Here is a 558887-nt window from a genome sequence, read left to right on the forward strand (position 1 = left end):
TTTTTTTTAGTTAACGATCAATAATTTGTCCAAAGTAGAGCGTAGATTATTTGTTCGCTTATTGTTGTTGTTGTGCGAGGATTTTACCGTTACAATTTACGAAAAAACGCGTTGAAAGTGTGCGTCGCGTGCAAATTAAATGAATTATTAAAAAAAAAATTAATTCATTTAATTTGCACGCGACGCACACTTTCAACGCGTTTTTTCGTAAATTGTAACGGTAAAATCCTCGCGGCTTTAACATCCACACATAAACTAACACACACGACGACAGTCACTTTAACATACCGAAGCACACGCACAAAGCAGAGTTTAAAAATGTTCGAGAAGCGCAGCTTTAAATCGAACAATTAGTTATTAGTTTGGTGTATTATATTTAATAAACGCTGCAATTATACTTATTGATTTTATGGCGCGTTCAAAGTGTGTATTTTATGTTCATCTGCATTTTGCAAATTTCTAGTTTTCAGCTATGACTAAATTCAGCTTAAGAAATAGCTGGAAATAGCTAATAGAAGTTTACTTAACATATTTCTCTATTGCAAATAATTTTTGTCTTATGATTAATTTTCATATTTTTTCCGTTAATGCTTTTTATTACATGTATTACATATTTCAAATATGTAATATTAAAAAAACTGCTAAATCTGTCAAAATTTGCTGCTTTGCTGTTGGTGGGTGTATTAAAGTTGGAAAAGTAAACTGGGCAGAAAAAGGGCAGCAAATTGTGTTTGGCAGTTGCCACATAAATAAATAAATAATTTTCTAATAAAATTAAAAGCTCAGCTTTGAGATTCACCTACCTTTGCCATAATCGCACACAAACAAAATCCGCCTGTGAGAAGTTTTTACAAAAGCAAAAGAAAACACCAAAAGCCGTCGGCCTTTTGGCGGCTTGGGAGCTTTACTTGTTGTTGTTTTTGCTTTTTGTCTTGTCTCTGCTGCGACGGCTGCTGCGCTGCTGCTGCTGTGGTTAAGGCGCGCTGCTTTTTTTCACGTGCCTTTCAAGCACTCTGCTTGCTGTTGGCGTTTGGCGCCAGCAACGGAACAATTATTACAACAACAGCAAGCAGAGTGCTTGAAAGGCACGTGAAAAAAAGCAGCGCGCCTTAACCTAATTCATTTAATTTGCACGCGACGCACACTTTCAACGCGTTTTTTCGTAAATTGTAACGGTAAAATCCTCGCGGCTTTAACATCCACACATAAACTAACACACACGACGACAGTCACTTTAACATACCGAAGCACACGCACAAAGCAGAGTTTAAAAATGTTCGAGAAGCGCAGCTTTAAATCGAACAATTAGTTATTAGTTTGGTGTATTATATTTAATAAACGCTGCAATTATACTTATTGATTTTATGGCGCGTTCAAAGTGTGTATTTTATGTTCATCTGCATTTTGCAAATTTCTAGTTTTCAGCTATGACTAAATTCAGCTTAAGAAATAGCTGGAAATAGCTAATAGAAGTTTACTTAACATATTTCTCTATTGCAAATAATTTTTGTCTTATGATTAATTTTCATATTTTTTCCGTTAATGCTTTTTATTACATGTATTACATATTTCAAATATGTAATATTAAAAAAAAACTGCTAAATCTGTCAAAATTTGCTGCTTTGCTGTTGGTGGGTGTATTAAAGTTGGAAAAGTAAACTGGGCAGAAAAAGGGCAGCAAATTGTGTTTGGCAGTTGCCACATAAATAAATAAATAATTTTCTAATAAAATTAAAAGCTCAGCTTTGAGATTCACCTACCTTTGCCATAATCGCACACAAACAAAATCCGCCTGTGAGAAGTTTTTACAAAAGCAAAAGAAAACACCAAAAGCCGTCGGCCTTTTGGCGGCTTGGGAGCTTTACTTGTTGTTGTTTTTGCTTTTTGTCTTGTCTCTGCTGCGACGGCTGCTGCGCTGCTGCTGCTGTGGTTAAGGCGCGCTGCTTTTTTTCACGTGCTTTCAAGCACTCTGCTTGCTGTTGTTGTAATAATTGTTCCGTTTGGCGCCAGCAAAACTTTGTGGTTAAGTCAAAATTGCCAAAAACAAAATTCGACATTTTGTTTTTGGCAATTTTGACTTAACCACAAAGTTTTGCTGGATAGATAATGATCAATAATTTGTCCAAAGTAGAGCGTAGATTATTTGTTCGCTTATTATTCATTTACTTTGCACGCGACGCACACTTTCAACGCGTTTTTTCGTAAATTGTAACGGTAAAATCCTCGCGGCTTTAACATCCACACATAAACTAACACACACGACGACAGTTACTTACCGAAGCACACGCACAAAGCAGAGTTTAAAAATGTTCGAGAAGCGCAGTTGTAAATCGAACAATTAGTTATTAGTTTGGTGTATTATATTTAATAAACGCTGCAATTATACTTATTGCCATAAAATCAATAAGTATAATTGCAGCGTTTATTAAATATAATACACCAAACTAATAACTAATTGTTCGATTTACAGCTGCGCGTTCAAAGTGTGTATTTTATGTTTATCTGCATGCTGCATGCAAAAATTTCTTGTACAATTTGAACGTTGCGTGCGCACGTCCTACGAAGAAAACGATTCGCCCGAAACTGAAGAAACAGCGTCAGCCAACCGATTGGAAGGCGCAAAAGTGCGATTTTTCGGAGTTGTGCGTATGCGCCAAATTTGCCACTACGAAAAAATACTGCAGGCATATGCAATACCAAAAGCGGTCACACATACGTGCGACGTTGTACCTACAGACTACAGCTTTTTTTGTAGCATATATTATAAATTTGTAAGATACTAATTATTTAGTTTAATAATGTACATTTATTTTTTATTATACCATTAGCATTCAAATAAGCCCTTTATACATTTAATACGATGTTCCGCACATTGCTTGGTTGGTCACACTGCTACAGCATGCAATCATAACCAACTGCAATCGCTGCATTTAAATGAAATACGCTCTTCTCACAGTTTGGTATTCTCATATGTATTACAATTAAAGCCGTTTAATTAACTAAATAATGTTGGGTTATAAGCAAGGCTTGCTTCGTAGGCAATATGATAACTCTATTCCCATTAACGGACAGGCACCCAACTTTCCAAAACTTCTCCGTACTTCTTGCGATCTACAAAAAGCAGAGGGATAAATATCATATGGTACATTATTAACCAAAATATAACTCACTTGTCTTGGGAAAATCGTCAGGATGCAGCTCAATATAATGCCGAAGGACCGCATCACGTTTGGCCACATATTGGTCGCGCTTGTTGTCAAAATACGAGCCCAGAGCCCCGCCAAGCAAGGTGAATGCAATGTGCTTCTGAATACCTACATTGCAAATTGGAATATTGCTTAAATCGAGCAAAAACAATGTTACGTCACATCGAGCACAACTTACCAGAGAACACTGGTTTACGGAAGCCCCAGTTGACAAACAAGGCAACACCAAAGCCGGCCACAGCACCAGCGATTGGATTCCATATGGGAGCCAAAAATGTTGGCTGCCGATTGCCTTTATTTGTTAATAATTCCAATGGATCGTTCACTGGCGACGAATTCATGTTGACAAATTCTAGATGTAAAAAAACAATGTGACCGGGCGAATAAAAATAATAATACAACCTCAACGTAGATTGTCAGCTGTTTGTCCCAGTCTATCGGTATTCGATACTTTATCGATATTAAGTAAAACATGGCGGTGTTGTATGTTTTTCATTTATTATACGTTAAATTTCAAATTTGTTTTACAATAGTATGCATGTATATATTTGTAGTACACAATTACAATAAACGGCGTTGCGTGTAGCAAGCAAAGGCAATTCAAACTGTTTGTGTAAGGCACAAAAGCTGCTTGTAAACTGTAAACTTCAAGGCAAGTTTGTTGTAATGGCTATTTAAAGTTGTTAGCAAAAATTTGACTTTTTTGTGAGTCCCCTACATTAAAAATTCATTTATAAACATCGAAAGCGCAATTAAATACGTAAATAGGCACAATTACATTAAATATTCAGCTTATTAAGCCATAATTTACAGCTTTTTTAAATACATATATATATATTATTAGTTGTATGAGTTTGCTGTTTCAGATTAAAACCAAATGAACTGATAAGGCAAAAACGGTTTATTTGAAATGATGACATTAAAGCTACTTATAAAGAAAAGTTCGGCACAAATTTTGCATTAAACAATAAAAAAATCATGTTTTTTTCAAAAAACCATCGAAAAAATGTTGTAAATGAAACAAAAACTAAAATAAACTTAACTAGACAAATGATTAAACTTAAAATTGATTGCGTTTGTTTTTGATTTTAGTTTTGCTTTTTTTTTTGTTTGAAAATTGTACTTAAAGTTAAACAAGATCATCAATTAGTTAAACATAACTTTTGTTTTGTTGTGTAGTGTTGTGTTGTGGGGTGTGTGTGTGTGTTGCGTATTTTAAAAAAATGTATTGCATAAAAGTTGTTTAAAACTTGCCCTACATACTCTAATGGTACTTTAAGTGGTAAATAGTATATAGAGTTAGGCATCATATAGTAGTACATATATAGTATTATTTAATTCTTGTTTTCGCTATCTTTTAAAGCAATTCGCAATGACACAAAGGTAGCACTTGAAATAGACTTGAACAACATATTTTGCCAAAGGGCACATACATATAATATTATTATCATATAATATTGGTTGCATCATATAGAGCGATTGATGTTCATCTTTGTTTTAGTTGAATTTTGTATTTGTTGTTGCATAAGGAATGACATTCGCGTTGAAAATCATATATGATAAACTAGAAATTAGATAAGTATGTTTATTGGGCGAGAGGCGGGTTGAGTAGCTGTTTCTACAGATATCTATATATATTATATATATATATGTGTGTAATATATAAATCTGTGTATAATATATTCTTTATATATAAGGCATGTACACGCGCACACATTTTTAGTTCATATTCCTTTAGGTTTTTTTCCTTCCCTTTTCACGCTTTCTCCTTTTCTCTACTTTGCTCTACGTCTTTTACATAGTTTTTAGTTTTTCTGTTTTTTCTCTTAACTCCAAAGCTTTCTCTGCGTGTATTGGACTTTCTTTTCCACTAAATCCCATCATCATTTATAGTTCTATTTAGTTAGTTAGTTTAGTTAGGTGTTTCTTGTTGTTAGTTTTGTTTTTGTTTTTGTCTTTAGGATACAGAGCTAATCGCATTATGCGGCGATCCCATTTGTGTGAGAACCTTGTCCAACCATTGCAGCGGCCCATGCAGATGGATCTCGATCCAACAGGGTGTTGAAGTCACATCCTGTCGATGGTATTCAGCACCCCAGCCCTTCACAAAGGACATGCGGATTGTGCACATTTTTGTCAGCTCGTAGACGGCCTCGAAGCCATTGTTCACCGATTGCGAGAGCAGTTGAGCAAATTCCTGATTGTTGAAGATCTTTAATGAACATCCCGGGGGGATTTTGCACACGGTGCTCGGATGGAAGCCGTGATGATAATTGCAGTTGCGCGACTGCACGAATATGGCGGAATCGGACAAGCACTCGGCATAAACCTCGCCGGTCACGTAGTACAGATGAACGCCTTTTCCTGGAGAGCAGAAAGTGAAAGTTAAGTATTTGCATTTTTCAACTTTTTAAAAAATAAATATTGAGTGTTAATATATGGTATATTCTTAAACAAAAAAGTAATAGAATTTCATTATGAGTAAATAAGTTTATAAATAGTGGAAGTTAAATTTTTGAACTATCAAAATTCTTATAAATTAAATATTGGGTCATAATATAAATACTCAAATATAGAAGTAGTAGGATTTCATTATGAGTAAACAAGTTTTTAAATAAGTACAGTATTAAAAGAATACTAAATTGCAAATAAAAATACTAAATATTGATAAATCCATCTAGCTCACCTATATGACGGCGTGTATTCTCGATGGTACTGTTGCGATTCACATTGCTCAGCTGACCGAGACAGCAGCGATCAGAGTTATTGGATGGATTCGTGAAGCCATCGACAATGACCGAATTGTTGTTGCAGTGAAATACCTCGCCGACCCGACAGTTCAGCTCGTAGTAGGCAATGGAGGCCCAAAACGCTGGCTCCGAGTAGCTGACCTGCGCCACATCGCCCATCTGGGCATCAAGCATTTGTGTGCCATCGTTCGGATTGTTGGAGTTGCCATCCTCGGATGGACTGTAGGCGGGCGGCGGTGTGCCCGCCAGACTGTTGTACGGTGAATTGGGATTGGAGTTAACCGAACTGGGACTGCCCACCGATGTGTTGCTATTGCTGAGACTGTGCGAATTGAAGCCACTGTTCGAGTAGCTAACATTATGCGGCATGCTCGGCTCGGCCATCTGATTGAACTGCAGCATCGAGTGGCCGGGGGCGAACTCGGAGTGACGTGGCACGAGCACGGGGGGCAAGACGGGACTCTCGACACGCTTGTAGTGATAGGGATTGATGCAGACCTCCTTCTGTTTGGCGCTGAACGGATATTGGCATAATTCGAGCGGTTTCAGTTCGTGATGCGACTGCAGATCGGGCCAGCGCCAAACGCGGCAATAGATCACATGTGGCAGACCCTTGCGATGAGAGACCTGAAGTGGGTAAATTAGGTGATTAATATATCATTCCTTTATTGGATTATATATTAAGTATATTACTAAGTCTATCACAAGTATACACTTTTATAATTAGTGCATCTGGCTCAGTTCATAACTCTTTATAAGTATTTTAAGTACTTATTTAAAGCCCAGCATTTCTTTGGTTTATTTTTAGAACATATTTTAATAAATTTGTACTACATCTGATAATAAAGCGGAACAGGTCTTAAACATTTCATTTGTTTGTATAGAAAATATTGTCATATAGAGATGAAGTTATTTATTGTAATATAATAGTGGATAAATAATATATTTATATTATATCAGAATGGCTTATATTTGTCATCTAGAAAATATTGTCACTTATAGAGGAATTTATTTATCGTAATATAATAGTGGATATATAATATATTTATATTACTTTTTATCCCAAAAAAAGGTTAGAATGATTTGTATTACGCATTTAGTATATTAATTCATGTATAACAATTACTGTAGCCATTTTAGTTAGGCTTTATTTAACATTATTTTTCACTTTCATATCAAATTTGTATGGCTTTCAGCATACTTCATTTTTAATTTAATTTAATTTATAGTGAAGCTAAAATAATACATTTATTTTATTATATTTTCTATTTTCTCTCCACTTACTTTTAGTTTAATTATATTTCATGGCATACATTGTCCCTTTCTTTTGCTGTCGGACTATATTCAGATGATCTTTAATGTTTAACTGTTTATCACGAATTCTCATCTACACAATTTTAGTTAGTCTTTACTATTCCACTATTTCTATCATTGAAGAGTTCTGCATTCTCTCTAGCTTACATTTTTAGGTATTATCACTTATATATAATATAATTTTGTAATTGTGCTCTTCTCTCAAATGTATATATTTCATATATATATTTTGTCAGTCTCTCCTCCAATTTCCTTATTTTATTGTCACTTAATGACACGCTGTTGTTTTAGTAGTAGTGTAATTTACCTGTAATCGTCCGTCTAATGATCGTGGTATGGTCACACACTTCGATGGCTGACCGGGGCAGGATAGGGCACGTTCGAGCTCCTCGATGGCGCCTTTGCGTTTCTTTAGCTTCTTGACCAAACTGTCGACAGCCTTCTCGGCCCATTTCTCCTCCTCGTCGCCCTGCTTCCAGCCCAATAGTTTCTTCACCGCCGGCGATTGGAATGAGAATAATGTGCCCAATGTGGACATCGCGCTGCTTGTGTTCGACTCAACATCATCGGTGTCCATTCTGTTGCTGTTACTGTTGTTGTTACTGCAGTTGGTGTTGTTGTTGTTGTTGTTGTTATTGCTGCTGCCGCTGTTGTGTATAATATTGTTGTTGTTGTTGCTGTGCGGATGATGATTGCTTTGGGGTGGAGTTACCCGATAACCGGTATAGCTATCAGCAGGCGGATAGTCTATAAAGAAAGAAGAGAAACGCAACATACGAGTCAAATATACGTGCACACATTTATCAATCTATCAATATATCTAGTATACACATATATACGTGCATAAGCTTAGATTATTGGCTTAAGCAACGCCCCCCCAACTACAACAACAAGTTGGCCATGTGCCCAGCTTCAAATGAAGTCGTCGTTTGTTTTCGGTTTGCTATCGATTCTTGCTGCTGTTGTTGTTGTTGTTGCTGTTGTCGCCTGTCTGTGCACAAATCATGCTTAACTCCTCCCCATATATACATATATATTCGTTGGCTCTGTGCGATCATCAAGGTCAGCGTCCATTGCATGCAAATCGATCGAGATCGAATCCCCGCTACGTAAAATTCAATTTTATTGATTTCAATACAAATAAAAAAAAAAAAAACTTAATAAAATCAATAATGCCATCGTCATGCCAAAGTGCTAACAATTAAATATGTAGTATCAATATCTGATTAATAATAATTCAATTTCATGTGAAATTATTTTATTTTTTATCTCGCGTTGACTGACGTAACTCACACATAGACACAGTTTTAAATCGTGCCACAGTGGTAAGAATATCACCAAAATGGCAGATGATAACGGTTAAAATTATTGTAGAGATATTCATAGATATCGAAAATAATTTATTACTCTTTTATTTTCAATTGATTGTGTAGAGATAACACTTAATATTCGCAAATCAAAGTTAATTGAAATGTTTGCTAATTATTAAATGTTTTCACAATTTACGCTAGAGATACAAAGATATTTTAATTGCTTGATTTGCATCAATAACAAAATTCTCAGAAAAGCTGTAATTCTGTTTGTATTTTTTTATTTATATTTTTTGTTGTGCATTTACTGTGAAATAAATGCGAATTTAGGTGATTTGAGATTAGTCAGCGACTTATTGCATTTCGCACTTGAGTTAAAGAAACTGTTAACTGGCATTTCTCGAGCATTAAATTAATTTGTGAATGAGCTAACCGCTGCGAGTGTGGGTGAATCATTCAACAGCATTCGCATTTAGAGCACTCAAAGAAGCAATAAATGAATTAAATTATTAACTAAAGTTTGTCGCGAGAAAATGTTCAATTGTTTGACGATGAATACTAGTTGAAACTAAATCGCGAAAATATGTAGTTTTCAAAAGAAAAGTAAAAGAAATGAACAAATTAAACAATGATGAAAATAATAAACTTTTCAATTGTTTTTAATTTTGCAAATATTTATATTCAAGAGGTACTTTCAATTCATTAAAATATTGGACAAAAATATTGTAATTATATTTTATAAATTCTAGAATTTTTTTTCTGTTTTGTGACAGTGTGCACAGCGAGTGGCGAGTGCATTAATGATCAGTGCACATCATAATTAGCACAAAACAGAGATAACACCACATTCAATTGGTTGCTGCAACTTGTCAGTTGTTGCTTACCCTCGCGACCTGCCCCACCTGCCACCACCAGGTGCCGCCATCTACTCTAACCGCATAACGGTAAAGACAACAATTCAATTTCAATTATGACATTTCAATGCGAACAACAAATTGCTGGAAAAACTTCGACCAGCGCTCTTTCGTTTTGTTGATTAAATTTTTTTTAAAGTGACAAAATCTAATTGAAAGAAAAATTTGTTGTAGCAATTAATTTGCCGCTTTATGTAGCTGAGATGAGAAACAAGAAAGGAGGAGGAGGAGGGGAGGAGAAGGTGGTGGCAACAAGGGTGTGGTGGGCGGTCGGTCGGTCGATGTGAGGCAGGCTTATTCAAATCCAATTTCAAAACCAATTAAATACCGACAATAAATCAACAAGTGCAACATATGTGGCACCTCCTAACACGCCTGCCACACACACACACACACACACACACACACACTGTATTTTCTAACTTTTTTCTGGCCAAATTAGCCGCAACGCGAATTAATTTTCCAACTATTTTTGTGGCCTACGCGGGGCGTTGCCTGCACATTTTGTTGTCTGTTGACAATTTGTTTGGTTGCTGCCACATTTTCAGCCGCCCCACAAGTCAACCAGCAACACCTCAGGCCACAGGCAACTTCCCTCTCCCCCTCCCCTTCCCTCTGTGTGTAATTATCGCTGTATTTGACCAGCTGGCTGAGCCCCAAATTGGAGCTCCGATTGATTGCGGGGTAAGCATTCAAATTTTGGAATAATAACCCTCATACCCTTACCCCTCACCGACAGAGGGTTGTGTTGTGTTGTGTTTACAGTGTTCTGCAGGTTGGGGCTTTGCACTTTTATTGACGTAGATGATGCTCTATGGATATTTCCAATGAACTGACCGCAGCTGTGGTTGGGGATTTTCTATACAAATATGTGCCTTAGAAATACCTTAAGAACAAGGAATTATTTGTTAAAGCACTGAAACAACAAATAGGGGAAATATCTTTCGGGAGTTTACAATCCCCCTATAAGTTTTTAAAAATGATTGTCTTGCGATTTGTGTGGATTTTTATTGTATTTTCATTGTAAACATTTATGAATCCATGAAATTTTTTGATGTTTAAGGCTTTTGTGTTGATTAGTTTTAAATCATGGCTAAATGATAATAAAAAGAATTCCATTTTATTAAACTCTTAATATTAATAGTTAAAGCTAATCATTTCTTAGAAAATCTCAAACATACATATTTTTCTAGTCAAAAAAAGCATTTTATAAGAATTCGTACTCTTCCACTGTTACTAAGAATTAATGTGAATAGTTAAAATAAAATTCCTTAGTTAAGTTCTTTAATGGAATCCTTAAGCTAGATTACTTAAAATTACAGCGCAATACGACATTTAATTTATCAATGGGAATCTTAATGGAGTATAAATGCTAGTTCAAGACCCTTTATTGGCGTTTTATAGAAATTGAACAACAATTTTAATGAGACATGACGACAATGATACGCTCATCGATACAATAATTCCAAAATGATACGACTACAAAAATTAAATTGCAATAAACGTTAAATGCAATTACAAATTAAACGTCTGATCGATAAAATGCGTGACAATAGTTCTAAAGGGGAATCAGTGGAGAGCATCGAGGCTGCTGCCAGGAAGCCCAAAGTCAACTAAAGTTGATCATAACTCAGGAACGCAGTAAAGTGAAGTGAAGGAAAAACCCCAGAAGGAGTTAGGGGAGCAACAGTTGTTCAGTATGAAAGTCACGCATTCGCGCATGCGTATCATATAATTCCAATCAATAATCAATCATAAATGCTGCAATGACAATAAAGCGTAAATCAAGAGGGTGCACACCAGGTAGAGAGCGCGATATCAGAAGCCGAAGTCGAAGCAGAAATAAAAGAAGTAGAAGAACGATAGCAAACTGCAGTAGCGAGAGAGTTGTTGACTTATCGCCAGGCGCTTCCGTTGCCATTGAAAATGAAAACGTAAAAACAACAAAAAAAAAAAAGAAAGAAAAGGAGAAACAACAAAAATACATGAAAGCTTACTTCGAGGTTCCACGACTGTGAAATACCCGATATACTCCTTTGAAGAAAATAATATAAAACGATGTAACTGCAATAGCTTTAAAGTTTAATTTTCTATCTATCCATTAGAATAGTTGAGAAATCAATCAATATTTTTATTGTTTCTTAAAATAGGATAATCGAACTTTTAATTTTTGAATGTCTGCATAATCCAATCGATAAAGAAACCATTGAGATCACTGTTTTTATTATGTATTTTTAACTTGCAGTCGCTATCTTATTATTAATAGGAATGGGAAGAAATAAAACGTTATCTACTGCAATTGAATTTTACTAATTGAAAATTATCCCATTAGAAGATAGTTTTTAGAAATTATTTAGAATGCTGTTCTAATTGTATAGCTTTAAAATATAATCATAATTCTTCATAAGAATAAATCGTTAAGCGTAAAGATTAGAGATTAATTATCGTCATAAGTCTTCGATTGTCAATAAATCATAATACCCCTTTATTATAATGCATAGGGGACATAAAAAGAGAGAAGAGGACCTGTGGGGACATGTGTTTAAAAATAAACAAATAATGCAAGGCATTGGTAATGGCAATGGCAATGGATGATAAATTACAAGACTCTAAAAAAGCAAAACTTTTTGATCGAGCAAATAAAAAAAAACAAGAACAACGTACACATGTTGAACGCAGCAATTGACGGAGATATTCACGATCTGATGGTTTGGTGTTTGGTTCTGCTCTCTCCTCGTTTATGGCAAAGATTGCAGATATTATTTTTATTTATTTATACTGCACGCACACGCCCAAACACACACACACACACACGCAGTTGGGCTGCAGAAATCAGCATCCAAATGTTATATGAGATCCGGAGACCCTCCACAAAGAGACGACGACAACAGACGAATAAAATGCAGACGGCGACGGCGCGCAGCATTTACATAAATAATACAAATAATTATATATTGACAGTCTTGCATACGCATTCACATTTCGCGTTCAACGAGCTTTTGTTTTTGCAATATTTATTTGTTTTTTAATTGATAAAATATTTGCGTCAAAAATTGTGCACAACAAAATGTAAAGTAATTCAGACGACAATTCGATTGTCCGATAAACACAACTGCACGAAGCGAGCGATCAACGACGAATGCGCTGCGAACGAGCGAGCGAAACGATTGATTGTGTGTGTGAGAAACTGAGTATCAGGGCTGGACTACAAGTCAAAAAGGAGCAAACGCAGCTATCGCATATCCAAGGCAAACAGTATCGATAGATGTTAAGCCTGCTTTCTTAGTTCGTGACGATAGTTGGCGTTTGTGCAGCCCTGGCAACCAGCTAACTGCTGAGTGACGTATTGTGTGGTTGCTGCCTGCCGCCTTGTGTTGTGTCTAAAAAAGCCACAAGCAGCAATAACAACAACAATAACACGAGCAGCCAAGCGCTATACAAACACACACACTCACTCACTCACGCTATAGCATGTTTTTTTTGTTATTTTACTTTAAACAAATCAAATGCTGCGCTATCTGCAAAAGGGTAGGAGCCGCCAGAGGGGGCGTGGGAGGAGGAGGCGTACTGCACGTGAACGCAAAACGTGTGGGCAGCAATCAAACTGTAAACGCAGCCACAGCAAGTGAATGGCGTAGAGGGAAAGAGAAAGAGTGAGAGTGCACTATAAAGCGCCACACTAATCATAAAGTGCAGAGAGAGAACAAGCATCAGAATACAGCAAGTTGTGTGCGTTGCCAACTCTTTCGTCAAATTGCATTCGGGAGTTGCCAGATGCGTTTGTTGTACATTTATGTGAGTGGTGCGGAGTGAGGGCGCCACTTTTAATATTGCCTAGTTTTTATTGCGTGTTTAACACTACTAAACGCGAATTTATAGCCAACATGGGTAACATAACGCAGTTGTCGTAAAAACCGAAAATAGTCATGAAGCGCACCCACCACATACATATACAACAAAACAGCAGCAGCAGCAGCAGCAAACACTAACAACAAACAATAAAAATTTATGCATGCACGCAAATTATACACCACAACACACATATGCAACTCGCACAGGCAGCACTTGCACCCTCCTTAATGGCCGCACGTGCCAAAAGTGCACACAAAAGAATCCTTTTGGCAAACACAACACAACACACACACACACACAAAGAGGGAAAATTAAGTCAATTCTAATTACAAATAATTGACGCGTTAATTGCAAAAGAACACGCCATCTGGCAACCCTGTACAACCCAACCGTAATTGAGCTGTCAACAGTAGCTAAAACAACAAAATAGAGTAGCCACCCTTTCTTCTGTTGCCCACGCCCACGCGTAAACAGCGTTGCCAACTCTTTTGTTTGCAAAGTAAGAACATCAACGCAAAATTGCCAGCAAAAACATGTGCGCAAAAGTGAACTTGCAACTTGCAGCTTGCAGCAAGTGGCGTCCAGTGCAGCGCCATGCAACAATTGTTGCGTGCTCAACTGCCAATCAATGCCAATGACTGACGGAGCCCAGCGACCACCATACAACATCCCTCCCTCCCTCTCTTTCTCTCACACACTCTGGCGCTGCAGCATCCACACGATACGCGCCACACTCGCCTAAATAGCCCATAAATATGTGGAGTATGCTCAGAGCAGACCAACTCACAACTCGCCAAGCTGCAAGTTGCATGCACTGCGCTTGGGGGTTAAACGTGGCCGCGCTTTGTGGCGCCTAATGCGTGCGCCAAAACAAAACGCAAAGAATTCTTAGAAACGCGTCGCCAGATTGTGGAGCAAGAAGCGGGGAGGGAGGACATGCACTCCGAACGGATTAAATGGCACAAACATGGCTAATTACATGTATTTAACACACACTTACACACGCACGCACGGACACACACACATACATATCTGTAGAACAACAAATGTCTGCGGCTTGGAGGCTTGGATGTCGGTGCGTTTGCGCTGTAGTTGGCAACGCGACACAAAACAATGACAAGTACAACAATTATGGTCAAAAGCGGCAGCAGCATTGTCACTAAAACGACAACAGCAACAAGAATTGTTCGAGTTGTGTACTTTTCACAATGATCATTACTAGAAATTCTGCCAGGGATGCATCACAAACTGCAATTGGTAAAGATCAGATTAAAGCTTAAAATTGTGAACTATTATTAAAAAATGCTTGTGTGGGATTTACACAATGTTTAAATATTATTTTAGAACACTTCAGATCGATTTAACTAGATTATTTCTTATCAGAAAACTATCAGAAATCTATCGATCCTATTCTTAAAATTTAACAAAGAAGGATTTTCTTGCTCCTAAACCGAAACTCAAATGAATGAATAAATGGAATATTCGCCATCAATTTGGGGATGAATCTTTAGGAATGTTTTTATTTCGCATGTTATAAGAAAACAGCTTTTCAAATCAATTATTATAATTTTTGCACTTATTCACTTTTTAAGTTTAAAGAATAAAATAAATGTAGTCTAAGAATAACGCTCTAAATTATTCGCATAAACTTTTTGTTGTGTGGAAATTGTGGCATGTTAAATTATCAACATTATATGATAGTAAATTTTATTTAGTTTGAAGCTTAGCACTAATGTGTATATTAAATGGCTGAAATCTTCCTAAGAAATAATTCTTCTTATATTATATGTTAAATTAATCAATTAATTAAATTATATGTCACTTTAAATTTGCTTAAGATCGTAAAGCACAAGACAATAATTCAATATAAAAAGGCGAGTACAAATTTCGCATCGAAAGGTTTAATTTATTATTGTGACAACAAGCTGTGCAACGCAGCCCTGAGCATAGCGCCATTAAAATAGGAGCGGCAATGCAGCGTCTTCCAAGAGACTGTTTGTTTTCATGTTGTCCGCCCCTCAATGCGTTTTCCCCCGCTCTCGTTGGCTCTTGCTTTTCAATCCACAACAACTCCGCATTGTCAATGCGCTTATTTATTAGATTTTAAATGCAATAATTATTAGTTTTATATGGACAATGAAGCGCCAAGTCAAGTGTCGCGCGATCTGAATGCCTGAATAGGCCAACAACACAATAACCACAACCACAACCAGATCGAGACAGACAGTAACAGCAACAGCAACAGAGAGGGAGAGAGAGAGAGAGAGATGGATGCAATGCGTGCGACGCCTTGTGTGGCGCTTGGCCCCGCATGTTGCATTTAAATTTGCCACTCAACAGTAGCTGCCAAACTGTAAAGTCGCTTTAATAGCTTTGCCACAGACCAAATTCATTCAAAGAGGCAACCCACTGTAAATGTATGTGGGTGTTGGCTCCCGATTCCCGACACGACGCAATGCAACGCAACATAACGACGACGTCGACTTCGACTCGATTCGACTCTCTTGACAGTTTAGCGACAGAGATTTATGCGCTGTAATTTCCCACTTTATTACAGTTTAAAGTTGCGTTTTCATAAGTTTTTCCTCGCCGTCTTTAAGACCGCGACCATTTGCCATTTGACTAACTATAAAAAAGCAATAAAAACAACAACAAAAAACGTAGTTTACCATAGCAGATGGTAAAAGCTGCACAATGACTGCCAAATAGCTGTGAACTCTGTGGGCGTTAAGCGTACAGCAACTGGAACAAATTGTAAGACAAAGCGACGTTCATTCAATTCCCTTAACAATTTCAAATGGAAAGTGTCATGTGATTTATCTGGAACTGATAATATCTTACAGTGTATTATATATCATCAGATTTAATTTTACAAATTTGTAAAAAATTACCCTTATTTAATATCGCATATCAAAGTTATCGATAGTCTCAAACCGATAGTCTCTAGAGCCAGCTTTTGCTAATTAAAAAAAGAGTACTCAAGCTTCGACCTTTCGATAAGCTATGCACAGATTTTGAATAAATCCAATGCTCAGGTCTCTGTGCTATGATAAACATCTCTATCAAGCACTTAATAAAGTTGTTTCCAGTCTATGGCATTATAATCATGGTAAGAAGTAAAAAAAAAAATAAATAAATAAAATAAAAACACTAAATCCGATTGCGACAGGGTCTAAAAATAAGTTCAAATGCGTGTTGACAATTTTTTTGTCAGTTCAGTTTTTTGCTTTGTTTTGACTTTTATTTGAGTTTATTTTTTTATTACCAAATGCGAGGATTATCGCGACAAGAAGATCAAGAGCAGCGCCAACAATCGAGAGAAAAATGAAATATATTTCGTTGAGCAAAAGGGGGAAAGCAAGGGAGAATTAGAGGGGGAGGAAACGCCCACTGGCAGAAATCAAACAGAGAAAAACGTAAATCACGCTTTCGATAGATCTAAAAATAGTTGCCGGGAGATAAGAACCCCGCCCCAAAGGCAGTGAAACAAATGAGGGGGGATTACGACTCAGGGCTGCAGCAACGAGCATGCAAATTTTTGTGTATTGCAGAAATCCAATTAATAACATAATTATTTAGGCAAAAAGACAGAGAGCAAGCGAGACCATTATGTGGATCATTTACAAAATGCCGCTAAAAGTCGTTAGGTTGCTGGCAACTTGCAACCTGATGCGTAGGCTGTGCCGCCTTTTTGAGGCTCAGCTCAGCTGGTTAGCTGGTTTATAATCATGCAGTACCAAACATGCAACACAAGCGGCATGCACCACTTCTTTCGCGTATGCAAATTTGAATACCCGTCATCCATAAGATGGAAGGTATTACAAGATAGTGCCATTTCTTTTTTAGAGGAATTACAAAGAAAACGAAAGAACTAAAGAACTAAGCCAAAAACTCGCTGAGCGCACACTTTGGATTTCCTTGTTTTTACTTAACGGACTCACAGTAAATAAAAATCGAATTTACTGACCGATTTTTCTCTTCTTAATATCCTTTCACTTACTATTTTAAAGTCCCAATTGAGCTCTTTAAACGATGAGTTTAAAAATTTAATTTCGACACACTTTTTAATAATTATATGCTGAATGAATTCTGAAAATTTCAGTCTGGAATCTTTTCAGAAACCAATCTTATATGGGGACGATTAAGATGATCCATCTAGTGTTTTTTTTTATGTGTAGCTGGTATTACACAGTCGAGCACACTCGACTGCAGCTTTCTTACATGTATCTTATGTTTTGTGTTGTGAGCTGCCTTTTTCGAAATTGAAATATTGACTTTGCGCACTTAATTTTCGCAGCGTGGCAAATTGTGAATTGCCCAATCAAGCGAGCCATGCGAGTATGAGTGTGTGTGTGCAACACTGTCGAACTCCATATATTAAAACAATATGTGTGTGCAACATAAATTAGAATAACCGTTGAGTCGTAAAACAAAAAGGAACATTACATACGACTATGCTCATTGCTCCAAGGGGCACAGATTGCAGATTGTAGGCGATAGCGGCGGTGGCGTGGGAGTGGGCGTGGATCATTTGAGGACTGGAGGCAGTTTCGGTCAACACAAACACAAACACACACATATACAGAGACTAACCATCAACACAAAAGCCCAAAATGCAAATCGAAGGCGTCAGTCTGGAGACTTCAGTTTTGAGTCTCTCGAGACTTTACAACAACTCACTTTACGTAGTTTATTCTAAAAAAATGATTTATGTTCTTTGCTTTATGATTTATTGTTGCAACCAGTAGAAAAAATAGTTGAAAGATTTAAATTGAGTTGGCCTATGAAATTAACTAATAAAAAATAAATCGAAAAATCATGCAAAATAAGCCTTTTCTAGGTTGACTTGAATACAAAAAGCAAATAAACAACATTTTTCTAACCTTAGCAGTAAACTTTTCTAAAGTATTCAAAAAATCTACTTTACGCTTTTATATTTACATGGTGTTCAATTTACGGAAGATATTAGAAAAAAGCGCTACACATTTTTTTTTTGTATAAATTAAATCTTACAAAAATTTGTAATCCAATCCTATCTGTTTAGTATTATTTTTAAGGTATTCTATTAACACAATTTACTTTTAAATTTAAAAGAATATGTATCCATAAAATACACCCAACTTTTCGACATTGTCGATAAATATAATCTTATAAAAAGTTTTTTATTCTCTAACAGTTAATTAAAATTAATTTAAAATAACACAAATACTAGTACATAATTAACTTAATAAAATGAATCAATAAAACCGACTTTTAAAATCAAAAAGTCTTAATCTTTAAGCTACGTTCATAATAACACCTTTACATAATTAACAATTGGAATACTAATAGAATCTAATGTCTAGATTAATGTGATTCCCAGAAGCTCATAATCTACTTGACTGATTTTCAGAGATCATTTCAAATAGCCGAGAGATGTTATCAGCTTGAAGCATAAGATTGAGTGAGAGGAGATTCTATAGAAACAGCCTTAAAGCGGTTTTTACCATGCATGATGCAGCAGATTTCAAATATGCCTCAAGCTTATATTTTGCTTGCCATTCTCTTCGCTATGCTCACTTGGGCAAATGCTCAGAGACTGCAATTACAACAACAAAGTCAAGAAGGAGAGCAGCGTTGCCAATGTGTTGGGAAAAAGCTACGCAGAAAGCAAATGCAGCACACACACATACTCCTACACAACCCAACAAACGCAAAGTGTATGGAATTGAGTGCAAGTCTTGTGTCTTGGGTTGCGCTTCAGTTACCTTCGACAAAGGAAAAAGCAGCGATGCCAATGTTGACGCTGACGTTGACCGCGACTGAACGGCGTCTAACGGCATAGCGAAGGCAATTTGTTTGTGTGCGTTTGAGGTGATGTTGTTGCTGCCGCCGTTGACTGAATGCTTTGAGCGCGCGCTGATAACAACAACAAAGCGTAGTGTGAAGAGCAGCACAATAAAGGCAGCGCTGCGTAGATAAGCGACACACACATGCATAAAGTAAAGTAAATGCATAGAAAATATTAAAAAAAAAAAAAAAGGCAAAACGAAGAGCAGTATGTGATGAAATTGATAACAGAATGCGAGTTAGCAGCATTTTTTTAGTCTTATGATAACAGTTTGTTTGAGCAGAGCTAAATGACTATACAAGGAAACACAGAGAGTCTGAGCGAGAGAGAGCACGTAGATAAATTAGCGTCTCTTTGTGCGGCGCTCTCTTTCTGACTCACTAGAGCGATAGATGGTCGAAAGTTCGCTTAAATTCGATTAATCATCGAATCATCATAAAAAACGTTCGTTTATTTGCGATTTGTTTGTGTGTGACTCAATATAAGATTTGTTGTTAAATCTGTGCGCGCCCAAATACAAAATACAAAAAAAACAAATATACTAAATACTTAATACTAATCCGCACCTGTGCTGCTTTTGCTGTTGGCAGCGCAGCAGCAGCAACCGCATTCAAGTGGATTTCGTTGAAAAGAAATGTCAGAAATTTTGTGTAAGCGACATTCAAGTATTTTCAAAACATAATAAAAATTTGATTTTATTGTGTGTATTTATAATTGTTTTCAATTTCTTATTTGACTTTTTTTAGTTCAATTAATGGCGCGCGCAGCACACGAACACACACATACGCGCATATATTGCAGCATAAACTGACGAGAGGCTGAGAATAAAACGTAATCCCTGCAGAGCAAGCAAGAGGAATAACAGCAACAACAATAACGCCAGCAGCATATACAAAAACAACAACAACGGAGGCGACGACGACGCCAGCCAAGTCTCTTTCGGCAGCAGCGCGGCAGCAGCAGCAGAAGAAAAAAATTTTTTCTTTCAGGCAGCCAAACGTAATTGCACTGAGATACTGTGCTTGATTTTTGCCATTGGAAATGCACATAAAACAATTAGATTGCTACTCACGCGTACAATTTAACACTTGTGGTCTGCTTTAGTGGACAGTTTGTTTACTTTAATGCACCATAACTATGTGAATTTTGTTATTTATTTTAAATTGTTTATCATGAAATGCACACAACACGACGACGACGACAACGAACGACGAGCGACCGACGACAGACACGAAGTGTCTACGGCTAACTGGCTGCGTTTTACAACACTGCAGCGCTGCCATTTCCATTGTTAGCTACATAATTTAATTCATTTAATTAAACAAGTTTAATAATTTATGGTGGATGTTAAATAGTTACATTTTTAATAAAATATAATTTATATATGTTGCCAGTTGTTTATTTCCCATATCGCAATCGGTACTAAAAAATTAAATATTAGCTGGCAGCACCGATAGTTTAAAATAATCGCAAGGGGTAAATTTTTAGAGCGATAGGGAAATTTTTGTGGTGTTTGAATCATCAACATCGGTTACTTCATTCTGAAGTAAAAGAGAGTATAAATAAATAATATAATTAATTAATTAATATTGTGTTTATTGTATTAGATATTACTCATTTATCAAGTTCAAATTCCTCGTTGCTTTTGTCAGGAAAACATAAAATTCTAGTCAACGTTGACATCGTAAAAGTGATTTGCTTTTTCTGATGCATTGTAGGGTTTGAGGGATTATAACTCTCAAAGTTGAAAGCAACACGTCCAGCTACACAAGACAATAAAGTCAAAAGATGAGAGCTTGATCCTTTGAGTGCAAGTTCCTCGCATAAACTCTGTATAAACCAGCTTCCATCAAGGGTGTTGCGCCATGAACAAAATCCCGGTAGAGTGGAGAAAGCGATCAAGAAATCCTTACACATGGGCATGCGACAGCACATAAACGATGAAGTTTCGTTGTCCATCATTTCGGGCTGTAGCAGCGGATAGCCAGGATCTGTACGGTCTCCCTGACAGGCCTGAATAAAAAATAATTTCGGTTTGCCAGCCAACGTTGGACATTTGTCTTCGGCAAAAGGTCGCCAAATATCCTCGACAGAATACAACGCATCCCTGGCATGAATATATCCATTTTTACCATGTGAAAGTATCGCTATCCAAACACAGTCGTATTCTGAGTGATCTCGCGCTGCCGTCTTTTTGATCTTACTCAAAATATCCTTTTTGGTATAGTCCATATATTCGCGAACTTTGAAACCCAAACGTTGTAGTTCCTTTTCGAGTCGCTCACTATCCATATGCGTTCCCATTCGGGGACTTAAGTTGATATCGTCAAAGTGCTCATTATTAAAAATTAATGCTTTGCCACGATATTTATGCGTCATTTTGTATGTGACAGAAACTATATCCGCTATAATTCCGGAGTCACATCCACTTCTTTTCCTGACGTTTGTCATTTCTGAATATTATAGGTAATTTACATCCGTACTCTTTAAGCTTTGATTTATATCTGAAATCCTATTGTACTTGCAATGCTAATGACGAGTTAATAAAATCGCGTTTGTATAATGTATTTTTAAATATAAGTTGAGTGCGGATTTTAGTTCTGACCGCAAAATATTGATAAAAAGTCATTACAATTTGAGTTAATTGTTATTATTTCTTAAAATGTTAATAACTCTTCATTATATTCTAGTTTGTAGATCAGAATTTAGTTCTTAGTAACAGTAATAAATTATCGTGAATAGTTGAGATAAATCTGATAATTTCCCTAACCGTTTATTTTAAGGCGCCATTTAGTGCGATTGCCTGAATTCCGTTGCCGCTAATATCGATACTCTCACACATGATAACAGCTTTATCGATACTCGGAAATTGCAATTGTTAATTTCGATAACATCGCTGTTGTTTGGTTCAGCTGCATTTGCCGCATTTATTTACTAATTTGTTTTTGCCTAATTTATTTAACTGTTACGAAATTACTCTGCAGCCACAAAATGCAGGAGTGCCCTTACGCCGAGAAATGCTATCGTAAGAATCCTATACACTTCAAGGAATACAAACATGCTCATCGTAAGTGCTGAAATAATTTCGCAATTTTTTTGCAAGTGATTTTAATAAATTTTGACTGTTTTCAATTAGTGGATGCAATTTATGCCAAGGGCTGTGCTGCGGGCAGCGCAGAATACGATATACCAAGCAAATATTCCAATGAACTCATCAATCAACAACTCAAACTGCTGGAGAAGCTGTTTCCCAAGGCGGCCAAAGAGACGGCTGCTCCTGAGAAGCCAGCGAAACCATCAGTCGCTTTAGTAGCTCCTTCATCAGCTCCTCCAGCCTGCTCAAAGCCAGTGCCAAAGGAGCTGCCAACTGCCAGCACAAGTCGTGCTGCTGACAACTCAAATCTCGCCAAGAAACAAAAGCTGAGTGAACGCAATATACGCGATTACATTCCCGTCGTTGTGGAGAAGGGACGCATGGCAGCTAAGTTAGAACGTGCCGCGCCCTACAACATGTTTCTCACCGCCATCACAGACTCAAAGCCAACGCACCAGGAGCCGCTCAGCATCACATTGCAAGAGATACTCGACGAAAGTCTGGGTGAGATTGAATCTAGTGTGCAAATCAACTTTATGATTGACATTGGCTGGCTACTAGGACACTATTACTTTGCTGGCATACTGTAAGTCCACATATTCCCCTTCACTCTTCACACTTCAATGCATACAAATCCATTTGTAGCGATAAACCTTTGCTTGTGCTCTATGGCGATGAATCCCCGGAACTGCTGAGCATTGGCAAATTCAAGCCACAAGTGACCGCCATCAGGGTAAAGATGCCCACACCGTTTGCCACCTCACACACCAAGCTGATGCTGCTTGGCTACGCAGATGGCGGAATGCGCGTTGTCATCTCCACAGCAAATTTATACGAAGATGATTGGCATAATCGCACGCAGGGTTTGTGGATTAGTCCTTTGTTGCCCGCCCTACCCGAAGATGCGGATACCTCGGCGGGCGAAAGTCCAACGGGTTTCAAGCAGGATCTCATGCTTTATCTAGTGGAATACAAGCTGTCGCAACTGCAACCTTGGATTGCGCGTCTGCGCAAAAGCGATTGCAGCGCCGTCAAGTAAATTTAAAGTTTTTAACACTTGCTTCACTTAACTGTTTGTTTCATTAGCGTCTTCTTCATTGGCTCTGTGCCCGGCGGACACCGCGAGAGCGCTGTGCGGGGCCATCCTTGGGGCTGTGCTCGTCTTGGCTCGCTGCTGGCCAAGCATGCCACGCCTATTGATGATCGCATTCCTGTAGTTTGTCAGAGCAGCAGCATTGGAAGCCTGGGAGCTAATGTGCAGGCTTGGATACAACAGGATTTTGTCAACAATCTGCGCAAAGATTCACAACCAGTTGGACGACTGCGTCAAATGCCCGCTTTCAAGATGATCTATCCGAGTTTTGGCAATGTTTCACGCAGTCACGACGGTATGCTTGGAGGCGGGTGTTTGCCCTACGGCAAGAACACCAATGACAAGCAGCCTTGGCTTAAGCAACATCTGCAGCAATGGAAATCGGGCGATCGCCATCGTTCACAAGCCATGCCGCACATTAAGAGCTACACACGCTTCAACCTGGAGGAACAGTGCATCTATTGGTTTGTGCTCACTTCGGCGAATCTCTCGAAAGCCGCCTGGGGCTCGTTTAACAAGAACTCCAACATACAACCGTGTCTGCGTATTGCCAACTATGAGGCGGGTGTTTTGTTCCTGCCCCGATTTGTGGTGCGTTTGATGATTGTTTATAAGTATATATTTTATTTGTAATTATTTGCCTCCCATTTATAGACGGGCGAGGACACATTTCCTTTAGGCAATGCTAGAGATGGCGTGCCTGCTTTTCCCTTGCCCTACGATGTGCCCTTGACGCCCTACGGACCTGATGATACACCTTTCCTAATGGATTATCTACAGGGCTAAAAATTATGTTTTTGAATTTGTTTACTGGTTAAAATACACTCACTATTCTATTCCTTAAACTAACTTGTTTAATTCGGTTAAAATACGCTTAATAGACTTCAGTTTATATATTCTTTTTATTTCAAACTACCGCCAATTGCCTTCTAATTGTTATCGATGCTAGCAGAAAGTTATCGATATTCGGTTTAGTCAGGGAATCACACAAGTGATTAAACTCACTTGTTGCTGACTTTTTGTCAGGCGCTCAACAAATATTCCAATTGCGCATTAATTTGTTATTAAATATATCATTATAAATATCATTCTGAATCCGTTCAAAATACAGGTATGTTAAGAGATTGAACAAAATATTTGTGTTACATTATTAAACATATGTATATTTTACATAAAAATATATGTATATACATGTATTGGTGGTATGTACGTTTATATACCATATTATGTATGTGCATTATACAAATATGACTTTGTAAACATATTTGTATAATGTATGTATACAAATATGGCTCAATAACCGCAAGTCGCAATTGTTACGTTTATTAATGAATATAAACATGGAACCCATTCTGAGTTATTCCATTAATTATTGCAACGATCAGATAAGGTACTTGGATGATTAGTTGAAAAGTTAGATCATTTTCTTTAGTTTTAATCTACTGTTACTCCCTTATTAAACCGACTCTCATCAAGGCACACTTCAATTATTGGAAAAGTAATTAAAATCCCAATCATAACTAAACAACATAATGAATACATTTTTTTTCCAACAGCAAAATGAATACTGAGAGTCTAAATGAGTCTATCGGCGGTTTTCTAAACGATCTAACGCAGGACAAGCTTGATCTTTCCGAATGTATGTATGATACAGTGAAGCCGGGTGCCATGGCTGAGAAATTGAAACGTGCTGCTCCATACAACATGTTTCTCACCGCGATCAGAGACTCGAAACCTACACACGATGAGCCCCTAACCATAACTATGCAAGAGATATTCGATGAAAGTCTGGGTGAGATCGAGACCAGTGTTCAAATTAATTTTGAAATTGAAATCTGTTGGCTATTGGCTTTCTATCATAAAGCGGGCATACTGTAAATATTTATATCAATAGAACAAAATTAGTTTGCATTACTGAAATTAATCGAATTGCAGAGACAAACCATTGCTTGTGTTGTATGGCGCTGCAGATCCGGATTTGGATGAGATTAACAAAGTTAAGTCAAATGTTAATGCAATTCGCATTAAAATGCCACCAGAATATGCAGTATCACATTCAAAAATAATGCTGCTTGGCTATGCGGATGGAACAATGCGTATTGTCATCTCCACGGCGAATTTAACTATGTTCGATTGGCACAATTGCACTCAGAGCTTGTGGATGAGTCCCTTGCTGCCCGCGTTGACAGAGGATGCAGAGCCAACAGCCGGTGAAAGTCCTACGGGTTTTAAGGCCGATTTACTGCGATATCTGGTGGTGTATCAAGTGGAACAACTGGAGCCATGGCTAGAACGCATACGCAAAACGGATTTCAGTGCGATTAAGTGAGTAAACAAAATTGTCATTGTAGTCAACTAACAACTTAATAACTTCCTTTATGGGACTCCCATAGCGTATTTCTGATTACCTCAGTGCCTGGAGCACATGTGCAGCCCGCGCCCTGGGGCTGCACGGCCATTGGAACCGTGCTGGAGCAGCATATGGTGCCCATTGATGATAGCATTCCTATTGTTTGTCAGAGCTGTAGCATTGGTAGCTTGGGATTCACGCCAATGGGTTGGGTGCAGCGTGATTTGTTACGCCATATGCGCAGGAATCGATCACAAGTGAATCGCTTGCGTGGCTTCATCTTCATGCCTTTCAAGATGATACATCCCAGCAAGCGAAATGCTTTGGCAAGTTATGATGGTAATATTAGTCCATATAAACAGGAACTTCACGATCGGCAGTCGTGGCTCACGGCGCATCTGCATCAATGGAAGTCGGACCAACGGCATCGTTCTCAGGCGATGCCTCACAACAAATGCTATGCGAGATTCAACGAGCAGGAACAAAGTCTCTATTGGTTTCTTCTGACATCGGCGAATATCTCAAAAGGCGCTTGGGGACATACGGATAGACATTCGCTGCTGACCATTGCCAACTATGAGGCGGGAGTTTTGTTCCTGCCAAATTTGTGGTTAGTTTAAATAGTGGTAACAATTTAATTCGTTTGCGAAGAAACATTTCCGTTGTGTAGTTCGCGAAATGGTGTTCCACCATTTTCCTTGCCTTACGATGTGCCACTAACACCATATGCAGCGGATGATGTGCCCTCTGTAGGTCAGGCTTGAAACATACATAGCATATGTAAACATAATTAATATTTCACTTATTAATTATTAAAAGTCCAAAAGGAACTCCACTATGTGTGAATTTGTACCAAACTCGCAATGTTATCGATAACAATATGGCGGTATCACATCGGACACAGTTAACAGTGTGACCATACGGTTTTTAAATATATTGCATCGTTTTATAGCAAATTTTCGTAATGAAACACTGCGGTCACCCTATGCGCCGATTCATTCGTCGTTGGCTTTTCGCATAAAAACAACGTTTGAGGCGGCTCTACTAAAATCTGTGTAGTTAATAATTTGCTTACCTTCGCATTATATTACTTTTTGTGGTAAGTGAACAATAATAGATATATATGTGTGTGTTTGTTTGTCGTGCTTCACTTTAATTATAAACAACAAAATGTGCGTAAAATTAATTGATGAACATTTTCTGAGTTGTGTGCAAAAATCGCTAGCCAGTGCAGTAAGCAGCGAAAAGTGCCGGCTGCGTTTGTCGTCGTTACGTTGGGTGGGGTTTTTTTTATTCTTTCCGCTCCTGTGGCCAGGCTGTCTGGAATTTAATATGGACACGTACATGAACACACTTAAGCACATATATATTAATCAATGTACATATATACTTTGTGACTTTGTATGTGTGGGCGCTAAGTGTTCGAGGACAGAAGACAGCTGTAGCTGTTAAGATATGTATTTTTGTTGGTTGGCTATTTTTACGTGAATCACTTTTTGTTTGTTAAATTCACTCTCGCACACACATGCAAGTGTGTGTAATGTGTGCTTGTTTTTTGCTATATTTATAATGATGATTTCATATCCATTTCAATTTAACTACATGGTATTTTTATTGCAAATGCGCAAATCCAAAATAAGTGCATTTCCACTGATGTGACAAGAAGAATGCTTGATCTGCTGCTCCCGATAGCTGCTTTAACATCGTCTTCTTCTTTAAACTTCTCAGCTGTTTGCCGCTGTTTGAATCGCTACTCTTATTGTTGTATGTGTGAGTGTGCTTGTTTCTCTGACTCACTCCCACAGCCCATCTAGAAAGTTTACGCAAGAGTGAATAAATAAATGTACATGCATGTATTATGTGTATGTGTGTGTGAAATTAAAGATGGCCAAAAAGCGCTATCAGTTCACACACAAAAAAAAAACTACTCAAACATAGATTACAAGTTTAGACTCATTTTCGATAGAAATATTAGTTTTGCCCATATACGGGTTTAATTTCTAATTAATTGTTATTAGCGACGCTCGCGCTCACACACCTAACGGTACATTTAATCTGCTTGCGTGTGTGTGCGTGTGCATTTGAATGCACATTGCCTACAAGAGAACAAGCTTCACATCCTACTCTATCTAGGCATAAAGAAGAAGCTGTATGTATGCTGGCAGCTGAGCGAAAGTTGTTGCTTTTTTTGCTCTGCGAGCCAGACGGATTCTCACTCTAATTGCCCTCATCATTTGTTTGGCAACAACAACTCAGTGGTTGGCCGGCAGTGCAATAAACTCATTGCAAGCACAACAATAACAAAACCAAAGTTTGCACACAGCTTTACGCTCTCTTTTTACCTCCCTCTCTATTTCATCTTGACAATGCTCTCTCGCGCAAACTCTCTTTGGCTCGTTGTTGTTGTTATTGTGCCACGGCCACCTGGAAGCTTTCTCCACAAGCAACAGCTTCAATTACAACAACAACAGAACGTAAATGACCATGTAAAAATAGTTTGATATTTAGTTTGTTGCCTTTTTAAAAATGAATTCAGTCAATCGCCCAAATTTGGACAAAGCAATAGCGCAAAAAAAAAAGTGTCGCGACTCGCGATAGCAAAGCTTAGCTTACATTTGTTAACAGCGTGCTTCGTTTACCGTCGAGCTCATAACAGTGACCTTAACAGCATGCCCAGCCTTTAGTTGAGCTACTAACAGTGCCCTGTTAACAGTGCGCCGTTAGACTGTTAAATGGCGCCCCGCTGTTAAGCGAGTCCTGTGCGTGCGCTTTTGATTCCCTTTTAGGGTGTGTTCTCGCAGCAGCAGCTGTGGAGCAAAAAAAAGCGTTTGTGTATATGTATGTGCGGGCGTGTGTGTGTGACCCAGTTGGGTGCTAGCCGTGGCCTATTGCCGTTTCGCCGTGCCCAGGCAGGTTTTGCATTCAAATTTCGAAAAGTGATTAAATTTGCTAATTTTTTAATGTCAAACGCATAAGAACAGTTCGAGCGTGTGCTAGTGTGTGTTATTCCGGAGGAATCGTAAAGTCGGTTAAGGAGTGGTATTTTTTTTGCCTTTGGTTTACAGCTATTTGCTTTTTTCCTTTGCGGCTTTCGTCGTCACACGCCTAACATAATTTTTTTATATGGCTGCTTCGCTGCCTCTGCTTTCGACGTCGTAACCGAGAATGAGTTTTAAATACGGAAATTGCATAATCTTAATGTGATTCATACAAACAATATACCACAACACCAACAAATCATCATCGTATCGTTCAATATTTTAAAGACGAAACGAACCCAGCAAAAATGTTCTCATGTTGTCGTGCAAATCCTAAAGCAGCCAAAAAGGATAAGGACAAGGATAAGGATAAACAGCAGCAGAACGACGAAGCAGCAACAAAAGAAGCTGAAGCAGCAGCATTAGAGAATGCTGTTGTGCCGAATCCAACGAATGAAAACGAAACGGAGGCCAAACCAAAAAATGGTCCAACAACCGAAACCGCAATTGAACCGGTTCCCGAACCACTAACTGAACCCAAGGAGGAGCCCTTGGCAGCAACCAACGATGCTCCCGACGATGTTGTTATTGAGTCTCCCCAAACTGGTATTCACAATAAGACTTTTCACTCTTAGTATTATTATATGACCACAAGTCTCTAGCACTCGTATCAGGTATCTGGAAATCCCATTTAACAGTGCTGCCAGTGCCCAGAACCTGCGCTTCTTGCACCCAACTCTTTATCATTTCCAAGTCACTTGTCTGTAACTTGAGTTGTCGTAGTTGCAAATATGGTTTCTATTGGGAATTATGCTGGAAAAAACACTTCCAGAAGTGAAGCATTTCAATTGAAGCACCTGAAACGGAGTTTTCTTTACGGTTACTTTTCTTCAATTTGTAAATTTACATTTTATTTCCATTGTAAAGTGCTCATAGAGCGTGACTATCTCCAATTGTGTTCAGTCTCCAGAGTGAAATTTGTATTATAATCCGCTTAGAAATCCATTTCATATGTTAGAGGTACAATGAGGTCAAACTGGATAAGCTTAAGCACTACAATTTTGAAATTTCATTACAGCGAAATTAATAAATTGTTTTTGCTTGGCATATAAAAACAAATGATATTAAAAAGGTACAAATTAGTCAATTGAAAAAGTTGTGCGCTTAAAATTACAAAGATTTCTTATGACATCGACCCTAATTTCCTAATGTTATTAAATAAAATATATTAGGAAAAAACCTTCAAGCGAAGGTAGGCTTAGAAACTTAAACGATATTAAAATCTATAAAAATAATTTAACTGAAAGGGTTAATCATAATTATAAATGTTTACTTGTGACCTAAAAATATGATAGTTCCTGGAAGGCATAATCACAAAAGACACCCTTAAATAAGATAGTAAACTACGATATCGGGTTTCGTGTTTTGCGTATGTTTTAAGATTACCTAAGTTGCATTGCATTGTGTAGTAACCACGCTTGTGGCATCTTCACAGCCATCGATATAGAAGCCAACGGAATAGCATTGCGCTCCACACACTCGTCCACATCGACAGCGCCACCCGCATCGATGACCAGTGCGGAGGATGATGATGATGATGGTGGTGGTTGTGGTGGTGTTAATGGAAATGGAAGTGGTGGAGTGCAAACAGCAGCAGCAACATCGCCACACCACCAACAACAGCAACACCAGCAGCAGCAGCAACAACAAGCACAGCCAACAAAGAGTTGTCTATCGCGACACAATTCGACACATCAATCCATCAAGAAGAAGGTGAACATTAGCAACCGGGCCGAGATCATAGAGCCAGAACCGTTGCCCACATCGCTGCTGCTGTTGGCCAATCACAACAACAACAACAGCTCGCTTGCGGATGACGATGAAGTGTTCTCGGACTCGTTGCCGCCACCGAAGCGGGAGAGCATGTGTGCTCCGTATATTGAGGGGGAACTGCTGCCGGAAACATTGGTCTTTGCCCATGGATTGCCCGCCTGGTTTGATGATGAGCGTCTCAATGAAATGTACGCGTTCTCTTGCGATTTCCTACCCACTCAATCTTTCTCTCTCTAAAGTGTAATTCTTCTTGTTTTGTGTTTGCTTGTTTTGTGCTGCCCCAGCAGCGGTTGCATTGAGCCACCCGTCACGCCCGTGGGACGCGATGAGCTGGAGCTGAAGCGTCAGCGACTCTACACGGAGCTGTTGCGGGCCGCGCACGCCGCCGTCGAGCACAGCGTGGCAGTGCGTGGTAATTGACAAAACTACTTCCACTCAAACTCAATTTCTCTCTCAAACTGTTTGTTCTCTGTTTTCTCTCATGATTCTTTACTTGGTTGTCTCCTGTTGTTGCATGCCCCCTCAATTTGACACCAAACCAAACTAAAAAATAAGAACTTTTGATTTCAAGAAATACTCTTTCGCTTATTATTGTTGACATCCAGTTACCAATTGCATTCACATTATACTCTTTGCAAGCATTTCTTTTCAAGGTATAAATATTTATTATTTTGAAGGAACCGCTGAAAACATTAAAATTAAACTTAATTAGTGAATATATATTTTATACGATTCCAAAAATTGTATTCAAAAAATAACTCCAAAATAAATATGAAAAGAAAAGTACTATATACAACTATTGTAGGATCTCAAGAATTTAATACCCTGCGTAGTCAAAAGTACATAAGGATATAACAATATTTTAATAGAATGCCAAAACTTTATTCTAAAGAATTCTCCAAAATTTAATTGAATAACTTGATTTTCAAAAAGTTGTATATGCAATTAAGTTTAAAAATATTTAGTGTAGATTATTCTAACAAGATTCTTTAGCCCCATTTCTCAAATGTAAGAAAAACAGATGTTAATTTGAAATACTTTTTTTTATAGGAATTTTAATTACTTGCCACATTTCTTGTAAAGAGTATCATAAAGTATGGCTTTAAAGTCGACTTTAAATACTTGTTTATTTTTACGACATTTTTCTCACACATTTTGTTAAGTGCGCACAACTTGATAGCATTGTTTTTTGCAAGCAGCATCGTCATCATCATTATCAACATCAGTAAAACGTTCATTATGAACTCGGTTCATTCATTCTCCATCTCCAGTCAATCAAGATTGTTTTGTTTTTCTTTTTCTTGTATTTTTTTTTTAGTGTCGTTCCAGTGATTCATGCACTTTGCAAGCACGACTTGATGACATCAATTACAACAAGTCTTTTGCATAATATTACTTGTTTTTTTCTTCTCTCTTTTGAGTTGAGCTGAGTGTGATTCGTTTTTTTATTCATCAACTTTTTACGCACATATCTATTTTTTTATTTTAATGAAATTGAGAGCTGAGCTAAAGCGTTGCATATATTTCTCTTGTGGCTGATTCACAGATAACGAAACGGAAACAAAGCCCACGGCTGCCGTTGAGCATTTGGAGAGGATTTGCGAACGTCTGGAAACGCTAGTGGATCGCTTGGAGCACACGCTTATCGTTGCGCCCGATAATAAAACCGAATCAGAGACACCATTGCCAACACCACCTCCGCCGCCACCGCCACTAACTCCACCAGCACCGCTAACACCGCTAGCAGCAGCAAGAACAGCTTCCAACAGCAGCAGCAACAACATCATGAGTGTCGCCGGCTTTGAGGATATTGTGGAGGGCTCTTTGGCTCAATATCTGTCGCTATCAGCTAAAATTGGCGGCGATGTTGCCCAGCATGCGCAATTCGTCAAGGCAGCCTTTGAGTGAGTAACGAAATAGCATTTCTAGCAATGGAAATTTAATGTCCATTATTCACTTACAGCGCTCAATTGCGATATGTGACGCTGGCCACGGAAATTGCGCAGCCCGCGCAGGCGAAGCAAATGGAACTGCTGCAGCCAACATCGACGCAAATCAGCGCTGTGCAGGATTACCGTGAGAAGCATCGTTCGTCGCCATTCTTCAACCATTTGTCGGCCATTAGCGAGAGCATTCCCGCCTTGGGTTGGGTCTGTGTGGCCATGAAGCCTGGACCTCTCGTTAAGGAAATGAACGATGCCGGACAATTCTATACGAATCGTGTGCTCAAGGAGTGGAAGGAGAAGGATGCCACGCATGTGGAGTGGGCACGCGCCTGGATTCAAACACTTACCGAACTGCAGGCGTACATCAAGCAGTATCACACCACGGGTCTGGTGTGGTCCGGCAAGGGTGCAGCCCCCGCTGGCGGTGCTCCACCACCACCACCACTCGGCGGTATGCCACCACCACCTCCACCACTTGATCTGAATGCCCTGAAGCTGGACAGCGCGGCGGGCGATGATCGCAGCGCGCTCTTTGCGCAAATCAATCAAGGCGCCGACATTACCAAGAGTAAGTCCAAGGAATGCTGCATAAAATGCCTTAACTAACTTGATCCATTTGTTCGATAGACTTGAAGAAGGTCACCGGGGACATGCAGACGCATAAAAATCCCTCGTTGCGCACTGGACCAGCGCCATTCAAGACACCAGCCAGCAGCAGCAGCGGCGCCACATCGTTTGGTGCTGCTCCACCGGCCAAGGAACCGGTCTTTACACGCGATGGTAAGAAGTGGCTGATTGAGTATCAGAAGAACAACAGCGGTCTGCTGGTGGACAATGCTGAGATGAACAATGTCGTCTACATGTTCCGTTGCGAGGGCTCCACGCTCACGGTTAAGGGCAAGGTGAACAACATTGTGCTGGATTCTTGCAAAAAATGCTCGCTGCTCTTCGATTCGGTTGTGGCCTCCGTGGAGTTTGTCAACTGCCAGAGCGTTCAGATGCAAGTGTTGGGCTCGGTGCCAACGGTGTCGATTGACAAGACCGACGGCTGCCAAATGTATTTGTCCAAGGACTCTCTGGGAGTTGAAATCGTTAGCTCCAAGTCATCGGAGATGAACATTCTGCTGCCCGAAGAGAGCGGTGATTATGTAAGTAAATCTCATATATGAAATTTACATCGATATTTATATTTTGTATTTTCTATTTGCAGACTGAATTGGCTTTGCCGGAGCAGTACAAGACCTTTATCAATGGCAAAACCCTCAAGACTGTGTGCGTCGACAGCCTTGGCTAAATGTATGTGGTTGTGTGTTGTCTAATGCATGGGTGTCGTTGATTGCTTTTTAAACCCACAAAATCCCAATCTGCGTCTCCCAAAAAAACACTTATTGTGAGCCAGCAAAGCAGCAAACATAAAGTAATTACTAATTAATTGATTAATCTGTATTGTTTTGTCGAGAGAAAACTGTTGCCAAATTAACTAATTGCTGCTGGCCTCAAAAGCAAAAAGTATTCATCATTTGCATTGAAAATATGTCGATATTTATTTTATGGTTTTGGTGTAAAACCAAAACCAAACCAATCAGCAAAAAACGCGACGCAACCCAAACGATAACCCAATTGTATTTATATTAAATTTAATGAGAATAATGCACATGAGAAAAAAAAACAAAAGAAACATTTGTCAACAATTTTAAGCAGACTTTTCATTCAATTATACCAATTAATTAATTTTTGCACATAAGCATGTAAGAGAATCAAGATCATCAAAATGGAAAAACAAACAAAACTCTTTTATATTCTATTTAAATAAAATTTAAAACATTTTTTATTAAATAAAAATAAAAAAGGAAATGTGTTTTAATTTATACAGTTTTTCGTTTAGAAATAAATAACAATTATAAAGATAGTTTAAACGAAAAATAAAAAAATCTATTCAAATAAAGTGTAAAAACTAAATATGGTGTTTTACCTTTGTTTTATATTTTGCATATACTGTTTTTTTAGTTATACAAAATGGAATTTCTTTATTTTCACTATTTTACGTTGCAATTAATTTCTTGGAGAATTAAAAAGGAAATACATATAAAAATCGCTTTTATAAAGAAAATTTCAAAAATTAAACAGTGATTTTTTAAATTGTTTTCCGTTTTATAATTATACAACAAATGATTTATCAAGATTATCTGAGGAGTTAAAGCAAGAACAAATTAAACTCTTCTATTGTTCTATTTAAATAAAATGTATATTTTATTAAATAAAAATAAAAAGGATACTTGTTTTAATTTTTACAATTGGTTTTTGTTCAAACGTATTTCAAGTGTTGCATATTAAAGCCAGGGGATCAGGATCAAGCAGATGAGGAGGAATGTTTAATACTTGTTAGATCTTCTTGTACTCGATGCGCTCCACCTTGACCTCATCGCCAATCAGCTGATACACATAGGTGACCACTGTGGTGCTTTGGATGTCCATCAGCACAAACGAAGGCACCACATTTGTATCCAGTGGGTTAAAAGCGCCCGTTGCCGATCCGGGATTAATGTAGAACTTATTGCCGTGCTCATACGCCTCAAACTTGTACGTATGCCCCGTTATCAAGATGTCCACATCGAGTTGACGCTGGATCAGTGCCAATGCCTCGGGATCGCCACGGGGCACTACTTGATGACCATGACAGAGACCAATGCGAAATTGTCCCACTGTCACGACTTTTTGCTCGGGATAGCTGAGATTCTCGTCGAAATCGCCGCGCACAATGTGCACATCGTTGGCCAGTGATTTGAGATAATCGTACGATTCCTTTGTGCAAATATTTCCGGTGGCCAATATATGATGAATCCGTCCGGGAACCAGCAGCTTTTTAAATTTGGCCGGCAAACTGCTGCAGCGATGTGGTATATGCAAATCTCCCAGTACTAAAACCAGCATCTTACAATTGAGTATGTGTTTAACCGTTTGATAATCTTAAATATGAAAGATGCGTGTTTGATGTGGGTTTTTTATCAACAACAATTTCTCAGTGAAACGCCCCAGCAAAAATGTATAGAGTTGACTAAAACAGCTGAACAGCTGTTTGAATTGTCGGCATCATCAAGCGAATGGCAAAATCCAATAAGACAAAAACAGCGACTACCCTGAAGACGTAATGCGTGTAAATAAAGTAAATTTCAGTAAATTAAGATAAGAAAAGATAAACTTAATTGATTAATATATATATATATAAGAATTATATTTTATTATATAAGAATTACAAATATATGTAAATGTAATGTTAGATAATGTGCAATATTTAAAATTGTTGCTGGTTTATTGAATTGCATCCTATTTATTTGTTTGCACCATACACAGAAAACACAGCTGTGCGGTGGCTTCGTTAACGGGCGAATGGCTAATTCACGAAGAGTGCCGCTAAATCATTTATATTGTTTAATTAAAACAATAGTATGATGGCTAATTCGAATAGCCCTGTTAAATTTTTTTTTAATGTGTAGAGTAAAATAATTAAGAATATATAGCAACAGCAGTGACATCTGGCAGTAATTGCTTAAATCGACTGCAACCTTATTATTTTATTGCACCTTGAAGTCATAACGCTTTGTTTTGCCGGTAAAAATGGACGCAGCTGACAAAGCGACGAGCACTGAAAGTAAATATTAAAATTCATTTTAATTCATTTAAATTAATTGTTGCAAATACTTACAGCTGAGGCCAGCATTGATCTGCTGGTCGTGGTGTTGGACACAAATCCATCGCAACACGTTGTGCGCCAGAATCCGCAAAATCTCACCCAGATTCTGGAGGCTGTCATCGCCTTTGGCAATGCGCATCTCATGCAAAAGGCTCAAAACAAATTGGCGGTCTTATCCTGCTCACATCATGCCACGTAAGTGCAGTGCTTTTTAACAAGATAACATAACTAATAGTGTTCTCTTTTCACTTAGTGATTTTCTCTATCCATTGCCCGGTCGCCAAGTAGAGCTGCGTCAGGTTGATGGTCAGTACGAAGTATTCAGTTTGGTAGAAAAGACCGTCAAGCAACAGTTGGGTAGCATTCTTATGAATGCGCCACGCTTGAGTTCTCCCTGCGAGAGCTTGTTGGCGGGCAGCATGTCCATGGCCCTTTGCTACATATCCAGAGTAAGTTGTGAAATAATTGCATATATTAGAATTGTTAAATTTCGTATAATTCCAGCTGCAACGCAATATTGGCGCTGGAGTCAAGATGCACTCGCGCATCTTGGTCATAACAGGCAGCAATGAATGCGCCTCCCAATACATGACCTACATGAATGTCTTCTTCACCGCCCAAAAGCTCAACATTGTCATTGATACTTGCGCCTTGGACAAGACGCTCAGTTTGTTGCAGCAGGGCTGCGATATTACCAATGGACAGTTCCTAAAGGTGACACAGCTCGATGGCTTGTTGCAGTATCTGTTGTGGGTTTTCTTGCCCTCCCCGCAAATGCGTCACAAAATGGTTTTGCCACCGCCGCCAAAAGTCGATTATCGTGCCTCGTGTTTCTGCCATCGCGAGCTCATCGACATCGGCTACGTGTGCTCCGTCTGCTTGAGTGTCTTCTGCAAGTATAGTCCCATCTGCACCACATGCCAGTAAGAGAGCTGCTTATTTGTATTTCTATTCATATATAATTTTATGTAACTTTATTTTTTTTTTCAGCACCATCTTTAAAATGCCTGGGCCGTTGCCCATTAGACCCAAAAAGAAAAAGAAGCCGGAGAAAATGTGAAACAACAAAACTATTGGATAAACGATGTTACGTTACATCCAAGTTTCTTAAATTTAACACTAAGTTAGAGAGAGCTAAAAGGCACTGCTGAAGCCCAGCTCTCATACAATCGTAAATATATATCATATATTAAATTCAAGCTGAGACACAACGTGTTAGAGTTAAGGTTAAATAGGAAAAGGGGTTTTTATAGGTCCATCCATAAATCGATGTAGGTATATTCCTTCCAACAAATCTTATAATACATCTTATTAAACCGGAGCATTCAGGTTGCACTGATTATTTTCATAACAGTTTAAAAGAAACATAAAAAAACATAACTTATGTATTCATTGAAACTTGTACTTCAAAACATTTAATTCTATAACGTAATCTTTAATTCAGAGAAGGCCTCTAGCAGTCGTTTAAACAGTTTTCGTTTCTTTAAGTATTTCTCGTAATTTTACTAAAGTACATCGGGCCAAAATTGGCTGGCAAATAGGGAATAACCATTTGGCCATACTTCAAACCCTTTGGCTGCTCAAATTTATAAATATCCCCTAAGAGCGCTGTCTGTTGACTAAGATCCTTGATGGTCGCTGTGATGCCATGCTCGGTAAAGACCTTTTGCAGTGCCATGTGAACAACGCCATCATTTTGCACTGGCGACAGCGAGCAGGTGGAATAGACTAGACTGCCGCCAGGTTTCAAGAGACGCAAGCAATTAGCCAAGATGCCCGCCTGGAGTTCGGGAATGCGGAGACGCTCCTTGATGCGCGTGGGCTTAAAGATGTTGTTGTCCTGGTGCATCAGCACATGACGATCTGTTGTGCAAGGCACATCGACGAGTATTTTATCATAGCTGTCGAACTCATCCAAATTGCGTGCATCACTCTGGCTGAAGATCAAACGCTGACCCGCCCAGCGTTGTTTGTAATCAAATAGATATTCCTGCATGACATGACGCAGTTTATTCAGTCGAGACTCCTGCACATCGTTGCATATAAGCTGATCCAGATGCAGTGTCTGCAGCATCAACAATGATTTGCCGCCTGGTGCGGCACAAGCATCCAGGACACGCTCTCCGGGCTGCACTTGAAGGAACAACGGAGGCAACACCGAGGCGCCATCCATTAGGAAATGTGAGAGAACTCCTGTGAGGCATTGTCGCGGTGGCTTAAAGTCCGAACAGTTGCCCATTTCGTAGGTGTAGATGGCCAAGTGTTCTGGATATTTAAAATTCTGTTCTGGTTCGATGGCCAACGGAAAATCAGCGCTAGTTTGATAGTATTTATAATGTTCCGATTCGGCCACCCAATCCTCCATACCCTTGATGGTATTGGCAGGCATATATTCGTACAAGCCGCCAGTGCCAAATTGTGGATCTACCAAGCGACTGGCATCCAGTTGAACGTCTTCCTCGAGAGCTCTTGTTAAGCTCGGCTCATAGGACGAGTCAGTGTCGAGATTTTCTTCCTTTTGTTGACTTCGCTCATAGTTCAATTGCTGTGGCTGCACATGGTTATCGTCAGTTGGATAAATGGCGGCCACCTCGCGCTCTTGTTGCTTCCTCAGCAGCGCATCGAGTTTGTCATCGATGTCGTAATGAGCACGCTTTTCCTCACCCAAAAATTGACTCGAATTGGTTGCATTTTCCTCCTGTCGCTCTTGGGCCAATTGAATGAGTGACTTGATGTTGATCGCACCGTCCATTTCCAGCATGCTGCACGTCTGCTCTGTGTCCCCAAAGTTGTTAACCATGGCCACATATTTGTGCTCGGTGAGCAGCGCTGCTCGCATATTTTTCCAACGACCGCCATACACAGAGCCGTAGAAATCATCGAAGCTGTCAAGCGCACGATCGCAGTTGTTCTTCTTGTGTTGAAGCAGATTCCAGCGCTTCTTGCTGCCGCTGCGCCAGCGTCGAGGCTGCAGCATGCAAATGTTGCGCACTTTCAACATTTCGCTCGTTTGTTTGGTTTTGCGGAACCGGTAAATTTCTCTTATTGGAATTCGAGATGGAGGTATATCGATGACACTGTCGATTGCTAATGTCGGTAAAGACTAGTATTCCATTTCTAGTCGGAGTGTGACCGTAATATAAACGTACTTGGTCACATTCATGTGGAGCAGAAATTACAGTTAACTTGATTTAAATTGAAATCAAACATATGTAAAGACAAATTTATCATTAGCATAAATAATAATTATTATAGAGCCATCTTCTTTAGTACAAAAACAAATAGTTTTTAAAATCATGTTTATATGAATAGCTTCATGCACAAGTTTGTTTATTCCACAAACCTGTTCGACACCCTGTGATTACATGTTGTTATCGCGCTCAAAAGTAATCGAATTTGTAAATTCAAATCCAGCAGAAAAGAAAAACTAAAAAACTTAGGCATTTTTCGACTTTTTTTTTTCCTGATCCAAAAGCGATGTACACTATAAATTCAAAGAGAAACAGAAAAAGCAAAACAATTGCGACTCCAAACAATACCTCAATATTCTATCTAATCCAAAAATAAAACAGATATAGAAATAATCTCTAAGTACCACTCATATTGCCCTTGGTAACAAATCGAGCCAATATTGCCCATTATGTTTAGTGCAATATTCATGTGATAACCAGTATATGAGGTGCCCATATCAATAAAATAGAAGAAAATTTTGTATACAAAATTTTTTCATGCCAAATTGAATCTATTTTGAGACGCTTCTTCAAACATTTTCTATATAGAAAATTACTAATAATGATTGCGTCTAGCAATTTTAATGACTTTATATAATATTTTATTAATCCGACAGCAAATTGATTTTTATGTGATCTCTGCTTCATCTTATAAAAGAATACCATGCAATTTTGAAAACCCATTTTCGCGGAAAAAGAAAAATCCAATTCATATTGACTACTATATCGTTTTATTTGTTTGTCTGTAGGCGGATAATTTTCTTGAGTAGATTGTTGTCGGTAGGTTAAGTACATGAGGCAGTTAAGCGATGAAGGATTCGGTTTTGGGTTGTATAATAAAGTGGGGTTGTCCATAGACGCACAGTTACGAGTATACTTAGTAAATAGAGAGAACTAAAAACTATAATTGGTATTGGTATTTACAGTCCAGTGCGACAGTGCAACAGAATTGATCATTATCTTTTTATATCTTTTTCTTTGTGCTTGGCTCTACAAATCAATTGATTCCGCATTTGTTTACTTTTGTTTGTTGTTTTTTTGTTTTGTTCGTGCAACGAGATTACTAATTTTATGCCTTCGTTGGAGGAGTCTCCTTCAGCGGTGTCTTTTCATCCTTGACTTCAGTTTGCTGCTGGGCACCAGACCGATTCCACGATTGTTCAGCTCCAGAGCCAAATATGACAAAGACTAAGAACTCCAGAGTGAACAGAGCAATTGTGGTGCCAAAGATGATGCGCCAAGCGCCAATGTTTTGCTATGAAAATGAATAGAATGATTAAGAAAATGCTTTAGAATTATTTGAAAAGTTTACTTACGTTGCCGTGTGTCACAAAGCCAACGAAGAGGGGCACAATGATGCCGGGCAAAGTGGCTGCTGTGTTGGTCAATGCCACCAAAGTGCCAGCGAAATTGGGCGCGATATCAATGTGATTGGAGAGGAAGCCAGAGAACATGGCGCCCATGGCCACAATGCCCACGGACATGACCGAGACAGCTTCGTAATGGAGACAGCCGATGTAGCACAGGATCAGCAAGCAGATGCCAGGAATAACGGTGCAGATCGAGGTGGCGGTCTTTCTAGCTACAGTTGTGCTGATTTTGCCTGCAAGAAGAATTGGTTATCGTTTAGCATGTACATTTCTAATCAAAGAGTTATCGATCAGTTTATAATTAATGGAGAAATGCTGATCACAACTATTTCTTGAGGATACAATTCGATCCATAAAGGTGCAAGTCTTTTCTAAAGCTTTCTATTAACTTATTTTAATGATCTAATTTCGATTATTATATATAGAACGAAATTAATTATACTGTGATCGATAACTACTTTTCTTGAACTCGGTTAGAGATGGTCTAAATTCTTGTTTTAACTAAATTATCAACAATCTCAATTCGATAGAAGCTTCATTTAGATAGCTGTGAATTTGCGAACTTACCCTTCGACTGCAGCGTGTCCAACAGCTTGCCAAGGAATATGCTGAAGATGATCATGGGGAAGTAGGGCAGAGCGGAGAGTGCAGCATTGCTGGCCACATTGAACTTGAGCACTTGCTTCATGTAGAACGGAATCTCGATGAGGAACATGTACCAGCCAAAGTTGTTGCATGTGTGAGCAATGAGAATCGCCCAGAACGGAACAGATTTGAAGACCTGACCCCATGGCACCTTTGGATGATGTTCGACCTTGGTCTCGGTGCCCAACGAGCTGGTAATCATATGACGCTCCTCAGGACTAATGAAACGCTGCTTGTTGGGATTATCCTGAACGAGGATTATCCACAATGCCATCCAAATGCAACTCAAAACGCCCATCACATAGAATATGGACCTCCAGCCCCAAGCGGCGGACAACATGCCAGACATGAGAATGGAGAGCGCAGTGCCAGCCGAGGTGCCCACATAGATGATTGTAGACATGACCATACGCTCGCTGGGCGGTGCCCACGAGGCAATCATCACATGCATAGCCGGGAATGAGGCTCCGCCTCCGACGCCCTCAAGCACACGCATCACAATCAGGCCACCATAATGGAGCTCGGTAAAGACAGGAGTCAGCAGGGTGCACACCACATTGATGGCCACCGAGAACAACATGACCCACTTGGCCGAGAAGTTCTCGGCAACGTGAGCGAGCGGAATCTGTGAGACCAAATAGCCCCAGAAGTAACAGCTCAACAGGGTGCCCTGCAGTGGTTCACTCCAAGCAAAAGGACCATCCTGTGAATTAATAATAGGAATTAGTTAGTGGGGGGAAGTAATTGGAAAGTGCGAAGTAAAAGTATCAACCGGATACCTCACAGTCTAGGTATCCGGTTGATACTTTTAGTAAATATAACTGTAACTTGATTAGTATTATAATATTGTTTTTTTATTTTAGAACACTTTGTTTTGAAAAATATTTGTGTTCTTTTAAGGGGCTTTGAATTTGTAAAAATTAAATAAAAGAGAAACAACGTAAACAACATAATGTAAATGTTTCTACTTTCAAGTTTCTTTAGATATTTATAATATAAGTCAATCGTTTGAAATAGGCTTTCTTATTGCCAAATATGTATAATATTATTCAATCGTTGGAAATGACCTATTTTATTGTATACCAAAGAATTGTTTTACTTTTATTCACTTTGCTCCAGCCTCAGGGGGCCCTATTATAAATTAAGCTTAATCTGCGTTTAATAATAATAAATGTTATTCCCCAAATTTGGCAGTTATCGCTGTTATATTATCTGAGATTGAAAGATTAATCCAAGCGGACAGACAGACAGACAGACAGATGGACTTGACTCTGCAGCTGATAAGGATGATAAGCTGTGCAGACGCCTCTTTTTGATAGTGACAAAGGCTTTTTTGGCTTGCCACTAACTTCACAAACATTTCAAAATAGAAATTCATTCCATTCCAGACTTACCTCAACCTTGGCAGTAACGTTGGTGGCATCGCCTGGAGGGGAGCACGTTTCGGTATCGGTATCGTTATGATGATCCTCCACCTTGTGGATGGCCGTGTGGTTCACCATGGCAACCATGGCGACACTCAGATTCACCTTCAGGCCATACACAATGGCCATGCCAATGGATCCCAATATAGCGAGCACATAGCGTGCGGGCACGAGTTCTGTAAATGCAAATTAAATGAGGAGGAAAAACAACATCTGATTAGTGGGGTGGGTCAGGTTAATGTACTTGTTATACGTCCTAGTTTCGTTATAGAGAATGTCTTCAGTTTACTGATCCATATCTTGTGTCCACGCGCGCAATAACACTTATTGAATAATCGGCGCACAATTATTGAACGTTTGTGTTCCCCTGATAACAAATTGAATGTTTTTATGGTATTTATTTTCAATTTCACATCCCAATTGGTGACAAAACAAATTAACACCACGGCCAGTCGTCGCATCGTTATCGCTCCAATACGAGAATTGTGCCACAGTCTAATTTTTATGGTCGACAGCAATTAATAGATGTTCTACGAAACGTTTTTCACCTCAAACCGCAAAACTATTAAGTAATAAAATGGTTTGCCAAAGGATTAATTGGAGATTATGGGAAGTGAAAGTCAACAAATGTTGACAACTTAAACGGTGGAAAGTTGATGTAATTGCTGTCTCATGGAAATTTAAATGTCCAAACTAGACAGTCTAATCGATTTATAGAAGCAGACTCTAAGACGCCCTCAAATTGCTCCCTAATAAATTAAAATTGTGACAGAAAGTTGATAACTCTATGATAGTTGCAAATTAAAAAGCGAAAGTATATTAAATAAAACGTTTGTGTTTAGATTGAGTGCAGAGATTAGAAACAAGTTCTCTTAAAGAAAGAATAAACTGTGTCTAACAAAATGCAAACACCTGTTGCAAGCGTAAAAAATCAGCAATAAATTTAATGAACTACTTAGCTAAATTATCAAAAATAACAAACCATCTAGATCTAAAATATGATGAGTTAAACCAATACACATAGACAATATTTACACTGTTAAGTATTTGAAGAACATATTTAGCTAAGAAGTGCGAAGAATTCTAAAAAAGCTGAAGAAGATTTTATAAATAAATAAAAGTTCAGAATCATTTAAAATTGGATTGATTAAAGTCTGATGAAAAAATTCGACAAATAAACAAATTAAACTTTTGGTGAAATAAATAAGGAACTGTAACGTTTTCAAATACATTATTTACTTTATAGTATTGACTTTATAATAACATATAAACAAATCAAACAAATTCAATTTGAAAGAAACATAGGAAGAAGTCCAACAAATGTTATATTATATAATGTAAGCAAGTACAAGGATGTTCAAAGATGTACACAGAAATGAAATCTAGATTAGAATTCAAGGCTACTTCAGAAAACATAAAAGAGAAGTAAGAAGGAAGTTTATCAGAACCAAAAAAAAAAGCCACAATAAAAGGGACAAAATCAGCTTCAGCGAATTCAAAAGAAGAGCAAGAAATGACAAGTGAAAGCAGGCTAAAAGCAAACCCAACTTGACCGGCCTTACAGGTCCAAGCAGCTGGAGCCGTTTTTTTTTTGTACCCATATCCCGGTTGGACACCGCCTCAATGCCTCCGCCCCCCGTCTCCTGCTTGCCACTTTGCAACGCGCCCACGAAACAAATTCCAAGCAATTGGAATTTCGCCATAAATTTCGTGTGGAAAATAAGATATTTAGTAAATTGTTTGATATAGATTTGTTGGCCTAGGTAATGTTGGCAAGCAGCGTCTTGTTTAATTTTTTACCAAAAACAATTATTGTTTATAGCGCTGACATACAAATGACCTTGTCACCGGCCAGCTGTCAATGTCATTTATGATATCTTTTTCTTGCTTTTCGTTTAATGTATTTCTTTTCTGGTCCTGTCCCTGGAGCTATGGAATAGCTAATGGAATACATAATAAAGCGACTAAAAATATATGCCGCGAGTTTGCTATAAATGCCGCCGCCGCCACCGCTGCCACCGAATATTAGAACTTGAGGAAGGATGTGCCGCCAACACACAAACACACTAATACACTCACATAACTCACACGCACACGTCTCGCACACGACCTTTGGGCGGTTTTTGAGGTCAAAGTGTGTGTTATTTTGGCAGCCCAAGAAATTGCACGAGATCAGAAAGTTTCTCAATATTTCCACACTATGGCATCACACAAACACTTGTTGCATGTGCAACGCTGCACGTTGCTGATGCAGTTGCCACTTGCATTGATGAAATGCCAAAAGAGAGTGGACAATATGGTTGACAGTTTGATTTTTGTGGAAGGAACACTTACTGCCCAAGACGCTGCCCTTGGCAGGCACTTCCTCCGGCATCTTTAGTGTGTGTGTGTGTTGTCTAAATTCTTGTTGTGCAAATCTTGCAAAATAACTATTTGAAAAACTTGTTAGAGTTTTTCGCGCGACGTACAAAAATCCGAAACGGTTTCTAGTTTTGTGGAATGCGACGCGTGCGTTGCCTGTGGCAGCTGCCCACCAACTAAAATTTTCGACTGCGACTGCGAATCGACTCGAGATTCCATTTCCGACATCAACGTCGACGACGACGACGACGACGTCGTTACGTTTGGATATTTTCGGTTTTCGTGGTATACACGAGTATTTCAAGAGCATGATTTATACAGTCTGCGTGTATTTGTTTATGTTTGTATGTGTGTGTAAGTGTGTGTGTGTGTGTGTATTCATTGCCGGCTCGTGGTCTGGGGTTTGGGTTTGGCCTGGTCTCGGGTCTCGTTTGGCTGGAGAGTGTGCGTGCCTCTTAGCTCGTCTTGTTTCGGACTTGCTTTACCTACCTCACACACACACACTCACACACACACAAATACCTTACCAGCTGTGTTGTTAAGTTCTGTATCTTTCTATCTTGTATCGGCAAGTTTTCGACGCACACAACATTTTGGGGTTTGCCACCCCCTGGCGTTCCTTCTGCCCGCCTCCCTTCAGCAACATAGCTGCCACAATCCACAAATGTATTTCACGTTTGTGCGCTGCGGTTGCGTGCAACCACCTGGTTGTTGTCTTGGCTAAAATGTCTTTGCTTTGAAGCAAATACTTTGCTTAGTTAACACAAATATTGAGTTGTAACGATTTGTTGTGATTTATTTCATTGATGTGCAAAATATTACAAAAGAAATTGCATTACAAAATGAAAAGAACGTTTGCCATATTATTGTTTCATTTTTAGTTAAATATAGTAAAATGGAATTAAATAATTATTATAATCACAAGTATAAAAGGTATTGTAACATCCATATAATTAAATTGTATTGCATTAGAATACAATCTGAAAGAAAATTTCTTTTTTTTATAATTTTGTATTGCAATATATTCTAATTAAATGAAAAAAAAAAATATAAATAAATAAATTACAAATATATTTTGTTGAAAATGTTAGTAAAATAAATACTTATTATTATCCCAAAGAGTAAATTATGAAGAGAAAATATAAATAAATAGTACTATAAGTGATAATATGGGTAATTCTCTGACAAAGAATAAAAATTAGAAATCAAATTTTTTTATTTTCTTATAACTCTTAATTTGCACTCTTATTAGAGTTAAGAAAGTTTTTGCAATTATTTTTCTGTTTTAGAATAATTACAAAAATGAACAAATTCCTACGCAAACCAAAAAATAAACGAACTTGTATATTTTATCGTAAAACAGAAATAGTTACTAAAATAAATCTTAGTTCTAAATATAGTGCTAATACAAAGCTTTTAGAATAACCTTTACTTATATTTACAATTGTTTTAGTTTATGTTTTTTTTACTGCAAAAAGTGTCGCGTGTGAACATTTTGCCAGAGAATTACACATACATATATGAACAGAAATATTTGTGATCATAAATAAAAGAGACGTAGAAAAATAATGAAAATAAAAAGAGCATCTGCGTATTCCAGCTGAAATTTTCAACAACTTCGCCCACTTAAAAAGTTACAGCACAAGTTATACAACTAAAAACGAATGTAAATGTTTATAAACAAATACAGGTGTATAACTGAATATGCCCAAAAAAAAGTGAAAAAAACTGTCACGAATGATATCGTTCCCAAAAAAAACAAGTAAGAAAGTTACAGTCGAGTGTGCTCGACTGTGAGATACCCGCTACCCATTTTTAATAAAGGCAAAATATTGCGGTATCATTTTCAAAATATACCGAAAATACTAAAAAAATACTAAAAATATACCAAATGGTATATTTGGTATATCGATATAGTACACCATTCAAAGTATACCATAGACGGCACAATGTGCCAGATTGTCGGCCAAAGCAACTCAGACCCCTAGTAAGTAGGCGTTTTTCCCATACAAAAGTATTTCCTTAATAACTTCCACAATTTTTATCTGATCGCAACCAAATTCCAGGAATCATAACTATTACAGTAGTTATTGTATATACCAAAATTCGTAGGTCTAGCTTTAAAATTACACTTGTTATTCGATTTTTTTGATTTGCGGGGGCGGAAGTGGGCGTGGCAAAAATTTGAAACAAACTTGATCTGCGTGCAAACATAACAAATGCTGTCGAAAAAAAATTATAGCTCTATCTCTTATAGTCTCTGAGATCTAGGTGTTCATACGGACGGACGGACGGACGGACAGACGGACAGACGGACAGACGGACAGACGGACAGACGGACAGACGGACATGGCTATATCGTCTCGGCTGTTGACGCTGATCAAGAATATATATACTTTATAGGGTCGGAGATGCCTCCTTCTACCTGTTACATACATTTCCTGCCGGCACAAAGTTATAATACCCTTCTACCCTATGGGTAGCGGGTATAAAAACGACGTTGATACAATTGTTAAGATTTAAATTTGTTCGCCCATATCGCGCGCATTAATTAGGAATGCAAAACGCGTGCATAAAATAAGTATAAATAGGCATATTAAGTATACGTATATGTGAATGGATATAATAGCCCCGGCAATAAGCCGGACTCAACTGTCTGCCAAAAAGTTGTTCCGTTCCGTTTCGTTTGCTTGGCGTTCGTCTTTCCAGTTCAGTTTTTTTTGTTTTTGTTTTATTCAAAAGTCAACTCACTAATTTGTAGTTGTAATTAGCGCTAAACAAATTTTGGTGTTAGCGGAAAGTTGGGTCCTAAGGTTTGTCTCATGACACGAATTATGAATTGCACAAGCTTCTATTGAAATGTCAAAATATTCTTGTTATATAAACTAAAGAAAATTGTGCATTAATTGAGCTAAAAATTGTTGTTTTTGTTTACAATGCCGCATTTAGAATTATTGCAATTATAGAACTGCCAAAAATGTATTTCGGACAATTATAAACACAGAGAGCCAAATTTGCCTTGAAATTGCACTCATAAATATTTTGCTTCCATCAAATTTCGTTTCACAATTTGCCAAAATACCCTGTAAAATCCCTAGAGTCCAGTTAAGTGTGAAATTCTTTCTTTGACTAGATTTGATAGACCATTTTTATTATGTATGCACAAAATTGCTTTGATTATTGAAATTAAATATTTAAATCGCTGAAATTATGCGTTTTATTTGAAAGTTTTTTTTTTGTTGTTGCTGCTTTTGTTTGTTTCTCACATCCTGTCCTTCCTCAAATATTTGCCAACTGATCAACTTGAGGCCTGGCACAGTTTTAATGCTTTGTTCTTGATGTTGATGTTGATGGTGATGCTGATGCTGATGCGGATGACGTAGATGATGATGATGTATGCAAATGTGACTCGGCTTAAGTACTAGTGTTTTGGTATTTACTTCCCTTTTTCGTTCCGCTTTCCGTTCATACCCCCACATAACGCACTCTCTGGATACAACAATCAGAACAACAGCAACAACAATAACAACAAAACTGAAGGTACATATAGAAATACATATTAATGGACGCTCTTGTTGTTTTTGTTACTCTTGTCTGCCGTTTGTTTGTAATACCCTATAGCCAATGGATGGTTAATAAGGGTAGTTTAAGGTCTGGTTAAAGTAAAGCAAGCAAAGCATTATTTATGAAATTATTTCAAAAAATAGTATTTTATTATTTCTTAATAATTTCCATATTAACATTTAGGCATCTATGTACTTATAAATTATATTCTAAAAACTTGACAGTAGTTCTAAAACTGAAAAACAGCTAAAATACTTTGTGAATAGTGGAAGTAAAATGCATTTGATTCAAGTCATCATTATCTTCTCTGTAAATTAATTTTAGTATTTTATACTAGATTCAATTAAATAAATAAATAAATAGAATTCTTTAAATTTGATAAGTATTTAGAGGGTATTTATAAGTAGAGAAATCATGCTTACTTGCTTTTTATTTGTATTCTTTATTTGTCTTTTATCGGCTTGTTTCCATATGGAATATTGGGGCCACAGTCTCGTTCTCTCGTAATCTCACACTCTCATTTGAGGTATGCACAATTCGAGTTCGAGTAATTGAATCCCATACTCAAACAGGGGAAAAAAGGCACACAGTTAATATGAATTTCACATATTAGACACATATGTCTAATAGATGTCTTATCTGGTCGGTGTATAGGGTATAACAATGTCGTTCAGCCAGTGACAGATTAATTATTTTTTTTTAACTTTTTTTTTTTGTATTCTCATTTGTTTTGTTTATCTATACGAAATTCTCCTGCATATTGTTTATGTCTAAGTTGAGGCTGTTTGCATTAAGTTGGACAGTCGCAACGGCGACTGTGACGACGGGTTCTATGGCCCATTACGTCTAGAATACCCACAATGGACCTCTGGATACGCCGACTGAGTTTTACGGCTGCATGGTTGGCTCCCTAACAAAAATACGAACAAAATGTTTGTTAGATGAAACTTCTTCTGTTCTCGTTAACGCCGCGTGTGTTTGTTAAATTGATTTTTATTAAATTTCGGCACACACTTTCAATAAAATAGAATGAACATTTTTGGAATTAAAGCCTATATTTCACTTGATATATTTAATTTCGTTTAGTTCTTAATTGGCGTTCATTGAATTGCCTTCCAATTTTCATTTATTTCACTCTTTTTTTTCGACCACTTGACAACAAAAATAATAATTTCGGCAGCGACATTTCGATTGAGATGCTCTGTAAAAAGATGACGAAGAGTAGTTTAAATTCATGTCTTAAAACTTTTGTGAATTATTCCAAATTGTTTCAACTTTATACAGGATATTCCGAGAGTCGCTTTGCTTGAGTTTTGTTGTTGAGTTGACAACCAGATTGGAAATGCGCCACCGAAAATGGTTCGAGGATTTTGTTGTAAATGTTATTTAGTGTGTAATTGTTGCTGCGCCATTTGTGACGTCATTCGATGGGGGGGAAAGTTATGAAACAACCCTTGAAATAAAGCTATTATTGAATGGCGCCAAACTGATTGTAGTAGTAGCTACAGATATCATATGTGACATGTGATGTATGATAAAAACGCATAAATCAGAATTCAGAATTCAGAAATCAGAAATCAGTGAGAGCAAAGGCTATTTATTGATTGTTTTGTCCAGGTTATAAAACTACAACAAACTCCCTGATATGGCAATTTATTCAAAGAACACAATGATTAATGAAGTAATATAAATATTGTATGTATACATTCATCTATGACGAAGTTGCTAAGCTAAGGAGACTGATAAAGAGCCTACTCAACTGCAAAAGCCGCAGTTCTTTAATTAACGCTTTTGCATTTAACAGCTCACTGTTAACTGATAAGGAATATTTCCTCTACTTACCAGAGAGATTCATCTTTAACAGCGACCGCATTTTGTATGCTAATTAAAAGCTCACTGCTTGCCATTCAGAAGAGAGCCTGTAATTTAATGAGTTCCTAATTGATGGGCAATTAATTAAAACGTTTCACTTTGAGGTTTTCCAAACCAAAGACATTTTATTTATTTAAAAAACGTAAATCAATTTTCTGTCGATATAAATAAAGCTACTAAAAATGAAGCTCGCATAATACCAAAAATAAAACCCAATCGAAAGGCCAAAATATGTTTAATGACCTCTATAAAAAAGATGCAATGAAAAAGATATATATTTCAAAATGTTATAAATATGTATGTATAGTAAGTATGTAGTTACTTGAGTGTTGTTTATGTTATTATTATAATTATATGTTAGTATGTTACATACATACACTCTCGAACATATACGCTATTTATATTCTTCATTGTCTTTTTTTTCAATTCTTCTCAATATTCTTGAAATAAATGTTTGTATATAAGTAATGTATAAGAATGTTGTATGTGTATAATTGTAGTATGTATATTTGATTTTCAAATTTTTTTTATTTCTTTTTTTGTTTTTTTGTTTTCAATAAAACAGTCAGACAATTTCATTAAAATAAATTAACGCGTCTTCTTCGTACGCCGCTCTCTGGAATCGCCATAGTATATTTAAAATATTTATGCGCTGAGCCACTTAATCTTGACAAATAGTTTGCATATACATATGTTATTTGTATATATATATATATGTATATATAGTCTGTATACATATATTTCGATTATTATATATTGGTATCATTTGTTAGAGATATACTTCAGAATAGTTTGTTTAGTTGCTTATTAGAGATGTCATCGATTTGTTTTCTTTTTTGTCGTCATCATTCTTAGCTGGATCGGGCAAGTCGGCGCGAGTCTGTATAAAAGTCGTGGCACAGTGTAAATATATATATATGTTATATAGATATATGCAGTTGAGGTGTTCAGATAGATGGCGCCTTCTTATAGTATAAACATATCGAGAATAACATAATAGAAATGTGTTTTTTAGGTTCATGATGAGCTCATTTAAAGTAACTATCGATTGTATTTTATTCTTCTTTCATTATTATTTTGTTTTTTGTTTGTACTACTTGGGAAGCCTCTAGTTTTTGTTTTTTTTTCTCTCTTTTCGATTTGATATTACACAATTATATAGTGATAGTGTTGACGGTTCTCGTTTCGTTAATTGTACAATTGGACATAGACATTGACATTGATTAAGTGAGGTTAGGTTTTAACGTTAAGTTAAGTTAGGTTAGGTTAGGTTAGGTTAGGCATATGTATGTAGGTAAGTTCGCATTAGACAAAATTTGTCAACCCTGTTGTGTTGTTAAGTGTTTTTTAAAAACATTGATTTTGATTATGTTCTTGACGTACAATAATTCATATACGAGTACGTATTTAGTATGTTTTTAGTTTATATATGCAATAGATATATATATAGTATGTATATATATATATGTATGGATAACAATACCGCGTTAATTTATATATACTTGTATTTCGTTTCGAAAATTCAAACACTACACAAAAATTGCACATGACTTTGACACCGTTGATCATCTTTTAAATATATAATATATTGAAATCTTTTGCATTTTCGATTTTGATAATTTTGATCTTCTGCAAACTAGAGCAAAGGTAAATGATTGGGGATTTTTCTTCTTCTTCTTCTTGCATTATTAAATTTATTATTATTATTTTTAGTTTTATATGATGTTTGGTTATCAATAAAAGTGGAAAGCTCAGCTTGAAAGCTTTTCTATTCTCTCTCCCTCGCTTGTTCTCGTTCTCAATCTCAATCTCATTATCGTTCTCGTTCTCATTCCAATCTTATCCGTTTAACTAAAGCATTATTGATGGCTTAGTAGAACTTCTCGCCATAATAGTTGGGACCCCGTTCACCAACTGGTTCGCTCATGAACTGGCTCTGGTTCACCGAACGCTTCTTCTTGGCGACCATGAAGCGCTTTGATGAGCCAAAACCTGGAAATTTTTTAAGGATAACTCAAATTTAGTTAAACTTACTTTTTTGCGTTGAGTTGTTTCCTTCACTTACGGCTATTGCTGCCAACGTACTTCTGTGGGCGTGGCACATACTCGTACTTGGGCACCACCTGAGCCTCAACTGGAAGACCATAGTAGTCCACCAATGCAGGTTGTTGTTGTTGTTGTTGCTGTGAAGCTAGCGGTGCATCCAACCAGCTGCCCGCTGGCACATAGTCCAACTCCTCAGCATCAACCAAAGGCACCGAGACGCCGCTATCCACATCGGTTTCCTTGCGTGCCCGCTCTCCCGCCTCGACCAGGGCAACGAGAGCCAACATATCAGCGGGAGTCAGTTTGGTGGTGTCGCGTTTTAGCCTAGAAAATGAGTATGTTAAAGGAATTTATACACTTACTGTTGAAAAATTGAGTTAGTTTAGATTTAACCTTATTTGTTAGTGTTACCATAAAATGGTATTTCACTTAATATTAAGAGTAGTAAAGAGTTTGTTGAAGAAATTTCTTAATTTTTAGTTGAAAATTAAGTTTACATAAACTTAACATTTTAATCTTAACTATTATATTTATGTGTAGTTGACAATATGATTAGAGGATGATTTGTTAAAAACTTTGACTAATTTTTAGTTGAAATTTATAGCTTCTAAAAATTGATAATTTTTCGGAAGTTCAAATTGTTACCATAATGTTAAATGAAGTTTATGTTACATTTCTAATATTCTGTTAATAACATATAAGCTCATATCCACTAGTATTATGTTAATAATAAGAATAACGAAGAGTTTTCAAATGAAATGTATTAATCTCTAGTTGAGAAACTGAGTTAATTTGGATTTAACATTATTTGGTAGTTCAAAATATCATTCTAATGTTAAGTTAAGCACCTGTTCTTAACATTCTATTAACATAATGTAAATATTGAAGGTTTAAAGGTTTAAACCTACCGCATATCGCCATATCGTCGGTACTTGTTCAGATTGAGATTCTCAGCTGGAGCGCTGTTGGCGCCATTGTTGGCCAGGTTGTAGTAGATGCCACGTTTGTTGCGCTCATCCAGGTTGTAGTTGCGATTGGCATAGGTGAGGGGCACCGAGAGGGGAATGCTCTCCAAGTAAGCCTCGGCATTGAGCAGATTCTGGAGGTTATCATAAGCCTTGTTGCGACCAGCATTGCCACCATTCACTATAGAAAGAAGGAAAGTGGGAAAAACCAATAGAAGACTGTCTAGAGAAGTCGTTGAAATTTGCTTACCAGGTCGCTCTGGCACATAGTCATCCAGATCCTGCAGCTCACGTTCATTGTTATAGTTGTTGTAGTTCAAGGGAGCAGCAGGCTCGTAGTCATCGGTCCAAATGCCATTGGGCACATCGCTGCCATAGTCGGGCACATTGGGCACGGACATGTAGGGATTGTACTCGTAGTTGACGCCACGTTTGCGCATCGTGGAGCTGGCCACCGCCTCCTCGAGAGCCGTGGGATCACTCTGCAACTGCTGTTGGCTGCTCTGAGCAGCGGCAGCAACGGCAGCCAGGATCTCATCATTGCTGGGCAGAGCATAGAGGCCAGCCGGTGGCTGCTTCTGTTGTTGTTGCTCTGCCTGTGGCTGTGGCTCAATCGAGGTGCTGCGGGCAGGTGGCGAATTGCTGAAGGAAGCTGGCACAATTTCCGGACTTGACTTTTTATCGGCTGTTGGCACAGCAGCAGCGGCGGCATTGGACGCTGTGTCATCCTCCGAACGTTTCACTGTGTGGAGAATGCGAAAATTAAATGTAATTTTCCATTGCGTGCTTTTAGGGGCTGCGTCAAGAGAATTTAAATTTATGTGCCAGAGAAAGCTTGATTCAATAAAAAGGCGAAACCAATTAGCAAAAGCGCCCTAGCTCCATAATTGTTTCATATTTTCCCTCGAACTTGGTGCGTTGTTTTTTTCTTGATTATTATTTTATTTTATACATCGATGGCTTGGCAGTGCCACTAATTGCAATTAGCGCTGTCAAAGCCAATGTTTATGTAATTCCAGCCTGATGGTGCCGGGCGCTTAGTTAGTTATCCCCATAACAACTAATACCCATTGACATTATTATGTCTAATCGCATTTGCTGCTACTTCTGCTGTTGCTGCTGCTTTTTGCTGCTTCAGTTGCTTGCTGTCCCTTACACAACGGTGCACAAAACGCTAATTGAATCGACTTAGCTGAACCTGTTAATCAAGCGCCTGTTGCTCGTAATTAAACTCGAGTTAACACTTAACACTAATCAAACCAACTGACTTCTAGCCATATCATGACCCAAAACCCCATCCCATCTGCTATCAGCTACATCTATCGTGCCAAATCCCACCTGGTCACCATTCGATGCATGCTCAAACTACTCACGGGGGGATTTTTCTCTATAGCAACAGCTTAGCTCGTTTCTCGCTCGCAGTTCGCAGCTCACAGTTAAGCACACACGTTTATCTTTTTAGCACTCGATATGGAAATATTGTTGGTGTTGCTGGTGTTGTATTTTTTTCATGATTGTATCATCGATAAGGGAATCGAACGAGCGAGTCAACAAATGATTAACAATGATTTATGTGTAAAAATGCAGAAAATTACGCAAATAGAAACGTTTTTCCAAGCATATCAGCATTGTGCATGCGATATGATTGATTGAGGGTGGAAACCCCAGCGATAGTCTCTCAAATCATGTTACATTTTCTGACGCACAGCTTTTACAGCATACTTTTGGGCTGCCAAACAAAGGACAATGATAACTGTCGGAATATTTCCATTTCAATTGATTCAATCAGAGTATAATTGATATATACAAGTAATTTATTATTTAACAGCTTTCATTTTAATGCAAGTCAAACTGCTGTTTAAATTATTAGTCTATATTTTTCATTACGCTTTCATCATTAAAGCCAACTGCTGCGTAATCTATAGCTTGCGATTTTTGCAGTGTCTTTATGACCACTAACCCAGTTACGAGCTGCTTTTTTTCCAAGTAATAGCAACAGCAACTTGACCATATGTTTGCCTTGTCAAGAACTTAAACCTTGGCTAAATGTGTTTTGCCACCAAAGCAGGCAACAACAGAACACAAAAATAAAAAGAAAACTTGAAAGCAGAGAGGAGAGAAACTCAGAATAATAATTCCCAGCTCTGCAACGTCTGGCTGTCCTCCGGCTAGAAACTGTGCAACGGCGCAGGACAACACGACAAGGGGGGGAAAGCGGCGACTACATAAATAAATAAAACAGGCAACTGAATTATATACGCTGACATTTGCTGACGTCGTTCTACGCATTGTCATTGTGCTACATGTTCCATGTACTTGTGTGGCAAACGTTGCGTTGTTGCTGCTTGGCTAACATGAAAATATTCACTGAACTGTAAAAATATCAACAAGTTGTTTGCTCTTCAATTTTTGCCACACACACATACATTCACGTACCTCGCTTGTGAGATTGTGTTGTGGCCTGTGGCTTGGGCTTGGGCTTGGGCTGAGTTTTAGGCCAAACAGCTGCTGTTGCTGTTGCTGTTGCTGCTCAATAACACAAGAAGAATGAGAACGAGCTGCGTTGGCAACAACACAATTAACAGCCGCAGGCAGTGTGCGGCCTGAAAATAACTTAATAATAACGGCATATGGAAAATTTGTGACATGAAAAGCGGCAATGAAAATATTGCTGGCTTTTGCGGCCAGCAGGGAAAGCTGCCCTCGCCCATGCCCTCGCCCTCGCCTGGCTGCGTCTCGTCCATTCAATTTCTTGCCGTGTTATAGAAATTTGCGGTCCTTGGCTGTGCAATTGACAGCAGCACTGAATATTTCATGGCATATGCTTTGTCTTACAAGCAACAGCAGCGGTGACTTGTATAAATATTTAATGAAGCATCTGGTAAGTAAATCATTGTCAATTGAATAATTCATTTCAATAATTTGTGGAATTTTCTTAAGACCAATCGAATAAGGTTGCAACTACAAAGTGACAATAAGAAATACAAAAGTATTGCATACTTTTAAGCGTCGCCTGGTTAAGTCCTTAAAGCAGCGCGTTGCCTTGCAGAAGCTCATTGCTATGCTCAACAAAGTGACAGCAAAACGAGAGTATTGCATACTTTTAAGCGCGCTTGGAAATCCCTATAAGAAATGGCGTCAGTTCGCAGCAGCAGCAACAGCAACAGCAGCATAAAGCAAACAGCAAGAATGAGACAACAACAACAACGGCATCTGCTGCGAAGTCTAAAAATAGAAATGAAATCGCGCGCACGTACACACAGACACAGACACACACACAGAGGCACATACGCTGCTGGCATGCATACCAAAGAGGCTGGTCGCCATTTTGTGCAGCAGCCGCCCACGCATTGCGTAGGTGTAGCTCAGCATTTATACTGTATATGAAACCAACTACAACACATGCATATGTGTGTGTGTGTGTGTGTGTGTGTGTTATGGCCCACAATGATTGTAATGTTACACTAAGCCAAAAGCTCTGAATGGAGCACAAACATTTTTCGGTTAAAATCGGCTGAGTAACAAGCTGCTTGCTCCTTGCTTGTTTGTTGCCTTTGCTTTCGCTTTCGCTTTAGCATTTGCCAGTGCCAGCTGTCGTGCCTTCAGCCTCTGTGGCAGAAACACCTACGCAATTTCCTGCAAGCCCAACAGCGGAAAATGGAACATGCCGTTGTTTAAACGGCGGAGTGGGCGGGGCAGCCGGATGGGTTGAAGTGCTGCTGCTGCTTTTGCTGCTACTTTTGCTGGTGGAAGGTTCTCCAACGGAGATGAGAAACACTGACAGGATGCTAGGTGGTTCGTTGCCTTTGCCTTCTGCTGCCAAAAGCGCGCGTGGGCGTTTTGCTTAATGTGCTCAACTTACAAGTAACTCACACACACACACACACAAGTACAGTGAAATTCGACTAAGCCTAAATGCTAAACAAATCGCTAAATAGATTTGTTGGCCAACATTGGGCGGCTCAAATTCCATTTTGATTGAAAATGAGATGTTTAATTTGCATTTGGGAATAAAAATGAATGTGGGCTGCAAAAGCACAAATTACCTACAATAAATTAATATGTATTATGTACACCAAAATCCACTTTGATTTAAGGTTTCTCTTAAATTGAAATGGCATAATTGGCTCAATTCATTTTTTAATGATTTTTCAAAGCCAACGAATTGAAAAATGTTGAAGATTGAGAAAGTAATTTAAAATTTATTCACCATATGGACATTTTGAATGTTAACTTAATTTGGTTTAGCAATTATTTAATTCCTGAAATCCACACAGTATGATAACTGTTTTTAAAACATAATTTTTTGTTGTGCTCGAAAATAAAATGCTTTTTTTTCTATTAAGGTCAACAGAACTTTAAACTTAAACTTAAAATAAACTTTTTCTTTTAACTTTTCGTAAGCACAATTTTTAGAAAGTGTAAAACTGTTTTTTTTATAAAGAAAGAACATCAAATTAAAAATATATTTTATATCATGTAATGCAAAGTTTCAAAAAAAAATATTGACAGCAATTACATCACTATTTTTACAACTTAAAAGTCACACAATTTTTACATTTTATTGCAGGCAAAGGAAATATCATTTGATTTCGTTGAATTTTATTTATTTTATTTGCAAATTAATTTTTTTGAACAATAATAGCTTCATTTTATCAGGACTTTTTAGTTCAAAAATTATTACAATTAGTTGGCATATATATGATGGTGGAAAAAAATGCATTCTACATCTAAAAAAGTGGGTAATGAATTTGAATCGAATATTATATGAAAATTGGTCTTATATTATTTGGGTTTAAATAAGTAAAACTTATAAGAAAAACAGTGTTTCTAATAATTTAAAACCCTTTTAAGGAGATTTTACTGTACGTGCAGTGGATACTTATGCGGCACTCAGTCAGAACGCGAGCCGTGCCGTGGGGCGTGTGTCCATTTTTCAAACATGAAATTTTCAAATGACCTTTAACATTAACTACACGTTGCTTGACGTAGGCTAACACACACACACACACACACACTGGCACACACATATTCGCAGAAACCGCAGCCCACGCATTCAAAGAATTGAACTTTAACACTCACCTGCCGGCAATTCCCTTTGCTGCTGGAGTTGCTGCTGATGTTGCAGCTTGTTGTTCGCATTGGTGGACAACTCGGTGTTTTGGGCCAACACCGAGGCAGGCACAGCGGCAGCCAGTCCAACGAGCAGCACGAGCAGCACCATCAGCATGCTGTGTCCAATTCCGGACGTTGACAATGACAAAGGCAATTGCATTTTGAAGGAGCAGCAGCAAACAAAAGCAGATGCCACACTTGCCACTAAGTGTGTGTACTTTGTTGTTGTTGTTGTTGTTTGTGTTGTTGCTGTGGCACACGCACAAAGAGTCTAATACACACAGGACACACGCACTCGAGGCACACACAAAACACTAACTAAGTAAACAAGTCGAACAAAACGCGTTGTGCTCCAATTGAGGTCGAATTGACCCTTAGTATCTGTCTCCGCTGATGATGATGTTGTTGCTGTCAAGTTTCAAGTTGTTTCAATGTTGCTGCTGCTTCTTTTGCTGTTGCTGTTGCGTCCGCGTGCTGTGACTGTTCTGAATGAACTGTCTTGTTGGGCCTGTGGTGCAACAGTTTTTAATGTTCCATCGCCCCAAATTGAGTTTGCAGCCGCATCGCCAACATCGGCCTGTGTCGCCTCTGTGGCCTGTGTCTGCACAGCCATCTACGTCACTGTCATTGATAAGAATTGCGGCCGTCTGCACAACTCGAATCGACAACAACAACCACACTGTCCAACAGGCTGCTTACGTATGTGGCGCTAGCCTGGCAAATGCTCCAAATGCGCCTGCTCCATGTCTGCACAGCGATTCATATTCAGTTTCGCTGCCGCTGCTTCTGCTGCTGCTTCGGCTGCTGCTACCTTCCACACCTTTCCTCGGTGGTTGGCCGCCTCCCTAATCCTAAATTACTTATACTAAGTATGTGTAACGCAAATTGGTAGCTGTTGCTCGCTAGAGTTGAGTTGTTCTTTTCAACCAGGTTCCATTCGCAGAACTTGTTTCATTTGATACCCAGCGAAAGGCTTGCGAAAAAATGTATAATGTGTGGGTGAATGCGTTGGTAACAGGTGGTAACAACTGGCGTATACTTACTATTCTTGCGTATACTTAATTTCCGATTAAGAGCTGCGTACCTTGTGAAATCTATTTGCGTATACTTAATATTTAACTAAGAGCTGTGTGTTACCTATATTTTGAGAAATGCATTTGCGTATACTCAATATTTTTAAATTATCGCGAATACGTAATATTTATGCATTTCATTAAAGTGATTGAATTTTGAGTATCGGAAATAATACTTTTTTATATGTACATCTATTTTTGCAAGAGATTTTTAATAATACAAATAATTAATGTTGTGAAGAAATTATTAAACTCTATTTTCCTTCATTTATTGGATAAACTTACATTAAAGAATAACAGAAAAGAAAAATAAACTTCTTAGATATTTATTAAGTTTATTTTAATTATATGCATTCCTGTTTATGTATGATAGATTCACTTTAAGTTCTTTTTTACTTAATTCTTTAATTGCAGCACCGCAATAGTCCACACAAAATATTCTACAAGTTTACCAATTTCATATAAACTCAAGTATCAAGAACAAGAAAACAGCGGGTAAGTTGTTTTCACCACAAATAATTCTCAATATGAAACAACGCTTTGTTTTGAATATAGTACATAGTTTATTTATACCTTGTTTAATTGCAATAAATATTTTTGTTATAATCTTTACATATTGTAAGTCTCAAGGCTTCTAAGGTTTTGTTTAATCCGTTATTTATACACTTAGCATTTAGAGGGTTGCTTTGGGATAACAAGAGCGACATAGGGTATCAAATAAGTTGCATTCATTATATTGTTTAATTTGCTTGTAATACAGGGACGAGGGAGTTGGTGTTTTATGTTACAAATTGCATAGTTATTGGGTTAATTTACGCTAATGCCAATTCAATATTGATATATTGTCCAAGGAAAACATTTGCCAGCTTAAGACTAAAGCATTGCACTTGCATAGTATCTGTGTGTGTGTGTGTGTGTAGGTCTAAAAGGGGGATTGGTGTAATTGTATGATGTACAGCAGTAGATGGGCTTGACTATTGACTTGTGTGGTAATTGTGATGCTTTATTTAGCATTGTCGAGCACCTGGACAATGTGCTTGGAGACGAGCGCCGTTGCCTCCGTGGCATTTGGTATGAGAAAGCGATCCATGTCCGTGATGAGCAGCCCGTCGCCATCGGGAAAACCATACTTGAACGTAATCAGATTGCGATGACGCTTCTTCGCAGTGATCTTCACAATGCTGGCCAACGGTCTTCGCACCATTATTTGAGCTTGGCCGCCGCCCAATTCACGTAACACAACCAGCTGTGTGGGTGTTATAATCAAATGGCTATCGTACATATAGCCATTCATGTGCACATCCTGACACTTGAATGCATTGATAATGTCGGCGGTCTTGAAATATTGATTGAGATTGACAATCTCTTTCGTTTCGCCGGCAGCCAGCGGCGCATCCTTTTCACCCGCATCGTAGGCATCCTCGTTCTCATCGTCGATGCTAAAGACGGGCGCCACATTGCGATAGCGTTTGCCATTGCGATCCTTGGCACTCACGTGTCGCTCCTGCGCGGCTAACGAAGGTGCTCCAGCTCCATTGTTGGCAGCCGCAGTAGCGTTGGCACCATTTGAGCTGGGATTCACAATAATGTCGAGCAGGCGTCCTTTGACCTCAGCCGATTTGGACTTCATGGCCGCGGAGAATTTGCTAAACAGATCCGTGGACGATGGCGTCGTTGCAGGCAGCTTGAGTGGCACCGCTTTGGTCTAGGAAACAACAGAGTTTATTCGACAACTTAAAGCATCTTAGTAGACTCAACTTACCTTGACATTGTGCTGCTGGCAGACGAGACACTTGCTCACACTGTGATCCTCCAGGCAGTCGGCCATGTGATCACCAAAATAGTCGTGTATGGATGTGTAGCCACCAGTGAGCAAGGACACATAGTGTGTGTTCTTCTGCAGGAATGAGGCCACCACCATGTGTGTGTATTGGTCCTCTTCCACACGTCCACTGCCCATGAAGCACAAATGTTCACCGCCCGCATTTGAGTTCACCTCAATTGCCTGCTTCTGTGCTGTGAGCAATCCTTGGACGGCTGTGGCAAAGGCCACTGGCTCCTGCAGCATTAAATTGCAATCCAAATGAAATGCCGTCGACAAATGCCCAGCATTGTATTGCTCCGCCGGCCGACAATCAACCAAAAAGAAACGCACTGCATCCTGCACTGGAAATTCTGTCGCAGAATTCTCCACGAGCTCATAAACGGAAACTGGCAAACACAGCGCTTGCGACACTTTGTTGGACTCCTCTTGACTGCGTGGTGAGTCATTCTGTTTGCCATACAACGCCTTTAGATAATCCGTCTTGAATGACGTCGGCGTCTTCAATGCGTAATACTGCGCCAACGAGCAAAAGTCTGGCACATCATCGACCTCCAGGGCACACGGCATATTGATGAGAAACTTGATAATCTCCTCCTTCGATGACGTCTTCAGTGCCATGATCTGCTCACGTCCATTGATCAGTATGATGAGCGCCAAGAAGAACACCATAAATGGATCGGCATTCTGAAAGTACAGATCCCACATGGCAATGATCACCGAGAGGCTGCTGCACGAGGCGAACAGCGATTGGAACCACGTTAGCGAATACAGATCTGGTGTGATTTTCTTCGTATCCAGCACAGTGCAGAGCTCAGGATCATGATACAGCAACAGCAACCGAAACACATGGAAGACATTTCCCTTGGGTTTGCAACCCTTGGGTATATAAGTGTCTCTTATGGACTCGAATAGATTAAAGGTATCGGATCGGTTTAGTTTGAGTGCAAAGAGCGGTAGTAACAACTCAATCCAGCCATTGTCTGCTTCGTATTGTAGGTTGCGATTCTTGCAATAGAATGTCATAATGGATTCCAGATCGGACACGACTGACACTTTATCTTCCTCATCGTTGCCAATGCGTTCCACGTAGCGCTTGCAATCCTCGCGCAATTGACTTTGAAATGGCAGATCATAGATTTCATTGAAGAGCGACATTTGATCGCTCTTGTGACGCACATCGAGGCACACCTGCCACACATCCGGACGCAGGGCCTCCGGCAGCGGTTTGCCTTGGCAAATGCTAAAGATGTCATTCACATTGCAATCGTCCAGCAGCGCCGACTCCAATTCAATAATCCTGTAAAATTAAGGATGTATTTGTAATTTACGTAGTTAAAAACTCTTTGTCTCATTGCTCCTGATCAGCTTGACTTCATAACAAAGCTTTCTTTGCTCCAGTTGCCCTTCCTTGGAAAAGCTCAGTCTTGAAGCTCTTGATCTTTTTTGCTTGATGCCAAGCTTTTTCTTTGCTACTCTACAACAAACTTGGTTAAACAATTAACATAATAATGCGTTTGGATTCGCTGATTACACCTCGACGTGTTCAATTAGCACAGCTGTTCATAGATAACACAAAAGCTTGCTATCATCATCATTCACTCAGCCTGCTGACTCAAATGCTTTCTTTTGCACTACATCTACCCTCTCTTTCTCGCGCAGCGCTATGTCATCAATGTATAGAAGGCAAGGCAAGGCAAGGCATAGCAAGGCCGTCCTCAAAAATACTACTTAAATAAGGCGAAGCAGCAGCATCAGGCAGCCAAAGCTTTTTACATCAACAAATTTGTCACACTTGGGACTGGAGTGTTGACGTCGCCGCTGAGGCTGCTGTGTTTGTAGTTGTGTTTATGGCTCGAATGTTTATTTACCACATATTCTCCTCCATGGCCGAGGCCTCCTACACACGTTGAACGGTTGGCACGATTAATTTGTTGTCTTAATATGATGATGGATTCTCTTCTCAATTCCTCTGCTCAATTTCGCTTTCACTGCACTCTATTATTATTGCTGAGCAATAGATTTATGTGCATTTTAAAACGTTTGAACTACGGAAATTTCGTAAATGTTCGCCAAAAAATTACTTTACTGTTTATGTGTGTGAGTAAATGTTTTCTTATTGGAAGAATCAGCAGCGTGACCGCAATGCAAGTTTAAAAACGTACTATTTTATGTCTTCAAAATATACCGATTACTAACTACACATTTAACATTTTTCGTGGATGTAGCCTTGCTTGGCCATAGGAGAATGTACATTGCCTCAAAGAATTTTAAACTTATCTTTTTATATTAATCAAATGTATTATTAATTGTAAGATTTTTTTTTAATTTCAAAATTGCTAACGGCGTTTTGGTATACAACTCACATTGAGTGGTGGTGTGTCGATAACGGTTATAGTCGTCGCAGTCCATTAAAAAGGGCTGCCAACTGTTTTGCTGTCCGCGCACGATTGTGAATGTCTCAAATTTGTAGTCCGCTGGCAAAATCGAGCAAAACATTCAATTTAAACGCTTAAAATCAATGCAAGTGCTGCAGTTTTTGCTTAAAATATAATATACAGAGTGGATATCATTGTTTGCTATTGGAAAATACAGGATATAGAACGCTGATCAAACGCCGTAGAACGTTTGCACAAAGTAAGTTGAGCGCTGGGGTAAGTGCCCCCCAAGCACATACAAACACACACATACACGCACACGCAGGCAAACGGCATTGCAAAAACAAAAACAGAAGCGTTATTTTTTTTGTATTTGCATCGCAGCAGCTAGAAACACATACATATTCAGAAAGGCGCACACACAAATACGCATGCATGTATGCATGATGATGAAGCCTTCACCCAAATAATGCATCTATTGATTTTGCATATGCAATTTGCATTGCCAAGCGGCATTATTTGCAATATGTGCGATTGCATGTGTGAATGTTTTTTGACCTCCCATGTGTGCGTGCGTGTGTGTGTGTGTGTATGAACAGGCAGCAACAGCTGGTCTGGTCCTGTCGCTCCAGTTTATCCACTCTATTTCCCGCCCGCTTCACTGCGCTCGCCCGCCCAAAGTGAACGCAACGTAGAAACGCACAAAGCGTGCTGTTAATAACTTCACGTCTCTTGTGTGTGTGTTTGCTGCAGCTGGAGACAGTGACAATGAGTGTGAGAGGTGGAGAGACGAAGAGGGAGCCACGTGTGTTGTTTAATATTTGCATAGCGTCACGTACACTCACCTTTTCTACATGTCGCCGACACTTCTCTAATTGCGTCTCTTTTTCTCCACAGATGAAACAACGCTCTGCAACAAGTAGCAACAACAACTCGTTTGCCAGCAGCAGCAACAACAACAGCAGCGTCGTTAACATTAACATCAACAATAACAGCAATTACGCTCAACAACAACAACTCAAGCTGGAATCAACAACAGTAACAACTGCAACAACATCAACTCAACAACAACAGCTAACAAAATCAACGCAAATAGTCACCGAATGGGAAGACGGCATTATCTTTGATGTAGATGATCCAGACTTTTGCCCCGGCCCGACGACAACGACAGCAGTCGTAATCGACAAGCTAACTGTGGCCACAGCAACAAATAGCTGTGCTGCAGCACTACGCAATTTGAATTTTATAGGTAAGTTATTGCTCAAATGATTATACATACTACAATAAACATTCATTTAATGCACAACACTCAGACAAAGCAATGTAGACGTGCTTCCCCCAAACACAATGATTAACAGAAAACTGTAAAAAGCAGCTTAGCTGTCCAGCAGAGCAGATTTGACAGCGCTGCTGTTAGGTTAACAGCTGCATATCATGTTAGTTGCTGATTTGAATGCGAAGACTGTTGCTGATATATATTTATTGATAATTAATAGTCTACCATTCAAGTATTTATTGCTGTACAAATATAGCATGCTACAGACCTCAATATATTGCTCGATTGCAAACGTGCGTTATCTATATACAGCTTAACAGCGCTGCTCTTAACAGCTGCATATCATGTTAGCTGCTGCCTTGATAAAATGTAATGTGTGGCTTAACAGCAGCCTGGAATGTTAGTTGCTCATTTGAATGCGACGACGTCTTTTTGTCGATTTATTCTTTATTGTTAATTAATTGACTTGCAATTAAGCCATGCAAATATTTATTGCAATATTCATATATACGCTGTTGCTGATGTAACAGATGTCAATATTGGCTCAAGTTTCTCGAACTCGTACGCGATTGCAATTTATTTTTACAATCGTCTCGAGTAGATCAACCTGAGATCTATTTATAGCTGCGATCAGCGGTCATGCTTCAATCAACTGATACGTGGAACTGCAAACTGTTTTATATACAGATATTTTTTGCTGTTTGATTTTACTTTATCGATGCCTAGAATTACTTGCGGACTGCGTTGTAGACGTTCGTCGTTCGACGTGCGACGTGCTTATCAGTTTGCCGTTTTTTTCCAACTGACTAATTAACAGGTGCGTGGGCGTGGTCGTGATCGTTGACTAGTACGATTATATAGTATATTTATGTACATATATCATATCGCGTCCCTGTGCTCTTTTCTGCGACCCACTTGGACTTTTATACTTAATGGTTGGCCAAGACAAGCATATAAATTCTTTGCTGACTGGCTGACTGGCAAATAAAACCTCTTTCGCTATACCTGCCATATATCAAAGACCTCCATCCATCACATACATGAAAATTGTTTCAACAATTGGCGAGCGTATTACATTTTCGGCAAAAAAAACGTTGAGAATTAGCTTCGCTTTATTTGATTTGATTGAGCGGAAACTGGCGCACACTTTTATTAACATCAATTGGCAGCGATATAGTCAGCTTTATCGCTCGAGTGGCTCCCCTAATAATATATACATATAGATACTTTTGTGTTTATATATAATGCCAAAATATGCCGTTCATTGTTTGGACTTTTGAATCGCCAGTTTTCAGCTGCAATGGATGTGTGTTGCTTTTTATATTTAGAAGGAAATTTGCTAAATTTACACAACTGATCAATAATAAATATTGAGCAATTGCTCAATTCAATCGTTCGATCATCGCCCAATTGCGATTCACCAGCGATCGATCAGATCCTGTGAAAGAGAAGAATTCATGTGCTAATTGTTGTTGTGTCTGTTTTGCCGGTTTATCTGCGATTCGCGGATCTGATTAGCCTGAAATGCGCCCGCATACTTGTTGTATAAACAAAGCGTGCGAGTCGCTTATTCACACGTTTCTGTTGTCGTTGGAAATTTATGAAATTCACGCGTTTATCATGTGACTTGTTCTACGCTCTGCGGCTACGACAACGACTGTGACTCTCAGCTCGTCTCTCTGCTCGACTCGACTCTCATTTGCTCAGTTTTTCGTTTATTTGCCTAGGGAGACTACAAATTGTGCAAACATTAATCACCTGGGGCAGAGGGATTATGCACATTAGCAGCGACGCCTACAATATAAAGTGAAATATCATGCATAAACACACACACACACATACTCAAACTCAAACAGTTTATACTATGTCATTTTCCTTGTTTTGTTTTTGGCGACTGGGCAAATGCTTAAACGCGCAATTTATGATTGTTGCGTGCGGCGCTTCAAAGTCCATTTATTAAAGTGGCACTCGACACGTGTGTTGGTCGTTTTGGGGGAAGTTACAACATGCCATTTAAAGGGCGGCCGCCCACAGAGATTTGTTAAGCGGCGACGAGTTTAGAACATGACTAGCGAAGCGAAAGGGAAAGTGTTTATAATTGAGTAATCGCTTCTGAGGCATATACAATCTGTATTTAATTGTAGGTTGTTACTTGTAGCAGACAGGTTAATTTAAAAAAGTAATTTTGTTTGAATACCTTGCATACTGGGCGCATACTTGATTTGTGGATCACCTAACAGCGCATTAACAGCAGCTAAGGAAGCAGTCGCCTGTTGCACTGCTTCTAGATAACAGCATATGCACTCCAAGCAGTGCAAGCATTTGAACATAACTGCAAGCAGTGCATTAGAATTAGAATATCAAGCATAACTACAGGGTATTATACGTCTAGCTATCTCTTTTATTATTTGCGATTTTGTCAACAAGGAAAAAACATTAAATTAAACAGAAGCGAATTTCTTCAGCATTATAAAAAAGATTCCGAGCTTAAGCAAATACGACAGCGCACAGCTTCTTTTGAATGTTGTTGAAATATTTTGTGCTCTTTACTACCGCATCTGGTATACAAATATTTATACTGAGCTTAAATGTTTATCACTTAAGTCTGCCTAAAGGTTAATTTGTATTGTGATTTAAGTGGATTATATAGTAAAAATACGAGAGAACCGCAATGTTTATGATTAATAGTGAATATCGCAATTCGTATGAATAAAAGCGTAAAATATAATATATTAGTATGACTATAAGCGTTATATGAGTTTGTAATAAATTTATATGAATTCTAAATATCACATAGTTGTATGACTATGTTAAAGGTCTAGCTTTGGTAATATGCCTAGATACAGTTATAGATAATGTACTATGAATTTTATCAGACATTTCCTCATAACTGGCGCTTGAGGCTTCTACGATGTGCGCACTTCCGAGTAAGTGCATGGGACAAATGCCTTAATTACTCGAGTTCGTAAGATTCTATAAATATTCAATTGTTGGTTGCGAGATTGCGAGAGAGTGATTCAGGTATTTCCCCATATAATTATTATTACTTTGCCCCTTATCGTTTTTACTTTACTTTGATGATGATGATCATCATCATCATGATCATCATTATTTGCATCTTATCTCATTCAGTAATTTACGTACCTTCGTACAAGTCAGTACTCTTATTATTAATGAATCATTGAATCAGTTTTTCCAGACAACTTACACAATATAGTACGAAGCTCCTTATCGATATATATTTGCCAGTCAGCTGGTCTTATATCATCAATCCGTATTCGAATTGTCTGTGTAATATCCCCCAGACATTGACCCGCCCCCCTCGTCTCTCGCTTCAAGCTCGATTATCGATGGGAATAATACGAAATTTTCGCTCAGAATGCACTTGGCAAAGTCAACTTTTGCTCCCATGGCCAGGCATGCAAGTTTGCTTACATAAACGTCGCGCTTTTATGCAATTGCTTATTAAAACGACAAACGTAATGACAAATTTTAAAAATAAAACCGTTTTCAATTTCGCACTGCTACGTACCGAGTACTGACTACGTCCCCTCTCCCTTCCCCTCCCTTCCCCTCGATCGTCGCCTCCCTTCGGGGCTTTATAGCTAGCCCACCTTTAAACTGTGCTGTCTGCTCGATTGTGCATACGAAATCGTGTGTCTGTGTTTTTATGTTCCCATGCTCATTATAGACAAACCAAATGGAACGCCACGCGCAGACTATTTATACCCTGCAATTACATAAGGCGCGGTATACACAGCTTATGCAAAGCTTTATTGTTAATTCACTTCAGTTCAAAGATAATTTAATTCATTTAATTTAATTATTTTTCACTCAACTTCATTAAGAAATTGCGCACAAATATTTCGCTTGCAAATTGAATATTTAAATTTGTGATTAACATGCATATGACAATATATAATTAGTTCTCCATTTTGTTGCTCACACACACAAAAGAAAGTGTACTAAGTACAGTGAGAGCTGCCTACAAAGATTATAAATGAAAGCAATATTTGTTTTTTTCCCACCAAATTTTAAATTATTTGGCGAAATTTCTGACTTAATGGAATATTTGTTTTTAATATAATTTGATTTTACAAATTGCTTTTTTTCTATCATACATATATTATTTGTATATTTTGTATTTTGGCAAGACGACTGTATTTTCATTTAGACATCCGCTCACTAACAAATAAAGTGAACTACTTAACAAGTTTATTTAACACGTTAATATTATGTATTTAGTTAATTCATTAGGTTTTTCCATGACAGCTCAGCAAAATATTTGGAATTATTAAGCCGTTAAAGCGTGTAGTTCATTAACACAATTCTTAGAGAATGAAAAAATTCAGTTGAAAAAGTGAATACTAAAAAAAAAGTGGTTTTAAAGCAATTTTTTTTTGAATAAGTTGCTATAAATTACAAGTTTTAGGGGTTTTCTCAGGGGATTAGGAAAGTATTTAATTTAAATACAATATTCACTTTGCAGTCATTGCTTTATTTTTTATGCAAATGTCTAGAACTTCCCACAGTTCATTTAAAATATGGATTTAAGTGTTTCCCTTTCAAGGTAATTCATATTGCAAGTTTTGTGTTGTAGGGATTTGGTAGAATTTTGAATATATTACAGTGTTAACTTAGCACGGTCATCGGTATGTTTGATACAAATTTTTAGAATTCCTGTAATTGTAATTATGGGTTTTAGGTTTTCCCTTTAAGATCAATTTATATTGGATGTTTTTTGTTGTTTAGATTTGGAAGAATTGTTTAACTATTTTTACAGTATTAACTTAGCACAGTCATCGTTATATTTGATGCAAATTTTTAGAATTCCTCCGGATGGTTTTTAATGTTTTTATTTAAAGCTCATTTCTATTCTATTTTTAATTTCATATATTGTCATTGTTATGCTGTTTTGTCACCCAAACCGGTTACAGGGTATATCATAGCCAAATATCTGTAGCTTAGCATTCATTGTGTTTTTTTTTTTATGTGTTTTTGCTTATTTTTGGCTTATTGAATTGTTGCCGACATCATCAAACACGACGACGCGAGGGCGATAAGTCGCGCTCTTGCCTCAGTTTCAGTTTTAAGTTTCTCAGTTTCTGGCTCGGTGCAGTTCAAGAATTGTTGTTGCTGCTGTGGCTGATAAGCTGTCAATGTCCACGCGTCGCCTCAAATTGCGCTGTGGTCAGGTTCGAGGTGCCGAAAATGCAATTTGATGATCGAGCTTGACCTTTTCTTCAATTGCCAGCTGCTTCTTCGCTCTACACGCGCCGCTCTTCACCAAAAACAAACAAAAAATTTGCCGGTTGCCCATTATGAATAGAGTATAGTACACACTCACTGTGAGTGTTTCGAGTATGTGTATGTGTGTGCGTGTGTGAAGCGGCCTCTAACCGATTCACTTGGGTCCCAGCCGGTTATAACCTCAACGATAGACAGAGAGAGAGAGAGAGAGAGAGCGCAGCGAAGAAAGAGTCAAGTAACCAAAAGCCAAGCGGATACTTGAGCCATCGTCGATGTCGTCGTCGTCGATGTCGTTGTCGATGCGGTGGTGATGGCGCTGTCTAATGCCACCGACAAGTGTCAATGGAACGTGCGCGAAGTGGATAATATGAACCACTTGGCATTCACTCGATCTCAGGGCTGGACACAAAGTTTTGGGGGGCAGGTCAGACATAGACAATGATAGAGACAACGACAACGACATTCTCGACTTGACTAATACGTTCAACAATTTATACTATCGATGGCGCGTCTCGTCGTGTATTTGTATTGATTTCCATATAAATTACGCTTCATTCATTCATTGCAGCGCTTCATTGTTTTATCAATTTACAATTTTAACACACACAAGAAAGCGAGTCTTGTCGAGCAGCGACAACAGCAACAGCAACAATGACAACGCCATTATTTAGTAGCAATCGGTTTAAACTGGAAACTTAACTCATCTTCTCAGTTTGTTCTCTGGTTGTGTGTGTGAGGCTGCTGGGTGTGTGTGTTTGTGTGTGTGGACAAACGATTCGTGCGACGCAAATCTAACACAGACGACAGTCAAGTGCTCATCATCATGATGATGATGATAATATGGCGACAACAACAACGTCAGCTCAGTTAAAGTCAACTAAATAGTCGGTCAGATCACTTGAGATTTACTTACGTATATCATCATCACACAATGCTATGCTTACAATATATGTACATATATATATTTATTTAATATACTATATAGATATGTAGAGCTGGACCTTCTTCTTTTATCCGGACCCAACAGGTTGTCACGTGTAATTAGCGTAAAGTTTCAGTTTTGTATTTTTTTTGTCATACGAAAATTTGCATTTCACACCGAGCAGGCAAAAACTGTTAATTAATACTTGAGCTATGCAGGCTTATAGGTCGAGGTATGCCACAGCTATTTGGACTTTCGGGATATCTAGTATAGTATAGTATAGTATATAGTCAGTCGCAGCGGAAGAAGTATTCACAGCTATTCTAGTTGGGGTTTTTTTTGTGTTGTGTAGTTGCTCTGCTCGATTGCGCACTTAGCGATGCAAATAGGTTTCTGATAATGTGAAATGCTTGGACTTTATTGACGTTCCACTGGGTCCGATATGAGGGGCAGTTCCTGTGAAACCCTATACACGCACACACTTTTGTATGTGTGTGTATATATTTAAATACAATAACAAACTACAATCTCGTCAGCATTCATATATTTATGGGCTATTCGTGACGTCAGCGAGTGAACAATGGATACGTATAGGAAAAGCAGCGATATAAATACGAAAATATATATATAGAATATGCATATACTTAATTCTCGCCTCTGCATAATGGATGTATTATCCCATAAATTAGGCGGCAAATTAAGTTTGGGAACTCGAAACGAGCATAAATAACATTCTACGAGATTGCATTCACATGACTTTCCTACTATATATAATATATATATATATAATTTTGTTGATTAGCTTAATGTACTGACTCTTGACTCTTTACTATATGTGTATAGAGAGAGAGAAAATTGTTTATTAGAAATAATAATTGCAAAAAATACAACGGCGGCGGCTAGCATGAAAATAATTGATGAAAATTACTCAAAGCACTAATAACTAAAGTATTTAAACTGGCAAACAACATTATTATACCCAGATAAAGTATAATTGATGTACCCACGGCGCAACTCGGAAACTTTCCTTAATAAGCACCTTTCTTTTGTTGTTGTTGTTGCTGTTTTTTGCCATTGTTAACCAGTTTGGCTAATTGACACACTTGTCCCGCCCCCTTTTATGTGTATTATCGAGCAATCAATAAAACGCCGATTAACCGTTGGCATATATCAAAAGATAACGCCTTGACACCCATATGTAATTTATCAATATCAAATAGAAACTGCAAATTTGCGAGTAACCCAAAAACTCTTTCTTCCGCATGTTAATTGTGACAGGCATAAACTGTTACGATTATGATTGCAATTGTTTATTTTGAAGGCTGTAATCTGTTGTCATAATTACGTGGTCAATTTATATAATTTTCAAAAAGTAATAAACTTTATTAAAAATAGGGTATTTTATCATTTTTTATATTACCCAATCAAATTTAAAATTATCATTTTAAAGTGTACTGCATTTATTTACTTAACAGTTCATTTATTAACATTCGTCTGTTAGTGTTACATACTGTAATCTCTTAATTTTCCCCCGATTGCTTAATTCTAAGGCATGTTATTCAAATAGTAAACTTTGGCTTTATTAATATATTTTTAATAAATATATCAACCCTGTAAAGTGTTCTTCCAGCTTAACTTACTATTTATTTAACATTCGTCTGTTATCTTTTAATCTAATCTCAATTGCCCAATTAATTCTGGATCAATTTACATGCTTCATATAGTAAACTTAGGTTTTACTTCTAACTTTTCAACTAGCTTTTCAACCTGGTTTTAAACGATTTCTTCAAGACATTCTCTTAACTTAACAGCTCATTATTTAACATTCGTCTGTTATTGTTACATACTGTAATCTTTTATCTTTACGCCAATCGCGTTGGGTTTATCTTAATAAATTGTATATAATCCAAATAGTAAGCTTAAGTTTTGCTAATATCTTTTTAGCCAGTTTATCACCATTGTTTGCATAGTATTCTTTAATTGTTTACTTAACAGTTCTGTTAATAATATTCGTCTGCTACTGATACTGTTACTGTAAATCTTTCATTTCGTTTCCGCTTAATCGCAAAGATTAGTTTTTATCTCTTTAAGCATATGTAAATAGTTTAAGCGGAACTGTTGCGAGATTTATGTAAATTTTCTGTACTGAACAGCTGTTCATCGCAGACGATCGCAGTTGCGTCGTAGATAAAGCTTAAAGTTCAGGGTCGCAGTTTTCCCTTCCATTCTCAAAAAGTGCCCCAGACGTTCCGGTCATATAATTCGCACACTTCTAATTGCCATTGTCAACAGTTAGATCAGCTGCACTCTCGTGTTCCCTCCGCCAAGAGGTCGTGAATTTCCTAGCCAATTATCTATCAACTCGTGAGTTAAAAGCATTTTGTTCCCTCTTTCTTTTCGTTCCTGTTCTGAGTTGATGATGATCATGATGATGTGTTGATCGTGCTGCGGCCTCCCTCAATGCCACTTTCGTTTTGATGGCAAGGCGGGAAGTCAACCCCGCCCTGTTTACCTACATTTAGAGTTGCTCTCAGGTGAATTCTCAAGTATTTTTCCCCCCATTAATTAAGTAAACAGTTGTTAGCCGTTATTTGCACAAATCTATCAGCAAGCGAGGGAAGCCCAGCGCTAATCTACTACATATAATAAATAAAAAAAAAAAATCAAAACTCGTTTTGCGTTTTTTTCGTTAAACTTATTAGCATTTGATGGCGGCGCCGTTGACTTGGAATTTCTCGGTTAGAAATCACTTGAATTATCTCGCACACACTCACACACCCACATAACTGATGGATTTCTCTGTAAGCCGTGAATCAGCAGCAACAACAGTAATGTTGGTCACAATTTCGGCTCATGATCAAGTAATCAAAACAATGCAAAGTTAATTTATTTCATTTTATTTTCTTACTGTTCTTTCTTTCATTTTTTGGTGACATTTTCCGCAGTTTTGCATTGACGTCAACTGTTTTTGCAGGTCCCGCATTTGGGGCTGGGCTTGAAGTCAAGTCTGCAACAACAACAAACCGTCGATCGCATCCATATGTATTTATTTATTTACTTTAAGAGTCGAGCACACACACACACATGAATACAAAATAACATTCGTAACAACAATTGGCAAGCACTTGCACAGCCAGGCAGGAGCAGCTTTGTTTGCATAGCTGTGAAATCTGAAACAAATGAGCAACAACCGACACGAGTTGTTTGAACTGCTGCTGCAGAAAACTGTAAAGCTGAAGCTGAAGCTAAAAAGCTAAAGAGGAAGCGCATGTCTCCTCAAGCCGCACTTGTTCATGTCCCTCACTCTGTTTGAATTTTGAGCGAGGGTTGATCATCAAGTATGAGTCAACTGAATACTAAACGAACGATTCAAATTAACTCATGAATAATACAAATTTATCTCATATCTTTTAATTGTTGAAGGTCACGTGTCTGTTGATCTATTCGCTGAAATCAAATATAACTCAAGATCCATTCAATTCCCGATAATTATAGTATCTCTTGTCGCATTTTTGCTGTCAGTTTAAATATAGCAAAAACGACAGCGGAAACGCATTTCTTTAGCTATTGATGTCCCTGTCTTTTGTTTTTGACAAATCTCAGACTAAACCTTAAAGAATATCCATGAACTTTACCTGTTGATGCAGAGAAATCCCGCAGCGTTTAATAGTTCCCTGAACTCTGTGCACTGAGTTTTGTCCTTCAGTTTATTTGTTTGAAATATTGTTTGTAAATATTTCTGAAATTTCAAAATTCGCTATAGCATTTCAGATATATTTTGTGTTTATCGTATATCTAGAGCCGGTGTGTTGAGCTTATCAGGCATTAAATAAGGCTGGTTATTGAACTTGAAAATGTTTATTACGATTGTAAACGCAGTATAAAATATATACAATACAATACAATATATATTGCACACACTTCTTTTTGTCTGATGTGCTTCGAAAATATTGTCAAGTTCAAGAATAATAAAAATCAAAAGAAGAGAAATTCGTGCTTCTCTCTTTCTCACACTTGAGCTACTCATTGAGCTGCCTGGGCAAGATTTACAGCAGAGTTCAGGTAACTCGAACTCAACCCAACTCAAATATGTACCACAAATACACGACGAATAAACAATGAGATTGTAGCGCACTTAAAAACGATTTTTAAAAGGTTTTAATTTTTTGCAAATTATATATTGTTTAAATATTATTTGGTTCATTTGGTGGCCTGACGCACTCTGTCTCAAATAAGGAGGTGTTTCATCACGAGTAATTGCTGATCGACCTTCCCAGATGACAATGGTCTTTTTTCCCTCAAACGCTGTCCCAATGCGACAACGATGATGATCACGGTGATGATAAACAATAATAACAATAATGAATCTTCTCCCTGGTCGAAATGACGATGAAACTGCGCCGCATTCAACGTTGAATGTCAGTCAGCAAACGACAAGCGAAAAGTGTGCCGTAGGAATATTCAAATCTGGCGAAAAATGATCATGAAGATGATCATTACGATCATGATGCCCCTTTCTAAATAAACATCAATTTGTTTATAAGTGCATGTATAAGTGTGTCTCTGCTCATGTTCGTGTGAGGCTGTGTTGTTTATAGTTTTATATATAGTTTGACGTTGTCGTTGTTTTCGCTGCTGAATTGCATTATTTTTGGTGAGGGTCATTTTATCTGTGGCTTTTTGGGGGCAGCTCCCTTTATGTACATATATGTATTTCTTTTTTTCGTGGAGCTGGCGAAATTTGAGCGCGCGCGACTTGCGACTTGCAAATAAAATAAACAATAAATTTTCCTATTAACATGCGAATTTTTTGTGGGCTGCCTTTTTATTAGCACTTTAGCACTAGACGTCGGCAATGGCAATTTCCATTAGTTAGTACTAAATTTCGACTTTGAAATATATAGTGATCGTTACAGCTGTTATAGATTTCATGCCACACTTTTTTTTGCCACACGCTGATAAGATTACCACGGACTAGACTGAGCGAGAGAGCGAGATAGAGACATAGGCTGCAAACAGAGTGCGCGCTGAGACGAAGACGAAGATGAAGACGAAGACGAAAAACAGTGCAGAGCAACCCAATTGTGTTTCGTGTCATGCCAAGACCGAGACTGCAAGAATTTTCTGTAGATCGTTAGATGAATCGTCTTGTAGAATGCTTCTTGCATTGAGTCTGGTGTACGCGCCCTCTTAGCGCAACCCAATTGTGTTTCGTGTCATGCCAAGACCGAGACTGCAAGAATTTTCTGTAGATCGTTAGATGAATCGTCTTGTAGAATGCTTCTTGCATTGAGTCTGGTGTACGCGCCCTCTTAGCGCAACGCGTAATTTCCCTAACGCCTACTTTTCTCGAATATGTGCAAGAATTTTCTGTAGATCGTTAGATGAATCGTCTTGTAGAATGCTTCTTGCATTGAGTCTGGTGTACGCGCCTCCTTAGCGCAACGCGTAATTTCCCTAACGCCTACTTTTCTCGAACATGTGCAATTTTGTGTATCATTTGTCATTTGTTTTGTGAGTGTTGTACAAGAAAGTTGATTTTTTCCTGCGCGTCTTTTATAAAACAATAAGAGGTAAGTTGTTAATATTATTAAACTACTATTCTAATCTGATTTAAATTAAAAAATATATTTGTATTTGTATTTATATTTACAGTTTTGAGGACCACGAAAGAGCTACGTTGGATGACAAAAATAGAAACTACAAGGCATTGTTCAGGGCGAAGAATATTGAAAACGGCGAAATAAATTAATTTTTTCTTTTAGCTATTATATTATTTAGTTATAAGTAAAACTGTTTAGATAATATTATATATAAATTTAAGTACTCATTGTATTAGTTTTAATAAATTTAATTTCAAGTATAATAAACATTTTATTTACTGCATATATTTTTGAGCGTATTTTTATTTTGCATATTCCGAACTACGCACTAGAATCTAAGCACAGATTTTCGGCAAGAGCTGCACCGCATATTTTCTACAAGAAACGTCGAGTACAAATTCTGCCAGCGCAGCCGAGGGAAATTTAAATTTCCCTTTGGCAAGAATTTATACTCGACGAGTCTTGTAGATAATCAGTTCCGCATATACGGCAAAACGAAGTGATAAAGTCTTTTCGCATCTTGTGTCTACACATGACGGGACTGGAAGAAAACTTGTATATTGTCTACGAATAAAACACAATCGGGAATTCATATGAATTCGCTCGCCCGCAAACAGAGTGCGCGCAAAGCCGAAGACGAAGATGAAGACGAAACGCAAGCAATTCGCTTCAAACGGTGCAGTACTGTTTTTGAAGACGAATCGCTTGCTATTTTGCCTTTGTTGGTATTTTTTTTTGTTCTACCCATGCTTTGGCGCAATGCATGTTACAATTTACATGTGATTTGAGATTTGCCTGACGGACAAGTTTTGTGAAAATGTGAATTATAAATGAAGAGTTAATTTTCGAATTAAGAAAAATTAAATAAACATGTAACTAAATGAAAAGTTAAAATGATTGAAATGAATGAACTAAATATATTTTGAATAATTTTCTACCTTAACGTTACAATTTGCCTTTCTGCAGGTATAATTGGGGTTTTAGTTTTTATCTCATCATCTGACGAGAAATCCATTGCGATTAACATCATAAAATCGCAACAAATTCGTCTTGCACTATGCGACCTATTAGCTTACTCGCAACGCAAGCAATTCGTCTTCGTCTTCGTCTTCATCTTCGTCTTCGTCTCAGCGCGCACTCTGTTTGCAGCCATAGAGTGGGAAGCAGATAAGACCTTGCTGTAGGATAATCAGTTCTAGTTAAGCCATAAAGCGCAGGTCGCGCTATATTTACCTGTTGTCCAGGTTGTGGACCGCCTGCCTGCGTTGCAGCTTGCTCTCGTCTCACCCCTCGCAGCGGGACACTATCTCTATCCATCTATTCATCTATATTTTCTTACCTGTCAGCATCGCGAAAAATAATTTGTTATTCAAATGAAAATGCCGCTGAAACTGTTGCTGACGTTCCTTCTGGGTCTGTGTCTGTGTTTTCTTGTCCAAATTACCTACGTCAACAACCCCTCGAGAGTTTACATTTAGTCAATATACTAGACTTGTTCCACTCTGCGTATACGTACTCTCCACTCTCCACTTCACGTGTTATGTTTGTATTAGTTTTGGGTTTTTTAATTTTTGTTGCCTTGTGTTTCTGCTCTCTGTCTCTCTCTGACTATCTCGCTCATACTATCTGCCATTTGCGCGCTCTCTCTCACTCGCTCTCTGTGGCTGTGAGAGGCCATGATGATGCTCTCATTTGGTTGATGATCGGCACACAGTCTTGTGTTTTTGTTTTGTTTTGTTGTTATAATCATGAGGAGGCAGACTGTAGCGGACTGTTGCCAACTACATAAATACTCGCATATGTATGCGTTGCGTATACCGCCAATTTGGCCAGCATCATTTGGTTTTAGTGCTGTCTGCTGACTTTTGAGACTTTGTTTTTAGCATTAACTTTGATTTACCCTACGCTCGGCTCGCTCTGTCATTCTGCGTTGCGTTTCGCATTGTATACGTACATACATATATGTAGTACGATCTGCAATGGTATTGGTGCGCAGTGCACACACATTTTCAAATTTCAGCTGACAAGTTCGTTAGCTTTGCTTTGTCATATCGACTCTCTCGCTCTGCCTGCCTTGCCTCACTCCCACAGCGCTCTCTCGAGCCCACACACACATACACTGCAGTAACAGCTGCGCCCGCGATGGCAATATCAGCCAAGCTCACTCTCACTCACTAGCTGTGGTGGTGCTCCGTCATCGGCTCTCGTGTATTGCGTATTCGGTCGCACATCCGCTGGTTTTGGTATAAAAGCGAGTCGCGCTCAGCGAATTCATTTGAGTAATTTTTGTGTTGTCGTGCACGCCACTTGGTCTTTTGGCTTTTTCCTTGCTTCAACTAACTATACGAACAAGCGAGTTCCATTTGTTTCAACCTATATAAAGGAGAAAAAATTCAAATAAAAACATAATTGAAAGCCCAACTAAAAAAGTGTGCTGCAGCTTCTGTCACAATATTAGTTTATTAACATTTTCTTCAACAAATTGCGCAAAAAACAATACTTTTTGTGCACAACTGTTTTTAACTGTCTGTCGTGAATTACGCGCGCGTGTGTGAAAAGTTAAACAATCATTTGCAAAAAAAAAACAGCAAATAGTACAACAGAAAAAGTACATTTAATTGCAATTATTTAAAAGCAATTGTCAAAGCAATTTCATTGTTGTCGCTTATGCAAGGGCAACTATAATAGCAACCACCATAACAACAACAACAATAACAACAACAGCAACCAAATTTGGATTATTAATAGTGCATAATAAATCATTTGCGCCGTTAGCAATCAGATATTCTCTGAACTTACACACTCACCACCAACTACAACAGATGTAAGTATTTCCGTGCCTAAAATAAACTGACTCACACACACACACAAACACAGCGCAATATAGAAACACACAAAACAAAGTTGCATTCTTGTTGAATGTGAGTTTGTGTGAGTGCCCTTCTATAAATAAATCACATCAAATTGAATTAAATGCAACTAGTTGTGAGTTGAGGAGGCTGCTTGCTGTTGCCTGCCCAGATAGCTTCTAGATACACAAACATACATTCATAGTACATAGAGAGATCAGCATGAGTGCGAGCGAGTACAAAAATTAGAGTTTACATGTCAACGAAGCAGTGCGCACTTAACATAGCATTAACATAAACATTTGCATTAACAGCAGCTGTGCAGAAATGCAGAATTCAGCCATTGTATGCCATTTTATTGTTGTCAACTTGGTTGAGGCTTTAAATTTAGCACGTCTCGCTCATTTTGATTACATTTTATTATGGGTGCTGTGTGCTCATATGATCAACTAAATATAGAACACAAGAACAACGGCGAAGAAAGCCAACGAACAGACAGACAGACAGCAGTCATGTGTCGTCGTCGTCGCTGTGTCAAAAATAAAAATTTGCAATGCTGCCAAAATCCAAAAGATTTGCACACAACAACCAGACAGACAGACATGGCGCTCGTGCCGACTATAAATATAGTATATAGTATATAAAAACATATACACATACATACATACATACATACACCTGCAACATGTATGGTGTGCAATTTAGTTGGCATTTTGCGCAAATTAAAAGTTTATTTTAATTGCCGCCAAGACCCAAATTCGGATTCCTGCGATTCAGGCTTGCCATAATAATAATAACAACAAATAATACAAAATATACATATGTATAATATTGGTGGCTTGTTTTGTTTTTGGAATGACGCATCTCCCAAAAGTTGCGTTATGTTTTGTTTAACCGGATTTTAGCGGTTGTTCCCCAACTTGTCACTGTTTCGCAGAATGCCGTTTATTGACACTTTGTGTGTAGACTCGTACTTGGAATTAGTTAAGAAAAGCTTAAAGCGTAAAGTCAACACACACACACTGAGCAACAGCATCCACATCAACATCCACATGGCATCCACAAGCAATCAGCTGTTGTTTTGATGGTACAGTTGCGCTCAATTCGTTTCAACGCTTTGCCATGCAATTTTTTTGACATTTAAGTGTTTTATAATACCCACACACAACACACATAATACTTAATAATAACTTCCCAGCCACACACACTTAACACACACATAGACACGCTCCTCTGGTGGCAGCTGCACAACTAGCTCGTTTACCTTCGTGCGTTTGTTTACCTGGCGCCGACGTCGTCGTCGTCGTTTTGTGTTTTATATTGCCCCTGACATATACGTGCCCCCCACTTGATTGTTGCGCCTTCCCCCCTTTTTGACTCTTGAGCTTAATTGTTTTATTCAACTTTTCCTTATTTCTGATTTTCTGTTTTGTTTTTATTTTCATTGCAGCAGTACCAACAACAGCCACAACTATGTCGAGTGCCAGCGTTCGTGCTCCCCAAATTGCCGACATTTGCAGTCCACTCGCGTAAGTACAAGAAATACAGATCGATATTGAGTTATTAGCAATATATCTCCATATAATAATATGCGTCGATCGATCTATCTATGGCCAGATTGCTCATACGCCCTGTGTGTGCGTTGTCTGTGTTGTGATTCATATCCGAATTTAGCCGTTTAGCTGGAAACCCATTTCCGTTTTTAAATGAATGACAGCGCGGCGCCGCTTCGCTGCCATTCAATGCGATTTGTTTCGATACATTTGCTAATTTTTTTTTTGAGGCGTTGTAAACAAAGTCAGGGCCAGTTAGGGGGAACCAAACGCTGACTACAACTATGACTGTGACGGTGACTGTGACGGTGACTGTGACTCTTGGCCAGCAATCACCTTTATTTGATTTGATTATGCGTTTCCATTCATAGCTTCTTTTCGCAATCTTATCGTGATTTGGGGTACAGAGTACAACAACTATATGATTACTGTCTGGTGCTTTGTTGTAGTCGTTCTTCTGTGTATAAGTGTTAACGCATTATCATAATACGCCGCGTGCGCTCTTCACTCTCTCTCTGTCTATCTCGTCGGTTCTCTCCGATTGTCTGTTGCCCGCCTCTCTTGTGCCAACAATAAAAGCTGGCGACAATGCGGCGCTCACATGATCGAGCGAAAGCTGCCGCTGTCTGTTGGCTGTTGCTATTGCTGTGACTGCTTGAGTACAGTCAGTCCCCGAAACACGCTCTGCTTCCCTCTCTCGCGCTGCTCTGCTCATTATCATAATCACGCCAGCAACTGAACACTGCCGATGTCCGCCCACTGCGCAAGGTCATGGCCTGTGTGTGTGTGTGTGTGTGGCGTGCCTTTCGCTTGGCAGTTCAGGTGCGGATTCAAAGGGGCCCTGAGTCGATGATCGATCAGCGCAAGCTTTAGTATATTAGCATTCATATTTACTTGCTGTCGTATCAGTTGCTAATCTACATATTTGCTTTCGCTCTCTTTTTGCAGTCATCACAGCTTGGGTTTGTCTGCCTCGTTGCCCGATTTGGTCGGCAGCCCGCTGGAGATTAATATGGACAACGTGCTGACCATTGAGGAGTTGCGCCAACACATTGGCTCCTGCTTTACGTGTGGCGTCTCCTGGACCGATGATCATGTCTCCCTCGATTGCAGCGAATGTGGTGGCTACAGCCTCGAGCGTCCCTGCCCCCTCTGCGATGGACAGTGCGGTGTGCAATGGAAACGCGACTTTGCCATGGTGAGTTTTACATTGCATTCCCACACATATCGGAATTGTTTAACTAATTGTATTGTTTGTCTCTCTCTCTCTTTGTTTGTTTAGTCGCATGCCTGCAGCAAAGCACGCTGGGTTGGTGTCTGCCTCAGTTTCCCGGAAGCAATGGCCGCTGCAGTGCAACAACTGCCTGTGGCTGGCAATGGACCGGCGACTTCATGTGCCGCTGCTGCGGCGCATCAACTGCGTCTGGCGCAGGAGTTGTGCTCACGCCTGGAGCAGCTGTCGACGACGTCGGCAACGGCGACGAATAAAATTACACGCCTTTGAAGCGTCGCCGTGACGGCGAAATGTTTTTACAGTACAGTGTTCCTTTAATTATCCTTTTGGCGCCACACTGCGTAACAGCATAACATCATCAGCCATAAGCCACCAAGCCACCAAGCCACATGCCACATGGCGCAAGTCCACATTATTATTTTATTGCTGCATTAAAACTGCTCGCTGCCCCGCAACGAGTGGGAATCTCTCACTTCATGTTTAAATTTAGTGCTTAATTTCTAAGCTCTTTTTAGTTCTTAACTCTTAGTGTGTTTATTCGCCTTTTTATTTGTTTTGTACATTTTTTTTTTGTTTGTTTAATTATTGTTTGTACCGGCGTTCAAGTTTTTTACGATAAGTTCTGCAATGTGTTGAATTAGCGTTAAGCAGTTAATTAATTATTTGTTTGCACTGTAATAATCACACACAACACAACACGAAGCAGTAGACAGAATACGAGGAATCAGAGAAGACTACATTTAGCTTAAACTTAACCAAAAGAAAGTTTAAGCACAGCGCAGTGATAACGGTGATATTAGCCACAAATGTAAAACAAAACAAGTTTGTAAACAAATAGTGAATTTAATATTGTAGCTAAAGGAAAAAGAGACAAGCAAAAAACAGAGTCCAACGATCTAACAATAATTGTTGTTAACATTTAGTTATTGTTGCCAAAAAAATGTTGTGCACAAATCAAAAAACAAAACTTAGAATTTATGTAACAATTGTTGGTGCACATCCAGTTGGAAAAAAAAACAGAAAAACTATAAAGAAAATTTGAATCTTCCATTAAAATGCAGAATGCTCAACACGATTGTAAGAAAAACAAACGCACAAGCAGAAAACAGAAAATAAGCAAAAAAAAGAAAGAAAATAAGAAAAAAGAATGGTGGAGAAAACAATTGGGAAAAGAAGAAAGCATTACTCAAAAAACAACAATAATGAAAGTTGAAGATTTTCTGTGAAAATCCATATGACATATACTAGAAGTTTATACCTTATATATATATATATACACTACTATATAGAACTCCATAAAGTATATACATATACACATAAATATATACTATACATATATTTTTAATGTAGAGATATGTTTTGTAAAAGACGAAAGCATATTTTTAAAATTAAAATATATTCAACAATATATGAAAGCAAACCTGAATTGCAAAATCTTGTGTATTTCCTACTCTACTCGTAACTAACTCGCTTTTAGGGGGCCTGTGAATGGGTGTTGCACTATCATCTAATCAAATACTAGACCGGCAATTGGGGATTACGTCCTTATCAAGTGATAACAACAAGTGCTGTCAACGTTACATCAAATGTGGAACACGCAAACATCTGCCTTCGCTCTCTTCCACTTAATCACTTGGCAACAACCGTCAGCAGATGGCAACTGACAACAAGCAACGTGGCTGGCTGGCTATATTTATGAGGTAATTGGGATTAAGAGAGAGAAATTTTAATATAAATCTTTGAGCTGCCCTTAATTAACCGTTACACCGTTCAACGTTAACGGTACACCACACACAAAACAACAAACACATTTGTTATTGCTTTGTGTGTGCCACATTCACTTCCTTATGACTGGCTACAGGTTTTCAACAATGACAGCTGAAAGTACTTGTATCGAGAGTGAGTAAATAAAAAAAATGAAATGTGGCCCGACTGCCTAATTTAGTGGAAAATTTAAAAATACAACATAATCGAAGTGCATTTCATGAATGGCAACAATAAATTATAATAAACAATAGATTACTAAATAAATACATATAATTAAATCTATGGAATGTTACGCTGATCATCGCTACTGATAGCACTACTTATTTTTTTTTTTGCGTTTTACAACTGAGAATTCCCGACATTATAAGTGCGAACTTTATGCGAAATTTCCTGCATGCGCGTCGCAGATAAGTTAAGGCTGAAGTTATTTACGATTGCCATTCGGATTGCTTGTAAGTAAACAGAATGCATTTCACATTTTTATTAGAGTATACAGTAATGCGGTCTGCTATAAGCCATGCCGGCTTTCACTTACCTGTTTTATTCAAAACGAACTCGCTTGGGATGGCATAAAACAACAGCAGAGACTGCGACTGCGGCTGAGGCAGCTGCGACGACGATGTTGTGTATACCAGGCTGGCGGTGCATTCAGGCAGACAGCCGCAGCGGCTTTGCAGGACAAGGGAGAAGGTGTAGCCAAGGGATTAGTCTAGGGACTATTCTGTTCAGTTTTGTGGCATTTACTCACATTGCTCGACAGTTTCCTCGGCTGTCTCTGTAGTTGGGTTGGGCAAATGCGATTGCAGCTCGTCGAGCAGCTCGCTCAACTCTTGTGCATCCTTGCTAATGCTGCAAAGTTCCTCTTGCTGAAAGTCCGGATTGATTTGCTTGCACAACAATATCTGGCTAATCACATTGCCCAGATTCGAGGGCGCAGTGCGAGCAGGTGCTGCAAAGACACTTTGTTAAAACAATAATCCTTGGGTATTTACTTGCCACACTAACCATAATAGTCGGTCATGTCGTACGGCACCAACTGGATGAGACGATAGCTCTTGATGAGCTCATGCCGAAACTGCTGGGTGAGCAGAAACAGGAGCGAGAGGTGCATGCGCTCACTGGGACTGCCCAGACAATGGCGCGGCTGTGGCGTAATCAGATGTGCCAAATGCTTGCAGGCATCCACGCAGCTGCGACGCAGACGTCGAATCTTCTCGCGCAACTCGGGCGAATCTCGAGTCTGGCCAATGTAGATCAGTAGCTCACGAAACTGTGCCACATAGCAATTGATTTCCATGATGAGCTGCGAGTAATGAATGCATATTAAATGGTATACAATTAATTGTTGATGGACTTGTCGCTGGTCTCACCTTCTGGGGATCTCTGGAGGGCAGCAGCAGCTGGGGCAAGTAGATGGACAATCGATGTGCTATAATTGTCGAGTTGCGTATAGCCAAAGCAGTGCTACTGGTGACGCTGCCTACTGGTGGCAGCTTATCGCCATAATCCAAGCCTCCAACGCTGGCCATGTTGTGATGCTCACTGACTAACAAGACTGAGGTGCAGGCAGCATTTGTGCACCACTCGAAAGTATGCTATAAAAAGCAGCTGCCAGTGTCTGTGTGTTGTGTAGTATACGTGTGTGTGTGTGTGTGTGTGTAATACTGCTGTCTTATGCAAGCAAATTGCGGGCTGTCTCATTACCTTGTGTCAACAACAAGTCACAGCTGCCACACAACAACAACATGTAAATAAAAAGAAGCCTGCTAGTTTGCCAAGTTGTATCGCATGTTGCATGAAGGTAAGAAGGCACACAGCTAATGAAACCATAATCATAACCGTTGAGGTGAAATCAAGTTGAGGGATGCCGAGACAAGAGCTAAGAATGTGATGCTGCCTATCTGTTGCCTCGGCATTCAACAATTTTAATAGTAGCAGTCATCACAACACTACATATCACTATTCATCATCGGTAAAGCTGAAGGTAGAGGAGGTGGACGAACCAGTGCTAGGCCCATCGATAAACAGATCCACGCTGTCCACATCAATGAGTTCCAATTCCTCAAAAATCGTTTCATCTGTAATGCATTTAGTCGGATCCTGCAGAAACACAGAACACATAAGAACTACAAAAATATTCTTAAAATAGCAATTGTTCAAACACTTACAATTCTAGCATATTTCCAGCAATTGATGGCATTCACATTGTTGCCCAGATGCAGATTAATCAGAGCCAAGAAACCCCAAATGTTCGGCATGTGTGCACCAAAGGAGGTGCAGGTAATAAAGCACTGCAGTGCCTTGTTGAAATCATACAGCCTGTAGTAGGCTTTGCCCATCAAGTAGTTGCAGAAGAGCGACAGTAGTTGACCGTCAAAGGGTTGACTCAACGCATTAACTGTCTGGTCAAAGTTCTCCATCTCATAGGATATGTAAGCGAATCGTAGTTTGCTCAGCAAATAGTTATCGCGTTCACCCTCAAAGACAGATGATTGATCCACAATGCGCTCATAGTAATTAGCCGCCTTCTCCCAGTTGCCGCGTGCGAATTCAACGTTGCCATTTACCTGTGCCACAAACGCTGCTTGGGGCGTCTAATATTAAAAATTATTAATTTAGCAAAAGCATTAATCTTGATTTAACTTACCAGCTCTTCCTCCTCGCCGTTGTCCTCGCCAACGCCACCGTGTTCGACGGGCTCAAAATCGTCATCGAGCTGTTTAAGCAGTATTTTCAGCTGTGTGCTAATCAAATAACGATCTACCTCATCACACTGCGACTGAAACTCATTAAAGATCACCTGGCCAAATTCATAAAGGCCCAGACGCACAAACAACTTGAAGCACATAAAGAACATGTGGCCGCTTTCCTTTGCAAGTTCAGGAGTCCTGTTCAATGAAATGCCCCAAATGCTGAGAGGTGCCGCAGCCTCATTCATTCTATGCGGCGGGCTCGTCAACTGTTCCTCAAGACGCCAGCGTGCGTAGTTGAAACCAGGCGCATAATCAAAGCGCTTGTAATAGCAATAAAGCAAAATCCAACCATCCAAGTTGCTAACATGTGTCTCTGCATATTGTGTTATGCTATTCAACAGACACTCATTAGCATTCGACGAGATTGTGGGATCGGGATCATCGCGTGTGTCCACATAGTTGATGAATATGCGAATCCAACCACTATGATCAGGATGAGATCAATTAGAAATGCACAAAGATATGATGGACACTTACGCTAAATAATCTTGTAGCGGTGAAAGAATTTGGACAGTTTTAAAAAAGGCCTTGGCAGCTGCATACTCAGATTGTTCCATTTTGACAATGAGATCATAGAATTCGAAAAGCGGCCCACCGTGATCTTTTTCCTGAAACACAACATAATAATTAAATGACAAACTTTCTTAATAATTAAAAATGATTAATAGAAGCTGATTGCTCATGGAATTGATTGATTCATAGGGCAGTCTATTGAAGCGATTAGATGTATGATATTTTATGAGTGTAATGATTTGTCAATTAAGGCTAATAAATCAATAACCAGGCATTATCTAATCTTCCTTAAGTCTGACCTTTTCATAGAAATAACTAGCCATGCGCTTATCCCCCACCGCATTCATCAATTTGATGGCATTCATTGCATCAAAAAGTTGTTCGCTCTTCTTGTGCCTATCCATAATAAGCTCATCAAAACCTTCGTCCTCGATCTTTTCCAGAAGGTTGTGTGTACGCGTCTCCAACTCATTGAATGCAAGTACGCAGATATTCTAAAATTTAAAAAATACAATTTATTATATATACATATATGTATATATAATACCATAGATTTCATGGATACTCACTCGGAACTCATGATTGGAGCTGGTGTGTATGCGATTATTGAAATCACTGCCCACCAATTTCAGCAGTATGTTGCTGAGATTCTGCAACGCACAGCAGAAATGATTGCGCTTCTCCTCGACGCTCTGCACATTCTTGTCCACAATATAACGAATCGTATCGCGTACGAATGCATCAAAACGCAAATATACTTCACGTTGAATCTCACAGAGCGTCGCTTTCGGTGGCTCCGATGGCGGTTTATCGCAATGCAACAGTCGATTCTGGCTTATGAAGCTCTCTCGAAACACCTTCAGCTCGTGATAGGTTTCACCCAGCGGTGCCAAGAGACACAGCTTGATGATGGCAAAGGTGGGTTCCACGGGCTCTGTGCTGCTGCGGCGTTGTTTCGAGGTGCTCATAGTGACCCGCTTCGTCTTCACCGGTTTCTTTTGGATGCCCAGATACTTAAGCTCCACCGCAAAGCGAATTGTTTGTACTGCAAAAAAGAATGCAATGAATGTTAAATAGTTATTAGTAAAGCCGCAGTTTTGACTGTAATATATCGTGTTATATATTGTGTTACTTGCCACCGGGAAAAAGCATAATTGCTGGATCCAAAATCCCCTCGAATACCTTTTGCCTGTTGGCTTTAGCTTGTTTGTTGTCCTTTGTTGTTCCTTTGTTGTCCGTAGCGCTTGCTGTCTGAAAGGCCTCCACTAAAATGATATAACGTTGCAGGATAAATACATTGTACAATATGTCGGACATTTCACGGGTGAGAATATAGCGATGGAATGTATTGCAGATCAGAGCATTATCGAATTGTGGACTTATGGCATTGAAGACCACGTCTAAGTTCTCGGAACGCATGAGCTGCTGGAAAAGCTGATGGATGGACACCTCCATGGTGGACTTGAGCCCCAAACAATTGTCAATATCCACATTGCTGCGAAACGATTCAAAGAGCAAATAACTATGCTGATTGGCAATGCAAACGTCGCTGAATCTGTTAAAGCTGCACCAAGGAATCACATGGTATTCGTTGCGTGTCACCGGCTGCGTGGAACGAAAGCTGAGCTGCACTTGAAGGGTGTCCACATTGAGTGTATAATTCTCACTCAGATTGTAGATGGACTCGAAAGACACAAACGCCATATTGGTGAACGTAATTTCTTTGGCAATGGGCACCAAAGTGTACAGATGCCACTCCGAGTGGACGGTGCAGCGCAACTCGTTGGGCACATCGGGCACGGGGTAGAGGTAAAGTTCCTCGCGCACCATGCAACGATGATGGCCAAAGAGTTTGATTAGATCCAAGTATCCCACGCAAAGCAGCAGCAGATCGTCATTGTCGGCAAAGTAATCCACGTCGGTATTCACCTGGGCTGCGTCTGGAGTAGGCGACAGATGTGTCACATCTTCAATAACTGCAGCGACTGTGTTTTCTTCTTTATCTTCTTCCGTCAGAGACGTTTCCTGCTCCACCTCGGTTTCCGTGAAAGTCGTCGATGATTCCACTTTGCGCATGTAGAGTTTGATGAGCAGTGGATTATCTGCGGCCTGATTAATGCGATCCAGGTTGTCCTGCTGAAAGATTAATGTGTATGTGGGCTTGGTGTGGAATTCTTGCTCCAAGATAATGCCTTCGGTGTCGTATTGCTCTACGCATTTCACAATGACGCTTCCTCCTTGATCCATGTGTATTTCGAGTGCATGTTTTGTGGTGGGCAGTATACCAATGCTGGCCAGCTGAATGTATAGAAATATATTGGGTGGTTGCGGCTTGGAGTCATCATCTGTGTTCTCTTTTTTATCTTTCTTTTCGCGTTTAGGCGCCATTGTTTTCGTAACAACTTTCAGACGAACGTTAAAATTAGTGTTGCGCAAATTAAAATCGATGGATAGTTTACCAACACTTAAAACAGCAAAGAGTTGGCAGCTCGATTAAAATGTATTGATAACTACGTTATTGCATTGTGTAAATATTTGTAGTGTATTTTATCCTAATTTCAGAAAAGTTATCGGTTTGAACGTTTCGTATTGTCAATTGATGACTTGATAAACACACACAATATAAATGGTTTGTAAATTGGTGGCAGTTAATATAGGGCTGTCGTTTTGGTATATTAGCATAATGTAATACTCGGTCACACTGGCACTGTCAGACCAACACGTGAAGCGCGCAATGGACAACAAAATATTATGCAAGCGTTCAATATTTTTGTAAAAATTGTGTAAATTCTAATACAAAACGTTGCAATTGCAACTCGCAAACATGTATCGCTTATTGGGCGTCAACCGCGCTGCAACTGTACAGCGTGTGCTACGCTTGCCGCCGCCTACCTCAACAACAACAGGCTGCAGCAATTGCGGCAGCGCTGCGCATAATTTGACACAATATCAGCAATACTATCAGATGCTTTACCGTCCTGCGCCGGCAAGTAAGTTAATATACATATGCTAAATGTGCGTTCATATATTAAATGCGTAAATCTCGTAGCAACAACTGCAATTGCTTTACGCACACAGTCCACCACACCCACACAAGCAGACGCCTTGGCTCAGGCGAAGAAGAAACGTTTACGTAAACCGCGCTATGCCAAATATGTGGAGCTTTTGGAAGGTAATCTCGCTATTTACAATATGTTGTGAATGAAAAAACTAATGTACAGCTGCTTGCAGTAACCGAGCTCACTGCCAGCGAGCGCAAGTCGCGAGTCAAGCGCTTGAAGTCAAAGAAATTGGCCGAATTCATACAGAAAACACAAATGCAAATCCTCGAGAAGCGGGCACGCGAAGAACGACGTGCCCAGAAAAAAGGCGAACCCTGCAGTGGTGAGGCACAGCTGCAGCTGGAGGAATATCAACAATTAATACTGGATAGCCACAGCAATAGTCCAACAAAGTTAAAGAACAGTGAAGAAACAGTACAGCGGCAGCCCGCAGAATATCAAAAGTTCGATTTGGATGCGGTAGACAGTTCGATATTGGAGGCGGGCATGTACGATGACAAGCCTATAATATTCTTTGGCAAGGATACGTACACCAAACAGATAATTTCGAATCCGACAGAGGTGCACAACATACTAAAGAGCTTTAACAATTATCGGGACATTCTGGAAGGTATTGAACATGAGCGACAGGACAACATTGAAGCGGATTTGGCCAGATTTGGGTAAGTAATAATGATATATGAATAATTTCTTATCTAAACGCGATTGTTTCTACAGTTTAAATGCACCTAAACTCGCCGTAGTGGAGTCAACTTTGTTGGATCCCTTTGAATCGAATGAGCCTTACATCGATGATCAGCAGCAGCCCCCGAAACCTATTCAGGAAACTAGTGTGCAGTCGAAAATAAATGCCGTAACAGCAAAGTCCAAAAAGCGGCAAGTGTTTCAACATATTCCTCAAGGGTGTCACATACTAATTGTTTTATTTTTTATCAACAGCTTCAAGTCAAAGGTGCATGTCAATGAGGAACAAGAACGTCTGGCCAAGCAACGCGCATTGAACGTCAATTTGACCACATATCTCAATGTATGCGTCTCAGCAAACATGCTGAGTCGCGCGCTCTCCACAATCTTTGCCTATCGCAGTCGCGCCAAAAAGAACAACATACCGCAGAAGCAGAACATCATTACCATTGAACTGTATAACATTCTGTTACATGGCTATGCGGGCAAAGGTTCTTTTGACCGTTGCCAGGAGCTGTTCAAGCTTATCCATGAGGATGGTCTACAGTTTAGCGAGCAAACTTATGCAGCTGCTTTCGAGTGTCTTGGACGCGTTGAGTCGGATGCAGAGAATATAAAATTCATTGAACAGTACATCGAACAGGCTGAACAACAAGGATATACGCTTAATCAGATTATGGATCGCTCAAAGTTTGTGTCTGATCAACGTGATATAGCGCTGGATGCCATAAGGCGAGTACGTGCCGATTTCACGCCTGTTTATGTGCCACCTCAGTTGGGCTACGACAACGAACTGCTCAACGATCTCAATGCATACACTGTTCCCGTGGGCGCTGAAGCCGAGACAATAAAGCAGCAGGATTGCAGCATTATGAATTCAAAGCTTGGATATAGTAAAGCACAATTGGAGCAGCTGGCACGTGAACAGTTGCAAGTGGAATTGGATGGCAGCATTACCATCAAGTCTATTGAAAAGCCCAAGGAATTTGCCAATGCCAAATTTTGCGTAAGTCACAAATATCAAAAATATCAATGTCAAACTGTTTGATACTCAATTTTCTGCTTGCAGCGCACTAAGCTTAAGGAATTGGATCAAACGTGGCGTAAACAAATCTCGGCTGCCATTGTGCGTGATATGAACACGTTGCGTGCTCAGGTGCGTTTCAAGCCGCATGGATACATGAACTACTATACGTACCTTAAGGTGCTGGAGACGAGCCACTTTACGGACATACTCATCAAGGAGATCTATAAGCTCGCCGAAGGGTCCGAGACTTTTAGTCCCACCGTTGGTCAGCTGTACAAGGAACTCGGTCAGAGGGTGCAGCAATGCTATCAAATTGAACTGAAGAAACACAATGGTACGTTGGAGAAAGTTGGCGATATTTACAGCTCGTACTGTGAGCTGTGGGATAGCGGCAAGAGTCAGGATAACACAAGGCAAATGTGGCAACGTTTGGTGCACGATCAGCGTCATAGTGGACCCTCCATGGATCTGCCCGAGGTATCTTGGCCGTCGAATGTATTGATCGGTGTGGGACGTTTCCTTTTCAATATTTTGGTGCGTGACATCAAAATTGATGCGCATATTATGCGTCAAAAGAAGACAGCAACGACAACGCCACAGAATCTATTGCCTGCCTTCTATACGCTGTTTCGGAATCAGGGACGTTTGGTCAAGGAGGAAGTCAAACCACATCCCGTGTTGTCGCGTTTATTGCGCGCCTCACGCCAACAGACGCTTACCTTTGACGCGAATCTGGTGCCCATGCTGTGCCCACCCCAACCCTGGAGTACGCCACACAACGGCGGCTATTTGCTGAACAAATCGGAGCTGATACGTTTGCCACAGCAGGCGGTGCAGCAATGGGAACGCATACACGCCTCCAATCCGCAGCATCTCTATCCGGCACTCGACTCGCTCAATCAGCTGGCCAGTGTGCCGTGGCGTGTTAACACACAGCTGCTGGATGTGATCATTAAGGTGTTTCAGAATGGCGGCGATGCCAAACTGGATGTGCCACAGCCGCCCAGCTCGTTGCCAGCATTGCCCACGCTGCCTGCGGCTAGCGATAGCGAGAATCCTACGTCGCCAGCTGAGCGTGCCAAACAGTTCAGGGATAAGCTGGCACATCGACGCAAACAAAGCGAGATGTACAGCTTGTGGTGCGATGCGCTCTATCGTCTGTCGCTGGCACAGCACGTAAGTCAATCAAATGATCTTCTTTGTGCAATTCCTTATTAATTCTCACTTTTCAGTACCGTGACAAGGTCTTTTGGCTGCCACACAACATGGACTTCCGTGGACGCGTTTATCCCGTGCCGCCGCATTTGAATCACTTGGGCTCTGATTTGGCGCGTTCGATGCTCATCTTCGATCAGGCACAGCCGCTGGGCGTTGATGGTTTCAGCTGGCTGAAACTGCACTGTATCAACTTGACGGGCCTCAAAAAACGAGATTCAGTGCGTGAACGTCTCCTGTATGCAGAGGAGATTATGCCAGAGATACTGGACTCGGCGGACAATCCACTCACGGGTCGCATGTGGTGGTCAAAGTCGGATGAACCATGGCAAACGCTTGCTTGTTGCATGGAGATTGCCAATGTGCAACGCTCACCCGATCCCAGTGCCTATCTGAGTCGCTTTCCCATACATCAGGATGGTTCGTGCAATGGTCTGCAGCATTATGCGGCATTGGGTCGTGATCAAGCGGGCGCCTGCAGCGTTAATCTGTCACCTTCGGCTATACCGCAGGATGTGTACAGTGCGGTGGCGGCGTTGGTAGAACGCACACGTAAAACGGATGCCCAGAATGGACTCCATGTGGCGGCAGCACTGGAGGGATTCGTGCGACGCAAGGTTATCAAACAGACGGTGATGACAACGGTGTATGGTGTGACACGTTACGGAGCACGTTTGCAGATTGCGCGACAGCTGAAAGATATTGATGACTTCCCCAAGGATTGGGTGTGGCCAGCGTCGACGTATTTGACCACAAAAACGTTTGAGAGTCTGCGTGAAATGTTCACGTCGACTCGCGAGATTCAAGACTGGTTTACCGAGTGTGCCCGCATGATTGCCGGCGTGTGCATGCAGAATGTGGAGTGGGTAACGCCGCTGGGTTTACCCGTAGTGCAGCCATACAATCGCCAGGACACAAAGCATGTGCCACGCGCCGGGCTGCGTGTGACCAACAGCATGTCAACGGATCTCTACGAACGTCCCAATATCCTGAAGCAGAAGAACGCCTTTCCGCCCAATTTCATTCACTCGCTGGACTCGTCGCACATGATGCTGACCTCGTTGCAGTGCGAGCGCCAGGGCATCACCTTTGTCTCGGTGCACGATTGCTTTTGGACGCATGCGTGCACAGTGCCGGAGCTGAATCGGGCGTGTCGCGAGCAGTTTGTGGCACTTCATTCGCAACCCATTCTCGAGCAGCTATCCAAATTTATGCGACAAACCTATAGCTTCCGAGACACGTGAGTTTGTTGAATCTATTTTGCCATACAGCACTTTATTAACTAATTGTATTTACAGCGAATTTACCAATGATGGTTCGGTGGAGGATCTGTCGAAACGGCAGCTGAATCGCACACTGAGACAACTGCCACAGAAAGGTGACTTTGATCTGCGCAACGTTCTTGATTCGGTCTACTTTTTCAGCTAAAAGGAAATGTGCCTAATTCTGTAGTCATTAGCTTAAGATTTTGTTAGATTTGTTCAAAAATTGGATGCTTTTAATACCAAAAGAAAATTGTAAAACTAAAGGAAATACCCAAAGCCGAGTGCAGCCGCAAAAAATGTGATTTTTCTAAATGTTTACAAGATAAAACATACATACCTAACTTAAAATAGCCTAAAACGAAACAAAACCTAATTGTTAATTTATAATTCGTTGATTTGAATTGGCATATCTACTGATTTTTATATACTACACATACAACTAGTATTTCTACTGTGCAAAAGAAGCTTATTTATGAAATAAACCAAAACGAAATATTGAAAATATTATTAAAAGTGACACTTGATAAATGCAATAAACAATAATACTATATTTATGAAATTGCAAACTGAGTTTCTCTTTCACGCACTGGGCGTCTGAAATCTGGACTTTCAATTCTTGCTTGGGATATTCATTGTTATATAGGATTTATTTAAAATATTATTTTATGTTTAGTGTTTAATTCATTTGTTTATTGATTATCATTAATTTATAACTATTATACTGAAGAATCCATTAATAATTTTCTGTTTATACTTTTTTTTTTAATTTGCATTTTTTTTATTATTGAGTTTTTCTTTTATTTTATTACTTTGGTTTGATTGATAGTTTAAATTATAAAATATTTTGAATCAATATTGATTTATTATTATTATTAATATTGGAATATCATTATCAATATAATTATCTACAGTTTTTATTATCTACATTTTAATTTAAGTGTTTTTATAATCATTTACATTTGAAAACTTTACTCTTAATTAAAATACAATAATGAAGTTAGTTTCTACTTTCTATTTTAGATTAATGAGTTTTTCTTGAAAAATTGAATTTCCCCTTTGTTTGCTCTTTAATTAATTAATATGGTAATCAATGGAATTATCAGATTTCCATAAAATGTATTCAAATCTTGTGAATCGATCGAGTCATTTATATTTATTTCAGTACAATTCAATTAACGTGTTCCTGTTTATTTGTTTCCAGTTTTTTGAACAGCTATTTTGATTTGTTTTATATTTTTGTGCTTATCAGGTGCCTTAATCAAAATGTGAATCTTAAATCGTTTGTCTCTTTTGAAAAGTGCTCAAACTTTCGGCTCTCACTCAAGAACATTGAGTGCTATCCCACGCCCACTTTTCCCTCCCCCGTTTGTTTTTACACGGCAAAGGCAGCTACTGCTACTGCTGCTGCAGCGTTCGCTGTCCGCTGCTGCCGGCGACCGGCGACGCGACTCGACTCAACTCGATGTCGGTGTCGACGTCGTCGGCATTCGGCATTTTCTTTCGTGCTCGGGTCTTTTTTGTGCTGTGTCGTGTGTCGTGTTGGGTTCGCTCGCGCGTGGTCGCAGGTCTCCTCAGTTTGAAAAGTTCATGCGGCGCGTCAAGAACGCAACGTAACGGTTAAAAAAAAGAAAACAACTGCTACACAACGCGAACAGCCAGTGGAGCTAATTCTACATATTGTGGGCAGCAAGAAGCGGTCATCGGTCAGAGCGAAGAGCACTCATACAGCGGTTATATTTTTTTATGCCAACAAAAAGACGAAAAATAAAAACAATAGTTAAATAAAAAGGGAAGTGGAGCAAAAGAAATACGAGTGTTTGTTAAACGCATCTTTATTGTTGTTTGCATTTTCTGATCTGTGGTGGCGATTGGGGAAGAAGCGCATGTGGCAGCTGACGACGACGACACAGCAAAGAAGGTAAATACAAATACCAGCTGCTAAGCTTTTTATCGCGTATCTCACAGATACACGCGGTCCTCCCGCACACACACACACACAGATACACTTATGAGCGACTGCTGTGACAGTAGCAAAAGTGCAGTGCAAATGAAAATTTCAACAATTCGAAAATTCGAAAATAAAAGCACAATAGCAAAAGCAGCCCCCGCAGAGAAGGTTCTTTTTTTTTTTTGTCTGTTTGTTAGTTTGTTTATTTGCATTGCAATTTGTTGTTGATTTTGATTTGTATCTTTGGCATTGCGCGCTGTTTTGTGCGCCGTCGGAAAATGCAAAATTAATTGTGCACAATTTGCGGCAGCAAGTAGTTGAAAATGCATAAAAAAGAAATATACGCGCGTCTCCTCTCTTATCAGCAGACGCTGCTCCTCGTCACTCGCCCTCGCCACTTGGACGCGACGTATCATAGCGAGTATCATATTAAAATTAATTGAATTATAAACCATGCGCCTGTCGCAGCAGCCGCTACTGCTTGATTTGCTCGTCCCCCCTCTTCCCTTCCCTCACCCGGCATACGTTAGTGAATGCCGTCTCGAATCTTATTGTCGGGGGAGAGTTAGATAAAAGCATATGTGTGTGTCTCTCTCTCTCTATCTCTGCTTGCAGTTGTCTCTCTTTCTCGCTCGCTCTTTCTCTATGCCTCTCTCTCGCTTTTTGCTGTAGGTAATTGGGGCAATGTTTGACTCCGTTTATCTGCCACAGAGAAGTTGTGTGGCAGTCAATGCGCATTGATAAGTGGCAACAATTATGTGCATTGACATTTGATTGAATGCTCAAATCGTTATATTTGACAGCGCACACAATCGCTGCACGCACACACGCTGCGTATGCGTAATATATTGGCAAGCCAACATTCAATAAGCATTTCGATTTAGCAACACTTTAATTTCACGCTTTATGGTCTTCTGCTGCTGTTTCTGCTGCGGCACGCCATTAATGTTTATTGTTTGTTTCTTTATATTTCGGTAGCTAAATAAATAAAAAGCTAAAGCACCGCGCAAGATAATGATCTCAAGTCGTAAGAGGGGCGCTTTATCTTTTAATACTTTTATGCACTCTTTTTGCGGGGAGTCCCAAAGAAATATTCATATGCGTGTATTTCGACTATTTTCGGAAGATGTTAAGTTATGCATGCTCATTATATTCATTCATATTTAATGAGATACTTGCGTTGAGCATTGCATGACTTAAGTCCTAAGAATTCTGCTTTATCTTAATCATTTTATTTACTTCAGCTGTTGGGATTCTCATTAAAATATATTCTGAGATTTAGGTTTTTGGGGAAGTGCTTAGATAAAGAGTTGCTTGTATTATTATTATTTAGTATATGCTAAGTACAAAGAACACCTTCATAGCTTCATAATTATTCTGACGAATATACATATATTAGATATTTAAGAATGGTCCGAGGTACACAATATATTACATTAATTAATAAGGTTATCAGGATATTTGAAAGCAAGGATAATTTATTTATCACCACAGTAGAATCTTCAATAAGTATATTGAAGATTATATACTATAGCATTGTTTTTTGTAATACTAAAACAATTCTAACAATACAATTTTATAACTTTTTATAGTAGGGTATTAAATATTACTTTGTGACTGAAGGAATTAATCAATTAAAAATTATAAAAGTTATTTAAAAAATACTTTTGTAAGGGGAAAAACTACTGCAATGGAATCTTACTTTCTTTGGCTGACAATTTTTATATATAAAATATAGCATTTGGTATATTTTAAGTATTTTTGCTGTATATAAATTTCGTAAATATTTTAAAATTAATACCCCACTGTTTTGTACACTCGACTGTAGTTTCTTACTTGTTTAAATGTAATACTATGCCAATATACCAAATATAGCCAGTATATTTTTTTTAGTATATATGCGCTATATTTCAAGAATAATACTGCAGTGCTTTGCTTTTATTCAAAATCGGTACCTGTATCTCATATAGCCATTGCCCTAAAGAAAAATATCTCACTTAAATAAAATATGTATATGTATCCTTAAAAATATGCGTTGCATTCCTCTTTTAAACTTATAAAATAACACTTAAAGACAATTTCCAAGAAATGGTATTTGTAATAGGTACTTAGAAAGACGAGATAAAAATATGTGCAGCTAACAATAAATTGAATAAAATAAAATATTTTGTTATTATCGTAATTCAATTTCTATTATCAAAACACTGCAAACATTTATGTTTTATCACAATTCTAAGAAGAATTTAAATATTGTTTGTAAATATTTCTATAGGAATTCAAGATTATTTGAGTGGCAGTTAATGATACTGAGAAGCAGCACAATTCGGGGGCAGCACATTAGCTGATGATACAGACATCAAAAATAGAAGTTCCCCCAACAAAAGAATTGTCCTAAGTACTTATGGCAGTTGACGTGCATTTCGATAAGTTCTTATCATTACGAAGATTAATGTCTGAATTGCCTGACGTACTTTCGATAAAAATCCCGCTGGGTTCGATGAGGCGCCATTTCAATCTAGGTTGGAAAAATCTAGGTTTTGCATTTCTCGCATTTTTTGTTTTGTGACTCGATGTGATTTGATGAAGAGGGCAACTGCATTGATTTCCACTTTTAGTTTTTTGCTGCCACGTGGTGCTCTAGGCCACGTTCATTTTCTTCTTTGTGTCCGGCGTAATTTATGAATACAAATTAATGAGCCGTTGGCATGCCGAATGCCGCTTTGCCTCAGGTCCGGAATTCGAATTCGACTTGGATTCGGTCTTGGACTTGAGTGTTCAACGTTCAATGTTGGTACAACAGCAGCAACAGCAGCAACAGCGACAACACTTTGTTTGCCTAAATGCGACGCCTGGCGTTTTGGCTGTCGTCCGTTCTTTTCGGGGTGCCATTATTACATCCATTTCCGCTCACAGATTTCCGGTGATTATTTCCCACGACCCCAAAGACAGTTCCACCAAGAAAACAAGAAAAACACAGCAATTTCGCCGTCGTGCCAATGTCCACTTGATGCGACGCCACAAGCAGATGATTGAATTAAGCGAAATGATCCTGGCCAGCAAAGCGTAATGGCATGTCGCTTAATTATTGCCTTGCCCCAGAGCAACGCACACGCTTCGTGGTGCACCACAAGAGGCAGGCGGGCAGGTGGAAGGCAGATGGAAGGCAGGTGCTCCACTTACCCTAATTGAAATTGATTCATTTCGGGAGCTCCCTGCCAATTGTAGTGTTCGACATTGACAAGAGCTTCTGCGATAGAGAGCCGAAACTTGTCAGAAACACAGTTAAAAGTCAAAAATTTCAACTGACATGAAGCTATTTATGATGAAATTTTTGCCGCCGTTATTGTTGCCATATATATCGATTCAAGTTGCGACACAGTGCCAAATTATTGTATACAGCTGGAACAATCAAAACCGTCAATGGGAGCTGAAGGGCCGAAAGCGGCAACTGCAATTTGTATCGTTCTTTTCTTTTTGTGAAATACCAAAAAAAAAAACAAAACAAAAATTAAAGTCATGTCAAACAATGCGCCATATGACACAAACACACACAGCGAGAGATACTCGAGTCAGGTCTGTGCTGATAAATTCGTATAGCAGTCAAAGTCAGAGACCCACAAATAGATAGATAGACAGGAGCCCAAAACCTCAAACTCGATGTGTCGAACCCAAGCCATGAGTCGCAGCGGCAGCGAGTCTAATGCAAAAGTCACACAGACAGAAGCAGACTAGCGGAAATAGTTGAAAATAAATAATAATGACAGACTGAGCCAAGAATGACTAGCATAATACCCTAGGCAGATAATTGAAATGAGAGCAATAATTGAATTCGACACAGAAGATTGCTCTTATAAGTGGGTTTTATGTATGAAAGGAAGAACTAATAAAAAAAGTCAAATATTTAATAATTAAATAATTATTTTCAAGATTTGATGAAAGAGAATTAATCTATGTTAGTTCTTAAGACATAAATTTTCTTGTGAAGGAGTTTGAGTGATATATTCAAACTAATCATTTCAATTAAGTGTTCAAAATCATTATTTAAGAACGGCTAATTTAGAGAAATATTTTATGACTTATTGAAAGAAAAGTAATTTGTTTATTTTAAATTATATGGAAACGTTAAAAAGTTAAATATTAAACAAAAAAAAAAAAAAATTGGTTACAAAAAAATATAAGATTGTAAATTATTGATTTATTATACAGGTCTTCACAATAATATTTAAAATTAAGCAACTTTTCATAAATATATTCGAATATCAATATTTTTTAAAGAAGTTGTTAATTTTTATAACTAATTTTGTTCTCAATTTTGAATTATTTTTTTTGGAATATACATTCTTAATTTTACCAAACTGTTATTATAAATTTTCACAAATTTTATTACTAGACATTATTTTTGGTTTATATCTTTTTTAAGTAAATGTATATACATATTTAAATATATTTTAAAGAGGTTGTTAATCAAGAATAATATCTAAATATAATTTTTAAAATACAAAATATCACAGTTTTTAATACTACAAATTATTTACTATAGTTTATATATTGTTGAAGTATTTTCATTACTAGTTTTACTTTCTCTTCAAAATATTCTCTTTGTTTCTACATATGCGTATTCCCTCAATTAATATATTTATGCAGGGTATTGCAAATAAGTTTGCAAACAAACGGAAACACGAAAAAACATACACACACACATAGACACTTACAGAACACAGAAGCGAGTCAAACGTAAAGAATTGTAACAAGTTGAACGCGCTGGCTGAGCATTAATAGGTTTTTGACTTGCTATAAAAAATGTTTCGCCCCTCACACCTCACAAGAGCTCTTGGGAAACTAGCGGAGAGGCGAGTGAGTTGTCTGTCAACGGGGCAAAATAACAAAAACCAAAAACCCAAAACTGAAAACAGCAAAAATACTTGTATAACGTCTGATAGAGTAAAGTAACAGAGTGAGAGAATGAAATCTTTCCCATCTTGGTCTCAATTTCAAGCTGAAGCCGCAATTTGCTCGCTGCTTTTTAGACAATGATTTTCCAAAGTGTTTTTCGTTTCGTTGATTTTTTTTTGCTGAAGCGGGGGTTGAGATACTTTCTGACAATGGCAAACGACAGTGAAACGGAAGACGTAACTTTATGTTGTGGTAGGTGGGGGGAAAATGATGAGAGAGAGAGAGGTGAGAAGGAGGGCAGCTCTTGAATTTATTTTGACCAGGTCTTGATTAGGCTCGCTCTGCGTATTGAAGTCTAATTGGCCTGTTGTGCTCTTCTCTTCCGACTGTGGCTAATGCCATTTGAAGTGCCTGCGTAATTGGCCAAAAAAAAGATGGCAAAAAATAATGCGATTGCTTGGTCGCAACCTCTACGAGACACCTCTTTATTATGGCTGTATTATCAGAGTGCTACCACACTTTCCACTTTCTGACTCTGACTCTTGCAATTTATTATGCCAGCCAGCCAGTCGAACGTATTAAATAAGATATATGTATGTACGAATGAATATGTGATTGCTATTGACATGAAAATTGAAATGAAAATTCTCAGCACATTGAAGCATATATTTTAATTGTTGACGCGGACAATAAGGCTGATGATTCGCATTTAATGACCATTTAATTGAAATATAATTTAATTCGCCATAAAATGAATTTAAAGCTGTCGCTGCTTTTACTGCTTTCTTTGGTGATTTAATTCAAGACAATAAATTGTTGTGTGCATAAACAAATTGCAGACTGCTTCCTCTCTTTGTCGCTTGCTTTTCAGGACTAATTATATTTGTTTTCCCCATTTCACCTTTCCTTTTCTCTCTTTTCTCCTTATTTTGTAATCCTCTTATTAATCTTTCCTATCTGAATTTGCCACTTTGTATCTATTATTCGGTTCTTTATACAGCTTTAATTTAACTTTAAATGTTGTCGCATTCTTTCTACTTTACTTTATCCTTGCCATTTTTTCGCTTATTACCTCTAATAATAACTGATTATTTAGCTGTCGTCATCTCATAAATAGAATTAACTTTATTATTCTTTTTTCAGCGCATCCTTCATAAACATTTTACAATGTTACTCAATTTTATTATCTTAAACTCTCCTTTTACTTTTTCTGTACACTATTCTTAAATATTTTACATTGTTACTCACTGTTATTGTCATTCTTAATACCCTTAAATAGTGCTACAAAGATCTGCTGATTACATCTCCTACTATGTATAGTAATGTCATTATAATTATGACACTCACTTTTATTACGACGCTGTTGCGCTTTTATTGTCGAGTAGCAGCTACAGTGATACACAACTTTATATACCAATATGTTCACGGTGATAAGGAATTTGGACAAGTTAACACTGTGTTTCAATTTGCACGCTTATCTCCGTATGTTCGTATAACCGATTCAATATTCCGCAAATGAGAGTATCTATCTACTATATGTTTGCATATTGTTATACTTATGTATCATATATAGTTTTCCTCTCCGGTAACAATTTCTACACAAGCTGTAATCAATTTTCCATCCGGTGTGGATGGAACCTGTCCTTCATTTATCTATGCATTCAATCAAAAAGTCGACCTTAGTCGTCACATTCAGTTCAGTTCAGCGCAGCTCTTTGCCTTGCTCTTCGCTTCGTATGTTGCTCATTCGCTTTCGCTCTTCACTCTTCACTTCTTCACTCCTCTCTCTCACTCTCTGCGTAGACATACCTAGCAGTTTTCCGTCCTTCTTCTTCTTCTTTTTTTTTTTTTTGCTTACCTACCTTATTCATAACAAATTTGGTTTGAAAAAATTCATTTCTCAACATTTTCATTGACTTTACTTTTGATACCGCTTGGCAAGTCGTTTAGTGTTGTGGGGTATGCTCTGATAATCAGCAGAGAAAGTGGTGACGATCTAAGAATTAGATAATTTAAATGACATTTTAATTGGATTACTAATTGGAGTGGTTTATAAGATCTAAAAAAAGGAAATACTAGTAAAAGGGCATAATTTATTAACTTGCTTCTAAGGATGTTTTTATATTTATTAAGCTAACATGAACTTGTTATTTATTTAGTTATTAATAATTTTTTAAAGTGTCTTTACTGCTACGCAAATATATTTTTTAAATTAATGTATACATATGTATGTATGTATATGATGTAAATACTATTAAATTTTTTATTTGTTTAGAGTAGTTGATTAAATCTGAAAAGACAATATCTAAAGTATCATACGACTAACTTCTCGTTTAATTTCCATAAATTATCTATTTATAATGTGCATTAGTATTTGTAGGCCTATTTCTTTAATTACAAATTTCTTCTTCATTATTGGATGAAATTTACTCATAAGGCTAATTTCTTCTTCATTATTGGGAGAAATTTACTGATAAGGCTAATAGAGCATTTAACTAGAAATTGTGTTTACAGGGTATCTGGTCGTGTTGCAGTTTGATTGCTTGCTCGATTATTTTGCTTTTTTCGATGGCGTTGTTTGCATTTACTCAGCTCACACTTTGTTTTTCTCTCTCGCACTCTTTCTCTATCTGGCCCCTCCCCTCCGATTGTTCGTTCCACTTCGCCCTTCAACAACTATTATATTTTTTTTTGGTATGTATATTTTCTGCAACGTTTGCATTCGCATACGGTTTGTTTTTTCTTCTTCAAGCTGCCTTCAATTTCTTGTTGCTCTCTTGCCATTCACTTGCTATTTTATTTGCTGATTTAATCGTGTCTTGAAGCTTCCTTCCTGTGACTGTTGCTGCCGACGGCATCGTCCGTTTTTGCGGTAAAGGGGGAAATGGACAAAACGGGGCGAAACGATTCACGATTTATAAGGTAGTACCCGTCCGGGTACAAATACACACACGTGTACACCTACACACACACACACACACACACTGAGTATAGAGACATAATCAAATGTAATGCGCTGTGGGGCAATAGCCGGCAACTCGCAACTAGCAACAGCTTTTGGCCCCCCGGCAAAAAAGATTACAAAATAAATGTGCGAAAGCAAAAAGAAATAAAACTAAACTAAACAAAACAAATCAGTATAAAAGAAATGAAGAAAATGTACGCTATATAAACCTGTTGTGCGATCTGATGATCTTTTTTCCATCTTTTCATCTTCAGCGAATACTCTGCGAATTTCTAAGAACTTTAAAGCAGTTAAAGCAGCGACTTAGTTCACTCGACCACGTAACTAACCTTATTTTTGTGTTTTCTCTTCTGTTTTTTTTGGGTAATAAGATGACACGATTGAGTGGATAAGCTGATTACAGCTTGACAGTCGAATTCATTTCATAATGTTTGCCAAATGTGTGCTAAATCAATTGGAAGATAAATATACTAATGTGATTTTTTGACAGCCAGCAAATTGAGATTTTTCCTTGATAACTTTTTGCATTTTACAAAATATTTATTACCTCATCTCTTGCCATTGGGTTCTAATATTTATGCTTGTTGGTTATTTTTACATTTTGTGTGCCAACACATAACAATTAGCAATTGGCGCTCTTTTCATATGGAAAAGTGCACACGCACCTGAAGCAAAAAGTCTTTGACTTTTGCGCTTATTCTCGGTCTTTGTCTCAGTTTCAGTCTGATTCTCATTCGCATTCGCATTCGCACTCGTATTCTCATAAACATACCTCTGTCTGTTGTGCTTACACATTCTCGTTCTCGTAATTCGATGTTTGTTTATTTATTTTCACTTTTACGTTTGCCACTTTCCTATTTGCACAAAAACCTATTGCAAAACTAAAGCGTAAAGCGTATTACGTGTGCTACAACTACAGCAACTTATATGCGAACGTGTAACGTTTTTTGTTTAGTCTATAAGTCGCGTTGTGAGCTGTGCTGTACAGCGGGTCGTATGCTTGTTGTGCATGTCGATATGCCATCGATGCTTATGCTGATGATGTTGACGATTCAAGCGAATGTTTCAAACAGTAATAATCAGTTTCAAGGCAACGCACAGTCCACAGTTCTCTCTCTCCTTCCCTCACTTTACCCAAAAATAAAAACACACACTCATATGTGGGTTTTATTTGGCAAACCCTTAACAATGTCATGACGTGCCACACATGTCGTATGTGTTACATTCTGTCAGCTTCCCAAACTTCAGCATCGCCTGCCTTTGCCTTATTAAACGCACATTATGCACAAAACTTTGCATTGCATGCTAAAACCGAGACATAAGGGTGCACTGTGCGAAATATTCAAGTGTGAAGCTCGCCTTGACAAAAATGATTATGACATAAGGCATAAAAAAGGGGTGAACAAGTTAAACAAGTGTTGACAAGGAATTTGCATGTGAACTTTCCCAAGTATTTGCCAGCAAAATTCTTTGGACCAACATAAATGAATTGTCTAGGAAGGCAGATTAAACGGAGGAGAAAAAATGCTTTTATTTTGCATAATACTTTAAAGCAAATTGCTGACTTTAAAAATGAGCTATTTTCGGTTTTAGAAATGATGTAAAAATGTCTGACAAATATTTCAGATATTCCTTTTATCTTTCTTGTTTGCTAAACAAATTTATATTTTTTATTAAATTCGACATTTTAAACAGTTAAGTTAAGCAGTAAATGTGTCTGTTTCGCATCCTAAAATGTTCTTTTATCTATCGCATCTCATGAAGTCGTTTACCTGCTGAAACGCCAATTTCATTTGCCTTTCGTTACAAAATGTAGCTCCCACAACGTGTTCTAATTAATGTCAAGATTGCTCATTGCAAATACGTTTTTCCCTCTACAGTTTCTCCCTATTTCCCAGTCTTTTTCTCTCTTTAGAACTTCCTCTGACTCTTGACAGCTTCCGCTGCTGACAATGGCAAGACGTTGTTGAAGACGATTTCCCCTAAGCTTTTTGCTAAATGGAATATTAATAATTAATGTCAAATCTGGCAAAGGGCATTATCAAATTTTGCACAGTGTTTGCCATTGTTCCCTTCCCTTTGCCACCTGCAACACACACACACACAGATACAGATACAAATACAGATACAGATACAGATACAGTTGAGGAGATACACTCGGCAGGCAGCAGGCAGGCAGCTTCAGTTAACGTCAACGATGTCGTCGCCGTCGTCTTATCAAGCAAATTGAGCGCTCATTCACACGCAACAAATAAATTTATACAACAAAGGGAGATGGGAAAAGGGGCGAAAAAGAGAGAGAGAGGTGCGAAGAGGTAGAGAAATGAGAGGAAAAGTAAGGAGGAAAACAACGTCAAATATTTGTGCTTGTGTAGCAGACTAAGTGTTGCTGCAGGGGCATTGTGGCAGCTGTAGCCTGCAGGGTTTACAAGAGGGGGCAAGCAGCAGAAGAGGGGGAAGAGAGGTTTGACTGTCGACGTCGACGATGTCGCGCGTTTGGCTGCACTTAATGAAGCTTGTGCCGCACTAACTAAATTGACTTTATTGCTGGGCAAATAGGCGTGCAGCCTTATTGTTCTTCTTCTGTCCAGACGTTAAGTATGTGTTATTGTAATAATATATTTACATATTTACACACACACACACACTCATTCTGGCACCTATTTACACACACACAGTTAAGCTGTCGAGGCCTATGTAAACACTCAATGCCAGTTTCAGCGAGTGCGTTCGCTCGCATTGTACTTAAACAAAAATAATATAAATAAAACATGGGCATTTGTCTCCATGCCGTAAATGTGCTATAAATACACATAAATACACATAAATACACCCCACAATAGCCCACGTTCGCTGCGTTTAAATAAACAATTTTAGCAATAATAAGTATTTAAATAAATTATGTGCAAATTAAATTAAATGTTGCATGCAACAAGCGCAAAACAGAATGCAAATTGATGGTGAGAAAGACTTGAAAGACTTTCCACAAGCCACAATTTGTAATTGTCTGTGTGTGAGTGTGTGTGTTGACGTATGTGGCTGTGTGTGTGTGTGTGTGTGTGTGTGTGTTTGGTGTAGGTCTCCCCTTGCTTTCACATGAAATTGGCTGCTTCACACTTCCATCATAATTTACTCGGGCTGCGTTTGACTTGCAAGATTTATATGGCACTTGCACATTAATAATTTAGCTATACGAGTATACTCAGTTAAATTAATGGCAAATACCTTTATTTTTTAAAAAGATTTATTCTTGTACAAACACTTTGCGAAGAGTGAATTAATTACAACAGCTTTTGGGAAATTTGTCAGCGTTGAAATGCTACATAGAATTCTTTTTCTGGCAATTTATTTAATGACGAATTGAATGCGAGAAGAATATATAATTTATTTAACAACATTGGAAATTTAATATTTAATTGTTGAAATAAAAATCAACATTTCTTAGTAAATTAATTTTTGGCAAATTCTGCTCCTCATCTGTTGGGTTTATACTCATCTACCTTTAGTCTTTAAGATTGATCCCTGTATCAACACTTTATGAAGAGTGAATTAATTTGGGAAATTTATCAGCGCTAAAAGGCTAGAATATTTATTCTTGCAATTTATTTAATGACGAATAAAATGTGGGAAGAATATATGATATCTTTTCGTTAGAAATTTAATATTTAAATGTTAAATTATTTTTTGGAAATCTATGCTCTACAAAGTTGGCATCTTTTGGTTATATACTCAGATATATTATTGCCATATAATTTCATTTCCTTAAGATTTATTGCTGTACAAACACATTGTGAAGAGACACTTAAGTTCTGCGCTTAAATCCTAGAATTAATCTGCTGGTAATTCATTTTACGAGCCATAAAATGTGCCAAAAATTTGCGATATCTTTTCTTTGGAAAAGTTTAATGTTTAAATTTTAAGTTATAGAAAAACATTTCTTGGTAATAATTTGTGCTCTTCAAATTTTACATTTTTTTTACTTTGAATAATTATTAATTAATGATAAATAAAATATGACAAAAATGTGAAATATGTGTCCTTTGGTAATTCAAATTTAATTTAATATTGAAACAGTTCTTAGAACATTATTATTTTTGGGAAATCTTTGCTGTTTAAAATTTACATCACAGCCAGTAGAACAAAATATGCCAAAAATATTCGATATCTTTTCTTTATAAATGTAATATTTTAATGTTAAATTTAAAGAACAGTAATTCTTAGCAAACATATTTATTTTTCGAAAATTTCTGCTATTGAAAATTTACAACTGTTTAATTGCATTTTAATTATTTAATTTTCGCTGAACAAACAACAACAATAAAGTGTTGGCAGGCAAAGAAGGCAAAGTACTACCTTGATGATTATGAGAAGTATAGAGTAAACAATTTGAAGTACCATGCAAAGAAAACTTATGGCTGAGCATTCTTGTAGCAGGCTTTATTGTTGCTATTAGCTGGCGTGCCTCGGTATTCCCTCGGTATCTGGAGAGGCTTCAATTAGGCAGCCAGCCCTTGCGTGTTTTGGTTTTTTTTTCTATAATTTCGTTTTCTCTTATACCGATTATTTTTAGATACCATATCGCCAATGAAGCAATTAAAAATGCTAATGCATAGAGTAGGAAAAGTATACAAACTTAGCTATGATTATGAGTAATTTTTAATTGATTTGCGAGTGCACAGAATAAACTATTTGTATTTACATTAATGTGATTTTATTTATATTTTGCATTTATTTTTATTAATTTGCTGATTGCACTACAAAACGAGCTAACCTTTGAAATCTATTTTAAAATAGATACAGCTATTTATAACGCGTCGTATACTTAACGACCTTATCCTCTAAATAAATTTAATTAAAAATAAGCATCAAATTTTCTAATTTCGTGCTGGCCACAGCTTGCGTCTGCTCTATGCATAGTTAATTTTTGATAACTGAGATTGGGCTCAACTCGAACCTTTGTCTCTTCGCTTGACACCCCAAATTCGACCTTTCGTCGGTCTGTGCGTCACTTGAGCTTAAGCTGATGAGCGAGTATGCTTGGTTCAAACTACAAAACAAACAAGCACACACACAGAGAGAGTGAGAGAGTCTTACTCAGTGTGTAATCTTTGCTATTCATCTCGATTACCCAGGCATCAAGTTGTGTACGAGTTGTAAAACACAAAAACACAAAAGCCCAACGGAAATTGAGACACGCTTAATTAATATTAATTTGCATGATGTGTGCGACACGAAGGCGCCGTTCAGTTAGCGTCTATTACGTGTCAAATGCTTCGGTCCACAGCCTAGTTGTCTATTTATTGCATATTTGGGGCTGGGGCTGAGGGGCTGTCAAACAAAAGTGCCCCCAGCGAATCTATCGATGGCAACAATATGATCAATCTGGTGTGAAATTCTAAGAGAAAGCGAAAGGTGGCAAAGGGAGAAGAGAGAAGGGAAAAGGGGGAGAACGCACTCGTCGTTGTCTATTTGTTTTGGCAAAGTGAGCACGTCATAAGTGCGTGTAACTGTACTTGAGCCGCCCTCAACTGTGATGTGGATGATGACGATGATGATGAAAACTCAAAATGGGTATGACATTGAGTGGCAAGTGGCGAGTGGCAAGTGGCAAGTGGCAAGTGTGAACGGCGGGTAGCCTGGTCACGGGTGCTCTCCAATAGCCAACAAATTAGGCTTGACATCATCGGTGTCGATGTCGGTGTCGATGTCGATGTCGATGTCGGTTCGCTCGCTACACGCCTCTCTTGCTCGTTGTTTCTTTGTATACCCTGTGGATAGCGAGATAAATCGAGGTAATTTAGTGGGTAAAGAGTTGATAGAGCATTTAGCAAGATTCTTGTGGAGATTCGTTTACTTTCAGCTGAACGATTTTGAACTGAAAATTAAGATTTAATAGCAAAGTTAATTTATAGTATTTTGGTACAAATTTATTTCATAACAAGTAAATAAGTATGTGTTTAATAATTATTTGTATTTGCTTATAATTTATTTCTTATACTTATTTTTATGTATAGCATTTTTTTCTAAGTGTTTTTTTTAAATGTATATATTTTTATTAATTTTTTTTTTTATTATTTTTTTATCTATAAAAATTCTTAAGTTCATTTATCGATATTTTTTTTATTTATAGAATTTCTTATTATTATTATTTTATATTTTGTACGTCAATACTATAAAAATTATATAAATTTTTGAGGTATATATGTATATATATTATAAATATACATATTATATTAATTATTATTTGTATTTATTTATAATGGGTTTCTTAGATTATTTTTTTATTTATAGAATTTGTAATGCACGTTTTATTAAATTTATATATTTTTATTTTGTTTTGTAGTATTTTTTATTTCCTAATCAATTACTTAAGTTTATTTATGTATATTTTTTTTCTTTTAATTTTTTTATTTTTTATTATTTAATTTTTTTTATTATTTGTTGTATAATTTATTTAAATATATGTATATATAATTATAAATATTTTAGTTGCATAAATATTTTGTTCATTATCAGTTGATTACATTGCATTAAATAACATCTGATATTACGTATACGTAACATGCATGCATAATAGCGTATACTTAATATACAACTCAATTATTAATATTCACTAACTGAGTATGTGCTCGTTGAGCATACCCCGCGAGAGCATTCTAATTTATTTTCTTCACATTTGTTATTATTTTTTTGCACAGTTTTTGATTGCTTTAAATTGTTTAAGCTGCTCGTCGACGACATTCATTTGCGCCTGCGCTGTTGCTGTGTGAGTGACTGCTTTTAATATATGTAATGTGTGTGTGTGTGTGTGTGTGTAGTGTCTTGTTGTATTGTGTTCGCTATTCAATCGCGACAATAGATTTGACATTCAGTTAACAAAAGGCGGAGGCGCACTTGGCTTGAGCCGCAGTGTTTTGACTTTGTTTTTTGTGTGTGTTTTTTTTTTGAATTGATGGCGTTTACTGGTGCGTGGCTCATAATTTACAATTTCAACGGAAATTCCCAGCGTTTGTCTGTATGTGTGCGGGTCACACTCTTTCCCTGCAGCTATCTGACCCAAGCCAAGTTGAAATAACCGCACACAAATTACACGGGAGTGGAGTAGACAGTGCAGTGAAGCAAGAAAAGAGAAAAACCAAAAAGTAATTTAAAAATTTACGACATTCTACAGTCATTACACCTTACGGCGTACAGCGTACGGCAGCGACCACGCCCATACGCCCATGCGAAATTCGCATACAACTTCCGCACAACTTTCGGTTTTTCTTCGCACTCTTTTTGTATGCAAATTTTTATTTCATTTCTTTTGGCTTCGCTTGGGAAAAACGCGCGCCGCGAAATGAACGTCGCCTCCAAAGGCACCTGCCTTCCACCTGCCCCCGCTCTCTTCCCCTTCTTGTCAACGTTGTCGCTGGTTGTCCAAAAAAAATAAGAAGAAAAAAAACAAGTTAGAAATTTGCTTTTGGCTTATCGGCGCTGTACTTGGTCGACTGCTCCCATGTTCTCAAAGTGAGGTCGAGTGCGAGTGCGATGCGAGTATTTGCATTATTGCGAATTGCCATTAGAGAGCATTATAATGGCCGGGTACTTTAGCTCACCTGGACTGCTTGTAACAATCCAAGTACTATGTAATTGAGGGAAGCACCAAACAGCAAACAGCAACTCAAAATGCTATCCACTTAACCAACCATTTGGCTGCCCACCTATAATTCTGTTATAATTTTAGCTTTTCCCCAATTTACATTTCACTGCTGACTGAAGAAAATTGATGGTGTCTTTTCTTTGGAAGCTATCGAAATAACGAGCCATATTTAATTAAACAAATAATGGCTTTCTTTGGAAGTGTTTTAATTAAATCATAAATCAATTACCAAGAAATGCAAATCAGTTGGAGAGCAAAAACAATGTGAACAAATCTTGCCAATACAGGAAATACTTTTGTTTGATCTAACAAACTGCAAATTGTTGAGTAAATAAATAAATGAATATATTTCTATTCTTTTTGTTTTTACTAATGTCATTAGCATTTTTACTTGCTTAATTTTGTTATAGACTTTAATCGCATTGAAATAACTAAAATTGCATCAAGACTTCATTTTCTTCTCTTCAATTTTAAATGAAATTCGTTTAGCAATTAATTTGATTTGCTTTGTTGCTTTACTTTTAATCATCTGAAATCAATTTTCAATATGTTAACACGAAAGTAAATAAATATTTCTAGTTATTTTGGATTATTTTTACTTTCATGATTTTGATGTAGATTTCAATCGCATTTCTTTAATTTGAAATAACCAAAATTAGGACTTCATTTTATTTTCTTCAACTAAAATCATATTTCAAATCAAATCAGTTTAGAATTTAATTTGATTTGCTTTGTTGTTTTAGTTATAAAGCTTTTTCAAGCTGTTAACACTGAAGTTTACTCAATTTTCAATAATTTTAATGTGCTTGCATTTTGTATTTTGTTGCTGCACGAAAAATATTAAATTTAATTGTCAGCTAAGTGAATTTTGCTGTCGCATAAAAATGACATTTTATTGCATCACAATAAAATTGTGCTAAGGTTTAATTGAGTACAACAAAAAAGTTAAATAATACTTTTAGTAAAAATTGTGAATAATATGCAATATATCAAAGTGCACTTTAATCAACAAAAAATGGGGAACAAAAGGTTAAAAATATTTATTACAGTTATTAGCTGCACTTGAAGGCTTGACTAATTGATTAACAATCGTAAAACAAACAATAGATGAATATAGAAATACACAGAGAGGGACAATGAGAGGTAGAAATATATAGAGAGAAAGGCAGAGAGAAAGAGAGAGAGAGAGAGACGAAAGCAGAGAAATATTTGTGTTGTAGTTTTGGTTTGTTAATTGCAGAGACTTCAATTGTCGCTGAGACTTGAAGCCAGGACTGTTGACCAACTTATTGTTATGGCTGTGATTGTTTTGTGTTAGCTACGACGTCGTTATTTATTCTATGTTGGCCCAATAACATTCGATGCAGCCCACAAAAGAGCCCTCGAGAAAATTTGAAATGAAGTCGAAGTTGAAGTTGAAGTTGAAGGACATTCCCCCCCTCAGCTAGCTAGCGTCATAACCAGCTTGAAGTTTTCCTTTTTGCTTTATGAAATTCAAATTCGAATACAAATTGAATTTGGAATTTGGTATGCGGAATTTTCGAGTGGAACAAAAAACCTAATTAATTATACGTGCAAATTGTGCTAAATGCCATTTGTATGCTTCCTTTATTATTCCCTCTTGGTTCAGCATTGCGATTATGCCCAGGTTTATTATTGTTGGAGTATTTTTCCTCTCGCTTGTCGCTTAATTTTTACACGTTTTATTAATTTCACTTGCTGCATTTGCCGCCTTGTTTTTGTGGCTTTCGTTCGAATTTATGCAGATGCCAATCGATTTTTTTTTCGTTGTCAAGTGTGGGTGACTGGGCCGAGTGTGGGCGTGTGTGTGGGTAAGTGGGCGTGGCATGGTAGTCAGCATCCCATAACAAATTACACAGATGTTGCTGCAGTTGGCGGCTGACCGACAACGACAACGACACTCACAGGGACAATAACAACAACAACAACAACAAGTGTCCTTGTGCTCGTTATGCAGCTGCGGCTTATTTTGGAGCACATTTCTATTTTCATGCCTCGACTAGCCTCTAGCCAACTGTGCAGGCCACTGCATCACCCGTCTGTCTGTCCGTCTGTCTGTCTGTCTGTCCATTCATTTGCTTGGTAATTGCATTATGTGTGCTGTGCTGTGCGGTGTTCTACTGTGCGTGTTATTTTTATCGAACGACATCTACGCAACTTGTTCGAATCTGATTCACTCGCCTGACATGATTCATGTGCACAAGCAAATATTTTAATTATGCCGCACACTAGATGGAGACAAGTGAGGAGAGAAGAGAGGTGCTTAGATAACCTAGTTGGAGGGCGTTACGCTCACTTAGCTCTAGCAAGGCGTGCAATTCATTTGAACTTGTCTCATCTCGTTCATCTCGACTGCCAAGTCCTTCTTATATAATTAATGTTTGCCAATTGAACTTGACCCACAAAAAAAAAAATAAAGAAAACTCAGTTTGCACAATTTTCAGTTAGCTGCTTGGCTGCTGGTGTCCTTCTAAAATCTTAGCTGCAAAATTGTTTGTCGACTTGAGTTACAAATTGATTTGCTCAGCGCTTAACGAAAGACTTGTTCCGCTTTGCAGCACAATTTGCAGCTCAACTTGAGGCATTTTCTTCGACGCCCTCAAGTAATAAATAATTGTTGCTTATTTCGAGGAAAACTTTCAGTGCGCCAGACACTAATGAAATAGTTGATAATTAAGTTGGAATTCTGCTGAAAAATGTTGAGTGGTCGCAAAAAGATATTTATGATGAGCAACAGCATTTTTGATACTAAAGAAAATGATGCAATTATGCTAATTTTAAGTGCCTGCTAACAAGATGTAGATTAGGTCGTCTTGCTTGTTAAAAATATATTAAAATATATTAATTGAAATTTATTTGGTCTTACTTTAAATTCCTTTGAATACCTTCAGCTTGCATTCAATGTTTGCCATGTGGAAAACCTCTTCAAGTTACTTTGCCTCGTAAATACGTAAATCTCGACGAATCCTCAAACAGTTCTCAGCTCAGATGCAGTATGCTTTCAAATTCAATTAAGCTTAAGTGCATGGGCTTTCAATTTATAAAGTTGATTCAATGATATGTGCACTTCACAAACACATAACTTGCCAATTTCCCCATCCATCTCTTAGTTATGTATGACCTACATATGACCAGAAGAGTTAGACTCTTATTCCATTGCGTACATTTTGTCAGTTTTCGTCCGAGTTTTTGTCTTCGTTTCAAGTCCCCTTGCTGCCTTTCATCTCACGTACTTTATAAGCTGAAAGCAAGCTCTGTCTCTGCTTTCGTTTGATATCAAATGCATTCATGTTTAGTTTTGTAATTAAAAGCGTAATTCTAGCGGCACGCACAAGCACCTGAGAGGCGCACACACACAGACAGACACAGATAGAGAGATAGAGAGAGATAGAGACATTGATAGAGACACGACTCGTTTGGAGAAGAGAGGTTTGTAATACTGACATTAGCATGCAAATGTATGCGCTCCAGTGTCGAGTGGCAAAAGAAACACTCAAGGCAACACACACACACACACACACACTCACATACAGAGATAGACAGAGATGCAATTACACTCGACTGTCTTTCAGCCTGTGCCGTGTTTGATAAGTGAAGCAACAGCAGACGAACAAAAAATTGTTGCATACTTTCGAGCGCAAAATGAAAATTGCGGCTGCTTGTGCTGGGGATAACTCTCAAAAGTGTGTGTGTGTGTAAGTGTGCTTGTGTATGTAAATGTAAATTTAATTGCACACACACGCTGCTGAATCTCACTGCGACAATTTCATCTTCTTACTGCTGCTGAGTTATCCTCTGTGGGCAAAACTTGTCAGTCAATCATAAAATGGCGTCACTTGTCGCACAGTTGTCGTAAAAGTTTCTTTTTGCCTGCCCGTCATCTCCACACGTTCCACACACACTTTGTGCTTTGTGGTGGGTCGACCGCGCTGGCCTTTGTGGTCTTTTTTAATATTTTAGAATATATTCTATGTTTGATAGTTGAAATATTCTGTTTGGCTGTGAGGCACATCTCAAGCGCACGTCGTCGTCAGTCGTCAGTCGTCAGTCGACTGGTTGCTTGCGCCTTTTGCTTGCTTCCTTCCTGGCCAACTTCCTGTCACGCTTCGAGGGCAACAGCCATATAAACATGATTGTTATTGTTGCTGTAGTTGTTATTGTTGCTGTTGCTGTTGCCCGTTTCTATGTTTCATTTGAGAGGACGTGCAGGAAATTTGAGCAACGCAGAAAAATCCATTTACGTAATTACTTCACGTTAACTTTTGCTGTGCGTCGCTTTCGCACTGCCTCAAGTGCCACAGGGAGCGTGGAAATAAAGGATGTAGCCAACGAAGACGAAGGTTACGCCTGGGAATGCTATATGGAAGAGTTTTGTCAGCTAAATGAAATTGTGCTCTACTCACACAGATAGCACAGACCTTTTATTATTAAATTATTACACAGAATTGCTTATTGCTTTATTGGAAATCTTTTTGCTTTCTTTTTGCTGTTGCCCGCTTTGGGGAAAACTAAACTTGTTAGTCCCTCTCGGCGGCGGCGGCGGTCCGTTCCTAATTAGATGAGCGGCGCGGGCAACGCATATTGATTACGAGCTGTCCCAAAAAAGTTTTGTGGGCTCGCCTCTTTCACAATTATTGCACGATATAAACGCAGTTTTCCTCATTTACGTTCGACATTTATTATATTCAACTCTCGCAGAGCAGCGGTAAAATATGTTTGCACAACCCAATTAGATATGCTAATGAATATTTGTACGAAAAGTTTGCCATAAATTTGTGCAATGGCCAAATCTGATGGACAAACAGCAAAAGCAAACTCTGCAAAATCGCTTCTCCTGCGCAAAATACAATTAAAAAAACAGAAATTTGTTACTCAAACTGATGCAATGCGAGAAATATTCTCTAATTAATGCAAAAGCGAGAATAACTGGAATTTGATATGGCATTAAAGTCGAGTCATCATCAATATTATACTGCTGATATGGCAACAGCTGAGTAAGCAAGCTCCTTGCGATATTACGTATACGTTTCATCCGAAAAGTATGCCATAATTAATTCAAAGACCAAATTGAATTTGGCCTGCTATCGAAATCAAATTGTTTCTTTATTGTATCCTTGAAATGTGGAAAATATTGTTATTGTTGTTTGGCTCAACATTTTAGAAAACAATAATTCAATTTAATAGAAAATGCTAAAGAATCCAAAGAACCCTAAATTTAAGTGTGTATAATTTGCAATTATGAATTAACTGCGGTTGCTGCCACCTTCGGTGTATTATAGTATATTTTGAATGTGAGAGTATATTAATATACCAAGTATAGTCTTTGCTATATTTTAATATATATAATACTAAATCGATAAAACGAAAATAATCGTTGGTATATTATAGTATTTTTGCGGTATATTTTCAAAATATGTGTGAAATACGGTCTTATTGAAAATGCCAAGCACATACTATAATAGCTACAGTATTTATGATTACTGAAAATTTGATGGCGATCAAATAAAAATTGTAGAAGTTATTTATTTGTATGTATGGAAAACACGCCTATTTGCTGCGGGTCTTGGTATATTTGGCTGACAATCTGGTAGATTTTGTATTTTATGATATAATTTTAATCTACTTCTGTAACAATATACCAAATATAGCCTTCGGTATACTTTGGTATTTGTGCGGTATATGAATTTGGTATATTTTAAGAATAATACTGCACTGTTTTGCTCTTACTTAAAATGAGTATCGAGTACCTACAAATCGAGCTCACTCAACTGTAGCTTTCTTACTTAATCGTAATAATATACCAAATATTGCATTCAATTATATCAGAGAGGTCTGAATTTGCTAATTTGCTTTACATACAATGAAGTAATTGCTACCTTCTAATATTGTACTTTACTTTTTGCCGTAATCTTATTAATTGCTTTGATTTATTTAATTGCAGCTTTGAACGCGACGCTTTTATAATGTAAGACCAAACTGTAACAAGGAATCGAGGAAAGCTAGTTAAGCTAGTCAAACAAAGTTGGAGCAAGTAGTGACCGATAAGGTTAATACGCGTGCCACAAGCAACAGTCGAACAGCAAAAGTTGAAGCAGAAGCAGAAGCGGTGAAAATCGTTGTTACCAAGAGACCAACAAGTTGCCAACGAGGGCACACCGCGAGCATTTTGACTGACTGCCTCCACTCTCTCTCTCTCTTTTGCTCTCAATAAACACTGCGAGCAAACACTTTTGCTTCGCCACACTCAATCCCCGGCCCCCCCTCCAATCAGCACACTTTCTCATTCACCTCCATTGGGCGCTGACAGAGAGACAGCAGCAAAACGGCAGCCGTGGATACCAACACGCTGCGCAGTTCAGCCACTGTGAAGCCGTCGCCGCAGACGCAGCCAACGACGACAACGACAACGACAACGACGACGACGTCGACGCCGCTGCCGCCGCTGACAATTTGTCAGCCGCCAGCGCCAACGCCTCCTTATCAGCGGCTGACCAAAGCGTTGCAATGCGATCCGAGATGTGGACACGAGGTGAGTGCGAAGTACAGAATAAATAACACAAGAAAATGCGGCGAAACAGTGAAGAGAACAGGCCCAGGGGGAGGGGCAGCGACAGGGGGAGGTGAGCGAAAGAGTTCGCCTCAAGTTGCGGTCAAACTTTAAGTGGCGAACGTCGCTTTTGTGTGCGTCGCGCTGACGTCACAGCCAGGAGCGAAATGCAAATAGAGAGGAAAGGAAAGTGCATTTTAATTTAGTGGTATTTTAATAAATTTTAGATTTTGTGTTACTTTTGACTGTTCTCTAAATGAAGTTGCCTTAAAGATCATTTCAACTTATTCATGTTATCATAAATGCAGTTAGAAAATGTTACATAAAAATTAAATTTAATTAAATTTGCGCAGAAAGATAATATTTAAATATGATATGATATTATAAGGAAACCAATGGACTTCATAAATTAACAGATTTCTAAATGAAGACGATGTCAAGAACATTAATTTATGTTATTCTGATTAAAATATAATATTTTATCAACTTTCAATTTTGTTAAATAGTTTCAAAAGATAGGTTCAATTATACTGTAATTCATAATTTAATTGCTTTCTAAATTAAGTTATTAAGAATATTATATAAATTATTTTTTTTTAATATTGTATTCAAATTGTATTTTATTATATTATTATTATTTTTTTAATTGATTATTACACCATTTTTTTATATTATTGAATTTTATTATTTCTTGACTTTTAAATTGAGTTGCTAAAAATTTATTTATATATACATATATTCTTATTTAATTTTTCATATATTTGAATTTTATAATTTTTTGATTTTGAAATGAAATTTTCATCAAATTTTTCATTTTTATAATTTCTTGACTTTTAAATGAAGTGGCTAAAAATATATGTAAATATAATTTTCATTTAAATCTTTTTATGAAGTTGTTTAGAAGAAAATCCTGTTTGTCTATTCATTTTATTAGCTGAATATACAAGTTTAAATTTAAATTCAAGCTCCGCTCCTGAGCAAAACTTACACTTGGTTAGCTAATGCATGTTCCTGCAGTCGACTTCAACGTCAACGTCAACGTCTAACGTCTCTGTTGCTGTTGCTGTGCTGCAATTATGTCGAGGTTCAAGGCTAATTTTCTTGCGCCCCAATGAGCAGCCACACACTCTGTCTGTGTGTGCACGTGTGTGTGTGTGTGTGTGTGTGTGTGTGTGTCAAAGGGGGTGTGCGTGTGTATGGGTGTGTGCCTGCTTATTCATAGCTGTTGCTGTTGCTGCTGCTTTGTGTGCAAGCGAAATGCGCGTGTGGCAAATGTAATTCCGCCGCATTACGTATACGCCACGTTTCGCAGAGCGTTAATTAACGCAGTCCGCTGCCATGGCTGCCTTTGTCTACGGTTTTTGGATTAAGAAAATCCAACCACAAAAGCCATAGCAACTGCAGCAACGTTCTCTCCAATTACATTTACCAAATTGCATAGCTCCCGCTCCCGCTCCCCTCCTCCTCCTGCTCCTCCTCTTTTCCTCGCCTTGCCTGCCACGCACTTGACCTTGATTAACAATAAAGCGTATAGCTTGAGGGGCACACTTCACAATTCACATATTCGTAGGTAGTCAAATGAATGCTTGACATTGCTCACTCACTCTCTCCCTCTCTCTAAGTAGATTAGTTGACGGATTGCCAACGAGAAGGTGCAGCGAATTTACGAAAAGAGCTTAGATAAATTAACAAAAGGCGGACAGACGAAGAAGAAGAAGAAGAAGGAGGTTACAAAAATAAAAAAGAATTGCGACTACAGCTTATGACTAAATATCTCATTAAGGTTGAGAGATGTAATGCAGGGTGAAAAATGCACATTAGGTTTAATCTGAATAAAAATAAAATTAATTTTTAGGAAATTTATATTACTCAAAACACTTTACAAGGTGACCAAAGCATTTAAACAAAATGCTAAATCTCATTAAATTAAATTAAAAGCTTAAACCGAGCAAATAAACGCTAATTACAGAGAAGGCAACAAAGACATTAAAAAAACAGAACAGCAAAGAAAATAAAAAGTTGAGCATTTTTTATAAATAGCAGGAAAGCTAAAATACTCAAGACCAACAAATGGGACAGAAAAGTGCTGAAAAGAAAACACACAAAAATTACAAGGAAGATTTAATCCCGAAAGGAAGACAGCAAAAAAAAAGGATTAAGAAAGAACAGGAAATAAATTATTAAAAATGTGAAAGGAAGAACAAACAAGGAAGAAAGAAAATAAATAAAAAACCAATTGCAAAGTAAGGTTAAAAAAGAATTTAAAGTAAGAACAATCGAAAAAAGTAGGTAAAATGAAAATAATAAGGAGGAAAATTAGTCAATCAATGTTATTGAGAAAATGTGCTGATAAATAAAGAAAATTATAAAGAGGACGGAACATAAACAATTGGAAATACATAAATGAAATTTGGTATTTCATACTAGAGTTTAAGTTATGAAAAACAAATGATTTATTATTATTAATAATTCGATCAAATTAATTGTTTAAAATAATCAAAATAAGATTTGAAAATAATAATATTATTATTAAAGAATTAATAAAATTTCCTAAATATATTTATTTCTCTATTTACAGGTGACAATTGGACGTCGCATCGGTCTTTACAGATTCTGCGGCGACATCGGACGCGGCAACTTCTCCAAAGTGAAGTTGGCCGTGCATCAGTTGACACGAGGCAAGTGGCAGGATGTTTATGTTTATCCTTGACATAACTTGGAAAACTAATAATTGCATTCCTCTTGCAGACAAGGTGGCCATCAAGGTAGTTGACTTGGATCGGGCTGGACTGGATGCCAAGGCATTGCGGATGCTATCCAGCGAGATAGCGACACTCGAGTGTGTTCATCATCCCAACATATTGAGGTGAGAGACGCAAGAGGAGATGAGGAGAAGGAGGAGAGGAGAAGAGAATAGAAGACTGACTTGTTCTTAATGTAATGCAGGCTCTTTGAGGTGGTCGAGACGCTGGGACGGGTTTATCTGGTCACGGAATGGATACGCGGAGGCGAGTTATACAACCACATCACCCAGGGAGGTCCACTGCGTGAGATTCATGCGGCGCCGCTCTTCAAGCAGCTGCTGCTCGCTGTCAAGCACATGGTAAGAAATAACGATGTCGTAAGAAATAACGATAATAATTCCAGCACAGATTAATAAATAATACTTGTGGGCCAATCTCAATTACAGCACAGTCTCGGCTACGTGCATCGCGACATTAAGGCGGAGAATGTGCTTTTGCTCTCCGAGGATCGTCTAAAGCTCGCCGACTTTGGTTTCAGCACACAGCTCATTAATGGTAAGCTAATCAAATAATTTGTATTGTAAATGGGTCAAATTAAATTTATAATTCTTTTGTATTCAATTTGAATTTATAATATTGTTTATTAAGTAGCTTCCATTAGTTCATTAATTAGTTTAAATTCCAATTGTCCCAATATTATGTGAGCAAAATTTTATTTTTATACCCGCTACCCATAGGGTAGAAGGGTATTATAACTTTGTGCCGACAGGAAATGTATGTAACAGGTAGAAGGGGGCATCTCCGACCCTATAAAGTATATATATTCTTGATCAGCGTCAACAGCCGAGACGATATAGCCATGTCCGTCTGTCCGTCTGTGTGTCTGTCCGTCCGTCCGTATGAACACCTAGATCTCAGAGACTATAAGAGATAGAGCTATAATTTCGACAGCATTTGTTATGTTTGCACGCAGATCAAGTTTGTTTCAAATTTTTGCCACGCCTACTTCCGCCCCCGCAAATCAAAAAAATCGAATAACAAGCGTAATTTTAAAGCTAAAGTTACGAATTTTGATGTATACAATAATAATTAGAGTAGTTATGATTCTTGAAATTTTGGTTGCGATGAGATAAAAATTGTGGAAGTTATTAAAGAAATACTTTTGTATGGGGAAAAACGCCTATTTACTAAGGGTCTTAGTTGCTTTGGCTGACAACCTGGTATATTGAGCCGTCTATGGTATATTTTGAATGCGGTACTATATCGATATACCACATATACCATTTGGTATAGTTTTAGTATTTTTGGCAGTATATTCGGTATATTTTGAGAATAATACCGCAAAATATATTGCTTTTATTCAAATTGGGTAGCGGGTATCTCACAGTCGAGTACACTCGACTGTAGCTTTCTTACTTGTTATATTTCTGTTTGACTTAAACCAACTCAAATTTTCGTCCTTTTGCCTAACGTAAAAAATATGATGAATATAAGTAAGAAAGGAAGCTAGTCGAGAGTACTCGACTGTGAGATACCCGGTACCCACTTTGAATAAAAGCAAAATAGCGCGGTATTAATTTTAAAGTATACCACATTTATATACTAAATATATACTGGAAACTGTATTTGGTTTATTGATATGGTATTACATTCAAAATATACCATAGAGTGCAAAATATACCACATTTATATACGCCAAAATACTAAAAATATACCGAAAACTTTATTTGGTTTATTGATATTTAGAATTTTGCCGTATATAAATGCGGTATATTTTGCACTCTATGGAATATTTTGAATGTAATACCATATTGTATGGTATATTCAAAATATACCATAGAGTGCAAAATATACCAGATTGACAGCACAGAAAACTAAGACCCGTAGTAAATAACCGTTTTTCTCAATAAAAAAATATATTTCTTTCGCAATTGTTGGAATCAGAAAGACTAAAATTACTCTTGTTATTTTATTTTTATCGTTTTTTTTTATATTTCTATCTCGAATAATCACTGAGAGGTAAAATTCTGTTAAGATGTTGTTTATTTTTATTTCTATTTTCTCCAATTTTAATTTTTGGTATTTAATTCATTTTAAAACTATAAATAAATATCAAAATAAAACTAAAGTTGTATTCAATCTAATCATAATTTTATATTTTTGTCGTTATTTTTTTCTAGGTGCCAATCAGAAGCTGGACACATTTTGTGGCTCGCCGCCTTATGCGGCTCCTGAGCTGTTCTCCGATGACCACTACATTGGAGCACCCGTGGATGTGTGGGCGCTGGGCATTCTGCTCTACTTCATGGTGGTGGGCAACATGCCATTTCGTGCTCCGACCATACCTGGCCTCAAGGCAGCCATACTCAAGGGCGACTATCTGCTGCCCGGCCAGCTCAGCTTGCCCTGCATAAGACTAATCCGTAAGTGAAATACTCAGGAATCCTTAAAATCATGCTTGATTTGAGTCTCCTTCCTTTGGTAGAACGCATCTTGATCCATGTGCCCGCTCAACGGCCCACCATCGATGACATGCTGAACAGCCAGTTTGTCACGCTGCCCAAGCTGAGCGCCGAGCTGATGCAGTACGAGCTCAATCTGCACACGAAGCCCGCCAAGCGAACCATTTTCTGGGTGCGCAAGTCGCAGCGCTTGAGGAAGACTGCTTCGTTAAGGGAACGCTATGCGGAGGTGGTGAAGAAGCCGGCGATTAGCATGAATACTCGGCAACAGAACGAGATGTTTGTGCACAGTTTTCTGCATCCCATCGAGGTGGGTCAACCACTCGACCAGCCGTCGGGCAACGCCAAGGAACTGGAGGCGAATGGCGGCGACTCCGCCAAACGGTCGGGACCAGGTCGTCGTTACTTGTTCTGCGGCACGCTGAAGAAGAAGATCACACCCATCGAAACGGAGCCGGAGAAACAGCTGTCGAATGGCGGACCGCCAGCAGGCAAAATGAATCCGTGGAGCGTCGAAGTCGCAGACGATTGTCCGCTGTTCAAGAACTACGATGCGGAGACGGGCAGCTGTGTCATGTTGCCCACGAACACCGATGATCTCAGTCAGCTGTGTGCGCTGGAGTTTGAGGCACGTCAACTGCTCGCTGAGCTCGGCGTCAGTTCACAAATGTTGATCACAGCCACGCCAAGTGGTCCACGATCCGATATTATTGGCGCCTATCGCATTATTGTGAATCGACTCCAGAAGCAATCGTGGCTGGCGCGGAAGCATGTCGAGATGGCGTTGCATCTGGAGCCGAAGCAGGAGAAACGCATCGAGCGACAATGTTGCATCTTGTAGAGTTTTGTTGAATATTTCAAGAATGAATTAGTGTGTCAATTGGATAAGAATCGCAAGTGAAGTGAAGAAGGCAGTTCCTTAGTTCGATGTAGTTTTCTGAGTTTTGTAAACTGTTAATTAATGATTAATTATTATTATTACATATACAAAAAAGCGATGGTTATGATGAGCTGCAAGGCAGACAATTGCATCCCCACAACAATGAAAAAATAATTAAATTATATGCCAAAATGTAAAACTAAAACGGGGCAATTGAAGGAAATCTAGTGAAATTTATACATGCGATACATACGTTACGATTTAGTCCAAGTACGAGAGTATTATGTATTTAGTTGTTGGTCCATTTTTAAAAAGCTGATAAAAGCATATAATAATACAATACAATACTTACTACAAAGAGAAAAACAAAAACAAATGCATGTTTCGCGTTGTCATCTTAAAACAAACTTCCATACGAATATATATACATACATATAAAATGGTGTTTTTAATCAATTAATAAGGTAGTTTGTATTCAGCAGCTTTATCGCGAGCATAACTAACTATGTGTGTGTGTGTGGTGAGAGTTCAATTCGTTTGTTTGTTTATGCCAAATTGTCTCCCATGGAGTCCAATCTAAACGCAGAATAAAGCAGCATATGAACTATACATTATCCTTAACTGTAGCGTGTAAGTGTATGTGTGTGTGTGTGTGTGTGTGAATCGTAAACAATCTAAAAAATGTAACACTAGTCTTCAAAACTTATTGTTTAGTAGCCATCGCTGGTGTTTTTATCATCATTATCATTTTTTTGGCCTGCAACCGCAGCTTCTTCCGCTTCTTTTTTGGACCAAACACAGCTGCTCCACTTTCCCACAATAAAACGCTCTCCAAGGCACAGCGCAGTCGCAGAGAGAAACCGAGAGAGAACGCTACGCTCTCGCACTCTCAAATGGGGGCACTGGGTTTGCTGTCGACGTCGCCGCTGCCGCCTGTGATAAGAGTTGAATTGAGTGTAAATTTGAAAATCGAGCATTTTTGATGTCAGCCAACACACTCACCCAGCACGGCAAATGATTCCGAATCGCTGGTATTGCTGCCAGGCCAATCAATGTCCGGCATTGTGGGCCATTCGATGTCATCCGCCGTATCCCAATCGACGGCACGCGATTGACTTATCTCGAAGAGCGACGGCGTGCTGAGGTTGAGCACCTCTTGGCGCAACTGCTGCAACAGCTCATCGAATTGCTTGCGTGTCTTGCACAGAAAACAAACGGCCAGCGATGGATCCATGGCACTGAAACTCAAACGCGCCGCATAACGCTGATGATAGCTCTCGTCCAGCTCCTGTTCGGCTTGCGTTGTCTTTTGACCAACAGCGCCAGCTCGCTGTGTGGTATGTGGATCCAAATAGAGAACTTCATCGTCCACATAACCGAGGAAATACAGAGCCTGATTGGGACGGCCGCCAATCATGCCACAGCTGCTGCTGAGTTCCAGGCAGCGCTTCAAGGCGGGTATATAGATGGGATTGATGTCGGTGATGCCCAGGCGCAGAGGCACAATCAACAGCAGAGGCTGCCACGCCTCGGCCGGTTGTTGGCAGCGTTCAACTGCAAAGTGAGGAAAGAGATTAAACACATGTTGCAAAAAACGGAAACCTTCTTAATTACATATATCATCCAGCACCACCGTGCTGTCCATGGCCACGTGCACCAGCAGCGAGCTCCACTCATCGAAGCGCACAAGAATTCTGAGAAAATATACAAGTTGTTAAGCAGTCGATTATTAGATAAGTTGAACCAACAACTCACTTGAGTATTTGCGCCACGGTGTTGGGTCCCAGCCACTCCCCAACCGCTTTGTTCTGTGACTCCCCCATCAGGGCGATTTGATGCAATGAATAGTAGCTTTTGCGTGTGTCCTCGAACCTCTGGACAATCTTAAGATAGGTGGCATCGCGACAGTCGCGCGTCCAGAACCAATCGCGACCCAAATGCAATTCAATCAAGGCCTGGGCGAGCACCATTTGACCACAGCGCAGCATGCAGCCCCAGCCCTTGTCACTGGTCAGCTGCACTTCACCCAAGGGCACAAATCCATGGCGATAGGTGCACCACAAGCGGGATTCGATGTCCCTGCGAATGACGTCCAGTTCTGCAATGATAGAAAGTGGTTTTAATTTATATATAGGAAATTCTTTATTTCTGACTCACTAAACTAGCATGCGATAAGCGTTTTGAGGCTACGATTTTTTTTTATATTTAACTCAATGCCTGCTTTAGCTAAGACGCAAACCATGTAGCAGGTATTCGCCTATAGAAGACACCAACCAGGTGTATCTCTCAAGCTACACTTGCTGCACTCACCTTGTATAGCATTGTAGCGTTTGCCGAGCAGCCAAACATCCGTGTTGCGTTTGGGGATGTCCTCGGGTTCTCCGCTGCCCACAGCGTTGACCATGGCGCCTGCTAGGATGCTGTCGGGACCGAGATAAGCCTCAAAAACGCTGTCCATTCTGCGTGTTAACTGCGCGTATAAGCTAACCAGCATCTACTCCAACTCCCGCTCCCCAAGCAACGCCTGCAATCCTCCACAATGTCCGCAGCTAACGTCGACGACGCTGCTCAACAAATAAAATACAAATGACGTTGTGATTTTTCTTTGTTTTGGCTATTTGTTGTTTCCCAGGGTTGCTGATGCTGCTTCTTCTTCAGCACTTGCATTTGTTTGCTGGCTGCTGACTTTTTAGTTACAAATTTCTTACGTTAATCACTAAATGGATTCGTTTTAGTTTGCAATCTGACTTTACACTATTTTTCTTTTTTTCTGTGTTTTTATGTGTGCTGATTACAACGATAACAAAAACTGAAGCTAGCAGCGACGTCAGCTGCGCGGCCGCTGTGTGTTGGCGTTGTGCTGTAATGACACTAGCACCATTATCGCGTATTTGTTTTTAAGCCTATATTTGTAGCACATGCAATTAATGCTTGGCAAGTGATCACTTTTATTTGCAACAAATTAATTTTATTTTGCTTGCCTGGCTATGAACCACTTTTATTTACGTCCAAGTGAAAGCTAGTGTCATTCGCCAGCGACTGAAGTATACGATAATCTTTTGCATATCGATTACTCCTAGCGATAGACATTGTGTTCATGAAACCAGTGTTGGAGAACCAAATTAGTGGTGCGAAGTGCTTAAATTGTGGCGCGTTAATTGAAACAATTGAAACCGAATTTATTTGCTAAACTTTTAAACCACAAAATTTGTTATTCAAATCGATAAATGGATCCTCCTCCTGCTCACTCTGCTGCAGCTGCTCCGCATGCGGATCAGTTACAGAATCCGCCACTGCAGCCGCTTTTCGCGCCGCCTGTCGCTGTTTCTTCATTCGTTTCTTCTCCACAACTTTGGCAGCTGTTTGCTGCTGATCCGGCTGCTGCTTCCAGTGGGGTACAAACTGCACACACCAATCAAATAGATAACAATAGAAATCAAACATGAGCAACGAATCCGCCAGCAGAAAATGCTGCACATGATAACGAACATCAGCACGATTCCGCAACAGATCATAAAGATTATAGATGAAGGCGCCACAAAACAATTGATTCATATGTGGACTGCAATATGGATGATTGAGCAGCGAATTCAGTCCATTCAGCTGATACACAACCGACTGGAACTCCGCAAATGAATGAATCACTGTGGTCGAGTACAAATCATATTTCTTCTTGAAGATCTCCTGCATATGGAAGTGGGGCAGCAGCTGCTCCTGCACCAGATAACAATCGGACTTGGGCACATGGGCCATGCGCTGCGGCACCGGCAACTCCAGCAGCTCTGGCTTAATGCCACGCTTCACGCCTTCTGCCGCCTGCTTTAGACGCACAGCGCGTTCCTGTTTCAGAATCTTGCCAAAGCGCCTGTGGAACTCCTTCAGCTCACGCTCGGCGGGTATGGTGACGTCCACAGTACGCAGAACGACCAGACTCAGGATCAAGGCGTGCAAATGCAGCAGATCACAGTGCTCCGAGTTGTGCAGCCAATAGACAATGGCCAAAAAGTAAAGCTGCAAGTCCTTCGGCAATTTCTCCAATTCCTCAAAGAGCTGCTCGACATTCGCATGCTTCACTTGCTCTTTAAAGATTGCTCTCATATGTCGCGCATCTGTCGACGCGGGCTCGAATTCCAAAGCTGGCGGACGATCGATTGGGATGTGTATATAACGCACATTGGTGACCCTTAAAGCTCGCGTTAAATACGTGTATTCCAAGGGTTGTGGATTGCCTTCCTCATCCAGTTGCTGCTCCACTTCCATGCCTTTCACATGGTGCAGCAAAGCGAAGCAATAGTTGAGTATGGGCAGCGCCAAAGCGTTGGCATCGTGGTGCGCAAAGTGCTCGATTTGCGGATTGTTGATGTACTTGCGTAGATGGAGCAGATCCACAAAGTAGCGTGAGAGATGTGCGGGATAAAGCTTGTCGAGAAACCATTGTGGGAAGAGCAGAGTTTTGTCTTCGGATTCGATTTCGGGAGCCTCCGTTTCATCAGCTGACTCCTCATCAGAGAGAGATTTCTCTTCTTGTTGCTCAACATCCTCCTGCTGCTGTTCGTTTTCTTCTTGTTCCAGCTGTTCTTCCTGATCCTCCTCACCTTTTTGCTGCTCTTCATCCTCCTCTTCCTCAGGCTCGCTTTCTGCCTGTATATAAGGAAAAGCATTCTCGTAGTGTTGCTCAAAGAAGTCGTAGGAGTGACACAGCTCATTGGAGTAGCCCGAGATGGCTGCCTGCACTTGGGCCGTGAGTGAATCTCGCTGTGACTGCAAGTAAATGCATTAGATTAACTAAATTTGCCTTTTATTAACTTCAACTTACCTTCTTTAGCCTGGACAGCACTTTATCCAGCGCCGACTCCGCTGTTTGATCCTTTAGCCACTCCAAAATGACGCGAATGCGACGCTGTTGTTGCTGCAACTTACGACTACGTCCCGCTTTGCCCATACCAGCGGTAAAGAAGTTGCGAAAAGCAGAGCTGTCAATGGAAATGTCATTAAAATAAAGGTAATCCTTGCCAGCTTCTCTCTCAAACTTACCGTGCAATATAATCGTTGCCAAGTAGCGCAGCAAATAACGGCAGCTTTTCGGGGCTAAGTGCACCACGTCCACACAAATGTTCCACGCGATAAATGCAACAGTCAAGATACTTGTAGCGCTGGCCAGGATTAGTCTTCGTTTGCTGCTCCTTTTCAGCTTTTTTGATGCCCGCGACTATCTTGTTGGACTTGGTGCGTTTCTCCACATGCTTTGCCTGATGTTGACGCAGCTTTTCTGGCTGCTTGGATTGCTTCTTTTGCTTACTCAACACCTTGACAGTCAACGTGATCAGTGGAATATATTTGACATTGTGTATATAGAAATCGGAGTCATAGCTCAACACCGGGCAATTTAGTTTACGAGCCAGTGCCGCCAACTCATCGTCCGCCTCGAAGACGCAACGCATGACAGGCACTCCACAATCCCTCACCGCATCTACAAAGACTTCCTTGAGATGCAGTGGAAATAGTGTGATCGAGGCACAAGGATTAATGCGTTTAATCACTGCGATTTTGCCACGCAAACGTTCACCAACTGTGCGCAACTTGCGCTCCTCATAGCCGCCATCCATGAGCACATAAGGACGTATGGAGCACTCTGCGAGCACTTGAAAAAATTGGACAACAGCGCGATAGAAATCATCATAGTCGCCACCAAAGGCGGAATAGCTGCCGGTTACGTCTTTGTAAAGATTGCATGCCAGGTTATCGCCATCGATAACCAACGCGGTGTTGTGCAATTCATACGGTTTCAAATAGATTTCAGCACGCTGTGCTATATAGCTAGTTAAGCCGCGCACACCCATTTAACAAAAATCAAAATAAACTTTGTTTACGTTCGTTTGAAAGCGCGTGTTAAAAACACATGTTGCATAGTGTTGTAAAGTGTGCTTGTATAAAAAGTGTTACCCATCAAGGCAAATAACAGCTTAGGTATAATTATATCTGCTTGTAAATTAAGTATAAATTGAGACCAAAATAATGTCATATGAAGTTATATTTTAAGTTAATTGAACGTTTAGAAAGTTGTTTATGTTATTTTGGAAGTACGGCTAACGGATTGTGCGCGCCTGCTAACGCAAAATGATTGAACGCAATGTTATGCTCCGTTTGTTTTTGGTATTTTTTCTGTAACACCGTTTAGTGCATTTTGTCGCAGAAGCGCCACTGTCACACTGGCATCAGACTGTCGCTGTCAAGCAAATAAAACGCTTGTACCTTCGTCCGTAACGTAACGTAACGCGAGTGGCACTGAAGAGAAAAAAGTAAAAAGTTTCAAGCAGCAATTAAAACCAAAATCAAATGCAACAGCCAATATCGAAATAAACAAGCAAACACAACGAAAATAGCGAACTAAATGCAAATCGAAAATTATTGTTTAATGCAAGTGTAATTCGCCGTGTGCAATTCCCATCGAGTGCCTTTCTAAATGCGAGCGAGCGAGAGCGCGTGCATATATACGGGTTCCGTTCGTTCCGCAGCAGCAGCAGCGTATCGTATTTTCCTTTTGCTTTTGCCACTTAACGTTTCGTCGTGAGTGTGTTTTTGTATGCGTGCGTGTGTGTGTTGTTTTTGTGCTTGTTCAACGTAAAACAACAGCAGCAGCAACAGAAGCAGCAGCGGCGTCAGGTAGAAGAAAAAAACGCAACACCAATAAAACGATTAAAAATTGAATCAAGTCAAAAACAACAGCAGAGAGACATCAAAATAAATATACTAAAACAAAATAATAGTATAGAATAGAAATTCGAAGACTGCAGCACTTATTTGTTTTAATTACTTTTGTGCGTCTTCGCTTTGCGCTCGCATTCATTATTATTTTTTGCTGCTTCTTGGATTTTCCTCTTCAACACATCACAGCAGCCATCGAAACAGACAAAATCCAGCAACAACAACAAATACCTCCATCATCGGTGTGAGCGAGCGCGAAGATCACTTTATACGTATCGTAATCGTATCGTGAATGAATATTCTTCTGTCCGTATGTGTGTTTGCAGAGGGAGCGAGCGAGAGAGAAAGAGCGCGCGGTCGGTGCGTTTTGCGTTCGTTGCGTACGTGTTTTGAAAACATCAATGTGTGCGTTTGCCGTGTATTATAGTGTACGTGTGTGTGTGGGAGCCCAACAAGCATTTATAATAAATAAATTGTTGCTAAATAAATAAATAAGCATCAAGAAACGGCAAAAGCGTAACAACAACAAAATTGTGAAAAATCTAAAATTCAAAATTCAAATTCAAAAGACGAGTTTAAAAACGCTCATACGACTTAAGAGCAAAAAAGCAACACATAAAAAAAGCTCGCAAGTGTCTCTTTTGCACTCAAGAGAGAGTGCAAATTATTAATGTTGTTGTATGTGTGAGTGTTGAATTGGAATTTTGACAGTCGAAAGTTTTTGTGGGATCAATTTGTCATCGCATCGATTTTGGAAGCTGCTAAACTTTGGAATACTTCTACGACTTTGCACTCAGAAAGAGATAGAGAGTGACAGAGAGAGGCGCTCAACAAGGTAACTGTTTATTCAATTATTATACTTGTTCCTTTTCCAATTAGTTGCAGCGGTCGTTGCTGCAGTTCCTGGAAAGCAGGGAGGGGGTCAGCTTCCCGCTCACGTTTCCTGTCTTCCGCACAAATTTCACACGTCCTACGACAATTGCAATTTCATCGTTGCGATTCCCACGCCTAACTCACACACACAAACATTTACTACGTGCGCTGTCAGGTAGCAAAAGAAAACAAATTTCTCGCAATTTCTTGAATGCCACCGTTGGTGGGCGAAATGAAAATGTTCTAGGGCAGCGTGGAAAAATTAGGCACATACACACACAGACACGCATTCATGCGCAAAATGTGCCACCCGCAGTTTCCTGCAAAAAAATGAAGCATGCAAAGTAAATAGAATATGAATAATAAATAATGATGATCATTCTCAATGGGGCGAAATGGCAACTGCAATTTGGCACAATTTGCAATTGAATCTCGCCAGAGGGCGCTAGTGCTGCTGTGCGAAATTGAAACGCCGCTGGCGGCCAAATGAAGTTTTGGCATCATTAGACAATTTGTGTCGTTGTTGTTGTCAAGCTCTGCTTTTTGGCAAGTGGTTTATTGAGCACAAAAGTTCATGGGGCGCCTGCTGCAGACCAACCCCATCCCCATCTTTTCAAATAAGTCTCGACTGAATCTAGGAGTTTAAGTTTTACTGTTGCGACAGCTGCTACTCTGCTCTTTCTCTCTCTGATTTTATGAATTTTGCTGCATACAATAAAAAGAGCATAAAATGCACTCACATGAACAGTGACAGCTGCCGTAGATCTGTGCATGTGTGTGTGTATGTGTGCGTCTCAAATGACACTTGCCGATGTCGCTGATGCCGTCGCAGTCGCCTGCACATTTTTCTATAGAATTTCCTAGTAGGAAGTGCAGCAAAAGCAAACAACACTTGACAATTGTCTTTGGCATTGCACTGTTGTCTCGCTCTCGCACCTGCTCTGGCTGCAGCCCTGGCTTAAGACCAGAGCACAGCAATAATAACGAGACTGCTGTGAATGCATGTGAATGTGCGTATGTGTGTGTAGGTGTTTCTTTCTTCCTTGTGCTCTGGTTTTGTCTTTGCTTTACTTTGCTGTGCTTTGCAATCTTCTGCTATTCCACATTGCAAGCTTATCTCAATTATTCAATTGTCTTTGATTAGATGTGCAAATTTGTCTAATATTCTCGTTGCTAGCTTTCTGATTGTTGATTATGATTGCGCGGAAGTTGCCGTTTAAAGCTGTGCAACTAATTGTCGGCCATTTGTTATTTGTCTCCGATCTTCGTTCCCCCTCTCTTTCTCTCTCTCATTCGGTCTCTGTCGCTCACTTTCTCAATTGCTGAATGAGCTTTTGGGTCATAATGTGTCTCTGCAAGCACCTTCCCCCTTTCTTGCCCCCTTCCACCCACGTCTTGACCTACAAGTCGACATAATTATTTTACCGACGCGCGCATTTCCTGCCCATTTAATTTTACTGTTTAGATTTTAAGTATTGGGCAAGGCGCGCATATTAGCTAATAAAGTAAATCCAAAAAAAGCTTTGCGCACAACATTTTTAAATTTCCCATCGATGAAAATTCGTTTTTCAAAATGCAGCGCGCAGCTGGCGAACGAAACAACAGCAACAACAAATAAAGTAATTATTTCCTTTCACAAGCTCCACAAGCTCAAAAGCAAAGAACAAAAATAACAGCACACCGCAAGAAAAAAAAAAAAAAAAGGAAAAGAAAGAATAAACGCTGCTGCGTACGTCAGTAGCAGCGGCAAAGCAGCGCAGCGGCAGAGGACGTTAGCGTACTCGTTCACATTGTTGTTGTTGCTGTCGTAAGCACGTGCAGCGAGAGATAGCGAAGCAATAGAACGAGCGAAGTGAGAGAGAACTATTAATAAATAATAAAACATGCGAAATTTGCATTGCATCTGCCCTCTCGCTTACTCCCGCTGGTCTGGTTTTAAATCAAAGCGGAACCCAATTGGGATTTGTGAATGAAAACAACGACCTTGCCGTTTACGTCGAGCTTACGTTACGAGACAAAACGAAAACGATTTTGCATTGATCATTGATCAATTGAAAGCCAAGCCGGAACCCAATTTGATTGATGAGTGATCGTAAGAGCGTGGAAAAGAGACAGAGAGGGGCACCAACAGACTTGCTTACGTTGAGTTTACGTTACGTACAATATCTGGTTTGTCTCTCTGCGCTCTCTTGCTCTCGCTGTCTATGTGTTTGTGTGTGTGGGTGCGCCTCTGCCATTAAAACTTGAGCTGTAATTTCGCAAATGTTTGTCGCTAATAAATCATGCCGTTGTTGTCTGTCTGTAAATTCTGCGTTCAATGCGCCAAATTGTTGTTGTTTCTGTTTTTCTTCAACTACTTTGTGGCCTCCTCCTGTGTGGCTCCCGTGTGAGGCTTACGTCATTTGCCTATGCAAAATAGTCATCGTATAATTCCTACATACTTGGTCATGTTTTACAGTTGTCAATCGGGGGCTGCTGCTGTTGGCCGCACTTTTTTCTTCTCGTTTTGTAGGCTAAACATTTTTGGCGTTGACGCCAGCAAAAGTTATTGAAAGTAGGTAACATTTGAGTCATCAGTTTTGTGCTTTTATCTTTCGTCAATATTCGTAAATAAGCGCAGAAGATTCCAGTGCAAGATCAAAATAATAGACTAAGCCACAGTGGCTACCCGCTATAAGCATTTTCCATTTATCATTTTTCAATTTCATTGTTTACCTTTCTTAGTTCACAAAAATAAAAAATGATTTGCCGTGTGCATATTTCGTGAGAATTTCGTGTGGTTAAATTTAGAGTCTAGACACATTTTCATAATCCAATAAATTGTTATTAATGGGCGCGTTAATTGCGAATAATGTAGACATTTGTTTTGATTTGCAATAACTCAGCGAAAGCACTCATGAATGGATCAATGAATGAGGCTACGCTATAAACAAATCCAAGTACAAATGTGCCTTAAGTTGTACTGAACTGAACTGATCTCTTGTCGATCTCGTGATCTCTAGTGACGTCACAATTGATTTCCGAGCTGCAGCTAATGAACAGTGCTTAACCCTAATTGATAGAAATATTAAGTATACGCCAAGTTGTTGTGCATTTTATTTATGAACTCGCCAGTTCTTGGAAGTAATCTTATCAGGTGGAATGTCTGTCGACTTATTGCCTAACTGCTTGGGTCAACAATTCAATACACAATAGATAGTGTGGAAATACCTGAGATAGGATTGGCTGGGGGAGTTAACTGGATGTCTGTCTGGTGACGCTCCAAATTCCCACAGTTCATAAAATATGTGCGCTAAGTGAATCATTAAACAAATTACAAATTAGTATGCCAGTTATAAATAGCTTAAAAAATAAAATAAAATTAAGAAGAAAAGAAGAGCGTAGAAAATAGAACTAGAGAAAAGCCGGCAGGCACAAATACACAACAAAAATACAAAATACAAAATAGGTAAACATGTTGAATATGTCCATCAATGTTGTGTAAATATTGGCGCAGTATGTTATGACTGAGCGAGTCCACCACCCACAGTCATCACTGTAGACTGTAGACTCTAGACTGGGGTCTGGGGAATGGGGGCGTTCTTCTACTTAGATGACGGTATACCTTTTAAATTGGATGATAAGTCATGAGTTTTATAGTTTACAGCTAACTCAATGCGCATTGTTTGGGTTTGCTTTTAGCCAAAACTAAAATGAAAAAAAAAAACATGATGATGCATTCTTGTTATTCTTTGCAATCACAAATAAAACCCCAGGCTACAAGAATGTGCTGAGCATGTAAATAAACATTGAAAAATTGGCAATAAATGGAATTAGATTGAAGTTTAGATAGAATGTAGTTTATACCTTATTTTCGGGAAGGGAAATAGAATTTTTAACAGTTTTCCTGAATATTAAAAGATTTTAAAACACAACATATTTTAATAGATTTTGGCTTTATTTCATTTTTAGGATATTTTACTTTATTTTCTATCAGATTTCAATTTGCATTATTCTGAAGATTATTTGTTTCAATTTCAGTTGTTTTCATTTTGAGTTTATATTTTGAGAAGAGTTTACTTTATTTTCTTGTAAACAATACTTCACTGTTCAGCTCTCATAAGTTTTACATTGATTACATCAATTTTAAACCACTTAAATTATATTTATATTTATCTGAAATGCATCTCCTTGAAGCTGTCCCACAACGTAATAAAAAGATCAAATTTATTTGACTGCAGCTGTGAGGATAAACATTCGGTTAGTCGATATAAAACTCTATGAACTGCCCTCGTAGATGGATGCACTATTGCTATTATAAACAATGTCTGACGACCGATCTTGCCCCACAAAATTCTGGCAGTTTGCCGCTTATGTAAACATTGTTATTTTGACGCTCTCCTCTTCTTCTTTGGTTTCGGCTTCGGCTTCGTCTTCTTCCCATTTCCATTTCCATTTGTCGGTTTCCATTTTCCATTCGGTGGAATGCACAATTTGCAGTTGCTTTTGAGTGATAGATGTGAGTATTCGCCTTGACTGCTGCATCACTGAACTATACTCGAAGCACTATTTCCCAAAAGAGCTTTATCTTCGTCTGGCAGTCGTTGGGTTGTAAACCAGTTTCCCCTCCCCACCTCTCCAGTTGGCCCCTTCTTCGAAAAAATTGCGCTGTCGAAAAACCACACAAAGTGAGAAACCACAATAAGAATTCCCATAATTATAACAATGCCACACGGTTCCAAAACCCAAAACCGAAACCAAAAACGAAATGATATCCAAGAAGAAGAAAAAGAAACTTAAGAAGAAGAAGAAGCAGCAGCAGCAGCAGCAGAGGCAGCTGAAGCAGAAGAAAGAATCAAACTTGCCTTTGAAATTTAAACTTTTTTGTGGTTACAAGTTTTATTTTTTTTTCGTTTTTCGTTTTCTAGACCACAAAACTTCTCAACCAAGTCAAAGCCAAAGAAGTTTTTGTAGGCTGCCAAAACAAAAACAGAAACAGAACCAACACAATAACAACAACAGCGACAACAACAACAACCACATGTAAAGGTGTGTGTGTGTGTGTCGGAAGAAGCAGTCAAAAAAGACAGCGCAAAAGTTTTCTCAGCTCTGTGTATTTTTTTTTCTTCTCTGTATTTTCTTCTTGAACAAAACTTTAACAACTTCCCAAGATGGATAAGAAATGATGGCGGGTGAGTGGAGACGGGGGGGGACAGGGGAACAGGGGATAGGGGTAAATCAAGTTTGTAAAGATAAAATAAAACACTCAAATCATATAATACGACAATGACAATGACAAAGCACAAAACGACGACATTTAAATCGAGCTCTCTGCATGGAAGCCAAAGCCGAGTGGAAAAAATAAAGATAGTTTGAGGTGTGGAAAATAGTTAAGAGCAGTTAAGAGACGGTCGCAGAATAAGTCGAGAGTACTTGAGAATGTGCCGTTAGTACAGTTGAATCAATTAAAACGCCAGCCGCCATTTTGTCAGCTTGTTTTTTCTTTTTTTTTCAATTAGAAGCGCGTTCTACAGAGAGAAAGAGTTGGGGAGGGGGGAAGATGAGAGGGAAAGGGGAACGTGCAGCGTTGCGCTCCAGAAAAGGCGCCCCGTAAAATGTGTCATGGCTGGCAGTTGAACTAAATTGCCGCAGCTCAATCATTTGTCTAGCACCTGAGGATGAGGATGATGACCATGATGACGATGTTGACGATGACAATGACGTTGTGTCTCTCTAATCTGTCGGTCTGTCTGTGGCGTAATTTGTTGGCTTCCTGCAACAAGCGGCTGCACATGCGCCGCTTGGCTACACACACAATAAAAACACAACACACAACAACACTCCAAGTCGAAACTCACACTCTACTTGCAACAGGAGGATTCAGAACCTCAACCACTCACGGCTTAAAGCCACATCAGTTGGTTACAGTTTCGGGTTCAATGCGCTCTCATTTATTTTTTGGTGTGTGGCATGCCACAACAACAACAACAACAATTGATAAACAAACGCCGCAGGGCAACGCAATTATTTCGGCAAATTAAGGTGCCGCCCGGTGGCAGACACGACCTGCTTGCATATACTATAGTAGTAGTATATATGGCATACACGATATATGGATATAAAGCTGAGACTAACCACTAATTACGCCCACACCATAACTTGACCCAGGCTATAAGCCAAGTAAAAGGGAACGCACGTGCCGCGGATTTGCTCATCATGCAGCAGGGAACGGGTTAAAGCCAAACAATCCAACAAAATGGTTGCAAAAGCGAAATATGTTTGATCAACTTTGAAATGCCCTTGTTGAGGGAGGAAACTTTTTGAGAGAGAAAAGTTTAGAAGTCAAATCTATATCAGGTTTTATGGTTAATTCAATTCAATTATTGTACTGTTATTCAACTAATTTTGGATTTATTAATTTGATTCATTTTACTCTCTTACACTTGGGAAAGTCAAACATTCCCTCTACTATCTCGTTTTATAGGGTATCTAAAAAGTTGCAGACATTCGGGGCGCGCTCTGTTGTAATCCGTTCGTAAAACCGTTTTACTTTTTCTCAGACTCTTATGCGAATTTCGCAGTCATGCCTCTGATGTATTTGTTGTTACTGTTGTTGTTGTTGTCGATTCCATTTCATTATTGTTGTTGCCTTTGTTGTCTTAATGTTTCGCACACGTCAACGTTCAACATAAAAAAAGAAACACACAGAAAATATAAAAAAGAGGAAGAAATGACGACAAAAAAGGTCACACACCTTCTTGGCTTTGGTTTTCGTGTGTGTTCCATTGCCAAAGCGTTCCACTCAACCCCTCACACTGATTTGCACATTGACTAACCCCAAATTCGAAAAAATTTGTGTTGTGTCCAAGACAAAAGTCGAAACCCGGGACCCCAGATCTTGAGGGCAGGACAACACACGATATTTGTAACGATGCGAAGGTGCGCAGGTGCGACGCCATGTGCATTGTCATCGTTTAACCCTCTGCTTCAATTTCAATTTCGTAAATTGAGTTTATATTTCGATTTATTGACACGGACTGCCAGCGACGTTGCGAAGTCGAGGACTTCTCTGACATTTATTGGCATTTGTTGTTGCAAGCTTGCGTTTTGTGGCGCTTTAACGAATTATGCGAGGCATGCGACCGAAGCGCGTTGCAAGCAAGCAAGCAGGCAAGCTTACATACAACAAAATGGCGACCACACAAGTACAGTTATGGAGCGTGGGGTTGCTTATTCAACATCATACGGGGGATGAGCTAGCAAAATACCTGCTACGGGGTTGATAACTTCAATTTTATTAATCACAAAATCGGTTTGCGGCTCTTTTAATATTCTCTAATTAAATTCCTTTCTCTCTCTCTCTCTCTCTCTCAAGTGATTATTAAATTATTACTATCAGATAAAAATCAAAAAAAGAGCAGCTGTTGCTTTTTGGCGGCGTTGCCAAACTTCTCACTTGATCTTGTCTAGATGATCTGGCTGAATAGAATTCCCAGCAATTTCAGACTTAATTCCCTTTTGCAATCTGAGCAATCCCTTGAGCAGTATTTTGTTTTTGGGAAAAACTAAATAACAAATGAATGAATCTGAATTGTCATTGTGAAATCTGACAACAGTGCCCTTTGTGTTGTTGCCACGTGAACGTGTTGCAAACAAAACATATGCACAACAAGTAGAAGTAGGAAAAGAACAGAAGAAAAAAAAAACACATCCTCATCCTGATGAAAAATTTCCACTTGAGTTTTCCCTCCATCTCATTCATGCATAAAGCAACAACAATCGTCTTCCGTTTGCTCAGCAAAACAGCGACATGTGTTTGAGGAGTTGAAGTCGGAGTCTGTTTCTTCTTCTTCGTTAGCATAATCTCAATTTTCATTTTTCACCTGCCTAAATGGACAGACAGCTCAGCTCAGCCCGCATGTACTTAGCCCTCAAACTGCTGCTGGCTGCTTATCAGCGGCAAAACGGGCAACTAAATGCCAAAGAGGAGAAGAGAGGAGTGGAGAGGAGAGGAGGGCAACATGATCACGCTCTTGAAAAGCAACAATTTGTCTATTATCTTCTTGGCTAGGCCAATTTGCTCGCTCCGTCTCACTCTCAGTGCCTGATGCTGCCTTTTTGATAAATGTGCCGTCGTCTTCGTTGTTAAATCTGCTGAATCCTGATTAAGTGAACTATTATGCTCGCCCATTCTCCGTCTTGCTCACTCACTGACTTGGCTGCTCTTGCATTCGTCATGCATGTGTAGACACACAAGAAGCAACAGCAGCAGCCGACGACGACGACGCTGACGCCGCAGCCATCAAATATTGTTTATGTTTTCAACACTAACACACACACATGTGCAATGGGAGAGCGGGAGAGTGGCTGCGTGTGTGTGTGTGTGTGAGCACGCACATTGCACTCTTTCTAATCAGCCGAGCGAACGAACGCTTGTTGCATTTTTGTACCTGCTTGACCTGTGTGCAGTTGTCGTTGTTGTTGTTTTTGCTGTTCTCTCTTCGCTGCACTCTCCTTCAACTTCTGTTCTGTATCTGTTGCATTTTGCTGTGCTCTTGATCCATTTCCATTTCTATTCATTTTGTGCGTGTTGCTCATTACGCGTCTCTTTCACATTCTGCTGTTGTTGCAGTGCTGACAATTTAGCTATTTTGCGCTAGATTTAGAGTTTTAACTTATATTTATTTTTAGACAACTTTGTATACATAACTATTTATGTTAATGAATACAAATTAGAAGTAAATTTCCGTTGACTTTTTTTTAAATTTAATTATCAAATCTAAAAGTTTTGCAAATAAAAATATATATTTGATTTTTATAAGAATTATTTTAATACTTATTGAAAGTTTCGATTTAGGCCATTAATTTCCTTGTAAATTGTCTAAGATAATTTAGAAAATATTTTAGATATCTTTTCGTAAACCTTTTTGTTCTGCTGATATTGCGGTCTTCAGGCCAGATAAGTTGGCAGCACTGTGGCTGCTACTGCGGTTGCTGTGTGACCAGCTTCATTGAGCTTTGCTTGACTGCAGTCACGTCAATGGTACGTGATTTATGTTGTTGTTGTTATGCTGGGTGGTAAAAGATTATTATAACGTTCTTTTTCCATGAAAGCGCTGGACATTCATTCCCAACAATGTTGTTGGCCAGCGGAATATTACAATTTAATTGCTCCACATGCCCCAGGAGGTTGTGCAGGTTGCGTAATTGCCGATCGAATGCAGCAACAACAACATCGGCAACATTATGCTGCCACTTAATGATCAGTTGAGGCAGATAACAAAAATGTAGCAGTTATTAACCAAATTACACAATATTAAAAGGCTCAACTTTGTTTTTTTTTTTTTTGGGTTGCAAAACAATAATTTGCGATGAGCTGCACTAATTAAATGCAAATGCGAGTTGTGAAACTAAAGCAATTTATTATAACAACATTAAGTTTTATGACTGTTGTTTTTCGACTGCAATTCTTGAGTTAATTGTGTTAAAAGCTGCCCTCTTCTACTTCTGTTTAATGCGTCAGAATGCAGAAAACAAAAAACTTTATGACGCAATTTGCCAAATTGACTAGCCACATTTCTTACTTTATTGACTGAGACCCACCCACAAATTTTGCGGCTTTGGCCATAAATTTTATTTGCCCATCTGCGCCATTTTTTTTTTTTTGTTGAATTGGTTTGCGGCAAATATTTGTGAGGCACTGTGTGTGGAATTGGCATGCAAACACGTCAACTACTCATTAAGATAAGCGAAGCCTGCCCGATTTGATTTACTAGACGCGAAACAGGAGTTGAAAAATGAATGAGATATGGGGAAAATCAGACCAACCGACTTGGCAAATGTCGCATGCAGAATGTGCAACGGTGGAATAGGAATTTTCTGCCAGACTGGCAACGTCTTAAAAGTCCCGGTTTCGCGGTTTTCCATTTCCTTTAGCTTGTTTCTTTTTTTTTTTGTTGGGCACACGCCAGCTGTCGGGACTCGGGAACTACTATACTCAATATATGTCTGTATATATATGCATAATCTATATGCCGCCCTAGTCTATGCCTTCCTTCCTCTTTATACAATATATATTGTGTTTTTTTTTTTGTTTGTGTTTTTGGTAATAAATTGTGTGAACATGCAAAGGCAATAAAATAGCAGCGCAGCCGTAGACACATTTGCAATTTGGCGAGTGAGGGGGTTACCCTAGATTCTGTCATGGTGGCAATTCTGGCAACTCGCCAGTTACTCGTGCTAATTTTACTCGAAATAACTGTGTTTTTTCTTCTTCTTTCACTGCTGCTGTTGATGCACTCTGCTGTCGCTGTTGCAACTCCTACAAAAGTGAGGCAAGTCGAGGCGTCGCCTACAGCTCAAACAATTAAACGACGCGTCGCCGTCGTCGACGCTCTGATAAACAAGGCAGATAACCGACAATAAGAAGAAGAGGAAGACGTTGCTGCTGCTGTTGCTGCTGCTGTCGTTGTAGTCACCTCTTAAACGACCAACCGACGACCACACAGCACACTTAGTTACCAAACAGTTTCAGCGCCCTTCTCACTCCCTTTTTTTTTCTTTACTGCAACTGAATGCAGACAGCATATGCTACACATTTCACTTGTTCTTGCTGGTTGGTCTTTTGTTTTCTTCTTTTTATGCCTTATTTTTTTGTTACCAATAAATTTTCGAAATGCCTTCTTAACTTACCGTCCAGTGCAATTTTTTCATTAGCACATTCGCTCAGGTCACTCGCTGGGTTTTGCAGTCTGTGGGGGAACTTCTATATAAATGTAGCTGAGGGTCAAGAATACGAATGCGTGTATGGGACGGTTACAAATGTGTCTACTAAATAATTGCCACAATCGGTAAATTTCAACAGCTTTTTAGTGGTGACTGGTCAGCTGCGAGGTGTTTTTGATAAGTGCTTACGATAATAGTAAAGAAAATTATGAATTCAATATCAATAATAAAAATAATGTAAGAAATAATACAAGAAAGGTTAACAAATTTATTTATTATTTTTATTACTAATTATTTTTTTCTATTTTGTATTATTTTAATTTAAAATACATTTTTAATTTTTTAAATAATATTCAATGATTGTTTTCTAAAAAAACACATCAACATGCTTACAACTTACAAATTTACAAAAATAGTAATAGATGTTGATTATCTTCTTTGATTGCTAGTTTTTTATATCACTTTCTATGTAAAATTTTGAAAGACCCAATCTTGATTCTTTTATATTTATATATATATATATATTTATATTTTATTTATAAAATATCTAATTTGTACCCATTTTAAGATATTTGAGGATAACAAAAATGTATATTATTTACAAATTAGACATTTTCTAGAATAAAATTTGACTTTTTAGACTAAGATGCTAAGATGTTGATATTTTTTATTTCTACATTAAATGTATGCTGAAAAGTGATGAACAGTTTGAACTCCCCTCGCATTTGGCAACTGTGGCCAGGTTAAAATAACCAAACACAACATCATCCAATGGGCCCCCGTTTTACAAGCAAGTGAAGAAAACGTAGCAGCAAAATTCCAAGCAACGTTGTTTCGTACCCGATAGTTGTTGCACAGTTGTTGTTGTTGTTGTGGTTGTTGGTTGTAGGTTTTTCAGAATTGCATTTTTATTGTCTGCCACTTTGTTGTGTTACCACTGTGTGTCGAGTTGCTGCTGTTGCCTCTTTTCATGTTGTTGTTGTTGTATAAATAAACCATATGGTTAAAAGCGTAGCATATTCTACTGCCAGACTTCTTGTTCTTCTTTTCTTACTTGGCCGCCTGTCATCGTATTCCTCTTTTTTTCTTCTAGATGGCTGTTGTTGTTGCTGTTGTGGCTCTTACCTCGTGTCGTTGTTGTTTGGGATGTAGCTATGAAGTTTCTGCCTCAGTGCGTTTGTAAATGTTTATCAAAATGTCTTGTGCCGTTCTCTAAGCTCAGTCTCTCTCCCTTTCTCTCTCTCTCGTTCTTTTGCTCTTTTCCCCTTGGTTGCTGTTTTTTGTGTTGTTGTTGTTGTTACATTTGAAACGTTGGTCGTCGCACGATCATTAACCGCAAAACATTGTTTGTGTGGTATGTTGGCTAGTTGTGGCCACAACTCGACAACATGTTGTTGGTTTGCCCAGTTTCTCAGTCTCTCTCCCTGCTTGATTCCTTTGCTCCTCGCTGCTCCCTCCTGCCTCCTCCCTCCTCCCCTGTCTTGACTGTGTTTGTTTAGTTCGCTTGGCTAGCAGAGTTCTTGGAAGTCTGCGCGCAAAATATGTCGCACCGCATCTGGAAATTGCTATCGTTTCACGTCTTAAAAAACAGTATCAAAGATGATATGGCTCACTCTTAAATATGCCTCCTTTTTCTTAGCGTGCTTAATGCCCCTAGGGCAAAGGGTTAATTGCGAAATAATAATATGGCAAAGACGTGTGCAAGGGCATACATAAGTATTACCTACATGCTAAATACCCTTAATGGGTCTTACTCTGTAAACGTCTTAATAATAGTTTCTTTTATGGCTACAAATATATCTGGTGTTTCATAAAATGATACAATATAAAAGTTAAAAGAGTTTCGCTTCATAATTGGCAATCTAAAGTTAAGAAATCCAACTACAATTTCTCTTATGAAGTTAAGAAATCCTTAAAGCTTCCTAGAATATTTTAAGAGGAAACTCTTACAATCTATTTCCCTTTAAAAAACAGTAACAAAACACTATAAATCTTTGAAGGATTCCCAAGTACCATTTATTTATTTCCTTTCACTGATTTGTGGTCACACTTTTAGCTGTTGTTTATCACTTGTGAATTGGGGAAATAAATCATCATCTTATAGCGCTTCCACTCCGCAAACATTGTGTCTCGAGGTGGCGCCGCTGTCACCAAATCTCTTTCGCATGTCGCACAATTTTCACCAGACATGCAGCAGACAATAAAGCGACAGCAGAAACAAAAAGAGGAGAATAAAAAATAAACTTCAATGAAAGCGACGCCGCAACACACAACACACACACACAGACACATACACAAAAAAAGACAACACAACACACATAGACAGCGAGATTCTCTCCAGTTTTAATCGATCGATTTTATGCGCTGTGCGACATGGCCGTAAATCACACGCCTTTTGTTGTATCTGTGTGTGTGTGTGTGTGTTGAGGGTATCCATGAGATACTTTTTACTCGACTGCAACTTGCGAGTTTATTGTGTGTGATCTCTCTTAAACAAATCGAATGCCAGCAAACTAATTACTAAATTAAAAGCCCATTAAGAGCGTTTTTCTGTATTGTGTATTTCCAATCAAAATCCCATAAAAACTCAAATTGAAAATGTAAACCGTGAAAATGCAACTTGCGCCACACAAGTAAAATGCATTTATTTTTCCACCCGACCATTCCCAATAATTGCATCGAAAAAATAATAATGTAAACAATTGTTTTGTTTTTATTTGTGCTCTCTTTTTTTTTTTTGGAGATGTTGTGATTTACCCATTAATGAATTTGAATTTTTAAAAAGCGAAAGTGCAGCTTTTTTCGAATTAATTAATTTGGATTATTTATTTAATAATGCAATTGAGGATGAGTCATGTTGGGCGGATCTTTGCGCTAACTTTAGCGTTTCATAAGATGAAAGACAGGAAACTTTGAGTAAATACTTTTATCACATTTATGAAATTATTTCGTCAGACTTAAATAAAATATGAGTAAACATTTTATCAAATTCATGGTTTCAATTCAGGCATGTCATAAAAATGATGCCGTCACTAATGAAATAAGATATTCATGCAAAATTACATTATTTTTGTTACTGATAACTTAATATTGCATCCTCAAAAGAGAATATTCCTTTTAAGAGATATTGAGGTTCTGTTCAAGATTTTTTAAGTCGAATTTAATTGCAAATAAATTGTATAATAATCCTTTGCAAAGAAGATTTATGAATTGAGCAACAATTACATAGCGAGTAGTCAATTTTAATGGCTTAATAACAGATGCTTCTATCGATGTTAAAGGTAGTGTTAGTCGCTGCTTCGATTATCTGTCTAAATTCACTTTCAAGATGGTAACAAGCAAAATAATATTGCATTCATTCAGAGTTCAGCGTGCATTCCAAGAACCATATCGTTTAAAAAAAAGGCTGCAACATTGCATTTAATCACAGGTCTCTGCCGAAGGGGCTTTTGTGGATATGTTTCAATAAATTCCAAGCGAGCAAATCAAAACATATATGTATAGGAGGGAACTGGGAGCTCCTCCAGGAGCTCAGGCCAGAGCACGCGTAATGATCAAATGAATGCACAAATGGCTTGCGGGCTGAAAATGATGAGGGACTGAGAACTGAGGACTGAGGTACAAGCAATGGTCAGCCTTGCCCTAAGCGCAGCCCCGCTTGAGAAAGGAGACCACGAAGAGACGACGTTATGGTTCATAAAGCAAAAAACGAGAAGCAGACAGCAACTGCAATGAATAACAGCAGAACAACAGAGAGAAGGCAAACAAGAAAAACAACAACAACAACGAAAAAATGAAGAGAAAAAGAAGGAAAAAAAAACGCGATCAACAGCCGCCCAAACATTGGAAAAACATCTGCTGCCAGTTGATGAACTCATTGCGTTGTCTCGCTCGCACACTCGGTGCATGCCATCTCGCTCGCACTGTTGCGCAGGCGCAAACGCAAAGTACTCTCGAGTCGCGGAGTATCGAGTACATAGCGAGTACTGGCAGCACTTTACACCCGTCTCACTCTTGCCTTGTTCTCCACCTCCACCTTTTGGCTCCTCCAACAACAGCAGCAGCAGCTTGGCTTTGCTTTCCCCCCCCCCTCTTCGTGCTGCCCTTGTGCGCGTCAATGTTTTCCATTTATAATTCTCATGCCTCGCTGCAATGCCTCTCGCTCGCTCGCTTCCCCCTCACGGTGTCTGCTCTCTCTCTGGCTGCCCTGGCTCTGTGTCTTTTTTAATTTGGTTCACAAAATACCGCGCGTCGTTGTTGAAATTCTTTAGCAATCGCCTCGTTGTGTCTCCCTTCCACTCTCGCCCTCTCTTTTTTTCTCTCTCTCTTCAGACTACTTAAAGACATCGAGCTGCTGTTGCTTCGACTGCTGCTGCTGCTGCTGTTCCTTCACCGTCTGGCGGCAGTCGCTCGATTTTTGACAGGTGGTGCAGTTTTTGTATTCAATTTCTTTTGAGTCTTCGCCGGCGACGACTTTTGCTCTTGGGCCTCTCTTTTTTCTTCTCGTTGTTGTTGTTGTTATTGTTGAGTTTGGAGTTGGAGTTGGAGTTTTTTCGGTTACGAGTTTTGAGTTTTGTGCTTCTTCTCCGTGTCCGTCTCAGTCTCAGTCTCGTTTTTGGAATGTATTTTTGCCTATTCATAAAACAGCAAATGAGTTCAGACAGCCAGACAGCAAACAAAAGATTACCAAAGACCAAAGAAATGTGGTGTGTAGTGTGTGCTCGAAGGATGCTGAATTCGACGGAAGATCGCAGTTCAATGCACTTTTCGAAATTAGTTTTTATACCCTGTAGCATTGGGTTTATGAAGTAGGAAATACAAGGGAATTTATAGGAAGTGGAAATAATTTTGTGGTGGGAAATTAATGAACATATTCGAGTTAATTCAAGAAAGTTCGATATTTTTTATATATTACCACTAATTTAGTATTTTTAAGTTATCTTTTCTTTTCGATTTAGCATTTTATTTTTTGCTCAATACGACTGAAATTAATAGTAATGTGAAATTAACTCAAGAAAGTTCATCTCAATTGAAGTTTGGTATTTTATACAAGAGTTGCGATTGTTTTAGTATTCTAACTTATCATTTTTCATTTGGTATTTTAGTTTATTCTTTTCCATTCAGTATTTTAAATGATTCTCTTTGGAGAGTGCAAAATTGAACAATGAACAGTATTGAACAGTATTTTTAAAATATCAGAATGTTGCATAAATTTATATTCTCCTCTTTATGCTACAACATTACTGGGTATTTTTTAGACAATCTGCTGGCATTTGCATTGCCATTTAGCATTTGTAAATTGCACGCACACAAAACTAATTGGATTTTCTTTCGTTCTTTCCTTTTGCAGTTGTGGTTGCCAGGATGCAGAAGACGCGGCATTAGCAACAGCAGGAGTAGGAGCAGCAGCCAAAGGACGAGTCACAGTCTGAAGGAGAAGGAGACGAAGACATCATTAGAGAGAGAGAGGATCTTGGGAGATAGCAAAACACAATGTCACAGCAAGTGTATTCAGCGCATCCAGCGCTGGCCGCTGAGCAGCTGGCAGCGCCGAGCAGCTCGAGCAACGCCAACAGCGGAAGGCGGAAGGCCACGCCCAAAAAGTACACACTAAGCCGAAGCTGTGCGGCGCTTGTGGCATCAACGAAAGCTGCGGCAGCAGCAGCCGCAACCGCAACCGCCGCCTCCACAACAGCAGCAGCCACAACAACAGCCACAACACCAACAGGGACAGCTGCAAGCACAACGGGATTAGGAGCAGCTCTGGAGGCAGCAGCAGCACAAGGAGGAAGTGCAGCAATGGGAATGGGAATGGGAAAAACGCCAGCGGCGCGAACAAATTTGGCGGCCGTGGACGATGATGATGACATCGAGTGCGAGGATGTGGACGATGTCAACTTTGGGGCGCAGATTGTGAGGCAAGCAACGAACACAAACACAACAGCAACAGCAACAACCACAACCAAAGACACCGGCTACGATGAGACGGATCATGTGCAGCTGCGTCACAAACGTCGCCAAATGCCACATCAGCAACTGGACCGTGGCGGAGGTGGCGTCGCAGATGGATTACCAGGTGCAGCAGCAGCGACAACAGGTTCGATGAGTGATTTGAGCAGTGTGATTAGCTCACCGTCGGCCAGCACAGTCTCATCGCCGCTGTCGACGCCCACGCGGCAGGCGCCGTTGCAGCTGCAACTGCAGCACAGCCATCAGCATTGCTGCCACAAGCAATCGAAAGCCACATTGGGAGCCACACACCAGCCACATCAGAAGCAGAAGCAGCATCAGCAACAGCAGCATCATCATCATCACCATCACCATCATCATCATGCTGCTGCCGCAGCAGCAGCATCAGCGGGCGGATTGGGAGGGGGAGGTGGAGGCGCCTCCTCATGCAAAGGCAAGAAACTCGATCCGCGTCTTAGCCCATCGCCGTATCGCCAACTATTGCCCATTGCCTTGTGCCTGCTCTCGTTTGCGTTCGTCTTTGCCACGTTAATTGTTTACATGGACACGACAGGTGAGACTACATCTATCACATTTTCTCTCTCTCCCTCTCTCTCTATCTCTTTTTCTGATATAAATTTGATATCTTTGGCATATGTCTCATCATCAGTTGGTTTTTTATGGGTTCATTTAAATTTCTTCGCACCGGATGTAGGCTGTGTTTGCCTTTGGCTCTGTCTTTGCCTTTGGCCTGATATGTTGTCCTTTCCTGGGGCACACTTTTGAGATTAGTTTACGCGTCGTGTCTTCTATGCTTAGTTTGGCGCATCTTTTGTCATAGATCTTGTCTCGCTTTTTTATTTTTTTTGTCTCCTCTCTGTTCGCTTCTTTAATTTCTTTTTGGCGCAGTGGCGCTTCCTGTCAACAACAACGACAACAACAACAACGAGAATGCAAAGCAAACAACTTTGTTGTCGATGACGTCTCACTTGGCAACAGCCAAGCTGAGCTGTGTTGCAGCTGCTGTCGCTTCATGTTGTCGTCATTATCGTTGTCGTTGTTTCTGTTGCTGCTGTTGTTGTTGGCGACACGTGCCTCCTACAAAGGCCACCGCTGCAACGCCAAAAGAATTTCTAATTTGCCATTTGATGAATGGCCTAAAGCACAGCCTGTTGTACTGCCTTCCAAGGGGCCCAAGATGTCAAGCTGGCGAAACAAGTTACTTGACTTAATCGACCAAGAAGTTACTCAGTTTATCAATATAACAAACTACTTTGTTATAGAGAATTATAGTTACATTTTTAGAGGGTATGCAAAACTGAAGTAAAACTAATCGTAGCTTATCAGCATTTCACATTTGTTCTAAGCGTAAAAATAAATTAAGAAATCACATAAATTGTTACTTTTTATTAACTTAGAAATTGCAAATACCTGAGTACTCAAATGCAAAGGTTTAATAAGTAGAGAACAGAATAGACTGAAAATGGAATAGAGAAAATACTACCTTCATAATTGCGATAGAAACAATTTTAATTATTCTTGAAAGATAATGGTTATAATATAACTTTTTACTACGCTTTGTCTAATTAGTTTATATACTCAATTAGCGTACTTAATCTTTATGGTTTTATCATTTTTAGTGGTATCTCTGAAATTAGAATAGTTCTTTGGAATAGAGTCGTAAAGATATTCGTCAATTAGACCAGTATAAAACCGTGAAAATTTTTATTTAAATTGAACCAATTATCTGATATTCTAATGGTCTTATCACTATTTTGGTAATCTAACAAATTAGAAAACTTATTTTGAATAGCATGATCAAAGTTGTAAAAATGTGCGGCATTTAGTTAGAACTGAAGCTGTGAAAGTTTTAATTTATGTTAAACAAATTCTCAGCAATTATAAGAACTGTAATGCTGAAATTTGGCACAGAGTTTCCTCAACAAATATTTTGTGCATTACATTTGCTTCAATTAAGCAAAAGCCTTGCTTAAATTGAACCATCCACCCACTTAGCTAACTAGTTAGTTAGTTAGTTAGTTATTGAGGCAGTTACTTGTAAGCTGAGTAATCATTCAGACAGGAACCTTGTATAGTTGATTTTACTTACATTCTGAGTCATAACTATTGTTGATTTGCATTTTAAACTAGCTGAATACATCTCGACTAGCTACTAAGCGACTACAACTATGTCATTCATCCAAATTATATCCAGACAGCTTCAGCCTCGTCGTCGTCGTCGTCGTCTGTCTGTCGGATGAGGCAATTTTCTTTTAATTCGCTAAAATATTTTGTTATTGCGCGTTGTCGCCGTTGCCGTTGTACGTGGATAAATTTCGCCTCGAGTCTGTTGTCTCTATTTAGTAAGCAGGCAAAATAAATTTGCTTAATTTGTGCCGTTTTTATTTCTTTGCTCAATGAAAGCGGATTGCAAGCGAAATTGTTTTGCATATGATGAGAGAGGCTCTCTTCCTCTCACATCCCATCCTATTCCGAATCCATGCGAACCAAGTTGCCAAGTGGTTCCGTGAATGTCTCTGATGGATCGCCAACGCCAACTCTTTGACTGAGTAGCTGAATGACTGACTGACGGACTGAATGACTGCCTGACTGACTCATCCTTTCCGTATGTGACTAAGGGCGTAAAAAAACAAGTTTCACTGTACTTGAAAGAGACCCAAAAATCAATGGCAATCCATTGTGTGTGCAGCTGTAAAGCAGCCTCAACTCATTGGCACTGTGACTCAAAAAGCATACAAATATAGTGTAATGACAATTTACTTAAACTAAATCAATACTATTATATATTATAGGAAATTACCCTCTATTCAAATATTTAATTTCATATTTAGTTGTCAATAATTTGTAAACCCGCTACCTATAGGATAGAAGGGTATCTTTGTGCCTCCATGATATGTATTTAAAATCAGAAGAAGGCATTTTCGACGCTATATATTCTTGATCAGTGTCAACAGCCAATACGAAGTTATCTAAGAAGTACGTTTGTATGGGTAAAAACTTATTTGCTTTGGCTGACAATCTGGTATATTTTTCACACTGGTATATTTTGAATGCAGTACTCTAACAATATACCAAATGTAACCTTTGGCATGTTTGTAGTATTTTTGTGGTATATTCATTTGGTATATTTTAAAATGAATACCGCACATTTTTGCATTCATTAAAAATGGTTTATATCTATAAGGTTTAATCAATTATATTTTATATAATTATATTTTTATTTTTAACTCCATTCCTATTCAACTTGCTTCACTGTGACCAGATGGAAAATAAGTGCATTTTAAATTCCGCTCAAGTGCTGACAATTTTCGCTTTTTTTGCTTTTGCTCTCTTGTTTTTTTTGCTGTGGCTTCCTTTACCGCCGCTGCAGTCGATCGATTCCTTCCGCAGCGCCTTTGTCTTTAAGTATTAAATATATGCAAATTGTGCAGCGAATTAAAAGTCCATAAAGACAGTGCCAAATTGCAGTCAGAGTCGATGCAAGTCCCTCCCATCCATCCTTTTGTCTGTCCATCATTCAGTCAGCTGATTGCCACCCACTTTTGTGCTGTGTATTTTTGTTCATTTTTTTATTGAATGCCGCCACGTCGACTAGACTGGGCTTGGCACTGGCTAAAATAGGGCGTGGCAGTTGCCACTTGGCTTGACAAGTTGGCAGCTTGGTGGCTGCCTGACAGCTCTTTGGCTGCTGTCGCTGTCGTTGTCGTTGTCGTTGCCGTTGTCGACGTCGTCCAGTCTCTGGTTTTATGGCACATTGATGACTCTATTAGGTTTATACGAGCAAACGGATTCATAAATGTATATAAACCATAATAATACAAATGGGCACGCAGTGCATAAATTAGCCCGGCCAACGAAAAGCCGTTCTTAGCATCTCGGGGCTCTTCACAAAATTCTCGAATGGAATGGAGAGACATAAATCTAACACGTTCTGTGCCGTGTGTAGATGTTGGGAAAACAGACTGCACATACCAAGGTATTTCTATCAAATCATTGATGATAAAAAATAAAAGAAAAACCTGAAAATGCGCTTATTAAAGTGACAAATTCTTGTGGCGGCTTCGAAAGGTCTTAAGTCTTCTCAGAGTTCTCTTGTCTGTCTGTTGTCTTCTGCTTCCCAATTTCATTCCCAACAAACATCAGCATGGTCATGACTTTACAGAATGAAATTCCAAACTATTTTATGCTTGCCTACGCGCTTCTTCCTCTTGCTCTTTCACTTCTTCTTACTATTGTTGCTGCTGCTGTTGCTGCTGCTGCTGTTACAACCATTCATGTCGCGCCCTCGGCCTCTTTTTTATGAGCACAACACTCTCACACACACAACACACACAATCCCCGTGCTCGTTGTAAATGTCACGTTTCAGCTTTGAACGCTACTTGATCATGATCATGATGATGAAGAGTTCTTGATCATGATAATGGTATATGCTCGAGTGTCGGTCTCGATCAATGAAAGTAAATGAAAGCGTAATAACACACATTCCACAACTTCAACTGTAGCTGGCATTATCTTTATCAGTGCTTATCAGTTGCTCAATTTCTTTTTATCTTGATACGCCGGAGAATGGCACAAAGGAAATGTGTTTTTAAATCATCGATTTAAATAGAACTGCAATTGCAGCAGGTGAAAAGTATTTCAATAGAAGTTGATGACGAACGAATTTATTAGTCAATGTTATTACTCAATGTATTTGTTATTTATTTCATTTTATTACTATGCGAAATGTCATCTTGTTTGCTCTTCAACTAAACTAATTCTTTGCGGTCAGTCAAAGGTATTTAATTTCTTTCTGCGTGTTATATTTACACACATAATTTCAATTTGATGACTCCTCAACCGAGTTCGTAATAAATAGTTCATTCATAGCTCTTCAATTAACCGAGTTCTTTGATGTCTACTCATGTTATTAAATGCAGTATAATAGTTCATTTCTTTTTATATAATGGTTTTACGCACTTATATTTACGGAACGGTTCTTTAATTAACACTGTTCTTAGATATTATATTCTTTTTGCACTATTAAGTATATTTCACCTGTACAAGTTAATAATAAATGTATTAATAATTTGTATTAACATAATTAATTGCCCATCAAACATTTCCAAACATATTTTATGACTCATTTAACACATGAACACGATTAACTTCTAAAGTATGCCAATTTCTATTGTTTTATTGCTCCAATTACTATTCTATTTCTATTCCATTCTTTTTCATGCAACTAGTTTTCAGCTATAAATAACTTGTACCAACATTCCCTCAACTTTCAGTTCTATATCCACACAAATAGCTGAGTTACATGAGGATAGCCCAATTGCATTTCCCTTTCCACCGTTGGCCATAATAGACACACATTGGCGTAGCCTACTTATCAACGCCTTGGCGCGTCTATAAAACCAATTGGCCATATAGACAGTCTGTCTGTCTCTCTGTCTGACTGCTCTTTGACTCGCTGCACGCCTCAGTGGGCAATAGCGACAGCGACAACGCCCCATTTACTTCAGTCTGTTCTTTTTCTCCCTATTTTGGGGGCGCCAACGATGGTTGTTTGCCGCTTTTCACGTTGTTGTTGACATCGCGTGGCGCATCTGCACGATTCTCGATTTCGCCTGCAGCGTCTGGCAAATGTCATTAGCCTTACCTGCTACCAAGTACAGAGTGAACAACAACAACATCGATAGCATAAATCGCATTAGCCCAAATCTTGAAACATTGCCACATTTTGCTGCCTGCTTTGAGGTAAACATGTTGACATGCCAGCGTCTGCCTTTTGGGGGCCAAGTGCGATAAGAGGGAAATTGTAGGATTCTAGGTGAGAGAGTGAGAGAGAGAGGAGAGGAGGGGAGTGGAGGGTGTTGCGGGTGTGCGACAATCATTGTATTAATCATGTTAAGCAGGCATTATCTTCACACTTGTGGTGATTACACCACATTTGTGTATGCCACGACAGACGGGTGACAATTTGCAAATTGCAACTTTAATTGAAATTTACAAGCGAATGAGACAATCACACTAATACAAGCATACATTCATTCGCATGCACGTACGTCGTAATGACTTAATTCCCGTTAAGCAGCACGCAGCCAGTGGAGTTTCATTCCCCTTTCCCGTTCCCTTCTCTGCTCTGTTCGACTGTCCGATAATTCCGCCCCCGTTGCGTTTGCCGCCTGCCATCTAAGCAATCGGGTATTACGACTTATATTTTGCCTCCCTCTTTGCCCACCGGATGTCGCAGTGATTCATAATTTCACTTGTTTGTGGCTCAAAGTGCCACCCCCGCTGTGTGCTCTGTGTTGTTGCACTATCGAGAGAGATAGAGATCAGAGAGCAGCAAGCACAGAAAGAAAGCGCAGCGAGTGCTCAATGTGAAAAGCAAAGCTCAAAGAGCATTATCACAGCATGCACTTGGCTCGCCGCTTGCTTGGAACGTGGCCCAAAGAGTCACCCGCATTTTGGTATCATATTTACGAGTATTTTCTTCTTTCCATTTTGCAACCCTCCACTGACGTGCTCAAGCAATTGCGCAATTTCTGTGCAACTGCAACGTGTGAGTTCCCTACACGCAAACAACCAACCAGCAAGGGAATTACTGCTTTTGATCATGCCATAATTACGTATGCGATTTACTGAGGTTTCTGTTCGATTTAAGGTTAGGTACAAGCGGAAATGAAACACATCAACAATTTAATTACTCGCCCGCCGACTGATTGTTATTCAAATTGTTTGGCTTGCCTCTCTCGATATCGTAAACTCAAATGCTCCATTTTAAGTTAATTTTGTCGCTGTTTTTAGAAATCTCTCGCTATTGTTTATCATTTAAGGCAATCGCGAATCGGGGGCCCCAACCTCCAAGCATTGTCTTGCCTATATTTCTCGCCCTGCCGCAAGTTTATTTCGGCAAAAACGAAAAACAAAAAAAAAACGAGCAAATAGAAATAAACTTTTTCGGTCGCAAAATGACCATAAAGTTTATTATAATGTATATATGAAACAGTTGCGCATTGGGATCGTAAAAGTAAAAGAAGAAGATGGAGGAAAAATGGCAACACAAAAACTATTTAGTTTAGGCGAAACAGCAGCGACAATTTAGTAATTTGGACCCCGAACGAATGAAAAAAAAACGTAACGCGACAGCAATGAAACGAAATGCTCAAGTGAAAACTTGGACTAATTAACGCCGCCGTTGTAATTTGAAAGGAAAGTGCGCCAAGTTTACGAGACAAAAACACAGAGTGAGGGAGAGCCACACAGTCAGAAAAAAAGAAAATTTATGCCCACTATTAGATGTAGAAATCTGATACTATCGTTGTGTCGATTTGAGTTGAGTTGAGTTTATTATTAGGGCCCATTTCAGATCGCATTACAAACTGACGGCGATTAGAGGCTAAACTGAATGCTTTATAGATTTGTCTACCAGCAGCATTGAGGTGGGAATAAAATGGGAATGGAACAATGACAGCTGCGTGCGCCACAAAACACAGAGAACAACAGTTAAATTGCGAGCATATGTAAATCCCGAAAATGTGCAGCAGCAGCTGAGAAGAAGGAATCTGGCCTCGGGGCCTCGGCAGTAATTTCGGCGTCAAAAAGCTGACATTTCTAATTTGCACAAGGGGCACGTTGAACGAACGGTCAGGGTGGCGGCAAGACAAATTGACGGGGCAAGGCCCGAAAAAATAATTTCGAGGAACGTTTAATTGCGGTTAAGCGACGGCGGCAACTTAAAGACTAAAGAACTGAGACTCAAACTGATGTCGTCGTCGTCTCCCCCTCGGGCCAAAAAGTAGTTACCCAGCCTGGCAGCGAGGGCTTCGCTTCGTCGTCTCAGGGGTAGAGTCGAGACAGTCAGTCAAAGTTGCCCCCGTTGCAGCCACGCCCTATTCAATAACTCAACAAAAGCGACAACACAACTTTTATGCATTTTCAATTACAAGAGAGCGCTTAAGCGTCGTTCCTCTTTTAATATAAAGAACATTTTCAAACAAACAAGACGAACAACTAAATTGTAGGCATATCAACAGAAAACTAAAAAAATAAAAGTAAAATAAAAACCTTTTTTTTCTCTGTGTTCTTATTTGCCTTTTGCATATCGGGGCAATGTTACCCTTGTTGTGTAATGTGCCCTGAATTGCGTGTGCCTCCCCTTAGAACATCAGGCCTCCGTCCGACCTCACGTCCCGCTATAGTTGTAGTTGTAGTTGTAGTTGCGTCAGTTTGGCTTTGCCGAGTGTATTTCATTTCTATTGCCACTTTTATTATTGATTTCTACGACTCCCCAGACTCGTGTAATTGCTTGTTTGACTCTATTCAAAATGCTTTGTTTCCATGCTAAACTCAGTTTAGTTGTCTATTTTCTGTCTTTTTGCGTATTTTGTGTGATAACCGGCAATATAGTTTACATAGCGCTAAATTGTTACTACTAAAGCCATGTCATGGGGGGCAGCCATGTGCCAACAGTTAATATATAACGCGCACTAAGCTGATTTATTGGCCTGTAAGCGCCAAGGCGTACTCAATCAATTCAAGCCTTATCTAAGTGGGTCGATCTGGGGCCTAGAAAAATCACTGAGTGAAGCCACGAGTACACTGGAGTTGACAGCAAGTGTTGCAAAGCAAATATCGACTAATGGTTTATACTTAATAGACAGTTCGATAAAGAAATGAAATGACAGCAATTGCTGAAAAGTAAATATAAACAAATGGTGAACACTTAAGAGACTGTGTCGTTAATGAAATGAAATTAATAATTCCAATATGATTTATTATTGATAAGTTATAGGAAAAAGGATCAAAGACTATAAATTATCCATATGTTTTGATTAATGAAATCTTAAAGAGAATTTTATTGCATATAAAATATTTTGAACATTGGTGTTGGATAACAAATAGAAATTGAATTAAGCGGTTTAAATACTGTATAATCCCGCTTTAGACATACTAAATTCTTAAAATGTTTAAAAATCACTTTTTCTTTTCAATCAAATTAAAAATCGTAGTTCTTCCACCATGAAAATATGGCAATTTAAACTTAAATTCCTGTAGTTTATGGAAATTACGTGATGTGTTCCATGCCACTTTGTACCTAACCTCAAAATTGATGCGACACAGACACGCTTCGTCTGTCAGGCATGCATTCGCCACTGGACACGCCTCTTTAACCCCTTTATCTGTTTACCTGTCTCTCTCTCTCTCTGTTTCTCTAGTTCTCGCTTCGCAAACACTTGCCACAATTGCCAAGTATATTTTATATTTTAATTTCTTTTGGCTTTTACGAGCAGTTGTGTGTTTTTTTTGCGTTATAGTTGTGTAAAATGAAACAAAAAGTGGAAATTGGCGCAAGGAAAGTGTGAAAAGCAAATAAATGTTACATGGAGAGGCACTAAAAGTAAACTACAACAAATCGTTATATATATCACATACACTTACTATATATGAGAGCACATATCGTATACACATGGTGAATAAAAGAGGAGGAGATGTGGAGGCACATGAGCTAAATATCAAAGGCCGTGCACTCATTATATTTTATGGGCCTACCAACCGGCCGGCCTGCTTTGCTCTGCTTTTGGCCTGTTCTGTGGGTCTGTGTCTGGCATAGTTTCAAGGCTCATTTGAGTCAGGTGAGGTCGACGCTGTCAACTTGGCGGCGTTTGGTTTGCTGTTGGCTATATTTTCTGCTGCTGTTGGCAATGGCATTTAACCTTCGATTCGCAAAAACTTTGCTCACACTTTTCACTTTCCTGCGAAACTTATGCCAATTAGTCAGGGCATGATTAGCAAAGAAATTTACGAGATTGAAATGGAATAACGCAAACTTGATCGATATGAATGACTTGGCGTTGGCAAAAACTGATGTCAGAAGGCTGTTAGTGGTAATGCTACAGTTTTTGCAAAGCTATTTCTGAAATGAAACGGAATTTTACTAATGTTAATTAGAGCTAGGAATATACTAATATAAACTTGATCGATTACAATGACTTAACGTTGTAAAACTAATGTCAGAATACGGAAATGTTCCGGGAATATGATTTATTGTTTTATTGCCAACTCGTTTCTTGAATAAAACGAAATTTAATGGCAGCAATTGTTCAAAGAGTGCTGCTTAAGCTTGTGTTTAGTTCCATTGCCAAGACGTTCCTTGATCTGCACTACGAATATATAAATATAAAGTGAACTTGATCTTTATTGAACGAATGTCAGTATGGAAATGTTCCGGGAATATGATTTATTGTTCTATTGCCAACTCGTTTCTTGAATGAAGCGAAATTTAATGGCAGCAATTTTTCGATGAGTGCTTAAGCTTGTATTAAGTTCCATTGCCAAGACATTCCTTGATCTGCACTACGAATATATAAATATAAACTTGATCGATTGCAATGACTTAACGTTGTAAAACTAATGTCAGATTATGAAAATGTTCCGGGAATATGATGTATTGTTCTATTGCCAAAACGTTTCTTGAATGAAACGAAATTTAATGGCGGCAAATGAGAGTTATGAATATCAAAAGCGCACATTACATTGTTCAATGAGTGCTTATGGTTGTGTTTAGTTCCATTGCCAAGACGTTCCTTGAGCTGCACTCAATTTGCCAATGCAAATCTGGTCAGCGCGCTTCCACAAATTGCCAACGAAGCGCAACGAAGTGGATGCAGCGCACGCCATGACTGCGGCAAGTGGCGGTGGCAAGTGCCACATCAGCTGAAGCTGCTGCTGCTGCTGTTGTTGTTGTTGGTCAGCGTCCAGTGGTGCAACAAGTTTTAATTAAATCTAATTACCCAGTCGAGCAACAATACCTATGGCTGCGATTACTAATAATTCCTTGTATCGTTTTTCTCAACTCGTCTTTTTGCAGAAATCCGACATCAACAATTTCGACTGAACATGTCGCGCGACTACGAATTGAACAGCGTGGCCCAAGATGATCCCGCACTTATTGCATTCCTGCGCCAGATCCATATGCACAAGTATCCCATGTATATGGCCAAAGGCGTCACCAGCTCAGGCAAGATGACCTCCTCATCCTCCGCATCAGTAGTTGCAACCGCCGGCACGGGCAACAGCAGCAGCATCATCAGCAGCTCACACAGTCACACTCACAGCAATAGCAATAGCAACAGCAACAGTGTCGCCGATCAGTTGGCTCAACTGGTGTCCGATCTGGTGGGTGGCAAAATGAATGGTGCGGTCATCCAATCGCTGAGCGGTCCATTGGCGCATCTGATAACGGCGCCCTGGCTGAGCGAACAGCTCAATTGGATGGGCGTGCTGGTGGAGCCAGAGCCACGTTGGTATTTCGCGTTGCGCAAACAGAATGCGCAACGGCAGCGCATGCAAGTGGTGCATGCCTGTGTCTCGCCCAATCCCTATCCCAAAGAGGTGAGTTTTGCAGTACACTCAAGTTAAATTACATTTCTAATGAACCATTTTCGATTACTCTATATAGATTACCATACACAACGAGGATGTGCGCATCAATAGTTTGCATGACGAGGAGACATCGTGGTTCAATTCGCGAGTGAAATGCTTTCCGCTCTACACAATCATGCTGGCATGTGAGCGCACCGAATACGATCTGCTCAGTCTGGGCGTTCAAGGCCATGAGCTAGAGGTAAGTTTCTACTATCTCAGAAACTAAATTAAACATTTAACTAATTACATTTATATATGTTTGCAGATTTTGCAGACGCTGCCGTTTGACAAAATCAAAATCGAAATCATCTCGATACATTTGCTGGAGGATCACGAAGATGTGTACGACTACGAGCAGAGAATCACCAAGTTCCTGGCTAGCAAATCGTATCGGTTGCAGCGTAAAATTGCACGCAACTATTTCTATCAGCGCATCAATGGCAACAGCAATAGTTTTGCGCGCAAAAAAGATATTCTGCTGCTCAAGACGCCACAGCAATAACAACACCAGCAACGTCAACGTCAACAACAACGAGAACCACAACATCATCGACAACGAATTGTAGAGTCTGGAAAAACATAAATAAAATACTTGATAGTAAAACAAGCAAGAGCGCGACATGAAACGAAACTCAACTCAATACAATTCAACGCGACGCCACGTTTATGTTATAATGATAATTATTATATATACACAAACACACACACACATACAACATAGATATATATGTTATATATTATATACAAGCATATTCTGTATACCCCCCATTATGATATACAAACACACAACATTGTATCGATTAGTTTCTTTCTAAGTTTATTTGTGTTACAAAAGCGATTTATTGCCCCCTACTTATATTTTTCGTTTTCAATTTAGTTTTTTTTTTTCTCCGTGTCGAAATTGTTTAATATTACCATAATTATTATTATATATATATACCATTTACTTTGCTGTGTCTGAGAGAGCGATACACAAAATCTATTATGAAAACGATAATATATATATCCAAAACTAGCTCTAGCTAAGAGGTATTATGATTCTTGCTATAAGCTATGCTACATATATACATCTATCTATCTTTATATAATAATAATAATTATAATAATTTAGGCACCTACCCCCCAACCCCTTGTCATGATCATGTATGTATAAATTCAATTGCGACTATTATTTGTAATTTTGCTTTGCTAGACCATTAGGCATTACGACTATTTACCTATACGATATACTATATACTACACAAATACTATATACATATATATATGCTATATACAAATCGATAAACTATAAAGTATAGCTATGCAAAGTTTATGTTAAATTGAATGCTTTATTTAGTGAACCATAAGTGACAACAAAACTCTAACTAAACATAAACATAAAACATAATGCAACATATTTAAATTATATTAAATTATTGAACCAAAACCAAGCACATTCATACACATACACACACACATACAATCACACACACAAGCAAATAAAAAAAAAAGAAGAAAACTCATTGCAAAATCTGCTTTCAAACTCATCTCATACTCATAGTTACAACTAAGAATGAACAACAATTAAATTAAATATAAAAATATGAAACGAGGCAGCATTCAATAATAACAATTATCCCATATATTAGCAACATCAACTCACACACACACACACATGCACATTTTTATGTATTAGCAAATAAATGTATGTAAATTAAATGTAGCAAACGAAACAATTACCAATTTATATAAAAGAAAAATCACAAAAATTATGATGAAAAATTACACACACACTACACACACGTATTTCAATTACATTTTTAGTAATTACATAATGTATTATTATTTTGTATATTTCATTGCACACACACACACACACCAACACATATGCACACACACACACGTCACTAAATACAAATAGAAAATAACATTGACAGTTGACGGTTGTTGTGGTCATTGTTGTTGTTGCTGCTGTTGTTGTTGTTGATTGATTTGCTGCAATGTGAACTCGTTGCACCTCGCACTACACCCTCCCCTACAACCACGCCCCCTCCCCACGCAAAAGAGAGGGGGCGCAGCTTTGAATTGAATATGGTATCGAATCGAGTAGTTAAATCAGTGCCTTTACTTAGACTTTAAAAGAAACCAAAATTTAAGCTTAATAATTAAACAAAAATGAAGATGAGATGAATGATGATGAGAACGTGTAAGTGATCACAGCACTTGAAGCAACAACCGTCATTTAACTACAAACATACATAGATGTCTCTAGTAACAATTTGCCGCCTATTAAACTTGCCTTATCGATGTTGTCAGTGCAGTTTACAAACACACTCACACACACACCACATACACACATACATTCTCCGTCTCTATCTGTCACAGTTACTCAACAAACCAATCCGTCTCAATAAATTGTACAAAAGTCCGTCAACAAATCAGAAAAAATAAAACAAAACACGTCATTTACATTAATTACATCAGCATAAACATCACTTTAAGGTTAAGCTTAGTGCTAATTTGAGTTTTTTTCTAAGCATAGTTCTAATTATTTAGTTTTGTATTTTTTGTGTAAATTAGCGTAAAACCAAATTTTTAAGTAGGTTTAATTTACATTTACATCTAAATTAACATACATTTAATTTGGCCTTGTCCAATCATCAAACACACATACATACACATACACATACAAGAAAGAAAAGGCTAAGCTCGAAATTATATAGAAATTGTATTCTAAATAAACAAAAAAATGCATAAAAATAAGCGAAACGAAACTTTTTAGTTAATATCAAAAATAAAGAAAACGAAAAATTCCAAAAAAAAAAAAAAAAAATATTTAAACAAATCAAAAAAAGCAAACATAAGAAAACGATGTAGAAATTTGACTTTTCATCTGACACACATACACACAGCATATAGTATTTCGCATTAATCATGAACTATATCGAATTGAGAAAAAGAAAAATGGGAAATTGTTCGTCTTATGATAAAATGACTTGAAAAACTTTTGAATTATACAATGACAAAATGCGAAATATTCAATTTATAGCTAGACACTTGCGAACAAATTGAAAACCGGCTTACAACAAAGGAAATTTACTAACTTAAAACCAACAAAATTTACACAATGATATAAAACAAATAAAGATTTACATGAAATGTAAGAAAACAATTGCGCCAAAAGTGTTTGAATTCATTAAGTTTTGATTGAATTTTTCATTTACAAAATATTAGAATTTGGGTATTATTAATATTAAAATTGTAAATTAAAGTTCTTTGTCTTCGCTTTTTCAATAGTTGAAAAGGACATCCCTAAAAGCTGGCTACACTTTTTGAGTTGAAAAGGGCTGGAATTAAGCGACATGCCTAAAAGCAGGCAACACTTTATGCTGAGTTTAACCTGTTGCGCCAAATAACGATGCGAGTTAAAGTCACTGGCTGCAAAGCGACTCTCTGGCAAAAGTCAAAGCTGAAAAGCCAACACTTAGCCGTGGGCTTAACTCTGCGCCAGCTTAGCCATTGATCCCTTTGAAGAGGCCACAATGGTGAATTGCCGGAAACCAGCAGAGCGAGAAAAACTCATTAAAACGGCATTAGCATGCAGTTTCGTTTTATCGAGTGCTAAAATTAATTCGTTATGCGCAGCTATGCGGCGATTACCACTGCGAGTGCTTCTCGTGTATTAGGATTACAAGCAAAGATGCCTTGGTATGTATTATTATGTTATATCCAAACACATATACATTCATACGTACGTATATGTAAGATATTTGTGTGTGGGTGTGACGGTCATTGTCTGGGACATAGGCATCGCATCGTTGTTGCCTTCCAGCGTATTGGCGCCGTCGTTGCTGGAAGCTTTTTTTCGAGTGCCCGCCCTACGTCTGCAACAGGCTGTTGGCGGAGCTTTTTATCGCAGTCGCTATTTCGCTGCTGCCCTGCGCACGCATCTTTCTCTCTGACACACTAACACATATGCATACAGTAGCCACGCGCAGTGACTGTGTGTGTGTGAGTGAGTAGTCGTCGCGCTGCGCACGAAAGTGAAAGCTGCGACTTTCAAACTGTTGCGCTCAAGCTTCAAAATTCGCTACAAAATCAATAGCCATAAAGTGCTCGCAAGCAGAGCGAACAGCTGTCAACCTACGTCAAGTGACAGTCCCGTTGAGGAAGTTGTGCAGCTTGCTGGAAGGGGGGCAAAGCGAAGTTTGTTGTTGTTGTCTGTGTGGCAGCTTTTTACACACTGCCCGAGTGGGCATATTGCCAAACACAAGGTACTTTACATAGAAGATACATTTTATATACTCTTTTTTCATATAAGTATATAAATGGGAAACTTTTTGTTTATCTTAGGGGAAAGTTATGTTAGAACTTAATATGAATGTGAAATATGAAAAAAATATACTTTTTCTACCAGGTCAACAGAAGTAGACAGTAAGTTGCCCTGCAATAAGAAGCATAACAAACTAAGCTTTAGGGATTTTAAGCTTTGAACGCACATGGCGACATGCGTGGGCAGCTTAAAATGCGCGCTTTCGCTCTTTGACTAGGATTCCGTCTACACAATCTCCAACTTTGTTTTTCCAACATTAGAGATTTATAACGTTTAGAGTATATGTTATTATTCGTATTAATATAAATAGCAGTTCAAAATAAAAGCATTGCCTTTCGTTAGGCGTAAAATTCATTCTGTGTGTATGGCAGCAATCGTCTTATTATAAAAAAAAAAGTTTTATTTAATTATAAATTATCTATATATTTAGTATATAGTATATATATAGATCGAAATTTTTCAAAGCCTAACTGCTTTTAACGAATTCTGGTAAAAGTATAAATAGTGTATTCAGATCAGAGCTAGATGTAGCTTTGCCACCACTGTGCTTCTGAGTGCTGACAATTGACATTTAAACTTCAAACTGGCACACATTTACACACACAATACATGGGGCTTAAAAGCTTTGGTGGAGCTTTCGGTAGATGGCGCGTGTGCCTAACCTACAGCACACAAGCAGAGCGAGCACACACACACTGACAAATCCACGAAATGCGTAGGAATTTGTAGGCAACAAACTGCTTTTGTTACGGCAAGGTATGTGTGTCTGTGTGTGTGCGCGCATATGTTGGGAACGAAACTCCGAAGAGGCAACGCCGAACAGCAAAAGCAGCAGCAGAGCAAAAGCAGCGGCAGCGCCGAGGCAGCAGCAGCGCTGCAAAGCGAACGTAATTTCAGTAGGACAGGCAGTCCTTCGACTGACGGTCAACGCGAGCAGCCACCAAAAAGAAAAGAAAGAAAGCAGGCAGAAATTAAGCAGCATCAAAAGAAATCAAGCAAATGTAAAAAATATATGTTTAAACAAATATACAAAGTCATTGTGTGAAATACGAAACTCAAGCAAATATTTAATAAACATTGATGTGCTGAATAAATATCAAAGTCGTGGCTACGCTGCAGGCAAACAAATATGGCGACAGCGTAAAGCTTTTGACGCTGCCAAATTTGGTTGAAAGCGAAATGAAAAATTTGACACTGAACTTCATTAGACAAATATATATATGTGTGTGTGTGAGCGAGAGTGCGTGTGTGTGTGAGTAAGTGTGTTTCTGTTTTTGTGTGTGATAACAATAAGAATGCAGACATTAAGTGACAAGCCTCAGAAAGTGTGGTTCAAGCATATGGCAAGAGCTTCTTCTTGTGCTTTTTTGCTGTTGCTATATTTACAACCACAACAGCAGCAGCACCACTAAAAGAGGAGAGAGGGAGGCAGCAGAGGCAGCAGCAGTGACGTGCAGTTTAATTAGAGAATTTATGTGCACGCGAACAGCAACAATGCAAATACAAACAAGCGCAGCAACAACAATAACAAACACACACACACACCCATACAGAGGCTGTGTAAGTGTAAGTTTCAATGTGTGTATGCGCGACAGCTTATTGCGTTGTTAAATGTGACCGCCTGCTTGATTCTACCGTCCTTTTGCTTTGCTCCTTTCCCATCTCTTCTTAATGCTTCTCTCTTGTTGCTCCATTGTGTAGGCGTGCGACACTTTTCACCTTCCTTTTGTTGTCCACTTTTCTGGTTGTTGTTGCTGTTACATACATGTTCTGGCAATATCAGTGTCATAAACATTAACAGCACAGCGCCTTCTGGGCAATTAGATGCCCAAGTTCCCACTGGGTCTCTCTCATACTCTCCATGCCTTACACAGTTTTACACTCTCTTTTTCTCTCTCACTCCTTGTGTAGTACCAACGTCATCGTAACACCTGCGGACTGACGCCGCCTGCCCACATAAAATACAAATACAAATACACACGGTACACACTCATTCACACACAAATCGAATTACCGGCGCTCTCTCTCACAACATAAGCTCACTCAGTGGCTCTCCGGATGATGACGCGCTCTCGCTCGCTCTTTGACTATCCCCCGCCAGTCTCCCACTCTGTGTAGAATTTTTTGCTTAGAATTTCTTGCGGGCGGCCGCTGGTGCTGCTGCTGTCGTCAGTCGCTGACGTTGTTTGCGTCAAAAAGAAGTTGTTGCTGTTCGCCTGCGGGAAATGGAATAGCGCAAAAAGAACAGCCGAATATTGTACTTAATAAATGCAAAAAAAGGAACTTTATCTAAAGAAAAGAACGCAAAGCAAAGCAAATTTGACGAATTTCGTAATAAGAAATTGTGCGTGTGTGTGTTTGTGTGTCTTTGCAGAGTTTTGTCACCAAGTAAAACGTAATCAAAATTTAATACAAGAAACCTAACACGAACAGCAGCACAAAAGAAACCAAAAGTGAATAGAAAGCAACAACAACAACCGCAGAGTAATCACAACTACAACAACAATTTGCATGTCTTCGTTTGTTTGCGCAGAAAATGATATAAAAAACTACATGAGCCACGCTATAAATGTCAAACTGAGGTAAGTCAAGCGATATTATATATTAAATCTACATATACACTATAGCTAGTAGTTAGTGTTTTGTCAAGCTAAGTGATTTGATCTTTGGCCCGCAACAGGTGCGTCTATTGTGACTGCCGCCTGCCGCCATCTGCCGCCCAAAAGTCGAAGCCCAAATGCAAATTCTAGTCAGCAAATTGCTCCACATCACACCCTTCCCTTCTTCTTCCTTTTCGCCATCCAATTATCGACGTGTGCCAGCTCTTTGAATTATTTATACCAAAAATAATTGTCAGGGGAGCACAATCTTTAGAAATAGATTTTCATAATGCTCAAGTACTTATCACAGCCATTTAAATTGGGAATTGTATTTACGATTCGATTTATTGACAGGGAATTTTTTTTTTTTAAATAAACAGTTATGTATTCGTTGAATAATGAGCTAAGTAATTGAGTAATACATTTTGTTTGTTGGCAGAGAAAGTTTAAATATTATCAATTATTTTAAATTGCTTTTAATGGTAATTTGTAGTTTCATTATTAATTTACTTGAACTTTGACCACAACTATAAATTTTAACTCAATCAGCACTGATTAAATCTATAAATTATTTTTATTAACAATACTTATTTTGTAGAACTTTTTGTATTACTTAGTTCAATGTTTACTTGATAATTTTATAGCATAAATGAACTTCATTTATAAAATAGGGAAATTATTCTGAAAATATCTCTAACATTAAGTCTAAAGTTTAGAAAACCTCAGTAAAAACTATAAAAAAGTTGGATTACTTGACATTAGGAGCGTTTTTTCTTATTTTTATAGAAAAATGTATGTAATATTTCTGTATAGAATCTTTACACAATGGAAGTAATTCTAGCACGAATTACTTATCGGCTTTGCAATAACGTAACTTCTTTAAAAATGTCTTTATAAAGAAATTCAATTTAAATTATGTCTAAAATTTTACTTTCATGAATTTAAAGTTCACATCAAAAAATCTCTGAAATTTAAACTAAAATAAATAAATTTGAACTGAAGTTTAAAGTTCACATAAGCAATGACTCAAATGGTGAGCAGCTGCTGAACAGTTTTGCCCATTTGCCAGTAATTGCGATAAATTTGCAATTGTGTCGATGTCACGTTTCAGGAGTGAGGAATCAGGTGCCTGGCCATGTGACTTGAGACGCCACTTGAAGTACACGAAGAAGGCTGAGTATCAATGGCAGCAGCTGCTTAGTTGTTGAGTTGTTGAGAGACGACATTGAAGGGAAAGAAGATGACATTCGACAGTCGGCAGTCGACTTTGGTTGGCTTTGATTGAATGTTGTTGACATGAACGTTAGATGCAGGAATACATTTGTATGTATGTGTGTGTGCGTCTGTATGTGTGAATTATATATAGCAAGAACACCAGCAGCAGAAACCAAAACAGAAACAAAAACATCAACACAAACACGAACAACACTTCTATTCTTTTGAGATATAAATGTCACAGTGAGAAATCCATTTTGATTAAGACTTGTGTAAACAGCCGGAAGCTGCGCCGCAATTCCCATCGAGAGCTGTCCCCACACATTATAAATGAAAGCCAAATATTTGTGTGTCAACAACTGCCGCATATAAAAATGAAAATGAATTTCACAAAATATTCTCGCATAAACTACTGCGGCACTAAAAGTGAAAGTAATGTGTGAAAGGCACTCACTACGTTTAATAGCTGAGTGGAAGATGCATAAACTGGGCAGAGATGCTTATCTAAGGACCCAAGACACTAGAATTGATTGCGGAGAGAATATGTGAGGTAAACAAACATCTCGAGGATGTTTGAAATTGGCTTTTTGATTTATTTGACAGGTATAAAAATTAAGATTTATATTCAACTGAAGATGAACTAAATTTGTAAAGCGCTGCAAAGTGTGCTACATATTTTTAGTTGGAATATTTTGCTTCATTTTTTGCCGATTTAAAGCAAATTGTAACAATAATTAAATCGTTACGAGTTACATGTGATATTCCATTGTTTAATTGATTAATTTGTGTGATTGATCATTAATAAATTTTTAACCATTTCACTGGGAACATTAATTGATTAACGTGTAAAAACTTTTATTGAGGTTCTCTTCGATATACTTGCGCTTAATTAATCGATTGATTTATATGATTAATGTACTCATTTCCTTCATAAACAATTTTACGACACTAATCTGTTTTATTTTCAACATTTGTTGTGCTATTTATTGGAACTCTCTCGATACATTCTCTAATTAATGTGTATGAAAAACCAAACCTTTGTGAAAGTTTCCTTTTGATATGATATCGTTCCTATCGATTGATTTATATGATTAATGTATTGATTCCCCTGATAAATAAACTCACAATTCTGCAAACGAAGTTGATTAAAATACAATATCATTATTAGCTGCGTGCTATATTTGAAACTCTTATCAGATTATAAATACTTTCTGTTGTTCCTTGGAACATCCTCGCATCAATTGTTGTTTCATCTGTCAAGATAATTTCTCCGGAATTTGCACACCTGCGTTTTGTTCTCTGCTTGAGGTAGGACGTGAATACAGCTCATTAAATCTAAATTTATATTAACTGCCCCAAGCTGTTGCCCGATTTTGTCCCTCGTTCCGCATTCGTGTTGCCATTCATTATTTGATATTATTAATGGACATTAAGGCAACAGCAGTTGCCTGCAATTAATTTAAAACTGTGCAAATATTAATCATAATCCGCGCACGTTTTCAATGTCCTGTCAGTGTCCTTTCACACACAAATACACACACACACACACACACACATGGATTGTTGTTGTCATATATAGAGTTTGAATGGCAACACAATGGCGTCATATGCACATCACGAAACCACAACAAAGTCGACGACGACGACGACGACAATCCATTAACTTAATGAGATTGCAAGTGACATTGTAAACTCTGCCCCCACCCTTTCTCTGCCTCCCGCACCCTCTTGACCCTCTTTGGGGAACAAACAGTGCAATGTCCCAAGTCACATAATAAATATGTGAGCCAAGTTCATTCATAAAAGGCGTCGGCAGCCGAAAAAACAACAACGACAACAACAACAACATGTTGTGGAGCGGAAAATAAATCAATGGGGAGAATGGGAGATCCCTACGCAGGCGCCTCCAAAATACGAAAAATGCCTAAAAATAGCAGCATCGTCAAATGAAGAGAGATATCACAAGACTTATAAAGAGCCGAACCGGAAGGCGGGGAGGAGGAGGAGGCCAAGCGCAGGGGCAGCTTAAACACACTGACTTGGCATTTTGGGTGAAAGGAAAAGTTGCAACAACATTTAGTTGAAGATGTCGCTAGTTGAAGGCAAATGTAAGCAAATACAAAGTCGCCATTAAGCAACGAGAGGGGAGAGAAGAGGGAGCAGGTCTTTAGGTAGCCAAGTCGAAGGGCAGCCAGAATATTCGTGCGCGAGCTATTTTTGGAAAGGAACGCACAGCGCGACAGCGAAAGAGACAGAGACAGCGACACACTAAGCGTGCTAGAGCGAGACAGTGCGCTGTGTGATTGCCTCACACTGGCGACAGGCGCCAGGCGATGGTAGGCGCCGTCTCCCTGTTTTGCCTCCGCCCACTACTCTGACTGCGTGCGTGGGCGTGAAAGCTGCTTTGTGCGAAACGAAACCGAAACACGAACACACACAAAAGCTCTCTTTGCGCGTGGGCGTCTCTGCCGACGCAACAGGAGCAGCGCAAACAACAGAAGCAGCCGTGGCAGCAGCAGCAGCCGTGAAAGCTTTTGACAAAGCAAAGCTTCACGCCTGCCATTACCCCAGGCCCCCAAAAAAAATGTGAAACTGGAAGGCTGGAAGTGCGCTTCGTGTACAACTTCGTTGCACTTCGTGACGTTCGTGTCTAGCGAACGTGCTTCGTCGGCACTTCGGCTGCGTTGTTCGTTGGCTGTTTGTGTGCGCTACCTGATGCTTGAATTGCCCAAGTCGGGCATCGCAAAGCGAGGCGAGTTTAGTTCAACCTGGTGAGCGCAGCGAAGTGAACGCTGGGCAATGTGTTGAGCGGTTAAATAAGAAAAGTGCCTACCTACAACAAGTAGGAAAAATCCCAGCTAGTATTCTGCGGCAGCTCATTCACCGATAAGCGTTCGAGTTGTCAAGCTCCCAAGCTCCTTCAGCACCTCCAGCCAACCCAGCCAGTGTGGCCAGCTCTGTTGTCGTTGTCGTTGTCGCTGCTGTCTTCGTTCTGGTGCGTGGCAAGCCAAGTCTAACATATGGCAACAGCCAGCAGCACAAGCATCGATGCTAAAATGCAGGCCGCTTATCATGAGAACTGTGCGCACTTCCTCTGCTGGTAAGTCAATTGGAAAACTTAACCATAAAAAAAACCTAGACACACACACACGCTGCGAATGTGACTCGAAAAACTTTGCAATTTTGTTAAAAGTTTGTTCACTGCTCACTCCCAACCCAAAAAAAAAACATTGATGTGTGTTTTTATAATTTAAAGCCAGGTTTCTTATTTCTTATTTTTTGGGCTGCTCTGCAAAGTATGCAACACTTTTGCTTGATTACATTTTTATGTAAATTTCACAAAGGGACGTCGCCATTTTGAATGATCTATTTAGTGCGGCGCGTGAAAGTAGGCAATGAACTTTTTACACTCTGTTGAAAAAGTTCAATTTAATTGCATTTAATTAGAATATATTTGTTCAACAATGTGCTTGCGCCATATAAAAGCAATTAAAATGCAAATGGCAAATATTCTATAGCAGCTTTTGTTTGATAATTTGATTTATTTACTTTATATATATCTATATGCATGTGGAGCATTCGTTTGTTGGCTATTGTGAAATTGCTTGGAAATTGTGAAAATATGTTTATCAATCAAATTATTCATAAATTAATGATAAAATTACACATTCATTATGCATACATGCATAAGGAGGAAAAACTCAGTTTGCCCCCATTATGAAAACGCGAAATATCAATTTCCTGTTATCATCGCTGAATCGTGACACAGATAAGAAACTGCTATAGATACAGATACGGATAGAGATACAGATACAGATACACACAAAGGTAGTATGCAACTGTATCTGACAGTTACATGACGCAGCGTATGTAGGCGGGGGGTTCCTCCCCTCCCCTTCTCACCCCTTTTCCTTCCCCTCCACAATTCACCAACTGCGCAATTTGTTTTTCGGGAAAAAACATCGAAAGCTGATATCCAATTGATATGCAATTTGCAGCCTGTCTCGATTTTTCTCAGAAAAGGCTCGGATAGCAAAGATATATATATATATATGATATATATATTATATATATGTACAAGGACACATGCATGTCATCGGGTAATTTAACGAGATTATCAAAGAGAGAAAGGAGCCATAAAAAGACAAACAGGCAGACAATGTCTTTCATTATGCTGCATTGCAGGAAATGAATAAAATATTGCCGGAATCATTCATAAGAGTCTCGTTGAACTTGCAACTCTTTGACGTTGGCCAGCTGCAAGTTGCAAGTGGCCACAGCAACATCAACAGGAGTTGCTGCAATAGTTTGCTTTTGCTCGCGGTGCTGTAAGCGGCTTTGACGTCGTCAAGCGGATTCAACTCAGTGCGCAGGAAGTGCACAATTTCCATGCAGTTTGCTCTCAAATTGAAAATATCCTTCACTCCCCTCCGCTTACTCTTTTGCATGCTTCTAATTTTGGCCAACAGAGTGTATGTGTGTGTGTGTGTGTGTGTGTATGGCAACATCAGCATCATAAGCTGACTGAGAATTATGGTTATAAAAAGCGAGTTGCATAAATAAGCACGACAAGCAACGTTTGCACATTATGAGATTTATCTCTTTTGCATGTTTGCCAATTTATAAAAGAACTTCAAGTGCAGGAGGCACTTGTAAGCCGCGCATATCTATATAGCTTTCTAATTTAATCGCAACTAAGTGAGAGTCCTTTTTGAGGAAACCCCTTTTTTAATTTTGAAATCAAATCAAAGCGAAGGTCGCAGAGAACTGTGAACGTAATACAATCATAACCAATTGCCACATCCACAGTTGGCGCTTATCTAATTGCTTTTGCTCTTCACTCAGCTAGAACGGCAAAACGGAAAAGGGAAAAGCCCTTTTTCACGCTGAGCTGCTTAAAAGGGAATTATGAAAAAAAACAACAACAACAACAACAGCAGCAGCAAAATAAATACAATAATAATGTAGGTTTTGTAAGTCAGATAAAAGCAATTTGTTATCCCTTAACTGAAGTGGAGCAAAAAAAAAAAAAAAGAAAAGAGGAGAAAAAAACCGCTAAGGCGTCAGTTACACAAAGCAGAATCGAAAGGCAGCGAGTAATACGAGCCGGACTCCTAAATCATCTGGCAGGTGCCAACTCGAGATTTTGTCTGTCATTCTGTCTTTCCGAACTGTCTGTCTGTCTGTCCGTCCGTCTGTGTCTCGCTCTGTTTGCTCGGTCGAGTGCTCGATATTCACAATAATGGCGCCCCGAAGAGCTCTAAAGTGCAAGGTAACAGCTGCGAGGTAAAAGCAACAGCCCAAAAATGGCAAAACGACTGCCAACACTTCAGCCTCAAGCCTCCCAGCTTCAAGTGCGACCTTTAGCCTCACAAACTTACGCGCCCTGTTTTGTGATTAGCTCTGAAGTATTACGAATGCTGTGGCTTCTTGCGTAAAGTGATGAACTGCGCGTCATGTGTTTAGCAGCCAACGGGGCGTATGAAAAACGCACACAAAACTGACAAAGAACTGGCAATCGAAATGCCAAAAGAATAGAGTGGGCTTAGTTTGCTGTTGGTTTCATGCTCAGCCGCACAACAAACTGACGGCAACAAACTGAGGCAACAGGACGCCGACGTCGTCGTCGCCGTTGTGGCATGCGGCCAAATCCTTTGCGGATTTTGGTCAAGAAATGCGCAACGAAATCAAAATGAAAGCGTTGAAAAACTCCCAAGCAACTGGTCACCTTGAGACCACAACAACAAAAGGAACTTTTTAGGGCAGCAACTTAAAACGTTTCCACAAAAGTAACTTGCGGCCTCTGCAACTTTATAAACGGCTCCGAAAATATGCAAAAAGAAAAATAGAACGAAAAATGAGAGATGAAGGAAATTTCAAACCATAAAAGATACAGAAACTTGAAATTGTTTGCAGAATGTTCTTGGCGTTGAAAATTACAGTCGTTAGTTGCGGGAGGCGGGGAAAGTGGCAGCTGCTTTTGTCTTTGTGGGCCCAGGTGATGGCCATAAGCTACTGCTGCTGCTGTTGGCCTCTTTTGGCAGCTGTTTGTCGACTGATTTTGTATTTCGAACGCGTCGAGCGATCACTGATTAAAACTCTTAATCAATTTCCGGACCAATTTCAAAGTGGAAACAACAACTGAATACAAAGTTTGTTGCATTACGTTGTCATTTGTTTTTTCATTTTATTTTGCGCTTGTCTATTTTTGGTAATTTTCGCGCATGAAATTGTGGCACGTGGCACGTGCGAAGACCATGGAAGGCAGGATATGGAACGGAGAACTCAGAGAATGCTGACTGTTGCCACAATGCAAAACTAAAAGTCCTTTTTACGGCTGCTGACGACAGCTGCAAATTGAATGAAATTAAGCCGAAAGTTAGAGCCCGCCATTTATTAAGTGGCTTTACTTTCTCCCCCACTTTCTCTCTCTCTCTCCCTGGTTCTTTTTTGGTCGTGACAACTTGCGACGCGTTGGCGGCAACGTCAAAAGAAAACTCTACCGAACAAAAGCCATTTTAATTGAATGAATACTTACGCAGTAAGTCCTTTGAATGGAGTCCTGTTGACTGCGCACCTGGCAACAGCAACAGCAACAGCCACAGTCACAGCATCAACATCAACCAACTGGAAAGATGATTATGCTGCGACAAACAAAAGCTTTGCGACTCGCAAATGATAAGAACTAGAGAAAAACAAATACAAAAACTCTTCTATAGAAAGCAAATAGTACAGCATAGTTGGACAGCTGACAGAAGTTGCAGCCAACCAACAGTAACAACAACGACAACAAACTGCAAAGAGATGACAGTGTCAAAGTTGACAGATAAAACCTATACACAACTTGGACAGAGAGAAGTTAAATGAATCTCTTCTGATTCATATCACATAAATTCTATGGCAAAGCTTGCTATTAATTAAGCATAATTGCTTTATGAATTTAAAATTTGTAATATGCAAGCAGAGAAAATTCCAGGAGAGAAAAATTCCTAGTTTTATAAACTGTTGTTTGTGAATTTTGTTTTTCTTTTTTGTTCTCATTTAATTCCATTCATTAAGACCGTAGCAAACATTTAGCGCATATGCAAATTAAGTGTGCGCTCGAAAGTATGCTACACAAAAATTTATATTGGAATTTAATAAGAGCAGCTGCTGCTGTTGTTATTGTTGTCGTCGCTGTTGCTTATCCCACAGTCAGGTCCATGATGGCATTGACCACATCGCTGTTGTGCTTGATCAGCGCCTTGACAGCCTTTTGACGCGAACATTCCGCCTGCATTTGCACTAGTTCGATGTCCTTTTCATCCAGTTTACTATCATCGACAACCTCGTCGTCATCATCCTCCTGCAACTGCTTAGCAGCACTCAATTGATCGGCATCCTTTGATGGCGAATGCGAACGTATGCTCGAGTCGTTGAGATAACGTTCGGCTGCCTGGGCAGCGGCTGCATTCGAGGTGTCCTCAATGCGCACCTCACCGAAGCAGATCAGCGTCTTGGTGTTGGGACACTTGAAGACCTCCGGATGATCGATGAAAAGCAGCACGTTCTTCGCCTTGCGCATGGTCACACGCGAAACGTTCTGCAACGGTTCGAGGTCGAGCTTCATCAGTAGGCGACGTGCCTTCTTCTCGCCACGCGAACACTTTGAAATCGGCACGAACTCATCGCGACCAGCTGAAGCAGCTCCTCCAATTGCAGCCACAGTTGTTTCCAACTCGTTGTCCCGCTCGTCTTGCACCACGGTGGCATCATCGTCGCTGTCACAGCTGTCTGTAGCCGATGAACCGGAACCCGATGAGGCGGCGGCAGCTTTAGCTTTAGCTTTGTCCTCCTTCGTTTCCAAGTCTTTGGCCAACTTCATCAACTTTTGTATATTCGAGCGCATGTCACGAGCGCCTGCTTTCAATGCGCTCTTCTTGTTATTTTCGCTGCTCTTGTTGTTGTTGTTGTTGTCAGTTGCAGCGACTTCTTGCATGCCGAGAGCAGCATCAGCAGCGGCAGCAGCAGCCGCTGCAGCTTTAGCGGCGGCTGCAGCCTTCTTCATCTTCTGTTTCTTGCCCATTTTTATATTTTATTTTTTGCAGTTGTTTGAAATTAGTTTACGCTGTCACAAAGTTGACGGCCTGAAATTGGTTTTACATCAAGTTCAGCTAACAAATTTCTTTAAAAAATTGAATTTTTTTTTTGTGAAAATAATTTGTAACTTGCCTCTTCCAAGCTTCCAATATAAAAAATGTAGCAGACTAATGTTATTAAGTTGGCTGCAATTGACGACAGTGTTGAATTTGAGAGCAGTGTTGGTCAACACTCAATTAGTGATTAAGTTGACAAGGCTAAAAAACACAGTTGGCAGTGCTGTGCAGAACATATCGATATTTTTGTGATCACCACAAAACCACTTAACCACTTTTTTTTATACTAAATTCATTTGAGCTTAAAGGCATTTGATGGGTAACTTTAGTTGATTCTCAATAAAAAAACATCGGCTAATTGAATTGAAAGTTTGGCAGCTGCTGCAGCTGGCAGCATCTCGTCAATTTTGTATGGCGAAATCCAATAAAATTTGCGGCTATCGCCAGAGCACATTTGATTGAAATTGATGATTGAAATTCAATGGACGAAACTCTCAGCCGAAAAATATATGCAAGAGAGGTGGAGCGGAGGAGGAGAGGCGGGAGTATGTGTGCGGTAAGCCAAAGTGGAAGTGAAACTGCTGCTGCTGCTGCTGCTGTTGTTGACAAAGTAGTGGGCGTGGATGGCAAAAAGGATAAAGGATATTCGAGGAGTAACCGAGGGAGCGAGGTGCAGTTAAGCACGCTGAGTGCAAATTTAAAACGCAACGCTTCGGGGCGCAATATGCGCGGACAAAAGCCAAACGGATGTGACTTGAAAGGCAATGTGGATTGGCAGGGGAATGTGTTGCAGCCGACAGGAGTGAGGAGGAGGCAATGTGGTGGCTTGTGAACGGAAGTGGAGCAAACAATGTACAAAAAGCCAAGGCTGCTGCTGCATTGCAGTCAGTTGACAAGCGCAACAAATGTATTTTAAAGTAATTTCCTTGAATTTTAATTGCAGCAAAGCTTGGCTACCAACAAGGCGTGTGGCAGCGAGTGTGGGCTCGGGTCGGGTCGGGTTGCAATGGATTGCAATGGTTGCATGCAACGTCCGCCCAAAAATGCCACACAAACAAACGAGGTACTGGCTGCACTTGCTGCTACTGCTGCTGCTGTGGCGTTTGCGGTTTTCTCTGGCAGCAGAAGTATTGCAAGATTTCCCAGAAACAAGTTGCACTTGCGGTTTCTGTTCACAACGTTACGACATGGGTGTCGGGGTCGGGGTCGAGATAGGTGGGCCAGAGAGACATAGCGAAAAACACGAGTGTCACAGCCTATCAGCATCTGGCTAAAAGCCGCGCTTTGCTGTTAACTTAATTAAAAATTGCCCTGCCCTATTAGCCTCGCTGCACTTTGCCGCACTTCACTCCACGTTTCACTTGTTGCCACGGCATTTATAGACGGCTTTTAATTACCTGTAAAGGGTATTAATCGAGGTGGGGTAGATCGATTAGGGGAGTGGAAAATGAATGAGAGGAATTTATTTTAATAAAAACATTTTCAAATTAAAATGTTCAACAAATATTTTGTACTATTCAACTGATGAGGAATTTATTTCAATAAAATCATTTTGAAATAAATATTTGTAACTTTATTTTGTGCTACTCAAACTACTTTTGATGAAAAATGGCAAAAATTTTAATGAAATCATTTTATTCAAGAAGTATTTTTATTAGTCAAAGTATTGATTTTAATAAAATTGTTTTATTTAACACATATTTTTATATTTTAAAATATTTAAACAGTTGTTATAAATATTTTGTGCTATGCTTTGATGATAAATTCATTTTAATAGGTATTTTATTACTCAAAATACTATGCTACTAAAATTGATTTAAATACAAATCATTTATGTTTAATACATATTTCTATTATTCAAATTGAACTGCTGGAATCCAATTTAATCATATGATTTCCTTCAACAGTATTTTGCAAAATTTATTTCAGTTTTTTTTTCCCATGTCAAATTGTTTTTGCTGTCAATACTTAATTATTACTTGCATTTATTTTTAACATTAATTTATTGATGAGTTTTCTGATTTTGTTAAAATGAATCAACAATACTCTTGGATTAAATTGACTTTTTATTTTATTCCACATTAAGTTTATTCATCTTTCCCTCAGTATTTATTCAATCCTTGCTTTAATTTGAATTGACGTCTGATTTACTGATGAGTTTTCTTATTGCAGTGAAATTAAAGAACAATTCTTTCGAATTAACACAAATTGACTGCTGAATGTTTTCACTTGAAAATTGCAGAGGGTTTCGCTGCAGACCAACAGAAATTGTTGGATACATTCTCACTTTGCTCTCATTATGCCATTCTCTTCACCTCTTGTCTGCCATTTTTTTAGTGTGTGTGTGTGTTTTTTTTTTTTGCACTCGCTGATGCGTTTTTAATTGTTGGGCATTTTTAATTAAAGTGCATGACAGAGAGAGGGCGGGGAGAGAGAGAGAATAAAAAGTGCAATTTTTAAAGTTTTGCGCAAGGTTGGTTTCTAATTAAGTTTGCATAAATTGCAGCGAAAAAAACAGCAGCAGCTAGTGAAGCAGATAAAAGCGGAAAAGCTAAAGAAAAAAGCGGTTGCGGATGACGTGGCCAGCAAGAGGCGACAGTCACTTTAATTGAATCCGAGTGGGCAGCTAATCAAATATTCCGTTTACAGGCAATAAATTCATATTACTGAGTAATATTATAAAGAGCTTAAGTAACTTTCCTTCGTTAGAATATCCGCCTTAACTTTTGCTTATGCCTTTCCTTCAGCTCAATGAAGTAAGCGGGAGCGTGGTTGGAAACTTCTAGGCCGGCACGTACGTTCGATGATTAATTATTCTGCCGCATATGTTGCAATATCATGCCGTTGTATCTCAGGCCTCGAGGCATCGAGGTCACCTAAAGGGCTTGTGTTCAACTTATTGAAGCTTGCTTTAGTTTTGCTTCTTGTTTGATGAAAAATGAAGACCACGACTTTTAGCTTTAGGATTCCATCGGGATGGCGATGGAATCGTAGCAGTCATTGGCATCGTCGTCGTCGTCCCGGGAGTAACTATGTCAAGGCAATAAAGTCCATTAGTGGAGAGACAATGCGAGCAAGACATGCTGAGCGGCATGGGGCACATTAATCATGCAGCTTATGCGAAATGATTGAATACACATTATATTTTGATGCCTTCGGAAAAACAGTTTACAAAGGGGTCGAAGTCGAGTGCACACTACAAACAACACAACACAAGAATATTTGTAGGCCACAAGATGCTCGATCTCAATAGCAAATAGCAACAAATAACAAACGGAATACACAAGTATTTTAATTACATTTCAAAAAAAAAATAACATTCGCAATTTCACAGTTCAGTGAATGGTAAATAAGTATTGAACTGGATGACAAAGTTTATAATTGGAATTTCCTTGAAATTGTATTTTAATCAGGTCATCCATTTTAATCCGAATTAACTGAAATGTCAATGCAAAGATTGCCACACTTGCCATTCGAATTGTAAGTGCGTTATTCATTTGACAACTTTTTTCCACGTGCAATGCATTACAATTAGATCGTATTGTCAATGCAAATTTCTGATTTTCGATCTGATTAACTCTAATGGAAAATAATTTGTATACCCGCTACTTATAGGGTAAAAGAGTATTATAACTTTGTGCTTGCAGGAAATGTATGTAACATGCAGAGGGAGCCATCTCCGACCATATAAGTATATATATTCTTGATCAGCATCAGCAGTCGAGACAATATATCCAGTCTATCCGTCTGTCTGTATGTATAAAAACCTGGATAGATTATAAATATGTAAAATATGCAATCGGGTCTTAGCTGCTTTGGTATATTTCGCACGTAGTACTGTATCAATATACTAAATTTAACCATTATTATGGTATATTGGTATATTTTTAAAGTTAAGACCACACTGTGTTGTTTTTATTCCAAAAGAGTATCGCGTATTTCACAGTCGAACACACTCGGCTCTTGCTTTCTTACTTGATAAATAATGATGTAGATTCTTTAGCTACATTTTCACCTCTATTTTAATGAGTTTTATTGTCATTTAAAGGCATACCTTGTCTCACTTGGTGTATCTCTTGTTTATTGAATAGTTTCGTTTCGTTTTATTTTATTTTGTCGTCGCTTTGCTTCTGCTCACTTTGTCTGTTGACAGGTAATTGCAATTTATTTTGTCTTTGTTTTTTTGTGTGGCCCTCGTCACACCTTGCTCAATATTTGGACACATTGTCCTTAAGCTGGCGCCAGATTTGTGTGTGTTTGTGTGCGTAACTGGGCGACAGTTGATGAGCTGTAGGCGTCAGGATATTGCACAGTCCTGTGCTTAGTGGTAATAAGAAATACAATGCGTAGTTCGAGACCCCGAGTCGAAAATATGTCAGCCTTGGCAAAGGACACAACAACAACAACAACAACAACGTGAAGAAAAAGAAGATGGAGAAAAAAGGACCCCAGAGGAGCATTGAAATTGGAAGCAAAACCTAGCAGGGAGTTGTGCCACCTGCCGCAGCAGTCAAGCCATTGAAGCGGCAACGAAAATCAATTTCCTTTGGCAGAGCTCCGTGCGCAGTGGCGAAATGAAGCCTGACATTTATTACCATATAAACAGCAAGAATTATTTGTAAGGAGCTCGCACAAAGGGAGCCAAACTAAAAGCCAGGAAACTGCAGCACAACAATACTGTAAACTTTACCATCCGCTCTCACACAGTTCGGCTCTTTCTTCTTTTTTAAACGTATCCGACTTCGTAGGATATGAGCTGATTCTGTGTATTGTGCATATCTGTGTGAAATATAATGAGTGTGTGGTTGTGTATGTGAGCCGGAAAGCCAAAAGTTGTTGCCATCACAATAAGCGTAAATGCAATTTCATACACAAAAGGCAGCAGTCAGCACACAGTGCACATTGGTGCTAAATAACTGCACAGACAAACAGCTCAAGTTTATTGAATCGTCAAAAAAAATATGATAAATGATTATAATTGTGAAGTTTCGTCTTTTTTTTTTGGGGCACGCATTTATCATGTTTTGTGGACAGCTGAGATCCTGTTTACACATCTTTTTTGGCATAAATTGTGATGAAATGATAAACGCAGCTAATGATAAGCATCTTCAGCATCTTCAGCTATTTGTATAGTACACAAGCTGAAGTGGAGCATTAGCATAAATAGGTTTACTTTGGCTGCTTGGCAAAATTGATGCAAACTGCTTGCAAAGTCGTTTTCTTTTTATACCCGCTACCCATAGGGTAGAAGGGTATTATAACTTTGTGCCGGCAGGAAATGTATGTAACAGGTAGAACGAGGCATCTCCGACCCTATAAAGTATATATATTCTTGATCAGCGTCAACAGCCGAGACGATATAGCCATGTCCGTCTGTCCGTCTGTTCGTCTGTGTGTCTGTGTGTCTGTCCGTCCGTCCGTATGAACACCTAGATCTCAGAGACTATAAGAGATAGAGCTATAATTTTTTTTTTCGACAGCATTTGTTATGTTTGCACGCAGATCAAGTTAGTTTCAAATTTATGCCACGCCCACTTCCGCCCCCGCAAATCAAAAAAATCGAATAACAAGCGTAATTTTAAAGCTAGATTTGCGAATTTTGGTTAATACAATAATTACTATAGTAGTTATGATTTCTGAAAATTAAGTTGCGATCAGATAAAAATTGTGGAAGTTATTAAAGAAATACTTTTGTATGGGCAAAAACGCCTACTTACTAGGGGTCTGAGTTGCTTTGGCCGACAATCTGGTACATTGTGTCTATGGTATATTTTGAATGGTGTACTATATCGATATACCAAACATATCATTCGGTATATTTTTAGTATTTTTTTTAGTATTTTCGGTATATTTTGAAAATGATACCGCAATATTTTGGCTTTATTAAATTTGGGTAGCGGGTATCTCACAGTCGAGCACACTCGACTGTAACTTTCTTACTTGTTCGAACTGAAATAGGGTCATATTTAGATAGAGTGTAAGGGAAAATTATTATAAAAAAACTTGAGAGAGTTTAGCGTAATGAAAGTCATTGAATTTAATTGCAAAGCGTTGAAGGAAGTTCATTTAGTATAATTTTTATTATTTCATATTTCTAATTACTAACTTAATTTATTCTGCCACTCAAATTTGACTTTATTTACTTAAATTAGTTTTTATTTTATTTTATTTTTTTTACTTAGTTTCGTAAGAAGCTTGAGAGAGTTAAATGGTATGATAGTCAGTTTAATTGCAATACGTTGAATGAAGTTCATAATTTAATTTTAATTATTTTATATTACCTTTTTAATTTGTTTTCGGTTTCATATATTTTAGTTTGTTTTTTACTTCTCAAAATTGTTGAAAACAACAAGACCTTTATAGTTTGTTGAACTTGATTTGTTTTATATTTGTAATTACTTTTTTAATTAATTCCAACAGTCAAATTTGTCTTCAATTTTAAAATTTTTTTTTTTTTTATTTTATATGATGAACAACAAGTTCTTTCCAGAGTTCTTAAGTTTATTTGAATAATTTGGTGTATGTAAATATTTTCCTCATTTCATCTCTCACTCAAAATGAGGTAAGATAGTAAAATTGATTTTAATTACTTTCTCAACATATGTTTTCGTTTCAGAAAACCTAAACGACATTTAAATTATTTCACATTATTTATTCGTAAACTGTTTTTTAATCCCGTTTAACTTTATTTTAAATATTTCATAGGAATTTCCTTTTTCGTCCAATAAACTGTAACATACAACTCATGATTTTCCAATAACTTTATGTAATACTTGGAAACAATCTCATTGAGGAAAGGAAATGCTCCTTTCAACTTGAGATTTCTTAGAGATTTGATTTTTGTGTAGAAAGAGCTTCGGCAGATGTTTGTAACTTTATTTATTAAACACAATGGATACAACCAAATTTATTTGGTAGGCTTCTCATCTGTAGTTTGTTCCACTGTATTCTTCTTGTTTTGGCAACTTGCCAATCGAAAATGTGTCTAATTTATGTTTGTTTACTTGCTTTGTTTTGCAGGTGGGCCGATTATCATGGCAAGCAATGTACAACAACAGCAACAACAGCGGCGGCAACACACAACAACTAAAGTGCAACAGCAGCGGCAGCAGCAACAGCAGCAGCAGCGACAACGGCAGCAGACAGCAGCAGCAACAGTGGTGCAGCGACGGCAACAAGGAGAATGGTCTAGGCAGCGACTGCAACAACAACAACTGCAGCAGCAACAGCCTCAACAACACAATCTTATACGCAGCCAGCAGCAACAACTTGAGGCGACGCCGTCGACGTCGCAGCAGCAGCAGCAGCGTCGCCGTCGCCTACTGATCGAGAGATCGAGGAGACAGGCGGAGGAAGCGGAAATAAGCGGTGGCTGCGGCCGCATTTGCTGCAACCTGGATGCACTGAGGCAACCATTGAGGCAGCTGCAGTTCGGTTCTCTGTCGGCGCTACTGTTGCTGCTGTTGCTGGCCACACATGGAGATTCTGTGCAGGCGGAGGGCAATGTTGGTAAGTTCAACTTGACTCTTGTTTTTTATAAATACACAATCTCTCAGGGGGTGAGGGCGTGGCGACTCCCCTGACACGACAACAGCACACGTTGCATGTTCTCGTTATTGTTTTGGTCTTGTGGCAACAACATTTACAAGTTTAATTAAAACTTTCGACACAGGCGGCGGCAGTAAACGAACCCAGAACAGAAACAGAAACAGAACCTGAAACCAAAACCAAAAACCGACAACCAAATCGAGATCGAGCGAAAGAGCGAGAGTTTTATGCACACCCTGAACACACACTTTGGCAATTGCCACCTTAACAAGATTTACAAGTGCAAATATGTTTTTAACTAGTTTATGTGTGCATGTCGTGCATATAAGCCAATTGCACACATTAGTGTGTGTGTATGTGTGTATGTGTGTTTGTGTGTGCGTGTTTTGACTTTCTGTTATGTCATAAAATGGCCGCCTCGTGTTTTGACCGGAAACAACAAACTGCGACGAGCTAAACAAGTTACCGCTGTTAAATCCAAAAAGCATGCATTCCAAATGCCCATAAATTGGGCACACAGCGTCATCGAAAGTAATAGCCAGGGCTGCCGAACAGCAAGGGCTGCAAACTCATAATTCAATTATCGAGTCTATTATTTAGACGTGTTTATGTTTAGCATTTTTGCTGAGCAAACAATTGGTTTGAGGCTTTGACTTTTATTTATGTGATTCAGAATAGACTTTTAATTACATTTTGCAGTAGTAATATCACAAAATATTAGTTTTTGCTTCAAATCAGGTTGTCAACAACATCACTTCTTTTTTTTTTTGATTCAGATCAAACTGGTAATTGATTCGCTTAGTTCATGAAATTTTCTTTTTGTGCGATTCGATTTATTTGCAAACTAATTTTATTCTTTGACTGTCAATATCAATTTTTACTATTTCATTTTGTTAGTCATATGGACTGTATAGACTGTTAATATTATTTTCTGTCATTTCGTGCTTTTTGTTGTGTTCAGACAATATTGTATTTGTTTTGATTCAGACCAGACAGCTAATTGTATTTTGCTACAGTAAAAACACAGTATATATCTTTTTGCTTCATATCAGATGGTAATTCCATTCATTTTCTGCCATTTAACTTTATTGCTGAATATTTTATTTTTCTTAGCTTTTTCTGTTAACTTTTTCGGTTCAGTTTATAAAATGTTCGTTTTTTTCAATTAGTCTTTATTTTATTAGACTGTCAATATAATTTTTTTAACTATTTTGTTCTCTCATTCATATTTATTTATTTGCGGAATATGTTTTATTTGGTCTTATATATTATATATTATTCAGACTGTTCATTTAATGTTCTGTCATTTTGTGCTCTCTATTATATTCAGCAAATTTTGTATTTGTGCGTACCATAAAATATTATTTCTTTGATTCAGATTTTAGACTGTTAATATTCGTATTTGTTATGACTTTTTCTCAAACAAATTCAGCAAATATCTTTGCTCTTTTGTTTTTATCTTTTTCAGCACAATAGCTGCAATGCTGATTGTTATTTACGATAGGAAATAATTTGACGTTCTATACATTTCACCAACTGTTTTTATGTGCATTTGATATGCACAACGCAAATCAAAAATATTTTGATTGCGCCATTCAAATTAATGCTTAATTCAAGAGAGATTTGAATACTCTTACTCTTCTTTAATATCATCTTAATTATTTCTCGACTAAATATTTCCTTCATAAATATTTTATTATGTTGATATCATAGAGCAGTCATGTCTTGATGTTCCTTTAGATTTATGCACATTTTGTTGGTTTTGTGGTTTATTATTCATGGCCAGAGCAGAGCTCTTCAAATGGGTGGACAGCGTGTCTGTCACCTGTGCAACATCTCTTGGGCTCAACTGTACCATTTTTGCGCCATTAACAGCAGCAGGAGTGCAGGAGTGAAACTGAAACTGTAACTGGAGTTGGAGTTGGAGCAGCAAAGTTGCTCCCCAAAGAGGCAACGCCTCAGTTGGTCATTGGTTGGAGTCATGGCAACAACTGTTGCTCCTGTGTGTTGCTGATTGAAATTTGCAGCGAACGTTGCGATGCTTTGCGATGCGTTACGATGGACGTCAGCAATCAACCCACATACACACACACATTTATATCTATGTGTGTGAGTTTGTGTTTGCGAATTTATGCATTGCCTTGTGCAAATATCAACAGGAGCTGGGTCCTGGGATTTATTGATTGCCAGCTGCCGTTGCCGTTGCTGTTGCCGTTGCCACTGTCGCCAGTCTGCAGTCTGCATGATGTTGCCCACGCATCCTGTTGCTGCCACTCCTTGAGCACACACTGTTACATAGATAAATGGCATGACACTGCATGCTGTTGCTGTTGCTGTTCGCACACAATGGTGCGCATTTTCATTATTGTTGTTGTTGTTATTGCTGCTGCTGTTGGCCGTGTCATGTATAAATTAGTAAGCAGACTGCATTATCAGGACAACGAGCAGTCATAGCAACAGCAGCAACAGCAGCAGGAGCAACATCATCATTAGCAGCAGTAACTGACTCAAAGCAGCACTCAAGTTGCATCTTTCAGCTGCTTGCATCATAAAATTTAATTAACAGCTGCATGTGAAGTCTTCGTCTTTGTTAGTTTGTCCATATTCACATTGAACTTTTACTTCAGGCCAAACGCATAACAGCCTCAACAAAAACAGTAACTACGACAGCAACTTTATTAAACTGACGCCATTCAAAGGCCAAAACTTTATCTGTCTGCTGCTGTTGCTGCTGCATTTATTCATTTCATTTGAAAAACAAATATTTGCACTCAGTTTGAAAGCAGCTCAGCAGCCTTTGTTGCTGTTGTTGTTGTCCATATTTTGCAATGCGGTGCATTTAATGAAATTCCAGCCAATGGGCTTGCTACTATTCTGTCCTGCACAATTGAAACCTAGATCTAAATTCAAATTCGAATTCAAATCGCAAAATTGTAATCGAAAAGCACAAAAACTACATTTCCATTTTCCATTTCGTTTCCCTTTTTCGCTTTTTATATATATGTATGTATATATTTACGATTTTTGCACATTTTCACAGTCGAGGAAATGATTTAGTCATGAATTATTAATATCGCAAGTCGCCAAATGTTTTGAAAATAAATGCAGCGTTAATGGAATTCGCTTGTTTTGCATTTGTCACATTGCGTATACGCCATGCTAAACTTTTCCCCAACTACGACAAATTGCAAACCAGTTACGGATTTAAAACTCTTTTACCACATGTGTGTGGGTGTGTGTGTGTGTGTATGTATGTAGAAGACTTTGTGTGTTTGGTTTTGGGTTTTTGTAGCAACTTTTGTTTGGCTTCTCCTCCTCTTTTTTTTGATGGGCAAAGAGATTAGCAAATGCCGCACACAAGAGTAATTTTCAAATTGCATTGTTGCAACATTTTTATTGTTCTATTCTTAATAGCTCGCTTCCTGTAGTCTGATTGATTTTTAGGAAATTTTTATAGCTGAAATTCGAGTGGAAAAAGCAATTTTCTCAAAGCACAGAAAAGTTTTGTGCTCAGTGGAAATTCAAATTAAGACTGCAGACTTATTTTCTTATGGTTGTTAGTCAGCTACAATATCGGATTAAAATTGTGCTTTCAACGCAAAGACTTTAATACTTTTCCACGCGTAACTATAAAACTTAATCATGGTTGAGCTTAAAGTTTTGTTAAAGTTGCATTCAAGTGCTAAGCAAATGTTGAAACATCAAATACAAAATGTATTTCAATTAATCTACGGAAATTGTTAGCTTCCTTAATTGCAAATTTCCCAATCGATAGTTTAATTAAATCGTTGCACAATTTTAGTGCAACGCTTTTGTTCAAAATTCCATCAGACTTTTTTTTCCTTTTTTCGGGCGCAATACAAAATGCAGGCGGCCAAGTTTAACTTTTTGGCCAAGTGTACTTGGCGCTATTTGAAAAGTTCTAGCGCTTTGTTGGCAAACTAAAAAGCTAGTTAAAAGTCTGCTTAATAGTTGGATGAGTGCCGCATTATCTGGGCGTTTGCAATTGTGTTGTTGTTGTTGTTGCCAGTTGTTGCTGGTTTTTGTTGCCTTCTAAGCGCCGCAACTTTGTGCCGTGCAAAATGCAACAGTTTTGTGGCAAAGTTACTGCGTCCATTGTCGGTAATTGCGGCACTTAAAATGGTGCGCCATGCGGTTTCAGGTGAGACAAGGTTTCTCTCTTTTTTTGGGGAATGCCATTTTAGTTGCACTTCCTTTTTTCGGCACTCCTTTTGGCCCACTTTACGAGTAAATTGAGCGGCGGTCCATAGAGCAAAGTAATGACAAAAAGCTGTGACTATTTTCAGTTTCACAGTTTTCACAGTTGTCGCTGTGTTTTCTTCTTGAGGTGTGCACTCGAGTGCAAGAGTCTGCGAAACGATGCTTTTCCGACTGGCGCAACTGCTCTTCGATGGTATCAGCAGCAGCTGGATAGCAATATGTTTACTTCCACTTCCTCCCAAGCACAATGCACAAGCTGCTCTTTTCTCCTTGCGCCTGGGGGTATGCAACGTATTTTGTGCGGAATAAGAGAAGACTCAAAACATAGAGAAGAAGCAGCAACAACAGACAGCACAATTTGTTCCAAGTCATTTGAGCGTAGGGCGCAAATTAAGTGCATTTTCATTAGTTACAAGTTGTTACATTTAATAAATTAAATTGCCGTGGCATGCAGCAACAGCAGCAGAAGCAGCAGCAGCAACTCGAGGCGCCTCAACTTGTTTCAGCTGCAATTATTTTTCACTGCTCGCTTCGCAGTTGTGCAGTTAGTTGGAAATGGAAACTTTCCTTTTTTTTCGACCATGTTACCCAGCGGCCATCATCTCTAAAGCACTTCACAAGATAGAAACACACACACTCTAGAGAGAGAGAGAGGCAGATGTGGCAGGCGCAACCAGTCATCCATGCCTTATGCTTGAAGCAAGCGCTTTTTTATACCCGATACCGATAAGGGTAGAAGGGTATTCAAACTTTGTGCTTGTAGGAAATGTAACAGGCAGAGGAAGGCATATCCAAATCTATAAAGTATATATATAAATATATATATGTATATATATATTCTTGATCAGCATCAACAGTCGAAAGCTATAGCCCTGACAGTCTGTCCGCAAATTACGCCTGCTGGAATTGGGTCTTAGCTACCAATATTGTATATTTCGACCTCTTTGGTATATTTCCAATGTAGTACATCAACGATATACCAAATATGGCTTTCGGTATATTTGAAGTATTTTTTGTGGTATATTAACTTGGCTGGCAATCTTGTATTTTTATACTCTATGGTATATTTTGAATGTATTTCTATATTAACATACTAAATGTAGAATTTGATAAATTTGTTGTATTTTTCAGGTATAATATTTGGTATATTTTAAGAATAATACCGCATTGTTTCCCTTTTATTCAACTTGGCTTGCGGGTATATCACAGTCGAGCACACTCGACTGTAGCTTTCTTACTTTTTTTTGTGGATTGAAGTGGTTGTTACCTAGCGCTGGGGAATAAAAAACGCAGCTGAAAGAGACGCCCAAAAATATGTTCGAATTCTCTAATTAAAAAGGGACAAAACTATGAGATGCGCTGCTTTTTCCAAGCAAATATTTAATGAATATAGTTGCAAACGTAGCAAAAACTTTGTAGCACATTGGCACATGTTATGAATGGCGAAGCGAACGAGTTTTGAGGTCGAAGCCAAAACATTTTGTCAGCAAAGTTTGCTCAAGTCTTTCGACGTGGAACAAATGCACCAAAAAGTTGGAGCTCAAGTTGAAGTCGAAGTTGAAGCTATCTAGAGTGTAATAAATAACTCAGCATAAAGCATATGGTAGATGTCAACTGGGCTTTATTACCCTGGCGACTATTTGAATTTCCATAGATTGTTTGTCAAAGTTGTTGGACAACTTTGTTGTGTCAGCAATATATATTTTTCACAACAAATATTTGAGTATATATAAACTACAGTATATATAAACTACAAGTTTTATTTTTGCTTTTGATTGCTGCAATTTAATTGATGAAGTTGTTAGTTTGTTTGTTATTAAAGTGATATCATTACAGCTATTTGAAGTCGCATTCGGTATCTGTTGAAAGCCATAACAATTCAATTATGTGGCTTCATAAAGCTGAGTATTACGGAGAAGGACATGCTTCTTGCGCCTGCTCTATTATTAGTGGAGACAAGGATATCATGAGCAGCTACTTAGACATTGGCTGCCAAGTTAATTAAACTTTGAGAATGGCAGGCTCCAACATCAAGATGAAAATGTAATTAAGAGATAAAAATGAAGCAATGAGAGCAGACATGTGTGTCTGTTGTGTGTGTGTGTGTGTGTGTGTGTGTGTGTTTGTGTGTGTGGGGCTCCGCCCACCTGTATTATATTGGGGTCATTCTCGCAACTATTATTGAGATAAATACGCTTAAGCTGACAGCCGCGCATTGAATTCACAATGAGCCAATTTTAGAGGCCAATACAGAAATAGACAAACGACCATTCAGACTTCACATTTTGTGTGCGTGTGTGTGTGTGTGTGTGTGAGTGGATGATGACACATATCCATTGTCTGAATTCAATCAATCGAGAGCTAATCAAAATTGAAAGATAATCAACGACAACGACGACGACAACGTCGGCGATGGCCACACAAAGCGTTGCTAATGACTAATAACTGTAATCATCATAAAGATTCATATAATATAAAATACGCATATATGTATACAATAATAAGAGAACGGAGGGACGTTCAAATTACCGAGGGCCATGCCATAAAAATTAACGTGCCATCGTAAATATTTGCTGCAAGGATTCCCTCCAAATTCCACATATGGATCCATATGTGTACACACATAAGTATATGAGAAAAATACTACAGTGAAGTGCAAATATGCGTAAAATTGCGCATATATTTCGCCCACACACACACACACATACACATAAACACATTTGGCATATTAAAAACAAAAATGTCGCGACCAACAAAAGAAAAGCATGAGAAATAGCAGAAGGCAGAAGACGAAAGGAAGCAAGAATTTGGCAAATGCTAACGTATCAATTGTATGCGAGAGAAGAGTCCAGGGAAATACCCTGGCAATGAATTTCGAATTTCGAATTCATATTAGAGATAGTTTTGTCATAAATATAAATGAGAATGAAAATGGGAAAGCTTCAATTGTGCACGAAGTGATTTCCTCAGAGATTTAAAACGCAGCCAGAAAGTACTCAACAGTTTTTAATACAGAAATATATGAAGTGAAAGCGAACTTCATTTAATTTTCTACCATTTTCTGTTATTTATTTCTTTATTAATATTTATTTGCACTCCAATTTAGATCTCAGCCTATTACAGGGTATTAAGACAAAAGCCCAGGCTGGGCAGCTGTCAGGCTTTGTTTTTTTTTTGGGTTTGGGGGGGAGGCTGTTGCTTTGCGCACTTGTTTATATTTAGCATATGGCTATGGGCGTGGCGCACACACAAATTGGGATACAGATATACATTTACACATCTACAGATTGGCCGTGAGGCAAATGCTGGCAATTACTTTGTTGGCACTTTGTTTTGGGTTTGGCTTTTGAAGTGTATTTTTTTTTGCTTCTGATTCTTTTCTGACTGTTTTTGCCTACTTGCCGCCCGGGGGGGGAGGTTCTGATAAAACTGGTCGTGGAGGCAGAGGCGGGATTAGGATCCGAGGCAGCATTGGCAACTAAAAGCAACTAACGACCACACAATATTAACAATAACAATTCGCTCTGGCGCTCTTTTTCATCCAGAAGCCCAGCCTTGTAATTTATGCAAATGTATTTATTGCAACGCCGCAAAGTAGGCAACACAAACTGTGGGTAGTCGGAATGAGTGTGGAGGAGCGGGGTGCGGGGTGGGGTGTGGAGGGAGAGCGGAAAGGGAGGTCAACATGCTTTTGCCAAAGCAAATAAATGTTAATTTCATGGTAATAACGTTTGCTTCAGTTGCCAAGGTGTAACAAAAAACAGACTCCACATTTCCCCTTCCTCTGCCTTCCTCTGGCCTGTTTCTTATCATAAACAACAAGTTTGTGTGCGGGGCAGAAAGAAAAGCAAACAAGAAACCAAAAGTCAACTAAATGTGTATTGATGTACATTGTGCACATGCCTGCTTTCAGCTTTTTTCCTATGCGAGCCTATACATGTATGGGTGTTATGCATGTGTATGTGTGTGTGTGGGGTGTAAACGCAAATACTTTGACTGGTATTTGCATGCTGCCTACTTCCCGACGCCGTCGCCAGAGGGCGTGCATAAAAAACAAAGCGCTAAGGCAGAAAACATGTAAAATTCATTGAAGGAACCAACAGCTGCTGCTGTGTCGAGATTGCTGCAAGGGACAGTGTAGAGGACGGAGTGGGCGTGGCTAGCCATGCATGAGTGTGTGGCGAGTGTGCGTATGCATGTGTGTGTGTGTGTGTGTGTGCACCCCTTGATGTTTGCCTTGGGCCTGGGAGCAATGCGTGGGCGTGCGGAAATTTAATAAGAATTGGATTTTTATGTTTGGCGTGCTTATATGCCATATGTATGTGTGTACTTATATATATATATCCCTATATATATGTATATGTATATGTGTCATAGGGCGTTCTTAATTTGGCATTAATACCCTTCTCTTGCGTCGTCCCCTTGTCAAGCGAAAAGCGACCTTAACCTTTTGTGCTAATGATTTGATTTATCTGCGGCCAGGCAAATGCCATTATTTGCACACAGCCGCAGGAATAAATAAATTACTATGTTAGAGACCCCATTCGATGAAATATCGAAATGCAGAGACCAAAGAGAGCAGAGACCAAAAAGCAATGCATATTTTATGGCATCAGGTAAATTGTTTTCATTGATTTTAATGTCGGCAAATTAAGGTTAATAGAAAATAATTAAAACCTTTGTGGGGGGAAACATTGACCAATAACAAACAAAACTGCGACGCATAATTAAAATAGATACTGCGAATGAGATTTCCGCAATTTGATTCGCATTCCAATTACACCAAAAATGTTCTTTACGCCAATTAATTAAATGTTGTGTGAGTCGAGTGCATGAATTGGAAAGTGGATTGCTGCTGCTGTTTAGTTATTAATGTTCGATAGCTGTTTGTAATAAAGTATGCTATGTAAATTTGAAATGAACTTCGAGTCTGTCCGTCTGCCGTCTTAAACTTGTTTGATTTTGTTGTTGTTCATAATTTATGCAAAAAACCTAATGAATTTTTATGCCAAGGCAAAAAGCAGAACGAAACGATGGCAGCTGCCAAGATGAAGACTGTGAAGAGAAAGAGAGAGGGAGAGAGGGAGACGCAGTGTGGAAATTAATGAAAATTCATGAACAATTCTTTGTCTTACTTAGCTTAGAGTGTGGGGAAGCCCATTAACGAGTCCCCAAATTAAAAGCTGCCTAAACATTAATGAAAGCACAAAGAAAAAAGTGTGTGAGGAATGCGCACGAAATCATAATAAGCAATCAAGATTTGTGTATTATTTTATGGCAAATTGGTAAACTACCAAATTGCACATTAAAGTGCCGTGGAAAGTGTTTTGCATTTAATTAAATCACTTGAAGGCACACAGCTTAAAATGCTGCTGCCGTTGTACACAGTTGGATTTTAAGCGCTGGGTTATGGTAGGCATTTCAGGGATTTATTTGCTTGTGCATGCGCAAATTTGGCTAAAAGCCTCATAAAGCCAATTGCCGGGAATTTGCATGCCCCACAGCTGAGAGCGGGACGGGGGAAGGGATAAAGGGCTGCTTATGCAGCCAGCCAGATAAGTAAAGTAGACACACACAGTGGCGGCATCCCAGGTAGTGAGTATGCCATAGCATGGCATAAATCTCCGTAAATGCAACTGGGCGGAGAAGCCTCGAGTCTTTTGCCATTGCTGACTTGCAAAACGCACCGAACTTTCCTTCCCTTTGACTCCCTCCCATCCTCGAGGGTGTCCCTCGCTTGGGGCCAGCAATCAGACATTATATTAGAATTTTGATTTTCATTTCCATTTCGATGTCGATGTCGATTTTGAGTTCGTTCGATTGAGATGCGTTTTCAATTGCGGGCATCGAATGTGACCTTCTCCCTGACTATCGCTTCAATTCCATTTTAGTTGGCTGCTTTTTTCCTTTGCCTCTGCTATGGCCAGCAGCCGCTGCAGCCTGTTGTCGTTTTTCCTATTTTCTATTTTCGCAGTACTCAAAAGAGGAATTTCTAATCAAGCAACTGATAGAAGCATGAATGTTAGGAATCCAGGTAGATATCAGTTCATTATTCTCTGTTAAGAAACGAGTTGCATTTGATTGTGTGTCAAAAGATAATGAAAGGAAGTGCTCAAAGGATGTTGATTACGTTTCAATTGTTCAAGTCCAAGGATAACTTCATCTCAAAAAGGAAATAATAAATTTTAAACAGGAAAACTTTATTATAAAGAGGAAATAGTATATAGCTTACAATAAGAGCGAATAATTTTACACAAAATGAGGGAACAATAGGAGGAAATATTTTAAAATCAATACGTGATTTAACAATTATTAAAATTCTTGTTGTTATTAGTTTTTACTTGGAAGCAATGAAAACTTTGTATGATATTTACCATACAATTTTATTTTAAATGTTTTGATTGTCAAATATAGCACAACAAGAATGTATTTAATTTAGGAAACATTAAATATCTGAAGGAAATTTTATTAAAAATTAAACATAATAAATGTATGCAAATTGGCGAACAGTTGGGAAAAAATTTAAAATTCAACACGATACTTATTTAGAAGAATATTTGGTTTATTACTGAAATTCCTTTTTGACGCTTTTATATCATTTCAAATTATATTAAATGCAGTCTATTATTTAACTTAGAACTTTTAGAAGAAGCTTTATTAAAAATAGAAAATAATGAATGCTTACAAAATGGTAAAAAATATTTGAAAATAAAAATAAATTATTAACAATTATATTTTTCCTTTTTTTAGATAAACACGACAAAGCAATTACGAAAATTAGTTCAGCTATTAGGATTCACTTAAACGTATTAAAAGCTATTTATGAGATTTTAAATATTTACTAAATGTACTTAAACGTTTATGCGTTTGTTGAAAATGATTTCGACTATTAGCATTTAGTTCAAAAGCAATAAATTCTATTTATGACAGCTTTATTAGAGCTAATAAAATTCCATGAGATACTAAACTCCGATTCACTTGCTCGGCGTATTTTTGCATATTCAAGGAGAACAAACTCAACTATTCAGTGTCGTTGATTCATTCAATTATAGGCTCAACAGTATTTGTTGGACTGTATCCCATTTGCCATTTACTAGGGCTGTTAATCAGCTTTATGTGTGGAAGAAGAGCGCTGAGCAGCAGTAGTAGAAGACAAAACAGGACAAACCGATGGGCCATCATGGCCAAGTGCGGTCCCTGGTGTTTATCCTTCAGTGCATTGTGGTTACTTCACTCTGTGTGTCCGTGTGTCCGTGTGTCTATGTTGTTTTGTGTGCGTTGGGACTAGTCCGAGGTTAGAGCTTTATGTGCTTAATCTTCCGCTTGTTGCTGGTCTGCAATGCTCTCAGTTCTGGTTTATAGACTCACACACAGACAAAAGGCAGACCAACCTAGCAAGTGGCCTGGATGGACATAAAAAACGGTTTATACTCGAATTTATGCCAAACGCTTATTTGTTGTAACTCTGTGGGAGTGGAGTGGAATGGAGTGGAGTGAAGTTGAAGGAAGGCAGCTTAATTGCGTGCCAAATTTGTGGCAAGCGTAGGCCAACAAATTGTGCTTACAAATGTGGCAAAGATAAATCAGAGTGACTCGCAGGACAGGGTCAGGACACGTTCCCGACAGGCACGGAAGCGTCGGGACAGTTAGGAAATCCTAAAAACGTCGAGCGTATTTCAAAAATTTATGAATAAAATGAGTGCGCATAAATCAGCATACAGAATGAAAAAGTGCTGAGGAAAAGTGCTTAAAGCTGAAAGTCATGAAGACAAGAAGAGGTGCGGTGATGCGGCGGCTTACAGTTGTTGCTTTTGCTGTTGCTGCTGTTTCTGCTGCTGCTGTGAAATGCCGCCGCTTATTTACACTTCATAAAGCTGAAACAAAAAGCCGTCGCAAAAGCCTCGAGTTGAGAGCGCGTTGCGAAAGTTTTTCTCTGCTTCTGCGTTTGTTGTTTTTCCACAGCTGCAGCTAAGCCCATAAACAACTGCAATGTGGAAGGCGTTGCAAGTGTGCGTGGCACGCCTTCAGTTGGCTTCATTATGTTTTATTTGTTGTTTGCTTTTGCCTGGCGCCAAGCGCGCAATGTGGCATATGTGTTGCAGAGAATGTGTGCCGCAGCATTAAATGCTTAGCATCAAACACACACACACACACCCACACATCCACACTTAACTAGGGGAATAAGATAAAGAGGGGCGATAACAAGGGATAAGTGAGGAGGAGGCAGGACGTGGCAGGACTCGTGTGTCTTGTTATGCTGGCCTTTAACGAGCTGCGTTGCTTTGCCGTGCTTTGTGTCTATCACTTCTCTGTCTCGTATTGCAAGCGCGTTCTCTCCTCCACCCCTCCTCTTGCCCCCCTTTTTGTTGCTTTGTCATCGCCAGTGGCTCTGCTCTGATTTGATGCTCCTCTTTAGGTGCCTGCTCTTGTCTCTTGTCTATGTCACGATTAATGGCCTCCTCTTATTATTTATTTCGCTTTGTGTGTCTGTGTGTTGCTCTGTTATTCTTGTTACGCTGCTGTCCGACACTGACTCCTTGCCACTTGCAGACATTGACACACGTTGTCAGCGAAAAGTATTTTTTATGCGAAATGCCTGAAACAACATCATTAAAGCATAAACACAGCGAACAGCAATAGCTCTCGCATTTTAAGGTCCTTGCTACATACCGTGGTGCAAAAAAAACATACGAGCTCTTCATAAGCTTTAATTTCCAAAAGTTTTAATTGTTGAAATTTGAAATAAAAGCTTATTTTTAGCATGCGAATATAAAAAGCAGGTTGCACGTTAAAATTTTATAATTTTAAGCAGCGCTTCACATTTCTGAATACTTTCAAAAAGGTTGCAGCATTAAAAGTAAATGTTTAAAAAGTAATTATTTTGCTAAATTGAATTACATACAAATTTCGTAGGTGGCTGGCAATGTTTTAAAGTTGACTGCAAATTGGTTTGTTGCGATTAACATTTTTGAGTGCTTTTGAAAAGGTTGCAGTAAATGCTAAAAACATATTTATTTTGCAAAGTTACATATTTGATTATTTTGTAATAGGTTGGAGCATCCAAATTTAAAACCGAACAGTATTCATTTAGTAGAATTATTATTTTAAAGCTCTCTGCAATTTGTGTTCAATTTTATCGTATTTATTTAGTGGAATTTCTCAGAAACTAAGTAGCTTAGCGTACCTTAAAGTTTTCTTCAGTATGTAAATAGTTTTTAAACGCTCTTTGTTCGCTTTACAAGCACACGCTTTTGAAGTCAGCAAATAATTACTTAAAAGTTCCCAATCGAGAATAAACAGCTCGGTGTGCAGTGTGCAACAGCCGCAAGATATGCTACGATTTTTTTATGCTTTATTCTTGCTGCGTATTACACATACCACACGTTGGCCCAGTGCCCTATACCTCTCTGAAACATACACACACGTGTCGATGTGGCCAACAAAAAATGTTGTTATGAAATGAAAATCTTTTTAAAATTCCTTGACCCGAAAGCAAATAGCAAAAGGAACAGAGAACAACAGCAACAACAACTACAGCAGCGGTTATGCTTGGGAAAGTAAACAACGTTTGCTCCCTAGCTGTTTGGCTCTCTGAATGGTTGGCTGGACTGCCTGGAACTCCTGTGGCCAGGAGCCAGGAGCCAGGACCTGCGTTGAGCAACAGGGATTGCTCTGAAATATGCATGGCCGTGGACATCAATCAAAAATGCGGGGGTCCTGTTGCTGCTGTTGCTGATGCCGCTGCCTCAATTGACGCGCAACGTCGCACAATTTATGGGTGGAATTTTCAATTTTGCCTTGCGGCAGAATTTATTAAATTGTTGCGGTCGCTTCCACTGTTTGCCAAGTGGCCACCGCCTGTGGCATAATTTATGTGTAGAAAATGAAATAATGTCAGAGCTTGCTCCGCAGAGACGAGCTTCCACGGCTGATGCTGACGCTGCCGTAGCTTGCCCCATGCCACAGCTCGTTGACAGCAGCAGCATTTGAAAAGGGACCGCGTTACGTATCAATCAACAGAAAACTGCAACCGCAAGCAGGCAACAAAGAAAAAGAGAATGAATGGAAAGATTCTGGCCTGAAGCTATTGCGGTTTGGCCTTGCCAATTGACCTCAAGTGATTTTGATTTGTTGTTTTGGTTTGTGCTTGTCGCAGCAGCAGCCGAGGGATGACACATTAATGCAACTCGTTGCCACAATTGCCATTGTTGCCCTTGTTAATGCCCATCAAAAACTGGGAGGTTGGCATATCAATCATAATCTGAGCTGGCAAACTGACATAGAACTACAAATAAATCTCGCTGAGTAATGGGAATGTTTATCACGATCAGCAGCTCTCGCTTTTTATTCTGACATCTGTCTGGGGGTCCAAAGTTGAATCGAAGTGCAGCAGCGCACAAGTTTCTTTTTTTATTTGATATATTTTCGCAAAGTGCTGCCACAGGATAAACGCAGCAAATCGAGAGCACCATAAATAAATGTTGCAGCGCACACATACACCCTAAAAGAGGAAGAAGAGAGACGTTAAATGCTGTCTCGATAGATGTTTGCAAAGTGGCTGCCGTTGGCATTTAAAGCTTTTTGCTACGATTCGATTTTATGCTGTTGTCTGGGCTGCTTTTTTTCGGTAGATGACGACGCCATTTTCCGGCCATTCCACGCGGTCAGCGTTCAAAGTGAAAATCGGCAGAAAATGTGGCACATTGTGCGGCGAATGTTGCGCATACGTCGCTTGTGCTGTGGTGTTGCCTTATCAGACTTGAAAGGCATTGCAGCAATAGTCGAGCAGCAACAACAACCAGCAACATCAGCCTCACGTCACACGGGGACATGAGCATGCATATTTATGAGTCTCTGCTCTAAGGACACTGCTTATGGGGCTTTGGCTCTAACGATGGCTTTGGCTACAGCTTTGTTGCTGCTGCCATGATTTGTTTTGCCAAAGCTGCGCCGCACTGTTGACACTAGAGGAGGCGAGACCAGCTTCTCACCTTTGTGCCAGAGACACACAACATGGACAATTAGACAGGAGCAGCAAAATTGCCTTTTCAGCTGCCTCGCAATTTGTTTGAGAGGCTGTTGATTGCTCGCTTTTTGTATTTTGCTCTTTTGCATGTGAAGCACGTGCCAAACACGCTCCAATGACAGATGGATATCCACTTTTCACATTTATTGACAATTTCAAGGAGACATCGAGACGAGACGAGACGAGCCAACGAACACACTACTAAACTAGCCAAGTGCACTTCAATGTGTCAACTTGACAATACTCGTATCGCAGTACTACAGAAAAAAAAACAGTAGTGCTATAAAATTGTGGCAAGCACTGTCAGAATGTCATATCGTTGACCGCTGACGTGACACAGCGACCAGATGAGTGGACAAAATTGACATTTGATGTCCTCGGAACAGCAGCAGCAAAGTGGAGCGAGTATGAAGCATGTTGGATGGCTGCATTTGCCGCATTTTCAGCTGCCAACTTACTCATTCACGTTTCACTCGGCTGTCGGATGAAGTCATCTCGCGGCGCCTTAAGTTAGGCAACACTTTTCCTTTCTTTATTTACTTTTTTTTTTCGTTTCCAGCAAAACCACAAGGGCAAAAGAAAGCTAAGTTAATTTCTTGCTGTGTGCCGCCTTCATAAAATGCTTATCAAAAAGGGTTCAGGCCCCAAGGAGCAAAATGTGAAAAATGTTCATGTTAATTGGCAAGTAAAGACTTGAAGGATACCCCATAATTAAAGAGAGTTATATGCCTTTTATTGCCCATGATTTCGGTAGCCCATCATACCCGCTCTGTTCGCTGCTTGCAGCACATAACAAGCCACTCTCCAGAGATTAATTTTCAGCTATGGCCTGGCTGCAATTATTCAACAATTAAAAAACAAATGCCTGGGCACGCTGTGGGAGCCCAAGCTGCTGTGGCTGCTGTTGCCAGAGTTGGGTCTGAGATAGGACTATGCAGGGAGGAAATGAGAATTGTCAGCCCACATAGAAATTACTCTTGGCTTAATTAATGGCCAAGAAATGCCTCGGTGTGCGTCAACAGGCAAAAGTTAAAGCCCCGGCCAAAAAGACCACGAAAACTGTTGTCAACAAAGTTTTTGTCGAAATGGTTTAACGCGAGTGGCAAAGCAGCAACAGCAACAGCAAACCAAGCGGTGGATGAGGGTGGTAATGACAGGCGGTGACGTGGCCTACGTGCGTGTGCCTCCTGCTCATGTGTTGCAGCTGCGGAGGCGACAAGGAGAGTGCCACATTTTTCAGTAGCAAATACCAAGACAGACAGTGCTGTGTGTTTCAGTCAAAATCCTAAACAAAACACCAACGGACAAGCGGCGGGTGGCTGCGGGTCTTGACGTCACCAACGACGCAGCAACAACAATAACAAGAGAGAGAGCAAGAGAAACAACAATAACGACAGCAACAACAACAACGACAAGAGGGCACAAAAACCGACATTTGGCTAAGGACTAAAGATGGAGCACATATTTTTTTTTTTTTGTGTGTGGAGGAACAAGCCAGGGCCCGGCTCTCCGGGGGATATTTTGCAGTAGTCTGTCGTCGGGACTTGTTGCTCCTGTCCCTGTCTGCGTGCGTGTGTTTGTGTGTGAGTGTGAGTGTGTGTCATGTGCGACATGCTCATAAAAAGCGTTTATTTAGCCAAGAGCAAAGCAAGTGGCACATGACACCAACAACAAGAACAACAACAGAGGCACGACAAAATGGCGACGTGCCAAAAACTCGAACTGGAATGCTGCTCAGCTCAGCTAGGGAAGGGGAAGGGGAAAGCGAAGGGAATGGGTATGGGATGGGAGAATTGCTGTTGCTTTTCGGTGGTTTGAGCCCGGGACTCGGACCCGGCCTTAGTTTGCTTAGTGTGGTAATGCTGATTTGGCTTTTACCACATCATTATGTCTTAACTGAAACTTGTCGCTCTCATTCTCCACTCTTTTTTTTCCATCTTTTGCTTTTTGTGATTGTTAACAACTCTTTCATGTGTCTCTCTCTCTCTTTTTCTGTGTCTTCTTTGCAGGCTGCCAGTTTGTTAGGACGCTTTGCATACCCCATTCCGAGGTCTGCTACGATGGTAAGTGACGAAAACACTCGATTAAGCCGATACAACTGCCAGATTGTGCTGTGTTATGAACTGCTAAAAAGGGTCGCGACTGTTTACCGACTCAGTTGCTCAGTTTCGAAATCTTTGGCACAAAACAAGACAACAAAAACAGTGTGGAAGGAGCTGCAATTGATACATCTTCTTTGTTGTAGTGGCTTAAAGTATTTGCTTGTGTAAAATAACATAATTAAGTGGAGCATAGTGTTGGTACTCCGTATGCAAATTTACATAACATACTTTTGAGCTTAGCTTAAAACACCCATTTGTTTGATGAGCCTAAAAGCATGCTGCAATTTATGAGGTTAGTTGTGAGTATAGCATGTTAAGCTCACATTTTATTAGACCTAATGATAGTGTTCATTTGCTGGCTCAATTGTGTGCAGCTGCTGCAGTTGCCAAGCGTTCTAGTGAGCTGACGACTGCAACCGAAAAAACCCCATTTTGTGGGTCAACATGCCATCAGAGCTGAGCCACTGTTAGCCACTGGCTGACTGTGACCTGAAGCACTATATTTGCTTCGTATTTGCCAAGCACTTCAATGCCATTCGCATTCAAAAACGGGCACCAAAACAAATGGCGGCAGGTCAGGCTGTTAGTAGAGAGCACCAGGCGTTGACTAGCAGTGCATTATCGAGAACACACTCAATTACTTATGTAAGCTCTGTGCAAATTTTTGGTAAGGGGAGAATTGCAGTGGTTGCAAGTGGGGCGAAGCATGTCAGTGTGCATGCTGAGAACAATTGCCAGAGCAGCTGCTGGAGAAAAACCTGCGAAAAATTGTGGGAAATTGCGGAAAAATTGTTGACCTCAAAAGGGGGAAAAACGCACGCGTCGGTATATGAAAGCAAAGCCGCGGTGCACTGCGGGAAAAAATAAGTGATTAAAAAGGGCAATAACATAGAAACGTGTAATTTGTAAGGAAACTTTAGTTCAGAGATGTGAAATAATTTTGCAAAGAGGGAGAATCAAAAGTATGTGTGAGACTAGTTAAGCAAGTATTTTATGGATTAAAAAGGGGTAGAAAACTTTTGATTATAATATTAAATTTAAACAAAATGTAGACTAGAACTTTGGGGAAGAAGGAATGAGGATTAAATTGGATTAGAAGTTTTTGTGAAACATATTTGTTCACATCACATTTTCTAAGTAGGTACTATTTATTAATTTTGACTGCTTTAAAAATCGTTCGTCATTGGTTATCTTTCCACTGACATTACGAAGATACGACATTTTAAATTCTAATAATGAAGTATACGTCTTTTCCCTTGTTGTTTGCATTTTGAATGTTTTAAAAAAAAGAAAACTTTATAGTTTATATTGCTTACCACATATTTCTCTCAGTGTAGCCGCACAGACTCATATGTAGTTATCGCAGGGAAGCGAACTGCCATTGCAGTTGTCGGCATCGCAGTTTTTCGTCCCTATCCGCAGTTACATTATGCAAATTACGGTCGAGACAAGCGACAAGGATATGCATTTAAACGCTCGTAAATCACAATGAAAACAAAAGGTGCCGCAAAGATACAAAGGAAGAGAGAGAAGGGGCAGTAGGGAGGGGAGTGGGAAATAGGAAGTGAAGGGTGCAGTATTGTAAGACACGCGCTATTAATGCAGTTACATGGCCTATTAAAACGTAGCATTATTTGCATATGGTTTTCCACGTTCCTTACTTTGCTTTTCCTCCCCCCGCAGACAACATCTTTGGCAAGTGCATTCCCACCACCGGCGTGGACGTTGAGGACATTGAGAAGTAATTATCCTTACTCGTGTGCTTGGTTGTAAAGAGGACAGCTTTAATTGTTTATTGCGTTCCCTTCTTCCCTCTCTCTTCCCAGGACACCACTCACCGAGGACCAATCACGTCTGCTGGCCACAATGCTGGAGGAGCTGCAGGGCGCCGGCCTAGGCTGGGATCATCACTATGTGCAGTGCCGCATCCAGGGAGCCCTCTTCTCGCTGCAACGCCAACAGCAACTGCCACCGAATCTGTGCGCCAATCTGGCGCCGGTACAGTCCGAATTCGATGCCGACCCGGTCAGTGCTTTGGCCTATGTACGCTTCTCGCCACCCGAACAACAGCAGCAGCAGGAGCAGCTCGATGGGGGCAACGTTGACTACTTCGAGGAGCAGCCGCAGGCTCAGAGACCCGCTCAGTTCTATCCGATGTTGCACAAGAAGCAGCCACAGGACAGTGGCTTCAACAGCATTCTGCATGAGTTGCAGCTGCAGGATCGTCGGCGACTGCGTCACGATCCGCTCGAGTTGGAGCACTTTGGCAAGCTGGACGGGCATACGAAGAGCACGCAAATGGAGCTGCCCAGTGTGATGGATGCCTTCCTGGAAACGGAACGGCAGCGCATTGAGCGGGAGCAGCAGCTGCGCATGGCCGAGCAGGATGCCAATCAGAAGGCAGAGCAGCAGAATCAATTGGAACTCTATCAGATACTCGCCGCATCCGAGCCCGATCCGCAACCGTATCAGCGTAAGCAGCAGCCCGCCAATGCCATGGATCAGCTGGAGGCCATTGTGGAGCAGCAGCAGAAGCAGCAACAGCAGCTCCAGAAGCAACAGCAGCAGCAGCAACAACAGCAGCAGCAAATGTCCGATGCAGATCAGCCGCAGACGCAGATCTTTGTGCCCGGCGAGGTAAACGAATCGAGTGAGCTCTATTTCCCCGACAACTATGCGCCATTCAAGCGTCGCGGAAATGCCGCGGATGCAGTGGAGCAGCCCAAGCGTTCCTTCTTCCGTGAGCTGGCCAACGAGCAGGGTTTACCCCAGGAGCCGTTGGTCGAGTTGCAAGCGCAGCCGGAGATGATGAAGCGACGACCCAGCGACAACGATATCAATGCCCAAGAGCAAGAACTGGCCTTTGAGTCAAGTTTGCGTCGCAATTCGCTGACACCGCTGGAGGAGGAGGCCATGTTGGCCTCCAATAGCTATCCGCGCTCGCTGCACAATCAACGCGTCTACACAGAGGGAGGACTGCTGATGATGCCACAGGATGAGCTACTCGATGCCCCACAAGCGGATGATCCCGCCGACCTCAAACAGTCGCTGCTCGCCAATATGTTAGGCTTTGCCCGTCACGAGCGACTCGATGTAAAGAAACCGGGACCGCAACTGGGGCCACCAGCTGAGCTGAGCAATGAGCTGGGCACGGAGAAACCGAAATCGAAGAGCGAAGATGGCAACAAGGAGGTGCTGCCCGCGCACATCAAGGGCGGCGATGTCAACGAACCCTTCAAGAAGAAGAAGGTCATCAAGGAGCAACACTCGGACGAGGATCATGCGCCGCACACCGTAGACACTGAATATGCACATGTGTTCGTCAAGAACCCGTAAGTAGAGGCAGCTTCCGGGGGAGTGACAAGTGTATGGTAACTAAACTTTTCTTTGCCATTTTGCAGAATCGACAGTTGGTACGATGGGCAGCGCATTATGAATGAGCTGGCGCAAATACTACACATGCAGGGATACTTTTCTTATTTAACGTAAGTGTTAAAAGACTAAATTAAGTTTAGTTTAATGTGGGTGATGAAAGCAAAATGAAGCTTACGTCTAAAGGGACCTCAAGAAGGCAGACTTAACTAGAAAACATAGCGTATGAGCAGAATGCCTAAGATAGAGGGGAAAAATAGAAGGGTGTGTGCTAATTCTACAACAGTTCGGGTATTTGAATAAATCAGCTTTCATTAAAACATTAATGCACTTAGTTTTATAAAACCGCCATGTTACTTCTCCATGCTTTCAGGGTTATAGAAAAGAAACTTAATTTAAGTCTGAAATAAAAGATACAGATACGAGCTTTCTCCTCTTTAAATATGAGGTTATTTTTAAAAATAGAAAACTAGTATGGGACTAAAAAGTAACAAGAAATATATAACAACTTCTCTGTTAGTACTTCCCTTAATTCGTATGCATTTTTGCAATTTTCTCTCCTTAAATTTACTCACCTTATATTCAATTCCCTATAGCGTTCAACCACACGAAGTCAGCTTCCGGGTTGACTCAAACAACCCCGAGCGCAAGACGGCCGCCGATGTGGCACGCTACATCAACGAGAACCGCGGCGTCAAGAACAACATCCAGCGACGGGTTGGCTTCTACGTTCTGCACGCTGGCGTCGGCGACAAGGTCAAGGATCTGCGGGATCCCAGCGTGTCGGCATCACGCATCGAGCTGGCCGAGCAAGGTCCCGACGTTACACACATTATGGCTTACATGTTTGCTGGTGCCGGGGCAGCGGCTGTGATTGTGATCTTTGTCACCTTGATACTGATTAAGCGTCACGATCGCAAGCGCGACAAACTGGGTGGCTTGCAGTCGGGCATCTCGGGTGCCGAGAGTTGCAGCAAGGACTACCAGGATTTGTGTCGAGCACGCATGGCGGGCAAGAATGGAAACGCGACACCCGGCACAGGCAATGGCGGTAATGGTGGAGCAACTGCATCGGAAACTGCGCACAGTGGACGCATCACATCGCTGAGCAAGGAGAACGAGGGTCGGCCACCATCCTCGCGCTCAAGCACCTCATCCTGGAGTGAGGAGCCGGCGCTGACGAACATGGATATCTCAACTGGACACATGGTGCTGGTAAGTTTCCATTAGGAAATGTCTTTCGACGTTTAAATTAAATGCTGGTTCGCTTGCAGTCTTATATGGAGGATCATCTGCGTAACAAGGGACGACTACAGCGGGAGTGGGAGGCTTTGTGCCGCTATGAAGCGGAGCCAAGTGCTCGGGATGCCGCCTCCCAGCCGCAGTGCGCCAATCTGAATCGACCTGGCGCACCTTTGCCCTATGATCATTCGCGGGTGGTGCTCAACCATCTGGCAAATGCCGAAGGACTGGACTATGTGAATGCCTCAACGATTGTAAGACCCGGAAAATTGTAATACTTTATTCTCTATTGAGTTATTCATTTCTTTTCTAGACCGATCATGATCCACGCGCACCCGCTTATGTGGCAGCTCAGGGACCGCTGCCCTCGACCCTGGCGCATTTCTGGCAAATGATTTGGGAGCAGGGCGCCGTTGTCATCGTGGCGCTTTGCCGTCTGCAGGAGAATGGTGACGTTGCCTGTGCGCGCTACTGGCCGGAAGAAGGTTCCGAGGTCTATCACATCTATGAGGTGAGTTACATCCCTAAACTTTACTGAACTTAGCTCTAAATTGGAGCTTATTCATTATTTGCAGGTTCACTTGGTTAGCGAACACATTTGGTGTGACGATTACCTCGTACGTTCTTTCTACCTGAAGAATCTGCGCACCAGCGAAACACGCACCGTCACCCAGTTCCACTTCCTCTCCTGGCCCCAGAATGGTGTGCCACCCCAGGCCAAGGCGCTGCTCGACTTCCGACGGTAAGTAAACTTCACTTATTCCAACTGTAGATTGTAGCTAACATTATTCTGCCAACGAAAAAAAAATGCAGCAAGGTGAACAAATCGTATCGCGGTCGCTCGTGCCCTATTGTGGTGCATGGCAGCGCTGGCGCCGGACGCACTGGCTCCTACATACTGTTGGATCTGGTGCTAGGACGCATGAACAAAGGCGCACGTGAAATCGACATTGCCGCCACGCTCGAGCATCTGCGCGATCAGCGAGCTGGCGTCGTGGCCACTCGACTGCAGTTTGAGTTTGTGCTGATGGCCGTCGCCGAAGAGGTGCACGCCATACTGAAGGCTCTGCCGGCGAACACATCGGGCGAGAAGCGCGAACTGGACAAGGATGCTGGCGGAGCCACCAAGGAGCCGCTGAAGGAGGACAAGGCGCAGGAGGCAGCCGAGGAAGAGGCGCCCACCAGCAGCAGCAAAGCGGCCGCCAAGGAGAAGGAGAAGGAAAAGGATAAGAAGGGAAAGGATAAGGAGAAAGAGAAGGAGAAGGAGAAGGAGAAAGAGCAGACAAAGGCAGCCGCTGAGCAAAAGACGCCAGCGAAGACGACGTCGGCCAAGCAAACAACGGCCAAGAAGTAATGAGAGGGAGAGACGTCGAAAACAACAACTTTTAGTTAAAAAATCTGTTTGTTGCAGCGTTTCGGGGGTCCTTTTTATGTCTTATTATAAACTTATATAAATATTAGTTGTTGTTGTAGCTAGATTTAAACAGTATACGTTTCCACAACACAACACAACAACACACAGAGAACAACACAACACACTACACATATGATTTGGCATAAGCACTTGGAAGGTTCGAAACGGGCTCAATATGGTCGGCTAGCGATGGATACAAAACAAAACACACAAACAGACACAAATTACACAGTTCAGTTGAAGCAAAACCAAAAACAAAACAAAACAACTAAAAACTAAACTTAAGTTTTGCACCTACAAAAAATGCACCACATAAAGAGAAGAAATTAAAGTGAGATGTGCACATGCAACGCGTTGTGGCAACCACTTGCCAACGGTCGGCATGCGGCTCCAGGTGAACACACCAGCCCGTGGCAGCTGGAGCGCATCTCTGGCTAAGGAATGAAAGTGTTTGTCGCTGGTGTGGCATGTGGCACATGTGGCGAACAGAAGACCGCAGACAAAGCACATCGGTGTCGGTCGGTGTCTCAGCACTATGCAAAAATGAATTATGAACAAAAACAATGCACTTGTATTTCTACTACTCGTAATACCAAAAATCAAGCAAAGTCACATAACATATTTGAGTGTTATTTATACTCTCTACTCGTAAAATACAACAACAACAAGAAGAACACGAAAATAACGATATATTTATGAACATTATATACATGTGTAGCTGTTAAGCATTTAATTCAATTATGAATGCATTTTACTTACGCGTTTATATCGATGTTGAACGGCAAAACGATACATACTACATATTATTATCAAAGCAAACGAAGCAAAATACGAGTACCACATAATATGAATATATCCATATGAATATCCAAATTGAAAATTAAACCGAATATGATTGATGTGCTTGAAATAACCAGACGAATAGATGAAGAAACAATCGAGCTAAATGGTATACATATGCCGTCTAAAGACAAACAACTAACAACTATATAACAAGCCCAACACACAAACACTTAACACACGCACACACATACACACAGACGCTTAAACACTTAACACAAATACACTGAAGACAATTGAGACATATTCTACACATACATACACACATATAAATCGCAGAAGGATGCATTCAAAATTTGTACCTAAAACTAATCGAAGGAACGTATGGAAAAGTATTGAGGGATTTTGAGATGAATAAACAAATGATAAAATATTTCTATTTACAAGCAGATACAACAACAAAAGACAAAAGACGCTATTGATGTGTATGACAATTAATTATACAAGTTTACTATATATATTTAAAAAGCATATATATTAATAAATACAAAAAATATATATACATATATATGAATACAATATATACATTATTCATATACAATATTGTGAATGTCAATACTTACATATATTTGTGTGTATTACTAACGACTTTAACTACTATATATCTGTGTGTACAAGTATTTTCGAAAATATTTCGAATATTGTTTTACCAAACCATATGTGTGCGAATTTATTCAGTTATTATTCAATTGTACTACTACAAATACTTCTACTTCATGCAAGAGAAAAAACAAATCGGAAAAAACGATCCATAATATTATTTAACCATACTTAACTTAAGTATTTAAACGAAGAAGCAGAAAGCACTCCCGATCAATTTGTAGCACAGTTTTACAACAACAACAACAACAACAAAATCTATTTATCATCTGAATAGCAACAAACTTGAGGCAGCTAAAAGCTGCGACTGCAGATTGCTCGGGAGGCAAAACAAGAATGTGTTGAATTGGAGGATGTGCCACACACATATGAATCATGCTGAGGTATCCCAAGCGATGATAGCCTCAGGCATGGCAAATGCAAAACAAAATTGTACATTATTGCCGGCTAAAAGAAGAACAGGAAATATACACAACACAAACACAAGTAAAACACATACACAACAAAAAAAAATACACTAAACAAAAACGGAAACAATTCCCCACTCAGGCATGACCCTTTGAATGTTTCAGAAGGACAAATAGCAAACGTTAAACAGGATTAATAACCAGATAGCACTCGGTTAAAATGTGATTGTGCAGTCTCAAAGGCTGCCAATCACAATCACCAACACAACACAGTACACTCAACACAGCACAAGGAGCAGCCACAAAGATACAAATGACTTATAAAGCTACAAAATTGACTAAATCTACAAATAATGAAATAATGAAACAAACAATTCTAGTGAAGTAAGCGCAAATTATTCAAAAAATAAAACAATTAGAAAAATACAAAAAAAGTGGAAAGTTGAAAATGAAAGCAAGAATGTTGAAAGGAAGATGAACGAGGAAAGTGGAAAGCAGTTGAAATGCAAATGCTGCAAGCTAGCAACAAAAAATTACAGAAAAAAAATATCTCATAATTTATGAATAAATACAAATAATTAACAGTTTTATGTAGCAGTTGATGTTAAAAGAAAAAACATATTGCAAAAATGAGTTAAACGTAGTTTGAAGAATTTTCAACAAATAATAATGTTAAGCAAATACCACAAAACAAAACACTAAACAAATTTAACTAGACGCAATATTTATTTGTTAGCATTTCCTTCGTTATCGACAAATTTTAATGAAAACACACGACAAACACTAAAAAGCAAATGAAAAACAATATTACAATAACTGTGGCGAGCCCAACAACAACTTCGGGCTTGCAAAAAATTCCCAAAAAATTTAAATAAAATTTACTAACGTGGTAGAAAGTTAAATAAAAGCAAAAAACATAACAGATTAACATAAGCAAATAAAATGAAAATATTTAGTAGTGAGTTTTTTATTAATTTAACGAATAATTCAAACAGAGTTTTTTCCAGTGTTAAATTATTAATTACTAAAACAAAAATTTCAACTTGTTCTTCGACAAACAAATTAAATAAGTGTACTAAAAAACCAAAAAAAAAAAAAGGAAAGTGAAAAGATGATAAGGAAGCTAAAAAGGCAAATAAAACTCTAAATGTATTGTAGTAAAAAGCAAAAGCTTATTGATGTATATTTGAGGTATAATAATGATAATATTTCTTATATCGAAGAAACACAACAACCATGCGTAGATTATTGAACGGAACTTACACATAACACATCATAATAAACGTTATAATATTATGAAAGGCATACATTATGTTAAATATACTTATATTACATATTATAATCGAAACATACTATATATATATAACATATAATGTGTGCGTATAAGAGGCACAGTTTATCATTTCCAAACAACAAAAAATCTATTTTCATTGATGGTGTAACATAGATATACAAAACGATGCATATACAACAAAAGAAAAAAGATAATTTAAACATTAAACCCGTACGAACAAAAACAAACGTCGGAACGGTAACTAACAATATATGACCCAGGAGATCTGCTCTTCCATCTTAACTCGCTAGACATGGGGAAGCCAGAAGAGCAGAGCTCCCCAATGGGAGGATTAAGTGTAAAAGCAAACAACTTGACCGGGTTTGGACTCGATCGAGATGGAGGACTTCGAACAGTACGAATTGCAGTTAGACGAAGAAGAAGAAGGAGAAGAGTGGGACAGACCTTGATGACCGACTGACTGACGAACCGAATACAATATGGTTTGAGTTCCTAGATAAACGCAAGCTGACTTAATAACATGGACAGGCTGTAAATACGCACATCTCAACTCTCGGACAACGCATCTACTACTAAACGATAACAAAATACATATAACATATAGTTACCTGACCCAGGACAAATGTCACAGACCTCACGGACCGACCCTAGTTATAGGCCTACATAATGAGATTAACGCAGACGCCGTCGCAATTCGTCCTGTAGAAGAAACCTTGATCCGATCGATGTTCCGGCTTAGGGATAGCTTTGTTAATAGAGTTAATGTGAAATCAGCATACATATGACGTTCAACATGACATATACATAATATATATATATACTATATATATATATGAGAAAGTACTACGAAATAAAATCATATACTTATATACGTATATTATATAAATGTTTGAGTTGATTCAAATCAAATAATATACAAATACAAATAAATACAATGGAAAAATATATCGTAAAGAAAATGGTATGGCAAATATCGTACATTAAACATATGCATATTTATGTGTACTTATGATAACGGAACAAAAATGAACCCAGATAAATAATTATGCATAACATCTACTAAATGCAAAACAAATATTATAAAATAAATAAGCGAAATCAAATAAGCGCAGGCTTTCATACATTTTTGGAAAAACAAAAACAACAAAAACTAAATGAGAAAATTGTAAGCTTAAGTGAAAACATTTCAAAATATCGATGTGTTTATAATATGATTATACAATACAAACAAATATATATGTATGTACCTACTATACAATATATATGTATCTGTTAAGCCACTTGGCGATGATTTGTGTTATAAACAATTAAACAAAATACAAACAAACAAAAAAATATCGAAAAAATATTCACAAAAAAATTGTAAAAACCAGCAGAAAAAATTATGCTGGCTGAGGCCACTTAATAATTTAAATGTATTACAATTTATTCGAAAAACAAAAAGCTAAAAACAAAACAAACTACACTAAAACAGACAAAAACACACACAAAGATAAGGTTAAAACAAAAAAAAGGATGAAGATAAACAGATCAAGAACATGTTTATGGTCATACCTATTAAAGGTTTTTTGTGCAAGCATATTAAATAATTAAGGCATCAAAATGTTTAAATTCGCTATGCAATTTGAATATTTGCAAAACAAAACCAAAAAAAAAAAACAAACTATATATATATATAAATGTATACTTCAATTATTTACCACAATATATACAGACGTATAAATATAAATGTTATTATTCTGCAGAACAAAAATTAAACTGACATTGATTGAATTGATATAAAACTATCGCGATCAGACGTCACACATATATATGAAGATATATCGATGTTATATCTGAATGTATCGCGCCATTGTGTAATATGCGCTACATATATATAATCATACTATATGCATACTCGTTTATCAACGCGTATGACTTACTAAATGTGTAAATTATATAAATGTAAATCTTAAAACGATAAAATGAGATAAATGAAAAACGAGAAAATTTATCAAAATGAACAACATGCGAAAATGATCCACAAATCTACTATAAAGCGAACAATTCAGGATGATAGCAGAGCAAGGAAACGATGTAGATGATGCAGACGAAGAAGAAGAAGATGAAGATAAAAGTCTAAAGATAATGATAATGATAATGTCATCTCAATTATGTAGAACCGGTAATAATTACGATTATTATTATAATACGAACAACAAAACAATAATAAAGAGAAACCCTTAAAAAAAAAAACAAACAGGTTATACAAGATTTCACTATATATCACAATGATCTTTTGCACCCTATAAATCAAATCGAATCAAAATCCGAAACAATCTACGTGTACAGCACTTGTCTTAATGAAAAGCTGCGATCACTTATTACATAGAATTAAATTTTAAAAAATATATATATCACAATTACTTAATCGCACATCGGATTGAATTCCGATTGAACAAACTGTAAACATAACACCACAACATCTTTTCCCTCAAGAATAACTTCCATAAAAAAGGTAATTGTACTCAAATGATCTCTAGATTCTAGATTAACTCTGTAGTAACACAAACATAGTCTCATACTCGTATTGTACAAATAACAGTAAACATAACACTCACAGTACAAGTAACAATAACAATAACACATTTATTGCACTAATATGTATAATTTTGTAGCATGAATCACTTTCAAGATACACTTGTTTTTATTATTTCAATTTATTAGATATCAAAATTTACTTTTCAGATTTCAAATTGGCAAACAATACTAGATGCAATCAATCGATCAACATAATATTGGCAGTAAAGAAATTCCGTATAATATATATTTTTAACACACCGAAAAGCAAATCACACACAGATCAGACACATGGCTTAAATATTATCGCCTGGGTGTATGTATACCGAGGGTTATTTCAAAACGTCTTGTAACCTTATGCAAACTTGTCAAATTGCATTAAATGAATCAATTGTAGCTTCCAAAATGGAATGAAGATCGCAAAGGCACCAATTTGTTTGTTGATGGTATGTTCTCCACCTACTTAGTATTCGTTACTTACATAAAATGTCTATCAATTAACATATGGTATATTGTGTATTCGTCTATGATATCCAATTGAAATAGATAATATATAAAGTGCACTGCGGGCCTATAATGTCATTTTTTCATCCGCATTGAATACAATATATAAATTGTGCACTACGGCTAGGATACAAATGAACAAAAAAATACCCTAAGTGGTTTCCAGCCAGGATTTTTTTGTTGTTTTTTTGGGTCTCTGATTGGCGTCGAGTATGCGTAGAGCAGCCCCGCAATTAAGTGCATTAAGCACTTGAGAAGAGATATATAACCATGATATAGGGATGGGTGACCATAAATCACAGTCATAATACAAATTACTTGAATTACTCGTATATATGTTATGTGTACGTACATATTTAATCCATGTGTGTAAAGCAAGCATTAAAAAACGAAAATATTCAACCAAAAAAAAAGAAAAAAACAATGACAAAACGAAAAATAAGAAAATCCCCTTTGGAACAAAGGAAAACATTTGGCTAACGTTTTTATTTGAGTATTGTATTTGTCTCTCGCGTAAATCAGTGATCAATTATCGCACAGTTCAAGATACACTAATGTAGATACAAGATACAGATACAAGTAACAGGTGACTGAGGGCATCAATGGCATCATTAGCACTTCCTGACCTGACACAATGTGTTCTTATTACACGTTTCACCGCCAGTTACCACACCCTCCCCCCACAGACAGACAGACAGACAGACACGCCCTAGCATGACAAAACACTCAAACGTCGCGTCGCGTCGCGTCTCGTCTCGTCTCGTTTCGATTCGCTTCCAGCCATCATCAGTCTGCCAATTGGACAACCCCCTTCGCTCTTCGTTCGCACTCTTTCGCTCACCGCTTGCCGCTTGCCGCTTTTAGCAACGTGTGCATCATTTTCGCTATTGCCACCCAACCTGAAAGCCAGAACAAAGCGAAAAATAGCGCGCCCAAAAACGAAATAAAAATAAAATGAAAAGAAAAAAGAAAAATAAATAAAATGAGAACAATAAACCTAGTATAAAATCGGGTCAGAGCCAATTTTTATACGCCGGCAGCTGTCGTGGTGTGTGTGTGTGTGTGTGCTGCGGTGTGCTGCGGTGTGCTGTGCTGTGGTGTGCGAGTGTGCCATGTGAATGGTGGTGGCCTTGTCTGTATGTTTTCGAGTTTTCGATTTCGTTCGGTTTTTGGCACAATTTCAGCTTTCGCCCGGTTTCTGTTCGCCTGATACAAAAGTCGGAACATTTCTTTGAAATGCCGAAATGAAAGGCAAAAAGCCGCCGTGCAAAGCGCTTTGATGATTTTCCGCATGCCGCCGTTGCCACCACCATTCATTCCCAGCACCATCACCACCACCAATGGCAACAGCAACAGCAGCAGCAGCAGCCACTGCAGAGCAACGACAGCAGCGACAAGGAACATTTTGATGACCGCTTTTGCCTGATGACGACGATGACGACGATGATGATGGTGATGGTGATGGTAATGATGATGTTTGCCGGTGTTTGCGTTTGAGTTCACCATGGCGGGCATATCAATTTAGGGGAGTGGCATGCGTGACGCTTAACTGAACGAGATTATAGAGTCTTCTCGCACTCCCAGCCGGCAATCGCTTTAGACCTCACGAGACACAGAGCTCAACCAAGACCATGCCCCTGCGCTCTGTGCTCTGTGCTCTGTGTTCGGTGCTTAGTCCCACACAGCCAGTTTCCTTAAGCGCTGAGTGCGGCACGTTCTTTGTAGTTCTTCAAAGTGCAGCTGGGGCGTTGCCTGCCCGTAACAGGAGCATGAAGAACAGGAACAGGAGCAGCAGACTTTTAGGTAGATTCCCAACAACAAAAGCAACAGCCGCTATCACAACACATATTAAATGCTTTTTTGCGATTACTTGGCTGACACAATTTCTCTTCTTGTTTTTATTACTTTTAAATTTATCAGCGCCATATAAACTGAATACGCTTAATAATGGTTTTCTCTCTTCACGCACGTTACTTTGTAGTGAGTTGTTAAGACTTGCTCAATTTATACTCATCTCTTATATTTGGAAAGACATTTGTTTAGTTATAAAAAAAAATATAATTACATTTTTATTGCATTTAGCATGTGCAAGTAGTATAGACAAATTGTTATATGCAAAATTTAGAAAAAACTTAAAAGTAATTTATTATTTAATAATATAATAAATTATTACTTAATACTGCACTTTAATTACAATTTTAATTTTTACAAAAAAAATTTTATGTATTAATGAAAAGTTTCTCGGGATCTACTTTAAACATCTTCACATTTTATCCACTGTGCTCGCAAGTAAGTGCTCTTGCTCTCAAGGTTCTGCAAATGGCTAAGTAAATAAAGGTTTTCGCATCATTTCTTTTTTCCCATAACCTATCAATAATTCAAAAAGTGCTATAAATGAACCATAAATGTTCTATTGTCAACGCCGCCGGGTTGCTGTCTCGGCTAGTGTGAGCAGCAAACTAACTGAGCTTCTACCGCCTACACATAGATGGCGCCTGCTAACCTTCTCAAAAATCGCCATCGACAGCTTTTTGTCACACAAAATAAAAGGCACAACAACAATTTGAATTGATTTAAAATTTGTGAAATAAGTAAACAAATTATATTTAAAACAAGTCACTTAATTAAGTGAAACAACTATGCAAAATGTCTTACTGTTTCGGAAAATAATGATTGGCATTTTACTTATTGAGAAAAACTGATGAAATATTCAAATGTTTTTGTGTGCGCTATTGATTATGGGGGTGAGAATAACAAATAATTCATATGCAGAGTTCAAAACTCGCGGATAGTAAAAAATTAATTCAGAAAATTGAATAAATTACGCGAATTATGTAACAGGCGAACAGAAATCGATGCCAAGAGGCAACAGTGGCAAAGGCAAGGCAGCAGCTACCGCAGAAGTTGAGAACCATTTAGGAGCACTCACACTCGCTCATCACGCACACACAGACACACGCACACACACACATGCTGAGACACATACTCGCCTGCTGGCAGTGCCGGAAAATGCTTTTCCTCCAAAAAGTCAAAAGTAATAAGTACATGAAAGAAGAGGAAACAACAACAGCAAAAGCAGCAGCAGCAGGCGGCAAGCAACACTTGAGGGGCAGCTGCTTCTCTCTGTCTGGATGTTGGCCATAAAACATTTTTCAACGCTACTTTGCCTCAGAGAGCAGGGTTGTGGGCCAGCCGGTACGACGAGGGGGTTGCAAATGTCTCGATGCCACTATCTGGAAAATTAATGTTCGCTTGACAGAGGCAAAACGAGAGAAAGAGAGACTGACGATAGTCTGAGCGAGATGGCTGGCGGGGCGAGAGTGTGCATGGAAAATCATCAAAGGTTGCCGCAGCGGCTTCTCGCCTTTGTGCCAAAATCCTCAAAGGAATTTTCCGATATTTGTAGCAGGCGAACAGAAAGCGCCAGCTGGCAAAGTTGACCAAGAAAAGCCACAAAACACACACATGCAATCTCTCACACTCTCTTCTCGCTCTCACTCTCGCTCACATTCAGCGTATCAGACTCGACCTCAACACGCCAATGAATTTTCCCGACGATATGTATTTTTCTTTTTTTTTTCGCTTGGGGAGAAAATTCGCTTTTCATGTGTGCTATTCAAACACAAACACACTATCACACACAGCTATCGATGAGATGCTGCGACGTCAATGCTGACGTCGATCCATTTGCAGAGCGAGCACGTATTTATTGCTGATTTTTCCTCACGTTTTCCTCAGTGATGTCACCAGCAGTCGCGACTGAGGAAAAACCCACTTGACATGTGAAATGGGCAATTTATGTTGAGCATTTCATTTTGATTGCCATAAAACATTAAGTATTCAACATAATAATCATAAAAAACTTAGTTTTTATGAGCCGCTAAGCCTCGACGCTGCCCAATTTGGTAGCGCATAAAAAATACTCATTTATTTGGCCAGCAGAAAAGGAATGGCGAAATAATCGTAAACATTAACCAATTTACAATATTCAATTTTTTTTGTTTGTCAAAGACACCAAATGGCATGAATGACAACGATTAGAAAGATGCAAGAGAAGAGGAATTGGAGGGGAAATAAAATGAGTGGGAGTGAAGAGTTCAATCAATGAGTCAAATCTGGTGAATAAGTGCTATATTAAGTAGAGCACGTGTCTGCCCCATAACGACAGCTGGAAATTGTGTGGCATTAATGTCAGTGTCAGCTCCGCATAACTCAAAGAGTTGAACTCGTATTTTTGGCACGTTTAAGTGTAAGGCAAAAGCAAAAGCAGCTGCTGGACGAGTCTATAAGGGCATAAGCAACATGGTCATTATATGGAGATGGCAACTCCCACTCTCTATCTCTCTCTCTTGTATTCTCTCTCGCTGACTGTGCTGTTCGATGTGGCGCGTGCCCCAAGACAACACAAACAACATTGGCCAATAGCTTGGCATTGTTTAGTCTGCCTCAGCGTTGGCATTCTGTTGGAGGCAGCGAAAGACTTTGAGACTGCGATGCCATTTCGGCACTTTAAATAAATGTTGCAATGTTTGCTTGTGCAACACACATCGAATAACGCCAAAGAAGCTAAATCATTCCGTTTTATTTTTAGCATTTGCTTAAAGGCGTCGATGCGTCTGCCAAGAATTGCTATGAGGGATTATAATGTGAAGGGAATGCTAAGGGAGTGTGAAATCGTGACTATTAAATTCTACAAATAGCTGCAGCTGCAAAACGCAAATAAGGAAATCCATTGATGGATTTTAATCAGTCTTTATTAGCAGCATGTTTTATTATCTAGTGCTATTCCCAGCCGTCTTATTTTTTTATCTAAAGTTTTAATATGAAATAAATAAATAGATTACAATAATATTCAAATGTTAAACGAATTTAATTGATTACAAAAAGGTGTCTCCCTCACATATTTTTTAAAAATCGTATTTGGTGCACTGATACTTCTAATCAATAGAAACCGATTTTCATTTAGCGTAAATACTTTGCTGAGTGCTCCTAAAAGTATGCAATACAAATGATTGCTTCTTTTCAAAAACAATATTCGTTTTTTAGACATAACTTACAAAAAATAGGGCCTCAAATTTTTGCAAGGGGTGAGCATAGAAAATTTGGCAAAAAATCCGAATACCCCCTTTATCTCGGCCATTTGAAGGACGATCATGATGTCCTTTGGCACAAGGATAGCTGTTATAAATACAAACCGATTGACACCATCAAAAGGACGAATGTCCTTAAAGCAACAAAGTTACAAGGACTTTATTGTATACAAAAAATAGCGTATATCTCGGCCGTATCCTGTCTGATCCTTGCGAGTCCTGTGTCAAACAATTTCATTTGATGAGAGCTATAATCCTGCCAAAGGACATTCAAATCGTCCTGGTAGTTTTCGAGTTAACCTGTAATTTGCAAATTTTGCCTTTTTCTCTTGAGCAAAATTACAAGTGTCCGATCCTTAGATGACCCCATATTTTTTTGGTGCCAATCGATAGAGTTGACCACTACGATCCTAGCAATATGTGTCCTTTGCAAATGCGACAGGATATGGCTGAGATATTGGTTGTTTAAAAAAACAATACCTTGGCGCACCCTCAAAGTATGCTACAAAAATTTAAATTTTTTGAGCGCCAATTTCAAATTTTTCATGTTATTACAGCTTGTTAACAATTGTATTACATACTTTTAGGAGGCATTTATTAATGTTTCTAAATATTTATTTAGCACACATAAAATATGGAAAATCACAAAAATTAAATTTTCTTGCACAATATATTATATATATATATATAGTAAAAATTATTACAAAGTAAAATTATCTTAATAGAGAGTTTAACTCCAATCGATAGCTGTGATTCGCACATTCCTTGGTATTGTCCTCATTCTTTCCATTCACAGAGAACAGCTGAAAATAGAGTAGGCAAAAATAAAATTCATTACACAGTTCGGTTTAAGTAATCTTAATAAATAAATAAAAGCTTAACGACACTTGTTTTTAGCCGAATACAATTCAATAAATATCAATAAAAAATATTAAAGTAGGCAATTGCTGGCAACTGGATCATCAAAAGCCACAAAAGCCGACGAAGCCAGATTGCAATTTAAGTTGAATTCCATTATTTTAATGCTGAAGTTATTCGTAAAGCGAAGCCAATAAGCAAATCTTGTGGCGATAAAAACAAAGCGACAACTGGGAACAGCTCGTAACGGTAATCATATTAACTAAGCGAGCGCGAAATTTAATTAAATTACCCAAAATAAGAAGTGCAGACGAGGCAAGACAAGTTTTTATTGGTGTTGCTGTTTGTGGATGTTGTTGCATCAAATGAGACACAGACTGAGGGTGAAGCTGACGGATGCGCTTAAATAATATTAAAATATGCGAAATTTGCCGACGACAATGTGAAAAAGATGCCAAAAAGGAATTTGCTTAATGACAGCAACAGCTACAGCAACAACAACAACGATAACCGCAACAACAACAATGCCAGCAATTAACTGCAATGAATGACAGGCAGGAAGTTTGGGGAGCTGCACGAGAAGCGACCTTGCAATGTCGCAATGCCGCAGCTAAATAATGATGTTGTTGCCCATGATGATGATGATGTTGCCGCTGTTGTTGTTATCATTGTAGTTGCTGTTGACGACTGCAGCAGCTTGTTAAAATTTGCCGCCATTTGTCTGCGACTGCGACTAACTGTTAAGTCGGGTCTCGGCCGCCCCCAAGTGCATTCCAACACGCTAAAGCGAAAAATGTGAATAAACTAATCTAACTGCATGTTGCATGCCTCACTGTGGCACCCACAACAATGACTACTGCTGCTGTAGCTGCTGCTGCAGGGTCATTAAATTATTGCTAATAATAATGCAATTTGGAGCCGCTTTTGATACATAACTGACTGACATTTGCATTGCCAGCCCAATTTGCTGCCATTTGTGGCAAGGTGTCGGCCAACATAATTGACTCGGTCATAAAACCAAAGGTGTGGAACAGATCTACCAACACTTAAGATGCCACAGGCACAAATTACTTTAACTGAATAATTTAAACAATGCATTAATGTAATTATTGTAATTGCAAATAATAAACAAATAAAAAATTACATTTTTAAAAGTTAACTAATGCATTTGATTTAATAGTTTTTTTTTAATGTAATTCTTAATTGGAAATGCTGCAGAATTCAAGTTATTGCAAAACAAAAATCTAATTTTTAAATTTTATCTAATAGATTTTCGTTATTACATTTAAAAATGTATGTAAAGTTCAGCTAAGCAAACTTAGCTTTAAATTCTAAAGATTGCTGTCAATTTATTTTACTGGTAAATGTATCTTAAATGTAAATTTTATAAATGTTTCCTCAGAGAACTACCCGAGGGACACATTCTGAACCTTTGGTTTGTTGTGGCCGCTTTATGGAAATTGTGAGCAGAGCAAAAGTAAGTAAATGTAACTAATGGATACACGTGATAGGAACAACTTCCGCAGGATTACAAAAGTCAGCGCCCTACCCAATGCTAGGGTCATAGAGTTTAGGGTCTTGAGGTCACTGTCGGTCTTTCGAGTGGCAGCTGGCGTTGCGCATGCGCGGACAACGAGGCTGATGGATTTGGCTTTGCCATGGCAACACAACGAAAGAGCACAACAAACAACGCAGCGGAGGCGGGGCAGTGGAAGGAGAGAGGCAGCGAAAGGATAATGTGTCCGGTTGAGGGTGATCATGTTGCCAGCTTGTGTCTATATGCATAGTTTTGCTCGTTGAGCAGACAGGATGCCGCACTAAAAGGATTTACACACACTTTATGTTTGCTTTAATTGGTTTTGTCTGTCTGAGTGTGCGACACGCGTCGCTCACTAAGTTGATTTTGATGCGATGCTTTTTCGAGTGTTTAACTTGCGACGCCGTCGTCTGATTGCGGCAGCTGTCGGGGATGCAACTGGCAATTATTTGGCGACTAGCCTTGCGAATATATGTTATCCTTGCCGAAAACGAAAAGGATAACAACTGTTACATTCACCACAAAACCACAGCGTCAGCAGCAGAACGAAATGAGCTGACAAACCAGCAGACAAGACCGACACTATTAATCACACAAGCAACATTGTAGGTTATTAATGCGGATCTGATCGACTCGGTGATACCCTGGGCAGAGACTACAATACAAATTCCACTGTAAAATTCTAATGAAATGTATAATCAAAGGTCTAGTCTTTAGTGCTCTTAACTTGCTAAAAGTTTCTGTTTAGATAGGATAGGATATTCTAACCAACAAAAAACTAAAAAAGCTACAGTCGGGCGTGTTCAACTGTGAGTTCTCATTCAGCTACACATTTTGAATAAAAGCAAAACAGTGCGTTATTAATTGTAAAATATATTTTTTTTTTACAAATTTACCAAAGGCAATATTTGGTATATTGATACAACTGAAACTCTTCAGAAAATGTATAATTAGAAGTACACATATTTATATGATATGGTGAACTTATTAATATAACTAATGTGAGTAATTCCTTGTATTTGGAAATACTTTTTTCTTGTTTCATATACTTTCATCATACCCCTCCTTCAAACCAATGCCGGGTATGGAAAATTGTCAACCCTTAAAAAAAGCCCATAGAATAATGGCAGCTGCAGTTGGGTTTGACTGAGTCTCGACTGTGGCATGCTTGGAGTCCAACGTTGACATCCGCCACATTGCAGCTCATTTGCATTTGGTTATTAGTTGAAATGTAACCACTTGTGGGCTATCCTCCTACTCCTTGTCACTACTTCTCCCTCTATTGCTGCTGCTGCCAACGATTTCTCCTAGCTACTGAGGGTGTGAGTCTGTTAATTGCTGAGCTCAACTGTGAAGCTGGGCATATGTTTGAGGCATTGCTGGAAAACTGTAAGGGAAAAACAATGAATAGAGTTTTCCAATGGACGAGAATTCAATTTGTTTGCTCGTCGGCGTGTTTTGATTTACTGGCAACAGCTGGTTGGCCATTTGACACGCCAAATTGTGTGTTGATCTCTGGATGGCCAAGGAGTTGCTTGCAGCTGCCACTCGCAGTAGTTGTTGTTGTTGCTGCTGCTCCCGGGGTCAAGGCGTTGGCTGCGTGTGGCAGGCACAAGCGGCACAACTCAAGAACAATGCAGGCACATGAAATGCACTCAGAGCATACACACAAAAAACAAATGCTGCGGGTCACTTGGCTGCATAAGCAACCCCAAAAACAGAACTGAACCTTTCCCCCTACTCCAAATGCAACCCCTACGCCAAACAGCAGGCAAGGGGCAGGCACCACGTGCGTCACGCGCAGACGCAGCCACTTGCAACGAGCACGCAACGGGAGTGGATAGGATCGAAACATTGGGATCCGGGCTGTGGCAGAGTCCCCATTCTCATTCTCAATCCCATTCCTATTCACGTTCCCGTTACAAATCGAACAATGGCAGCGCTTTTCAGAAACCCATTAAGCATTAATAATAATAATGAAAACTAGCAGCAAATACACTTTGTTGTAAGTGGCAGGAAATGTGCACTTGAGTGCCCAGCATCAGCAACAACAACAATCGCAAATCGACAGCAATTATTGCTGCTTACAAATTAAACAAAAAAGCAAAGCAAAACAATTTTTTACAATTCGATTGGATGCAGCAGAAAAAACAGCAGCTGCATTTTTTCTTTTAGTACTTATTACATATTTAATTTTAGTGGCATTTTATTTTTTCTTTTTGCAGTATTCTGCAATAATTAAAATTGCATTGCAATCGCCATAAAGAGCTACGCGTAGGCCAAACGAGTTGCCGTCCCCAGTCGAGAGACATTTGAGAGACTCGAGACTTGTGAGATTTGAGATCTTGTCTCCACTTTGCATTGCCTTGACACATAGACAAAGTGCGGCGCCAGTTTCATAACGCAAAAACTAGTTAAAAGACTAATGAACAACTAATGAACGAGTTGAAGTTGGGAGTGCTCGACTACAACTATTCCCTAAGATATTGATATTTCCTACTAAAATAAATATAAACATAGATAACTTCAAAAGAAAATCGATACAACTTAAATTAGTTAGTGAAGAATGTCTATTAAAGATATTAAAAATAATTAAACAGCTTAAAACAAAATATAATAGGATCTAGTAGATTACTTATCAAAATACAGAAAAATAGTGGGACTTACATAACACCATAATTATATTATTATTCTATTAATAAGCTGGCGCTAATAAACAATCTAAGAAGGCTAAGTACAATGAATGAATGCCAAAGAATTATGTAAGTAATTATTAGATTACAAAAAACGAAAGCAATTAAATAAGTTAACAGCAAAGTTCTGCGAATTATGTTACTTCAACCAAAGTGGAGGCTGAGTTTAGCCAAGAGTGTGCTATGCTTAAACTCTTTTATAACCCTCTTATTCATTGTCTACCAAACAGAGATTTTATCACCAAAGGTAAACTCTATATCAGAACTGTTTATCTAGCTTTTATGCGACACCCTCGAGTGTGTGGCTCTAAATCAAACAATTAGAGGTAACCACAGGGTGGCAGCCCACAGAGTGTGTGATCACTTTCAGCAATTCATCGGGTAGCTCAACGCAGTGCAGCTGACGTGCCTCACATGGCAAAGAGGAGGAGGAGGAGGGAACCCGAAGAAGATAAAAGAGAAACAGAACAAGCGTTTTCATCGTCACTCATAACGCAGCATGTTGCATATGACGCGTGAAGGGTGCAACAATCAACAAAACAACGCTGTTAGATCATCGAAACTATTACGTAAACAATTGGGAAAGTGTGGCATAATTCATGAAGAAGAGAGCAAACTCATGTCAGATCTATAGAGATACGAGATATGATACAACTGCCTTTGGCCAACTGTTGGAAATCGACGCCTACGAAATTAGAGGGCGGTTTTTCTATTACATAGAACTGAGGGGTTGCAGATCCTCGCCAACTGTTGTTGTAAGGCAAATATGTTAAATAAATACGCGAATGGCAGCTACAGAATTTTGCCAACATATGTGGCAGAAGTTAAAGGGAATTACGATTGCCTTAGCTTAGAGCATTACCATCTGTTCTAGCTCTAACTACTCTTAAGTTCTCTAAGCCCAAAGGCAATTGAAGCGTGCACAGATTTTCCCACGTTATCGACACGTTCCAGAAGCTCTTTAATAAGATGAACTTTATGAAATTCCTAGAAAATATTTCATTATCATACGTTACTCCAAAAGCTACTACAAAACCTCAGAACTAGAAAGAAATATCTTGGACAGACTTCCATCTCAGCGCTTGAGAGCTCATCAATAAAACTGTCTTTGGTTAGACCCAAAATGCAAGCAATCATTAATCAATTTCTTCTCTATTTTTAACTAGGGATTGATGGCGAGGCGAGGCGCTGATGACTTGACAATTGGCGGCTAATTATGCAGCTGAGGCAACCAGATGCCTTGGCTAATGAAATTAGAAATTAGAATTCCTTTCGATGCGGATGAACTTGAGGATTAATTGCTGTCTGACAGTAGGCAACGTTTTGTCAAGCATAAAATTACATTTTGAATTGAAAACCTAGAAAAAATGTCTCACAAACGAATGCGGTATTTTCTTATGGATGAGGTTGTCACCCACAATCGCAAGGACGACTGCTGGGTGGTCATACACAAGAATGTGTTTGATCTGACGCCTATGATCAAGGATCGCATTGATCACTGGAATCGTGTAAGTTGAAAAGATAATCTCAGTCTTTATAACCCTTAATCTCTACCGTAGAACTTGGACTATCTGATGGCACATGCTGGCAAGGATCTGAGTCATTTGTTTCACGAGAATGGCGAACCACGCACTGAGATCTCTCCTAGCTCGGGGCATCCTCGAGTGCTTTTTCCGCCCATTCTCGAGGTGGCGATCAGCGATTTTGCACGCACCAAGCACGCCATGTGGAGCCAGGATAACTTCTACCATATTGGCAGGATCACACGGCGAGCACGGCGCCTGCGCATTATCAACACACTGACAGCAAAGGTGCAGTTTATGAATGTGTGCGATGAGGATAGCATCTATGACATACAGCAAAAGTATAAAGCACGCTACAATCATCATGCTGGCAGCTACGAATGGCGCAAGTTCTCCAATGGGGTAAATATTTTAGTCTAGCTTTAGTTCTTTTATTTTAACTCTTCTAAATGCGGCAGGCGAAGTATTGCGGCGTCTTGAACCTGAACGGCAACCTGGACGAGAACGGACTGACAGATGCTGAGGAAAGTGACGTCGAGTTGCCGCCACCCTCGATTTGGCTGTACTACACCGATGACTTGACCATTGCTTGATTGGCTTTTGGTTTTTATTTTATTATTGGAAAATTTGTTGTGTGCATGTCTGCAAGTAAAGCGTATTTCAAGCTACACTGCGTTTAGCTCTAAAAGGCATCAAATTCGCTTTTTGTAGGGGCAGTTGCCCATAGGTATGGCACGCATATAGTTAGTTGGAGAGAGGTCTCTGACTCTGGGCATTTATTTTTCATTTTAAACAAATGTCATGGTCGACATGCGACGCTAATAATAATAAGCCCAAAAGTGCAGCGGACTTTTTCAGGGCCAGCTACACTCACAGCAACAACTTCAACTTCAACTCCTAACAAACGAGTTCAACCAAATTGTAATTTAGTTTATGAAATTTCAACTATTTCTTGCAGTGCATTTAAAATTCTAAACTGCGGTGCCTTATTGCTGTTGCTTGCATAATTTATGCGGGTCTTTTTTTTTTTTTTTTTTTGTGTAGGGGGGAGAACCGCTTGCTAACTCGTGTAAGACGATCTGGCAGCGCCTGCAGCTGCCCATTGGCTAACCCCCTCGCTAGGTGACGCTGGCACGCGTTCAACGGACTCACGGACTCATATGGCTCTCTTTCGCTCGCTCCCTACTGACGTGCAGGGTGCCAACTGAACTGTGAACAAAATGTTCTTTTTTAGTGAGTCGAGTGAGCTATGCCAAGTTTGTGGCCTGAGTCTTTCGTCTGCTGGCTATAAGTTATGGCATGGATTCTTGTGAAGTACTTACCCAGCTCCTCTAGCTAAAGCTTTTTGCCGTGTCGACTAGCCGCCCATTGTGGCGGTGGTTATCTTGAGCGCATAAATAATTAATTTCAGCCTCATTCTTTTTAATAAGAGCCCGACTGAACAAAATCTGAAAAATAAAAGCACATTTTGTTGTTCTTGTTTAATTGTAAACCAGTTTTTTTTTTTAGTTGTGGTTCTCTTGTGGGTCCGGTCCAAGTTCCGTCCATAAATGGAGCTGCGTTCTTAATTTACATTAAACAAGCGACGTGTGACAAGCTGGCTAAACACCAAATACCAGCGTAATTTACACTTTAAATGTTGTGAAATATTTCAACTAATCTGTTGTGTGTAGGATATGTTTGCTATTGATCTAACTATAGCCACAGCTTTAGCTATTGCCATTCCCACGCAACAACAAATTAACACAAACGACGGAGACAAAAAGGGCAGGGCAAAGGCCCAAAAACGGCAGACAGCAGAAGCAGCTGAAGATCTGGGAGGCAAGACATGCACAAACTTGTGAAATACATGCGCGTACCTGTTCAGCGATTGAACAGCGAGTAGCAGCAGAATCTTCTCCTTTTGCTGCTTCTTTGTGCCTGGCACCAAATGGCACCGGTCCAAAGATATGACTCATGCCTTGACTTGGGACGAACAAGTTTGTGCCTGTTCTCGCCATGGGAAAAAGGGAGCAAATGCGTAGCAAAGGCAATAGGAAGGCACAGACACAGACTCGCATTGCCGCATTTCACTTGAAAGCCAATGCGCCTATAAAAAAAAACACTCGACTCACTTGTGCGCCCAAAGGGAGCTTCGCTGTTGTTGCTGTCGGCAGTTGGGGGAGTACTATATGTGTGTATACTACATATTAAACAACCGTTGCACTGTGCGAGCAAGCGAAAATGCGTTTACATTTGGCTTCGGGCTCAAAACCAGTTTTTTGGCATGCGCTTAGCGCAGCAAGTTCGTTGCCTAAGTCTTTTGTTTGGTGCCCGCCATTTCAAATTCAATCATAGAGTTCAATGCCTGCTAACACATAGTTATAAACACACACACACTTGCTCAAGACATAGTAATCATTTGTGACATTTATAGGCATTTTTATATACTCGTATTTAATGAGCAATAAACTGAGTTCAATATGTTGAAAAGGTAAACAAACAACTAGATAGGAATGTAAGTATGCAGTATTCAAGTACTTAAATGGATATTGTACATGTATTTATGTGATTATTACTACAAATTCAAATGATATCGAATATTTCTCGAAAATGTAGTCGCCAATTAAAGCCAACACATGTTTAAACTTGCAAGTAGCGAATATTTCAGAGTTAATGAAGTTGTTATTTTTATAGACTCGATTAAACTTAAATGTTGTTTTATCGACAGTTGATTGCAAACAATTTGCAATAACAAATAAGTCAGCTTAACTTGTCTACATAAATAATAATATTACTTTAATAGACTAGCAAAAATATGCAAAGTAGAAGGCTCTCGAAAATGTTATAAATATTATTTAAGATATAATATATGTATATTGAAGTAAGCTTAATTTTGAATATTTTGAAAGTTTTCTATAAATCGAATTATTGATGAATTCAATGAATATAAAAAGACAATATATAATTCCAAGTTAATTTAATATATAACGTAAACTATTGTTATGTAACATACTATTCGCTATTCACTAAATAACTAAATGTACAACTTTGTGTTCTATTTAAATACATATTTTCTGCATTTTACTAAAATTACTAAAATTCTCTGGTCCATCTTCGACCAGAACCATTTCACAACTCTATTAATCTGGGCCATATTTGTTGGCAATAATATATATGTTAGTTATGTTAAAGATGCTCTTCTTAGATTCTGATGCCGCAGTGGGAATTCGTTGAGGTGCTACGCGATCTGCTGGGCACCCACAACTAACCCACTTCAATGTTTACCCAGTACCTAATGCTGGTAATACTTTGGAATGCGACTAACAACAACAGCAACAATAATCTAGCAGCCATGACCCATTCTCACCGGCTGAGCTATGCGTAGCAAAAGCTGAGATAAATTCTATGACGGTCACATTCTTTCCCAAAGCGAAAAGCCTCTCGGCCCGGAAGTTGAGCGTCTCTGGTATGCGGGCAAAAGCTGAAGGCAGAAGCAAGTTGCCAGTTGCCTTTTTGCCGCTTCCACTGGGAATTTATAGCAACTAAAGCGCACTAATTTAGCGCTTAGCTCTGCATAAACAATGCTTTTGTTCCTGTTAACAATAGAGAGAACGGAGAAGGGGAGGAGACTAAGCTTTGACTTTGAAATAGAAAGCAGCAACCAAATATTTGGCTTGAAGGTCAAGACAACGGCGCTTGGCCATAAGGAAGCCGTTCCCACTTGTCTGATGCCAAATGTGGCAGGCTGTGGCATGCCACCATAGACACAAAGCTTCCGTTATGGTCATCCATGTCAATTTCAATTTCTTTTACTCAATTTTGACAACATTATTTAGCCAAACGTTAAGACGAAGGCGGTGGAGTGTGATGCCACAACTTCCACCGGCATTTGCATTTGGCATACAAAACAAGCGGAATATTCTTTGCATTTGGCATTCAACACGAGCCATGGCAAATTAAATAATAAATAAACAGCATGCGACAATAGCTAGCGGAACCAAATTAGGAAGTGGCCACACCACAAAAATACCCCAACTGGCCCCAAGCCGCAGTTGCGGACAACTGGACGGACAGACGGACTACCTGACTGCATGAATGTCTGGCCATATTAGGTGACCACTGACGAGTGGCTGAACGTCAATGTGGATATTTGTGCGGTTAGGAGCATAAACGTTGTCATTGGCATATTAAATAAGTGATGGGAAGTGTTCAATTCAGTGTTTTCATAGTGACCAGCCCAGCTGATAGCTGCCTCTTGGGTTCAAATGGGTTTTGGGCGTGTTTCGGCTTGTTTGAGTTACAAATATGCGCTACAACATGGATAAAGTATCAAAGATAGCTCTATTACTGACCTTAGCTTCCGTATAGGGATATCTATTTCATTAATCATGGAGTACGCCTGGGAATTCACCTGGAAATATAGACAAATAATATTAATAAACGATGAAGCAGTTTATTCTCAGAAATGTTGTGTTTTTAATTTAAAAATTACACATCCAAAAATACTAAAATAATTTCTTATAAATATTTCTAAAATAAAATTAAAATTTGTTATAGACAAAACTTTTTATTTAAATGTAATTACAAATAATTCTATGAAATATTTCTAATTTAAAATGGGAATGTTTTATATACGCAAACATCTTTTAACCATTTTTGTTTTTTTAATAAAAGCATTAAAAAAATAGCTTATTTCTAAGAAATATTTATAAAATTAAATGAGAATTTTCCTTAAATGCAAAAATTGTTGACCAACTTTTATGCTATTTTTCAAAAGTATTGCAAACAATATATATATATATAAACAATGTAATTAATAAACCTAATAAAAATACTATAGTAATTTCTAATAAATTTTTTTTTTTGGATTATCGAATTTGAAAAAGCAATGTATTGTAAATGTTAACAAAGCTAAATATTGCTTACAATTAACTCACAAAAAAAAATAAACACACCACTTAAAGAAATATTTATAATATAATAAAAATATCCAAAAAAATTATGAAATATTTTTATATTAAATACATACCTTTTTTTATAATAAAGTCACGTTGTTCAAGTGCCTTCTTCGTAAACCTGAAATAAAGAGTTAAATAAATTGCTAGTAAAATAATAATTTGTGTAACTTTAATGATTTCTTTAGAATCTAAATATTTGCATCCTCACTATATTCTTTCAGTAATTCTTAAACATAAAATCCCATCGAGTGAATAAATTATTCAAAAGATACACGAAAGAAATGGAAGAAAAAAGAGTGTGAAAATGAAGTGTTCGACGATTAAAAGTTTCAGCAGAAGCCATCAAAAATTGATATGCAACTTTGGCACTACAATCACTCGCATGTACTTGTGCCAAGAAAAAGGAACAAAAGCGATTTTCATAAATTATTCAAAGCTTAACTGCTTCCGTTTTTGGGCGAGTGTTGGATGGAGTGTCTGATTGGCAGTCGAATTGACTGCTTGAGGGAATGGACACAGTCAGAAATTGGCTGGCAGTTTGACAAGCCAGAGAAGAGACCGAAGACTGAAGAATTCAATTGAGGCCTCGATTGGCGCTGCAGTCGAGTTGCGGTTAGCGCAGCTGTTTGTATAAATTTCCAGCAATAACAATTTCGAACAGCAGCGAACAACGAGTTTATTTTACATTTTATTGTATAATTTTCGGATGTGGTTTTACGGGCAGAATGTCAGACGAAAGACGCAAGACGCTGATGTTCTCTGTGTGGCATAAATTAACGCGTGCAGCTAAATAAAAATACAAATACGAATACAAATACACATAAAAATAAATACATTTTTATTTACATTGAGTGCTGGTCTCCTCGACTTGGCCTGAGCTTGGCTTACGCTTCAGCGCGTCCAAGGAATGTCGCAGACAATGGGGCGGGTTTTGCTTTTGCTTTTTTGAGAAACATTCTATGCAAATTGCATAGAGAGTAGAGAGAGAGACTTAGAAACAGTCTGACGAACTGTCGAGTAAAGGGTTAAAGTTTGCTCAGGTTAGAGCTGAATTTATGGATATTAACACAATATTTGTTGGGTGCGTTTTCTTAATTAATGGGCTGCAGGCAAGCCTTTTCCCTGAAAAGCTTCTACACGAGAATTTCCCATGCAAATGAGGAAATCAATTAAAAGCACACGTGACATGCAACTCAACCCATTCTTCTCATATTTGTGTCCTTTTTTAATAGACTCGGCACGTTGCGTTTTTTTTTATAACTGACCGTTATGGCTTCCTGTGTCCCCCGAGAGCTTGGCCTTGCCCTTCCTGCCCTTTCCACCCTGCCCGAAGCAGTCGCAGCTCGAGCGTGGGAGCGACTTTGACAATTTAACATTTCATTGAGCTGCAGCTTAAGTTCCATTGATTTATACCGAGCTGTGTGAAAGTTTGCTGCGGGTCTTCAATTGATTTCATTCTCCACAACTCGCTGTTTTTTAAAGTAGATTATCAGAGGGTTGAAATGTGTTGCCAAAAATTAAATTGAATTTGATTTATCGCGGACAAGTGCGGTTTAATAGGATTCGACATTAAATTTTATGTGTCTCTTGAGGGAGTTGCTATGTAAATTCTATTGAAATTATCGGGGCGTGTTTGTTAATGCGATGTGGGCTTAAAGTGGATATTGAGGAAATAAATATTATTGGTAAATACCCAAAGAATATATTGAACATCCCTGACCAAGGCCAAAAACTAGCTACACTCAAAGTGAAACCCGTTTATTAACAAACTCTTTCTCTCTTTCTCTACATATATGTATCTTTCTCAGCTTTCTTCACTTTCATGATCAGCTGAAGAGTTGGGCTACTGTGTAACGAGAACCTTTTCAAGTTGATAATTACGATGAAACAGCAGAAACACATTCATTTTGGTTAGAACGCAACCCTAAAGACAGATGATTTGTCTTTCTGTTGCTTCTTGAAACGGGCCCTTTGAAAAGAGAAGCCAGAAGCTTAGGAAAAATATTTGTTTATACATCAAAATACCAGTAGCCGCTTTCAATTATATATATACATATATAGAAGACTAGGAGACTTCAGACTTCATAGTGAGGTGATAAATTCTAAGAGCAGCGTGGGAACAACTGAGTTATGTAACCAACAGAAATCGAAAAATTATTAAGCATACATTGTAAATTGTTGTCTCTGTTTCGCCCATTAAATACAATGAGCTGTTGTAATTTGATTTGTAAGCTGATTTCAAGCAAGAAACACCTTTGCAAATCAATCAAATCATAAAATGATCAATGATCTTTTTGGGAGGGAGAATCAGCCCGAAGACATGTCAATTAGAAATGCAAATGTTCCGCAAAAAATAGTTATAACGAATTATAATTATTGTTGTTGTGGATCATTAAGTTATGACAGTTTATTTTGCAATGAAAGTTGCCTCAAATTATGCGGTCATTATTAACTATTTAAAAGTCGTTTAGTTATTATATAAAAAATAACTCAAACTTATTTCCCAAATAGACTCTTGTAATTTCGTCTGAGTTATTATTAATTTGTGATGAGGTGAAATTAACAAATAACTAATTTAGAGATAAACACCACCCACCAATACCACCACACATACACACACCTACACACACTCATACTATAAGTATACAAAGTATACTCAGCTTTCGTGTCTTGCAGTCATTATAATTATCACGTGCATACTTTTTACTTATCGAGCCTGCTTTTCATTACATTTAATGCCGCGCAAGAATTTGAAAAATATAACAAAAACTACAATAAGGAAAAGCCGTCGCCGTCGCAGTCGACGTCACAGTCGCTGTTGGCGTCGCAGTCGGCAAGTAGAACTTGGAAACGGACGCGCACGGTTGAGTTTCATGGCTCAGTTGGGGCAGTTAGCCTAGCTCCAATGTTGTAGCATGTTTTGTTTTGCTACGACTTGTTGTTGTTGTTGTTTTGGTTTTTGTTGTTCTTAGCCTTCTTGTTGTTGCAGTCATTACCGGCATGACAAGCACAAAAATGCGTTGTTCGTGCGCAGACGCAGCCAACGTCGCTTTGCGTCGCGTCTTTTTGCGAAAATAAGGCAAAAGAAATGCAGGCATATAAAAAATTATGTTGCATTTAACTGGGCGTCAACAAGGGCTAGTCAAAGCAACTACTCTTCGTAGTTGGCATAACTAAGCAGTATATCGATTAATAGACTGAACTCTGTTGAACTCTAGAATAGCAGCAACAACACGTGTCACAGGCCGCCGCAGCTTGCTTCATTTCCATATCTTGAGCAGCGGACGCACTTGGCTAACTTCTCTCTCTCTCTCTCTTGCTCTCTTTGTGGCATGCAACCAAGCGTGTCGCCTAGAACCTCAGACTCTAAAGAAGTGACTGCAATTGTCCGTTAAGCAACTAATTTGCTAAGGCAAAGAGTCTGCACACAAATGTCAGGCCAATGGCTGCAACCAAATGTGGCAATAGAACTAGGTGCGACCACAATCAATAGACAACATCAACCTGTCGCTTTTGGCCAACTTTAGTTTTTTTGGGCAACAATCTCAGCAGTCGCACCCTGTTGCCCACATTAAGAGCTTCAGCTCACGGGTATAAAGTTTAATATTTTTTGGAATTATTTTTATGATACGTCGGCAATTATGAAAAAATGCTGAAAGCATTTGACTTCCGTCGAAGCTTGTCACATCAAGCCAACAACTCATCCTGTTGTGCAGCCTATCGAGTTTCAACCCAAGAAGCAGCAACAATTTTAGGGACAGATTGTCAGAATCTGGAATCTGCTGCTGGCGGCGAGTGGCCACCGCAAAGTGGAAACGGAAGTGTCGCCGTGTCCAGACAGACGAAGGGACAGCCAACCTGGTAGACAGCCCTGCAACTATTTTGCAAATGACCTTTAGAATCTGTTGGCACAGAAACCAAAGCAGTGCCGAGCAGCAGCCAGTGCAGCAGCCAGAACAAACTTGCAACAACAAGAGTAACTGCAAGTTGCAACGCAAGTTTTTCGCTGCAGCTACTGTTGATCATTTGCTAGCTGCAAAAAGGCAACTTTGAGTGGTAAATGGCAGTGTGAGCAACAGCAATTACATGCAGCAGCTGCTGGTTGCAAGTGGCAGTGGCAAGAACAGGAGACGGGGGAGTGGCTGCAGCTAGACTAGTCGGTAGCCCTTGTCACGTATTTGGTAGCCAACAAACATGGTCATACTTAAGGGGCATTAATGTAGTTTATCATCAACTGCAGCTCAAGGAAGATGCGACTGCAACTCCAACTACAACTTCAACTACAACTGCAACTGCAAGTTATGATGAGCTGCAGCACAATTGGCAGTGATCAGCGATTGTTGATTAGTTGCCACACCTCACACAGCGATTGTGCTTTCTGTTGACGCTTTAGAGATGCCAAATGGTTGAGGACTGCAAACTGATCAAACTGGATCAACTGGATGATAAATGATGGATAATTACAGTTAGCATAAAGTATTCTCGCATATAGGAAATATTCGTCATCAACTGACTTGTAATTTTTAAAATAAACGAAGGAATAATAAAACAAGTAAGAAAGTTACAGTCGAGTGTGCTCGACTGTGAGATACCCGCTACCCATTTTTAATAAGGGCAAAATATTGTGGTATTATTTTCAAAATATACCGAAAATACTAAAAAAAAAAAATACTAAAAATATACCATGGTATGTTTGGTATACCGATACAGCACACCATTCAAAATATACCATAGACGGCACAATGTACCAGATTGTCGGCCAAAGCAACTCAGATCCCTAGTAAGTAGGCGTTTTTGCCCATACAAAAGTATTTCTTCAATAACTTCCACAATTTTTATCTGATCGCAACCAAATTTTCAGGAATCATAACTACTATAGTAATTATACTATATACCAAAATTCACAGCTCTAGCTTTAAATTTACGCTTGTTTTTCGATTTTTTTGGTTTGCGGGGGCGGAAGTGGGCGTGGCAAAAATTTGAAACAAACTTGATCTGCGTGCAAACATAACAAATACTGTCGAAAAAAAAAATTATAGCTCTATCTCTTATAGTCTCTGAGATCTAGGTGTTCATACGGACAGACGGACGGACACACAGACGGACAGACGGACAGACACACAGACGGACAGACGGACATGGCTAGATCGTCTCGGCTGTTGACGCTGATCAAGAATATATATACTTTATAGGGTCGGAGATGCCTCCTTCTGCCTGTTACATACATTTCCTGCCGGCACAAAGTTATAATACCCTTCTACCCTATGGGTAGCGGGTATAACGAGAATGCTATAAGAATCTAAGATAATGCACGACTTTTAAATGGAAAAAGATTTAAAATGAAGATTAACTGACGAATGTCTCTAAATCGTTTTATAAGATCCATGAAAAAGTTGCGATAGATACGAGCTCATTCTATGTATATATAAGTATTTTGTGTAAATAATATATATCTTAAGAACTTAATTCTTGTGCTACATTTATAACAAATGAATAAAAAATTATATCTACACGATTCATTCATATTGCACTACATTTGCTACTATCCAAGAATAAACTTTAATAAAAATTGTAAATTCTGGTTTAAAAAGATAAATAAATAAGTTCATGACTTAATGGATATAGTTATAGTTAATTGTAATATGTAAGAAATCTGTTCCCTTACGTATTTATATTTTGAAAGAATATAAATTAAAGTGTAAGATTAATTGAAGTGGTTTTTATATCTTTATGTATTGTAGATGTAGCACAGAATCCTATTCTATAGTACAATAAAATATAAATAGAAAAAGTCATCTGTCATTTTTACCTCAACTTATGCATTTTATAAAAAGTGTATTTCATTTACTTTGTGAGAAAAGCTTCGAATAAATGTTCTAAGGTATCTTCTAGTCTGGCAATCAACGTTTGTTAGTCGAACCCTTGGGGCAGTCACCGCTTTGGCTTTGTTGTTGTTTTCTTTTTGCAGCTTTGCAGTGTTGTTTCTTTTCTTTTTTGAGCGAAGATCATTAAGAAAGAGCGGAGCGAACATCCGTAGAAGGACATCTGATCGCTTTTTGTGTTGTTGTTGCAGTTGTTGTTGCATTACACAACCGCAAGTGCGCAGGGAGGTAATGGCTATAGATATAAGCACGAGCATGAATACGAGTATGAGTATGGGTATGAGTATGAGTACTAGAATGAGTATGAGTATAAGTATCAGTATGAGCAGCAGAAAAGAAAAACCAAAGCAGAGTAAAGAGACGAGATGAAAGTGCAGACAAAGCGCTGCTTGGGTCCCCCAACTAAAAGCTAAAGACTGTTGTTTGTTGTTGCTGCTGTTGCAGTTTGTGTTGCTCTTGTTGTTGTTGTTGTTGTTGCTGCTGCTGCTTGTGGCTTCCTGTGGCTTACGACGTGTGACGACATGTAGAACTAATTGTCGTCCAGTGTTCGGGTTGGGGAGCAGCAACAGCAGCAACAGCAACAGCAGCAACATAAGCAGCAGCAGCAGCTGAGGCAGCAGCGTTTCAGTCAATTGCCTGCACTGCACTTGCGCCTTGTGACAGACATAAATCAGTTTTGTTTTAGTAATCGGCGCAGCAAGAAGTCAAGCCAACGTTGTCAAACTTGCCACATGCTGTCCAGCACCTGTGTCGCGTATATGTATATCTCCCTCTCGCTCTCTCTCTTTCTCTCGGTGTATCTTTGAAGTTGCGTCATAATTGAAAACAAGTGCGAGCTGACACCTTAAAAGGCAGCAAACGCATATTGAATTCCACATATAACACGATTTTTCGGCTACAGGAGGCAAACGAGTTAATTAGACGAAGTGTGCGCTTTGGGGACTTTTTTGTTGTATGTGCATGTGATTTATCAGCGCCATTCTTTGTCCATAAATGGTGCAGAGACAAACGAAAAATTAGCAACATTTTAGTTAATGCACATAAATAAGAAAAAAAACTGAAACTGAAAACTTGCTAAACTTACCAAATCGGGCAAGACGTTCGTGTGCCGTGTTGTGCTTGTGTTGTGTCGTGTGTGTGTGCGTGTGTGGGACGATCTAACAAACTAACAAAAGAAAACAAATAAACCAACACTATACCCAACCCCGAAAAAAATACAAGTTAATGAGAGGCGCCATATTTGGTCAGATTGAAGCACGCAAGATGCCCGCCACAGTGTTGCCAGCTGCCTCCGGTCACACGACCAACAAGCTCAACAATCACAACAACAACAACAACAACAACAACAACATTATTATGCTAAACAACAACAACAGCAGTAGTAACAATATAAGCAACAGCTTATGCAACTCGATCGCCCATCTAAGCGATTCAAGGACCAATCTCACTGTCAACACGCCCACAGCCTGCCAGCGTTTAAGGTAAGCGATTTAACAGCTTCGTTTCCCTCATTCCTATTCCGATTTCGTTTATTTGTTTAATTTCTTGAAACAAGTTTATTTGTTATTGTTTTTCGGTTTGGTTTGATTTGTGTTTCACAATTGGGCGTTCTGTGTTGGCCATATTAATAAATTATGCTAATTGCCCGCGTGCGTTTCGTGTGTGGGTCGATTTTGGCATTTGCGCCAGTACATTCGACATGGACACGGACTCAGACTTGGACACAGCACACAACACACATACAAGATGCCACTCTCGGACTCCACAATAGTACAACGGCCGATTAATTGATATTTATGGGAATTAAACGTGTCGCATTAGAACGGTTCAAAGCCCATTTGTCGTGCAGATCGAAAGATTGAAACGTCGTGAAAGGGAAGCCAAATAGCCATAATAATTGCCATATAAATATAGCTATTAATTTGTCAAGAATTAATGCTTCATAGGCTCTTCAACTCTGTCTCATTTCACTAATCAATGAGGAATTCTTTGATTTCGATTTAAATATAATAGTTATTTAATTCAGTCATTTCTCATAATGGGGAATTCTTAAAATTCTATTGAAGTTTATTTAACTTTAAGAATGCTATTTAAATCCTTTCAGAACTCTTCGCATTTTTTGTCATCTATTTATATACATTTTGTTTTGGTACCTACATTTTAGTATATTTTAACTATTAAGCTTAAATAATTTTTTGGTTTACCAAAGTATTTATTTGGTATTCAATACTATTGAGCATATTTTAGATATTATGTCATACTTTAGAATTTTTTTGTTATTCGAAATTAATTATTAGAGATTCAATATTCAACTCTATTCAAATTCAACTCTTTCTTCTACTTCAACTCCAGTTCAGTTTTGTTCAATTCAATTCATCTGCTACTATCTTCAACTTTAATTTATTCCTTTCTCCACCCACAAACCACTGCGATTGTTAACTAATTGAATTCGTTTTCGTTTTTTTTTTCTCATTGCAAAACAGCGAAATGTTTCGTCGTTCAATTGCGAGCAGCACTCAATCGAGTTCCCGGGAAAATACCTACGAGGAGGTGAGCTAATGATCTAAAGTAATTACTAACATCCAGATATTTAAATTGTAAATGAAGCATCGAATTTTATTCTACGAATTGCGTAAGATCCAAAACTGATCTGTGGGGGAAAAATGAAACCCAACATAAAAACCGAAGCGCAACCCCCGCTGATAAATAGATATGTAGATCAATGCTACCTGCATAAAGAACAGATATAAATGTGAATGTGAATGCAATCGGTGTTTGGTAAAAGGTTCATCAAAATTCAACTAATTAATCAAATAAAATGGCATTTTTTGTCTGAGGAAAGGGGGAAATGGGTAAAACTACTCAAATTACAAAAACGTTGCTGTCGATCGCTGCTGTTGATTTCAAGCTGTAGTTTTTCACATTTTGAAATCATCAGAAATCTTTTAGCAAGCGCAGCGCATCAAACACATCAAAGGAAAACAATTCACGGCCAACTATTTATAAACAAAACAGGAACATATACAACAAATATATAGTTGTGTATGGGGTGTCTCTGACTACTGTAGTATGTGTTGTGTGTCGGTGTGTATCTGTATCTAGAAGTGCGCAGCATGTAATCCGAGCCAGTGGCAACCACTTTCAGCGAATGCTCGCTCGCTCGAGACGAAAGCAAAAGACGCACCCAGTGAAACAAATCAAGAAAGAGAGGCTAACAGAGAAAGAGAGGGAGATCTGTAAACAGGCTCATCTTCAAGTGTGGCAGCTGCCTGGCGTACGAGTATCTTTAAGATACTTTTGCTGCTGCTGCTGCTGGCAAGGACCAACGCAACGCAACGCATCCTTAGCAAAACCCGCAGGCATTGACCTGCTTTGGAATGTCTATGGAAAACATCTGTCGCCCTTCGCCACACATACTATACACAAAAGGTACAGGCCGCATCTCTCTTTCAGGATATTGGCGCGTCTTTGCCGATGTCCTGAGCTGTGTTATTACAGGCTGTCACTCCTTGGAGCCAACGCACAGGTTTGTCTGTACCTAGAGACGGTTGGAAACATCTGCCTCTGCTTTCGAGTCCTGCATTAATCGAATGTAATTTTGTTGCTGCGATCGTTGCAAGGTGATAAGCAAGTACCCAAAGCCATTGTTGGCGTGTTGTAAGGTTTATTATTGAAGCAGTTTCCGGCTCGCTGGAGTTGTCCCCTGGGTACAGTTAAAATGCATTTAAAGTAATCTGGATACATTTCGTAATTGTCGTCTAATCTCTTTAGCAATTTGCCTTAGATTTCCTAGTCATTCGCTCTCCCAGATCATTATCTGAGGAGTTGAGATCAACGTTTGTGTATCAAAAGAGCGACTCGATTAGAGCTAGATACATATTCAAGGCAGACGCGTCATTTGAGACTGGGCAACCGCAAAGGCAGCAAATATGTTGTCTTGCCATGTGGCAGGGTTGTGATGCTGCCACAGCGTGCATTGGCCGCAGCTTACAGATGCGTTTGTCATAGATACAGATACATAGATACTCAGATACTCAGATACAGATGCAATGAGCGCGTGTAAAACGCATAAAATTGCAAATTACCACGCTCGAATGCGTGCTACATGACAGCGAGCCAAGACGCAGCTCAAGCTTTGATTCGATTTCATTTGCGGCAACCGCAGCGAAGATCACTCGGCTAAGCTCATACTTATAGTAAGATGAACTCAACTGAGCTGAGTTGAGCTGTGCTGAGCGTGTGGCAAGCAGACGATCTCTAATGGGCTGCCGCATTGACAGTCCGTCTCATGTTGCAATTAGCTGTGGCAAGTGAGAGAGACGAGAAGTTAGTGAACCCTAGAGTATCTCAACCCTCCGTCGCCGCCTTCCTCCGCACTTCATATCGTCGATCCCCACGATCGCGCTAATCTAATGTGGAAAGTGCAAGTGAGTGCAGTCAAGTCAAACATTCGTCTGTCCGTCTCTCTGGCTGCTCACATTTTATTGCCACAAAACCTAATCACAAATCAAATATTTTTATACGCTTCTTGGGTTTTATGGCGGCTGCCTCTGTCTAGGCGAAGTTCATTCGCCTGCAACGATTGCAATTGCCTTTGAAATCAAAATCGAATTCTGCTTCGGCGGCACAAATATTTGGACAAAAGCGCACAGAGAGAGACAGCTGACATGACAAAACCAAACAGTGGCTAATGATAAGACACTAATCAAGGCACTTGTTTGACAACTGCCCTCCCTTTCCCACTCCGCTTCGAAGTAAAGGTTCATGAATTACAAGCGTGGGTCATGTGGTTGAACCTAACCAAACGATCGCATAATTGGAATTGGAATTTGAATTTGAGTTTTATTATTTGATTTACGCCTGGGAAAGATAGCGAGTGACTGCACATTCTAAAAGGTGATGAGAACTAAATGAAAATAGGTTTAAATCAAGCGATACCCTGTACAAGATTTGCCATGATACTTAAATTGATTAATTGCTTAAAGTAAAAATGTGAATCTATTTAAACAACTTAAAAAAATATGTGTATGGTAAATTATAGCGCACAATAAATTACAGAAATAATTTACATAATTTGCAATAAATAAATGAAGGATGTGCATACTAAATTATTGTATAATTTATAGTATAAATATTATACCAAAAACTTAATACACTTTCTATAGGGTAAAAGTTAGCCGTGCTTAAAGAGAAGTTTTGCTGTGCAAAGATTGTTGGCTTTACACATTCACTTTGATCATAAAATCTCTTCGTTGCTAACAAATTTTTTTCAAAATATTATTCAGGCCACATCATATTTGTTTATCTTTTTTGGAAGCACTTTACACTTGCTAATCACTCGATATCAGCTGCGTAGTCAAAAAAGCAAACAAACCTAAGCCACGCTTTAGATCAAAGACTTGTGTATTATGAATTCCATTGGAATACTCGAGAAGTCTGTCTTCGAGCAAGATACTTTCAATTAGCGTGTGAAAAATAAGCTGCATATTTAACATAAGTAATATTATTATTACTGGCGATTGTCGGGCCATAAAACTGTCCCATTTCAATAGACCAAATAAATGCCAGCTTCAAGTCAACAACTGTTCAATTTCCAATAGTGACAAAGTACCCGAAAACGAAAATATGTCAAACTCTAGACAGAAATGATCCCGCGCCCAGAAAACAAAATGTATCTACAAGACTCTCATTGAAATGCAAACAGTTGCGATACGCCCTCACAGAAAATGTATCCCCAAGCTGCTCTCTCACTCTTTGTATTTTGAATACCTCCTCTTTTTCATGCTATTATTAAAAACACCTAAATGGGTCGCTGAACAGAAGTCGAACTCGGGTCTGAGAGTTCGGGGTCCGGGCTGTGTGTGCTTTGTAGTGCAGCACGTACAATAAATTAGTGACATTATAAAAAAATTAAAACGTGAGCTCCGATATCCAAACACATACATATTTTCAACAAATAATAATAAGCGGCTTTGTTGTACATAACATACTGAGCTGTTTTCCGGGGGGCAGCCACTGCGAATTCACAACACAAACAACAACAACGTGACGATGGCCCCCACGAATGCTAGCTGAAGTTGGAATCAGGGGCAGAAGATCGGGAGTTGGAGCAGCAGCAACTAGGTCCGCTGTGAATTGTTCGCATTGCTTTATGCGTTTTTATGTTTTATAGCTCTCTTTCTCTCTCTCGCGATGTCTCTTTTTGTGCTCCACTCATTAGCATGCTGAACACGAGAATCTGATATAGTACATATCTTGTATGTTTTATTTCCAACTCTTCTCACTGAGGACAACGTACACAAAATTGTCAATAAAATTGCCGACTGGCAGCACGCACCGAGCACTTTGTCGAAAGGCATTTACAACAAAATCTTGAGACTGGTTTTCGAGAGACAATTAAAAAAGGCCGTTCCGAGGAGGAGCTGCGAGAGCTCGTCTTTTCAAAGATCCCACGCTTTTGGGGAGACAGAGAGAGAGAGAGAGAGACACACACAACTCCACAACAAAAGGAAATCTGCGGCATTTAAATAATTTTTCGATGCCAGCCCACACAGCACAACTCAGACGAAGTCAGGTTGATTATTTGTTCAAAATGTTATTGTAAAATTTATATGCGAAAATTGCATTCGAAATGAGATACTCAAACACACTCACACACACTCACACGCTGGTATCAGCTTCATTCATTATAACAAAACGTTGAATAAAACAACAACAATTACAAAAGCAACAACAACAACGAGCTTCGACTTTTGTTCGCGTGAACTTTTGCGCATTTCTTTGGGCCACGTTTATCAGCTGTCTCTGTTGTTGTTGCTGTATTGTTGTTGCTGCTGCTGCCTCTCGCTGTTTATCATAATCACATACAGCGGAAATCATTCAGAAAAAGAAGACAACACAAAAATATATACATATAAAAAAAGAATAAAGAAAGAGTAAGAGGAGCCAACAACAACAACATCATGTTTGAGTCTGTCTACCTAATGAAATCTCTACCTGCCTCAGTTGCTGCTGTTGAATGAACTCGTAGCAGCAACTGTAATCCAATCTGTTTTGGGTTTTTCTCTCGGCCATTAGCAGCTTTTTAGCCGGAATTAGTTTGTGGGCCGCACTTGACTTTATCACCACGCAGCGTGTGTTTAACGGAAAGTCCTGATAAATATCCTTGCACTGCAATCACATGTTCTGCACACATATTTTGGGTTAGTCCTGTGGCATGTGCTGTGCCTCCTGGCATGAGGTCGCCTCACAGCACCTAAATAGAGTCCTATTCGACATGAAGTTGACAGGTTCATATTGCTAAATAACAGGGAAAGTTCGAAAATATCTGTGACAGATGCACGATATTGAAACCCAACAACTTCTTCTTGAAATGCCATTTAAAACATTATCCAAATTAATAGTTTTAGGCATTAAAAGCCTTCAAGCCAGCTGACAACTTTATGTGGTGGATTTATGTAGTAAAATCAATAAACAAAATATAAAAACTTGCTGTTTAATGACTTGGTTATGAGAGAGCCTTGAGTATTTATATGAGAGTTGACAGATTTATAATCTAAAATTTATCAAAATCCTAGCTAAGCATGACAGTTTTATGAGCAAGAACTTTATAGATTAAGTAAGATCAAAAAGTAATAAATAGTTTAATTTGTAAAGATTGAAATTGCAGCTTATACGGAATATATTTTGTTATATACATATTCAATTTTGATTTTATATTCTGTGAAGATAGTTTCCCCTCCCTTTTCTGTGGCCTGTATTACAGACAATCTCGCGCCCATTTTATATTTCCTACACCAATTTGTTATAGTTGTAAGCTCATCAATCGATAGACATCTGCAATCTGTTGGCAGATCTACGAGTGTGCACAACCTACTCACCCATTTGGCGCTTGCCTGGTTACAAACTTTAAGATGTTTTCAGCTTTCTATTATTGTCATATTACATGCTGGCTTTTCACTCTGAAAAAGTGAGAAAGAGCGAAAGAGAGAGAGAGGGAGAGACTTCCTCATTAGTTTTGGGGCTGCTCACAATGGAAATAAGCTGATGATGATAATTAAATCAACGTTGCATGACACAACTTAATCAAAAATGAGCCGTGCCATCAACAAAAAAACAAACTGAAGACAACAACAACAAAAATAAGACAGTAATGAAAGTGAATTAACTGCCAGTCGAAAATCTGAACAAAAACAATACACACATACATATATATGGCTGCTGCAAATGAGGTCAACGAACATGGTCGAAAAGCGCAAGGAAAAAGGCCAAAAGCAAAAGTTGACAACTGCCGTCAGTGGGCAGAACCCAAGAGGCAATAACAAAAGACTCGCAGACTCGAAGACTAAGCAAAAGCTTTGAATGATTTCCCAATCTTCAAGCTAAACAAAAGCAAAAATCTATTAGATACTTAACTTAACTTGCTGCCTCTAGCTAATGGTGTTGTATTTTTTATTGTTGTTGTTGCGTTGTTGGCTTCACTCTGTTTGGCTTATCTGCCCATTTACGTGCCAAATCTGCAGGTGAAAGTGTTGCAAAAATAAAAGCCAACTAAAAATAAAAAAGAAGAGCATTCATTGGCAATGCCAAGAGGAGGCATTGAAGTCAGCTCAATGGAAAAGAGCACCCCCGGAGAAAATTGTTTTTCTTTCGCGAGGCGCAACTTGTAGTTTGAAGCATTGTTTCCCACACTCTGCAACATGGACGTGCCATGCGGCAAAGTATTTGATATCCATGCACTGCTCCACTTTAATAGTCGCCTCCATGGCCGCGGCCATAATAAATGTGTGTAACATTCTCTAATTGCCACACACTGCACTGCACTGTGAGTGAGTCATGGGTGATTAGTCAGTCAGCTGCGTGTTGCACAAGAATTCGTTTTTTTTTTTTGGCTCACAAAATACGAGAATTTTCCTAAGCAACTACGACAAATTTCCCGCGCTCCTTTTGACAGAATTTAAGCGTGTTTCGTGTTTAGGTGGTGTCACTTGTATCGATGTGGCTGCCACATGCCTCCGCGCACCTGTTTCCGTTGCCACTGCCACCAAGAGGCGCTTCGATAGCCTTCGTAAGACACTCAGACAGACAATACCAAAGATAGATAATATTTACATGTAGCTCTGTGTAAACTGAGGCGCTAATTCTAATGAAGTTGCAAGTTCCCAAAAAGGGAACGTGGCAGGTGCAAGTGAGGCACCAAACTATGTGCCACAAATGAAGCCAGTTCGTAGCCCAATTATTTGGACATTCGATGCATAACTCAGCGACTAATGAGATCAAGAACTAGTCAAAGAATAATGTCTTGGGGTAGTTTTGAAGATTATCAGTCTTAATTGTAACCTGAGTAATGAAAAGCTGACATTAGAAAGATGTTTCAAATAGGGAAATGTAAAAACAGACATATTAATTGATAACAGTTTCATCATTAAAAAACGTAATTTGGAAGAATTAAAGACATTGCAAAGACATTGCATTACATAAGCCTCAATATAATATAATTTATATAAAGAGAAAAATACCTATCACATCAAAAGTTCTTACCTCAAAAGAAACAAATAAAAAGTAATTTAGAGAGAAGATAGAGAAACAATCTGTTGGATCAACAAATGTTAGAGTCCATTTGCCTAATTTACCATATTTCATTTACATTTATAATAGATTTTAGCCAACAACTGACGCAAAAATCTTCTACATTGTAAAGCAAATTTCTTCTGCAGTTAGCATCGAAAGCATATTAATTTGAAAAGCAAATATTATTTTTTCGCAATAGGATTTCCGTATTATCCTTCAGACGTCATGCTCGAAAGGAGGCAAACAAAAACATAATCTTATAATAACTGGAGTCTGCATTTCCCACAGTTTGCTACTTAGCCGCTGGGTATTTGCATTCCCAGAAATAAAGTGCTCACCTCCATGTTGTCTGGGGCATATTTAGCAACGCTAAGCATCCGAAACTAATGCCCGACGAGACTTTGAATGCAATGAGTACATAAAGTAGGAGCATGGACAAGATCTTTGGCTTGTATTGTAGGCAAACTCTAGACTTGGGACTCGGCGTGTGCGGTTCGCCAGGCTCTTTTACTGAACGATGTTTGCACTGTGCTTCCTTGTCATCAGTTGAATAATAAAAGATCATAAATAAATAGCATTGAAGGAATGCAGTCGCAGTCAGACGGACAGACGGATGGTCGGAGGAACGGTTCGTCGGTCACACTTTAATTAGTGTAGATAAAGCGAGTCTGAGCGCATCTGAGAAATGTACACAGTGCAGAGTCAGACTGCAACTAGCGCTCTCTTTCTTGCTTAAGCAGTTGCTCGATACGTCTGTCCCGCTCTGGGGTAATTGATACCCGAGGTGTTGATTTGAAAAACAAAAAAAATCTGTTTGCTTGTAAACAAAAGCGCTTGTTATGCCGCACACAGCACAACAATAAACAACAACTGCATTTTTCGGGAATTTAGATAAGCCGCAGAATATTTCAGAGCCACAAAGAGCGACTAAACAAGAAGAAGAAGTAGAAGCAAAAAGTAGCTAAAGATAAAAGACAGCAACAAGCCCACAGAAATCATGCAAATCGAAGTGAGATAGAGAGCGACCGAGTGAGAGCTGCTCCAACTGATGTGGGTCCAATGTCTGACTGACTGACTGACTGACAGCTAGATTGCGGGCTTCGACTGCCCATTTGATAAGACCCAACCCAAGACAAGCTTATCAGCGATGCCCACAAATATTTGATCTTTTTTCGTCAGCTTCCTCCTGCTTCTCTTGTTATGATTTCTTGTTTAAGCGCTAAATGTTTATGCATGAGATTAATGGTTAGGCGCACGCCTTCCAATTTGTTTAGAAACCCAAATCCCACAATACTACATTTTGATATAAACAATAAAATTACCACAGCGTGGAGTTTTTGCTTTCTGTCTTTCTCTTCTTCACTAACTTGAGCTGTTAATTAGGCAAATCAGCTTTTGATTGGGAGCTTTGCCAGAGAGGAAGCATTTTATTGGTAGCGGATATGCTCGACTATCACAAAAGTGAAAATTGTTAATCTTTCAGTTATTATTTTTGAATTGACCTTGGCTTCGACTTTGCTGTTTGTTAACTGTTTGTAATTTATTGGAATTTAATAGAGAGGAAAAACTATTGAGGGGAAAATCATACAATATTTGTTATGGTCAATTTCATTGAGAAACCAATTAACATTCACCATTTTTTTGTGCTCATAATTAATGATTCGTTGAACAATAAATTGTTATTATGTAAAAAGGAAAAAACAAAAACGATTGCAAGTTATTTTAATGAGTTTTCGCAAGAATGCTCAGTTTTCTTGTAACTTGTTGTGCTAATTCTAAGTCGAGTTATTTGCATCATGAATCAGCCATGATATCATTATTATGCTAATACAAAAAAGTTACAGGTAAAATGATTCAGAGAGAGAGTTTTAGAATAGACAATTCTTTTGAATAGAATATGAAATGATTATCCATATATTTTTTTGTATAGTGAAATGCGAATACAGAACACAGAGAACGGAAACAGAGAGACAAGCTGGCATATTTTCAAACACGATCCCTGCCAGATCCTTTGTGTCACCCTAAGCGACACCTTTGGAAAAACTGTCAATAAGCAGCGCATTGTTCGATCGAATAAAACAGCTGCCAGACACACATACATTTACACACTTTTACTAGACCACACAATGTCCTGTTGCCGTTCGCATTTCTCTGCATTTTTGGGCACAGGACAATGGCAGAAGAGCAACTGATTGGTATAAAACAGCATCTGCATCTGCATCTGCAACTGTCATGGCCGACATGTGATGCCAAGATGCTCTGGAATTTCGAATTTGGCGGCAAAAAAATCTAAAATGGAAAAAGGGAAAACAACGCAGAATAATAAGAAAATGCCAACTAATTAGCAGACGGGCGAAGCGTATCAACGCCAAATAACTTTTAGAGCCCAACGAGAAAAGCTGCAGCTGAAACTGAGGCAGAGCCCATTTCCTAAGCAGATGAAATCGCTGTCAATCGCTGAGCTTCTAAGCGGCTTTTGTGCTATTAACCACAAACAGTCTGACAGTTGGCAAGAGCGAGTTTAAAGAGAGAGAGAGAGAGAGTGAGAGATGGCTAAGATTGTTGGCCAACAGTCAACAGAAGATCTCTCTCGCTCTCCCAGCTGTGCTCTCTTTCTCTACTCTCTTTTCTTGGTTTTCGTCTCCGTCTTGGCAGAAGCAGCAACTTTTCTCGTTGCTGCTTTTATTTTATGGCTCTTTTTTTTCGGCAACAGCAGCAGCAGCAACGGGCCAACTCAACATGTTCAGTCAACCTTGGCAAGGCCGTTGTTGCCGGTTTTTTATGCGTGCTATCTTTCTCTTTCTCTCTCTCTCAGTCTGCGGGTGTGTTAGTATGTGTGTGTGTGTGTGTGGACTGTTGTCTGCGTGGGCCTTTGGTATGTGGCCAACGGAAGTGCGTTCGTTATAATTGGCATCCCCTTTTCTCCTCTCCTCTCCTTTCCTCAAACAGCTGCTACTCCCTTTAATTTCTTCCCGGATCCGTTTGCGTAATTGCTGCGCAAATGGCTTGTTGCCATCATTAGACGTCACGTTTGGTGTTGAGGCTATTGGGTAAACATGGCAGCAAACACTCTGTAATTACTGTGTCCCTCTAGAGTGTCCTGTTGCCAAATTGTGCGGAAAGTGTTAGGGGTTGTTCCTGCCAATGCCAAATTATAGGGTATGCCTATCAATTAATGCTGCGCCCAGAATCGTTGCTTTCAATCGGACCATTAAAATTGATATTTAAGCCAACTGTTCAAAAAGTCACTTTAAAATATACTTCTAACTCGATATTTTCAGCTGAGGATTTGTAAAATATAATATATCCAAAATTTACCGAAAAACATTAATGATTAAAACTTTTGTTGTAAAGCTTCGTATTACGTTATTCTAATCAATATTGATAATATAATTATTTCATAAGAATCATTTATATTTCATTCTTGTATGAACTAACAAATTAAAGGAATTATTAAACGAAGCATCAAGAAAATCATTGCTATAAGAAATATCTTTACAGATTATTTCAAATTTAAAATATATTTCATTCTTATCAGATAGAAAAAAAAGAATTGCAAAAATAAACGTTTCAATCGTCTAAGCAAGTGCTCAGATATTTAAAATTATTCAAAAGTATAAATTTCATACAACTTAAGCATTAATTATGAATGCAGTTGTTATATACTTTATTCAGATGCAATTATTTATTATCTGGCTTTGCGTTAAAGCTCTGCCAAAGTCTTTGAATACAATTTCAGACGCGTTCCATAGAATTAGCGACGATTTAGCAACTGTTCTCAATAGTTTACATTGTTTGGGCCCAGTGCCAATTTCATCAGTTTAGCAAAATAATTGAGAGACTGACCAAATGACTGATTGACTGCAACTCCATTTCGTATGAGAAACTCTTCCCCAGGCAATGCTTCTGCTGCTGCCGCAGCTGCAGTCGCAGTCGCTGCTTGCCTTTGTTGTTGCTTTTGTCTCGTTCTAAAGTGCAATGGGATAGCGAGCACTCTCATGCTGTCTCCTTTGCACAACTCGACACGTTGCGCATGTGTTGGTGAGTGTCGCTGTGCGCATTGCCCGACTGCCTGCCTGCCTGACTGTGTGTGTGTGTGTGTTTGTGTGCTGCTGAGACCCGGTCTCTGTCGATGTCGCTGCCGCTGTTGTCTCCGGCTTGGTTGCGAGGCAGAGCGACTGCGTCATTTCAGTTGCTTTCGAGCAAGCGACGCAAACGGTTCGTAATTCGTGCGCTCTTTGCGAAATATTCTCAAACAAGGCATAATAACTCAAAAATATTCAAAGTCGCGCGTGCGTAGTGCGAGAGAGTTTAGTGCAGTTTTGAAATAGTTGAACAACATTGTGAAATACTCGAAACTAAACTGAATGATGAGTGCATAAAACACAATCAAATTGTAAACACAGCAAATAAACAAATTTTGATAAAACTCATCAATTGAAACACTTTGGGATTAGTTTCAATTTGAACAAAATAAAAACAAACGCTAACAAAATGGTACGCAGCTTGGCTCAGTGGACAAAAACGTTGAGTTTTCCCTCACGTCTGTCGCCCAATCGCAATTCAAAGGATTGCTCCACATTGGCCAGCCCAATGCCACCGCCAACGCCACCGCGCAACAAAACCAAAGGTCACAGCAATTGCGCCACATCGCGCTCCTCCTCATCGACAGTGTCCTCTTCCCATTCATCGTCGGCTGCTTCACACAATTCCCCAACGCCGGGAAGCAATAGTAACAACAATAACAACAACAATATGCCCATAACGGAACTGGAACAGATCGTAAGTGTTAGCCTCTCTATTATTATTTGTTTTTTTTTTTGTGTTGGTGGGGAGCGGGAATTAAACTTCCTGCTTTGCGCTTGACAGCTGTGCAAACAGTTTTGCCCTGATAAAGATAAAGCTCGTTGACCTATTTGCAATTGGAAATGGAAATGAAGCCCACAATAAAATGTCGTAAAGCTCACTTATCATTAGCAATCAATCAGTTAACTAAAGCAAATAGCATAGATATGTCACAAAGGGGCGTAAAACTGGTAGAAAAAGTACAGGGAAAATGCATTATAATGAAAATAACTCTCTTGCAATATTCAGTATAATAGAACTATATTATTTCTTCAACTATACTATGATCGCTTAATTGCTTAACACGTTCATCATAGCGCGGTTCCACTGTTCTGCTGGGAAAGTAAAACAGCAACGATAATTGATAACCAAACGCTATGATTTCTAGGCTAGATAAGCGAGTTTTGTTTCTCATGTTGACAGCCTACGAAAACAACTATCGAATCGCTAGATCGATTATCGATGAACGCAAGCGAAGGCGACCTCCATTCGAGGCTTTGCTATTGCAATTATTGTGACCACCAGCAGTTGATGGCCAAGTTGAAAGCAATTTGGCAAAATGCTCGTTTGTCTAAATGCTCTGCTTCATTCAAATTGCCAGACCCCCTAAGCACACACATACACACACTATAGAGAAAGAGGCACACACATGTGCGGGAAAATAGACATAAAAAAAAAACAACAAATCTGAAAAACAAACAGGATGTCGCCACGCTTGAACTGCGCTGGGAATATACGAGTATACTCGTCGAGTGTGCTTCAGAATGGGACATCATCGTTAAGGGCGCCCAGTTTGCAGCAGACGCGACACATGTGCACAACGTGGCCGACAATTGTCGGTGGCACATGCAGCAAGGGCAATTTTGACATAGGGAAACTCTTGAAAGTGTTAGGACTGAAGCCTGGGAAAATTACTGGAAAAAAGACATCGAAAAAACTCAAAAGGTTGCGTTTTGATAGCGAATGTTTAACTAGGCGTAAGGAATGTTACAGTTGTAAACTTCGAACTCCATATGGATATGATGAAGATACATTTTAAGATATGATGAGCATATTGTGAGAACTTCAACAATCGAATCAAAATAAGTATAAGCAATAACGTCACCAATTATGGTTGCTGATTCATGAGTCTAGAGTTCTGAATCATATATGCAAAATCGAAACACATCATTCTTGAAGTTTATTTACATAATTTCATGCCAAGAAAATAGCTGCGCAAAAAATGCTATTAACTGCAATTTGTAGAAAAGGTCATCGATGTAGTATCCCGCTGAAAAGAATCAATTGCATAGCTTCTACTCGATGTCCGAACTGAGTTCGCATAGTTACCAACAATATTCAAGTATTCATAAGCATGTGGTGCCACACCCGCAGACCACGACAACTGTTGGCAACTAGCGCAATACGTGCCACAACAACAATAACAACAACAATTGCGGCTACATGCCACACTTTTCAAACGTTGCTTATGGAAAATCGTGACCAACAACTTTGGCGCCGCTACCGAGGCGTCGTCTTGTGGCATCCACAACTGGTGCCCCACTCTCCAGTCCAGTCCAGTCGCATCCCCTCAAGCAGCAAACGACGAACGAACGAAGCGAAATGCCAAAGTTGAAAGGCGTCGTCTGCCCAATGGAAGTGGCCAACATCGAATCCGTTAGAAAAATGCGCTTATATAAGTCAACGAATTGGCAAAAGAGTCGCAGCGCAAACCGGAGCTTGTTGCTTGCCATTTGCTGGCCAGCGAAACGAAAACGAGTTTGCGTTGTTTTGATTTTTCGCAAGCCTGTCGCTGGAAAAGTTGTTTGCAAGCGGCTTTTCCAGTCGCTGCAGCCAACAAACATCCTTGGCCAAAGGTAAACCAGTTAACCGGTTTTGCGTAGGAGTTTGCTACTCACCAAAAAGGAAAAAAAACAAACTATAACCACTTGCCACATGCTGCATACCGGGACGCATTGCAACTAACTGTTTAACAGGCTGCCTGGCATAACTCTGAGAGCAGCAGCGGCGGATGAGGCGATTGAAGCATTTCCGCCGAAGCTTTTCCCACAAATTAAAAAAGAAAATCGACTTGCTCCAATTGAAAAGTTTTCCTGTTTTTCCCACAGTCGGTCTAGCGAGGATCGACGCAAAACGTGCTTTAGAAATTGACTTTGATTAGCATTTCACACCTTGCTGTTAATGACACAAATTGTGAATGCGAGGAGAGAGAATGTGTGTGCAGTGGTGGATCTAAGCTGAGTCAACTGTTTTCTCTTGGATCTGGTCAAGAACGTGGCAAATACTAGCACACAAAAATATTGCCGCGAACACAGCACTAAACATTTTTGTGTGGTTGAGCAGCCAACGAACCCCAAAAACTAAAAAAATGCGCTGGCTTTTAAACTTGGCCAACAGCAAAGTGTCAGCAGTTGTTTTATTTCCTGTCGCTGCTCCGCCTCTTCTCCAGGCAGCTGTTGTTGTTTTCCCCCATTCACAAAAATGTTACAAAACAGCAGCTGTTGCTGCTCCCCGAAAAAAAAGAAATACAATAAAAACAAGCTAACGCAGCACAAAGTTCACCTGCAACACGAAAATTGCAAAACACGTCGCAGCAACAACAGCGAGAGACGAATGAGATGCTGCAACTGCGCAGTGTGAAATTAGGCAACAGTGCTTTGAAGTTTGGCAATGTGCAGTGCACACGATATTTAGAACATTTGCCAAACAGCTCATTTAGCTGTTTTCAAGCCAAATATTAATGCAAAATCAGCAACAGTAATAATGTATGTGTGTACACTTAGTTTTATTATTGTTGTGTGCGTGCAGGTGCAGAGCGTTTTACCTGTTTTGGCAGATCAGCTGCTCTCCCATTCAAGCGCTCTCTCACTCTCATTCTTGATCTCTTTTGCACTCTCTTTCGCGCTGAAAACTCGTTTCTGGCTTTGACCATGTTTTGTTTTCATTTTTGCAGCTGTCTGAGAGATACACATAAGAGCAGCACTATGTATTTATCATCTATACCATCGCTATAAATACCGTACTTGATGTTGTTGTTGTTGTTGTTGTTATTATTATTGGGTAGCATTTTCAGCTCTTTGTGAAAATCATAAAACTGCGCATCAGCTGTTTTCATTGCCTGAATTTGAAATTTGCCAACGCTGCACTTTTGCAAGCTGGGAAGTTTGCTGCATTTTATTGGGTCAGCTGAAGTCGAGCCAAGTCTTACGCCCATTTTTTTGATGGAGCATATTATTTCATCATAATCATCAAACAGAAAACCTGTCGCACAGCTGTTTCTTCGGGCATAGAAGACGACGCAACTGTGGGAAGTTTTCGGACTGAGCAAATACGCAAAAGCAAAAGCGCTCTAATTTGATACGAAAACATTTAGCACAATTTCCAAATGCTTTGAGCAAACACAAAAAAAAAACATAGAAGAAGAAATGAAAAACATATAGAAATGGCAGCTAATTTCAATGCACACGTACTACTATTAAAAGCATGCCAGAGTCGAGAGACCCGAGACCCATGCCAAGTTTTGTTTGTCTCCCATTTCATATTATATTGTTGGAGTTGGGAAATTTTGGTGCGTGGAGCCATGTGGTGTCAATGTTCCAGTCTCGGTCCCTGTCTCTGTCCCTGTGCCCATTGTGTGAGTGTGGCTCTAAAAACTATTTTGGTTAAACAAACTCGTAACACACAAAAGCAGCAAACGGAAGTGGCCCGTGGTGCAGTTATAATGCTCGATAATATTCTATGCAAGGTGCTAAGCGACCTCATCAAAGACAGTCGATTGTTCGACGGGCTGCCCAACTGCATTGATGATCTTTCAGTTAGCATGTTGACAGATCGTGACAATTCGAAACTGAAGTGAGAGAAGGAAACTTGAATAGGGGAGAATTATAGTAGAAGTAATAGCATAGAATACAACTATCTGATTGTCACAATGATTCAATCAAGAAATCACAATAAAAACCATGCTATTAATTAAGCTTTCATGTAAGCAATGACTAACTATTTAGTAAATGAAGCTGTTCTATTATTAACTGCGCATATCTCCATCAAAAACGTAAACAGATTGCCCCCTAAAATGCACTTCCTCCGCTCCCATCATCAATTGTCTATTAATAAAAGAAACATGCCCAAAAACTTAAATAAAAATGCTGTGTGTGGTGCTTTCAGAAAACTTTCCAGAAAAGCATAAACAATGCGTTGGCATGTGAGAGAATATGTAAGATTAAATTGCTGGCTGATTGGGGCCAAAACCTCCCCGACAGAAGCCATAAAAAGCCAAACAACGAAAATAAAACAGACAGCATCCCCAACTCCAAATTCCAACTACACAAATATCTATGAGCGCCTTGAACTTTATGGAAATACACTTTAGAGCGAGTTGGGAGGAGACCCATGCCAAGAGCAGAGCAGCGGAACATGCTTGAAAAATGTTTTTCACATGATTTTTATGAGGTACCAAGTGCAGCCAAGTGGCCTTAAATGATGGCAACCCAAATGCTGCAACTGTTGCCACATTTTTTGGGTTTTTTTCTCCTTTAATTATAGCAGTTTTTTTTTAGTTTGAACTTTTGATGAACATATATATTTTTTTTGGTTGTTGTGTTTTATGTTTTGGCCACGCTTTCGTTTTCATGCCTCGCACGCACAAATTGAATTTTAAATCGTTTGTTATTGTATAACAAAGCATTAAAATCACGCGTCTTTCGGTGCAGTTCATTGAATATTTGATTGTATTTATTTATTTTCTCCCGTTTTTTTTGCAAACTTTTGCTTTCGGTTTGGAGTTCAAAACACCTAAAACAGTATTGCTCAAGGCAATTCACTTTGACAGACATTGACGGACTTGAGAGATTTCTTAATTTTCCGGACGCAGTTTTAACAGCTAAACTTGGATAATTATATATTAAATCGACCCACGCTGTGTGGTCGAAAATGAACCTCAAGATCGGCATAATTGCCACAATAAAAAGTCAATGATCGCGCTAATCTCCTCCTCTTCTACTCCCTCCTCTACTCTGTCTGCTGTTTGATTTCCTTGTAAACAACGTTGACAAACATTTGGCAGGCGGCTTTTGATCTTTTGAGTTGAAGTTGGAGTTGGAGCTGGGGACGTACAAGATGAAGCCTCTTTGCCTTACTTCCTGCTGCTGTCAGTGTAAACACATGCATTTGTTTAGATTGCCAGCACATTGAGTGGCAGCCAGGATGCAGTACAAGAGTAATATCCAACTCCAACTCCAAATCCACATAAAAGTAGCACCCATTTCATAAGTGCAAATTGGTCCATGACCTGATGGCTTCACAAGTGGAGTTCAGCATTGGATGGCTACAGTTCAAGTTAATATACTTTTTTTTAGTGCTCTTTTGTCATTTGAAGTTGACATAAAACAGCAGAAACTTGTTTTCACGTTAAATTAAATTACCAGCAAAAGGCAATTCCATAGAAATATGTACGAAGTACATACCATATATGAGTATGAGTGTGTATTTATACTTTTATTCTTTTTATCCAGTTTTGTGTGTTTCTGTTTCATGCTTTACGCCCATTCCCGAGAGCCCGGCTCATGTGTTAATTGCTTATTATATCTTTCGTTTTGATGTCATTTCTACAATGCTGGGAGCTGGAGATGGTAGCTGGAATTGTACATATACATACATAAATATACATATCTCTCTCTCGGTCTGTCTGTCTACCCTAAGCTGAGTTGAAGGGGCAAGCAAGTGCGAGGGGCAACATGTTCATTTATCAAAAGTCAAGCCACGCTCGTTGCCCGGGCGCCGACGACAGTTGCAAACCGAACTGCAGATAAGGTCAATTAAAAGAGTCAACCGGAAATGTCGCGACGCTCGGTTAGGAGCCCCATTCCAGCAGTTCAGCTTAACAAAAGAGCAGGGAGTTGGGGGTGCACATGTGTGCGTAAGTGTGTGTGTGTGCAGACTGATCACTTTGACTCCATCAAATTATCCATGGCATATATTTTAATAGTTTTCCCAATAAATTTGTCAAGAGATGAGGGTGAAGTGGCAAGAAAATTCTCCAGTAATTAGATTTATGGCGCATCGTAAATATTTTCGCACAATTTATAATATTAATCTGGCTGCACTTCATAACCATGCACACGCCTCCCGCCCATTTCCCCCATTAGTAATTAATGCGGGAGGAGAGGAAGAGAGAGAGAGAGATTGAAAGAAATTTTCCAGTTCTTCCAGAGGCAGCGGCACAAAATGCAGTCAAGCGAACTGCAGTCCCAAAATGGAAGACAGGAAGTGCATGCCTCAAGAACTGGGAGCGTCATAGTGTGTGTGCGTTTGTGTGCGTATAAGAACATGCGCATTCATGTGTAAATAGTTAAGGGCTTCGATTGGTAAAAATGGGAAGCAAAGGTGTGAGTTTGCAGGTAGCGAATGTTTTTAGGTAGCCTAGGAAAAGGCGATAGCATTGATGAGATACACAAACAACAGGTTCGCTTGTCTCTAAAGAGATAAGCCATTAAGGTAATTCCTCAAAATATCTGCTTATCAGCTGAAAACTAGTGTCATTGCAGTCACCTAACATATAAAAGTGTAGTGCCAACTCTCAGATTTAAACAGTCAACAAACGCATTTGCAGTTGCCAAGTTGTTATGGGTTTTTGGCAACGTCTTAACAAAGTCAAGAGCAAAGTGAGTGCAGTTAGGCAAAAGTAACTAAAGTGTGAACAACTCTAAGAAAGTTGAAGTGTCTTATGAAAATCAAAGAGTAAAGTGAGAGTAGGAGAAAATTAGCAAAGGAACGTTTCTGCAACAGAAGATATTTGGTGAGATTGAGGCAGCTAAAATATTGCTAAACACTACTAAAGAATTAATTTAGAAAGTATTTCAAAGTATTAAACAGAGTTTAAAGCTAAATAAGTAAGAGTTAGGTTCAACTATTGTGTAGATAAACTGTGAGAATTTAAGTGAAAATGTTTCCCAAAGAAGGTCAGGCACTACTAAACTCATACAAAAATTTCGCATAAAGAAGTAAAGGTTATAATAGAAACCAAGAGACACTAATAACATAACCGCTCATTAACTTAAAACGTAACTAAAATATAACTTTAACTACAATTCAATATTAAATCAAATGTCTTTCACTTACCAATTGCAGATCTATCCCGGCCCCGATCCAAAACAGAACATCATGGGTTCCCTGGTCTTTTGTATACACCACAAGCAGGGCTGCAAATGGTCTGATGAACTGCGTAAACTTAAGGCACATCTTAACACATGCAAACATGATGCCACCCAGTGTCCCAACAAATGTGGCGCACAAATACCGCGCATCATGATGACCGATCACTTGCAATACACTTGCACTATGAGACGCACCCGATGCGAGTTCTGCCAAAGCGAATTCTCAGGAGCAGGTCTTGAGGAGCACAACGGCAGCTGTGGCCAGGAGCCGGTGTATTGTGAGGCCAAGTGCGGACAGCGCGTGCTGCGCGGTCGCATGTCACTCCACAAGTCCAAGGATTGTGCCAAGCGTTTGCGTCGTTGTGCCCACTGTCAGCGTGAATTCTCTGCGGACACGTTGCAGCTGCATGCGGCACAATGTCCGCGCACTCCACTCGCCTGCCCACAGCGCTGTGATGCGGGTCCCATTGCACGCGGCGAACTGGAGGCACATCTGCGTGACGAGTGCCAATCGCTGGCGGTGTCGTGCAGCTTCAAGGAAGCCGGCTGCCGTTTCAAGGGTCCCCGGCAGCTGCTCGATGCGCATCTAGAGAACAGCGCCGCCGCACACTTATCCATGATGGTGGCGCTGAGTAGCCGACAAGGTCAGCAGATACAGATGCTCAAGTCTGCCGTCTCCAAGCTGTCCATTAACTACACCGGCACGCTGCTGTGGAAGATCACAGATTGGTCGGCGAAAATGTCCGAGGCACGCGGCAAGGATGGCTTGGAGTTGGTATCGCCACCTTTCTACACCTCTCAGTATGGCTACAAGTTGCAGGCATCGATGTTCCTCAATGGCAACGGCCCAGGGGAGAACACACACGTTTCGGTGTACATTAAAGTGCTGCCCGGAGAATATGATGCGCTACTGAAATGGCCATTCTCGCACTCCATCACATTTACGCTGTTCGAGCAAGGCGCTCAGAGTGGACAAGGCGGTGTGGCCGAATCGTTTGTGCCCGATCCCACCTGGGAAAACTTCCAGCGGCCATCGAATGAACCGGATCAACTGGGTTTCGGATTTCCACGCTTTATCTCCCACGAGCTGCTGCACAGTCGCCCCTTCATCAAAGGCGACACGGTCTTTCTGCGCGTCAAGGTCGATCCCAGCAAAATTGTGGCCGTCTAAATAGATAAATGATGAGCTGTAGTTGTAAGCACATTTACTCGACTTACGTAAATACTGTGTATTTAAATTGTGCGAGTAGATTTAGGTTCGCCCTTCCCCTAGACTAGCTTATAGTCTAAGCGTGTATATAGTAAGTAGCATTGTCGGCTTCGGGCGTTGTTAGCCACATGGTTCTAACTGGCCTTTGAATGCCGACTGCCACGCCTACAGCGTAATAGTCATACTTTATATAGTTATTTTGATTAAGGGTCATTTGCAGTGCTGGAATTAAACCAAAGCATACACACACATAATAATAACACACCCCACAGACGGACTAAACAACTAAATGTTCACATTAGTAATAGTAATAGTACTAATAATAAACATTATATATAAATAAATTAACAGAAATAGCTTAGCTCGTAAGCAAGTTCGTGTCTTAAGTCTTTCGATATAGAGTTTTATATTTGTATTTTTTGTGTGCGCTCGTCTCACGTCACTTTCAAAAGATCTTCAAATTAGATCATACGTCAATGGAATATTACAAAAAATTAAATAGATTCTTAACTTGCATGTACATAGCATAAACGTTAATCATTTTAGTTAAGTCGACAAAAACTGCATTAGTCATTATTACCATTATGAACAATTAACATAACAATCAACTTTCAATATAGTCACATAAGCTTATGTTTTAGATCCAAGTCAAGTTTATAATCGTAATAAAAACATCAATTACAATACCCATTAACCAAATTGCGTTTGTTACTTATTTTTGTTGGAAAACAAGGATCTTGCAGTGGCTTTACTTAACTTAATAAATGAAATGGAACTGACCTGAAATAATGGATGATGAAGGGTGAATTGAGTTGTATGATGGAATGTGTGTGTTTCAATTTTAATTGCTAATAAGTGTGTGTTTTGACTAGGGAAATCGTTTCTTAAGTAGACTCTCCAACTTGCGAATGCCTGTCTGTGAACTACCATCTGCATTCTTATCCGCACTGCCCGTAAAACTGCCCACGCTAAAGATGAAGGCACGCTTGGGCGTGGAAGTCGATGCGGTTGTGCTTGTCGCTGTCGTTGTCGTGGAATCTGTTGATGAGACAACTGTGTTGTCGTTATTATCCTCAGTGACAATGGCGGGTGTTTCACGCGCTCCATTTGCCAGTTCCTCCTCGCTATTGGGTGTCTCGATTAGTCCGCTAACAGCGGCCGCTGAAGCTGTGTGCTTAAAGAGATCAATCAACTGCAGCTGATCCACACGTTTCACGGCCTTCATGTCAAGTATTTTTTGATACTCGGCTATCGTTATGTCCGGCAGGAGCTTAAGCACTTGTTGTGTGAAATGAGCTGGCGGTTGCACCGGTGTCATAACCACTTTGATGATCATTTCAGCACGCGTCATGTCTTTTACTACCACCTTAGTGTAGCTAGTTGGCGCCTTGCGATTGACACTCGAACCCACCGATGGCAGCTCAAGCAGCGCCGTTTTCAACGAGTGCGTATCGAGCAGCAACTGCTCACAGCCCAGCACATTGTTGGAACCATCGGATAGTGTTAGTTTGCATCTATATAACACATTGATGAACTTGGGTATGAAGGCAGCCACAAAGCGGTGACAGAATTGTGTAAAGTATTTGCGAGAGCTGGCGAGAGTGTCGCGTATGGTGGGCACCGTTTGTTTAAAGTTGCCACAGATGCTGCTAATGAAGGCACTCTGATCGCCCACATTGCTAATGTGCTGCCACTGCACCTTGGCCATGGCCTGTAACGAAGCCTCGCAGCCCGCCTCCAGATCCTGCACTAACAGTTGAATGCAATTCGAAATAATGCTAAAATGAGAAAGTCTTAACACTCACATTCAATAAAAAAAACCTAATTCACTCACCGATGAAACACATCCTTCTCCTCGCTCATATCAATCTTATTCATATAGGCGGCCGACACTTTCTCCTTCAGCTTCTCCTCCAACTGCTGCACCGTCTCCAGACAATACTCGCCCGTCGTCAGAACACAACAAATTCGCACCAAGTCATCACGTCCAAAGCGCTGTGTGTCCCCTTCTTTCAGAAAGTTGTGGAACACTTGTCCTGCCGCCGTCGACAAGTTTTGCATGTCACGCGTCAACAACGAAACGCTTTTGCCAATCGAACTGGTACTATTGGTTACCAACTTAGGAGTGCTGCCCTCAAGCACTTTTGCTGCGTATTCGCGTAAATACTTTTTGAAGACTAAGGCCAGATCGTACATGGGTTGCTCGTTGCTCAGCTGATTGCATTGCACCATGCACTTCTTGTAGAAGACAAAGAGATCGCCGGAGCTAGGGTAAACTGTGGTCTTGGACTCGGCAAACTTGTAGGGTTCTTTGGACATTTCGACGAACTTCTCAAGCAGTTCGGCGAGATTACGATCAATGCTGCGTATATATATGTCCAGATGCGGCTTAAAGCACTGTCCAATCTGGTCATGGAATACAGTTATTGTCGGTAGTGTTTCAGCTGTTGCTGGCAATGTTAAGACTCTCGTTTGTTCCGTTGTTGTTGCACCCAAAGTGATGCCCGTGAATCGTTTGGAGAGCAACTGTTCAAATGCCTGTGTCTTGTTGATGGCGAACAGCAAGAGTCGCACATCCATCTCATTAGTGCGCTTGGCCATGATTTGTGACAGCTGTTGACGAGTTTGCCGACAAAACTCCACTGTGATACGCTCGGAGACCTCCCAATCCAGCGGAAATACAGCGCCATACTTGTCTTCAAAGTCGAGCAAATGGCGCTTTAGCCATGCATAACGTTTATCGATCTTGTCCAGCCAAGCAATGTCTTGATTCTCATGAAAGAGATGCATATACTCCTCCAGCTGCTGTGCAATGAACCACTTAAGCAGCTCCTTCTTCACTTTGGCATCCAGCACAGACAACACCTTGCAGGCATCCCCCAGCTGATTCAAACCCAAGCGATGTTGTGTGGATGGTTTGCTGGCAAAAGCCTCCTTGAAATCCTCGGTAATTTGCTGTGCCAGTGTCACCTGGATTTTGTCCACGCTTTGCGAAAGATTCTAAGGGAAGGAATGTCTGCTAGTACATATTAAACCTGATTAATCCAAAAGCTTACCTTGATTTCCTCAATATCTGAGTATTGCTGAAAATGCTGATTGACTTCGGTGATCGCCTGCAACGGATTCAAGATTTCACCGTAAGATCGGCGCTCGATCAGCTCATTTAGGCTCTCAATGCCACCCACAAGCATATGCAGATGATTAAGCGTTGTGATCGCCGACGTTAGATTCCGTTTGGCGCAATCCAATTGTTTAATGTCGCGGGTGATTTCCTTAACCATTTCCTCGGTGCGCTCGGCGCGCGTCTTTACATCGATAATGTGCGTGAACAGCGAACTGATCACCTTCTGTGCCTCGCACAACGCCAGTTGTCCATCCTGCCCCGTGTTCGTCTGACCCCTCACAACGGACCGAATGTTGTCATCAATTAGCGAGACTTCGCATTGCATTCGCTGAATTGTTTCGTCGATGGTTGCCAGTGATTGCTCGTTGGGAAACAGCTGATTAATATAATCCACTGTGTTAAAATCGGGTGCATCCATAGGATCTTGTTCATCGGTTTTCAGCACCTACAAGTAATTGCAATTCCCATTAACACGACTGCAACAGCTTGAAAGTTCGTGGCATATGTGGGGTGCAGCTTTTTTGCCTACCTTGTCAATGACTTGCTTTACTTCCTTAGAAAACTGTATTTTATTGGTGCCCATCGTGTGGGCGTTCGAGACATCGCTCTCTGCAGTCCCCACAGACTCACTCATTATGTAGTTTTTCTAAATTCTGAAATTTTTATTTCTTTTACAATTTTAACTAGTTTTATCGACACTTTTTCGCTTTGCGCGTCACATTTGCCATTCTCCGCGAAACGCGGGCATTCGAGAATTTGCAATCAGCTGACGGGCGCACTGCCATTAAATGCGGTCACTCTTCGAACAGCTGACGTTCTTATTGGCAATTATAATAATGAGCGGCCATTGTCAAAAGTATATGTTGTAAGCATTTTCAATATAAATAATTCAAATAAATGTATTAAATTCAATATCCAAAGATATATATGTATATCAGTCCATGATAATAGTAATAATGGGTTTTCGGACAAAAAGTTTTTCCAAAAAATTTAATTCTTATTAAAATATTTTTTTAATATTTAAATTTTTTAATTTCGTTCACAGCCAAATAAAGACACTTATGATCCGAATATCTCGCTCATAATTTCAAAGCGGAATATAGTGTCATATAATCCACTTAATAAGTACACCAACACTAGTCAAATAAGTTCGCAGCGTCGCCTATGTTGCATTTTGATATTTATTGTCGTTACGAATACACATGCACTTATTCTCTTATAATTTCGCCAATAATTTCAAAACATAAGATTGGATATCTCACTGTGTAATTTTTATCAATCGCTTTTATCAGGACTACAAGCTTATGTCGTCCTTGGGGAACCATCAATTGTAAATCCATGCCCCCCATCTGTTGTAAATGTTTCATGAATAAATTTTGACTACGGATATGGAAAGCAACATTAAATGCATTTTTTTTTTAGTTTCATTAGAACTTACGCCTTTTAAAAAACATGTTTTCCTCACGTCATCAATATTGATTACATGGTTAGTCCAAAACAAGTACCATTGCTTTCGTTCATCAAACAACTCATCACACATATTGTTAAATCTAGCGCTTACTACGGTATTGACCCATTCTCGACGTTCAAAACGATATAAAGTTGAAATAGTCTGAATAAGATGCAGATAGTTGTACACATATTTTAATCACCTTCAATTTTCCTTTAAAATTATAAATAAAAAAACAACATATTACTTCAAGGCGATCGGTTGGGTCGTAATCCCAGTTAGATGACATATTTCCTGATATCATTAGTTTATTGTCAACCTCTTTTATTTGTAGCTCCGAAAAATCCAAAAATTCTTGAATATCCTTTACTTTTTCTGATAGATGATCACATGGGGAAAATAGATCTTCATTTTCAAATTCTACCCGGTAGTGCACTGCAGTTGTGACTCCTAGCAGCAGGATCACTACTTCGAAGAATAACCAACGCTTATTAACTGTATTTTCCATAATAACTGATTTGATTTCGGGAAATTTTGCGTTTTTTATAAACGTAAATTTTGGATTATATAATAAATATTTTGTGCGGTTAATTATATACATAAGTAGTTTGGGGCGTCACTCTATTAGTAATTGTTATTTTTTATCAGACACGCTAATGTACACTATAATTAATTATACATACGAGCATTTTCAAATATTGTATATTGTTACGATTTTCCGATAAGACATGGAGCAAAAATGAAAACATGTTGAGGCAGAAAATATTATGAATAACTGTGCATTGCCAGCCTATTGACATTTTGAAAGTTAATCGAATTATGAAACAAAGCATTTGGTTTGAAGCAAAGAGATGATAAAGTTATCATAACCTAACAAGATTCAAAATAGTTTAATTATGCATTTTTAAATGTAGTGGGGTTGAAGTATCATTTGTTAAACAGTTTTAAATATAACCGCCGAATTTTAAAAAGTTGGCAGCCCCATCTGTCGATTAAATGTATTTAGAATGCGGTCACACTGTACGCTTATATAGTTTACAGCTGTTTGAATATTTTGTGTTGCTCGTTTTCTGTAAATATTTTTGAAAAATTCGCACGTTAAGCGAATAAAATGCAAATAAGGTGTTTTCATCCTTTTATGCAACTCGAATAAAACAACAAGTATATACAAAATTTTCTGCTCCCTCAAGGCAAACTATGGATTGACAAACAACAGTTACCAAAAGGTTTGTCGACAATTTCGTGTTGATTTCCAATTCATTTTAAAGTTTTTATTTTCCGTATTCCAGCATAGTTTATATTTATAAGATGAGCGATCAAGCGAAACAGCTGCGTGCCAAGAAGATGCCCAGAGCGAGCAAAGTGTTCAGCTGCCCACAATGCAGCTACCAAGCCAATCGCTCTTACAACCTTCAACGGCATATGACGAATCATTACGAGAAACCTCCAAGAGAACTGCAGCACTTTTGTCCAACTGCTGGTTGCACATTTGCCACAATGCGCTGGGACAATTTGCGGAGACACATACAAAGAGTGCACGACGAACCAAAGCACAGAATTAAGCATCAACTTGAACTCCAGCCAAACAATGGGGACATCGAAATAGAGGAGCCCGTTACAGAAGTTGCAGAATTAGCGCCCAGCGATGAAGAGCTTGCGTCCATGTTTATTGATGTGATACCAGTTGAACTTGAAGAGGAGCAGCCATCTCCTGACACTAACCTAAACACGATTCCGAGCAGCAAGGAAACTCCAAAAAAAGGTCAAGAAGAAAATAGGCAGACCAAGGTAAGTTATCAAATATCTTTAAAATTTATTGTTCTCGAATAACATGTATAATTTGAATAGAAAAAAAGAGCGGCAAAACCAAATACTACGAATGCACAACATGCGAATATCGCACCAATCGAGGCTACAATATTAAGCGACACATTGCCAAACATATTGCCAATAATGGAACTGAACTTTTGTTGCACGTTTGTGTAATAGCTGGCTGCGGATTTTCAACGCCACGTTGGGACAATCTTTGCAGACATGTTAAAAGGGTTCATCCTGAATCTGAAAAACCTCCAGCTGACAATTGGTGACGAGTCAAGAAATATTTAAGTGCGATAGCACACAGACTACGAATATTTGAGAAAGGAAAAGTATAAAATCTACATTTCAAACTCACTGGTAACAGAAAGCTGTCATTAAGCTTAAGGGCGGTTCATCATGGGTAAATCTGATAATTGGTGAACTCGAAATTATTGTTAAATACGAAAATATAAGATTGTAAATATTGAATGTGGAAGAAATATCTAACATTTCAAACTTCATGTTTTATGTTTTATTATATTAAATTATTTTTATCATAAAAAATAAGCATTTTTGATAACATTTGCATTAAAAAAAAATAAATGTAGTCAAAAAAAATGGTTCAATTTTATTTTGAGCGCAAAATATATAAATCAAACAATCATTATTTTATGTTACTTTATGATTAAGGCCAAAAAACTATAAAATTTCCTAATGATGAAAAGCATTATCCGTAATCTATATAAATATGTATTATAGAAAATAGCTGGTTCATGAGAATGACTTTTAGTAATATATGTCATTTCATACCCTATTCATAGTTTTTAAGTTTATAAATAAAAATAATCATAATTTCTGTTAATCGGATTCTGATTTTAATACACATATATCTTACTAACTACAACTGTAAATATCACTAACTATTAAAGTATTACTGCGTGAAATAGGAGTTGCTCATGGAACCGCTTCCACTGCCACTTCCGCTGATTGTAGTGTTCATGCCCAGCATAGATGTGTCGCGCTGTGATGCGGTGGCCATTCTCTGATAACGGGCAATGTGATCCAGGGAATAAGGCAAAATAGGGCGGACACTGTGCATCTCTAGCAACGTCAAGTTGTCCAACTTGGCATAAGTGCCTTCCCCCTTAATGAATGCATCAATAGAGGTGCGCAACTTCGATTCCCGTATATCAAATATATCCTTAATCACTGTGCGCAACTCCTCGCAACGAGGCACATCATCGGGCGCTGTGCTCATTACCAGCTGAGCAACTACCATGTAATGCTCGCTGGGCATCTTTGTGAAGAATCTGGATACAATAGATTGATAAATATGAGATATTTGCACACACGTGTAAACTTACTTGGAACGCTTCTCCTCCTCTTTGATTTCCTCCAACGTTTCGAGCTCCATCCATTCTGGCGGCACAATGCGGCATTTTTGTTGTTTTCGCAGATGCGCTGCCAGCCATAATGGAACAAAAACCGGAAACCCAGCACGGAATGGGCCCACAGAGCCATAGATAAGATGCAGTGGCTCATTTGAAAAATTCGGTATAATGCTTATCATGCATTTTTCGCCAATAAATTCAATCGTTGCTGGATCCATGATCGTAGATTTTTTGTAAACAATAGAAACAGCGGGACCGCACGATAACGATAAGCACAATACCGCCCGATTGGTGACACCAGTTGATGCGCGTCAGTATTTTTATACCAAACAATTTAAATTACGTTGCCTATGGTCTCACAGCTGACACAAGCTGATTGATATGGCAGGAGGGTTTCATCACCATCATCGGTTACTTGTTTTTAGATTTGAATTTCACTTGCGTCAAATAGCAATTAGAATAGAAATGCAGTGCACCTTGTTCGGGTTATCAGGTGCAAGCATCGCACATGACTCAGCTGGCTGGTTAGATTATAGTTTTGATTCGCATCTATGATGCTATTGCAAATTCCAGGCATCATCACGTAAGCTCAAGTAGAGCGTCATGATAAGCGCATGAATGCTAGACATGATCAAGCGTTCAAGTTCACCAATATTTTGTTTAGACGCAAGTAAACTTATATATACATATATGTATATACATATTCATATATACACAGATGTCTGATTATAGCTAATCCCTGCACTATTTTCACCCAAGCAATTAACCAAATCTAAATCTTCAATGCATTGCATAAACACAATTTTTTCTACAGAAATTGCACAGTGTGTGGGAGGAGAGTTTCTTATCAGCATTGTTCACAAAGGAGACTCACTGAGAGCATGCACTCCATCAATAACGGTCATTACAAGGTTAGGATTCGGCTTACTGTTTACAAATCCCAGAGAATTGCAACCTGCGATTGGCTCTAAAAATAGAAAAGTTTCTGTGTACAATTGGGACGGTTTTTCTTCTTCTTGTTCATTAAATGACAACTACGTAAATAACAACATGTTGACTTATCGCCTCCCTAGACATACTATACTATGTATACGAGAGATGTGTGTTTGTTCAGGCTGATAAAACCGGACAGAGCCGGTGATAATCAGAAAACTAAGCTCGTCTTGGGGGTTGTTGTAAATGCTAAGATGAGTGTAAAACTCTGTTGAGAAGTCCAAACTCCTTGAACCCACTTCGATGATGGCTCAAAAATGTATTGACAGCCAGGCAGCAGTCTTCTGGAATTTTGTCGTTTGTTGTGGCACGCTTTCGCACATACATAACGAGCTGCTGACTCTATTAATAAGTATAATATTATATTGAACGGATTTTCTGATAAGGTGGATTCTATGTGTGGATCATCGTTGTGGAACCTGAGATGGCCCATCATTACATTTTGAAGAAAAGTACGAGTTGAGCGCGAGTTTTGCATTAGTGCTCGTCTATTTTTGGCAGGGTACGGAGCTGCTGGCTTCCGCGATAATTCCGGCATTGTCGTTGTCTTCATCGCCAGCCAGACGAGAGAGAACAACACTATTTGTTATTATTGTTATATCTATTAATTGCATTCACACGCGAAGTGCAGTTTTTTTCGTTGACGAAAGATAAGTGCAGAATCTGAGTGTCTAAAGCGATTAGGAACTCTTGGACTAACGTTTTTTCGGCAAAGAGACGAGTTCTCCTTTTTTCACACCTCCAACAACAGCTATCGCTCACGGTAAGCGTTCGCTTTGTCCGGCGTAGTATATATAGGTGATTGATAAGAGCAGTCCACAGACGTCAAGATCGTTGCATCTCCCGACAAAAGCCAATCTCAGATCAGCAGTTGCATTGTTGTGTGCAATTAGTTGTGAGCCACATAGCGCAGCGTTCACATGTCCCGGGGGCTAATACGCTAGGTGACATCAGTTATCAATCAAGATCCTGTTCAGTTTACGACTCGCGCTTTTGGTCAATAAAAAACTCAAAAAAAAACAAGTAAGAAAGTTGCAGTCGAGTGTGCTCGACTGTGAGATACCCACTACCCATTTTTAATAAGGGCAAAATATTGTGCTATTATTTTCAAAATATACCGAAAATACTAAAAAAATACTAAAAATATACCAAATGGTATGTTTGGTATACCGATACAGCACACCATTCAAAATATACCATAGACGGCACAATGTACCAGATTGTCGGCCAAAGCAACTAAGAGCCCTAGTAAGTGGGCGTTTTTGCCCATACAAAAGTATTTCTTTAATAACTTCCACAATTTTTATCTGATCGCAACCAAATTTTCAGGAATCATAACTACTATAGTAATTATACTATATACCAAAATTCACAGCTCTAGCTTTAAATTTACGCTTGTTTTTCGATTTTTTTGGTTTGCGGGGGCGAAAGTGGGCGTGGCAAAAATTTGAAACAAACTTGATCTGCGTGCAAACATAACAAATACTGTCGAAAAAAAATTATAGCTCTATCTCTTATAGTCTCTGAGATCTAGGTGTTCATACGGACAGACGGACGGACACACAGACGGACAGACACACAGACGGACAGACGGACATGGCTAGATCGTCTCGGCTGTTGACGCTGATCAAGAATATATATACTTTATAGGGTCGGAGATGCCTCCTTCTGCCTGTTACATACATTTCCTGCCGGCACAAAGTTATAATACCCTTCTACCCTATGGGTAGCGGGTATAAAAACACAAAAAGCGAGACAAGCATTCAATTGTTCATCAGTCTGCATTGCTTTTTTCCACGTTTCAAAACAGTTCCCGTACTATAAACTATATATATTTGAAACGATCGTTTCATTATGGCTGACACGGAGATCATTGTGACCAATGCCGGAGAGCCATCCACGAAGGCCAGCCTTATTGTGGTTTCGAATCGTTTGCCCTTCGTCCTGACACGTAATGCCAAGACCAAGGAACTGGAACGCAAAGCCAGGTGAGCAATTTAGTTTAAAAAAGTTGCAGAATCTTTGATAATATTTATGTGATTGTGTCGTGGAAGTTTTTTGGTTTAATTGATATAAGAAAATATTTTGAAATATTATTATTGCCTTTAAAAAAATTTTCGAAATCGTTTCCTAAAAAAGTGCCTTTAAAAATCAAAGAAAACGTTTCTTTAATCCGAATAATAAAGAAGTGGTGTATTTTTTACAAACTATGAAAGTAACATATATTCTTTAAAATCGCAAACTTGATTGGTCTGTGATAATTTTAAGTGCATTCTTATCGTTGAAACCTTTTTAAATACAGTGCAAATAACAAAATGTTCATGCCTCTAAAATTTAAATAAGTTAAAGTTGTTTAAAATATTTCAATAAATATTACATAACTCTAACATAAAAATGACTGAAAAACTCTGGCAAAAAAATGTTTGCTGACAATTTTAGTGATAAAGAATAATAATCTCAATTATTGAGAATTATACGTGATAATGACCTATTATGTAAAGATATAAACATATATTTTAAGTGAAGACTCTATTTTGAATCCTTTATCGTAGATTTTTCTACATACAAAAATACGATTCTATAGTTTGCCAAAATGCACGTAATCAATTAAAAACTTAAATGAACAGTATATTCACTTTAAAGCTCTGGCTATCAATTACAGCCATTTCCGTCAATCATAGTGTTTGTCTTTCTAAATTGAAACAAAGCAAAGTGCCAACTATTAGGTTCATTGAACGAGTACAGTCTTTAGTTGACAATTAATCGGCTAAGCCGAAAACAAAGCCATAATCCCCATATATATATACTATATATAATACACAATAATAAAGTTTATATATTGTGTCAATTTTTCCACGGATCAGCTTATCAAGAAGGTCTCGTGACACTAAGCCGAGCTGTTCTCAGCTTGGCAAAAGTAAACTTAAATGGAAAGATGACAGATGAAAAAAAACCCTGTATAGAAATCAATTTTCAAAACTAACCCAATTGGAATCACGGGCATACAATTTGCATTTGGAGATAAGCTCTCGCCTAACCCCCCGATAGGGGAACTGAACCACCTATGTATGCCTCTCGAAGCGCATACTCTAGATCGTGTTTCCACACGCTTCTTGTGATTATTACCCTGTTATCAGCGCAAAATACACAGAGAGTGTTGGAGAGAGATTGAGGGAAAGATGAGCAAACTGAATGCAAAGTCTGGCGAACATAGATGAAATTAGAAAACAAATTCAATAATAACGCTGGCTGCTGTTATCAGCATTCGTTCATTACGCGTTTTTGACCCTTGCTGCCTAGAGACGCCGCCACGACGAAGACGACAACGTTAATGATTCCTAAGAAAAAAAAAGGGGTCCATAATTATATGTATAGAGGCGTCAACAAGCTTTCATAAGCTGTCAAGCTGCGAACCTGACACTGAAAACCCCTCATCACGTGCTCGCCGGTTGGTCTGACCAAATCAAAACTAGAACTAGACTCTTACTGACCCTACTCAAAAGCAGCGAGTTAGATTGTCTACTAATTTTTAATTTTGGGGGAGGGAGTATATTAGTATTGGCCTCTGAGCCAGAGTCTAGGTTGTTTACACTCACATCGTATCAAGGTATCAGGGGCAGTTGCTGATTTTTTTTATGGTTGTGTCTTATCAGTAACAAAAGCAGCATCTAGTGTCAGTGTCATTGTGATGCACCCTGTACATAAAATGGGCTGCACTCTATGTATATAAATCTCATACTTATGTATTATATTTTAACTTATATATGATTTACCTATCTGTATGATTGCAGTGCTGGCGGTCTTGTGACTGCCGTCTGTCCGGTGGTTATCAAGGGCAGCGGTCTCTGGGTGGGCTGGTCCGGCATTCATCTGGAGGATCCCAATGAGGCAATACCCGAATCGAATCCTTACGATCAAACACCCACCGCTGGCCTTAAGTCCGATCAAGTAGTCTCGGTGAATATTGATGCCAAGATCTTTGATAGCTACTACAATGGCTGCTGCAACAAGATCTTCTGGCCACTCTTCCATTCGATGCCAGGACGCGCCAATTTTGGTGGCGAGCATTGGCATGATTATGTCACGGTTAATAAGCACTTTGCTGTGCGCACCATTGAGGCGCTGGAGAAATGTTTGGCCAAGAACAATGGAAGCGATAAGAGTCCACCGATTGTCTGGATACACGATTATCATTTGATGTTGGCCGCCAATTGGGTGCGTGAGCATGCCGAGGAGAAAAATCTGCCTTGTCGCTTGGCTTTCTTCCTCCACATTCCCTTCCCGCCATGGGACATCTTCCGTCTGCTACCCTGGTCCGATGAGATCCTACAGGGTATGCTTGGCTGTGATTTGGTTGGTTTTCACATTCAGGACTATTGCTTGAACTTTGTTGACTGCTGTCAACGTAATCTCGGCTGTCGTGTGGATCGCAATAACTTGCTGGTGGAGCATGGTGGACGCACTGTGCGCGTTCGTCCTCTGCCCATTGGCATTCCCTATGAGCGCTTTGTTAATTTGGCACAGAATGCACCCAAAGTGCTGAAGACTTCGAAGCAACAGATTATTTTGGGCGTTGATCGCTTGGACTACACCAAGGGCTTGGTGCATCGTCTAATGGCTTTCGAGGCGCTGCTGCTCAAGTATCCGCAGCACAAGGAGAAGGTGAGTCTGCTGCAGATTTCGGTGCCTTCGCGGACAGATGTCAAGGAGTATCGTGAGCTTAAGGAGGAGGTGGATCAGCTGGTGGGTCGTATCAACGGACGTTTCACCACCGCCAACTGGGCGCCCATTCGCTACATTTACGACTATGTCAGCCAGGATGAGTTGGCGGCCCTCTACAGAGATGCTGCTGTCTGTCTAGTAACACCACTCAGAGATGGCATGAATCTGGTGGCCAAGGAGTTTGTTGCCTGCCAAATCAACGAGGTGCCTGGTGTGCTGGTCATCTCCCCATTCGCCGGAGCTGGTGAAATGATGCACGAAGCGTTGCTCTGCAATCCGTACGAGGTAAACGAGGCCGCCGAGGTCATCCATCGCGCCCTGACCATGCCCGAGGATGAACGTGTGCTACGTATGGCGCGTCTGCGTCGCCGTGAGGCCGAGTGCGATGTTAGCCATTGGATGCGTTGCTTCCTCAAGGCCGTGGGCGCCTTGGAGATGGACGATGTGGGCACCACCATTATGCAGCCCGTCTCTGTGGACGACTTCGATGACTACTTACTCAAGTAAGCAGATCTTAATGCAACTAACACTGCATCTAAGCTTGACTTTATTTATTTTTCCTTTGCAGATACATCGGATACAATCACAAGTTGGCTTTACTGCTGGACTACGACGGTACCTTGGCGCCCATTGCTCCTCATCCTGATCTGGCCACACTCTCGCCAGAGATCAAGAATGTGCTCTTCAAACTCTCCAATCACTCCGATGTCTATGTCGCTGTCATCTCTGGTCGCAACGTCGACAATGTCAAGAAAATGGTTGGCATCGAGGGCATCACATATGCGGGTAATCATGGTCTGGAAATCCTGCATCCCGATGGCAGCAAGTTTGTGCATCCCATGCCCATTGAGTACGAGGACAAAGTCAGCCATCTGCTGAAGGCATTGCAGGACTCGGTGTGCCGTGATGGCGCATGGGTAGAAAACAAAGGTGCGCTGCTCACATTCCATTATCGTGAGACACCCGTACAGCTGCGTCCCGATATGGTGGACAAGGCGCGCAGTCTGATCGAGAAATATGGCTTCAGGGCAACGGAGGCGCATTGTGCGCTTGAGGCGCGTCCTCCAGTGGAATGGAACAAGGGTCGTGCTGCTATCTATATATTGCGCACATCGTTTGGTGTGGATTGGAATGAGCGCATCAAAATCATCTATGTGGGTGACGATTTGACCGATGAGGATGCCATGGTGGTAAGTAAACTGGCAAGCTCATAAAGATTAGGACTTGTAGCTAATTGCATCTCTCTCGTTGCAAATAGGCTCTCAAAGGTATGGCGCGCACATTCCGCGTGACATCATCGGACATTGTGAAGACCGCTGCCGATCATCGTTTACCCTCAACAGACTCCGTTTACACGCTGCTCAAGTGGGTGGAACGACACTTTATGGGACGCAAGGCGAGGGCCAATTCGTTGACTTATCGCCCCACCAAGGGCGATGGCGTCCAAATGCAAATGTCCCTCGAGGTGGCCTCTTCAGCCAACAGTCTCGATGTCTAAACCGCAACAGTCATCCACACACACGCACACACACACACATGTAATTTCTAAGATTTAACAATAAAGTGAACCAAATAAAAGTCAACAATTCTAGCTTATAAATTTACAATCAATTTGGTTAAATGCTATGGAAAGTACAAACAGTAAGTGTAGCAACTAAACATAGAGATGGCAAGGGGTCTACTAATTATGCGACAACACCAGCCAAGATATGATGAAGAAGAATAGAAATATGGGATAGACGGCAAGCGGCTTGCGATGTGGCGGCTGACTCTGTCCCAGAAAGATGAATGAAGCTGTCGAAGAGTAAGAAAATAATATAATTCCATAAAGTATTTTTTATTGGAGTTGTGCTCACTTACCATAAGTTGCCCAGGTAAAACCCAATGTGGTGGTAACAAAGCGCAAAAAGAAAAGAAAACGCGTCTGCTTCGACAACAAGATCACGCGACAAATGATCAAGGCCAACGCTACGGGAGTCAGGCAATAACCGAGCACACAAACCGATTGGAAGAATGATCTGTAATTCATAGTATGAACAAGTAAGTTAAAGTCTAGAATAGGATATATTGTTATTAATGTGTATAATTAAATTGGACATTATAGTTATCAGAGTGATAGTTTAAATTGAATTTGTAGGACGGTTTAAAATAAACTTAGTTTGCGTACAAATATAGTGTTGTTAGAAAAATATTAAGTCTAATCGAACATGAATATGTTGTCAAATATGTATTACATTATGGGGTAGTAAATGCACCCGACACGCATTCTCTTTCACCTTAGAAAAATATACAATCTTGTACTCACATATTGCCACCCAGCAGCTTGGAGTTGAGCGTTACAATGGCAGCACCTATCCAAACAATAACAAAGACCTGAGCAAACTCAGGCCCATTATCAGCCATACTGTCTGCTGATGAGGAGCCCTGAAGTATGGTAGCCATGAAGGTGCACAGCACCAATGGACCCCACAGATCCCCTGTGAAAAACATAAAGATAGCATAAGATAAAACTGCTGACGCACACAAATGCACAAACTGAACACTAGTGTAATGATGACGTACAATCGCGAAGCAGACTCGACTTCTCTTTGGGATAGAGCACATGATAGAACTTGATGCCCACAGCACGTATATCCCGCAGCACAGTTTCACGAATGGGTTCATCCAGGGTATTATAGTCGGGCACACCATTCTGTGATGTGGTTGTCGTTGTTCGTCTGCCGGGTATTGACATGTCACCCTCCAGTGAGGGCGATGTGTTGACGTCCTCAAACATCTAGCAAGAACACAAGTGCACTTTATATTTACAGATTTGTTAGATTTAATTAGCGCTTACATCCAATTTAGCGTCCATTTTATAGCAGCAGTTTATTTGTTTTGGCGAGCGCAGTCGTCATACAAATATAATGCAAATCCTAAATGCAACAACAATTTTTCCTCATCTGTTATCGCATGCGCACAATCGATTGCACCAACTACAAGTATCGATAGGCTGACTCATCATTGCCGAGGCGATATCGAGTTGCTCAGGTATTTAAAAAAAATGAATGAAAATAAAACACAAATATTTATAATAGGATGCGTTTTTATATGTATACATATCCATAATACTAAGTACATTTAATTTTATTTATATTACTATTGCACTTTTTGTATATACGTATTTTTAATCGATAGTTCGACTATCAATGGGCTACCGCCAAATTCAAATCTATAAGTATGCTAAACTTATTGTGCTTCGTTGCTGTGCGTATTGATGTGCGTCTTAAGATAAGCAGCGCGGGTAAATGCTTTAGGGCAGTGTGGACATTTGTGCGGACGTTCGCCAGTGTGCGATCGAATGTGTCTGCCTAGATCCCCTTTGTCCACACAGGTTTTCGAGCAGTGCGGACACTTGAACGGATGCTCCCCCGTGTGAGTGCGAATATGTCGCTGTTGTTGCCACGCATATGTGAATTCCTTGGAACACACCGTGCAGGGAAACGTTCGCTCACCACGATGATAGCTGATATGTTCCTCCAGTTGCGAGAGTTCTATGAAATACCGTGTGCATTGCGGACACTTGTGTATTTGTTGGCCAGGATGAGTGGACACGTGATACTGCAGATCCGTCTGACGCGTAAAAGCTTTTGGGCAGTGTGGGCACTTAAAAGGACGTTCGCCAGAATGAATGCAGAGGTGTTTGCGCAGGTTGGAGGCTTGACTAAAAGCTCTTGGGCAGTGTGGACACTGATAGGGACGTTCCCCCGTGTGTGTGCGAATATGTGCGTTGAGATGCGAACTTTGACTAAAATCTTTGGGGCAGTGCGGGCACTGGAACTGATGCCGCTTGGCGCCTGGTTCCGTTGAGACTTGAGGCTGCTTCTTGGCAATATCTGCTGCTTTATTGTGATGGTTGTTGGCAGCCTCAGTTACTTCATTGTGTTCCTCCTTAGCCACATCTGTTCCTTCATTGCGCTGCTCTTCGACGTCTTCAATCTTTACGCAGCCCAGATCGATGTTTCCCTCTGACAGCTCCCAGTTTTCTGTTGTCAGCAATTCAGATTGAATATTCACTTCGTTTGTTAACGTGACCAAGTCTTCAGAGGATTTTTTACTACTGTTTGCCTCCCTTGGAGGCTCCTCTGTACTGTGCTCTAACTTCACACAACTAAGATCGATGTCATCTTCTGCTGCTTCCCATTTTATAGGTATATCGCATTCCACTTCTATTCTATTTTCGTTTAGCTTAGCACTCAGCATCTCATGACTTGCCTCGCACTTACGTTTGAATCCAAATGCTGTTTGAACATCACAAATGCAAGATAAACAAATCTTTTTTGGCAGTTCATCGTCCAATTTGATTTCGCAGGCAACGCATTCATTTAGCATTGCGGCGAGGCTAGGTTCACGTTGGTCAGCGAATATATCCAGCAACGCCACAGAGCTAGTCAGACAAGTGCGGCATACTTGCTCCATAATGCGACAGACTTTTAATTAAAAGTTTTTTTGATTTAATACAAATTGAACATTACTGCCTGACAATAACAAATGGTGGACAATATGAAATATGTATATCGAAACACTTGAAAACAGCTGTTACATATCGATAGTGCATAATTGGCAGCAGGTGGCACATATCGGTACTGCTGCTATTAACTATCGCAGATTCCCATCCCATCTGTGGAATAATTGTTTGCTTTGAGCTGTTATCAGTGGACGGCGTTGCCAACTGCATATAAATGCTGGCACTTGGCAACGCGCACACACATATGTATTTCGCACAACTAAAGCGAACAGCAACAAATAAACACACGCCACTGCCACTAGCAGAAGCAGCCGTGCATAATAATAATAATATTGAACAAACTATGTGTTACGCTGGTGTGCGTAGTGCAAATATTAATTGATTTGTGGCGCGTGAAGAGCGAAAAATGCCTCAGCTGAGTGAAGCAGTACCCGAAGCAGCATCAAAATGTAGCAACAATGACAAAGAGACTGCGGCGGCGGCGGCAACGTCGCCTGCAACCTTGCCACAGACAGCGGAGCACACACATGCACACACACATTCGCACTCACACTCAAATGCGTCGTCTGCCGCGCCAAAGGAGAATCTACAGCGCGGCTTAAGCACTAAGGTGGCGCTATCGCGTCTCCACGAAGAGATTGAAAAGGTTCTGCTGGAGCATGAAAAGGAAGAACGTGCGGAGAGGTAAATAATATATATAAACTTGCAATATGTTTAACTAGTCAGCGTTGCATTTTGTTAAAATTCTTCAAATATGTTAAAGTTATACCAGATTTGTGTCTTTGATAAGCAGTGGTTGAAATACTTGCAATGTGATGTTCCTTAACTTAACGAAGGAATGCACTAGAGAACAGGGATCAAGTTTAATCTATAATTTTAAATAGTTACACTTTAAAAACCCGATCTTAAGCAGGTAGGAGAAACCTACCTCTTACAGTTTGGGCTGTCCGCTGATAGTTCAGTCAGTGAGTTATGACAAATAAAATAGTATACTTTAAAACGCAATATGTAATAAGTTTTACATCTATTAAAAATGCAACAAGTAAATACTAAAACTAAAAACAGAAAAGACATTAGTTGTTCTAGCTGTATACTTGGACTATAGAATTTAATTTTAAGCTACAATAATAAATAAATAAATAAAAATATAACAATATGTACTAGAAACATGGCTTGGGGCACTATTGTTAGACTCTTTTTTTAAATTAGATTAGATTATATATATCTTATGACCTTTGTGGCTAATAACATTTAATTTGCTGACCTTTTGTAGCTGCTATTGCAAATTGCGTGCCGCATTTGTGAATCAATATAATAGCCCCTTGGGCTGGCTTTCTATTGGCGCCACCTTGGTCACAAGTGGCGCACTGCTCATCACCGGCATGTGCTGGCCAGCCATCTGTCTGCTGGCCATACTCCTCCTCGACTTGTGCGTCGTTATACGAGAGAGCAATTTGAGGCGCACAGAAATCTTTCGCAAGACGCGACACGCGTTGAATGAATTGCGTTTGGCGGAGCAGCATTTGAGTGACAAGTGGCAGGCGACAAATTATCCGCACTTGAGTAATCCCATGTCGCCATGCGTCTCGCTGCAGTGGACCTATCGTGATGGTCATATTGTCAATTTGCCCTGGGCACTGTTGGTGCGTGGAGATTGTATTGTGCTGCGTCCGGGTCACATATCGCCCGGCCCGTGTCATGAACTGAAGTCACAGCGGCATTTTAGTGCTAGCGAAATTTATGGCGGCACTGCAGCGCAGCTGGGTGATCCCCCAGTCAAGCCCATAGCACGAGCTCCCATTCCAGATCTGGTGTGCTGCTTGGAGACGACGCCTTATTTGGATAACTTGCGTTTGTGTCTGCGTAACTCGTTGAATCGCCCACCGACTATCTACAATCAACAGCGCTATTTGGTAAGTCCCTCAAATCGACTTCATTTCAAAGATTAATGTATCTAATCTCTCTGTTCCAGCTGGTCACAAAGTATATACAACAATGGGGCTTCATCACTGCCTTGATCATAACGCTATTTGCAGGCCTGCTGCGCCTGCATGGCTATGGCTTGGCCTCGGATGAGAAGCACAATTGGCGCCATGTGCTCATAGCTTCGCCAGCGGCTGCAGTCATTCCACTGCTGCCACTCATCTTTCCACTGTTGTGGATCTCCATGAATCTTTGGGGCGTTGCACGACTGCAGTGCTTCCTCAAGACGCCACAGGCCATACTCGAAAAGGCCACCAGCAAATCATTTGAGGATTTGGATCTGGATACGCCTGCCTATGATTACGATAGCATTTCTTTGCTACGCTCCAATGTGCTGCGCATTTGGACACAGCTCTGGCAGGGCGACAGTGAACTGCTGCCACGTTCAGCTAATCTGGTCCAAGTTCTCGGTTCCATTTCGGCGCTTTGTTGTGTGGACAAAAAGGGTATTTTATCGTGGCCAAATCCCACTGCCGAAAAGGTGTTCTTTTTACATAACACAGAGGAGGAGCCGCAAGACGATGGCAGCCAGATGTCCATGTCAACGGAAAGCGACAACGTGGACGACGAAGAGAACAAGGAACGAGGGATTGTAGCCGAGGTGCTGGATCTCACACACGATCAGCATTGTCCGTTTCGGCTGGAGTTTGACGATCACGAGTGGAAAGCACACATTAAATCACTGAAGCCGTTGGGTTTGTTACAAGTTTAACTGCATTTTAATCGAAACTTATTTCTAACTTCTTTCAAATCCTTTTCTAGGTCTAGCAATTTTATTAAACACCTGTTCGCCGCTTACGCATGAGCATTATGCCCAGTTTTGTGGGCATGTCAGCGCCGTGGCCATGCTCGATAAAGATCTGGTGCCCGTGACAAATCGGTATGCGATGTTTGAATCCAGTATGAAAAGCCTATTGCATGGGTACGTAGTTCATTTGCCATACTCATTCTTAGCATTTTCTTATATAACCAAAACCAGAAATATCGATTATAAATACTTATAAATATTCAATATTTAGTCTAATGATTTTTTTAAAGCATTTACGCATCCTCGTTGTAAATGCGAAATGTGATTGATGCCCAGAACAACGTTTTTGGTGCATTTTTTGATTTTTGTTTGAATTGCAAACACATCCGACACTTGAATTGGACCGATAAACCGATCTCTTCCCCATATATATAAACAAACAATTAAAAAACATGCAATTGGTAAAGTTATACAAATCATACTTAAAGTATTATTTCATTTTTGAAGTAAGCAAATTAAAAATAAATAAAATTCTATTGTAAAAATTGAAATAAATTCATTGGAATAATTTGTCACTATTCCGTTTAATTGGCTTTAATGAAAGACATTTTCATTTCATTTATAGTAAACAAATTATTTAACCTCCCCCTCCTCTGTCGTATCCATCATAAAAGTCAGCATTTAAAATTAACAATGTACATACAATTTGAAAACACTTTTATCGTTACACTAATCTCACAGTTTAGAAATTATTTAGTTGCATTTTGCACACTCTTCATTTCATTTCGTATTTTTACATTCTATATTTGTAGATGTATTTTGAAATACATTTTTTGTTTGTTGTTTTTGTATTTACTATATATACTACTACCAGCATGTGTATGGAACCCACTTTCCACCAAATCGAAACGCCCCCATGCCAAGCACCACATTCGTCTACACTTAATTGGCATGCTATTTTAAGTATCACAGAAATTATTATGTTGCCAAGAATGCTTAAAATATATACATACATGCATCGTGTGGCCCCATCTATCCATTCATCCAACTATTCGTCCACCCATTACGCTTGACTACGCCCCTGCCGCCCCTCTACCCACCCGTCTGCCCGCCTGCATGCTCATAGACCACCTTCGCACATCCAGCACGATGTCGTTACCAGTTCTAATCGGTTTCTACAATTCTATTCTATTCGATTTGTGGTTCACACCCCAGACGATGTCTGTGCGAGCTTGCCAAGCAGATTGGCTTCACCAACCATGCCACCGATCGCTTTGCGTTGGAGGGACAGCTAGCCAGCTATAGGCATCTGGTGAGTGACCTTCAGACATTCAGACATGTGTACTTCAGAAATGTATTAACGATCGTTAAACGATCAATGCGTAGTTCCTTATATACAAATATCTTAGTTTATTTATTTTAATATGCTCTAATGCTTGGGCTTTGTTTGTTTAGAAATATTCAGACAAGTAATCTTGGGAGTCAAGTTAAGGTATTAGTAACCAAACCCTAGTTTACCTATAAGTCTGATATTCGTTAAATGAGGGGTAGATAGATATACATACATATTACTTTGAGTCAGATTAATAATTTAAATTAATATGAAATTTAGTCGAAGACTTTCTTTCACTTTCTATGAACAAATTATTGATTTACACAAATTTGTCATATATTTAATATCACTTATTAAGTTTAGTAACTGAGACGTAAGAAATAGAAAAGGAATTATATTACCTTACTTACTTACCATATTGTCAGTTATCTTTTCTATGCTTTCCATATCCATTCATAATTTACTCATGTCGAATTTTCCTTTACTCCCCTCAGCAACCGGATGTGGTGCGTCGGGATATTCGCTTTGCGCGACAGCTGCAGCTATCGACCAAGGTGAAGGTTCCGTTTCCGCACTCTTTGTCGGTGGTAATGCGAGAGAATCCCGGTGGCTATCTGTCACTCTTCACCCAGGGCACAGCGGACATTATACTGGACTGCTGCGATGACTTCTGGGATGGCAAAGATTTACGGCCGCTGTCGCCGCAGGATCGCAAGCGTGCACTGGACTTTTATCAGCGCAGTGCGTTGACTTCTTACTGCACAGCATTCGCCTATCGCCCGCTGCGTCATGGAATCCATGGAGCGCTAAGTGGACCACTGCATAGCAATGGTCAGATTGCGTACTTGGAGTTGCCGCCAGAGTCCAAGTTGCGTATGCAGCACGTGGATAAGTCGCATTGCGATTTCGAGGGTGGACATCATGTGAAGTTGAGTCACAGCATCAGCACCGATTCGTTGCTGTTTTCGGAGAGCAAGGATGAGGACTGCAACGATGTGGAGGGCTGCTTTGAGATGCAGTGCCATCAGGTATTCATTGGCATGGTCACGATGCAGTATCAGGCCCAAAATGACATTGTGCATCTGGTGGAGCGTCTGGAACGCGCATGCATTCGTTTCGTGCACTTCAGCAAGGAGAACGAGTTGCGCTCGCGTGTCTTTTCCGAGAAAATGGGACTCGAGTCGGGCTGGAATTGTCACATCTCGTTGCTTAGCGAACCGGAGCCAGAAAAGGAGCGTGAACGCGAAAAGGTGACGATTAGCAAGACCAAGGAGACGGAGAACGCGACGATGGGCAACTGCAAGTCGGGTAAACTTAATGAGCACAATACAACCACAACCAAAATTACCACCAGCACCATCACAGATACTGTTGCCATTCATCTACCATCAAGTGCCCAAGACTTTCACGGTGAAGATGCCATAACATCGACGCCCATTGATTCTAACACTGATATTGTAGGTGATCCCGTCGATGGCCCCAAGCTGAGCTACTTGCTCAGTCCGCCCAACAATTTGGAGTCGTCGAAAACGCTGAGTTGCTCAGCACCCGGTGCCATATCGAATCCCGATGAATGCAATCCCCCCACGAATGACCAAGCAGACGACGATGATGAGCTGGATGACAGCAAAGAATACAGCATGGAGAATGTCGCATTACAGCTAGATGCCGAGCCTGATCCAGAGCGACATAAGCAGCGACATTCCCTAGACTCGGCCATGGACGAGAATTGTCGTTCGCTCAGCACGCTCACCGAAAGCACAGATCAGAGTGCGCCCATCAACTTTGACATGTCGAATCGCGCCAAGTTGCCGCGTGGCATTGAGAACATTCGGCCGCATTTGGAGCAGGTGGACAATGTGCCGTTGCAGGTGTCGCTTTTCACCGACTGCTCGGCGCAGGCGACCCGCCAAATGCTCGACATTATGCAATCGTATGGCGAGATTGTCGTCTGCTTGGGCAGCTCGGCGAGCAACGATAATGCCAACATCTTTCTGCAGGCCGATTGCAGCATTGCTGTCGAGCCACTGTATCCGCAGGTGTGTCAGGATGTCGATGCCTACACGGAGGCCAACATTCTGCACAACAAGCTCAACTGGCAGCGTCAACAACAACAGCAACAGCGTGGCAAATCCAACACCGGCGATGAAGCGTTTGCGAACGAACAGCTGCTGGAGTCTGGCACAAATGGCAGCGGTGCTCGTGCCATGCAATCGCCAGCGCACACCGTCTCACCGATTTATTTGAGCCGTCTGCTCAATTCGCTGCCCTGCTCCATAGCCATTTGTCGCGACGACCCACTTTCGCTGGTGGCCATAATTGAGCTGTCACGCCGCTTCTCGCTGGGTCTGTGGAACTGTATACAGTTCTGGGCGTGCTGTGCCGGCTCCATATCCATATTGAATGTGCTGTGCGCGTGCCTCTCACTGCCGCCGTTAATCACACCGCTGCTAGCTATTTATTTGATGTGTGTGCCCGTGCCGTTAATTGGCATCTCGCTGGCGCACATCGATCTCGATCCAAAGATCATGAGTCGTGCCACCAGCAAGAAGCAAACCGAATACGATTCGCGTGCCTTTGCTTTTGTCATGTGGTGCTATGGCTGCAAGTTTCTCATACCCGTCATTGCCACAGTAAGTTTGCTATATTGTTTTTTGATAAATCCAATTTGCATTCAACATGTTTTCACTTGCAGCTCATTGCATACTGGATGTGCATGACGACAACGGTAACCAGTGATGATGTAGAGGATGAGGATTCTGAGAATATCACGGATCTCGAAAATGAAAATTCTATGAATTTCTACCAGTGTCTGCACATTGCGCGCTGTTGCGCTCTTTTTGCGGTGCTGCTGCATTTTGGTATGACATTCAAAGCTCAAGTTTGAACTTCATTTATTCATATATTTCCTTTTCGATTAGTTCTCGTCTCCATCACGTTTGTGCATCGTGATCATGCGCTCTGGCAGCGCAATCCTTTGAGTAACCACATTTGGGGGCTCACCTGCCTGGCTTTATTGCTGCTCCATGGCTTCATTTGTGGGCTGCAAATGCTACTGGATGAGTCGCTGGAGGAGTTGCTGCCACAGCTCTGGCTGCCGTTGTTGGTGCTATTTGTCAGCAGCTTGCTGAGCCTTTTGGTCAGCGAACTAGCCAAGTTTCAGGAGAACAAGTAAATACCTGAATTCAAATTTAAATGAATATCTTTACTCATGAACCTTCTTTGGATCTTTGCAGAGTTAATGCGCGGTATCAGCGTCGAGCGCGTCTTGATTTTGGCACCAAGTTGGGCATGAATTCGCCATTCTAGAGGCACCAACATGAAAGACGCCAGCGTTATGTGCCAAGGCTGTATATATCTATATATATATATATTCGTAAAAATGTCACGCTTCTTTTTATAACCCTCACAAATGCTCGTTATGGGCACAAGATCTAATAATTTTACAAGTATTTTTATTGTTTTATGTTTGTGAATATTTAATTAATCCTCTATTATGATTTTACTACATTTTGCATAATTTTCATTAATCTGTAACACTTCACAAAACAACAACTGGTAAAAGAAAGAAAAGAGAAACCAAATCTGTTTAGTTAGTTTGTAAAACGTTTGAGAATTTGTGTTCCTTGTTTCAATGACAGAACTTTTGTGTACTAACAATTAAAAGACTTGCAATTATTATATGAAATACACATATTTCACATGAATAAAACAAAACAGAACAGACAATAAACAAGTGTGCTTGTAAATAAGTAAAAGTTGTAAACGAGCGCAATTGTAATGCTTTTTCAGAACTGGTTTCCGTTCTATAGATATACTTTGCTATGGGGCAGCTGTCAATGAGTGGCGTCAACAAGTTGTTGCACGCCTCGCAAGGTGTTAATCGGAGCAGGCACGCAATTGTCGGAACGATCCAGTGACCCACATCCCACTATTCTACGTATTCCTAGCTCTGTTGGCAGTGGCTTTGACAATTGCCTTTATTTTAATCTAACATCGGTTTCTTCATTTAATTTGGGTTGCCTTATACCTTTCTTTAACAAAAACATGTCTCGGTGTTCGATTTAATTAGCACCTTTTTTTCTACGAGAAGTGCGACCTACAGACTAAAGTTGACAATTTCATTCAATGTTTAAATATTGTAAATTTAGAAAATATGTAAATAAGCGGAAGTAACAAATTAATATAAATTGCTTGCGGCACTGAAATAGGAAATAAAGAACCTGATGTTTGTTCATGATTATCATGATTTAAATATTTTTGTTTTCATATAATCATATTCAATTATTAAATAAGGTTTAGATTAGGAATTCTTTATAATTCCATTTTCCTTTTGTAAATATTGTACTTGAAGATTATTTTTAATGATCTCAAATTAGTAAAAAAAATTTTGTAATTATTTGTAGGAATTTAAGTTAATCAATTAGAGAAGCTTTCTCATTGCTTGCAAAATTACAGCCACACGCCCGGTTATAGATACTTATGTATTCTCTAACGGATTGAGGAATTTTCGGACATGGCTGGGGATGCTAAAGAACATAACGGCAGATGCGATGAACTGCGATTGGAATATGTGGAGTAACAATTAATTAGCACCTGGGCGACGACAGCGAAATGAAAGTGCTGTCCAATGTAGCTGACTATATATGCATACTAAGTCTATATAGATCACTTCTAGTAGCACCTTTAACTGGGTCATGAAAAAACGAAATCAAATACATGTCTCTGCGCGGCTCACACTCGGAATAAAACCATTCCAGCTTCAGTTTCTCAGTGGATTCGTGAATTTCGCGCGGTGCGGTGCAGTCGAGCTATACGCGAAGCTCGAACGGATAATGACGAGTGTGTAAGCTCAATACAAAACAAAAAGGATTAAACGAAATTCAATAACACAGAAATATATAAAGAGTGTCCTGTGTGAAGAAGACTAATTAAAATGACACGACTCGGCGCAAAGTGTGCGCTGCTTTTAGTCATAAGCCTTGCGCTTGGTTTGCTGCTGCTGCCCATGCAAATCGAGGCCTATTCACAAGTCTTGATGAGCGGGAATGGTGCTGCAGCGGATCAGGGACCACGCATCTACAAGGCGCTGAATACGGATTTAATATTTCCCAAAATGTGAGTTCCAATTCATGTGGCTAAAAAGTGAAACAATTTTCTTGACCTCCACGTAATCTGCAGTTTCAACTCGAGTGAGAATGTGGTGTCCACAACAAGCACCACAACGACGACGACGACAACTGCGCTACCCTTGCCCATACCATACAATCATATACAAGAGGTACAGGTGGAAACTAAACCAAAGCCTGTAGCGGAGACTGAAATAAAGCCTGTAGTGGATCAGGAACCAACTGTGTTCGTCACGCCCTTAACGCACGAGCAGCCAACAGAAGCATCTAGCGAATTGCCGCCACCGGGCTTGATTGAAGCTGCGTCTACTGGACGCGCTATTGACTATCGCACCTCGTATCCATTTGGCCAGCTTCTCACGTCTCAAAGGAAGACACAGCGTCCACAGCGACTAAAGACACAGAGTCAAAGATACAGGAATCCACAGCGTGGCTACAATCGTGGTGAGTTTGAGATGCTTCTTTTATTGTAACTTCATATTAACTGTGCTAGTGCCCTCTCTAGGTCAATTTCAAGATCGCTTTGCTCCCGGCGAAGGCGTCGCTTCAAATGTGTTCAAGGGCAATCATCAGCATTCCCATCAACAGCAGTATGATGGCAAAATAGCTGCCGGTTCCAATGTCGTTTCTTCTTATGTGCCGCCCAAGGATGCCTACTCCTTTCCGCCGCTCAATACCAAATATCCATCGCCTTCGCAGGATCCCAAGGCTGCGCAGCCCTCGGATACAATTTCCAGCTATTTGCCACCAGCGTCGGGGAATGCTTTGAGCACTGCCGGCTATGCTTACAACAGTCCCAGCACGGGCTATCAATATCCTGGTCCTGTGATCCCGGCCGGTGGTGATAAGCTGCCGGCTGCGAGCTCAGCAAGCGCAGTGCCAGCGGCTCCAGCAGATGATGATCCCGAGAATGATGACGTGATTGGTACACTGCCAGCGAGTGCACAAGATAATCCGGCCCCGGCCAAGGATCAGGGAAAGGATGCAGGCGATGCGATGGGAGGCGACACTGGCGGCGATGCGATGAGCGGCGGCGATGATGGTGGCGATGCGGGAGGCATGCCTGGTGGTGGTGGCGGCGATGATGGCCCATTGCCAGTGCTGCAAACTGGCGGCCAAGCGCATCCCAGTGACGATAACAAGTATGATCCTAACATGGAATATGCAACACCGCCGCCCGGTTGGTTGGAATCCCATCCAGAGTCGGCAGCTCCAAAGCCAGCAGACCACGATCATGACCATGACCATGATCACCATCACGACCATGGGCACGATTACTCTGAGCCCTTGCAATATCATGATGATCATCCCGAGCATCACGAGCACTATCCAGATCATCATGATTATGCCTATCCCTCATTTCCCGATGTCTCATATCCCGAACTTATCTATGATGATCATCATCACCATCATCATCATGTGGAACCACCGCCACCTCCTCCTCCACCGCCACCACCACCACCGCCAACCACACCGCCACCGCCTCCTCCACCACCGCCGCCACCACCAGAGCCACGTGTTAAAAAGTACAGTTACTTCTACATTGGTCGAAAACTGTGGTACATACCTCTGTACTTCACCGTGTGGTTTAGTTTCTACATTCTGTGGCTGATCATTAAGTCGATTGGTCGTCATAAGGTCAATTTGCCCAATCACTATGTGTCGCGACGTAGTTTACCCGATTATTCGGATCAGAGTAGGAATGAGTTTATTAATGAGATGACAGTCAATGTGCTGCAGCAGATAGATAACTTTAAGCAAAAATATTTATAATTGACGACCGGGGCTACAAATAAAACACACTTGTAATTTACAACGGTTTTACTTTTTTTTGGCGCGAGCAGTGAAGTTGGCTGCGCTTGAAACTTTTACACTATGCCCAGTTATCGATAACAGCTCACCGAATATACTATAAAGTGTAACCAGCTGCATAACATGGATCTGGTATATTTTTGTAGATTTAAAATAGTATCTTGGGGTTTTTCATTTGCTGTCATACTGATTCCTCAATTCGCCTGGCGATTTGTTTACGTTTAATAATTTTGCGAAAATAATAATAAAACTAAAGCTACAAGATGTCGTATATGTTACCGCATTTACACAATGGCTGGCAAGTTGATCAGGCCATACTCTCGGAGGAAGATCGTGTTGTTGTAAGTAATTAGAACAATTCCAATGTTCCGTCAGTTCGTGTGGCCTGCAAAGTCTCATAAGAGACTCGATTAAAACCTTCCCCCTATTCTAGGTTATACGTTTCGGCCACGATTGGGATCCTGCATGTATGAAAATGGACGAGGTCATGTACAGCATTGCCGAGAAGGTGAAAAACTTTGCAGTCATCTATTTGGTGGACATAACAGAGGTGCCGGACTTTAACAAAATGTACGAATTGTACGATCCCTGCACCGTGATGTTCTTCTTTCGCAACAAACACATTATGATTGATTTGGGAACGGGTAATAACAACAAAATCAACTGGCCACTGGAGGATAAGCAAGAAATGATTGACATTGTGGAGACCGTCTATCGTGGAGCAAGAAAAGGACGTGGTTTAGTTGTCTCACCAAAGGATTACTCCACGAAATATAGATATTAAGATAAATCAACTATTGTATATATTTTAGGCTATATTAAAAGTATCTTGAAATTGAAACGAGTTTTGTCTTTGCAACTTTTGTGTATATTTTTTTCATTTGGTTTATTTCTTTTTCATTTTTTTTTGTCACATTTCTCAATAATATCGCTAACATTTACATCAATTTTGTATTTTTTTTTTCATTTGTTTTTCATTATATATGTATAACATTTAACTAAGTGTTTTTAATAGCTCTTTGGCTTTATAACTGTATTTAATAGTATATTTCTTTGTCAATTGCTTTCATTTTCCATGCTTCTCAGTTTTGTTTTCGTTTTTTATTTTTACCAATTGTGATTAAAATTTAGCTAAAGGTACATACATGATTATGGAAATTAGAAGATTGGATTGTGTGAAATACTTATAGGAAATAGTATTAGTACAAAAGTATAAAAGAAAAGCGCCACAAAAAAAGAGTATGGAGTTTTCCTCAATTTTTTTTTATAATTTGTGTTTAACTAAAAAAAGAAATTTGAAAATCGCTCGACGCATTTCCTACACATTTTCCTCACAAGTTGTGTACAAGTTGAACCATTTTGAATACATTTTCATTATTGTTCATTTAATACAACAGCTCGTTTTTTTGGTTTATTTGGATCTCTTATAATTGTAATAAGCTTAGGTTTAACAATTGGTTCTGCTACTTTTTTCTTTCGACTTGTACAACTTAACATACGATCTCTTTTTATGTTATTTTTCTTCTTCTCTTGCTATTAAATATATATATGTTTATTAGCTACATTTTTAGTTAATATATATTTTTGTTTTTCGTTTTGTTGTGAAACAAATTTAACGCTACAATCGTTTTTCTTAATTTGGTTTTTTGTTTTTCATTGACTTCAGCATATAACCAACAATTAAATATTTATTTATATGTTTTATACTTGCAAGTATTACTAGTTTCCTTTTGCTTTTGATATACCATTTCCTAGGCGCCATTTGAGTTGATTTGTTCATCGTATAAAATACCTTACTAGTACTCAAAAATATGTTTTTAAATAGGGCTTGATTTAGTTTTTTTTTTTTCTTTTTTTTACTCTTATGCAATAGGATAGGTACAAATTAGGCTCAGGCATGTGAGAAAGTCTCTAATAGGTTTCGTTGAATCTCCCACACAAAACGACAAAATGCAGCTCTAGTTGTTTGTTACTCATATATCATATTATAATATAGATTTTAATTTTAGTTGTTTTTTTGTTATGGCTTTTTTTATATGTATTTTGATTTGTTTTCCTTTTTTGAAAAATACAAGTTATTTATTTATTTATATATTATTTAATAATTCTTCATAATTATTTGCTATAACTTTTGTTCTCACTTGTGGAGCAAATGCATTTTCATAGAAAAATAGAGATGCGTAGGTGGGATGAGTTAGGAAATTGTTCATACTATTTTGTTTAACACTTGTTTTAAGTAACGCTATAATTTCATTTTCTTTTTTGACAACAACTAATTATATATCATAGTTTTTTTTTTTGTATTTTTCAGTTTTTTTCTATTTTTTTTTTGTATTAAATTTTAACAATTTGCATTCGAATGGCCTTTAATTTATCGCATTTTCAAAAAGTGTTTTTAATTTTTCCTTTTTTGCGAAGAATTTCCAGAAAATACATGAATTTGGTAAAGAGATGCTATGAAAGTTATCAAAAAAATAGAAAATAGAAGAGTTGTAGAATAATAGTAGAATAGAGTTCGACTAATGCTTATCGAGGTCTTTAAGTTCTCATCTAATTATAAGTATGTACTAATATTATTATTATAATATTATGGCTCATACTTTTCCGTTTTATCTGTCAGTGTACATCAGTTTTGTATTTGGTTTTGAATGTTATTGTTTAAAGTTCTTGGATGTGTGTGTGTGTGTGTGAGTGTGCAATCTATAAAAAATTTATAATATACAATACTTGAAGTAATCGTATTTGTTTGTTTTTGGCTGTTGCTGCTGTTGTTTAAGACACTAGAAGAATGTATTTCATTATAGTAGAAAATATAAATAAATAAATAACATTTATGATACATATATAGTATTAGTAGTATTATATGTACTTCTTGTATGTGAGGGGGAGACTGATATCTGCTTTTCAGATTTTGCTGCTGGCTGGCTGCTGGCAAAATACTACGAGTTCTATATAGAAATATATGTATATACTATATGTATGTATGTATCTGTATAGGTATATAAATATACATTTCGCATGTATTGTATTCCTGTTAATAGATAGTGTGAAAAATAAATCCGAGTATCACTACTTAACCTTTAAGAGTTCTATTAACAATAATAGACAACAGTCTCTAAGTACGAATACGTTGTTGTTGTTGTTGTTGTTCTGCTTCTGTTTTGCATTTTTTCAGCTGCTCCTTGCCTACTACATTATCATATTATATTTCTGTATATTACTAATTTTTCGGGGTTGACCCAACAATACTCGTTAAGCTCGTGATCGTGTTTGGAACTGCAGCTCGCTGGGCTAGAAGAGCGTCTCCTTTGACCACTTTCTGGAACTGCCGGGCAGACTGGGATCCCTTGAATGCGACTCATCCTCCAGGCTATCCTCGCCGCCATTTGCATTGCCCAACCCATGCTCCATATCATCATCATCGTCGTCGTCATCATCATCATCTGTGGGCAGACGTATCAGTGGCAACTCCAACATCACAGCTGGCGTTGCACTCGACGTCGCCTCGCTGTGATGCAAACTGAGCTGATGGGCACTTTTGCTGGTGGCGCCGCCGCCACGTAGGATCAGCTCCTTGAGCGAGGAAGGCATGCAAATGCTTTGGGGCCGCTGTGTGGCTATCACCGAATCCGATATGGAGGATGCACACGGATCGTGGCCCAGTCTAATGTTGCTGTTGCTATTGTTGCTGTTGCTGTTGCTATTGGATGGCAGTTGTTGTTGTTGTTGCTGTTGTTGTTGTTGTTGTGCTGCATGCTTGCCAACTGTTGACTTATTGTCCAGCTGTGGACTTGGACTCGAGTGTCCCACACTGATGACTGTATTGAGGCTACTATACTGCGTATGCGTTGTGGATTCCCCACCACCACCTCCGCCGCCAACACCACCCAAGGGACTTGTTGTGACCACCGCATCCAGGAGTCCTAGCTCGGTGTTCAATGTGGAGCACGTGTCATCCTCTGTGGTCGTCGTCGTCGTTGTTGTCGTTGTGGTTGTCGTCGTTGTCTGCGGATCGCTGTGCTGCTGCAACAATTGGCCACGTCGCGACTGCAACGGACTGCAGATCACGGCGCCAAAGTGCGTCTCCAGCGGAGGCGGCACAGCGCCAACTGCAGCCTGTCCAGACAGTCGCTCGCTGGCTGTGCTTATGGTGCGATGCCGTTGCAGTTGTGGACGTCGCGGTCGGGTGCCCGTCATGGGCACTGAACTCAAGCTCATCCTTTTGATGGGCAACACCACCGGACCCGATTTGACGTAGTTTGTCGGCACCATGGGCGCCACTTGAGCTGCTGCAAGTGCCAAATTCTGCTCTTCGCTGTCGCTGCTTAGCTGCTGCATGTCATCGTCTGTGTCGGCGGCACTTTCCTCCAGCCCAAACACCGAGTCCTCGTCGAGGGAACGCAACTCGGAGTCGGCGCATTCCAGCGATGAGATCTTAAAGGAACTTAACGAGGCGAGCGGGGCACGTTTACCCTCCAAGGCGGGCAAGGGATTCACGGGCGCCGCCTTTGTCGAAACGGTGCCCAGACTAATGCTGCCATTGAGGCGATCCAAGCTCACCGGAGTGCTGTCCACACTAATGCTGCTCGAGGTGGCATTGTTGGTGGCATTGCTGTTGGTGGCTACAGACGCTGCGGTGGCTGCAACAGGCGCTGCAGCATTCGCAGTATAGGGAAAGCTATTGTTGTTGCTCTCCACGTTGTTGCTGCTGCGTTGCAGTTCCACTAGCGTCAGTTTGCGTCGCACGCCCAGGCGAAGTTCCTCCGATGGTGAATCACCAAAATGCAGCTGTTGCTGATGTTGTTGCTGTTGAGGTGTCGACTTGAGCGGCAAACTCACATCCGTCTGATTGTAGGGATACACGTCCACAGTATCCGCGCTGATCGAATGGATCTGCTGCTTGCGTCCCGCCTGATTGCTCTCCGGATCATAGGAGACTATGCTGTGCTTGCGCTTAATGTTGGGCGCACTCAAAGCCGAAGCCGATGCAGCCGTCGATTTCGGCGTCGTCGTCTCGTGTATGCTGCGCTCTGAGGGGCAAGGTGATGCCTTGGGCGTGGGCTGTATTACCTGAATGTCCGGATAGTAATAGTCCCAGTTCTCGATGCTCGATGTGCGCGATGCTGTCGACAATTTGCGCTGCAGCGTCGGCGGCAGATTGCTCATGCCCAGCGTGTAGGCCGAGGTACGACGCTCCAAGTAGGAGCTGTCAGTGCTGCAGCAGGTCATGGCGCTGCTGCGACGCGAGTCGTGGCCCTGAAAATTATGGTAAAATGAGAGGGAAGAAAATACATTAGATGTGAGAAAGAATACGCAAGAAAACTACAGTTGAGTGTGCTCGACTGTGAAGTACCCTATTTCCACCATACCAAATAATATGCCGAAATAGTACTAAAAAATACCGAAAGCCATATTTGACATTTTATGTCGAAATATACCATTATTTCGAATGTAGTACTTAATTGATATACCAAATATGACATTCGGTATATTGTAATATTATTGCGGTAATTAAATTTTAATATATTATTAAATATTAATATATTTCATTACGTCAAAATATGCAAAATTGGCAGCCAAAGCAGCTAAGTGCCAATTAAAAAGCGATAAAACCCTTCTATCCCTTGGTTAACCAGTATAAAAATGTAGTTCTGAAAACAATTCTCAAATTGTTGAACTTATAAATGATTTCTAAAAATAAAGAGCTGATTTACAACAAAATCATTTCGGTTTTGATTGATTTGTTTATTTTGATAAGCTCTTGATTTCTAATGAACCTAAAGAGTGTGTTCAAAAGCTACAAGATTCAGTCATAAAATGCTTGTTTATAAACAAATAAAAATGTTAGCTAAAATGTTTAATAATAAAGACCATAAAAGAAAGTGAGGGGCAACATTGAAGAGCTTCGTCTTTGATCAAATGCTTTCTGCTTAATGTTCATTTACAATACTTTCGCATGTTTTGATTTATGTATTAAAACTAATAATTTCTTTCTTGGAAATTCATGTTTCCAGTTTACTTTTTGAATATTTTTCATCTTTATTCAAATTTTATTCTTGATCTTAAGAACTTTTTTCTTTCTGTCAATTCTTTCCTAAATCATTCCGCTTAGTTAGCTAATCTCTAATTTATTCGTCAACCACTCACCGCTAATGGTACGGAGAGAAACCCTTGTTTGCTGCGCGTCGAATCTGTGCGTTGATGCAGTTGCTCCTGCTCCTCATCCTCCTCCTCGTGGGCATCTTGCTGCATATACTCCTCATGCTCAAGCTCATCTTCCGTTTCCATAAAGTAATCGTCCGTGCCAAAGCTGCCGCCCATTGGATAATTGCTAAAAATACGCGATGATTCGGAGCCGCTCTTACGTCTTCCTGGCGCCCCCGGAGCACCGCCCCCCGCCGACATCGCAGAGTAGGAAAAGCGACGCGGCGGCTCCAACAGATAGCTATAGCCCACAGGTCCAGGCACGCCCACGCCACCTATAATAAAATAATAATAATATTTGTAAGCAAGTATTATTATATGTTACATTATTATTATACGTTGCAAGGAAAATGATTCTTCTTTATTTCTTAATAAATAATCAAATACAATTTTTAATAATTTATAGTTCTTTTCATTTAATAATTTTTAATTCTTTCAAATTTATTCAAATAAAAATTGTGATTTTGCAAAAGCTTTTAATTTTGATTTTTAAAAAATGGAATTAATCATGCATATATTGCAAGCTCAAATATTAATATGTTAATACTTAAATTTTACTTTTAAACTTTATCCAGAAATATCTTTAATATTTAGATTTTAGTAATCTAGTTAGTAGTCAAACATTAAGATGAATACTTTTTAAAATATTTCTTAAATTTAAGTATCGTTGCTTTTATATATTTTATTTAATATAAACCGCAATCGTCTCCTCTTAGAAACACTAAATTTGGAGTATTACGTATACGCATTGGCTTACCCACGGAGGCGCAGCGATAGCCGCGATTGAGCAGCGGCGGCGCACTCACATTGCCGAGCGACAACATGCGCTGCCGGCGATAGACAAGTGCATCGTACTCATCCGGATAGATGGACATGCCCGTGGCCACAATCGCCTCCTGCAGCTCGCGTTCCTCCTCCTCCTGCATGCAAACGGCGGCGACAGCTGCCATCTTGGGATCCTTGAGCACCTTGAGCGTTTCGTTACTGCTGCTGCGACTCTTCCACACGATGAGAAAGACCATCAGGCCAAAAAAGCCGCCCAGCGTGGCGGCAATACGGACGCCGGTCATCACGTCATAGGTGGCAAAGAATTCCTCGCGTATGCGCGCTCGCTCGGCGGCATTTTCCGCCTCGGTCAGATTGCGTTCGCCGGGCGGCAGAAGCGGCATGTATGGCGTGGCCGAGACGGGTACGTGTGTGGTTGCAGGCGAGGGATTGATGGCAGTGTTGTGGTAAACCGGACTGGCGTACGTCGGCGGTGCCGATGCCGCTGCTGCTGCTGCTGCTGACGAGGAAGAGGATGAGGAAGAGGACGATGCCGCTGCAGCTGCTGCCGCTGCTGAGAGCTCGTGAGCAACGCTGGCATCGGGATCAACAAAGTTGGCCGTTTGAGCATTTCGCAGGCTGTTGCTCGAGGCACGCGTGTTGCGTTGCAGTTGTTGCTGCTGCTGCTGATGCTGCTGCTGTTGTTGTTGATTTGCCCCTCGAGCATGACGAACTGTTGCTGATGTTGTTCCACTTACTGTTCCACTTCCAGTTGTTGTAGTTGCTGTTGTTGCGGTTGCTGTTGCTGTGGCTGTTGGCGGCGTTGTTGCAGACGACGAAGCACGTCGCGAAAGTTTGGCCATCTCTATTGAAACATTGTCTGCAATGCACAAAAAAAAGAACAAAATGTAACATTAATAAACAGCGCAATAAGCAGCTCAAAATGTCATTAAAAGTAAGCTATAAAATTAAGCGTGTATATTGAAGCTTAACCCTATAAAAAGGTATCAAGGATTAGCTGGCGAATAAAGTACCCATAAGCTTGTTTTTTGACAGGTTTGATATCCATTTATTTATCTTACATTTTTTAATTCTCTTTTGTTAACTAGCTTGTTTCATATAATTTTATGTGAAATGTGAAATAATTTGAAAAAAGACTAAAAATTAATGAATTCCCTTTTTAAAGTCCAAATTTTGAAATCCTAAATTATAAGCTAATCAAATATGTTCATATCAATTTTAAAACTGGATTCGTACAATCATTTTTGATTTCAAAATTAATAAATTATTTAACGACTAAATGATTAAATGGTTTGTGAAATAATTTATTTTTATTTTAAGTAAATGCATTACCATTTATTTATACCATAAATATCATAAATTTTATATTTTAAATAAATTATTATTTTAATGTCTTTATTTGAGTAATTCAAAAATACGTATGTAAAGAAATTGTTGTAAATTTAAAAAAAATAACATAATTAATTATGTAACTGCTTTCGTTTCTAAATAAACACTTTCATTTCAATATGTTTATTTGTCCAATTTGGTCAAAAAATTGTTAGTAAAGAAATTTCATTGCTTTCAAATAAAAAGTAACTGATATGTATTTGAAATAAATACTTTATTTGCTCATTATTTACCAGCTTACCTAATTATATTGTAAAGCAAAATGTTTATCAACATCGAATTAATATAATGCAATGTTTGCAGTTTGTATTTTTGTATTTGCTCGATGGCGGCATTGATAATTGTATTTTAAATAAATTTAAAAAAGTTGAATTACACATTGAATGCGAACTAACATACACACATAAAAGTGATAGTTGTGATGCCATATTGAGTAATTATTGACGCAGTGCAAACATAAATTGCAAAATTGTTTGTATAAACGAGTTTATTTGCTTTCATGCTCGTTTTTTTACCCCCCCATGCGACGCTTCAAGTTGATTGGTTTTTGTGTGCGCAAAAAAGTATGCTACGGTTTAACGCGTATAGATAAATAAAGCGAAAGCGCTTAGGTTCTATTTCCAATTTAGCACCTTCGGTCTCCGCGAGTCGCGCGCCCCCCCTTCGCACTCCAACAAACCGAGGGAAAGCAATTAAAAAGCCATAAACTCGGCCACGTTACGCTGTGCTGAAGATGAAGCTAAAGCTGTAGCTGGGCTCGCACATTCTTCAAGTGCGCCGCAAAGTTTTTAATTGTTTTTTAGCGCTTTTCATTTCACATTTTCTTCGGCGAAGCACTTTTCTCACGCCCTCACGCTGCTATGGCCGACATTCCCTTTGGGGGAAATAACTTGGTAAATTTTTAACGTTTTGTTGAAATGAGTAAATTAAAGTTACACTCACATACAAGAGTATGCTTCGTATTTGTATGTGTGTATGCGTTAGGCAGTCAGTCAGTCAGTCAGTTTGTTCGTCAGGCATTCGAGGCTCCATTACATCCTTGGATTTTCAACAAGTAGCACGCTCAATAATTCAGAAGGACGATTCGCCTGTTGCCCGCCTCATTGTCATTGGCAGCTTCTCCTCTCTCTTTCTCTCAACCTCTCTCTACCTCTCAGCTTCCCCTCTTCTGAACAACCATCTAATTGTTCGTTTTTGTATTGACAGCCGCGCAGTTTTGTGGAGCTGCGCTCTACTGAATTTTCTATCTGAGTTGTCGGTCCGTTCGTTTTTTTTCTTTCTTTCTTTCTTTTTTCCTCCTTGAATTTTCCCTTTTTTTCGTTTCGTTTCGATATATTTTTTTTTGTTTTATGTACATAGTTATGCCATTTTCTCTCTGTGTGTGTATGTGCTGCACATCTCATCCTATCTTTTTTTTTTGTGTGAACAAGGACAACGACAACGACAGACAGACTGACTGACTGACCATCAGTCGTTGCCAAATGATTATTGTAAAAGTTTTGGTCTAATGTGTCTCAGCCACCTTGACTCTGCTATACATATAGTACACATTTCCATTTCTTTTCTCTGCTCTTTCACAGTTTTCCATTTGCAACACGCAAAAAAAAGAAGAAAACTTTTAATGGCCATTATGGCATTGGCCATAATTCGTGCGCATAATGAGGCGAAATTGTTAACTCAAATTGCAGTCGAAGCACTTTCAAGTGATTTTTAATGACTTTTTTCATTCTACCTTAAAAATTTGCCTGCTCAAGTTGATTGGATAATTTGTTGGGCAATGAAGTGCATTTCTAGTTTCAGCTCTGTTTCTTTGCTTTCCCTCTGGAGACTTGTGTACCTCAGGTGTGGGCCCAAAAGACAAAGTGCTCTCTCTTTCGCAGTGTTGACCACATTGATGGATTACCAGGCGATGGCAGGCACGTAAGGGATTCGAGTAGCAAACTGATAATTGCGTTTAAGCCAAAGTTTAATAAAGGCTGAAGCGTATAGAGAATACATACAACAATATAACAAGAACATTAACGATGTCGGCGCATTGAGAGTGTGTATCAACACCAATATCGATGTCAAGGCGTTTGGGGGTAAAATGAGCGGAAAATGGTCAGCGAGACTAACCACAGCAGAGAGGGGAAGGGAAGGGAAGAAGGCCGAGGCAACATGTTATTGTTGTTGTGCAGCATGATGAATGATTGCGGTTAGACTAACGGGGCAAAGGCAGCAACAGCAGCAGCTACAACGGCAAACATTGCTGACAGGCGGCCTCAACTTGACTCGACTCGTTGCCACACGGTGCGTATGCGTAATGTATTTATTTGTTGTGTGTATATCTATAGCTATAGACTGAGTGTGTGAGTGTGTGTGTGTGTGGCAAATAATAATTCATCAATGTTAGCGTCATGTTTCTTATGTATACGAGTATCTGGATGTGTGTGTTTGTGTCTGAGTTTTTCTGCAGGCCATTTTTGCCTTTTAACGCTTTGAATTTAGCCCAAAATGAAATTGACGGCAAATCAATTGAAATTATATATATATATATACTTATATATTGAACATATCCCTATAAGAGTATGTACATATCTATATATAGCACAGCTAACAATGTATTGTATTTGTTCTGTGAGTAAATGTGTTTGTATGTGTGTTGCATATTTGCCACATCAAATTGAGTTGTGCCTCGAGCTTTTGCCTCGACAAAGAAATCATTCATGTGTATTGAGGCATTATACAAAAAATGTATTCGCACACCGCGAGACATTTGCTTAGGACTTGGCGTGAAAATGACTTACAAAATAACACAAATATTCCTAATTAATTGAACTGCAAATGCCTTCGAAAACTTATTTGACTGACGGAAAATAAATAAATACAATTTTGCACTTTTAATTTGAATTAATTGTCAATCAATTGCATTAACATTCTCAAGTTATATATAAATAAAATACTTTCTAATAATTTATAGTTGATCATGTTCTCCCAATTGGTATTTAAAATTATTTAATTATGAATTCAATGCATTGAAAAATATGAATATATTTATATAAATCTAACAGAGGTGGAGGCTAGTCGATAGATCTTATCGGTATCAGGTGGCATAAGCAAGTCGATAGGCACTAAGCTATCGGTATCATCAGTCGTGAGTAGAAGATAAATTTATAGAGCAAATAAATAAATAAAGATAAATAAAAAGTATTGTGTTTTAACATGAATGAACTATGAATTAATTAATAATATATTTAACTAATAGAAAATGAAAATTTTATATTTGTTAATGAATATGTAAAAAAATAAATTTGACGAATAGAAAATGTTCATTCTCTTGTGTTATTTATTTTTTATTTATTGTCTCTATTTCTAATATATATTTCATTATCTTTATTTCGAATTATCTGTTTTCATTTCTATTTTTATTTGTTAATTTCCAAGACGAAGGCCTTTGCCAGTGCTTAGTAATATTGTTAGTATTTGTTTGAATTATATATAACCTTTTAAATTAAATAAATAAATATTTAATCATATCTCCAACGTGTTCTCCCAAAATTTTCACCACAATTCCTATCGAAATGTGCAGCATCGTACTTCAAAATAAGACCACATAACCACGGACATACTTACGTTATGTTATAAGCCGCTTTTAAAAAAGCATTAAGAAAATGAAATGAAAATGAAAATATTCTTCTTGCTGCATAATTTTGGCCGCTTTTACTTCGATATTCTAACCAATCTCGCAGCAGCTTCTTTACTTTTCTTCTTGTTGTTTGCCTTGTTTTGTTCCGCCTTTATTATTATTTTTAATTAATTAAAATGTCTGCTAAGCTGTAGAAAATTATAGAAATTAAAGGCCTTAGGTTTTTCGGCTTTAAAGCGACTTCTTCCCTCTCTCTCTCTCTCTCTCTTGCTCTGTCTCTTTCTCTGTCTCCATCTCTTTCAATTCTGCTGTCAGTTGCTTTGGCTCTGAGCTTTCGTGCTGTCTTATTCTGTGGCTTATTAGCGTGTGTTTTGTCTATGCCCTGCTGGGACATTGGGCCCACAGGCAGTTACCTCCCTGCCCCCCTCTGTTTTAGTCAAATTATGAGTCAAGAGCTCCCTCTCTCTCTCATTCTCTCTTCTTCTATCTCTTCCTGGCTGCCACAACTGCCGTGTGCCATTTAACAAACATTCCGTTAATCTGCTACACTTGGCAGCCACACGGCCATGAGGAAAACTGCCTCCATTTCTCTCTCACTCTCTCTCTATTTCCATTTCTATCTCTGTCTATGGCTTTAGCTCTCTTGACTGCGTCGCCTGCTTTCCGTCCTTGCACTGCTCTGCCTCTGCTCTGCTCATCCTTGCTTTGCGTCGTCGTCGTTGTTACTGCTTATTGTTGTGCTTTTATTGTTATGGCCATGTTTTTTGTTGTTTCATTTGGCGGCATTGTTAACGCCCCGCCTTTCACCTACCCCTCATCCTGCATATCCTGCCTGTGCTTTTTATATTTTTTTTCTCTCTCTTTGTCTTTAATGCTAAGCGTTTTACGTTTATGAGACAGGCAAAGAAAATTCTACACGCCCTGACAAACATTTTATTTTATTTGGAATTGTACGTTTGTTTGTCTGTGTTGAGTTTGTTTGCCCTCAAAAATGTATAAGCTGAAATATCTTTTAAATTGCATTCGGTTCAAAGGCGCAAATTATGCGCTTAAAGCTTTTTTGTCTGTAGCTTAGCAATTCGATTTGTGTCGTGTCATGTCGAGAAATGTGTCACGTCTCCTGCATTTTGCCTACTTTTAATATTTTGCACAAATATTTAAGAGCAAAACGTGCCCTGGTTTGCCAATGCCAATGAAACAAGGACGAGAAAGGATACTTCTCTCTACTGCTGAAGATAGTATTACTTTACTTTACTTTACTCGACTCGATGACAGCAGTCAAAGTCCATTTTGCGTAAGCTCGAAATGACTTTGGCTTGTCAAATTGCCATATGGCAAATAGCTTTACTTTTGCTTACATTTCGCATTTTCCTATTTTCGTCGCACAATTTTCGCATTTTCGCCTTCCTCTCAGTTCATAATTCACTGTCAACTCGTATATGGATTTATTGCTTAATCACTTGGAAGACCGCAGATAAAGTTCGATGTTTGATTGTCGCTGCTTTCAGTGGAGGCGAGTCTATAAATCAAATATCAAATCTATATTTCAATGTGTGTGTTTGTCAACTCAATTTATGTTTGTGTATGTATCATGTATTGCATTGAGAGTAATTGGACAGCTATTTGCATATAAAAATTCGACAATAACTCGACAGCAATTTGTTTGCAAATTTCTTGCTTTTTTACACCTTTTTTACGTCACGCATTTCATCAATTTAAAATTTATTAAAGTCGTCTACCGAAACGAAATGAAACGCAGGCAATATTACATCAACAGCTGCATAATTTATTAAGTAATTTCCGCCTAACATTATTTTATGGATTCTTCAGACAGCGAGCGAGCAAAATAAAGAAAGTGCGAGAGAGATTTGTGCGCGCGGCACAAAATTGAATTCCACAAAGAAAATCAATAAAAAGAAGTTCTTAAAAACGAACTCAAATACAGTTTGTACAGAAAATGTACAGCATTAAATATTAATGCATTATTGTGTGTCTATCTTCGTATGTCTAGTTAACTTCGCGTCGCAAAGTAATGGTCAATAAATTATGCACACATATTAAACAAAATGGCTTATAAAGTCGGCGGCAATTTCGCCGAAGCGTAGCGCACAAATTACGCAAGATAAACAGGCGAAAAAAAAACAGTCAAATTAACAACTAATTTGAAACAATTTTTATGTGGCAGCCAGACAAATTGGTGCCACACACAGGCAGCGGCACAGGGACAGACACCCGAATTGCTTTCAATGGACAATAATGTCACTCAAAGTTGGTGAAAAGTTGGGCAGCTGGGCAGCTGCCTCGCTAGTTGGCTGTCTCTTGGATTGGCTGCCATGTCATGTTTTTGCTAGACAAAAGGCGTCTAGACAAATTTATAACGACTTTGTTATCCTGTTGTTGGAGTTGGAGCTGAAGCTGAAGCTGCTGTGGCTATGGCTGTGGCTGTTCCATTGGCATTCCTCGCATTCCTTTTTATTTTGGGCCTCACATTTTGACATGAAATTGACAAATGTGGCCAATGTTGTAAAATTGTTGCTGGCTTTTCTTTGTTGCCCCGTTTATTAGTGTGCGTGTGTGTGTGTGTGTGTGTGGGAGTCAGTGGCCTCAGTGTCGAGTGTTAATTAAATGTTATGCCAGTGCCAGTTAATTTGCGCACGTTTATTTTCACTAAAAAGAATGGCAGCCACATGGCGTATACGTAATTTACTTGCATTTGCTGCCAAGCTGGGCACTCACATTTACTCGCTTACTGCTTACTGCGTGTGTGCTCCTTTCTCTCCCCCTTTCCCTTCCTTTGTGGGCGTGTGTCAGCTGCCTGGCGACACTTGACTTTTGTTTTTATATCCTTAACAGCGGCGTAAAAGTGCCAAGCAAAGATGTACAGTATTGTATAATAAAAGCGCCACAAAGTATGCAATGTTTTTGCACTGCACACACACACACACATACACACACACAGAGAGCGAGAGAGACAAGCTGGCAGGCTGGCAGGCAGGAAATAAACGTCGCTTGAGTTAACAATTACTGACACCATTAAAGTTTTGCTGCCGTTGCTGCTGCAAAGCCCTTGCCACACCTCCCACACACACACACACACACACACAACGAAGAGCAGCAGCTCAGCAGCTCACCCAGCAGCTCGCTTTGTCTAGAGGCTGTCATTATAGTTTTGCTCTCCATTCTTGTGCTGCTGCTTCTGCCTTTTTTTTGCGCCACAGCTGCTGTCGTTGTCATTGTTGCTGCTGCTACTGTTGCTGCTGTTGCTGCTGTTGCTGTTGTTCTTGTAGTTGCTTCCACTGTTGCTGACATCTCGCCTTTGTCTCTGTCGTTTGGCGTATGTGTGTGTGTGGGTGACATGTGCCTGGCACAGATTGCACATTGTCCGCAAAGCTCGCCACATATTTTATATGTGGCTTGGTTGCTGCCCCTTTTTGCACTCACATGGGTCATGACTGGCAGAAAGGTTGTCTCAGTGGATCAAAAAGCCTGATGAATTGCACTTAACAATGCCATTAAAACTGTAAGCTATAGAAAATAAAGGCGTTGCTAATAAACTAATGAAATGCTATTCTTAAAACTGTAGTGATTGAGTTTATTGTTATATTGTAAAATTTTCCTATTTGCAGTCTCTCTTCGTATCTTATACGTTTTTTAAATACTAGCTGTTAACTATAAAATATTGCCTGCTTTTAGGTACTAAACTAAAGAAAAGCTGTGTTACTGTAAGATCTGACGATGCTTTGCTTTTGTTTTCATAATAAATATTCATTACTTTTAATCTAAAAAGAAAATGTATTAACTGAATTATTTACTATGTTAGAATCAGGAAGTTGATGAAGTGCACGTGAGAATTGCCTTGAACTGTAAGCTATAAAAAATCCATTGGCTATTTTTAAGCGCTGCCAATAATCTTCTTGTATTGAATGATTTGTATGGTAGAAACTAAGTCAATTGACTCGATCTTTCACTAAGTTATAATCAGAAAGCTGATAGAAGTACATCATTAAGGCTATAAGCTTTAAAAATATATTTTCAAAATTATTGCCTGCTTTTAGGCGCTTTTAATAAACTAAAGAAACTATGCTCTTATACTGTATGATTTCAAAGCAATTTACTTTTGCAGAATATGCATTATTTTTAATGTAAATAGCAATCTAATAAACTGAATTTTTCATTCGGATATAAACAGAAAGCTGATGAGCTGCACTTACATTAAAACTTTAAACTATTAATCAATTAAAGCTGTAAGGTCTTAAAGAAACTATAGACTGCTATTAGCCGCTGCTAATAAACCAAAGCATTGCTATGCTGAAAATCGAATTTGAAGAGTATCTTCTAGTCTGGTAGCCTCTCGCCAATGAAATTGTCCATTAGTCGAGCTGGAGGCTTGAGTTTTTGCCATGACAACCTCAGCAGCATTTCATGCAAACTACTTTCTGCAGAGCAAACTTCTGGCCACAATTGAGCAAATTGCAGCCGGAAAAGGCGCTCTGATTCAATGGTCAGCAATGCTGCCAGCAGTGACCTCGTCGTTGTCGGCGTCGTCGTCGTTGGTTGGTTGTTGCTTAGCCGTATTTCTTCAACTTTTTCGCTAAGCCAAAGTAATTTAAAAGTGCATTCGTCCAAACTCCCAAATGTGTGTTTATCATAATGCCAGCGAATCAGCGAGAGACAGAGAGAGAGAGACAGAGAGAGAGGAAGGGAGAGTGAAAGTAAGAAATGTGGATGCTGCAGTCAGCAGATGCTGCCATTAACCTATTAAATCTGCTCAACAACGTCCGCAGCACGTAGTCGTAACCGGTGTGGCATGAAGCTGCTGCACACACAGACACACTCACACACACACACACAGCACGTAGCCACTTCCGTTGGAGCACGGCTCGCGGATAGGTAGAGACAGGTGGACAGGTTGAAGAAGCAACAACGATACCTGCCGTGGGGCCAAACCATGGTAAGCTATGGTCGAGTGAGCAGCAAGCAGCCTCAGGCTGCTTCAGTTAGCCCAGCGCCATTGCCATTAAATCAGAGTTAACAACTGCTGGTTTCCGGTTCCTCTCTCTTCACTCCTCCTCACTCTCCCTCTATTTGCGTTTGGCCACAGCTGCTGCTGTAGCCAGATTAAAAGTGCAGCAACAGCTTTTAACTTTAGCTGCAGCTCGCTAGTTTGCTGGCTCAACTCGTGACTCGACTGAAAACAATTATTTGCATAAATACGTACACTGAGTGAGCATACTTAATATTTATTCTAAAGCCAAAGGCAGAGACAACACATACACACACACCGACATAGACTGTCGCATTTAGAGATTAAACACACACACACACACACAAACACACCCAGAATATGCAAAAACAAAGCAAAGCTTGATGGAATAAATTGAAGCAGCAAAATGCCAGCGAGCGCCATCTAACGACAGTTGCTATCAACTGCTGCAAGGCTGGGGACAAGTTTTGTACAGTGGGACAAAGCTTAACAGCGGATGATGATTAAGCGCAACAGCTTAAAGATATATAAAATCTTGTATAGTTTACTCTAAACTGTGCGTCTGCAGTATTAGCATTTTAAATTGTGTATTAAAAGTAGTTTTAGTTATTTTTATTTGTGGCAATTATCACAATCTAATTTAGTATTCTTGTTATGCTTAATTTGCTCTGATTGGAATACTAATGAATAACAATTAACAGCAATAGTAATAACCGAAATAATATCTACTCGTATGTATCAGTTGCCACAAAGAGTTCTACACTAATTATGTATGAAAAACTAACAATCAACAGCAATAACAACCGCAAAAATAAAGTCAAATGAAATATTTATGCATCAATAAATTCTACACTAATAAACATAACAAAATTTTATGATATTTTCCGTTTTTCTAATTTTAGTGTTATTTTTTCCGCTTTTCTAAATGTGTTTATTTATTTTATTCCATTCATGAATAGAATAAATTACATTATCTATTTTATGAATCAGTGTGCGCTGTTTTGCAGCCACCTGTTGTTGTTGCAGTTGTTGCGACGCTGCTGCACTTTTTACACGCTATTTCGTCTCTCCCTTTCCCTCGTCGTCGTCCCAGTTATTCTCCCCTACATTTCGCATTCTCTCTCGCTCTTCCGTTTGTTTCTGTTTCTGTTTCTGTTATTCTCCCCTTTCGACAGCTGTCGCAGACTTTAATTTTGTCTCGCAATTTGATTTTATTTCGTTTTGTCAGTCGCTTTGTCTCCTCGCCTTTTGTCTACTCTATCCTCTATTGCTTTCTCTCTTCGACTAACGTTATCTCGCTTTAGACTTTGTAATTGAATATTTTAAGTGATTTTCACTTTGACTTTTTTCCCATTTTTTTCTCTGCTAGTTAATTGACAAAACTACGACTAAGTGCGCTGAGATTTACATCGTTCATTTCTTCTATCGTTTTCTTTCTATTTGTTTACGATGCTTAAAAGCATTTGCTGTTTATGTTTTAAATGAGCAAACATAAAAAATGTTAAATGGAAAATTCCTTGAAGTGTTAAGTGCATGTTACTTTTGCACTTTGAGTTAAAAACTTTTCCACGTGAAATGCAATTTTTTTTTAATCAATATATTTTCTGCGACAATTTTGTGCAAGATTTTCTATGTAAAAATTTAATTATTTTCCATGAACTCTTTTATAAATTTGTGATTTTCTTCATCGTTCTATAAGCCTTTATAATTTACTAAAATCGGATTAGATTTAATTAATTTGTTAAACCGTTTGTTTGTAGAGAGCTATTTTATTTTAGTTTCCGTTGTTATACTACATTTTTGGTATTGTTTTAGTTGTTGTGTTTACTCGCGTGCCTAAAAATAATGCCACTAAATAATGTACCACAACTTTGGCTCTGTTTATTTTCACAGTCAGCTCACGCTTTTTGTTTAATTTAACCATTTGAATAAGCTTGTATCGCAGTTGCTGATTGTTCATTGTTGATTGTTGCAATTGTTATTTAGTTGTTGCTGCTGCTGGCCATGGCTAAATATAGTTTACAGACATTTAAAACACGGCACAGGCACCAGGTGGAAAGCGTGTTTGTTATACTACAATATACAACGTGTAGATTAGATAAAACTCGGGCGTCATTGCCGATGAACTAACAACGATAATGTGACAATTGAAGCGAGTGCAATTTACATGAACAAAGCCATGTTAATGCTAAATATAATGAAGAGCTTCATTGACAAATCGATAAGCAAACATAACATAAATTGTGATACATTCAAGTAAGCTAGTATTTCAAAGAATATCAAATATTTTAACAATCAAGATTGAAAATAGAATAGAAAAAAACATACAAACAAAATAGAAATATAAGAAATAAGTACGAAAACGACCCGCTTACCCATTTTAAATTAGAGCAAAACAGTGCAGTATTGTTCTTAAAATATACCAAGTATACCATTAAAATACTGAAATATGCCCAAGGCCATATTTGGTATTTCATTGAAATACTACATTCGTAATTATCTAAGAAGCTACAAATAATATAGCTGATTAATGTTAGCAACAGCTATTTTTTAGATAACTGATTAGCTTCCTGCTTACACATGATACCCAACATACACACACACACACACACATATGTACATATATCTAATTGTATCCAAGCGTGAATTCCCCTAAGTGCCACATGAAATAGCCACTTGCCACTGGCCACTAAAACTGAAACAGAAATTGAAACCGAAACCGAAGTCGAGTCAGACACACATTCTCATAGAGAGCGAAACAGAAGCGCAATGTAATAAATACTCAACAGTTGCACATTTGAAAATTTGAGCATAAAATGTACGCAAAAAAGTGGACTAAAAATAAAAAAGGAAAGATAGAAAGAGAAAGCAAAAGGCAGAGGAATGAACGAGAGATTCTATATTCCTTTTTACGCTATGTTTTCAATTCAGCCGAAACATGCTGCACAACATTTCATACACAACTGTTTGTACATGAGGCATAGGCTCTGTGTGTGTGTGTGTGTGACCTATGTGTGTGGCCTCTATGTGTGTGGCCAGTGTGTGTGTGAATTTATGTATGTGTGATTTTCATGAAATTGCCAGCCAGGCGCACAGAACTCGCAGTTAGGCAAGAGACTGCGTACTCGCGGCCAAAATTTCAGTGGCAACTTTGTGAGAGTGTGTGTGTAAAAGAGAGTGTTTGCCTGTGACTGCGTGTGTGTATTTGTGAGTGAGAGTATTGTAGCTGAATGTGTGCTTATTAATACTTAAACACCTCACACACACACACTCACAGAGAGCGAGACACAGAGAACTCAGACTACAAACTGCATTTGAATCCGAATACGAAGCCGAAACTGAAACTGAAACTGAAATTGTCATAGGGATAGCCGCAAAGCTCACATGATATCTCTGAAAGTTAATGGATGACATCTCTATTCTCACTTATCTCCCCTCTCTTGCACACTTTTCCTGTTGCTTAAGAAGTAAAAAACTTTTATACTTTACCCTCAGCAAGTAGTTAAGTACTTCTTGTCTTTTTGTTCTTTTTTTCGGCTCGTTTGCTTGTCGTTGGGGCGTTGAGGGCGGGGATAAGGCTACGGGCGCATCATAAGCTCCACTTAATTCGCTTAGAGAAAAAAACACAAGCCGCTTTACTCGACAGTCAAGTGAGCAGAGCAACAAGCGGCAGATAAAAGCGAATGCAAAAATGCGCTTGCAAAACTTTGAACCTATTCACGTTCTATTCTATTTGAGAAACTTGACAGAAAACTTGACAGAACACTAAAAACGATAGTTAAAACTAAGCATCTAGTGGATGAGCAGAGATGTATGAGAGGGCTTAAATGATGCTGCTTCAAGTTGACAAATTGAGAAGCGCAAAGAGAGGCGAAAGCTTAGCTGTAAAATTGCGATGATTAAAAACGTTACTCATGGAGAGTTTATAGTTATGTCTTATTGTTTGCTGAGCAATAATTAATTTTTATGGTTTAATTAAAAAACAGAGTACCTAACTATTTTTAAAATAAACTTTCTGTTAATGAAATAAATCGTCAATCAAAAATCAACCAATCATCAATAAATCATTAATCAGTCATCAATAAAGCTTCAATCATTATTCAATTATCAACCAACTAATCTTCAATCAATCAATAATTCTCCTAAATCAATCAATCCCGAATCAATAATCAATCAATCATTAATTAATCATAAATCAATCATTAATCAATCGTCAATCAATCATAAATAAATAAATCACCCATCAATTTTAAATCAATAATCAATTATTATAATCTGAAAATACATTCATATACTTGCAAGCAAAACTCAACTTAATAAAGCCATTAAACTTTCCAGCATTCAATATACATTTTTAACAAAAGTTAATTATAACTCTGTATTCTTAATTGTCCTTTATTGCACAATATATTTTTGACTTAAATAATTGCATAAATTTGCAAACAAATTTGATGTATAAAGTCTTAGTACAATTTTCAAATCCAATTTCCTTTTAGTTTTATTATGCTCAACTATAGACGAGTAGTAATATATATCCCAAGCGAAAAGTCTCAAGTATTTCCTGAATATATTCTTGAAAGTCAAGGGACATAACTTTCGGTCAAGGAAGTTTGCACAAGTTGATCGCATACACAAACACGAACACAGACACACACTCTTGCTCATGTAAGAAAGTGCAAAAGAACGTGAATGGAAGGATGGAGAATGAGTGTATGTGTGTAAGTGTGTGTGTGTGTTAACGTAGCAACGTTTCCTTTTTAATTAACTTTACGGCATCGACAACAGCAGCAATAACAGCAATAAAAACAACAGCAACATCATCGACGACAGTTGTATAAACTTATTTAATTAAATTTTGCCATTGAAGCAGATAATTAGATTTTTTAAAGCGCCGTCAATATTTGCGATTCTCGCTGTTGTTGTTGTTGTTGTTGTTCTTATTATTTTCAGCTGCCACCTGGGCAATTTTTGGTTGAAGTTGGCCAGAAAAACAGATGCATTGCATTTATGTTTTTATGGCCTGCGGGTGCGTGCTGGCTCTCAATTTTAGCCAGCATAAATTTGCATAAATTATGACAGCGAAGGCAGACTGCCAAAAAAAGGCAAAAATCGATAGAGCTGCAACAAATTAATATGATTAATTGGCAGTAACAACGACAGCAGCAGCAACAGCAGCAAAAGCAGCAACGGCAGCAATGCCAAACATTCCGACAACCCTGAACCAAAACCCCCAAGCCCAAGCCTTCGATTCCCACAGCAAATCTACACGTTTGGCCATTGACGTTGAGCGGCGCTTTTTCCAGATTCAAATTGTCAAAAAGGGGCAGGTCTCCGCCCCCCTCTGGCATATCGTGTTTGTTTGAGGTTAGGCGCAGGCTATGGACGCAGGATATCGAACACGATTCGGTTGCACAGATTGACAGAGCGACTGAAAATTGATGTCGAGCTAACAACAACAGCAACAGCTGAACAACAAACAGCAGCTGGCTAACAGCGAGGAGGTCAACAGGGCGTTGGCTGTGCGTACAACAACAACAATTTTTGGCAAAAATGTTCTAGCAAATTAGGTTCGATTTGGCAAAACAGCTGCAACGCCAACTACTCCAGCTAATAATGCTACAAATTAATGTCTGGCCATTCAAATCAAATACTCTATATAGCAAATATATGGACTCGCATATTTGTAGTCAGTAAGGTGTGAAAATTTTCCCATTAGCTTTGTGTATACATAATTCACAGATATTGCGTATACGACCCACTGTTGCCGCTCGAAAATATGTGTTTATTTGATGTGCAGCTGCCGCGTTTAATATCTTTGAACTGAAATATTGTTTATCAATTTGCAACATTAGTCATAAATAATATCTGCTGATGCTTAGAATTGAGTTGATTAATAATAATAATAACAGGCATAAATGTGCTTGTTGAAGTCAAACAATATTTATGGTTAATAAAATAATCAATTTACAATAAGAATGACTCAATAATTTTCTATTGCAACAGGTTCAAATATAGTTGTTCATTTGCATTTATAAAGTCAAATGAATTCTATAGAAATTAATCAATAATTTTATAGCATAACAGGTATAAATATAGTTATTGATTTGCAATTGAAATTTATGCTAATTAATGCTAATATTAAGTAAACAAATAATGAATCAATAATTTTGAACTATTCGTTGCTTCATTATTTGTGTTTTATTATAATTGTTTGTTTTGTTTATAAATAATAAATCTGAAATTCATATAATGTAAAAAAATGGCAGACAAAATTAAATAGTTTTGAAACTATTTTTCGGAAAAGATTGTTTAACTTCTTTAGTAAGCAATCATTCAATTATTAAAAATCTTTTTTATTATGGATATGTTGATTTACTTTAAATCTTATTGAAGAGTATTTTTCAATTTGAATTAAATACTAATTGCAAAATTTTTATACAATTAACTTAAAAATATTCCACAGTTGAAGACCAATCGATAAATAATTTGCTTTGAAATGTATGCATCAACTAATTTACTAAGTTTTGCAATTAAAATTACGCTGCTTTGACGGAAACAGAAATTTCTGTTGATAATTTAGAGCTCAAGCATAAGAAAAAGTTTCAGACATACAAAGCAAATATTTGGCATTTAACTAAGAACTATGAACTTTGAAGAAAAGTTTATTCAAAGAGAGAGAGAGAGAGGGAGCGAATATTTATTAGAGATATTTCTTAAAGTAATACAAATATAGTTGGATAGTCATCTCAATAATTGCGCTTGTTAAATATTAAAAGCAAACTTTGCTACTCCAAAATGCACACAACATTTGGCGAGGAGACATTTCTACCCAGACGTTAAGACAGTTAGCAGAGACTAAAAGAGAGAGCGAGCAAACGAGAGAGGAGAGAGAGAGAGAGAGAGCGAATGGCAATAAGCGAGACCAGGCGAGCAGACAAGTTAGCAGCAGCAGCAGCAGGTAAAAAGACTGAGATAATTTTGTACTTAAGGCAGAGGAAGGAAAGCAGCAACCGAAACTCTAAAATTCATTGAGAGCAAAGTTAAACAGCGCAACAAGTTAGAAGACGAAAGCGTGGCTAAGAACATAGTTAGGGGAATTGCACTGTCAATGACAATGATGATGATGATGATGTTGTTGTTTCTGTTGTTGATGATGATGTTGTTGTTGTGGAGTAGAATGTCGAAATGTCGTGCCAAGTAACAGTCACTTAAAACGAGCCAAAGCCGAAGCTGTTCTCACTGTTGTTGTTGTTGTAAAATGTGCGCCATGCATACTTGAAACAAGAACAGATTTAAGTGCAGCCCCGCCCTACGCCCACGCCTCTCCTTCTTGCTATGGGCGTGGCTGTGCTGTTCTGTGCTGCGAAGGCTGCCACGCTCTTGTTGCGATATTTTTATCACTTAACGTGGGGGGCAGCGCCAAAGACTTTGGCACATTAAGTTAGACACGCAGCGACACAAACACTTAAAAGCAGCCCAGGGCGTATACGTAATCTCGCCTCTCCTCTTCTGTGTGTGTGTGTATTAGTGTTTGTGTGTGGGCGTGTGCGTGCTTTAATGAATGTGCCGCTAAAGCAACTCAATGTCGCACCGATAAGACAGCGACACACACACATACTCACACACATACACACACACATCCAGAGCCAACCGCGTGCCGATAATGATAAGTATCATTAACTGAAGAGCGAATGGAACTGACATTAAGTAGCCGCCCCCTTGGCTCTTTTTGTCCTTTTGTCGCACTTTACTGAGCTTTGCGCACTTTAAGGCTTTGGGCCATTTCCCCTAACCTTGGCGGCTTTTTACTGTTCTTCTTTTATTTTTTTCTACAGATTTCTCGTTTGGCGACATTTCCCGTTTGGGATAAACGCAATTTGCAAGTCCGCGGCGTCCTTCGATGCGGATGCAAAACAACCTTTGACACTTTGGCAATCGAGCGCAAGGACTCGGGCGAATAAAAATCTGTGCAAAACATGACTATGTATGTGTGTGTGTGTGTGTGTGGCCATGAGTGTAATTGTTGCATGTGCCACATGCAAAGCAAACTGAGTGGTATTAATGCAATTTGAAAGCGGTTCAACTTGCCAAACAGTTAATATTAATACCAAAATTTATTCACTTTCATCTAAGCGATCGAAACATAAATTTAATTTCATTTTAACAAATAAAATATTTTAAATTTATATGTATTTTGGTAAGATTGTTGAAATTTGAAAGCAATTTAAAAGCGGCTAAAAATGTCAAGCACTTAATAATAATAGCTAAATTTATTAACTTTAATCTAAGCTATCAAACTATATTCTTTCTGTAAGTTTCAACAAATAAATGATATTAAATTTGTATTTGTTTTAGTGGAGGTTGAAGTAACTTGAAAGCGTTTTTTTTAGTCCAACTGTTGCCATCAATTCAATTTCGATTGCTTCACAATTCAACTCTTTGGCAAATGAAACTAAATAAATATACGACTTTTGCGAATTCGTGTCCATTAAAATGCATCACATCAATTCGACAAATAATCTGAAATCGGAAACGTTCATCAAGCGCAGGCTTTTGTTCGCTGGCAATGAAACACAAACTCCGAGTAAAACGCATCGCTTGCCACAATTCCCATCGATTACACAAAAACATATGTATTCAGTTTTCCATTTCATTTTTCCGTTTTCTCTCTTTTTTTTTTATGTGCTCCAAATTTTTGATGCAATTTCTTTCTTTATGTTTGGCATTGCATGCATTGATACTGCCAAATATCAAGGTAACTGCTGTCTCTGCCTCTTCTCCCTTCGTTTACATGGCTATCAGCTTACTTAATTTGATTTGTTGCACACACACACAAATGCAAAAGCACATGCTATCTGTGGCTTTAACGCTCGATTGGTGTCGTCTTCTTTGCCTCGTCGTCGTCGACGACGTTTTCCTCATGTGTAACAATTTTTCGGCTTGCAATTTTTCATTGCATACTTTTGGGAGCATGACCTGCCAAATCTCTGCCAAATGTGTGTGTATGTGTGCCTTAGTGTGTGTGTGCGTTAGTGTGTGTGTGTTTGTAAGCCACTCGTAAACTAGCTACAGTGCGAAAGCTGATTCGGAGCCAAATCTCCAGGCAGTCTTTAGCTCAAGTTCCCCATTTTCTTTTTTTTTTCCTTTTGCTTTTGCACTCGCTTATTTGCTGCACAGCGCATTATGTGTGCTGCTCTTGTTTCCTGTGTGATGTCTAGTTTAAGTACTCGCTGGCAAAAGTGAATCAAGCGAAGCACGAATCGAGATATCTATGTTTATGTGGGCCACAGTTATTAGGAAGTTGCAAAAGCGAGAAATAGAAATGAAGACTTTCACTTGGTTAGCATAGTAAAGAAAAATATCTCTATTTATATATTAACTATTGAATGCAGGCAATAAATTATATATAAATTAATGGTATATAATTATATATAGTGCTTACACTATTACGAAATAAAATCTTGATATTTAGAAAGTCATTGAAAGTAAGATTGAGTTGCAAGTAAAAAGAAAGTGGAGTTGTTACATATACATACTGTTTAACATTGACAGTCAACAATATAGCCAATAATAATTGGAAATTATTTATTTTTCTAGGCAATCTATATTCATATTTATTTTATTATTGGGTTACAACTGAAATAGAAGTGAATAGTAAGTAAATGTATGTCGATATCTATATTGACTATTTTACATTGACAATAAATAATATCGACAATCGATTATGAAATATATCATATATTGTATTATATATTCTGGTAATTCAAAATCGCCAAATACTTTTTGGCATTTAATTTTTATTTATACTAACTATATTTACTATTGAAATTGAAACAAATTTAACATTTCAATATCGACATTAAACAAAAATATTACAATCCTTATTACTATTAACACCCAAAATCGTGATTTATTATTTTGCCAATTAAAAAGTTTCTGTACTATGAAATTAAAACAATATAATCTGCTTTCCAGCCAAGTTTTCTATTTAAAATTATAAATTGCATTTTAAACTACATATTTTCAATCAAAAAGCAAACTTTTTGCTGAAATTATTTTGTTTTTTGTTTAATGGCAATTCAGTAGCTCAAGTTGTTGATGCGAAAGTTGTTGCTGTCACATCACCGTCATGTTTATGTATATACGACTATAAAGTTATACGCACATCATACGTGAATACGTGTGCAATACTTCAGTTGTTGTTGTTGCTGTAGCACGACCTTAAAAATGGAAAACTTTTAAGCAGCTTTCGGCAAAATAAATGTGTGTGTGCCAGCATGTGTGTCTGTGTGTGTGTATGTGTGTAGGTGTATTCGCAGCAACATTAACATATTTTAATTAAAAATACGTCGGGTTGTCAGACTGAAGCACTTCTTTCGGTCTATGGCATCTGCTGCACGTGGCGTATGAGTGATGTCTTTGTCTGCATGCAACTGGCTTTTGTTTTATTATTTCTTTATTGTTTTCGTCTTACTTTTTTTTTGTGTTTTTCTTTGTTTTTTCATATTAAAAATCAGCTGCTTTTAAGCAGCTCACAGAGGCGCCAATTAAATGCAGACATTAATTATTTAAATGTCGCTTTTTAAACCGATTGCTGGAATGTTAAATGCGAATTGCAAAAATACTATGAAACAACATCTGCTGCTTTTCAACATCGGTCACCTTCAGTTGAGTTTTGTGAATTCGTTTCCATGTTCGATTTCAACTTTGTCCGTCCCGCAGTCTGTCCGTCTGTCCGTCTGTCCGGCAGTTGCATGCATGCACACATCCGGTCATTGTACGTGCCACAGATAATGTGCTCGCCAATGAATGGTGAAAGGAGAGGGCGGAGCGGCGTCTACAGTTTCGAAAATGAAATGAAATTGGCCCCAAAAGCGGCAACAGCAAATGGAACGTAATTACTGAACAACTTTTGTATCAGAAATTCAACAACTACCAACAGCCAACATCCCGAACTCCCTTTGGCATTCCATTCTCCATTCTACATTCTCCCCTTTCTCCCACCTCTCTCTCCCGCTTCCTTTATTCGAGCTTCTGGTGCAGACGGCGGCAGCTTGTGAACATTTTACAAAACTGAATGCGGGTCAATAATATGACAACAACAGTGCCAACAACAACAACAACAATAACAACAACAGCAATAGCAACTACAATGCGGCAACATGATATAAAGGGCATCAGCTCTGAGCTATTTTTGAGCTTTGACATTGGCATTGTCAGTGGCAAAGCGACTGCCAAAATACACACTGGTTACCATCTATGTAAACTGTATACAAAAGGACCTATAATAACTGCATTTTCAAATATTCAGAGTACTTTTGATGGTTTTATATGACAAACAATTTAAATAGGTTATTAAATATACAATTTAAGCAACACTTTTAGCTTAAATTGCACCCAATAGAATATTCGAATTATCTTTCACAAAATACGTTTTTAATAAAGTGAAAATGAAATTAATTTTCCAGAATTCTGTATCACTTACTCATATGAAAATGTTCTCGAAAAAGTCCTAAGATAGTATAATAATATAATAATATTTTTTTATAAATATAATAATATATCTTATATTATTAAAACCACTTTGTTTTTCAGGTAATTCTAATCTCTGAATTATTTTAATGAGCATTTTCATTAAAATTATAATTTAAAGATTAAGAAATCTTTTAAAAAATATAACATATTTCTTTTGCTATTTTATTGAATAACAAGAAAAAAGCGACATTTTTCAATCATTTTAATTGAATTTTTATTCACCTAATATCAGCATAACAAAAAGATTGGCTCTTTATTTAAAGTATTCCAAAAATAACTTACAAAATGTCTATTTTAATTTCTGAAATATTTAAAATACTCGACATTTTTATTATTAGAAGTATAATAAATAAATATATGGGAAAAATACAGTTGATTTCCATTACTATTTTATTTTATTTCATAAAAAGAAATTAACGAAATTATCCAATTCTCAATTCCAATTTGTGATCAGTTATTTTAAATAGCCTGAAGGCCTGACAATAAAGAATTGTATTCTATAATTCAATAAAATATGTTTTCGGTCATTCAAATTTATTTATTAAAAATGTTGTTTGGTTTTCAGTAATTGCAAAGAGTCGGTTATATGGGAAATTTAATTAATTTCATTGTTAATTGTGTTGTTGACAGCTTTGAGCTTTTTTTTTGGCTGCAATTGCAATAAAAAGAATCACTGTAGAACTCTCGAGTTTTTTTTTTGTGAAAATGCCGCATGGATTTAGGCTGTAGGGTGAGGGGGTGAAGGAGTGTCTCCCCCTTAGCCATGTTTTACATGCATGTAGCCTAACATCCAAAAAAAGAGGAGAGAAAAAAATAAACATTACTTATGCTCGACACGTTGCCATTGCGAACGCACATTTGTCGCTGCAGCCGAAGCGTGACAGTCAGTCTGTGTGTGTGTGATAGTATGTGTGTGTTTGTACATGTGTGTGTTATCGTTTAACTGTCTATATAACTGACACACTCGTGGCTCGCCCGCGAGCGTCCTCAGCGGCATTTGGCGGCAAAGTCAAAGTCGTTTTGCGATAAAAGCGCAAACACACACGCTGTAACATTCATAGGGGCATGAGTACTCATACACACACTCATATACTCATACTCATACTCATACTCATACCCAGCCATATACTCTGACTGCCACTTGGACTCGCATACTACATTCAAATTGTTTGAATATTTCGTTGGGAGTGCGGCAATTTCAGTTCGTGTGTGCGCAACATTTTGTGGAAATGGCAAATTGAATACGAAATTGAACTTTTGCCAGCTCGAAATTTGTGCTCAACGGGTAAGCTGAAAAAAGTTGTACACAAAAATTGGGAGAAAGGTGCGCTACATTTCCGCACGGGAAATTTAGTATAATTGTGTCGCTGTCGATGACATGGAAACGCCGGAAACTGTTGCTCCCAATTCTGCATTTTCTGCTCTCACAGCGAATGAGAATAAAACAAAAATCAAATAAAATAAAAATAAAAGAACAAGAAAAAGAGAAAAGTTAATGAAAGTCGCTGCGTGACGAGCGGTGAGAGTCCATTAAACATTTATAACTGTGTTGTTTGAGCAGCAGCAGCATAAGCCGCAGAACGAACATTGCGCATACGGCACGTTTGCCACACACACAACACGTTTGCGTTTAGCGCATGCAAATTAAACATTATTATTATTGGCACGTGTCGCAGGCAAAGTTAAGCCAACTTTACGCTGCTGCTGCTGCTGAGATTCAGTTCAACATAATCATGTTGAATTCTCGCTTTTGTAGCACTTCAATTAAGATTTATTTTTGTGGATAATGTTGTGTGCACATTTCTTGGGCTCTAAACTAATCCCAGAGAGCGAAGGCGAAGCAGAAGGCAAAAAAAAATGGGGTCCAATCAATAAACATCGCGTATACGCAACGTGCGATTGGCTGCAAAGACGCAGCCGCAGGCGACAAACAAACACAAGCACAATTCATAAATTTGCAGCCAAAGGACAGCAGAGAAAAGGAGGCGGGGCAGCAGCAGCAGCGTCGTCACACCTGGACAAGTTGAACGCTTTTTTAAAAAAGAAAAACTGGATCAATATTTTCCAGCAGCAGCAGCCAAGACGTTGACGTGGCAGCTGTGTGTCCTTGCAAGGACAATTGTGTGTGGCATTGTTACTGTTTGCCGTCGCTGTCGGCGTGTAAATTGTGCACACACTTCTCTCCTCGTGTGTGTGTGTGTGTGAGTGTGTGTGTGAGTGCTTGTGTGTTGTCCATGACAACATTTTGCCAGACTTTTCGTGTGAATTGGATTTTTTTTGTGCCTTTTGCTATTGCTTTTCTCCTCACACAGTTTGCAACTTGACCCCAGCGAAAATCAGCTGCACAAACATTTTTGCAGGCCAACAGCAGCATTCAAGTGGCAATTAGCTGCGTGCAACAAAAATCGCAGCCAATCAGCCACAGACCCCGTTCCCCTGCCTCTCCTCTCCCTCCTTTGTGTGGCTGCGAAATTAACTTGCTAATGCCAATTGAGAAAATGCGGCGCCATTTTACCTTGAGCACAAACACACACACATACACACACACTCACACACATGCAGCGAAATATCAACAAAACGCAGGGCAAAAATTCGCGGCCAATGAGCGAAATGTTTAAAGCAGCACAAAAACGCAAAGCGAAAACAATGCACAACAAAAATTGTTTACAAATCAGTCGAAACTAATTGTGTTTAAATTACACATTTCACATTTTGTTTTTTTTTTTTTCTTAAATTTTTCCGATTTTTCCGATTTTTTCCCGGTTTTCCTTTCCTCCACAAACTGTACGAAATAATTGTGTAAAATTGTTGCAGACCAAATCACCTGCCAGACATTTTTCGTTGCCCGAATTTTGTACTCTGAGACGTGTCGAACGACAAATTGTGGCAGCAACGAGACCTGACCACAACCCAGAAGAGTGCCAACACCAACAGAGGCTTCTGCTTTGCCAGCTTGATATTCAAATGGCCAACGGCGGCTGCATGACAAACTGCAAAGCGACCGCAACGTTTGCAAAAATTGCCTCGGCTTTGATTAATTAACTTAAAAGAGCAACTGACACACAAGCACAGGGACAAACAGTGAATGACATTGGCATAAATTTAATTGAATTGTGTGGCATGTGGCACGTTTGTCGTTGCATGCCCATTAATAAACTTCTGTATACACTAAGTGACTAAAAGCAGACGTCATTTAGGTGCCACAAAAAAAAACTCTATTACTATTCGATGACGATAATTCCATTAATTACAGCTTTAGATTGGTGTGCGGAATATTTTCCACTATATATTTCACAGCGCATTAAAGGTAATTCAATATTAGGAAAACCACTTGTAGAATCATTTGAATTTACAAAAAAAAGTATATAGTAGAGTAAGCTAGAGGCTTTTCTATTTTTCTCCTTCAAATCTATTATGTTTGTTATTTATATTATTGTTCTTAAGTTTCATCAATAATAATTGGACTGTACTTTTTATTTCCTTACCCACTTTTGAAATTTAAATATTTAAAATAAATTATAGTATATAAAAGTAAATGTTAATTATTAATAGGATTCAACAATGAATTTATTCATGTCAAGCAACTTTACTTGATTTGAATCGATTAGCACATTCGGAAGTGAATTGAGAAGTAAAAATATTACGTATACGCAAGATTTTAACAAATTTCAGAGTAATCAATAATAACATTATTACTGAATAATATTGAAAATATTCAACAAATATTTAAGAAATGTTAAATGTTCAATTTAAAAGCAATCTCAAAGTTGTTAAATATTTTCTTACAGTAAATACATTTTCTATATATGCAAATTAAATAAATACAACAAAAAGCGCTTTAATTGCAATATACTTTAATCGGCTATATTTCTGATTCCTCCTACAACTTCAACTCAAATTATATGTAATCAGATAGTCCTCAGACTTGATATCTGTTGTTGGATACAGTTGCTTGTTGTTTGGCGCATAATCCGCCTCAGCTTATTATTCAGTGTTCTTAGTCAAATCATTTGGTTTTCATGTTCAAATGGAACTGAATATTCTGTTGAATATTCATGAGCCGGCGCGCAATTAAAGCGACGCGTCGTTGTAGTTGTTGTAGTTGTTGTTGCTGTTTGTATTTGTGTTGTTGTGCTGCCAACGTCGCTGCCGACGTAATTGTTTTGTGTACACGCGCCTAAAAATAACCAACACGTAAATGTTGTCCAGATACACAAACATACTCCGTGTATATATGTATATGTATATGCATAGTGGGGAGTATATAGTCTTATATATCTGAGTAGATTTCGTGTATGTGTATAGAGAGAGAGAGAGAGGGAGAGAGAAGTAAAAGCATTTAGCTGATGACTGCAAGCATAAAAGTGAAATTGACCAGAAAAGCAAACGGACAGCCAAACGAAACGAGCCATAAAAATTGAATGTGAATTTTAGGAAGCATTATTTGTTGCTGTTGCTTTAGCTGTTGCCTTGGAGTGAGAATTGAAAATGCGAATTGAAATGGAAATGGAAATGGTAAATATTGGGGCATGGTCTCTTTTGGGTGGTGTTGATTGCCAATGCCGAACTCAAAAGTCAATAGCAGATACACACAACAGACAGAGAGAGAGAGAAAGAGAGGGGGAAAGGAAGACAGTCTTCGGGCAACTGTCAACTTGATTTCAAGTTTTGGCTGTCGCCTTCTGAAGCAATTCAACCTTTGCCAATCATTTGCAGTCCCAACTCACAAGTTTTGCTGGAACCCAAACCTAAAGGCAAACAAAACAAAACAAAACTGAAAAAGTTCAACACGAAATTGAAGCCCATTAACAGCGCTCGAGTGGATAACAATTTTGTATGCTTTCGTTCTTGTTTTTGTTTTTTTTTTCTTGTTGCCCACATTTTGTAATTGCCAGCGAGAAATGCGAAAGAGATTCATTTGAAAGGAATCAGTTGGACCTAAAGTTATTTGTTGGCCTGTGTTTTATACTCGTATATATTTTTCTGCTGTTGTTCTTCATTTCAGTGTCCTCTGTTTTTTTTTTCGGTTGGGTTTCTTGTATGCCTTCGCAGCATCCGCAGCGGCCTTGTGTGTGCCTTGTAGCCTTGCCTTCACGGACGCAAACAAACAAAGCGCGACTGCGAGAGGTCCTTGCCGAAGTCTGGCTGCCTGCCTGCCTGCCTGCCCGCCTGCCTGCTGCCTGGCTGGGCTTGAGCCCAAGTGCTGCTTTGCATTTAATTACGCTTAAAAATTAATTAATTTCTTTTTTGTGGCCGCGCTACGTGGAGTGACTTGAGACATAATCAAGCTGCCGCCCTTTTTCCTTTTTTTATTTTGCTTCTGCTTTTGCTTTCGCTTTTGTCGCTGTCGCTGTCGACGCCTTAAAGTATGCTACACTTTTATCTCTGCCAGCCCGGCTGCCTTTATCCTTGCACGTTGATGAGCCGGGGGAGGAAAGAGAGGGGTTGACTGCGGGTTGCGCACTTGTCTTTTAAATAATTCAACAAGCGCGGTCTTCTGCCAACCAAAATCAACAACAACTGAGGGGAAAAATAACATAAAAAACAACAAAAACAACAACAACAGCTCACCTGTCGTGCGCACCTTTAAATGCCAAGGATAAAGCGCGTGGCAAATGGTTAATACGGATTTTTTTCTTACGTTTATATTCTAACAACAATAAGCTTACGCTTACAGCATTTCAAATTCTGCAAAAATATTTTAATATACTGAATATACTGCAATAAATACCAACCGAGTTAAGCCTATTAGACAAGCATAATGGATTGCCTATAAAATCTTTTTGTGCGAAACTGATGCTGAAATCCTTGTTTAACAATTTAAATAAGCTTTATTTAATTACTCACACAAATAATAATAAAGTGTAGAAAATATATCCTTAAGTTAAGTATTGCAACTTAAGCATAGTATTAGCTGCTGTCTTACCTGAAAGTATAAAGAGAGTGAAATTATTGTATTGTATTAGTTTCTTTTGCTCAAATCGATTAAATAAATGGAATACAATTATACGAAAAATCATAGGTAATAACATAATTACAATTTTCATAAGAGCGGAGAAAAGAAATTTAAATTTAAATTTGGGATCGTAAATTCTTCTTATAGACATTATAAGAAAATAAGAAATATATAAATTTCATATTGAATTTGCTAAGAAATTTTATTTTATACATTTAACGCTCTAAAAAAAAAATTAATTTTTTTGTGTTACATATTAATACTAAACCAAGAAGCGCTATAATAATAATGAATAACTTTAATCAATTCCCAAGGAAAATAAATTTATTTTTAGTCAACAAAAATACTACCAAGAATTAGTTTCTTACTAATTATTGTTGATTATTAAAAATTATTATAATATTGTGATTTTTTATATCGTTCTTCTCATAATTCGCATAATATTTTCGCAATTTAAAACACATTAACTATAAAGGGAAACGTTTTTTTTCCGTCGAAAAGATTAATGCGTAAACATGTGGCAAACCATAAGTAATATTTAATCCAGCTATAAAAACGTTATTTTATAGTCTAGCACCCACAGAGATTTGCCACGTGTTTATTTAATCGAATTATTATTATTGAATATTTGTTGTTTTTCAATGGAACAATTGAGAGAGCACATGCTAGCGATGAACGCGCCATTAGCAAAATTTCGCTGGGGCAACTGTTTAAACTTGTAATTGTAATTCTTACTAAATCATTATTGTGCTTTTGAGTAGCTCTGACACAAAACAGAAACGTTTACAGTGCACCCACAAAGCAAACAATAGAAAACGCAAGAAAAGAAAATGTACAGAAAGAAAAGCAAGAAGGAAGAATACGAGTAGATTACACACAATGCCAGCCAAATGCATTGCCAAAAACAAATTTTAATAACTCAACGTGGCGCTGTCATAAGGCGAACCAGCGACAACAACAACAACAACAAGAGCAACGGCAACGGCAACAAGAAGAAGAACGAGTAACAACCGCAGCAACAATAACAGTTGAGTCAATTTGTGCATTTGAAGGTCACAGTAGTTGTAGTTGTAGTTGTTGTTGCAGTAGTTTTAGTTGTTGCTGCTCCTGCTGTAGTCTTAGTTGTTGTTGCTGCTGCTGCTGTTACTTTTGAGTGCACTAGAAAACAGCGGAAGAAGCGCGCAAACAATGCAAAAAAAAATGGAAGAGGGAGACAGCTGCGTTCAAAGGAAAGTGCGAGAGTGACCGAGTTAGTTGGTTGGATAGCTCTCTTATTGGATTTTTCCCATTTCTTTCATTCCTTCTTTCGTTCCCCCTTCAGCTTTTCAGCATAAAAATCACAGTGAGAATTTTGTTTACTACACTTTATTGTGTTGTTGTCATCGTCGTCGTCGTCGTCGTCGTCGTCGTCTTCGCCGTTGTTGTTTTTACTTGGCTTTGCTTATTTTTCGGTCTATCAAATATTTAGAGAAGCGAAATGTTTTTGAATATTTTATACGATATACAAACACAACGCACAATATAGTAATGTGTATTACAATACACACACTCGCGCTCAGAAATAAATGATGTGTGCATCATGGAAGTAAATTTGCAACATTGCTGTTGCTACCCCATGCGACACAGCTACAATATGTTATTTCCTGAACAATATGCATTAATTAAAATAGTACAAAATGCGTTAAAAATATGGTAATTATTCAATAATATCTGAAATATTAAATATGTACATGTGCCAAATGTAATATAAATTTAATTTAGTAAAAATATGCAATTGTCTTTTTAAATGTATGTTGCACACTTAACACACACCTATTATTGTTCGATAACATTAAAAAATAAATATTATAAATAATTTTTTTTAAAAACATTCAATTGTCTTTTCAAATGTGTGTTGCACATTTAACAATTTTCCAGCAATTTAAAATTTATAAAAGCGTCGTTTAAATATGCCCACAAATACACACATAAACAAATTCAGCTGCACATACACACACACACACACATATGAAGCTGGCCTTTTGCTGCCTTGCGGCCTCAGCTTAGGCGTCATACAAAAATTAAAAGCGCAGAATGTATAATGCGAAATATAAAAAAAAAAACACAACAAGAAAGCGAAATGAAAGAGAGAAGGAAGAAGATCAGAGGGAGGATGGAAGAGGGAAGAGGGATGACGGGTCCAGCGGCAGTCGCCCCCAGGTGAGGTCAGCGAACACAACACAAATGGCAATAAAAATAAAGCATTTCGCTTGTATCTCATTCACTTTGATATGAACTCTAATATCATTGAAATTATAATTATGTGTGTTTTATGTGCGACCATAAAAAAGGAAAGCAGACAACGGCCAACGCAGACAGAGGCCCCGAGCTTGACCAGGTGACTTGCCACACACACACACACATATACATATATACTTTATGTATATAGCATACCATACTTATATGTATGTATGTATGTATATGTATGTGTACATTTGGTCTTACCTTTGGGTCGCTTTGGGGCAACACTGGGAGAGACGCCCACAACATTTTCATTTCGGAAAAGTTGCCATTGTATGTTGACCCTTATATGCTGCCTCTCCCTCTGCCTCTGTCTCTGTCTTCGTCTCTTCCTCCCCCTCATCGACTCCCTTCTAGCCACTATTTGCTCGGCAATTTGTTATTTATGCTATGTTTACGTGTTGATTGCTTATATATGCAAATAAACTTCCATATTATTCCCAGTATCTATATCTATATCTATATATCTCTATCCGTATCGATCCAGTCTGCAAATTTATGCTTCTCAGTTGGCCGCCTCTAAGTTATGGCTGCCAACTCCTTTGCTAGCTACTTTTGGGCCGCATTTGCTGCCTCATTATCTATGTGTAAGCCTAACCAATTTCGTTGGCAATCAATTTGCCTTTAATTAAATCGATTAACATATTCAATAATTCCAAATGCATTGAAATATGATATAAATTGCTTACCCAAAGATATTCTTAGCTTAAATCATATTAAATATTGTAGAAAATAATAGAGAAGCTGCTTAATAATGTTATTTCTCTTTCTATCTTGTTAAACTCAATTTAATTACCTAGTTAATAAATTGATACACTCTTAAATAGTTTATTAAATTATAATTTAATTAAAGTTGTTTTTAAAGCTACCAAGTTAAACTCAATTCAGTTACTTCATTAATGAATTGTTTAAGAAATGATCAAATTTGTTAATATCAAGTTTTCTTACATTTATTATATCATTTTAAACAAATAACTAAACTTGGCCATTGGTGTTATTGCATTTGCTAAACGCCTTTGATTGATTTTTGCCCTCAGCAATTTAATTAACCTTCTTCAGCTCCATTTCTGCCAATTAACAAGCAGGCGAGTGGAATGTGTTTGTGAATGGAATTTTCTTAATGGAATTTCCACCATTAAAGCTATGGAATTTCTAAGAATCTTTGACTGTGGGAAGGAAAGTGCAACTTTAACGAAACCCTTTAAGATATTTCTTTAAATTTATAGAAAATCACAAAAATTTCTATCAATTAAAATGCAGTAAACTATAATTAATCGCTTTAAAGTGTATTTCTTGCCAGTCTTAAACTGTGCATTCCTTCACAATGGTTTTGACTTGGCATTCATTAAACTATTTTCCTTTGTTTATTGGTAGCAGAACATTTTTGGCAACTGCCAAGTGAGAAAAACACAGGGAAAAACAAGCACACATACACACACACACATTGAGTGTTGAGTGTGTGTCTTGTTGGAGGGAATTGCATATATTTCAATCTCAGCTGAGGCCACTCAATTCAATTAATTTCAGCTGGCAAACAATGAAGGCCGTTTCCTAATTGGCCGCATGGCCAAATGTAATCAAGACAGGCCAATGAAGGGAAGTGAACTGAAGTCGTAGTTGGCTGAGCAGATCAACAATGGCAAGCAACAGAAGAGCACAAAACAGCCGAGCAAAATAGATTTACATTTACTTCGGCCCAACACAACTAAACACTCAATAACAACCGAGGCAAATAAACAAAGCAAAGAGTGAGGAGGAGCAGGAGGAAAGAGAAGAGAGCGAGGTAGATGCATCAATTATATGGCCACTAATTTGTCTACATTTGACTTGTTGGGTACCTAAATAATTGCAGACAGCTTCAGCAGGGGGAAAGTGCAAAATGTGGAAGCCAAAGAGAGGAAGAGAGGCAAAGGGAATTCTTGTTTCGAGTGCCAAACACAGCAGCAATCAAAATTCGACAGACAAACACACAAATATTTACATTACCCCCCAAAAGGGAGGAGGAGGGGAGACTTTGCTGCAACGTTGTTTAATCGAATTATGCAACGACAAACGACAACGACAGATGGGCACACACATACACACACACACACACATTGACACATAGACACACATAACGGGATTAACATATTCGATAAATTTATAGCAGAGCAGACAACAACTATGTATGTATCTGTATCTGCCAGTTGTAACTATATCTGTAACTGTCTGTGTCTGCCGCTGCTTTTTAATTAAAATGTGCATATGAAATCGACAGCATACTGTGAATATTATATAGTATATAGTACACTGAGAAAGAAAATCTTTCTAAAATCAATAAAGAAAAACTTTAGTCAAAACGAATTTGAACCAGAAGATAAATTCCTGAACCAGGACTATAATTCTAGAATTATCTTTTACTTTATAATAATCAAAGTATATATATAATATATTCTTAATTCAAAAATTTAAAAATTAATAAATGGAAACTAGACTTGAAAATGACAAAATTTAAACTAGAACTAGAAATTTCAACTCTAGTTTAAACATACACAAATATTAATATTTCTTGATTTACGATTTTTACTTTGTAAGATGCCTTAAATTCTTGTTCACTCACTTAAAAAGAAAAAAATAAAAGTAAACTTCTTCAATTTTGAGAAATTTTCGATCTTAAATTTAAAATTTTTGCTTTTCATGATCGCGAAGTTTTCAAACTCACGTCATTTTTTCTCTCTGTGTATAGCAGGCCTTTTCACTTACAACACGAAGTTCAAGTAAATTGAATCTCTTAGTGAAATTTCCTGAAATACTATATAGTATAATGTCGCCTTTGAATGCTTGCCTCCTGATCCCTGTTGTCGTCGCCTATTTGCTGCTGCTGCTCGACAATCAAGTTTGCGGCGACGCCAACTTTGCCATATTGAATAACAAGAGTTACACTTGCCCCATCGCTATTTGTTTGGTCAGCACACACATTTAACTCTTGCACTTCCTATTTGCAGGCCTGCCGGGCAAGTGTTATATGGAAACGGACAAGGGTCCTTTGATCATTGAAAGCGAGCAGCTTGTGCGTCATCCTCTCAAATGTGAGAACATCTTTTGTGGACGCGAGAGTTGGGCTTTGATTTTCACGTAAGTTGCAAGAGCTAGTCTTAAAAATAAGCTAACCTTTGTTCTCCAATTTTCCATCAGTTGCTCACCAAGAAGTGTGCCCCAAGGTTGTGTAGTTACCGATTATATTGATAGCAATGCTGCCTATCCCGAATGCTGTGAACGCGATTGGGTTTGCAATGACATCGTCTAGATACAAAAGTATCTGTGTTTATCTTACAAATTTTAAGTTAATTAAGAAGTGTTTAATGCATATATAAATTATAAATACAGCAAAGATTTACGATATCATTTTAAAATAAAATAAAAGTTGTAACTTCTTAGATATGAAAATAAAATAAATTTAATTTAATTTTTTTAAATTTATATCTTCTGAAATTTAGAGAAGTTAAAAAACTTGTGATTTGAGATTTAAATCAATCATAGCATATTTTATAAATTTTCTGTTCAACTAAATTCAACATTAAACTTTGTTTTTAATTTTCAATAACCACAAAGTAAAGATGCTGCTGCACATTTTATACATTATTTTAGCTTGTTTGGCACTTGGTTGTGACACAGCCGAATTCATGGGCATTTATCGTGATGACAGTAAGTAACATAAGCAGTTTTATACGAGCGGAAAACGAGCTAATTTCCTGTTAAATAGAATTTCCTGGAAAATGCGCCATTTCAGCAGAACTTGTAATCGATAAGGGAGTCAGCATTAAGGATCCCACACACGAATGTCGTCAAATTGTGTGCGGCTCTCAAAGTATTGCCATATTCCAAAGGTAATTACCAAATTAGGTAACTAATTAATTGGCTAGTTAATACACAAGAGTTTTGCTACTTTAGTTGTGGAGCTATCACTGGACTTCCAGCACATTGTCACTTTGGAGACTACATCAATGCGAATGAACCTTATCCGCATTGCTGCGAACGCAGAGTCATCTGCAATCAAAAGAATCGCACTCGGAAATAACAATTAGCAGGCAGTGTGTAAAAAGTCTATTCTCTATAAGCAAATTACGATACACAACTATAAATTACTTCAACACATGATGTTTGTGCTTAAAGTTGTCATCATCTGGCTGACTTTTGCGTATCTTTGTCGAGCTCAACTGCTGAATTCGCTAAACAATTATGGAGACAATAGTGGGTATTAGATATACTTCACTAAAATTTATAATTATTTTTCATAATTTATAGCCTATCCTGATCGTTGTGTTCTGGATATGGGTAACACTTTGCTGATGCTCAAGTTGGGCGAAATGGTCAAGTTGGATAATCTGCCGTGCACTTCGGTCTTTTGTGCCGGCGATGGCTGGGGCATGTTGCAAACGTAAGTTAACATAAATATATAACATTCCAAATTAATCGTATTAACATATTATATTAATAGCTGTAGCCACGATGCCCCACCTGATGACTGTCGCTATTCCAACTTTGATTGGGATGCCGAGTATCCGAAGTGTTGCAATAGACGTGTTATATGTGATTAGCATTTAAATTTAAAGTTCCATAACGATCCACATCAAACATTTTAGTTTTAAAATAAAGCAATTATAAAGTGTAATCGTAGAAATTCATTGCAAATATACATATTTATTTTATAACAACAGAATAAGTTATTACTCAATACCAATTCACAACTAAAGTGAAATTACCACACAAGTTTGCAACTTATAGATTGCAAAGCTGTGATACTGTAAAATCAAAACAATAGAAAAATTTCAACAACAATATATATGTACATATGTACAGTTTAGTACTATTTAATCAGCAGTGATTACTGCACTCTCGTATAACAGGAATTTTTAATTAAATATGTCTCAAAGCATAGACTAATAATCATATAATCAGAACGACTTCACAAATTCCAGGAATTTCATCTTCACTATCAATGATAACTATCGTTCATTATTAATTGTACAGGGCAGCCACCGATAGTGTTTTCGATAGTACTGCACATCAAATATAGAATACAAATTTTCAAAATTATTTTATAACCCAAAAATGAGCTTTTTATGAGCTTTGATTATCTACGCTGCTTGCAAAATTCCCTCTCTATAATTTGTTTGACCCTTAAACCCAGTTTAGCTAAAAATATCGTCCGGCAACTGTTCGAATCAGTCCGACTTTTGAGTCCAACGCAATAAGATGAAACTTTTCTTAAACGGAATTTTACTGGTATTGCTGGCGATGCTGCTGCTGCCCCAGACTGAGGCGGGAATGGCAAGCGGCTACTTTGCAGATCCCACGTATCCAGGCAAATGTGTTATCAAGCCAAATTTAATCTTAAATCCGGGCCAAATAGCAAAATACCCAGATATGGATTGTGCTCGCATCATTTGCGGAGAAAACAGCTTTGGACAAATACACACGTGAGTATTTAACTTAAAACAAATACACAATGTCGTATTGATGACATATTTTGTATTTAATTTTAAAGATGTGGGGCTGTTGGTGCTCCACCGAATTGCGAAGTGGAGCCGATGTTTCCCAATGCCGACTATCCTAAATGCTGCGAAGTGAAAATTAATTGTAACTGACTCAAAATATAATTCATAATCCAAATACAAGCATATTAAGCAAATGATATTCAAATTAATTTTTAACACTACTTAAAGACTACAGAATAACACATAGAATGTTCTATAGTCGTTTCTTATTATATAAAATAATAAACAATAGCAGTGAAAATGAATTTCAACTAACTCAAAATACAACATTCAAACGGTTAATTATTGATATATAAATGGGAACATATACGGTAAATTAACCCATAAAAAACATATTAAGCAAATGACATGCAAAGTTATATTTAACACCATTTAACAATTAGTTATAACTGATTTGCTTATATCAAAAATTACAGAATATCATATAAAATGCTCTATAGTCTTTGATTAGAAATAAATAAAAACAGCAAAACCAAAAATAAACGTTCTAAATAAATTTAACATGTAATATTATCTTCAAATGAATTTTACAATTTGAAGATTTTTTTTAAAGAGCGAGAATAAAAACATTACTAGGAAGATTATTTGTAAACATAGCAAAATTCCGTTTTATTTATAAAAAAATTGTTCAGTTAAATGGAATAAAATTTACAATCACTCTTAATAAATACGGTTTGCTTAATTTTTCACACTTTTTTATGGTCCACCGAAATTAATGAAATCTTAAAATCCATATTTAATGTCTGTGTCAAATTTGCAGTAAAAAAACTTGAAAGCATTTTAAATACATTAGAATACAAATAAAATATTTATTATATTTTCGCTCGTCACAAACACGTCAACTCTTGGCCTTTCTACGACCTCGGACTATCTAAAAAGTATTCCACTTTTGGTTTTTTACGCTCAGAACATCATCAGCCATCTGTTCGAATCTAAGTGTGAATTAGTCATAGTTTTGTGAGAAGCACAATAATATGAAACAATTCATAAGCGGAATTTTGTTGGTGCTGCTGGCGGCATTGTTGTTGCCCCACACTGAGACAGCTGTGTCGTATAAGTTCGCTGCGGATCCCGCGTATCCCGGCAAATGTGTGATGACGCCGAATCTTATCCTAAATCCTGGCCAAGTTGGCCAACTCCCAGGGCCGACCTGTGCGCGTGTCTTCTGCGAAGACAACGGTAATTTCTCGGCTACCACGTGAGTTCAAGCTTTGAAAGTAACGTATGCAAATGCTGTTGGACTCATCATTTCTTATTTCATAGCTGCCCAAGTGTAGATGCTCCGCCTGGCTGCTATTTGAGTGAACTGAAATTCCCCAATGCCGACTATCCCGAGTGCTGTTACCGTGAAACCATATGCAATTAACTGAAGATCAACAACGACGACAACGACCTAGCCACGCCCTTCCAGCAGCTTCAGTGCGCCCAACAACAGCACTCGGCTATTGCATAGAGTGCATAAAAATAGAATAGCAGCCACTGATTAGTACATAAAGTATGTCAAATTTAAGCGAATGGAAAAAAGTGAGCGAACTTATTATGACACATAAATAAATATTGAGGACTACTTGACAGCAGCTGATGTGTTTATATATATTATGTTATAATATATGCAACATATAATAGTAAAAGCTTGTTTATTACAAATTTCATTCATTTACACTCAGAATTGAATGTTTTAAAAACTATTGATTCGAAAATAGCTAAAAGTTAGAGCTAATCTTAAACACTTTGAGTATAAGCATTTTATAACGCATACGCCATGTAGTACACGCGATCGGTTAGTGGTAAAACTTCAATCAATTCCTACTGGAACTCAATTGAAAATTCTGTTAAACTGTGTTTTGATATTGGCAGTCAAAGTAAACTTTCTGACACACAAATGAAGTACAATTTCCTGAATTTGTATTCATTTATTTCATACAAATTAAGTGATTTTCAAATAGAATTACCGAGCATTATCAAAACTGAGTGATTCTTAGATTTCGCGAAAATCGCCATCTGGACAATGCACTATTCGAGTACAGCATTTGGGGTAATCAGCATCTGGATATTTAAGCTCTCCTATTGTGCAGGGCTCTCGCGTATTCATATTCTGACATCTGTAAACGAAGTCAGTTCTATGAAATATAGTATGTATTTGTAAATAATTAAGCTTACGTTCGAATATATATAACTCCTTCTCTTTCGCAATGAAAAAGCTGACAATCGCGAGTTATAAATTGGCCAATATCTAAAATTGTATTTTCATCTAGAACACATTTGCCGGGATGAGCTTTAAACCTCAAAAATAATAAGTAATCACTGTTTTATATCTCTCAACACGCACCCTCATCGATGTGGGCCATTATTCCAAGTCCTCCATAAACTTCGCTTATATTAAGCACAATTGCCAATAGATAAGCGACTACAAAAGTTGTCCTCATCTTGACAGTTGAAATGTGTTTAGCCTTTAGCTGTATTCGCGCATTCATTTTATACCTAACTCGCGTAATATTATTTCTACGCACTATCATTAGACGATTGCCTATCTAATCGCAACTATTGCTTATGCAATCGATTAATTAGTTCAAGTAAATGCAGTTAAAAATAATAAGCTATTCACAAATAAGAAAAATAAAACGCTGTTTATGATTACTGCAAACTTCAGTAATACATTCAAGAATCAAATAATGAAGTCAAAATAATATAATGATTGTAAACTAGCTAAATAGAATTTATTAAATTTATATTAAAATTTTTATGAAACGAACTTAAGTTGAAGCGAAAAGAAACTTTCCTTGCATTGACTTTATAGATTGAAATAGTCTAGCATATAAATGTATTAAGCTTGTTGACCAAATCGAGTGTTTATTTTCAATTTCAAGACAAAAATAATTACGTAATAATAATATGATGAGAATAATTAGTGGAATTTATGAAAATCATAAAGAAATTCCTGCGAAACGAGTTTAAATTAAAGAAAAAAGAAACTTTTCTTACATTAACTATAAATTAAAACAAAATAGTATATAAATATATTAAGCTTATTGACCAAATCAAGTGTTTATTAACAAACAAATAGAAAGCATTTTAAATACATTAGAATACAAATAAAATATTTATTCTACTTTTGCTCGTCACAAACACGTCAACTCTTGGCCTTTCTACGACCTCGGACTATCTACAAAGTATTCCAGTTTTTGTTTTTTACTCTCAAAACATCATCAGCCATCTGCTCGATTCTGAGTGTGAATCAGTCATAGTTTTGTGAGCAACGCAATAAGATGAAACAATTCATGAGCGGAATTTTGTTGGTGCTGCTGGCGGCGTTGTTGTTGCCCCACACTGAGGCAGCTGTTATGCGTGGCATCTTTGCGGATCCCGCGCATCCCGGCAAATGTGTGGTGAAGCCGAATCTTATCCTTAATCCTGGCCAAGTTGCCCAATACCCAGCGATAACCTGTGCTCGCATCATCTGCGAAGACAACAGTCATGCCCAGATTCACACGTGAGTTCATGCTTTAAGTGAAGAGTATGCAAATTGCTAATTTCAATTGTGATTCTCATTTAATAGCTGCGGAAGTGTAGCTGCTCCACCTGGCTGCCATTTGGGTGAACCGAAATTCCCCCATGCTGACTATCCTAAGTGCTGTCAACGTGAAATCATATGCAATTGACTGAAGATCAACAACAACGACAACGACCTAGACACGCCCTTCCAGCAGCTTCACTGCCCCCAACAACAGCACTCAGCTAATGCGGACAGTGCATAAAAATAGAATAGCTTCCACTGATTAGCAATGTAGTATATAAAGTATGTCAAATTTAGGTGAATGGAACTTATGAGCGAACTTATTATGACAAATAAATAAATATTGAAGACTACTTGACAGCAGCTGATGTTCATTAATATATGCATCTTTTAGTAGTAAAATCTAGTTTATCAACAATTAAGTTATCAGAAAAAGGCAGATTACACTCAGAATTCAATGTTTCAGAAATTATTTTTCGCTAAATAGCTAAAAGTTAGAGCTAATCTTAAACCTTTTGAGTATTTGCATTTTATCACTCATACTCCATGTATTACACATGATCGATTGGGGGTTAAACTTTAATCAATTGCTACTGGAAGTCAATTGAAAATTCTGTCAAACTGTGCTTTGATATTGGTATAAATCTTTAATTTTATAGCACTCAAAGAAAACTTACTGAAAGCAAAATGAAGTAGAATTTCCTAAGTAATCGTACTCTATAAATTTGTATTTATTTATTTCATACAAATTAAATGATTTTAAATTTATTTACCGAGCGTTAACAAAATATAATTCAGCATCTAATTCGCGGAATATTATTTCTACGCACTCATCTCGTAACTAGAACAGATAATTAAGTATTAAAAATATGACGAGACTAATTAGTGGAATTTATGAAAATCATAACGACATTCATATGAAACGAATTTAAATTGAAGGGAAAGAAACTTTCCTTGCATTTAATCCATAAATTGAACTAGTATAGCATACAAATAAATTAAGCTTGTTGACCAAATCAAGTGTTTATTAGCGAGTTCATCAGAGTCAAAGGGAAGTCATAAGTGCATATTTATTGAGTCTAGAATGTCTCACTTGTGGCTATTTTATGGAGTCGAGGCGAACGCGTTCGCTTACTTCAGCATATAAATACTTATTACCAGTCGTAAGCGTGATGGGCTATTTTGTTTATGAGCTCTGCTCTGCTCTCCTCTGTATAGTATATTAATTTTGGCTTGACTTGGCGTGGTCAACTGGCGTTTGTTTATTATTTTTTACGAGTCTTTCGGCTGTTTGCCCGTTGACCCGATTTCTGTTTGTTGGCTATTTTCGTAACATACTTTTGGCATTAAATTTATTGAGCGCTTTTGTCTCGGGACGCTTGCCTAAATAGCGTTATGACTAGCGATATTTGTGTCCAAATCCCCCTTCCCATCATCGGGGACCCAAAAAGCCATCAACAACAATAAGCGTAAAACTGTGACAACAGCAGCAACAACAAACAGCAGCAAACAACAAACAAGCACAACAACACAGAGACGGAAAGATAAAGGGCAGCCATGCTGAAACTGAAACTGAAACAGAAACAGAAACCACACCCACAGCACTAATTGCCCCTCTATATGTCTCTGTGTATGTGTGTGTGTGTGTATCTCTTTGTGTATGTAGTGGTTGGCTGGCTAAATAAAGCTTAGACTGCGTTAAACGTTTCGACCTCGCAAACGCATTTTAAGGCCATTTTATTTTAACTGCATTTTGACCTTATTTCACATGCGATTTGACATTTGCATCGCTTTTGTACCGCACTGCATTGCAGTTAAGTTCTATCAAATTTGATCAGAGGTCAGGCCAAATCAATGCCGAAATCTGCATCCGACTCTGAGGGATTTGCTAAATGAATTACATAAACCCCTCAGCGACCTCACCAACTGACATTGGCAATGGATTATTTGGCAGTTAGAAACAGAGATGGACAGAGCTTTGTGAAGTGTTTTAGATTAAATGCATTCAACTATCGATTCATAAAATTTGTTTACTCCATTGCTATTTATTATGATCATATTATAAAGACAGTAAAGTTTTTGTTACGAGTTATGAAGTTAGACATTGATTTGATTAACGGATACACTAAAGATAAACATTTACTTCTAATATGTATGCATATAATATGGATATGAACTCAACTGAATTTGTACTGCGAAATCAATTAAAACATATTAGAACTTGTTTTTCAAGTTTAAATTTAAAAGGAATTGCGTAATTCTTATAGAGAATATAGATTAGAATACGCATTGATATTGAACGAGCTCTCTGTTGTGATTAGGAAGACCCAAGTTCAATGACATTCAAATTAAGTATACGTATGACGTATACGCAATAAAGTTGTCTGCCAAACCATTTTGTTATTTATTTCTCTACAAGTGGCGCTTTTTTACTACAATTTAATTTGTAAGAGAATAATTTAGCTTAGATGCACATTTTCATTCAAGAATTTCACGATCTCCATCGGGGCAATGTAGAAAACGATTGCAGCATTCGGGAAAATCAGCTTCATGATTCTTAAAGTCTCTTACAGTGCAATTCTCAGGCACAGTAAGAGTATTACAACTGGAAAAGCCACATACATTAATATATTGATAAATATATTTAGTTACATATCGTATGCACTCTGAAAATACGCACCATGCAGTAATTACAACACCATTTCATCGACATTTAAACCGCAGACGATGGCGCGTTGCATTTTGGCCTTTATCCAAAATGGTTTTATCATCCAAAACGCATTTACTGGATAACCCACAAAGTGCTTGATAGATTGATGGATCACCTTAACGATTGATAAGTTCTCTCAATACGCACCATCATGTCTGTAAATTCCCATTGAAAGTTTTCCAAATCTTTCGCTTGTGCTAAAAGCAATTGCCAATAGACAGATGACTAAAATAGTTGCCTTCATCTTGCCAGTTCGAAAAGGTTTACTTGTTCATTTAAGTGTTGCTGTCAATTTATACACCACATCATTTGAAAAGTTTTCTGCTTCATAAAGCTCTTCCTAATCTGTCCATTTCGAAGCCGAATTTAATTCATTACTTTGAATAACAAGTTGGCTCATGTTATGAATTTATTAAACCAGATTTATGATTCGATTCCGAATCTACAATCTTCAATTTTTGTATTTTTTAAGAAAGCTTGGTTATTGCCTTATACTAGGTCAGAGAAATAAATGTGTGATTTAAATCAAGTAAGAAAACTACATTCGAGTGTGCTTCACTGTGAGATACCCGCTACTTATTTTGAATAGAAGCTACCCAGTGCGGTATTACTCTAAAAATATACCGGAGAAATACAAGAATATACCGAAGTCTACATTTAGTAAATTGACAGATACGACAGAAACAAAACTACATAACGGTTTTTTTTTTGCATTTTCCTTTTTGTTACTTGATCTCTTACAATTTGTTTTTCTAAAATGGAACTTATAGATAAGAAAAAACCAAACACTCCGTTAGATTTGTTGCTGTTATTTTAACATTTTTATACAAGTACATAACGCATTGCCTGCTCACTGGATAAGCAATTTTTGAGAATTTGTTGAATTTTATGAAAAGTGAGTTTAATTAAGTTCATTGTTTCAGCGGGTATAAAAATGTTGAGCCTGATATTTTTATAAATCATTAATTTAATCAATTTCGTTTAACCAAATTGACCTTTGTGAACTTCTATAAAGACGGCCCCGTAAACATCACCTGAGCCAAGCTCAATGGATAAAAGACAGATTACTGAAATAGTCACCCTCATCTTCTGACCCCTCATAATTCTAAACAGGCTTAAATACCGCCGTCCCAATGCTCACTAACTTAGACTATCTTCAAAGCTTTCTGTTTCCTCTTCCTCTCCATCTCTCCTCTCTCACTCTTCAGAGTCTTGCTTCATCTGCTATCTGCCCGAAGCGATGTGTGACTTTTTTTCATAGAGGACAAAGCACTAAAGAGCATAAGGTGAAGAGAGTGATTCTAATTTATTTGAAAGCAACGAGCAGTCAAAGCGTTCGTTTATCGCCAGCTGTTGATTATGCGTATGTGATTAGTAAAATGTTTGTAGTGAACGCCTGAGTAAAGGATATTTGATGGACTGCAAGACGACCATAATTGTTTTAATGTTCTGGTTTATTTTTCAAAAATATAGAAGTTATTGAATAAAATTGCTTGAAAGCCTAAACTAACTCGAACATGGATTTAGTTTATTTACAAATCAAAGGATTCACTATCTCCGTCAGGACAATGCACCACAGTATTACAGCAATCCGGAAAACTGGCATTAGGATACTTAGCCTCTCCAAAAGTGCAAGGAGAGCCTTGTGGCAATACAATATTAGGACAACTACAAAAACGACAATTTGATTATCAAAAAAAAATATATTTAATTATATGCCAAGTATTTTCTCACCCGTCTATATGACCAATACCATCCATTAAGCAACTAATTTTCTGACAATGATCGGGCGACCCGTCAACACGATGCTCAAAGGTGAATTTACCATCGATGCACTTATCACGCTGGCAATAACGCGTTATAGAGTTAAAGTTATCTATAATGGTGTTTTCATCGAATACACATGTATTGGGATGAGCATCATCCTTATAATTTCCAACTGAAACAACAGCGGTGCCTTCTCCTGTGCTAATCGCAATTGCCAAAAAACAAATCACTGAAATAGTCACCCTCATCTTGCCACTTTCAAATGGATTTAGTTTCTAATTCAAATGTCGCAGTCAATTTATACTATCTTCTTAGCATTCTAAACTAGAAAGCTTTTCCTCTCGCAGTTTTGCTCAACAGAAAACAAATGTCAGATGGTCCGCAAGTGTGTTCCTTTTTTTCATAGAAAACAAAGCGCTAAGCATGAGCATAAGTCAAATTGAGTGATTTAGTTCATTCGAAAGCAAAGAGCAATCAACGAGTTTTTATATCGCCAGCGAAGCTTATTTGATTAGCGATATGTTTGTTGCTTATCATATTAGCAATTACGCATTATTTTTGACGACCATCTAAAATGGTGTTTGCCTGGGTGAGCATCATCGAGGAAACTTTCTATTGACGTACATGACTTTCTCTAATACTAATTGCCATGCAACAGATCACTAAATAAATCAACCTCATCTTGACTCTTTTAGCATAACTCAAACTATATTCAATGCTTTTTTGTTTTAGAAAGCTCTTCCGCTCTAATCTATTTGACCCTTAGGTTTTTGATATAAAAAAATACGTCGTCTGACATCTGTGCGAATCAGCGTACTTCCTTTGCCTAGAACATACAAGATCCGTGAGCATAAGTCGAAATGAATGTGTGTTAATTAGTTTAAGATCAAATTGATTTGAGTGGGAGAAAACTCTCCAAATTGAAAATTGAAATTGAATTGAAATTCGAAATGTATCAATCGCCGATTAATAGAATAAATTGTGTATGAAAGAATCTGCAACATAATCTGATATATTCTGTACACTGCAATATATTTTGAATGTAATTGTAAATGATATACCAAATATTTTTTTGGTATAGTATTTTAATGGTAAAATTTTAAATTGACCTAAACTATTTAATTCCCATTGTCATTTGGGAAAAGTTTAGTTATTATTTAATAAATTGAAAGTTCAACTGCTGCTAGAAACAAGAGTCTATCATATTCTGCATATTTACTTTCTTCACTTTAATGTTGAGCTCAACTCTAGCATCTTTATAAGAAAGACACCCACACTAATGCACACTCATAAATAATACACCCACACACTCAAACAGTTGTAACTTAAGCCGCAAATTCAAATTGATTTGGTGACCGTGTTGAGTGCATTTAACTGAAACTAATTGAACCTGGTGTCGTCCTACTTATGAGATTTATGACTGTATCACCGAGTGTGAGTGTGTGTGTGTGTATGTTACGAAAGAGCGAGTGTGTGGGTAAACAACTGTTTGTATATACAACCGCAGTGAATTTATGAAGTACTGCTTTAATGAGATGCGTATGCAAATACATTTGCCAGAGCCAAGCTTCGTTGACTTTAATAGAAACCACACGATTAATTAGATGCGAATAGTTAGTGCAAACAATTGTATTCGCTTTGCTAGTCAAAGTTATAAGTTATTCAGTATACTTTATACGCATACGTCACTCAGAAGAACATCAAAAGAAATACGTCGCGAAGAAATCTATACTCCTTACCTTAAGGGTAGTAAAAACTGCTTCAGCTGTTGGATCTTAATTGCTTTGATTGGCAATATGGTATATTTTGTACACTGCGGTATGTTTTAAAAGTATTCGTAAGTTGGCGTATGAAATATGTATTTAAGTATTTTTCGGTATTTCGGTATACGGCACCCAGAAGAACATAAAAAAAATACGTCGCAAGAGATATTTATACTCGCTACCTGAAGGGTAGTAAAAAGTGTTCCAGCTGTTCGATCTTAACTGCTTTGGTTGACAATCCGGTATATTTTGTACACTGCGGTATATTTTGAATGTAGTAGTATTATTTTGGGATTTCCTCGATATTTATTTTTTATTGTAAACTAGTAGCGATCACACTCAACTCTAGCTTTATCACTTGTTTATCATTCACACAAATCCAATTTAAATTTCACTATCTCCGTCGGGACAATGCTGCACTCGGGTGCAACATTTGGGATAATCAGCATCCGGATACTTGAAGTCGCCTAGTTTACAGGGCTCGGCAACAGCAACAACACCACAGCTGCAAATTCGATAGTCAATTTATATGTTTCCAAATATTTATAATTATATTCTATACAAGTACTCACGTGGCAAACTCAACAAAGCTTCCATCGCCACAAGAAATACGGGTGCATTTACGCGTTACAACTTGGCCCTTATCTAAAATAGTGTCGGCATCCACAACACATTTCCCTGGATGAGCATCATCCTTGTAAACTCCAATTGAGACTGCGCCGTAGACTTCAGTTGTGCTTAGCAAAATTGCCAATACACAGATCACAGAAATAGTTGTAGCCCTCATCTTGAAAGTTCGAATCGATTTGGTTGTCAATTGAAATGTCGCAGTCAATTTATACTCGAATGCCAACAAACTTGTCTTTCAAACGCCCTCATCGAACTTGCTTGATGTGATGACTTAACTAGTCAAGCTACTTATTATCACTTTAGCAAAGGCTATTAAATAATTGTTTACATATGCATTCAAATATTTAAATGAACAACACAAAACCGGTTCGATGAACACATCTTCTGAGAACACACAGTCAAACAGAAATCCATGAAATCGCTGATAATGACAGATTTTCAAGCACATTTAAATATATGGATCGTAAAACGAAACTAAATGCAATATGTTAGTTACTGTGTCTGATTAAATTCAGATTAGCGTAGGTAATAAATATTTCTTCATTGCTTCGTGATTAGTTTTGATTTACTGTTAAAAATCTAACTTTCTTCAAATTAAAAATTGTGACAATCTTTTTATTGAATCATATAATTTATCTTATTGTATGTACAGTTTTTTTTACTAAATGACTTAAATGCATTTATTAGATTTTTTTAAGTACACAACTCATTTATTATTATTTTATTATCATTATTGTATGTTATGATTGTCCATTAATACCAGAAACAATCTTTTTGCTTAAATTTGAAATTCGATAGTTTCAAAATGTTAATCTAAATTTAACCAATTCAATAAATTATCTTGTAGTGTATAACACGAATGTATTTGAAATGTCCGTTGGATACATTTTGGTTACTTTGTCGAGCCTCAACCATGAAAAGAAACTACAAAGTAGCCAAAACACAAATTGAAGAAGTGAGAGTTGTGTGCACACACAGAGAAAAAACAGAAAGAAAAAAGAAAATGCAAAAGACCGCAGCAAGTTTTTAGTCGCATGCGAGAAAGCAAAATGGCAGTCTCAGCATAAAAAGTGAATATTACAATTTTAGCATGCCGCAAAGTTTAAGCCTCGACTATGTGAATTTGTGTGTGTGTCTTTGTGTGTGTGTGTGTGTAAACTCATGTACACTGACACACATACAACATTTATAAATTGGCAGGCAGGCAACTTGCTTTTGGGTGACCTCTCATGCCAGTCAGTGTATGAGTGTGTGTGTGTGTGTGTGTTTGGCTGTGTAGTTGTGTAGTTGTGTGTGTGCGTACAAAAGGTGAAGGTAATGTCGGTTGCTGGTCAGGCTACAAATTCGAGCACGAGTTGCTACATAAACTGAAATGAAACTTTGCCAAGGCACGCGCTGAAAATAATAATATCAACCCAAAAAAAAAAAAAAAATACAACAGACAGCCAGAGAAAAAAAAGCACACTCGAATTCAGATTTCCCGGTGTACAGACAAACTAGCATATAATATGTAAAAGGTGCAAAGGAAGCGCCTTAAAATATGCAACAAACAAAATAGTGTACGCAGTGAAATGAAACCTTTAACTGTGGTACACACTCACACTTACACAAAACATAACTTATTCATTGTTTTTCACGCGTTGTCTGTGCCCAGCAGTGCCAAAAATAAAGAAGAAATAACCCACAGAGCACAAAAAACTCACACAGAAAACGAGAACGAAAGAATAAAATGGTCGCCACACTCTGCCGCAATTCACACAGCAAACTCTCACACACACACACTGAAATTGAAATCCTTGCCGCACTTTCCCACAAGAAGATGATGCTTCATTTCATGCCCAAGAGCTACGTTTTTTTTGTCCAACCCAGAGATGAGCTCATTACAAAACATGAGTTACCTTCAAAACTTGCGAGTCTGCATTTTTAAATCGCCTCGATAACAGCTTGTTATCGATAGTAATCACTAGATCACTAGTTGATTATCGTTATTTATTATTAGAGTTGCAGTTTTTTTATTATTATTACAATTAGTTTAAGTTTTTTAAGTTTCCACATTGTCAAACATTATAATTTTTGCAAACATTTTTTTGTGTATAAGTTGATGTGCGGATTTAAAAATCATTTTGCTATCGATAGTAATCACTAGTTGATATTTGTTTTTTTTTAATTAATTTGTATCACAGCTTGGCTTATTTTAAGTTCGCTTAGCTTGTTTTAATTTTCCACATTCTCAAACATTATAACTTTGATGTGTAAATTTATGAGCTGCTTTGTTTATCAATTTGTTATTGATTGTTGATTTTCTGATTATTACTATTAATTATTGTATATTAAAGTATGCTTATTTCTGTTTAAAAAGCGAACAACTATCGATAGCAAAATTAATAAAGTTGAATTTATATATTAAATACTATAAAGCAATGAAGTAAATAAATGAATGTTGTACTTTCCATTTATTTGTTTCTCAATTAGTTTGTTTAATATTCAGATATTTTTAATACTTCGTAATGATTTCATTGACAAAACAATCTTATATTTAAGCAAGGTAAAATCTACACATCTTTATATAACTATAATATCATTAATATCTATATCGAAATACACACTTTCTCAACCTTTCATTTGCTCATATCTGATAAAACTTCCACTTTTCACTTTATAGCTTTGTCATTTTCTTTTTGCCTTCTTCTTCTTTGCAATGCATACACAAAAGTAGTGGCAACAGTTTTATAAATTGAGTTTTTTCCGTTTTTCTTTGTGTGTTTTTTTGCGTTTTTTTTTTTGTAAAACTAGATTAACAAAGCAGCACTTTGAAAAGGTATTCGAGTACTTAAGAGATATTGCTGTTAGCATTAACTAATATTCATGTCAAATCGATAATTGGTCTAACCACAATGCATTCAGACATAAGCTCTTCCAGCTTTTCGGTCATTAATAAATAAATTCTATTAGCCAACAAATGATACAAATGTTCTCTGTCTGCTGCGCACAAAAGTAGGCAACAGTAAAAGCTGCAATTAGGCAATAACCAGTTTACTCAAATGGCCAGTTATTTAGCTCGGTTGTTGTGTTCTGTTGTGTTCCGTTGTACTTCGTTGTGTTGTGTTCTGCTGCCAGCCCAGAGAGAAGTGCTAATTATAGCCAATCCGTGACCATTACACGCCCATTATGCGCCACGCCCCCTCCCCAACAGTGAACACCCTGCTGACTAATGACAATTTTAGCTTGGACTGGCAGAGCTGCGTACAAGGCACAAAATCCAGCAACAAAAACACTAAAACAGTTTATTGACATTTTTCATGGACACGCACATAAGATTTTTATGTGTGCAAACGCATAAAATACACATTTGCATATATACTCAGATTGTTCAAATTCCTTGCAGAAATACTCGCATTATCGAAAATTCTAATTATAAATACAATACATTAAAATTTTGCATTATAGCTGCATTGTAGTATATTATTGATTCATATTAAATAGCACGCAGCGACCCAATTAATATTCCAAATCGAAACTTTTGAAAGGGAGCAAAAATATACAAATTATGATGAAAAGAGGTTTGAATGTTGTACACGTAATACTCTTTAAAAAATAATTAAATAAATAATAAATGCAATTTTAATTTGAGTAAATTATGTTTACTTTAGATACTTCAAATCATAAACCGTTTAAATATTCCCAAATTTTTTAAACAGCTTTTCAAGTTGCAACAAAGTTGCCACATCAAAAAATTTTGCGCCACTTATTCAAATGATCTATGCAAATTGCACTTAATTATGTGTTCATTATGCTTGTTCTTTTGCTAACAAGCATTCATTTTCATTCATGAAATTGTGCTCAAGTTTTTGTTATACCATCTAGTACCAAATTTCCAGAGTTGGCTATAAAAAGCACTTTACCAGGCGCACAAAAGAAAATATTAATGCAAATGTTCATTGAATTAAACGCACATTTATTGATTGCGGTTGAATTCATTTCCATTCTTAATTTAATGCGTAATTTTTTAATGCATTTTTATGGGAATTTAAAAGGTGCATTTTTCAATAAATTATAAAATAAATCAATTTTTGAGACTCACCTTCCACTGAGAACCACCAACGAGATACTGATGCGCCAAAGTTGCAGACGATGGAAGATGAGGAAGCTGCGTGGCAAGCCAGTTGCTGGATGAAGCAGGTACAATTAGCTAGCTTTTCTTTTTTGATTAAAATTACGCTTTTTCCGCTGCTCTATTGTTGTATTTATTGCACTTTTTAATTAGGGCAAAATCAAACTGAACCGAATCGAATCGAAACGAACTGAACTTTCACTTCAATCGCACTGCAATTATTTACAAATAGCTGTGATTACTTTTTCATTGTTATTTTTCGAGAATGTGTGTGGGAAAAAGGAAGGAAAATGAGTGTGGCACGCTCGGTTGCATGTGCAAATATTTGCTATGAAGCGTGTACATATTAAGCTTAATATTTGTGTTCAAACAATAACAGAAATCATCTGCAGCAGCAGCAGCATCAACAGTAACCAAGTTTTAGCCTATCAAAATCCGGCATAGGCAGACAGCAGATTGCGCATACGCCTCGTAGTCGCATGGCAGCAAAAATGCGCTAATGGCATTTCAATAACGCATTGCAACCGCAACAGACCTTTTACACGCACATATTTTTGGAATTCGAAATGCACGAAATACATTAAATATGCAACAGCATCCTTTGAATTATTCAAAAAAACGCAGCTGACACATTCTCTGAGCATTCAAACTGAAATTGTAACTGAAACTGAAAATGAACAAATCGATTTTGCATACTGACTGAATTTTAAGGTCGACTTCCCAGTTTTTGGTAATGAAAAAAGTTTTGCGTCCACTTTTGCCACCAAACTTTCCCAACCAAAATCATCAAAAGGATTTCAACACGTATTTACAAACAAACAAACAACACACAAAAATAAAAAAGTGAAAAAAGAGAATGAGGTAAGTGGTTTAGTTATTTGCATGCAACGCCAACTGTTTACTCAGTTGGCACTCTTGGGCATAAAGCACAAGCCAGACATGAAGTCAAGGCTGCCTTCTACTTATAGCGACAATCATTAGCATCCTTAAGAGAACTTAACAGGAAATATGACTCTGACGTTGAATTATAGTTATGGATTGTGCTATTGGATTTATTTCGAAATTATGAAAATTTTATAGCATACATTTGTGTTCGAATTCAAGGCTTAAATGTCCGAACACAGATCTGTTTTAATAGCGCTGAAATCACACAAGAAATGTGAGCAAATAAAAAGAAAAATCCCCTTTGCTTACTTTGTATTATATGTATGTTGTTTTTAAGCCCTTTTTTATAAGAGAGAAATCTCAACAACAGCTTTTTGTTTTTTAATACGAACTTAACATTATTTTTATGACATTGAAATCGCTGTTGGTGTTCTTCAAACACGATGGGGAAAAACAGCAGAGAGAGAGAGAGAGAAAGCAAGCGAGAGAGAGAAACTTTCGTACCTGTTACATGTCGTTCTGACACTTTCGAGGGGTGCGCTAAACTAGACCTTACTGTTGGTAACAGCCCCTAGTTGCTACGGAATTCAAAGTCGTAAATTGAACACATGCAAATTCGTTGGCATAAAAACAGCCAACAAGAAGGACATCAAAGTTTGTGAACTGGCAAACTTTAGAGGCTAACGTAAATAAATAAAAATAAATAAAGCAAGAAACAAGAATAAAATACAGCAAAAAAAAAAGAAACAGAAACAGATCCATTGAGGGACATACACGCACTTACAAATACTATATATGAATACTATATATGTATATGCTTTGCTGGGGAACATGGCACATAAAAATGTAATACTTTCGCCTGCCGACGACGACGACGACGATGATGATGATGATAATATTTTCTGATATTTTCATTACATTGTTGTACTTTTACGACTGTTATCCTTGAGTGAAGAACTTGCTACACAGGATGCTAAAAACCCAACACTCACACACACACACACACACACAGAATTCAAGCCACACACATACTAAAACAGTCTCACACTCACACACACACGCATGTGCGAGGTGAGCGAGCTTTTTCCACCTAATGTCTAAACCGTTAGTTTTGAGAGACTGCTGCTGCTGCTGGAGAGAAAGAGAATGGGCTGAATTTTCACCTTCGCACTTTGTGTTTTTCTTTCGTTTGCTTTTTTTTTGGTACAATTGAATTTTTTTTTTGAATTAACAATTTTTTTTTGTTTTAATTTTTTTTGTTGGAAACTTGTTTTGCCACTCGAACACTCGAAGAATTCAGCACTGATTAAAAATGATGAATTTTTTATATTTTTAATGCAACTGCCTGGGACAATTGTTAAGTTTTAGTTTTATTTATGAATACAATTTTTTAAATATTTACAAACGCGCCTCGAGCTCATGCACAACACACGAGATGTTGTTCCGTTGCTCGTTGGGATTCAACTGAATGCTAACAAGTACACGACGGCCTAACCACGCACAACTACATCTGCAGTAACCGTATGCGAAAAGCTTTTCGCATGGACCACGAACGCGTGGGTGGCCCAAAAAAAGAGAGAAAGCTCTAGAGATAAGAGAGAGTTTACATTGCAGGTAATTATAATAGAAACACAGCACTTTAATTTTGAATTTAACCGACACGACATTATCATTGATGAAAATGTTCACTTAAGCACTTGGTGTCCTTTCAATGGCGCTACTTTTACTAAACAATCGATTGAATCCCGCCGATAAAAGCACTTGTTGCTAAGTTCTGATCCCAATTAGCATACGAACAACAGAGGGCGCTGTATTGATTGTATTGAAGGCGCAAATAACGGAGGCTGTTGCATGTGAGCCACGTTAGTAAAGCAATCAAACGAAATAAACTCTGTTGCTCTTTGAGATAATAGGCCATCACTGTAGTACGACATTACTACTGAGAACTTCACAGTCTGAAGTGGATTATTTAATTTCGATAAGTAAAACGAATTCTTTGATCATCGATTTCTCTGGGTTATCGATAAGGTCAACATAGATTTGCATCAGTGTGACCATTTTATTATAGTAACTAAGTATATTTTTAGTGAAATTTCTGGTCACGCTGGTCGCCTGCTTTAGACAAGGAAAATAAAGCAAAACAAAATACAAATTTGTTTATATTTGTTAAAAAACTATGTCTGACGCTTACGCGTGTGTTGCCAAAGGCAAACTTAAACTGAAAAGTGACTCGGAATTAAAGAAAAAGAAGAAGAAACACAAGAGTAAGGACAAAGAGAAGGAGGCGCTTCAGAAATCATATGCTGAACAACAACTCAACGAGGCCTCAGCAACAACAACATCGACCAGCGGCTATGAACGCAAGCTGACCAAAGCCGAACTGGCTAGCAAGAAGCAGCAGGAGAAGATGCGCAACAAGCGTATTATGGACAAGGCACAAACCACACACAAGCAGCGGGTGGAGAAATTCAATGAGCATTTGGACACACTCACCGAGCACTTTGACATACCCAAAGTATCCTGGACGAAATAGAAATCCAATAAATGTAACTGCAGCTTAGTTGTAATGTTGAAACTATGGATCGTTATGATAAGTTAAATTATAGAAATTAACCTACTAGTGGATATATATTTGTGTGCTGCCTGCAATCAATAGTAAAAATAAAACTCCAAAACATGTTATGTATAATTCTGACTATATTGTGAGTCTCTATGGATTAGGGGAGGGATGTAAGGGAGACCATTAAACTAAATACATTTATGGTAATATGTAGTTATTAATTAAGTAATCATATACAAAGAAAACAAAACTTAATCGAGCGCGTATCTGCTTCTATTCTGTTTCCAACATTATTCAGTCCAAACTACAGGCTCTTTCATCGCCTCTCTGATTTGTTTAGCGTGGCGTCATCAGCTCCAGCATCGCATACTTCCAGGTCCATGAGCGCACAAGCTGCTCAAAGCGACAACGCTCATGCTCGTATATGTAACCCAACTCGGGTTCCATGCAGACCTCAGTGTATGGATCAGTTAACAGACTCTGCACTGACAACAGCACTTTAGCCACATTCAGGGCCAACGACCAGTTTTGCTGCTGAAAGATATCGATGCCCACATCGCCATGACGCGACACATTGGGATGCAGTATTTTGGTTAGGAAACGCACCGTGGGCGGTGCCATTGGATAACGCTCCGGAAAGTAGATAAATAGAAAGAATTTGCCACCTTCATAGGGACTTCCAGGAGGTCCCAGAATAGTAGCCTGCCAATAGTTATTGAGACGATCCAGTGGAATGGCCGAAATGCCCTCGGATTCGTAACTGTTCAGCAGATTCGCTTCACCGCGCAAAAAGTTGTTGCGTATCACGTTGCCATGCTCGCCATCCATGGGCGGTGATTGGCTGCCCAGCTCAATGAGACACGTACGACAAAAGCACGACGACATCAGGGCGCCATAGAGTTTATAACAATCGGGTTGCTCCGCTAGAGATTCAAACAGCGGCCAGCGCTGTTTAATGTACGTTTTCCACATACTTTGTGCCGTGTTCTTGGCAATGATTTCATGCCATTGCTTGCACACCTCGCTGGCCATCCACAGTGACATGTCATCCAGATACGCAAAGATCTTCAGCATTACCTCAACGGGTATCAGCTGTGTGATGTTATTACTTTTGTTGTTGTTGTTGTTCTCGTTGCCATTATATTCATGGGCACGTTCACGGCCATCCGCCAGCTCTTGCATATAATGGGGCAAGGCGAGCGGGGCAGCTGGGCGTGGCCTTTTGATGGGCAATAGAAATGGATTCACTGCACGTTCGTGTTCGAAGTCACGTTCCGGTGTTCCACGGCGATCTGCTGGGGCTTCCAGTTGTTGCTCTGGCTGCTGCAACAGCTGCTGCTGTTGTTGTGCAGGCTGCTCTTGTTCGTGCTGCTCCTGCTCTGCTTCATTGTTAACCTGCTGTTGCGGTTGCTGTGGCTGCTGTTGTTGTTGGGCAGCTGGCTCCTCAAGATCCTCAAAGCCCATTATGTCTGCGTCATTTTCGGTCTCGTCATCCTCCTGCTTGTCCTTGAACGGCGGCTCATCGTTGCCCGAATCCTCGTCGTCGGACAATTCCGTGAGCAGGTCTTCAGCCCTTTGTGCGTTATACAAAAATGCATGACAAGCGCCGCAAAGTGGTTCACCGAAATTGGGTCCATAATAACCATTGCACACCCAGCATGCATTGCTGTTCTGCAGTTTACAAATTACTCATAATATCTTCGATTTTCTTCAATTTTTTTGTATACACACCGAAAAGCTAAAAGTTTCTTCTGTTAGCAGAATTTGTTTGTCCTTGTCCTGGTCCTCGTCCATGTCACCTCCGCCATCCTGTTCGTCATCGCTGGCATTTAGCTGTTCCAGCAATTGTTCCTGATCCTTTTGCTGCTGCACGCAGCTAGTCATTGTATTTTGTTTGCGCTGCACAACTCAACAAAATACTTCAACTTTTAATGGCAAATGCCTTTCACGTCTGACAATCGATAAGCGGCATAGAACTATTTGTGTATCGATATCAAAAACAATACTTTTTACGTCAAGCATGGCTATCGATGAGGGGCCTAGAACTATTTGTGTATTGATACCGATAGCTTGAATAACGAGAGCGATAATTTCATGCTCATACATCGCTAACTTTAATAGTAAACAAGTCGAAAAGGTAGCATATCAGCTGTGACGCCATAAGAAGCGAATTAACATACTATGTATTACGCTTTGCTTCAAAATGCGAATTATTTTTAATGGATGGGTTCTACAATCTCGTACAATAATATAAATCAATGCACTAATAGATTTTATTATTTACAGCTCGCATATCATTAAATATATGATTTGCTAGCTGTGACGTCAAAACAGTGTTAGCAGCGAGCACTTACTGTGCAACCTTGGTTCTCGTACACATGCAACTTGCAATAACAACGCCACACGTGTGATATTTAGTGATATTTCATTCGAGAACAAATTATGAAGCAGAAAAAGAAACTGGGTGCGTTACAAGTGTTTTGATTGTATATTTTTTCAGCAATTAACTATAATTATTTGCTGCAGCTGTTGGCCTAAGTCGCGAGGAGCGACAAGTGCTAGTTATTGGTGAAATTATACAGGAGCTGCTGAAAGCGCACGAGGCCAAAAAGGATGTTAATCTTAATCGCATGAAATCACTTATCTCATCGAAGTATGGACTGGACAGCTCTCCACGGCTAGTGGACATCATTGCTGCTGTGCCGCAAGATGCGAAGAAAATACTGTTGCCCAAGCTGCGCGCGAAGCCCGTGAGAACCGCAAGTGGGGTAAGTGAAATTTTGCAAAGTGTTAAATAAAACAACAATAATACCTTTCTTCTTTTTCTCTAGATCGCTGTGGTCGCAGTCATGTGCAAGCCACATCGTTGTCCACACATCAATTTCACCGGCAACATTTGCGTCTATTGCCCCGGCGGACCAGACAGCGATTTCGAGTACTCCACGCAATCCTATACGGGCTACGAACCCACCTCCATGCGTGCCATACGCGCACGCTATGATCCCTTTTTGCAAACGCGACATCGTGTGGAGCAGCTAAAGCAACTGGGACACTCGGTGGATAAGGTTGAATTCATTGTGATGGGCGGCACATTTATGGCACTATCAGAGGAATATCGTGATTACTTTATACGCAATCTGCACGATGCACTTTCGGGTCACAGCAGCGCCAATGTTGCTGAAGCTGTGCGCTACTCGGAGAAATCGCGCACCAAATGCATTGGCATCACCATTGAAACACGTCCCGACTACTGCTTGAAGCGACACATTACAGATATGTTGAATTATGGCTGCACTCGCCTGGAGATTGGCGTGCAATCTGTTTACGAAGATGTCGCCAGAGATACGAATCGCGGGCACACGGTGCGTGCCGTGTGCGAAACCTTTAATATGGGCAAAGATGCGGGATATAAGATTGTCACACATATGATGCCCGATCTGCCGAATGTGGACTTTGAGCGTGACATTGAACAGTTCATCGAGTACTTTGAGAACCCCGCCTTTCGTTCCGATGGCTTGAAAATCTATCCCACGTTGGTCATTCGTGGCACGGGTCTCTATGAGCTGTGGAAGACGGGACGCTACAAGTCGTATCCGCCCTCGATGCTGGTGGATTTGGTGGCCAAAATATTGGCGCTGGTGCCGCCATGGACGCGTGTTTATCGCGTGCAGCGTGATATTCCCATGCCGCTGGTTAGGTGAGTTGAATGAGTTCAGTGATACGCTGCATTCAAAGTTGTTTTTCTTACCATTTACAATACAATAATGGGAATTACTCTCTTTTTTCTTGTAGCTCTGGCGTAGAGCATGGCAATCTGCGTGAATTGGCGCTGGCGCGCATGAAGGACTTGGGCACCGTGTGTCGCGATGTGCGAACCCGTGAAGTTGGCATTCAAGAGATTCACAACAAGGTGCGCCCCCATGAAATCGAGTTGATTCGTCGTGACTATGTGGCCAACGGTGGCTGGGAAACGTTCCTCTCCTACGAGGATCCCGAGCAGGACATTTTGGTCGGTCTGTTGCGTTTGCGCAAATGCTCACCGGATACTTTCCGGCCCGAGCTGCAAGGCAAATGCTCCATCATACGCGAATTGCACGTCTATGGTTCAGTGGTGCCGGTGAGCTCCCGAGATCCCACAAAATTCCAGCATCAGGGCTTTGGAATGCTGCTCATGGAAGAGGCGGAGCGCATAGCACGTATGGAGCATGGCAGCACTAAGCTGGCTGTAATCTCTGGCGTTGGCACACGCAACTATTATCGCAAGCTGGGGTACCAACTGGATGGGCCATATATGTCCAAGACGATAGTATAAAAAAACTAAAAAAATATTGTATGTATAAAAAACTACATAAATAAAAGCGTTTACAACCCATTTTTAAAAATATATCCTTGTAAAAGAGCACTTTGGTTTATAATTATAGATGATTTTATTAGAGTGTAAAAGATATACATGGGTAAAAAAAATCATATGAGATTAAAAACAAATTCCCTGATGTATCATTTTTGAGTCAATACTGTACAAATTTGCTCTTCACTCTAGGTATATATCTTTAAATTAAGATAATGCAAATGGATTGAATATAAAAAGATAATGCGTTTGCAATTCCAAGTGTTTTAGGTGTTTTTGGCAGTCGCAGCAAACATATAACAATAAATTGCATAGCTTACTAATTTGATAACTTACATTAATGGCTTTATGAATAAATTTATTTCGAAAAAGGGGAAATACGTGTAATTATAGTTTTTTGATCAGTTTACGTGATAAGTTAAAAAGGAGAGTGCCAAGTAAATTAGGAGTTCTCTCTACTTCTTGGGCAATGCCTCCTCGTCCGTGGGATCGCAGTCTGCGCAGTGCCACGAGTAGCCGCGTATTTTGGGCGACTTCTTCAGCGGCGGATCGAGGCAGGCAAAGTGATAATGCTTCTGGCACTCATCGCACGTCACAACCTGATTGGATTTGCCTGTCTGAGTGCAGACGCAGCAGGTAATCTCCACGCTCACCTTGGGCGTGGAGACACGCGGTCGTCCCACCCGCTGTTTGCGTGGACTCGCCTTGCGTGGACTCTGCTTGCGCTGGGGCGAAGGCGTCGCCACAGTCTCAACTGCTGCCTTAGTTTCCTTGACCTTTGGTGGCGGGGTGGCAGCTACAATTGGAGGAGTTACGACCACAATTGGCGGCGGTGGCGGGACTACAACAACAGCTTGTTGCTCGACCATTGGCGGCAGCACATCCTCCACAGTCTCCACGGAGGTGGGGCGCGATGCCTCGTCCACGGAGCGCACTGCATTGGCGGGCACATAAAAGCTACGCGATTCGGGCGCATCTTCGCCTGGCAAACGCAGCGTTTTGAAGATAATCTTAATGGTGCTTCCCAAATTATTGGAATTGTCCGCTGTGGCGTCTTCGTTATGTGCGCGCTTCTTGCGCTTACGCTTGTGATGCTCCTTGGTAAAGGACTTTTCCGTATCTGATGAAAGATTATGCTTGTTTTTATGCTTATCCTTGCGTTTGCCTTTGCGTGACGATTGCTTTCCAGTCGAGTCATCTATGGAGTCATCGCAGCCTGATAACTGAGCTGTGGCAGCTGCTGTTGGCACCGCCAGCTGATTCATGCCAGCTGCAGCAGCAGCAGGAACTACTAAAGATACGAAATACAATAATAAATATGGGAATTTCAATTTATTGTCTTGCTTTAGCTACCATTGAGCTTGCTTGGCGATTGCATCTTGATACGCTTGGGTGACTTGGTCAAATCCTCCGTGATATCCACCACCGCAATGGGCAGCGATTTGTTGAGCAGCCGCTTCTGTTGCTGCTGCTCCTTGGGCTGCGGCAGCTCGTCCAGCGAATAGCGCTCCACATAGACCAAGTGCCCGTCTTTGTTGAAGCGCGTGCGTGATTTACGCGGACCTGGTGAGATTTCTGTGACGGCATCCGAGACATCCGACTTGTCACAGCACTCGGAGCACTGCCAACCATACTGCTTGGATTTCTTGGGCGGTCGCGTCAGCGGTGGATTCAGACATCCCAAATGATAGTGTAGATTGCAAGTGTCGCACTTGACCAGCAAATGTTGATCGTTGTTGCGCTTGCAGATGCCACAGTTGAAAGCGGGCGCAGGTTGCTGCTGTGTGCTCAGCAGACGCGTGTTGTCCAGCTTGCAACCTGGTGTGGCAAGATGTGAAAGCGGAAAACCGACGCCCATTTTCAAGGCAGCCGCTGTGGGCACTGAAATGGGACGTTGTGGAGGCGTGGCCAGCTTGGCAGGTGGGTGAGCAATTAGCTCTACATTCGGCAGCGTTAAAGTGGAACATAGTTGTGACAAAGAGTTGTGTAATGCTCTCAAGGTGGCAGCCAGTGAATCCCTCTGGTTCTTCACCAATTTGCGCTCCTCCAGCGCGCTGTCGTACTTGGCACGCAGTTCGTCTTGCTGTTGACTCAACTGGCCATTGTGTTGGATGAGCTGCAGCTGCTGCTGCTTAAACTCCGCCATGCGCACAATGCGATCCATGTAGTAGGCAGTGAACTCCACACTAAACGCTGGCGCAATGTGCCACTTTTTGCGTATGTCCTGCAGCGCTTGTATGTGCGCCTCGCGTTGCTCCAGATGCTGCACATCCACGGCCATGAACTCGGCCTTGTCGAGCAGACGACGACAAGCGGAAGCGGAGCTGGTTAACAGTCTGGACATCTTTTGTGTGGGCACCCAAGGTGTGGGCTTCAGCTGCTTGTGCTGCGCGTATTTCTGTTGAATCTTCGCCAGCTTGCGTTGTATGCGCGCCTGTGCCGCACTGGGATTCGTGTCATGCAGCTGCTGCTGCAGCTGAGCACGTTGCTTGGCCTGCTGCAGCATATTGAGACGCAAGGTGTGATAGTTGCGTCGTCGCTTCTTCAACATCTCCTTCTCCGAGTGTACTTTGCAGTGCGCATAGAAAGGATCCGCAGCATCGTCCTCATGATGCGCCTCAATCAAATAACCAGCAACTTGAGCGCAGGTGACGTGGAAGTACGTTTTGCACATGCCCGCATCACAGCCAATGCAGACGCCGGAGCGTGCAAAGAGTGCATTATCGCAGAGCGAACAAAGCTTGGCGCCCCATTTGCTGTACTGCATCTCGAAGAGCGTCACGGAGCTCAGTTGTTCCACCTCGCCAAAGGCGACGCCGGGTACGTAGAGTGCGCATATCAAGTGCACCCACTTGCCCACATCGGTCTCCTTGTAGATGCCACCTTTGTTGGGGCACAGCTCACAGTCGGGTTCCGAGACGCCAGCACGACACGCTTCACAGAACCAAGGTTCCGTGGAGCAGGTGGAATTTGTGCTGGAGATGCTCACGTTGTCGCTGACTCCGTAGCATCCCTCGTGCACCGAGACGCCGCAGGCATCGCACTCAACAATCTCATTCACATCATCGCTACGTTCGCCCAAACAAACGCAACACATGCGTTTTGGTGGCGCCACCGAAAGTGCCTCATAATTGAAGCCGTTGACAACAGCTGCTGCCGCTGCTGCAGTTGGAGCAGTGCCTAGATTAGAAGCTGCTTCAATCTCCTTTTGATTGGCTGTGTTCTCGGCTAGAAGTTGACGCAGCTGCAGCGTTGAATCTTCGCTGTCATCGCCGCCGCCGGCTGAATTTGAATTTGTATCGCTGTCGCTGCTGCTGCTCGCGTCGCTGTCGCTGTCGCCGTCACCGTCGCTTTCGTCTTTGGAGCCATCGGAGCAGTTGTCATCGTTGTCTGGTAGAAAATCACTGTCCGAAGAACTTTCGCCCAAATCAAAGTCGAGCAGTGCTTGTGTTGTAATTTTTGGTTGGCGTACGCGTTTAAATGGCGGCATTTATAAACGAGTTTTCTCTGAATTTTTCCAGCACGAAAAATTCGACAAGCTACAAACTAGTGGTGCGCTCACACCGATACTGAATTTATCGATTGATGTTATCGAGATGAACCGGCATCAGAGACTCCCCCGCAAAGCAGCTGATACGATTGCGATGGCTGCTGAGCAAATAAACAGAGCTAACAGTAAATAAATAAACAAAATTCAAATTAATTTTGTATTTACTAATTTCTCAATTATTTATTAGACTTGAATTTGTTGTAATTTATTAATTTTATGTACTTGATTTATTTATGTACATATTGTATGAATTTTACATTTGTATTTATTATATACTCCTGTATATTGTTATTATTGATATTTAAATATAGATGATCAATAATTATTGATTTGTTGAACTTGTTCGATTCAAGATTATATTATTGATTTCTTTACAAAAATACCATCCATTTGTATATATTTTTTACATATTTATTTAAATTGCAACAGTAAAACTAATCTTAAAACACTTCTAGTTGTTCAATGGGCAGCCATTTTGAGCTCTCCAGAGCATCATATAAATGCCGATCCGCATCAATGGTTTCGCGATTCAACTTCTCCACATCCAGAACAAACTTGTGCTCTTCCAGTCCATAGTCATCATCGGCAGCTGCAGCTGTGCCGGCTGATGCAGTTTGCTGTTGCTGCTCATATTGAGCACTACGCTGGGCGCTCCAAGCTTCAGCATGTTGAGCAAGAGTTTGTGGGTTCGAATGGGACTGGGACATAGCCTGTTGATAATAGGCAGCAGCATCGGTGATCGAAGGAGCACCTGCACCCTGCTGCTCGTAGTAGCCTTGCCAGGCACTATAACCTTGCCAGTACGTGCTCGTTGGATCGTAGTATTGTGAATAATCGGTGCCAGCGCTCGTAGCAGTCGTTGACGTTGTGGAGGAGCCACCGTAACCATAGTTGGTGTTGCTAGTTCCCGTGCTGCCCAAAGCAGCATGGAGTTCAGCCTTGGGCTTGGGCACAGCATTGCAGATCTTAATAGGCTTGGTGCCGAGCCCAACATAACCATTCATATCATACAGCGCCGACTTTTGCTCGTCCTCAATGCCAAAGCGCACAAAGCCGTAACCCTTGGAAAAACCCAAACTATCCAAAATAACTTTGGCCGTCTTAATCGATGTGTATTTGCTGGAGAAGACCTTGTATAGCGAATAATCATCCACATCAGAGCTGAGATCACCAACCCAGACGCTAAATTCCCGTTCATTGCCAGGCAATTTGTATGAATTGCTCGCCGAATTGAGACGAAAACGAACAATGGGATTTGTGCCGGGAATTGGTTTGCCATTTAACTTGTGCATGGCATCCAGCGCATGATCGTCGGATATGAAGTTGACGAAACAGTAGCCAGCTGGCTCGCCCGTGTATTTGTTACGCATCAGACGCACTGTGGTCGGATCTTCGCCCATTTTGCGAAATGCGGCAATTATGAAATTTTCCGTCATATACGTATCCAACTATAAAACGCAAAAAACACTTGAATTTCTGTATTTCAAAGATTGTTTCATTTTACTTACGCTACCCATCCATAGCTGACAATGTACAGATGTCATTTTACTTAAAAACTTTTAATATTCGTTGATTATCTCGCAGAAATGAATTGAAAGTGAAAAAAACACGCGTAAACAAAACTCTGTTGATAGTTGTGAGCAGAGCTACTTTCGATTCGATTATTTGTTCTCACGCAGTGCTGCCAGTTAGTTCATGGCCTACAGCGATAAATATAAGATATTTGGCAACTCTGTTGAACTGGGGTACCAGCTATTAGAGCAAAATAAACTAAGTGGCAACTCGCTGCCGTTATTATATTTAATACCTGCGTACCTGTCAAATTCAAACGCACGATTTTATCAAAATGCGCGTAACTTTGAGTCGATTGGCTAGTTTTTCGCCAAAATTGAAGGAAGTGCGTATTATTTTGGATCCCAACGATAAGGCCTCCAAGGGTGCCAGGTACATTACTACACTATTTTCTATCCCAAATTATATAATTGAGCAGTTATAAAACCTTTTATTAGAAAATATGTTGAAAGGTTTTATCCCAATCTTAAAAAGAGCAATCCTAATCTACCTATTTTGGTAAGAGAGTGTGCTGGCGTGAAACCAAAACTCTGGGCTCGTTATGGTAAGCTGAAATATTAAAAAACAAAAATATGAAACTTCCAGATTTCTTTTTTTTAAATTACATATTAATTTTATATTGGCACAAAGTTGTTTTGCCATTAATATTTTCGAAATTTAAGTAAATTAAATAGGTTGATATGAATTTTAGTTATTATTAAATAAAATTATTTAATTACCAGTTTAAATAAAACTTTGTAATATTCAGCTATAATTGTCTATCGATTCTCGAAAAATAGTGTCTATCGAAGTGGGTGTTTTAAAGTTCTCACATCACTAATTCAAATTGTTTATTTACAGAAAATGGCCAGGAAGTTTCAATTCCTCTATCAAATCAACCAGCTCCAGACATACAAAAACAATTGGAGGCAGTGGGCAAATGATGCAGTGCGGCAGCCATAATATTACCTAAATTATTAAGGTTTAAGCCAAATAAATACGAATAGGTTTTAAACTTTGTTTTGTATTTTATGTTGTATACTTGCAGTAAGTACATTGTGTATATTTGTTTTGTTTAATTTAGTAATGACATTTAGCGACATTAGGTACACATGATAAGTCGACAATCAACAAAGCGATTAATTAAATTAGTTCTTAAATGGCGGCAGGCCAAACAACTCGGGCTGGAAATCTTCCAGAGAGCTCAACACTTGCGTCGCATGAGAGCAACGATCCGGCGACAATCGGGAATCCGGCACCATGATCACCTGCATTCCAGCACTCTCGCCAGCTGTAACGCCATTCGGAGAATCCTCAAATACCAAACAGTTGGCCGGCTCGGGTTTATCCGCAAACCGATCGGCGGCAATGAGGAAAATATCTGGCGCTGGTTTGCCATTCTTTACCTCCTTGTCTGACGAACCGCACACACGATGATTGAAAAGATCGAAGAGTTCGCGGTGCTTGCGCGTCTTCAGCTCGACCATTTCAGCGCCCGAGCTGGTTGCCAGGGCAAAAGGCACTTTGTTTGCATGCAGATGACGCAAAAGGCGCTCGGCACCTGTAAAGAGCGATGAGAAAAATTATTAGTAAAGAATCAACTGCAGGGTCTGCCTAGGAAATCACAGGCATTGAATAGCGGGAGAAAGGAAATGGAAACGGCGAATCGTGGATACAGGGCGCTAGTGTTGTGTCAGCATCGTTCAATTCATAAAACTAGACTAGTTTTTTGTAGTTCATTGTTTGCTTTTAGTCACCAATCAATCAAATAATTCGTAGATTATTATTTTAAACCACATAGAGTTGCAAAATGAATGATTTTGTTTTTTAGTGACAAAAACGAAGAAAGAAAATAAACGAATTAAAGAACGATAATGCGAATGATCAGTTTGTTCACTTTAGAAAATATGTCCTTTTTGTTCGTAAATGATGCAACAATAGGTGGCGTTTGTTCGTGAACGAGCGATCTGACACTAGATGGCGCTAGCTAACCTTTTAGCAATGGGACATTCGACATCCGTTCGCCACACATTTTGTGATAACGCTTCAGATACTCGGGCACTGTCAGAGGTAATTGGCACTCATCGATGGCAATTTCGGCGGAACGCTGATCCGTAGTGCCCATCAGGTGGAAACGTGTCGCCACTGTATATTGGCGGCCATAACTGCCCGCTATTTGCCTAGTGACTTCCTCATAAATTCGCTCAGTGTCTGCGAAAATACATGGCGAGAGAATCGTGGAATGTGGGTATTAGTACCTGGCATTAATTTCGCATCCCCCATCAAAGTGCGCGTATTCTCCAGCTGTTGTTTGGCGTACTCTTCCCAGCTAATTGGCAAGTCATAGTATTTCACCATAAACTCGGCCATTGGACGTGTCTGCAATCCCATCAGCTGCTGCTTTGCCTCAAACGTATAAGTTTTGCCATAAGGATCGAGAACCATTTGGGCGGCCAGCGTGTAAAGCGTCTCGGTGTCTGGTTGTAAACATGTTGAATATTGTCATCAACATCCCCTCCTCCTCCCTTTACTTACCCAGCAACAGGCCGTCCATATCAAAGATGCAGTGCGTCACATTTCGTAGTACTTTTTGCGCCATTATGTAATCAGTTAATAGTTAACTGCAAAAAACCCACATAGAAAAAACAAATCGTTGTAATTTTGTTTACAAATCTATTTGCAAGAGCTTTTCGCATGTTTTTCTTTTTGGTGCGAGGCTTTGCCGGCTGCCGCCCGCTTTGCCTTGGCACCATTTGAATTTCTTTTTATTTCCATTTACACCAGTTTTATTTTTTTCTGTTACGTTGTCCTTGTCTCAAGGACAGTGGGCACTTCTTGCGGAAATATTACACACATCGAGGGAGAACGAGATAATGCAACCTTGACCTACACGTAATGCTTCCTCGTTCACACACACTGCGTCTGCGTCACTTTTATTTCTCTTGCAGTCAACACAACCGTTCAGTCAAACGTTCTGCGAAAATCTGCCTTCAAATGCGAAATCGGCCGTACATTTATTTTATCAATGCGTTGCGGTGGCTGTCTAACTGCCCAGCGTTGCCAGACTGCTTGTCAAAGCGCCAACTTATAAATTTTCCATATGCTATACCCTGCAGATGCCAAAAGCTTAGGCAAGGAGTATGCATTTTCTTGTAATAGAAACTACATATACAAATATCAATACAATTTTGGTTTCTCTAAATAATCCTAATAATTTTAACTTTCTATTTTTATTTTACCCACAACTATTAAGGTAAAGTGCAATGCATTGGAATCTATGTATGTATGTATGTGCATTCTCATCTTAAATTAACGGTTTAACAAATTAATTATACTACTACTCTATTTTATCTATAACTGGTTAATGCGTACAGAAATACAAATTTTGTGTTTAGTCCACAAACTATTTGCGTCATATGTATGTGTTAGTCGATACCGCTTTATTGGCACATTTGCCGTTATATTTCATCACATCTGTGGAATATTTACGCCATCTAATTATGTGGATTGCTTTGTTGCTACAAACACAAGCAAACAAATTGCTACGCACACTTGCTTACAAAGAAAGCAAACAAGTTCACACACATAGGAACTTGTAAACACGCACACCCACACAAACAAATACAGCTGCAAGCAATGCGCACGTGTGAGGTTTCGGTTGGCTTGTTGTATTACTGACGTCACAAAAGCAAAAACAGTGAAACATTGAAATACTAAACGAATGTTTTTCATTTAAATTTATTAAAAAACAAATACATTTTTTGATGGTCGTCGAATGTATTACGTTCAGTTGCATTAAGAAGAGGAATATCTGAAATAGAATACTTTATTAATAATGTAAACTTTGCAAATCGAGTGATAGTGAGACGTACCTTATAAACTTAGGCGCTCAACAAGCAGACACCACCGGCCTTCTTGATCTTGTCCTCAGCCTTCTTTGAGAAGTACTTGGCCTTCACAATGACGGGGCGGGCGGGCAAGTGACCGCGACCGAGCAGCTTGTAGTAGCCCTAAAGGGGTAAAAATAAATGAACAAACATATGTTAACAATGGGTCAGTCAAGAATTAATATATAAGTACAAATGCATTTGATTGGTTTTTGGAATCTGTAAGGCTTTCTCCACAGGATGTGAGCGATTGCACTATCGCATTCAGTCCGCCCATCGCCTTGGGTGTCTCTTCATATTAACATAAACCAACAATAGCAATTGAGATACACTGTTATATCTATAACACTTACGAATTTAACCAGATCGATAACTGGCGCCTTCGTGCTCTTCTCCTTCTCCAGCTCAGCGAACTTCTCAGCTCCAACCAGAGACCAGAGTTTATCCAGATTGATTTCTGGCCTGAACTTGTGCTGGCGACGCAAGTGGAAGTTCCTCATGCCAACCTTGCCGAAATAACCAGGATGGTATTTGTCAAAGTTGATGCGGTGGTGGTGCATACCACCAGCGTTACCACGACCTCCAGGATGCTTGCGGTGCTTGCCAATACGGCCGTGACCGTGGCTCACATGACCACGGAGCTTCCTGGTCTTCTTCCTCTTGATATTCGACTGCAATCAAAACGCATATAATTCAATATTAGTATAAACATCAAAAAGTTTACTGCACGTGCATTTGTCAGCGGCAAAAATCTGGTCGACGACGTCGCTGCTTCCAATTGTCAGCACCACATGTGGAGGTTATGTTTGCACGCCGTCGACACACATTTTTAGTTTTGCTCACTTTCACATTGCGCCGAGCATTCGGCAATCAATTGTATTGCATGCAGCACGGTTGACGTTCATTTACTGTGCATTTTTAATTCTTTATGCTTAATGCACATTTGTTTTAATCAAATTCTAAATGCACAACTCGTAGCAACGTCCACTCACCATCTTCAGAGTTTTGGAAAGAAAGAAGTGAGCAAAGTTGGCTGCGCTTCAAACTAACACTGGAAGCAAACGTTCCCACTTTACAACACTGTTTTGTTTTTAGGTTGACCATGTACAAAAACTAATAATAACGTGCACTCAAAAATAAATAAATTATTCCATAATTGTTTTTAATATTTTCCTTATTACTATTAAAAAATTCTAAACTTTATAAATAAATAGTATGCAATATGCTGTAAATGCCGTTTTTTTTAAATGTTGAATATTAAGCAAAGAAACTGAACTTTTAAAAGTTTGGGTGATGAAAAAAGAAGACAAACAAATCAACATTGAAATAAAATATTTTTAGTTATAACTATTCATTTCATTTAATAAAAAAATGTAAGTTGCAGAAATAAAACCTAAATGATAAACAAAATCTAATTTTATGTAAAAACAAAAAAGACGGCAAGTAAAAAATATTTAATATAACCGTCGCTAGGTAATCGATATTTTACATGCGAATGACCGATAGCAACGCAGGGTTGCCTTGGTATTTTTTATGTTCAGTTATGGTATTTTCGCTGTGGATGATTGACAGCCACATTGCTGTTTATTTATGTTTAGTCCGCTGCTGTCGAAAATAATTTGTATATTTAGTTTTAACAAATCAAACGTGGAATTAAACGGCAAAACGCAACGACTAGAGAATACGCCTATGTGAAGAAGAACTCATAGATTGCGCGACATACGCGACTTTACGTGGTGTTGTGTGAGTGTGTGTTTTTGTGTGTTCCCAGTGTGTTTTGCGGCGAGACCCAGAAATAGAAATTCTCTTCTTGCCAAACCGAAACCGAAACGGCACTTTGTGTATTAATATATATATGTATGTATTTACATATGTACATATATTAAGTGAAAGCGCGTGTTTTATGTAGTCATATTTATGCGCGTGCCCGGCCAAATGCGCTTCTCTAGCGTTGACAGCAGCCTCGCTAGATAAAAGAAAAGCAAAAAGAATATAAAGTGTTTGTGTGTGTGCGTGCATGCGGGGGGAAGGAAGCGGAGCCAAAGAGGAATTGCCTCATTACTCATCCGTCTATTTTGTGCGTGCAAAACGACAACGAAACGACAGCAGCAACAACAATAACAACGATTACATACAACGAACGACGACAACGAGCAGCAGACGGTGCAACAAATGTTTGTTGAAACAGCACAAAGTTGAAGGTAAGCCGCACTTGCAAATACTCTACTTAAAATATAATAATCAAATACCAAAGGGTGTTTAGAGAGGGAAGGGGGCGGCAGATGAGTCATAGAACTATTGCAGTAGGCAAAGTTCAGTGGCATCGCTCGTTCCCTCAATGGATGCGTCACTCAAGCTCCACAAACACAACAACACACAGACACAAACACACTCATAGACTAACTCACATGCAGTGCTGCTGGCAGAATGTTGAAAGCTAGATTTAGTTAAAAATGGCTAAAATAAAAAATTACAAGAAAATAGCTTTAAAATTCAGTTATGTAGTAACACTTGTTATTTGATCATTTTTTGAATTAAATTTTTTTTCATTTCTTGCGCTATAAAATATTTATATGGATTTCTAAAGTCCACTTATAATAAAACTTATTTTTCTGACTGCTAAATATAGCCACAAAATGGCCATGGTGGCAGCACTGCACGCACACATATTAACACACACACAGAGACACACATACAAATCTCTTTGACAAATACCGTGAACGAGTGCAGAGCAATTGCTGCTGCTGCTGCTGCTTCGACGCTGCTGCCGTTGGTGCTGCGCTGTCTGCCGCTGCTTCGACCCCTCTTCACTCTCTGCTCTACCCTTGTTCCCCACCCACCCACTTATTCCCTCCACTGCAATTTCAACACATTTCTTGTACGCTTTCTTATGCTTTGGTCGCTGCCGCCGCTGCTGCGACAAACGTTATTTATTGCTCCATTGCTGAAGTTGTTGCACTGTGCTAAGGTTGAAGTGCCTGCCACTTATGCTGCACATAATCCATAGGGTCAATAGCAGACATGGTTGCCAGGCTGCAAGTTGGGTTCTGTGGCAAGTTCAAATTGCCGCCTTCGACGTTATTTTGTGTTTGCAAGTGTTTGTTTGTCTTCAGCAGGGAAAAGGACACACCAAAAAGAAGAGTCGATGCAAGTTTTTCCAGCCATTCCAAATTTGAACTGTTGCCAAAACGGAAACGTATAAAAATCACCTTGGGCGGCCGATCCACAAAGTCTCCAAGTGCAGCCAGTTGTCTGTTTATCCTTGTGGTTGAAACACATAAAAGTTGCCAAAAAAGAATTGCATTTAATTATGCATATCCTCAGGCTCCAAAGTGCAAAGCAGTAAAGTTTGCAATGAAAGCAGTCGAAAGGCGAACAAAGAAATAAATTCTAAAAGTGCCCTTCTGGGGAATTGTTTCTTGGTTTCATTTAATAATAAAATGTTTAGTTATTAAGGAACTGGGTAAACCCAAAAGAATATTATATTAGAATACAAATTTGTATTTCCTTTTTTAATTTAAAGTAACTTTTTAATGAATATTTTCTTTGGGTGAAAAAAGATATATGGGATAAAAGTATACTATAGCATTATTCTTAACTTATTTTAAGTATATTTACTTGACAAAGTAAATTTCAATATTTATTTTATTTCGAAATATAATATTCTATTATTCTTTGCTTTGTTTTGAGTAATATATTAATAGATATTTGCATTAGATGGTACGGAAAAATTTATTTTTGTTAAAAATTAATATACTATTCAATTATTCTTTGTCTAATTTGAAGAAGTATTTTAATGGATATTTTCTTTAGGTGGCAAAGTAAATATGCTAAATGAATGCCTTAACAAAAATGTATAAAAAATATACTTATCTATATTATTTTTCATGCATTACGCTTGACGTAAATATAGGAAAATTTCATGAGTGATTCTTTGGCGAAAAAGTCAAATATGTCAATGACTTTTCTTATTCGCCTTTTTTCTGTATCTCATCAGAATATGTGAAAAGTATTTGTAATGCTTCCAGAAATATAATTAAGCTGATTGCTGATTTTATGGTATTTCATTATTTCAGTTTTGCACTTTAATGAAGGCGTCTCAATAATAAATTGGCGCATCCCAAATTGAAAAACAAACACAGCAAAGTTTCTGTTATGAAACACAGGAAAATACCCTGCATTGATTTTATTTTATCATTGTACAGTATCTTTTCTAACTCAAAGGGGAGTATAATGAAATTGCTTTAATGCCTTTATTAATTATTGACAAATGGCAAAAGCTTTGATTGACATTATCAATAACGTGGTATAAACAGTTGTCATTTTATGGTTAGCATTTTCTGAGTTTCGTGGGTGAATGCAAAGCAAACAAAATATTTGTTTTCCGCTATTTGCTGTTGACCTCAATTCTCACGATGCGATACGAAATATGCCACATTGAGTTAGCAATCCGATATTTCGTTCTCCGTTCTGTACAACAAAAATTATGAACTGCCCGCCCACGTCTCGCAAGCCAACAAATAACAATAACAGAAAAACATGTAGAGGAGGAAGAAAAACATGAAAAGAGTATAAAGCAGAGATGAAGTTCCACTTAGAAGTGGGCACACAGAAGTGTATAAATAGCAATGAGATGCAATCAAATTATATGATGGCTATATTTCTCTTCGGGGCATGCAACAAAATGCATCTCAAGTGGCCATCTTAAATCTATCTCAACATCGACATTGGATTCGAAAACCAGCCATGACAAGATTTTACTGGCTGACGAACTGCATTAATTCGGATTTCTTATTCTTGCGATACTCTTTTTTTGAGGGAGCTATATTGAATTTCATAGGGTTTTTGTGTCATCATTTCAATATTAAGATTTTTTAGTTATTTTGATCTTAAATTTATATTAGAAAATGACTTTTTGGTTATTACTGAATATTGCAAAAAATTTTATGTTTAAAAAATGGAAGTTAAATATTACAGATACATTTTTATTGACAAATAATTTCTAATTGGATTTGTTTAACATTTAGGAATGTTTGTTTCGTTATTTTAGATTGTTCCTTTATCATTATTATCAATATTTAAATCTTTCTCCATAATAATTGATTTATTATATATTTTTTCTTGACAAATAATTTCTAATTGGATTTCTTTAACATTTAGGAATGTTTTTTTCGTTCTTTTAGATTGTTCCTTTATAATTTTTCTCAATATTTTATTCTCTCTGATAATTGATTAATTTTTGTAGTTTATATATTTGTATTTATAATTCAGGGTATTTGTTCCACCACATTTTAGATTTCGCGTTATTCTCGGTGAATATATTTTCTGCTCTGCTTTTGCTTGATTTTCTTTGACTTTTCTTTACATCTGTGTGTGCTCTATAAAGATGTCTGAGAGTCGATGCCTCAATCCCAAATTGTTTTTATTTTTATTGTATACAATTTTACATTTACTTTTACGTTTACGTTTACGTTCTGGTTGCTTGCTTGCTTGTGAAGCAATCTCAATTACAATTGCCTCACACCTTTTTCAATTGCTGCTCATTCGATAGTTTCTATTTCCCATTTTCTGTTGATTTTTTTTTTGTTGTTTTTATTTTTGTTTACAATCTGTTGGGTTTTTTTTTCGATTTGCAGTTGTGTCGCGCGCAAGAAAACAGAGAAGAAGAAAAACGATAGAAGGAATACGAAAATTTCCCTCGTCAAATTGCGCACTTCCGGAAATTGTTGTTGTTGTTGTTGGCTGCAGCATCATTATAATTATTTGACATCAAAACAGAGATTTTTTCCCTTTTGTTGTTGTCGTTGTTGTCAGCGACAGATCGTTAAAAAGCATGGCCAGATTTTCATCTCAACAAAGGGAGGCATATATTGTTATGAGTGTGTGTCTGTGTGAGTGTCTGCCTCTGCCTCTGTGTGTGCGTGTGTGTATGTGTGTGTGGATGCACTTCTTGTGGCACTGAATCGACGCCTCCTCCAACTGTTGCTGTCGTTGTCGCCGTCGTCGTTGTTGTTGTCGGCGCCATCTGCAAGTTAAATGAATTAATTAAAATTTTGTTTTGGCATCGCAACGTCAACGTCGACTGCGACTGCGACGTTGGCTTTGACTCCCCTCTGTGCTTCGCTGTGCTGTGGCATGACCTCAGCTTGCATCATTTTATCTGTCGTTACGACCATGCACAATGATGAGCTGCGATGAAATGCAACATATGTGCGCTATCTACGGAAATTTCGATTGTTTTCTCTAGCCTCGCCTTAAATGTTTGTCGCACAATATACTTTTTCATGGTTAGTTCAACAATTTTGCGCATAGAAACAGATTTACAACATGAATTTCGACACGTGGCACAAAAGTTTTTGGCAAAATTGCATTTTTGTTAACATGAAACTAATTAAATGATTATTTTTTGCAAATTTTCTATACTCTTTGCTTTACATATACAAACAATTTTCAGTATAGTTCTATAGGTAAATTGTTTCTATTGTCACAAAAATAATTTGGCATTTTAGTATTATATTTATTTGTTATACATCATCATTAAAAATCCTAGCACACCTATATAAATAACTCAATTAAATGCTTGTTTATTTGTTTATCAACCGCTGCAAACCTGTTGCGCCTAGTCATAGTTTTCTCTAGAAATTCAAATATTTTTGCTTTATTTTTTTTTAACTTTTCGAAAAACATTAGCAAACTGATTGGAACAGGTGAAAATTCGTTTGATTTTGCGCTCAACAAATAATATTTCCACACTCATTAAGAATAATGTGTAAACGTTTTTCAAGCGATTACTAAACCTATAAATATGGCACATCCTCGTTTAGTTCCAATGATGTCAACTGTATCTTGTTGTTCCCATTTTAAATCTATACATAATCTGAGCAAATATTTTTATGGATTTTTTCAAAACAAAAGCACAACATGATGATGATTAAAAGGCAAAATTCACAACAACAAGCTCAGTAAATGTTGGGGAACAAAACATGAAAATATTTCTCAATGAAATACAGAAAGCAAAAAAACGAAATATAATGTATACGCCCCGCTGACCACTTGTGACCAGCGCCACATGCACTTGTCTGATATTGTACATACGTATACGACCCGTGCGCCCAATCGTCCAAGCCCATTCTCAAACGAATTCTGATGCTGCTACTGTTGATGATTCCCCTCGTTTGTCATCTGTGTGTGTGTCTGTGTTTTTTTAACGAAAATATGCGCTGTATCCGGTCATATATAGATGAGACGATCTATATATATAAGTAGGTATGTTTTGTTAAGTATGGCGATCATTGAGCGAGTGAGAGAGAGAGAGAGAGAGTGAGAGCAAATGGGGAAAGCCGTGAAAATTCGGCTGCCGCGTTTTTGTGGGCCGCGAGTGTCGCCAATGCCGCCGTGTCGCAGTTTCGTGGAAGCAATGAACGTGTGCGGTGCAGCCAAATTTGAAAAGGCAAACGGCGAAAAACGGCAAACAAATCGTGCAACAATTGATGGTTGAACGAAACACACAAACAAAAAACGGCGTATATAAAACCGCTTTATATATAGTCGAGATATATATGCATATGTTGGTGATTTTTGTGTAATCTAATTTCTCTCACTCTCGCTCTCTCGCGGAAAACGTGACCTTGTCTCACAAAAATTCAAATTCTCCAACTAATCGACAAACTACAAAGTTGCAGCAGCCTAAAAGTCTGACGAACTCTCCTCCTGTAATGGCCACAATTTGCAGGTATTTTGGCAAGTGTCTACACATTAAATACATATACATATATATAGAATTTGTATATATATTTGTATACTATATATCGCCTGATTTCCATTGGCATATGGGAAGTCGGCACGTCAAGATTTATATTTTCGTCGCTTGTTATTTTTGGGGGCTGCCAACGGATCTTTTGGGCAAAATAAAAAACATGTTTTTATTTCATATTTCTGCGGTTATTCATTCAGGCACAACACAACCCAACAACAACAACAACAAATCATTTCATTTGATTCATTTGCAAACATTCCAATTCGTTTCAAATTTTGCAAACATTCAACGCAAAATTTAGCACAATAAACTTTACATTAGCATCTTCTAAGGAAAACCTGTTGCTAAAAATGTTGAGCAAACAATTTGTATTAATGTGAAAATATTGTTTTCTCTCTTTTTTTTTACAATATTTTTTTGCACACATATTTATTTGCTTTCGCTTTAAATATTTTTGAAAATTCGGGACGCAACTCAAGGAATTTTCGTTTGTATTTTTAGCGACATTTCTGACGATCTCCATCAAGAGAGAAACACTGAATAAAATAGTAAAGAGTAGATATACAAAGTTAGGCATATACATTTATCACATTTAACATATTTCTAATCTAATCAGAGCTTGTTCACACCTCGAGAATTAACAGCAAACACCTCCGATAAGTTATGACATATTGTTCTGTCCAAAAAAGAATGAAATGATAAAGAATTTGTGTACACACTTTCCTTTCGACAAACATTTAACTGCAATTGCAATTTTGTTAGGCAAACGTCGTAAAAAAAAAATTATCATGTTTTTGGTGCCGAGCAAATTGTTTCAGCTTTTAGATTTTTGTGTACATCTTTTGAGATAATTTTTCGAACATATCGTAAAAACTGTGATCGTAAATTTTGCGAAACGCATGACAAGGCCTGTTGTTTATGATTTATATAGGATTTTTAGCCATTTTTATAAATACACATAAATTTCATTCAGTTTTCTTTCGTAATGGCTAAAAAGTTTCTCAATGCTTTGTTTTATTACTTTCATGGCCTTGGCCATTGATTATGATGTGAAAATGATTGCACGCATTTTCCAGATAGACAATGTTGTGAAAGGAAAAAGTAAAGAAGCAAAAAAAAAAGAAAAAGAAAATTGTCAAGGAAACTGTGCTGAGAGCACGCGAGAAGCAAACAGATGTTTTTCTAAATGTTTTGGCCATAATATTGTTATTGTGAGCACTAAAAACGAATGGAATTTTCAACACACGCTAACGAAGAGCGAATGATGATGACGATCCATTCGATTCGAACTGTTTCAATTCAATGCGTTTGCTATTCATATGTGGGCGCTTTTCCCACACATTCATTTTCGCAGTTATACAAGTATAGACAGACATTTCATTGAACAATTTTTGGATCTGCACGCGCTGATTTTTCAAGTTCAGCAAACATTTCAATTCTATGCATTTTGTGTTACATTTCATTTCAATTTCTTTTACAGTTCATTAAGTTTTGAATGCCGTTTAGTTGCTATTTATTTTCTTGTTAAGTGCTGGCGAAATTTAATAAATTTCTATGCAATTTCAAATCAATTTCTTTTACAGTTCATTTAGTCTTGAATGCCGTTTAGTTGTTATTTATTTTTCTATTAAATGCGTGCAGAATCTCATAAATTTCAATGCAATTTCAATTCATTTCGATAAGTCAACAAGTCGAGTTAATTTTCCTAATTCGCATTTCAATTTACTTAAATAAATACCATATTTATTAAATTTGCATTTCACAAATAACAGAATTTGTTTTCTTGCTGTGAAAAATGTTTCTAATGAAATGGTTTTTAAATTTGTATTAAATTCTAATCAAATTTTCATTAAAGCAATTCAAATTCTCTGGCAACTTTTCAATTCTATAATGAAATATGCTATGCAAATTAAATTCCCTGAATACTTTTTTTAATATTTATTAAAACTAAATTAAATTGTAACTTTTTTATTTCACTTGCTTTATCATTTTGTGTTATTTAATTCTTAACTCGCTATGTTAATCTATCCCATATAGTTTATTAATATGTGTAAAATTTAATTCATAATTCTCTATTTTAATCTCTCTTTCTCTTCCATTGCAGTTGAAGCAAATCAGAGCAGAGTTTGAAAGCAAAAGTGGAGCCACAAGCGATCAACGATGGACCAACCGTTGATTGTGCGGGCCGAGTACTCGTTCATGGGCAGCAACAACGATGAGTTGTGCTTCCAGAAGGGCGATCTCATCACGGTGACACAGCGCGAGGATGGCGGCTGGTGGGAGGGAACGCTCAATGATAAGACTGGCTGGTTTCCCAGCAACTATGTGAACGAGTTCAAGGCGCCACTGCCACTCACAGACACCATTCGGCCACCCGAGGAGATCCAGGAGAATCGCTCGCTGGTGCTCAAGGATCTGCTCGACTCGGAGCGTGCGCATGTCGCTGAGCTCCAGGGTCTGCTCGAGAACTTCCTGGAGCCCATGCAGCAGACGCAAATGTAAGTTGAGAGATTGGCAAATAAACTTAATTAATTTTAATACCCGTTAGCCATAGGGTAGAAGAGTGCTATAACTTAGCTCCTTTTTCTTATAATCTGGTATATTATAACTTCTTTGGTATATTTGAAATGTAGTACTTCAGTATATTTTAGTCTTCGGTATATTTTAATACTTTTGTGGTATACTATTTGGTATATATTTAAGAATAATATCGCAAAATTAGAAGCAGGTATCTCAAAGTCGAACTCATTTGTCTGTAGTTTTCTTATGAAATTGTTATTTTGATCATTTTTCAATTTTCATTGAAAAGAATAGTTAAAGTGTAATTTTCATCATTTGCTCCAATACGAATAATAATTAAATTGAATTATTTTAATATGTTTTCCATCATTGAGAATAGTTCCATGTCGATAAACAAATTATTATTAGTAACTTATTCAATAAGAATGAAGAATTAATATATATGTACGTTCCATCTAATTATTGAATTTGACTTTTATCTTTGACTGAACAATAATACAAATGAAATATATCTCTTCAGACTCAGCCAGGATGAGTATGCGCAGCTGATGTGCAACTTTGTGGAGGTGGTGCGCACACACGAGGATCTCCTGCTGCAGATCGAGGAGTGCAACGATCGTGTGGGCAAATTGCTTCTGGGCAGCGCACCTCTGATGAAGAAGGTCCATCAAGCTTATTGTGCCACACATCCCAAAGCCATTGTCATACTGGACAAATACAAGTGAGTTAATAGAATTCCATATAATTATATCTTGCCTAATTGCTGCTACTTCATGCAGGGATGAACTGGAGAAGTACATGGAGCGTCAGGGCGCCGCCACCCCGGGTCTGTTAGTGCTGACCACTGGACTCTCGAAACCCTTTCGTCGCCTGGATAAGTATTCGGCCATGCTGCAGGAGCTGGAGCGGCACATGGAGAGCAGTCACCCCGATCGTGGCGATACACAGCGCAGTGTTGCCGTCTACAAGGACATTGCGGCCACGTGTTCGGCCACACGACGCCAGAAGGAGCTGGAGCTGCAGGTGCTCACGGGTCCAGTGCGCAATTGGCAGGGCCAAGAGCTGAGCACGCTGGGTGACATCATTCACATGGGCAGCGTGGCTGTGGGCGCCGATCATCGTGATCGCTATTTTGTGCTCTTTCCACAAACGCTGCTCATACTGAGTGTTAGCCAGCGCATGAGTGCCTTTATCTACGAGGTGAGCGGGGAGTAACTAGTGTGAATAATTTCCATATCTATATGCTTGATTTAATGCAAAGCATTTACATAACTTATTTACTTGAATTGCTGTCTAAGAATCAACGCTTAATTGCAATATTTGTGTTGTTTTAAATGCAACTAATTAAACTGAAATAACAAAGTTTTCTTTATATGTTTTTGATCAATTAAAAGCAATATATTAGTTGAAAGTTTACAATCGAATTTAAAATATTCGAATTGTTAAATCAGTTAAGCATTTCTTGACTTGAGATGTGCAAATTGTTGTATATTTAAATGCAGTTATAGTCATACAAATTATGCTTAAGCTATTCATGTTAGCAGACAACTGCGTTCTATCATTCAAAATAGCTTAAATTTAATTTTAAAGAGGAAACAAATGTGCATTATAACTCATTAAGGATTAAATAACAAGATATGTGTTCCATCTTATTATTGAATTTAACAAATTTGTATCTTTGACTGAACAACTAATTTAATTACATTGTTTCTTAATCGCTTGAAATGCAAATTGACAGCTAACAATTGAAATTTAATTCGATTGATGCATAAATGCAGCCAAGCATACGATTAATACAAGTGTGTTTCCTTGTTGAACTCTTTAAGAGGATCATTATGAATTATAAAATAATGAAATACTTTTTGAAATACACGTCCTTAAATACTTGTTATAAAGTCTAATCAATAATGCAACTTTTATGATTTGTACCATATTTTGCTAATTATTAAATAGTAAATCGCAGATTCTTAAATACTAATTTAATCCCAAAAATAATTGAGTATGTTCATAAATTGCAATGATATAATTTAGCTTCATCACTTATTTATTTAATTAGGTTAGATATTATTAAAATGAACACTTTCGTATTTCTAATGCACTTTACTTTACTACTACTTTACTGCCATAATTACTAATGAAATTGCGTGTTCCTTCACAGGGTAAACTGCCGTTGACGGGCATCATAGTGAATCGCCTGGAGGATACGGATGTGATCAAGCATGCCTTTGAGATTAGTAGTCCGCTAATCGAGCGCATTGTCGCTGTCTGCCAAGGTCCCAACGAGGCCAACAAATGGGTCGAACTGCTAAACGCAAACAATCCGAATCCCACTCTGCCGATGGGCATCAAGCGACAGCTGAGCAACCTGAGCAACTCATCGATGAATGCGGCGCATGTAAGTTCCCAAAAAGTAAAGAAACAAAATACACAACACATCTACTCTATTAAAAGAATAAGTATAAATAAGTATATATTGTATATAAAATGTGCGTATTGATGAACTTGGCAGCTCAGTCAGCATCTGGACGCGCGTGGTTATTGCACGCGATTCTCGCTGTGCGCCTACTACAACAGCCAACAGCCACAGCAATCACAACAGCAGCACAACTCACAACACTTGCGACCATTTCGCATCACATTGCCGCCCAGTAATTATCCGCCCACAGCTCCTTACGCCAATCTCAGTGCACACTTTGCACGCTTGGTGCGTGCTGGACGCTTGCGCAGTGCCATTGTGAAGATGCTGTTGTATCCACAGTCCAGGCAAAGCATCGATCTCAAGCGGATTGCGTTGCGCAAGAAACGTTGCCACAAAGCAGCCGCCAAGCTGCTCAAGGACATCAACGCCAACGTGGAGGAAGCTTGCTCTGCGATGTCCTCGCAATCGGAACTGGAGCGTCAGGATGCCTTTGAGTTGCCCACCGACTCGGAGAGCTACGAGGATGAAGATGTGGATGATGAGTCGTATTTGCGAAGCTGCAATTCGGATCCCTTTGAGTATGTGAAGTTCTACGAACATCGTCCTCTGTGCAATTCCACGGGCACCTTTGTGGATCATGGCAGTGGAAGGCAGCGACACAGTTCCTCCATTAATCTGATTAAGTTGGATTCGCTGGACGAGCAAGAGCTGCTGGTGCAGCACGAACTGAAAAAGGAGTCGCTTGTTATTGGTTCCAAGGCTCTGCGTGCGCTGGCACGCAAATCCACGGAGCGCAACTCGAGTGTGCACACTTCAACGGCCACCATTAATCTAGGCGGCTCGAGCATCACCAACTTTGTGGAGGAGGAGGAGGAGGACGAGGAGCAGTTGGCGGCGCTGGAGCAGCCAGTGCAATCGGTGTCGCAGCCAAGCACGCTGCAACAGCAAAGTTCCGATGCCAGTTCCATGTATGGGGCACGCTTGGGTGGCGCCTTTATGGCCTGCGAGAATCTGGCCAACATCAACGATGATCTCAAGCAGCGACGCGCAGCTGCGCCCACACAACAGCCCCAACAGTTGGCTGGTTCTCCGATTGAACGCCACAGCATGCCCAGTATTTTTGTGGGCAATCGTTTCAATCGCTGTGCGGACACCGAGGTTTATGTGCCCACTTGGCGTGAACGCCACGAGACGCAGCAGAATCAAAGTGTCGATGCGGAGTTGTTGAATGAAGACACCGAGGAGGATTGTGTGCACTCCAGTTCCATGGATTTGCCTGCCGCGTGTCGCACGGCGCCCGACCAGCTTCAAGCTGAGTTGCTGTACAACTACGAGGCATGCGGCAACGTGGAGCAGCAGCAGCTGCAGCAGCAACGTGCCTCACATAAAAGCGACAGTCCACAGACGGGCAATGTGCGTGGTGTGGACATTGCACCCGAGCGTTGCAGCTCCAGCACTGAGCTGTGCATTGAGGCGACCAAGCGACAGCCGACGGAGAGTCAACAACGCGATTCGATGCGGCGTTGCATCAGCTATCAGTATCTGCAGATGAATCAACGTCCACCTCCGCCTCCCCCACCACAGCCACCAACTACCAGGAACGATCATGGGGATTGCAAGTGTCGCTGCTGCGAGAATTCACAGTGTCCCAGTCCACGTTCCAGCGACAGTGGCATGGCTGGCAGCTGCACCATTGCTTCGCCTGATCCACCTAATGCGGAGTGTGGAGGTGTCGATGTGTTGGATCAAGTGGAGCCGGAGCGACGTTTCGATGTGTGCGGCATGTTTCGCGAAAAGTTTCTAACGCCAGAGGCAACGCAAGAGGAAGAGGATACATCACAGCAGCAGCAAACAGAGGATGAAGTGCAACCACAGGAAGCGGCTGCTGCGTCTGCTGCTCCCGTCAGCAACTCGTCACAATTCCAAATCAATACCAAGAGTATTTTTCTGGCCTCCAGCGCCAGCATGGATGAAACCACGCCACGTGTCACGTCTAATGAGCTGGTTTTCAGCGGCAGCTGCTCAGCGGATCAATTGGATCAGCCACGTGCCACCTTCCGGTCTGGAATGTATGCGCACTGGTGGAAAAAGGAGCGATTGCCTCCAGAAGTGTTGCGTGGCATTGCCAGCGCCTACAACAAGCGACTGCCGCAAGAACTGAAAGCATGCAGCAAGGACTCACAATGCTCGCTGGGTTCCATTTGCTCCAGCTGCTATTGTTCGCTGGGTGCCAGCGGTTATAGCGAGGGAGCCATCTCGTGTTCGCTGTGTCATCATTGTGGCGAATCCACAGAGACTTGCACCACAAATACAACGACCACAACGGCATCGAGGTGCTCTAATTGCCCAGTGTGCAGTGGCGATGAGGCAGAGCCAGAGTGCAGGCAATCGTTGTCTCGGCGTGCGGCTTTCGGGGCACATCCATCGTATTCGACGTCGCTCGATTGTCCCATTTGTGCGGCACGCGTAGCTTTGGCAACCGAAGAAGGCAAGCGAACCGAAGTGAGACGCCGAGAGTCAAAAGTCGTGGCATGTCGCTTGGATGAGTCCCATTCTCTATCTATCTATCTCTATTCCCATCCAGGCGACTTGTGCACGACGCTCGGCGCTTTTCTGCACGTGTTTCCGTTCCGTTTGATTGTTTTGTATATTCGTTTTGCTCACTTTTCCAACATTTGCCTCACTTTCCGCATCCATTTCCATTTATGATCTGATCTCCTTTAAAAACAAATTTGACAAATTCGCAGCACGCCAAGAAATTTCTGAAGTCAATTCAATTCATTTCAAACATACAGTCAACATTGAACTCAATTTAATTGAACATTTAACTAATCAGATTGACGTAGCTTAATGTAATTTATTTGTCGAAGAAATGTATAGGAAAATGCATTCATTTTAAATATAATAAATAGGTTAAAAATCAGTTCTTTATAAACTTTGACATAGACATTTTTTTACAAAGTGCAAAGGATAGAATTTTAGTTTTTAGTTTTTAATTTATTTATCATAGACACATTTTCATTTGTATTTTCTGCTCAGTTTACAGCTGAAATGGATTTTATAAACATCTCTAAAAACTATCGTACTATTTTTTATTCCTTTCTGGAAAAATTATTATGACCAAGCTAAAAGAATCAGAGACCATTTCCTCAATTTGTGGTAAATTTAATGTTTGGATTAGTCATATTGAGCTAGCAAAATTAGCTTAGCTTCTGATGTCATTTTGAATTCAATAATTCAAAGTATATCAATGTTTTATGTCATAAAAAAGTACTCAAATTGTTTAGGTTTATTACACAATTTTATAGACAACTAGTCAAAAGAAAATTGAATACTTTCTGTTTTACTATTCACATATGGGAAATTCAGATAATTGAAATGCAGAAAATATTTAAACATTTAGAGAACAAGAATTTAGATAATTGAATTGCTAAACTTGAACACTACAACAATCTATTTTTGTCGACTGATCTTATACCCGAAGTGATCAATTTGGAACCCTTTTAAAGTGCTTTCCTCACGCCTCATCCTTTTATTTTTTCGCCCATCACTTTGCAATCGTTGCGCGTACTAACCAAAAAAAACAAACAAACAAACCACAAAATGCAACTACAATAAAAGTTTGATTTCTTTTCGGCTCCAAAACGAATTACAAAACATTTATCTAACGCTCCAGCAACACACAAAAACAAAAAACAGAAAAATTGAACAGAAAAGAAAACAGAACCACAAAACTCATTCGATTCGATTTGCTTACTGCGCTTTGCTGCCCGATGGACTGCAGACTTGTTGTTTTGTCATTGTTGTTAATGTTGCAGTTGCCGCTGCTGTTGCTGCTGCCGCTGTTGCTGCTGCTGCTGCTGACAGCTGCCAAGAACATTCATCAGAACTAACGAATGCCTCATTGATCGTAATGTTAAATGAACTGAGACTAATTGCCGCCTGTTCTTCTCTCTTTCTTACTCTCTTCAAATTGTTTGAATTCTTCACTGACTCTTTGGGTTTTTCTCTGTTTTGTTGCAGATGTCTCCGCCATCGAGCCACAGCCTAATGTTGCCACCCGGCAGCAATCGCAACCAGACGCCAACAGTGCCAACATTGCCGCCAAGCAGCAGCATCAGCAACAGCAACATCGGCAGCCTCAGCAATCAGTCGGCACAGGGACTGGGAGTGGGAGTGGGATCAGGAGCATCAGTGGTGGGAGCGGGAGCTGTGAATGCAGCCACTGCGATGTCACAACACAAACGGAGCCTGTCGTTCAATCACCACCTCAGCTACAACCAATACACGCACACTCAGCCTCCACAACATCATCTGCATCCACCACAACCACCAAGTCTACCAAGTCATCTGGGGGCGCTAAGCCACAAATCAAGTTTAGTCCCGACACAAAGCAGCAAGACAGCGGCGGCAGTGGCAACAGCGGCGGCAACAGCTCCGGGAGTGGGGGAAAACAGCAGTCAGGCAACGGCGGCGCCAAACGCAAGGAAAGGAAGCACAAAGGGTGAGTGTAATTCAATAATGCGCTTAACTGCCTCATCTTTTTAGATATGAAATATTCGTCCGCCTTCTTATCAATGCAATTAACGAAAATTAACTTGATTAAATACAATACTTTTAAAATAAATTGGGCAATTCTCTTAAAAGTTCAATAAATATAAATTAATTAAATGAGCTCAAATATAATTTATTACATTTTGCAGTTATCTTAAAAAACGTCAAATCAGTACATAAAATTGCATTCCATTAAAATGCATATGAATCAAATCACTTTTGGCAGTAATCCTACAAAATACAAATAATGTAATTTTACTTTATTAATAAAAACGCATTGGCATGCATCTCAATAAAGCAATAGACTTAAATAAATTTAAATAATTAAATTAATTTAAAAAATTGGACATTTATGTCCATAAATGCAATTTCTATAAAATAAAATATCATTAAAATAAGACATACAATTTTTAGCAGTTATCTGCAATATGCTGTAAAGATTTATCGTGAACTTAAGTAAGATGTCGAAATTAATCCAATTAACTATTTGATAGATGAAGGACTGTTTAGCTCTCCTAATAGATAAAGAAAATGGGATATACTTTATTAATGAAGTTTCAAAATAACTCCAGAAAGTATTGAGGCAGTTAAGCGCATTAAACTGTTTGCCTTTTAAACTTTTTTATTAAACCTATTTTCCATCCTTTTCACAGCTAATTGGACCATCAGCTGTTTGCGTCCCACGCCACCATTGCGTCCCAGTTTATTAAATGCAACGAGCGGTTCCGGCTCCAGCTCCGCATCCGGCTCCGGCGGCGGCGGCGGCAGCTCCAACAACGCGCTCTCGAGCTACTGCAGCGGACGCCGCAATCAACCGACGTTCGAGGAGGATGCGCTTGTGTTGCGCGTCTTCGAGGGCTACTGTGCCGCCTATCAGAACAGTGCTCGCAACACTATACACTCGGGTAAGTGTCGTCGCAGTCCCATGTGCTACGTCTAGGCAGGCGCAAAAGAAAAAGATGAGCTGCCATCCTCCATCCTCCCCCCTCTGCTCATCTCTATAAATATTTGATGTGTATTCTCCATTATGATTTTGCTGTTTATGTTGATTTTTCAATTTTATGGAAAACACACAAGTTTTTCGTTTTAAGTTTTCGTTTATTTTATGATGATCATCGACAGCTAAATTTGTTGTAGCCAAATTGCTTTACCACAAACACACATACACACCCACACCCACACCCACACACACATACACAAACACACCCACACATTTAAATGTGAAAATGCTGCTAAAAAAAACACTAAGTGAAAATAGTTTTAAAGTTTTATTTGTTTTGGTTTGGTTTCATTTATAACAAATTCGTAAAACGTTTCACAACAAACAAACAAAAAACAGAAAAATACATAAAACCATAAAAATATATAAATAAATGCAGAAATTGTTGCTCTAACTTGTATTAGTTGATAAGCTTAATGAAACATAAAAAAAAAGAATTGTTAAACGACAGCAAAATTGTATTGCTTAATATTATGATTTTAACAAAAATTGGATATTGATATTTTTGAATCAGGACTCGTGAAACATTTGTAATTGGTGGCAAAGAAAAAAAAAACGAATTTTAAAAACTTTCTTTTAGTTTTGTTCTGTTCATTTCTTATTAATTTCTCATTACTATTTATGTTTTTTGTATTTGTTAAGTGCGCTCATCAAATTGAACAATTATGCGATTGTAATTGAAAATGCTAATATGTTTTTGGTCTCTTAATATTAATATAAATAATAATCATAATAAATATGCCGAAAATAATTGGTTCAAATTCCCATTAAAACAGATGTAAACCTCAGTTGAATTTATTTAGTTATCGCTATCGTGTAATGCATTATTCATAATCATATACTCATATATTCATAATCATAGACTTAAGGCATTTACCAATTGATTGATTGATTGATTGTAAGGTTTTTTCGTTGCTGCCTTCTTCCCCCCGTTCATCCATTCTCCCTCTTTATTTTTGGTTGTGGTTCCCCTTCTCCTGCTTAAACGTAATCATTTTGCTGGTTTTTGGTTTCATCTGACGACTCCTCTCTCTTTCACCTGCTTTCACATTTTTGACCTCTCACCTTTATCGCTTTATCGTGTTGTTGTCGTTGTTGTTGTCGCTCTTTTTGGTGTCCATTTTAATTGGTTTTTGATCATTTTGTTGTTGTGGTTTTTGGTTTCCTTTCGTGTTGTTGTCGTTCGTTGTTGGTATTTCGTTTTTCGTTCTTCAAATATCTTCATTTTCTCTCTTTGTCTTTCACGCCTCTGCCACACCGATTGTACTCTAAACGACCCAACAACAACCTCAACTGCAACTTGCAACTTCAACTGTGTAGCATTGCAGCCTTGGACTCCCTGTTTGCCCATACGTGGCGGCAAGCTGAAAACGAGCAAAACCTTCTCGACCTCCAATCCGCAACTGCCTTTTGTAGCCAATGCCACGCAGTTTACCCATCAGCATCAGCAACTACAACATCAGCAGCAACAACAGCAGCAGCAACATCAACAACAACAGCAGCAACATCAGCAATCGCGACAACATTCTGCGGGCAGCTTAAATTCCTCGTTCATCTGGCGTGAGGCAAGCCCCAATAGCTTCAATTTGTACTCCAGCTCGGTGGGTTCATCGTTGAACACATCGCCAGCGCAACGTTACTCGCTGACCGGCTCGGGAGCTGGCATCAAGGACTATCAGCGTGCGTTGTCTGAGGAGCGTGCTACACGCAAATCCTTGAATCGCCTGAAGAGCGGCTTTGGCTCTGGTTACGACAACGTTTGCACCTCGCCGCTGCTGCCGCGCAAGAATAAACCGTCGCCCAAGTTGCTGCCACAACAGCAGCATCAGCAGCAGCAGCAGCTGCAAAGCTATCAGCGTGTGGGCAACAACTCGAGTGGAACTACAACAACGACAATTGTGAAACCCAATCCTGGTGCACATCCTGGCCTCTACGACCGGCGTCTCAATCGCTCCTTTGAGACATCTACATCACATCGCTATGCGGGATTTGGAGCTGGTTATTTGATGAACTGCGGCGGCGCCTTGCGCACCAGCACCTTGCAACGCAGCACGCCACAGTTGGCGGCGGGTGGCGAGCGTTCGGATGGCGACAGCGATGTGGAGCAGCGTGATGGTTGCCACGCTTTGCTCCGCGATGGAAGCGGCGGCGGCGGCAATCGCAATCATCATGATAATGGTGGCAACGTCGAACTCAATCCGGATGGCACGAAGCGGCAATCGGGCAGCTGGTGTTGCGGTAATTTTGTCATGAAGCAATGGCGCAAGATCAACCATCTCTGAGGCGCCTTGTGGCAGCTGTGTGTGCTTGTGGCAGTAGTGTCCTCATTATCAGAACAAACAAAACAAAAAAATTAAAAAAAAAAAAAAAAATGAACAACACACAACCAACACACACTTTCGCACATCAGCTTCATATATAGTATATTATATATCTGTATACTTCTCTATATTCATTGCTGCCGCCTGCTGCAGTTTGTTGTTGATGCTGCCACAGCGCTCTCTTCGCTTATTGCTTTGAATGCGCCACCGCCAATGCAGATACAGTTACAGTTACAGTTACAAATTACAGTTACTCTCGTACCCAAGCTGCTCTAGATCTCTAGAACTTAATATCTTAACTGATTTCTAGCTTCATTTGCTGTTGCTCAATATTTGCTTCAATATGCCAACAGTTCTTAAACAACAATCAATTAAGTTCAAACTGACAAATTAAGCTATAGTTTCTGTGTGCCTAGCAATTATATATAATATATATAACTACAGCAGATCTGTAAAGTATGAAATTGGAATTTATTTAGATTTTTTAATATCTGAAAAGATTGCTTAACTATTTAGTTGATTTTACACTATACAAAATATTCGAATTTTTAAATTTATTAAATGAATTCCCAAATTTTATTAAAGTAAATTAACTTTTATAAAGTAAAGTAAATTAATTAAATTAGATTAACAAGGTTTTTAGAAAATTTGTATATAATTTAGTAATATTGCAATTTTTAAATTGTCTTCTTAAAATATTTGAAAAATGATTTGGAATTACAAAAAGGAATATTTTAAAATATGTTTTTTAACTTTCTGCAATATTTGCCTTTATGCATTTAAAATGCTTAGCTGTAAATATTTGGTTTATTTTCAATGCAACTTTACAGATCTGCGCCCATAGTAACTGTGTGTAGTTGTGTTCTAGTTTTTAACTGTACTTTTTTTTAATACTTATACTAATTGTAAGTTGAGTGATCTGTAATATAGATACAAAACAAACAAACAAAAAAAGACTCAGCCAAAAAAAGACTACTTAGCTACTTAAATGAGAAACGATTGGAAATGTGTAGAAAATATTTTGTACCAAGTACTTAAAGTAGCATGCCGCCGATTACTTGCCTCACCTCCTCCCCCCGCAGAAATTAGTGAATCGTACTTGAAGTGCAACTGCAGATGGTTCCTCAAGCTAAAAAATCGAAATCTACGAAATCTAGCGAGGCTTTTACACTTTCCGTCCAAGGCTTTTACGGAATAACACAAGTTTGCTATAAACCATTTACTAAATATATTTGTGACTTGATATACATGATTTGCCATAGCTTAAACAAGGAATATAATACTTATGAGGTTCCAGTGGAGGTTCCTTTGTTACCTGCCTAGCAAAACAAAAGAAGGAAACGATATTAAATAGTTGAAGAGAAGCAAAAATCAAAAGATATGTGCAATGTTTAATCAAAATAAAACGAGTTTAAAACGCTTTAAATGTTAGTCAAGCACTTGGCAATAACTAGAAACTAAACCTAAACTTAATAAGGAGTACATTATTGTTGTGCATTATTATGTTAAACTAAATTAAATTACATTTAAATTAAATGAAACATAAGCTGTAAGTGTTTTGTGAAACGTTGTCTAACCAAATACAATTACCAACTAACTACTATTAATAATATATAATGGATTGAAAAATGCGTTTATACGTTTGTATTCAAATTCACTTGATGAATATTTCAATGAAAACAAAGAACAAAATTTAAATAAAATCATTTCTATTCAAGAATATGTTGTATTTTATATTCGTATTTGTACTTGTATTTGTGTGTACTTGTGGAATTTGTTTATGTAAAAAAAAAATGAGATAAACACAATTAAACTACTCACATAACATGAACATAACAAACAACATTACAATCGATTGTAGTCGTATTTTATTTATTGTTCACAATTATTTGGTTGCACTTCAAGAACTAAGATTAGAATTAAATTGATGTGTAATTTATGATTTCAATTGTAATAGAGTAGAGCACATTTTTGTTAAATTCTAGAGTATAAATTGTACTTATAATACGCAGCTATCTACATACATACATACTATTCACATTATCCTATTCATAATCACTCTTATACTACTCATACACATTCTCGCTACGCATAATTCATTCATTTTGATTCGCTTTTTGTGCTAGTTACACACAACAAAACACTAACATCGTATTATCCCGTTTATCCCGTTTTCTTTTCTTATAACAACAACAACAACAACAACAAACACATTCCACACTACAATCAATCCAGGCCTTGAGAACGAGGACATGACACCGACTCTGAGGCAACTTTGGACCGCCATTCGGCAAATGCAACAGGATATGTCGCAGATCAAGCTGCAGATCAACGAGGAGCGAGCGCTGCGTGCCGACTTGCAACAGCTGTTGATGCAACATCTGGAGACGAGCAGCGTCAGCAGTGGAGCCAACACACCCAAGTGTTGACTATGTAAATGAAGTCCAACACCGATTCCCACTGAGTAACAAAAAAAAAAATATATATATATAGTATAATAATTAACAAAACAAAACAGAGGAAAAAAAAGAACCCGCCGCCGCTGCTTTTAGCTTTAAACTCTTATTAAACTATAATTATTTTTTTCTACATTTGGAAAGAGAGAGAAAGAGAAATTGTAAACCAAAAAGAAATTAATTAATGTAACTGAAATGGACTCTAGGACTCTAATTTTGTGAGTGACATTGTGGACAATACGCCAACTGCATGTACAATTTGTTGAGCACCTGCTCCTTTCTGTCCAGCCATCTATCCATATACGAGTATCTATTCAATTCTTGCTGGCATCTATATATTCAATTAGCTAAGAGATTCACTTCTCCAGAAAATATATTTATTATTTGAGCTAGGCAATCCGTTGGCAACATTTGTAGCAATTAATTTTAATTATACATTTTTTTTATACGTTTAAGTTTAGAATGAGTGTGTGTAGCAATAGATGTTTTGCTGTCGGGAGTTTTTTTTGTAATTGATTTGTACAAGTATTGAAATTTTGTCGATAAGCTAAGTAAACGAAAGTAAAACTCTGAAAATGTGCCAATCCTTTTTGTAGTAATTGTAAGCATAAACAACGCTCAAAACAAGTTGTATTTATTGTGTAGTAAATTTAATTCAACTGTATACAAAATAAACATAATAAATAAATGAATCCATGCTAATTGTAAATGAATTATTTACACTTTGCTGCAGCAGCTTTTTTACCCACTTTTTTGTTGCATACTTTCGCGCGCAATAAAAAAATAAATTAATTGTGTTGCTGCTGTTTGGCGCAATATTAAATTGAAATTAAAAGGGGTTTATGCTAGTGCCATATTTACATTTCAATTTGAATTAAATGTACGCTATAAAAAGTTCCAGCTCGTGCCATATTTACAGTATGCTAAAAAGAAATTTAATTGTGCTTTGAGAGCAGTTAAATTAGTGCTGTGCGGGGAATAAGATAACAATCGTATTTAAGTATGTGTAAAATTGTTTATATAGTGCGCAACAATGTTTAAACTCTAAAGTGTAACTGCAAATTATGTGTCTCTGTGCCGCATAGTTTTTGAATGCTTTTATTTTTTTCTGCTCTGCTTCACACAGTGCCCCAACTGCTGCTGCATGTAGCTGTAGCTGTATCCCAAAGATACATTCGTCGTCTGTGTACGTAATGAGATTACAATCAAGTAGTCGCTATGGCGACAAATGAGTGACAAGCGTTGCTGTTGCTACACTCAGTCTCTTTAGTTGGTCTGGCTGTTTGCAAAACAATTTCAGTATGTCAGTAAGGAGTTGAGAACAATGTCAAGTCTGTTGGCTGTTCCCCCCTTTTCTCTCTGTACATATGCTGGACTCGAGTATGTGTCACTTCCACTTCCTTCCTTAACGCTGTGAATCTCCGCACTTCGCATGGATCTCACATTTGTTTTTAGTTTGTTTTGCTTGTTTAGTTTTTCGCAGCCAAAACGGATGGCAATGACGGAAGTTTTCGCTTGCACAACTTCTACAACAGAGGAAAGCCCTCCAGCTCCATCTCCGACTCTGACTCTGCCTCCGTCGTCGTCTCTGTCGTGTAGCATTTTCCAACAGCACGCCCTTTGCTTGTTAGCTGCTTAACTAAATTGTCGACCATTCGTTTAGCTCTTGACTAAACGGTGACTAAAGCGAAAATCGTCTTTAATGACAATCATTAGCGTGCTGTCGGCTCTTTCTTTCGCCTTCTTTTCATATTTTCCACAAACTCTTGCTAGTACATATTTCATAATTATTAATAATTAGCAATTACAATAGGCACGCTCAGAGCCAAAGTCAAAGACGTCGCCAACGTTTATGAGCCCAGAGGCTGCTGTTGCTTTTGCTGCTGCTGATGTTGCTGTGGCTGCTGCTGCTGGTTGCTGTTGTTGCAGCTGCAACTTTATCCAAAAATAATAGTTTTGCTAAATGGGCAACTCGCCCAGGGGAGATTCAATCTGTTCTCGCTCCACTTTATTCGCATGTGTAGTTAACCCATTTATACAGCTGCTGCTGTTGCTACTCCTGCTCTTCATCCTGCCCATTTTAATCCCATTCTCTGCCATCCGCCTTTAAGTTGTCAGTCAGGCCAACACCATTTGGTTGCAACTCAATTTGATGTAGTGGCTTTTGGTCTTCAGCTTGTCTTTTGCCCGGTTTTGTGTGTTAGAAAATGAAATTATAATTTCTAATGTCTTGTCTCTTGTTTTGTGTGTGTGTACGTGTGTGTCTCTGTGTGTGTTTTGTCCAATTTGGCTTAACTATTGTTATTACAATTGCTCGCACATGTCCATAAATCTCTCTCTTCGTCTGAGCACTTGCAATTAATACGCATTCAATTACATTTATTTGTCTTGTTTTCCGTTTGGTCTCTGGCTCAAATTACATGTTTTCATTTTATTGGTTAGACCATAAGAGTTGCCAACAACACACACACACGTACTAGTACACACACGACGAGCACTTAACGAACAGAATTGTCGGCGTTAACTGGGCTATTAAAGCAACTGAAAGGTATGAAAAGAAGAGTAAACTCATCACAATGATTATTAATATTTGACTTTACTTTTACTTACATATATATACGTATGAAGGAGAGCTGTTGGAATTTTTACATTTTTATGACCTTTTATTTGCACTCATAAAATATTTATTGGAATTTCAGCATTTTTTTTTTTAAAGAACATTGAAGTTTTTTTATGTATGTATTTCAATTGTATAGTATACTTTTTATATTTTAAATGTTTGGTTTATTTAAATATTAAATTAAAAGATTTACGAAGAGTAACTCATCCCAACGATTATTTTTGTTTTACTTTACTTTTGCTTAAATATATGCATGAGAATTGTTGCAATCTTAACTTTTCTTTGGAGAATGTTGATTCATTTTTTCCACTTCTAAATATTTTCTTGCAGTGAATTCTATCTGTCAATATATTTTGATATAGTTTTACGACTTTATTATTTGTTGTTATACTACTTAAACTCTTCCCTGCAGCTTATTCATTTTTTTCCCAATGAACTTTTAACATAGTTCACAAAGGAAATTCGGCTTGTTAAACATTGTCTTTAGTTCTCTATTCACAAAAATGAATGATTTGTAAAATAATTACTACTAATGAGCTCATTTATAATCATTGCTTTAAATAACTCATTTTAGTTAATTAATGAATTCGATCGTCGAAATTGATACCCACACAATATTAACTCGATTGCTGTTTGAGTTTACTTTTACCGGACATTGAGAAATGGGAAATTTGGAGTTGTACGAGTTTTAATTAAAATTTTGGTTCGGAAATGAGAAAGGTGAATAAACATCAAAGCTGTGATATTAAGGTCTGCAATTTTTATTACAATAATTCTAAAATTTCTTGTGCTCATAATACTTTTGCACTTGGTCACAGAGCTGGCATTATTTTTTTTATAATAGCATTTGTATATTTATACATATACCATATGTATAAGTATGGCTTCTAATGACTTCAAGCTGAAAAGCCTAGTAACACTTTTTCCAAGCACTCAAATCGATGCTCGAGTGAGTGACCCAGATTGGCGTGAAGAGCAGTGTCGGGGTATTGGGAAACGGGAAACGGGAAAAGAGCATCCACATCATCAGCTCATCATGAATATCATCATTAGATGTAGACTGTGCGGCATTGAGTAAAGCCAAAGAAGCATCATCGATACTTGGTTAACTGAGTTGGTTGAATGCTTGCTTACCTAGTCGGGTTACTCTCTTTTGCATTAACTCATTTTTATGCTATGCGATTGGTATGGCAATAAGTTAATTCCGCTGATTGGCAGATTGTCTGTGTGGCTCTGTGGCTGTGTGTGAAATGCGATGCTTCTAACCCAATTCACGAGACATGCAAACTCTCTGCGACACTTGATGGATACTGCATGCCCCATGCAGTTGCAGTTGCAATTGCAATTGTTGTGCATATAAATAGGGCATACACAAGTACGAGTATGCTTTGCATAGTTCGCTTGAAGTCTATCAGTCCACGTCTGACAGCTGTCATTGGACGGAACCAAGGCCCCCCCCCAGTGTTAGCCCATTAGGGTAATAGTTACTGCTGCTGCTGTTGCTTTGGCTGCTGCTGCTGCGGGGTCCAGCTTCAGCTTTAGCTTCAGCGTGAGCTTCAGGCTCACAGCCAACTGACCCTAATTACAGTCGCTCTGTGCTCTGCATGCTGAGCAGACGATTCATACTCTTTCGCAGCGTTAACCGCCTCTTCAGCTACTGATGACAAGCACTTGAATTATGGACCGCGAAACTGAGTATTAACGACAGTGGAAAGCGCTGTTGACACCCAACTTTCAGTTGATCACTTTTGAATAGTTTTGAGTTGTTGCTCCATTTCTAAATTTCACTTAAACAAAAGTGCAAAAGCTTAAACAAATCGTTGTAAATTTCCTTCTATATCAAATTATAGAAATATACAGAATAGAAAATTTAAACAACGTTCTATCAAATTTTATGTATAGTCTTCTTTTAATTAATTTAGTTTTATGTGTTAATAGAATCTTTTTTTTTTTTTACTATTTCTTCAATATTTATAGTCTAATGCATTCTTTTGATTAATTTAGTTTTATGTGTTAAAAGAATCTTGTTTTTTTTTGTTACTATTTACTATTTCTTCAATATTTTTCGAATTTCATCTATTCTATTGTTGGATTTTAAATGCTACTTCATTTTACTGTAAAATATTTAGGTAAAGGGAAAACTACTTGAAGCTAATTTGAAGGTGAAGTTCTACTTTCCTAAATAAAAAGTAGATAAATCGTTTGTATTGAAAACATACTTATAATAAAAAAAACAAGTTATAGAAAAAATGTGGAAAAAGTGATAAATCGTTCTGGACTCGATTCTATAAAATATAATTTATAATGCATAGAACAAATTATTGAAAAATGAGGGAATCATAATAAATTGCTCTAAACTACATTCTATAAAATGCTATCTATAATTCTATGGAAAATTCGCCTTTGATTTATATTTATTGAAATATTAAAATAATCAGTTTGTTCTCATTTCCTAATATTTTTTTCTTTATTCACATTTCTTTTGAATTATTCTTGATTTCGACATTTTGTTTGATTTTAAATCTTTACTCAATATCACAGGAAAGTATTTAGGCAAAGGAAAACTTACCTGAATTCGAAGAGTTCTACTAGCCCAAATAAAAAGTACATAAATAACTTGGAAAAGTTCCACTTTATTATAATATAATAATTCATTTGTAATATTGATAACATATTTTTAATTAAATGCAATTCTTCATGGCGTCAGCACAAACTTAATATTGCTCTCTACACAGATTTAATATAGCTCGCATATTTATGGTCATATCTGCATAGCAAGATCATGAACCGCTAGTTTGACTGACTGACTGACTGATCACGAACTAATTTAGCCTGAGGTCTAATTGCGCTGCGCAGCAAGCACGTCAAAAATTAAAAGCAAACACAATAGAAAAATGCGAGAAGCCAAGATGAAGATGAAGAGCTTCAGTCTATAACGGGGCTGCAAGTCAAATTTGTAGTGCATTGGCAATGGCAACGGCAACGGCAACTTGCCACGCGCATGCGCAGAGACCACTGAACTGAACTCCTCCTCTCCTCTCCTCTCCCCTCATCCCCTTCCCTTCGTTTGTTTCACTCGCTGCCATCGCTCGAAAGCACTTTCATTTTCACGCTCACTCACAATGAAGCTTATTAATCTGGTAATTAAGCGCGTGCGTATGTGTGAGCCAGCTTAACTCTGTGTGTGTATGTGTGTGTGTGCGTTGATTAGACCAGACGTAGAATTAAGTTAGTAAAACGTTCGCATTGTTTCCATAGCTCAGCTATTGTCTAAGCTCCCCAGTGTTGTCTTTAAGTTTATGTATTTCTTTTTTTTTTTTTTTTTTTTTATGAGCAACGCCGGGAGATTGACTTTTTGTTTGTTCGTATGTGCATCTTGGGAACCTTGGCTATTGGGTGGATGGGGTGAAATTTCTGGACAGCTCGATACGCTTTTAAAATTTGATAGTGAATTGCATTAGAAGCGAAGGTTTGCTACAAGCTTAGGAATACCACGATGGAAACTCAGAAGCTGGGAATTTAAAAGAGCATGTGAATCAAAACAGAAATTACTTTAGTCGGAATTGTTTGAATTGTTGTGGGGGGTGTTTTGCTACTATTTCAAAGGAAATGCAGTTAACGGTCTCTAATTTCTTGGCGTTTCTAATGCTTAAGTGATTTTTAAAAGGCATGAGAATGTTTGCCACTTACCTCTGATGATGAATGCAAAATAGCTTTTATTTTATTAGCTGAGAAAATGAAAGCGGCAAAGTATCAAACTTAAGTCTGAGAAATGAGTGAGAGATTTTGTTGACAACTTTACAACTTAAATAATTGTCTATATTTAATGTCATTAATTTTATTCAAGCTGTTAAAGAAGCTGTTTTAATTTTATTTGCTGAGAAAATAAAATGAAATGTGTTTAATAATAAGAATATAGTTGCTCCTTCATTTATTTTTTAGAAGCCCTAGAATCTAAGAACTTTCGTCATCAATTTATTTTATCTTCACTTCTTCTTTTAGAAGCTTAAATTCTATGTCTTAAATATATCACTGATTCAGTACTTGGTAAATCATTAGCTTTTAGTTAATTAGAACTCTAATGCGGTAATAAAAGAGTTCTTGGCCTTAGTAGATTATTATGCAAATACAGTCATTATATAGTAGTTGGCAATAAGCTGAACTGGTCATTGACATCATCGCTGTCGTTCGTTGTCTGGCCGAGACTGGGTTCCCTACAATTTGACAGTGTCTGCCAAGCCTTACGAATCAGGCATAACTAGAAACTGTCTAGGCCAGATCTACAAACATATACATACATATGTATGTATATAACATAGAGAAATAAACATATATTTATATACTTCTGAAATGAATAACTGGCTGAACTTGCTGCACTTGCGACGTCGCTTGAAATATAATTTAGCGTAAATAAAAACCTGCTAGATGTCTGCTGATTTTGTTGCTGTTGTTGTTGTTGTTACACGCATCACATTTGGAGCTGCGGCCCAGAGAGAGGCAAAGTACATGCCACTAAACCTGTGTCTGCCACATTGGCATTGCACCTGCCGCGCTGCCTCGTTGCCTCTCTGCTTTGCTCGTTTCCTGCATCACTGCATGCGAGCTATGTCTCTATCAACTTTGTATTTGTATCTGACGCCGCTTCGTTCTTTTTCTTCGCTCTAGCTGGGAATGGGGAGGCAGCTACGAGTTGCGAGTTGCCAGTCGGTGGCTGCTGGAACATAATAACAACAACATATTACAACAACGACAACTACAACTACAACAGCAAAAGCGAGTACTAGTATATATTCATTGCCGTGGCCAATGGTTGGGCCAATCCGTGTGGCGGTGTCGCAATGCGCCGCGTAACTTAACCAGCAAACGCCTCGTTTTGTACTTTCCGTCGCTACCCTGTAAACGCAGCGTAGCGAAGTGGATATAACCATTAGAGAGAGTAAGCGACAGGCTTCTAAACTCAGCATAAGCTGTTGAAGAGTATGTGATGAATACGAACAACATTGGTAAAATTAAGAAAAAAATGAAATGCATTCGTTATTAAATGATTTTAACAGGAAATAACAAGAATAAAATATTATCATTGTACACACTTTCTATAAAACGGATTTAAGCCTAAGTAGCCATTCATTGATTTTGTTTATATTTCTGTTTATACTTCATAGAAATAAGTGAATACTACATTTGTATTGGGTTGCTTGAAATGAATAATTGAATACAGTACAAATATAAATTTATCCAGCTATAACTAAATACTTTATTTTCAATGAAATTTTTTGAGTTTTTTTTGGCAAATTTACAAATTTATATTTAACTAAATTTTTGTACATTTAACTTCAAAATTGTACTACTACTATTTGTTAAATTAATATGGAAAAGTTGTTTTTATTTGTAATCTAATCTAATTTTAGCAGATATATTTATGGTATTTATTATTATTATTATTATTTTTATACTCAATAGCCAATGCCTTTTGTATATTTTAGTATTTTAGCGGTATATTATTGTTTTCTATACCCACTACCCATAGCCTTCGGTATACTTTAATACTTTTGCGGTATATTATTTGTGCATATATTAAGAATTATACCGCACTATTTTGCTATTATTTAAAATAGTTAGCGGTAGCTTTCGTACTTGTTTGAATTACTTTGTATTACATTTTTTTTAATTTTAAAACAAGTTTCTATAAAATCTTTTCATATATGAAAAGGGTATTTTTCCGTGCAGTTCATTTCTGCTTGTAATGCTTGTGCTTTATTTCGTTTTTTTTTTTCTTTCTCATTTCTGTTTCTTGTTTTCTTTGTATTTTTTGTAGTTTTCGTCGCACATTTTTAAGTGTATTTTAAAGTATGCTTCTTGTGGCATGTGGCGCATCCCAATTCCAGTCAGAGTCTCAGTCTCAGTCACAGTCCCAACGCTCCCAGCTCATAACTGTTCTTGACGCGCTTGCCTTTAAAATTAGTGGCCATGCCATGTGCGTTTTGGGCCATGTTTGGTGGCGCTGCCGCAACAGAATGACAACAACAACAACAACAACAATAATAACTAACATACTGCAACAGCAGCAGCGGCAGCAACAAAAACAACATAAAGAAGGTAAGAGAGACATTCACTGGCTTTACAAACGTTTGGCCTATTGCGCTGACACGCCCCCCTGTCTGGCTAATCAACTGCGTATTTCAATTTACCGTTGGCCATTGCGCAAAATTCTTCTGCTTTGTATTTCGTTTTTTTTTTGTTTTTTGGCTAGTGAACTTTCAGCTTTCAGCTCAAGGCAAGAAACAGCTTCCGCTACACTTCGAGAGCTTAAGTTAATTCAAATTTTTATGCGACGCCGTTAGGCAGGGTCTTATTATTGCCATCAGAACTTGGGTTCTGGAACTGCAAATTGTGGGAGATTTTTTGTTAAAGCGAGCAGCAACAACCACAAAACTATTGTGTGCCAATTTTTTGATGCCAACTCCAACTTCAACTCCAACTCCCAACGCCAGCTGGCACATTAAGTAATTTTCTCATTGACTTTGCTCCAAATTCCCACACAATTGCGCTGCTTATTTGTGCTTATTTCTCTCCACGTCTCGCACTTACTTAATTTCTATTGGTTTTCTTTCTTTTTTTCGAATTGTTTTTTTGTGAGCTGTTTGTAACCCAAAAATAATTGCAAATAGTCGCAGCAGGGCGAAAGTGTGCCTCCTTCATTGAACCCATTACAGATTTTATTTCGTTTCTTTTGTTTTTCGCCTGCTGCTTGGAGATTAGTCATGCCTTCAATGAATTCGATATATGTATATTGACGGTTGTATCAAGAGCACGCAGAGATAATCACGAAATTGCTCAACCGTTGAGATCATCACACTCGATAAGGTTAGCTCCGAAAGCTCCATCGAACTAATCCCAAAAGAAAAGTGAGATCAAGTGAAATCCACAGATTCAACATAAATAAGCTGATATAAAATCTTAAGTGCTCCGCTAATGAGTTCTCTTCTAACTTCGAAATTGAAAGCTGGGCAATTATTAAAAGTTTCCACAACAAACAAACAAACAAACAAAAAATCCCAGCGACTAAAGCGGAAATCTTTGCTCATTGCGATGACAAAGCGTTTCGTTGAACTTCCTCAAAGAGTTGCAAGTGAAAATCTAAAAAAAAAAATTAATAGTAATTGCAAGTGAAAATGTACTCTCAATGACCGCGAAGATTTATCGAGCGAAAAATAATGAATTTTACAAAAGTCCAAAATTGTTTGCCATTGCAAACCGAAAGTTCTGAGCTGCTCTCCCTTTTCATAATTTTCCATAGACTGTAACTTTCCCAACTTTTAGTTCAGTCTTTTGCTCAGTTTTATACAAATATATTTGTTTGTTGGTTTCTTTAGTTTTTTATGGCTCAGGTTAGTTAAGAGTTCCCTGACACATTTCTCGTGTCACAATACAGTTGCGGGTTCTGTTTTTTTCCCCCAAAGTTGACACCGATCTCGGTCTCCATTAAAGTCAAACCACAAAATTCATAATCATAATCATTAAATGTGCCGCTGCCATTAGCCCAGAATCTGTCCTCTTGTCCTCCTTCAGCTCCGTCGCGTCACGTACATCAACAGCAACGATGCCTAATTTTTGGTGTTCTATTCTTGTGGTTCGTTTGTAATAATAATCTATTCGGTTAGATCATTTTTACCCACAGATAACCCACTTCTGCCAACCTCCAACTGGCAACTACCAACTACCAACTGCTACAGCAGCTGACACAAATCTTTCAATCTGATACACAAATTGCAATAATTACACCCAAACGATGCCACCAGCTCTATGTAGGTACTCTCGTAGTACAACGAGTATCATCTGATATTGTTGCTGTACCTGCAATTTTTTCACTAATTGCCCATGGAAATGTGTTCACGCTGCGCATTGCGCTGCTTTGCCTTATAAATTTCAATTGTAATGTTGCTGCACAACATTAATTACACTGTCTAGCAAAGTCATAGTCGTAGGCAGTTTTGTAGTTGAGTTATGTGTTAGTTTAGTTAATTAGCTATGCAAATTTATTGTTATGAAATGAGCGCAAAACTATTGTGCTGCTTTTTTTTTCTTTTTCTTTTAATTTTTGTTTTTCTCTTGATTGCACTTGATCTCTTTGTTTTGCATAATTACGATAATTTATTACTGCATGGAATGTAAGACAATAAATAATGTAATATTATGTTCATTATATTAATATAATAGTGTGGTAATATATATTATTTTATTTTAATTAAACTCGCTTGATTTCATTTAATATTTTTAGTATTTATTTATTTATGAAGATTTTTGTTATACAATACTATGTAATCAATTCGAATAATACATTTAAAAAAGCATTTAAAAAAACAAACAATTTCTTTTAATTGGTAGATGCTTAACTTTTTTATTAACTACATTATAATTACTTTTGCGGAACATTTATTTTCAAAGATTTTTCATAATAAAGTACTATATACATATATTTATTTCTCTATTTAAAAAGGGATTAGCTTAAAAATTATATAATTGGAAATGCATATTTATATGAATGTAAAAAGATATAACATTTATTGTTATGAAATATTTTTAAATTGGTAAATCCGCATTAAACTCATTTAATTGTTTCTGGTAAAGTTAAATGACGTAGCATATGTTTTTTCCTCACTACATTTAATTTCATGTTCCACTAAATTAATTTCAGAAATATTTCAAAATAAACTTGAGAATTGTTGCGTAGTGTAGCTTTGCTAAGCAGCCCGAAGTTTAATGATCTTGAGTACTGGCAGATTTTAGATACGAATGGTTATTATTATGATTATATTTTTTTTTTGGCAAAGCAATTTAAAAGCAAAGCTACACTTCCAAAAAATTAGATATATACTTAGAAAAAAAGGAAAAGAAGAAGAAAAACTTTCACAATTTTTACTTTCGTCGAGAGTCGCTCGCATTCTAATGCCTGAGCAGAGCGACAACAACAATAGACTCAGCAGCAGCAGCAGCCAAAGTAGCAGCAACAGCTGCTATGGGTCTATGGGGCGATGGGGCTGCGGTCGAAGTTGGTGTCTCATTAAGTTGTTTGGCTGCTTCTGGCCAAGATCGTTGGCCCCATTACTAAGCCTAGTCTAAACTAAAGTATAAGCCAAAGCTGGCCTCAAGTCATCTTTTAATAATATGTACAAAGAGGTAAGTGCAACACAACGTTATGCTCGCATAAACATTGAAAGCAATCGCAATCGTCTTTGGGTTCGGGTTTGGGGACAACACGGGGAAACGGAAGCCAAAAAGACAACAAGAGATTTACATCTATGCCACATGCTAATCAACGTAAAAGAACGCACTCAACTCAATTCCACTTGGTTTGTGGGTGAAATTTGATCAGTTCACAGCTCGCATTCAAAATGGGTGAAGGTGAAGTCCACAAGACACATCTCTGAAGAATAGAGTAGACAACAAAGTTTCAGTCTCTATCCAACCCAGCTGATGAGAAAGTTTTTCCAACTTGGTGATCTTAACGCTCACTTGATTTCTGTGTTCTAATAATAACAGACTTAACAACAATGGACCTTTCTTATGTTGATGATGACCACGATGATGATGATGATCATGTTGATGATGATTAAAAATGCCTAATGGCTTTTATATGCAAAATTCATTTAAGCACTTCCCCTTCCTATTTAGTTTTTTGTTTTGGTTTTTTTACAGACACTTCAATCAGAAAGTTTTTGGATGAACATTTCTCCATATTGGGCAAACTGAAGTTGAAACTTAAAAGTTTATGCTTGTCTCCATTGTGTTGTTTTGTTGTCATTATTATTATTATTATCTTAGCTGTTGGCTGTTGTCTGTTGGCTGTCGACTGTTGTTGGTTTATCTTGCTTGCTTCCGTTCAAGAACCCAGAAAACAAAACTGAAAACTTTGTTGACAACATTTTGTGCCACTTTCATGCAAATTGTCCGTTGACTGTTACCTCTGCCCGTTGTCCATTCCATCCATCCACTGTTTGTTTGTTGTCGCTGTTCTTGCTATCATTGTTGTTGTTGTACTTACTGTCGTTGTTATTGTTGCTGCACTTAACATAATTTCGTAACACGCTGTTGTTGTTGCAGTCGTAAAACGCAACGACGTTTTTATTCTTGATGGTATCATTAAACACACAAAGCTTTTCTTCAAAACTTAACTCCACACTTATTATGCTTCATGACTCTTAATGAAGTTGTCGCTGTTAATGAGCATAATGATCATGTTGATGACGATGACGACATTTAGGTGCCTTTGGGACAGTTCAGTCAAATTGCAAAGCCATCAAATATTGGCATGGAAAACAAGCAATAGTAAGTCTTTGTTTTAATATGACGTACAACTTTTTTTATAGCAAGGTTAAGATTAATAGACTGTTGAGAAGTTTGTAATAATTTTACATTTATTTTATACCCTCCACCCATTGGGTAGAAGTGAAAAAGCGTTATTTGGAAGCTAGAGTCTCGATTTTCGGTACGTACAATAATAAGAAATCATAAATATTATTTCTGAACATTTGGAGGCGATCAGATACGAAATGCTTTGGCTGAGTACTCTATGTGGTTTATTTTGAATGGAGTACTATATAAACATACCAAATATGGCGTATATACCAATATATAAATTTAGCATTTTTGGGGTATATTAATTTGGTATATTTTAAGAATAATACCGCACTCTTATGAGCTTATTCAAAATGGATTAGCTTTTATTTGTCTTAAACTTAAAATAAAAGGTTTGTAGTGTGTAAAATGGCAATGTCTTCTAAGCAATCAATCTTATTAGCTAACTAAGAAAATAATTTTGAAGATTTTCCAATTATTTAATTTTTTTTAATGGTTACCCTGTTCTTGTTTGCATCTTTCCCTTTAAAGTAAGTAAAACATTACTGCATAGAAATGTTTATATATTTACGTCGATGCTGCAGCTTTCCAGTGCTTAATCTCTGCTTATTAAGCATATTAATTGTTATTTAATAGGCACAAACTAAACGTTGATTAATGCGCATAATAACTTGCAAGTATTACAAATGAAAATACCGTCATAAAATCAGCATAATTTTCCAGCTGTAAATATAGAAATCCCGCCATAAAGTCAACATAAGTTTTCCAGTTGTAAAAAATGGAAATATCAATTAATTTTATTGATTGTCTTTAAATAGTTTATACAAAAACTTAAGAGCTACAATACTAAAGGCTAATCGGCTGTTTATCAAAAAGTACTAAATGCTAGAATCATATTAAAAATTTGCACAGCTAATAAATAGTCCTAAAATTAAGTGTTGTGTAAATTTGCATAAATTACGGTATTGCCAGAGAGTCGTGTGGGTTGAAATTGCAAAAGTTGTTGTTGCTATTGCTGCTGTTGTTGCTGCCACACAATCGATCCCGTGAGTACCGTTTGCCAGTTGGCGTCTTCGACAAAAGAAGTGAAGAAGGAGATGCAGATGAAGCTGAAGATGGTACACTGGCCCAGCTATGTATATGCCCAGTCGTCTTCAGCTAAATGGGTTAGCCAGTTGCTGCCGCAGGGGGAGGCAAGCGTTGTTGTTGTTCGTTGTGGTTGTTGGTTGTTGTTGCTGTTTTCTGTTGCATTCAGCAAGACAAGTGGGCATAGTTAGCTGCAGAACTGGGAGTCGCTCTGAAGGTTGTAGTTGCAGTTGCAGTGTCTACAAGGTGCACTGATATTGCTGCTGCTGCAGAGCACGGGGCAGTGTCTTGTGCGGCAGATGGGCGGCGGGGCAGCCGTGAGATGTTAAATGCGATTGTCGCTTGCTGCTGCTGCTGCGGCGTTGCAGCAGAACGATGCAAATGCTGATGATTATCACAGATATGGAAACAGTTACCAGCACGCTGCCCAGATTGGCGCTTATATAACGCAGCGAGGCGGCATAGACTACAAGAGAGAGAGAGAGCGAAAGAGAGAGGGAGGGGTATAGAGGGAGTGTTGCAGTTGCAGTTGCAATCACGATTGTCAGTTATGCATCTACTTACACTCATCATCATTTGCATCCGCCTTGGCCCGAGCGGACGTCCAGCTTGCACCATTATAGCCATGACCCCCCGGCCCCTGATCCACAACTAGTTTGGCATACTTTGTGCCCAGCTGCTCCAGCAAACGTCCCTGTGCCGGCGCCTCGTCCGCCGCCTCCACATCCAGTGCAGAGGCCAAGTTGTTCAGCTCGTTGAGGCGACTGAGGCTGAGAGCTCGCTGTCCCTGCTGTCGATTGGCTGTCAGTGGCTTCTGTTGCGGTTGTTGTGCCAGCTGCTCTATCTCATCCACTTCCTCTTCCTCCTCCTCGTCTGTTGACTGCTGTGACTCCTCCTCCAGCTGGCCCTGACCCTCGTCCAGCTCTGGTGCCTTTGTTTCCATCACCACAGCTGGCTGCTCAATCGATTCGTATGCCGGCTCCTTCAGCACCAATTCGCTTTTGTTCACATAGCGCATCTGACGCAGTTCTCTGCCCAAACGTTCGTCGTCCGGCTGGAAGGGATCGTTCTGCTCCACGGCAGCTGCCACGCCAGCATTCTTGCCAGGCACCGTGAAGCTGGCACGCACCGTCTGAATGCCCGACTGGTAGCTGCAGACAACCACGAAGCTGTGAAGAACCAAATCATTTTATTTCCCACTTATCTTCCCCTGTTTCAGCCTCTTACCGCCTGGTGCTGTGTGTGAAGATGCCCAGATTCTCTTGCACTGTGATGAATGTCTCCACGGTGTTGGTCTCCGGTTTGACCATGCTACCACATAGCTTGTGATCGATGCGCATCGTGTACTTATCCGCCGGATCGTTGGCATTGCCCTTAATGCCACAGTCGCCGCCATCGACGACAATTCGACCACCGAAGTATGGTCCAGTTTCCACCTCAATTTCTGAGGCATGCGCCAGACATTGTGTGGCATGGGCGGAGACTAAATGCGGAAGAGGTTTACATGGTAAGTATTGCAGTTAATAAAGTATTACCTTGAACTTAGCTAAGTAAGAAAGCTACAGATAAGTGCTTTTTATATTGAAATATCTTTTTGATACGCAAAATGTTAAGAAAAAATAAATCAATTTCAAATGTAGTTTTAAAATGGTCCAATTGAATTAAATGAAATATTATTGAAATGATTTTTTGCAGAAAAACTTAAATCATTTGAAAATATAAATGGTGTCTTTTTTAAAATTGCTATAATTTAAAATTGTCAATTCTAAGCTTTAATTTCCGAATTTAATGTGGTCTCATGAAAATATTTCAAATTTCGTGTTTAAAATTTGTTATCTAACTCCTAAACAAATTAATTAATTAACCAATTTCAATGTGTAATATAAGTCTAAAACAAACAATAATCTCCCAGTACAAAATTTCGTCTTCTAATCCCACAACTAATCATTTAGCTTCTTAGCTTAATGTTTATAATTTAAGTCTAAAGCAACTCCACTAATTTTGGTGTTTAAAATTTGGTATCTATTTCTAAAACAATTTGGATAGTTAACAAACTCTAAACTATTAATTTATTTTTAAAACTAATTTGCTAATCTACGGGTTTAAATTTGTTAACTAATTATAAATTAAATAGTATAATTTACAAGATTATAATTCTGTTTGCTGATTCCAAATGAAATTGAACAATTATTAAGATTTGCTTTTCTAATTAACTTCTAAAACAAATTGAGTCATTTGAAAGTTTATCTTTTGTAAACAAATTCTATAACTAGTCGTAGAATTTCCCAGCATATAATTGGCAATTTTATTGTAAAACAAATGATTATTAAAAATTATACAAAATGATGTATAAAAAGCTTTAGCTATGTCCCTCTTATAGTTGTCTGTGTTTTTACCAACTCTAGCATTTTATCAACTTTAAAAGTTTGATGTACTTTTTAAGTACTTTGTCTACAGCTTGTGTGCGTTGTCTACTTACAGCCCTTGGTGGGTATAATGATGCTTTGGCCGGGCAAGTGAGAGGCAGCCGCTGTTGCGCCTCCACTTTCAATCTCGTTCTCATCGTGGAAGTCGGCGCGTGCGCTGCTGCTGCGTAGGCGTCGCGGTTGCACCGGACGGATGTGGAAACTGTATCTGGTGGCCATGCGCAGATTGTCGACGGCGGCGGCAAAGTGTTGCACTTGATGAGTACTGGCAGTTGACATGGATGAGAGTGGACTGTATAGCAAAGCTAACAAAGCAGAGCATCAGACAAAACTTACTCAGCATCCAGAGATGGCAACTCGGCTATGCTGCCATTCACCAGTTTAACGCGACAACGTTGTGGTCCATAGTTCTGCATTTCACAGTAGAAGATCTGAAAGGCTTTGGGTGGTTCCACATCATCGCTCATATTTGTCACGGCATTGGCATTGGCATTGCCATTTGGCCCATTTGAATTGGTATCTGTGTCATGGGCCGACGTCACGAACTCAACTTCCCAGGTCAAATTCACCGATTTGTAATTTGGTTCACCAGCCACGCCGCGTATCTCTGCAATAGAAGAGGCCCAAATGGGATTCCGAAATGGGGGTTACTCGCATCTACATACAGTATGTAGAATGGGGTTACTCGACAGCAGATGCCGCAACACAATTGTTGCTGTTTCTGCTCTTGCTGCTGTTCATTGAAGTCGAAGCCCATGTCGATGTTGCTGCTCTTGCATGCAAATCAGTTAGCAACCAAAAGAAAAAGGCAAAAGTGTAAGAAAAGGTGGCCCAAGAACTTGTTTCACAAAAAAATGTAGTCTACTGCAACAAGCTTTTGGTTTAGTTTTGTTTGCTTGTTGTTCGTTTTTGTATTATTATTATTTCTGTGACTGTTGTTGCTGGAGTTGTGCTTCAGGTGATGGCTGATTTGGCTGGAAGTGTGCTGGGTATTAGCATGTCTAGCTAACAGATTGAAGATGCTGCCAGCAGCCAGCTGTGTGTTCTACAAATTCTCATTAAGTGCCAGTAATGGTCGTAGTCACTGTCAATTGGTTAACTGGAATCATCTCTAGATCTTTGACTAACTGCGGGCACATTAAAGACCCGAACTCCATAAATAAATAAAGGAAAACAAGAGTCTACAGTCCAATGCATGTTAAGGTAGTCAAATCGCTTGATGAGGAATTAATAGGGGGCATTAAATAATGATTTGAGCACATTTAAAAAGCCTTTTAAGATTGTAGCTTTATTATAGCTATTGATAGACTTTGAAAGCTAATTTTATTGAAATGCCAAGGCAGATCAATCAGCTAAACGCTCATAAAATTTAGATAATAAAAACCAGGTGGAAAATCAAAAACAAAGTGTCAACTTATTGATGAATTGCGTAAATGTTCAATAAAATGAATACCAAAGTGCAATAAATATATATGAATATTTTTTGATATTTAAATAGAAATAAGTGCAGTAATATATACAAATTCAGTTTAATCAAATTACTAGTAAAAAAACAACTATTATTTTAGTTCAATTAGGCAATAAGAAAAAATTTAAAAACATTGAAGAAAAGTCTAAATTAAATAAACTAAAATATCGTTATTAGTTATAATAATTAAATTGCACTATTGCCCTTTGAGTACAAGAATTATGAGAAATAATTAAAATTATTTTCATGTAAAGGAATAAACTGAAAGTCAAGACGTTAAAAGCCGCAATATTTAGTTTAGTGATCTTCAAAAATGTTGAACTTATTTGGTAGTCCGTAAACATAAAATAACGTTTATTAACGTTGCGGTAATTGCAAAAGATATGTTAGTTTTATTTTTAGCAATTACTCGTTTTAATGTCAGCAATGCGCTAAATAACTCGCAAATCAAGTCAAGTAATTGCAGCCAAATTTCTACTTTGCTAAAGCACAAATCAATGCCACATTTGAGGCATACAATCTTCAGACAACAACAGCAACACCAACAGCAACCACCAACAGCATCAACTTCAGTTACAGCTTCTCCGCCTTTGCGTCGTCGTGTGTATTTAAAGTGCATTTTCTCTATTTCTGCTTAGCAGAACCTTGCATAATGTGCAATTAGAAATGCCATTTTCTGTGCTAAGCAGCTGAAATGTTGTCTGGATGTTTGCCAGCATCTTGTTTGCTCCACGTTATAGCTGCTGTTGCTGCCATGGTTGCTGCTGCAGTGGTTGTAGTTGCTGTTGCTGTCTGTGCTTGTGCTTGTGCTTTTTCCCATGTTGAAATCATTGACACCAATTTTGAATTCGCCAGGCCGCCTCCGTGTTGTATTCGGCATTTAGGCGAAATTCACACAGAGCATACAAACATAAAACAACAACAGCAGCGACAACAACAGCAGCAGCGGCAGCGACAGCGGCATAAAAAAATATAAGAACAACAACAAAATAAACATGGAAAAGTGAAAATGCAAGGCTGGCAAACAGTTGGCACAAATTCTGAGCGATGCGAAATGCCATTAGAACAACCAACATCAAGGTGGCGACAACTTTATCTTGCCAATGCGCCTCCTCTTCTCTCTCTCCCCTTTTCGTCGGCGACTACAAGTCTCTTCTTCATCTTTGGCGATGACAGCTAAGAAAACTGATTGGAAAACTGTCTGTCAGCGTTGAATGACAAACTGACCATGGAAGTTGCAGCATCAGCAAATAAATCGCCTGATTAATGATATACAATACCACAAATATTGTGGTTCAGTGAGCGAGATTTTTTTATTTTGGTTAGTGACTGCAACATGACGTTGCACATTGCCAGCCAAATGTGTGGCATGTGTGTTATGCAATTGCTTTGCAACAGTTCTGGATTTGATTTGTTTTGGGGCTTTTGGTGTCGATTTAATAGTGTCAGCGGGGGGGTTAAGCACTGACATTTGCTCTGGCCTAATGACACTTTTGCTCTCGGCAACTGACCATTAAAAGTTGCCGCAATTTCCGCCACGTTTGTGTTTGCTGCTGCTGTTGCTGCGGTTCTTTCTGCTTTGTGGTGATGGGCGTGGCGGCCTCTTTTTGCGGTTTTGCGCTGTCTGTGGACAGGAAACGTTTGTACAAAGCACATTTCCTTGGCTATGCGGAGTGCTCTTGATTGGCAGAAAATAGCTAAAATTAGTGTTAGCGGCAAGTTCGTTGCCTAAGTCTTTTGTTTTTGTATGCACTCGCAAAGCGTGAAACAATTTCGCTGCCAAGGGCAACCCTTTTATTTTTGTAGCTATTGCTGACGCTGCTGACGTTGGCTCGTTGCCAAACAAGGTCTCCCCTTAGGGGGCAGATCAGGCCAGGCCAGGGCATTGCACACGTTGCAAGCTCACAAATCGTGACCAAATGCAATTAGGCAGCCCGCAAACAACAGAACAGAATGCCAAACAAGCTTGCCCAGGAAAAAAAGGGGCAAATGCTATGCGGGGCATTCATTCCTTTTTTTTTCTGTTGTTGTTCTGCATTTCTGTATTTCTCTCCTTAGGACTCACCATATTTGCTGTCTGCAGATGTTTTCAATTTTCCTTCTGCCGCTGTTGTCTTTGACGACGTCTGCGCCGCCTGCTTGGGCTCTGTCAACGATTCATTGTGGTTGCTGTTGATGCTGCTGCTGGTTGCTGATATTCGGGCGCGTCGCTTTGCGGTGGTCGCAGCAGCAGCATCTGGCATTGCCGGCAACAGCAATAGCAACAGCAGCAACATCATCGGCAGCAACTTGCAGCTGCTGCTTACCATTGATTTGTTTGACATTATTTCGCTTCTTTTTTTTTTGTGTTTGTTTGTTTGTTTTGTTGCCCTGATTTATGAAATTTGTTGCATCAAATGTGTGTCAATTGGGCGGCACAAATTGTTATCGGGTTTGTTTTAACTATAATAATTTAATCTTTTTTTTTATTTTTGTATTCTTTCAGTTTCTTTTGTTGCTGTGCCACACACGACCAAAAATTTCACTTCTTTACACTGAACACTTTTGCACAGCCGAGCACACTGTGAAATTATTAATAATAGCAATAAATAAATAATAGATAGCTTATGCTATTTTCCGCGTTTGTCATTTGTTTTGCTTTTTGTATGCTGAACGAAATACTTGAACGACAAGCGCTACGGGATGAACGATAACCGCACGCCTTCGATGGCGTCCCACAACTGAAAGCAGCTTAGCGTCTCAGCTGCGCACGAAGCTCGCCGAAAACCAAATAACAGCTGTTCCGAACAACCAAACAACGCGCAATGCCAAGGCCGCTCGTCGAACAGGGAGAGCGAAAGACACACAGAGAGAAAGAGAGAGACTTTGAGTAAGCGAGTGATTGAAAGCTTTTCAGAGCGAGCTTTCTCCTATCATATGCTAACCATATGCTGCAGTTTGTGATTGTTACAGCGGCTAGCAGCTCTTGTTATACTAGTAGGCATGACGGGGCAGTTAAACATTGGTATTGCAACAATATTTTATACCATAAATTTGACTTTTATTTATTATGTTTATTCTTCAATTAAGTTCTACTGTATAAAGTGCCATCAGAATAATTGTGGTCTGAAAACTTATATACTTAGCTTTTATTCTTTCAGAAAAACTTATTAATATGCAGAACAAAATTATTCAGAATAGTTGCTACAACCATGTTGTTGGTGGTCTAGCTGCTCTTGATTTCCTGTGGATTTACTTATTTATTGAATAACTTATTCAATGACTTAAATACTATCGCTACAGTTCAAGAATATTTTCTAGTGTGTTTTATGCAACACAAAATTCTATTTTGTAGTAACTAACTAATAAATATTAATGATAACACATTAATAATAAAAATTGGTTTTATTGTGTCACAAAACTTATATAGAGGAGAAGTGTTGGCCAGCGGATAGACTCTTAGAATACTCATCATTTGTAGCTAATCTTTTCACCATTCACCTTACCCGCAGCATTTTGATATATGCAGGAACATTTCGATTATAGTATTTTATTTAATATGGGTGCAAGAGATGTTGTGTTCGTTTTTGTATAGCACGCAAAATTAATCATACAAATACTTGCTTAGTGTATTATTGACGCTTGAAACAGAGAGCTTTATTTTATTTTTTTATTCTTTGGTGCACTTTTATCGAGAATTGTATACTTTTGTCATTAGATTGGTACAAATTGGTTGTCACTTGACAGCCTTGCGTGTTGTTGCTGCTGTTGCTGCTGTTGCTGCTTTGGTTGCTGTCGCTGTTAGTGTTGTTGTTATGGCTGTTGTTATTTGAGCTAACAACAGAAATGTTAAGCAGAAACTCGACGCGCGCTTATCAGCAGCCGCTTATCGGTTTATGGAAAACTGTGTGAGTTTTTCATCGTCGATGTCGCCGGTTTATTTTTTTGTTGTCTCTCTGCTTTTCTCAAATGTTACACGCGCTAAATTAAAAATCCATATTCAAGCGAAAAACCTTTTTATATAATTAAAGCAGACGACAAACTCAAACAAGCTGCTTATAAATATCTTTATATATTAGTTGTTGTTGTTGTTGTTATTGTGGTGCTTGTTATTGTTGTGGTTGCTATTGAAAACCACACAGAGAATCACTTTCCCTTTTTGGCCACGTTTGCCTATTGTTTCTTTTCCCAGCGTTATTGTTGTAACTGCTGCTTTGATTAATGCTTAATCAGCAATATTATTGTTATTAGTTTTCTACAGCGCACATTTTTAGCCGCAGACGCTCTTGCATTGGCATTATTCATTCGATTTTCATACACATACATATATGTATATATTTCGCATCGCTTTTGTAGCCACTTCAACTTGAAATCAATTAAAAACGGCGCATAAACAGTTTCTCTTTGATTGCACAAATAAATAAGTAAAGCGTATGCCACACAATTTTGTTCGACATTGTACAATGAATTATTAATAACTTTACAACTTAACAACAATTTGTGTTGCATAATCAAATTCAAAGCATTGGTGGGTGCATTTGTTGAACTCTTATTTTTTTGTATTTTTTTGTTAGTAGTTAATAAATATTTATAAGCTTGCTTTAACCAATAAATTTGATGATTTTCTTTTATGGTATTTAAGCAAAGTAATCAGCAGATGAAGGTAGCTTTTTTATTGTATTTATAATAAGGGAAAAGTTAAAGTAGCTTTTACAAAAGTTTAGATAAATAATAGGTAATTTTCAAGTTTGACAATATCGATTTACGGCTATTAGTTTAATTGTATTGTTTTTAGCTACAATGTCATTTGATTCTCATAGAGGTATTTTACCTTTTAAGCAAGTATTTCTAGGTTTAGCCCATCTATAGTTTATACATTCCATAATTTCCCATTTAATTTAGGCACTTTGTGGCATTAACTGTCCGCCTCTATCGCGATCTAGTTAAGAACCTTTATTATTATTATTTATTTTTGTTTTTTCTTTTGTGGTGTGCTGGCCTATTTCGAGCTTAGAACTTGTTAATTCACTAACACGCAATGTAATTTCCTATTTAATAATGAATTATGCACACAATTCATATGATAATTAGACGTCAACTTAGCGTATACTTACTTGTAATAATAATATATATAGAGTGAAAAGGAAATGCGTAAATTTTTATGACATAAACCCAAATTTCGGTTGGTATGTCAAGGTCAGCTAACTGATGGCTTTCGACCATTATGTAATGGGCCACCTGCGTTTGTTCTACGCGTATGACGTTAGCAAATCCTTAGAGCGACATTAAAGGACAGTGACCGCTGCACGGGTCAAGTGCCGAACCTAGACCTAAAGTTTGTTTGTGCCCACCATAACAGACAGGCTTCATGAATATTTTAATGTAGTCTCTGCGGCAAATCACCAAGCAAACAACGTGCACGTAACGTGCACTCGAAAGAAACACATTCCACTAATTTCATTAATTAAAAATTTAATGAGGCTTTCAACTAAAAATAACACGGACACGAACCGAACCGAACTGACGAAGCCCAAAAGAAGGCCAAGTCCCCAACAATTGGAACACCTGTTGGCGCCGTAAAACTCTTTGGCAAGTTTCCCATGAGGTTTTAAGGATTGCCGTACGAGGGCCCACAAAGGACACGCTCAAAGCAGAAAGGCAAACAAAGCGCAAATTGAAATGTGTTTGCCAAATCACTTGCCACGCCCCCTTCGTTGCCCACTTGCCTGCCGCCTCCGCTTCATCGAGAACTAGGGAAGATAATGGTTCGAAACCAAACTTTTGCTAAAGAAAACCAAAGTGTGTTTTTACCATGTGCCCAAAAGTAGGCAACGAAATTTTTGCACACCCACAGCAATCTGCTCTATGTGTTTGCGTATGTGTTTATATGGCAGCTGCTGCTGCTATGTGTGTGTGTGTGTGTGTGTGTATGTGTGTGAGTACAATGTGTGGTGTGTGGCGCATAATTGAGTGGTCGTCGCCAAGTATCCTGATTTGCATAGAAAGACATGGCAAGCCAGCAGTCGCATGTCATTAGCAGTCAGCCACCCAGCTGGTCGAAGTTGACATGGCTTCGCCTCGGCCAGCCCAACACACGCGGCGTATACGCAATACATTGTCGCCCAGTCACCCGCATCCTACTCGTACTCCTGACTTTGGCCTCTGTCACTGTCGATTGTTTGACTTGGGCCCCAGCCAGGATTACATGTCTCGAGCACATCAAACAAGCTTACTTACCAATGACCTCGTTAATGACGCACACACAAATAGCTTGAAGTACATACGAACAGAGACACACATATACACATACACCCACGCGCATACACACGCATGGACAGAACTGAGTTGTGTGTGCATGTTTTGTTGAGTTTACTTTGTAATTTACGCTTATCAGATTTATTTTTATTTTTGATTTTTCAGCTGGTAACCAAAAACGCAAGACAAATAAGTTTAGGCATTAGCAACTGTAAAAAAGAACAAATAGTGAGATACCCTACATAAATATTAAATAACTTTTAGAAGTATAGTATTGCTGTTTAATGTATGAATAATTCTGTATTGCGTTGTCACACTCTTTGATGTATTATTCTTCCTTAATTCTCAACTCAAATATCACACTTTATAATGACATTTTAAGCAGTGCGCTTAATGAGCTTAAACTGACCCAAATATGCCCGTAAGTAAAATGTATACTTACCGCCCGACAGAAAACCAAAAAAAAAAAAGAGAAAAAAATAAGAATCAAATGGGCGCACGAACGCAGGACATGCTGACGTCGTTGGTGTTGTCGTCGTCCTGCTGCGGCCTGCCATAGTCCCAGTGCCTGGCACAATTAAAGTAATTACCTCGCCCGTGGTTGGCCGGCTGGCTGCCTGACTGGCAATATAAAAATCGCTAATACTCTTTAATAAACGACTCGCCAATCGCTCTGTGTGTGGTCTGATAATTATCATTGACATCACAATGTGACCTGTCCCCTGTCTCAAAAAGGGGTAAAGCGAGGCGAGAAGAGGGGGCAATACTTACATTTCCCACTGTGCGATCATTAAATGTTATGACAATTGCATATGTGTGACATTTGATACTGTATTTGTGTGTGTGTTTATCTTATCATCATCTTCATCATCATCATCGTATAACCATTAACACATGCTCTATAATTACATAAACTAAGTTTAGTTAACTATTAATTAATTGGTCGAGCGCTGGCAACGTTTTTGGTTTTGGTTTTTTCTTTTCTCTATTTCTAAAACAATATCTTTAGTATAAGGAAAATTTGTTTTGTCTAACAAAAAGCAGCCTACAAATTATGCTATACAGCGTTAAAAATAAATTGAAGTAATACTTGTGTGTCTGTGTTTGTTTAGTGTTTCTTTGTTTGTTGTTTGTGCTTTTTGTGTGGCGACATTTTAAGTAACACAAATTGTTTATAACTATATAGTGGAGTATTTGGTGTGTATATCGTAAATAGAATAAATTTGGAATTAACGAAAATCAAATTTACATGTTAAAGGAATTTTGTGATAAAACCTAAAGTTGCCAATATGGGTTAAAATATACAAATATAATAAAATAATATATACTACAATTTGATATATTTATAATTAAAAGTTCTTTCAATTTTTAAAATTGTTGCTATATTTTGCGGGAGGAATTCTTTATGCAGGCCTGCACTTAAATATTTTATAATAAATATTTTGCATTTATTTGAGGGGCCTCTTTCAGTTAGCTTTTCTAGGTTTATATATTTTAGGTGTAAACTGGAATTTGCTTGCTATCAACTAAAACATTGACTAAACTTTAATTGAACCTACTTCTAAGGCCAGCTGGCCCAACAGCTGACATTGCCATTAATTGTACCTCGTGTTTGTTTTTTTTTTTTTAGTAGCCCCGCACCCCTCTATCTTTTCCTCTTCATCGCTCTAGCTGTGCGATTTGCAAAGACGCAAGAGCAGCGGATAGTGGAGATCCTCATCGTAGAGCGCCGAGTCCGTCTTGAGCTGCAGATGCCGTTGCCAGATGGTCTCGTTGTAGCGCGTGGCCAACTCTACACGGAAGCCACGTGCCACACACTCATCCCGGAACACATTCAACGTGCGACCACGGCGCGGCGCCATGATGAGCGCAATGCCAAGGGGTGCCAAATAATACCAGATGGTATCGACCAGCGCGGAGCGAGCCTCGTCGAAGAACAGACAATCCGCACACAAGATGTACTCGAACTTGGCCTGCTCGGCGTGGGCACGAGCTGCGGACTCCTGCCACTTGAGCACCGAGCATTTGGTGTAGCAACTCAGCTCGTTGAGGCACACAGTCTTGCGGACATTCTCCACGCTCACCTCGTTGCCATCCGTCAGATGCACCGCATAGGGTTTGGCATACTTGGCCAACATGAGGCCGGCCAACGAGGTGAAGCCACCGCCCAGCTCCAAGATCCATTTGCCGCGATACGCCGCCAGATCGGACAGCACCAGAGCGGTGAGAGCTTCCTCCGAGGGCCAGACGCAAATGTTGCCGGTGTTGTTGAAACCCATGAGATCGTTGGCAGTCAGCTGGCGTTCCATGTGGTGAATGTTCACCGAGTACTCGATGTCGTTGTGCAGCTGCATGCGATACTTGTACCAATTCTCCGTCTTCCCCAAACACTTGAGGCTCACATGATCCTCGAAGCTGTCCTGACGCAACAGATCAAAACTCTTGAAGCGTCGCACCGATGCCGTTTGTTCCTCGCTAAATTCATCGCTGGAGGAGCTCACCGTTTCCTCGGAATCTTTGCGCAGCACTTTCGCCAGTATGCGCCAACGTTTTTGCGCCGTGTTCTGCAAATTGGGCGTGGCTGGCGGCGTGGGCGGCATAAACCCATTGCTGATTCCCACGCAGCTTTTGCCCGTGACAATGTCCTCCATTTCGAGTTCCTCCTCGACACTGGGGCTGCCCGCTGAGATTGGAGTTTGTGATGGCATCTCCTCGAGATTATTATCCTCGTCTTTGTTGTGATTACAATTGTTATTGTGGCTGTTGCTGTTGTTGCTGTTGCTGTGGTTGTTTGTTGCCAGATCCATTAGCGCATTGCGTTGCCGCGTCTTTGAATGCGTGTGCTCCTTGAGCGCATTCAGCGTATTATCGATATCGTATTGCAGCATCAGCGATATGGTCGCAATATGTGTTGGACTCGTTTTTGTTAGCTTCGTTTCCGTCTGCTGCTGTTGCAGTTGCTGTTGCTCCTCCTCCGCCTCCTTTTCCTGCTTCTCGTAGTTGCTGTTCAGTTTTGTTTTTCTGTTTCTATTTCTGTTTGATTTCTTTTGTACTAAGTTTGCTGACATTTTTCTCAGGTTGAGTAGTTGTTTTTTTTTTAGTTTCTGTTGTCGTTGTTGGATGTCGGCTCGGTTATGCTCCTATGCTCTTTTCTTCTCAGCTGCTCGTGCTCTGCAAATTGGAAAATGAAAAAACCAAGAACAAGAAAAATGTATGTCAGTCAAACAGCAACATTAAGCATATAAATTTATGTAAGCTTCGCTGCTGCCACTTCGTTCGTTTTGAGGAGGCAACTTTTGGCATCAAGTTTTTAAATTAACCGCCGGCAAACTTTTGCTCCGTGTCTCAAATTTTTAGTTACATTTTACGGTAAATGCTGCCTTGGCTGCTTTTCGCCCCATTATTTTGCAATTATAAATTTTTAATGGCTTTAGCAATGCAAATTGTGCGTCCATAAAGTCCAAAAGGCAACAACAAATCGTTGGCTAATCTTTTTTCAGAGGTATAGATATATGTAAATGGGGAAAGAAATAAATTAAGACTGCTATGCTGAAGATACAAAATTAACACGGATGCTGTATAGTAAACATAAACAAAAGGATATAAGTGAAATTTGAAATAATATTAAAAAAGAAAAGTTGAAACGGCCGAAGGTAAGTAAATACAAAAATGAGGTGAAAACAATAAAGAAACTTTTCCAAAAAAAAAAAGAAAATGGAACAAAGAATTTGCTGAGGTAAGCATTTAGAAAAGGTAAACTTTACCCTTGAGCCAATTGAATATCCCTGATACTCAAATCTTTCTTCTGGTTGTCGAATTAACCAGAAATGTATAATACTTGCAGGGTTAGCATCGAGAACAAATAACAAGTGTTGGCAACCCTAGCAAAATAAGTCCCTTAAAAATGGCAAAGTTAAGACTAATTTTCTTTTAGCTTTTATACTTTGTATTGCTGCCCCTGAAAGTAGGCAACATGTACAAACGAATAATGTTTATACAATATTTGTGTTTTAGCCATAACTCAGCCAAATCCTTAAGGATCTTGCAAGGATATACCTTTTTTGTAATCAGGATATCCATGGCTATAGATTGGCATTCAAGATTTTTTAAAATCTGTCAAAAAAAAAAAAGAACCTCAAATTTTTGCAAGGGGTATTTATAGAAAAATTAGCAAAAACTCCAAAAATCTACTCTATTTCAGCCATTTGAAGGACTATCAGGATGTCCTTTGGCATAAAGATAGCTCTCATCAATAGAAACAAATTGGTATACCGAAAAGGACGAAAGTCCTGGAAACAGCTAAATTACAAGGACTTTTTAATATCGAGAAAATAGCCTATATCTCGGCCATATCCTGTCCGATCCTTGCGCATCCTATGTCAAACAAAATATATTGATGAGACCTATTATCCTACCAAAAGACATTCAAATCGTCCTTGTGGTTTTCGAGATATTCTGCAATTTGCAAATTTTAGATTTTCCTCCTCAGCCCTGGAGCAAAAAATTTGAAGTGTTGGATTATTAGTTAACCCCATAATTTTGGTATGCCAATCGATGGAGTTGGTCCATGCGATCCTTGTAATATATGTTCTTTACAAATCCGGCAGGATATGGCCAAATAATGACTGATTTTCATTAAGTTGAAGTAGCTTGCATTTATGACCCTAAAAGTATGCAATGCAAATGAATAATTCGGTGGAGTAAAAGACACATTTTTAATAAGAATTTTAAAGAACGTTGTTCTTTAATATGAAAAAGTTCTCTGTCAAATTCTGTCTGCTCCTTGGGAGTTCTGCCAAGGGTCATTCAAATCGTCTTTGTAGTTGTCAAATTATCGTGCATTATAAAAAATATAAAAGTATGCAATTCATTTTTCAACCATTTTGTATTTATCGCGGACTAAAAGTATGCAATAAATAGTAGTATTGAACTTCTAATAGTGGTGTCTAAAAGTATGCAATAATTATTTACACATCACATATTAAGTTCTGTATGTAAAAATATGCTACTCTTTTTAATTACTGCTGATTTGGTTTTTGAGATTAAAAGTGTGCAGTGAACTGTTGACTTTAGTATTATTCCATGCATCCGAAAGTAGTATGCTACAATTTAAATCATAAATTGAATGGTTACCGTTGAAATGTGCTGCTACGGTTGGTAATTGGATACTAGTAAATTTCTTATCATATTATAGAATAGTTTTGTACGAAAACAAAAACCAAACAAAAATTGAGGTTTATATTGAACTGCTCTGGATTATTTATGTAAATGTTCAGCTATGTAATTGTAGGTGGTTATCGAGAATCGCCCTTAGATAAACAATACAAATTCCGTTCCCCACTTGTAGTACTGAAATACTAGACGATTCATATTTAAAAATTTTCTTCTCACGTTACAAGTTTCTTCACTTTACACATAGTACTCTTTCTAAGTGTATTTGCGATAGGAAACGCGCTTCAAAATTGCCCCGTTAATTACATTTTAAAAATGCCAAAAAGGCAGTGAAAATTTCAGTGTATATTCAACAATATACTTAAACGAGCTTACGTATAGATCACGTATGATAATGTGGATATATGTATGTATCTATGCATGTGGATTATAAATGCAGGACCGAGAGTGTGTGTAGACATGTGTATGTGCATTACATTTGCATATGTTCCGAGTTGTTGGGCCTTTTGTTATATTTATTGTTGATGCTATAGAATGAACTTGCTGTTGCCTGGTCATATAAATTCATCAAAATTAAGAAATTTTACAGCTCATAACAATTTTAATTGTGCTGACGTCGTGACGTATTCACGTGTGTGTGTATGTGTGTGTGTGTGCGTGGGAGATTGGGAGGAGGAATTTATTGAGGCATAGGGGACTTTTCAGCCAGACAGCAACAACAGCAACAACCACAAAGTGAGAAGAGCATATGGACCCTGTTGGCGATAAGAAGGCATTCGATTCTGATTAAAGGGTGGGTGGTGGAAATGGTTGGGTGGCTGGTTGGGTGGTTGGCCGCCCCAGCGAACGAGCAGCCTGACCATCGACACCTGCCCTCGGCTCGCTTGGTATGTGTAATCACAGTGAGTGTAATTAAAATGCTGACGAATCAGAATGCGAGTTTGTGTGTGTATGTTCACATATATTTGCTAAAGAATGTGCTGTTATTATCCCGATCCCGAGCATTCACTTAAAGCGGATGTTGAATGCGGAACTCATTGTATATGTGTGTGTGTGTGCGGGTGTGTTGTGAACTGAAGCGCAAACGCTGTCGGGGCACATTCATCATAATTCCATTTAAATGCCAATGCTGCGCAAAGAGGCCAGAGGCCATCGCCGCACTTAATTGATGAGAGTTCAAAGGCTGCAGGATAACATTAAACTGATTAGCGAAACGTTCGAAACGAACTTTCAACTTTGGTTGGGTTGAAGGTCGCTTTAAACCGTATATCCGAGTCAAGAGTTAAGATAAACAATTCAAAATTGATAAATCCACACACAGAGTTTTGTTTATCTAAATGCGATAAAACAAATGACTTTGCTTGTAATGTTGACTTTACAAATAAGCGTTAATTATACGCAGTGTTGGCAAAGTTACATCAATAACAAGATAATATGGCTGGCGAAGTTAAAGAAAAGCTTGTTAAACAGATTAACTAAGCTAATAAGCTATAGAAATTAAGAATTTCGAGAATGATATCATACTTTAGGATTAATAACTGAAGAACTTTGAGTAATTGAATATAATAATAAAGTTTGGTTAAGTTCTTAAACAAATTTAAATTTTTAAAGATTGATTTATATTTTAATTGTTTTCATATTAATTGAATTTTCGTATACGCAAGAAAAGTATGTAAGTATGTAAATGTAATAAAACATTTATACAAAAGTTTCATCAGATTATTTATATTCAAAGAAATTGATTGAATTGCATGGAAAAATCTCTCAGAAGAACTTTATATATTACGTATACGCAATGCTGTCACCAAACACAATAAGTATTTTATTGCTGAGTTGAGCGGTAAAAGATTTCGCATATTCAATTTCTGCAAGTAGTTGAAAAATCGAGAAATAATTCCCAAAAGTTGTTAACAATTGAATTAAATATGCAAATAAAAGAAACTGCCAACAGTTTGAATAATTCGACAATTATCCAGAGCAAGCCAAGACAGCCAATAACAAATCACACAAAGCACGACGCACTTGATCAAACATTAATAAGTTTTTTGCAGCCACTTGAGAGAACAAAAGAGAAAGAAGGATGTTGGGAGTTGGGAAAATCCTGCAGTTAAAGTTTTCGTTTGTGTTTACGTTGTCGTAGAGCAAACTTGAAGTTTGCTTAATGCTCGTTCAAAATGTTGATTTGCATATTAAAAACATGAATATTGAGCCAATGGCGGTAAAGTTATTTTGGACACGAACTTGCCTCACAAAATCTTCTAAAAAGGATTTGGACAAGCAGTTGAGTTTGAGTTGAGGCTGAGTTTCAAGTTGAGTCGTTTGCTTAACTCAAGTTCTGTACAATGAAAACTGAATAATGTGGAAAATACGCGGCCCAGAAACTTTCGAGAGAAAGGCCAAGCTCAACACCTGGTGGCCACTAGCTGAAGTTAGGCTAAAAGCATACATTAAGTAAATTTGCAAGTACAATACGAAGAGGAGACCCTTAAGGGGCGGACTGGGCTTGGTTATGCCATTGATTGTAATTTAAAGTTTTTATTTTCAGGCAAATTTTCAAAGCGTTCAATTCAATCACTTGTGCAAAAGTTCGCTCGCATTTGTGGCGAAGCTCTGACGAGTTGGACAACAACGACGACGTCAGTCGCCGAAACTTGAAACCAAAGAACAAAGCGAAAAAGCGAAAAAGGTTCGTTCGTCGATTGCCACACACATATTTGTTCCCTTTCCCTACAGCTGACAACAAAACTTGGCCCTCGGTTAGAACGCTGTGGGTGTGTGAGTTGCGTGAAAGCAAAGTGGAAACTGGGCAAAAGGTTCTGCTGTCAACCTCCCCCTAAAACTTCTTCCAACTCAAACTCCTGCTTCTGCTGTTCCGTGTCAACGACGCCGCAGCACGCAAACTTATATGGTTTACAAACACATACGCACACACGCATATATACATATATACATATGTATGTATCTATGTACATAACTTTTATGTAGTACATATGCTGCGTGCTCTTGCTCATTGCTCGCATAAACTCGCACAATTCATTATTTATTACTTTCACTGTCATGAAAATTTGCTCAGCTTTTTTTTTTATTTTATTTTATTTTTTTTTCGTTAGCTAACCTTGAAGTCATCAGCGACAACACAAACACTCACACGCAAGCACACACATAGCGTTACGCATGCCAATGGAGTTTGTCTATGCTGTAGATAAAGTCTGAAGAAATCTGATTATAAAGGGTTAAGACAGCAGCGCTAAGCAGATAATAAAAGTCAACTTAATGAGCAGCTGCTTAGCGACAGTTGAGTTTAACGTAATGAATTTTAAATATAATTTAAAAGATAACAAAAAAAAGAGACAGAGAAACAACAAATAAATAATACAAGTTGTCAATTGTAGAGAAACCATTCGTCAAAGCACAAAAATAAATATAAATCTGGTTGCTGTTTCATTCAGCTATCACTCATTAAGAAGTTGACTAACTAAAGTAAACAATTTGTTTTTAAAAAAAAACTGTTCTCTATTTCCGAAACAAAATGAACTCATTTTTATATCATCTTTCATATATCAAATCCATTGCTAAGCTGCTTGACAATCGTTACAAAACTAACCAAAATTATAAACCGTAAAGAAATATTAATCCACAAATATAAACTCGAATTTAAAGTTTATCTGCAGCAGCACAAAAGATAAAATCAATTTCTTATCGAAATTGCAATCATTTTAAAAGCGATTATCCCCCGCCAAGCTCACATGTGCTGTGTGTTATGTTATGTTGTGTCTCGACGGTGCTCAAAATAAACAATTCAGAAGCCATAAAAGGCGACAGGTGTGTCCAAGCAATTTGCCAAGTAGATGACTTGGTTGTAAAACTAGCAGTTAATAGAGCATATTTATATATTTTATATGCCATAAGCGAGCAGATACCAGAGAGTAGAGAACATTATTATCGGCCTACACGACGTATGCGTAATATTCAAAAATGTATCGCTTTATGGAGCGTCTTAAACTTTTATTAGCGCATCGATTTATGGGCCAGCCAACTCTATCTCTAGCTATTATAGATTCAACTCTATGAATGTCTAGCTATATATATATTATGCATGTGTGTGTGTGTGATCTGTTTTGTTTACTGTTTACTAAACATTTACGCAGATTTACAGTCGTAAGTTGATTCAGACTGAACTTTTTCGCAGCTGCCGCAGCAGCATCAGCAACAGAATTTGACGCCAACGCATTTATCAGCACAATATTGTAATCGTATAGAATCGTATATGTATTCAGTGTATATACTTTGTCTACTCGTGTTTGCATTGCATTTTCTTTTTTGTAAATCACATCTGCTCGGGGGATACATTTTTGGCCAGCGCATCCCTGCGGACCAAGTTCAAGCATGTGGCACAAAATGTAAATAAAAATGCGATTTTTCTGCTTGATGAATGCACATCCACAATAATAAAATATTAATTAAATTATTTACACAGCCAGGGAGCGAGGCGAGATATTTGTGGTCAGCAGGTGGTCAGTGGTTAGCCGGAAGTGAGTCGCTTTTATTGCCTGTCATTCAAACTTGGCCCAAGATAACGCAATTAGACGCTGGAGTGCTGTTTGCACTGCTGACAGACAGACAGAGAGAGGAGAGAGAGATTGAAAGGGAAGTGAAGCTCTGCTTAGCTCAGCTTTGTGGCACGTGGATGAGGTGAGCGAACTTTTGCAATGTGTGACATTCAGCAAAAAGTTCAAGGAGCTCTGCATTTGTTTTGAAGAGGACACACTCCAAAAACTATGCGGTGACTCGGCACTTTATCCCCTTCTCCTTCTCCCTCTTCACACTTACGAGAATACTTCGTTATATTACGTTTTTTTTTTTTTTGTATTTTATTGATTTATTGCCAGCACTCACTTGACATTTAAGCTAATCTCTCACTCTGCTGCTGTTTCTATTTTCAATCTCCCACGTTTTCTAATCTCTCTCTTTCTATCTCTTGCTTATCTACTACATTTTTCATTTTTCATTATTTAAATTTGCAATTTTTGTTATTATCATATTACTTTATTTCAGTTTTAATATAAGCCACGTAGCGCTAAAAAGTCATTTACATATTATGCCAGGCCAACAAACATGCCATGGGAAAGAGTCGTCTTTATTTTTATTTTAATAGCTTATGACACAGTTTTTTAATACCCTGCAATGCAAGACTTTAAGCTGCATTTCGTGTGTATTTTTGTTGAATTTATTTGAGTACAGAAATTAATACTTTGAGCTATAAAATAAGCATGAACTTCATGTTGAACAAATATTTGTATTTTCATTTCTTTGTCAGCAACTATTGCATTTATTTTCTTCATTGAAAACTGTTTTTTAATAACATTTTTACAGCATATCTACCCATCGCCTACTACCGCATTCAACTGTGTTTTGTATGCGGAAAAATGCAAAAGGCAAATATGTAAAACATTTTTGTTCAAATAGCTTTAAGTCGCCAAGTTGGCAAGCCAAGCTGTTAAGCATGCGGCACAGTGGGCATGACTGCCACATCTCTGAGGCAGCAGAAGAAGCACCAGGAGTGGGGGACAGAGGGGCGTGATTACTTATGTGGTAACCTTCCAAGCAAAAGTAAAATAAAAGCGCTGAAATCCCGCTGTGCCAAAAAATTGTAACCAGCAAACTGCTTGACCTTTGGGAGGCAGCAATTTGAAGTCATAGAAATACATACATATACATGGGATATATTCTATATATAAATTATGTATGTGTGTGTATAAAATGCTTCTCCCCCGGGTGGCCAAGCGAAGTAAAGTCGAAGGCCGTGCTTGAGGAATTTTTGTACAAGTCATTGTCGCGCGTTCTTTAATCATTGTAGACGAAGCGAAAGAACATTTGTTGTGTCATTTAAAAATAACATCATCAGCTGACTCTGAATAGAGAAGCGAGTCCGGCGAGGACGAAAGTTCACAGGACATTACATCGTTAGCACCAACATTAGCAAAGAGACGAAAGACGACAAAGACGTCGAAAGAAAAAGAAAGTGAAAAGAAAAACGAAAATGAAGACATAGACAAAATTTGAGAAGCGCTAATCCAATTTTTTTTTTTTGTAAGCCAATTAGCTCTGTGACTGCGTGGGGAGACGGCAATTAATTTAATAAAAATAAATACAAGAAATCGAACGAAGGACTGAATGAGAAGAGCTGCAGCAAATGCAAAAATGTTTCGTTTGCTGCAAACAAATAAATAGACACATAAATAAATAAACAGGCAAATTGTTTGCGCAATAAACACACACACACACTTGCGCACACCTGTAGTGTGTATAGCATATGTGTGTCTGTGTTGTACGCGGAGCAGTGACAACGTCTCCATGACTACAATTCGCTGCAGCATTTGAATCAGAATCAGTTTCAGCTGCCAACAGCCAGGCAGCCAATGTGCCTGACATCGTTGTGTCCTTTGACAAGCAATCGGCGGGCAGAGGGAGGGGAGTAGACGAAGGGGAGCAGCAGGAGCTGTTAGTGAGAACATGCTACATGGACACTATGTCAGTCAGTCTATAAATAGTAACACAGCTTGTGGGCGTGTCGACGGGGGGTTGGGCAGGAGCAACATGAGCTGTGTGACCAAAGTGCCTGAGGTGCAGTTGCCAGCAGCATCGACAGCATCAACAGCAGCAACAGCAACCCCCAGCAACAACAACCTTAATGCTGGCAACAACATCAACTCTGGCAACTGACAGCGGCATCGTGTTGTCTCGATGTCATCGTCGTCGTTGTCGTCTAGCATTGGTTAAAGGTTTCCAGTAACCATTGACAACGTTGGCTTTTAAGCACACTCACAGAATTCATTCGCAAATAGCATTAAAATAAAGTTGCTGCTCCAAAAGCGCATTTCATTCAACTCGTTGAGCACTATTACTACAACCCTCCGCATTTTATTTGAGCAACACTCATCTTGCCACAAGCAGATTTATGTTACTTAATATAACATACTTGGCAAAAGTAATTGCCACTTCTTGTTTAATACGTAAAAGAGTTGCTGGAATTTCTTTTTTCATATTTTACTTGTAAATTGGCAAGTAAAAATGAAATAGCACACACATAAAACATGAGCTCTCAAGTATTTACGTTTTTTTTAATAAATGCAAGTTTTTTTGCGGTTGATGAGCATTCCTTAAATGTTTCCCTTTGAAATAAGTAGAAAATTTAAAGTCTAGTATGCTCGATTGTGAAATACCCGCTTTCCCTTTTGAATAATGCTATTTTCTTCAAATATACAAAATTAAAAATAATAAAAACATACCAAAGGTTATATTTGGTATATTAATTTAGTACTACATTCAAAATATACCAGACTGTCAGCCAAAGCAGCTAAGACTCTATCGCAGTAGGCGACTGTGAAACACCTGCTACACAATGTGAATAAGAGCAAAACACTGCGGGATTATTTTTAAAATATACTAAATTAATATATCACAAAATACTTGTATGTGTTAAAGGCTATATGTGTATGGTATATTTATATATTATTACATTTAAAATATACCATAGAGCACAAAGTATAAGGAATTTATGTATGCAGAAGAGTATTTTTGTTTCAGGTTCAAATAAAGAAAAATTTATTAAGACTACAAGTATATATAATGTTGTTTAAATTCCTATGTTTGAGTATTTACTTCTTTATTTGCTAAATCCTACAAGTCATGGTAGTTGTAAATGTAAGTGTTGTTCCTTAAACGCTTCACTTGCATTCAAATATAATAAATTTGCTGGCCTAAGAGCTTTTGCTTGCTCTCAATGATTGTAGCAACATTTTTGTTTTATCTCTTTTGGTTTTAACGCCTCTACACTTTACTCTTCAAGGCGTCTTTTGATGGCAAAGGAGATTAAAAGTGTTCCTTTCCTAACACAACAAATTCTTTTCTTTTTTTTTTATATTTTAATACAGATACGTAATTCTTTTGTTTCTTTCTTTTTTCCTTAGGCAGAGCTCTTAAACTTTGCTCCTGCATATGTTCAATATAAATTAATTAAAATACTTTCTCGTTTTCTCCTTTTCTAACCTCTTTTAAATCACTTGAATATTTCATTTATACCCATACTTTTAATCCTTTTTCTCTTATTTTTGAACATGTTTTAAATAAATTTCTTTTTTAATTCCTTGTTAAACTTTAAACAAGCACAATTTCCTTTAACTTCATTTCTAACCTCTTTTAAATCACTGGAATTTTAAATTTATTTCTTAAACCCTTTTTTCAATTATTTGCTAATATTTTTTAAATAACTTGATTTTTTTTTATATATATGTACATTCAATTTCACAGGCATAAATATTTAATATTAATTCTTCTTTTGCTTATTTGCTAACCTCATTTAAATCACTTGAATTATTTTCAGCTTTTCCCAGCCATATGTTAAATATTATATACATATATTATATCATTTAAAATGTTCTTTCGTTTTCTTTACTTCATTTCCTATTCAATCACTTGCATTTTTAATTGCTTTTTAATGCATAATTTTAAAGCGTTTTTGTGTTTAATTACTCTTTCCTTGAACTCAAATTTTTATGGTTTTCATATGCTTAAACGACGATAAATGCTTTTATATTTTAATAATCTGGCGCCCTTTGGCTTGCGTATTTGCTTTTTATCGACAACACTCGTAATCCTTTGGCAGACAGCAGACTAAAAATAGTAGGGTAAACATAAATATGTTTATAAATAATTCAACCTTAAATGCCTTCCATGTATTTGTTGTTTTCTTGCAGTGTACTCCACACATATTTATGGCTAAAGTGCCATGAGCACAACTCTGTTGCTACCTCGACAACTGCTGCTGTTGCTGCTGTGTTGCTGTGTTGCTGTGACTGCGTGCCACGTAAGTGCTCCAGTGGCGCAGACCAAAGGCATGCTAGGATTGTCAGGCAAAAGAAGAGGAGGTGGAGGTGGAGGCGGAGGCGGGAGCTGTTGTTGTCGAGAGATGCTGAGGGATGCTTAAATGCTTTCATCACTCAGCTGGAAAGGCTGGCACGCTTCAGCGCTCGCACGCACAGCCAGAAGAAGAAGAAGAAGAGGGAGAGCGAGAGCGAGTTACCCAGGGACAGAACCTAACTAGACCAGTTAGCCAGGATTGGGTCAACTGCCTAAGTAAACATCATTCACAATTGGGCAGCGTTGCGATGTCAATTGACCTTTGGGCAGCTCATAAACAGCGTTACCTTTTTCCCCCTCCTGCAATAAACTCGATGCTCGAAACTCGCAACAGAAACTGGTTTACAGCTCGTCGACGACAAATTTGCCCTGCATGATTGATGGCATGACGAATTGAGAATGAGTACGAGTACCCTGTGTGAGTGTGAGTGAGTGAATGAGTGCATAGCAACGGTTACAGCTTGCACAGATTTTCGAGTGCCGTCTATCGACTGTGAATGACACGAACTAAAGCTCGACAAAATCTTCAGATGATGTACAAATACCAAAAGTATATGGCTAATACACATCTGATGCCACAAAAACCTGAAGCCAAATTGAGCAGTTGCCGACAGTTTATTTGAATTGGTAACATTATCGTTAAACTTAAGTGAGTTGTGACTTGTGACTTGTAACTTTGTCGTCTTCTTTCTATCTTTCCTGTCTTGAGGACAACATTTGGCCTCGAGAGTTAAATCTAGTAAGCAATTTAATCGACTCTGCTTGATTTGTTTGTTTAATCTGCACTATTTATTCAAGCATATAAATGACAAGCCGAATAATAATAGCAATGACAGCTGTCATAAAATGTAATTAATGCCTAAACAATTTAGTTGACAATTCAAAAGAACATTTTGCTTGAATTGCAATTGCCATTTTGCTAATCCTAAATACTCGATGCAACTTTATTCCATATGTCAATATTTGATTTGAATTGCATATTTCACAAAACAAATCACAATTTTGCTGATGCATTGAACTTTTGTGATCCATTTGATTACACAAATGCCATAACAGAAAAAAAAACTCTTTTTTTTGCTACAATTCAATTTCAGTTATTAAAACAATCATGTAAAATACAATAAAGTAAAATAACAACAATATGTGTAAGCTGAGGGAAATATACGAAAACCATTTAGCAAAATGCGCCTCGCTGAACATTTAATCCGAAAAAAGTAACATTTATTTTTCTAATGAACTTTGACACGTGTGCCGTGTGGTTCAATGGGAAATAGGAGATGGAAGAGAAGGGAGAGAGAAATGGGGGGATTAGTTGGGGTAAAAGTAGTTCGCGTGTCTCTGTCACAGGTCGAGAGCTGAGCATGGAAAATGTGAAAAGTGCATGTACAGAGCCAGCGACGACGGCAACAAAGAAGTCAAGTAAAAACCAAAGCTGCAATGAATGAAAAATCAGCTTGGCGCATGCAATTTTGAAAAATGCCCTCGGCGGGCAGTTGACTAACGGACTAACTGACTCGCTGAATCACTGACTCACTGACTGCATGACTGCTTGACTGCTTGACTGCTGGACTAGCTGTCAGACTGACTGCTTGACTGACAAGCTGACTAGTAGCCACAACAACACTAACAACAGTTGCAAAGTTTTGTGCACTGCACGCTTATCACAAAATCGCAGCAACTGCAGTCAGAGAGAGAAAACAAAAAAAAAGGAACTAAAATTCATGGCAACAAAATGGAAAATATTGAATTGTGCGCAATGCTGCAAAACAATCATGGAATAACCAAGTGTGTGTGTGTGTAGTGTATGTGTGTGTGCTTGTGTGCACAGAAGCAGCTTATTGTGTTTACAAGAAATTGAATAATTGTTATGTGATTGAATTTAAGACGTTTCTGCAATTTAATAAATACAAAATTCGACAAACAGGAAATTTCAAATTTGACAATGATAATAAATTGAACTAAACATGTTGCTTTTTAATTTGAAATTCTTTGACAATCAATAAGAAACTTATTATATATTATATTAAATACAAAATGAAAAGCTAGAAGAACTATCTGGTAATGATTAATGATAATTAATTAATGGTATACTTTATATCAAAAATAAAAAGTAATCGAATAATTATTCTTTAAATGAACTTAAGCCACTTTAAATGTAATCACTATAAATGAACAAATAAGAAGTATTTAAAATTAAGACGTTTGCAATTTATTAAACACAAAATTTGACAAATAAGAAATATGAAATTGGCGAATGATAATATTTTGAACTAATCACTAATCACTAATGATTAATTAAATAGATGCCTGAAGGCCTCAGTCGCTCTAGCTCATCTCATTTAAATAAGAAATTATATTCATTATTAAAAAGAAATATAATAGCAATAATAAGTAGAGTTGTTATTCCTAAACTTGAATTGCAATTTTTTATAAATAGATTTTAAGTTTAAGAAGCGGAAAGTGATAAGCAAGATGTATCTTAAAATCAAACTCAAATTATAAATAAGAGAATAAGTTTTAAATATAGAACACTTCACATTAGGAGTAAACACAAATCGTTTTTAAATGTTTTTAATTAATGAACTGAAACTAGAAAAGTTCAATAGTATTATGATTAATTGTTGGAATAAATACACAAAATGATTTGTAATTTCCACCATAAATTAGTCCACTTAAACTCCCAATAATTGAATGTATTTAATTCAATTGCTTAAAAAGAATATAAATAATTGCTACATTAATTATCTCTAAATAAAATTAATGTAGTAAAAGCAAGAATGCGTCTGAACCAATATTTGACTGCATAGTAATAAATTTTCTATCATATTCACTTCACTTTTTGCCATGAGCTCAACTAAATCGCTAGTTGATTGCTAAAAGTCCTGCTGCCCACAATATTATTACCAATATTATCATAATCATCATCATCATCATCATCATGATGATCATGAACTTTTTGTGCTTATCTCATCATAATGGTCGAGTGCATTTTGTGTGAGCTCTTTTTTAGCTGACGCGTCGTATGCATAATATATGTGTGTGGCGATTGACTGCATTACGTATACGCCAAGCTGGCAAAGTTCAGCGGGCGGCTCATGATACGAATAGTCGCGCGCACATTATGCAAACTTGGCAATAAAAATTCAATTAAGTTACAAGGACGCAGTGTCAAGTGGCAGGGCTCGATAAATCACAAAAAAAAAAACATGAAATGAAATAAAATAAAACTGTTGCCGTAGGCAGCAGTAGCAACAACAATAAGAACAACAACAGCAACAAGAACAATAACGAGGACGGCAACAAGAACGACACAAAATTGTGACATGCTGCGCTGCCGTTATGACTTTGATGCACGTTTTAATTATAATTTTGACGCCAACTGTTTAAACACACACACACGCAATGCACACACACACATAGACAGAGAATACGATAACACACATATGAGTGTATGCTTGTTGTTGTTATTGTATCGCTTGCACTAATTGTTTGCGGCAGGGCTGCCTAGAAAATGCACAGAGAGAAAGAAAGAGAGAAAGAGAGAGCGACTTTGGTAAAGAGCAGGAGTGAAAGAGAAAGCAGTGGACTCTTATGTATATACGCCTCTAGCTTAATTGAGGGAACAGTCAGCACAAAGCACAATGGCCAGGACATACCACATGCCACGCACACCTACAACCGCACACTCACACACACACACACACCGCCCTGCATTGCACACACTCACACACACACACACATATGGTCAACATAAGTCAGAAAACCAAAAACATGAACACAGTCCACTCACGAGCCTCGTTCGATGTTTCGTTGCCTTTCATTGTTTCACACTCGGCATGGGGTAAATATGATATAGGGCAATCTTTTCCTTTTTTTGTGATCTGTTATTAACTTTAACTTCTTACAGTTTTTGGACAAAAGTTATTACTCGAAATTTGTGCGTAAATATTTTTATGACTATCTAAATAAAACTACATACAATTTGAAAGTGGTGCAATAAATTTTATGTTTAAAAATGAAAGTTGTAGAAAAATATTTTTACAAAAATGTAGTAAGACTAGTTTCTGAAAAACCACTTTTTTAATTAAATTTTTATTTATATTTATCAAAAGTTAGTAGAACTTGAAAGGTAGATGTAGATAAAGTCCAAAACAATATTCATTACACATAGTAGTAAATGAATTGAATTAAATTGAATTAAATTTATTTTGGTTTTATTTTCAAATTGAAAGTGTTTTTCTTGATTTATATTTATTTTTAAGTTTTTTATTTTAGTTCTTTCTTTATTTTAAGTTCTATTTGAAGCAGCCAATTTTTCACTTCTTATTTTATATATTTATTCTTATTAATTATAGGCTTACTTTTATTATTTTAACATTTATGAGTTCTTTGAAAAATATTTTAAAATAACCAATTTTCATCAATATTAAACTTTACTTATGTTTTGTTAATTTTTTTTAGATTTTTTTAAACCTTTTTTATATTTTTGGTCTATTTAAAATTTTTTAGATCATCTAATTTATTTTCTGAAACAGTGTTATATTTATTTCTTTTCAACCTATTTTAGAGCATCAAATTATTCAATTCTTTAAGCATTTAATGTGTTTATTGGTTCTATTCAATATATTTTAGAGCAACTAATTATTCAATTCCTTAAACATATTTATTTCTTTTCGACATAATTTAGAGCTAATTATTGAACTATGTATATTCGTTATATTTATTTGTTCTTCTCAACAGATTTTGGAGCAACTAATTATTTTAGTTATTGGAATTTCTTCTGAATTTATTTGCAATTTATGCGATTGTTTTGACTTCTCGCCTAGCATAAATTTTGGTTTTTCTGAAAAAGTTGTTGCCTTGCTTGATTTATAATTGTGTTACAGAAAAAAGTGAAAAGCAATTACAGCGCATCTGCTGTTCGAGCATTGCGGTTGGGAACTTAGTTTTCCTTCATTTGCCACAAAATGTAGGCAAATTCAGCAAAGGCTCAACTTTTGCTCAGTGTTCGCAGTGTATCAACTATGTCTGTATGTGTGTGTGTGTGTGTGTGTGGGGTGTTTGTTAGATTTATGGCCTCCCAAGCCATAAGTTTGAGTGTATTCGTGTGAGTGTGAGTGAGTGTGCAAGCTGTACTCAATTAATACTCATCAGTGTGACATTAGTGCCATTTATTTGCACAGGCCGAGGGGGGAAACTGAGGCAGAGAGTGGATCAAAAACAGAGATAAAAGATAAATGAGATAAGCACGTGCATTGCGAATTGTTTCACATGCGAATTGTCAGCATCAGCATCAGACACGCCTCCTCCTTCTCCTCCTCCTTCTCCACTTGATTATGCATTATCAAGGCTCATTTTCAACGCATTCGCCACATTTGGGAGCCATCAATAAATAGCTCATAAATTGCCGTCGGTGACTTTGCATCATTGATGGCAACAACATCCGAAAAAAAGAACAAATTCACATTCAAATTCATCTCATTCATCTGGACTTTAAACATGAATAGCAAACTTTACGAGTGTGTGTGTGTGTGTGTGTGTGTGTGCGACTCATTTCAATTTTATGGTTCACGCTGTCACTGAAAAACCCCAAAAATGTGGCAGCCCAACCAACAAAAAAAAAAACACAAACCTAGAGAGTGGGGGAAAATAAATTACTGCGACATTTGACTTTAATTTGGTCATAAAGTGCGATACAGTAAAATAAATTAAACGCCTAGCTAAATTTTAGTTTTGTAAAATAGAAATAAATAAATAAACAGCAGCAGCAGCAACAACAATAATAACAACAAACAGTTAGCTAAACAATTTGTGAATGCCAGCAAATCGTTGAGCGTAAATCAAAATACAATCAATTCGCTTTTCAATTGTACAAGAAGAATCTTTCGAATATTCAGCGCAGCTAAAGTTGAAAAATTATATTCAATTGTGTTTAATTGCACGCAAAAATAATTTATTCGAAGCTCATAAATATTATGGCAATAGGGTGAGAATTTTGTGGATTTCTTTTTTTAAATATTAGATTATAATCATTTTGCAGTGATAAACGACTTGAAATCTCCACAATACTGCACAAAATTTATTTTATTATTTTAAATTCAAATTCTTACTTTTCTTAGAACAGTTTTTCTATTTTACAAGCTTGGAAATTTTTATAAAAATTCTTCTGACCTAAGTCGAAAAATTTGATGGATTTATATTTTTTGCTTTAATTGCTTTAAAAATGTGAAATGTGAAAATTCTTGCAAAAGAATTTATCAGCTTACTTTAGATGAAACTCATAAATATTATGGCAATAGGTGAGAATTCTATGGATTTGTTTTTGCATAGTGTGTTATTATGTTTTGCTAATATAACTGCCTAAAATCTCTAGAATGTCTTTTTCATTATTTAATATTTAAATAGTTGCTTTTCTTAGAAAATTTTTATATTTTACAAGCTCAATAATTAAAAGAAAATTCTTGCAATAAAATTTATTTACTTCAGTATAGCAATATTTTTAGCTTATTATTATTAGCTTCTTATATTTGGCTATGATAACTGCCTAACATTTAACAATATTCCAGCAATTAATAATTTTAAATTTTCATATTTTACAAGCTGAATAATTGCTTAAAAATTTGTACAAAATTTCTTGCAATAGAATTTGTAAGTTAACTTTATTAATTTTAGTTTAAGAAATTTAAGAAATTAGCAAATTCAGCAAACATTTCAGCAACTATGCGAATTTGTGCAAGGATTGAAAACAATTTGCATTCAATAAATTTGCCAAAATAGAACAAACAATTGGCTGCCTAAATGTCAAAAACAAGCATACAAAACTAAACTCTGCTTCACAATAAACGCCTCCGCACAAAACTTTGCTGTCTAATCAAATTTAGCACTCTAATTTCACCTAATTCGTTGCCACATGAGCTGGTTGTTCTCGTTCTCTGCTGAGAAACTCGACTGCAATGTGGCAAATTTTGGTCAAAACGAAGCTAATTAATCAGTTTTGTGGGCGAGCAAATGTGCTTCGAACTTTGGAGAGCGAAACTTGAACTCATTCCGAAAAGTTTCATCAATGTAAAACTATTCATTTATAGTCAATAGATTATTTTTAATGTATTTCTAAGATGCTCCAGATCGAGCATAAGGTCAAAATTTGCATTAGCAGCTAAATGTCTTAAGGCATTACGAAAGAGAAAGACTTGGCACTTCTTTTTGACAACTTGAGAATGGCAGAGAAGAGCGTAAAACTTTTGAATTACAATTTGCAATTGTAACATTTGAAGTTTATTTCAGTCAACGCAGCCAAGTTGACCTTTTTTACTGGCTATGCGACAATGCAACTTTTACAGAGAGTTGAACCCAGTCGAAAAAGTGAAAAGTGGCAGCTAAGGTTACACTTTGCTGATGGCCAACTTTGGTCTGTTGACCCCGCTGCAGTTTTGGTATTAAGAAACTTAAGAACTAAACAAAAAGTATAGTAATTTCCGCACTGGACTTAAATCAAAGTGTAAAGTGATAACACACAAGAGCTCAATGGGCTCAGTTGAAAGATAGTGAAAACAAAACTTTATCAATAGGCATAGTAGTAACATATTCATGTCTATTTATAATGTGGCAAGATAAAAATAAGATAATGTTGCAAATCCATTGCATTTATTGCCTCGTAAACTTGCAACTTGATGAGCAGCTGCCACAACAACAACAAATGCCATAAATGTTTACAAATATCTCTGCTCATAATTTGCTTACCATTCCGTTTCTCTATTTTATTGGGTTATTTTTTCTTTTTGTTTTGTGTTGAGGCAATTGAACTCGACGAATTTGTAGATAGATTCTCGTTGAAGAGCTGAGCGATATGTTTTGGTTAATTTGTTGTTGGCCTCAGCCTATTTATGAGTATTTAATCTGTGCAATTATAAGCACAATATTTTTATTTTGATATATTTTTGCGGCTGTTTTGCTATTTCACCTTCTTCTTGCTTTTGCTTTTGCTTTTTTACAAAAATATATGTTGCAATTTGATTTTAATTAGAAAAACTGTTTAAAAATACGCCCAAGTGGCAAGTTGCTTGTTGTTTGCATATGCATTTTTGAAAATATTTATTAAGTTGATAATTTTCGTTTTCACACACACTCACACACACACACGCACGAGGCGGAGTCGGGGGCGAGACGAAGCCACTATGAACCGACAAAAATTTGTAACACAAAACAATTGCAAAAGTGTTTTTATGTGGACACTTTGCTGCGCTTCGCTTTTTAGCCGCGGCCAACGTTGCGTATGAGCGACGACAACAAACTGAAAACACCGAGACTAAACGTTAAACAGGGCGCCAGCCCGAAACGCTTGCAACATGTTCGCTTTGCAACATGTTCGCATCGAACGTGTTGCAAGCTGACGAGTTGTGGGTGAATGCCGCTTGGGCTTATCACTAGAAATTAAGACAAAAGCAAAGCTGCCTCCGCTTCTGCTTCTGCTTCTACTTCTGCTTTTGCGGCATAACGAAAATTAAATGAGACCACAAAAGGAACAAGCATCACGCCAACAACAACAACAACAAACAGCCACAGGAATATAGTCCTCAAACGAGGAGGGCAAAGAGTAAAGAAACTCTCTTTCTCTCTGTTTGCAAATCACATTTTTGGCTGTGGTTCATTTCGACAGATTCCAGCCAATTTGAAAGTACAGAAATTCCCTTTAAGCTGTTGGATTGCGGACTCAAGAATATGATTTTAAATTATACAATTGCGCACAGAAATTAGCCCCAACAAAAGACGACTAATAACTCTACTTAATTGAGCTAAGTCAAAGCACACTTGATTCGTTTGTATTTTTGAGCTTCCATTGACACAAAATACAAATATTTATTTCTGGTTAACAAAACAAATGTATAGAAATCACAGCGAATTTTAAGAAATATCAAATGTCACTCACAAATTACAATAACCTTTTGCATATTTCACTTAAACGTGGGTTACAGCAAATAACCTTTTATGTTTTCGACTTTCACGCGGGTTGAAACAATAAACCGCATGGTTAAAGTTCAAGGGAAACTTTGAATTAAACATTACAATTACAATTAAAATTCGTTAAAATTAACTCTAGCCAAAAAATTAATTACAACTTTTAGATAGTAAATTTTGAATTTATTTACAATCTTCTTGTTTATATAATATATTTAAATATTACGATTGTAAATAAATTCTAAGCAGAAATTTTAATTTTAAGAAGTTAAGAACTTTATAAGCCTATTTGAGACTCTTGTTCACATTGACCATTTGATTCTCTCAATGGGTGGAATCATTTCATGACTCTCTGGTGAGACTCTTGGAATAATGAGTTCGTTTCAGGTTACCCAGGAAGTATGAAAAGGCAATGTCAAGTCTGAAGAGAATATTTGACAATAATTGTCTGATATTTAATGAAAATATTGCAGCTCTTTTCAAATTGCCCGAAATTTGACATCCTATCAAAAATAAAAATATCTCTTAGAGTAAAGAAATTTAAATACTACAGTTTAAAAGAAAAATGTAATTACTAAAAAAATACATTAAAAAATATAATTCATATAAGCTATTAAAAATGTGTCTGGAAATATTGTAATGTAAATTTGTAAAACAAAATTAGATTTGAAATTATTTAAAATGTTTTCTAAAATATTCTAATTATTTAGGAATCTTTTGGTGACGTTCTGTAAGTTTTACCCATTCAGAAAACACTATTTCTGTACATATAGTAATATTATTTCGCTTTTAATTTATGTATATTATCGTATACAGTATTATACTATATCGTTTTGGTTTTTTTAAAATCCCTATTTATATCGCAGCAAACACAAATTTTCGCTTTGCAGCAGTAATTCATAAAATGTCTCAGCTACTTTGTTATTCCCTCTAGCTATCTCACTCTCTCTTAGTCTGTCTATCTCACACTACAGCTTGACCCCTAGTTGTTGTTGTTGTTGTTGTTATTCTAGCTGCAGGTGCAAGCAAATCAACACATTTGTGGGAAGGTGATTAAGGGGCCAAAAGGGGATTGCACTGAGAATTGCGGCTAGAAATTGACGTTTCTTTGGCTACAATTTAACGTTGGCCACGTTTTTAGTATTCTTTTAGTAGTTGTTGTTGTTGCTGTTGTTATTTTGGTTTTTGTGTTGCCTTTAAATGATTTTCCATTTGCACATTTCACGCGTCGAAATGTTTTGCCTTTCCTTTTGTTGTTCTTATTGTTGTTATCCACATTGTTGTTGATCTCAATGTTGTTGCTATTGCCAGCGGCGAAAATTTTCATTCATAAAAAAAAGGTGAATGCTTGTGGGCGTCTCGAGCATTCAGCGCGAAAAACAATAAAATGCCGAACGTAGAAGAAGCAGCAGCAAAGCCAGAGACAGCGGAAACTGTATTGGCCCAGGCAGACAAACAGGCGTAAGACAGACGGTGGAGCAAAGGGGGGAGAGGAGGCAACTTTAGTTGATACGAAGCATAAGAATATGGACAAAGTTTTGTACTTGGCGCAACTTTGTTGTCGCGTCTTTTACTTTTTGTATTTATTTATATTAATACACAACACATGCATATGATTGTCTTTTCCTCTCTGCGTGCGTGTGTGTGTGTGTGTGTGTGTGTGTGTCTGCGTTCATGTGCGTATTTTTATTTATTTTCTTTTTATTCAACGCGCAGGCAGGCGAACAAGCAAAGCAAATATATTATTGCCAAATATTTGTAACAAAACGAAAAAAAGGTTAAAAAAGGCACTTCGAGTCGCTAAACTATTGTTGGCTATATACAGTATATAGTGTGTGTAACTCTATACGTTAGTGTGTGTGTGTGTGTGTGTGTGTGTGTGAGTATTGGCTTGGCTTGTCACATTGTTCAAACCGCACACACATACACAGAGAGAGAGTGAACCCAAAGCCAGGCAAGCGGCATTTGTGTGGTTTTTGTGTTCGTAGTTTCGTAGTCAACCCGCTACCGAGAGTTTCCCCCTCTCTTCTCTCTCACCCCGTTGGCAAACGAAAACATCTAACGAAAAATGTCGAAAGAAATGGCATTAAAAAAAAAGAGAAGAAGAAAAAGAGGACGCACAAACTGTTGGTCGATAAGGTTGTCCAAATCAAAACATTGAGACCGAAGTCCTCTGTTTGGCAAGACGGAAGGACGCAGGCAGCTAGCTTGACAGGCAAACGAGGCGAGCGAGAACTTAAGGATAATGCCAGGTTTGAGTTTGCTCAATGTTGACATACTCTGCAAGTGTAGCAGAGCTCAAGCAGGGTATGACAGACAGTCACGCTTAACGGCCACAATATGGATTGACAAAAATAAGCAAAACTAGGAAAATACATGTTTTGAGTGGGTGGAACAATATTTTTCTTTGCTTTACTTCGATTTGTTGTAACGTAACTATTATGTAATATATATATATATCACTAAACTAACATTAACTTTGTTATAATATATATATATATCACTAAACGATCATTAACTTTCTTATATACAAGGGGGCCATTAAGTCAAAAATACTCAATACTGAAAGGCTTTCAACGGCAACTAAAATACTTGCAATTCATCAATTAATCATTACAAAATTACCGCTCAGCAAATAAAATTAATAAGCTACTCAATATAGAGTGGCCCTTAAGTGAAAAATCCTTAAAGTAATAAGGTTGCTATGTGGAATGGTAGCACAAGATTTTCAAAGGCAACAAGTTAATAGTTTGCAATAAATCATTAGGAATATAGGCCATTTAAATGATTCGTCGTCTAATTATAGAGTGGCTGTTAAGTGAAAATAATTTAAACTAAGTGCTAATACATTAGTTTGACAAGAACTTGTTCTATGCGCATAAATCATTGACTTATAGTGTACAACATTTTACTAAAGCGCATCTGCTCGTCTATCAACGTTGCTGGCAAGCATTACTCTTTGTTTTTTCTGCAGTTATTGCTTCGCTGGCAGTCCTACAGTGGGTTAAAGTTGAGCCAGCGACTTAGACTTTAAGCTTGCCCCGAATTTTTGAATTATTTTTCAAGATTTATGCGCCTTTTGAGAGCGGCGCATCAGAGTGGGGGAGATGAGAAAGCAAGTATAGTGGAGACAGCTTTGATGAGGGGCATGCAAAGCAGACAGCCTCGTGAGCCGTGAAACAGTCGGGATATTTGGTTAAAGCTACAGCTGCTGCTGATGTACAATATTTGATTTGAAATGTAAATGCTACTCTTACATTTAATGCCGCCATAAAGTCGCACTGACAAAGTGCAAAATTGATTGACAGTCATCCCGAAGAGACAAAGAGGAAATCAGTTGCTTTTCTTTCAAATTGTTTTATTGTCAAAGTGAGCAAGGTGCGGCACAGTGAAGTTACCAACTTTTGATTTGACAATTAAATTAGTTAAGGTTGAAAATCACTGCAATTAGAGCGTTGATTTCTTTAGTGTTTAATTTAATAATAAGTTATCTTATTATGTTGACTAATCTTGAATAGACTGAAATTAATATTCTTGAATGATTCAAAATAAAAAAAAGGCTACACCAAATCACTTTAGAATTTCTTAAATGTTTAAAGTTACGTATACGTAATATTATCTTTATTTATGAGTAAATTTGTTAGGCTATATTAATTTGTAATTTATTTCTAATTAATAATAAGTCAGTACTTAAATAATAACTGAAATAACTAAATAACTGAAAACATGTTTAGAATTGGTTTAATGAGTTACGTATACGTAATTTTGTGTTCGAATTTGAAATAATTGTCTTGTCTAACTATTTTATATTATTAATAGATTCAAATTTTAAATCATCTGGTTTTAATTAAGTATTTAGTGAAATACTCTTTAACGTTTGAAATAAATAGTATGTTGTTACGTATACGTAATTTTAGGGTAAGGTAAGACAAAACTGCTACAATTACACAAAATGATGCAACTGATTGGCCTAATTTTTTCAAACATTATCCTGAGTAACACGAGGCAACATTCTGAGTAAATTGTATGAAAAATTAACTATACTAAAACTTGCTTATGAACCCGCAAAAGAGCTCATAAAATAATCATCTCTGAATTGAGAGCAGAAACTTGCAACAAAGTTACATGAGTTATAGAAAAACTCATAAGCAGACAGCTGGTCTTCGGCAAAAGTTCTCAAATTCCATTATAGAAAACCAAAACTAATTAAAATGAATGCAACTAATTAAAATGATTGCGAGTAATGCCGGAAATTGTGTCGCACAAAACGCATTTCATATTGAAATGTGGATGTAAAAATAATTCAAGGGCAAAAAGAAAGATTTACATAATCGAAACATATAGAAGGACAAATCTGGCAACAGATTGTGAATATTATACGAGTGTATTCATATTTTTGTTTCTCTTCTATTTTTTTTGTGCTTTGGCTATTTTTGTTAAAACTGCTGATTTGGTCTGCAGAAGAAACCCGCAATTATGTGAGCAAGAGAGATAGAGAAAAGAAAGGAGACGGAGACGGACGGAAGACAAATAATGCATGGCTCATTTGCAGCTGCACCTGAAGGCTTATTAAAATCAACGAGTTTGCCTTTCGTTGCTTTTTTGCATTTTGTGAAAACTGAAAATCTAAATGTGTCAAGCTGTGTGCAGCAGCAGTGAAAAGAACAACAATAACAACAACAGCAACAACAACGTATTCATATGAAATGATGATACCACAAGTCTCGAGTCTCGAGGAGCAACAAACTGAACGTTGGCTGTTGGCATATTCGATTTGCGTCAACATCGTTGCTCGTTGTTGTTATTGTTGTTGTTGCTGTTGTTGTCTCCGTTGTCGTTGCCCGGATACGTATGCGAGAGAGAGGAAATCATCAAAGCGGGGAGGGGAAGTGAAGGCGAAGAGTAGAAGTGGACACTGGGCAGTCATGTAAAAGTGATGCAGCCACTGTGTGTGTCTCTCATGTCTCTTATGTCTCTTGTCTCTGCATGCGAAATAATTATTAATAATAAAAAGAACGTGCTATGAATCGTTCTTATTTTTCTTGTGGTTGTTCTCATTCTTCTTGCCGTTGCCGTTGTCGTTGTCGTTGTCCTCGCTGATGCACTTCCGCTGGCTGCAATGACAGGCGTAGGTAATTAACAAACTGCAGGGGATCTCGTGGACAAACTGCAGCAAAAGTCAGCGAAAAGCCAAAGTGCCCATTGGAGACAGCACGCAGTGCGGACTACGCAAAAAAAAAAAAAACACAAAAAACTTTTGCAGCTAAGTGTTTTACACACTTTGCAGAAAGTAAAGAAAGTATAAATAGAATAATGCCGGGGATTTGAAAGCTCTTAAGAGAGATTTTAAACAAGCAAAGCAGTTAAAGCTTCAACTAAGTTTTGCTATCTTGTGCGAAGTGAAATAAATTTTATGATATTTTAGAATTAAGAATTTAATAAATACATTTTAAATTTATTGTCGAAGTGAAGTAACGAAAAATATTGTGATATTGTAGTATATTGATATTGGAATTTAGATAAACAGTATTTGCAACATTTTGATAACATATTTTAATTAATAATTTCCAATAAATTTTAAATCTTTATAAGCACTTAAAGCGTCAACTCAGTTTTGGTATTTTAAAACCCTTTTTTTCTTATGCTAAGTGAAAAGCCGAAAAATTGATGATAATAAAGAAAAATTCTATTTCAATTAACAGTTTATTAAACACATTTTAAACTTATTGTATAATAATCTACGTTATAAATTGAAGACTTAAAAAAATGCTTTTAAAAATACCTTATTTTGATAAAGCATATCTATAAATTAGTTTTAGAGCAAAAAAATAAATTCTTATCATTGCAATTATTTTAAATTGTTCCTAACTCTTTAGTAATGAAGTCCAATAAACGATAATTTGATCAAATATTCTATTATCACTTAAAAAATACAATTAGAAAATTTATAGTAAATTTGCGACTAAAAATAAATTTTCATTTTAAATGATAAGACGCATTAAAGAGATATTTCACCTTTATTGTCACTGAAAACTCTCAGAATATATTTTCTTAAAGTTTAACTAAGCGAAAACGAAAATTAGCCAAAGAAATCGCCGCACATAATTGTATTTTGTAGATAGCATCTTAAATGTATCCTAGGTTTTCTCTCTCACAAAACATTGCCACAACAATTCGCAATTTTTCAATTTGTTTTACCTTTTGTGGCTTCTGCTTTCAACTTTGCTGCTCAACATTGTTGCCTTTAGAAGTATAAAAGCTGCGTTGCGTTTAACATTTATTTCATCTTATCTTGTTTTCATTTCTTTTTTTGTACTTTTTGTTTGTCTTTTGTTTGTCGTTTGCTTGTCGTTTCTATTGTTGCTTTTACTTTTGGTTTTGGTTTTACTTTATTTTAGCAGTGCGCTAATTATGACATTTTTCTCTTGAGCAATTACTGCCAAATGGTTGAGAGCACATTCGACATTAAGTAGCCGCCCCCCAGTACTAGCTGCCACCCCGTTGGCCACTCCCCGCTATGTGGCATGCCCCAGACCCGAGCATTTCACTTTTCATTTAACACTTAACATTGCACTGCATTTTTTTGTTGCCTTGGTTTTCTTTTATTCTGTTTGATTTGCTTGAAATTAAATTCACAGTTTATTTTTAAACGAGATTTGTAAATTTACAATTTGGCTTTTGACTTATTGCATTAATTGTTTGTCGCTGATGAACGACTATGTATCTTTTCTATCTATATACATATGTATATACATACGTCTGTATGTATGTCTTTTTATATAACTTTTATTTATGTTTGAAAACTTGGCACAGTTTCCCAGCCAAATTGCAGCATGACGCAATTGACACAGCGACGAGCGATTTGAATTTTCTTTTTTCGCTTTTTCATTTCGGTTTCAGTTTTTTTCGTTTTTCGTTTTTCTTTTTTCATTTTGCTCAGTTTTTTTTTTCGTCGAGATTTTTGTTTAAATTGTTGGCAAGCGAAATTGCAAACTAAATGTGCAGCAACAAATTATATGTGTACGTTGTGCTCGGCTCATTATTTTGCAGTTATTTAAAGGCATTTTAATTACTTGAAAATTAATAGCACAATATTGCGTATACGACGCGTTATCCATGCTGTCTAAGAAACACACACGCTGATATAATTCTATTACTTGACGCACCAAATTGGCGCTACAAATCAAAAGATTAAACGAAAACAGAGAATTACTCATTATTATGCGAATGGCTATCATAAATATCGCGTCTACTCTTCGAGGCACATCTGCCGAAGATCATCATCGCGATCGAGATCACGATCGAGATCACGATCACGATCATCGTCTACAGCATCACCATCAGCATTTGTATACTATATTTTATAGCATATCTCGCAAGACAACAACATTTTTGTGTGTTTATCCAAATGATGCGTGCAATGTCAATAGGGAAAATGCGGAAGTGAAATTCTTAATAAAAATAAATTATTTATTCTTCATGCAAATTCAAGCTCTTTCACCCTTTCCCAGGCAAACAAAATGCGAAGTATGTATATTATAAATTTATGAAAAGAAATTGACCTTAAAAATGTGCTTGGCATATGCTGCACAAGTTTTATGTGGTCAAGGCAAAACAAGTAAGATAACTTCAGACGAATGTGCTTGACTTTGAGATACCCATTAATCATTTGAGTAAGAGAAAAATATTTCTTAAAATATACAAAAAATATATATATACCACAGGGATACTAAAATATACCGAAGACTATATTTTGTATATCTAATACAATACCGCAATAAAATACTAAAATATGCGGAAGGCATAGTAATACTAAAATATGATAAAGTAATGCATTTAAATTTACCAAAGAGTGCAAAATATGCAATAAAGTACAAAATATACCATTGAGTAGAAAATATACAAAATGTTCAGCCAAGGCAGCTCGGAGTTACCTTCTTCTGCCTGCTACTTATACTTCCTACAAGAACAAAGTTATAATACCCTTCTACCCAATTCGTAGCGAGTATAAAAAAGACTATTATCGAATATTTTATTCTGCACTGCGATTGGCGTAAAAACTGTAGCCAAAAATTACAAACTCTGCTGAAAATTATGGCGCAAAGATTTTCAATAAGCTCCCAACGCCAAATCAAAATAAAAGAAAAAATCGAGAATGGAAATTGTCGAGTGCGAGCCGCACTTGAGAAATGTGCAAGAGGAAGACAGAAGGAGAAGAGAAGGAAGGGAATAAAGTTAGATAGCTGGTGAGCAGAAAAAAGCACTCGAGATACGGCGCGCAAATTTGTTGCCAACTTTTGTGGGAAAAAGGCAGTGCTACAATAACGGCTTCTTGGCGTGTGTATAAGTGTATCTGTGTATGTGTGTGTGTGTTGATGTTTGCTGTAAATTTGTGGCGTACTAATTTGCTGCTGTCGCCTCGCTTTGCGCCATTTGTCGCACACAAAATAGTATAGAACACATTTAAATTTGCCCAATTATTTTTTATGTTTGCACCCAACGCAAGGATTCAAACTGAAGACAAACTATTTTGCTTCGCTTTTGTTGTTTGCTTCCGCACATACTTCCTGCTTCATACTCATATTTCACAATTAGATTTTACAAACAATTGCCACTTTTTTTCTGTAAAGGAAAAAACGTTGTATGTAATGCGGGTGAATTGAAATAAACGAGGAAGTCACCACGTTGCTTTTATTATATTTACTTTTCCCTTTTGCAACCTTTTTTCTTAATCCCTCTTAACATTATGTGAAATATAAATTTAAATTATTGCATGGTTTAGTAGAATTTTAAAATACTAAGTAATATATAAATAATTTATTTATATTTTATAAGAATTTTGTAGTTCTTCAATAAATGAATAAAAACCCCATTTTGAGTAAAGGGTTAATAACATATGTTAGTATGATATTCTTAAATTATAACACCTCGCATACTGAAAAATATACTAAAATATACCGACGGCTATTTATGGTATATCGATATATTACTACATTCTTATTATATACCATAGAACATAAAATATACCAGATTGTTAGTGTTCTATTTTAGTATTTTATTTATTTTAGTATTCTATTTTTCTCGATTTGTGAAACGCTGATCAGTCGGGTATTAAAACATTTATATATTTTCATAAATGTTTTGTATTTTAATATAAATATGTTATGTGTACATTTAATTTGCTTTTGTGCAGTCCAAAACTAAATTGACATTTAAATTTAGACGAATTCAAGCCTCTTAAATTTACAGCGCCCACAACTCTTTTGTTTAGTTCCAACTATTGAGTTAGTTGCCCTTTAACATTTTGCCAAACCGAAAAGTTTATCGACATTTGCCGCAGCATTTTAACTTTTAACAATCTAGCCCCAAAAAACGAAAACTTTATTGCAATCTGTCTCGTCTAGTTCGCCCCGATGAATAAAAGCACTTTTTATCTAGAACATTATTTTGGTTTTGGCATTTTGTGAATGTCAGTTTAGCACATTTATTAGTTAATTGAACCATGTTGAATGCGCTCAAATGAACTCGCATTTTTGACAAACGATAATACAACAAATTGACCACAAAATCCGCTTAAAAGCCTCCCAAATGATATGAAAATTACATTTAATTTAATGTGCGCAATTGAAAAAAAACACAAAGCGTATTGACAATGCATAAATAATATAATAGATTCGATGAATTCATTATTATTATTGTGTTTCGTATTTTGGGCGAAATATAAGTGCAAAAGTTAATTATGCGCAAATTGAAACCAAATGTTTTCGATCAAACAAAATGGGCAGCAAATGTCGAAAAATTAACGCAAATGAAAATGGGAAAACAGAGAAAAATATGAAATATGTAAATCAAGCCAACAACTGAAACACGACGCGTATTTGTGGGTCTCAAATTCGGAATAGAAAAGTAACCGCAGAGCAAAAGAGACACGCTCTATTTAATGGCCAACTGTCCATCCACCAGACGACAGCGATTAAATGTGCCCAACTCACAGATACCCTGGACAATTGACAATGCATTCCCTTATTTGATTTCTGTTTATAGAGTATACAAAAAAGTATCTGCTATTAATTTGCTTCATAAGTATTCGCGTCGTGTACAAAAGAATTTCAAGTGCTTCCCAAATAGCAGAAATAATAAATTATTTTTCAAATATTAATCAGATTTCTTTAGCGGCAAATAAATGGAATTTTTTAAGATTTATTTATCGTATGGCTGACTTAACTTCAAGCAGCAGTAGCAACCTTCTCCCTCCTCTCCCTCCTTCCCTCCTCCTTCCTTTCTCCCTTTTGCCAAAACGAAATTCAATTAAATGTGCCTTAAATACAAATCTAGCGCTTATTTTGTATGTGTTTTTTGTTTCACGCCTTCTTAAGTGCCACGCTGCGTATGAGTAATGAGCAATCGAGCAATAAGTAATGATCTATGCCGGCTGACAAAACCAATAAAATTGGAGCAGCAGTCAGGTTGCTGCCACAGCTACCCAAAAGAATAATGCTCCATAAACATTTCCCCATCGCGTCTCGACCTCCCCGCGGCCTTTCCTTACTCGCGTCTCGCCTCGCCTCGCGCGTCTCGTGCTTTTTTTTCAATGGCAGCTGATTCAGCGCCAACACAAAACAAAAAAAAAACAAAAAAGAAATAAAAACGACCAGACGCAAATGCAAAAACCAAACGCAAAAGCAGACGCCGCGACGACGGCGACGACGTCGACTACGAAAGCAGCGACGAAAAAAAAGAAAAAGCAAAAACGAAGAACGCAAATACATTGCCAAAATAGCAAAGTAATTGCGAATCGTTAAACTCATGAAAGCGGCTAACTGCTAAAACACTACAACAACAACCCCAAAGACACTGCCCATGAATCCCATGTGTGTTTTTTTTTGCGAGGCTCGCTTCTTTCGTTGAGCCGCAGTAAGTGCACTGAACTTGACAATAGTTGTCATGATTCTTCAGTTTTGGAAACTTCTTAATAAATTTAATAAACTCTGTCACTTAAAACGTTTTGTCTTGGGACAACTAAAGTGCTCTAAGTTTGCCCTTCTTCTTTCTTTAATAAAGTATAAATTATGTTTTTATACCTCAACTAAATTCATGCTCTAAAATGAAATTCATACTCTAAAATGAAATAACAAATTTTATGAATTATATTTCAATACTTCATACTCTATTAACATTGTGAAGGTCAGGTTTAACGTGTTTATTTTATAACAAATACAAATCGAAGTGATATATTTGTAGTTTATAAGCTTATTCAAAAAATATATTTATTTATGATTTAAATTGAGTTTAATGAACAAAATTAGCCGCGGAACAGCAAAATCTTTCAAATTTCTACGCCTTCAAATATGCAAATATATACTAAACATTTAGGAATTATAATAATAATAAATATGATTTAGATTATAAAAGTTTTTTTTAATTAATTAGCTTCTTTATTTAAGTATCGAAGCAGTACATCAAGAACAAAATAGTACTATAACAACAGATTATTAAAGTTTTTTTTTTAATTAGTTTCTTTATTTAAGTATCGAACCAGTACAGCAAGAGATTATTAAAGTAAATGCTGTTTGAAATTTGCTTTACATTTCTAAGCATTCAAATATATGTATTATAGTATAATTATGTACGACAAAAGGGAAAATAATTACATAAAATATGTAGCAAAAGATTTGAAATATTATTTCTTTTACGTTTTCATATATAATGTAAATTAAATCGATTATTCTGGATATTAATAATTATGCCACCGGTACAGCTACAGACCTCCAGCCGGTCCTACATATCCTAATAATAATGCCAGTATTTTAAGTAGTAAAACTTTTTTAGATGATCAAGAATGCTTTTGTTATTCTTAAATATTGCACGACTTTCCAATGCTTACAAATTTCAAAATTATCAAACCACACAACATATTTCATTTGATATTTTATTCAATAATTTGCCAATGTCACAAGATTGTCAAAATCACATCTTCGTTGTGAAAAACTGAAATGAAATTGATGTGGAAATCATTCAAAATTAATTTCAATTAGCAATGACAATTTTATGAATCCGCCCTCGTTTATTGATATCTTTACTTTTACATATAGTATTTATAGCGCTTCCTCGCTCATTATAAAAGTGACTCTGTGCGTGTGTGCGTGTGTGTGTGTGTGCGTGTGTATGTAGAAGCCGTTTGAATGCCTTGGCCGCTTCATTGACGTTGACGCGCCGAATTGCTGGTGATGATTAGCATGATTCGCTGCCTGACACATTACGCATACGCACCGTTCACCTCTCGCTTACTCTATCTGGCATTTATGTTTGTCTTTCTCTGTCTCTCTCTATCTCTCTCTTTTGCTTTCCTTTTGTGTGCGTGCATTAATTGTCTAATTGACGGCAAGTGCACTTGAAGTAACTTGAATGTAATTGCACACAAGTGCAATTAAACAGCTTGCCACACGCGTCGCAGAGCATGCAACACTGCCAGCACTGCCAGCACTGCCAGCACTGCCAGCACTGACGCCAGCAGGCTGCCTTCGCAGACGGCAGGACATGGCGAGTCCTTTCACTCTTTAGTCTATTGCTTCTGTTGCCAGCATCTCTTCTTTTTTTCTCTGTGTGCTGCAGTTTGTCTTCATTCATTGAGCTGCATAAGTCGTAAATTTTAAATGCTTTGTAGGTCATTGCTGCCACGGCCGCAACTAAGAGAGAAGTTTGATCTTGTACCTCTCCCTCCCCTCTCCGCTCTCCACTCACCGCCATGTCATGCTGTTGAAAGGAAACAAAGCTGGAATTTATGCGCTTCAGTGAACGGTCAGCAAAATGGCGCCAAAGTTCAAAGCTCAACGGGGTTCAACGTGGAGCGAGAAACATGAAAGGAGACAAAGTAGAAAGAGACACACAGTGGCCACTCAGTGGCTGAGATTCGCTTGAAGCATGCTTCGGTTTTAGCCATCGGCCAGTTTCGGTTATTTGTTTCTTGATGGAATTTCTGCTGGCGTTGCAATTTTATTGCAAATTGTTTGCAGGCATTTTCGTATCTTTTTCTATGGATTTTTTTTGGCCATGCAATATGCAGAGCATGTCCACAAAAACAACAATGACAACGATGGCAACCACTTTTATTGGCTGGCTATAAAACAAAATGTTGCTGCAGTGCTGCAGCCTACGAAAGACAGACAACCGGATAGGACACGCATCGCAAGAAAAGGCAAACGTGGCATACGTGACGTATACGTGACGCGACCTCACGAGAGTTGGGCGTGAAGTTTGAGTCAACATTGCCAAGTTTTAATCACGTTAAAGCTCCACACAAACTTTAAACACTAGCAACTTACGCTTATCATCTCATTCATCATGTTTATCAGCGAAGCTGCCTGTGTGTGTGTGTGCTTCGCCTTATGCCTAAGGGCATAAGTAATTATTTACATTTGAAGAGCAGCTTGCTCGCCTCATACGAAATTCCAAATAATATGCATGCCCTCGCTTCACACACACACAACACACACATACATAAACTACATTATTGAAATGCATGGCATGCATATGCCAAAAACAATGCAGAGATTTTAACACACACATACAAACACAGGCAGCGACATGGCAAATTTACAGACAACTCGAGTGAGCCGCAACAATGCAGCAGAGGCGACGACACAGCGTGTGTGTGTGTGAGAGAGTGAGACAAAGAGTGTTTTGTTCTGTTTGCATTTATTGTGATATACAAATACGTTTACAGTGGTGCATGACTCATTTAGTGCGAAGGCAAAGTTGAGTTTGAATGTCGCACAACTTTTAAATTAGAAGGTATGTAAGTGCGTTCTTATTAAAGTTTAGTATTTAAACTATAAAGTTTAAATTTTCTTTAAATAAAATTCAAGTTTAATTTTTCTTTAAATTAAATTTAATTTTTTTTGGCATTACAATTCGGATTATTAGGGAAATATGTTCAAATCCACTGTACATTTATACTATGCAGTATAAATACAGCTAGCGCCCCTCGAGCTTTGCTGACAGCATTAGCAACATACACACACACACACACAGACGTAAATGCGTACATATGCATATGCGTATAACATATATTTACATATGTATGCGTATAACAATTAATTTGGCACACCATTTTTTCGCGTTTTACGTATTTTTTGCCTGTCGCCATTGCGGCAATTGGGTAAATCCGTGGCAATTGGCAATTATACAAATTTCGTGCATAGACAATTGCAAGCAACATAAAGACGGACGTAAATAGACTGCTAGCAGCGAGTGTAGACTAGGTTAGGGTTGACACTCACACGCAATTGTTGCCATGGGAGGCTAAAGAGCAAGCAACCATTGCGCTCGGACTTTGATTGATGAGTCGCTGGCCTCCAATGATCTGCCACTGACAGACGACAAATGATTCATCTGCAGACAGTGTAAAGAATACACAACTACACTTACATACCCAAACATACATATATGCAGTGGGAGGATATGTGCACTTGTAAGTGCTAAGCGCATTTACATGCATGACGAGCGAGCTTTAAGTGCCAAAGCTTTAAAGCGCAAGACAAATGGGATAATATTTATGCAAAACAGAGACAACAACAGCATATGCATAACTGTGATAACACTTACCGAAAATTGCATGTGTTGTGGGTCGTGTGTAACAGAGACAACAATAGCAGCAGCAGCAGCAGTCGACAGCTCCATCAATCGCCAGCGTCGCGTCGCATCGCGTAGCGTCGTAAAACTATCAAGGCAACGCCGGCGTCTACGTTGACTGCGCTAATGGCAGCGCTGAAATATTTATCACTCTCCCACACACACACGTACACTTGCGCACTCACAGGCTGCAGGTGTCACAACAGCAGAAATCAAAACACAAGCACACTCTAATGCATATGTATGGTATGTATGTGTGTTTAAAAGGAATCACCGTTGCGAGCATTCCATAACAAATCCCACTATACAAATCCGCATAACTTCAAAAGATGCCGACGTCGTCGCCGTTTATTTGTACAAAATTAGTTTATGACGCGCTGAAACAAATCGTACACACACTAACACATGAACACGCGCGCACTTTACACTGCGAGTCTAGTCTAGAGGCGTGTGTGCGCTTTTAAACAGACACTTAAAAAGTGCTTTGTGCGCGAAAGTTTATTATTTTAATAATTCTTTATGTTTGGCGGCTCTTTGACGCACAACACGAGAGCAGCAGCAACAACAACAACTGCACCATGTGAATTGAATGTAGCAACTACAAATATTTAGGTAGTGACTACAAAATTCTAAATGCTAGTCGTACTAGATTCCAAATCTAATTACTCACACTAACACCAATATGCCGATTGGGATATTTGTTTACAATTGCTTTCCTGCATGTACATACATAAGTGTCTGTTATTAATTGCAAAACAATAATGCCGTTGGTGTAATTATGTTTCAGCTGTTAGTGTGTTTTGATATTCATGTCCGTATTATGCTTGAAATTCAAAAACAAATACTACGCCATCTGACGACAAATTCATAAACTGAGCAACTTCGATTAATATGTTTTATCGATAATGTGCCCATTTTCAATTTCTTGCCAAACAGCGAAAGCAAGCGCAGCGCCATCTAGTGGTAACTGTGTCCAATAAGTGTATTATCGATAATGGTGCTAAGCAGTTGGCGCCACATTCAAATGAAAATTCTATTTTATTAAGAATAGTCTTTTATTATCATTTATATCGCAGAGCTTACAACTTTTGCCAATTAAATGCATAAGCGTTATGTGTATTGCAAGTCAATTGAATATGTGGCATGGTGCCACATCCTCAATTTCTTGACCATCGAGCGTTTTTATTTGACACTCGCAAAGGAAGTGCACAATTTTTCGCTCAGCCTGTCGGCGCTGCTCGGCACTCAAACCATCTAGCAGCATTTGCACTTTGCTCAACAGGCTATTGTTAGATTGCGTGGATGTTGAGGCAGCCTGTTGTATGACTTGAAGGCAATCCTTGGACTGCTGCAACACCGTCTCCATGTTGCTGATGACGGCACCAATTAATTTCTCAGCAGTAGGCGCAGCATCCTCCTCCTCTTCATCTTCATCCACGACACTTTCTATGAAAGCAGACGCAGATGAATCAGCTGTTGTTAGTTGTTCCTTGTTGTTCAGGGGAATGTTGTCGACGCTGGCGACTATGGCGGGCATGGTTGTGGTTGTCACATGGAGTTGCTGTTGTGGCTCCAGAGATTCGGCAGGTACTTCTTCGATATATTGCTGTGGCAGATGCTGCTCCTGGTCCATAGACAACTCCATTTGCACAAAAGCAACGCCTTCCTCCGGCTCGGACACAACTTCAATGTCATCCGGATCCTCATACGCCAGCTCATCCTCCTCAGGGTCGTTGTCCGTGCTATATGGATAATCAGCACCCCAAATTTGTTCACCAGCTTCAATCTGAAGACCTGTAACAGTGTTGGGCGGACGTTGCTGCTGCTGGCATTGAGCATATTTAGGCGGACGTCCGCGTTTCTTAATATTCTCAATGATCAGTGGGACTCCTTTGCGAAAATGCCGCCCCAGAAAGAGCAGTTCATTGAAATAGCGCCAGGAGATGGGCGTTGATTGATTTATTTGATGGTTGCGATATTCCCGTGCAAAGCGATCACGCAGCTTTTTCCAGCGATTATAACACAGTTTTTCTACAGGTGAATGGAATTAGTCATACGAGAAAACAATATTAATATGTATACTCACCTGACTCGTTCAGTTGCTCGGAGATGGCACGCCAAGCATCATTTTTGGCCGAGAGATTCTTGGAGTTCCTTATTTTATGTCGATCGTACAATACTGGATGCATTTTGACCAGTTCAATCAGCTGCAGACACAGCTCGATATCTTCTGGATCCTCCTCGCACTCCTCCTCCTTCTGCTTCCTCTCCTGCTCGGTCTCTAAGCGTGGACGACGCGGTTTTCGATGCCTTGGCTCGAATTTCATATTGTCGAGCGATTCATGTTTTACCTGACCGTGTTTATAGTGATTCTTAAGGAAGAGCAGGTGGGGAAACATGTCCCAATACGTGGGATGCTCAGGATGCTCCTGAAAACGTCGGAACTCCTTGCCGAAGCGATCCCGGATGCTTTTCCAGCGCGTTATACAGGCTCTTTCACTAGCGCCCAACTGCTGGGAAATGGTTTTCCAGGCGGCGTCCTTGTTGGCAGCATTCTTGACACTGCGCGCACTGTCCTTGTCATAGAGTATGGGATAGTTTTCTATCAACTTGATCAACTCAATGTCGTTCATTTATTTTATTTTGTGGTAACAAACAACTGCTTCCCATTTATAGTTTTTGTTGTTGTGTGGAAAAACAAGACCAATGTGACCGCAACTTCCAAATATACCATAAGAATATACTGCAATAAAAGTGTTGTTAAGCGCTGAAGGCTTAGTTATATCTCGATTTGATAATAAATTCATTGCATTTTTATCTAAAAAATATGTTACTACAAATAAAAAAAAATTATATTTAATTTCTGATAGAATGTTTAATATCATTTAGCGATTATTGCCCCTTGACATTTGATACTATTTTCAGAGCATAAAAATACCGAAAATGTATGCAAAACCATTGCATGGCATATCTCCTTATGCAATTTACGGTCACATTCTGCTACTGGCCACATGGATTCATTCGTGAATAAAACATTTTAATTTATAAAATAAATGCTTAAAAGTAAAGAAAACCGTGCGAGAGTAGATAAAATATACGGCGGACACACAGAGAAGCATTAAATAAAAACTTGATAAGGTTGCAAAGTGAAAATTGCAAATGTCAAGACACCAAATCGGCGGCCGTGATTGTGTGTGTGTTGGAATTTGCAAGTGTGTGTGAGTGTGCACGGCAAACGACCAAAAAAGCCGACATCAACGAGACGGGAGCACAAAACAGAAAACGTTGCGCCCATTTTTTGTTGTTGATTCATTAAATATACGCGGCACACACATACACTTACAAAACCCAAGGCGACGAGCGTGTGTGCATATACAACGTGTGTGTGAGTGTGTATTCGTGAGTTGTGGAGCAGCCAGTCCAACAAGCTCCCCATAAGTAGCCGTCTCTCACACCAACACCAACACAATCGCAACTGAAGCAGAAGCAGCGGCAGCGAAACAGAAGAAACACTGTAGAAAGAGCAGCGGTCGCAGCCGGAGCAGCGGCAAAAGCAACGTCATAAATTTGTCATCGCTTTTGGTTATTTTCGAAAAAAATATAATAAGCACCAGTTGTTAATACTGAATTATATTTGAAAAGACATTCGTTAAACGACTGCAAAACAAATACAATTGCAAGATGATATTGCTGGAAATCAATAATCGCATTATTGAGGAAACACTCCTGGTCAAATACCGCAATGCTCAAGCAGGGTGAGTCTTCCTTCATTCGCATTCTCTGTCTCTGTCTCCCACTCCATCTAACTGTAACAGTCACCCATTTTATTTTCATTTTATCTATTTTCTTGTGTGGTGTGCGTTATCAGCTTTATTTAGTTCGCATTATCAGCATATTAAGCACACTCACACATACTTCACCTACACAACGGCGAGCTTTCAAAAATTCGGGTGTAGTTCGAACTCGACGCACACTCATGCACTCTAATCGCACGTCTGTGTGAGTGATTGTGCATTGCGTGTGTGAGTGTGTTTTGCGTTTCTCCATTCCTCGTAGCATTTTTTAATTCATTTTAGCTCATTTATCGCATCATGCAGGCATAATCCGCAGCCTCATGCATTGCAAGCTATGGGCCTCTCCCTCGCACTTGGCTTTGCACTGCAATTGAGTCATCAATCCAATCCAAGATTTGCCTTCTAGTCTATGCGGAATAAAAGCTACACTTCGTGGAGCCAAAGTGGCATATTACAGAGTTCTATTCTGATCTGTGTCTCAAATGCTCCCAAATCAAATAAGACGAACGGCATCCTGTTTAATCCTTCATATTAAAGCAGATTACTTGTGTTCGACTACAAATACTCAATTCTGTTATACACTATGGAGTCAAAGTGGCATATTACGGATTTCTTTTCCGATCTGTGTCTCAAATGCTCCCAAATCAAATAAGACGAACGGCATCCTGTTTAATCCTTCATATTAAAGCAGATGACTTGTGTTCGACTACAAATACTCAATTCTGTTATACACTATGGAGTCAAAGTGGCATATTACGGATTTCTTTTCCGATCTGTGTCTCAAATTCTCCAAAATCAAATAAGACGAACGGCATCCTGTTTAATCCTTCATATTAAAGCAGATGACTTGTGTTCGAATACAAATATTCAATTCTGTTATACACTATGGAGTCAAAGTGGCATATTACGGATTTCTTTTCCGATCTGTGTCTCAAATGCTCCAAAATCAAATAAGACGAACGGCATCCTGTTTAATCCTTCATATTAAAGCAGATGACTTGTGTTCGACTACAAATACTCAATTCTGTTATACACTATGGAGTCAAAGTGGCATATTACGGATTTCTTTTCCGATCTGTGTCTCAAATGCTCCTAAATTGAATAAGACGAACGGCATCCTGTTTAATCCTTCATATTAAAGCAGATGACTTGTGTTCGACTACAAATACTCAATTCTGTTATACACTATGGAGTCAAAGTGGCATATTACGGATTTCTTTTCCGATCTGTGTCTCAAATGCTCCAAAATTGAATAAGACGAACGGCATCCTGTTTAATCCTTCATATTAAAGCAGATGACTTGTGTTCGAATACAAATACTCAATTCTGTTATACACTATGGAGTCAAAGTGGCATATTACGGATTTCTTTTCCGATCTGTGTCTCAAATGCTCCAAAATTGAATAAGACGAACGGCATCCTGTTTAATCCTTCATATTAAAGCAGATGACTTGTGTTCGACTACAAATACTCAATTCTGTTATACACTATGGAGTCAAAGTGGCATATTACGGATTTCTTTTCCGATCTGTGTCTCAAATGCTCCTAAATTGAATAAGACGAACGGCATCCTGTTTAATCCTTCATATTAAAGCAGATGACTTGTGTTCGAATACAAATACTCAATTCTGTTATACACTATGGAGTCAAAGTGGCATATTACGGATTTCTTTTCCGATCTGTGTCTCAAATGCTCCAAAATCAAATAAGACGAACGGCATCCTGTTTAATCCTTCATATTAAAGCAGATGACTTGTGTTCGACTACAAATACTCAATTCTGTAATACACTATGGAGTCAAAGTGGCATATTACGGATTTCTATTCCGATCTGTGTCTCAAATGCTCCCAAATCAAATAAGTCGGACGGCATCCTGTTTAATCGTTCATGTTAAAGCAGATGACTTGTGTTCGTATACAAATATCAAATTCCAATGGAGGAGTTCAGTAAATGTGGCATACCTTAGTATTATGTTCTAATTTGTGTGTGATGGAGCTCCTATATAATTGTAATATGCAAACGGAATACTTTTTATTGCAAATAATAAAACAGATGATTAAGAACAGGCACACACAAAGAGAAAACAACTATAAAAATATTTATACATATACATTCATATGTATGGGAAGCTTCTTTATATATAACTTTTTTATTAAAGCTTTATATTATTTATCTTTTGTATACCCTAATCTCAAATCAATTGGCATTCGGGCAGGCGATAAGATATTGAAAGTGGACTTGAAGTTGGATTGTTTGTTGATGATTTAATTTGTGTTTTGTTTTTTTGCAGACTCAAACAAGAATCGATTGATATACGAATAGCAGACTTTGACGGTGTTCTATATCATATTTCTAATGTGAATGGCGATAAAACAAAAGTGCGAGTATGTATTCCTATTCCATTCAATTACAACTTGCAACTAATAACATATTTCTCAACAAAATAGATTAGCATTTCGCTCAAGTTCTACAAACAGCTGCAAGAACATGGAGCAGATGAGCTCCTTAAACGGGAATATGGAAATTTGCTGACTGATACGGAAGAAGGTTTGTGAATTGTCAAAATATACCATGAAGAAAAATAGTATAAACTAATTTATTTAATGTCTGCAGGTTATAACGTTTCTGTACTTATTAATCTGGAGGAAATACCCGAAGATTGGGAGCAGGTTGCAAAGAAAATTGGACTGCTAAAGCGCAACTGTTTTGCGTCAGTTTTCGAGAAGTATTTCGATTACCAAGAACAGGGCGAAGAAGGCCAGAAGCGAGCAGTTATCAACTATCGCAACGATGAAACACTGTAAGAAAAAAGTCATAAATTATACAAACGAAAATATCTATATCTTACTTTATTAACAGCTATGTAGAGGCAAAGCCTGATCGCGTCACCGTTGTCTTCAGCACCATCTTTAAGGACGAAGACGATGTCATCATTGGCAAGGTATTCATGCAGGAATTGAGAGAGGGACGCCGTGCATCGCATACAGCGCCACAAGTGCTTTTCTCGCATCGCGAGCCTCCTTTGGAACTGGCCAACAGCGATGCCAGAGTTGGCGACAACATTGGATACGTTACATTCGGTGAGCATTTCTACAAAGCCCTTATCTTAGGGAGTTAAAGTGGCATATTCCTGAATTCTTACCTGATCTGTGTCTCAAATGCTCCCAAATCAATTAAGACGAACGGCATCCTGTTTAATCCTTCATATTAAAGCAGATGACTTGTGTTCGTATACAAATACTCAATTCTGTTATACTTCATGGAGTCAAAGTGGCATACTCCGGAATTCTAATCTGATCTGTGTCTCAAATGCTCCCACATCAATAAAGACGAGCGGCATCCTGTTTAATCCCTTATATTAAAACAGATGACTTGTGTTCGTATACAAATTCCCAATTCTGTTATACTTCATGGAGTTAAAGTGGCATACTCCGGAATTCTAATCTGATCTGTGTCTCAAATGCTCCCACATCAATAAGGACGAACGGCATCCTGTTTAATCCCTTATATTAAAACAGACGACTTGTGTTCGTATACAAATTCCCAATTCTGTAATACTTCATGGAGTCAAAGTGGCATACTCCGGAATTCTAATCTGATCTGTGTCTCAAATGCTCCCACATCAATAAAGACGAACGGCATCCTGTTTAATCCCTTATATTAAAACAGATGACTTGTGTTCGTATACAAATTCCCAATTCTGTAATACTTCATGGAGTCAAAGTGGCATACTCCGGAATTCTAATCTGATCTGTGTCTCAAATGCTCCCACATCAATAAAGACGAACGGCATCCTGTTTAATCCCTTATATTAAAACAGATGACTTGTGTTCGTATACAAATTCCCAATTTTGTTATACAATATGGAGTCAAAGTGGCATATTCCGGAGTTTTATTCCGTTTGTGTCTCAAATGCTCCCAAATCAATTAAGACGAACGGCATCCTGTTTAATCCTTCATATTAAAGCAGATGACTTGTGTTCGTGTACAAATATTCTGGATATCCCATCCCAGCATATTAGCATATATACTATATATGGTATTATTAAAGTGTGTTAAACCAACAACGACTAATCATATAAATTGCTTTATTATATTTGCAGTGCTATTCCCTCGTCATACCAATAAGGAAACGCGGGATAATACTATCAATTTAATACACATGTTCCGAGATTACTTGCATTATCACATTAAGGTGCGTCCCCTTTTGGAATTTTAATTCGTTGAATTCTCATTTCAATAGATTTAATTTCGATTGCAGTGTTCAAAGGCGTACATTCATTCACGGATGCGTGCAAAAACCTCAGACTTCCTTAAGGTGCTAAACCGTGCGAGGCCCGAGTTAAAAAAAATCGAAAAGAAGACTATAACGTGAGTAGAATTTACGCAACTATTTATACAGATTTTATTAACAACAAATACTGTCTCATTTTAGGGGGAGAACATTCATACGCAAGGAATGATGCACGCAGTATATTTAGTTGTTTTTATATAAATATAAAAATAAAATTGTGTATTAAAATTTGAGATAAACCGCAGAAGTTTGGCAAATTGAAAGCAAATGTTTCCAAAACGATATAGTGTGAGATGTAAACCGCAAACAGTAATAAGAAGTAAAGAAAGTAAATTGAAAATTTTCCAACTGCAAGTATTCCAAAAGAGACAAGAGTTAAGCTAAATATAAGCTGAGCAAGTTAATGAACAAAGAATTAACAATAATAGTTACGCGTTAAAATATATAATAATTAAATTGTGTGTGTTCGTCGAGTCAGCGCCCAGAGCTAGAAACAGAAACATAAATAGAAATAAAAAAAAAAAAAACAAATAAATTATACAGAACAACACAATCAGAATCAGCAAGTCAGCCACAAATAAATTTGTTACAGTCATTGCCGACAGAGTCAGAGAGTCAGCGTACATATTATGTATATCAAAAACCTAAAGAATTGTCAAGAAAAAAACCTTTTTACTAATACCTAAAGTCTAAGTGAAAATATAAGTAAATGTCATAAACATAACAAACTGTTAATGTCGCAATCGTCGTAATGCTGCCCACACACCGGATACTTTAACTAGCCCGTATGTGTAGAGAATTAAATTGGAAAACGAAAAGAGAAAGAAACAAAAAAATAAATAACAAGCAAAAACGAAAAGAAACTAAAATTCAAATCTTTGATACATCAATACTGATTTCAAAAACTGCAAAACTGCAATAAACTGACACAAATCAAATATTTATACATTGTTTGCCGACTTTTATTATTATAATTATTATTTTTAAAGTAGTTTATTAGATCTTAAATTTAACATTCTGCTTCTCGTTCATGCTCTCTCTGCTGGCCTCCAAATTCAGGTAATCGCTTTGTATGCGCACGCAAACTGCAAGAGATGTCAAACAAATGGAAATATTTTTGAATATATAAAGTTTATAAGCATTGAAAGTATCTAGTTTTGTCAGAGAGCTACTTACATTGGCAGTGTCAATTGTGTAGTTTAGTTAAGAAGTAATTTGTTACGTTTAAATAGATAGAATTCCGTTGTGCTTGTTTTTGTTTGTGGTGATGGTTGCATATGGAAATTTACAGAGCACTTAGGGATCATCATACTGTTCCAATTTGATATAAGCAAGTGCTGTGATAGAAGAGCGACAGTAGAAGTGAGTGTTATTATATACATGCTATAAATGCTCGAAAAGTCTGGATTATATATTGTAGCGTGCATTGCAAGACTCTCTAGTTGGGAATCGTTTATCATTTTGTCGTTTTATATAAAACACATGCGTGAGTTTATTTGTGTGCGTCGAGCAGATACAACAAAACCAAACTAAAACAGAACAAAAAAAGAAAATGGGCTTGGCTCTCATTTGGGTGACAGGACAACAAACTGGGGCAGTTGGCAGTTGGGCGCGCGAACGAGTAATACACAAATTTTTCATTTTTATCAACGTGGACAGACATGCAGAATATATATTCTAGTAGTTACCTTTTTGCAGATCCATGTCATCCATTTCGGAGTTTTTAATCTGTTGCAGTTTCTCGCGAAACTTTTTGGTGATCTGTTTCCGTTGATAATCCGCTTCGATTTCCTGTTTAGTGCGAGGTATACGAAATCTTATGCAGCAACAGACCATAATCACTGCAAGAATTCAGCGCATAGTTAAATACATATTTTAACTATATAAACTATATTCTCTAGCACTCACTAATACTCATCAGTATGCCCAGCACTGCAGCTATAATATGCCAGCGACGGAATCCACCGAATGTTATCTTTTCCAGCCACGCTTCCTTGGGATCCATGGCATAAGGAATCCCATTGTCGTCCATTTTACTTTCAATATGAGTCGCCGATTAAACAAAATTTACCCAGCGCCCTTGGAGACGACGTCGTCTGACTGCTTTGCCTGTCCAATTCAGACTGTTGTTCATTTGGCCACGAAACGTTTGCCACACTCAATATGATTTGGCTAAACTGGCTGCTAAAAGCATATACAAATGAGTAAGGTCCTGTCGTCCTGAAACTGCTGAACGCACCCTGTATGAGTGAAAGTCTGAAACATCTGAAATAACAAGCATAGCAGGATTATATATAAGGTTTATTAAATACTCTACCCAAAAATAATTACAGTTTATTTATTTTTTAAATTTGTGTGGGTTCCTCGATAAATTTTGTTATAGAATATATAAATTATATAGTTTTGGATTCTTCTATATTTGAATTTATTAAGCTAAAGTGTTCCATAAATTCGAAATTACTTAGTTTTTAAGTAATTTTGAAAATTAGTTTTAATTTTATTTTTTTAAGTTTTCAGTATTTTCAGAATTAATTCAATTTAGTCAAGTTTCATTAAATATTTAGAATTCCCCATTTTGTGTAGAGCTACTTTAGAATGCTTCGATGTAATGCTAGATATTTTGTTTAGCTTCGTTGTGTGAAAGCGAAAATGACAATAGACGCCTTCCAGAACTGGGTGTGGCTCCTGACCAGGGTCCTGTCTCCTGGTGCTGTATACAGACAGCGTTATCCGCATGCCACAGCACAGCACGGCAAAGTAATTTTTAGCTTTGCATAGCTGGCCATAACTATCGAGGAGGCGAACTACATATTGGGGAAGGCAAAAGTACCGTTACCTCCCGAACAAGAGACAACAACATGCATATGGTTAGTTATGTGGCCCCATGCTGGGCACACCTAAAGCTCTGGCTAAAAGGCTGAAAGGAAAGAAAGGAGTATCCAGTGTGAAACACCCATTCATTTGTTGGACATTTAATTTGTTGACTTTTTGCTCGAAACCGTGCTGGTCGGAATTGTTGGGCCTCCATATTGTTGTGATCTTTGGGGTGGGCTGCCTAATGACTGTGGCATTTGAAAATCGGCGGGCGTTGAACATTATGTGATTGCAATTATTAATTCTCAAAGCCACAACAACAGAAAATGTATAGTTATTTGCATAAAAGTATTTATGGCATTTAATTGGGTCAATCTGGAATACAATATGGGTGTACTTATTTATAATTTTAATGTATGCAAGATGTGAAATACTTTAATTTTAATAAAATGAGATATTTTTCATATAAATATGAATATAAGCGAATTGATATTAAAACTTTGCAGATAATTTAAATTTATATGAAAAATTACTTTTAGACAATGCAATATTGAAAGAAAAAAATTTCGTAACTGATTCTTTACATTTGCATTCAGATAAATAAATAAAAATTTAACGAATATCCAATGACTTATTTTTAATTTGTTCGTTACAGTGCCCACTGTGCGATGTCCCAATGACCTAAAAATAAATTGGCACAAGGGCCGCAAACCGCGCTAATAGATAATCGCAAACACGTAACGCGGTGCTTAAGGTCGCGGCGCTCTTACGTTTTCGTGGTCATTACGTATACGCAGCGGGTGGCAACGCCATGCTGTTTTGCATTCACAATAGACTCGCAGGTGTAGACTCGCCCAACTTTGCGCCTGTGCAGAGAGAAAATGTTAACGGTAAAAACGAACGAGTTGCAATGCACACGCACACACACACACACACTAACGAGCTTTCATTCACCCACTCATTCAACAAAAATACATTCTTATCCTTGGCTCTGTGCTCTGCTTTGCTGCTGCTTGCTGCTCAGTTTCAGTTTCAGTTGAGGCTCTCGTTCGGCACACACGCTTGGGGCTCGTCGCACGGCAAAAAAAGAAATCGAATAGAAAAAAAAAGTAACAGAAAAACACAAGCAGAAATCAGAGAAGCAAAGAAAGTTGAAACCAAAAAAAAAAATCAAAAAGTTTAAGAAATAAAGGCAGCAGTAACGCAATCCGCAACCGCAGTCGTTGTCGTCCTAACGTTGTACGTATTCGTAACGGGCGTGTGTGTTCTGGGTGCCTGCCTGCCTATATGTGTGTGTGTGTGCGTGCGTGAATGTGCCTGTGTGTGTGCGTAAGCTGACATGTGTGTGTGTTGAGTACATAATAGGGCCATGGAGTTTTATTGAAAAACGAAAAAAAATAAAAAAAGCTATCGAGGCAATATCAGAGGCCACACACAAGGAGTGCAAAAAAAGAAAAAGTAACGAATGGAAAAGAAAGCAAGTTTCAAGCAAATACAGTGGCCAATCAAAGAAGACTCTGCATATTTATTAAATTGTGTGTAAATAAAGCCTTTTGAAATTCGACCCAAAACACATACACATATGTACATGCACACCTATGCAAAAATTTCAAAAAATACATAGAACCTACAGTAACAACAACAACACACAACCACGACAATTGCAATAGGTGTGTGGGAAAAAAGAGAAGCAAAAAAAGGACGAAACGTAGGCAACGCGCGCGCGCCTTCAGTGTGTGTGCGTGTGTGTGTGTGAGTGTAAAATGCGTGGGTGTGTGTGAAAGGTGTAAAAAATGTACATTTTGTGAATTGGCCACATAAAAAAAAAACACTAGCAAGCAAAGAGAAAACGAGTAACGAGTGTGACCAAAAACAACAACAACAACTATATTTAGCCGCCGCCGAGTCATTATACGACCTACTAACACCAACAACAACAACGCACACTACGCACAAATGTAGCCAAGTTATTTGCTGCTGTTGTTGTTGCTGCAGCAAATTTGATACCTAACAAAATGCACACAGATCTCGATATCGTTATCGGTATTAATACGAGCATAATAAATCACAGCAACCGTCAGCAACAACAGCACTTTTATCAGCATACAACTCGTCCACCCACGCCGTTGAATTAACTAATTATAGAAAAAGAAAAAAACAAAAAACAGCAAAGTAAGCACTGCTTTAATCTTTATTTTTGAACTGCATTTTACCGTTTTGTTTTGACCGCCTTTAACTTTTCACACACACAAACACATCACTAACTATTGCACAGCGAGACATCAGCTATCGATAATTACAATTGGAGTGACAATCGATCGAAGTGTTTTTTTTGCCATTCTCACATATTTGCATTTCGTTTAAAATTTAAATTTTTTATTATTTTCAAGTAAGTCGATAGCTTTTGTGCCCATATCGATAGCTATCGCTGCCCGTGCGAAAAAACTATTGACACGAGCGAAAACTTAGCGCACACGCATAACTAAAAAGACAGAAAGAAGAAGCAGCAGTAGAGCAGTGAGAGAGCGAGCGCATCCAATTGGACTGTCAGACGGACGCGCACCACGTACGTACGGTTTGTGTTACAGCGGCACTTTGGCTTTTGCCTCTGTGCCTTGCGCTGTGTGCTCTGCTTGGGCGCCCCATAAAAATTAAAACAAAGCAAACACGAATTAAATGTAATTAAGTGCATTTAAATTTGATGCTTACGTGATTTGTGCTGTGCTTCGTTCTTGCGTGGGAGAGTGCGATTTTTATCGTGCGTGTATGCGTAGCCTGCTGTGCCGACCGACAGTTACAAGAGGAGAAAAGAGTGGGGCAACCAGTTTCATTCATTTCATTTCGATTTACATTTGGCTACCACGTAGAGAATGGAATATTGCACACAAAACAAAAAGGACGAGAATTTTTTTTTTTTAAATTAGAAGCTAGTTTCATATTCTTTATTTGCTTTTTGACTGCCCATTTACTTCGACAAGTTAATGTGAGCAATTTCGCGTGTGCCTTTCTCTCGTTTATTCTCCGCGTGCAAACGTGTGTGTGAGTCCTGATTGGAGCCTCTGGTGTTGTTGCCGTCATCAGCTCGTGTTCTTGTTCTAGGCGCCGCATTTGTTATGTCAATAATTAACAGTGAAACTTACGTTAAAAAAAGGCCACAAAACGCTGCGTAAGTCGAAAGCCAGCTGTAAGCCAGGGCTGGCGTAAACTCGTGTCTGTCCCAGGGCCACCCAATAAGAAGTTTTCTGCTATATTATTTTTCTTTTCTTTGTGATGTGTGTGTGTGTTGTTGGGCCCCATTCTATGTGGCGGCTTGGTGTGTTGTTAGTCACACAGGGCAGGCAGCAATTGCATTTGGCAATCACACGGAAAATTGATTTTTTCGCCAAATGCGCGAACGTTTTTTTTCCATTTGGCTGAGAATTTGTATTTGTATTGTATATTTCGCCTTGCTTGCATTTTTCTGACCAGCAGCCCGTTTATAAAAAAAAACAATTGAATTATACAGCTGCGCGCCGCTGTTTGTCCAATTGGCACATTGTGCGTTGTTGTTGGTGTTCTTGTTGGAGCTGAAAGTGAAGCTGCCTTGGGTTGTGATACTTGTCTCCTCTCTTTTTTGAATTACATTAAATATTTAAAGCATATGCAAATTTGAACAGTAGCCCCGTAAAAAAGTACCTGGCGCGGCCTTAACGCGCCTCCTCTTCTTATTTGTGTCGTTGTTTTTGTTGTAGCTGCTGTTCTCAGTCATGACGTCGTTCTCTCACCTCAGCTCGCTCCTCTTTCCTTTCTTTTTTTTATAGTGGCGTGCGCCTGTTTTTAGCTTTAGTGTCGTGTAAATCGTTTTGTGTGGCAAGTGCTCTGCCCTTTTTATATATATGCATGCACATGTATATGTATGTATATGTAAATGTATGTACATACATACATATATTTTTTTTTGGTTGTGCCCTTTTTATTTGACTACCTTTTTTGCACTTACAGTGGATACCAGCATATTTAAAAACAAAAAAATGTTAAAAAATAAATTAAGTGTTATATTTTAAGTTTAAGCATTGCATTAAAAGCTTGCATTTGAATTATCTTACTAGCTCTCTTAGTTTGGCGAGCATAATACTTCAAATTTGATTAAATAAGCTTTGATCCACTGTACATCTCACCCACACACACACTCACACATAGGCAGCAATCAGCGCATGCTGTTCGCTGCTCAATTCAAATGCATTTCGATTGCTTCTTCGTCTGTATACATATGTATTTGTGAGTGCACTCAACTTGTGCCTACCTGTTTCTTCTCATTCCTTCTTGCTTGAGCTTTGCTTGCATATGTATGCGTGTATGTATGAATGTATATATTAGTGTGTATGTCATTGCCACCTTTAGTGTTGCTCCCCTTTTGACACAAGAAGAGAAGCTAAAGCTAGCTAACCGCACACTGTTGTCGCCTCCTTTCAGCTCCACTTGCTGCTGCTTGCGACACGTGCCCCATTGTGCCGCAACAAATTTACTCTACTTTTGACTTTTGCTCCGCTTTTCTCTTTCTTCCTCTGTATAGTGCAATTGTCTATGGCAGCTTTTTGTGACCTGCACCTGTGTGTGTGTGAACTCCTTTTAGCTTAGAGAGTGACCAGATATGCATTCAAGGAAGTCAGCTTTGTTTCGATATGTTGAATTGTGACCATAAAATTGACCAGAAATAATAACACTTAATTAGCCATGACATTTGTCACAGTTAAAACAAAACGTATTATTTGCCATAATAATTGTTGTTGTGCCAATCGATTGACAAGGTCACCTCCAGCAACAGTAGCAGCAGCAGCTGAGAGTGACCATAACCATAAACAGTCGATGATGGGTTGAGGTTATCGATGTTCTTGTTGTCGCTGTTGTTATTATTATCGTTTGGCAGTAATTAAAACTTGTTGATTGTGGGCGACTTTGAGACTGTGAACACGACAGTGAGACAGACGCCCAGTTCGAGTGTTTGATTTATTTATGTACACATATACTAACTATATTTGGACTAACTTTATTGCTGCTGCTTCAGCTGCATTGCAATCATTATTTTCAGTTAGCATCCAACAGTTATATCTTCAGCAGCTTCAACGGTAGTCAGATATAATTAAAAATTGTCGATGTGAATTATTTCGTTGATACCAACATATAAATGAATAATATTAATATTAACATTATTAATAACTTGTTTTCTTTTCATTGTTTCTTTACAGTTTCTGCTTAGGATATCAAGTGCGAATATAATAAAAAAGCAAAAGAAATTGAAAGCGCAAAGCGCAAAAGCAAAGCAAGCAGCAAAGTTAAAGTGCAACACAAGAAAAGTGCTCAAAAGTAAAAATAATAATAATAATAAAGCCTCATCCCAATTGCGTGTGAGGTGTTCGTGCGTATGTGCTAGTGAGTGTAAGTGCGTGCGTGTGGCAAAGAGAGAGTGAAAGAGAAAGAGAGAGAGACACCTCTCTGTGTGCTCGTGAGTCGCCAAAAAGAAGAGTCGTCACAACGTCGTCCGCAAAACCAACGACATCAGCCGCTGCTGCTGCCGCCGCCGCTTCCGCCGTCGTATCCAACTCCTCCTCCTCGACCCCAGCAACAGTCCAAAGCCAAAGCTCCAAGGTTAAACGCCAGACATCGACACAGAGTCCGCCACCAACAGGAGCAGCAGTAACCACTACAACAACAACAGCAACACGCAGCGGCGGAAGGAGCGGCCAGCGACGTCGCAGTAGCAGCAGTAATCCAAACGCCGGCAACACGAAAGCGACCAGCGGCAGCGGTGGAGCTGGCTGCGCCGGCGTCGCTGGTGGCGGTGGTGCGGGCGGTGGCGGGGGCGGTGCTGGCGGTGGTCAAGCCACCAACATTAAGCAAAGCGTTAGCCGCAACAGCAACATACGCAGCAGCTCCTCCAATAGCACCATGGCATCAGCAGCGAATCATCATCGTGGCGGACGCAGCGGAGCTGGAGGCGGCGTCACTGGCGCTGGCGGCGCTGCCGATGGCAATGCGGCCGGCTTGCAGTTTGGTTCCGCCTGGTTTCAGCGCAAAATCAATCTAAGGCCGCAGCATCGCGGCGTTCATTTGGTCACCGAGGAGATCCTTCGACAGATGCCCGAATTGACGCAATTCTCTGTGGGATTATGTCATATGCAAAGTGAGTACAAGCCTCCACTTATACTATAAAAGAAGTGCTTCTTAAAGAGGATATTTGTGTGTTCTTAAAGGGGAGTTAGACTAGATCAACATTTAGCAAACTCACGATATGTTTCCATTAATGTCGCTAAAAATAAACATTTAGGTAATCTAAATTCTAGCATTAATTGCTTATCATCATAGTTACAAGCAAAGGTCTTAGTTAATCTTTGTAATAAAGAAATTTGTTGTTTACTGAGGGATATATGATAAATTTGATCAACAATAGGTTTACTACACTTATCTTTTAATAATTTCGTTCCCCAAAAAGATATCCATTGTCAATTTACTTTTAGCTAATCTTAGTATCAAAAAAGTTGTTTTTGACTCAGGGATATAAATTTCTTTATAAATCTGTTTACTACTGTCGCCTTTTAATAATTTATTTCTCTAAAAAGAGATCCATTCTCAATTTTTCAATTCAAAAATTTATGTTTTTTATTTGATAGAAAAAAGTTTAAATTGATAGTGAATAATATAATTTGTTATTTTCTGAATATTGTCATTTCCATGATCGTCTTTTCTAAATGTTTAGTTCTAGAAAGAAATCCAATATTGTTTGTCAGGATTCTATAATTATTCCTGACTTTATCTACATATCCTTAAAGTCTTACCCTAAAAAGTAAAGAAAAATAGTAGTCATGACATTATGTACTATTATCATTAGAAAGTTCACTTCGCTTTATTAGAAAAGGTTTAATTTCTAATTTCCAAACAGACTTTCTATGATACCTCATTGTCAAAATTTATTTCTCTTGAAAAGATTTCCATCCCTCTACAAAAAGCGTAAAGTTCAATTATAAATCGAAAAATGCAAAATAAAATGTATTTGATTCTTACATTTAGATCAAAGTTGGATGTATATATGTCTGCAGGTCTCCCCAATTTTCTTTTCTTTTTTTTTTATTAGAAACTACAACTGGGTTAAGTTGCACATGCATACTGATGACATTTATTTGATCAATTTGAGCTAGGATGGCACATCCCTTTGCATTTTTGCCTTTCAACTTCCTGTTGGTCATTCGCTTTGTTGATTTTGCCCCAACGAAAAAAAAAGAAAAGTAAAAAAGAAAAACTACGTTGACATCGATTAAATGTGGCCCAAAAATTGTTGGCATTCAGTGCATTTTGTACATTGGCATTTGATCACATTTCTCCCAATCACAAATGCATTCATGTTGCTTACAATCAATTTAAATTAAAATTTGTCCAAATTGAAATATCAATATTGTATACGCAATTCAATATCAAGCTGATTTTTTTCGGTGGTAATTGTTGTGAAAGCTCAATTCAGAGCAGGTCAGTATTTATTTTAAAGAATTAAGCTACTTGAAATGTACAAACGAAAAAGCTTAATAAATAATGCACGGCAACAAATCAATAGCAAGAAGTGTAAGTGGAACTGAGTCTGCTCGACTGCTTGATAATGTTTTGCAGATTAGAAAATAAATTTTGACTTAGAGAATAAGCTAATTTACGAAATTATCTACTAACGATACAAGGTATTGAAAGATTATGGAATATAGTAAATTTTATTGATGAATAAGTATTTTATGCTAACAACTAAATCTGTTGACTGAAAATTTTAAAATTAAAAGAAAATTTATAGATGTAGTCGACAAAGTTTTAATAAAGCAGTTGTTTAGTTTGCTCGACAAATTTGATAATATATAAACCTTGCCATCTAATTATTCGACTACAAATCTATAATTCAAGATTACAAGTCACGCAACAGTTGAGTTGTTTTGACTGCGGCAATAAAATCGAAATGGAATAGAATTATAGATTATAAGCATTGGTAATCTAGGTCAATTAAGATAAAGCAAAACCATCTGCTTGACTTCAAGGCGGCGCTCACTAAACAATTTTGCAACTAGTCTCGATGTTAGTCGACAACACTTGACAGACATTTGCTTTGAAAGTGGCTTTTTCTTGCAGTGTAGCCATACACACACACACAGAGAGACAGACACACTTTGTATATCAACTGCTTGGTCTATAGGATTGCAATTGCAACTAGCTCAACGCGCTGCACTAATTCCCGTTCAAATCCTTGGCTCAACGACTTCTGACAGCCTCCAAATGCAGCAGCAGCAGCAGCAACACCAACAACAATAGCAACAAGAAAAAGAAGAAGAAGAAGGCGAAGGCGAAGAAGAGGCACAACAGCAACAACATTTGCCTCAAGCATTTGCGGTCTTGTTGACAGTTTGCATTACAATGGCAGGACGCGTTCTCTGTTGCCGGGGCTCAGGAGCATTCAGACATGAGCAAATAAATAAAATCGTATCATAAAACGCCAGTCGAGCAGTCAGCGGCGGATAACGGCAGGAGGCAGAAGCCCCCCTCTCTCTCTCTCTCTCCTCCTCGCCTACTATAGTAGGAGCTTCAAAGTGAAAAGCAATCGTCGTCGTCGTCGACGTCGTAGTCGACGAAGTCGTCTCTCGTTCTCATGTCTTTATATCATGGGTCTGTGGCGCGTATGGCGTGTGAATGCTTGAGGCAAACTTCTTCCTGCCTTGGCTGCGTTGCCTGCCTCGTTCAAGTTCCTTCAGCGTTGCTGGCACACAAATCGTCTTAGCCCCCAGTCGAGAGTCTATATTATTTCGTACTCTTTCTATTTTTCTGTTTTTTCTTTGCTGCTCTCTGGGCCAAATGAAAAGCACGTGTGTTTGCCTGCCTGCCTGTCCTCTCTTCTTGCCTCCCTCCTCTTCTGCAACCCAAAAAATGAATCTCTGTGCTATGTGTGTGTGAGTGTGTGTGTGTGTGTGTGTGTGTGTGTGAGCTGTTCTTGTTGTCTGGGGATCCGTTTTGAGTACGTGTGTATTGTGAACTGTAGTAAGCGGAATCTAATTGAGGTCAAGACATGTTTATTGATTTTCTTAAAAGGACTTCCTAATTAGACTCACTTTACTTAATATATATAGTATAGCTCTGCATGTTCTCTGTATGTTCGCCATCATCTCCTCCTCCTCCTCCTCCTCTTCTTCCTCCTGATGTGTCACAACCCTGCAAAATGTGCAGCGCCATCACAAATCAAATGGCAGGCAGTCAGTCCCTCCAAAAACCCCTTGAGGCCCTTTCTCCCTCTTCCTCTCTCTCTGTCTCTGTCTCATTCATCCTTTACCCTTTAGCCTTTTCACACAACAGTAGAACAAAAAAAAGTAGCAGAAAGAACAGAAAGCAGCAACAAAGTTAATTTCAAAAAATTATTTCAAAGCAACCTTGCCATATGTTGTTGTCTTTTACTATTGACCTCAATACCCTGTCATTGTTTCTATGGGGAATTGCAAGCAACACAAGCAGAAGAAGAAGCAGAAGAAGGAGGAGGAGCAGACGTAGAAACCGAAACAGAAACAGAATCGGAAAATGGGGTAACGGTAACTAGTTAAATGAAAAGCAATTCAAAGAATTTCACATAAAACAGAGGAAACGTAATAATAATAAGTAGCAAATAACTAATGGTACTTTTTTGGTAGTTAGACTTTGCTATGGGCTTCCTTTTTGCCAGACATCATGTCGTATACTTGATCAATATCAGTAATACCGTTGGCATAAATAGGTCTATAACTAAAGCATTTTTTTGGGGGGGTTCTTAGCACTATCTAAGTTGATTGGCTCATCACAATGATTTAGAATTTGCCTCAGTTAATGAAAATTGCACAAAACATTTCTCAATTGCTTGACAATTTAGTGAGTCGATTCTCCGTTTTGTTCTCGAGTCGAGTCCTTGCTACAAATTTGTGTCGCCATCGTTGTCGTTGTCACTTGTGCCTTAAGGGGGACAACAGCTCATCGTACTCGCCAGCAATTTGCTGCATAATCGTAAGATCATATAAATGGCTCAACTTCAATTTATAACCCGAGCATATTTTTCAACCAAAAAAAGCAAGAGAAAAAAAGCAAACGCTTAGAAGAAAGAGTAGGAGAACGAGGAAGCACTCCCCAATGTCCTGTGTGTAGTCGAAGGAGAGAATAAGGAGCCAAACACCAAATAAATCAACGGAAACCGAAAGCAGCCATGTGGGTGGAGTTCTTTTCTTGGGGGCGGGGCAAAAGGCAGCTCAACTCGACTCCACTGAAGTAACATTGCGACGCTTTAACATTTTTCTTCTGCATATAGGGATAATGGTGGGCATATGTATGTGTGTCTGTGTGTGTGTGTGTTTGTGGCATGGTTTGTGTGTCCTTTTCATTCGTTTCGTGACAGCAAAACGTAGAGAAAAAACAATAGAAGAAATGAAAACAGAAAAGTAAATCGTTTTGCTTCTGCCCGCTTACTTTTTTCTTTCGTTTTGTTTTGTTTTGATTGGCCGCATCGAATTTTAAATACCGTTATGAAGGACCTACTTAAATGTAGTTTAATATTATGGCAAGGATATTACTTTCAATTCGCATGTGAGTCACTGTTCTGAAGAGTGAATACAAATATGGAAAAAAGTCATCGAAATAGTGAAAAATTGTGGAAAAAAGTCTTCTAGATAGTCAATAGAAAATGGAAAAAAAGTCCTCTAGATAATGAATAGAAATATGAAATAAACTCATTAAGAAAATAAAAATGTTGAGGATATATTTTTCAGTTTTGAATTTAACATCAAATAAATGATTTTTGTGTAAGTGATGCTCTAGCTACATCACAAACTTCGATAAAAAATAATTATATTTCAATAATGAAAAAGACGTTGATTAACTTCTTACCAAAAAAAACTATCTTGACAATCTTTGTAGAATAAATAAGTACAAAAAATTCTAATTTATATCCTACGAAACCTTAAATAATGTGATTCATAATTTTTTTAAATTTTTTTGACATAACTTACATAATAATTAATTGTGATAGAAAACAATAGAAAACAATACAATTTTCCATATCTGGAGTACCATGATTTATATTCACTTAGTATTTAAAGTCAATATTGAATTATTTATAGTTTAATCAAAATCTATTGAGGAAAATGTCTTGCAAGACACAGCCAAAAATAACTTTGGTTACTTGTACAGCATATTTGTATAGAAATTTCAAATATTTGAAAGTAGATGTATATATTTTGTTTCTTGGGGGTTTTTTTGCTGCAAACTCTATGAATAACTTCATATGCCCTGCAAAAACAACAAAAGCAACAAGACCAAGAACGCGACGACGACCACAACCAACAGAACCATCAGCATCAAGGACATGGAACAGAAGCGAATCGAATGGAGCCAAAAACGATGGCATAAAAATGAGCCATGTGTGTGTCATACTTTTGGTTTCCATAGTCTCCAATGCCAGGCTTCGAAGTGGAACTTGCTTCGCTTGCTTTGCTCTGCTCTTGTCTGTGTGCTGTTGCTGTTGCTGTTGTGTGTGTGTGTGTGTGTTGCTCCTTTGGCCTCTTCGGTTGCCTTCTGTTGTCGCTTTGGCTGCCGCTGCCATTTGCTTGGCGCCGCCTCGTGTATGTGTGTGTGTGTGTGTGTGTGCGATATCGTTTTGCCCCGTTGCTTTAGCATTAAATATTGTTCGCTTATGAGCCGCAAATGCTGCGCTACCCAATAAATCAATATTATTTATGCAAAATGGCAGCAAAGCAGCGAACACACACACACAGAGAGAGAGAGAGAGAAAGCGGAATGAGAATAAAATAACAACAGCGACAACAAACATTTACGTTTGTTTGCCATGAAAACTTGAACTAGTTACACACGTGTGTGTATCGTTGTACGTGTGTGTGTGTGTTACTTGGCTTGCCTTGGTTTAATGAGTGGTTAGCAGGTGCACTCGCACCTGGCGTTCTCCTCTGCCTAGAAGAGTGCTACACATTTTTTTTTCGGTCGACTCTTGACCACAAAAACTTAACCAACGCGACGAATGTTCGCTGCTGCTGTTGTAATAAGGTTGATGAATTTAAGCGTTTTCGTGCTGCGTTATATCATATAATATGCACACACACACACATGTAACTTGCTAGCTACTTATGTATGCGTGTATGTGCATGAATGAAACATAAGCGAGCCGCAGTTTCCATTGTTAAACATTTGCAGCAGCCGCAGACGCTTGTTCCTCTCTCTCTTGCCTCTCTCCCTCTGGTTCTTCTTGACTCTCTTTGCTTGTTCTCTGCGTATGTCTGTTCTTGTTATTCTCCTTCTCCTAATATTCTGCTGCTACTGCTTTTCTTGTTGCTTGTTGTATGATGAGTGTGTGTGTGTGCTGTAAGAATGTTTGACTTTGTATAATAAAAAAGGCCTCTTTAAAAACATTAGCAACTTTTGTAGTGCCTAAACGCCCCGCTAAATGTGACGAAGCGGCGACGGCGGCGGCAGCCACCAACAGCAGCAGCAACAGCGACAGCAGCAGCCACTCAAAATTCACTCATCCAACTCCGACTCACACATATGTTGATGTGTGTGTGTGTGTGTCTGTTTGTGTGCATACATAAACCCTGCTACACTTCCTGTTGGCCACCTGCCACCGACGACACTCGACGTATGCGTAATACACTGTGAGAATAACAGTATAACTTAATATGTCCTATTATGAAGTATAATCTCACAGTTGTTCACAAATTTGATTTATCAATTTACATAAGTTTGACTCGCTGTCCACGAAATCTTAAAATAACTGAGAATAATATGACATTAAATTGGCAAATTAATTGTAATAAGTGTAACCTTTGAAATAAAGGACATTTCTGCAGCAAAGTGCTACAATATGTTTAATATTTATTGAATACATAACACTGAATACAATGTTCATATTTCTTATGTGAGCATGAACATTTATCTCTTGCAAAAAAATTATATTTTTTATTACTTTGCTTTATAGTCCAATTGTGATTTTATAGACAGTTGAAGTTGATGAACATTGGAATAAATATTTGGATTTTTGTACCTTTAAAAAAGGTTTTATCTTGAAACTACAAGAATCTAGAAATATTTTAAACATTTTGTCATTAAACTGTAACTTTATTCATTAAAAATATTCACATTTTAAATATAGTTTTGAAGATAATTAATTTTGTTCAATAGTTTTCTTTTTTTTAGAAAACAGTAACAGGGGCTAATCCATTGAAAGGAAATACATTTTTATTATTTTGTTTATTATACGAGTAATACATTTATAAAGATGACCTAATAAACGAAAGCTTAGCTTTCACTAATCTTTGAGTATTCGCTTTGTCATATGAGTTTTATAAAGTTTTACATGCCTTATCAAAAGTTCTATCTAACTTATTTCTCGCAGTGTATTAAAACGTTAGCGCTTTAAGCGTTTTTGCCACTGATACGAGCATGCATATGCTTTCTTTGAGCCCTTTAGCACATCTGCCCATTGGCAAACAAGGCAACACACACACACACTCACACACATACAGACACATTGCTGCAAACGTCATGTTGCCAGTCGACCTCCCGCCGCATCCCTTTGGCCCCCCTCGCAGCTTAGAAGTCCAGTAGCTGTGCCCACGGCTAAATCATATTAAAGCCGCTAGCTTTGTTTCCTTTTGCTGGCCACATCGTTTGTTATGCAGCACGAAAATAATGTCAGTCAAGAGAGAAAGCGAGCGAGAGAAACAGAGAGAGAGAGAGAGAGAGAGAAAGGAAAGGAGATTCCCCCTGCATTTGCTAACGCCGCACAATTATGTTAGCGCATTAACATATTTATAACTGACACAATATTTATAACTGACAATATGGTGCATAAGTAAACTCACATTGTTAAACATATATACTTTTATCTATGTGTACCTGAACGATCTATGCCCTGTGTGTATGTGTATGTGTGTGTGTTTGTTGACGCCTTCAATTTTGGAGTCTGCCCTCTGGCTGGCAATCAATTTGCAAATTTTGTTATGGGGGCTGCTTCCTCTTCCTCCCTCCCCCCTCGTTGATTGTCATTTTCCAGTTCATTTTCATTTGCATTGTCCGGCTGTCCATTTGATGAGATGGCCGCTAGGCTCGACCCAGACCCTATCCCTGCCCTATGCCCCTCGCCCCGCCTCTTGATGCCCTTTTCCTTCTTTGGCTATGTTTGTTTCGTTTGTCCTTCTGTTTGTTGTTTATTTGTTTGTCTGTTTGTTTACTTGTGGCTGAGTGTGTAGCATTTAAATTCCTGCTGCCATTTACACATGTCCGAACATGACATAATCGTTTTTTGAAATTATTTAGAAAGCCCCCCATCGAAAAACTTGCTACATAAACACATTGATAAACACACACACACACACACAAACACACACTTGGCTGGCGTTTAGAGACTCCAAATGACATCTCTGGGATTTGATAATAAACTAATTTGCGCTGCGTTCCTCTCTCCTGCCTCTCACTCTCTCTCTCCCTCTCTATGGCTCTACGCTCAGTGTCTTCTATTTTATTCATGAATATGCAATTAGTGTGCAAATTTAAGTGTTGACTCTGCTCGACTATGACTACAATATGGCTCTATATGGCTCTATTTATTATTAACACTAAATGATTTTAAGTACTACTATTCAATTGCCATGCTTGTTGGCCTTTTCCACACATGTGTGTCTGTGTGTGTGTGTGTTATTTATATTTTGTTATTGTTTCTGGCAACACGCCAAATTAGCAGCAGCACCTCCGCATTGTCCCTTGGCGACCCTTCCTCCTGCCCATAAAAGTAGGCAATGGAATTTTTGTCGAAATGCCTCAAAGTCAAACAAGACATGAATTGGTCATGTTTCAAATAAACAACAATAAAAACAACAACAACAACAGCAACAACTAAATAGAAAAAGGTCAAAGAATTTTTGTATAAATTCACTTAAGTGGAAAGTGGAGCTTGAAACAATTTACAGTTCACTTTCATATATTCTAGTAGCATTCGTTGCAACAACAAAAGGGCACACAGTTGACACCCATTAAGTGTCAAGTAACAAGTCTGGAATTTTAATGAAGTTTATCATATTGCGTGAGTGTGCGAAGTGAAACCATGGCGACAAGTGGGCAGCACATTATTAATAAGTTGGCACTGCGATTTCGTTCTGCGTTCGAGGTGGTGGCAGCATTGTAATTATATTATCGACAAGTGGGCTTAACAAATAAATAAAAGTTGTAGTTAAAGTCGTAAATACAAGTTGGCAATAAATCAGAAATTAGCTTTATAGAAAAACTACTTTTATTGGCAATTAATGAGCTCAATAATAAGTTGTAAAGTTGCTTTTGGATTGTTGCTTCTTTAATACGAAATCTTTTAAGATAAAACTCAATTACCATATAAAGCTGTTATTGGAGCATACTAAATCATATTCAAATTAGCTAAACCTAAGCAATATAAATTAACTTTACTCCACATTTGTTTAATTATTAGCTTCATCGCAAGCAAGTGAGGCGCTTAAATAGAAATCAAATGAAAGTTAACATATTCAGCTAAAGATAAAGTAATTAGTAATTAGCAACAATTTGCCAGCATTTTGTTAAGCAGCTCTTGAGATTTATTTGCCGCATCTTGTCATGTCAAATGAAATAAAAACGAAACAATTTTAATTGCACACATAGCACGAGATATTCGATTGGAAATAGCTTTCTCGGCGTGAAATTGAAACCAATTGTTGTGCACAGACAACTGCTCTCGCCAAGCGCACAATTTTAATTAACATTCGTGTTAAATGTTTGTCTAATTAGCGTTACAACTCAATTGAAAATGCATTAGTTTTGAAACAAAATTCAGTGATGGTCTAATAACTGGGAGGCGAGCGAGATTAACAAAAAACCTAATTAATTGACGTCGTCTCGATGCGATTTTCTTCTTTCTCATTCACAGTTCTTCACACCTCGGCGAGTTTAGCGTTAAACGAGAGCTGGGATCCAGACGTCAGGTAAGACAAATGAGTAAATATGATACACAGCAGGATCAGCTGTATTAAGTTGTATGTTGTTATTTACAGAGACGACATGGAAATGATGTTGAATAAAATAGTTCCCGAAGGTTTGCCCTACAGGCATTCGTGCGAAGGACCCGACGATATGGTAACTACTAAATTTTGACTTTCTCAATCTTGATTCAGTTTGATAACTCGGATTTCTTTTGCACACCTGTTTAGCCCGCACACGTGAAGGCCTGCTTCTTGGGCAGCTCACTGACAATCCCCATTACCGATGGCAAACTCTCGCTGGGCACCTGGCAGGGCGTTTGGCTGTGCGAGCATCGCGATCAGGCCGGCAGCCGCAAGCTGGTGATCACGTTAACCGGGTGTCCACGGGAACAAGCCGCCGTACGCAGTCCGCTGTCACCCGTCTCGCCCATCGCGAGCACGTCCAGTTAGGGGCGGCCTCGCTCCACCCGCGACAGCCGGTAATCGCGGGGGAGCGACAATAATGACATCATTTCGTCGAGGAAGTTGATTTTACAAAAGAATTTAGCTAGGGCAACCGCACAGCAGCGAGCAGCGGCCGTCATTGCCGCTGGACGTGGCTTAATTGGCGCAACAGCATCCGCAACGGCACCAGCACCGCCGACACCAACAACAACAACATCCACATCGAGTGGTGCACAATCAGGAGCCGTTGCCACCAACAACACCACTGGCGTTGCCGTTGATAGCAAGACGGCGCGTCTGCTGTTGCGACAGCGTCTCCATTTGAATTTGAATTTGAATGTGACGGAGACGCTGCAGGATGGCGTTGATATTGATGATGTTGATGAGGATGTCTGTGACTATGATTACGATGATGATTATGACAATAACGAACAGATTTCAGTTCAGTTTGTCAGCAGCAGTCTTGATGTCGCAGATGTCGTCGATGCTCAGGGCAGTGGGCGTCGTCGTGTTGGTGGTGATAATATACAAACCGTCACAACAGTGCCTCAAACCAAACAACAACAACAACAACTAAGACATAAGATCACTACAGCAGCAGCAGTAACAACAACAACAACAACTACAACCAGCTCATCAGCAGCATCAAGTGCATTAGCTAAATTCAATCGCATTATCGACTCTGTAAATCTGGAACCACATCGAGCCTCAGCAGCGTTTAGTAGCGCAACGCTGCAGCAACGCCTAGCGTTGGCCTATCCAGAGTTGCAGCAGCCGCAGCAACAACATCAGCAGCAGCAGCCAAGTGATATGCGACAAATCGACAACCTCCCACGTAGCACAAGTCGTGGCATTGCCGCCGTTAGCACTCCATTAACATTGCAAGCACTAGACACAATAAAAACCAAGACGGCGGCAATGGAAATGCAACAAAGACAAAGAGAACAGCAACACGACGCCGCTGATCAAACGAAACGAAATGATGTGCATTATTTGTTGAAACAGTTAAATAGTTTTAGTGATATAGAAGAAATAGAAATTGTTGATATGAAGCAAAGAGAGCAGCAACAGCGACAGCAGCAGCAACAAAAGCAGCCGCAGCAGCAGCAGCAGCGGCAACAACGCACAACCAAAGCCGCTGCAGCCAGCTCCTTGGAGATGATGCCCATGTCCTCATCCATGCTGCCCATACCGGGCTCTCCGTCGACTCAGTCGCACAAGGGCAACTTTATGGTGGGCAACGGCGAGGGCAGCGATGCGGCTGTTGCACGTCTGCAGTTCGATGATTATTTATTTGAATCCTGCCATTACCTGGAGACAAACTACTTTGCCGCTACCTATCGCACTGCCATGGTCGAGAGTTGCTCCCACGAGTTTCGACCCTCGACCACAACGCCAACGAGCACACGATCCGATTGCTTTGAGCTCCACGAACTGGAGCCACCAAGTGTCATTTGCAAGGCAGCTCCGCCACCGCTGATGACATCTCCATCGCCGCCGCCGTATCAAGCGGAGGTGCGCATGACCAACAGCGGTGTGCAGACCGAACTGACGGTCGATTCGTTGGCGCAGCTCAGTCACAATGGCAGCTCGGGCAGTTCGGGTTCAGGTGGCAGCGGCGGTAGCATGCCACGTGTGCCGCCCTTTTTCATATGCTGTTACACGCCCATCGATCGATGGCGTGCCAGGCGACTGGGCGCGGCACAGCGTGCCGCCGCCAAACATGCTGGCAACCCAGAGAAGAATGGACATGCTGTCTGACAGCCGACAAATAAAACTGACAGCCAGCCAAGGCAAAGACTGTCATCTGACAGTCTCACCGAGAGAAAAAGAGAGAGAGTAGAGTGCTGTATGCTATTTCATTTGCGATATCAACAAGAGATTCCATTTCGAAGACAGTCGTTTAATATAATTACTTACAATCACACACAAACGTACACGAATCATTCAGAACACTTGCGAGATGCGCAACGAGTGCACTTTCTTAACGAATGATTAATAGATACAGAGAGAAACGGTTTTAAAAAAGATAATATCGATGGCAGAACTACCAATAACTGTATCGGGAATTCCTTCGTTTATTAAAAACACTCGTTGTGATTCACGCAAATATATAATATTTCCGTTTCAGAACTCAATTTACACAAACTACACAAACGTGACAAAATCAGCAGACAATATTTAACATTCTTTAAAGGATTCTATAATTATTTCTCTTGGCTAGTTTGATTTTATGCCTTGCATGAATAATAACTGCCAAGTTTGAAAGCTCTACTTCTTATATTTTCTGAGATGAACGTGTTTAAACAGACGGACGGACAGACAGACAGATCACACTTTTTTTGTAGCTTTGTTCCCCCATTTTCAGAGGGCACAGGGTAGAAATAGAATGAATGGAAAATACAATAAACAATTTGATAGACTAAAATCGCAAATCATTTCGAAAATGTTGTATAAATAATGAAATGCAAAAATTTAAACGATATGTAATAATAATAATAATTAAATTGTAATTGTTTCAATAAACTAAAATACCAATAATATGAAATGCTAAATATTGTTAACGAAAAAGCGCAAACCAAAAGCAAAAACCAAATTGTAGCCAGCAGCAGAGCAAAGTTTGCGAATTAAAAAAAGACATGAGACAGTGAGAGCTTGTATAGTAAGTTGTTAAAACAAATAATTGCAAAAAACCAAAACGCATAATTAATAATACTAATTTGTTAACTGAACCGAAGAAGCGTAGACGCCAAATACAATTTGATAATGTCAATTTTTTTATGTATCATTTCTTGTGTCCGTATCGTCTGTAAGATAATCCTCCAAAAATATCATAGAATTCATTATGATTTCCATTGAAAACAAGACACACACATGGCAATTGTTACATCAATTAACACACTATATAGCATAACAATCTTATTTTCTTTGTTATACGAAATATGGAATTGTTAGAATTAACTTTTCAGTTGTCCCTTTGTTTAAATTAGTTACTTTGTGAAGTTACACCCCAGAAGCAATATTAGTTTTATAAATCTTGTAAAACATGTAGAACTTGTCAATTTCGTTCGTAATGCAAGTAAACTATATTCCATGAATTAACATAAACAAAAATATATAACATATAAATACATAAACATAATATCACTAAGCTTAATGATGAAATCGACACGCGCTTCAGTTGAAACGATTTGAAACACAATAAAAACTAAATTGATTTAATTGATGAGTTTTATTGAGTTAAATGAAATACGAAACACAGCCTTACATTTTAATTAGGCATATCAAAACTATGCTATCACAAACATTATTGGAAAGCTAGCAAATAGTGAAAGTAATTTCAGGTTTTTCAGCTCAGTTCTTCCAAAAAACAACACACAAAAACCAACTTTAATAATTAATAAATGATACGAGCAAATGATAAACATAATATGATAAATAAAAACACACTCAAAAGAAACCAAACAAATGCCTTTTACATGCCCACTCGTACACTAATGGTAAATAAAAAATATAAATACAAAAACGAAATGAAATAAAACATCAAATAAAAAATAAAAAAACAACCACATACTCTAAGCTAAGCATAAAATGAAACAACATGTTAATCGAGCATAATATTCGATTGGGAGGGGAAGGTGTTCAGTTAAATTTCATATAAATTAATGTGCAATATTATTAACAACATGTTGACTGTTGAACGAATGAATGAATGGCATAACTTGTTGAAACAAACAATTGTTAATTGTGGCTAGAAGTTAGCAATTAAATAATATCTATTGTTGTATGTTTTATTCTGATGCGCACGAAATATAATAATACTAATAATAATAACTACAATAATAAATAAACTAATTCATACAAAATACAAATTACATGCAATGAAAAAATGTAGCTAATGGTAAAATTTTTGTAAACTTTTTGATATGTGATGATGATTTGAATAAATTAAAACCACAAAAAAAAAAACAAAAAATGAATATGAGAATAATAAAAAATTGCATAACTTAGCCATAGATATTTAAACTAATACCAAAAAAAAAAGAAAATCATAAAAATGAACAAAAAAAAAATAACGTAGCGCAACGCAAATTTAGAGCATAATTAATATGAACAAAAATGCTAGTTAAAGTATGTTAAGGGAAATGGAGAAATGAAAAACTTGTTATACAATAAGTGTAGTCTCGGCAAGCCGATGCACATCGCTGGCCCCTCCCTCTCCTGTTCCGGATCGGGTATTAAAACAGATCTTTTGATTTGTATTCAACGATTGTTCTGTAATTAATCGAAAGTGTTTCGTTTTTTTTTTTTAATTCAAGTTTCAAATTGTGCAGGATATTGAGGAGGGGCTTTATCTAGCAATATTCATGGCAATTCAATTGTATTAACGACATTGATAAATCTGAAAGTGTAAGCAAATAATTTAGCGAGCATTTTGTAGGAAAGTGTAGTTAAAAACTATATATATATATATATAGACATATATATATAATAATTATTATCAAATTGAATAGTAAATTTATGTGCATAAGTAGCGAAATATTCAATTGTAAATATATTTTTAATGTACACGATATGTTTTTCGGTTTTTCGACCAAAACTAACAATTGTTAACGAAGTTAATTTCCACTATTGCAATATTAGATTCATTATCATTTGGTCTCTAACAACAAATTGTTGAATAACAAATTGACACACCCCATCAGCATGATTCACACATACAAACACACACACACACAATCACACACGAAAAAGCTTTAAATAATTTAATTACAAAATACATTATAAATATGAACAGTAATAATTTTGATATCATTATCATTGATAAATTCCATTGTAGATACGTACTTGTATTGAGACAAATTAATAAATTAATTAATTAACTAGCCAGCTAAGTCAATGTCGCCTAATGTGAGTTCTATAAGCATAAATTAAAACAAATACATATAAAATTACAATAATTAAAAACACTCATACACATTCACACATTAAAACTACCAAACAAAAAAAATCGCAACTACTTTTCAAATAAAAGCAAAAACAAAACCTAAAAAAATTATAAAAATAAAATACATACATATATGCAAAAACTGAAACAGGCCAGAAAAACCACAAAAACACTCGACACTCAACATCCACAACAAGAAAAACAACTGACAAAACACAAAGCTTTTATAAAACTATTTGAATATATATTAAAAAGAAAAACAAAAAAAAAAAAAATAATAATCCTGCCAAGTAACATTCGAATACCTGCTTGATGATGAAGATACACCCGCTTTTGCTAAAGAAAAAAAAAAAAAAACAAAAACACAAACCAAAAAGAAAAAAGATTTAATAAATACATAATGAAAATAAAAAAATAAAGGTAAACCAAAAAAGTAAATAAATGAAAGGCTAAATACGATTTTTATACTTTCGATATAATGATTTTTTATACTAAACGTAAACTCTTTGAAAATGAAAACAAACAAAAACCAAAATAAAATACCAAAACTGAAGGATTTTTTGGGGTATCAGCAAAAATCGAATGTAACGTATTTTTTAAAACGGATTGATATTGATTTGATGCAAAAATCGTACTTATAGTCATATATATACTATACTATACATATGTATATACATATGTATATATATATATATATATATATATATATTCTTACATATATATATATATATAAATATGTGTATATGAACCCTAACTGCAACTATGGAACGAGAGCACAAATTTTGTTGAACAAAAAACACAGACACAGACACACACGCACACACACTCACCTACACAAAACCAAGATTCAACTATTACTTAAAGCAATCCCATTTTTTGAATTCCACTTTCAACACAACACACACGCATACACTCTCATACACTAAATCAAATATATTTATATATATACAAATCCTCAACTAATATATATATATGTATGAACATGTATATGTATGAATCTAGCTAAAGAATCGCACAAATTGGTCACGGAAGTATGCTTTATGGAATGCCCCCTTAAGATACACAACTTCCACAACGCCCACAACCATGCCCACAACACGTAACTACAGCAGCAACAGCCACAACAGCAACAACAATTTCTAGTTAAATATATCACATATTTTCAGCCTATAAACGCGAATTTGTAAATATATATGTATTAATTAATTTTACCTAAACCAAAAACGAAAAGAAAAGAGAGAAAAAAAAACAAAAAAAACTAAACAAAAAGAAAGCAACAACACAATTTCTAGGCATTCATTTAATAACTTTAGTTTTCTCCTAATTGCATTTCGTATATGCACAATGTGTCTCAAATCAAGAAATTCAGAACGATGGGGTTACGAATAGATGTAACATGGAACACATGGTGCATATCTTTCATCTATGTCTTAGATATCAAAGAAGCATACTTTAAACGAACTACAATAAATGAGCAAAGTGGAGAAAAGAAAATATTAAAATGAAAAATAATAATACAAAATAAAAAACAAAAAGAGAAGGAAAAACAACTAGTGCAATAAATAACAAATTATTCGGTATAAATGTAAAATTAAATACATTTAAGTAAAACGCTTTGTAAAATATATATAAACCATTTATTAAAATACAGAATGAAAAAATGGAAAACAATAAAAAAAAAAAAAAAAAATGAAACACTATTGAGTAATAAATAAAAAACGTTATGCATTGACATTGACACACGTGATTCGATATCTCATCTTATAAGCATAAATCAATAAGATAACAATAAAGAATAAATTAAAGAAACATCTCTTTTTTATAAGCTGTTCAAGTTCATTACAATTCCATCAATTAGTAAGTATTACAGTTTTCAGTTCTAAACATTTATTTCATATTCTTTTTAAACTTATTGTATAGCACGACCAACGCCATCAAACGCCTTATCTTTGTGATCGGCGGCATTGGCTCTCGCCTCATAGTTGCAAATAGTAACACCATGGTAATGTGCTTCACTGAACTCTCCGCGAAGTCCTGGAAATTACATAAGTTAATAAATAAATCGAAAACTGTGACGAAATTTAATTTACCTATGTAATAGATGCGTGTGTTGTCATCGCCAAAATTGCTTGGAAAATACAGCGACAAATGATGCACCGAGGAAAAGGTGACAACTCTGTAAAAGATTACAAAGTTAAGATGGATTTCCGATATCGCTCTACAATTTAGTTTCTACTCTTACTTGGGTGAGTACTCGATTTCTCCCCGTGCATCCCGCGTTAGATCAAACTCCTGATCCGCCTTGGCTTTGGCATCATCGAATGTCATCTTTGGCCGATTCTTGAAACTATAAAGATGTATTAATAACACTAAGAATAGCTGTAGAATTATGTCTACCCACATTTTGACCTTGTTAGGATGGGAATCATCGTTGGCGCCGCTTATAATAATTCCCTTTAGCTTTATGTTGCCGGTGAACGGTATGTTAAATAGCAGTTCCTCGTCTGCATCGCTTTGCACAAACTACAAATGGAAGCACAGTTAATTTATAATAATGAAATATATTATGCTATATAGTTTTACCTTACTCGTGTCCAGGCGGCTTTCGTAGGGCTTAAATACAGTTTTGCCGCTGCCGTCGGTCTCTTCGTTCAAACATTCCGTATTCTCGAGGTCGATTTTTGTAAACAAACTATACTCGATGCCCATTTCCAGTGCGTGGTCAACATCGGTTGCCTCGTGGCTACAACCATGTCCATGATCGTGTGAATGTCCGTGAGGCATAATTGCAATTATTAACTTTAAATAAAATAAATGACAATGTGACAAGAATTTAATGCAAGTAATTGTTGAATGCTGTGCATATTTATCGATTATGTCTTATCGATGCCTGTGCGCGAAATTCTAGTCGATAGTTTTACTGCTTTCGATATTCACATTGCAAATATCGACGGTTTTATAGCAAAAATCCGCCAACAAAATACCATTATTTTAAGATAAGATATTTATTATTATTTTTTACGTCAAGTGCTTCTTCTAACATTAACATTTAAATTGTTTTTTTTTTAGGCAAACACCAGTAGTTAATTGACGACATAAACACAAACACAAAGTAGTTGCCTTGAAGAACATTCGGTATGGAACAAATTGAGCTGTATTGGATTCTAGCGGCTTTTGTAGTTGATCGATAAATTATGGTTGTTGCATCACAGTGCGCACATATTGCAGCATGTCTTTGTTGGCCAATATGCCCATGTGATCCACACCTTGGAGAGCCAGCGTCGAAACGGGCGAACTTGTCAGGCCCGACCAATGTTGACAAGCGCGCAGCGATCGCTGATTAACGGTTCCATCGCCAATACCCATAATAAGCTTTGGGGTTTCCCCCGCAATGCTGTCCTTTTTGTACTGCAATCTGTAAAGGAGCAATATGAAGTTAGTTTGGAATTTGGAATGGAGAAGGGCCATTCAAGAGTTACCTCTCCACAGTGCTGACACCATCACCATAGATACAATGTACCTCCACATCAGGCGGACTAAAGTTCTGCGAGTAGCGAATCGTATCCTTGCGCATTTCCCAGCCCGTCTGGTAATCAATATCGGTGAAGAACTGCTGCAACTGGGCCATCGTATAATTCCTTGAAGGCGTCATCGCAATCACCTCCGAGGGCTTCCAGAAGAGCGGAGATGGCAACAGCCAAGCTGTTGAGGGATGTGAGATTTGTTCGGCACGCAGAATCTTGGCGCTCAATGCAAACGAATCGAGGTCATCGCCCATGGCAAAAACCTTGATAGCCTTAAAGCTGCCTGCCCAGGCGCCAGCCAAGCTAATTTGTCGCCGCACATATTGCGCTTTCCACTCCATCGTTTGCTCCTGCAGGAAGACAAGGGTCATTGGGCTGCCCATGCTGTGGGTGATGAAGGTAACTGGTGTTTTATTGTTAGCCTCATAAGCATCCTCCACCAGTTGCTTGAGATCGATAAAGAATTGAGCGTTTTCATCTGCAAGAAGAAGCATACAAACGATAACAAGCACGTAAGAAGACATTTTTAAAGAATGCAAAAACAATTCAAATTTACTTGGCGCTCGGCGAAAATCATAAGGTGCTCCCAGTATGTTGTGACGTCGCACGTAGCCCAGCTGAACGAGGACATTGGCAATATCCTTAAAGTAGGCACCAGCACTATTATGCGTGGGATCAATCCATTCCACAACCTCGGGATCTCCCCAGCCGGGTATGCGCGTCTCCACGCCGGGAGTATTGTGCGTTGTACGCGTTATCTTATCGTAGTAGAGCTTCACATTGTCAATCCAACAGTAGACCATGGGTATGACCAACTGCTCTAGGTCCAGCCACAAGTTATACCAATCATGTTGTTTCTCGCATACAAAATAGGGGGCATCGCTTTTATTAAGACGTGCTTCGACTTGAGATCCACCATCGCCAGGCACTACAATAGACAAATATTTGACCATGACCTTGTTTTAAGTGCGAATCAATACCAACCAAAAATTACAGGCGATAGGTGATGTTCCTTGGGTGGCGGAGGCGGCGGTGGAGGGTCTTTGCCCTTTTTGCTAAATGGCCAAAAACAATGGCCACCGTTGATTAATGCTACAAAGAGCAGCAGTCCGAAAAATGTGATGTGCTTCATTGTTTAATTGTGCTTACAGTGCAGTAAAATATGATATGATGACTGTTCCCCTTAATGATGGTCACCGAGGCTCAATTGAAATTGAACCACTGATAAAAGTATTTATGGTATTATTATTGTCACAAACAACGTGAATCACCTCCACGAATAATTGAACAATAAATTATATTTAAATATGTACTATGATCCGAAGCTTAAATGACCTCTAAAGCAGTTTTTGTTATTATTGTAACTGTAACTTCAACTCAAATTGCAAATAACTGTATTAGATTAATTACGAACAGTTGTTTTTGCGCATATGGCGCGATGTTGTTGTCTTCTTCTTTTTCCACTTATTTTTGTTGATAGGATTTATAAACAAAGAAAAGTTGTTTTCGTTGATTTCGTGGTACGTCTTATCAATATATTGCCCACTTTGTTATTGTTACCATCTTTATTTTTTGCGCAGCTGCTAAGCAGTGTTGCAGAACGTACAAATGCTGATTGTTTACAGCTGTTATGGTGGTCACACTTGTACGCTATTGGTCTAATCAGAAGACGATACATTTGTAGGTATATCGATAAATTGGGCTTTTTGGTATATTTTAAAATGCAATTTGAGGTCACGCCGGCAAATTGCAATTTGTTTAGCGCGTTTGTTGATACGTAAAATTGTGAAAGTGCAATTGCAAGAAAAACGGAGCAATGCAGGAGCTTTTCAGCGTGCAGCTGTCGGAAGTGAAGAAGGAGGTACGACGCGGCATCATTGAGTGCTCGAAGCGCGGATTGCTGCACAGTACCAAATGGTTGGCGGAGATGCATCATGGCTTAAGTGATGTGCACATTGATAATGCGCCGCCCGACGATGATCGCTCGTTTAGCGAGTGTCAGCTGGAGGGCATCGCTCCCTCCGAATATAGTGAATATTTTCTAGCTAAGAGCTACTATGATGTGCGTGAATACGATAGAGCGGCGCATGCAGTGAGAAATTGTGAATCGGATGTGCCACGTTTTTTGCATCTTTATTCAACTTATATGGCGCGAGAGAAGCGTCGCCTGGATTCAACCACGGATCAAGCGAATCTCAATGAGCCGAATCAAATGCGTGACTTGACCGATTTACTTAATACACTGCGAGCAGAGTATGGACGCAGTCGCCTTGATGGCTATGGCATCTATTTATATGGCGTCGTGCTGAAGGCTTTAAATCTCAATCAGGCTGCAGAGCAAATGCTGATCAATGCCATCAATTTGGTGCCTATGCTCTGGAGCGCCTATCTGGAGTTGTCGCCCCTTGTGATGGAAAAGAAGAAGCTGATGGGCTTGCAGTTGGGCAAGCATTGGATGCGTCACTTTTTTATGGCGCATACTTATCTGGAGCTGTACTTGAACGATGATGGTCTGAAGATCTTCGAGGATCTACAGGCGGCGGGCTTCAGCAAGAGCATCTACATAACATCACAGTTGGCTTTAGTTTATCATAATAAAAGAGGTAAGCAAATTGGATGCAATTCAATCTTTAACTAAACTATCTAATATTTGCAGATGTGGACAAAGCTATTGAGCTGTTTCAGGCTTTGCTCGAAAGCGATCCCTATCGGCTGGATAATGTAGACACCTATTCCAATCTACTCTTTGTCAAAGAGATGAAAACAGAGATGGCTCAACTCGCCCACAAAGCCGTCAGCATTAACAAGTATCGTCCAGAGACCTGCTGTGTCATTGGCAACTATTATAGCATACGCTGTGATCATCAGGTGGCCATTTCCTACTTTCAACGTGCTCTCAAACTCAATCCCAAGTATTTGGCCGCCTGGACGTTAATGGGTCATGAGTTTATGGAGCTCAAGAACACGAATGCGGCGATTCAAAGTTATCGCAAAGCAGTCGAAGTGAACAAACGCGACTATCGCGCATGGTATGGTCTGGGACAGGCGTACGAGATCATCAAGATGCATTATTATAGTTTGTATTATTTTAAAATTGCCCATCAATTGCGACCGTACGATTCACGCATGCTGGTTGCGCTGGGCGAAACCTACGAGAAGCTGGAGAAGTGCGAGAATGCTGTTAAGTGCTATTGGAAGGCCTGCGATGTGGGCGACATCGAGGGCATTGCCATGTACAAGCTGGCGAGTCTGCATGAGAAACTGGGCGATCATGAGACGGCTGTGCATTGCTACATGTTGTACTGCGAGGATGAGCGAGCGGCCACCGATAAGCAGAGTCTGTATCAGGGATTTATGACGCTGGCCAACTACTATGAGAAGAAGGGCGACTTTGAACGCGCCGCCTGCTATGCCTACAAGTGCCTGGACTCGGATGATGTGAGTTACCAAGTTTCAATTAATTTTTAAAATCGCTATTTATAATGTAGAATCAACAGAACGGAGTTATTACTTTTTGTCTACAGATAAAGATTAGAAAGGCATCTCCGAAGTATGTAAAATGAATTATTTCGTCTGTCTCTGTAAACATCTGCATCATAGATTCCATAACAGCTAGAACTATTATTACTAATATATCCTTATTTGATATTTGTATCTTACTAATGAACTTTTGTGGCTTGCAGCGCAAGACGGAGGCTAAGGCACTGCTGAAGACTATCGATTGGAAGCGCAACTCGGAGTGGCAAAAGAAAACCAAGGCAACCACAGCGGCGACGACGACGACGGCAAATGCGGAAACCAGTTCGGAGGATGAAATGGAATGGGAGCAGCTGGATGTGCGTGTTCGTGTACCATTTACAACCATCTCGGACAGCGGCAAAACGACGACAACAACGGCAACGACAACCACAGCAACCTCCACAGCAACAACGTCCACATCTGGGGCAACAAGCGCACGCTTACCGCGCAACGTGGCCGAGGGAGTGCGTCGATCGCAGCCACCGCAACGAACTCAACCAGCACCGGCAGGAAACAGCACTGCATCAACATCGGCTGCAGCGGCAGCAGCAGCAGCAGCAGCCACAACGACGGCAACAACTCAACAGCAAAGCGTGGAAACGCCAGCGAGAAGTAGCTCAACAGCTGCAGCTGCGGCAGCGTCAGGAACAACTGGTGGTGCAACAACAGCATTGGATGAGACCGCACCGGCGGGAGATATTACATCGGTTACAACGGATGAGCAGCAGGCCAACAACGATGGCAGCTCCATGGAGATATCGACAGTGTCCATCGATTGAGCAAGAAATGTAAACATGACACGTTTGTTATATTGTGAATTATAATTGAGGCAAAGAAAAATGAATGAATATTGTCAACACACATTGAAACTAATTGTTCTATTCTTCTCTAGCAACCTTAAAGCGATATTCATAGAGCACGTTTAATGGACACATGCAGTGTGATGTTAAAGGTGATTAGCAGCGACAACAATATAAACGCCAATACGGAGACATCCCAGCCGAAATAATCACCCTGCATACCGAAATCTTTGAGAAACTTTTCCGACGATTTGTAATAGCAAAAGTCTTCGTGGCAAGGCAATTCACCGCGATCATAAGCGTAGATGGCACGCATGAGACCCTCAAAGATGTAGCGGAAATAGGAGACATCGCACAGTGGACGCATGAACCAGGACAGCTCACTCATGCGTATGAAGAAGCCGGAAAACAAAAGAAAGGGAATCGTAATCGCAGGCACAATAAACAGAGCCATCTGCATGGACAACATGGTGCCACAGATGACGCCAATAAAGTGGCCAATGAAGGCGGTTAACACACACAGTGACCAGCACATGGCAAAGCGTTGAAACTCCGGCGGTTGTCCGGTCATAAAGTAACCAATACTTATAAAAAACGTTGGACAAATCAACTGCAATGGCAAATCGGCCAGCACCTTGGAGATGAAGTAAGCACGCAATGAATAGCAGCCATTGTAGTATTCCCTGATGAAGACTGGCGAATCCTGCAGGCAGAGCAGTATCGAGGGCATTGCATTGCCGGAGAAGACAAACAGAACGACGAAGAACAAACAGGAGACATTGCTGATGACTTTGACGGCATCGTTGCCAATTTGCCAATAGACAACGCCCAGCAATAGCGCCACGACAATGTGCATAATCACACGCATCTGCACGGCAAGCTAAAGGAAAGAGAAGCAGTCTTAGTTGCTTAATATTTATTTATTTATTTGCTATGCTTACCAGATCTCGTGACATGGAGCGCAAATGTCGCATTAGCAGCACGCGCAACTGCATCCAGAAATCGACCTGCTCCTTGGGGCGTATCAACTGCAGATCAGCGGCCGTGGATGCTGTCATCTTAATTAGCGCTGCTGGAATATAATTATGGGACACGACACATGCACAGATAGAGCAATTGCATATTTGGAAGAGTGACACAATAAGTTGGACAACGGAAACAAAAGCAAATTGGGATCAGCAAACATGCAACAAGACAAAACCACAAACTCACTCTGCTCATCGGCAGCTGCCTTGAAGCTCTGAATACTGTCGTGTTTGGCCTTGTTCTGGCTAATGAGCGTCTCGCAGCGTTGATTTGAAGACTCGCTGCCCACATCCAGCACTAAAAGTATGAGGAGAAATTAATTTAAGCAGCCTTAGAGACGCCATCAACTCACCAAAGTCGCCGGGATTATAGTACGGGGGGACAAATGAATCCTGCCGCTTTAAAGTCGTCTAGCATTTCACTCTGTGACCCCGAGAAAAGCACTTCACCGTGTGATATCACCAGAATGTCATCGAAGAGCTGCATCAAGCGCGAACTCGGCTGATGCACCACACACACTACAATCCGTCCCTGATGCGCCAAACGTTGCAGATAACACAGCACCTGATGGCTGGCAACGCTATCCAGTCCGCTGGTTGGTTCATCGAAGAACATGATGGGCGGATTGGTGATCAGCTCGATGCCAATGGACAGACGCTTATGCTCGCCACCCGAAATGTCTCTCACGAGCGTACGCCGGCAATTATGCAGATTGAGCACTTCGATAATCTCGTCTAGCTGCAATTGAAAGTTGATAAATTATGCCCGATAAGGGGAACCACTTTGACTGCCTACGATTTGTTGCTTCTGCTGCTTGGATGTGGCCGAGGGTAGCTTCAAATCAACGGAAACCTGCAGCGTTTCCATTACAGTCAGCAGGGAAGGTGTGATGAAGTTCTGTGCAATGTAAGAGGACATTTTGCGAAAGGATTGCAGCTCACGTGGCTGACCATTGAGCAGTATGTGACCAGAGACATCTCTAACTCTGCAGGAAACGAAATTTAATATCAGATTTATTGGGATATATAAAGAGCCACACCTAAAGCCCGCCAAGACATTAAGCAGCGTGGATTTGCCAGCGCCAGATGGGCCTAGAATGGCTGTGAGACGTCCTGATCGAAAGGCACCGCAAGTGTCGTTCAGTATTTCATTGTTGGCCTTCTGCGTTGACGTCTTGAGGCTGTAGCAGAGCTGGTTGAACTGCAGCTCCAAGGATGGCTGCTTGGCCAGGCCATTGCCAGCATTTGTTGCCACGTTCTCGATCATTACTATATGGAAGTATATTTTTTTGGGTGCAATCTGAACCGGTCTTGCTCACCAACGTTGATCGACTGGCAAGGCGAATGGTTGAGTGCGTTTGGCTTTTGTTTGTTTTTTATCAGTATACCCGATTAATATGGAGTTCAAGTGCCTGCAGTTTTTATCAGCGTTGCTCAGTGAGCTAATCGCCAATCGTCTGATCCGTCATGCAGATTAGAAGCTTATCGGTACATTTACTCTGCGGACAGTTGTAAAAAAACCTTCGCATTTCACCATTATCAAACTATTTAACTTTGTTGCAATTAAGTTCAAGTTAAAGAGTCTTGTCTGTGGTCAGTCGATCGCAATTAAAGTCCGTTGATCGACTACAAGAATCACTGCGAATCAAGCAACAACTATTTAAATATCTTATCACTATTTGATTTATCATTTGGAGTGAATGTTAAATGACGCCCAAAAGTATGCATCGTTTATTTAAATGTTTATTAATGGTCACTTTTGTTATTCTTGAAACTTGAGGATTAATTTGCGTGCTTTAATCAATTGACACTCATCACACAAAATGTATACTATTTATATATATTAAAGTGGAAACACCCTATTGCATGCATTTGTATATATTATTTTCAGCTCAATGCCAATTGCAGCTTTGACAGCTGCTTATCAATTTATATTTAATCGTAGCTTGCATTCTTTCCGCACAGAACTATAAACTAGTTGTAAAATAATTGCAACTGTTTTAAGGTACAACAAAAACAAGTTTTCCTGCTTTCATCCAGCAAAGGGCACTCAATAAAATAATTTGGTTTGCTTTAATTTCGATACATTATATTACATTTTGGTTTTATTCACTACTTATTATTAATTGTTTTTATTGCATTCCGGAATATTTGTTTATGTTTTCACGTCGCGTTTACTGTGACGCATTTGGTTCCCGAGCTCTCTTGAATACTTGATGATCACTTTCCGCTGGAATAGAAAACGCAACTGAATCTCAATTGCTTTCAACGGTTGCCGGCAATCCGAAAACATGTTTGTGATACTTGTAACTTCCAATTAAGCAAGCTGCAACATGTTGGAATCGAACTTGTTGCTTTGTTTACGTTCGAACGGGAGTAGTTTATTTAATAAACTTTATTACACTTGGCATAAAGATGTATAGATTACCAATTACTTTTTTGTATGCCCGCAAATAAAATTTGTCCTTGAGATCCTTGCAATACTTGTCCTATAAAAATGAAAATTTATATGACGTATTTACAGTATATATAGGTAACAGGATATTCCTTTTGGAGTAGCAGCATTTACGCCCCCATACTGAATAATTACAAATGTTGAGTCCATAGATGATAGATTTAATCCTTGCGAGCTTAGCAATCTGTGTCCTTCAAAAATGTGGCAAGATATATCCGATATATAGCTTGTTTTCGAAAAAGAACATTCGTTATAAAGCCCTAATGCGATAAAATCCTTAAAAATCTGGCAAGTACCTGTTATTTTATAATCAGCACAACCAGCACTATCGATTGGCATTGAAAACTGTTAAGAATTTTTACAAAAATTTCGCCTCAAATTTGTTAAGGGGTAGGCATGGAAAATAGGCCAAAAATTTGAAAATCCGCCGTATCTCGGCCATTTGAAGGACGATCGAGATGTCCTTTGACACAAACATAGAACCAACTAATATAAATTGATTGACATTGAAAAAAGGACGAATGTCCTGCGAGGAGCCAAGTTAAAAGGACTTTTTTGTTTACAGAAAATAGCTTATATCTCGGCTGTATCCTGTTTGATCCTTACGAGTCCTGTGTCAAACGGCGTATATTAACGAGGACTATCATTATGCCAAAGGACATTCAAATCGTCCTTGTGGTTATCGAGTTAGAAGGGAATTCGCGATTTTGGCCCGTTTCTTTTGGCTTCAGTTCAACTTGATTATCGTTGCATACTTTTAGGATGCACATATAAAATTCTATTAATTTACGTGGCTTTGAATCAAAAAATTCTAATTTTTGCAGCATACTTTTAGGCAGCTAAATTAAAGCCAGTGTTTAGTTAAGTTGCAAAAGCGGGAGTTATACATAATAAGTCTTTATAATTATGAATTCAAAATAGTTAATAGTATTTATTAAAAAATAAGTTCACCCAAACATTTAGAGCTTAATAAAATATTTACACGCTTAAAATAAAGCAAATATATGATTGGGTCGTTAATACGATTGTAGAAAAAATACAATTCTATGCTAATGGATGCTCAAGTTGATATTAATTGTATACAAAATTGATTGTAAAGTCGCTAGGGTTTCTGGGTAACATCGGGGGGAGGATTACTTGCACATGTATGTATATCACGATTTCCTTATGCTATTTGCTATGTAACGCTGTTCATATTTCTTTGGCACATGGTACTCTCTCTATCTCATTATCATTTAAATGCTAACAGAAATCATAATTATACTCGTAAAACAAAACTCAAAACAGAAACAGACACAGAAACTCGATCAGCTGTGTACGGAATGTGGCATAATTTGGCCGTACAATTCGATGGTATCTCATCTGAATAATCTCAGTCGGAACGACATAATGTAGAAGGCAAGAATACGCAGCATTACCAGCAGGCCCAGCAGAAAGAAGAAGGCCATCTGATAGTTGGCACGCTCCATGTCCAGATCCTTGAGTAAGAACTTCGGTCGCGACCGATGGCAATACATCTCGTTGCACTCCAAACGCTCACGATCGTAACCAAAGATGGCCAACATGGCTCCGTCCAGACTGTATTTTAAAAACGACACATCAAACATCCAGCGCAAATAGAATGGCGCATCCTTCTCTTGCAGAAAGAAGCCGCTAAATGTGAGAAATGGGCAGATGAAGAATGGTCCCAATATGGCACCTAAATTAAGGCTCAGTGCTGCACCCACGGCCAAACCAATGCTCTGGGCCACCAGCGCTGTCATGAACACAATCAAAAAGAACATGCCAAAGCGCCAGAGCTCCAGCGGTTGATTGGTCATCAGATATGTGGGCACGATAAACAACGAGCTGCAGATAATCTGTATGGGCAGATCAGCCAGTGTTATGGCCACATAATAGGCGCGCAGTGAGTACCATCGATTAAAGTGTTCCCGCGAAACAATTGGAAATTCCAGAGGGACTGCAAAACAAACAAATCATATTGTAAACAAATCAATGTGAGCATAAACATAAGTGGTACTTACATTTGACGAGAATGCCAGAAAAAGCACAGTACATGATAAACATTATGGTGTAGAAGATGTAGCGAAAGATATTCAACGAGTGATGGGCATCGTTGCCAATGTTCCGATAGATGAAGCCAATGAGCAAGCCAATGGCCAGATGGATACCAAATCGCATGGTTGTTAACGAGCTGTCGCGCCAAATAAGCAGAAATGTGCGTAGCAAGAGGATGCTGAGCTGTCTGTAAAAAGGCGTGGCATAGATATTCTCGCGCTTGCACAGATGAGCTGGATCCAAATCGATTGAGGGCATCGTTGGCCTAGGTTTCTTTTTTTTCTTTGGCTTGCAGCAATTGCCTTCGGATTCGCTGGTCATGCCACCCGTTTGGCTATCCCAAATGCGCGACGACAGTTCATTGATGGGTGTCAGTGGCTTGAAATTGAAGTTTCTGGAGGGCAGCGGACCAGGTGACATCACAGGCGCTGTCACTGGCGTAATCAGACCAGAGGACATCATTTGCTCTACAAAATTGAGATACGATTAGGTAAGGTTAATAAACTTACTGATCGTGGGATTACTTACCGACTTTCTTCATCGCGGCCAGCTGTGCCACACGCGCCGATTTACTTTGGCGATAGTCATCATTGCGACCATTGTCCATGAGCGCTATCAGCTTGTCCACCTGTCGCTCATCGTCCGTATCATAATCGTGTGTAGCGATTTCCATTACTATAAATTAGACAACATAAAAGATAACTAATAAAGCTAGTTATTGGATTTGTCACACTCACAATAGTCTGCGGGATTATAGGACTCGGGGCAATGCAGATTTAGAGCACCCAAAAAGGGCACCAAATTGTGTGCACCGCCTGCGTAAATGCATTGACCATCCGCTATGGCATACAGATGATCAAACATGGAGAAAGTAAGTGCACTGGGCTGATGTATGGTGCAGATGACATTGCGTCCCTCCATTGCCAGTTTCTTGAGCAGCGTTATCAGCTGATTGCACGTTGAACTGTCTAGACCACTGAAAAGATAAAGATGGTGAGAAATTTCATCTCGATTACTGATCGCATTTGACTTACCTGGTGGGCTCATCGAGCACAAGCACCGGCGGATTGTTGACAAGCTCGAGGGCAATAGCCAAACGCTTGCGTTGACCTCCACTCAGTTTCCCGGTGTGCGTATTCCTCGTCTCATACATTCCTATTGCCTGGAGTATGCTATTCACACGCTCTCGTTTCGATGCCGATGACATGTGTGGTCCAATTTTCAGATTAGCCGCAAAGTGCATTGCCTCTTTGACACTAAGGAATGCCTGCAATGTTGTATCCTGTGTGATGTAGGCCACATTTGGCTTAAATGCCTTCAGATCACGTGGTTTGCCATTAATGCGAAAGTCACCAGTGTAGCCCTTATAGCTGCAGATGCAAAGAAATCCAGTAAGTAAATATAGAATTTATAGAAAGCGCAAAAGTTACAATTACATGTAGCCTGAGAGTATGTTCAGCAGCGTGCTTTTGCCCGCCCCGGAAGGTCCTGCAATGGCGTTCAATTCACCGGAACGAAAGTAGCCCGTTAGACCCAAAAGTATGTCTTTATTCTCTGTAAAAAAAGAGAATATATTAGAATAAAATTGAGAGTAAAATTATATTTGTATTTGCTAAAACTAAAATTCATTTCAATATATACATATGTACATTATATTTCTTAATAAGAAATTCAATTAATTGTATGCAAATTGAATACAATTGTTTTTCTATCTTATGCATGCTAATAATATTTGTTTACAAGTTTTATAGTATAAACTATATGTATGAAATGCATACATTCATACTATGAATTAACAGCTTTTAAATACATTTTTGAAGAAAGCTAGTAAAGAAAAGCGTTGTTTATATTAATTTTCGCTACTTTTATAGATTGACTAGGCTTAGTAAACAATATAAGTATTATCGGGTTGATTGACAATTAAGATCAACTTTATGACTGAGGAATATTCTGTACAGTCCAAAGAGGTTACGATTTCCATTTATATAATAACGGGTTCTACTCTATCTTAGCTTCAATATTTATTATGGTGACTTCAACGACTTTTGTATATCCCCTATAAATATTTGCATATTAGGCATAAATGAAAATAAATACTGTAAACTAAATTACTTTTATATTATTTGTTAATTAATAATTAATATTAATATATTATATTATTATGTTAGTCGAGAGTGCTCGACTGTAGGATACCCACTAAGACAGCGTGGTATTATATATACATATGTAAATTACATTAATATAAATATTCAGCTAGATATTGATTATCTACCGCCATTGATTAATATGATATATGACATGAAAGCGGTGCTTTGTTTAGACATTTGTTGTATTGTCAAAGGGTTCAGTTTGTTTCATTAGGCAAATAATATATATTCTAGATGAGAATAATTCAATGGGGCTGTTGCTATATGTTGTAGACGTCGCACAATTGTGCTCCACATATTGAATTAAGTTTGGTGCTGATAAGAGAGCTCCATTTGTTCTCGTTCTCGCTCCCAATGGGAGCGTTCAATGTGCGTTAATCGTCTTGTGGCAAATGATAATGTCGTAAAGCAAGTGCTGTAGTTTCATTCGCCATGTGATTGTTATGGCCAGGTTAATGCCTACTTAGTATATAAACTGGTATACAACAATGTATTAGTTGAGAGCATGCCGGACGCTAATCTGTCGATTATCATACAACTAGAGCTATTTGGCCAATCAACTAATCGCTGGCTAACTGCTTAAGACCATATTCTCCTCCATCCTCCCGCCTCTTATCGTTTTAATGGGGGCTTTCGAGTCGCCACAAAATCTTATCGCACACATTTTATGAGCATTTCTCAAACAGGTGCATGACGCCGATTTCGATTCGATTTTCGATGCCAGTCGTATGTCGACTATATACTATATATATACTATAAGGTATGCGACCAGATGGTGTACAAATAATTGTTATAGTATCAATCGGTTTGCTTTGCCTATCTGTTTATTGCACTTATAAAGCCAAATCGGTTAGCAGGAAGCTAAGTATGAGACTGCGAAGTACAACAAATCGACATGGCCTTGTGCTTGACATTGCATTTTGCACTGGAAGCAACAACAACAATAATAATAATACAAAGCAAATACACTTCTAGCCAAATCGATCAAAGATTAGCGCCCCATGCACTCTGCAATCGATACTCAAATCGAACTGCATACATATATGTTAGTATATACGTATACTGAGTTAATCTACTGAAAAACGATTAGCAAACACATTAAAAGTATAGCTAGCTTCCTCTTTCTCATTGGTACACACACTCTTCCTTCTCTCTCTCACTCCTTCGCTCTCTCTGGCTTTCAGCTAGCTTATCAATTGCACGCTTTCGAGTAGAAGACGAACGGATTTTCCAACCTTATACAAAAAAATCAGGCCAAAGACCTTTATTTCTATGCAAAACTCATTGATGATTTATTAATAGAAATCAATGAAAAGTCTAAAGTACATATAAAAATACATAAAGATTATTAATATTCATATTTGTATTCTAATAGAAATATTAAAAATTGTTATTAACATAATATCAAATATTATTGAACCTTGAATGGAAAATAATAGCAACATAAGAAACATTTTAACTTTTTCTAATGTAATTGAAATGATCAATTATCATCTTTTAAATTTACAAATTATTTCAATCTTTGATATTCAGAGATTCGTCTTTGATCTTAAGACACGCATAGGCAGACAACAATATCCGCTCATCATGGATTAAAAACTTAATACGCACGCTACTAAACAATTAGTAAACAAGCTGTGTGAATCATTCCAAAGCCCTGCTTATACAAAGTACAACTATTAAAACCAAAAACAAACGGCGGTAGTAGGAAGAATGAAATAAAAAAGTAATAAGAAAAATATAAAAAGAAAAAGAAACAGGAAAACTCACTCAAGTGAAGCGACGATGATACGACAATAGCAACAATAATAATACAATAATAACAAAAAGAACAACAAAGAGATATCAAATGGCAGCAAGAACATGCATAATATTTAATGGATCTTAAGTGATATTAATTAAAACGCTGCTGACCTTTATATTGTCTAAGATTTGTTGCCAGGCCAACTACTATAGTGCGATATGCTACTTGTTTAAGGCAGATATATAGACATGCATATATCTGCATTTCATTTGGACAGATTGCGATCAGCGATGTCAATTGTCGAACAATATTCCAATCATCACTTTCTGTATTCTTACCCATTAATTAGTATTGATATACTTAGATAATTTCTTTGTAATTTTATTAATCTTGAGTCAACCAGTTATTTATTCTTCCATCTACATATATCGAATGTCCTTTAATTTTATTAATCTTGAGTCTATCAGTTATTTATCCTTAACAGATTTTCCTAATTAATATTAGTATTGATATACTCAGATACTTTCATTAGAATTTGATTAATCCATTAATCTATCAGTTATTTATACTTTACAGCTATTCCAATTAAATAATATTGATATACTTTCTTTTTCTATCAGTTATTTATGCTTCCATCTACATACTCGTATATCGAATGTCCTTTGACAGCAGACTCAAACTCATTCATTAAAAGTGTCCTTTTGCTTTTCAGTTATTGATTCCTCGACAAGTGCGACAACAGCGATTTATATGTTATTCAATAGCATTTATTTAGAGCACTGATAAGCGGCATAGATAAGTTTGTTGTGGACTTCAAAAAACCCGTGTGGCAAACATCAAAATACAATAATAAATTGGACTTCTCCTATGCGACAAGTGAGTCATTAGCAATTATGCAGTTATTGCTGGTTGAATGTTTGACACGTGTTACTGGCGATTGCTATCAGGATATCATAATGATCTTATGGCTTCAGGTGACTCACTGTGACTCATTCAAGCCATCGGGGTTGCCCTTAACTCTATCTGCAACAATCACTTAATCACTCAATTTTTCGCACTAAACTAGACACCATTTTATCAGCTATTTAAAGTGTCATATATTACAGCGAAATGTTTCGCCGAAAAGTGTCTTTATTAGTTGACAATGTGAACCAAATGAATTCGTGTTGCTTGCGAAGGTCTCGTGATAAAATCTAACCTTAATTGCACCCAAACATTCATAACATGTACTCACAATATTGTTGTAATCCACAATTCTTATCGGTTCGACATTGTTTGTAATGTGCATACACATAGGTGTCGTTAAGCGTAAATAACATCAACTCTTTCATCCATCAAACGAAACTGTTATGCAAATACAGAGAAAGAAAAAAAACACCTCACCGAACCCAATCAATAATGGGCCTGACGACCTCAATGAACTGCGATCTTGTAACATGTTAACAAAATTTGTATTGCAAAATATATGTTTTATTAAATTAGAAATTAAATAAGAAAGAAATTGACCCTTGCACCTGACCACACTATTGATTCGATCAATCAATGATTTCGCAATAAATTTCATTTTATTTTCTATAGAATAGTTAATCGTTAACTAGCCGCTACTCGTTACTCATAGTTATCAGCAATTTCATTGTGCTCTGCAGGGTTTTAATCGAGACTTAGATAAGCCGTAAAACATGGAAGCAAAAAGTTCTTGAGTCTACCAAAAATTTTGATATGTTCAACAGAACGCGATAATGTATTTATTAATGTGTATTACGCTAATATAAAAGAAATTGTCTGGACTCGAAATAAAAAGAAATATGTTAAAACAATAAGAAATGTATTTGTATATTTCTATAGTATTTGTTTAAATAGAATGTTTGAATAGAATATATTATTATTAATCAGTTTTAAAACGTCTTAAGAACTTGTTTATAGTTTCTTCAGACGTTAAAGCAATGTAACAATAGCATTCTCAACAGATTATAAAGACGTATCTATATAATATAATAATAATAACCATATAAAATAAAGAGCTCAGTTCTTCAAACAATAGTTATATAAAATAAAATATCAATGGCCTTGGAGAAACCAGGCTCAACGATAAGCTTTTATATATTTAATATGGGACTACTAAATATCTTCTCTCACACATATAATATGTATGTATTTGTAATAAAGTCATTATAAAGCATTTTATAATAATCAAAACACTCTCTTTCATTAATGCGTCTACATTTGCAGTATTATAAGCATACTTCAAGCTGAACTAATTCATTCGGCAATAAAGGTGCGTAATTATATAGATTTATTATACATTATAATACAAGCTCAGTTCAAAGGTTGTCCACTCACTTCATATAAGTATAGTACATCTATTTTCTGGCTATACGAAGCGAAGCTTGTCGAAACACCCATCAAAGCGTGACTTTGCCCAAGAACACCCGCAACATCAGCGCCGAATACATAATTATAGGCTGTATTTAGAGTACCGTAAAACTACGCTATCGGGAATTCGAAAGGCAATTTTATAGAATTACTACGGGTTGTTGAATATAAAAGCGAATATAAAGGTGAGATACGAAGCGTAATAACATAATGGAAATTCTTTCGTATTACTTAAATATGCTTTTTAATAAATTATAGATTATATTCTGAGAATTAATGGGATTAAAAGATTAAAATGTTAAATTATTTTTTGTATTTATTGCAAATGAGATACTACGCTATAATATACCTAACTGTCTCAATACTTAACAGCAAATTAAAAATAACTGCTGAAACAATTATATTTCATTTAAATAAGTCTATTTAAGTTAATTGCATTTTTAGCGCAACTGCTTAATTATTATTAACTGAAAAGGTGGAGAAGTTAAGCCCTTTATATTGCACTCATACTTTCACATTACAGATTGCATTCTATGAATTAATGGGTTCAAAATATTAAAAGTGTCCCATTAATGTTATATTTATTGCAAATATAGTATATGGAAAATTCTTCAAGTTTGCAGTAATTCTCTTTTCATTAACTAAGATTAAGATAAATATTCAAATGGAAGCTAATATATACTAATAAGAAAGTTGTTGTAAAGTGCAAAGCGCAAAATTATGAAGTGCATACTACATAGAAATTCTTTGTAGAAAATTTAAAAAGTTTAGCAACTCGTTAAATGATATATATAATATATTATATTATAAAGAATATTTAGTTCAAAAATGTAAATAATGGGTACAAAAACTCTTTGTAGGGAAACAAAGATGCACCAGCTTTATATTACATAAAATATAGAAAGTATAAAGAAGTAAAGTAAAAAGTAAATCAAGTTTATGACTAACTAAAATAAAATTAATTAAATACATATGTTTAAAAATATACTTTATAGCAAAACTAAATCAGGTCTTCTGTTTTATATAATATATATCATATATTTGAATAAGAAAAAAAATGCACAAAAATGGTTAGACTAAAATGTACGATGTTCTTTGAAATTTATTATAGCGAAGCTAGACTGTTCATTTACATACGAAACCTTCAAACAAATACATACTTAACAGTCTAGAAGTGAGCTGAAGAGCAGACAAACAAAAACTACCGAATAAAATATGTAGATTAGCTCAATATAAAAGAGAACTATTAAATGTCTCACTCTCTCTCTCTTTCTCTTTGGACGCTACTCACCTCTTTTAAAGAATCCAAATCTGCTGCTATAGCGCACATTATCGAATTGAATGTCAATTTTTTTGATCGTTTTGTACTGCTCATGGGGAAATATGGAGCCGGTGGTTGAGTTGCTGTGGCTAGTTGAGCTTGTTGCTGTTGTTGAGTTGTTACCAATATTCATGTTGACAGTGGAATTGCTTTCGGCCGAAACGCCGGCTACTGAGCCAAGTGGTGTGCCGTAGTTGGAAGGCGTTGTCGAGAGAGCAATGTTCTCCTCCACGGCAAGCGGCGCTCCATGAAGATGGCGGTCAGGGGGAGGAGTTGAGGGGGAAGCTTTAGGTGTGATTTGCAGTGTCAAGTGTGGCGGACGCTTCGAAGCCAATTTTTTGCTAGGCACCGGCGTTGTTGGACGGCCAGTTGTAAATGTTGAAGTGGAAGTTGTTGCAGCACTTGTTGCGGTGATTTGCGTGTCGGAGGCGGCGGCTTTGAGATTGCTTAGCCTAATGACGTCACCACCGCCCGTCACAGTGGGCGAAACGGCACTCGCCAAACTCCAACTGGACATGCTGACACAATTTTATATATTTGTTATGCGGCCAAAGACCATTAAACTTGTTGTTGTTTTTTGTTATTGTTTTTTTTAATTACTTGTTACTTTCAGTAATATTTTTTTTACAGCACTCTTCGTTGTGTTTTAGTTGCTTTTCAAGTGCGCGTCAAATTCGTTTAAATTATTCTAATCCCTTTGCACTATCTCTCTCACTTTTCGCGTTCGCTCTCTTGCTCTCTATATAGGCGCGGCAAATGAGGGAACACAAAAAAAATTTGAATAAATAATTGTTGAAAAGAAAAAAAAAATGATGAAAACGAAACGTTTGCCGTGCGGGTAAATGAGTTCTGCCTATTTGTGTTTGTATGTAGTTGTTTCTTTTTTATTTTTTGCTGCCTTTATTTTTGTTGTGTGCGTTTTGGCAGTAAAAGAAAACGAAATGAGCGCGCGCTGTTCTTATAAGCCGATTCCCCTCTACCTACAATCGAGAGTGCGGTACGTGTGTTTGCGTATGTGTGTGGGTTGTGTTGAGAGTTCATTAGCTTTTTTTACTGATATACTCGATGTCAAGAAGCAACATGTATTGGGAAGGCAAAGCGTCGCTGCCGCTGTTGCTAATCAGAACTTGCCCCAAACACAAGTAGGCAGAAAATAGAAAAGAGAGCATATCATAGTATTTATTGTTGTTGTTGTCTGAAATAAGAATTTTCGATTTCGTTTTCGTTTGTGATGTCAGCTGCTGTCTCTATTCTGTCAATGCAATCAGTACATACACGTGCTTAGTAGACTAACTGCATCCCCTTCGCTCTCTTAACAGCACGATCCTGTCAACTGCCTTTGCGCAACAAGTGCCAAAGTCTGTTTTGTCTGTCTCTCGTCGTCTCGCTCTTGCACGACATGTAAACAAAACAGGCTTGGAGCTTTGCTTGTCTACAGCAAATGAATATTTATTGATATTACATTTTATATTTTTTTTCTTTTGCGCATCTCTCGCGCGGTTCACTCACTCTCTAAATTTGCTTTTGTCTTTTCGCCGCTTGTTGTCAGTCTCACATGATATTACTGTTAATTTTATTATTTGGCTACGCTTTGCACGTACTTTCGTTCTCGTTCTTTGCTTCATCAAAATTAAAAAAGAAAGAGACCGTTTGCCAGCTGATTAATACGCACACAACCAAATCCATGTATGTGTGTGCGCCTATCTGCATGTCATTGTGTGAGCAGACACATAGAGAAGCTAACTAGTTTTAATAGTTCTTATAAGAAAAACTACTGTGTAGTCTCATTGTTCTTTTGCGGCTTATCGCGATAGCAAACAAAAACAAAACGAATAAAAATAAAAGTGTTGCATCGAACGTCAATGTAAAACCACAAATATTGTTTTCGATTGATTGGTCAAAAGTTACTGATTAGCACGGCTGGCAGCACTTTGTTATTGTAACGCTTGTTGCTGCTGCTGATATGACACCAAAACACACACTCACACAGAGATACACATATAGACATTAATAGAGAGGCTCGCGCACACCAATTACATTTGAATAATTATTATGTATTATTACTCGAAATTCAATAGTTTCACTTGAACACACTTTGTCTAGTAAATCAACTTCGTAGACGACTGCGTTATTTCTTCACTATTTTTTAAAGGCGTCGACGATCCTCACCGACCGATGGCATGGCACAAACTGTCTCCCAAATATGAAAAGCAGAAAATTTTATTCTGCCTGCTTGCTTGCTGTTCCATTATCTTGTGCTCGCTCTTTCATGCTCTGTTCTCTCACCCTCTGCGGTGCTCTCTGCCTTGCGATGACAGTGGCGTGCTCTCATTGCTTATCAGCTGTCTGCAGCCCGTCGAAATTGTTAACTGACGACGCCCCTGTGCAGATGATTTATGAATATATTGAACCTCTGCTCTGCTGCCGCTGCAGGGGGTGTGTTTTATATGGGATTGCACTCGGTGCATTTCATGTTTTTGTTTTTGTTCTAGTTGTCTTATTTTTTGTTTTCTCTGCGACGCACTTTTTGTTACCCTTGCGGAGTTTGTTGTTGTTGATGCCTTTGCAAGCTGCTGCTCCTTTGTCCCAGTCCCAGCAGCAGCATTCATTACTCGTCATTGCAATTGCAACAAAGCATTCAAAACCAGTTTGACCAGTTTTGCAAATGCTGTTCGTTGACTTTGCATTGAAAAACCAAAACACAATCAGCTGTTCGACACTTTGCACGGGAAGCCCGTTTGTTCAATGTTTACAGGCAGGAGTTTGCGATTTAATGGTAACATTAAATAACTATTTTTAAGTTTTCAACAAATCACGATCTGCTTGGCGCCTAGAGAAGGAGAAATATCTTTAAAAAGAGCTTTTTAAAGCTGTTTTATTGAATAGGGTGTGACCATAAGAAACATATTTTTATAAAAGCCCTTGGAATATACCAAAAATACAGAAACAATTATCAGCTGCGCACATTTCCAAATTTGCACAAAATTCGCAGCGCAGTTAAAAGACGCCTCATTTCGTAGTAGCATTCCTTATTCGAATGAAAATACCAAACAAAAAAAAACCCTCTGTTACCTTTTTATACCAAAAAGTATATCTTGCTCCACAATACTACCAAGCACAAGCTATTCAAAATAATCGATACATCGATATTCCTTTACCATCGATGTTTCTCCACCACAGTCCAGCTGTAGCCGCCGACGCAAACAGACGTGAAAAAGGGCCGTACAAACAATAAATAAAGGCGAGATAATCGTATTTTGTATTTTTATACCGAATTGCAAACAAAGACGACAAGATGACTGATTTGCGCAACGAAATGGACAGCGACTTGGATCAGAACTATTCGCTAAACAGCAATGCGGATCCCAAGAACATGCAGGAGTTAACCATTTACGTGAGTAACAAACCAAAAGAAAAACACGTAGAACAAAACTGAATACAACAACGCTACACTCCCTTCCCACCCGCACCTCCTGGCGCTCCTTCCCTTCCTCTTATCAGGTACAAAATCTTTTGCAGAATGTGCAAGACAAATTCCAGACGATGTCGGATCAGATAATCACACGTATCGATGATATGGGCAATCGCATCGATGACTTGGAGAAGAGCATCGCCGATCTGATGAATCAGGCGGGCGTCGAGGGGCCGGGACCCGAGAAATGAAATTCGCTAGATGTCGCCACCTGAAGCTGCAGCCAGGGATAACGCCAAAAAATCGTTGAAGCGCTAGCCACGCCCATAAATCATAATGATGGCATCCCACACACACGCATATACATCGAACACCCCCTCACTCATACACACACCCGCACTTTAAACTAGACAATTTCGATGCACTACAATTGCAATTGCTCTCAAACTGTACACACACACTCATTTTGCTCATTTTTTGCGTAGTTTTAAGTTCAAGACAAAACTGAAAACAAAAGGAAAACTTAATTTAAGTGCATTTCATAAAACTATTGTTTTTGATTAGTTTTGTTTTTAATACAAATTAAACTATTGAGAAGATTGTACACACACACATCAAAGTTGTTATTTTTGAATGGTTGCAACTCTCAAACTGTATTGATGGCTCTCAAACTGCAATCATTAGACTTTTAAATGCGCTTCGATTCAACAACGGTTGCCATGCCACGACCTCCAGCTCCAGTTGCACCTGCTCCTCCTCCTCCAGCTGCTGCCTTCCTGAACGACGTCTTTAAGGGTGGCGACGATGAGGGGGTTGGGGAGTAGGAGGGTGCGCGATTCGAGCGCTTTTCCACCTGATTGGTTTATGCATTATATCAATATTCATATTTTTGTTTATTGTGGATAAATAATGTTTTGGTGAAAGAGGGAGTGTGGGGAGCGATGAATATGCAAATTGTTGTTCTAGTTTTCTAGTTCTAGTTTTGTGGCACATGGAATTGCTTTTGCAATCTTACATGTGTGGCAGCCACAGCTTTGAATGGATGTTTGACACTCTGTCGAATAGGTTTGAGGGGCGTTGCTGCTGCGTTGGTTGAGGAGCCACTGGTCATGGAGTCTTTGCCGCCACGCAACTTGGCACCAAACACATTCTCTCTGCCTGTCGAGAGTGGCGTCTCCTGCTCCGAGCCACTGCCACTGACCTCTTCTTCCTCCTCATCGTCCTCCTCCTCGGCACTTTGCTCGGTCTAATATATATTATATGTTATATAAAAATGGATTTTGAGAGAAAAGTATTTTTATTTACCGCCTCTTCGTCTTCGTCTTCCTCGTCATCATCCTCCTCGTCCTCCTCACTTTGCTCTGGCTTGCTGCCGTGTCCTGTGATGCCACCTCCCGACAGATTCTTGCTGCTCCTGGACAATTTCTGATGCCGCTTCAGAGGACTCTTTAAATGCTCACGATCCAAGCTGTCCATCGACTGTGAGCGCAATCCTTTCTTCAGCGATGCTTTGCGAGCGCTGGGTTCCTCCTTGGATTTCATGAGTTTCTGGAATTCCAAGAAATCGTCGCGCTCATCTATGCTACATATATCGTAGTAGCTGGCGCTGAGCACTTCAAGTGCTTTAGTGTGTTGCTTCATCGAGATAAGAATAAAGTCGCTAAGAATTTGTTTGACATCGTGCAGTTTGCGCTGTTCAAAGTTGCCAATGATCTCATCGATGTCCTTGTTGGTACGTTGCACTTCCAGCTTGGCCTTGAATAGCTCTGAGTCCGCAGCGCTCTAGAGGATTGGCAAGAGTTTTAATAATGAGCAATAGATATTTGGTTAATTTACATTATTGGCGGCAAATTTGGACTTCAGCTCGAGCATTTGACACTGGCTGAGCACCTCTTTATCCCGGGCGATTACAGCCAGACGCAGATTATCACGTGTAGACTTGCACAGCTGCTCAAAGTGCGCCAGCTCATTGACAATCTGTGTGAGAAAATTAAAAGTGTTTAAATATTGGCGCCAATCTTTTGCTAGTGCATAAACGCTAGACATTCTTTTGTTCATAGATGGCGCCACACAATGCGTGTCGCACGCATGCCAACAGATGGCGTTAGCACGCACCTTCAGCTCCATGCGATGCACATTGATGTCAAGATAATCGCCTGTTATGGTCACCGCATTGGTGAAACTCTTTAAGCCATTGCAGAGACTTTCGTTGATCTCCTCGTCGTCGGCATAGTTCTTAATGTGCTTGGCCAGTTCATCGTGGGCATCGCGATATCTATTTAATGTTCCCATTAATAACAATTGACACATTAATTGGCTTCACTTACTTGGCCATTTTCCTGGTCAGTAATGAAAATGCAGAGCACATTTCCATGAGATGTCGTTCCGTCAAATTAACGCGCTCATTAATAATTTTAATGCGATCATCTTTTGTATTCAAAAACGACAATTTACCGCGACGAAACATATTTATTGCAACAAATTCTATGTTCAAAGTTTAGCTTTGCGTTTCATAAACAAAAGTGAGCATGACAATCAAAACAAAACCGTTGCCAGGACAACGCAGGGTTGCTTTGTTTTCCCATTATCGTGCAGCATAACATACAACAAATATATGGAGAATTGTATTTACGTAAATGTAGAATATATTTTAAACAAATTTAGTAAATTATTAAAGTTGCATATATTTTTTTAAAAGAAACGACAAATTATCGATATCGATATGCAAATGTCGCTTAGACGACAGAATTCTTATGACATAGATGGCGCCACAGACACATTCTAGCGAACGCCTGCAGATGTCGCTTTAGTTTTAGCGCGGAAAATTGAGCTAAAAGCGGTTTAATGTCTTACGTCGAATATAAATTGACATATTTTCGTTGGTGCAAGTGTTTTTCCAAGTTGAACAGTGTCAGGGTCAAGAGCACATCAAGTGCTAGCTGTTTGTATGTGGGCGACATCAGCAGCGATGAGATTTCAGCTATATTTAACCACAAAAATACATGACAGCTGTTGGTTGTGAGAAATTGAATCATTAAGAGAAAGAGTGAGCGAGAGAGAGCAAGTGATGAGAAGCATCGATTTTTACATCGAACAGATTCAATTGATCTGATTCAATGATCTGCCGCTGACCTTCGTTGCCCATTTCGTTGGAATTTTTTATCATCTGCAGCCGCAGGAATGTTGTTGAAATACCCGCCAAAATAAAAAAACAAAAAGAACTCTACTTAAAATGGTTAAAACATTTTACAATTTTAAATGCTTTTCACACTTAAGGCAATGTGCGAGTTGAACCGGTACAAAATAAAGCACAACAAAGTGCAGTTAAATGAGAATCCGGTTGGCGGCTACACACACACAAACACGCACGCATTAACATGTGTGAAGCATGAGCTGAATGTGAAATGGAAGAGATCGCTGTCAATACTATGATTGCTATTCCCAAAGAACAAAACAATACAAAAAAAGAGTATAGTTAAAGGCAAGCTCAGCTTTTGTTCTGCCCTCAAGAATAGTTTGCTAGGGTGACTTCCAATCAGATACTCAACTGGAATGTTGGACTAGATTCCAGTTGTTCGATACGTTGCTTTGCTTCTTCATTTGGCACACTGCGAACGTTTTTGCTTGGCGTGCGTCGACTTTGGCGATCTGCTTTGCATGCGTAATTGGAAATGTGACTACCAAAGCCTTGGTCAAGGGATAGACATTCACTTTTTAATTCCAGTGCTACCCAATTCCTGCCTACCTCTCCCCATCATACGCATTTGTCGTGCCGTTGCATTCGTCGCCATTCTTTAAGCAACTCTCTCTCGCTCTCTGCGTCGCACAACAGATCATGCTCGCTCGCTCGCACTCACTTGTTGCTGTTCTGCTGTTCTTTGTGTGCGCAGCTGTGTGCGTGTGTTTGCATGTGTGTGAGGAGCTGCGTGCCTTGGTATAAATGACGCCAAATTTTGTACGCAACGGTTAGTCCGAAATTTAACACATAAGCCGACAGACGCGACCTGAGCGATCGCGCAAGCAACAACAAATCAACAAAGCAACAACAACAACGACGACTGCTGCGAAAATAAGCGTAAAAAGAGATTTGCAAATTTTCTTGTGTTTTAATGCTTTTACCATATCCGCTTGATCTTTGATGAACACAATAAATAAACATACGTATGTTTAGTCTATTGCCATGAAATTCTCAAGTTTATTCGTGAAAGTGAAAATTTAATATTAAAGTAAACAACAAATGTTTATAATAATAAACGATGGCGATAGCGCGCGTGTGGCCATAAACAAACAAGTTATTAAATATCATACATAAATGCAGAAATGTATTTTTAACCAATATTCTGTACAGAATTAAATTATTATTTCTATAAGAATTAAAACATAAAAATAACAAAATATTACAAAATACAATCCCCACATAGAAAATTTTAAAAATTAAAACAAATAATAAGTGATGCAATTTAAATGGTGAAATTCAGTTTTGAAACATTTAAAAATACACCAATGTAAAATTAGCAGAAAATATATTTCAAATATGTGAAGGGTAGCATGAATTATTATCAAATGTGAAAGATGCTTAAAAGAAATAAATAATCAATTTACATATAACAAAAACTAAATTATATAAAATAAATAAATCTGTAAATTTTTCAGAATACAGAATTATAAATTGAGCAACGAGTATTTACAAACTCTGCGTTAAAATTATACCAGTAAAGTTAATTACTAATTTATCAGTATTACTAAATCGTGATTTGAATCGTGATCTATCGAAATCATTTAATCATAAGCAACAGTTAATTACATACCCAAGAAAAGCGTTTTTCAAAACATTTTTCTTTATTACGTTAGAAATTACGTGGAACTATTTATGCAAGCTGGAAACTGAACTCTAAAAGTTAACGAAAGCGATTAATTATAATACAGAGAATAGTGTGTAATCAGGGATAGCGATCTCTATAGTCAATTTAGCTGGAAATTGGCAAAGTCCAAGCTGGGAGTGTACTTAAAAATCAGATGCCTATAAAGATTCAATTAATTAAAATGTTGCAAACAAAATTTAATAAGCAGCACATTTAATTAGATTGAAAACAAAATGATGACCTTGAACTCGCAAGTCACTCATGCAAAAATAACAACAACAGCTACAACAACAACAACAACAGCAACAACAACTGATTATTTAGCCATCAACAAATTGACATAATTCCTTGCTGCGACAATTGAGGCTAACACTCAAAAGCAAAAGCAAAAGCAAAACCAAAACAAAACAGCGAATAAAACGTGCAGCTAACGAAGCATAAATGACAATTGATTAACCCGCAAATGAGCGAGGCAAAAAGGGGCACAAAACTAATACGAGCAGCAAAAAAATTGCGCATTCGCCGCATATGCCGCCGTTCATTGCCTTACACTGGCGTCCAGACAAAACGTGTCTAGTTCGTTCTCTCTCTCTCTATCTTTTTTACTCTTACTGCTTTAAGGGTATATCATAGCTCAGCTTATGTTTTGTGTGTGTGTGTGTGTGTAATGTCAATCTCTCCCCTGGTTTATATTCAATACAGACTTGTCATTTATTTATAGCAACCTCACTCAGCAGGTCTTCAACTAATTGAGCATGATGATGATGAGAGTGACGCTCGCCCCATTCTCTTGCATATTCTCGCATTCAACTATCGCTCAATCTGTTGCTCAGCTTGTTTTTGTTTTTAGTTGGCTTTTTACTCAGTGATTTTGCTGTTGCTGTTACTGTTCGCTGTTTATTTGCCGCTTCCTCAAAGCATTTAAGCGCATTTGACTATTGTTTGTCTCACGATACAGAACAGAAACTGAGAATCGGAAACTTTTGCCGGTTGCCCCATAACGAATCAAACGAATTGCCGCAAGTGTTTTGTGTCTATTCTAAATAAATATTTTTGAATCTTTGTTCAACACAAATATACATTTCAAAACCTAAAAGAAAACAGTGTTTGTGAAATAAGATGAAGCTGCTTTTTGCTGTTCTCCTGATCGCGTTGGCTGCAAACGGCGTTTTCACGCTGCCAGGTGAGTTTCTTAAATCGATTTAACCACAGTTCGAATGGAATTTAGTTGGTATGCATTATAATTCGATTTGATTAGCTAGTGACGCATATGATTTTCTAAGAATTCAAGCCGACATAGCAAGTAAAGCCTTTGATAGATGATTGTTTTGTATTTAAGCGCATCTATGTTATCAACACTCAACTTTTAGATGATAAATGAGATAGATCGCTGGGGAATTTCCCTGTAATGCAATGCGCAATAAGCTTCAAGTTCTCTCGGCAGAAAAAGTGACAGTGATTGACTACGATTTATTCTTTATTTTATAGAAAAATTTGACTTAATATTCAATCATAAACAATATTGTATTTTAAATGTAAAATTTAATCATTTTTCTTATAATAAAAGTTTCTCTTTAAATCTTTACTGAGGATCGCTAAAATTAAAAATCACTCAACTGTTGATTCTGCTAAAACAAGTTTCAAGTGGTTTACTCAGAAATCGAATGAAATAAATAAATATGTAAAACAAAGAGTAAAAACATTTCCTAGTGCTTAATGATCTTTGGAATTTCAAATTAATAATGTCACTGATGTCGAGCACCTTTTGAACCGTCGCATCAACAATGCAAATTGATAAAGCTGAAACCTAAAATAAAAAAAATAGAGACGGAACATAAAAAAGAACTTCACATTGTGTTTGTAATTTGTGCGGCATAATGATGCCCGCTTTTGATAACAACAGAAGAGAACAGAAGAGAGAAGAGAGAGGGAAACAGGATTGTCGAGCGCACGCACTTGACAATCAGCAAACTGCAAAATGCATCCTGCAGATACTGTCGAGATGCCAGATACAAGATACAACGCTGTTGCTGTCGCTGTTGCTCTGTTGCCTCATCATCGTTGTCGTTGATGCTGTTGCCTGCCTTTGGCTGCCACTTGAATGCATAAATTGCAGCAGCTGAAGTTGAAGACGCTGAATTGGGTGCAGTCAACAGACAGCGGGGGAGAGATATACAACTGAGAGGGGAGGGGGAGGGGGGGAGAGCAGCTGCCACTGCCACTTGAAGTTGTCAAATTTGCAGCAGTCAAATCATTTACCAGAGAAATATGCAAATTTTATGCATAATTCCGTTGGACAAACCAGACTTTTTTTTTATCATTTACTTTTTTTTTTTCTAAACGTTGCTTTAATATTTTGCATTGGGTAGCTAAATTGATAGAGAACAAACAATATATTCAGTCCCTGACAAAGAAATATATATGAATTGCAAATATTATACGATTTGTTTATATATTCTATATATAAGATTAAAGATTTATTCTGGGAATAACCGGTTCTGATTGCTGATAACAAGTTGAATGTTGTCTAGCAAAATAAACGGCGAGTTTTGTGTCTGGAAAGGTTATAAATATTACACAATATAAATGTGCTATCAACAATTATTATATTGTAATAAGAAAATGTCTGATTTGTTTGAAAATATTTTGTTTTTCATCAACAATTATTGTTAATGATATTATATTATTACTTTTAATGATATTATTATATTTTATGGCTTGGAATATTAACTTCAAAAAATATGAAGCTAAATCTTATTTTAATATCAGTATTAAGTAAAAAGTCAGCTGCTTTTTTTTATGGATCATAAACTGAATATTCATAAATCGGTGACTCAATAGTAAATGTGAATATTAAGAATCTTACCAATTAATTTTATATTAAAATAGAATGTTGAATCATAGAAAACAATACTAAATAAAAAAAGTGAACTAACGAACATTTATTTACAACTCAAGCTGTTTCCTTGATCTTTGATTAGATTAAAGATCAACTATACATTTATTATTTTGCATTGCGAAAGCATCTGATTTGTTTGAAAATACTTTAGTTTTAATGATCTTATTTTGCGATTTGGAATATCAATTCCAAAACCATGTGAAGCTAAACCTTATCTTAAGCACTGAATATCAATTCAAATTTTAGCTACTTTTTTACTCTGAAAATTCAAGAGTCTGTGAGTCTATAGTACATATGAATATAAAGAATCTTTGCATATGTTGATAGCTTTTTAGAAATAAATTTAGAATCATATAAAGCAATACTAAAGAAGTGAACTAACAAATATTTCTTTGAAATCAAGTTGTTTTCTTGATCTTTGATTAGATTAAAGATCAACTTGAGGCTGGAATAATAATTTTTGCATGTTTGCCCAAAAATAAAAAAAGAGAAGAAAACATTCGTCAGTTTAACGAACTCAATTCTGGTGAAATGCAATTTCTTTTTATTATTATTATTATTTTTTTGTTCTTGTGCTGCATTCATTTTATTTTCTTATTTATGTTGGCCTGATTCTGGTTTGATGTTGTTGCAATTTGTCGACTGCAATTGGTCTCGAGATTGCCAGCGAAATTCTTTCTTAAGCAATTTCTTTTCGCGCTTCCCTGTTTTTGACAACACATTTATGGCATTTCACTTTATGAGCAACGTCCACTGCCAACAAACAACTGCCAGGGCCATTGCAATTGGGTTAATTGTGGTCATAATTCGTGTTTAAGGCCTCTTCCATGGAAATATACATATATAGAATAAGAGGGGAGCGGAGGGGGAGTGAACAAATTGCAACTGCATGTTGGACAAATTGTTGCAATGAAATGCATATAAATCATGAAAGTATTTTTAACTAAAAAATTGGTTGCCGCCACTTGACAATAAATAATAAATCGGTTTATAATTATATTATGAATTTTAGTATTTACATTATTGCCTGCACTTTATTTATTTTGAATGTGTCGCAATTTGTTTAGTATTCATCACATTTATATTTATTGTTTTTGCCAATTGTCTGACCGTAAATATATTTCATATTTTCTACGAATTGCGGCCAATTAGTTTGAGGCTGAGTTTTCGAATTGTTCAACACGTAGGATGACACTTTTTGTCAGTATTGTAAATATAGAAAAGTTATTAGTTGCAATAATTATTTATAGTAATTGCATCAGAGATTTATGACAACAGCTTTTCGGTCGAGAGATATTTAATTAGGTTAACGCTGAGAGACAAAATACTAAAATACTTTGAGTTATAAGCATAAAGTCTCATTAAAAACGAATAAGTTATTTAAAAAAAAAAAACGATACTGTATTATTCCCACTTAAAGTTCTCGCTTTTAATTTACGTTTCTGCTGACTATTTTAAATACCCGTAGAACTTTTAACCCCCAGCTGGGAGATAAATGTTTAATTGTTGACTCTTTTTATTATCTTCTCAACTGAGGATTATCTTCTGTCACTTTGAGTGATTCAACTGAAAACAAGTTGCCCACACTGGTGGCCAATTAAATGGGCACAGTCGCAAAATCAAAGTCTGAATGGCATTAATAAACATTGACAGAGTTTATCAACAATGCAATTGAAGAATAAATGTAAACTGAATATGCATTCTGCCACTAAAACTTACACTTACATACATATGTGTGTGTGTTTGTGTTTTTGTGTAATTATTATTACTATTTTTTATAGTCACTTTAATTTGTTTTTATTTTTTTTTTCATTGTACATTTTTTTTTAACAATTAAAACTGATTGTTTTCGTTGGCTGAGCGGACATTGCGCTTGGTCGCTTGATTGAGTTACAGTGTTGCTTAGCTAAAGTGAACATTTTGGGGGATTAATTGATTAATTCAAATATAAGAGTTGGAACAAACTTAACTTCATTTATCTTCAATTATAAAATTTGTATTGAATTTTAGTCCAACTTAATGTTACCTTGTTGTTCTTTGACAAGTGTCTTCACTGTACATTCAAGGGAATTTCTGGAATATACCTTAAGCCGCTTATCATTTAAATAACAATTTAAAGCGCTGCTTTTTTGTAGTATTCTTTTTTTTTTATAAAGCGTTTTTTATTCAAATTGTTTTAGTTATAAAAAAATGTATTCAAATGAATTATTCAAATATTGAAAAAAATCTCTACAAGTGCGCCGTTGTTATTCATTATTGTTGCAACAACTGTTTTGGGTCGAATGATTAATCGCCTACGCTAAATAGATCTCTATTGAATTTGTTTTCTCGTGAGCGAGCGTTGTTGATTTTCTGCTTGAAATGCGAAACAATAATAGTCGGAAAATAAGTTGTTCTATTCGTTGCTTGTCGTGACATGCATTAACGTAGAAATTTCCAGTTAACGCTCGGTTAATTGAGAGTTTATTCTTTAATGATTATACACACTCATTGCATTCAATGCAAATGTGGAAAATTCATTACTAAAAATATACTTTTTTTTAGTGCACTCATTATAAACAGCTTTTCCAATCTATAAATCAAGTATGAATTTTTAATCCGATAATTTACAATTTGTTAATGAACTGTGAAAAAGTTAAAACATTTCTCCAGAATGTAATTTACGAGATTTAAATAAAACTTTTAGATTTTTTACTTAGAAGGGCATATTGAAATTGAACTTTTGGTTTTTCTTTTATATATATATATATTTTTTTTTAAATTTCCGATTTCTTAGAAAGGCAAATTAAAATGGAAGTTGTAGTTTGACTTTTATAATTTATATAATATCGGTATAACGATTTTTTTACATTGTTGCCATTGATATTATTAGACAGTAGCAAAATTAAGAATTTATGCTTTAATTAATAAAAAGCTGTAACAGCAGCTGAAATTTATTTTTGGGTTTATTTTGTAAAACAAAAAAAAAACTTATTATATTTTTATAATTTATTTTCAAAATTTAGTTTTAATAATAAATAATTACAATAGAATAGTTATAAGTGTTATATTTGAAAGTTGTAAAAGTAAATGTGGATCCTATATTTTGTAAGAGTTAATTGGAAGTGTTAAAAATAAATAAACAAATAGTTTAAAGGTTGAACTTTTAAATTTTGTTGACAATTTTTGCTCTCTGTTGAAATGTTGTTGCCATTTTCTGAAATTGATAAACAATTTCGTTAGCTGATTGCCTTATCAGCTGCAATTTCCTGCTATTAAAATACAGAAACACACATTTGACAATTGTCAGCTGTCACGAAAAGCTTTGTTCCCCTCTTCTCCACTCTCTCTCTTGATGAGTCACCCTGTAAACGGGGCAAAGGGCGACGCTTTAAAGCAGAATTATTGTAAATTACAAAACTGTCTGGCATTCAAAAGCTGCACCAATGCAGCTTCAGCTATTCCCACTTCTCTCTCTCTCTCCCATTCTTCACTTGGCTGGTTTCAATGTCACGTACTCGCTGCGAGGCATCCCCAAAGAGAGAGAGTGTGCCTCACTCTCCACTCTTCAGTCTCCACTCTCCACGCTGACCTGCTCTTTATGCTAATTTATGTGCTGTGCAAAATGTGCAAGCGCCTAATGCTCAGCCACGCATGGCGCAATACCCGAAATCACATATAAATTACGAGTGAGCAGCGACTGCACAGCTGCAGTTGATCATACGGAGCACACACTGTACAGGCGCATGCATTTTAGATATATGCGAATAATTGTGTATTATAATGAAAATGCTGAGTATTACTCAAATAGTCATTGCAATGTCAACGCGTGCAGATTTAAATGATTGCCAAAAGGGTTGAAGAGGAGACAACGTTGGAGCGAAGAGGAAAGGGGGAGCTCCATAAAGTGAAGTCCTTGCTGCAGCTGACGTTGCCCGTCCTTGAATTACAATAGAGAGAGAGGCTGTAAATTTAATGAGATTCCTGTCAAATTAATTTCCGGTTATGATTAGATTTTCGTTAATGGCAATTTGCGGTTTTTGCTGCCAACCAAATAAACATACTGACATCCATATAGAGATGCATATATGTATGTACATATATAATGCATTTGTGCAGCAGCTACTCTCAATTTCTGGCTTTATCTATTAGCATCTGTCACAATACATTTGCATTTTACAAAACGTGTGCAATTATCATCCAGCCATCAACCAATTTTACATCTTCTCTGTCAGCCTCACTTACGCACATTGATTAACATTAAGCTCTGCGTTTAGTGCTCATAAATCATGCCTTCGAAAACCAACCGAAAATATTCCACTGGCATTTGTGCAATTTTGCATTGCTTGCAATTTCTGGAGAATGCGACTTTGGTGATTGCAAATTGAAGCTTGTTAACTAATTTAAGCCAAGTATTATAGCTGATAAACTAAATGGTGAATTAGGTACTTATCAATATGAATATAATTCAAAAGGTGTAATATAAAACTTTATTAAGAATTACATATTTGAAAATATTTGAATTATTTTAAAAATATTTAAAAGTGGTGCCAAAAACAATAGGAACTTATGGAAAAATATTCAAAAAAGTTTAACCTTATATTTAAATTTTGATAAACTAAATGGTGTTCATATTTAAAAATGGGAACAACTATTTTTGATTTAGATACTTATCAATATGTGTTATTTGAAAAAATTTGATTTTTTTTTTTAATATTTACAAGTGGTGTCAAGAACAATAGGAACTTATTGAAAAATATTCAAAAAAGTTGAAGCTTATATTTAAATTTAGTATAAATTTATGTATATTACAAAATATCTGGCTTATTATAAAAACCATTAAAACTGATTTCAAAGAGCCATATTAAATATTTAAATTGAATGAATATTATGAAAATAATAAGTAGGAACTTTATTAGATACTTAAAACATGTAAAAGTTATTGACACAAAGCGGTAAAAAATAATTTATACAAGTACAATCCTGATTATAATATTTTAAGTAAATAAATAAAAATTAAATACATAATAACACTAAATGAAAATTGATGACACAAAATGTAATTATAATGAACAATAGGAACTTAGAAAATTAGGTATAACTCTATATTTACATTTTGTTAATAAGTATTTAAATGAAAATATTTAATTTAAAATATATAAATTTTTAAAACACTTTGTAAAAGTCAACAGGAAATGAGCAAAATTAATCCTGACAAGTTCGAATTTTTAAAATGAATAAATATGAACTAAAAATACTAACCTTAGGTTTGACGAACCAAAATGTGATGACAAAAGTCTGACAATTTTAACTCTGTAATTCTCTTTCTATAATAAATGGTGATTAGAAAACATTTTACTTAAAATAAAAAAATAATAAAAACCTGTAGCCACTTAATAAAAATGATCTCCACAATTTAAGTTTTATATTACAATTTTAAATATGAACAAATAATGATTAAAAATACACAACACTTTAAAGAATTTATGCACTAGCTGCAATCTCAATTGATGGGCTCAAAAGTCAGACAAGTGAAAGCTGTGTGACTCCTCCTCAATACACATGGACGTTGCACCTGTGGCAAGCAGCAAACAAAAATCACAAATCACAGCAAAAAATATTTTAAAAGTTTTCGCACGCACCGACAGTTGAAAAAACGATGAAGAAAAAGAGGAGGGCGGGGGGAGACTTAGGGAAGGGGGAGGCGTAATGAATGCCGGAGTCGGGAATATTGGCTGGTAAAAATCGTTGTGAACATTCAGCCTAAAATTAAAAAGAACAAAAAAATTTGTTACTTTTTGCTGATGCCAAATAATTTGCTGCATGTGGCGATTGACGATGGCGACAAATCACAGCAGCCAAATTGCGCGGGGGTGGTCGAGGATGTGGCAGGGGGAGGGTGTCGCCAGGAGGAGGGTGTCGGGACCCATATCCGGGACCAAACAATCAAAATCAAATTCAGAGGAAAAAAACTCATTTTAAACGCGACAAACGTAACGTTCAATCTTCCAGAACATTGCGTACGTGACACGATTGTCACATTTGGCAACAAAACGGGCAGCAACTCCAAACGTGCAACAACAACAACTACAACAACTACATCAATGTGCAACAACAAGAAGAAAATAAAAACACGCAAATTCAAAATGGGGGTTACAACGGGGCAAGGTTTTTATTTTGTTTTCCTTTTTTTTTTTTGTATTTTGTTTGTTGCTGTTGATTTCGCGTTGTTTTGCCAAAATGCAAATGAAGTGGCTCCGCGGCGAATGAATGAATAAATGAATGAATGAATGTAATGAATGACTGAGTGAATGCCAAGTGAAAAATGAAGCCAACACACACACACACACACACACACACACACACACACACCTGACTTAAGTTACTTCCACTCGCACCTGACCCAGCGACCCAAAAAAAAAATAAAGAAACAAAACACAACACACAAATTAATTGAATTACATTTTATTTTAGTTTTTTGTGTTTCCCCCTTTTTTATTATTTTTGATTTAGCGGTAAATTTGTTGGCCACAATTTCCTTATTGGCAGCGAGCACGTAGTTAAAACCTGTCCTTATTTGTGGCCAGCAAATTTGCTGGTCGCAGCTCATAATTATGCGGTTAATGAAGCTGGCTTATGGATTAAGTTCCATTTGCAAGCGTTCATATTTTTTTGCCAATTGCATTTTGTGTTAATTGGAAAAAGTGTGTTGCAACTGTCGATTTTTTTTGTATACATTAAAGCAAGATTTAAATTACGGACTATATTTTAATTATGATATTCAAAACTGATGTTACACTTTGGGATGTATTTAGATTAGTTTAATAAATACATACGTGACTTCATTTTCAAACTACAATTCAATTATGATATTATTGAGTTATGAATTATGCTATTCAAGTATTAAATACAGAAATTAGATTATTTTCTTAAACTGTAATCTTATATATAATTATGCTAAATTTATAAATGGAAAAACCTTATTCTATACCTAATTTGTAGTTCTTGAAAATTTGGTTGCATTCAGATAAAAAGTTTCTTGAGAAAAAACGCCTAATTATTACGGGTTTCAGTAGCTTTGTCTGCCAATCTAGTATATTTTGAACTGTTTGGTATATTTGGAATGTAATAATATATCAATATACCAAACATTTTAACATTTTTGATTTTATTTAAAATGGATAACGGGTATTCTACAGTAAAGCACACTCGACTGTAGCTTTCTTACTTGTTTGTATGAGAAAAAATGCCCAATTATTATTATCTTAGTAGCTTTGTCTGCCAATCTGGTATATTTTGAACTCTATGGTATATTTGGAATGTAGTAATATATCAATATACCAAACATGTGATATAGTTTTTACATTTTTGCTTTTATTTAAAATGGGTAACGGTATCTTACAGTCTAGCACACTCGACTGTAGTTTTCTTACTCGTTTCACATTATTCTCTTTGATATTATCATCAACATTTTTTTTGACCATTTGAATTCGGCTGAATTCAGTTTTTTGTTTTTTTCTTCTTCAATAATTACCATTACTTTAAAGCCTAAAGCTCCATTCATAGGCTAATAGAAAATTCCATTATGCACACTTTCAATTTCAATAACATATCTGCAAAAAAGGAAGAGAACGCGATAGAGATAAGGAGGTTTATCTTTTGAGTTGCCTCTCTTTCGTATGGCGGCTAGTTGACAGCCTGGCAAACTCGATTGTATGCAATTTGGGTTAAAATGATTTCAAATCAGTTGAAAGGCAATGAGAGTGTGTGGCTAGAAGCAAATGTTGTTCAAGATGGACAAAGGGTCGTGTTTTGGCTGATGGCAAGTGCGGACTTTTGTGTCACGTCCAAAAACTGCTAAACAGCAGGAAAATTAGTTTGATGTCTCACCCACACAAGTTGCACTTGTCATGGCATGACATGTGTGTGAGTGTGAGTGTCTGTGTGTGTGTGTGTGTGCCTGGACAAATGTCAACAGCATTTGAGCCGAAAGTGAAACTAAAGTCGAGGGGAGGCGAGGCGAGGCGAGGGGCGGCGAAGCGAGGCCCAAGTCGAGGCCCACAATTCCTGGCAGCTCGCTCTCGAATGCTGTCTCGCATTCATCGAGTGAAAGTGCCTGAAGCACAGTTAGCTGTCATACTCCAAGTGAAATGCCATTCAATTGACGTGTGCTGATATTTTGTTAGCTCGCATTTCTACACCCCGCCCTCCGTCTCTGTCACCCCCCCCCCCCCAAAAAAAAACGAAGAGAACTTTTAACAAATGATGGACGTGCTGCAGTAGGAAACTTGTTTAACGACAGCAGCCACAGTAGAGCCTCAGCAACGAGGCATTTGCATTGTCATGGGGTTACTTGATTCGTTCTTCCCTCACCCCTCACCCCTCTTTCACCCCTTTCACTTGGCTGCCAATCTGCGCCCCTTGCCGCACTGCTTTGCTATCAATTCTAATTACAAATGTCTACAATGATTTTTCGGCCACCCCAAAGAGCTGCACATGACGATGATGATGATGTTGCAGGTGGCAGTGGCATGTGGGACTTTGGCCTAGGCTTGATTAATGTCACGCACAGCAAAGGCACAACAACAACAACATCTGAGTCTGGTCACTGTCCCGGGTTTCTGTGGCGGATGCGTTGCCTATTAGAGGTTGCGGCGTAGTTCGCCAGTTATCGGCGCGAGAGTCTATGAAAATGCGGGAAAGGGAGTAGAGTAGGGAAATCGCCGCCTACTGCTTCACCTGCTCCTCTCCTCATCATCATCATCATCTCGACATCAAGCTTTGTGGCTATCGAGCTGCCGACTGATTGGCAGCGGTGTGAAAGAGACCCTGACACGCTGTATGAAAGAGAAACACTTGCCGCTAGTCAAAGCCAAAGCCAAAGCCAAAGAGAGAAAGAGACTCCACAATTCGTTAGGGTGTAATGGAGCATGCGATGATGACGTTAAACGCGACAAACGTAACGTTCAATCTTCCAGAACATTGCGTACGTGACACGATTGTCACATTTGGCAACAAAACGGGCAGCAACTCCAAACGTGCAACAACAACAACTACAACAACTACATCAATGTGCAACAACAAGAAGAAAATAAAAACACGCAAATTCAAAATGGGGGTTACAACGGGGCAAGGTTTTTATTTTGTTTTCCTTTTTTTTTGTTTTTTTGTATTTTGTTTGTTGCTGTTGATTTCGCGTTGTTTTGCCAAAATGCAAATGAAGTGGCTCCGCGGCGAATGAATGAATAAATGAATGAATGAATGTAATGAATGACTGAGTGAATGCCAAGTGAAAAATGAAGCCAACACACACACACACACACACACACACACACACACACACCTGACTTAAGTTACTTCCACTCGCACCTGACCCAGCGACCCAAAAAAAAAATAAAGAAACAAAACACAACACACAAATTAATTGAATTACATTTTATTTTAGTTTTTTGTGTTTCCCCCTTTTTTATTATTTTTGATTTAGCGGTAAATTTGTTGGCCACAATTTCCTTATTGGCAGCGAGCACGTAGTTAAAACCTGTCCTTATTTGTGGCCAGCAAATTTGCTGGTCGCAGCTCATAATTATGCGGTTAATGAAGCTGGCTTATGGATTAAGTTCCATTTGCAAGCGTTCATATTTTTTGCCAATTGCATTTTGTGTTAATTGGAAAAAGTGTGTTGCAACTGTCGATTTTTTTTGTATACATTAAAGCAAGATTTAAATTACGGACTATATTTTAATTATGATATTCAAAACTGATGTTACACTTTGGGATGTATTTAGATTAGTTTAATAAATACATACGTGACTTCATTTTCAAACTACAATTCAATTATGATATTATTGAGTTATGAATTATGCTATTCAAGTATTAAATACAGAAATTAGATTATTTTCTTAAACTGTAATCTTATATATAATTATGCTAAATTTATAAATGGAAAAACCTTATTCTATACCTAATTTGTAGTTCTTGAAAATTTGGTTGCATTCAGATAAAAAGTTTCTTGAGAAAAAACGCCTAATTATTACGGGTTTCAGTAGCTTTGTCTGCCAATCTAGTATATTTTGAACTGTTTGGTATATTTGGAATGTAATAATATATCAATATACCAAACATTTTAACATTTTTGATTTTATTTAAAATGGATAACGGGTATTCTACAGTAAAGCACACTCGACTGTAGCTTTCTTACTTGTTTGTATGAGAAAAAATGCCCAATTATTATTATCTTAGTAGCTTTGTCTGCCAATCTGGTATATTTTGAACTCTATGGTATATTTGGAATGTAGTAATATATCAATATACCAAACATGTGATATAGTTTTTACATTTTTGCTTTTATTTAAAATGGGTAACGGGTATCTTACAGTCTAGCACACTCGACTGTAGTTTTCTTACTCGTTTCACATTATTCTCTTTGATATTATCATCAACATTTTTTTTGACCATTTGAATTCGGCTGAATTCAGTTTTTGTTTTTTCTTCTTCAATAATTACCATTACTTTAAAGCCTAAAGCTCCATTCATAGGCTAATAGAAAATTCCATTATGCACACTTTCAATTTCAATAACATATCTGCAAAAGAAGGAAGAGAACGCGATAGAGATAAGGAGGTTTATCTTTTGAGTTGCCTCTCTTTCGTATGGCGGCTAGTTGACAGCCTGGCAAACTCGATTGTATGCAATTTGGGTTAAAATGATTTCAAATCAGTTGAAAGGCAATGAGAGTGTGTGGCTAGAAGCAAATGTTGTTCAAGATGGACAAAGGGTCGTGTTTTGGCTGATGGCAAGTGCGGACTTTTGTGTCACGTCCAAAAACTGCTAAACAGCAGGAAAATTAGTTTGATGTCTCACCCACACAAGTTGCACTTGTCATGGCATGACATGTGTGTGAGTGTGAGTGTCTGTGTGTGTGTGTGTGTGCCTGGACAAATGTCAACAGCATTTGAGCCGAAAGTGAAACTAAAGTCGAGGGGAGGCGAGGCGAGGCGAGGGGCGGCGAAGCGAGGCCCAAGTCGAGGCCCACAATTCCTGGCAGCTCGCTCTCGAATGCTGTCTCGCATTCATCGAGTGAAAGTGCCTGAAGCACAGTTAGCTGTCATACTCCAAGTGAAATGCCATTCAATTGACGTGTGCTGATATTTTGTTAGCTCGCATTTCTACACCCCGCCCTCCGTCTCTGTCACCCCAAAAAAAAACGAAGAGAACTTTTAACAAATGATGGACGTGCTGCAGTAGGAAACTTGTTTAACGACAGCAGCCACAGTAGAGCCTCAGCAACGAGGCATTTGCATTGTCATGGGGTTACTTGATTCGTTCTTCCCTCACCCCTCACCCCTCTTTCACCCCTTTCACTTGGCTGCCAATCTGCGCCCCTTGCCGCACTGCTTTGCTATCAATTCTAATTACAAATGTCTACAATGATTTTTCGGCCACCCCAAAGAGCTGCACATGACGATGATGATGATGTTGCAGGTGGCAGTGGCATGTGGGACTTTGGCCTAGGCTTGATTAATGTCACGCACAGCAAAGGCACAACAACAACAACATCTGAGTCTGGTCACTGTCCCGGGTTTCTGTGGCGGATGCGTTGCCTATTAGAGGTTGCGGCGTAGTTCGCCAGTTATCGGCGCGAGAGTCTATGAAAATGCGGGAAAGGGAGTAGAGTAGGGAAATCGCCGCCTACTGCTTCACCTGCTCCTCTCCTCATCATCATCATCATCTCGACATCAAGCTTTGTGGCTATCGAGCTGCCGACTGATTGGCAGCGGTGTGAAAGAGACCCTGACACGCTGTATGAAAGAGAAACACTTGCCGCTAGTCAAAGCCAAAGCCAAAGCCAAAGAGAGAAAGAGACTCCACAATTCGTTAGGGTGTAATGGAGCATGCGATGATGACGTTGATAATTGACAACAGACATCCACAAAGAGACACTGATACAGAGTACAGTCAACAACACTGTGATTACTAATAGCACAACAATTAAATATGTGTACTATATGGCACTATAATTTCATGGAAAATATAAATAAATAAAATATACCCTGCACTAAAATGAAGTAATGAAGAAGTCCATTATAATTCAGCTAATAATTAAGAATAAATTCGATTGTGAAAATATACTTTAAAAAGATTTATAGGAAAATTTAATCAATAAAATATTGAAGAGATTTAAGTGGGGCCTATATAAATTAAGATGTTTAAATTTTAATTAAATTATATTTTTGTTCATATTCTTCATCGCCTTATATTTCTGAGAAATATTATCTAACATAAACTATTATGTGCAAAGAGACTTGAGAAGCTTGTGAAGTTTAACAAATTATGATGCATGAAAAAATATAAATATAATTTATTTCTTCTTCACAGTTATTCTTTATAACTAGATATAACATTTTCTGAGAAATAATATCTTAACTATTAAAAGTCAAGAGGCTTGAGAAGTTTATAAAGTTCAAGAAGAAATAGAAAATTTATATTTTCACTTGGAATTTAATTTTTCTTCACAATGATTATTTTGATAACTAGATTCAAGGTATAAAACTTTAATTTCGTTGTATTTGCACTAACATGCTAAATTTGGAAAATTTCATAAAGATCGTTGACTCACTCCAAAAAGTTAATTTTCACACTACATATATATGTTAAAGAATATATTTAAAAACGTTTATGGTTTAAAGGTTATCATCGAGTCGAGTCACATTTTTAAATTACTTTTCTCAGTGCTCGACCGTAAATCACTCAAATAACAGAAGCAAAAATTCGAACTAGACATTATACAGAGCATGTTCACACACACATACACTCGCACACACACTCATACACACATATACATAGCTTGTCTATGTGTGCAGTGCAAATAATTTGGCATTTGTGTGGCCCAAAGTCGTTGAGCAAATAAATATGCGCCCGATAATTACAAACTGCTATGGTTACACGTCATGGCCATAATTCGTTATATTTGATACATCTGCAGAAGAGTGCGATAGTGTGTGTGTGTGTGTGTGTGTGTGTCTGTCTATGTGTGAGTGAACATGTTTGTCTGTCTGCCATTGAACGAGTGTCTGGCTTTGTGCGCTCAATCTCGTTGCGTTTTGTTTGGCAAATGGCTGCACAAAATGTGGAAATGCGTTCGTTATGTTTGGCCCTTGTTGGCAATGTCAGGCCCAAAAATGGTAATTAAAATGCTGGCCAAAAGTGTCGGTTGCTGCCGCCTCGCTGGTTCTTCGAGAGACGAGACGAGACGAAACGAGACGAGATCCATTTGAATTTATGTGTCCGCCAGCTGTCTAAAATTATCAATATCCAGCGAATTCAATATGCTTGCTAGCGCTCATAGCTAGCAATGAATGCGTGACACGACTCACGACTCACGACTTGATTGAAATTACTTTATATGCGATAGTACAAATTTAATCATTCTCTGATTTCGATAAAAAAAAAACAATTTGTTGCTAAAAGAATAAAAAAGAATTTTACAAAATGAAAACAAAAAAATATCTTTATATAGAAACTTGTTTGTAAATCTTTTTTAAATAATCTTTTATATGAATGCGTAACATGAATCACGACTTGATTGATTTTACTGTATATGCGATAGTTCAAATTGCTAAAAATATCACCAATCTCTGAATTCTATTAAAGAAAAATTGTTTGCTGAAGTAAAAAAATAACAAGAATATTATAAAATTAAAATAAATCTTTATATTCAAATTTTATTGTAAAACTTTTTTAATTTTTTAAATAATCTTTTATAACTAGAAATAAATACCTGACTTTACTCACGACTTGACTGGAATTTTACTTTAAATGCGTAGGAAAAATTGCTAAAAATATCTCTCTCAATCTCTGATTTCGAATGAAGATTAATTTTTTGCTAAAGAAACAAGAAACAGAAAAATTATGGAGTGAAAACAAATAATATCTGATTATCTTTAAATAATCTTTTATAACTAGAAATAAATGCGTGACTCGATTCACGATTTGTTCGGAATTCGATAGTACAAATTGCTGAAAATATTAACCTCTGATTTCGATTAAAGAACACTTTTTTGCTAAGGAAACGAAAAACAGAAATTATTAAATAAAAAACGAATAATATTGTCATTTATTATATTTGCATATAGATTTTTTTTTTGGAAATCTATATCATTTAAATCGTTTTTCCCCATCTCTAACTGCAATCCCATTTGATGCATGTGTTTTCCAATTACTTTGAAGCAATTGCTAAAAATTGCATGAAATATGTGCGTTGTGGCAACTCGTCAACATCCTCATCAATGTTATACATTTCTCTTCTTTTTTTTTGTGCGGTTTTTTTGTTTTTTTTTGTGTGTGCAAAATGCAATTCAATCCGCGAGCACACACAATTTTAATTTTAAATTTCATTAAAATGAGAATCAATTTTCATTTTGTGTGTGCAACAGAGCTCCATCTACAATTTCAGCTGCTTGCCAAAACTTTTCTAATTAATAACTATTAAACATACATATTTTTTCTGTTGCTTGTTGTTGGCCAGAAATTATTACAAAATGTAAATATTGGCAACTTTCTCTGCGGGCAAAACTCTCATTAAATGCTGGTTCGCGCTTCTATCTATCAATTATTTTGCCATTTTGCGCGCAAATCAATTAAACTTTTCCAGCGAGTTTTTTTTTACAGTTTTGTCTGTATACCCTGTGATTGGAAAAGTATCGAGAGGGGTGCTTCTATTTTATAGAAGTGTTTTAAAAGTCATAAATGGATATCAATCATAAAATAAATACCAAAACTGGGAAATAGTATTTTAAGTATACTTTTTTTTTAAGCAATTCTTCGATATAGAAATGATTTCTAATTTAAAATTAAATTTAAAAGTTTGAGAATAGTCTTTTAGATTTGCTTTTTAAATAAGTCTTCGATATAATAACTGTTTTTTAATTTAAAATTAATTTATGTACTTCCTAAAATACTTAAAGATGTAAGAAAGAATTAGATTAAAGATTAAACTTTAAGAGACAAGCAAGAAATGCTTTTTTTGTTTAGTGTTTAATTTGAAATGTTCGTTTTATTATTCAGGGTATTTTTTAAGTCGAGTTCCCGCATTTAAACTGGTTTTATGAGGTGTTTTGCTTTTCAGTTGCGTGCGATTAATGAATTTTTAATAGCGCGCACTTTGGTTAATGTAAAAAAGTTGCCACAATAGTTGTTGCAACAGCAGCACGAGGCACGAGGCACAGTCCTCGCATCCTTTCCCCAAAGGGGATCGCTTGCTGACTGAGACTTAGGCTGCCACAAGTTGCCAAGTAATTATGATTGCAGTTGAGTGAGGAATTGCTGCTGTGGAGTTGCAGCTGCAGTTAGTTAGTTGGTTAGTTGGTTAGTTGGATATGTAAATCTCTCAAATCCCTGTCTACCTACAAGTTGCTAAATGTTTCAGCGAAATCGTTTTGAAAGCACTTTTTTTGTTGTAGAAAGTTAAAAGAGCTGAAATAAAGAAACTTGGAGGAGAAATTATGCGGTTTAGATTAAGTAATGGAAATTTTCGTAAGCCTTACATAAGCTTAAAAAAAAAGTATATTTTTCTTGTGATTTTTGCAGGTATTTGAAAATGTAAAGAATGTAATTAGCAAATATTAATAAATTGTAAATTTCTTAAAAGCAAATAAAGGTAAATAGAGCGAGTTCTAGTCTATTAAAATATTATATGTATTAAAATTGTTGGAAACCAAGCACTTAAACAGCAAACATTAATAAATTGTAAGCATTTCATAAGTAAATAAAATGAGTTATGGTCGAAAAATGTAAAATGAAGTATTAAAATATTCGTTTTTATTTCATTTATTTATTTTCAATTTGGTCAATTAAACACAACATCAAAAAATAAATCTTTTAAGATTATTTGTTTTAGTTTATTTGCGTTTAACTCCATTTTGTATGGTCTAAAAATGTAAATTAAAGTATTAAAATATTTAATGTTGTATTTTATAATTAGTTAACATTTTTGAAACTATTCAATTAACACATACACATCAACAAATAAATCTTTTTAGGCTTTTAGTTTCAGTTTATTTGTTTTGAAAATCATTTCAATTTTTTAACGATTTAATTAAACACAGAAACAAATCATTTAGATTTGTTATTTTATGAAAAATATTATTATAAAAGGTCGTGGGTTTTTCAACTTTAAGTGCAAAATATTTCCAAAGTAATTTGGACTTTAAATAAGCCTCCGCAATTATTATTTCGGCTCTGGAAATTTTAGCCCCAAAGTCAAGACGTTGAAAAAACAACAATCGCATCATACTAAATTATGCAAAATTGTACAATTATGTTAATTAATTGACGCAGTCTGTGCCCACCCAGGGCTGAATGGCGTCAATCTTAACTGGGCGTCCCTGGTTGCCTGCTGGCAATTAGCGCCATAAAACGCAGGCCAAGTGATTTTATTTTTGTGGTGCTTCAGCACAAAAAAAAAAAAAAAAAAGAAAAAGAAGCAAACAGAAGCAAAATGGCCAGAAGGAAGCATAAGCAACAGGCCCCAGAGGGAGAGGGAGTGGCAACGCCCACTTTTTTGGCCCCAACATACAGTTAACCTTACATAATTAGCAACAAATTCGTTGTGTTTAGAACAAAAGCGCCGCGCGCTGCGGAAAATGTTCATTACACACACATACACACAAAAGCCAAAAACTGCCAACTGCTTTTATTAATTTCATAATTCAGGCAGCGGAACAATGAGCCGAAACCAACGAACACTGCCTGTACCCTCCTCTATTTTTCACCTCACTTTCGCCCGGGTTGGGCTTAATTATTGGAAAATTAATGAATATGCCATGTAGATGTTTTCATTACGGGCTACTGCTGTTTTCCATAGCATTCGCATGATTAATAACGCTTTCTCCACCATCTTTTTTTATATTATCGTTCCCCTGAATGGGTTTAAAGTAAGTTGGGTGAGGGAGCGATAGGAAGAGGGGGAGGGAGAGGGGCTTAACCCTATAGCATATTGTGTGTACTTTTCTGTAGCTGCACATTTTCATTTTCATAAAATTCTTGGCACTCTCAAACACGTTTCAATTTGGTTTGCGCAATCTGCCATGACACCAGCAAACAGCAGCAACAATCGTCCTCTCAACCCCCCCCACCACCCTCAAGGTATGCAAGGTAAAGCCATGAAATATTATATGCAACAGTCTAGCTGACTTTTTGATCAGCTTTAGCTGTGCGAAATGAATGGCGTATGACTTAAGCGATGCATTCGCTGAGAGAGTGAAAAGTTGCAGCCAAGATAGTTTGTTGGGAAGTTTTTATGTTTTTTTTTGTACTGATTAAAAGTCAAGTTCAGTTAGTTGGTTATAAAGAATACTCTTTGGAGAAGAGTCACAAGACTTAGACTGTAAACTTTCGGTTCTACTTGTTTCAGATGTTAGTTTTAAAACTAAATTTAAAAATATTTAAGAGAATGATATCTTAAAATTCAATAATATACGAAATAAGGCAGCGTGCTAAAAATTATTATTATATGTTGTTTAATAGCTGAGTTACTACAGTTATATATTTCTAAATTGACGTTATAATAGTATGTTTTGAAAACGAATGTAATAAATCTTGCAGTTATGTACACTTTTAAATGTAAGATGTAAATCTTAAAAGTTTCAGCATGATTTTACTAAGAAATTAAAAAATATATATTTGTGTACATTCAAAATTGTAGTAAGAAACTAAAAAATGTTAATCCCAAGCTCAACTAGAAGATATTTAAGCAAATAACATTTTAAATTTTTAATAGATGTAAAATATGTTAGCAAGCTTAAAATGAATATCATACGTATTTTAAATGCAGAGTTATTATAGTTATATTTTGCGTAAATCTCGTTATAATGGTTGGTTTAAAGAGAAACTCTATAGATTTTGCAGCTATATATTTTTGTAAATGTAAGCTGTAAGTCTTATAAATTTGAGCTTGATTTCACAAAGAATTCAGGCTGCAAATAAATGGTAGCTCATTTGGTAGTCGTCCACTTCCAACAGATTTATCACTTGTACTATTTGCTGCGCATATGCGAATATACATATATAAATATACACGTTGCATATTTGCCAGCTGGTAGCCCACTTTCGAGTGAGTGTGTGCCACAAAAGGTAAATATTTGCACTTGTAAATGACATTCATATGCGACCCCGTCCACTTTGTTTTTACTCTCTCTCCCTTTCTCTCTCCCTCTCTCTCTCTTTCTGCAGAACTGCTCCACTTTATGTTTGATCGCCGCAGTCGACCCCTCAGTCATACATTCGCATAGCGGAGACGACAGTTCTGCTTTTTTTTGTTGTACAATATTTTCCTTTTTTTTCGTAAACCAAACATATTGCGAGTGCCGCGTGTATTTCTCATAAATCGGCTTAAAAAAAATGGGGTGAAAAATATACGCCATGATGATATGAGGAGGGGGCCGAAACGCACCCTTAGGTGTCACCTTACGTTTTGTTTTTTTTTTTTGCGTACGCATTTTTCGCAACATGAAAAAACTTTGCTGACACTATTTTCCCCCACATTTCGCATTTCATTCCAAGTCAAGTCGAGACTTGGCTTGACTTATTTTTAACATCGTTAGTTGAGTATGATTCTTTTTTCCTGCCACTTGTTGTATGCTGTCAGTCTCAGCTGCTGAGATTTATGAACTACAACATTTACCCAACGGGGTGAAGGAGGGAAGCGACACATTCATCCATCTAGGCAACCAGCCTGCAGCTTGTTGTCTGCTCTTCTCTCTCTCTCTATCTCTCTGTCCATCCCTCCACTTGTTGTTGTTTATTTGTGCACTAAAGTTGCGCTTGTTGTGTGTGTTAGTGAAGGAAGGTTCGCTGGTAATGGCTTTTAATCGAGCCTTGGCCCAGTTAGTTGAAGCGGTTTTCAATCTGCTGCGGTTATGTCACAATTTCTTGTTAGTACAATTTCATTTTTAATGATTAAATGATGAAAGTAAACGTAATTGAGATATGCACTTGAAGGGTAGCTGTAACAGCTGCTAGGAATCTTAAGGTGACCTTAAATTGAATGACTTAAAGATATAGAAAAAGTGTCAGCTAAAGAAGAATGAAATAGTTTATTAGCTGAAAGAACAAATACTCTAGATTACGGATTCAAAATATATATATACTGTATTTTCATGAAATGTGTTTGCTCGCATGCAAAATGTTCTAAACAAACAGTGCAATCAGTTTCAAAACTCTTTCTAAACTAATACAGACAAAACTTTGTGAATTTACATTTCCTATTATTTCAACCGAATAAATTTCATTAAAAGCCAGCTACTTAACTATAAATTTCACAATGTTTTTACTAAAATAAGTGTATTTAAATTATAAAATCAGCAACATTAAGTCGGCAGTCACAACTGGTAATAATTCAGAATTATTTCAAGAACAACTTCCATCAGCATTTGGCTAAGACGTAGCTGAAGGTCAGCTGTGAAAAGGGCAATAAACTTGCCGCCATATAAATAGAGAATTTCCACGCAGGAAATTATGCAAAATGAAAAGTCTAATAAGCGCTAATGAGGCGCATAAATGATTAGCAAACGGGGGGAAAGGGGAAGAGAGGAAAGAAGTGGCTAAAAGACGTCAGCAGTTTTGTGGTTTCAGTTTTGCAGGATTCAAGCAGGTTTTTCCTTGGGATTGCTGATTTGGCTTATTTCACGCACTTTTCACAGCCAATTTGTGGCCAATGCTTCAGTTGGCATTTTAAGCTCTGCTTTTAATGATAATTATGAATAATATTTGTATACAAATGTTCTTTCTTTCTGTATTTTCAGCACGTTCAAGTCCGCAGGATGATGCTGAGGTGATACCGGACACGGATTTCCGTGACTTTAAGGGCGTCATCGATACGGGCGCCGATGCCACTCCATTCCTGCAGCCAAGTCCATCGGCCGTTAACTTCTTGAACTCCTTTGATGGTGAGTAGACAGAGTCGACTCTGATTGCATCTGTGTCTGTGGCTGTGGCTGCCACGTGATGCATTTAATTACAATTGTGTGTTGCTTTACGCGTAATTACAAAGCGCAGAAAGAATGGAAGAGGATGAGAAAAAAGAACGAATGCATTTAATGCACATTTCATTTATTATGGTTATTACATGACACGAGAAGCCTTCAGATATATCAGTAAAGTACATTTCGTATATCCCAACCAATTAGTGAACATACTTTTTGTTTGAGATTTTTCACCAACTTTGCGAGTGAGCAACAAAGTTACCGAGTGTTTGAGCCAACAAAAAACTGTGTGTAAACAATTTATCAAAATATTATGTCAAAAATGTTGTGGCGAGAGAAAGAAAAGTTTTTTTTTTTTCCTGCCATGGAATTTCTATATTTACAATTGATATATGCAGGGTCAAACTCTGATGACCATTAAAAGTGAAAAGTTTTTGCGCTTCGGTTAGCTTTAGCATTTCTAAAATGCTTCTTAACTAAGATGAGCATAAAGATGAGATGCAGACAGCGATAAGCAGTTGGGGGAAGAGAGATGGAGAGAGATTCGAGAGTTGTGGCGACGCAAAAACTTCATAAATCTTTTGCTAACTAATACGCTGTAAAAGTTCTTAAGCCAATGCCTCGCTTTATATGCATGGAAACTTTTATTTAGCTTCAGCTTTAGCTTCCTGGCAAAGATAACAACTCAAGAACAACAACACCAACAGCAACAACAACAACAGTGGAAAACTTTCATTATGTTTGCAGCTTTCATACATTGTCTAGAGAGGAATATGATAGAATGTGAATATGCTCTATAAAGAAGAAAGATTTTTAACTATTTTATTCGATTGTAGATCAAATATAAATTCAGTTTTTCAGTTTTTTATTTATGTGTAAATGTAAGCATAGATATCTTTAGAAAATCTTCTAAAAAGTTATTAATCACTTTGGAAACAAATAATTATTATTAGTATATCAAATTTGATATAGGATTAAAGGGATTTCAGATTTACACAATGAAAAAATCTAGGTTGAAAAGTAGATTGCAAATCTGCATTAATTAAGATTTATTTTAATTTGTTCGATCTTAAAAAAATATCGAAATAAGAATTTTAGGATCAATGATACCTAAATTCATATATGTAAAAACTATGTTAAAAAACACACATAAATCTATTTTGTTTGTTTTAATTTAAGCAATCTAAATTTTAGACCGTTTCATCATTAATTAAAAACTTGCTTCAATCTTGAGATTTTTCTATTTTTGAAACAAGATAATTATCTTGAGGTTTACGATTATAGAATTTTTTTAGAATTTTGATCTTGATTTAAGAATAAATCCTCCTGGTTAAATTGTGACATAATATAATCTTGATTGAAAATTTTTAATATTGATTTTAGACGTTTTTTTATATTATACTAATAATGTAGAATATTGTTTTGATATTGGAATAGATATTTCCGGGAAATTGCAATTTAAATTCAACTTATTTAAAAATCTGCTATAATATTTACAAGAGTATTTCAAAGTGCATTAAAAGCCTAAAGCATGCAGACCTGTTATTCTATGTCAAATTGGCATTACAAATGAAGCATTAAAGTTGTCCCAAAGCAGATGAAGGCAACAAAAATATGGAACTGGCAACTGCAAGAATTGAAAAGTACCCTTGACGAAAGTTCAAAGGGCAGCACAATGTGGCACAATGATGTCAAGTATTTGTGGCACTCGTAAACTCATTAGAATGCAACAAGCAAATGAATTGCAACATGCTAGAAGAGGGGAGGGGTTAAAACAATGCGGTCAAGTATTTATGACAAGGTTGAAACTGAAGACGAATATGGGTAGAAAAAGCAGCCAAATGAGACCAATGCAAAAGAGTGCAGCAAATGTATTGTTTAGGGGATGGGGATGGGGGGCAAGAGGATTAGGTGGCTGCAAGCAGACGTTTGGCGACACAGCAAAACGCTTTTTAGTACGTTTACGGATTAAGGATTTTAAACAGAAAAACGCATTAGCAAGGCAAAAGGCGTCTAGCGTCTGGCGGCATCAACAAAGCACAGCAAAGAGAGGGCAGAGAAGCTGACAACATTGGCATCCGGCATCGAGTCGAGTCGAGTCGAGTTGAGTCGAGTTGAGTCGAGACTTGCCACTTTGCAACACCTGCGCCAATTCCCAGAGTTGCTGCTGCAACTGTCGCATGCCCCAAACTCTCACCTTGAATTCAATTTGTGGCCCTTTCTATTAACATTCTAGTTTGTCTTGGCGTGAAATTATACCGCAAAAAATACGAAATACTATTTCTTTATTTTCTTCACCTTTTTTTTATTTGCTAGACATTTTCCGTCGTCTGCGCACTCGTCTTTGGCCCGTGACTCTTGACTCGGAGGAGTCTGGCTCCGGCGATGATGGTTTTGCTGCCGGCTTCCCACTGCGCTTCGGATTGAGCAATCTGAATCCGGTGGATCCCAAGAATGGCAACACAACATCCACAGTTAAGGTAAAGGTTAAAGAAAAAACCCGAAGTTAAAGTCTTAGACTTAAGTTATTGCCAACCTTCTTTAAAGGTTGTCGATGGTCACCGATTGGAGATCAATGAGACCGTCTATGGCGATGAGAACAGTCACTTCAAGGTGCGTCTGGTGAATGTGCGTCCCTTGGAGAGTGGCGAAGAGGTTGTCGAGGGCATCACCCATGACAATGGCGATTTCAAGCCGGCGAATTCCGCTTCCCCGGTTACTTCGGCGCCTCCCAAGCGCAGCGAACTCGATGAATCCGATGAGGATCGTCGTGAACCTCTGGAGAAGCAGACCAGGGACAACGAGGTGCGCGACATCGATGAACCTCAGGTATAAAAAATGCCACAAAAGCTAAAAATTGCAATTGCAAATTGTAAACAAAACAAAAAAAAAAAACGAAAACTTTGAAAGCAAACTAAAATCGAATTCTAACCAGAAAATGCTTTACAAATTGCCTTGCCAATTAATAATGTAAACGATGCTCTACTAACCATTTCAACAATATATATATACTTTATATATATATATATTTCTCAACAATCTGTATATTTTGAGCATATCTATTTGTCAACTTGTAATATATATAAACATTTCTAATATATATATAATTTTTTCAAATAAAGTTTTGCATTAAAACTATAGACAAATGCTTAGTTGTATATATTATATTTTATAATGTTTCTTGCCTGCTTTTTAATTTCCCTTTTTTTACACTAATTTAAATTATGATTTAGTTAATTAATATGACAAGTCTGGATGTTGGATGGTGTTTGGTATGGCTTTGGTTTAATTATCTACATTTTTACAATTTCTAATTTAATTTTTTTTGTCGGCGAATCTTATAGCTTTAATAATCATGCGTATGCATAAATTATTGGTTTTATTTTATCTTTTAATGGGTATACAAAGTATCTAAAAATAATGAATATGAAATTTTAATTAAGTAAAATTTGATTGTAGCAAAATTTTACTACGTTTTAAAGAAATCAGCTTATGCAGTCATTTAATTTTAAACATTTTTTATAAGACAACTTTTAGTCGATCAACTTTTTATCAAATCGAACAATTGTTTTCTATTTTTTCCGCTGTCATAATTAAGTTTCGTTTATTTGCTCAGCGTAGCCAATAAACCGTCAGCCACCGCAATAATAAATATTTTATTAACACGACAAAATGTTTATTTCTACAATTAGATTTATTTTCATATAGTAATTTGCTTCATTGTTGTTCATAGCTGATGAAGAACATTGTAATATGCATATTTGTCTAATAGATTAGTATGAATTGTAATGTTTTTTTAATGCGTTTGTTATGGATGGACGCGATTGCGTCTAAATTAATAATGTAAACAAATTATATGTTTTATTACGCAACATAATCGAAAAAAAAAATGTTGTAATACCTCATATATGAAAAATAGTATATAAAAACGATTGGTTAATAAGGAACCTCTGCGGCTAAAGCAAATTACAGTCTGGGTTATAAAATATGCATAGATAATTGCATAATTGAAAGCCTTTGTGACAGATCAAATTTCTAGTTGAACGATTTCAAAACCCAACATTGAATGTCCATGATTTCATGTGGAAAAAGCAAGTTAGCTTAAAGGGAAAGAGTTTTATTGAAAAATTGCTATAGTGAAATTAAAGCTTACGTTTTAATCCAACTGAAAAGATTAATTTAATAAATTATGTTATGGAAATATTTAAAAAAAAATCTTTAATAAGTTTGAGCTTTGAATTTTAGGGTTTTAAACAATTTTTAGTTTCCATAAATCGAGTACCTAAAGTTTACTTTTAAATTTCTTAAGTATTTAAAGACTAGTTTTTAAATAAAATAAAATTAATGAGCTTTTTAAATGATAGGACAGAAAGTTTTATTTAATCTTCATTGTTCATAATAATATGTACTTCCCTGTGTAGTTAATTTCTTTTGTGTAAAACTAAAATTTCCTATTTTTAAACGCTTTAACACGAAATTAAATACAGGGACTTGGCGAGCTTTAATGAGCTTTTACATTTTAAATTTGCATTAAATTAAGTAGCGAGTTTTATTTGCTTTTTATTGTACATAATTTTATGTACTTCTCGGTACAGTTAATTTGTTATATTAGATGTGCGCAATTTGTAACTGCCACAACAAGCAGGCTAGACATCGGTGAACTATAACGGTAAAGTTATAAATGTGCTTTTGCCCACACACAGTGTTTGTGTGTGTGTGTGTGTGTGGCACAGCAGTTGTTGCAACAATTTAACGGCACATGCATCATATATGCGGCTTTTTTTCAAGTCCATTAATTACTTTTAGCCATAATAAAAATTAATTTATATTAAAAGTCATGTGCGGCATGTGCATAAATCCTTGTCTTGGGCGTGTTGCCTCTGCTGCTGCCGTGATGGGCGTGGCAATACGCTCGAGGCTCGTGTCGCTCGTCCTCGTGTGGCAATATTTATGAGAATTTATTGTATCGAAATCGACGAGCACGCGACTTTTCGGCATTTTGCATGTCGCCATTCCGCGTTATTTTGTTAATTTTTTGCTTTTGTTAAGGCATAAATCAACGTAAAATTAATAAATGACCATGCACAACAAAAAAAAAAAATGTATAAAACTACATAGTATGCAATGCAATGCAGCGTAAAGTGGCGTTATGAACAACTTTAAAGTGTAAGTGACATTTAACTTGCCATGCATAAATTGTTGAATAAATTTAAGCACAATATAATATAGAATTCAATAGGTAGACTTTAAAGAGAAAACAAGGCGAATGCTTAAGGCGGAGAAACGTTAAATGTTGCTTTCGACAAATCAGTTCTTCTAACTTTTGTAAACTTCATTCAATTGTTCTAAAATTTTCAGATTATTTAGAAAACATCAAAAGATTTTTTAAGATCATGTAGTAATTTAATGTTTTCTAAAAATGAAAAATGTTTATTGAAGCATTTCCCTTTAAACATGTCATTCATATCGTATTCTTTGCAAAGACAATCAAAATCGTTTAATGTTGCTTTCGAAACATCTTTAAGCTATTTCTAACTTTTGAAAACTTTATGTGATTGTTCTGAAATTTTCAGAATACTTAGAAAACATCAAAAACCAACTAGTAATAAAAATCAATTTGAAGCTTTTCTCTTTAAATATGTCAATTATATCTTATTTTTTGTAAAAGTCGCAAAATTTATTCAATTTCTGCATTGAACGAATGTAAAGAGATTTTTGTTTTACACCTCCCCACAGTGGCATTTGTTTTTGTTTTATTTTTTGTTAACTCTTGCGGATATTGAAAGCTGCGGTTTTGGCACCCCAAACTACTATGAATAAACTTATTTGAATTGAAAATGCATGGTTATAAATATTAATATTGAGCGGGGAAATTCGCCTGCAGAAATGTTGTGAAATTGTTGAAGGCTGTTAAACAATTTGGCTGTCGTTTGGCACAAACAGTCAAATATTCGACTGTAAATATGTTTCTATATGAGTATGTTATGTGTGTATGTGTATTTTATTAATATTTTGCTATTAAAAAACTGTACAAATACAACATATGATATATACATATAAAACCACATTTATCGCATATACTTTATATGCAGAGTTCTCGTGTGTCGACAGCAAAACGTTTCATAACTTTGTAAAAATTACTTTGTGCACTTGCATTTCAATTTGTTATTTGCCGGGCATTTTTTTATGCGCTGTTTAAACATGGTAAAAGGTTCTGTTCTATATATGTATGTGTATAGGTGGGGATGTAGGCCAGGGATTATATTATGAACTGAGAAAGGAGCAGAGTGCGTGCTACAAAGTGTGCATGAAATGAGCAAAAAGAAGCATGAATTGGCTTAAACACACTCACATACACACACGCATACATAAACTCAGTCCCACACAACCATAAAATATGCAGCGTAAAATAGAGCGTTAAACAGCGAAAATGTTCCAGTTGTAGGAAAAATGCGAAAAGTGTGAGAAAAATTGTGTACTAAAATCGACAAGCATAGCTCATAAATTTCTTTAAGCAAAATGCATACTTAAATATTGTATTAGATATCCGTTACAGTGATAACTGAAAAAAACAAACCATTATTAAAATTAATCTTTTTTATTTAAAGTCGTATTTCTGAGAATTAATAATAAATATATAATATTTAACAAGCTGCTAATTCACAGATATTGAATAACGTTAAACGTTTATTTTCAACTAATTGGTTGTCAAAAATTGCAAATTAATTGCTCAAATATTATCAAATATTAAGCAGCTAATGGCTTGCAAAACAAATTATAAATTAGTTATACAAATATTGAATCATATATGTATATTGGGCAGATAATTGCGTGTGAAAAATTAGAAATTTATTTTGCATGAATTTTCGAAGTCAATTTTTCTATAATGATTTTCAGAAATCTTTGGCAATTAAAAACGTAATTTAAAAAATCGGTGAATCAAAATAAATATTCGTAATTTATTTTGTCAGGAAATATTATAGTAAAATCATATCAATTAAAAATCATTTCTCGATTATTAATAAAAAAAAAATAATTAAGAGTTTCACACTGACCAAGTTTCGTTTAGCTAGAGATCACTGTGTTGAGTGAACCAAGCAAATACAAAAATCAAGCAACAAAGTTGAGACTTCATTAAACATGTGACAAATTTGCCACTTATGCGAGAATACGCAGTCTTGGGTTATCCGAGACAGTTCTCAGGAAATTCGCCGGAAAGGGTCATTAAGTCCGTGACTCAATCAGCTTGTTCATCAAATGTTTATATGACTTTTGGCGCAACCTGTGTTCTGCCGGCTGCCCGTTAAATAATTAAATCATCTTTAAGTATGCAAATACGCTTTTAAGTGAGCGTTGCGCACAAAAATAGCTAACGATCTGTTTTTGCATTATTAATATTAATTTCTACGAACTATAATAAGCATGTAGATGAATAGACGGCAACAGCTGTCTTGACAGCGAGACGAAGAAATTGCCGAATGTGACGTCACGCTTACAAGCATCGACCGAGTGACCAACAAAACAAAGCAAAACGAAATGAATGACAAATTAAGAGGCGCCTTGGTTTGTTGTGTTTACTATGTTCGCATTGCAAGGTATAAATAAATTTCAACGTGAAGGTGAATCATGCGTGAGGTAGTGCATAATAAGAAGCAAAAACACACACAACAGCAGTATGTGTGAGAGAGGGAAAAATACTATATGTAGCGGCGTAGTGTTAGAACTTGGAGAGCAGCTTACAAGAGAGCGTGAGAGAGTTTAGTTAGATCACTGTTAAGTATAACAGCAACGTGCGCTGTACAGTTAACAGCGCTGCAGTCTAGGCTGACTCACTGACTCATTATCATTGTGTGTATAAAAGTCAAAGCTTTGCTTAACAGCAGCTTAGTTATAACAGAGCGCGCAACACTAACAGAACAACGGTTTGTTTGCTGTAAGTTTTTAAATAATTTAATTTGCATGCTGCGACAGCTTCTACTAAAAAACATAATTTTCATATAATTGGCAACTCGAAAGTAATATCAACTTTTATTCCATTTATTTGCATAATCACACGCACGCATACGCACACACATACAACACAACTCATTATAAACAGAGCACAACCACAGCAACAACAACCACAACCACAACCACAACAACTACAGCCGCAAGCACAATTGCAGAGGATTCCATTGCAGAGAGCAGCGACAACACACAGATTGTAATGGCCGAACTGATTGAAGATATGCAGCAGAAGGAGCAAGGGGAGTACGAGGAGCAACATGAGCAGCTGGCCACAGCTCAAGATGCTGACGTCGACACAATGGCGCATAATGAGGAAGCGGAAACGCCGCTGCCTGACAGTGACGGCGACAGCGACAGCGACAATAATGCGGCGCCGGAGTCCTTGGCGGCCATTGAAAACTTTGACTCGGAGTTTGACGATGTCGCCGCTCCGCAATTCGAGCAGTTGCAGTTGCATGGAGAACGGGAACGCGAACGTGAGGAACTGGAGTCCTCAGATGATGAGGAAAGCAATCATGCGGCAGCCATTGAAATGAGCGACACCTTTAATGATGAATGGGCCTCGTTGGACATTGCAGATCCTGGCAATGATTTGAATAATCACATTGACATCGAGGTGGAGAAGTTTGTGCCCGTGGATCTATCCAATGATATTGCTGTCAACGATATTGCCGCTGCGAATCCCGACTATCCATATAACCCAGATGCAGAGCTGATTGATGTTGAGGGTGCAGCTGCAGCACACGTGATGCCAAAGTTTGAGAAGCTATCTCTGGCGCCGTTGCCCAAATGAGAACGGAGTTTAGGGATATAATCTTAAGTGTTTTAGCTGTTAAGAACAAAATAAAAAACTACACTCATTATCACACAGCATTCATTAAATTATTTACAATGTTCGAAGAGTATTACACGCATATTTATTGTGCAAGCACATAATTTATTTCTTTATATTAAAATACAACTACAAAAAACAAACCCGATACATTTGACTTTATCTTATGCAATTACAATGTTAAGTCTGTAAGTATTGTTTTATATTTTATTTGCAATTAATTCATGTTTAACTTGTGGTCAGCTTAATTGTTCAACAATAACATTTCGCAGCTTACACTAAGCCGCTTACAGTTTTCTGTTGTTCTTGTGGCGATTTAACAGACCTGTAGAGCTTTTAACATTGACTTTTTGAGTCGATACCGTTGCTTGACGCGCGTGAAAATTTTTGGCTTCGTCTTCAAATTCATATTTATTGTAGTTTGTGCGCGCATTATTTTCTTTAAACAAGTTGTGTTTGTTTTACGTTGTGCAAATAAGCAAGTAAGGCAGTTGTAATATTTGCCATTTCATTTCATATTTACCTGTTTCAATATTTACGCATCAATTTCATTTTGCTTTTGCTGTGTGTGTGCAGACACTTAACGAATTTTTTTTTGGTGTTGTTTGTGAAGAGGAAGAGTGCGGATTGTAAGCCCAGCATTGAATGCACAAGTGGCCAACATATTTATTATTTCTTGGGGATGCAGCCAGCCATTTGGCCTTTTGCCAGGCATATGGATGTCCACAGAAGTCTCACAAATTGATACCCTGCAGCAGCGACAAGAAGCGCTATATAACAAAGTAAGTGCGTGTTTTTCTATTATGCATGTTCTTTTTCGTCCACAGCAGTCTCACTAGCATGTGTATGTGTATGTGTGAGTGCATTTGCATTTGCGCAGCAGCAAAGCGCGCATTCTAGATCAGACTCTTTCACTCATGTACATAAATGCGGAAGCTTCTGCAATTGCGCAGCGGCAAAATGAATATTCTAGATCAGTCCATTTCACTCACGCACAAGTAGTCATAAGGACGTGAGCTTTGCATGCAATTGCGCAGCAGCATAGTTGATCTGTCTGTTTCACTCATGCATGGAAAATTAGGGTATTGCTTAAAGCAGCATAGCGCCATCTCTCATAAGCTTCTTCCTGCTGTAACTTTTTCAAGTGGCAATTGACGTATACTCCGTGTCTGCACCTGTCTGCTACGGCACTCCGTTTGCTTTTTGTATTTGCACAGCCTACGCAGTTGTTATTTTTTATGCGTAATAATTAATTGCAGTTAAACTTAAAGCGAATGCACAAAATATGCAATGCATATCAATTAATATCTCTTTATGTTTCTGCTCGTTGGACATAAATGTAATTAGCAATTTTTAATGTTGCCTTAAACACAGTCTTTACTCGGTTGCCACACCACACACGTGCCACAACCGCAGTACAGCGGTTGCTCTAGACCAGTTTACACTCGCCGACCCTTAATGATGTGCCTGAGCACAAAACACATGTCCTTTCGGCCAGAAAGGAAGCACATACAATGTAGTCTCCTAGCCAGTTAGCTGGAAATACATAGTTTAATTAGTTGGTAACGCTTTGTTGACGGTTACGCTTCTGTGGGCAAGGCAAACAGCATGAAAATCAGGGGGAGTCGCGCATTTTGGGCAGAGATTAGTGCCAGATTCATACGGTTGGCTTTAGTTTTGTGTAGCGCGTTGAACTTAATTAATTTTCGCTTATTTGATTGTTTGCTTGGCAGCACACAACTGCACACATTTTATTTAAACAAATTCTATACAGAGTTTATTGCTCAGTTCTATTTGTTTTTCTTTGCATCCTTTTCCACGCGTTTCAGTATGGCATCCATATTGGTAACAAGCTGTTCCAGAATTTCCTCCAGCAGTGAAACGCGGTTATTTAGACTGAAAGTTAAATAAAAATGAATGCACCAAGTGTAAAAATAATAGACTTACCGATACATGTCCTTATTGGGTGTATCAGTAGGCACATCCTCAAAATAGTGGGCCCTAATGAAACGCATACATTATTCAATTGTTAATTAAAATCATGCCAATAATATTTACTCGGCTTCGCTCATATTACGACGCAAATGAACTTTGGACTGACTGTAGCGACTCGACGCAGTTGGATCATCAGTAAAATCTTGATGTTCGGGATCAGGTTGATTGATAGTATCTCGATTCTGGCGCTTGCGACCACAATGCGTGATAAAATAGATTAGAGCTGACAATTTCTTATAGACATACGAGCCAAGTTGACTGCGTCCTTGGGTTATTTCACTTTTCACAGTGTTGTACGTCTCCATGATGATGGCCAAGAACATGTTCTAAAAGCATATAAAAATGACGTATATTCCACAAAAATAGTTGCTCTTACTTACCAAAAGAATGAAGAAGACCAAGAGAATATAGGTTAGAAAGTAGATGGGGCCCAGCACACGATTTGCTTGCTCAATAAGATTATATTGAAAGTCGCCCAGAATCATGCGTATCATGGTCAACACTGAGGTGATAAAGTTACGAAAATCGGGATGCTTTGTGCCGAAAAGCAATAGACCCAATTGTGCATAGGCCAAGAAAACGATACCAAACATGAGACTGAAGCCAGCCAAGTCTTTAGCGCACTATAAAAGAAAATTATAGGAAAGTTAATACGCTTTAAACTAAGAATCTTACGCGTTTTAAAGTTGTGGTAAATTGAACGAGCGTCTTGTTGAAACTGATGAACTTAAAGATCTTGATCCAAACTAGAAATGCTAAAACGGCCATCATATCAACATAAATTGTATTCCAAAAGCACAGCGTGTCCAAGCTTTGATAATTCTCTCTGGTTTTCGCCCAAGAGATTAGAGATTTCACCTTTACCGTATGCCAAATATTGTAGACCAGCGCCAAATAGCAAACCTGTAAAGTTTGCAGACGTATTAAATTAAATATTAATATTTTTTTGGTTTTTGGTTTTACCAATAATATAATCGAGTCTAGTACGTTGAGCAGGCTTTTGAAATATTTCTTGATACCCGATTTACGTATTTCATTAAGTTCATTTATATTGTAGTACACAACCATAATATACCAAAAGATATACACCACAGACATGTATAGACTTTTATCCGTAATGAACGAGAAATGCTTCACCGTTTGCAATTGACTCTGCGGCAAGACCCCGCCAGTGGGAGGAATTTCCGCTATGAATCTAAAGAACGTTCGATAAAAATAAAATTATATTTTTATGTTGAATTCACTCACTTGGCGCTTTGAAAAATATCGGTATTTTCATTGTAGAGATTGAATTCGACTAGCACCAGCCGTGAACCACGATCCAACCAATGACTTCTTTTTAGATCCTTGATGATTTGCAGATTCGTTTCTTTGTCATAGGTTAAGTCAACGGTGTAGCCACCAGTTGCATACATATTGAGCACTGTCCACAGCGGTGTCGAGTCCAATTCTTTCATAGTACGAAATGGTGCACCGCCATGTGATGTAATTATTTCCTCGGCTCCCTTCGAATACGAATCGTAGCAAGTATTAAAGTATCGTATGAAGGCATCGTTAACGAAGCAAGTATCTTTTCGCACTCGGATCTGACGCAAACGTGGCGGACCAAGCAGGAGATTCTCATGTAAGAAGACACGTCCATCGAGATGGGTTCGGTTCGGTGTTGGTCTTACTTTAGATCCTATTGTACCACCTCCCCCCTCATCATCGTCTTCATAATCTTGATTAATTCTATGTCTGTTGAATTTCTCTTCGCGTTTCTCACGCGTCTCTGTAGTTTCATCAGTAGTGGGTGGTTCAGTTGTTTCATCGACACCTTCATGCGATCCATCGGTACTTACGACACTCATATCACCATGCAATGTGACTAAAAAATTATATATTAAATAGTCCCACCAATCGGGTACCGTGATCAGCTTCTCGAAACAAACTGTCACCGATGGCGCAATAACCAATTCACGTGTGGTGAAAAGTTTCTTCATCGTATCGTTGAAATAAAACATATACGAGTGTCGTACAGACAAAGTTACTGCGAATTATGGGAAAGTTATAGAAGAGATATAGAGAGATATAGCCAATATGTGCATATTTAGTTGGTTACTTTCATCCCTACAAGCTAATATTGGCTATCAATGGAAAATTCATGCCTTATAAGACAATACTATTATTTTTTAATTATTAAGTTGGTACTCTCACTTTCTTATTTGCTGAAGCGAAATTCTTCTATTGTACTTACCCAATGACGTTAATACGAGAAATACAATAAAGACGGCAAACTCCACGAGTGCATCGCGCACTTCCTCATCTGTTGTGTATAGAATACGCGATGCTTTTTGCCTTCCAGCGTGTCGCTCCATGGGTACGGTAGATCGGCGACGAAAACCTTGCCCCTCTGGATCTTCCTGATCTATTTCCTCTTCAGTTTCCTCAGTTGGAGATTTTTTCTTTCGTAAGAATTTCAGCATTTTATCCGTTTTCTTTGGCGTTTCTGTGCCCATTTCTTGACTTTTCATTTCGGTAGTGGCTCCTGGATCGTACGCTTGAGCGGCTTCTTCGTCTGTGGCTGAGGGCTCGATATTTGTCCTGGGAGCAGCATTGTCACTATCGGCTTCCTGAAAACGTGCACGTTCACGTGGTATATTAGCTTGTACCTCTTGAGATTGCCGACGTGAGCCGCTTTGCTGAGGAGTATCTTCTGTTGGTGTTTCATCATCCATCTCATTCTTTTTGGGCTTGCGACGCAATAATTTATCCACTGGATATATTTTACCATGTAGCTGGAAGCGCGTAAGTCTTGGCTGTGAGTGTGCTGTGAAGCGACCGAGCGGAGAATCGGAACGCAAGGAAGAGCGTAGAGTTGGCATAGTGTCATAGTACTGCGAAGTGCTTGGGCGTTCAGAAGAACTAGGACGTTGTGCAGCATCAGCATGGGGAGAATAGACGTAACGCGAAGCAGAACGGGAACGAGATGAAGAAGTGGGATGTAGAGAAGAACTTGGATGTGGCGAAGAGCTTGGACGTGAAGCGTGACGTGAAGACCCCGAATGTAAAGAAGAACTGTGACGCGAAGAGTCGGGATGTGAGGAAGAGCCAGGATGTATGGAAGAGCCGGGATGTAAAGAACCGGGATGCGAGGAAGACCCGGGGTTTAAGGAAGAGCCAGGATATAAGGAAGAGCCGGGATGTTGAGCAGAACCTCCGGGATCAGAGAAAGAGTCAGGATGTGCCGAAGAGCCTGGCCGCGGCATAGATCTAGGTTGTTCTACATCTTGATTATTTCCGGAAATTGGCGAAGTATCCTGAATTTGCGAACGTGCACGCTGTGGCGGTGGCGGACGCCCTTTTTTTTACGCGAAGGCGTCGGTCGATCTTCCGACATTATTCAATGATTTAGATAATTTATTTATATTAGTTTCTTGAACGAACGAACAAAAAGTTTTTTTCGTAGCCCGAAACTAAAGCAGACTGAGCTGAGAGTCTGACAGCGTCCAAATTCGGGGCAATGTTTGAGCAATGCTTACTCGGACCTGTCGAGCTATCAAATTCAATGCGCATGAGATGTAGACGAGGTGGCAGAGTGGAGTGTGGCATAAAAAACGGCAATGCTCGAGGAGTGCATCCACACATCTGCACAGCATCTGTATCCTTCCCATGCATCTGTATCCTGGGTCATACATATGCATATTTCATGCGTTAACGCCAACATTTGAATTGCAGCTCGAGGGAGAGATGGTCAGAGAGAGGGAGGGGAGAGACAGCAGAACTGCAGGCAGTTTTTGATTTATGGTCCTCGAGTTGGGCAGAGCTCAGAACGGCTCCTTTTGGCTATCAGCGCCAGTTGAGTTGTCGGGACACATAAAAAATGCACATACAATAGCATAAATGTGATAAAACCCTCAACAAACTGCTTACAATGGCTGCCAGAGGCTTAAGGAGTAATTCCTCTCTCCGTTCTAAGCATTGCGCAGTCAAATGAGATTTTCTATGCGAATTTAAAAGTACATTCAAATATGATTTGATAAATATTCTGCTGTTTTGACATTTCACTAAAGTGTTTCAACGTGATTGACTAAGAATGAGAATAAGAAAAACACTTCGAAAGAATATATTTTTATATATATGTTTTTATTTAAATATTTATTCAATTATTTGAAAATATTAAATCTTTGCTTTTACGTTTAAAATGTTTATCATTGTATATATTTAAAGTACTCACTAAAAAGCTCTGACAACTCTAGATCATTTCATTTATTTATAGTTCTATATAATTAATATATTTCTTTGTTTGTTTGTTTGTAATATTATTTCTAATATGCTTTCAAATGGGGAATTTAAGTACACTTCTTTGAAACGATTTGCATCATAACAAAATAGTTTATAACTATTATCATATTAATTATATTTATTATGCCGCAATAAGGATGATGTAAGAAATCAATAATAGTGTTGTGCTTAAGAAGAAAACGATCTTAATGAAATATTTGTGGGAAATAATTAAAGCTAGCTGCTAGGTTTCTTTCGATTAGTTTAGGTTGATTTTTATGTGAACAATCTGTTAATATAGTAAATAGTATGATGCGCAGTAATAGAGCAGACTTTTTCAAGCATTTTCATTAAAATTTGCTCGCTACGAACGGAATTTCGAATGTTTTGTGCCATAAACTAATGCATAATATTATGGTATATAGTTGTTTTGTTTTTTGTTTTTGTTTACATTAAATATTAGAGCACTAAGAGCTATAAATTAATTTGCTACATTTGATTTTTGTGTGTTATTTGATTTCTCAATTACAAATTTTCCATTGATTATGTTTGCTTAACTATTTGGCTTTGAAAATACTTTGGCGCCACAACGCAGCTGCAGTTTAAGTTTGTTTCTTTCTTGTTTGTGTTTCAATATATTTTAATTAACATAATTATTTTGTTTGCCGACCACTTGAATGAATGAAAATAACGCACTAGAAATTGTTCAGCAAAAGTGATTACAACAAGGATGCAACTTGTAAGCTGCTTCTTTGGTTTGTTGTTTTTGTGATTTTTCTTTTTAGGGTTTTCCTCATTTTGTGCACGTATTAGAACAACTCTTCCTTTCTTTGCCCCGCATCCGATGCATATTTTGTTTGTTTTTTTTTTTTTTTTTTGGTGTGTGCTTATCATTAGTTGTATATTTTTTTTGTTTAATTGGTCCTTTGGTTTCAAAACTTTCTCTTTCTTTTTGCTAAAAAGGCACAATGTTGTAACTATAAGTATATAGTATATAATGTATTTCTATGCTGTCTGTCTGTCTGTGTGTGAGCAACGCCCAAAATGGTTGCCTTGTGTGCTTTCAGTACGGCTTGGCCGCATCCTTGGAACGTTTCAATTGCACCTTCAAGCGTTTTGTGCCTATCTGAAAGCCATGCATCGCCTGTATGGCTGCATTCGCCGAATGCGGATTATCGTAGGAGACAAAGCCAAAGCATTTCGATAGATTCGTTTGCTTGTCGATAAACACCTTGGCCGACAGCACATTGCCGAAGGGCAAAAATGTTGATGCGAGATCGGTGTCAATGAATTCCTGAGGTAGATGATAGATAAACAGATTACTGCCATCGGGACCTGTGCCAATAGAGAAAGAAAGAGATGGAGACAATTGGTTAGCTTTCATTTAAAATGCATGCCTAAAAGTATGCAATAAAATTTGTTCAATGCAGTTTCTACTCACCTTCAATCTGTTTTCCTGCCACACCGGCGGCTGCTGCCTGCAAGGCGCTGGCGTTCAACGGTTGTGCGGCTCCATAAGCGGCTGCTGCAGCGGCTGCTGCTGCTCCATTGGTGAGGCCACTCAGTGCTGATGCTCCATAGGGATCGGCGGCATTGGTGGGCCCTAAAAGTCGAGATGTTTCGATTTTAATATGCCAAATAAAAAAAATTACTCTAAGAGTTCGCCTTGTTCTCCTCTTCTTGCGCTTAAGTTTTACAGTAGCTGCAGTTTTTGGATAAAACAAATTACATGGCAGGCACAAAGACACAAAAGACAGCAACACAGGAATTGGGTGTGAAAAACACACACAAACAAACAAACACACACACGCACACACAACACCCGCTCGTATTTGGGGAACAATAAGCGAGCCACGTCGCTGAGATGAGTTAACGCATATGAGAAAAATGTTTTTTTTTTTGGCCACGACTTTCTTTTGTTTTGTGTGCTTTCGCTTGGTTTTTTTGTTTTTGGTTTTTATTCGGCTGGCGTTGGCCTTACATTATTAAATTTTATATCCTTTTGTGCATCATAAAAAATTTGTTAGCCTTTGTTTCAGGGCGCTTTCTACTCTTCTTCTTTTTTTTAATTGAGCCTCGAGTCTTGCAGTGTTCGCTCTCTGACGTTTGCTTTGTGCACAACACACGAATTTTTGTAATCTACTAAAAATTTATTACGTTTTCTCCTGTTTTCTTTGTTATTTACATACGTGTTGCTAACACATATAAAAAGAACAATACCAAAACAGGAAATATTACAAAAGAAGAAAAAGAGAGTCCATATTACGCAATGAAAGTTTTGCATTTTCATGCAATTTTATGTGCACTCAACGTACATAGATGCGCAAAAAACAAAATCGCAATCAACATCATCATCATCGTTGTTATCAAACGGCAAATGAAAATTGTAAGTTCATTTTTTAGTGCAGCGCCATTTATGTTATTGAGTTTGTTGCACAATTTACAGAAATTAATTTCGGAAAGCCTTGCAGCATTCATTTGACCAATTTGATAAATGCTAATTGAAAGCCCAACTAAGTCCGAATCTACAGAAGACTAAATCGTATGCGTTTAGCATTCAAAATTGATACTTAACATACGTTTAGACTTTAAGACTTTTATGTTTAAGTTAAACCAAACTGAATTGTTTTTGCTGTTGAGCCGTATTATTCCTTTGGTATGCAAACTAAGTCTCTCTGGCATGCAAGGCTTGAGCTTTTGCAAATATTTTGATAATAATTTCATATATTTTTGCAGTCTGAAAGTGTTTTTAATACCCATTGTCAGGGGATCGAGGCCAACGGCTTTATGTTCATTTCAGCGTATGTTTTGTGTTTATTTTTATTACAATTGTGCTTGGATTTTGTTTTCAAATTGAAAGGACTTTCATTGACATTGCAACTTTGCACATGCTGGAGTGTCATTTTGCAATACACTTGCAAAGGATTTAGAGATTTTGTGATGGTGTTTGTAGGGGAATGATTTGATTGATTAAAATACGTATACGTAATATTAACAATATTTACTTATACTTGAGGTGTAAATTTGTTAATTAATTCATTATACGAGTTCAATTGAATAGCAGAATATTTTATAGGGCATCGCATCTTCAGTGCTTTATGAATGATTCCTCTCCAATTGTTTTCTTTTTATTATTATTATTATTATTGTTTCTCTTTTTTTATTTTGTGTCGAAACACAATCAACGAAGTTTCATATGTATATATAGTATAGTATTTGTTTTGTTGTCTGCTGTGGCATTGATTTGATTTTTTGTGTTCTTTGCGTTTATTTGCATTTTGTTGCACGATTTTAGTTATTGTTGTTGAATAAAAATTTCATTTTTTTTTTGCTTTTTATTAACAGAGTGTGTGTGTGGGGTAAATAAAAGCATGAAAACATTTGCCAGAGGGCCAATGCCAACAGAGATATGACTACATGTGTTTTTAATTAACAATAGGCTGTGTCCAGGGGGAACGGATGGGGGAAAGCAAAGTAACTGCATTAGAGTAGGATTGCTTTCGTATTTCGTGAAAAAAATAAAACTGGGAAATGTAAATGCTAAAATTTTACTTAAATTTATATTGCTTGTTATGGGGGAGAAATATAGGGGGCATTTCTTTTTTTTTTTTGGGGACTTGAGTTTTGTGTAGACTCAGCGGTTAGCTTATTTAGTATTAAATTATTTTGAATTTTTGCTGAGCAGGGCAAAGCGCATGCAGGCGGCTTTTGATTGTGAGTAGAAGTGAGTGAGTGTGTGTCTTAAGATGTATTTTCACTTATTAGTAAACGATAAAAATAATTGCAGACAATTTGTGGTTAATCACACAGAAAGAGACACATTCACACCTGCAAAATAATTAGAGACACACACACACATACAAATATTCCATACATACCAATAGAGATTTATATATATTTTCGATATATATATATGTAAATTATTTTTGTAGTTACTTACAAAGTGCGCTCAGTGCGAGCTGTTGACTGGCTGCTGCTGCTGTTGGAGGCGGTGGCGGTGCCACGCCCATTAGCTGAGCCAAATTCAATGTGTGATGCGCATGCGTGACCAGTTGTCCAGCGTTTGTCGCATAGCTCGCTTGAAGCTGACGTTGTTGGCTGTTGTTGTTGGTGTTGAGGTTGTGGCTGTGGTTGCTGCTGTTGTTAGTAATGTTGCTGTTGCTGAGAAGCGGCGGATTGCCATTGCTGTGGTGTTGTTGCTGCTGCTGCTGCTGCTGTTGCTGACGTTGGCTGTGACTTAGGCTGCTGTTGTTGCTGTTTGCTGTGTTGTGTGGGTTGTTGTTGCTTAGCAGTGTTACCAGATTCTGCATAGACATGGATGCATTGGTGAGCAGTCCAGGGACAGCAGCATGCCCGGCGGCAGTGAGGCCGCCGCTGCCGCTGCTGCCGCCGCCGCCGCTGTAGACGGATGTGGTTGCGGATGATGGACCGACGACGCCAAGTGGGAGAGATGGTGGTGGTGGTGCTGTCCCGGTGACAGCGGCTGCTGCTGCTGCTGCGGCTGCCGCTGCGGCGGCGCTTGCAGCGTTGGCAGCCGATAGAGTTGCTGGTGTGCTGCCGGCAGCGCCGGATGATGAGCCGAGTTGGCTGTGGTGGGCACTGTTATCCGGTGGGTGGAAATTTAGTCCTGATTTCAGTTTCCATATTTTTTTTTTTTTTTTTTTTTTTTTTTTTTTGTACAGTTTTGAGTTTTGGTTTTATGGTTGTAAGGTTTTGGTTGAGTTGGTTGATTGATTTGATTGATTGATTGATTGATTGATTGTTTTTTTGTACATGACCACAGAGTCAATCATAGACATACCAAAAAATGTTCAACGAATATTTATATATAAAAAAACATAGAAGAAAACACACACCCAATTGGATTATTTACATTTACAAGAAATTAAAAATTAATTTTGTTTCGATTTTTTTTTCGTTTCATGTAAATTCATGTAAATATTGATAACATACAAATCATAACAAAAAATAAAAAGAAAAAAAATAAAGACATAAAAGAGCAAACGAATAATGAAAAGATAAAATAAAGTGTGATCAAAATAAAGAAGAAAGCAAAACAATAAAATGAGGAAATTTTGAAAATGATTTTCAATTCAATTTTGAGAAATAATAAAGAAAACAAAAAAGTAATTTGAAATAATAAGGAAATAAAAAAGGAATGAATATAAATAATAATAAAATATATATAATAAAATATAAACATTAAAACGCATAGACATATATATATTCAATCTCAAATGCAGTTAGACATATAAAAATAAGTAGAATCGAATTCAATTTAATTAAATCAAAGGCGCTATAAAAGGCAGCTTGAAATGAAAGGCGTGGCTGGCATTCAATATAATTAGAGGGCTGTTGTTTGTTGCTGCTATTTGGATTTAGATTATGAATGAATTTGTTAACTAAGTTAATTTAGGCAAGCAGCTACACAAAACGAGAAGACAATCCTGAACAAATATATGTAGACAAATATATATATATATATAGAGTCGAGTGGAGAGTGGAGAGAGAGTAAGAGAGATCGCAACACGTACATTTAAACTGTCAGGCATTGTGTGTTATATTTATATAGATGTGTGTGTGTGTGTGAGAGAGGGTGTGTGTGTGTGTGGCATGCCTACGAATAGATGAGCACATACAACATAGACACGTAGTTTTTGCTGCTATTTCTTTTTGACAATCTGCACTTTGAATGAGCTGTAAGTTAACTGCAAGAAAAGCCATTATTTCAACAGAGAGAAAGAGTATCAAACGAGAGACACGCCCCCTCCCAAAGGGGCTTTGTCGGCATAATAAAACTTTAAGTACGCTCACCTGCGGCTATGTAGATTCACCTTTTCTTTTTTCACCCTTTTTCTTTTTTTTTTTCTTCTTCCTTTTTTTCTACTTGCTGCATTTGTTTACATGCCAGAGCGTTGCTTGTCATAGTCCTGGGGCTATTGGGTATTAGGAGGACCCTCTTTGCAATTTTTAGTATTCTGCTTTTCTTCTTATGGTTTACTCGACCTGCCGCTTTGATGCTGATGCTGCTGCTGTTGCCTCAGGGCCTTTGGCTTGGCTTATAAAAATTGCAGGGCAACACACAAAAAATGCCAGACATGTGTGCGGCAGCCCAAAAGGAAGTTTTTGCATGCGCAACAAGCGCACATACAAATATGGAACGTTTTTAAATGCCTCACATGCTGCAAGCGACTTGAACTATTAAATAATTAGCAAAGGGTGCAAGCCACGCCCTACACTTTTGCGTTTGCAACATCTTAACGAAGAAAGCGCAAAAAATTTATTCTCTATTTTCCACTCTTTGTCGCAAATTGGTTAAATCAGCAGCGTTTACAGGTCGCACACTTAACGGTTTTTAGTGCGCTCACCATAAAAGGCACGTCCCATACATTTGCTGACCATCATCAGCGTTTTGACTTCAACCAAAAGCGTTAGAAGGAGAGAGGTGAAGCGGGCTCCAAGTCTGACTACGGTTCTCAGAAACTCGTTCAGAGTCCGTTGCTGACATTTAAAAACGTCATTTGTTATTCAAGTGGCATACGTCGCTCTAAGTTGCCTCTAACTGCCCATCTGCCCTTACTGTCACCGCTTACCGTCGTTTACTGTTCCTGGTTTTCCCTTCCACGCCCTCCATCAATCTATGCCGTAAATGCGAGAAGGCCTAATGACTGTTCTATGAACTTGGTAACGCATTTTTATCTATTTTTATTGAATTTCAAATATAATTAGCAATAGCTTCTCAATGAGCTTTCGACAATTTTAAAGCTTTTTCGTTAATAATTTCTTTGAATCCCAGTTTGTCTTAAATACATATTTCTGTTGTTTCTTTGTGTTCTAACACTTTGAAACATTTCGTTTTTTTCCACTTATGACCAATCTAAATAAATATAATCAGATTTAGATTCAAATTGAGCTTTCAGCAGCTTTCAAGCCTTAATGTTGATCAATTTTGTTTTGGAATTACATTGTGAATTTGTTTTATATTTTGTCAAGACATTTTGAAATCCACCAATAATTTTAAGCATTTACTATTTTATTTTTTTCCTTTTAATGACAAATCCTCAAAACAGTACTATGAGCTTTTAATAGATTTTGAGCAGCTTTAAGACTTCAATATTTATACTAACATTTTAACTGTAATTTTTATTTAACAAACTTTAAAATGCTTCACAAATTTGAAGGTTTATATCTATTGATCCCCAACTTCGTTAGTTTATAGAATTTGAAATCTTTATTGTAGTTGAACAAATGATAAATGAATTATAGTTGTAGAGTTAAGAGATCAATATTGTCAACTTTTTCTACATTTTTTTAAATTAAATACTATATTGATTCTAGTAGAGCATTTCAAAGTCTTCAAAGCCCAACTAAGTTGCTTCTCTTAACTATTTTTTTTACGATTACATCACGCGTCGCTCAACATTTGGCTGTCTGTGATTTTTTCTGCAAGCTCTTGTGCTTGATTTGTTATGCGCAAAATGTTCACGTTGTCGAGACTGGCCAGACATTCTCGGTTGGGGGGCAGATTCCAGTGTCCCAGAGCGCTATCTCTATGTGTACTTTTGGTCGGGGAAAGGTGGAGGGAAAGCCGAAGGTGTGTGTGTGTGTGTGTGTGTGTGTGTGTGTGTGTGTGTGTGATGGGGGCGTGTCATGTTGGTCATTCTAATGAAGCGCCGTTGCATATGCAACACGTTCACATTGACGCCACGTACGTGTGTCTGCTGGCAGCTGTAACTGTAACTCTTGCTCTAACTGTAAGTGTAACTGTAATGGTATCTGTATCTGTATCTGTGTGTGCTTTTCGTCCGAAATCTGTGCATTGCCTTGGCCATCGCCTGGGCCTCGTCATGAGCCTGCCTGAGCCAGCCTGTCCACCTTTTAATCCTATTACAATTTTTGTTTTATTCATCATGCAAAAGAGAGAAATAGTTGAATAAAACCCACTCGACTTTGTTTTCCCCCCTTTTCATTGTTTTATTTCATTTCCTTGTGCTTTCTGTCTGTTCTACATTTATGCAAATTTCGGTTGCTTAAATTGAAATTAATTATTTGACAGTTGTCGCTTTTGCAAATGACTGAAGGGAAGATACCGACAGCAGGCACTGTTAACTGTTCACTGTTCCCTTTTTATTCAAGTCTTTGTTAGACACCCTGACTTTGTGTCATCCGAGGTCGGTTGTTATAAATGAAGCAACGCCAACTTTAGGGAGAACAACAAGGATGACAACAAAAAAAAGGAAGAAAAATGTAAAGAAACTTTTACATTAATTCTTGTTTACTTTTTTAAATGCTCAACAAATGACAACTGCTGTTGTGTTCAGGTGCTTAGTCGTGTTACATATTTAAAGTCATTTATCTTTTGGTGTTACACAAAATAAAGTTCACTAAACCTGAACTAAGATAACTGCTGGTTGTACTAACTAAAGTTGAAGGGATTCTCTTTTATATAAACTATACTTTTGTAATCAAATTACCAGATATGTATCCCAATTCTTTGGTTCCCTTAGCTAATTGTTTTACCAACAAACGCAATCGATACCTCAACTATTTAATTCCCCAAATAACTCACGCAGCTCATTCAAAGTGCCTTTCTGGATTCGTTGCCAATCATTTGCTTTATCTACGGTTTCCTTTTTCATTTCCTCTTTGGGTTCCACACAGAGAGCAACCGGGGGAAAACAAACACACACACAACGTAAACTAATCTTTAACTAATTGTAATTCCAATCGAAACAACAAATTGCACAAAACAGATAAATTGATAGATAAATAATAATGATGAGAATAACGAATAGATAAAACTAAACACGCAATTAAATTAAACAACAATTCTTTTTTTTTTTTTGGGGTTTTTGTGGGTTGCAGTCAAAGAAAATAACAATAAAAAAGACACAAATCAAGTTTTTGGAACACAAAGTGCGCGCAATAAACACGGAAAATTACGAACAATACGAGGAAAATACGATTTTTTTCTTTTTCAAGAACGAGCAAAATGTGTGATAAACAAAAAAAATAAAATAGTTAAGTAAGAGAACGAGAAAGGTACATAGAGAGAGAGAGAGCGATACGCAAAGAATACAGGGAGAAAAAAAACACTGTGGACGTTTTTTTTCTTCATTTTTTTATCTTTAGTTTTTTTCTTTAAGGGGGGTTTTGAGGGAGGAGTTGGAAATGACTAACTGAGAGCTGTAGGAATTCTTCTGTTTGGCTTATCACCTAAGTAGTTCCTAGCAATTGCTGCACTTACCTTGCAGATGGTAAGCCGGATGCAATCCATAGGCCTGCATATGCTGATACAACTGCAAATGTGCCGCCGACGCCGGTCCCAAGCCGCCCGTCGGATCCGCGCTGAGATATGCAGCTGCAGCTGCGGCCGCTGCTGCGCCCGGCGTCTGTGCATGATGCGGACTGCTGCCGAGGAGCGTGGGCGCCAATGTTGCACTTAGCGCTGCCGATGTGGGCACCGTGACTAGCGTCGCGGTCTGTGCTCCCGCTCCGCCGGCGCTTTGTACTGTGGGCACTCCGGCCAAGGCGGCGGCCATTGAGGGATTGGGACGTGTTGCTGTTGGCGCTGTGGCAATTAATGCCGTTGCCGCATTGGCTGTGGGCGTTGTGGCAGCTGCCGCAGCGCCACTGGGTGTCTGTGTCAGTGCATTGATGCCACAGATGGCGTGCAACTGTTGCATCTTCTTCTGATCCTTTTCCTTTTGTGTATCCGCGAATTTAACGACCAAGGGCGCCGAGCAGCCTTCCATTGTTTGGCTCTGGTGCAGGGCCTGTAACGAGAAGGAGACGAGCAGAGACAATTGAATAATAATGGTGCTATTTACTGCAAAGCGTAATTGATTGCAATTGTGTTGAGGCTAAGTTGGAATTCTACATTGTAAGCAGAGCAAATATAGAGTTGAAACTAGCTCGATTTCGCTATGATTAACATTTATATTCTTAAATATTATGTGATGTTCTTTCATTTTATTTCACTACTAGTTAAAAAGAACTACTCAGCATTTTCTTATAGACACATAAAAAGTGAATTTTTAAAATTTATATTTACCATATTTTTATATACATATACATATTAGACTTAAAGTTCGTCAAGTAAATGAAGTTAATCTTGTTAGGTAAATATGACTATTAATACATTAAATTCAAGCTTTGTTTACTCCTGTTTTTATTAAATTCAAATTAATGTACCTCCAATCAAATAATGAAGAATTTTTTATTTAGAGCAAGAGAAGAAATAGATAAATCTTTAATCTTTCTTTATGATATTTATATATTAAGAAATTCTTCTAATGTCTTCTGAAACCTAAACCTGTTTAACATATCTTTTGTGGTGGAACGTCATATTTTATTTATATTCACATAGTTGTATCATTATTTAAACATTCCATTTAAATTTGAAACTGTTGCACTAGATTCTGCATCATTTCTGTTTTTTTTAATGGAATTTCACAACAAATAACTTTAACAATCGCAGTTCGTTCTAAGCCCTTTTACGCCTATCTCCAAATGTGATGTCAGCAATGTTCTATTTCGTCACAGCTTGTAGCTTGTATTCCCCATCAATTTATTGCCGCACTTGTCGCGCATCTCTTTCCAAGGCAGACTTGCATAAAATTTTATGGAAGTGTTGTGGTTGCAATTACCAATGTCCAATCTGTCTGACTGTCTGTCTGTAATCATTCGAGAGTTGCATGAATGCATTGGGCGGTCTGAGCTATTGGTTTTGAGTGCTGTGTGGCAAGTGAGGCATCAAGAGCGCGCTTCGGCATTACGAGAGCCAACTTTAGCTGTTTTGATAAGTTTTATGGCCACTGCGGCGGCGGCTTACAACATCAAAATAATGATGCGCACTTAAGCTGAGACCGCGGGCAATAACAAGAAGAAGAACAAAGCCAATGTTTGTCTAGAGCATCCGACAGCAGCGGCTGCCTCAACCGCGAAAGTTGCGCCTCTTTCTCTCGGGTTTCGCATTTTGCCTAAGCGACTTAATTTACACCTTTTACTAAGCCCAAAACAAAACAAACAAATGGCTCAATGGCTGACTGGCTGACTGGCTGGCTGGCTTGACTGTGTCTCTGTGACTGGGCGAAAACTAAAACATACACCAGGCCAAAAAAAAAGAGCGCGCAGCAGACATTTAGCGGGGCATTAGATGCAGTTGCCTTGCCATCTCCGTACTCAGCTAACTATCGCCGGAATGGGCCCAAGCCACTTTAGTCATTTCCCGGTTTATGTAGACTTTATCATTGAGAGCAGGCGACGAGCGACCGAGGCAACTTCCGGCTGAATTGCGGCCGGCACAGTTTGCAGGCCAGAAAATGGAGAATGGAGCAGAATGGAGAGCAGCAAGAGAATGAGCTGTGGTGCTTGTGTTGCTTGTGTCCTGGCAGCCAGAGCAGAGCAAAACAGTACAGAACAGAAGTGCTCTTTAATTACATTGACTATAATTCTTGCGGCTGTGGCGCGACTTTTATGACCGGCTGCTGCTGTAGCTGCTGTTATTGTTGCTGTTGCCGTTGCTGTGGTTGTCGTTGTCGTTGCCGTCGACTGTTCCTGCTGCTGCTGGCAACAAAGTAATTAGGCAAATTTCCGAGTTTTTAAACAGGTCACCAAAGTTGCTGTTGTACGCTTAGTTGAAATGCCAACATAAAGAAAGAAAGTCAGCAGTTGAGCGGCCGATGTTTATCTTAAGAAAATAAGTGGACTTATAAGCTGGATATTATGATGAATATTAGAAAAGGAAGCAGAGAACAGTTTATGTATGTAAATATTGGTTGACTTTCATAGAATAATTGTCAATCCTGACTAAGAAAAGACTTAAATGTTTTGGTTTAAAACGTAAATATATAGAAAAGAAAATTGATTACAAGGTTTAGTTGAGATTTCAATTGAAATGTTTGTTTTTTTCCAAAAAAATTGCATTTAATTTGTTTGCTTAGAACAGATTAATGTCCATTCTCTTTGATATAATAAACTATATGTTCATCTTCAGAGATTTGTTTTCAATGCCTAGAAGTGTTGATATTTAAATTAAATTGATCGAAATAATTTAAAGCTGAATCTAGTTTTATTGTTCCCACATTTACTTTAACATACTATTTAAAAACTTTATTCTTTTGTAATGATTTCATTTATATTTTACCCTTAATTGTTGCCTTTAAATTTCGCATCTTCCTCAACTCGCTCACTGTGTTTGTGTAGCTGTAAAAACAAGTTAAACGACGTGGCCATCAACGCGACCAGACTTAAACCCAAAAAAACTTGCACAGCACTTGACAAATTAGCGAGACGAGCGCTAAAGAAATCTGCATGTACTGAAAAATATTATCATCGTTTGCTCTTCACATTTACCAGGCATTCCAGCGTAAATTCACAAACAAGAAGAAGCTGAAAGTCCGTTAAACAAACAGTTGGATGCGCTGTGTGGGCGTGTTTTTGCCTGGTAAAATAAATTGTCGGGGTTATAAACATGGCAC

General features: G+C 38.3%; 68 protein-coding genes and 5 long non-coding RNA genes across 112 annotated transcripts in view; 32 read left to right on the forward strand and 41 right to left on the reverse strand.

Moving 5' to 3' along the window:
• Positions 1 to 2947: 2947 nt before the first annotated feature.
• LOC133850159 (NADH dehydrogenase [ubiquinone] 1 subunit C2) lies at positions 2948 to 3585 on the reverse strand. Its single transcript, XM_062286158.1, has 3 exons — positions 3385 to 3585; positions 3171 to 3314; positions 2948 to 3111 (listed from the first exon to the last, which is right to left on the reverse strand). The coding sequence occupies exons 1-3, from the start codon at positions 3545 to 3547 to the stop codon at positions 3062 to 3064; spliced, it is 357 nt and encodes a 118-aa protein (XP_062142142.1). The 5' UTR covers positions 3548 to 3585; the 3' UTR covers positions 2948 to 3061.
• Positions 3586 to 4089: 504 nt separating this feature from the next.
• LOC133850156 (protein mothers against dpp) lies at positions 4090 to 20402 on the reverse strand. Of its 3 annotated transcripts, none has more exons than XM_062286153.1 (4): positions 20249 to 20402; positions 7578 to 8017; positions 5893 to 6583; positions 4090 to 5570 (listed from the first exon to the last, which is right to left on the reverse strand). In XM_062286153.1, the coding sequence occupies exons 2-4, from the start codon at positions 7845 to 7847 to the stop codon at positions 5164 to 5166; spliced, it is 1368 nt and encodes a 455-aa protein (XP_062142137.1). In that variant the 5' UTR covers positions 7848 to 8017; positions 20249 to 20402; the 3' UTR covers positions 4090 to 5163. The 3 variants fall into 3 exon arrangements, with proteins under 3 accessions (XP_062142137.1, XP_062142138.1, XP_062142136.1); XM_062286154.1 differs by having other exon boundaries at positions 20255 to 20394; XM_062286152.1 differs by lacking the exon at positions 20249 to 20402 and adding an exon at positions 12159 to 12308.
• On the reverse strand, positions 20321 to 21710 carry LOC133850160 (caspase-like). The gene is made up of 2 exons (XM_062286159.1): positions 20791 to 21710; positions 20321 to 20717 (listed from the first exon to the last, which is right to left on the reverse strand). The coding sequence occupies exon 1, from the start codon at positions 21625 to 21627 to the stop codon at positions 20791 to 20793; it is 837 nt and encodes a 278-aa protein (XP_062142143.1). The 5' UTR covers positions 21628 to 21710; the 3' UTR covers positions 20321 to 20717.
• Positions 21711 to 22050: 340 nt separating this feature from the next.
• Positions 22051 to 24208, forward strand: LOC133850936 (probable tyrosyl-DNA phosphodiesterase). The gene is made up of 5 exons (XM_062287197.1): positions 22051 to 22243; positions 22313 to 22856; positions 22916 to 23305; positions 23357 to 23954; positions 24018 to 24208. The coding sequence occupies exons 1-5, from the start codon at positions 22168 to 22170 to the stop codon at positions 24147 to 24149; spliced, it is 1740 nt and encodes a 579-aa protein (XP_062143181.1). The 5' UTR covers positions 22051 to 22167; the 3' UTR covers positions 24150 to 24208.
• Positions 24209 to 24352: 144 nt separating this feature from the next.
• Positions 24353 to 26333, forward strand: LOC133850939 (probable tyrosyl-DNA phosphodiesterase). The gene is made up of 4 exons (XM_062287200.1): positions 24353 to 24474; positions 24920 to 25237; positions 25299 to 25688; positions 25757 to 26333. The coding sequence occupies exons 2-4, from the start codon at positions 24924 to 24926 to the stop codon at positions 26331 to 26333; spliced, it is 1281 nt and encodes a 426-aa protein (XP_062143184.1). The 5' UTR covers positions 24353 to 24474; positions 24920 to 24923.
• A 404-nt stretch (positions 26334 to 26737) lies between these two features.
• On the reverse strand, positions 26738 to 27888 carry LOC133850942 (uncharacterized). The gene is made up of 2 exons (XR_009895717.1): positions 27096 to 27888; positions 26738 to 27033 (listed from the first exon to the last, which is right to left on the reverse strand). It is a non-coding gene; the product is annotated as an uncharacterized LOC133850942 (long non-coding RNA).
• Positions 27889 to 28984: 1096 nt separating this feature from the next.
• Positions 28985 to 34144, forward strand: LOC133850935 (adenylyl cyclase-associated protein 1). Its single transcript, XM_062287196.1, has 7 exons — positions 28985 to 29297; positions 30187 to 30712; positions 30812 to 30936; positions 32071 to 32428; positions 32488 to 33038; positions 33098 to 33618; positions 33681 to 34144. Exons 1-7 carry the CDS (start codon positions 29000 to 29002, stop codon positions 33762 to 33764), a joined length of 2463 nt encoding a protein of 820 aa, XP_062143180.1. The 5' UTR covers positions 28985 to 28999; the 3' UTR covers positions 33765 to 34144.
• A 564-nt stretch (positions 34145 to 34708) lies between these two features.
• Positions 34709 to 35536, reverse strand: LOC133850941 (vacuolar protein sorting-associated protein 29). Its single transcript, XM_062287203.1, has one exon. The coding sequence runs from the start codon at positions 35399 to 35401 to the stop codon at positions 34853 to 34855; it is 549 nt and encodes a 182-aa protein (XP_062143187.1). The 5' UTR covers positions 35402 to 35536; the 3' UTR covers positions 34709 to 34852.
• Positions 35537 to 35903: 367 nt separating this feature from the next.
• LOC133850940 (general transcription factor IIH subunit 3) lies at positions 35904 to 38128 on the forward strand. The gene is made up of 5 exons (XM_062287201.1): positions 35904 to 36119; positions 36176 to 36356; positions 36415 to 36610; positions 36666 to 37084; positions 37152 to 38128. Exons 1-5 carry the CDS (start codon positions 36086 to 36088, stop codon positions 37219 to 37221), a joined length of 900 nt encoding a protein of 299 aa, XP_062143185.1. The 5' UTR covers positions 35904 to 36085; the 3' UTR covers positions 37222 to 38128.
• On the reverse strand, positions 36966 to 39327 carry LOC133850937 (5-methylcytosine rRNA methyltransferase NSUN4). The gene has a single exon (XM_062287198.1). The coding sequence runs from the start codon at positions 39160 to 39162 to the stop codon at positions 37645 to 37647; it is 1518 nt and encodes a 505-aa protein (XP_062143182.1). The 5' UTR covers positions 39163 to 39327; the 3' UTR covers positions 36966 to 37644.
• A 772-nt stretch (positions 39328 to 40099) lies between these two features.
• On the reverse strand, positions 40100 to 45373 carry LOC133850938 (sialin). The gene is made up of 5 exons (XM_062287199.1): positions 45165 to 45373; positions 42801 to 43006; positions 41329 to 42109; positions 40708 to 40994; positions 40100 to 40646 (listed from the first exon to the last, which is right to left on the reverse strand). Exons 1-5 carry the CDS (start codon positions 45202 to 45204, stop codon positions 40461 to 40463), a joined length of 1500 nt encoding a protein of 499 aa, XP_062143183.1. The 5' UTR covers positions 45205 to 45373; the 3' UTR covers positions 40100 to 40460.
• Positions 45374 to 51107: 5734 nt separating this feature from the next.
• Positions 51108 to 59254, reverse strand: LOC133850349 (uncharacterized). The gene is made up of 5 exons (XM_062286409.1): positions 58721 to 59254; positions 53889 to 54380; positions 53582 to 53819; positions 52693 to 52997; positions 51108 to 52619 (listed from the first exon to the last, which is right to left on the reverse strand). Exons 1-5 carry the CDS (start codon positions 58911 to 58913, stop codon positions 52498 to 52500), a joined length of 1350 nt encoding a protein of 449 aa, XP_062142393.1. The 5' UTR covers positions 58914 to 59254; the 3' UTR covers positions 51108 to 52497.
• Positions 59255 to 60364: 1110 nt separating this feature from the next.
• On the reverse strand, positions 60365 to 63774 carry LOC133850348 (TBC1 domain family member 23). Its single transcript, XM_062286408.1, has 3 exons — positions 63520 to 63774; positions 61589 to 62948; positions 60365 to 61531 (listed from the first exon to the last, which is right to left on the reverse strand). The coding sequence occupies exons 1-3, from the start codon at positions 63534 to 63536 to the stop codon at positions 60830 to 60832; spliced, it is 2079 nt and encodes a 692-aa protein (XP_062142392.1). The 5' UTR covers positions 63537 to 63774; the 3' UTR covers positions 60365 to 60829.
• Positions 63775 to 64127: 353 nt separating this feature from the next.
• Positions 64128 to 83800, forward strand: LOC133850350 (protein pinocchio). 3 transcript variants are annotated; one of them, XM_062286410.1, is made up of 5 exons: positions 64128 to 64285; positions 64924 to 65275; positions 81377 to 81455; positions 82428 to 82677; positions 82762 to 83800. In XM_062286410.1, the coding sequence occupies exons 2-5, from the start codon at positions 64924 to 64926 to the stop codon at positions 82981 to 82983; spliced, it is 903 nt and encodes a 300-aa protein (XP_062142394.1). In that variant the 5' UTR covers positions 64128 to 64285; the 3' UTR covers positions 82984 to 83800. The 3 variants fall into 3 exon arrangements, with proteins under 3 accessions (XP_062142394.1, XP_062142396.1, XP_062142395.1); XM_062286412.1 differs by lacking the exons at positions 64128 to 64285; positions 64924 to 65275 and adding an exon at positions 79412 to 79901 and having other exon boundaries at positions 81380 to 81455; XM_062286411.1 differs by lacking the exons at positions 64128 to 64285; positions 64924 to 65275 and adding an exon at positions 79413 to 79901.
• LOC133850351 (uncharacterized) lies at positions 83334 to 86174 on the reverse strand. The gene is made up of 5 exons (XM_062286414.1): positions 85851 to 86174; positions 85486 to 85783; positions 85229 to 85429; positions 85016 to 85149; positions 83334 to 84929 (listed from the first exon to the last, which is right to left on the reverse strand). Exons 1-4 carry the CDS (start codon positions 86007 to 86009, stop codon positions 85025 to 85027), a joined length of 783 nt encoding a protein of 260 aa, XP_062142398.1. The 5' UTR covers positions 86010 to 86174; the 3' UTR covers positions 83334 to 84929; positions 85016 to 85024.
• A 147-nt stretch (positions 86175 to 86321) lies between these two features.
• On the reverse strand, positions 86322 to 90295 carry LOC133850347 (uncharacterized). The gene is made up of 7 exons (XM_062286407.1): positions 88883 to 90295; positions 88316 to 88791; positions 88046 to 88240; positions 87711 to 87841; positions 87128 to 87656; positions 86649 to 87074; positions 86322 to 86580 (listed from the first exon to the last, which is right to left on the reverse strand). The coding sequence occupies exons 1-7, from the start codon at positions 90132 to 90134 to the stop codon at positions 86440 to 86442; spliced, it is 3150 nt and encodes a 1049-aa protein (XP_062142391.1). The 5' UTR covers positions 90135 to 90295; the 3' UTR covers positions 86322 to 86439.
• A 46-nt stretch (positions 90296 to 90341) lies between these two features.
• On the forward strand, positions 90342 to 95542 carry LOC133850346 (DNA-directed RNA polymerase, mitochondrial). Its single transcript, XM_062286406.1, has 8 exons — positions 90342 to 90736; positions 90796 to 90918; positions 90978 to 91470; positions 91526 to 91684; positions 91748 to 92498; positions 92562 to 93695; positions 93752 to 94974; positions 95033 to 95542. Exons 1-8 carry the CDS (start codon positions 90571 to 90573, stop codon positions 95160 to 95162), a joined length of 4179 nt encoding a protein of 1392 aa, XP_062142390.1. The 5' UTR covers positions 90342 to 90570; the 3' UTR covers positions 95163 to 95542.
• A 26227-nt stretch (positions 95543 to 121769) lies between these two features.
• On the forward strand, positions 121770 to 125760 carry LOC133850158 (serine/threonine-protein kinase NIM1). The gene is made up of 5 exons (XM_062286157.1): positions 121770 to 121881; positions 121962 to 122118; positions 122206 to 122314; positions 123940 to 124182; positions 124245 to 125760. The coding sequence occupies exons 1-5, from the start codon at positions 121826 to 121828 to the stop codon at positions 125060 to 125062; spliced, it is 1383 nt and encodes a 460-aa protein (XP_062142141.1). The 5' UTR covers positions 121770 to 121825; the 3' UTR covers positions 125063 to 125760.
• On the reverse strand, positions 121785 to 122314 carry LOC133850162 (uncharacterized). Its single transcript, XR_009895589.1, has 2 exons — positions 122183 to 122314; positions 121785 to 122104 (listed from the first exon to the last, which is right to left on the reverse strand). It is a non-coding gene; the product is annotated as an uncharacterized LOC133850162 (long non-coding RNA).
• On the reverse strand, positions 125529 to 127595 carry LOC133850157 (cysteine protease ATG4B). Of its 2 annotated transcripts, none has more exons than XM_062286156.1 (5): positions 127412 to 127595; positions 126857 to 127199; positions 126716 to 126795; positions 126104 to 126655; positions 125529 to 126034 (listed from the first exon to the last, which is right to left on the reverse strand). In XM_062286156.1, exons 1-5 carry the CDS (start codon positions 127593 to 127595, stop codon positions 125991 to 125993), a joined length of 1203 nt encoding a protein of 400 aa, XP_062142140.1. In that variant the 3' UTR covers positions 125529 to 125990. The 2 variants fall into 2 exon arrangements, with proteins under 2 accessions (XP_062142140.1, XP_062142139.1); XM_062286155.1 differs by having other exon boundaries at positions 126098 to 126655.
• Positions 127596 to 128255: 660 nt separating this feature from the next.
• On the reverse strand, positions 128256 to 131042 carry LOC133850154 (protein asteroid). Its single transcript, XM_062286149.1, has 3 exons — positions 130136 to 131042; positions 129918 to 130074; positions 128256 to 129862 (listed from the first exon to the last, which is right to left on the reverse strand). The coding sequence occupies exons 1-3, from the start codon at positions 130939 to 130941 to the stop codon at positions 128288 to 128290; spliced, it is 2538 nt and encodes an 845-aa protein (XP_062142133.1). The 5' UTR covers positions 130942 to 131042; the 3' UTR covers positions 128256 to 128287.
• Positions 131043 to 131309: 267 nt separating this feature from the next.
• LOC133850155 (protein Star) lies at positions 131310 to 162231 on the forward strand. Its single transcript, XM_062286150.1, has 5 exons — positions 131310 to 132641; positions 148734 to 149906; positions 160213 to 160736; positions 160804 to 160968; positions 161035 to 162231. Exons 2-5 carry the CDS (start codon positions 148877 to 148879, stop codon positions 161269 to 161271), a joined length of 1956 nt encoding a protein of 651 aa, XP_062142134.1. The 5' UTR covers positions 131310 to 132641; positions 148734 to 148876; the 3' UTR covers positions 161272 to 162231.
• Positions 162232 to 165984: 3753 nt separating this feature from the next.
• Positions 165985 to 212806, forward strand: LOC133850930 (uncharacterized). Of its 2 annotated transcripts, XM_062287202.1 has the most exons (12): positions 165985 to 166082; positions 167456 to 167663; positions 184052 to 184540; positions 201836 to 201889; positions 203612 to 203669; positions 203755 to 205260; positions 205330 to 205413; positions 205897 to 206515; positions 206575 to 206796; positions 206856 to 207053; positions 207118 to 207284; positions 207356 to 212806. In XM_062287202.1, exons 3-12 carry the CDS (start codon positions 184066 to 184068, stop codon positions 207894 to 207896), a joined length of 3924 nt encoding a protein of 1307 aa, XP_062143186.1. In that variant the 5' UTR covers positions 165985 to 166082; positions 167456 to 167663; positions 184052 to 184065; the 3' UTR covers positions 207897 to 212806. The 2 variants fall into 2 exon arrangements, with proteins under 2 accessions (XP_062143186.1, XP_062143178.1); XM_062287194.1 differs by lacking the exons at positions 165985 to 166082; positions 167456 to 167663 and adding an exon at positions 171663 to 171996.
• LOC133849104 (nascent polypeptide-associated complex subunit alpha) lies at positions 175886 to 177085 on the reverse strand. Its single transcript, XM_062284982.1, has one exon. It carries the CDS (start codon positions 176959 to 176961, stop codon positions 176080 to 176082), a length of 882 nt encoding a protein of 293 aa, XP_062140966.1. The 5' UTR covers positions 176962 to 177085; the 3' UTR covers positions 175886 to 176079.
• A 7040-nt stretch (positions 212807 to 219846) lies between the features above and the next one.
• Positions 219847 to 230256, reverse strand: LOC133836299 (uncharacterized). 2 transcript variants are annotated; one of them, XR_009893702.1, is made up of 3 exons: positions 227976 to 228030; positions 227184 to 227309; positions 219847 to 220053 (listed from the first exon to the last, which is right to left on the reverse strand). It is a non-coding gene; the product is annotated as an uncharacterized LOC133836299 (long non-coding RNA). The 2 variants fall into 2 exon arrangements; XR_009893701.1 differs by lacking the exon at positions 227976 to 228030 and adding an exon at positions 230196 to 230256 and having other exon boundaries at positions 219852 to 220053.
• On the forward strand, positions 225645 to 226529 carry LOC133836291 (cytochrome b5 domain-containing protein 1). The gene is made up of 3 exons (XM_062266690.1): positions 225645 to 225846; positions 225898 to 226263; positions 226320 to 226529. Exons 1-3 carry the CDS (start codon positions 225706 to 225708, stop codon positions 226452 to 226454), a joined length of 642 nt encoding a protein of 213 aa, XP_062122674.1. The 5' UTR covers positions 225645 to 225705; the 3' UTR covers positions 226455 to 226529.
• Positions 230257 to 237828: 7572 nt separating the features above from the next.
• On the forward strand, positions 237829 to 260370 carry LOC133836277 (TNF receptor-associated factor 4). Of its 2 annotated transcripts, XM_062266671.1 has the most exons (3): positions 237829 to 238164; positions 239167 to 239233; positions 258224 to 260370. In XM_062266671.1, exons 1-3 carry the CDS (start codon positions 237908 to 237910, stop codon positions 259418 to 259420), a joined length of 1521 nt encoding a protein of 506 aa, XP_062122655.1. In that variant the 5' UTR covers positions 237829 to 237907; the 3' UTR covers positions 259421 to 260370. The 2 variants fall into 2 exon arrangements, with proteins under 2 accessions (XP_062122655.1, XP_062122664.1); XM_062266680.1 differs by lacking the exons at positions 237829 to 238164; positions 239167 to 239233 and adding an exon at positions 250439 to 251035.
• Positions 259255 to 263324, reverse strand: LOC133836265 (vacuolar protein sorting-associated protein 53 homolog). Of its 2 annotated transcripts, XR_009893696.1 has the most exons (5): positions 263113 to 263324; positions 262516 to 263028; positions 261294 to 262459; positions 260240 to 261237; positions 259255 to 259416 (listed from the first exon to the last, which is right to left on the reverse strand). XR_009893696.1 is itself a non-coding variant. In XM_062266655.1 (4 exons), the coding sequence occupies exons 1-4, from the start codon at positions 263215 to 263217 to the stop codon at positions 260328 to 260330; spliced, it is 2694 nt and encodes an 897-aa protein (XP_062122639.1). In that variant the 5' UTR covers positions 263218 to 263324; the 3' UTR covers positions 259862 to 260327. The 2 variants fall into 2 exon arrangements, 1 of the variants encoding a protein (XP_062122639.1); XM_062266655.1 differs by lacking the exon at positions 259255 to 259416 and having other exon boundaries at positions 259862 to 261237.
• Positions 263325 to 263750: 426 nt separating this feature from the next.
• LOC133850190 (uncharacterized) lies at positions 263751 to 264833 on the reverse strand. Its single transcript, XR_009895595.1, has 3 exons — positions 264281 to 264833; positions 264022 to 264195; positions 263751 to 263963 (listed from the first exon to the last, which is right to left on the reverse strand). It is a non-coding gene; the product is annotated as an uncharacterized LOC133850190 (long non-coding RNA).
• Positions 264834 to 265044: 211 nt separating this feature from the next.
• On the forward strand, positions 265045 to 266429 carry LOC133850189 (transcriptional repressor CTCFL-like). Its single transcript, XM_062286220.1, has 3 exons — positions 265045 to 265259; positions 265323 to 265821; positions 265883 to 266429. The coding sequence occupies exons 2-3, from the start codon at positions 265342 to 265344 to the stop codon at positions 265955 to 265957; spliced, it is 555 nt and encodes a 184-aa protein (XP_062142204.1). The 5' UTR covers positions 265045 to 265259; positions 265323 to 265341; the 3' UTR covers positions 265958 to 266429.
• A 257-nt stretch (positions 266430 to 266686) lies between these two features.
• On the reverse strand, positions 266687 to 267487 carry LOC133834957 (probable DNA replication complex GINS protein PSF2). Its single transcript, XM_062264754.1, has 2 exons — positions 267195 to 267487; positions 266687 to 267140 (listed from the first exon to the last, which is right to left on the reverse strand). The coding sequence occupies exons 1-2, from the start codon at positions 267437 to 267439 to the stop codon at positions 266762 to 266764; spliced, it is 624 nt and encodes a 207-aa protein (XP_062120738.1). The 5' UTR covers positions 267440 to 267487; the 3' UTR covers positions 266687 to 266761.
• A 1224-nt stretch (positions 267488 to 268711) lies between these two features.
• Positions 268712 to 274522, forward strand: LOC133834953 (uncharacterized). 2 transcript variants are annotated; one of them, XM_062264750.1, is made up of 5 exons: positions 268712 to 268977; positions 270025 to 270202; positions 272006 to 273439; positions 273505 to 274126; positions 274195 to 274522. In XM_062264750.1, the coding sequence occupies exons 2-5, from the start codon at positions 270069 to 270071 to the stop codon at positions 274432 to 274434; spliced, it is 2430 nt and encodes an 809-aa protein (XP_062120734.1). In that variant the 5' UTR covers positions 268712 to 268977; positions 270025 to 270068; the 3' UTR covers positions 274435 to 274522. The 2 variants fall into 2 exon arrangements, with proteins under 2 accessions (XP_062120734.1, XP_062120733.1); XM_062264749.1 differs by lacking the exon at positions 268712 to 268977 and having other exon boundaries at positions 269958 to 270202.
• LOC133834956 (protein YIPF6) lies at positions 274523 to 275925 on the reverse strand. The gene is made up of 5 exons (XM_062264752.1): positions 275773 to 275925; positions 275499 to 275712; positions 275242 to 275413; positions 274797 to 274954; positions 274523 to 274730 (listed from the first exon to the last, which is right to left on the reverse strand). The coding sequence occupies exons 1-5, from the start codon at positions 275788 to 275790 to the stop codon at positions 274618 to 274620; spliced, it is 675 nt and encodes a 224-aa protein (XP_062120736.1). The 5' UTR covers positions 275791 to 275925; the 3' UTR covers positions 274523 to 274617.
• An 85-nt stretch (positions 275926 to 276010) lies between these two features.
• On the reverse strand, positions 276011 to 277515 carry LOC133834955 (zinc finger protein 771). The gene has a single exon (XM_062264751.1). The coding sequence runs from the start codon at positions 277392 to 277394 to the stop codon at positions 276165 to 276167; it is 1230 nt and encodes a 409-aa protein (XP_062120735.1). The 5' UTR covers positions 277395 to 277515; the 3' UTR covers positions 276011 to 276164.
• A 160-nt stretch (positions 277516 to 277675) lies between these two features.
• On the forward strand, positions 277676 to 285256 carry LOC133834952 (transmembrane protein 94). Of its 5 annotated transcripts, none has more exons than XM_062264746.1 (10): positions 277676 to 278127; positions 278717 to 279356; positions 279416 to 280121; positions 280189 to 280348; positions 281390 to 281486; positions 282002 to 282815; positions 282873 to 284140; positions 284203 to 284368; positions 284429 to 284678; positions 284744 to 285256. In XM_062264746.1, exons 1-10 carry the CDS (start codon positions 277850 to 277852, stop codon positions 284814 to 284816), a joined length of 4452 nt encoding a protein of 1483 aa, XP_062120730.1. In that variant the 5' UTR covers positions 277676 to 277849; the 3' UTR covers positions 284817 to 285256. The 5 variants fall into 5 exon arrangements, with proteins under 5 accessions (XP_062120730.1, XP_062120731.1, XP_062120727.1 ...); XM_062264747.1 differs by having other exon boundaries at positions 282969 to 284140; XM_062264743.1 differs by having other exon boundaries at positions 282002 to 284140.
• A 673-nt stretch (positions 285257 to 285929) lies between these two features.
• On the forward strand, positions 285930 to 288469 carry LOC133850680 (uncharacterized). Its single transcript, XM_062286835.1, has 3 exons — positions 285930 to 286625; positions 286689 to 287080; positions 287142 to 288469. Exons 1-3 carry the CDS (start codon positions 286444 to 286446, stop codon positions 288407 to 288409), a joined length of 1842 nt encoding a protein of 613 aa, XP_062142819.1. The 5' UTR covers positions 285930 to 286443; the 3' UTR covers positions 288410 to 288469.
• Positions 288470 to 288607: 138 nt separating this feature from the next.
• Positions 288608 to 289289, forward strand: LOC133850685 (thioredoxin-like protein 4A). The gene is made up of 2 exons (XM_062286846.1): positions 288608 to 288789; positions 288882 to 289289. Exons 1-2 carry the CDS (start codon positions 288712 to 288714, stop codon positions 289230 to 289232), a joined length of 429 nt encoding a protein of 142 aa, XP_062142830.1. The 5' UTR covers positions 288608 to 288711; the 3' UTR covers positions 289233 to 289289.
• Positions 289290 to 290075: 786 nt separating this feature from the next.
• Positions 290076 to 347594, reverse strand: LOC133850678 (pneumococcal serine-rich repeat protein). Of its 3 annotated transcripts, none has more exons than XM_062286830.1 (5): positions 347288 to 347594; positions 345210 to 345451; positions 295410 to 296297; positions 294596 to 294927; positions 290076 to 293704 (listed from the first exon to the last, which is right to left on the reverse strand). In XM_062286830.1, the coding sequence occupies exons 3-5, from the start codon at positions 296278 to 296280 to the stop codon at positions 291740 to 291742; spliced, it is 3168 nt and encodes a 1055-aa protein (XP_062142814.1). In that variant the 5' UTR covers positions 296281 to 296297; positions 345210 to 345451; positions 347288 to 347594; the 3' UTR covers positions 290076 to 291739. The 3 variants fall into 3 exon arrangements, with proteins under 3 accessions (XP_062142814.1, XP_062142815.1, XP_062142816.1); XM_062286831.1 differs by having other exon boundaries at positions 345210 to 345567; XM_062286832.1 differs by having other exon boundaries at positions 347527 to 347541.
• LOC133844148 (uncharacterized) lies at positions 327924 to 328603 on the forward strand. The gene is made up of 3 exons (XM_062278008.1): positions 327924 to 328122; positions 328192 to 328321; positions 328382 to 328603. The coding sequence occupies exons 1-3, from the start codon at positions 328011 to 328013 to the stop codon at positions 328491 to 328493; spliced, it is 354 nt and encodes a 117-aa protein (XP_062133992.1). The 5' UTR covers positions 327924 to 328010; the 3' UTR covers positions 328494 to 328603.
• On the forward strand, positions 328722 to 329278 carry LOC133844815 (venom toxin OcyC11). The gene is made up of 3 exons (XM_062279084.1): positions 328722 to 328891; positions 328950 to 329073; positions 329138 to 329278. Exons 1-3 carry the CDS (start codon positions 328804 to 328806, stop codon positions 329262 to 329264), a joined length of 339 nt encoding a protein of 112 aa, XP_062135068.1. The 5' UTR covers positions 328722 to 328803; the 3' UTR covers positions 329265 to 329278.
• On the forward strand, positions 329201 to 329858 carry LOC133844826 (uncharacterized). The gene is made up of 3 exons (XM_062279095.1): positions 329201 to 329437; positions 329492 to 329624; positions 329685 to 329858. The coding sequence occupies exons 1-3, from the start codon at positions 329341 to 329343 to the stop codon at positions 329782 to 329784; spliced, it is 330 nt and encodes a 109-aa protein (XP_062135079.1). The 5' UTR covers positions 329201 to 329340; the 3' UTR covers positions 329785 to 329858.
• Positions 331557 to 332311, forward strand: LOC133844846 (U-scoloptoxin(16)-Er13a-like). Its single transcript, XM_062279115.1, has 2 exons — positions 331557 to 331942; positions 332008 to 332311. Exons 1-2 carry the CDS (start codon positions 331719 to 331721, stop codon positions 332108 to 332110), a joined length of 327 nt encoding a protein of 108 aa, XP_062135099.1. The 5' UTR covers positions 331557 to 331718; the 3' UTR covers positions 332111 to 332311.
• On the reverse strand, positions 332651 to 333195 carry LOC133850811 (uncharacterized). Its single transcript, XM_062287020.1, has 3 exons — positions 333074 to 333195; positions 332905 to 333019; positions 332651 to 332846 (listed from the first exon to the last, which is right to left on the reverse strand). The coding sequence occupies exons 1-3, from the start codon at positions 333168 to 333170 to the stop codon at positions 332723 to 332725; spliced, it is 336 nt and encodes a 111-aa protein (XP_062143004.1). The 5' UTR covers positions 333171 to 333195; the 3' UTR covers positions 332651 to 332722.
• Positions 333857 to 334611, forward strand: LOC133844835 (uncharacterized). Its single transcript, XM_062279106.1, has 2 exons — positions 333857 to 334234; positions 334301 to 334611. Exons 1-2 carry the CDS (start codon positions 334011 to 334013, stop codon positions 334401 to 334403), a joined length of 327 nt encoding a protein of 108 aa, XP_062135090.1. The 5' UTR covers positions 333857 to 334010; the 3' UTR covers positions 334404 to 334611.
• On the reverse strand, positions 338226 to 339088 carry LOC133850372 (uncharacterized). Its single transcript, XM_062286447.1, has 2 exons — positions 338703 to 339088; positions 338226 to 338636 (listed from the first exon to the last, which is right to left on the reverse strand). Exons 1-2 carry the CDS (start codon positions 338981 to 338983, stop codon positions 338501 to 338503), a joined length of 417 nt encoding a protein of 138 aa, XP_062142431.1. The 5' UTR covers positions 338984 to 339088; the 3' UTR covers positions 338226 to 338500.
• Positions 340710 to 341313, reverse strand: LOC133850364 (uncharacterized). The gene is made up of 2 exons (XM_062286433.1): positions 341071 to 341313; positions 340710 to 341003 (listed from the first exon to the last, which is right to left on the reverse strand). Exons 1-2 carry the CDS (start codon positions 341283 to 341285, stop codon positions 340883 to 340885), a joined length of 336 nt encoding a protein of 111 aa, XP_062142417.1. The 5' UTR covers positions 341286 to 341313; the 3' UTR covers positions 340710 to 340882.
• A 603-nt stretch (positions 347595 to 348197) lies between the features above and the next one.
• On the forward strand, positions 348198 to 348756 carry LOC133850686 (protein FAM32A). The gene has a single exon (XM_062286848.1). It carries the CDS (start codon positions 348301 to 348303, stop codon positions 348655 to 348657), a length of 357 nt encoding a protein of 118 aa, XP_062142832.1. The 5' UTR covers positions 348198 to 348300; the 3' UTR covers positions 348658 to 348756.
• A 44-nt stretch (positions 348757 to 348800) lies between these two features.
• On the reverse strand, positions 348801 to 350666 carry LOC133850682 (uncharacterized). Its single transcript, XM_062286837.1, has 2 exons — positions 350416 to 350666; positions 348801 to 350355 (listed from the first exon to the last, which is right to left on the reverse strand). Exons 1-2 carry the CDS (start codon positions 350566 to 350568, stop codon positions 349021 to 349023), a joined length of 1488 nt encoding a protein of 495 aa, XP_062142821.1. The 5' UTR covers positions 350569 to 350666; the 3' UTR covers positions 348801 to 349020.
• Positions 350667 to 350966: 300 nt separating this feature from the next.
• On the forward strand, positions 350967 to 353367 carry LOC133850681 (elongator complex protein 3). Its single transcript, XM_062286836.1, has 4 exons — positions 350967 to 351148; positions 351211 to 351452; positions 351516 to 352381; positions 352477 to 353367. Exons 1-4 carry the CDS (start codon positions 351127 to 351129, stop codon positions 352994 to 352996), a joined length of 1650 nt encoding a protein of 549 aa, XP_062142820.1. The 5' UTR covers positions 350967 to 351126; the 3' UTR covers positions 352997 to 353367.
• Positions 353199 to 356612, reverse strand: LOC133850679 (PHD finger protein 14). 2 transcript variants are annotated; one of them, XM_062286834.1, is made up of 2 exons: positions 354386 to 356612; positions 353199 to 354320 (listed from the first exon to the last, which is right to left on the reverse strand). In XM_062286834.1, the coding sequence occupies exons 1-2, from the start codon at positions 356520 to 356522 to the stop codon at positions 353488 to 353490; spliced, it is 2970 nt and encodes a 989-aa protein (XP_062142818.1). In that variant the 5' UTR covers positions 356523 to 356612; the 3' UTR covers positions 353199 to 353487. The 2 variants fall into 2 exon arrangements, with proteins under 2 accessions (XP_062142818.1, XP_062142817.1); XM_062286833.1 differs by having other exon boundaries at positions 353199 to 354323.
• Positions 356613 to 356979: 367 nt separating this feature from the next.
• On the reverse strand, positions 356980 to 358244 carry LOC133850683 (tRNA selenocysteine 1-associated protein 1). Its single transcript, XM_062286839.1, has 2 exons — positions 358091 to 358244; positions 356980 to 358030 (listed from the first exon to the last, which is right to left on the reverse strand). Exons 1-2 carry the CDS (start codon positions 358124 to 358126, stop codon positions 357023 to 357025), a joined length of 1044 nt encoding a protein of 347 aa, XP_062142823.1. The 5' UTR covers positions 358127 to 358244; the 3' UTR covers positions 356980 to 357022.
• Positions 358245 to 358331: 87 nt separating this feature from the next.
• On the forward strand, positions 358332 to 359296 carry LOC133850687 (NADH dehydrogenase [ubiquinone] 1 alpha subcomplex subunit 2). Its single transcript, XM_062286849.1, has 3 exons — positions 358332 to 358526; positions 358592 to 358698; positions 358995 to 359296. Exons 1-3 carry the CDS (start codon positions 358429 to 358431, stop codon positions 359075 to 359077), a joined length of 288 nt encoding a protein of 95 aa, XP_062142833.1. The 5' UTR covers positions 358332 to 358428; the 3' UTR covers positions 359078 to 359296.
• LOC133850684 (probable pseudouridine-5'-phosphatase) lies at positions 359142 to 361192 on the reverse strand. 6 transcript variants are annotated; one of them, XM_062286845.1, is made up of 4 exons: positions 361065 to 361192; positions 360669 to 360754; positions 360126 to 360344; positions 359142 to 359694 (listed from the first exon to the last, which is right to left on the reverse strand). In XM_062286845.1, the coding sequence occupies exons 2-4, from the start codon at positions 360730 to 360732 to the stop codon at positions 359282 to 359284; spliced, it is 696 nt and encodes a 231-aa protein (XP_062142829.1). In that variant the 5' UTR covers positions 360733 to 360754; positions 361065 to 361192; the 3' UTR covers positions 359142 to 359281. The 6 variants fall into 6 exon arrangements, with proteins under 6 accessions (XP_062142829.1, XP_062142827.1, XP_062142825.1 ...); XM_062286843.1 differs by lacking the exon at positions 360126 to 360344 and adding an exon at positions 360392 to 360610 and having other exon boundaries at positions 361065 to 361182; XM_062286841.1 differs by having other exon boundaries at positions 361024 to 361181.
• Positions 361193 to 361855: 663 nt separating this feature from the next.
• LOC133845095 (large ribosomal subunit protein uL15) lies at positions 361856 to 363152 on the reverse strand. The gene is made up of 4 exons (XM_062279820.1): positions 363013 to 363152; positions 362374 to 362691; positions 362006 to 362143; positions 361856 to 361944 (listed from the first exon to the last, which is right to left on the reverse strand). The coding sequence occupies exons 1-3, from the start codon at positions 363013 to 363015 to the stop codon at positions 362015 to 362017; spliced, it is 450 nt and encodes a 149-aa protein (XP_062135804.1). The 5' UTR covers positions 363016 to 363152; the 3' UTR covers positions 361856 to 361944; positions 362006 to 362014.
• Positions 363153 to 363573: 421 nt separating this feature from the next.
• Positions 363574 to 385745, forward strand: LOC133841637 (rho guanine nucleotide exchange factor 6). 6 transcript variants are annotated; one of them, XM_062276272.1, is made up of 9 exons: positions 363582 to 364221; positions 371881 to 372274; positions 372817 to 373017; positions 373076 to 373496; positions 374455 to 374706; positions 378739 to 379219; positions 379923 to 380174; positions 381590 to 382507; positions 384826 to 385745. In XM_062276272.1, the coding sequence occupies exons 2-9, from the start codon at positions 371937 to 371939 to the stop codon at positions 385017 to 385019; spliced, it is 3057 nt and encodes a 1018-aa protein (XP_062132256.1). In that variant the 5' UTR covers positions 363582 to 364221; positions 371881 to 371936; the 3' UTR covers positions 385020 to 385745. The 6 variants fall into 6 exon arrangements, with proteins under 6 accessions (XP_062130670.1, XP_062132256.1, XP_062133060.1 ...); XM_062277076.1 differs by having other exon boundaries at positions 363585 to 364221; positions 374455 to 374691; positions 384826 to 385743; XM_062274686.1 differs by lacking the exons at positions 381590 to 382507; positions 384826 to 385745 and adding an exon at positions 374806 to 377203 and having other exon boundaries at positions 363574 to 364221; positions 374455 to 374691; positions 379923 to 380066.
• Positions 385746 to 398800: 13055 nt separating this feature from the next.
• On the reverse strand, positions 398801 to 447490 carry LOC133835369 (uncharacterized). 2 transcript variants are annotated; one of them, XM_062265397.1, is made up of 6 exons: positions 405068 to 405727; positions 401871 to 402141; positions 401588 to 401799; positions 400336 to 400591; positions 399673 to 400277; positions 398801 to 399574 (listed from the first exon to the last, which is right to left on the reverse strand). In XM_062265397.1, the coding sequence occupies exons 1-6, from the start codon at positions 405324 to 405326 to the stop codon at positions 399348 to 399350; spliced, it is 1830 nt and encodes a 609-aa protein (XP_062121381.1). In that variant the 5' UTR covers positions 405327 to 405727; the 3' UTR covers positions 398801 to 399347. The 2 variants fall into 2 exon arrangements, with proteins under 2 accessions (XP_062121381.1, XP_062121389.1); XM_062265405.1 differs by lacking the exon at positions 405068 to 405727 and adding an exon at positions 446887 to 447490 and having other exon boundaries at positions 398802 to 399574.
• LOC133835410 (calmodulin-lysine N-methyltransferase) lies at positions 410195 to 431583 on the reverse strand. The gene is made up of 2 exons (XM_062265424.1): positions 431068 to 431583; positions 410195 to 412407 (listed from the first exon to the last, which is right to left on the reverse strand). The coding sequence occupies exon 2, from the start codon at positions 412302 to 412304 to the stop codon at positions 410904 to 410906; it is 1401 nt and encodes a 466-aa protein (XP_062121408.1). The 5' UTR covers positions 412305 to 412407; positions 431068 to 431583; the 3' UTR covers positions 410195 to 410903.
• LOC133850879 (uncharacterized) lies at positions 417986 to 419223 on the forward strand. Its single transcript, XR_009895709.1, has 3 exons — positions 417986 to 418230; positions 418557 to 418808; positions 418886 to 419223. It is a non-coding gene; the product is annotated as an uncharacterized LOC133850879 (long non-coding RNA).
• A 454-nt stretch (positions 447491 to 447944) lies between the features above and the next one.
• LOC133835394 (uncharacterized) lies at positions 447945 to 449703 on the reverse strand. The gene is made up of 2 exons (XM_062265423.1): positions 449000 to 449703; positions 447945 to 448944 (listed from the first exon to the last, which is right to left on the reverse strand). Exons 1-2 carry the CDS (start codon positions 449544 to 449546, stop codon positions 448040 to 448042), a joined length of 1452 nt encoding a protein of 483 aa, XP_062121407.1. The 5' UTR covers positions 449547 to 449703; the 3' UTR covers positions 447945 to 448039.
• A 193-nt stretch (positions 449704 to 449896) lies between these two features.
• LOC133835442 (actin-related protein 2/3 complex subunit 2) lies at positions 449897 to 455598 on the forward strand. The gene is made up of 8 exons (XM_062265426.1): positions 449897 to 450668; positions 452998 to 453091; positions 453155 to 453254; positions 453321 to 453507; positions 453567 to 453787; positions 454811 to 454902; positions 454969 to 455078; positions 455143 to 455598. Exons 1-8 carry the CDS (start codon positions 450595 to 450597, stop codon positions 455168 to 455170), a joined length of 906 nt encoding a protein of 301 aa, XP_062121410.1. The 5' UTR covers positions 449897 to 450594; the 3' UTR covers positions 455171 to 455598.
• LOC133835475 (transmembrane inner ear expressed protein) lies at positions 455429 to 462873 on the reverse strand. Of its 3 annotated transcripts, none has more exons than XR_009893578.1 (5): positions 460525 to 462520; positions 456910 to 457266; positions 456690 to 456842; positions 456178 to 456338; positions 455429 to 456086 (listed from the first exon to the last, which is right to left on the reverse strand). XR_009893578.1 is itself a non-coding variant. In XM_062265438.1 (4 exons), the coding sequence occupies exons 2-4, from the start codon at positions 457031 to 457033 to the stop codon at positions 455998 to 456000; spliced, it is 366 nt and encodes a 121-aa protein (XP_062121422.1). In that variant the 5' UTR covers positions 457034 to 457266; positions 460525 to 462873; the 3' UTR covers positions 455429 to 455997. The 3 variants fall into 3 exon arrangements, 1 of the variants encoding a protein (XP_062121422.1); XR_009893579.1 differs by lacking the exon at positions 460525 to 462520 and adding an exon at positions 457463 to 458182; XM_062265438.1 differs by lacking the exon at positions 456178 to 456338 and having other exon boundaries at positions 460525 to 462873.
• LOC133835353 (uncharacterized) lies at positions 460247 to 479492 on the forward strand. The gene is given in 5 exon segments (XM_062265374.1): positions 460247 to 460381; positions 463041 to 463975; positions 473768 to 473822; positions 473892 to 473973; positions 474048 to 479492. Coding segments are annotated over 4 exon segments (2349 nt in total). The 5' UTR covers positions 460247 to 460381; positions 463041 to 463740; the 3' UTR covers positions 476025 to 479492.
• A 1342-nt stretch (positions 479493 to 480834) lies between these two features.
• Positions 480835 to 482090, reverse strand: LOC133835459 (PITH domain-containing protein GA19395). The gene is made up of 5 exons (XM_062265427.1): positions 481795 to 482090; positions 481613 to 481734; positions 481454 to 481558; positions 481302 to 481387; positions 480835 to 481245 (listed from the first exon to the last, which is right to left on the reverse strand). Exons 1-5 carry the CDS (start codon positions 481993 to 481995, stop codon positions 481121 to 481123), a joined length of 639 nt encoding a protein of 212 aa, XP_062121411.1. The 5' UTR covers positions 481996 to 482090; the 3' UTR covers positions 480835 to 481120.
• A 107-nt stretch (positions 482091 to 482197) lies between these two features.
• LOC133835426 (phospholipase A2 group XV) lies at positions 482198 to 484325 on the reverse strand. The gene is made up of 4 exons (XM_062265425.1): positions 483720 to 484325; positions 483292 to 483663; positions 482691 to 483213; positions 482198 to 482626 (listed from the first exon to the last, which is right to left on the reverse strand). Exons 1-4 carry the CDS (start codon positions 483865 to 483867, stop codon positions 482404 to 482406), a joined length of 1266 nt encoding a protein of 421 aa, XP_062121409.1. The 5' UTR covers positions 483868 to 484325; the 3' UTR covers positions 482198 to 482403.
• A 122-nt stretch (positions 484326 to 484447) lies between these two features.
• On the forward strand, positions 484448 to 487305 carry LOC133835360 (cell division cycle protein 23 homolog). Its single transcript, XM_062265385.1, has 3 exons — positions 484448 to 485338; positions 485392 to 486173; positions 486419 to 487305. Exons 1-3 carry the CDS (start codon positions 484552 to 484554, stop codon positions 487031 to 487033), a joined length of 2184 nt encoding a protein of 727 aa, XP_062121369.1. The 5' UTR covers positions 484448 to 484551; the 3' UTR covers positions 487034 to 487305.
• Positions 487057 to 489897, reverse strand: LOC133835384 (ATP-binding cassette subfamily G member 4). The gene is given in 7 exon segments (XM_062265417.1): positions 487057 to 487934; positions 487996 to 488126; positions 488267 to 488377; positions 488433 to 488460; positions 488462 to 488818; positions 488876 to 489065; positions 489120 to 489897. Coding segments are annotated over 7 exon segments (1815 nt in total). The 5' UTR covers positions 489347 to 489897; the 3' UTR covers positions 487057 to 487163.
• A 1534-nt stretch (positions 489898 to 491431) lies between these two features.
• LOC133835488 (ATP-binding cassette subfamily G member 4) lies at positions 491432 to 502942 on the reverse strand. Of its 6 annotated transcripts, none has more exons than XM_062265477.1 (8): positions 502702 to 502942; positions 500148 to 500916; positions 494029 to 494146; positions 493627 to 493962; positions 493330 to 493568; positions 493121 to 493267; positions 492559 to 493059; positions 491432 to 492494 (listed from the first exon to the last, which is right to left on the reverse strand). In XM_062265477.1, the coding sequence occupies exons 2-8, from the start codon at positions 500692 to 500694 to the stop codon at positions 491893 to 491895; spliced, it is 2490 nt and encodes an 829-aa protein (XP_062121461.1). In that variant the 5' UTR covers positions 500695 to 500916; positions 502702 to 502942; the 3' UTR covers positions 491432 to 491892. The 6 variants fall into 6 exon arrangements, with proteins under 6 accessions (XP_062121461.1, XP_062121454.1, XP_062121440.1 ...); XM_062265470.1 differs by lacking the exon at positions 502702 to 502942 and adding an exon at positions 502272 to 502377; XM_062265456.1 differs by lacking the exon at positions 502702 to 502942 and adding an exon at positions 502242 to 502377.
• A 404-nt stretch (positions 502943 to 503346) lies between these two features.
• On the forward strand, positions 503347 to 504126 carry LOC133835550 (heat shock factor-binding protein 1). The gene is made up of 2 exons (XM_062265537.1): positions 503347 to 503571; positions 503679 to 504126. The coding sequence occupies exons 1-2, from the start codon at positions 503473 to 503475 to the stop codon at positions 503838 to 503840; spliced, it is 261 nt and encodes an 86-aa protein (XP_062121521.1). The 5' UTR covers positions 503347 to 503472; the 3' UTR covers positions 503841 to 504126.
• Positions 504127 to 504148: 22 nt separating this feature from the next.
• LOC133835517 (CBY1-interacting BAR domain-containing protein homolog) lies at positions 504149 to 506119 on the reverse strand. 2 transcript variants are annotated; one of them, XM_062265497.1, is made up of 6 exons: positions 505917 to 506118; positions 505705 to 505864; positions 505426 to 505566; positions 504895 to 505371; positions 504605 to 504835; positions 504149 to 504442 (listed from the first exon to the last, which is right to left on the reverse strand). In XM_062265497.1, exons 1-6 carry the CDS (start codon positions 506054 to 506056, stop codon positions 504278 to 504280), a joined length of 1314 nt encoding a protein of 437 aa, XP_062121481.1. In that variant the 5' UTR covers positions 506057 to 506118; the 3' UTR covers positions 504149 to 504277. The 2 variants fall into 2 exon arrangements, with proteins under 2 accessions (XP_062121481.1, XP_062121489.1); XM_062265505.1 differs by lacking the exon at positions 504149 to 504442 and having other exon boundaries at positions 504478 to 504835; positions 505917 to 506119.
• A 1427-nt stretch (positions 506120 to 507546) lies between these two features.
• LOC133835533 (uncharacterized) lies at positions 507547 to 534209 on the forward strand. The gene is made up of 5 exons (XM_062265517.1): positions 507547 to 507664; positions 509410 to 509634; positions 531129 to 531272; positions 533625 to 533788; positions 533856 to 534209. Exons 2-5 carry the CDS (start codon positions 509571 to 509573, stop codon positions 534141 to 534143), a joined length of 660 nt encoding a protein of 219 aa, XP_062121501.1. The 5' UTR covers positions 507547 to 507664; positions 509410 to 509570; the 3' UTR covers positions 534144 to 534209.
• A 4937-nt stretch (positions 534210 to 539146) lies between these two features.
• On the forward strand, positions 539147 to 540292 carry LOC133835543 (uncharacterized). Its single transcript, XM_062265525.1, has 2 exons — positions 539147 to 539241; positions 539407 to 540292. Exon 2 carries the CDS (start codon positions 539515 to 539517, stop codon positions 540106 to 540108), a length of 594 nt encoding a protein of 197 aa, XP_062121509.1. The 5' UTR covers positions 539147 to 539241; positions 539407 to 539514; the 3' UTR covers positions 540109 to 540292.
• A 1565-nt stretch (positions 540293 to 541857) lies between these two features.
• LOC133844721 (polycystin-2) lies at positions 541858 to 545616 on the reverse strand. Its single transcript, XM_062278830.1, has 8 exons — positions 544379 to 545616; positions 543391 to 544171; positions 543106 to 543337; positions 542818 to 543045; positions 542523 to 542765; positions 542206 to 542468; positions 542095 to 542148; positions 541858 to 542043 (listed from the first exon to the last, which is right to left on the reverse strand). Exons 1-8 carry the CDS (start codon positions 545388 to 545390, stop codon positions 541938 to 541940), a joined length of 2919 nt encoding a protein of 972 aa, XP_062134814.1. The 5' UTR covers positions 545391 to 545616; the 3' UTR covers positions 541858 to 541937.
• Positions 545617 to 547256: 1640 nt separating this feature from the next.
• The window catches only part of LOC133834980 (CUGBP Elav-like family member 2), a 63999-nt gene continuing 52368 nt past the window's right edge, over positions 547257 to 558887 (reverse strand). For 2 of the 4 annotated variants that reach the window (XM_062264794.1, XM_062264797.1), the window contains 4 exons: positions 555653 to 556181; positions 550346 to 551032; positions 547847 to 548008; positions 547257 to 547740 (listed from right to left, as the gene is read on the reverse strand). In XM_062264794.1, the coding sequence (XP_062120778.1) occupies positions 547469 to 547740; positions 547847 to 548008; positions 550346 to 551032; positions 555653 to 556181 (1650 nt within the window). In that variant the 3' untranslated portion in view covers positions 547257 to 547468. Of the gene's footprint in view, positions 547741 to 547846; positions 548009 to 550345; positions 551033 to 555652; positions 556182 to 558887 lie in introns of those variants that run through there. The other 2 variants (XM_062264795.1, XM_062264796.1) reach the window with 2 other exon arrangements.

This window comes from Drosophila sulfurigaster, chromosome 2L, assembly GCF_023558435.1.
Source record: "Drosophila sulfurigaster albostrigata strain 15112-1811.04 chromosome 2L, ASM2355843v2, whole genome shotgun sequence".
Classification (NCBI taxonomy): Eukaryota; Metazoa; Arthropoda; class Insecta; order Diptera; family Drosophilidae; genus Drosophila; species Drosophila sulfurigaster.

What these genes read in the sequence shown, in the direction of transcription:
- LOC133850159 (XM_062286158.1), bottom strand. Translation starts at nt 3,547, where the DNA reads ATGAATTCGTCGCCAGTGAACGATCCATTGGAATTATTAACAAATAAA. An exon ending in CCGTAAACCAGTGTTCTCTG is followed by an intron (nt 3,315 to 3,384) that starts GTAAGTTGTGCT and finishes TTTGCAATGTAG; the next exon opens with GTATTCAGAAGCACATTGCA. An exon ending in TGACGATTTTCCCAAGACAA is followed by an intron (nt 3,112 to 3,170) that starts GTGAGTTATATT and finishes TGCTTTTTGTAG; the next exon opens with ATCGCAAGAAGTACGGAGAA.
- LOC133850156 (XM_062286152.1), bottom strand. An exon ending in CATTAGACGGACGATTACAG is followed by an intron (nt 6,584 to 7,577) that starts GTAAATTACACT and finishes TACCCACTTCAG; the next exon opens with GTCTCTCATCGCAAGGGTCT. An exon ending in GAATACACGCCGTCATATAG is followed by an intron (nt 5,571 to 5,892) that starts GTGAGCTAGATG and finishes TCTGCTCTCCAG; the next exon opens with GAAAAGGCGTTCATCTGTAC.
- LOC133850160 (XM_062286159.1), bottom strand. Translation starts at nt 21,627, where the DNA reads ATGACAAACGTCAGGAAAAGAAGTGGATGTGACTCCGGAATTATAGCG.
- LOC133850936 (XM_062287197.1), top strand. Translation starts at nt 22,168, where the DNA reads ATGCAGGAGTGCCCTTACGCCGAGAAATGCTATCGTAAGAATCCTATA. An exon ending in AGCGATTGCAGCGCCGTCAA is followed by an intron (nt 23,306 to 23,356) that starts GTAAATTTAAAG and finishes TTGTTTCATTAG; the next exon opens with CGTCTTCTTCATTGGCTCTG. An exon ending in TGTTCCTGCCCCGATTTGTG is followed by an intron (nt 23,955 to 24,017) that starts GTGCGTTTGATG and finishes TCCCATTTATAG; the next exon opens with ACGGGCGAGGACACATTTCC.
- LOC133850939 (XM_062287200.1), top strand. Translation starts at nt 24,924, where the DNA reads ATGAATACTGAGAGTCTAAATGAGTCTATCGGCGGTTTTCTAAACGAT. An exon ending in TATCATAAAGCGGGCATACT is followed by an intron (nt 25,238 to 25,298) that starts GTAAATATTTAT and finishes ATCGAATTGCAG; the next exon opens with AGACAAACCATTGCTTGTGT. An exon ending in ACGGATTTCAGTGCGATTAA is followed by an intron (nt 25,689 to 25,756) that starts GTGAGTAAACAA and finishes GGACTCCCATAG; the next exon opens with CGTATTTCTGATTACCTCAG.
- LOC133850935 (XM_062287196.1), top strand. Translation starts at nt 29,000, where the DNA reads ATGTTCTCATGTTGTCGTGCAAATCCTAAAGCAGCCAAAAAGGATAAG. An exon ending in TATTGAGTCTCCCCAAACTG is followed by an intron (nt 29,298 to 30,186) that starts GTATTCACAATA and finishes GCATCTTCACAG; the next exon opens with CCATCGATATAGAAGCCAAC. An exon ending in CCGAAGAGAGCGGTGATTAT is followed by an intron (nt 33,619 to 33,680) that starts GTAAGTAAATCT and finishes TTCTATTTGCAG; the next exon opens with ACTGAATTGGCTTTGCCGGA.
- LOC133850941 (XM_062287203.1), bottom strand. Translation starts at nt 35,401, where the DNA reads ATGCTGGTTTTAGTACTGGGAGATTTGCATATACCACATCGCTGCAGC.
- LOC133850940 (XM_062287201.1), top strand. Translation starts at nt 36,086, where the DNA reads ATGGACGCAGCTGACAAAGCGACGAGCACTGAAA. An exon ending in TCCTGCTCACATCATGCCAC is followed by an intron (nt 36,357 to 36,414) that starts GTAAGTGCAGTG and finishes CTTTTCACTTAG; the next exon opens with TGATTTTCTCTATCCATTGC. An exon ending in CCCATCTGCACCACATGCCA is followed by an intron (nt 37,085 to 37,151) that starts GTAAGAGAGCTG and finishes TTTTTTTTTCAG; the next exon opens with CACCATCTTTAAAATGCCTG.
- LOC133850937 (XM_062287198.1), bottom strand. Translation starts at nt 39,162, where the DNA reads ATGTTGAAAGTGCGCAACATTTGCATGCTGCAGCCTCGACGCTGGCGC.
- LOC133850938 (XM_062287199.1), bottom strand. Translation starts at nt 45,204, where the DNA reads ATGCCGGAGGAAGTGCCTGCCAAGGGCAGCGTCTTGGGCA. An exon ending in ACGTTACTGCCAAGGTTGAG is followed by an intron (nt 42,110 to 42,800) that starts GTAAGTCTGGAA and finishes ATTAATTCACAG; the next exon opens with GATGGTCCTTTTGCTTGGAG. An exon ending in GGACACGCTGCAGTCGAAGG is followed by an intron (nt 40,995 to 41,328) that starts GTAAGTTCGCAA and finishes TTCTTCTTGCAG; the next exon opens with GCAAAATCAGCACAACTGTA.
- LOC133850349 (XM_062286409.1), bottom strand. Translation starts at nt 58,913, where the DNA reads ATGCAATTGCCTTTGTCATTGTCAACGTCCGGAATTGGACACAGCATG. An exon ending in GCAAAGGGAATTGCCGGCAG is followed by an intron (nt 54,381 to 58,720) that starts GTGAGTGTTAAA and finishes TTCTCCACACAG; the next exon opens with TGAAACGTTCGGAGGATGAC. An exon ending in GTACGTTGGCAGCAATAGCC is followed by an intron (nt 52,620 to 52,692) that starts GTAAGTGAAGGA and finishes AAAAATTTCCAG; the next exon opens with GTTTTGGCTCATCAAAGCGC.
- LOC133850348 (XM_062286408.1), bottom strand. An exon ending in GCCAGCAGCACAATGTCAAG is followed by an intron (nt 61,532 to 61,588) that starts GTAAGTTGAGTC and finishes GTTGTTTCCTAG; the next exon opens with ACCAAAGCGGTGCCACTCAA.
- LOC133850350 (XM_062286410.1), top strand. Translation starts at nt 64,924, where the DNA reads ATGAAACAACGCTCTGCAACAAGTAGCAACAACAACTCGTTTGCCAGC. An exon ending in ACGCAATTTGAATTTTATAG is followed by an intron (nt 65,276 to 81,376) that starts GTAAGTTATTGC and finishes TTTTCATTGCAG; the next exon opens with CAGTACCAACAACAGCCACA. An exon ending in GACATTTGCAGTCCACTCGC is followed by an intron (nt 81,456 to 82,427) that starts GTAAGTACAAGA and finishes CTCTTTTTGCAG; the next exon opens with TCATCACAGCTTGGGTTTGT.
- LOC133850351 (XM_062286414.1), bottom strand. Translation starts at nt 86,009, where the DNA reads ATGGCCAGCGTTGGAGGCTTGGATTATGGCGATAAGCTGCCACCAGTA. An exon ending in CGACATGACCGACTATTATG is followed by an intron (nt 85,430 to 85,485) that starts GTTAGTGTGGCA and finishes GTGTCTTTGCAG; the next exon opens with CACCTGCTCGCACTGCGCCC. An exon ending in CGAGGAAACTGTCGAGCAAT is followed by an intron (nt 85,150 to 85,228) that starts GTGAGTAAATGC and finishes TGTCCTGCAAAG; the next exon opens with CCGCTGCGGCTGTCTGCCTG.
- LOC133850347 (XM_062286407.1), bottom strand. Translation starts at nt 90,134, where the DNA reads ATGGCGCCTAAACGCGAAAAGAAAGATAAAAAAGAGAACACAGATGAT. An exon ending in CCGCTACAAGATTATTTAGC is followed by an intron (nt 87,657 to 87,710) that starts GTAAGTGTCCAT and finishes TCCTGATCATAG; the next exon opens with TGGTTGGATTCGCATATTCA. An exon ending in ACGGCGAGGAGGAAGAGCTG is followed by an intron (nt 87,075 to 87,127) that starts GTAAGTTAAATC and finishes TTTTAATATTAG; the next exon opens with ACGCCCCAAGCAGCGTTTGT.
- LOC133850346 (XM_062286406.1), top strand. Translation starts at nt 90,571, where the DNA reads ATGTATCGCTTATTGGGCGTCAACCGCGCTGCAACTGTACAGCGTGTG. An exon ending in ATATGTGGAGCTTTTGGAAG is followed by an intron (nt 90,919 to 90,977) that starts GTAATCTCGCTA and finishes AGCTGCTTGCAG; the next exon opens with TAACCGAGCTCACTGCCAGC. An exon ending in ACCTATAGCTTCCGAGACAC is followed by an intron (nt 94,975 to 95,032) that starts GTGAGTTTGTTG and finishes TTGTATTTACAG; the next exon opens with CGAATTTACCAATGATGGTT.
- LOC133850158 (XM_062286157.1), top strand. Translation starts at nt 121,826, where the DNA reads ATGCTATCCAGCGAGATAGCGACACTCGAGTGTGTTCATCATCCCAAC. An exon ending in TGCTCGCTGTCAAGCACATG is followed by an intron (nt 122,119 to 122,205) that starts GTAAGAAATAAC and finishes TCTCAATTACAG; the next exon opens with CACAGTCTCGGCTACGTGCA. An exon ending in CAGCACACAGCTCATTAATG is followed by an intron (nt 122,315 to 123,939) that starts GTAAGCTAATCA and finishes ATTTTTTTCTAG; the next exon opens with GTGCCAATCAGAAGCTGGAC.
- LOC133850157 (XM_062286155.1), bottom strand. Translation starts at nt 127,595, where the DNA reads ATGCTGGTTAGCTTATACGCGCAGTTAACACGCAGAATGGACAGCGTT. An exon ending in ACGCTACAATGCTATACAAG is followed by an intron (nt 127,200 to 127,411) that starts GTGAGTGCAGCA and finishes CTATCATTGCAG; the next exon opens with AACTGGACGTCATTCGCAGG. An exon ending in ACCGTGGCGCAAATACTCAA is followed by an intron (nt 126,796 to 126,856) that starts GTGAGTTGTTGG and finishes ATATTTTCTCAG; the next exon opens with AATTCTTGTGCGCTTCGATG.
- LOC133850154 (XM_062286149.1), bottom strand. Translation starts at nt 130,941, where the DNA reads ATGGGTGTGCGCGGCTTAACTAGCTATATAGCACAGCGTGCTGAAATC. An exon ending in GGCAACGATTATATTGCACG is followed by an intron (nt 130,075 to 130,135) that starts GTAAGTTTGAGA and finishes TTCCATTGACAG; the next exon opens with CTCTGCTTTTCGCAACTTCT. An exon ending in TGCTGTCCAGGCTAAAGAAG is followed by an intron (nt 129,863 to 129,917) that starts GTAAGTTGAAGT and finishes ATTTACTTGCAG; the next exon opens with TCACAGCGAGATTCACTCAC.
- LOC133850155 (XM_062286150.1), top strand. Translation starts at nt 148,877, where the DNA reads ATGTCACAGCAAGTGTATTCAGCGCATCCAGCGCTGGCCGCTGAGCAG. An exon ending in CCAATCCCTATCCCAAAGAG is followed by an intron (nt 160,737 to 160,803) that starts GTGAGTTTTGCA and finishes TACTCTATATAG; the next exon opens with ATTACCATACACAACGAGGA. An exon ending in TTCAAGGCCATGAGCTAGAG is followed by an intron (nt 160,969 to 161,034) that starts GTAAGTTTCTAC and finishes ATATGTTTGCAG; the next exon opens with ATTTTGCAGACGCTGCCGTT.
- LOC133850930 (XM_062287194.1), top strand. Translation starts at nt 171,945, where the DNA reads ATGCTAAAATGCAGGCCGCTTATCATGAGAACTGTGCGCACTTCCTCT. An exon ending in CATGTGTTCGTCAAGAACCC is followed by an intron (nt 205,261 to 205,329) that starts GTAAGTAGAGGC and finishes GCCATTTTGCAG; the next exon opens with AATCGACAGTTGGTACGATG. An exon ending in CAACTGGACACATGGTGCTG is followed by an intron (nt 206,516 to 206,574) that starts GTAAGTTTCCAT and finishes GTTCGCTTGCAG; the next exon opens with TCTTATATGGAGGATCATCT.
- LOC133849104 (XM_062284982.1), bottom strand. Translation starts at nt 176,961, where the DNA reads ATGGGCAAGAAACAGAAGATGAAGAAGGCTGCAGCCGCCGCTAAAGCT.
- LOC133836291 (XM_062266690.1), top strand. Translation starts at nt 225,706, where the DNA reads ATGTCTCACAAACGAATGCGGTATTTTCTTATGGATGAGGTTGTCACC. An exon ending in GCATTGATCACTGGAATCGT is followed by an intron (nt 225,847 to 225,897) that starts GTAAGTTGAAAA and finishes TCTCTACCGTAG; the next exon opens with AACTTGGACTATCTGATGGC. An exon ending in GGCGCAAGTTCTCCAATGGG is followed by an intron (nt 226,264 to 226,319) that starts GTAAATATTTTA and finishes TAAATGCGGCAG; the next exon opens with GCGAAGTATTGCGGCGTCTT.
- LOC133836277 (XM_062266671.1), top strand. Translation starts at nt 237,908, where the DNA reads ATGAGAGGCGCCATATTTGGTCAGATTGAAGCACGCAAGATGCCCGCC. An exon ending in ACAGCCTGCCAGCGTTTAAG is followed by an intron (nt 238,165 to 239,166) that starts GTAAGCGATTTA and finishes ATTGCAAAACAG; the next exon opens with CGAAATGTTTCGTCGTTCAA. An exon ending in GGGAAAATACCTACGAGGAG is followed by an intron (nt 239,234 to 258,223) that starts GTGAGCTAATGA and finishes TACCAATTGCAG; the next exon opens with ATCTATCCCGGCCCCGATCC.
- LOC133836265 (XM_062266655.1), bottom strand. Translation starts at nt 263,217, where the DNA reads ATGAGTGAGTCTGTGGGGACTGCAGAGAGCGATGTCTCGAACGCCCAC. An exon ending in CAGATATTGAGGAAATCAAG is followed by an intron (nt 262,460 to 262,515) that starts GTAAGCTTTTGG and finishes TCCTTCCCTTAG; the next exon opens with AATCTTTCGCAAAGCGTGGA. An exon ending in GAGAAGGATGTGTTTCATCG is followed by an intron (nt 261,238 to 261,293) that starts GTGAGTGAATTA and finishes TTCTCATTTTAG; the next exon opens with CATTATTTCGAATTGCATTC.
- LOC133850189 (XM_062286220.1), top strand. Translation starts at nt 265,342, where the DNA reads ATGAGCGATCAAGCGAAACAGCTGCGTGCCAAGAAGATGCCCAGAGCG. An exon ending in AAGAAAATAGGCAGACCAAG is followed by an intron (nt 265,822 to 265,882) that starts GTAAGTTATCAA and finishes AATTTGAATAGA; the next exon opens with AAAAAAGAGCGGCAAAACCA.
- LOC133834957 (XM_062264754.1), bottom strand. Translation starts at nt 267,439, where the DNA reads ATGGATCCAGCAACGATTGAATTTATTGGCGAAAAATGCATGATAAGC. An exon ending in GAGGAGGAGAAGCGTTCCAA is followed by an intron (nt 267,141 to 267,194) that starts GTAAGTTTACAC and finishes TATTGTATCCAG; the next exon opens with ATTCTTCACAAAGATGCCCA.
- LOC133834953 (XM_062264750.1), top strand. Translation starts at nt 270,069, where the DNA reads ATGGCTGACACGGAGATCATTGTGACCAATGCCGGAGAGCCATCCACG. An exon ending in TTCGATGACTACTTACTCAA is followed by an intron (nt 273,440 to 273,504) that starts GTAAGCAGATCT and finishes TTTCCTTTGCAG; the next exon opens with ATACATCGGATACAATCACA. An exon ending in CCGATGAGGATGCCATGGTG is followed by an intron (nt 274,127 to 274,194) that starts GTAAGTAAACTG and finishes CGTTGCAAATAG; the next exon opens with GCTCTCAAAGGTATGGCGCG.
- LOC133834956 (XM_062264752.1), bottom strand. An exon ending in AAGCTGCTGGGTGGCAATAT is followed by an intron (nt 274,955 to 275,241) that starts GTGAGTACAAGA and finishes TATGAATTACAG; the next exon opens with ATCATTCTTCCAATCGGTTT. An exon ending in TTTTACCTGGGCAACTTATG is followed by an intron (nt 274,731 to 274,796) that starts GTAAGTGAGCAC and finishes ACTCTTCGACAG; the next exon opens with CTTCATTCATCTTTCTGGGA.
- LOC133834955 (XM_062264751.1), bottom strand. Translation starts at nt 277,394, where the DNA reads ATGGAGCAAGTATGCCGCACTTGTCTGACTAGCTCTGTGGCGTTGCTG.
- LOC133834952 (XM_062264743.1), top strand. Translation starts at nt 277,850, where the DNA reads ATGCCTCAGCTGAGTGAAGCAGTACCCGAAGCAGCATCAAAATGTAGC. An exon ending in TCATACCCGTCATTGCCACA is followed by an intron (nt 284,141 to 284,202) that starts GTAAGTTTGCTA and finishes TTTCACTTGCAG; the next exon opens with CTCATTGCATACTGGATGTG. An exon ending in GCCAAGTTTCAGGAGAACAA is followed by an intron (nt 284,679 to 284,743) that starts GTAAATACCTGA and finishes GGATCTTTGCAG; the next exon opens with AGTTAATGCGCGGTATCAGC.
- LOC133850680 (XM_062286835.1), top strand. Translation starts at nt 286,444, where the DNA reads ATGACACGACTCGGCGCAAAGTGTGCGCTGCTTTTAGTCATAAGCCTT. An exon ending in GATTTAATATTTCCCAAAAT is followed by an intron (nt 286,626 to 286,688) that starts GTGAGTTCCAAT and finishes CGTAATCTGCAG; the next exon opens with TTTCAACTCGAGTGAGAATG. An exon ending in ACAGCGTGGCTACAATCGTG is followed by an intron (nt 287,081 to 287,141) that starts GTGAGTTTGAGA and finishes TGCCCTCTCTAG; the next exon opens with GTCAATTTCAAGATCGCTTT.
- LOC133850685 (XM_062286846.1), top strand. Translation starts at nt 288,712, where the DNA reads ATGTCGTATATGTTACCGCATTTACACAATGGCTGGCAAGTTGATCAG. An exon ending in CGGAGGAAGATCGTGTTGTT is followed by an intron (nt 288,790 to 288,881) that starts GTAAGTAATTAG and finishes CCCCTATTCTAG; the next exon opens with GTTATACGTTTCGGCCACGA.
- LOC133850678 (XM_062286830.1), bottom strand. Translation starts at nt 296,280, where the DNA reads ATGGCCAAACTTTCGCGACGTGCTTCGTCGTCTGCAACAACGCCGCCA. An exon ending in CTATCGCTGCGCCTCCGTGG is followed by an intron (nt 294,928 to 295,409) that starts GTAAGCCAATGC and finishes ATTTTATTATAG; the next exon opens with GTGGCGTGGGCGTGCCTGGA. An exon ending in TTCTCTCCGTACCATTAGCG is followed by an intron (nt 293,705 to 294,595) that starts GTGAGTGGTTGA and finishes CATAATTTTCAG; the next exon opens with GGCCACGACTCGCGTCGCAG.
- LOC133844148 (XM_062278008.1), top strand. Translation starts at nt 328,011, where the DNA reads ATGTCGCCTTTGAATGCTTGCCTCCTGATCCCTGTTGTCGTCGCCTAT. An exon ending in TGCCATATTGAATAACAAGA is followed by an intron (nt 328,123 to 328,191) that starts GTTACACTTGCC and finishes TCCTATTTGCAG; the next exon opens with GCCTGCCGGGCAAGTGTTAT. An exon ending in AGTTGGGCTTTGATTTTCAC is followed by an intron (nt 328,322 to 328,381) that starts GTAAGTTGCAAG and finishes ATTTTCCATCAG; the next exon opens with TTGCTCACCAAGAAGTGTGC.
- LOC133844815 (XM_062279084.1), top strand. Translation starts at nt 328,804, where the DNA reads ATGCTGCTGCACATTTTATACATTATTTTAGCTTGTTTGGCACTTGGT. An exon ending in GGGCATTTATCGTGATGACA is followed by an intron (nt 328,892 to 328,949) that starts GTAAGTAACATA and finishes CCTGTTAAATAG; the next exon opens with AATTTCCTGGAAAATGCGCC. An exon ending in AGTATTGCCATATTCCAAAG is followed by an intron (nt 329,074 to 329,137) that starts GTAATTACCAAA and finishes TTGCTACTTTAG; the next exon opens with TTGTGGAGCTATCACTGGAC.
- LOC133844826 (XM_062279095.1), top strand. Translation starts at nt 329,341, where the DNA reads ATGATGTTTGTGCTTAAAGTTGTCATCATCTGGCTGACTTTTGCGTAT. An exon ending in AAACAATTATGGAGACAATA is followed by an intron (nt 329,438 to 329,491) that starts GTGGGTATTAGA and finishes CATAATTTATAG; the next exon opens with CCTATCCTGATCGTTGTGTT. An exon ending in GGCTGGGGCATGTTGCAAAC is followed by an intron (nt 329,625 to 329,684) that starts GTAAGTTAACAT and finishes TTATATTAATAG; the next exon opens with CTGTAGCCACGATGCCCCAC.
- LOC133844846 (XM_062279115.1), top strand. Translation starts at nt 331,719, where the DNA reads ATGAAACAATTCATAAGCGGAATTTTGTTGGTGCTGCTGGCGGCATTG. An exon ending in GGTAATTTCTCGGCTACCAC is followed by an intron (nt 331,943 to 332,007) that starts GTGAGTTCAAGC and finishes CTTATTTCATAG; the next exon opens with CTGCCCAAGTGTAGATGCTC.
- LOC133850811 (XM_062287020.1), bottom strand. Translation starts at nt 333,170, where the DNA reads ATGAGGACAACTTTTGTAGTCGCTTATCTATTGGCAATTGTGCTTAAT. An exon ending in AATGGCCCACATCGATGAGG is followed by an intron (nt 333,020 to 333,073) that starts GTGCGTGTTGAG and finishes TGAGGTTTAAAG; the next exon opens with CTCATCCCGGCAAATGTGTT. An exon ending in GGAGTTATATATATTCGAAC is followed by an intron (nt 332,847 to 332,904) that starts GTAAGCTTAATT and finishes CTTCGTTTACAG; the next exon opens with ATGTCAGAATATGAATACGC.
- LOC133844835 (XM_062279106.1), top strand. Translation starts at nt 334,011, where the DNA reads ATGAAACAATTCATGAGCGGAATTTTGTTGGTGCTGCTGGCGGCGTTG. An exon ending in AGTCATGCCCAGATTCACAC is followed by an intron (nt 334,235 to 334,300) that starts GTGAGTTCATGC and finishes CTCATTTAATAG; the next exon opens with CTGCGGAAGTGTAGCTGCTC.
- LOC133850372 (XM_062286447.1), bottom strand. Translation starts at nt 338,983, where the DNA reads ATGAGGGTGACTATTTCAGTGATTTGTTTTTTGGCAATTGCGATTAGC. An exon ending in GGTATTGGTCATATAGACGG is followed by an intron (nt 338,637 to 338,702) that starts GTGAGAAAATAC and finishes TCGTTTTTGTAG; the next exon opens with TTGTCCTAATATTGTATTGC.
- LOC133850364 (XM_062286433.1), bottom strand. Translation starts at nt 341,285, where the DNA reads ATGAGGGCTACAACTATTTCTGTGATCTGTGTATTGGCAATTTTGCTA. An exon ending in AGCTTTGTTGAGTTTGCCAC is followed by an intron (nt 341,004 to 341,070) that starts GTGAGTACTTGT and finishes TCGAATTTGCAG; the next exon opens with CTGTGGTGTTGTTGCTGTTG.
- LOC133850686 (XM_062286848.1), top strand. Translation starts at nt 348,301, where the DNA reads ATGTCTGACGCTTACGCGTGTGTTGCCAAAGGCAAACTTAAACTGAAA.
- LOC133850682 (XM_062286837.1), bottom strand. Translation starts at nt 350,568, where the DNA reads ATGACTAGCTGCGTGCAGCAGCAAAAGGATCAGGAACAATTGCTGGAA. An exon ending in AAGAAACTTTTAGCTTTTCG is followed by an intron (nt 350,356 to 350,415) that starts GTGTGTATACAA and finishes TGTAAACTGCAG; the next exon opens with AACAGCAATGCATGCTGGGT.
- LOC133850681 (XM_062286836.1), top strand. Translation starts at nt 351,127, where the DNA reads ATGAAGCAGAAAAAGAAACTGG. An exon ending in CCGTGAGAACCGCAAGTGGG is followed by an intron (nt 351,453 to 351,515) that starts GTAAGTGAAATT and finishes CTTTTTCTCTAG; the next exon opens with ATCGCTGTGGTCGCAGTCAT. An exon ending in ATTCCCATGCCGCTGGTTAG is followed by an intron (nt 352,382 to 352,476) that starts GTGAGTTGAATG and finishes TTTTTCTTGTAG; the next exon opens with CTCTGGCGTAGAGCATGGCA.
- LOC133850679 (XM_062286833.1), bottom strand. Translation starts at nt 356,522, where the DNA reads ATGCCGCCATTTAAACGCGTACGCCAACCAAAAATTACAACACAAGCA. An exon ending in ATCGCCAAGCAAGCTCAATG is followed by an intron (nt 354,324 to 354,385) that starts GTAGCTAAAGCA and finishes TCGTATCTTTAG; the next exon opens with TAGTTCCTGCTGCTGCTGCA.
- LOC133850683 (XM_062286839.1), bottom strand. Translation starts at nt 358,126, where the DNA reads ATGACATCTGTACATTGTCAGCTATGGATGGGTAGC. An exon ending in GTCAGCTATGGATGGGTAGC is followed by an intron (nt 358,031 to 358,090) that starts GTAAGTAAAATG and finishes TGCGTTTTATAG; the next exon opens with TTGGATACGTATATGACGGA.
- LOC133850687 (XM_062286849.1), top strand. Translation starts at nt 358,429, where the DNA reads ATGCGCGTAACTTTGAGTCGATTGGCTAGTTTTTCGCCAAAATTGAAG. An exon ending in AAGGCCTCCAAGGGTGCCAG is followed by an intron (nt 358,527 to 358,591) that starts GTACATTACTAC and finishes ACCTTTTATTAG; the next exon opens with AAAATATGTTGAAAGGTTTT. An exon ending in AAAACTCTGGGCTCGTTATG is followed by an intron (nt 358,699 to 358,994) that starts GTAAGCTGAAAT and finishes GTTTATTTACAG; the next exon opens with AAAATGGCCAGGAAGTTTCA.
- LOC133850684 (XM_062286845.1), bottom strand. Translation starts at nt 360,732, where the DNA reads ATGGCGCAAAAAGTACTACGAAATGTGACGCACTGCATCTTTGATATG. An exon ending in TATGGACGGCCTGTTGCTGG is followed by an intron (nt 360,345 to 360,668) that starts GTAAGTAAAGGG and finishes GTATTTTCGCAG; the next exon opens with ACACTGAGCGAATTTATGAG. An exon ending in GAATGTCCCATTGCTAAAAG is followed by an intron (nt 359,695 to 360,125) that starts GTTAGCTAGCGC and finishes CGCTCTTTACAG; the next exon opens with GTGCCGAGCGCCTTTTGCGT.
- LOC133845095 (XM_062279820.1), bottom strand. An exon ending in TTATCGATCTGGTTAAATTC is followed by an intron (nt 362,144 to 362,373) that starts GTAAGTGTTATA and finishes TTACCCCTTTAG; the next exon opens with GGCTACTACAAGCTGCTCGG.
- LOC133841637 (XM_062274686.1), top strand. Translation starts at nt 371,937, where the DNA reads ATGGACCAACCGTTGATTGTGCGGGCCGAGTACTCGTTCATGGGCAGC. An exon ending in CCCATGCAGCAGACGCAAAT is followed by an intron (nt 372,275 to 372,816) that starts GTAAGTTGAGAG and finishes ATATCTCTTCAG; the next exon opens with ACTCAGCCAGGATGAGTATG. An exon ending in GTCATACTGGACAAATACAA is followed by an intron (nt 373,018 to 373,075) that starts GTGAGTTAATAG and finishes TACTTCATGCAG; the next exon opens with GGATGAACTGGAGAAGTACA.
- LOC133835369 (XM_062265397.1), bottom strand. Translation starts at nt 405,326, where the DNA reads ATGTCAAACAAATCAATGGTAAGCAGCAGCTGCAAGTTGCTGCCGATG. An exon ending in TTGCCATCTCTGGATGCTGA is followed by an intron (nt 401,800 to 401,870) that starts GTAAGTTTTGTC and finishes GTCAACTGCCAG; the next exon opens with TACTCATCAAGTGCAACACT. An exon ending in CATTATACCCACCAAGGGCT is followed by an intron (nt 400,592 to 401,587) that starts GTAAGTAGACAA and finishes TTCCGCATTTAG; the next exon opens with TCTCCGCCCATGCCACACAA.
- LOC133835410 (XM_062265424.1), bottom strand. Translation starts at nt 412,304, where the DNA reads ATGTCAGCAAACTTAGTACAAAAGAAATCAAACAGAAATAGAAACAGA.
- LOC133835394 (XM_062265423.1), bottom strand. Translation starts at nt 449,546, where the DNA reads ATGAACGACATTGAGTTGATCAAGTTGATAGAAAACTATCCCATACTC. An exon ending in CGAGCAACTGAACGAGTCAG is followed by an intron (nt 448,945 to 448,999) that starts GTGAGTATACAT and finishes ATTCACCTGTAG; the next exon opens with AAAAACTGTGTTATAATCGC.
- LOC133835442 (XM_062265426.1), top strand. Translation starts at nt 450,595, where the DNA reads ATGATATTGCTGGAAATCAATAATCGCATTATTGAGGAAACACTCCTG. An exon ending in GCGATAAAACAAAAGTGCGA is followed by an intron (nt 453,092 to 453,154) that starts GTATGTATTCCT and finishes TCAACAAAATAG; the next exon opens with ATTAGCATTTCGCTCAAGTT. An exon ending in TATCGCAACGATGAAACACT is followed by an intron (nt 453,508 to 453,566) that starts GTAAGAAAAAAG and finishes CTTTATTAACAG; the next exon opens with CTATGTAGAGGCAAAGCCTG.
- LOC133835475 (XM_062265438.1), bottom strand. Translation starts at nt 457,033, where the DNA reads ATGGACGACAATGGGATTCCTTATGCCATGGATCCCAAGGAAGCGTGG. An exon ending in GGGCATACTGATGAGTATTA is followed by an intron (nt 456,843 to 456,909) that starts GTGAGTGCTAGA and finishes GAATTCTTGCAG; the next exon opens with TGATTATGGTCTGTTGCTGC. An exon ending in TGACATGGATCTGCAAAAAG is followed by an intron (nt 456,087 to 456,689) that starts GTAACTACTAGA and finishes CATCTCTTGCAG; the next exon opens with TTTGCGTGCGCATACAAAGC.
- LOC133835459 (XM_062265427.1), bottom strand. Translation starts at nt 481,995, where the DNA reads ATGCCTCACGGACATTCACACGATCATGGACATGGTTGTAGCCACGAG. An exon ending in CATCCTAACAAGGTCAAAAT is followed by an intron (nt 481,559 to 481,612) that starts GTGGGTAGACAT and finishes ACATCTTTATAG; the next exon opens with TTTCAAGAATCGGCCAAAGA. An exon ending in CACACGCATCTATTACATAG is followed by an intron (nt 481,246 to 481,301) that starts GTAAATTAAATT and finishes TGTAATTTCCAG; the next exon opens with GACTTCGCGGAGAGTTCAGT.
- LOC133835426 (XM_062265425.1), bottom strand. Translation starts at nt 483,867, where the DNA reads ATGAAGCACATCACATTTTTCGGACTGCTGCTCTTTGTAGCATTAATC. An exon ending in TGATTTTCGCCGAGCGCCAA is followed by an intron (nt 483,214 to 483,291) that starts GTAAATTTGAAT and finishes TTCTTCTTGCAG; the next exon opens with ATGAAAACGCTCAATTCTTT. An exon ending in GGTGTCAGCACTGTGGAGAG is followed by an intron (nt 482,627 to 482,690) that starts GTAACTCTTGAA and finishes GCTCCTTTACAG; the next exon opens with ATTGCAGTACAAAAAGGACA.
- LOC133835360 (XM_062265385.1), top strand. Translation starts at nt 484,552, where the DNA reads ATGCAGGAGCTTTTCAGCGTGCAGCTGTCGGAAGTGAAGAAGGAGGTA. An exon ending in AGTTTATCATAATAAAAGAG is followed by an intron (nt 485,339 to 485,391) that starts GTAAGCAAATTG and finishes TAATATTTGCAG; the next exon opens with ATGTGGACAAAGCTATTGAG. An exon ending in AGTGCCTGGACTCGGATGAT is followed by an intron (nt 486,174 to 486,418) that starts GTGAGTTACCAA and finishes TGTGGCTTGCAG; the next exon opens with CGCAAGACGGAGGCTAAGGC.
- LOC133835488 (XM_062265477.1), bottom strand. Translation starts at nt 500,694, where the DNA reads ATGTCCAGTTGGAGTTTGGCGAGTGCCGTTTCGCCCACTGTGACGGGC. An exon ending in ATTTGGATTCTTTAAAAGAG is followed by an intron (nt 494,147 to 500,147) that starts GTGAGTAGCGTC and finishes CTTTTTTTACAG; the next exon opens with AGAATAAAGACATACTTTTG. An exon ending in CTATAATCCCGCAGACTATT is followed by an intron (nt 493,268 to 493,329) that starts GTGAGTGTGACA and finishes TCTAATTTATAG; the next exon opens with TAATGGAAATCGCTACACAC.
- LOC133835550 (XM_062265537.1), top strand. Translation starts at nt 503,473, where the DNA reads ATGACTGATTTGCGCAACGAAATGGACAGCGACTTGGATCAGAACTAT. An exon ending in TGCAGGAGTTAACCATTTAC is followed by an intron (nt 503,572 to 503,678) that starts GTGAGTAACAAA and finishes TCCTCTTATCAG; the next exon opens with GTACAAAATCTTTTGCAGAA.
- LOC133835517 (XM_062265497.1), bottom strand. Translation starts at nt 506,056, where the DNA reads ATGTTTCGTCGCGGTAAATTGTCGTTTTTGAATACAAAAGATGATCGC. An exon ending in TGCATCGCATGGAGCTGAAG is followed by an intron (nt 505,567 to 505,704) that starts GTGCGTGCTAAC and finishes TTTCTCACACAG; the next exon opens with ATTGTCAATGAGCTGGCGCA. An exon ending in AAGACGAAGACGAAGAGGCG is followed by an intron (nt 504,836 to 504,894) that starts GTAAATAAAAAT and finishes AATATATATTAG; the next exon opens with ACCGAGCAAAGTGCCGAGGA.
- LOC133835533 (XM_062265517.1), top strand. Translation starts at nt 509,571, where the DNA reads ATGAAGCTGCTTTTTGCTGTTCTCCTGATCGCGTTGGCTGCAAACGGC. An exon ending in CGGCGTTTTCACGCTGCCAG is followed by an intron (nt 509,635 to 531,128) that starts GTGAGTTTCTTA and finishes CTGTATTTTCAG; the next exon opens with CACGTTCAAGTCCGCAGGAT. An exon ending in CTTCTTGAACTCCTTTGATG is followed by an intron (nt 531,273 to 533,624) that starts GTGAGTAGACAG and finishes TTTATTTGCTAG; the next exon opens with ACATTTTCCGTCGTCTGCGC.
- LOC133835543 (XM_062265525.1), top strand. Translation starts at nt 539,515, where the DNA reads ATGGCCGAACTGATTGAAGATATGCAGCAGAAGGAGCAAGGGGAGTAC.
- LOC133844721 (XM_062278830.1), bottom strand. Translation starts at nt 545,390, where the DNA reads ATGCCGCGGCCAGGCTCTTCGGCACATCCTGACTCTTTCTCTGATCCC. An exon ending in TTACCACAACTTTAAAACGC is followed by an intron (nt 542,766 to 542,817) that starts GTAAGATTCTTA and finishes TTTCTTTTATAG; the next exon opens with TGCGCTAAAGACTTGGCTGG. An exon ending in CCCAATAAGGACATGTATCG is followed by an intron (nt 542,044 to 542,094) that starts GTAAGTCTATTA and finishes TTTAACTTTCAG; the next exon opens with TCTAAATAACCGCGTTTCAC.